The 576,716-nt window shown below is 37.8% G+C and overlaps 13 protein-coding genes across 31 annotated transcripts; 8 read left to right on the top strand and 5 right to left on the bottom strand.

The window, feature by feature from the left end:
- The first annotated feature begins 69,405 nt into the window (after positions 1-69,405).
- Positions 69,406-131,768, top strand: LOC137233899 (nuclear transcription factor Y subunit gamma). The gene is given in 4 exon segments (XM_067757422.1): positions 69,406-69,498; positions 75,304-75,626; positions 124,627-124,749; positions 128,589-131,768. Coding segments are annotated over 3 exon segments (1,323 nt in total). The 5' UTR covers positions 69,406-69,498; positions 75,304-75,389; the 3' UTR covers positions 129,552-131,768.
- Positions 131,769-140,241: 8,473 nt separating this feature from the next.
- LOC137233898 (collagenase-like) lies at positions 140,242-142,167 on the top strand. The gene is made up of 2 exons (XM_067757421.1): positions 140,242-140,544; positions 140,668-142,167. Exons 1-2 carry the CDS (start codon positions 140,276-140,278, stop codon positions 141,254-141,256), a joined length of 858 nt encoding a protein of 285 aa, XP_067613522.1. The 5' UTR covers positions 140,242-140,275; the 3' UTR covers positions 141,257-142,167.
- Positions 142,168-177,582: 35,415 nt separating this feature from the next.
- On the top strand, positions 177,583-257,073 carry LOC137252975 (uncharacterized). Of its 9 annotated transcripts, none has more exons than XM_067789160.1 (11): positions 177,583-177,682; positions 184,555-184,825; positions 215,638-215,689; positions 218,095-218,222; positions 225,373-225,470; positions 227,500-227,614; positions 238,767-238,900; positions 238,960-239,244; positions 239,308-241,087; positions 241,398-241,512; positions 253,197-257,071. In XM_067789160.1, the coding sequence occupies exons 3-10, from the start codon at positions 215,653-215,655 to the stop codon at positions 241,470-241,472; spliced, it is 2,652 nt and encodes an 883-aa protein (XP_067645261.1). In that variant the 5' UTR covers positions 177,583-177,682; positions 184,555-184,825; positions 215,638-215,652; the 3' UTR covers positions 241,473-241,512; positions 253,197-257,071. The 9 variants fall into 9 exon arrangements, with proteins under 9 accessions (XP_067645261.1, XP_067645262.1, XP_067645256.1 ...); XM_067789161.1 differs by having other exon boundaries at positions 239,308-240,598; positions 253,197-257,070; XM_067789156.1 differs by adding an exon at positions 178,107-178,301 and having other exon boundaries at positions 177,624-177,682; positions 239,308-241,512; positions 253,197-257,073.
- On the bottom strand, positions 255,066-289,584 carry mus301 (mutagen-sensitive 301). The gene is made up of 9 exons (XM_067789152.1): positions 288,448-289,584; positions 286,858-287,036; positions 279,802-280,075; positions 279,533-279,738; positions 279,331-279,476; positions 278,815-279,268; positions 268,278-269,168; positions 268,083-268,217; positions 255,066-255,710 (listed from the first exon to the last, which is right to left on the bottom strand). Exons 1-9 carry the CDS (start codon positions 289,487-289,489, stop codon positions 255,642-255,644), a joined length of 3,396 nt encoding a protein of 1,131 aa, XP_067645253.1. The 5' UTR covers positions 289,490-289,584; the 3' UTR covers positions 255,066-255,641.
- Positions 289,585-322,169: 32,585 nt separating this feature from the next.
- On the bottom strand, positions 322,170-376,191 carry LOC137252967 (LMBR1 domain-containing protein 2 homolog). 4 transcript variants are annotated; one of them, XM_067789143.1, is made up of 5 exons: positions 357,018-361,072; positions 356,764-356,948; positions 324,064-324,487; positions 323,076-323,977; positions 322,170-323,015 (listed from the first exon to the last, which is right to left on the bottom strand). In XM_067789143.1, exons 3-5 carry the CDS (start codon positions 324,413-324,415, stop codon positions 322,407-322,409), a joined length of 1,863 nt encoding a protein of 620 aa, XP_067645244.1. In that variant the 5' UTR covers positions 324,416-324,487; positions 356,764-356,948; positions 357,018-361,072; the 3' UTR covers positions 322,170-322,406. The 4 variants fall into 4 exon arrangements, with proteins under 4 accessions (XP_067645244.1, XP_067645245.1, XP_067645241.1 ...); XM_067789144.1 differs by lacking the exons at positions 356,764-356,948; positions 357,018-361,072 and adding an exon at positions 375,959-376,191; XM_067789140.1 differs by lacking the exons at positions 356,764-356,948; positions 357,018-361,072 and adding an exon at positions 371,542-371,712.
- Positions 351,932-507,168, top strand: LOC137252966 (putative uncharacterized protein DDB_G0286901). Of its 6 annotated transcripts, none has more exons than XM_067789135.1 (13): positions 373,093-373,142; positions 401,076-401,197; positions 401,269-401,382; positions 401,461-401,678; positions 401,756-401,966; positions 421,404-421,520; positions 421,579-421,709; positions 425,239-425,642; positions 425,710-426,136; positions 464,579-465,029; positions 467,714-468,773; positions 482,568-482,817; positions 482,880-483,145. In XM_067789135.1, exons 2-13 carry the CDS (start codon positions 401,096-401,098, stop codon positions 483,076-483,078), a joined length of 3,684 nt encoding a protein of 1,227 aa, XP_067645236.1. In that variant the 5' UTR covers positions 373,093-373,142; positions 401,076-401,095; the 3' UTR covers positions 483,079-483,145. The 6 variants fall into 6 exon arrangements, with proteins under 6 accessions (XP_067645240.1, XP_067645236.1, XP_067645237.1 ...); XM_067789136.1 differs by lacking the exon at positions 373,093-373,142 and adding an exon at positions 399,077-399,181; XM_067789134.1 differs by lacking the exon at positions 373,093-373,142 and adding an exon at positions 400,920-400,982.
- Positions 371,770-373,775, bottom strand: BBIP1 (BBSome interacting protein 1). 2 transcript variants are annotated; one of them, XM_067789146.1, is made up of 2 exons: positions 373,614-373,775; positions 371,770-372,050 (listed from the first exon to the last, which is right to left on the bottom strand). In XM_067789146.1, the coding sequence occupies exons 1-2, from the start codon at positions 373,648-373,650 to the stop codon at positions 371,770-371,772; spliced, it is 318 nt and encodes a 105-aa protein (XP_067645247.1). In that variant the 5' UTR covers positions 373,651-373,775. The 2 variants fall into 2 exon arrangements, with proteins under 2 accessions (XP_067645247.1, XP_067645248.1); XM_067789147.1 differs by lacking the exon at positions 373,614-373,775 and adding an exon at positions 372,134-372,403.
- LOC137233895 (probable serine hydrolase) lies at positions 384,415-385,892 on the top strand. The gene is made up of 2 exons (XM_067757419.1): positions 384,415-384,722; positions 384,780-385,892. Exons 1-2 carry the CDS (start codon positions 384,561-384,563, stop codon positions 385,665-385,667), a joined length of 1,050 nt encoding a protein of 349 aa, XP_067613520.1. The 5' UTR covers positions 384,415-384,560; the 3' UTR covers positions 385,668-385,892.
- On the top strand, positions 474,175-475,662 carry LOC137233894 (bleomycin hydrolase-like). The gene has a single exon (XM_067757417.1). It carries the CDS (start codon positions 474,297-474,299, stop codon positions 475,566-475,568), a length of 1,272 nt encoding a protein of 423 aa, XP_067613518.1. The 5' UTR covers positions 474,175-474,296; the 3' UTR covers positions 475,569-475,662.
- mRpS35 (mitochondrial ribosomal protein S35) lies at positions 489,107-490,350 on the bottom strand. Its single transcript, XM_067757416.1, has 2 exons — positions 490,080-490,350; positions 489,107-490,021 (listed from the first exon to the last, which is right to left on the bottom strand). Exons 1-2 carry the CDS (start codon positions 490,198-490,200, stop codon positions 489,144-489,146), a joined length of 999 nt encoding a protein of 332 aa, XP_067613517.1. The 5' UTR covers positions 490,201-490,350; the 3' UTR covers positions 489,107-489,143.
- On the top strand, positions 494,370-505,902 carry Pdxk (pyridoxal kinase). The gene is made up of 5 exons (XM_067789145.1): positions 494,370-494,867; positions 494,940-495,039; positions 498,010-498,156; positions 504,242-504,565; positions 505,499-505,902. Exons 1-5 carry the CDS (start codon positions 494,772-494,774, stop codon positions 505,747-505,749), a joined length of 918 nt encoding a protein of 305 aa, XP_067645246.1. The 5' UTR covers positions 494,370-494,771; the 3' UTR covers positions 505,750-505,902.
- Positions 507,169-510,119: 2,951 nt separating the features above from the next.
- Klp67A (Kinesin-like protein at 67A) lies at positions 510,120-572,816 on the bottom strand. 2 transcript variants are annotated; one of them, XM_067789124.1, is made up of 6 exons: positions 572,309-572,816; positions 570,856-571,564; positions 570,439-570,795; positions 519,502-520,321; positions 519,314-519,442; positions 510,120-510,928 (listed from the first exon to the last, which is right to left on the bottom strand). In XM_067789124.1, the coding sequence occupies exons 1-6, from the start codon at positions 572,608-572,610 to the stop codon at positions 510,813-510,815; spliced, it is 2,433 nt and encodes an 810-aa protein (XP_067645225.1). In that variant the 5' UTR covers positions 572,611-572,816; the 3' UTR covers positions 510,120-510,812. The 2 variants fall into 2 exon arrangements, with proteins under 2 accessions (XP_067645225.1, XP_067645226.1); XM_067789125.1 differs by having other exon boundaries at positions 510,125-510,928; positions 519,505-520,321; positions 572,309-572,812.
- mRRF1 (mitochondrial ribosome recycling factor 1) lies at positions 567,297-568,689 on the top strand. The gene has a single exon (XM_067789126.1). The coding sequence runs from the start codon at positions 567,364-567,366 to the stop codon at positions 568,150-568,152; it is 789 nt and encodes a 262-aa protein (XP_067645227.1). The 5' UTR covers positions 567,297-567,363; the 3' UTR covers positions 568,153-568,689.
- Positions 572,817-576,716: the final 3,900 nt, after the last annotated feature.

Genomic DNA, 576,716 nt, shown 5'->3' with positions numbered 1-576,716 from the left:
CACAACCACGGTTGCCAGAGTATGTTTTTTTTTGGACCAAAACTCAAAAAAAGGACCAAATTTATTTTTTCTTATTTATTGATACACAAACAATGTAATTAATAAATTAATATAACAATAACAAAAAAGTGCTTAAATTCACTTTCCTGGTTAAACAAATTTGAAATACATTTCATCACATATAGGTGAATTTTTCGGTCTTATACACATATTTATATTAAAATATTTAGGAGTTCAAAGCTTTCTATACAAAATACTAATTTTGGTAGGTATCTGCCACAATACTTCGATGTGGTATAATAAAAATGACAATTCGTCTATTAAATGATATGATTATAAAATCACAAACCGCCATCTTTACGAAAAAACTTCCGAACGAAATCACTGTCGGAGTACAAGGTGAGATCAGGTTCTCGATAACGCCTCTCTTTCTTGCGATAGAACTCCGCTACAGCTGGCCTTGGATCATATAAAGCTGTACCTACTCCATTCAGTGCCACAAACATTCTCGAGTTCATGGTCTCTTCTGAAGTTGACGGTCGGTGGTTTGATTTAATTTGATTATAATGAGAAATCACTTTCTCAACAATCATGGAGTGAGGTGAAGTGACCAGTAAAGAGCACAACAGTTTCTGCAAAATCTCACATGTCACTGGTATCAGTCGAAGCAACTTATGCTACATTTTTGCTCCTTTGTTTGAAGTATCGAGATCTCTGATTTCTTGGATTGCTGGCCAACAATCGCAAACATTTGATGAAAAGTCGGAAACTTTTTCTCCGCCAAAAATGGTTTCGACCAAGAATCGACCCTCTTGAATAATTTCTTCTGTGGTTTTCGCCATAAGAAATGTAGAAAATCTTTTGATCAGCTCTCTTTCTTCAATGTTGAGCCGGAAGTCAAGAAAATTGATGAACGCTGATATTATTTCGACTCGGAGTGCCGTCCATGATCGGGTGCCTGTTGTGACGAGAAAATGCGATACTTTGTGTCTTTTCCTGTCGTTTTCTTCATTGTGAGTGTTGTCTTGTAAATTTTTTTGGTGTAAAGGAAACTTCTCTTCCTGTCCACCTGGATATGGACCCTGGAGTATGAGTTTCAACTTTCTGAGAGCGTTTTGTTTCAAAGTTAAAACTTCGGGCAGAATAAAATGCCCTTTCTGGAGATTTTTTTGCAAATCTTTCATGATCAATAAAACATCTGCCATTAAGCATGTTTGAAAAAGTTGTTGAAATTCCGATTTGCATGTTCGGCAAACCTTACTTCGAAGTAACCTGGGAATGAACGATATTCTGGGCAAAATGTTTGCATTTCCTTCAGTTTCGAAGGTGATGTACGCAAATATTTGGCCACAGCTGTGGTATTGCTCAGCCAAAGTTTCATTTCAGGAACCGTTGCAAGCGCTGATTCCATCGCAAAGTCAGATCTATGACAGAAACACCAAACTGTCATCAGTTTGTGTCCCAAGTGATCTTCGAGAAGTTTCCACAGGCCCGCTCCAGATCCTGTATTAGCAGCTTCACCATCAGTCGTAACTCCCACTAATGCACCAGTTGGAACGTTAGTTGCCTCACACGACGTTACTATAGCTTCAAGTAATCCTTCAGCACCTGTATTTTCTGGTTGCCTCGCTCCGATGAAGAGATTTTCGACGACTGTTGGATTTTCCTTGTTTACGTACATTGCGACGATATATTTCATGTCTTTGTTCTGACGATCAACACTCCCATCAATTTGTAAAGACACGCAAATAGCAGATTTGAGAGTTTCTCCAATTTTTCTCATCTCCAACTCTCCCACGATGTGAAGCATTTCAGCATAAACCTCTGGATCTCTATAATGAAGACTTGATGTGGTAGGTTGAAAATCGTCAAGTTGAATATCCCAGTCATTTGCATCGTTTAGTTGTGTTTGTATTGATTTTGCGCGTATTGTTACGGGTGCCACGATCGAGCTGTGGGTGTTTCCAACAAAGAATCATTGTAGATATCCAGGCATAATTAAATTGGATCATTTACTACTCCCGCACGATGTTTTTTCAGAGTATTTACCCATGGATGTTTTTCGGACTGTTGCTTCCATAATTCAGTCGACTTTTGAGCTTCTGCTACAATGGAGTGGACACTGGACTCAATGTGATCGACAATTCTCTTCAATTTTTGTTCCCCGTCAACTCGAATTCCTTCAGGAATAGGGACTGTTCCTTTTTTAGATACTTTGGCGGCTTCAGTTTTGAATTCTCTGCAGATTGAACAGCAAATAAATGGTCGATTTCTTTTTCCATCAAGTTGGATTGTTTTTTGAAGAAATCAATAGTTTTGCAACATCCATGACAGGTCTAATTTGTAGTCTTTATACCACGTGCCGGATGTCGTTTTTGATGTCCCTGGTGCTTCATCATCAACATCAACTGAAAAAAATATATAATAAACCTAAAGTAATTTTCCCATTCCACTATTCTCCCGCCAACATTAACATAAATACAGAATACAAAATTTTGAAGTCAAAAAACTTTTGAAATCAAATAGTCGTCAGTGTCTAGCTTAGCTGCTCCAGTCCGAACTTAGTTCAAAAAATTCAGAGAAAATACAGAAAAAGGTTTTTTAAAAAAGGGAGAACGTACAGATGTAGCGCATGACGTGAGTTTTATTTTTTTGTGGCAGAAAAATTCTCCTTCTCTCTTGCAGCTTGCAGTTTCACAACAATAATCTACCATGTTAAATAAAAAGAATACATCAACAGACCCTAGCGCAGTAATAACGATTTGTCTCATGTGTTTGCCACCTACAGTCGCAGCTAGAGATCGGCAATATAAGGGAAAATAATCAGATATTTACTGGAAATGTGATACAATAATATTTATTCAATATTTTTTTATTTTGATTTATTTGATTTAAAAATTTCAAGACGATGACTTTTCTTTTCATACTGTGATTTTCCATGTACATACAGGGTGTCCCACAGTCAACAATCAATATTTTAGGAGTTTGTAGTTTTCAAAATTCTAAGACAATTTACCCTTTGCCATTTTTCAAATTACTAAAAATTAAAAAAGTTATTCAAGCTAAAAGTTTAAACAAATGCGCTGTCTTTACAAGTGGGGGTCGAATTCACAGACCAAACTTTTCCCAAATTTTCTCCATATTATTCTGAGTCGAACAGTCCTTTGCTACTTTTCGCTATGAACTGCTTAAGGACGTTTTTCGGGTTTACTCTATTCTTCAAACACGCTTTTTCTATTTTTTTCGAATTTTTGAGACCTATTTTGGTTTTGGATTAGGGCATTAAACTAGACAATTACAATTTTTTGTGATACATATTTAACATATCTACAACGTAAAGAGCAAAACTCACATTTATTAACCGTTAACAATATTTTTGAATTAGTCCAAACGCAAAACCTTCAATATCTCGATACGTGAAAAATTTGACTTGGAGCTCCTGGAGAAAGAGTGTCGACAGAATACTAAAGGCATATGAATCTTTGAAAAACACACCTAAATATTTCGCCATACTACACACAATCAGACACAAAATTGTTGGCGATGCCGACACGGCTCTTGAATCCTATAGTAATCCACTAGATTGGACGCATATTAGAAAGTGCCTCATGATGCACTATTCCGACAAGGGAGATATTGGTACTTTAGAATACCACATGACCACATTGGCCCAACGCTACAATGATATTTCTACCTTCTATCAGAAGGTCTATCAACATCATTCGCTAATCCTTGACAAAATTTCCTGTCTCGACTTGGGCCAAGAGTCCATCAGAGCCATGACAAACTCCTAAAGAGAGAAAGTTCTGGATACGTTTATCCGCGGGCTTGACGAAGACCTACCCCGTCTCCTCAGTATCCGTGAACCAACCACCCTGCCACAGGCACTGCACCTGTGTCAAAAACTTGATAACATGTCCTTCTGAATGAACCACGCGAACACTGTGAATGGATCAATTAACAACGCACCGCCACGACTAGCACGAAAGACCACAAATTATAACAATAACAGACCCTTCTATCCCGAGCTGACTTATTCCTAAGCACCAAAACATAGTTTTGCACCGAGGTCGCAACAGTTTAATCGACAACCAAATAGGTACCCAAACAATCCATTCATTCCACAGACAAATCGTCCTGGCAACTACAATTACCCCGGATATGACCAAGGATTCCGCACGGGATACAACGGCCAAACCAATTATCCCCAGTATAACCCAAATTTCCGTTCGAACCCAATAGGATACAACAATCAAAATAACTACTCCAATAATAACATAAACAATCTACCACCAAAACCACCAGTACCCGTGGATGTAGACCAGTCCATACATTCCAGGCAGGTCAATAACCAAAACAATTTCGCGCAGAAGCGTGCCCTTTCTACAGAACATCCTCACACACCAAATAAAATGCAAAGAACTTTTTACGCCGATACGGGCTACACTAAACCGGATGAATACTATGATCAAGCAGATCCTCACAAATCTACGAGGATAATCCCGTCCTAAATAATTATGGAAACGAAAATCAACTAGACCATGTACCAAATCACAAACAACAATCACGCGTTGAACGAGCAGGATTGCACCCAACTAGATACTATTCATTTTTTAGACTAACTCCATCTTCACTTCCCTATTACGAGTTCATTGCTAGGAGCGGAGATGGACTAGACTTTCTAATAGATACGGGCTCGAATAAAAATTACATAAAATCGTCTAGGATAAGAAATCTAATTCCTAATGATCATACTTTTAAAGTTAACTCTGTCGCAGGAGACATAGAGATCACTCACCACACGTACGTGGATATTTTTGGACACGGCGTAGGCAAAATTAAGTTTTTCATTTTACCAACATTAAACTCTCTTCATGGAATAATAGGTAACCACACGCTCAAACAACTGCAAGCAACAATCCACACTGATAAAAATAAGATGACAATTTTCGAAAATATAGTTATCCCTCTAAAACAAAGGGTGTCACAAGAAGTGAATAATGTAGGAATAAAAATACCACATTTTTCTGCCGAAATTCAGTAAAAAATGAATAGCATAATTGGGAAATGTCCCAATCTGTTCTCGGATCCCGATGAAAAACTAACATATACTACCTTAGTGAAGGGCGAAATCCGCACTACCAGCGACACACCCGTATATTCCAAGCCATATCCTTATCCAATGGCGCTTAAAGAAGAAATAGAAAGGCAAATAGGAGATCAAAATCCTCCTATAACTCACCAGTCTGAATAGTCGACAAAAAGTTGGACGCCTCTGGCAAAAAGAAATACCGGATGGTGATCGGCTATCGAAAGCTCAATTCATTTACAAATCTCGATAAGTACCCCATACCAGAAATAAATGGGGTTCTTGCAAACCTCGGAAATAATTCACTATTTACCGTTGTTCATCTTAAAAGCGGATTTCACCAGATACCACTCCGTGAGTCCGATATCGAGAAAACGGCATTTTCCGTGAACAACGGAAAGTACGAATTTTTCCGATTGCCATTTGGGGTTAAGAATGCCCCTTCCACATTTCAACGAGCACTGGATGATATCCTCCGGCAACATATCGGTGTAAGATGTTACGTCGACACCGACGATGTAACAATATTTGGGAAAATCGAAGAAGAGCACTTAAAAAATATTGAATTAGTGTTCAAAAACCTAGAGAGAGCAAACATGAAAATACAGCTAGACAAGTGTGAGTTTACTAAACAGGAAATAGAATTCCTGGGGCCATAGTTAATATGCCTCCTCCTAAAAATCTTAAGGAACTTCGTTCGTTCCTTGGCATGGCAGGCTATTATAGAAGATTTATTCAAGACTTTGCCAAGATCGCTAACGGCCATTTTGCGCGGCGAATTTGGAAAGCTTTCCAAAAACGCATCAAGGAAGCAATCCATTACCCTAGATCAGGAAGCATTAAATACATTCGAAAAAATAAAAAACACCCTTACTTCACCGGACATCGTTCTGTCCCATCTGAATTTTGAAAAGGACTTCGAACTGACCACGGACGCATCCGACTTCGCAATAGGCGCCGTACTATCACAAAATAAAAAAACCCATAACATGCATATCTAAGACCCTCAACAAAACCGAAGAATCTTATGCAACCAATGAGAAGGAGATGCTGGCCATTATATGGTCCTTAAGCTCCTTAAGGAACTACTTGTACGGGTCAAGAAAAATAAATATATTTACCGACCACCAACCGCTTACATATGCTTTAAGTACACGGAATACGAATAGCAAAATGAAACGATGGAAAGCGATCCTGGAGGAATATAATTACGAACTGAAGTATAAACCAGGGTACTCCAACGTGGCCGCAGACGCCTTATCAAGGATACCTCCCCAAATAAATTCCTTCACTCCCACAATCCACAGTGATGAGAGCTCAAGCCATAACCTTATACCGTGAACAGAGGACCCAGTAAACGTTTTTAAAAATCAAATATTTTTCAAGCAGGACGACACGTCTTCATATCAATTTAAAATAATATTTCCAACAATACATCGTCACATAATTACAGAACCCCAAAATGACGATCAAATTCTCACTACGCACCTAAAACGATACCTTAACCCCTCCGTCATCAACGGAATCAACACAGATGAAAGGATAATGGGCATGATCCAAAACATATATCCACTACATTTTAGTAACTATAAGATACGCCATACCCAAAAATTAGTTGACGACATCACCAACGAACAGGACCAGGAAAACACCATTTTAGACATCCATAAACGCGCACACAGAAATGCAGTTGAAAACAAAGTACAGATTCTGGAAAAAAGCTATTTCCCAGGAATGCTCAGCAAAATAAAAATAATTGTAACTAATTGCACTACTTGCAAAGAAAACAAATACGAACGCCATCCCAACCAACCCAAAATTGGCGAGACGCCATTACCCACATATCCCTGACACACGGTCCACATAGACATTTTTTTAACAGAAAGTAAAGTAATTATGATTGCCCTGGACAAATTTACGAAATACGCACAAACAAGGAAGCTTTCAAGCAGGGCAATAGTAGACGTTAGAGGTCATTTAAGAGACTTGCTTTTCTATTTCGGAGTGCCAAAACTGATTGTAATCGACAAGGAACCTTCATTGAATTCTAGTTCAATTAAATTTATGATGACGGACGAATTGGGAATAGAAGTTTTTACAACACCACCGTACAAAACCCAGGCAAACGGGCAAGTAGAAAGATTCCATTCTACTCTGGTGGAAATAATGCGTTGCCTCAAGGAGAATGGAGGGCACAGGAACTTTGAAGAGCTCCTAGAAAGAGCTGTATCGGAATACAATCATACTATCCATTCTGTGACTAAAAAGAGGCCAGTAGATTTATTTTTCGGTAGAAACGTTACGTTTACTCCAGAAGATATAGAAAGAAGTAGGCAGAGTAACTTAGAGAAACTGGCACTTAAACAAAGAAGGGACATAGAATACCACAACAGAAAGAAACATAACGTAAAATCATATTTACCAGGTCAAGTCATTTATGTTAAGAAAAACAGGAGGTTGGGGACTAAATTAAGTAAGCCATATACTAAGGAAATAGTTAAGGAGGACCGAAATAGTACAGTAATTACCGAAAGAGGACAAATAGTACACAAATGTAGGATACGTAACTAATTAAACTATGTGTACAACTTCTTCTTTGCAGATTTTTCATACCGCTCTGCCTAGCAGAGGTACAGATCCTCGACTACTCTAACTCCCAACTTGTAACAATAGAAAGAGGAACTGCCAAACTACAGACCGGAACATTTAGAATGATACACGAAATCAACATTGACAAATATAACGAAATCCTGGAGCATATAGAACTGAAAACACAAGCAGAAGAACTCTATAAAAGTTCGAATTATCCCTTCTTACCCCTTCTCATATCACAAATTAAGGCTCATCTAAATAATCTAAAAATAGAAGGAAGATCGAAAATATCACTAAATTCCATAGATAGTGCGTGGAAATGGATCGCAGGAAATCCAGACCATGAAGATCATGAAACAGTTTTGAATAAATTAAATAACGTCCTTGAAAATAATAACAATCAGGTTATTATTAACAAACTAACAATAGAGAAGATAAATGAGATTACAAATATTACAAACAATATTACTAAGGAATTGCAGAATGACAAAAGCAGAGAAATAGAAGCATTTTTGAAAGTGAAATACAAATTAGAAATTTTGAAGGAAGAAATTATAAACATTGCATACGCAATTCATTGGGCTAAAGCCAGTATATTAAATTTATATATTATGTCAAGTGAAGAAGTAGATATTGCCTAGCAAATTTTCGAAAAAGATAACATTCCATTTATAAATTTAGAAGAAGCTTTAGAGTTTTCACAAACTAAAATAGCTACAAATGGCAAAATAATCATTTATATCATAAGTCTACCCACGGTATAAGAGCAAACTTGTAAAACAGTAGACATTAGAGCAATAAAGAAAAACAATAAAATTAATAAAGTAAATTTCGAATCAATACTTACCTGTGAACTCAATTCAAATATGTTCAAAAAATAATTTGTTAGATTTAAGTAAGGACTACTGTATAAGTAATCTCCTAAACAGCCGCTTGCCGAACTGCACAGTGACCAACAGTCAACACATACCGGAATGCGAAGCGCTTTCATCAAACATCCTATTTTTAGACGACTTTAAAGGAGAAATTTTAATAAACAAAGAAACTACATCCCTTAACGGCACATTTATAATACACTACAAAAACGCTACAATTATAATCAACGGCAAAAAATTTTCCAATACGGAAAAATGCACAAGCAAGCCCCTACCCGCTATACTCCAGCCATTTTCAGAATCAAATAGAACCGAAGAAATATTATCCCTACAAATGCTAAAGGAGATAAACATAAATAATACGAAACTAATAGAATACACAAAATCTGCAAATCATTTCAACAATGCTACTAATATCAGTATCGCACTGGTAGCTATAATCATTATTATATCCATTACAAGGTCAAGATTATCCCTCAAAAAGGTCAACCAGCAGCAGCCCATCGAACTGACAGAATCTGCAATAGAGGGGCTAAATCAAAAATTTCAAAAACTCAGCACCTCAAACGCGGACGTTTGAACTTCAGGGGGGAGATGTTAGCACGACACACGCCAAATAGTAAAGCAAGAAGACACCCGTTGCACAAGCTGGTAAACAAAATTCCATAACGAAACATAACACCACGAACATAAGTAGGAATGCAGCAAGCGGTGGGAAATGCATCGTCAGCAAATTCAACCAAGTCATAACATCACGAAAATAAGTAGGAATGCAGCAAGCGATGGGAAACGCATCGTCAGCGAGTTGACAGAGCGGCAACAGCAGCGCAGTCGGTGGAGCGGCGACCAAATAAGTTAGTTGTAAGAAAATAATATTTGTAAAAGTTAGTCCTAATTTTGACATCGAGTAATAAAAGAGCCAAAGCTCCCAATAAAACATTTTTTTTTCAACTAAATATATTTTAGTAATTTAACTTATATACACAGATGGTTCCAAAGTAGTGGAAGAAGTAGGTTGTGCGGTATACTGCCAGATCAGTGAAGCGTTTTCCAAGCGGATGTATTAGCTGTACCAAATCTTGACAAATACTAGAAGCTTTCTAGGTCACTTGCTGCGTCTAGATTTGATGGCTGTAACACTCCTAATTGTTGCTGTGTTAGCCTGGCAAACGCAGGGCACGGGAACAAAACGTGCTCGATAGTTTCCTCCCCAAATCGCTCTTCATACATCATACATCAGTCTCTATATAGTTTGACCGAATAAAAATAAGTGTTAGAGGCGTGGGTTCGACATTAAATTGTAAAGATGATTGCTGTCGTGTGGGGACAAGTTACGACTAGGACTTCTGATAGTTTCGTGCATTTTTCGCTGAGAACGCGGCAGAATGCCTGGTTTCTTCATAGAGCTGCTAAAGTTCCTGGGAGACTGGGACTTTTCAATCTTATGTCTGTTGGAATGCCGAAGTAGCCCCATTTAACCTCAGTTTACTAGATACACATATGCCCTTTGTACACTTCCGATATTTCTTCCAATTCTGATATAGCAAAATTGTTTGGATACATAAATGTGCCTTTGCAATATGCTTCAAAGTTGTAATTGGTTAATATATTCACAGTTGTCCAGCAGATAGATCAATTGGACAGCTCTGTTAATTCACTTCCGCTACTTCCCCAATACACGCCTACATATTATGGGTAGGTGACAATTATATTGTCACGCACGCAACGTACACATCTATCTGCTTTATGGCGATGACGGCGGCTGGTATGAAGATTGTACTAAAAAATCTAAGCTGATTTTAATGATCGCTAATCGTTGAAATCGTATTACCTGAGCTTAAGTTTACACTAAAAAAAAAAACAAAGAACACAATAGTAGAAAAATATAAACATTCACATAAATCTTCTTGTTTATGAACCACTTAACTAGTTTTAAATACGTTACAAATTATTGTAAATAGGGCCGCCGCACAGTGGCATTTTTGCATGATTTAGACGCGAAAAATTAATAACTCGCTGAAAAATGAATATGATTCATTCAAACCAAGTGTATATGTTTGTATGCCTTACCCCCCTTCAGTGAGTATAGGCGAAGGGGGTGGGGGAATTTTGGGGGGTTGGACCCTCCCTCCAAAAATCTTGAATTTACCCCAAACAAAAACTTTCTTATAGCTTTATCTTGTTCTTCTGTTCACAATTGAACATACCTATATTTAAATTTCTTACCTTCTTCAAACCATGAAGCAAACTTTCTAAGAAAATTAACTTTGGTGTAATTCACTTGAATCCGTCTCATACAAATTTTGATAAAATAATTCGAACTTTACTGCACCATCATACAATCCCTCGTCTCTATTTGCTCCTATCCTAAAACAGTGCACACGTGTTCTAAAATGGCTTTATCCTTTTGCTTTTGGCCACGTTCTGCAAGCCACGCCTCATACAACTCCCTCTTTGTGATCGTCATTATATCAAAATGGGGACCTACAGGGATGAAGAATCATTTGAGTTACATGCAATAATATTGAATTATAGTAGAAATTCAAAAATTATTGCGGTACAGCTAGGTTCAAACTTTCGCAGGCTTTCCTTTTCACGGTTTTATATATTTTTAGCACAAAAATAATGCACATTAAAAACTCATAATTTCGTAAAAACGCTCAACCAAAAAACTTTTGAACACTTGCAAAATAATATAATTACGTGCAGATTGTAAATAACCAAAAAATATTTTAGCTTTTATGATTTAATAATCGGGGATTGCCCGTATTGGTTTTTTATTTTTTATTTTTTTTTTTTTTATTTTTTTTTTTAATGTATGAAAACATTTATTTGAAGCAATTTTTTAATTTTATAATTTATTTAATAATTTGGGAAAAATTTAAACAACGTGACATCAGGACGGACAAGGCGACAGCTGTTTCGATTATACCTTGTAAATCTCTTCAAAGCCTTTTCTCCCGGGAGTGGGAGTCGAACCCGCACTCCTACGATAGTTGAGATGGCTATAAACGCACTCAGCTACGGCATGCCTTAGTTGTTGTAAAGTTTTTCCCAATTGCCTTCTTTTTGCATATTTTAATCTTTTACACATTGCATATTTCGTATGCAATTATGTGTTAAAGCTATGCTTGGTACGGCGGTTTTCAAAGAAACTATGGTTTCGTTGCTGTTTTTTTTCTATTTATAGAACTACAACGAATTAACCAATTTTGTCTGTTTGTATGATTTAATAATCGGGGATTGCCCGTATTGCTTTTTGTGTGCGGGTTCGACTTCCACTCCCGGGAGAAAAGGCTTTGAAGAGATTTACAAGGTTACAAGGTTACACCACAAAGTTTTATTTAATTTTAAACCACGCGTTATTTCACTTCTGTCAATTGTACTATTTGGCGCGTCATCAACAACTCACAGTTTGACATCAGATTATTCAATGAAGAACAATAATTAGAAGAAATGATAATTACCTTTATATACTGTGGACATTTTAAAAACAAACTGCATCAAATTTCAAAAAAATAAAAATTGACTTAAAAATTGTTACTTTTTCGCATCTAAAGCAAGCAAAAATGCCACTATGCGCCGTGGTGTGGTGGTAGCGTGCTCCGCCAGCCACAGCGAAAATCATGGATTCGATTCCCGTGCAAAGAAACATCAAAAATTTAGAAACAAGTTTTTTAATTAGAAAAAAGTTTTTCTAGGAGGGGCGCTACTCGGTAGTGATTCGGCAAGCACTCCGAGTTTATTTCTGCTTCTCAGTGAAATCTCATCTACCTTCAGAGTCGTCGTTAAACATGTAGACCCCGTCCCGCAAACTTGTAGGAAAAACAAGTAAATGTGCCTAAGTTCGGATGTAACCGGACATTATATACTCAGCGTGAGCTTCAATTGCACATTTCATTTCAGATAATTACTTTTCTACATAACACGTGGCACCGCCCGTTAAAAAAATGTCTCCCCATTCCCTCTTACAATAAAACTTGATAAGTGATATATCATTGATTCAAACTATTTTTTGCTAAGTTATAGCTTAGTATTCTAGTCTACGACCCTTTAAAAAATGTTTTATATTAAAGTGGGTGTGGTCTTTAACCGATTCCGTCCATTTTTACTAGAAATATTTCCTGCTATAGGGAAAATCTGTGTACCCAATATCATTACGATATCTTAATTTTTCTTCGAGTTATAGCTCCCGAAACATAGAAAATTGCTTAGTCATAAAAGGGGCGGTGCCGCGCCCATTTTTTTTAAATTTGAAGTTTTTCCTATTTCTTGTTATAAATCCACTTTGGAAATGAAATACCATTGATATTAAGCTCTTTTTTTTGCAAAGATATAGCTTATTTTATTCGTCCACGACCCTTTTAAAAATCTTTAATATAAAAGTGGGCGTGGTCCTTAACCGATTTCGTTAATTTTTCTTCAAAGCATTCCTTATAGTAAAGGCAACCTCTCTGCCGAATTTTGTTACGATAGGTTTAACGATTTTTGATTTATGATTGATAATATTTGTAAAATTGATTTTATCACAAGTGGGCGGTGCCACGCCCGTTTTAACATTTTTTTCAAATTTTTATCAAAAGTCTCAATATCAGTCCGCACGTAAAATTTCAGCATTCTAGGTGTATTATTTACTAAATAATCAGGTTTTTTGTGTTTTCCAAAATGTTATATATATGAAAAGTGGGCGTGGTTATCATCCGATCTCGCTCATTTTCAATACCAATCTATTCTGGGTCCAGATAAGCTCGTGTGCATAATTTAGCGCAGATATCTCAATATTTACTCAAGTTATCGTGTTAACGGACAGACGGACGGGCATGGCTCAATCAAATTTTTTGTCGATGCTGATGATTTTGATATATGGAAGTCTATCTCTATCTCGATTCCTTTATACCTGTACAACCAACTGTTATCCAATCAAAGTTGATATACTCTGTGTGCAAAGCAAGCTGAGTATAAAAAAAAGTCTAGAAGCCACATGACCTCAAATGTTCTTAAAAAACGTGTGTTTTGCGCTTTGGTCTTTAATATCTCAAAAACTTGAAAGCCCGGGATTAAGGTTGATCAGGTCGAAACGTTCGAGAGTTATAGCAGAAAAAGGTGCTTTTCTCAATTATAGCCACGAATATCTCGAAAAAATTAACCAATTTGGAAAATCTGACCGTAGATTTAGGTTCCCTTCAAAAAAATCTTTAGGCACCATTAGCAAAAGTATTTCCACAGACTTTTTTTTATTTTATTTTTTTCATTTCACAGTGTTATGCTTGTTTTGTTCTTAAACAATGCCGACATATTCGGGACTTAAAAAGGGCCGTGATCACGATCATCCCTAGTATATACCCATTCATATGAAAACTTGTGTGTATTGTAGCATTCACTCATTAAGTTATTCATTCATTTGTACAAACATATATATCAACCCGTTTTGGAATGTCTTAAAATATATTGACTCTTACATACATATTCATACAATTGTACATACGTATATTTTGCCTCGCTTTGGTACGGCATGAGATTCTATTGACACATTCATTCATTTGTAAAAACATATATTTTGTACACCGTGCATCACATGGTAACCTGATCCTTGGTATGACACTGTTTAGAGCTTGCTCGCGACAAGCCTTTACCTGTGGACAAATTATTAACATTATTCATTTATGCTTGCGTTGCACATTCCACGGCCAGTTTTAATTATGCTTCTTAGAATGCAGTTCCCAGGGAACTGAATTTAATGTATATGTGTGTTATACTTAGTTTTTAAGTATTAGTGTAAATAAGTATTTTAGCTCATAGAAATTTGGTATAAAAGAAAACAACTTTTGAATAAAGAGGAGAATTCAACCTGCTGCCGTTTCAATTGGCAGTAAATTCTATCTGGTGCCGGTAACTGGGAACTGCAACCTAGATTTCGATTTTCTCTTATCCGCAAACATTACATGGCAATCCTACCATTTCCTTATTATCCTTTAGAACTGCTGAATTAAATAGGCAGCTTCCCTCGTCTTCTGCTTGAAATATAGGCAGACTTCCTCTAAAAAATCCTTAGATTTTTTTTGGAAAAAGAAAAGGATCCTGCAAAATTTGAAACAGGACAAAGTATCAAAATTACGGCGATATAACAAAAAAAAAAAAAAATTACCGACAAACAGACACACATCAAGAAGAATCAGCTTATTATGAACACATGGAATTGAAGCGTAAGCGTAGAGAAGTGGAATAGACCTTGGGATGCTGACACACATCAAGAAGACATGGAATAGACCTTAGGCTGCAGACACACATCAAGAAGACAAACGGAGATAGAAGATTATGAATGTAATTATTTAGATAGTTTATTTTAAAAGCATTTCGCAACCTAACGGCTGCCAGTTTACGGGCAAAAAGTAGATTTTTGCTAATAAAATTAAGAATTTTTTTCTTCTCACACTAACTTTTTCAATGAACGAAATCAATAATCAAAAAGAATTTGACACATTATTCATGCATTGTTGTAAATAAATTGAAGAAGAAGTAAATAAATTAGAAAAAGAAGCAGAAATAATTAAACAAGGCCCTAAGGCAATTAGCATAGAATAATATAGGCGTAGAATAAAACAACAAAAAATTGAGGAACCAAAGATTCCGAAATCCACTAAAAATAAAAGAAAAAGAGGAGGAAAAAGATTTAACATAAGAAAGGCTGTAGCCATATTGTATAAAGAAATTAATTTGACAACAAACACAGAGGAAAGGATACGTCTAAAAAATAAAATTAGGAAATTAAAAGAAGTATAAAAGAATTTTTTTTAAAGGAAAATTTTTGTAAATTATAATGCCGAACAAAAACTCAATCACTACGCTTGAGAATAAAATAGAAAAAAAAAGATTTAGTCCTACTACTAGAATCGAGGAAACCAGACCCATGCTGATAATGTATAACCTTACAGAATATAAAGAAATAAATATAAAAAAAAATTTTTTTTTAACAATTATTATTTCAAAAGGGCAGCAAAGAATCCAAAGTAGAATAACCCAATGCAAACGTAATTAATTCCATTCACGTAATTGACCATAGTGAGGCATTAGACTTTATCAAAATCTTGTTGATAATTTTGACGGTCTGCACTTGCGTCAACTTATTTCTAAAATTATACTCAACTCATAATAAATTTTTAAAGAAAAAATACATGAGCTGAGCAGATGGTCTAGACAAAGTCTAAGCCCAAAAAAAAATATATTTTTTACCTCGATGGGCAAATGGGAAACTATTCTCAACACACTAGTGGAAGAAAAAATTTTAGCAGAAAAAGCTTATAAGTGTATTAATAAAAATATAAGCATACAAAGAATAACCATTTTAAAACACCTCACCACAATATTACAGTCATTGAATAATATAAGCAAAGCTATACAAGAAGTACATAGCAAATTAACTGCCAGCCATCAACTAGAAGCACAACACATTTTTTCCGGTGTTGGAGATAAATTAGTATCCTCATTAGGTAGACATAACATTGAGGCATTAGTCCCAACGTCATTTGAAGGGGAGATAGAAATTGATTTTGCTAGCTTATTACCTGAAACCCAACCAAATCTAGGGGAAACCTTAAAAATTTTAATTTTTAATAAAACCTCACAAACTGAAAGCAACAAAATGTCACAAACAATAGTCGAATTTTTAAAGACTGCTTCATCAGTTTTGCTAGAATTCGATGGTAAAGCTGAAAACTTGAATAGCGTTTTGGATGCTTTGGATATCTTAGAACAAATTAAGGATACCCATGAAGCTGTAGCGGTTTCCATGATAAAAACCAAGCTGAAAGGAACAGCCAGAAACCTAATAAGCACTTAAAGCTCAATTGAGGCAATAAAACAAAAATTAAAAACAGCAATTAAGGGTGAATCAGTTGAAGTTTTGGCAGCAAAACTCCTGAATATCCAACAGCGCGGTAGAACTGCAAACTAATACACTGCTGAAATTGAAAAGCTCACAAAATCGTTGGAAGGAGCATACATATCTGACGGACTAACACCAGAGTTAGCAACCAAGTATGCTACACAATCAGCTGTGAAAGCTATGTGTAAAAACTGCTCCAGCGATAAAGTAAAAACAATTATGCAAGCTGGAACGTTCACAACAAGGAACGAAGCTATATCAAAATTTGCTAACAGTTGCACAGAAGTAACTAGAAATACAAATTCAATTTTACATATTCGCCAACAAAATTCCTATTTCCGAGGTAACTTCCGCAGGAGTTACCAAAACAATAATTATAGAGGAAATTATAGACGTTCTTTCAATAATAACAATAATAATAATAACAGACAAAATAACCAAAGATCTGGTCGAAATTTCGGATCGCGAGGAAATACCCGAAATAAGCCCAGAAATGTTCGAAATGTTACACAACAGGTAAACCAACAAACTCCACCTCAATAAATAAAAAATTATATATTTTCAATTTACACCTTAATAGCTACATATCTTCCAGAACAACTCTGAATGATTCCATATCAACCCTCCTAATCGATACGGGAGCGGATATTTCAATAATAAAAAAGGGTCAAATTGACAGTAATGTCACGATAAATAAAGAGTGAAACAAGTAAACAAATTAGTTAAAGATGACATAATAGAACCTTCAATTTCAGAATTCAATAGTCCAATTTTATTAGTACCGAAAAAATCACTACCGAATAACCAAGAAAGAAGATGGAGCATGGTTGTAGATTACAGACAAGTAAATAAAAAATTAACCGCAGATAAATTCCCTTTACCAAGAATTGATGACATACTAGATCAGTTATGAAGGGCTAAATATTTTTCATGCTTAGATTTAATGTCTGGATTTCAGCAGATTAAACTCAGAGAAGAGTCAAGAGATATCACATACTTTACAGCAGATAATGGTACTTATCGTTTTAAAATACTACCATATGGCCTTAAAGTAGCACCGAACTCATTCCAAAGAATGATGACATTAGCATTTGCAGGCTTAAAACCTTCACAAGCATTCCTATACATGGGCGATTTAGTCGTATTAGGATACTCCGAAAATCATATGATTAAAAATTTACGAGATGTTTTCGCAACTTGTAGAAAATATAATTTAAAATTACATCCTGATAAATGTTTATTTTTCAACCAAGAAGTAACTTACCTTGGTCATAAAAGCACCAGAAAAGGAATTTTGCCAGATCCCAGTAAATTCGAAACAGTTAAAAATTACCCAACACCTAAAAACACGGATGAGGCGCATTTTGCAATTATTACAGAAGATTTATTCCAAATTTTGCAGAATATTCTAGAATAATAACAAGACTTTGCAAGAAAAATGTAGTTATCGACTGGACAGAGGATTGTAAAAAATCTTTTGACTATTTGAAAGCTGCGTTAATGAGCCCTAATATCCTACAATATCCCGATTTCAATAAACAATTTTGTATAAAAACTGACGCAAGTGGATACGCTTGCGGATGAAGGATAACAATTGCCAATTGCCTATGCATCAAGATCATTTACTAAAGGAGAAATTAATAAAGCAACAAGCATAACATGTTTTAGACCATACGTTTACGGTAGAAAATGTTTGGTCAAAACAGATCACAGACCCTTAACATTCCTATTTTCGATGAAAAATTCGTCATCAAAGTTAACTCGAATCAGATTAGATCTGGAAGAATATGATTTGGAGGTGGAGTATATCGCAGGTAAAGAAAACTATGTAGCCGACGCATTATCACGCATAGATATTAAAGAACTAAAACAAATATCGGTAGAAGCGTGTAAAATACTAAACTTTACGACTAGGTTGGAAACTAACAAAAATCATAACAATAATCATTCCAATAGTAAAAATGTAGAAATAAAAAGTCACATGAAGAACCCAATAATATTTGAAGCGCTAAATAAATGTGAAGAGACTAATCCAGCTCGTTTTCGATCCTCGAAATTACGTTTCAAAAAAGGAAAGAAAATTAGTAGCGAAATTAATATAAAACATCTAATTGTTGAAGCGAAGATTGACTAGGTCAATTCTTTGCCAGGCTTATGAAAGAAGCCGGCAATTTAGGAATTAGAAAAATACAGTTGTCCTTAGGAGACAAATTGTTTAAAGATAATTATACCTGGGTAGACACATTTAAAGAAATTGGTACCAAAGTTCCCAAAAATCTAATTATAGCATTAACTACAGAAGTTATGCATGTGACAAATAATGAAAAACTTAAAGAAATTCTTCACAAATTTCATGACGATCCTGTTTTTGGCGGCCACCCAGGATTAAATCGCATGACAAATAAAATAAAACAAAAATACTATTGGAAAGGAATGAAAAATGATATCAGAAAATATATCAAAAAATGCGCTCATTGTAATAAAAATAAAATAATTAAAAATTTGAAAGAGCCTATGATTATAACCGAAACGACCACAAAAGCGTTCGACACAGTAGAAATAGATACGATAGGCCCTCTTCCCATAACGGAAAATGGAAATGAATATGCAGTTACTATAGTATGTGACTTGACTAAGTATTTGGTTGCAATACCAATACCCACCAAACACACAAAAACAATAGCCAAAGCGATATTCGAAAATTGTATCCTAGTTTATGGTTGCATGAATACAATTATAACGGATATGGGAAGCGAATTTAAAAATAGCTTATTTGAAGAATTATGCAAGGTTCTAAAAATAAACCATAAAACGTCAACACCTTACCACCATCAAACTTTAGGCACGGTTGAACGTAGTCATAGAATATTCAATGAATACGTACGTTCCTTCATATCCATTGACAAAAATGATTGGGATGAATATCTTAAATATTTTGCGTATTGTTACAATACTACCCCATCTACAGTTCATAATTATTGTCCATACGAATTAGCATTTGCCAAAAAACCCCAGAATTTCGAATTTTTAAGAGAGAACACAGTAAGCCCATTATACAATTATGAGGCTTACGACAAAGAAATTAAGTATATGTTACAAATAGCGCAAGATAGAGCATAAAAATTAGTAAAACAGGCTAAGGAAAAACAAAAAATGAGTTATGCTAGGAAAACACAATATAAATAAATAAATTTAGGATATTTAGTGCTAGTAAAAAATGAATCAGGGCATAAGTTAGATAGTAGGTATAAAGGGTCCTTTAGAGTAGTAAATATCGATGAAAACAATAATTTACATTAATTCCCTATAGGGTAGAAAAGATCGATAAAAACAATGTAGAAAATAAAAACAAAGAAAACATAAATCAAACTATTAAAAATAAGAAAACGTAATACAAAAAAATAGACTTAAACTCATAGAATAAGAGCACTTTAACTTTATAAATACAAAGAAAATTTCTATTGAATGCATAAGAAAAATATGTACAATAATAAAACAAAACAAAAGAGAAAAAAACAAATATAAACTATTCCTTGGAAATCAAGCTAAATGTCACACAAAAGACAAAAAAAAAAAAATCCAACAAGCAAAGTAAGCACAAACGGATTCAAAACCATTAACCTAACTTGAGTGGCCATAGATAATTCGTGCACAAAATTATATATGTCTACTCTTTCAAAGGCGGATGGTGTAGCATTCACTCATTAAGTTATTCATTCATTTGTAAAAACATATATTTCAACCCATTTTTTAATGTCTTAAAATATATTGACTCTTACATACATATTCATACAATTGTACATACGTATATTTTGCCTCGCTTTGGTACGGCATGAGATTCTATTGACACATTCATTCATTCGTACAAACATATATTTTGTACACCGTGCATCATATGGTAATCTGAGCCTTGGTATGACACTGTTTAGAGTTTGCTCGCGACAAGCCTTTACCAATTATTAACATGATTCATTTATGCTTGCGTTGCACATTCCACAGTCAGTTTTAATTATGCTTAGAATGCAGTTCCCAGGGAACTGAATTGAATGTATATGTGTGTTATACTTAGTTTGTAAGTATTAGTGTAAGTAAGTATTTTAGCTCATAGAAATTTTGTATAAAAGAAAACAACTTTTGAATAAAGAAGAGAATTCACCTGTTGCCGTTTCAATTGGCAGTAAATTCTATCTGGTGCCGCTAACTGGGCACTGCAACCTAGATTTCGATTTTCTCTTATCCGCAAACATTACAGTATAAGCGTAGTTTTGACAGTTTTTCAACAAAAATTCATTAAACGATCATCTTTATGACAAGACGCCGTGAACACGTCTGACAAAAGCTAAAAAAAATGAATAGAATTGACTTATTGCTCTGACATTATTTTTGTAAGAATAAATCAAAAAATTATGTTGACTTAAGGTCGAGGCAGCGCAGCTAATGAAAATTAGCAGCAAAAGTGTTTCGATTGCACCTTGTTTAAGGTTGGAATTGCATTGAGATTGGTATAGCTGGTGACCACACTGAAATCAGAGTCCAATACTTAAATTTTAGCTAAAAATACAGCAATATATTAATTAATAAATTATATTTGCAACTACACTGCAGCGACTTTGGAAGGCACTCACCTCCGAACTGGTGCCAATCGCAAGGAGAGCGGGACAGTTGGCAGCCACACTTATAATATTAGCACTTATGTATGTAGGTTTTAGCTTTATAAATGTGTTTAAATGTATCTGTCAAAAGTTTTACTATCTCAGAACCACTTACAACTGAACCAGTTAAGCACGCGTTTAGCGCGCCGAGATATGACAACTAAATTAGTGTACTTTAGTTAAGTCATTGGGTAGTCGCTAGCTAAATACATACATACATTGTAAACATATAGAGATATGAATGCATGCGTGCTTGTACTTAAGAAAGAAACAAGTAAGGAAAGCTAAGTTCGGGTATAACCGAACATTACATACTCAGCTGCCAAATTACAGCTTGCAAAACTTTTAAATTACTTTCTTTTAAAAGTGGGCGGTGCCACGCCCATTGTCCAAAATTTTACTAATTTTCTGTTCTGCGTCTTAAGGTCAACCAACCTACCAAGCTTCATCGCTTTACCCGTCTTTGGTAATGAATTATCGCACTTTTTCGGTTTTTCGAAATTTTCGATATCGAAAAAGTGGGCGTGGCGACGGTCCGATTTCGATCATTTTAAATAGCGATCTGAGATGAGTATGCAGAAATCTACATATCAAATTTCACTAAGATACCTCAAAATTTACTTAAGTTATCGTGTTCACGGACAGACGGACGGACATGGCTAAATGAATTTCTTTTTTCGCCCAGATCATTTAGATATATAGAAGTCTATATCTATCGCGATTAGTTTATGTCGTTATGGGGTACCATTATGCGAACAAAATTAATATACTCTCTGGGCTCTTCTCAGCTGAGTATAAAAATAAATAAATATGTTAATTTATGCAAACGTTTCGGATGATTTTGCCTAAATGGGAAATTCATAGCATTGGTTTCTTTGAGTTCACTATTTGCGTAAGTTTGAATACCAAATTCCGTGTTTTATTTTTTTGCTTTAATTTTTATTTTTTAATGAAGATTAGTGTACAAAATGGTTATTGAATTTACGAAAGAGCATTTTATTATAACTACAACACAAATATGGTCGAATCGAAAACTTTTTTTTAAACTTTGTGCACGTCTTTGGTTGACAAATTACTTAATTAGGCACCTACTTATTTCAATATTAATTTTAGAACCCATATGTATCTGCAACAAAAAGTTATGCTTCCGTGCCTGAGCTTCGAAAGAGATCTTGGGGCCATAATTAAGTCGAATAGAAAAGGCAGAACAAACTATACATGTGTATACGGATGGTTCCAAATTAATGGAAGGTTTCGGGTCTGCTGTTTACTGTGTCGATTTCAATAACTGTTCTGGAATGCAAAGAAGCATAGGAAAACTTCTTTACTGGGTTCCCGGTCTTAACGGGATGGAAGGTAACGAAAAGGCCGATGAGTTGGCAGCGGAGGGTGCAACACTCGCTCAATCGACCATAGACGTCCCAATCCGTTTGGGAGAAATCAAAAGGAGACAGGAGTTGCATATAATCTAATCAAGCAGGAAAGGCGCACAAAATGGCTCATATCTCTGAAGAGAAAAGACTTAAGGCTTACGATGGGCATACTAACTGTTCAATGTCTTCTGGCGTCACATGTTTACAAATTAGGGATCGTCAGTAAAATGAGGTGTATGTAATGCGAGCTGCAGGAGGAAATGGTTGAGCAAGTTTTAGTATGGCGCTATTAGGGGCGGCAGAGTTGCCAGATCTCGAGGTAGCAACTAAGCTAGGTCCTAGAAAACTTCAAGTATTTGAAAAGAGAACGAAGTTAACCTATAAGAGTAGTCCTGGCACGTGGGTTCTTCCTTTTGGTCACACAAATGTTTGTAGCACTATGGACACATTCAGTGTATTTATAGTCCTTATTGACCGCCCAGTTCAACCTCACCTAACTTAATCTGCGTTAAAAAGATAACTTGCAGTTCTGCAAGTGGGCCTAAGCAGATGAGGGACAACCATGAATACCCCAAATGATAAAGAAATGCCGTATTTCGCTGCTTTTACAGGGTCCCGAAAGGTAAAAGGTTAAACCCCGAGGCCATATTTTCAACTGTTTTCACTTCATACATCGTGGTAGGCTTTAATGTACACCCATATTCCGGTAATTGAAAATTACACAGAAATCGCACATTTTGTTGAACCAAATGAAAGACTTAAGCCACGAACTTGTTTCAAACTATGCCCTCAAAGGGTTTGCAAGCGATAACAACAAATGTACTAAGGACGGAAAATTACATAACTTCGCTGACATATACAAAATCAATCATACCGCAATTTTTGTCAAATTCTTATTGCTCTGACATTATTTTTGTAAGAATAAATCAAAAAATTATGTTGACTTAAGGTCGAGGCAGCGCAGCTAATGAAAATCAGCAGCAAAAGTGTTTCGATTGCACCTTGTTTAAGGTTGGAATTGCATTGAGATTGGTATAGCTGGTGACCACACTGAAATCAGAGTCCAATACTTAAATTTTAGCTAAAAATACAGCAATGTATTAATTAATAAATTATATTTGCAACTACACTGCAGCGACTTTGGAAGGCACTCACGCAAACGCACACACCTCCGAACTGGTGCCAATCGCATGGAGAGCGGGACAGTTGGCAGCCACACTTATAATATTAGCACTTATGTATGTAGGTTTTAGCTTTATAAATGTGTTTAAATGTATCTGTCAAAAGTTTTACTATCTCAGAACCACTTACAACTGAAGCAGTTAAGCACGCGTTTAGCGCGCCTTTTCGTAGGACTTTAAAGTGGTCTGTTGAAAGCACTGCGAGGCGACATAATTAGAACTAGTACAGTCCCTTGATGCGATAATTCTGCGCCAGTTCGGAACAAGTGCGATTCGCTACAGGGTTCTAACAGAGAATTAGATAAAGCCAGAAGGAGTCTGGGTTGAACTTTAAATAGGGAAGCTAAATCGATCCAGTAGCAGTTGAAATTTCTTTGAAAAATTGTTGTCACCTTTAAAGAATCTTATCTGAAGTAAGCCTCTTAGTTTGTATATTTGTTATACGTATTAGACATGAGCTAAAAAATAAATTCTTTTATATTTACAGAAGCAATTTGGCAATGAAGTGCTAAACGATATCTACATACATACACACGTATAGTTCATACATAAAGCCATGTGCAGAGTTTCAAAGTAAATTTGTTTTGTCAGTCACGCTAAGACAAATTTGTGTCTATTTGCCTTTTGCCAATAACACATCATCTTTTTGAATTCAAACTAAGTACCTAGACCAGTTATGCGAATCACATCAATATTCAATTTGTACGGGATGTACTTAGTAGATACATAACACTTGTACAAATTGTTTTTTTTTTTTGGAACGGGCAAACGTACATATGTACATGTTTAAAAAAAAAATAAAAAATTTACAGAATCTATCTAAGAGGATAATACCACCTTTTAGCTTTTCTATACTATGGAGTTCTTGTTTGGTGGAAAGCCACACAAAGAAACAATCTACCTCAAAAAATTAGAGAGGGTATGCAGACTACCAATGCTTAGCATTACGGGAGCCCTGAAAACAACCTCGACGGCTGCACTGTATGCCAGGTGGGACATTCGACCTGTAGATCTGGTAGCAAAGAATACAGCGTTAACAACTGCAACCAGGATCGGTGCTAGATGGGATTGAAAAAAAGATGAACTAGCTAAAAAGGACGCATCGCTTGAAGCTTGCTCCGTAGACGTCCCGATTAGACTGGGCAGGATTAAAAGAAGGCGAGGGTTGCACACGATCGACCAAGCGGGAAAGGCGTTGGTTCAAGCGCGGGGCTGTAAAGTGTCGAAGATTATGTGTAGGTCTTACAACCTTAGACTGACAAAATTGATTCTATCATTAAAAAGAGAGGACTGCTTACTTATGACGGGTATTCTAACTGGACACGGCCTTCTGGCGTCACATGCCTTTAAATTAGGCTTGGTGAGTGATAGCAGATGTCGGAAGTGCGGGTTGGAGGAGGAAACGATCGAGAACTTTCTGTGCTTGTGCCCTGCGCTTGCCAGGCTAACACTCCAGCTATTAGCAGTGATACAGCTGTCAGATCTAGAAGCAGCAAGTGGCTTAAATTCTAGAAAGCTTCTAGTATTTGCCAAGAGGACGGAGCTATTTTATAACATAGGTCCTGGTTTTAGATAGGGTTTTTCAGTTTGGTCGTTAAAACAAACTTCTGGACTCATACATTCTATGTGAGGTCCTCATGGACAGGCCAGTTCAACCTAACCTAACCACCTTTTAGCACCATCACTGTTCAGCATGCTAGAACAAGTACCTGCTGCTGCTCGCGTTTAACGGTGTCTACAGCTAACACGCCGCTGGCCGCATCTCCGTAGCATAGACATACGCAATGTCGAGCACCAGCACCTGCCTCCGGCAACATCACACGAGTAGGCGGGGGAAACATACCTAGTCTCTATCATCCTGTGCACGGTTTGCCAGTACAGAATATATACATACGTTATCGACATCTGCTTAATGCAGTTTCAGTCTTGGTATATGCTCTGAGCTCAACAACTGTAATCCATCGAGGCGTGCTTTTGTGGCAACGTGGTGCCAAGGCGCACACCCAAAAATACCGGGCACTATGTCACTATCCCTGGTACATCCTTTCCCAGTGCTAACGCAGCACATGCGACCTGGCCTTATACCACCAAGGTACACTCACCCATATCTTACCCCCAAACTAACGACATCTCTCTCCATGCACTCCGAAATAATGTAGTTAAAATGTAACGGGTTAACTGGAAAGCACACGGAGAAACCCGACTTCATGAAGCTGCTTAACATTCGCATAGCTGCGATCAAAGAGGCTTTCCCCGTTGCAAAATGTGATTTGCAGACTTGCTCTGACTACAACGTCTATAGAAAAGATCGTGTGCAAGAAGAAATGGAAACGAACTCGCATTTATCACTCACCACTCTGTGCGTTATTATGTATATAATGGATCCCGACATCGGTCGCAGGGACAGTGTCCTGCACCCGAATTCCAACATTTGCTAATATGATACTAAATGTTGCATACCTTTCTGCGCACTTGATACGGTTTTGGATATTTTTGGCGATGGAGTTTTGGCGTTAGCGATGGTTGAAACTTGCGGCAGCACAGCGAAAAGTGTGCAACATTTTGTACCATGTGGTCATAAGGATTGGTGTAGCAACCGAATTCCAACATCTAACGCTAAAACTGCATCGCTTAAAATATTTAAAACAATTACAAGTGCGCAGAAAAGTATGCACCACTTGGAAGTATATGAATATAAAGAATAACTGCTTAGCCCTAATACTCTTAAATGGGACCTAAGTGGATATTCCTAAAGACAACATGGTAAAAAGTGTTGCATCCTTTTTGGCGCACATACTGTTTTAGATATTTTTGACAGTGGAGTTTTAGCGTTAACGAAGGTGGGAATATGGGGCTGAGCGCCAAGGCGATGCGAATTTGTATAAAAACTAGAGCTTATGATTTCTCGAAAATGTTCGAGAAGAGATTTCTGGCGAGTCTCGCCTTCTCGCGAGATCCTCGAATCTCGAATTACTCGTAAGGCTCGCGAGATTCTCGAATCTCGAATTTCTCGTAAGCCTCGTGACATTCTCGAATATCGAATTAATCGTATTGCTCGCGAGCTTCTCGACATTCAACTTAATCGATTCATTGCCGTTTTATATAGAGCCTACGATTTCTTCTGGAGCACAAGGCAAAATGTCCGCAAAACCACAAGTAAAAAACCCCGAAATGTACAGAATATTGCCAATGCAGCGACTGAATTTAAAGTCGTGAAAATCCCGAGTATTACAAGTAATTTGAGATTCGAGAATCTCGCGAGCCTTACGAGAAATTCGAGACTCGAGAATCTCGCGAGTCTTACGAGAAATTCGAGATTCGAGAATCTCGCGAGTTTTACGAGTAATTCGAGATTGGAGAGTCTCGCGAGAAGCCGTGTTCGTTGAAAAATAAAATATTGCGAACAAAATTATATGTATAATAAATATGTTTTGAGTTAAATGTCACTGAAGCAATATAATCAACAAAAAAGTCACAAGTAAAAAAAAAAACATGTGTATAAATACTGTCCATACAGCGATTAAGTAAGAATGTCGAGAAGCTCTTGAGATTTACGAGGACTTCCAGACACGAAAATCTCGCGAGAAGTCGAATTCTCGATTTCTCAGGTCTCGAAAATCTCGCTTGTGTCCGAGAAGAAATCGTAAGCTCTAATAAAAACTTTAAATGTGTTCAACCGAACTTACGTTGTTACTGTTTTAACACACTGTCTTGCGACTCACCTCTTCAATGATGCATTCACCACACACCCACAATTATCGCATACGACGGCACATAGCGGGAGGTAGGCTGAGTAGCTTTAGGGGCAGATGTCGCCGTATAAAGCAGTAATTTTCAATTTCACAGATAGTTGCTTATAAACAACAGTTTAGAAACAAAAAAGTCATTCTGCAACAGTGCGTATGAGTTTTTAATGTCAGAATAGTGTACACTGGCTGCCAAGAAAACTCACGAATTTTTTATCAGTGAGTTTTTTGTTCACAGTTTTGCTTTACAGAATCAGAATTTCAAAGTTTACAAAATTTCTTGTGTACACTTTAAAACTCACAGTTAGCGAATAGGGCCCCAGGAAATAACGCGAATATATTTTTGCATGCAGTAGAAAATGCGCAACAGCGTTAGTGAGTGTTTACAGTCCCTCAGTGAAAAATACTAATTTTGAACAAGTAAGGAAGGTTAAGTTCGGGTGTAACCGAACATTACATACTCAGTTGAGAGCTATGGTGACAACATAAGGGAAAATAACCTTGTAGGAAAATGAACCGAGGGAAACCCTGGAATGTGTTTGTATGACATGTGTAACAAATGAAAGTCATTAAAGAGTATTTTATGAGGGAGTGGGCCATAGTTCTATGGGTGGACGCCATTTAGGGATATAGCCATAAAGGTAGGATCAGGGTTGACTCTAGAATGCGTTTGTACGATATGGGTATCAAATGAAAAGTGTAAATGAGTATTTTAAAAGCGAGTAATCCTTAGTTCCATAGGTGGACGCCGTTTCGAGACATCGCCTTAAAGGTGGACCAGGGGTGACCCTAGAATTTGTTTGTACAATATGGGCATCAAATGAAAGGTGTTAATGAGTATTTTAAAAGGGCGTGGGGCTTAGTTCTATAGGTGGACGCCTTTTCGAGATATCGCCATAAAGGTGGACAAGGGGTGACTCTAGAATGTGTTTGTACGATATGGGTATCAAATTAAAGGTACTAATGAAAGTTTTAAATGGGAGTGGTGGTAGTTGTATATGTGAAGGCGTTTTCCAGATATCGACCAAAATGTGGACCAGGGTGACCCAGAACATCATCTGTTGGATACCGCCAATTTATTTATATATGTAATACCTGTCAAGATTTTAAGGGTTTTATATTTCGCCCTGCAGAACTTTTTCATTTTCTTCTACTTAATATGGTAGGTATCACAACCATTTTATAAAGTTTTTTCTAAAGTTATATTTCGCGTCAATAAACCAATCCAATTACCTTACCATGTTTCATCCCTTTTTTCGTATTTGGTATAGAATTATGGCATTTTTTTCATTTTTCGAAGTTTTCGATATAGAAAAAGTGGGCGTGGTCAATGCCGGATTTCGGCCATTTTTTACACCAAAACAAAGTGAGTTCAGATAAGTACGTGAACTGAGTTTAGTAAAGATATATCGATTTTTGCTCAAGTTATCGTGTTAACGGCCGAGCGAAAGAACAGACGAACGACTGTGTATAAAAACTGGGCGTGGCATCAACCGATTTCGCCCGTTTTCACAGAAAGCAGTTGACATCATAAAATCTATGCCCCTACCAAATTTCAAAAGGATTGGTTAATTTTTGTTCGACTTATGGCATTAAAAGTATCCTAGACAAATTAAATGAAAAAGGGCGGAGCCACGCCCATTTTGAAATTTTCTTTTATTTTTGTATTTTGTTGCACCATATCATTACTGGAGTTGAATGTTGACCTAATTTACTTATATACTGTAAAGATATTAAATTTTTTGTTAAAATTTTACTTTAAAAAACATTTTTTTTTTTAAAGTTGGCGTGGTCCTTCTCCGATTTTGCTAATTTTTATTGGGCGTACATATAGTAATAGGAGTAACGTCCCTGCCAAATTTCATCATGATATCTTCAACGACTGACAAATTATAGCTTGCAAAATTTTAAATTACCTTCTTTTAAAAGTGGGCGGTGCCACGCCCATTGTCCAAAATTTTACCAATTTTCTATTCTGCGTCATAAATTCAACTCATTTACCAGGCCTTGTCGCTTTATCTGTATTTGGTAATGAATTATCGCACTTTTTCGGTTTTTCGAAATTTTCGATATCGAAAAAGTGGGCGTGGTTATAGTCCTATATCGTTCATTTTAAATAGCGATCTGAGATGAGTGCTCAGGACCCTACATACCAAATTTCATCAAGATACCTCAAAATTTACTCAAGTTATCGTGTTAACGGACGGACGGACGGACGGACATAGCTCAATCACATTTTTTTTCGATCCTGATTATTTTGATATATGGAAGTTTATATCTATCTCGATTCCTTTATATATGTACAACTAACCGTTATCCAATCAAACTTAATATACTCTGTGAGCTCTGCTCAACTGAGTATAAAAATGCAAAATTATAACATACCATTTAAAAAGCGAGTTAAAATTTATATGATAAAATTTATCAAATACATTTTTTTTATTAAAAAATTATAGAGAAATAAATGAGTTTTCAAATGTGTAAAATTATAGTTAAGTATAGTTTATTGGTTTAAACATGATTCTAAATTAAATATTGTAACGAATTTACTGCAAATCCTCTTATTTGCAATCTTCTGCTAAGTTCGAATCACTAAACTGTTGAATAAATAACTCCAATATTTAATAATGCAAAATAGCCTTCTAGAGCCCTCATCAATGTTTCGTAGTTGTTCCGCTCTTCCTCGGGAATAGTCTGTAGGATTTCAGCAGCAGATCCTTTCAATGCCACGAATAGTGCAGCAACTTTATATTCAGCACTCCAGTTGTTCACTGCTGCGGTCTTCTCAAACTGAATCTTAAACACCTGGAAAGAAACAGAACCGTCAAAAGATGGTGCTTTTACCTTTGGATTACTCCCTGAAACAGCTGGGCGATTTAGTTGTAACTGCTCCATACGACCCTTCAAATCATCGACTTCTGCCTGAGCGATTTTTGCATCCTGCTCTTCCAGTTTGGATGATACCCTTGCTTCTTGTTCTGACAATTGCGACGATATGCGAGTTTCTTGTGCTTTCAACTGCTCAGCCATATATGTCTTCTGTTCTTCTGTGTTTCCATCTTAGATGTAATCTGTGTCGCTTGGGATTCCATCTTGGATGTTATACGGTCCTCCTGGGATTCTAGTTGAGATGCTATATATGTTTTCTGTTCTGCCAGTTGAGATGACGCTGTCGATGTTTGAGCAGTTATTGCAGCCAATATCATGTTCAAGTCTGTGCTCGTAACTGTCTGCGATGTTTCGTTTTTCTCTTCAATTTTTGTTGTTGTCTCGTCGACATCAAGATGAAAGACATACTCTTCCACGTTAATTCCTTCTGCTTCCATTGCCTCTCGTAGTCGTGCCTGAAGTTCGAGTTTAACGCCGGTTGTATTCAATCTACGGCTCTACAACTCCTTCTTCAGTTGCTGGATCCTCAATTCACTGAACTTTGCCATGCCCTTGTTGTCCTCTGGATTTTATTCAACAGTTCCTCTTCTGACACCAATTGTAACGAATTTACTGCAAATACTCTTATTTGCAACCTTCTGCTAAGTTCGAATCACTAAACTGTTGAATAAATAACTCCAATATTTAATAATGCAAAATGGCCTTTATTAAAGTACTTCACAATAAATAACTCTACTATTGCCCGACAGATTACGTGCTTAATCAAAACTGCTTATTGCGCCTCTACTGATGTCGCCTTTTATACTCTCTGATTTCCTCGTTCACATCTTCTAGGCGCTTCCATTTCCAGAATCTACTAGTTGGCCATCAGCTATAAAATTTCTCAGCTGTAACTACAGATGCACGATTTTATAGCTTCTCTCATTGCATACTTTCGCGAGTATCTCAGATATATGCATGTGGTTGTGCGTTGCTTCTCAGCTGCGTATACGTACATATGTGTAGACATAATGATTGATTTGTTTTTGTAGATACAAGTGACTGTCTGCTTTATTGTTGTTGTGACTTCATTTACTTAGCATCTAGGCAGACTAGGGATGTGAGTATCACTTAGTGTCACTCATACTCGTCACAATATCATTTTAAGTCTGTTATAGTCCACTTAAACACTATTTTATCTCTAGAAAGTATTTTAAATTTAAAATGACATGAGCCCGATTTTAATTTTTTAAAATAGGTTTTAAGTTGGTGGTCTGATGTCAAAAGTTGCTGAAATCAAACAATTTGCTATTTAAACGCGATGAACCTAAATGGAAGTGAAAAAATGCTTCCCCGACAAGCAAATATAAGTCAGGAGCTAATTTATTATACCTAGAATGCGTATTAATATTGTTACGAATATTAGCAAAACTAAGGAGTGCTGCCGTCTCTAAGCCGATGCTAAGAAGTGACGTGAATGCACATCAATAATTCAATCATTATGTATCTACATAAACGAAACAATAACTGCGTCTACATATATGTACCATGTACGTATACGAGCAGCGGAGAGTCAATGCACTAACACATGCATATATCTGAGATACTCCTATAAGTATGCAATGAGAAAAACTATAAAATTGTGCAATTTTAGTTATAGCTGAGAAGTTTGAGAGGTCATGGAAAATGCTAGTAGATTCTAGAAAATGCGAACGAGGAAACCAAAGAGTATAAAAGGCGACAGATGTAGAGGCGCTGTAATTCAGTTTGATTTGAGTTGTCAAGCAGTTTCGATTAAGACGATATCTAGCGAGCAATAGCAGTATTATTTTGAATAGTAGAGTTTCATTGAGCTATCAATCAGTGTGGTTATTAAGCAAGCTATTCGTTGCACAGTTTGAGTGTTATTGAGAAGTACTTTAATAAAGGCCATTTTGCATTATTACAAATTGGAGTTATTTATTCAACAGTTTAGTGATTTGAACTTAGCAGAGGATTGCAAATAAGAGGATTTGCAAGTAAATTCGTTACAATTGGTGTCAGAAGAGGAATTGTTGAATAAATTCCAGAGGACAACAAGGACATGGCAAAGTTCAGTGAATTGAAGATCCAGCAACTAAAGAAGGAGTTGGAGAGCCGTGGATTGAATACAAGCGGCGTTAAACTCGAACTTCAGGCACGGCTACGAGAGGCAATGGAAGCAGAAGGAATTGATGTGGAAGAGTATGTCTTTCATCTTGATGGCGAGGAGACAACAAAAATTGAAGAGAAAAAGGAAACATAGGAGACGGTTAGCAGCACAGACTTGAACATGATATTGGCTGCAATATCTGCACAAACATCGACAGTAGCATCAATGTCGTCGCAATTGGCATCCCAACTGGAATCGCAAAAGACAGAAATAACATCTCAACTGGCATCTCAATTGGAATCTCAAGAGACACGTATAACATAAAAGATTGAAGCACAAGAAACGCGTATTTCAGAAATGTCGACACAGATTACATCGAAGATGGAAGCACAAGAAACGCGTATATCCGAAATGTCGTCGCAAATGTCATCTCAGCTGGAATCGCAGTAGAACCGTATAACAGCGAAGATTGAAGCACAAGAGGCACGGATATCCGAAATGTCGGCTCAAATTTTAGCACAGATATCATCGCAGATCTCTGCTCAAATGGAAGAGCAAGAAGGACGTATTTCCTCGAAGTTGGAGGCGCAATATTCAAAAACTTTACAGTTTGAAGAAAAAATCTAGGCCGAGGTGGATGCTTTGAGAGGACGTATAGAGCAGTTGCAACTAAATGGCCCAGCAGTTTCAACTAATAATCCAAAGGTAAAAACACCATCCTTTGACTGTTCTGTTCCTTTCCAGGTCTTTAAGCTACAATTTGAGAAGACCGCAACAGTGAACAACTGGAATGCTGAAGATAAAGTTGCTGCATTGTTCGTAGCTTTAAAAGGACTAGCTGCAGAAATCTTACAGACCATCCCAGAGTACGAGCGGAACAACTACGAAACATTGATGAGCGCTTTAGAGAGACGTTACTGAAGCGAGCATAGGAAACAGATATTCAAAATTGAGTTGCAAAACCGCTACCAAAAAGCAAATGAGATATTGCAGGAGTTTGCTTCAGATATTGAAAGATTGGCTCATCTTGCAAATGCGGACGCACCCGTGGAATACACTGAAAGGGTAAAAATCCAGAGCTTCATAAATGGCATACGAGATGTGGAAACGAAGCGGGCTACATATGCGAATCCAAAACTAACATTTGCTGAAACAGTATCGCATGCTCTGATTCAGGAAACAGCGTCGCTTCTGTGTAAGCCAGTTTTCAAAGCACGCCGTGTGGAAGTAGAAAGGCCAGAGTGCGTAGACACAATTTTGGAAGCACTGAAGGGATCTCAACAGAAGAATGCCGGAGTTATTAAATGTTTCAAGTGCGGCAACCCAGGTCACATTGCACGTCATTGCGATCTTGGACCTAATAGTTCCAACAACGTGGGTGGCCGTAAACGCAAAGCTGGCGGAAATGAGCAAGAGCGTGTCGGATGTAAAGAACGAAAACTTGCCCCGGCTATTGAATGTCCTGTGATATATGTGTCGCAGATTGGAAGGAAATCAAGCAGTCTTACCATCAGAGGGAATGTGGATGGTAAAGAGCGTGTACTGACTGTAGATACGGGGGCACCTTATTCCTGATTTGGTCTACAGGAGAGTAAAGTCATTACCTGGAGCAAGGTTGCGTACGGTCACAGGCGAGTATAATCAAGTCCAAGGCGAAGTGATATGTGAGGTATTAATTGGAAAAGTCATGGTTCTACACAAATTCGTTGTGGCGGAGATCGTCGATGAAGTCATATTGGGAGTGGACTTCTTGGTTGACCATGACATCAGGATCGATATGCGGAGAAAAATTATGCGCTATAAGAACCAGGACATACCACTTAACTTTAGTTTGGAAAAAGGGTTCAGCAGTAATCGGGTACTGGTGGAAAAGACTCGGCAAAGACCACGAAAGTCAAAGGCAAAGGTTGATAGATCGAATGGGCCAAATAAATCAAAATCAAAAGTACCTGTGAGAGAAACACTGGCATTGACAAAACCTAAAAGACGCAGGAAAACGAAGCAACGAATTTCCGAGAAAGAATACGAGGGTAGTTTCAAGCCAGAGCGCACTACTGTGGGGAAACGTGGGAACGATACTAATTATGCAAAGCGAATCCGTCCAGCGCAAGCTCTACGAAGTAGTTCATCGGCCAAACAACAGAGTGTGAAGGAACAAACCAGGGTATTGAGTAGTACGATGAAACACAGGTACTATGAGAACAATAATTCGAAAGGTTTATTGGCGGGAGATTTGGTACGGTTATACAACACTCACCGGCGGAAAGGTGTTCCATCCAAATTTCGGTGCAGTTGGGAAGGCCCGTGCAAGGTTGTGAAGAAGATCAGTGATACCATTTACCGCACACAAAGCATTGAGAAACCACGGAGTAGAAGAGTGGTACATTTGGCGATGCTAGCAGCGTTTAGATCGAGAGATTTGTCTGATCGGGACGATCAGACTTAGGTGGAGGGCAGTGTTACGAATATTAACAAAACTAAGGAGTGCTGCCGTCTCTAAGCCGATGCTAAACAGTGACGTGAATGCACATCAATAATTCAATCATTATGTATCTACATAAACGAAACAATAACTGCGTCTACATATATGTACCATGTACGTATACGAGCAGCGGAGAGTCAATGTACTAACACATGCATATATCTGAGATACTCGTATAAGTATGCAATGAGAAAACTATAAAATTGTGCAATTTTAGTTATAGCTGAGAAGTTTGAGAGCTCATGGACAATGCTAGTAGATTCTAGAAAATGCGAACAAGGAAACCAAAGAGTATAAAAGGCGACAGATGTAGAGGCGCTGTAATTCAGTTTTATTTGAGTTGTCAAGCAGTTTCGATTAAGACGATATCTAGCGAGCAATAGCAGTATTATTTTGAATAGTAGAGTTTCATTAAGCTATCAATCAGTGTGGTTATTAAGCAAGCTATTCATTGCACAGTTTGAGTGTTATTGAGAAGTACTTTAATAAAGGCCATTTTGCATTATTACAAATTGGAGTTATTTATTCAACAGTTTAGTGATTGGAACTTAGCAGAGGATTGCAAATAAGAGGATTTGCAAGTAAATTCGTTACAATATGTAGTGACGAAAATTACACAATCTTAAAAGGTGCGATGGTTACTTGGCTCCACATATGCGAAATCTTTAATTAAATTCCGCATTGATAGATATTTGTGAGTTTTGATATTTTAGTATCTTTTGAGGAAAAAGTAGCATCCTATACTGATTTTGGCATTAAATTTAGAAATAAATATCTAATGGAAGGAATTATTTACGACAGGCGTCGATTTTTAAGACATGTCAAAAAATTTCCGGAGGGGTGTCAAATGACGCGTTTTAATTTCGGAAGCAATAATCCGAAGGCGGCAAAGTAATACCTGTACTCTGTCAAGATACTTTTGCAAAAAAAAAAGTTTAAGACTTTTATGTGGTTGATGTAATTTTGGTGATATTGTTGTACACAGAAAATAATTAACTAAAAAGGTGTTTTGCGCTGATAGAATTTTCACCAGTTTCGCAGCCGTTTGAGGGTAATTATTCGGTTTTTCGTGAATATCTATTAATAAAAGAACAACCTTTAATTATTGAATTACATTACAGAATTCTTGAATTCAATTCTGCTGGCATTTCCTTTTGCGTCTTCTATTCCCCTTTACATTTGCCGATTCCTCTTAAAAGAACGCGTGAAATAAAACACGGAATGCAAAAAGAATGAGCAACAAAATTTTTAAGAACTGCTTGGTACGCGCGCTGCTGAACTACTTACCCCCTTTATCACCCTCTTAGTCTATGTCATGATCGACTTGAGTTCAATGATTTTCTAATGTAAAAGGGACTTACACTTTGCAGGTCCATGTACAATGGCTCAACATTCTAGGTCACTTCTTTCCTACGGAAAACTATACTAAACTCCCTTTATTTATGTTGACTTTGCGAAGACAAACCTAAATTTGTTTTAATCTGATTATCATTGAATGTCCTGCATACTTATTAGTATCGAGGGTAGAGATATCCCTATTCGGTTTCGGGTCTAAGAAATTAAACGGCTTTAACGGTTAGGGTCACCTAACATTTAAGGTTTGCGTCATTTTGGCCGTTACATCTGTCTTAATGCAAACAACTTTTCTTTACAACATTCTTAGAAACTATATAAACTATTCGACATGAATACGAGTGTATGGGTGGATAGCCTTGTTGCTTCCTTTGCTTTAAGGAGCCCAAATCCGCTTTAACTACTTATCCGTTTTTATTGCGAGATTTAAATAATTTTTTAAGAACGAAATTAATTAAATTTTGTTTGAATAAGTATGTTCATGTTTAATTAAAATATTGTGCACTCAATTTTAAATTGACGGCTGATAAAAAATAGCGAATTTTTATAAAACGTTTGCTAATAACGTTTAAATAGAATTGAATGATAATTATCCGCCACAGGATTATAATCAAAACGCGTTCTCAGGTACCCCTTTGACAATTTTTGTGGTATTGTAAGAGTTTTTGTTAAGTAAAAAATTACCATTTTTTATACGTGGAGTCAAGTAACCACGGTCGTAAGGAACAGGATGAACTTTTAAAATTTCTAAAAAATTTCTTCATAGCGCCAATCAATACCTTTTTTTCATGCGGATACCCTCTCCATGCTTATTTTAGTTGAAAACTGTGTTTAATATGTCTATGACAGACCAAAATTTTATATCCCATTTTTAATTTAGGCAAGATTTTATCTAAAGAGTATTTTAGTCAGCGACTATGATTACGGGCCATTGAAAATTAGTTAGTAGTAAAAATGAGCAAATGCTAGTGTCCTTAATATAGGACATTAGGAAGATAGGTGTCTACAAGAACTATTTTTTTGCAGGGGTCTCTCGCTTCATGAGGTTCTTCTTATTTTGTTGGAAGATGTTGAAGAAAACACTGGCTACATCGACGAAGTGGTTTTGTTTCCTCCAGTTAATGCAAACGATGAAGATTCTGGTCCTGAGGAAGCTTTTGGCGTAAATAATTTTCCATCTGCCCAACTGCAAGCGCCAGCAGAAATAAAATTTAGTGCAACCGGGCCTGAAAGCTCATCCGATGAGTTGGAAGATAATATACCGTTATATATGTAGAACAACCGTATTTGATTTACATGTATAACTCTAAGATGGGAGGAGTGGACCGTTCTGACCGAAATATAAGCTTGTATAGGACTTCAATCAGGGGCAAAAAATGGTACCTGCCTTTGCTAGTCCACTGCATTGATATGGATCGAAAACGTTTGTATCATACATCGCGAACGGGGTAGATGTTTTGACCAACTGAGCTTTAGTCGTGCAGTGGCTACCATGCTGCTGACTACACATCGAAAGCAATCAACCTACCAAAAAGGCCATGCAAGTTGCTTCGAAGAAGCCGAGATTCGCTATGACCGTATGGATCATCTTGTATAGCCACAGGAAAAACAAACACGAAGTGGATATTGCCATCAAAAAAACACTACAAGATGTGTAAAATATAATATTGGAGTAAATACCAAGTGTTTTGTAAACTTCCATTCCAATAAATAAAAGTATGTTTTTATCCCTTATATTCCTAAAGTCCAATATATAGAAAAATCTCTAAAATAATAAAGAAAAAAAAAAAGTATCAGGGTCTTTTTCTATAGCGGTTTTAAATAGATATTTCAATAAAAAAATCAAAAGTTTTAGCCTGAGTAACTTTTAGGGTTATCTGGGTTAAATCTCGGTTCGATTACTTAAATCATTCGCTCAATAGTATTTTTCGAACATTTTTGCTAACGACTGGTATACTGCATTATTTATATAATTTAAAATGTTTGCTTGGTTCTCTATTAACTAGATTTTGTAGATAAATAATAAAATGTTGTTTGATCCTCTATAGACACATTTAAAAGAAAAGTTGGTTTGGAACACAAATGGGCAGCTCATGGCGATTTAATTTGTTTACCCCGAGTGAAAAACAAACTTTTCATCCATTCTTTGGCCGTTCGTAACAGCCATTCTCGCTGTTAACCATATTTGATAGGTAGGTACGGTAATGGAGAAATAAAAAGATTCTTCCTTGTAGGAATTCACATATGTATATGATATGATATATGTACTTGCTGCCCTCTATATGTATATGTGTGGCTAGAGGAGGATCCATTTTTTCATATTTTTGGGTACACATTTTTCTCCTGAAATTTGAAATATGTTATTTCCAGTGAGTGTTTTGAAATCAAAACCCAAAATTCCTACATTGAAAACTAGCAGGGACTTACTTTTGATATTTACCTAAATGTTTTAATTTTAGCCCAATGAAACCGGTACGTTCCGGTAACAAGCACGGTACTAGCTCGACCATCTCGGGAACGATTTAGCATGATCAAATGAAACTTTCTAGACCATACCGCCCTCCCACCCCTAGATCCATGAGGAACTTGGGGTCGCCAGAGCCTCGGCTGTTAAAGAAACAGGATTCGCCGCGAGTAGGTGAGGTTGACAGTTGGGTTGGAGAAGCTATAAATTACACTGGCAAACCCCTGAAGGGGTTGCGGTTAATAACCCCTCTAATCAATTTGGTATTTTAGTCGCCTCTTAAGACAGGCTTGCCTGCCGCAGGTATATTCCAAGCCCTCTATCCTGCTGGGATATGTTAGTACCCCGTTCTGGTGGTAAAGGGGCTTTGATATGTATAAATTAAACAGAATCGGGGATATGACAGCGCGCTGCGCTGCACCCTGTATTTCTCCTAGGTTTCGTTCTTAAATTGAAGCGATACTAGTTAACCACTTAGATAATTTGCAATCGATTTTTTCAGACAAGGCTAAGTGGTGAACTTTCTTTATCTCTGAGTAGTGTGTGGTGGTTGATTGTGTCAAAAGCTTTCGACAGGTCAAGTGTCACGATCAATGTCCTATGATTGCGGTTTGGGTAGTTCATTTCGTATATTTATATGGGTGTTAATGGTGTTAGGCGCGGTGATATGAATTTTACGGAAGCCATGCTGATGGCTGGCTAACCGAATATTTGAGTTTCAATGATGAACGGTTTCCAGGGGTTCCTTATTGGCTAAAATAATGATGTGGGTAGATGCGACTCACCATCGTTAGCTGCTTTCCAGGTTTTGTTAGTGGGATTATCCTTGTCATTCTTCATTATTCTGGAATGACAAAGGTTAAAACGTCATGTAGAAAATATACGTTAGGTGGATTGAAGCCCTTATGCCCAAGATTTTTTAGTATCGGCAAAGCTCTCCGTCGGGGGCCTATTGTCTTTGGACGGTTATGGCCCAACTCAAATATCGTAACGGTGAGGTGTTATGTACTTGTGTTTGTGTTCATGTGCCCGTTGATTTGTACGATGTATCTAGCCTTGTAAACTGAATTATGTATTGCAAATTGCCGGCAGAAAGTAGTAGCTCATTTCATCGAGTTCGACCGACAAAATTCTTGTCAATGAACTATTGAAAAACTGACTAGTATGACAAGCCCACAAAATTCTAGTCAATGAACTACAATGTTTGCTGACTACTTTGGGTTTTGACTATAGGGTTGTAGATCACGCTATCATGTCAAAGTCTGTGTCTCTATGCAATTATCTCTGTTTTGAAAATTTTATTTAATAAAGCATTACTTTCCTTTGTGAATTTATTGTCCGTCCAAAAAAGATACTCTAAGAGAAATCAAAAAACTAGAACCCTGCTATTGGAATGGCTGTTCATTGAACGACTCGCGTAGTTGACACTAAGCTCAAGCAAAGAGAGTAGATTAAAGAGTCTTTAGCTCAAGTAAATCTGTGAATACCAAGAGACGTGCCAACAGTTTTTTCAAGTGGTCAGCGATAGAATAAGTACCAAATACTTCAAGCATTACAACCAATTGACAGCACATTGTTGTTGTAGTCTGTTGGTGCAACTATGCATGCGATGCGTCGTGCGTCGTATAGACTGCTCAACGGTAGTGAGTGGCATGTGCGCCAACATGTAACTCAATTGCATCGAATTGTCAAGTGCAACACAAACAAAAAAGCCGTTAAAAGCTACAACTTTGAACTATAAAACCAACAACAATAAACACTATAGACAATATAAATTTAATAACATGCTCTGATTTTAAAGTCAGTTGCTTACATCAGAGATGTGCATACATTCATATTAGGGTGTTTTAATATTCGATTCGATTTTTGGCGGCCACCGTGGTGTGACGGTAGCGTGCTCCACCTACCTCACCATATGCCCTGGGTTCACACCCCGGGCAAAGCAACATCAAATTTTTAGAAATAAGGTTTTTCAATTAGAAGAAATGTTTTCTAAGCGGGGTTGCCCCTCGGCAGTGTTTGGCAAGCTCTCCGGGTGTATTTCTGCCATGAAAAGCTGTCAGTGAAAACTCATCTGCCTTGCAGATGCCGTTCGGAGTCGGCATAAAACATGTAGGTCCCGTCCGGCCAATTTGTAGGGAAAATCAAGAGGAGCACGACACAAATTGGAAGAGAAGCTCGGCCTTAGATTTCTTCGGAGGTTATAGCGCCTTACATTTATTTATTTTTAATATTCGATTTATTTTCCAGCCCCCCAAAGTCCAACCTTCGCTAACGCTTAACCTCTATCGCCAAAAATATCTAAAACAATATCAAGTGCGCAAAAAAGTATTCAACATATAGTACCATATGGTCACAAGCAACAACCGCCTAAGTCCTATGTAAAAGTATTGGAGTTTGGCTGTTTTGTAATCATATATTACTAAATGTTGCATACTTTTCAGCTCACTTGTTACTAATAAAGGTATTTTTTGCGATGGAGCTTTAATGTTAGCCATTGTTGGAATTCGGGTGCTGAAACCATATAAGGGAGTTCTGGAAAAAGTAATCTACTCAAATTCCTCGAGTGTTCAAGAGGATTTGAGGATGTCTTACGTTCACAATTTGGTCCGTTTTCTTTATAATATTTGCGGAAAGTAAATCAGGGGCTTATCTACTTAAAAAAATGTATGATGCGATTTGCTGTGCCTACATGTCTGGCTTATTATTTGAGACACTTTTCTTTTCGGAAAGTGGACCAGTGAGCAAACTTACTCCAAAATCCAATCCACTCCAAATCTTATTATGTTGCGATTTTCTTGAATTTCGGTACAGGGGTATATTTTTAACCAAATTAATATTTGAAAACCTTTACGTTCCGGGAAAACGACCAGGGCCCGACTATTCCAAAAAGTCTAACTTATGGCGCGATTTGCTTGAAATTTTAGTACAGGGGTTCCTTTTCAACAAGCTTAATATGCTGTTTACTGGGAGAGCAGATACATTGCAGAGAGGAATATTCTCTAGCGATGAAAAGTTTTACAGTCACACTTGGAAGTGAACGTTCTACTCTTAAATATATGATGTATTACTAATTTTACCAAGTTATTATTCACCAAAATAAGTCAGGGCACCATACCAGCGGCATTCGGCCTAGAACCAGATAATGCTGATCCGAAACGAGCCGGATTCATATATTCTAAATTACAATCCTTAAGTGTAAAATTGCTCTCATCTTAGTGGTACTAAAAGTGGCATATTTTACTCCTGAAAAATGCAAAAAGCAACACTTGGTGAACGTTTTTCAGATAGCCGAATGACAGAGCAAAGAAGAATTTAGAGCAAGACAATTGACGGCTTACTTTACCTTGCTCTTCCATTATGGTATCTGAGTAGGTACATGATAAAACGAAAATAACAAAAAAATGTGACTTTAAGATTTTTAAATTTCTGATAAGAAGTTTTAAGACCTTCCAGAGAACAGCACATATGTACACTGAAAGAAAAAGACTGGTAAAATCAACCGAATGGATAAAAATTGTCAGAATATGGGTCAATTCAAACGAAATTTCTGTCAATTTTTATCCATTCGGTTGATTTTACCAGTCCTCTTCTTTCAGTGTACATTTTTAATTAGTTTTCCTCGCAAATTCCATTAAAACAGGCATAACAAACTTAAAGAATTAAGCAATAATAACAAAATGACAAAATGAGAGGGGTAAAGGAATATAATATTGATTATTAGTATTGTGACGAATATTAGCATCACTAAGCGATACCATTATCCCTAATCCGATACTAAGCAGCCATTCGTATGTACGTAAACAAATCAATCATCATTTACACACATACATACATGCCAACGGAGAGATAGTCACAAACGCATGTTATCATCAGCCGACGTAGTACTCACATATACACACGCATATAGCTACTAACTACAAATATACATCTAACCAAGCATGAAGTTCACGAAATTACTAGACCTTAGGAGAAATGGGTGAACTAGGAAACCGAGAGTATTAAAGCAGCGCAAGCTGAGGCATGACGAATCATTTTGATTTAAACACACAATTAGTTGTGAAGTAAGAGTTATTGTGAAGTACACTCAAAGTAGTCTAACAAAAGACCATTTTGCATTATTGAATATTGCAGTTATTTATTCAACAATTTAGCGATTCGAACGTTAGCGAAGGTCTCAAATAAAGGGAATTTCCCTAAATTCGTTACAGTATATTGGCTTTAGATCAAAATAAAAGTTTTTCACGCATACAGTTTTTTCCCCGGTACGATCTAATGTACAAAGCAAAAAAAAGTTATCGTAACTACTTTTCATACGTATGAGTAAATCCAAGAGCTGCAAAATGCTATTGCATATTAAAATATGGTGCCAATTAGTTGCTCCAAATTTATAATACAAATTTATTTGTTTTATGTAAAATTATGTTGGTCATAGGTAAATTAAAATTAATGAAATGCACACATTTTCTAAATGAGATCATGGCGCATTTGAGCCCATTAAACAAGAACAAAGATGTGCAAGATTGGTATATATATTTGCATACGTATTTGGGACTCGTGTTTTTTTGGAATTTTAAATGCATTACCATAGATACTATATATCAGTGAGCTGCAATTATTCATCTTTTAAGGTTATTAGTGGACTAACCAAAAAATTAGTATTAGTGCGTATACAAACAAATAATATCAAGCACTTATATCCACTAAACCCCATTTACATAGTCATGCTTCGTAAAATGAATAACCGCTCATAAGCCACAAAGCAGTTCAGTACTCAATTGTCTTATTGATCAAGAAAGTCAACTGTCACATATGTATAGGAAAAATTGGAATCAGTAAGACTAATAGTGCAATAAGATGAATATAGTCATATCAGTCTTCTGACGCTAGCAAAGACAACAATGTACACGAAACTAAACTGAATACAGCGCTAAAGAAAAACCGATAATAAACAAAGTATACAAAACCAACATACTACTGAGTTAAAGTGACTATGATTTCAGTTTATACTCAACAATGTCATATATGTATAGGAAATATGTGTTGCGGGGCACTCGTATGTATTTTCTATTTTATGTGCTAGTCACTCATAGTATTTTTCTGTACTTTTCTAAGTAAACATTTAGACACAATTTTTTGGCTCATTTTTATTAGTGCTCAAAGCAGATCTCTGCTACATAACTACTTTGTACTCGTAGGTATAGAAATATTGTGTAAATTTTACGAATTTCAATACCAAATTGTGGATGCATAATTTTAGTGAATATTTAATGATTATTTTTTTGCAAATGAAATAAATAAATAAATGCAAGGTGCGGCAGCCTCCGACGAGATTTTAGGCCGAGCTTCCCTTATGATTTGCGTCGCGCTCCTGTTAATTTCACCTACAAATTGGCGGGGCGGGACCTAGATATTTATACCGACTCCGACCGGCAGATGAGAAGCTGTTCATGGCAGAAATACACTCGGGGTGTTTTCCAAATCACTTCTGAGGGCCGACCCCGGCTTGAAAATAGTTTTTTCTAACACCATGGCGGACACCCAAAAAAGAATACACAAATGGCATAAAAAGTAGATTTGATTTGCGTTAATTGCTTAGGTATGCCCATCAACTCCGGCTCATCGACCACATTCAGGAGACCAGGCTGCGAAGAAACAATACCAGGTACCACGATGGCGTCAGCGAGCATCTTTGGAGCCATACAAGGGTGAAAAGTTCTTGAAGACTTTACTGGCAGTGATCACCAATACATCTCTTTCCTAGTAAGGCCACGCCTAGAACGGACACAATAAGAAGCACCTGCACTGAAGCCCCAATTTTTGCCATCGACATATATCCAGTAAACGATCTAATCAAGTACTGAAGAGCGTGTTAAAGCTAACAAGCAGGCATGCAACATAGCTATGCCAACGCTACCATATAAACAGCTTAAGTAATCCGTTTAATGGTCGACAGAAGAAGTATAGAAGAGATAAGGCGAAACTGCTTGCGCTTATGGCGAGTATATACAAGGGAAAGAGAAAAAGCCCCTAAATCAGAAATGGCAGGTTAGGTTGAACTGGCCGGTCCGTGATGACCTCATATAGTGTGAATGAATCCATAGTATTACCAGAAGTTTGTTTAATGACCAAACTGAAGCCACAGGCTTTGTTATATAATAGCTCCGTGCTCTTGGCAAATACTAGAAGCTTGCTAGGACCTATGCTATTTGCTGTTTGTAGATCTGATAGCTGTACCACTCCTAGTAGCAAGAATCTCTAGCCTGGAAAACGCAGAACACAATCACAAAATGAGCTTGATCTTTTCATTCTCCAACCCGCACTTCTGACATCTGATTTCACGGAATAATCCTAATTTAAAAGCGTGAGTCTACAGTCCTCTCTTTTTAATGATAGAAGTAGCTTTGTTAGTCTGGTTGTAAGACTTACACATGATCTTCGATACTTCACAGCGGACCGCGCTTGGGTTCGCGCCTTTCCCGCTGGGTCGATCGTGTGCAACTCTCACCTTTCCTTAATCTCACCCAATCTAATTGGGACGTCTACGGAGCAAGCTTTGAAGGATTTGCCCTTTTTAGCTAGTTCATCCGCTTTTTCATCAGCATCTATTCCCATACTCCCTGGGACCCAATATAGATGTACACTTCTCCATATCCCGATTTATAACAAGATTTGATTGCACACTTAAACACTTTTAGATGCTGTGTTATGTGATATATTGCCTGAATTGCTGCATGGCTGGCAATATAAAAGCTGACATGGTTGCAGTTTAACCTATTTTCTTCCAGTATTTCTACTGCTTTGGTTATGGCTTATAATATATATATATAATAAAAATATATATATATAATAAAAATCTTAAACAGTTCCAACAACAATTGTTTACTCTTCATGCAACAAACACATACATAAAATTAGTAAACGATTTTTCATTATCATCAGAATATAGTGGTACAGATATCCGCCTTGTTGCTGGCATCATTCGAGCAAGTATATTTATGGGGCGTTGGGCTTGCGCCGCCGACTAATGAAAATTTGACAATACAAATGTTCATAATATCCATACATTTACACATGTAATTATATATATTCATGCGCATATCCGCCACTTGTCGCCAACGCCGACAGCATGGCCATCGCCATGAACAACGCGCCATCACCATCACCGGAATCGTCACTTTGCGCAGTCGCAATGCAATTACTATGCGGCTTTGTTTGGAAGGTGGCGCATCCGTTTTTTGCATCGATGGTCACACTAAGGGAATACCTTATACATACAAATATACATATTTACATATAACCACACAATTATACAGGTAAGTACTTGTGTTGATTGTTAGGAAATTAGAATCTAGTTGAAAATGGGCTAGCAGTAAACAACTGGAAATGCACAAATGTTATGCCATAGCAAAGTTACGTCCAAATAGAATTACAACTTCGCCGACGAGAAGTCGTCTTCGTAGGTTAACAAAATTTGCCTTTACAGCGTACCGTTTTTTTTCACCTTCAAATTTTGATGTTATTTTAAGTAATTCTACACTCAATGGCTTTTGCACAAATGTTGATGAATTGTTAATATGAGATGCACAAGCAACTATTATAAATGATGTATGTATGTATTGATTGTATTTATGTATGTAGGTATGCCTATGTTACGATGACCTATTTAGCAAAAGAAGTGCAACTTTTAATTAAGAAGTGATACATCATAAATCATTGCTTACTTAGTCTTGATGTCAATCTTAATATAATGCGCTGATGTACCCTATAGGGCTTAACATAGAGTGCATTAACATTGTTAGCCTAATGGTTGACTGTAATAACATACACGAATCGAAATGGTGTTTTGATGAAGGAAGGAATCGATCAAGCCATGAATAGGGGACAATGTCTATTAACATTCAAAACTCCAAGGCCAGGAATTGAAGTTAAGCCACAACAGCGGAAACTTTACCAGAAGAAAATAATATCAGACTATTTGAAAAGAGTTCCTTCGGCTTTTTGCCTGAAACAACCGATACTGACATGTTAATTAGCCTGATTATATTGAAAACGGCGGCTACATACTATACTGACAATAAAGCAAAGTTTGACGACAACCTTAGTTACTTGACCAAATTGAACGCGGCAGCCACATAAAAAACAAGTAAGAACGGGACTTCATACCTTTCATGAATGGGGCTGAACAATAATCTTATCCCGTTCGTAATCTACGAATAATCGGATGTATAAGATAAGAAATATATAGTGAACAGATCTACATACCTTAACGATTTTTAAGATAAATATAAAATAAAAAACAGGTAGGTACTTTGTGTGAGGATGCAAAGTTTCAGGTTTTTTGTGGTCTGCGTGAAAAAAATATGACTACGAATCACGTATTTCAACAATATATGACGTAAACGTAACTATTTGATGAAATTTGATGAATTTTGAAGCTTCTAGCCGTAAAAAAGGGGTCAAAATGACAGTTTATATGAAGTATATAATATATATACCACCCATCTCTATGATTTTTTCAGACAACAATATATGCTATATACGTAAGCATTTTGTGAAATTTGAAGCTTCTAGCTGTTAAAATGGGACCGAAATCGTAAAAAAATATATATATACTATATATATATACTATATATACCATCATATATATTATATATATCACCGATCTCTATGATTTTATGACACAACAATACATACTATATACGTAAGCAATCGGTGAAATTTGAAGCTTATAACTGTTAAAATGGGGTAGAAATTGCGAAAAGTTTCTTATCTGAACAATCGGTTGTATGAGATATATACTATATATACAACCGATCTCTATGATTTTTTAGACAATAATATATGCTATATACGTAAGCAATCGGTGAAATTTGAAGCTTATAACTGTTAAAATGGGGTAGAAATTGCGAAAAGTTTCTTATCTGAACAATCGGTTTTATGAGATATATACTATATATACAACCGATCTCTATGATTTTTCAGACAACAATATATGCTATATACGTAAGCAATCGGTGAAATTTGAAGCTTATAGCTGTTAAAATGGGGTAGAAATTGCGAAAAGTTTCTTATCTGAACAATCGGTTGTATGAGATATATACTATATATACAACCGATCTCTATGATTTTTTCAGACAACAATATATGCTATATACGTAAATATTCGGTGAAATTTGAAGCTTCTAGCTGTTAAAATGGGGCTAAAATTTGCGAAAATATATATATATATATACTATATATATACACTATATATACCACCATATATATACCACCGATCTTTATGATTTTTTCAGACAACAATACATGCTATATACGTAAGCATTCGTTGAAATTTGAAGCCTCTAGCTCTTAAAATAGGGCAGTAATTACGAAAAGTTCCTTATCTGAACAATCGGTTGTGGGGGATATATACTATATATACGACCGATCTCATAAATTTTTTTAGGCAACAATATGTGCAATATACGAAAGTATATGGTGAAGGTTGAAGCTTCAGTCTGTTAAATTGGGTAAGATATTACAAAAATCCTCTTTTTCTGAAAAATCGGTTGTATGGAGGATATATGCTATAGTGGTCCGATCCGGTCGGTTCCGACAATTGTCTAATCGGACACCCAAATACACCCGCTCACCAAATTTTATCAAGATATCTCAAAAATTGAGGGACTAGTTTGCATACAAACAGACAGACGGACAGACGGACAGACGGACATGGCTAAATCAACTCAGCTCTTCAACCTGATTATTTCGGTATACTTAATGGTGGGTCTATCTATTTTCCTTTAAGGACTTACTATTTTCGGTTTCGTGACGTAATTAATATACCATTTCATTTTCATGAAAGGTATAATAAAGCAAACTGCAGAGAAAAAATTGGGAAAAAAAGGCTCGATGTGTAAGGTGTAGATGTACGTCTAGAAAACGAATGTTTTTAATTAAACTAGAGCTCGCTCAGGGAGGCAAATTTACCAGAAATAAAAAGAAATTTTTGAGAAGAGCTTCTTCGGATCCTTATCGGAAATAACTGACACCGTGAAGTTTTCGTTTTATTATCGGCTTATTATCGATAACGAATTATTATCGTCAAGTTGTCGGTTTACTATCGCCTTCTTATCGTCGAGTCATTGACTTCTTACTGTTTTTTATCGGCTTGTTATCGACGGGTTACAACTGTATCATCGATTTTACATATATTGATGTTTTATGTGTATTTTTTTCATAACAAATCGATAGTGGCAACAAGTTAGTAGTACTACGATAGAAAATAAATAACTTTTCGATATCAAATCGATAAAAATCGAGAAATTTTCTACAAATAGTCGATAAAACATTGATGTTATTTCGATAATACAATAATTTTTGATAACAAATCGATAAGCAATCGTTAATTTTTAGAAAACATTTCGATAACAAACATATAACTCGTCGATACAAAATCGGTTACTTAGTGATAACCTATTGTGTCGATGGCAAATTGATAACACTTTGAGAACAAATCCATAACTGGTATAGACCTTGTTAATAACACACCTATCCCAAATCGATAACTCGTCCATAAGAGACGGATAGCACGCCCATTTCCTGATGACAACCAACCGATGGCTCATCGATTTCCTTTCGTTTCCTTTCCTTTCTTTTCTTTTCTTTTCTTTTCTTTTCTTTTCTTTTCTTTCCCTTCCTTTGCTTTCCTTTCCTTTTCTTTTCTTTTCTTTTCTTTTCATTTTATTTTCTTTTCTTTTCGTTTCTTTTCTTTTCCTTACTTTTCTTTTCTTTTCTTTTCTTTTCTTTTCTTTTCTTTTCTTTTCTTTCCTTTCCTTTCCTTTTTTCTTTCCTTTTATTTCCTTTCCTTCCCTTTGCTTTCCTTTCCTTTCATTTCTAGCGATTTAAGCCATATAAGGTTCTATCTAGCGTATTACGATAGAGGTTGGAGCCCAAAGTCAATAAACTGGTAAGACCTTCTGAGTGAGGCTTCAAAATTGGAGAATTTCCTATCTACTAGATCTTAACCATAAGCCAGATCCTGGAGACGACCAACGGTAAAATAATTGACCCGCATCATCGACTTCAAGGTAGTGTTTGACTAGCTTCAAAGCTAAAAAGTCTTTGTCTTCGCAGATTGAGAAACTTCACAAAATGGAAAGAATTTGTCTATTTTGGAACCAGCATTAACAGCGAAAAGAGCCTAAACCACCAGTCTAGTAGGCAATAAATAGAGAAGTCCCTTCATAACATACAAAGATCACTGTGTATAGGTCTCTCATAATACCCGTCCTGTTTAACGGGTCGGAATTATGGAGGGCGTCGTAAGAGAATGGAATAGAACTATAAGTCTTAGAGAAAAAAATTCTCTGGAAGATTTATGGCCCTTTCTGTGAAAACAACGTCCCTATGAGCTTTACACAGATATGAAGGAAATTATAATAATTTGCCAGGGCGAACACACTCTGGGAAATTAAAGCTGAGGTTCTCTTTAAAGTTATATTATGCTACTTTTTAATTCTTGCTACAAATCGGCGGGCCCACATGTTTTATATCAATTCTGGACGGTAGAGGTTTTCTTTTGGTTAAGAAGATTTGTGAAGCCAATACCGAGATATCACTTTGTTGAAAACTCTTTTCAAGTACTTTGATGTTAGGTGTGCCGTCAATTGAGCGGGGAGTTTTAGACCAGGCCGTCCTGCGAAGTATTTTCCCCCACACCGGTGTTTGGCAAAAGAGGAAGGGATGACTGGTGTTTTATTTCGTATAAAAAGAAATGGATTTTATTTTCGGTAAACACTCGCGTGAATACTTATCTAACATACTTATTTGGCCATAAAAAGCATATTGGGTACAAGAAGATTAATTAAAGTTTTTCTTAAATGTCACTCATCAACTCACTTAATTGTCCAATAGAATGTGACCTTCGCACGCACAAAATGATGTAACTCAAACAGATTCTAGCAAATGATAATAAACAAAGGTCAAACCGAAAATCGTACTTGATAAAACGACACTAATTTTAATTTATAATATTCGTCGAAATATTGTTGGTAATTAGTGAGATTCTCACGGTATCATCTTGCTGTCAAATAAAAATAAAAATTAGTTATGCGCGTGTGATTCAGCTGTTGAGTAAGGGCGTAAACGTGCACTTCAATAATAACTGAATAAGTGACCAACTATTTGATTGATGTATATTTTATAAAAATTTATGTGAACTTCACGCTTTTTACTTGTTTAACTACAACATCATAAACATGACAACAACAATGCCTTTTGAGAGAATCTAAAAGAAATACGGATGGTAATTTTTAGTTTTGGTGAGAATTTAACTCCAGCTACTTGTGTAACCTCGAAATGTATATGTAGTGTATTTATGAATGGTAGCCGACAACAATCAAAATCCGGAGGGATATTTTAATAATCTTCGCCATTCTTAAGGATAAGACACACACATCGCAAAGGGGTATATGGGAGGCAAAAAAATCTGTAAACAGAGGAATGCCACAGGGTGGGGTTTTATTACCAATGCTGTGGACGCTGGCGTATGCAAATGACGTTTCAGTCATCACAAGCGGCAGATGCCGTACCACAATCAACTCTCGGATGGATCATGCACTTCGGGATATACATGTTTGGGAATACGGAGACAGGTTAGCCGCCAACGCGGGAAAAACGGATCTAGTATTATTTACTAGGAAATATAAGATCCTTGATTGGACTAAGCCAAAACTGAGAGGGGTAGGTTAGGTTGCACTGGCCGGTCCATGAGGACCTCACATAGACTGATTGAGCCCGTAGTGTTACCAGAAGTTTGAAAAACCCTATCAAAAACCAGGACCTATATTATTAAATAACTCCGTCCTCTTGGCAAATACTAGAAGCTTTCTAGGACTTAAGCCACTTACTGCTTCTAGATCTGACAGCTGTATCACTCCTAATAGCTAGAGTCTTAGCATGGCAAGTGCAGGGCACGAGCACAGAACGTGCTCGATCGTTTCCTCCTCCTACTTCCTACATCTGCTATCACTGACCAAGCCTAATTTAAAGGCATATGCCGCCAGAAGGCAGTGTCCAGTCAGAATACCCGTCATGAGTCTAGAGTCCTCTCTTTTTTAATGATAGAAGCAACTTTGTTAGTCTAAGGTTGTAAGACCTACACATAATCTTCGACACTTTACAGCCCCGCGCTTGAAGCCACGCCTTTCCCGCTTGGTCGATCATGTGCACCTCTCGCCTTCGCTTAATCTCGCCCAGTCTCATTGGGACGTCTACGGAGCAAGCTTCAAGGGGTGCGCCCTTTTTAGCTAGTTCGTACGCCTTTTCATTCCGATCTATTCCCATATGCCTGTGGAATCAATATAGATGTATGTTTCTCTCTGTCCCAATCCTCTCCAGAGACTGCTTACACTCTAACATGCATTTAGATGCTGTACTATGCGAGATTATTGTCTTAATTGCTGCCAGACTGGCAATATAAAAGTTAACACGATTGCAGCTTAAGCTATTCTCTTCCAGGGTTTCTACTGCTTTGGTTACGGCTAATATTTCCGCTTGCAAAACGTTACAGTAATCCGGCAGCCTGCGGGATCTGCTTATTTCCGGATCAGCACAGTATACCGTAGACCCTACTCCTTCCACTACTTTGGAACCATCTGTGTACACATGTATCGCCTCGTCCGCCATTTGCTCTCGGGTCTGCTGTTTACTGTGTCGATCCAGAAATAAGTATATCATACAGGATGCCAGATGACTGCAGTGCCTTTAAAGCAGAAATTGCAGCTAACGAGAAAGCAGCAAAAGTTCTTTGGGGAGCGTGTTTAGGCTGCAGTCGCGCAATTTGACAACAGCTGGACACCGCTTTCTGGTGCCAGATGCTTATAAGTTAGGCCTCGTCAGTCACATCACATGTAGGAAGTGCGAACTGCAGGAAGAAATGGCTGTGTTGATGTCTTGCGCTCACGAGGCCAAGGTTCCAGCTGCTAGGGCGGGAGAGTTGCCAGACCTCGAGACAGCAATCAAGATCGGTCCTAGAAAACTTCTATTATTTGTCCAGAGGTCGGAGTTATTCCATCACATACATAAGTCCAGGTTCCTAATTGGGGATTTTCCGGTTGGTCGTAAAAAAATTTTGATAACACTATGGACACATTGAGATATGTGAATCTTTATTAGTCGGGCAGTTCAACCTAACCTAACCCAAGAGGTTCCGGTAATTTCGTCTTACTAACGCTAATGGATACTTTGTGTTTCGTTATAACTTCGAGACTATTATTTATTTTAATTTAAAGAAGATATCCAATACTTTTGTGAACCTGCTACTTTGGACTACGAAGGCAATTGAAAAGTAAAGTCCCCTCTCGACGAACAAAAATCACACTCTACAAGGCGCTCGTCATACCTGGCTCGGAATGATGGACGGTGTCGAGAGAAGAAAAAGTCGCTCGCATACTCTAAAGTTAATTAAAAGACGATCCCAAACAAATAACCTGCATGCTACACTGAGAGAAGAAACTGGTAAAAAAAAACGAAATTACGGGTCAATTGAATGTGAATTGTGAATTGTGAGTTAACAAAAAAAAAAAACATTCATCAAATGTAAGCCACAGCCCTTCGTACAAAAAAACAAAAAAAAAAAACAAAACAAATACAATTAGAAAACTTGTTTGTAAAGATTTTGATGGTGCTTTTTCCAGACCTTGCTCTTAGGATTTTCGGTGTGGTAGGCGTCGCACTGCACCACAGTGACCGCCAAGCAGCCCTGCAGTGTTAACTAACAACTATTAATAGGCGCTTTCAGCAGACACAACTGTTGATAATTATCTGAACGCATCGACGCATTCGCTCAACATGTTTATTCGGCTGTCTGACATTTCTTTCACATTTTAAGGTATTGCTTATGAATAAAATTTATTTTCTTAATATATATAATATTAGTAGACCCGTCAGATGTTGTTCTGCCCTAAATTTGGTCTGTCTACATATATTTTAATAAGCTTTTTTCGTCTAACTCTGTCCTCCCCCTCTTCACTTTTTCTTAATCCTTTTATTCACTCCTCCCTCCGTCTTTTTCGCTTCATCTATCTCTATCTTCGTCTCACTCTATCTCTTTCTTAGTCTGCTTCTCCTTCCCTCTTTTCTCTTCTCTCAAGTTCATCTAATTCTCCTTCATCCCTTATTGCCAGTCTCAGAGGGTGGTATGTACTTTGTTCCAGTCTCACTCCAAATCTCAGTCCCAGTCCTAGTCTTAATCCCAGTCCCAGTCCGTCTCTGGTCTACTTCCCGGAAAAAAGGATCGTAAATACTAATATATGGAAATTTATATACCAAATTTCAGGCAAATCGAATAGGACGTATGTAAATAGGTATGTGGGTATTATTAATTCATATCTTTATTCCGGCTTCGCATGTATATTTATCAGTTTTTCCAGGTTGATGCGACTAAATCGAAAATCACAAGGAAAATTACTTTAAATTTCTCAGCAACAGCTTTCATTTGATACCCATATTACACACACATTCTAGGGGTATCCGGGTCCAAGTTATGGCCTATATCTCGCGACCCTAGTCACCCAGCGGTAATAAAAACTACTCTGTACTAACGCACACATCAACAGCTTCAATTTGATACCCATAATGTAAAAACACATCCTAGTGTTACCCTGGTCCACGTGTTGGCCTACATCTCGAGACCCTAGCCACCAGTAGGTATGAAAACTACCCTTTACTAAAGCACTCATCAACAGCTTTCATTTGTTATCCATATTGTATAAACACATTCTAGGGGTACCCGGGTCCACGTTTTCGTCCATATCTCAAAACCCTAGTCACCCAGGGGTACGAAAAATTCCCCGTATCAAAGTAATCATAAACAGCTCCCATATGGTACCCATATTGTGCAAACAGATCCCAGGATTACCCAAGTCCACGTTTTGATTTCAAGACCCTAGCCAGCACGGGATAAAAAGTATCCTATGTCCATCTCCTGGTTCTAAGCTACCTCTCCGCCAATTTCAGCCAAATCAGTTCATGCGTTCTTGAGTTATATCGTAGGGTTCAGCCTACGTTTGCAATGTTAGCCGAAAAATGTAAGTATTTACGACATCGCATTACAAGCTTCAAAAATAACAGTATTTCTCCACTATTTAATGGATGCTATTATACATATAAACCTTCTTCTTCAATTACTCTATCTATTAAAAAAACCGCATCAAAATCCGCTCCGTAGCTTTAAAGGTTTAAGCATTCAAAGGGACAGAAAAAGCGACTTTGTTTTATACTATGTAGTGAAGTGATTATTTTTCACGCAATTTAAAGAATTCATTTGTTTAAAATTTAAGGATAATTATTTAATTTGATTGGCTTAGCTCGCTGTTCGTTGAGGAAAGTTTTTTCACTATGTTTGCAACGTATCAACAAAAATGACGGAGATTTCTACAGCACGATAGTCATAAGAACAAAATTGTGAGCGTCGTGATCGTTATGCTTGTTTTTAAACGGTTTTATTTAGGTTGACTTGACTATTGTTGGATGGTTGGCACGAATTTTGTAATTGAAATTTAAGTAACTTCCCGATAAGCTACAAGCTTGAAACTTGCAATATAGTTCAGAACCCGATGACAATGCAATAATAAGAAAAAAATTGCCGCTAGGTGGCGCAAGGATAGAGATATTCAAAAAATCGTATTTGTGGTCCGATTTTGCTCATATTTGGAACAAATATTACATACAGTCCGGTAGAAATGACATCAAAATATCTTGGAGTTGGAGGAGGGAAAAGCATACGTGGCGCAGAGTCGAGTAAAGTCTTTGGAAGGATTATGTATTGAGGAATTAGATTGAAAAAAATTGTCGGGAAAGTCCTTGCAGTAATGGGTCACTAAATGAACTAAATATATTGAGAAATAATAGGCAATTAAATAAAGACTAAAAACTTGAAAATAAAATAATTAAAAAAAAAAATATTTAAGTTAAACGGTTTTATTGAAAACAATACTTACCTGAAGTAATAATTTATTGTTAAGAATTCATGAGCTTAACACCGGCTTATAATAATTGTATATTCAATTATTATGTTTTTCTAAGAGAAACTGAACGGAAAGAAAGAAAGAAACATTTACTGGCATATTGCGATAGTACTATTTCGAAAACCGCCACGAATTCATCGTCAGGCAATTTCCTAAAGTTATGAAAGGTTTCACCGAGATTCGAACTGCGAACCACACGATGAAACTGCAGTTGCCTTAACCACTGATTTGATAACTTTACGAAATTGCCTGACGATGAATTCGTGGTGGTTTTCGAAATAGTACTATCGCAATATGCCAGTAAATGTTTCTTTCATTCTTTTCAGTTTCTCTTAGAAGAACATAATAATTGAATATTCAATTATTATAAGCCGGTGTTAAGCTCATGAATTCTTAATCTATAAATCTTATAAAATAAAGTCGCTAAATGCCATGTATGCACGTAACTTCAAACAGAAAGCTCCGATTTTTAAACGGTTTTTTGCATTTGAAAGCTTAGGTACGTGAGATGGTACACTTAATATAATTTGAAGATATATATTTTAGGGGCGTGGCAAATTACCAAAATGTAGTACAAAATCATAAAATTTTTGTTTACACAGCTATAACTCATAAACGGATGGATGGATTTAAAAAATTCTACTTTTCAGTAAAACTTTGAAATATTTACCTTCGATCTGCGTCAAAACAAATAGTTGATTCCATTCTTATATCAGCCAAATTGTTTAAACAAAAGTAACATTTTTACCAAAAATGCGTGTGTGTGATTGTTCGGTGTCAATTGTGCGCGCTAATTGCTTTTGAGTGAGACATGATGCGACACACATACGTACATATTTACATAGCATTCGCTGCGTTATTTAACTTCGGGTGTAGGTTTATAGGCATGTATGAATGTACATATGTATGTATTTTTATATCATACCAGCTTGACATAGGTATGTACATACATATTTATGTAACATAAATGGTTAAGAATGCATGCATCTATTGAAAAATAATCTTTCGTTAAAAATATTAAACATTTCTTTAAAATTCTTCAAAAAAGTGTTATTTTTTGGTATTTTTGCATTTTGCACTATCACTCATTTTACAAAACAGTCGCTTTTTCTGTCCCATGTCCATTTGAATGCTTAAACCTTTAAAACTACGCAACGGATTTTCATGCGCTTTTGTTTTAATAGATAGAGTGATTGAAGTTTGTAGATTGTATAATAACATCCATTAAATAGTGGAGAAATACTGTTATTTTTGAAGTTTCTAATGTGATGTATATATGTGCATATACATATAAGAGAAATTGGTGTTAGTTACACTATTTATAACTCATGAACGGATGAACGGATTTGGCTGAAAATTGGTGGAGGGGTAGCTTTGAACCAGGAGACAGACATAGGATACTTTTTGTCCCGTTCTGGATAGGGTCTTGAGATCACAACGTGGACCTGGGTAATCCCGGGATATGTTTATACAATTTGGGCATCAAATGGAAGCTGTTTATGAGTACTTTGATACGGGGTATTTTTCGTACCCGCTGGTGGCTAGGGTCTCGAGATATAGGCCAAAATGTGGACCCGGGTACTCTAGAATGTGTTTATAGAATATGGATAACAAATGAAAGCTGTTGATGAGTGCTTTAGTACAGGGTAGTATTCATACCTATTGATGACTAGACTCTTGAGGTTGAGGCCAAAACGTGGACCCGCATACCCCTAGAAAGTGTTTATACAAGAAGGATAACAAATGAAAGCTGTTGATGAGTGCTTTAGTACAGGGTAATTTTCATATCTGTTTGTGACTAGGGTCTTGAGATATGGGCCAAAACGTGGATCAGGGTAACACTAGGATGTGTTTTTACATTATGGGTATAAATTGAAGCTGTTGATGAGTGCTTTAGTGCAGGGTAGTTTTCATACCTACAGTTGACTAGGGTCTTGAGATATAGGCCAAAACGTGGATCAGGGTAACACTGGGATGTGTTTTTACATTATGGGTATCAAATTGAAGCTGTTGATGTGTGCTTTAGTACAGAGTAATTTATACCGCTGGGTAACTAGGGTCTCGAGATATAGGCCAAAACGTGGACCCGGATACCCCTAGAATGTGTGTGTAATATGGATATCAAATGGAAGTTGCTACTCAGAGCTTTAAAGTAATTTTCATTGTGATATTCGATGTAGTCGCATCAACCTGGCAAACCTGATAAATATGCATACGAAGCCGAAATAAATACATGAATTAATAATACCCACATACCTATTTAGATACGTCCTATTCGATTTGCCTGAAATTTGGTATATAAATTTGCCTATATTAGTATTTACAATCCTTTTTTCGGGGAAGTAGACCAGAGATGAGCTGGGAATGAGAGTAGGACTAGGGTTGGGACTGAGACTCGGAGTGGAACTGGAGCTCGGAGTGGGACTGGAACTCGGAATGGGACCGGAACAAAATACATACCACCCTATGGAACTGGAAATAAGGGATGAAGAAGAATGGGAAAAACTTGAGAGAAGAGAAAAGAGGGAAGGATAAGGAGACTGAGAAATAGATATAGTGAGACGAAAATAGAGATAGATGAGGCGAAAAAGACGAAGGGAGGAGTGAATAAAATGATTAAGAAGAAGTGAAGAGGGGAGGGCAGAGTTAGAGAGAAAAAGCTTTTTTAAAATGTATGCAGATAGACCATATTTATGGCAGAACAACGTCTGACGGGTCTGCTAGTAATAAGTATAAGTTGAACACACCATTAAAACTAACAAACATATATATGAAGTAATAATAATACTAAAAGCTAAAAAATAATTAGGTAGGTCCTAGGTACTAGTCATCACACTCCTCATCAATCTAGGGCGTTGATCAGACAATTAAATAAAAGCGTAGGACGCGTAAATTTCTATTGATAGTCATATATAAGACCAACTGAACCCTAATGACATTTTTAGAAATTTCACGCGCCCAGCGCGTCACGCGTCATGTAAGTATTGTTTTCAATAAAACCGTTTAACTTAAAATTTTTTTTTTAATTTATTTTATTCCTTAGGTCAAATGAAATCTTAATATCAAATTTGCCTTACCGTTGGGTAATAGTCGTTTTCAGTTATTGGTCAATTTAATTGTCCTTTGCAGTCAAAACGGACGGCAAACGCATTTGACGTTGTATGACAAGTCGTTTTCATGATATGGACACGGCTGTTATCAAATTTGATCTATTGAAAGCCAAGCATAAGTTTCTCCTTGGAATTAGCTAATGCTAGCCGATGAAGAGGTAACCATAGTCGTTTGGAAATTTTTTAATTATACTCAACGTGCTTTGCACACAGAGTATATTAACTTTGATTGGATAACGGTTGGTTGTACAGGTATAAAGGAAACGAGATAGATATCGACTTTTATATAAGTAACAAAATCACCAGTGTCGAAAAAAAATTTGATTGAGCCATTTCCGTCCGTCCGTCCATCCGTCTGTCCGTTAACGCGATATGTTTGGGCGAGTGGCCTAATTAATATCCTATCGGGTAGCCACCCTCGACTTAACTATTTTTACGTTTGTCAGCAAGCAACGGCTAACCTCCAATCGTCCTCTTGATCCAGCGTTTTCTTTCGTTAAGAGAGAAAATTCGGGGTTCGGTGGCGATTTAGTTTGCCTGCCAACGAATCACCATCTGATCCAGCGTTCGATTTGTGGAGTTTTTCATTCAAATAAAACGTAAGTTCCTATAATCCTTTTATTGTGATATTAAATTTATATATATAGACGAAAGAAAGGCTGATTTTAATTACTATACATATTTCTATGTATAAATACTAACTATCTATCGTTTTTTTATTTCTTTTCCCCAAACACACACTTGGTTTCATTCCCGCCAATAGTGTTCACGATAACTTGAGTAAATATTAGATATCTTCACCAACTTTGGCACACGAGCTTATCTGGACCCAGAATAGATTGGTATTGAAAATGAGCGAAATCGGATGATAACCACGCCCACTTTTTATATATACAAACACAAAAAACCTGATTATTTAATAAATATTACACCTAGAATGTTGAAATTTGACGTGTGGACTGACATTGAGACTCTTGATAAAAATTTGAAAAATGTTTTTAAAATGGGCGTGGCACCGCCCACTTGCTATAAAATCAATTTTACAAATATTATTAATCATAAATCAAAATTCGTAACAATATTCGGCAGAGAGGTTGCCTTTACTAGATTATCAATGGTATTTCATTTCCCAAAAGGATTTATAACAATAAATAGGAAAAACTTCAAATTTAAAAAATGGGCGTAGCACCGCCCCTTATATGACTAAGTAATTTTCGATGTTTCGGGAGTCATAACTCGAAGAAAAATTAATGGATCGTAATAAAATTGGGTACACAAATTTTCCCTATAGTAGAAAATATTTCTAATAAAAACGGACGGGATCGGTTAAAGACCACGGGAACTTAGATATAAAACAAGTTTAAAAGTGTCGTAAACTAGAATAATAAGCTATAACCTATCATATTATATTATATTTCACTTATCAAGTTTTATTGTAAGAGGAAATGGGGAGACATTTTTTTTTAAACGGGCGGTGCCACGTGTTATGTAGAAAAGTAATTTATCTGAAATGAAATGTACAATTGAAGCTCACGGTGAGTATATAATGTTCGGTTACACCCGAACTTAGACACCTTTACTTGTTTCTCTCTAATATTAATAATAAAAGCTCTTGTATAATAACGATAGTTAAAATGACCAATGAAATTAATTCTTTTAAAAATTCTGTTGAGAATCTGTAATTTTTGACAATCTGTAATTTTTACAGAATATTGTTATTATGAGGCCAACAGTTTTTCTTCTGTAGAAACAACTAAACAAATTTTCTTTCTTGACAAAAACTCGGTTGAATGCGATTATCTTTTCTGAATAACTGTTAATTCAATAACAGCAAACCTGATTTGTTGATTTTACCAGCTTCATTTCTTTCGGTTTACCTCGAACGCTTGCGTAATACTTAATTTAAAGAATAGAAATTTGTCACAACCTATACGAGTATGCCTGTCAGAAACCCGCTTTTTAATCAAAGACATCGTGTTCCTGTTGAGCTTATTAATAGATATTTCAAAAGCGTTCAAACAGAACTGTATCTTTGCTGCAGTCTCTTTTAATAGCTCGAATCCAGAGCCATTCACAGTTTTTTTTTTCATTCCGGATTTTTGGTAAATTATAATTGTAAAATCATCAAATAGCTGCGTTGTAGAGAGCGTTACTGTTATGAGTTTTATTTTAAAACTAAAAGTGTTTCTTTTTAGGGTACAGGGTTGAATTGTCCTTCTATTAGCCTGGGCCAGCTCTATTTTTTACTAAGTATCAATATTTAGGAGTTCTCATACGAGGTTTATTGAAATTTTTCGTTGGAAACAGGATTTGGATTTTGGTAGCCTTTTACGACAGGCATACCTACCGGGGGTACATTCTAAGCTATCATAACCTGCAGGGGTCGATTTTAAAGCAGCCTTTAACAGCGGGAAAAGAAGTCACTTGTAGGCAGCTTTGTCTGAATTTAAATTCACTATTAAGTTAATAAGGCTCTGCCAAATGACGTTTAGCAGCACCACTAGCTCCGGAGGGATTGCGAACGATCTCTTCTACCCATGTGAAACTAAACGAGGTTTCGTGTAATTTATTCAACATAATGCTGAAGAATATAATTCTTGCAGCGGAACTAAACCGTGATGGTAAAATCTATTTTAAGATCATACAATTACTGACGTATGCTGATGATATTTTTATTATTGGCCTGAACAAACGCGTTGTGAGGTTTGCCTTCTCGGGATTAGATAAAGAAGCAAAAAGAGTGGATAAGAAATAATCTGTGATTTCGCAGCTCAGCAGCTACGTCACTATTGACAGATATAAATTCGAAACTGTGAAGTATTTTGTCTATTTGAGAACCAGCATAAACAAAAAAACAATGTGAACCTAGAAATTAAACGGAGAATAACTCTTGCCAGCACTTGTTCGACTTTGGACTGAGTAGGCAATTGAAAAGTGAAGTCCTTTTTCGACGAAAAACAATCATGTTCTGTCCTAATGTATGGCTTGGAATCCGGGACGGTGTCTAGAGAAGGCGAGATGGCTCTTGCAGCGTTCAAGAGAAAAGTTCTTCGGAAGCTTTATTGTACTGTTCGCAATGTCAGCGGCGATTATCGAAGGAGGTATGAGGATGAGCTGTATGAGCATAAAATCAAAAGGCTTCGATGATTAGGTAATGTAAAACACCGCAGTTTAAAAGAAAGCAGAAGAAAGGAGTTGCGAGAGGCAGGTGGAGGACGACTTGGGCTTCCTTAGTGCTCCCAATTGGCGTCAGTTATCATGAAACAGGGCTAGCTGGCGTGACTTGTTACAGAATGGCCAAAATCGCTTAGGCAGTTTTAACGCCTATTAATTATGATGATGATCACTAATTACAGTCCCCTGACATATTCACATTTTCATAGCAAACAAAAATATATGTCGACTTAAAATAGCCACCAACTAATACAACTGCGTTCATTAAATTTGATGTGCTTAATGCTTTTAAAGTTGGTTGTGAATCTTGCAATTCTAATTTTTATTTGCTGCTGTGTTTTTGCTTTTATTTTGATACAACTTTTTATAACTCCTTGTTATTTTGTTTTTGGATTTGCTTACGCGTGTTTTCAAGTTGTAAACAAAACCAACCAAGTCTGAGTCGAGCAACTTCACTTTTATGTACGCGAGTGCACGCTTTACCGTCAAAATTGCATTCAGTCTTGCACTAAGACAACATTCGTGTGGAAATTAATTCGATTTTTGTGCAAACTTCTAATTTAGGGATTTTCTCACAGCAACTATGCAGCCAGCAAACTCGAGCAATATTGCGATGATTCTCAGCATCTAAGCAGACGAATGGAAAAATGCAGCGAAGGTGAACCAGAAATGAGTACGATTGCGTTATTTGATGCAACAATACATCGTTGCTGCTGAGTGTTGTGCTTGGTGGATGTGTTGCAATGGTTGGTTGGTTGGTTGTGATACAAAAATAGGTACCTATGTTTTAATTCCGGGTGCTTGCGTTTCTAAATTGTGTTGCTTTTTACATATATACAAGTACAAGGTAACAGCACAGATTTTGAGAATAACTGGGACTTTCAAACGAAACTCTTCAGGTCTTCAGGTTATTCTTGACATCCTTCCATTAGATCTAGCTGGTTATCGCGCGGCGACAACTTCAGCCCTGCGCCTAAGGGAGTTGTCGTGTTGGAACAGCAAGACCACAGGACACGCCAGAATAATAAACAAATACAATTTTCTCCCTCTTAGCACGGATCGCTGTGCGACCACAAAAGTTGCGGAAGCCAACTTTAAGATAAACATTTCCAGTAGGGATGACTGGACAGAGTCGGATAAGTGCTTTGCTATTGACAGCAGCATTTCCATATACGCATATTGCTCCAAGCTAAACGGTAGAGTTGGAGGAGGAGTATACTCAAGGGACCTTGACCTCCAGCTCTCCTTCAGACTACCCGACCACTGCAGTGTATTGCAAGCAGAAGTTTCAGTCATGATGGAAGCCGCAGCTAGGATAGGGACATACAATGTCGGCAAAGAAATCTTTATTTTCAGCGACAGCCATGCTGCCATAAAATCTATTGGCTCCTACTCATTCAATTCTGAACTAGCACTAAACTGTCGCCGATTTCTTCAAGAGATGGCCCTAAAAAACCGTGTACACCTCACATGGCTCCCTGGACATAGGGACATCGAGGGAAACTGCATTGCAGTTGAACTCGCTAGGCTGGGTAGAACCAGACATATTCTTCCTGATCAAGATCGCTTAGGTATACCCCTGGAAAAAGATCACATCCACCGCCAAGGCGACGAAAGATGGCTACAAACACCGGGGTGTCGAATATCGAAGGAAACCTAGCCAAAATGGGATCCTAAAAGATCACGTGTACAACCTAAGTAGGGGATACGATATCCAAACTTGTGGGGGTATTCACTGGTCATTGCCTAATAGGTAAGCATGCAGAAAGGTTAGGAGCGCCTTATCGTCGATGCTGCAGGAGTTGTAAGGAGGATGAGGAGACGGTGATTTACCTCATCTGCAACTGACCGGCACTAAGCGGAGCACGGCAGCGCTTTCTGGGTGCTCCATTTCTAGATAATCTGAGTCAGGTTGTATAGTATGACGTCAAGGACCGGGTAGCTTTTATCAGGTCCCCAAAATGGTTCGAAGAGGAAAGGTAATGGTGTTTGTTCATGGTATCACAACGGGCCTAATATCACTGGCCTAAGTGTGCCCTCGGGCAGCCACCTCAACCTAACCTACCCTTCAAACTTGTTCTCCGCTATTTGTAGAGGCAATGGTATTTTGGAGCAAAAGGCAACGGCTTCCTTCAACTATATGATCTGTGCTTCATACGAGTGGTAACCAAGAACTGTCTTGCCCAACTGCTATAAGTGAATAGCTGTCTTCCCCATATAAGGAATCACCTGGAGCCAATGTTCCCTATTAGAGAGGAGGCAGCCAACGATCTCTGGTTTTTTCATATCAGGGAGTAGAGCACGGGTGTGCGAAAGGAAGGAAGTGGTAGACTGATAACAAAATCCAAATGCTAGTAGCGAATTGAATATACACATAATGAACAGGTGCAAGTCTTGTGATAAGTTCACTATGTCGGGGCCGTATCTCCAGTACCAACTTCTTCCTTCCGCTGTGGAGCGGAAACTGTTATTGGCGCGAGAGACACTTTCCCTTAGACCCACAGAAAAGGTAATTTCGAAGTTAAACACAGAAAGCAATATCAGGTCTCAGATGAGAGGCATCGCTACCAATGATAAACAATAACCACTGCTCACCAACGACGATGCAATAAACTCACATTCGCTCTCAGTAATACTTAGCGAACATGCCCAATTGTTGATATAAGCGGAGGACATACAAAGGAACAATCGATAGTGAATTATAACGTAAATATCTGTCTTTGTAGACTTAACTCCACGGTGTCAAACACGGATCTACTGCATGATCAATGGCCTAACTATCAGCTCCATGGTGTCTTCTCTCAACACTTCAGTGCACGAATCGTTTGGTACCAATTTGCTTGTGATCGGGCGATTCAATTACAAGTCCATACCTTGGTAAGGTAGGAGTGTATCAAGCTCCAGCCATTTTATGGTTAATGACATCCGGTTGTTAGGCAACTCCACCCCGGATCATAGTACGTTCTTCTCTGTTCACAAGTAATTCGCCTGCAACATGTTCTGTGTGTAAAGATCAGCTACATGCTACAGTCCCACAATTTAAATACATGTATTAGGGGCATTGTGAGCAACCCTTTCTGAGCCCCAGGAATTTGGAACACAATTTAGGGATGTGATACAACCTTTATATGGCATATGATCCAAAACGCACGTTCACTGTGAACTAACTACAACGACGTCATCAATAAGATCTAAAATTACTTTTCCCCATGAAAAACTACTTAGGCGTAATCTATAAAGCGAAATGTCCGTTCGTTGTGAGTATATCTGGCTGAAATGTCTTGTGCCACCAGACAGTCATACTCACAAATACTTAACACACCCACTCTCAAGATACACCATTTTCATTAATCATGGTGACTAGGCCATTTAAACTTAGGATACATCTCATTAGCCACAGTTACTGATGCGATTGCTCAGCATACGTCAGTTCTACTTGAATAACTGCCGATGCTATCTATAAGCCAGAATGTCCTTTCCCAATGAATGAAACATAGGTACTTACAAACTACACTGAAGACGCATCTCATTAATCACAATTACTACGAGCGTATGCCTGATCATATGCTTAGGTCCAACGAAATTTCCAAAAATTTCAAAAATAAGCGTGGGAAATACTCACCCTTTCAATTATCCATCATTTTCCACGACGAGGAACCCTGTTGCAACTGAACTACCAGCCTGAAGCAGTTCAGTTATATGCAACGTTCGACATTATTTGCTACATTTATACAACTCTAATAAAGTCGCCATTGTATATCATCAAAATATTCACCATATTTTTCTTCCTGTTATGCATCCTTTTTTAATCTTCCTGTTATACATCCTTTTCAAACAACGTGCACAATTTACGGATGTAACCAACCTTGTCTTTGACGTTCCGCAGAAGCGTCTTTGAATTACTTATGCGCAGATTAGCACGTACTCGAGCAGATTACTCCATGTGAGAAGTACATGAGTAAACTTTCTTGCCCACCTCCCACCAAAAAAGACAGTATTACTTTATTGTCTGATTCGGCGACTGGAGCGACCGCATTACTCCGAAGAGAACACTGTCAACTCCAAAGAAGAAGCGAACTTCCACGGAGGCGATCCTACGCATTCTGGGTTACCCTGCCAGAATTACGATATGAAACCACAGCCACCGCGATGCTCCCACAAGGAGGCCATCCCAGGACAGGAAGGTGAGACCTGAAGAATTCAGATCACTCCGCTTTTATTCCTGCTCCCGCGGTAAACAGGGAGAAAAAACCTCCAAGAAGCTGAAAAACTCTTCATACTTTCCTTAAAAATGCAGAAGAAGGATTCTGTTATTCTCACCGCGACAGACAAGGAGCTCGAAAGGAAGTATGGGACTATTGTGACAAGATTCAGAGCAATCAATGTAGCAAAAGATGAATAGCAAAGGAAGGCTAAGTACTGAATCCACGTCTAGATGTGGAGAGCATAAGGCCGTTAGCAAATTATATTCGACGAGGTGTACGAGAAAAAAGCCAAAAAAATCAAAACAACAGGCAACTTTCGAATCATTCGGACTTGCAAGTAGCCTTAATCGACAAAATTACGGTTACTGATAAGGGCAAAGCTGTTGTAGCTGATGCTCAAAGCCGACTGCGCAGAAGTATCCTTCGGCATTGGTAGTTGGCAAAAATACATCAAATTTGTGGGCTGCAGTAACAAAAACGCGATTCTCAGTCTCGGGGCTCTACGGTCAGGAGCTCATTTAGTGATGACTCCTCGCTTCGGTTCGAAGTGGTCTAGTTGTCTAAAATACTCCCGAATATATCCCGAAAACAATCTTAAATTGATTCCGAAATCATTCCGAAGTGATCTCGCAATAATCCCGAAAATTTGGAAATTATTTCCAAAAGAACCCTGCAAAAGACCGGCTGAATTGATGACAAAATTACCTTAAAATTATCACGCGTGCAATCGCCAAATAGTCAAGAAACAGTATTGAATTGATCACAAAGTATTTTCGATAACAGTCTCGAAATCGCGCTAAAAAGATCCAAAAATAAAAAATAAAAATACTTGGAGCGATTTATTACCAAGGAGATTTATACCGATCTTCTGTTCTAATTTGCATCGTGTTCCTTTCGGGATTTTTCCTCAACATGTTTTATGCCGACTCCAAAAGGCACCTGCAAAGCAGATGAATTTTCACTGAGAACATGGTTATGGCAGAAATACACTCGGAGTGTTTTTCAAATCACTACTGCCGAGGGGCGACCTCGCTTAGAAAAATTTGTTTCTAAATGAAACAACTTTTCCTACATTTTTCTAAATTCAGTGTGTTAGGCGGAGCACGCTATCATCACATCAGGGTGCTGCTATGTACCCGAAACAGTTCCAAAAAGAATTCCGAAATGGTCTTGATGTGACCCCGAAAAAGTTCATGGCATGGTCAAGAATTAGTCTCGAAATTATCTTGAAATAGTCCTGAATCGATTCCGAAATGGCGTGAAGTGATCCTGAAAGTATGATGAAAACAATATCGAAATCTTCCGGAAATGATCGTGAAATTGTCCAGAATCGATTCAGACAATCAATACCGAAAAGGCTCCGAAATAGTACGGAAATCAAATGGAAAAGCTTTAAAACAACACCTAATGTGATAAAACCATCTAGAAGTGATGCCTAAATAGTCCTCAAATTATCTCGAAATAGTCCCGAGATCAACCGAAAACATGGAACCATTTCCACAAAAAGTTCTGAAGCTATTCGAGATAGTTCCGACATTTTTCTGAACTATTCTTGAAATAACCACGAAAATACTAAGATCAGTAAAATTCGGTACATGGTAAATACAGATCGAGGTCTAAGCAATTCTGGAAAAGTCAGCTCATCACTGCATGTCCCCCTGTGAACGTTTTTTTTTGTTTTTCATTATAACACTGAATCTATATAATCTAGACCAAAAACATTTGGTATCTAAATCATATAAAAATATCAAATCAATAAGTACAACTGTGAAAATTGTCTCGTATCCCTCTTTATTAAGCTTATGTACGTAAAAAAGCTCAGCTGCAAATACTCAACTTTATAATTTCTAAATTATTTCCCTGCAAATGTCCGGAAATGAGTCCCAAAGGAGTATGCGACTAATGCCAGTTTTCATGAAGAGACTAATCGTACCCATTCATACCCAAACGGGAACGATAGGACCAATACCCTTTTGTATACATATGGGAACGCATAAAACCTAACCTCTTTTCTCATCAAAAAGTGTTAGTTTTCATATGGTACGAGGTTATGACATTTTAAACACAATATTAAAGCTTGCAAACAATTTTTGGATACATATACATATGTAAAAAATTATTAAGTCGCCAACTCATACCAAGAGCTATGGGTTGACGATCATGGAACATATGGTTCAAGTCATTTAGGTTCGGTGTAGGGCTCGTTGCAGCTTTTTTTATGGTTCTTAAAATAGGCTACATAGATTTCAACGTAACTAATCTCAACTGTACCCAAAAGGGACTAGAGGGAGTCAATTATGCCTCAAAGTAGACAAAAGAGATCAATCGCTCTCTTTAGTCACATTATTTTTTGCAGGGTTGCCACAGATGCGTATATGAGTGTATGTATGTGTGTATCTGCATCTGCATAATTCTATATGTAACTCACAGTGATATGGTTAAATATAACTAAGAACGAGTTCGTTGCTTAAGTCTTTCTCTTTAGTCAAGTCATCCAATTGCTTAAACGTAAAATATGCATTTCATTAAAAATTATGATCAAATTTATTGCTTTTGCATAAAAAAAATCTTAAAATTGCATTAGATAGTAGTTCAGTTTAAATTGCTCATAAATGCCAACATACATACATACATACATCACATGAAATATGGCCACATGAGGTACTTAAGCTCATTTATTACGTATAAATGCGTTTACTTAGTACCGCTGCTGGAAATCCACATTGAGAGTGGAAAGACTATTGCTAGATTCTAAGCCAATTGAAAATGTGCTATGTAACACTTGTTGTTGTTGTTTTTAGTTGGTTTTTGTTATTTGACTTTGCGACTGTTGATAGCATTTCGTTGTTAAGCTACTGTTGTTGTTTACATCAAATCACTAGAGCAGAGCCAACGGTTGACTTTTCAAGCTTGTTTGTATGTTTTTGAATTGTTTTGCATTGAATGTATTTTGTTTTGATTTTGGATTTTGACTTTGATTTGGCCTTTTCTGCTTTTTTGGACATTCTTGTTACTAACAATTCAGCTACTACTTTTGATTTTGTGGATGTCGGCGATGATGGTGATGATGATGCTTTTTTAGATTTTGCGCATTCATCGCTCAAAGCGCATCGCTTGGTGTTGTACATTTGGCGGCTGTTTTGAACACATTAGAGGTATAAAACAAAATTGTTTGCACGTTTTTTTTAACTTTCGCATTTTGACTAGCGGCTGAGTCGCACGTGTAAGCGGTTACTCGTTTGTTTTCATTCATTTTTAATATAGAAAATCGCGTGGATTAAAAGTGCAGGCGTATATAAGAAACGGAAAGTGCGTAAGAAAAGAAAATACATTTTTTTTGTGGTACATATAAATTTTATGAAAAGTACTTCTTGATGAATATTAAGTGGACAGAACCCCGATTATTTGAAAACAAATCCAACAATATTTCAAAATATCTTTTAAAGTGAAAACTGAACGAATATATTGAGCAACAGTGAGAACCAAAATTAAAAACTATATATATTTGGATTCAATGAAGCAAATTAACAAAAACATTGCAAATTAATAAAATGAACAAACAAAGCATTATAAGTGAATGAAGATATTTTAGAATAATCAAAAGTGGGTACAGCAGACTCACGGAATTCGACAGGATAATATATTAAAATGATTATTGGTCGTGTTTTTTTTTTTTTTTTTGTTTTTTCAAGAAAAGCGGGTTAAGCCACCGAAACGACCAGAATTCTTATATATTCTTCACTCCTAAGAATTTTTTAGAGAGTTTTCGATATTACAGCAGCGAGTACCTAAATAGCAGTGGACATTTTTTCATAATACATTTCTATAAATTTTGCTATTGAAATTGTGCAAACCAATATCAAAAACGTTTCGAAAAGTTCGAGAAAATTTTACAAAGATTACGAACTTAACAAATTTTTAAAATTTTTTGAGCATGCAGTTTTGTGGCCCAATTTATTTGAGTCTTATTAAGTGTAAGGTCTCTAAGTTTTCATCATGATGAAGGAAAACATGGCAATTCCACTTTGACCTATTTGATGTAAACTGTGTTAGTTGTCAGAGATGCAAATTATCAGATGCTTAGAGTTGGGATTCTACCGGGTATTTACCATTTTTATGGGTAAATACCAGGAAAATATCCGGAATATTCGTTTTTTGTATCTTTTTTTGGGTATTAAAAAATCATTTGAATCGAGGCTGCTTGGAATTACAATTAAGCAATTAAATTTATACGCCATTTGAAATTAAAACAATTTCGTTTTGATTTTAAAGAAACAACCCAGCAAACACTCGGAATCAACAATTAGTCTGAAAGGAGTCCAAACTTTGGTTCGTTTGCACTCGTTATGAACTCATTTAGGAGCCTGAAGCGAATGCTATATCCTCATATTTTGCCTCTAACATAAGTCTTATACAGACCTCCTGCGGATATCACATATGAACCTTATCGACCTCATATACTGCTAATTTTGAATTTTCTAATGACACTACTTTAGGGCTTTTAGGAAGAATTTTTGACACATATCCAAAGCGGAAAACATAGGGGAGAAAATTGTTGTGATAAAACTCCCATGAGGATAAGACATAAATGAAATAAGTATTAATTGAATTAATTATTTATTTAGAATAAATTGTCGCAGAAAAATTTCTTAGTTTCTATTCCGGAGCTGCCTAGTTTACTGATTTTAGTATTTGTCGTTTGTTCATAATTTCATCAAATTTGAGTCATAAAAGGCTCTAAGGTGACAGCATTTTTGAAGCTGATATTTTCGGACCCATATTGAACTCCAATTCTGTAAGAGAATGTTTATAGGATACACATATATACGCAAACAAAGCTACCCCTCAAACATGCCCACGGCGCTCATAATTTTGGAATCCGAAGCGAGTCCAAAATAAGTGGGCAATGTAGGAATCAGAAAAGCGTCGAAACGCGTAGGAGGGTAAAAGAAAATTGAATTTTTGCCTTTTATTTAACGGCCTAAAAGCTCTTAACCTAGCATGCAAAAATTATCATTTACCAACTATTTATGTATGTTCGTCAAAGCGAGTTTGGAACAAATTTTGAAACTTTGTTACGACAATTTTTCATTTTAATATAAAATGAGTTACATTTGTACACTTGCTATTCTTTTTTTGTATAAGCATCGATGTTTTTCCACTCTTGGACGCTTCTCGACATTTTTAATATAACCGCAAAGCTGCCACGCTCTGTCCAGGGGCGCCGAACTATACATGACCCCAATAAGCGCTGACGATGCCTAATAAATAGGCCATATAGGTGTCAGATAATCAGAGTATATTAGAGTTAAAAATGAGAGAGAATGAGAGTATAATATGAGTTATTTAAACGACTTTTAAGACTTATGTCGAACTCTTATTTAGGCTCATATGATATACGTTAATAGACTCATATAGCACGACCATTGCAAGAAGAAAACACATTGGTTTCGGCCTCTCAAATGAGCACATACCGACTGTAAACTCTCCAATTTTGATTTTTTCCGACTTTTTTTTGACTTAAAATATTTACTGAGTAAACTTAAGTTTTTGCAACGGCATGCATTAGTGGCTAAATATTTTTGAAAAACGCTGGATTACAGATTAAAACTAATCCAACCGATAGCGTAATGTATAACTACCCACTATTTTAGGACAAATTGGCTACATTTTGAATTGCATTTGTGTGTATGTTTCCCATATTTTCCAAAAGATTATTTTTACACTTCTTTTGGGTAAATATTTGGTATTTACCCATTTTTACCATATATCACCAATTTACCGGGTATTTACCATTTGGGTATTTACAGCTTTCCCATCTCTACAGATGCTGAAAAAGCATTGCCACGTCAACAAAAATATGCCTTTAATATTTTTAATTTTTTTATGGGGTATTTTTATTCAACTTTCCATTTTTAAAGGGTAAATATTTACAGAGCTTTTAAAAAGTGTCAAATTATTTATAATCTGTATACTTCTTTAATGGAAGTAGTGCCGAACAGTTTCTTTGTTCTCTCCCCCTAACTTTTCGGGAATTGTGACTATGTCTTCTTTAGCTCTAGGTACATATAATCAGACTATTAGCTTATTATTGGATGGATATATGGGGGCACATTTAATTATCGTTTCCTTATATTAGAGTTTTGATTATGCAACAAGTTCGGTGCATCCTCAGACTTCACAATACATGGGATTTATACTCTGCCTTTGGAAATTTGGAAAACTATCTTTAGCTACTTCAAAGTGTTAATCATGTTAAGCCTAGTTAACTTAACTCCATTGTATTTAACGAATCAAGTAGTGGTAGACATTTACTTGCTTCGTCGCGTATTACTCTGATCATGGCATTAACTACCTTTTTCTTCAAATCTCTAAGTTTCGACACACATTTGCCCATATGAACTTCTTCAGTCTGGTATCGTCAGTATTAGGAATGCTTTGTCGTACGTTCCATTTCCTGCCATATGGCCACGGTTACTTCGTAAGGTTGCCCGGTGAGGGGAAGGATCTCACCAATAGTGGACAAGAAATAATGTCTGCTTGCGGTGGTATCAACTCCGAGATGCAGTAGATGCTTGTTCTTGGGCCGGCCAAAAAATATACCCAAAAATTTACTCGTGTTGAGAGACCCCAGGTTTTACGTAGCAACTTCTCCTGTGCTTCACACAATCAATATAATATATATTATATTTCCGTTTCGTATCGATATAAGAAAAAGGTAAGTAAAATTACAAAAAAAAATATAATTTTGGGACATTTTTACTTTTTGATGATATGGTAGAGCTGATACAAAAGAAAATGTCAAAACACAGTTTGTGTCAAGCGGCGGCCAGTAAGAGCCAAAATACCTCTTTATATTTGTATCATTGTTCTGATTGACTTTTGATAATTTTATCCCCGAACGGTGTTTCAGATTTTCTTCCATATAAAAATAAATGTATGGGCACTTCGTTAGAAAGAGAATATAAAAACCATTTCGTAAAAAATTGTCAAAAGCCAATACGATTTTTAAGAGACCTATAACTTGGGCCCATACCGTGTTATACGATCCGTGATCGAAATAAATTTGCATAATTTTTAAATCACATCTACTCTGAAATGGTAAACCTTTTGAATGACATATGTTTACTAGTGACCATATGCACTCATTAGATCCATGTTATATAACAATTTCTATAAATAGTTTGACAGATTCATAAATATAATTTAAGTGAATTTGGTTTTTCATCCGTGATCGTATAACAGTATTGGTTGGACTACAAAATTCAGAGTAAAATTTTTGAAACTTCCTTAAAATTTTCTCAAAATTTCGAAAAGGTTTTTTCAATTTTGTTTGTATAGTTTCAGCTACCAAATTTATGGAAGCTTTTTCTCATATATGTAAGTGAAAATAAAAAAATAAAAAACGGAATTGAAGTGATGAAATTTGATAAAACTGTACAATAACTACAATCGATAGTTTTGAAATCGAGTATATGAACCCAGTCTAGGAAAGACTTAGAAAATATCAAAACTAAGATGAATATGACAATATTTATAACACCTTAGCCTATATTTTAAACATCTCATTGGTTTAGGCAATTTCTTAAACTCGGAAACATTTCAATTTAGCACTGCGGGTTTTTATTATTATTCGGTTTAAAATATTAAGTTAACTGGCCATTAAGTCAAAATTGTTTTAAAATAAAACCGAAATAGTTTAAAAGTCTAAAAATAAACACTTGTAGACAATTCTAATTTTTGGAATAAAACCGAAGAGATTCAAACACTTTCGCGATCGGCAACAGCCCGTATCAATAACCGGCGGAGAGCTGCGACTGGTACAACATTTACCCAAAAACATAGGTTAGTTAAAGGAGTTTCAGCAATTGGAAAACTAAGGCAGTGCTACCGTTTTACTACCAAATTCGTCAGAGCACCATACCAGATGCTTGTGTTTAGGCGACCTAGAAAACCCCTAGGATACTAATACCTTGGTAGTCACCTTGATGTGGAGGCAGTATGCTCACCTATCACACCGAAGGCCCTATTTTCGACTACTGGGAAGAGTACCACAAAAATCGTTTGGAAAAAAGAATTGCTAAACGGGGTCGCCCCAAAGGCAATGGTTTGGGCAGCAATACTTGCGTTTTTCAGCCGTGAAAAGTTCCTTATTAAAACTTCGTCTGCCTAGAAGTTGCCGTAAAATATGTATATTATCACTTAACTATGACGCCTGAACAGTTTGGTATACAGTACTTCAGAGTCGCTGTCAGCAGCATATTTAGTATTCGATTTAGCCATGTTTGAATTTAATGGGCCCTGATACCATTAACAGACGAAAATTTAAAACAAGACCCCTTTGGTATAAGAGGATAAGTTCTTTAAGAAATTAAACGTTTTTTTAATCCAAAATTAAATTATGTATTTTACTCAATGGACGGAGGAAGAATAATATTCAAGGATCCCAGAGTAATTTTTTTTAAATGAAACCTCAGCGCAGCTCCTTACTAAATACATCAACCTTTTTGTTGATTTCCCAAGGTCAAACTTTGTATTTTCTGAATTTGGCGTTTCTGTATTTACTAAAAACAAGTAGATACAATTGCCAATGTTTCTTTAAAGGTCCTCGAAAAAATTGGTCAGTCACCATAGTATTAAAATTAGTTGATTTGGGCTTTCATTCCATACTTTGTCTTAAGTCTACCGTTATTTTGATATCGGTTACACATCCATGGCACTGGTGCTATCCTGCCGCCTATAAATTTGCGATCAATTTCGATTCGTGCTCTTCGATCAAGAGACAGCTAAATAGTTGATATATCTTTGTATGTCGGCACTTGGTACTGCAGTTTTTCACATTTCGAGCCGCGACAGATGTTTTACTGTGTTAAAGTAATGATTTTGAAATCATGGTGGGAGTAATCATCGTATGTCTTTTTGTAGCTTCTCATATAAAGGAATCCTTATCCGCGTCGAATGCATCATGCAATGATGCATGGGCACAAATAAATATTATTCTGAGATGCTATCGTTCTTTAATTAATATTACAGATTTCGTCAATTCTGTATGAAATCTTTAATTTTTGGGTATTTTTTTCTTCTTCTTTAATTTCCATGTTCTGGTCGTTGTAGATACTTAAGTGAATCTCATTCAAAATAAATTACGTATACGCTTCACGCTACCATTTCCGTAGTCGCAATACTCATAGATACATAATATGGCCGTTATGTCTAGAAAAACAACATCAACAACAACAACAACTTCAACAGAAACAACAAAGATGACTCAGAAACAACAATATAGTCAACAAAACGAAAAGCAAAAAGCTACAACAAATTATTCACAACGGCAGCATCTTCATTTAGAGTTGGCGCTGCTGCAGCCGCAAACTGTGGCAATTTCAATTGTTGTTATTATTTTTGGATTACTTTATGTTGCAATTTGTGTCAGTGGGGTAAGTGCATTTTAAAGTATGTCTAGCATAAAAATGAATATGTGCAAATGTATACAATACAATCACAAACATACACCCACACACTTACACATGCACTTAAATATTGATTGTTATATTCTATTACCCTCGTCATCCTTCACTTTTGGTGCTTTTGTTAATTTTCGAATTAGTTTGGTTTTATTCGTGTGAAAGTGAGTGCGCGGCGCATCCATCGCAATGCCAGTTCAACAGATCACAGCACATCGTAATCACCGCTCACAAACATTTATTGTAATCATTTGTTGAGCGCCTATCTATCCCTTTGGTGATGATACCTCTATTTCATATACATACATACAAAGGTACATATGGGGTATTCCATCCCATTTCGACCAATTTTGAACCCGACCCCTTTAGAATTGGCTGAAAGTTTTTCTTCTTTTTCTAGCTTACGAAAGACGTTTTTCAGAAGTTTTTCAAATTTTTTCATCCAACTCAAAAAAAGTTATGAATTTAAAAAAAAAACGCGGTTTTTGTTTTCAAAATGCTATAACTTTTTCAAAAATTGACCGTTTGGGATCTTTTTTTTAAATTTGTTTTTAAATGTACTTTTCGGAAAAATTCAAAACAATTTTTTAATTTTTTTGTTTTGTAATTTTTCAGTTTTTCGAGATTTTTCGAATTTCGCCCTTTTAGTTTTTCTTTTCTCATAAAAAACGTCAATCAATTCTGCAATCATCCCCACTAATCCCGGAGTGGGCCGAGAATTTTTTAGTTAATTGAAAAAAAAACTTTAAAATTTTTTGTATTTTTTCCGAAAAGTATATTTAAACACATATTTAAAAAAAAAAATTATCCAAAACGGTCAATTTTTGAAAAAGTTATAGCATTTTGAAAAAACACCGTTTTTTTCAAAATATTTAAAACTTATTTTGAGTTGGAACACCGTGTTCTTTTCAAAATGCTATAACTTTTTCAAAAACTGACCGTTTGGTATCATTTTTTTTTTTTAATTTGTTTTAAATGTACTTTTCAGCAAAAATACAAAAAAAAAAATTTAAGTTTTTTTTTCAATTAAAAAAAAAAAACAAAAATTCTCGGCCCACTTCGGGATTAGTGGGGATGATTGCACAATTGATTGACGTTTTTTATGAGAAAAAAAGGGCCAAATTCAAAAAATCTCGAAAAACTGAAAAATTACAAAAAAAAACTTTAAACAATTTTTTGAATTTTTTCCGAAAGTAAATTTAAAAACAAATTTAAAAAAAAAAGATCCCAAACGGTCAATTTTTGAAAAAGTAATAGCATTTTGAAAACAAAAACGGTGTTTTTTTAAAAATTCATAACTTTTTTTGAGTTGGATGAAAAAATTTGAAAAACTTCTGAAAAACGTCTTTCGTAAGCTAGAAAAAGAAGAAAAACTTTCAGCCAATTCTAAAGGGGTCGGGTTCAAAATTGGTCGAAATGGGATGGAATACCCCATATGCAGGTCTACTAATGTCGCTAGCAAATTATTATACTCAGCTGAGCAAAGCTCCAGAGTACATATATTAATTTTGTTCGCATAACGGTACCCTGTAACGGCATAAACTAATCGAGATAGATGTAGACTTCTATATATCAAAATGATCTGGGCGAAAAAAGAAATTCATTTAGTAATGTCTGTCCGTCCGTCCGTCCGTAAACACGATAACTTGAGTAAATTTTGAGGTATCTTGATGAAATTTGGTATGTAAATTCCTGGGCACTCATCTCAGATGGCTATTTAAAATGAACGAAATCGGACTATAACCACGCCCACTTGTTCGATATCGAAAATTTCGAAAAACCGAAAAATTGCGATAATTCATCACCAAAGGCGGTGAACCTTGGTAGGTGGGTTGAACTTATGACGCAGAATAGAAAATTAGCAAAATATTGGACAATGGGCGTGGAAACGCCCACTTTTAAAAGAAGGTAATTTAAAAGTTTTGCATGCTGTAATTTGGCAGTCGTTACTCTTATTACTATATGTGTTCTGAATAAGAATTAGCAAAATCGGATGACGAAACCGCCCACTCTTTAAAAAAAATTTTTTTAAAGTCAAATTTTAACAAAAATTTAATATCTTTACGGTATAGAAGTAAATTATGTCAACATTCAACGCCAGTAATGATATAGTGCAACAAAATACAAAAATAAAAGAAAATTCAAAATGGGCGTGGCTCCGCCCTTTTTCATTTAATTTGTCTAGAATACTTTTAATGCCATAAGTCGAACAAAAATTTACCAATCCTTCTGAAATTTGGTAAGGGCATAGCTTCTATGACGATAACTGTTTTCTGTGAAAATGGGCGAAATCGGTTGAAGCCACGCCCAGTTTTTATACACAGTCGACCGTCTGTCCTTCCGCTCGGCCTTTCGCACGATAACTTGAGCAAAAATCGATATATCTTTACTATACTAAGTTCACGTACTTATCTGAACTCACTTTATTTTGGTATTTAAAAGGCGCGAGATCCGACTATGACCACGCCCACTTTTTCGATATCGAAAATTTCTAAAAATGAAAAAAATGCCATAATTCTATACCAAATAAGAAAAAAGGATGAAACATGGTGATTGGATTGGTTTTTTGACGCAAAATATAACTGTAGAGGAAACTTTGTAAAATGGGTGTAACACCTACCATATTAAGTATAAGAAAATGAAAAAGTTCTGCAGGGCGAAATCAAAAGCCCTTGGAATCATGGCAGGAATACTGTTCGTGGTATTACATATATAAATAAATTAGCGATACCCGACAGATGATGTTCTGCGTCACCCTTGTCCACATTTTGGTGGATATCTCGAAAACGCCTTCACATATACAACTGAGGGTCATCCCTTTTAAAACCCTCATTAATACCTTTAATTTGATACCCATATCGTACACATTATAGAGTCACCCCTGGTCCACCTTTATGACGATATCTCGAAAAGGGGTCCACCTACAGAGCTAAGGCCCACTCCCTTTTAAAATACTCATTAACACCTTCCAATTGATATCCGTGCCATACAAACACATTTCAGGGTTACCCTATGTTAGTTTTCCTACATGGTGATTTTCCCTTATTTTGTCTCCAAAGCTCTCAGCGGAGTATAAAATGTTCGGTTACACCCGAACTTAGCCTTCCTTACTTGTTGTATATTGTGTTATGCGTTTATTTTTACAATATTTGCCAATCACTTCTCAAAGTTGATGCCAAATATTCGCCTTTTTTTTCCTTTAGTTCCTCCGTGCGGCTCCAATTTAGCGCAATTGATACAATGAGCGAACAACATTCACGTTTTCAATTTAATTTCATTGTATTCCAAGCGTGGTACGAATATAAACATATATACATACACACAAAACTAAAACGATGCGCACTTGTACAATGGTTTGAAATTTTCGCAGATGGATTGGATTGTTATAGTTGCGGTTTGGTGAAGGCCATTTAATAAATTACTTTGTAATTTGATTGATCCTTAATATCGAATCATATATGTATGTATGCAGGTATTTACATTAGAGTGGATCGGTCCTCATACGAAATAAAAAAGTGAAGCAAGTCCAGCCCCTAATTGGGCGAGACTAAAAGAAAGCGAGAGCTGCAAATGATGGACTAAGTAGGAAAGGCGTGGAACAAGCGCGGAGCTGCAAAGTGTCGAAAATCATGTTAAGGTCTTAAAACCTAAGACTTACAAAGCTACTCTTATCATTGAGGAGATGGGACTGTAGGCTCATGATTGGTATTCTGACTGGACACTGCTTTCTGGCGTCACACGCTTTTAAGTCAGTCTTTGTCAGTGATAGCAGATGTAGGAAGTTCGTGTTGGAGGAGGAAAGGTTTGAGCACGTTTTATGCTCATGCCTTGCGCTCGCAAGGCTTAAACTCCAGTTATTAAGAGTGGCACAACTATCAGATCTAGAAGCAACAAGTAGTATAACTGCAGGAAGCTAATAACTGCCAAGAGAACGAAGTTATTTTTTAACATATGTCCTGGTTTCTGATATGAATTTCCAGTTTGGTCGTTGAGCAAAATTCTGGTAACTTTATGGACTCATGCAGTCTATGTGAGGTCCTCACGGACCAGGCAGTCTTAATGGGAAATGATCTTGCACAAAAATTGTTAATCCAGTCTGAACTGTGTTTTTAATTGAAACTTAGTTATTGGACATCAGATATTTAGAATAGATATGACAATTAGGCTACAATTGGTATAGGATTAAAAGACTCCAGACCTCAAAAGAGCAGGGTATTACTTATAGAGCTTTTAAAAATGCAATCTGTAATATTTTTATCACAATAAAAACAATAAAAATTCGGCAGTTTTTGCAGGGTAATCATTTTTCCTAGACATTTTAAGCAACCTTGGCTATGAGGAATTTAAATACATGGCGGTTACCTTCAACCACTTTTGTCATCCCTGAAACATGGAAAATGGCTAGGTTGGTACCGCTAAGCACCTGGAAAAGCTGCTAACGTAGTAGACATATCCTCCGATATCCCTCCTATAGCTAGTAGCCATGATACTTGCAGTCCTCGTGCTCCCTTATTTCATCGCAATTTTGTGATTTGCCAATCATCAACATAGCACCACCACCGGGCTAAATGATATCAACACAAAAATTAATAGCGGACTGAACCAAGAACCCCACAATAGATTAGAACTCGCAGCACTAGACCTACCAGAGGCTTTTGACACAGTAAATCAAAGCACGTTACTGCAAGACTTGGATAGCAAATTATGTGTGTGGTCGGCAGGCATGGGTTCAGCTCAGGAACGCACTATCAACAACTAGAAGGATTAAACAAGAGGTGCCGCAGGGTCGTGTCTTATTCCCACTTTTGCTTAATTTTTACTTATCAAATGTCCCTTCCACACCAAAAGGAGTTGCCATTGCGTGCTACGCCGATGATTGCATTATAAAGACAAGAGGTTCTGACTTTTCAATTGTTGAGCTTTGACGTAAAGTTAAAAACTATCTCCCTAGTATTTCCAGTTTTATCACCTTGCAAAATTTTGTACTGCAACCGCCAAAATTGTTGGCGACCTTATTTAGAACGTGAACGTAGCAAATGTTGACAATATTGCACATCCACTTTGGCGTTACGCTACCGACTGTCCAACACCCAAAAAATGCCAGATGTGACGTTCGATTAGGGCCTACATTTTGGCGAGCAGCTAATTCAAGAGGTCCCGCCTCCCAAGGGCTAAAGAAGTCATCTCCGCAAACTTTATGAAGAAATCTGTTGTTAAAATTTCATAAAAATGTGCAATCCGCAAACAAATTCCACTTTAATCAAATGCCATATTAATCTTTTTTGTTGAAATTTCCTAAATATTAAATTATGTTTCACTTAATTAGCCCAAATGCATACATACATAATTAAACATGTGTATGTCGGTATGTATGTGTGCATTTCAGCTTTTTGCATGAGAAAATCAGCGAGCGCCCTAGAATTACGCCAAAACTGTCAACTTTGACAACTTAATGCCGAAACAAAGGCAAATATCCGCAGAAGTTATGCTGTTCACAGATATTTGAGACGTGTGAGATTTCTGCAGGTAATACATATGTACAAATTTATATAAACTTTGATGAATGAATGTAGGCATTAATAAAACAACTTATAAGAAACTGAAAGCTGACTTGCTTCACCGTCAGTTATCCATATATAATGATAAATAGTCCAGCAATTCGACGAATGGTGTTCTGAACGACCTAAAATTGTTTTTAAAAGGGATATACGAAATCAATTAATTAAATATTTGCATGAGTTTGACCTCATGCTTTTAATTAATAACGTCAATGCCAATTCAGGTATACCGAGGGAATCATGACCGAGTATTTTTTTTCAATCTACTTTGATATACTTTCTCCTTTTTACTAAAAATTAGCGGGCCTGCACGCTTATGGCGACTGGATCAGCTAGGTCAGGTAAGGTTCAACTGGCCGCCAATAATGATCTCACATAGACTGAATGTGTCCATAGTGTTACCAGAATTTGTTTGATCACCATACAAAGAAACCACAATCAGGCACCAAGACTTATATGTGTCCAGTCTTGCCTCTCTAGAGATGCGAGCAACTTTGTGTGTCTAACGTCATAAGATCTGCACATGTCTTGGAATATTTGCAGCCCCACACTTCTGGTCACGCCGTTTCTGCTTGATGGATCGTAAGCAACTTCTGTCCTCTTTTGATTTCTTCCAAACTTACTGGAACATCTACCATCAATTCATCGAGAGTTGCACTCTCCTTTGCCAACTCATCGGCCTTTTTACCTTTTACCCTTTTATGACTGGGAAACCAGCATAGATGTTTGGTCCGGCCTGGGCGAAGTTTCTCCAATGCTTGTTAGCATTCCAGGACACTTGTTGATGAAGTATAACGCCCGCTTCTGCTGCTTCCTTTGTAGGGTTACCGTTCCAAGTAAAAGCTTAGTCCAAATAGGGACCTTATATTTCCTAGCAAAGAGTAGATCATTTATTCTCACTCCAGATACCCAGGCATCTGCATCCCGAAGTGCATGATCCATCAGAGAGCGGATTGTTGGTAGACATCTGCCGCTTATATGAGTTTGCCGGGGATTGCCCGTATCGCTTTAAATGTATGAAAACATTTATTTCAAGCAATTTTTAATTTTATAATTTTTTATTTAATAATTTGGGAAAAATTTAAACAACGTGACATCAGGCGGACAAGGCGACAGCTGTTTCGATTATACCTTGTAAATCTCTTCAAAGCCTTTTCTCCCGGGAGTGCGAGTCGAACCGCTTATGATGACTGAAACGGATCAGCAAACGCAGATGAATTTCCTTTGCAAAGAAGCTTTTTAGTTTGAAATACACTCGAGGGGTTTGCTAAACCACTGCCGAAGAGCTGTACTATTTTCAAAAAGATTTTCGAAATTGTTTTAATGTTCGTTGTCGTACAACTGTACAATAAGATTTTGCAGCAGCGACTTAGACCTTTCAGAATTGAAGGCACTTTTGCATGGTAGCTTTATACAATATTGATTTACCAGATAGAGGCACAAAATATGAAATGAAGTAAACGGAGGTGTGACATTAGATTAACCGCCATAACGTCAGTTGACTTTATGACCTCTTCAAATGGCAACACAGTCAATTTAAATTGTGACTATATGAAATGGACCGTGTATTAAAATGTTAGCAACTGTTCACTCGAATGATAAGAAAATATTTTCTATTCCAAATTTCCGGGGAGACGCTCCTTTTTCTATATATTTTTGGTGCATTGTAGTGGAAAATCGGAAAAAAACTGGCAATGACTTCATTGTCCTCTGCGATAAGAAGAATTTTCCAACTAAAAGTTTAAAAGACATTTGGAATAAAAAATAGCGAAACTTCCTTAATGCCCATAAATTCAAGTTAAGAAAAGGCATACAGTTATTTAACCTTATAACCATTTGAAGCGGTCATAAGTCAATTGATCCATTGGCCATTTGAAGTGGTTAAAACGTTAAGTGACCTTTTGGCCGTTGACCTAAAGTCACCTCACCCTTGGAAGCTAGTTTTATTATATGAGTAATTTCTGAGTCATATCACTTTCATCAGGTAGCATAATATAATCTAGTTAGGCGGATTTCGACCATCGAATAATTGGCGCGATTAATTCTTAATCAGAACTGAAGGCAGTTGAAAACATCAACGGTGGGAATATCACCGCACACCAGCATTTTCGCGCTCCCGATTCTGCTGGTGCTAAAGTTGGATATTCATAGGAATAGCTCCTAGGCCAGACCATTTTATTCCATATAAATGAATTCGGAGTCGAGGCCGGAAACAGTGTAATAATCCGTGGAAAATACCGCCCCCTCGGTCAGTTTAACAGCACTTAAAAATTGTATTTATTTTCCGCAAGTCTGAGGTCTACGAGCGTCCTAAACCTTGTCAGAGTGGTTTAAACTTGTTGAAATAGTTAAGGATGACCCGGTATCCTGCTACATGGCTCATACTGCGGAGGCACCACCGGTTCATCAGAGTTGGAATTGTACCGGGAATTTACCATTTTTATGGGTAAATACCAGGAAAATACCTGGAATATTCCTTTTTTGTATCTTATTTGGGTATTTAAAAATCATTTGAATCGAGGCTGCTTGGAATTACAATTCAGCAATTAAATTTATACGTCATTTGAAATTTAAAAATTTTGGTTTTGATTTTAAACAAACAACCCAGCAAACACTAGCGGCCAACAATTAATCTGAAAGGAGTCTAAACTTTGGATCGCTTGCACTCGTTATGAACTCATTTAGGAGCCTGAAGCGAGCCTATATGCTCATATTTTGCCTCTAACAATAGCTAACACAACAGAACTAATAGAGAGACTTGAGACCGTAGAGCTAACAAAGAACAGCAAATTGGTATCTTTTGACATAAAAGATTTATGCCCATCAATACCATTATCGGAGATTTTGGATATAGTTAGCTCATCAAATGTTCATAATACAAAAAACAAAGTGAAAAGTATGCAAATCACAAATACGCTAAAATCCACTTTACGTCAAAACTATTTTCATTTCAACAATAAAATATATAGACAAACAAACGGTCTTGGAATGGGAAGCCCCACATCAGCAATTCTTATGGAAGTGTTCATGCAAAATCTGGAAGAAAAGTACATATAGGAGCTGAAGTCCAAATTAGGCGTGTCATTTTATGCTAGATACGTGGATGACATAATATGCGTTTTAGCTACTAATAACGAAGAGCTTGTACTGGAGTACCTGAACAAGCAGCACGGAAATATAAAATTTACAATGGAAACCGAAAAAGACGGAGGAATCAACTATCTAGACCTCACGATAAATATTGATAAAGAAGCCAAAAGATTTAACTATGACATATATAGAAAGCCAACGGCCACTAATACATAATATTTCAAATCACCCCCAACAGCATAAAAATGCAGCATTAAGGCACTTGGTACATAGACTTGAAAGGACACCTCTTACACAAGAGGCATATAAGAGAGAACTTGAGGTCATATATAATATCGCTGCAAACAACGGATATAAAAAAGCACTAGTAGATAAGCTCAGAAGGACAAATGGAGAACCAAAAAGAAATAAACAAAACGAAAATAATAGCTGGACGACTATGACATATACTGGAAAAGCCAGCATATAAATTGGCAAACTTCTTTAAAAAATACAACATTAACACAGCATTCAAAACATCAAACAATCTAGGGCGAAAACTAAGAACTAACACTAACCACTAACTCAGAGGATCCGTTTAGCAGCCACGTCGTATACAAGCTTACCTGCGGATGGCAGCATAGTTACATAGGACAAACAGTTCGGCAAATAAGAACAAGGTTCAGAGAACATATTAGAGATTACAACAAAAAAATATGGAATCCAAACATTATACCCGAGTCTAACTTAGCGAATCACATGGTCGAGAATGAATGTTCCCCAGCAAACATCAATAAAAGAGTTAGGGTTCTTCACATACAAGCAAAAGGCCGACGTCTCGACGTACTCGAAAACATGGAAATCTACAGAAAATATTCTATGTAAGAATAATAAACGAACAGATAAACACAATTTCTGACACAATCTTCGAGCCTTTAAAACTTGTTTACAAGAAACAAAGTAATCACACAGGTACAACGGACAAACACACAACAACAAATAAACACAAAACAATTAACACACCAAAACAACAAACCCACAAAGAAGGCCAAACGATTAGAATTACGGATTTTTACTTACCCCAGTCAGCCACACAAATAGATTAGTAAACCACCCTCGGTTCTGAATGAACACACAGCACATACACATAACTAAATACACACAAGCATCAATTTTGACAATACCTGCTCATGTACCTACGTACTATAAATACAGGACAAACGACAACAACGGATCAGATCGAAAATCGACACTGATGATGGGACAACGCCGAAACCGGTTTGTTTCAAAACCAAATTTGACAAGGGATGACGGAAAATCGTTCCAATATACATCATCTAACATAAGTCTTATACAGGCCTCCTTCCGATATCACACCTTATCGGCCTCATATACTACTAATTTTAAGTTCTTTAATGACACTACTTCTGGTCCTTTAAGAAGAAATTTTGACACATATCCGAGCGGAAAACATAGAGCATACAATTGTTGTGATAAAACTCCCATGAAGATAAGAAAGAAATGAAATAAGTATTAGTTGAATTAATTATTTATTTAGAATAAATTGTCGCAGAAAAATGTCTGAGTTTTTATTCCGGAGCTGCCTAGTTTACTGATTTTAATATTTTTCGTTTCTTCATGATTTTATCAAATTGGAGTCATAAAAGACTCTTAGGTGATAGCATTTTTGAGGCTGACACTTTTCACGTATTTCGGATCCATATTGAACGCCAGAACTGTAAGCGCTTCGAGAATGTTTATAGGGTACACATAAACGGTTAAGGCCGTCCAAGTAGGCGCGCCAGTCGCTCCTTTTCTCTGCCAACTGGCGCCAATTGGTCACACCAAGGGAGTTTAAATCGTGTTCCACCTGGTCTTTCCAGCGGAGTGGGGGCCGCCCTCTACCTCTGCTTCCATAGGCGGGTTCCGACAGAAACACTTTCTTCGCCGGAGCGTTATCTTTCATTCGCATAACATGGCCTAGCCAGCGCAGCCGCTGCGTTTTAATTCGCTGGACTATGTTGATGTCTGCATATAGCTCGTACAGCGCATCGTTAAATCTGCTTTGGTACTCGCCATCGCCAACGCGTAGAGGTCCATAAATCTTTCGAAGAACTTTTCTCTCGAGCACTCCCAAAGCCGCTTCATCTGCTGTTGTCATAATCCATGCTTCTGCACCATATAGCAGGGCGGGTACGGTAAGTGATTTGTAGAGTATTATTTTCGTTTGCCGAGAGAAATGCTGTGGTTGTTTGTTTTGTGTGCTTAATAGTGTTACAAGGCTGCGCATTAATACATATACATAAGGTTCTATTCTGAATTAATTTTTCTTCGAGTTATGGCTCCCGAAACATAGAAAATTGCTTAGTCATAAAAGGGGCAATGCCACGCCTTTTTTTAATTTGAAGTTTTTCCTATTTATTGTTAAAGATCCACTTGGGAAATGAAATACCATTGATATAAAGCTCTTTTTTGCAAAGATATAGCTTATTTTATTCGTCCACCACCCTTTTTAAAATCTTTTATATAAAAGTGGGCGTTGTCCTTACCCGATTTTGTTAATTTTCTTCAAATCATTTCTTATAGTAAAGGCAACCTCTCTGCCGAAGTTTGTTACGATAGGTTTAACGATTTTTGATTTATAATTAATAATATTTGTAAAACAACAAAAACAAAAATTGTATCACAAGTGGGTGGTGCTACGCCCATTTTAAACAATTTTTTTTAATTTTTATCAAGAGTCTCAATATCAGTCCACACGTAAATTTCAACATTTACTAAATAATCAGAATTTTTGTGTTTTCCAAAATATTATATTTATATATAAAAAGTAGGCGTGGTTACCTTACTATTTCGCTCATTTTCAATACCAATCTAAACTCGTGTACCAAATTTGGTGGAGATATCTCAATATTTACTCAAGTTATCGTATTAACGGGCAGGCGGACGGAGGGACGGACATGGCTCAATCAAATTTTCTTTCGATACTGATGATTTTGATATATGATACGAGTACCTCGAATCCTTTACACCTATACAACCAACCGTTATCCAATCAAACTTATAATATCCTGTGTACAAGTACAGCTTGGTATAAAAATGACGCCAGAGAGTTCCAGTAGAGTATAGTATGAGCTGTTTAAAAGCCTTTTAGGACTCATGTCCGACTCTTATTTAGGCTTAAATGATATACGTTAATAGGCTCATATAGCACGACCATTGCAAGAAGGGAAATACATTGGTTTCGGCCTTCCGAATGAGCTCATACCGACGATAAACGCTCCAATTTAGATATTTCTTCCGACTCTTTTTGGACTTATAATATTTACTGGGTAAACTTTAGTTTTTGCAACGGCATGCATTATTGGCTAAATATTTTTGAAAAACGCTGGATTACAGATTAAAACTAATTCAACAGATAGCGTAATGGATTGGTGGGGGCAATATAGGACAAATTGGGTACATTTTGGATTGAATTTATGTGTTTGTTTCCCATATTTTCCAAAAGATTATTTTTACCCAATTAACGGGTATTTACAATTTGGGTATTTACCCCTTTCCCATCTCTACGGATGATGCCTCTTGTTTTTTGTATCATGATTAAAACAAATTTCTGTTAAATTATTTTGCTTATTTCCTCCATGCGGATAGAGCCGAGTATAAAAGCGAAGGCATTAAAACATTTACAAAAGTATTCGGTTCTTACTATGTATGCATGTATGTAAGCCCTATTTGCATATTTCAATCCAATAGGTATTTAAAAACTTTTTCTACTTATTCAGAATTCGCTAAGTCCAAAGGAAATTTGGACGTGTTATGTCCAATAAATTCGACCAAAGAATGTAAAACGATTTTGATGCGTTATTAAATGGGTCTGCCTCTTTCATCCTGAGTTGGAACTATAGCGCCCCCCAATAGCGTTATTGCATAGTGTTATTATGTGTGTGTAGCATTCTTAAAGCTTCAGACAGAAGATAGTCTACAACAAATTTTCAAACATTAACATATGGGGTATTCCATCGTCACGGGTGGGACACTTGTACGCATAATTGCATGGTTGTTAAAGGATTTTAAAAAATTTTACAAGTTATTCCTAGTTTAAATATAGATTTTGGAAAATATCGTCAATTGTTAATGCACCAATTAAAAAAATAACCGTAAGATTACAACGAATTTGGAAAAAATTTAATTTTAAAAATTGTCACGGGTGGGACAGAAAAAGAAGCTATTCTCTAGTCACATAAAGTATTAGTTCAACTCTGCGAATTTATAAAAGTAATTAGTTTTATTTAAATATCTCCATTTGCACTGACATATGTGGAATATAATATCATAAAAATATCATACTTTCAGTTTCTACTTTTATAATAATAATTCAAAATTGTAGTGTCACAGGTGGGACAGCCTTGGTCATGGGTGGGACACGTTCGAAATAAAGTACTTTGAAAGCTTATTTACCATAATTTATAGATGCCAAAGGTTTAGAATCGGACTCGTTCGATGATTTACCATAAATTAAAGATGCCAAAGGTTCAGAGTCGGACTCGTTCCATGAACTTTCATCATCAATCGGAATCAAGTTTAAATACTTTAAGACTAGTAAGTTTTGACTTGAATGTAAGTCCCATAGAATGGTCCTCTTGACTACATCTCTTTAAGAAATGGTTTGATTGAACCTTGTTAATAGCGAGTACATCGTTCCATCTTCGGTCAAGCATGATTCTGTTAGCTTCAATCTCTTCTTCAGATAAATGCATAGTCTCAATATTCTTTATAACCTTTCTAGCAGTTAACATGAAATCTACAGCATTATTGATATCAGCCTTAAGTTGCCGTACTTGACTCCATACCGACCTCTTCACAATGGCGCCTGCACCATCCACTGCTCCTTTTCCATGGGAAGTGGCGAAAAAATACCACTATACCTGTACACTAAAATCTGTAGGCATATAACAAAGGTCCGATATGGCATACTTGTTTTTAAATTGTGATGCTGCACCATCAAGGAACACTTTAATTGTTTTTAGTCCGGAAATTTCATTTTTTAGTGACACGATAATCTTTTTTAGGCATGCATACACAGTATACTTGTCGTTGCATAAAACGTCACTAACAATGGCGTACGAACATCTTTTGCCTTTAGCCAGCCATACACACACAGTAAATACTGTTAACTGTACATGGCCGCAATGAGCAGACTGAATCTCATCTTGCATTATTACGCTATAATTTTCAGCAAAATCTGTCCCACCCATATCTGTCACGGTTGCGACGTATTTCCCTACTGCATATCTCTTAAATAACTTTGTAGAAAGGAAATTCCAATTGCGGTATTCATTCGCTATATACATAATTCTAGTTTTAGGCAATAAACACGAAAAAAAGCGGTCATAACTAATTAAGGAAAAAGGGAAATTTTGTTTTTTTTTTTATTGTACAAAAAATATTAATAACTTACCCAATGTGAGATAAAACTAACTATTATTAAATAAAGACGAGCTCCTGTATTTATTGCAATTACCATACACTTGAATTGAGAACCACAAACAATTTTACAGCTATTTCAAAACTACCTTATTCATCCTTACAAAAAATGCGGGCCATATACTTTACTTTAAAAAGTGAAAAAAGTCATTAAAAGTGTATTTAATGTTAAAATTTGTTATATTTCGGATGCCTTAATATATTTAACAGCGTTTTTCGCAAGGGTTTGTTAGTTTTAATAAAAAACAAATTTTTGGTCTGAAGTTCTCTCTCCCATGGAAGCTCCCATATGCATACTTGTCTGTAACAAAATAATATAATTACTATGCACTTGTAATGCGGTTACACGTGTGTACATACGTCTTACAGATTGCACAAATTTGTCTCATGTTTGAGTGATAATAATCGCCAGCTACACTCCCACGCAAAGTTGCGACCATCACACACAAATAAAACGTTGCAACAAAAAGCAAACACAACAACCACAGTGAACAATGAAATTGAAAAAAAGAAGATAAGAATTCACTTAAAAAATAACCACAAAATCACGAAGATACTGAGTACATCCATTTTGAACAACAACAAAAGACGCTTGAGCCTAAGCCGTCAAGAAACTTACAAAAGCCAAATCAACAATTACGAAAGGAAATAAGGTGCAAGCGGTGCAACCCAAAAGAAAATGCATTGTGATTTTGAAATATTACAAGCTAACTATTTGCTAATGTATGTATGTAATTGTGAGTCGTAACTTCTTACACATCTTCTTCTTTTCTTTTCTTAGTCTGTGTGTGTGTTTCTCTGTTCGCTTGACCGTTAAAATTTATTTAGTGAGAATTTGGGGAGTGACCAAAATGGATGAGTATTTATTATTGATTGAATTGGGCAATGGTAACGTGACACCATTATATACAAACATATATACAAATTTTTTATAAATAATTTGAACAGACTTGATGTAATCGCATTATACACAGCAGATGAGTCAGAGATGCCATGTAATGAAAGTCACACTCAATAAAGAAATTACTTACATACATCGATATTTACGATTGCTGTGAAATACAAATAAATAATAACAAGTAAAGGTGTCTAAGTTCGGGTGTAACCGAACATTATATACTCAGCGTGAGCTTCAATTGCACATTTCATTTCAGATAAATTACTTTCCTACATAACACGCGGCACCGCCCGTTTAAAAAAATGTCTCCCCATTTCCTCTTACAGTAAAACTTAATAAGTGAAATATCATTGATTCACATTTTTTGCTAAGTTATAGCTTATTATTCTAGTCTCCGACCCTTTTAAACTTGTTTTATATCTAAGTTACCGTGGTATTTAACCGATCCCGTCCATTTTTCTAGAAATATTTTCTGCTATAAGGAAAATATGTGTACACAATTTCATTACGATATGTTAATTGTTCTTCGAGTTATGGCTCCCAAAACATAGAAAATTGCTTAGTCATATGCCACACCCATTTAAAATTTCTTTTTACCAATTTAATGTTATAAATCCACTTGGGAAATGAAATGCCATTGATATAAAGCTCTTTTTTGCAAAGATATAGCTTATTTTATCCGTCCACGACCTTTTAAAAACACTTAAATATAAAAGTGGGCGTCGTCCTTAACCCATTTCATTAATTTTTCTTCAAAACATTCCTTATGGTAAAGGCAACCTCTCTGCCGAATTTTGTTACGATAGGTTTAACGATTTTTGATTTATGATTAATAATATTTGTTAAATTGAATTAATCAGAAGTGGGCGGTGCCACGCCCATTTTAAAAAATGTTTTCAAATTTTTATCAAGAGTCTCAATATCAGTCCACACGTCAAATTTCAACATTCTAGGTGTACTATTTACTAAATAATCAAGTTTTTTGTGTTTTCCAAAATGTTATATATATAAAAAGTAGGCGTGGTTACCTTCCGATTTCGCTCATTTGCAATACCAATCTATTCTAGGCCCAGATAAGCTCGTGTACGAAATTTGGTGAAGATATCTCAATATTTACTCAAGTTATCGTGTTAACGGACAGGCGGACGGAGGGACATGGCTCAATAAAAATTTTTTTCGATACTGATGATTTTCAAATCCACAGAAACCGCGCTACAAGACGTAGTTCGAACGGTGGAATAGTCCCTTCATCACAAGCAGTTCACTCTGACAGCGTTTGTTAATGTGGAAGGCGCGTTTAACAATGTAAGAGCTGAAGCGATTGAGGCTGCCCTCGGTAGGGCAGGGGTTGAAGAACCACTACGGATTTGGATTTCAACCCTGCTTCGCAACCGCGAAATAACAGCAGAGCTAGGCGGAGATAATGTTGGCAAGCAGGTATGCAGAAGCACACCACAGGGTGGAGTGCTTTCACCTCTGCTTTGGTTGATCACCATAAATGAAATCCTAGGAAAATTTAACGCAGGGGGGATTAAGATCGTGGCGTATGCCGACGACGTGGCGATCTTGGTCTCTGATCCTTTCCCCTCCATAATGAGCGAAATCATGGAAAGGGCCTTGGCTAAACTCAGCAGGCGGGTACAGGGATGTGGCCTTAGGTTAAATCCCGACAAGACGGACCTGCTTCTCTTCACGAGGAAGTACAAGCCACCTGCCTTCAGACTACCATTCTTAAACGGCCAGCAACTAACCCTGTCATCGAGTACCAAGTATCTGGGCCTAAAAATTGACTGCAAGTTGAATTGGAAAGTATGCATCGAAGAGCGGGTACGGAAGGCCTGCATCGCCTTCTATGCCGGCAAATCAATGTTTGGTAAGAAATGGGACCTCAAGCCAAGCATGGTACTTTGGATGTACGAGGCTGTGGTGTGACCGGTGCTTTCCTATGGTTCCATAGTCCGGTGGGAAGCTCTAACTAAGAGCTACAATCTCACCAGCCTGCAAAAAGTCCAGCGCACCACGTGTGTTGGTGCCATAGGGGCCGGACGCACTTGCCCCACAGCTGCTTTAGACCCCATTTTGCACCTGATCGACTTGCATATACTTTGTACATCGTCACAAACCGCACTGAGACTCAGGGAATCTGGTGTTGGAAAGATACTCAGCAAGGGCATAGTAGTATCCTAAATAAACTTCCGGATGGTACATGTAGTACCGCGACAGATTACTACCTTCGCAAACTGAAGTTTGAGTACGGTTGTAATACCGCCATTCCAAGCAGGAACGAGTGGAAGAGAAACCCGGGCATAAGGGTCGACGACATCCAAATCTACACTGATGGCTCCAAGATTGAATCGGTAGTGGGACCGGAGTATACTCTGAGTCCCTATATTTATCTGCATCATTCAAACTCCCATCGCACTGCAGCGTGTTTCAAGCAGAAATCCTCGGGATTTGGCAAGCCTGCAAATCACTGGAGGGCTTGAATGTAGCTGGTAAAGTTTGCATCCTGTCGAATAGCCAAGCAGCGATAAAAGCGCATTCCTCGCCACACATTAACTCGATATTAGTGTGGGCTTGTAAGCGACTCATATCCCAGTTATCCACCAATCTAGAATTATGCATTATTTGGGTCCCGGGTCATAGGGGGATAGAAGATAACAAGAAGGGCGACGAGCTGGCACGCAGGGGTTGATCGGAGATGAGCGAGGAAATAACCAGTGTCGAAGTAGGCATACCCTTAGCAGTAGCCAAGGGGAATATCCAAAGCTTCTACTTGAAGAAAGCACAAACAAAGTGGAAGACCATCACCACCTGTGCAATATCAAAATCCATTTGGCCAAAATATGATCGAAAGAGGACGAGAAGTCTTCTGAACAAATCCAGGGCCAACTCACGCAAACTGATAGCAGTCTACACCGGTCATTGGGCAGTAGGTACGCATGCGGAAAAGATGGGCATTCCGTATAACGACTACTGAAGCTTCAAAGATCAGGGAGACAGTAGAACACTTTATGTGTAAATGTCCGGCTCTAGCTAGAGCCCGACTAAGGTTCCTTGGAACCCCGTTTCTAGAAGACCCCAGAGGTCTATCTATGATAGCAAACCCGAATATTCTTTATTTTATCAACAACTTTGGCTGGTTGTAATACACTGACCGTAACATTCCGTAGGTTTTTGACGAGTTATATGGCATCAAAACGGATTTAAATAGCTACTTGGGCGACTAGGGTCGCAGCAATTTCACCTACCTACCTACCATGATTTTCATATATGGAAGTCTATACCTATCTCGATTCCTTTATACCTGTACAGCCAACCGTTATCCAATCAAAGTTAATATACTCTGTGTGCAAAGCAGAGGCAGAAAGGCGTGAGTGCAAGGAGTTTGAGCTGCTAATCACCAGGAATACCTTCGCAAATTTTTCCAAAAAATTTGGTGGCAGCTGGAAGGTTTTAGGTCCGGGGCAAACTCATATAAGAACGAAAACGACGACCTTGTAACCGATGTCCTAAATGAAGGAAATTGGGACAGCGAATTTACCCTCCCAGGAATGATGAAGCCGATCCCGCAATCGGCGATGAGGAAATGCGTCCCCACTCGATTATGACCATATTAAAATTAACAAGGCCGCGGGCGCTGATGTGTTGCCTACGGAGCTTAGAAGGACGTAAAAAAAAAAAGAAATAATGAAAAGGAAAATAATAACACCTGGGCGACTATGACATATACTGGAAAAGCAACATATAAATTGGCCAACTTCTTTAAAAAATACAACATTAACTAAGCGTTCAAAACATCGAACAGTCTAGGGCGGAAACTAAGAACTAACACTAACTCAGATTCAGGATCCGTTTACCAGAAACGGAGTATACAAGCTTACCTGCGGATGCCAACATAGTTACATAGGACAAACAGGACGGCAAATAAGAACGAGGTTCAGAGAGCATATTAGAGATTACAACAAAAAAACACGGAATCCAAACATTATACCAGAGTCTAACTTCGCGAATCACATGGTTGAAAATGAATGTTCCCCAGCAAACATCAATAAAACAGTTAGGGTTCTTCACATACAAGCAAACGGCCGACGTCTCAACGTACTCGAAAACATGGAAATCTACAAACAGAAAACAATCGACGGCAGCATAATACATGAACAGATAAACACAATTTCTGACACAATATTCGAGCTTTTAAAACTTGTTTACAAGAAACAAAGTAATCACACAGGTACAACAGACAAACACACAACAACAAATAAACACAAAACAATTAACGCACCAAAACAACAAAAGCAACAAAAAAGTTCAAACGACTAAAATTACGGATTTTTTTCTACCTCAGTCAGCCACACAAATCGATCAGTAAAAACCACCCTCGGTTCTGTATGAGCACACATCACATACACATAACTAAATATACACAAGTATCAATTTTGACAATACCTGCTCATGTACCTACGAATGCAGGAGAAACGACAACAACAGAGCAGAACGAAAATCCACACTCGTTCCAATATACATACATCGGATATACTTTCCATAACAAATAGTTATTTTTTCGATAACAAGTCGATAACTACTCGATATAAGCATACCGGCCATGCATGCTCGATATAGGCGGCGGGCAACTTTTTAAAAGACACCTTAACCCGTACATAGCAGCCGCCATAAAACAAGCGGGGGACTTTCACCCAGGCAGCACGATTTCAGACCAGGAAAGGAAAGAACATTAGGCATTGAGAAAGAGGTATTTGGATGCTAGCAGTTCCAAAGGTATATCAACTTCTAAAAATGAATAGGTGCACCATATTCCCGTCTCATATTGATTTCCAACCACATTCCTCCATTAAAGGAATATGAGTGGTGAACTTAGCGGAAACCGACGCACAATAGTCTGTCTTGATATGGATGAGTTCAAAGGCAGTCAGTATGCTGGAGTGCCTCTCACAAGTTTATAATTAGCGTTTGCAGGCCCATTGCTGTGCCGGGCTGCTGTAATTTTTCTCACGAGTCACCCGGGTGCTGATACAGAATTAAGTTTAGTGCCAGTGTCGGCGTTGCCCTTTATACCACGCTTATTCCAACAAGCGTCAATCGTTCCACCGCTTCAATCCTCACGACCCTGAAAGAAATGCTGATCAACAGACCAGAACTCCTTTAACTTGACCACCATATAATACAGCCAATGTTAAGTGTCCCCTAAGCTTGCCAATTCTCTCGACGGCAGTGCAAATCACCATAAGCCTTTCTAGCCTTGTCCTGTCTACACTAAAATTGAATGATAGACTTCTGCCAAGAATAATTTTTATTATCCTCTCTAGTATGGCTTTTCCGTTGATCTCTAGGTGACAGCTCCTTCGATAGCGACCATCACAAATTCATTGCTCTCAAGTGACGCGTCTTTTTTTTTGCCTAACGTACTAGGAGCCGTTTATGTAGATCTTGCAATAAAATAGGCATGGACGAAAAATTCTCTACACCCTACGTAAGGAACGATGAGGCGTTTCATTGTTTTGTAAAAGTAAGAAGGACAGGATGATCTAATATATATCTAATATCTAAGATCTAATATATATTATAAATGGCAAAGTTTGGATGTGAAGATGTTTGGATGTTTGGATGTTTGGATGTTTGGATGTTTGTCCAGACGTTTGTCTTTGTGACTCAATCACGCAAGAACGACTGGACGGATTTGTATGAAATTTGGCATGCATATAGCCAATAGTCTAGAAGGATCTACTAGCTATATATTTTTCAAAAGGGGCGTGGTCTCCGCCCCCTAGGAACAGTTATAATTTAATTATTATATTTTTTGTCTTTGCGACTGAATCACGCCAGAACGGCTTCACGGATTTTGATGAAATTTGGGACAGAGATAATAGGCTACTGGCGAAATTTTTTTCGAACATGGAAAGGGGGAAGGGGGTCCCACGACCCCTTCGAATAATTACTTTTTAACAATTTTTACACATTATAACTTTACGTATACTGACCTTCACCAATAGTACAAACTCAATGGGTGAAATAAGTCGAGGGCTTACAAAGTGAGCAGTGAAACACCCCCCCCCCCCCCCCCCCTTTCCACTCTCGTGCAAAATCTATAAATTGTTATAACTCAATGTAAATTTTGTCCTAAAATCAATAATTTTTGGTATCTGGCTCATACAGATCGAGATCTAAACAATTTTGGAAAAACGATCAGTGGTACTCTCCTCCTCCCGCCATCCACCCTCCATCAATTGCTTTTATTAGCACGCTTTTATTAGCTTTATCTGTATGTTTCTTTGTAACTCTTCATTCGCTCCAACGCGCCTGTTGCCTTATTAACATGGTTTTATAATTATCTTCACCCTATTTGTAATCCCGTTTGGGTCATCTCGAGACCCTTCAGGGATCATTTCTTGATGGTTTTCGGGATCCGTCCGCGATCCCGCCGGGGTCATTTCTGGACTTTTTCGGGACTATTCCGGGATTATATTGGGACCCTTCCGTGATCATTTGTGTATAGTTTTCGGGATCCGTCCGGGATTCCGTCGGGATTATTTTGGGACATTTTCGGGACTATTCCGGGATCATTTCGGGACTATTTCGCGATCATTTGGGGACCCTTCCGGCATCATTTCTGGACGGTTTTCGGGATCCGTCCGGGATCCCGTCGGGGTCATTTCGGAACTTTTTCTCGACTAAGACGGGATCATTTGGGGAGCCTTTCGGCATCATTTCTGGATGGTTTTCGGGATCCGTCCGGGTCCCGTCGGGGTCATTTCTGGACTTTTTCTCGACTGATACGGGATCATTTGAGGACCCTTTCGGCATAATTTCTGGATGGTTTTCGGGTTCCGTCCGGATCCCGGCAGGGTCATTTCGGGGCCCTTTATCGACTAATACGGGATCATTTGGGGACCCTTTCGGCATCATTTCTAAATGGTTTTCGGGATCCGTCTGGGATCCCGTCGGGGTCATTTCGGGACTTTTTCTCGACTAATACGGGATCATTTGGGGACCTTTTCGGCATCATTTCTGTGTGGTTTTCGGGATCCGTTCGGGATCCCTTCAGGGTCATTTTGGACTTTTTCTCGACTAATACGGGTTCCTTTGAGGTACCTTGCGGCATCATTTCTAGATGGTGTTCGGGATCCATCAGGGATCCCGTCGGGGACATTTCTGGACTTTTTCTCGACTAATACGGGATCATTTGGGGTAGCTTCCGGCATCATTGCTAGATGGTTTTAGGGATCCGTCCGGGATCCCGTCTTGGTCATTTCGGGACTTTTTCTCGACTTATACGGGATCATTTGGGGACCCTTTCGGCATCATTTCTCGATGGTTTTCGGGATCCGTCCGGAACCCGTCGGGGTCATTTCGGGACTTTTTCTCGACTAATACGGGATCATTTGGGGACGTTTTCGGCATCATTTCTGGATGGTTTTCGGGATCCGTCCGGGATCCCGTCAGGTTCATTACGGAACTATTTCGGGATCCTTTGGGGTACCTTCCGGCATCATTTCTATATGGTTTTGAGGATCCGTCCGGAACCCGTCGGGGTCATTTCGGGACTTTTTCTCGACTAATACGGGATCATTTGGGGACGCTTTCGGCATCATTTCTGGATGGTTTTCGGGATCCGTCCGGGATCCCGTCTTGGTCATTTCGGGACTTTTTCTCGACTTATACGGGATCATTTGGGGACCTTTTCGGCATCATTTCTGTATGGTTTTCGGGATCCGTTCGGGATCCCTTCAGGGTAATTTTGGGACTTTTTTTCGACTAATACGGGTTCATTTGAGGTACCTTCCGGCATCATTGCTAGATGGTTTTCGGGATCCGTCCAGGATCCAATCAGGGTCATTTCGGGTCTATTTTGGGATCATTTGGGTTACCTTCCGGCACCATTTCTATATGATTTTGAGGATCCGTCCGGGATCCCGTCGGGGTTATTTCGGGACTTTTTCTCGACTAATACGGGATCATTTGGCGACCCTTTCGGCATCATATCTGGATGCTTTTCGGGATCCGTCCGGGAACCCGTTGGGGTCATTTCGGGACTTTTTCTCGACTAATACGGGATCATTTGGGGACGCTTTCGGCATCATTTCTGGATGGTTTTCGGGATCCGTCCGGGATCCCGTCTTGGTCATTTTGGGACTTTTTCTCGACTTATACGGGATCATTTGGGGACTCTTTCGGCATCATATCTGGATGCTTTTCGGGATCCGTCCGGGAACCAGTCGGGTTCATTTCGGGACTTTTTCTCGACTTATACGGGATCATTTGGGGACGCTTTCGGCATCATTTCTGTATGGTTTTCGGGATCCGTCCGGGATCCCGTCGGGGTAATTTCGGGACTATTTCGGGACTATTTCGGGATCATTTGGGGTACCTTCCGGCATCATTTCTAGATGGTTTTCGGGATCCGTTCGGGATCCCGTCAGGTTCATTACGGAACTATTTCGGGATCCTTTGGGGTACCTTCCGGCATCATTTCTATATGGTTTTGAGGATCCGTCCGGGATTCCGTCGGGGTCATTTCGGGAATTTTTCTCGACGAATACGGGATCATTTGGGACGCTTTCGGCATCATTTCTGGATGATTTTCGGGATCTGTCCGGTATCCCGTCGGGGTCATTTCGGGACTATTTCGGGATCATTTGGGGTACCTTCCGGCATCATTTCTAGATGGTTTTCGGGATCCGTCCGGGATCCCGTCGGGGTCATTTCGGTACTATTTCGGGATCATTTGAGGTACCTTCCGGCACCATTTCTAGATGGTTTTAGGGATCCGTCCGGGATCCCGTCAGGGTCATTTCGGGACTATTTCGGGATACCTTCCGGCATCATTTCTGGATAGTTTTCGGGATCCATCCGGGATCCCGACGGGGTCAATTCAGGACTTTTTCTTGACTAATACGGGATGATTTAGGGACCTTTTCGGCATTATTTCTGGATGCTTTTCGGGATCCGTCAGGAATCCCGTCGGGGTCATTTCGGCACTTTTTCGGGACTAATACGGGATAATTAGGGGAGCCTTTCGGCATCATTTCTGGATGGTTTTCGGGATCCGTACGGGATCCTGCCAGGGTCATTTCGGGACTATTTCGGGATCATTTGTGGTACCTTCCGGCATAATTTCTATATGATTTTGAGGATCCGTCCGGCATCCCGTCGGGGTTATTTCGGGACTTTTTATCGACTGGTATCGGATCATTAGGGGACCCTTTCGGCATAATTTCTGGATGGTTTTCGGGATCCGTCCGGGATCACTTCCGGGTCATTTCGGAACTTTTTTGGGACTATTTGGGGATCATTTGGGGTATTTTCCGGCATCATTTCTGTATGGTATTCAGGATCATTTGGGGTCCCTTCCGGCATAATTTCTGGATGGTTTTCGGTCATTTCGGGACTATTAGGGGACCTTTTGAGGACATTCCGGCATCATTTCTGGATAGTTTTTGGAATCCGTGAGGGATCCCGTCGGGGTAATTTCTGGACTTTTCAGATATTGTTTCGGGATTATTTTGGGTTTCCAAGATCATTTCTGGATGGATTTCGAGATCTGTCCGGGATCCCGTCAGGGTCATTTAGGAGTCCGTTCGAGATCCCGTCAGGGTCATTTCGGGACTATTAGGGGATCATTTGAGGACCTTTCCGGCATCATTTCTGAATAGTTTTCGGAATCCGTCTGGGATCCCGTTGGGGTCATTTCAGGACTTTTTCGGGACTAATACGGGATCATTTTGGGACCATTCCGGAATCATTTCTGTATGGTTTTCGCCATCCGTCGTGGATCCCCTAAGGACCCTTCCTGGATATTTCCTGGATGGTTTTTGAGAACCGTCCGGGAGCCCGTCAGGGTCATTTCGGAACTTTTTCGGGACTATTTCGGGATCATTTTGGTACCCTTCAGGCATCATTTCTTTGTGGTTCTCTGGATAAGTCTAGAATCGTGTCGTTGTCATTTCGGGTTTTTTGGGACTATTCCGGGAACTTTTGGAGACCCTTCCGTGGCATTTCTAAATGGTTTTCGGGATCTGTCCGCGATAGCGTCGGGGTCATTTCGTGGATTTTTCTGGATAATTTCGGGATCATTTGGGGATCCTGTCAGGTTATCAGCTCATTTAGTTCTTTTTTTACTCAATTACAAAAATAAAATGTATTGGACAGAAACATCTTTTTAAACAGATAACTTGATAAGCAGGCTAATGTGAATATCCCATATATTTAATTTTCTCCTTGCGGACGGCGCCGCGGGTAAAGGCTAGTCTAATATATATTATAAATGGGAAAGTTTGGATGTGAAGATGTTTGGATGTTTGGATGTTTGGATGTTTGGATGTTTGTCCAGACGTTTGTCTTTGTGACTCAATCACGCAAGAACGGCTGGACCGATTTGGATGAAATTTTGCACACATATAGCCAATAATCTAGAAGGATCTACTAGCTATATATTTTTGAAAAGGGGCGTGGTCCCCGCCCCCTAGGAACAGTTATAATTTAATTATTATATTTTTTCGTCTTTGCGACTGAATCACTCCAGAATGGCTACACGGATTTTGATGAAATATGGGACACAGACAGTAATCTACTAGCGAAATTTTTTTCGCACATGGAAAGAGGGGTGGGGGTCCCACGACCTCTTCGAGCAATTACTTTTTAATAATTTTTACACATTATAACTTTACGTATACTGGCATTCACCAATATCACAGACTCAAGGGGTCAAATAAGTCGAGGGCTTACAAAGTAAGCAGTGACACCGTCCGCCCCCTTCCCCCCTTTATCTCCCACTCTGGTGTAAAATCTATAAATTGTTATAACTCAATATAAATTTTCTCCTAAATCAATAGTTTTTGGTATCTGGCACATACAGATCGAGATCTAGACAATTTTGGAGGAACGATCAGTGGTCCTCTCCTTTACCCCCGCCATCCGCCCTCCTTCAGTTGTTTTTATTAGCACGCTTTTATTAACTTTACCTGTACGTTTCTATGTAATTTTCGCTCGCTCCTGCGCCTGCTGCCTTATTAACATGTTTTATAATTAGCTTCACCTCATATGGAGACCCTTCCGGGATCATTTCTGGATGGTTTTCGGGATCGGTCCGGGATCCCGCCGGGGTAATTTCGGGACTTTTTCGGGACTATTTCGGGATAATTTTGGGACCCTTCCGGGATCATTTCTGTATAGTTTTCGGGATCCGTCCGGGATCCCGTCGGGGTTATTTTGGGACATTTTCAGGACTATTCCGTAATCATTTCGGGATTATTTCGCGATCATTTGGGGACCCTTCCGGCATTATTTCTGGATGGTTTTCGGGATCCGTCCGGGATCCCGTCGGGGTACTTTCGGGATCATTTGCGTACCTTCGAGAGATAAATTCTTGATGGTTGCCGGGATCATTACTGGACTTTTTCGGGGTTATTTTAGGTCCGTTTAGGCATCATTTCTGGATGGTCTTCGGGATTCGTCCGGCATCCCGTCGGGGTCATTTCGGGACTTTTTCACGACTAATACGAGATCATTTGGGGACCCTTTCGGCATCATTTCTGGATGGTTTTTGGGATCCATCCGGGATCTCGTCGGGGTAATTTGGGGAGTTTTTCGGGATCATTTAGAGGCTCTTCCGGCATCATTTCTGGATGGTTTTCGGGATCCCGTCGGGGTCATTTCGGGACTTTTTGGCGACTAATACGGGATCATTTGGGAACCCTTTCGGCATCATTTCTGGATGGTTTTCGGGATCCGTCTCGGATCTCGTCGGGGTCATTTGGGGGCTCTTCGGCATCATTTCTGTATGGTTTTCGGGATCTGTCCGGGATCTCGTCGGGGTCATTTGGGGACTTTTCGGGATCATTTGGGGGCTCTTTCGGCATAATTTCTGGATGGTTTTCGGGATCCTTCCGGGATCCCGTCGGGGTCATGTCGCGACTAATACCGGATCATTTGGGAACCCTTTCGGCATCATTTCTGGATGGTTTTCGGGATCCGTCCGGGATCCCATCGGGGTCATTTCGGCACTTTTTCGCGACTAATACGGGATCATTTGGGAACCCTTTCGGCATGGTTTTCGGTATCCGTCCGGGATCCCAACAGGGTAATATCGGGACTATTAGGGGATCATTTGGGGACCTTTCCGGCATCATTTCTGGATAATTTTCAGGATCCGTCCGGGATGGCAACGAGGTCATTTCGGGACTATTTCGGGATCATTTGGGATACCTACCGGCATCATTTCTGGATGGTTTTTGGGATTCATCCGGCATCCCGTCGGGGTCATTTCGGGACTTTTTCTCGACTAATACGGGATCATTTGCGGGCCCTTTCGGCATCATTTCTAGATAGTTGTCGTGATCCGTTCGGGATCCCGTCAGTGTCTTTTCGGAACTATTAGGAGATCATTTGAGGACCTTTCCGACATCATTTCCGGATAGTTTTCGAGATCCTTTCGGGGTCCCGTCAGAGTCATTTCGGGACTTTTTCGGTATCATTTAAGGATGGCTTTCAGGACTCATCCGGGAAGCCGTCAGGGTAATTTCTGGACTTTTCTGAGACTATTTCGGGATCATTTTGGGACCTTCCCAAGATCATTTCTGGATGTATTTCGGGATCAGTCCGGGATGCCGTCAGGGTCATTTTGGGACTATTAGGTGATCATTTGAGGACCTTTCCGGCATCACTTCTGGATGGTTTTCGGTATCGGTTCAGGATCCCGTCGGAATAATTGCGGGACTTTTGCGGGATCATTTGGGGTCCCTTCCGGCATCATTTCTGGATGGTTTTTGGGATTCATCCGGCATCCCGTCGGGGTCATTTCGGGACTTTTTCTCGACTAATAGGGGATCATTTGCGGGCCCTTTCGGCATCATTTCTGGATAGTTGTCGGGATCCGTTCGGGATCCCGTCAGGGTCTTTTCGGAACTATTAGGAGATCATTTGAGGACTTTTCCGGCATCATTTCTGGATAGTTTTCGGGATCCTTTCGGGGTCCCATCAGGGTCATTTCGGGAATTTTTCGGCATCATTTACGATTGGTTTTCAGGATTCGTCCGGTATCCCGTCAGGGTAATTTCTGGACTTTTCCGAGACTATTTCGGGATCATTTTGGGACCCTCCCAAGATCATTTCTGGATGGATTTCGGGATCTGTCCGGGATGCCGTCAGGGTCATTTTGGGACTATTAGGTGATCATTTGAGGACCTTTCCGTCATCACTTCTGGATGGTTTTCCTTGCGGGACTTTTTTGGGATCATTTGGGGTCCCTCCCAAGATCATTTCTGGATGAATTTCGGGATCTGTCCGGGATCCCGTCAGGGTCATTTCGGGACTTCTTCGGGACTATATCGGGATCGTTTCTGGATGGTTTACGGGATCCGTCCAGGGCCCCTTAAGGGTAATTTCGGGCCTATTAGGTGATCATTTGAGGACCTTTCCGGCATCACTTCTGGATGATTTTCGGTATCCGTTCGGGATCCCGTCGGAATCAATGCGGGACTTTGTCGGAATCATTTGGGATCCCTTCCGGCATTATTTCTGGATGGTTTTCGGGATTTGTCCGGGATCCCGTCGGGGTTATTTCGGGGCTAATATGGGATCATTTGGGATCCTCTAGGGGTCGTTTCGTGACTTTTTATGTATTATTTCGGGATCATTTGGGGACCCTTCCGGCATAATTTCTTGATGGTTTGCCGGGTCCATCAGGGTGATTTCGGGACCATTTTGGGATCATTTGGGGACCCTTCCGAGATCATTCTGGATCCGTCCGGGATGCCGTAGGAGCCATTTCGGAATTTTTTGTTACTTTTCCGGGATAGTTTTTGGACCCTTCCGGGATCATTTCTGGATCTGTGCGTGATCCCATTTGGGTCATTTCCGGACTATTTCGGGATCATTTTGGGACCCTTCCTTCCGGGTTCATTTCTGTATGGTTTTCGCGATCCGTCGTGGATCCCCTCGGAGCCATTTCGGAACTTTTTCTGGAGTATGTCGGGATAATTTAGGGACCCTTCTTGGATATTTTCTGCATGGCTTTTGCGATCCGCCCGGGAGCCAGTCATGGTCATTTCGGAACCTTTTCGGGATCATTTTGGAACACCTTCAGGGATCATTTCTGTGTGGTTCTCTGGATACGTCTAGAATCGTGTCGTTGTGATTTCTGGTTTTTTTGGGACTAATCCCGGAACTTTTGGAGACCCTTTCGGGCCATTTCTGGATGGTTTTCGGGATCCGTCCGCGATAACGTGGGGGTCATTTCGTAGGTTTTTCTGGATAATTTCGGGATCATTTGGGATCCTATCAGGTTATCAGCTCATTTAGTTCTTTTTTTTACTCAATTACAAAAATAAAATGCATTAGACAGAAAACAAAATTTTAAACAGATAACTTGATAAGCAGGCTAACGCGAATAGCCCATATATTTAAATTTCTCCTTGCGGACGGGGCCGCGGGTAAAGGCTAGTATATTATAAATGGCAAAGTTTGGATGTGAAGATGTTTGGATGTTTGGATGTTTGTCTTTGTGACTCAATCACGCAAGAACGGCTGGACCGATTTGGATGAAATTTTGCACACATATAGCCAATAGTCTGGAAGGATCTACTAGCTATATATTTTTCAAAAGGGGCGTGGTCTCCGCCCCCTAGGAACAGTTATAATTTAATTATTATATTTTTTGTCTTTGCGACTGAATCACGCCAGAACGGCTTCACGGATTTTGATGAAATTTGGGACAGAGATAATAGGCTACTGGCGAAATTTTTTTCGAACATGGAAAGGGGGAAGGGGGTCCCACGACCCCTTCGAATAATTACTTTTTAACAATTTTTACACATTATAACTTTACGTATACTGACCTTCACCAATAGTACAAACTCAATGGGTGAAATAAGTCGAGGGCTTACAAAGTGAGCAGTGATACACCCCCCCCCCCCCTTTCCCCTCTCGTGCAAAATCTATAAATTGTTATAACTCAATGTAAATTTTGTCCTAAAATCAATAATTTTTGGTATCTGGCTCATACAGATCGAGATCTAAACAATTTTGGAAAAACGATCAGTGGTACTCTCCTCCTCCCGCCATCCACCCTCCATCAATTGCTTTTATTAGCACGCTTTTATTAGCTTTACCTGTATGTTTTTTTGTAACTCTTCATTCGCTCCAACGCGCCTGTTGCCTTATTAACATGGTTTTATAATTATCTTCACCCTATTTGTAATCCCGTTTGGGTCATCTCGAGACCCTTCAGGGATCATTTCTTGATGGTTTTCGGGATCCGTCCGCGATCCCGCCGGGGTCATTCCTGGACTTTTTCGGGACTATTCCGGGATTATTTTGGGACCCTTCCGTGATCATTTGTGTATAGTTTTCGGGATCCGTCCGGGATTCCGTCGGGATTATTTTGGGACATTTTCGGGACTATTCCGGGATCATTTCGGGACTATTTCGCGATCATTTGGGGACCCTTCCGGCATCATTTCTGGACGGTTTTCGGGATCCGTCCGGGATCCCGTCGGGGTCATTTCGGAACTTTTTCTCGACTAAGACGGGATCATTTGGGGAGCCTTTCGGCATCATTTCTGGATGGTTTTCGGGATCCGTCCGGGTCCCGTCGGGGTCATTTCTGGACTTTTTCTCGACTGATACGGGATCATTTGAGGACCCTTTCGGCATCATTTCTGGATGGTTTTCGGGTTCCGTCCGGATCCCGGCAGGGTCATTTCGGGGCCCTTTATCGACTAATACGGGATTATTTGGGGACCCTTTCGGCATCATTTCTAAATGGTTTTCGGGATCCGTCTGGGATCCCGTCGGGGTCATTTCGGGACTTTTTCTCGACTAATACGGGATCATTTGGGGACCTTTTCGGCATCATTTCTGTGTGGTTTTCGGGATCCGTTCGGGATCTCGTCGGGGTCATTTGGGGACTTTTTCGGGATCATTTGGGGGCTCTTCCGGCATCATTTCTGGATGGTTTTCGGGATCCGTCCGGGATCTCGTCGGGGTCATTTGGGAACTTTTTCGGGATCATTTGGGGGCTCTTCAGGCATCATTTCTGGATGGTTTTCGGGATCCGTCCGGGATCTCGTCGGGGTCATTTGGGGACTTTTTCGGGATCATTTGGGGGCTCTTCCGGCATCATTTCTGGACGGTTTTCGGGATCCGTCCGGGATCCCGTCGGGGTCATTTCGGAACTTTTTCTCGACTAAGACGGGCTCATTTGGGGAGCCTTTCGGCATCATTTCTGGATGGTTTTCGGGATCCGTCCGGGTCCCGTCGGGGTCATTTCTGGACTTTTTCTCGACTGATACGGGATCATTTGAGGACCCTTTCGGCATCATTTCTGGATGGTTTTCGGGTTCCGTCCGGATCCCGGCAGGGTCATTTCGGGGCCCTTTATCGACTAATACGGGATCATTTGGGGACCCTTTCGGCATCATTTCTAAATGGTTTTCGGGATCCGTCTGGGATCCCGTCGGGGTCATTTCGGGACTTTTTCTCGACTAATACGGGATCATTTGGGGACCTTTTCGGCATCATTTCTGTGTGGTTTTCGGGATCCGTCCGGGATCTCGTCGGGGTCATTTGGGGACTTTTTCGGGATCATTTGGGGGCTCTTCCGGCATCATTTCTGGATGGTTTTCGGGATCCGTCCGGGATCTCGTCGGGGTCATTTGGGGACTTTTTCGGGATCATTTGGGGGCTCTTCCGGCATCATTTCTGGATGGTTTTCGGGATCCGTCCGGGATCTCGTCGGGGTCATTTGGGGACTTTTTCGGGATCATTTGGGGGCTCTTCCGGCATCATTTCTGGATGGTTTTCGGGATCCGTCCGGGATCTCGTCGGGGTCATTTGGGGACTTTTTCGGGATCATTTGGGGGCTCTTCCGGCATCATTTCTGGATGGTTTTCGGGATCCGTCCGGGATCTCGTCGGGGTCATTTGGGAACTTTTTCGGGATCATTTGGGGGCTCTTCAGGCATCATTTCTGGATGGTTTTCGGGATCCGTCCGGGATCTCGTCGGGGTCATTTGGGGACTTTTTCGGGATCATTTTGGGGCTCTTCCGGCATCATTTCTGGATGGTTTTCGGTATCCGTCCGGGATCCCGTCGGGGTAATTTCGGGACTTTTTCGCGACTAATACGGGATCATTTGGGAACCCTTTCGGCATCATTTCTGGATGGTTTTCGGGATCCGTCCGGGATCCCGTCGGGGTCAATTCCGAACTTATTCGCGACTAATACGGGATTATTTGGGAACCCTTTCGGCATAATTTCTGGATGGTTTTCGGATACGTCCGGGATCCCATCAGGGTAATTTCGGAACTATTAGGGGATCATTTGGGAACCTTTCCGGCATCATTTCTGGATAATTTTCGGGATCCGTCCGGGATGCCGACGAGGTCATTTCGGGACTATTTCGGGATCATTTGGTATACCTACCGGCATCATTTCTGGATGGTTTTTGGGATTCGTCCGGGATCCCGTCGTGGTCATTTCGGGACTTTTTCTCGCCTAATACGGGATAATTTGCGGACCCTTTCGGCATCATTTCTGGATAGTTGTCGGGATCCCGTCACGTTCATTTCGGGACTACTAGGGGATTATTTGAGGACCTTTCCGGCATCATTTCTGGATTATTTTCGGAATCCTTTCGGGATCCCGTCAGGGTCATTTTGGGACTTTTTCGGGGCTAATACGGGATCATTTGTGGATCCTCTAGGGGTCGTTTCGTGACTTTTTCTGTTTTATTTCGGGATCATTTGGGGACCCTTCCGGCATAATTTCTTGATGGTTTGCCGGATCCATCAGGGTCATTTCGGGACCATTTTGGGATCATTTGGGGACCCTTCCGAGATCATTTCTGGATCCGTCCGGGATGCCGTAGGAGCCATTTCGGGATTTTTTATTACTTTTCCGGGATAGTTTTTGGACCCTTCCGGGATCATTTCTGGATCTGTGCGGGATCCCATCTGGGTCATTTCCGGACTATTTCGGGATCATTTTGGGATCCTTCCGGAATCATTTCTATATGGTTTTCGCGATCCGTCGTTGATTCCCTCGGAGCCATTTCGGAACTTTTTCTGGAGTATGTCGGGGTCATTTGGGGACTTTTTCGGGATCATTTGGGGGCTCTTCCGGCATCATTTCTGTATGGTTTTCGGGATCCGTCCGGGATCCCGTCGGGGTCATTTCGGAACTTTTTCTCGACTAATACAGGATCATTTGTGGACCCTTTCGACATCATTTCTGGATAGTTTTCGGGATCCGTCCGTGATCCGGACGGGGTCATTTCGGACTATTTCGGGATCATTTGGGGTACCTACCGGCATCATTTCTGGATGGTTTTCGGGATCCGTCCGGGATGCCGTCGGGGTCATTTCGGGACTTTTTCGCGACTAATACGGGATCATTTGGGAACCCTTTCGGCATCATTTCTGGATGGTTTTCGGGATCCGTCCGGGATCCCATAAGGGTAATTTCGGAACTATTAGGATATCATATGTGGACCTTTCCTTCATCATTTCTGGATAATTTTCTGTATCCGTCCGGCATGCCGACGAGGTCATTTCGGGATTATTTCGGGATCATTTGGGATACCTACTGGCATCATTTCTGGATGGTTTTTGGGATTCGTCCGGGATCCCGTCGGGGTTATTTCGGGACTTTTTCTCGACTAATACGGGATCATTTGCGGACCCTTTCGGCATCATTTCTGGATAGTTGTCGGGATCCGTTCGGGATCCCGTCACGGTCATTTCGGGACTATTAGGGGATCATTTGAGGACCTTTCCGGCATCATTTCTGGATAGTTTTCGGAATTCTTTCGGGATCCCGTCAGGGTCATTTCGGGGCTTTTACGGGATCATTTAAGGATGGCTTTCAAGATTCGTCCGGGAACCCGTCAGGGTAATTTCTGGACTTTTCCGAGACTATTTCGGGATCATTTTGGGAGCTTCCCAAGATCATTTCTGGATGGATTTCGGGATTTGTCCGGGATGCCGTCAGGGTCATTTTGGGACTATTAGGTGAGCATTTGAGGACCTTTCCGGCATCACTTCTGGATGGTTTTCGGTATCCGTTCAGGATCCCGTTGGAATAATTGCGGGACTTTTTCGGGATCATTGGGGTCCCTTCCGACATCATTTCTGGATGGTTTTGGGACATCCCGTCGGGGTAATTTCGGGACTTTTTCTCGACTAATACGGGATCATTTGCGGGCCCTTTCGGTATCATTTCTGGATAGTTGTCGGGATCCGTTCGGGATCCCATCAGGGTCTTTTCGGAACTATTGGGAGGTCATTTGAGGACCTTTCCGGCATCATTTCTGGTTAGTTTTCGAGATCCTTTCCGGGTCCCATCAGGGTCATTTCGGGACTTTTTCGGCATCATTTAAGATTGGTTTTCAGGATTCGTCCGGGATCCCTTCAGGGTAATTTCCGGACTTTTCCGACACTATTTCGGGATAATTTTGGGACCCTCCCAAGATCATTTCTGAATGGATTTCGGGATCTGTCCGGGATGCCGTCAGGGTCATTTTGGGCCTATTAGGTGATCATTTGAGGACCTTTCCGGCATCACTTCTGGATGATTTTCGGTATCCATTCGGGATCCCGTCGGAATCATTGCGGGACTCTTTCGGAATCATTTGGGATCTCTTCCGGCATCATTTCTGGATGGTTTTCGGGATTTGTCCGGGATCCCGTCGGGATTATTTCGGGGTTATTTCGGGACCTTTTCGGGGCTAATACGAGATCATTTGGGGATCCTCTAGGGGTCGTTTCGTGACTTTTTCTGTATTATTTCGGGATAATTTGGGGACCCTTCCGGCATAATTTCTTGACCAATTTCGGGACCATTTTGGGATCATTTGGGGACCCTTCCGAGATCATTTCTGAATCCGTCCGGGATGCCGTAGGAGCCATTTCGGGGTATTTTGTTACTTTTCCGGGATAGTTTTTGGACCCTTCCGGGATCATTACTGGATCTGTGCGGGATCCCATCTGGGTCATTTCCGGACTATTTCGGGATCATTTTGGGATCCGGGTTTTTTTGGGACTGTCCCGGGAACTTTTGGAGACTCTTCCGGGGCATTTCTGGATGGTTTTCGGGATCCTTCCGCGATAGCGTGGGGGTCATTTCGTAGCATTTTCTGGATAATTTCAGGATCATTTGGGATCCTATCAGGTTATCAGCTCATTTAGTTCTTTTTTTACTCAATTACAAAAATAAAATGCATTAGACAGAAAACAAAATTTTAAACAGATAACTTGATAAGCAGGCTAACGCGAATAGCCCATATATTTAAATTTCTCCTTGCGGACGGGGCCGCGGGTAAAGGCTAGTTAGTAATAAATCTTTAAGATAGGCTTTTCCCCACCTTTGAGGGAGATCTTATATACAATTCAAGGCTTGGGGATGTAGCCCAACCTCATACATTTGACGAAAATGGAAGCCATACAGGTACATGAAAGCCCCGAAAATCTCTGAAGTTGTGTAGGGCTCATGATATCCGGTTGTTGTTGTAGCGATAAGGACACTCCCTGAAGCCTTGGGGAGTGTTATCGATGTTGATAATCCTTTGCCGGATGCAGTTCCGGTACATTTCGGTACCAAGCCCAACCATATCGGGAACGATTTGGCATGACCACATGCGACCTTCTAGGCCATACAGCCCTCCCACCCGTTGGATCCATAAGGAGTTCGGGGTCGCTAGAGCCTCAGCTGATAATGAAACAGGATTCGCCACGGATAGGTGAGACTGACAATTGGGTTGGAGAAGCTATATATTGCGCTGGCAACCCTTGAAAGGGTTTCTCTACACAACCCCTTGAATATATTTGGTATTTTAGTCGCCTCTTACGACAGGTATACCTACCGCGGGTATATTCTTACCTATTAACCCGCTGGGGCCATGACATCCGGTCATGGATATTAATAGGGCGGCTTAAAGCTAATAGCACTTGCAAGTTTGTTTTCCCATTTAAGTCGAATCCTGCGGATCTGGTACATCCGGAAACGAGTGTCTATTGGAAACATCGGCCAGGTATGTCGTTTGAACTGAATCGCTCGGTAGGATATTTTGGAGCCCCATTACACCCTCCCACGATTTCCTTAAGACTTACCTATCTTCAATTGAAAACACCGAATCCCACCTTGTGTTTAGAGCCCCAGTTGTATGTGCCTTTTTAACATTTTCACACATCCACTTATAAAATCCTACAACAATAGTAGCAACATTACGTAACTCTTTTTACCACTAACAATAAAAGAACTAACATCAATGAGATAACAACCTAATACCTCTCTAAATACCCCCAAAACTGAATTAGCGATATCGGCAAAGAACTCCCCGCATCTTCCAACACTTTAAGAGCTTTAGGTCTATTAAATACATTGTTGTTACATTTTTCATTGCTGTTGCAGCAAACAAAACAATATTCGTACATTAGACTGATCCACAATCCATCTATGAAAATAAGCCAATAATATCAATTTTAAATTGTTTTTCATATTAAGCTTACCTTTCCACTCCTTTTTCCATGGCTTTCCACTTTAAGGTACAAGTTTTGTAATTGCAATATAAACAGCGGTACCAAATTCTAGGGCTAAATGCATTTCTCAAGATAAGGATCAACATTATTTTTTAATCTCCTTAAGTATAGGCCAAACTTCAAATTATAACTTTAATTGGATAACGGTAGTACGTAAAGGTATAAAGGAATCAAGATATGTGTGGACTGCTTTATATCAAAACTATCAATCTGCCCAACCGTATGCGCGATAACTTGGGTAAAAATTGAGATATCTTCACTAAATTTGGTATACTTACTTACTAAGCTGGGTGATACGTGAGTTGACCCTTTGATTCAGAATAGACATTTTTTAAAATTTTGGAAAACTGACGTGCCAACGCCCACATTAAAAAGAAAGAAATTTGAAAGTTTTTCAAACCGCAAGTCAAAAGACGTTGAAGAAATTTGGCAGGTGGGCTGGTCGCGCTGTAAAAGAACGGTTGACGACCACGCCTACTTTAATAAAAACAAACATCAAAATTTCGAAAAATGGCTTTTTCAGTGTAAAATACGAAATGTTTTATTTCGTTAAGCACCTTAACGTGCATGCAACCGGGCCTACGGAAACACAAAATGAAACAAAAAAATAAATTAGTAGATCTGCATTTTCATATGTAACACATCTGTCCGCTTTGCACTTGTTTTTGTGCATTCAACCATGCATTTATTGCGCTCGTTATTGAGGTGCTCTGTGTATCATACGTAGGCATTTATTAGGGACGTCAATTTTTTTTACTTATGCCATCTCTGGATTTTTGGATTTTCGGTATCCCAAAATAGTAGTCACAGGGTTAGTCCTAGGTTGTTGTTGTTGTAGCAGTGCTTCGCCCCAACCTATAGGTGCGTTAACTCACAAGACTAGTCTGAGGTCCTTATCTATTCCTTATTTTTCAAGAAACTAACTTGCAATATTGGACATTTTTTTAATTCAAAACAAGAAATACACTTAAAATTTTGTTGTTTTTATACCTTTCATGAAAAAGAAATGGTATATTAAGTTTGTTACGAATCTCAAAATTGTATGCTCTGAAAGGAAAGATGATATACCCACCAATAAGTAAACCGAAGTGATCAGGATGAAGAGCTGAGTCATGCCCGTCTCTCTGTTTGTATGCAAACTAGTCTCCAATTTTTGAGATATCTTGATAAAATTTGGTGAGCGGGTATATTTAGGTGTCCGATTAGACATTTGTCGGAACCGGCTGGATGGGGCCACTATCGCATATATCCCCCATACAACCGATTTTTCAGAAAAGATGATTTTTGTCATATCTTCCTCAATTTATCAGATTGAAGCTTCAAACTTCGCCATATGCTTTCGTATATTGCACATAATGCTGTATGAAAAAATGGATGAGATCGGTCATATTTGCAGCATATATACCCCACAACCGATTATTTAGATAAAAGCTTATAGTAATTACTGCCCCATTTTAACAGCTAGAAGCTTCAAATTTCACCGGATGCTTACGTATAGGGCATTCATTGTTGTCTGAAAAAATTTTATAGGTCGGTGGTTTATATAGTATATATCCCATACAACCGATTGTTCAGATAAGAAACTGTTCGTAATTTCTGCCCTATTTTAACAGCTAGAACCTTAAAATTTCATCATATGGTTTCGTATATAGCAAATATTGTTGTCTGAAAAATTCGAAGAGATCGTTCGTATATATAGCATAGGTCCACCACAACCGATTGTTCAGATAAGTAGCTTCGCAATTTCTACACCATTTTAACAGATAGAAGCTTCAAATTTCACCAAATGCTTACGTTTACGTCCTATGTTGTGGAGATAAGTGATTCATGGTCATAGCTATTTCGTGCAGACCACAAAAAACGTGAAACTTTGCATCCTCACACTAAGTACCTACATATTTTTTACTTTTTATTTATCTTCATAATCGCTTAGGTATGTACTAGGGCTGCGATTATTCGCATATTCGAATATCCGGATACCCATACGGATATCCGTTGACACGGATAAAATCCGGACGGCATGGATATCCGGTTAATATTCGTTTGTGAAACTATCCGGATATCCGGATTTATGAAGATCCGGTTAATAACCGTATTTTTGGATATCGAGTAAAAGCAACATATTGCAACGAATGTACTGCAATTCCTCTTATTTGCAACCTTCTGCTAATGTTCGAATCACTTAACTGTTGAATAAATAACTCTACTACTCAATAATGCAAAATGGCCTTTATTAGACTACTTTCAAAATAACACTTCTATTGCTCGACAGGTGGGTTAAATCTAAACTGATTCACGTGCCTCTACTGTTGCTGCCTTTTATACTGTCTGGTGTCCTCGTTGCATATTTCTAGGCTTTTCGTATTGAGAAATATGTAATATGATGTTAAACTATTTTCTTCTTGTTCTGGTGTAAGATAACAAGTGCCGATATCATTTCCCGACTCAAACAATTTCGTGTGGGACTAACTACATTTGCACTGAACGTCATGCTGAACATATACCCAGTAGATATTGCGGGAAAGGCGGCCGCGGCAAGGTCGTTGGTCAAGCTTCGTGATATGGGATATGGAATTTCTGACCGCGGACACTCTAGCCTTCTTACCAGTTTCGACTTTATCCCGGACAGAACGGACTATTGTATGCCGATAACTGCTCCCTATACAACCTTCACCACAGTCATTCCATCTAGAGAGGAGTGGGGAAGAGGAATTATATGGGGCATGGGACCGGTTAACTTGTTCACGGATGGGTCGAAGCTGGAAGGAGAGGTAGGTGGGGGGTCTTTTGTCAAGAGCTAAATTTAAGCGGCAAGTTCAAGTTGGCTGATCACTGCAGTGTATTCCAAGCGGAAGTTGCTGCGATTAAGGATGCGGTGGATGGAATGCTATCCAGTGCTACTACGGTTAGGGAATTTAACATCTACTCTGATAGTAAAGCGGCTATCAAGGCCTTGAGCTCAACTACAGTGCGATCGAGGGTGGTCTGGGAGTGCCTGACCTCGCTTGCGATTGCATCGAATTATTTTACAATTAAGATTATCTGGGTCCCGGGCCATAGTGATATCCCGGGTAACTGTCAAGCGGATCTCTTAGCCCGCATCGGTACAACTGAACCGGATGAAGATGACTGTAGGGATTTCGGGATCCCGCTGGCCACCTGTGGATTGCTCCTCCATAGCTGGGCCTCGAGTCAGCTCAGCAAATCCACTGCCGTGGATTTATCCAAAGTTGAAATCGGTATCATTCGGAGCTTTATCGTTGATACCCAACGATTCTCTAAGTAGCTAGATCTAAGTCACCTTTATTTTTAGTGTATGTGGTATCACAACAGACCTTCGCGTTGTCCAAGTTAGCTATCCTTATAAGGGAAGCTACCACCTAACCTAACCTAACTACATTTCCAGCCGTTGAAAATACCCTTTCAGAAGCTGTTGAAGTGTCAGGTACCGTAAGATGTATTTTGGGTTATTTCTGACAGATTGGGATATATGTTTTGTCATGGTCTTGCCACCAATTGATGGTACTAATATTGTGGTTTATTTGTTCTTCGAATAAGTAGCGCTGAAACTCGTCTTCCTCCCTTGTGTCACTGTCATTATCATTTAGAAGTATATCCATGCCCGTGAGTTCACTGTTTTCTGGAGCTTCTTCCTGTGCATTCATATCAGCAGTACCCATTTTACTGCCATTTTTTCCACAGGATTTTTTATTTTGTTATGAAAAGCATCGGTCTCAACGTGCTTCAACTGTTTGAGCCTCGGATCAAGACAATTCGCCATATGTGCAATACTGATATTTTCCAGAGATGGATCTTCAATGTCTTCAAAAGAAAAACGTCTTCTCAAGTCTGCAGCTACTTTTTCTTTGAATGTTTTTTCCAACATCGTATCAGTGTTCTTATACTCAGCTGAGCAGAGCTCACTGAGTATATTGACTTTGTTCGCATAACGGTAATCCATAACGGCATAAACTAATCGAGATATATATAGACTTCTATATATCAAAATGATCTGGGCGAAAAAAGAAGTTCATTTAGCCATGTCCGTCAGTCCGTCCGTAAACAGGATAACTTGAGTCAATTTTGAGGTATCTTGATGAAATTTGGTATGTAGGTTCCTGGGCGCTCATCTCAGATCGCTATTTAAAATGAACGAAACGAGACTGCAACCACGCCCACTTTTTCGATATCGAAAATTTCGAAAAACCGAAAAAGTGCGATAATTCATTGCCAAAGACGGATAAAGCGATGAAACTTGGTAGGTGCGTTGACCTTATGACGCAAAATAGAAAATTGGAAGATTTTGGACAATGGGCGTGGCACCGCTCACTTTTAATAGAAGGTAATTTAAAAGTTTTGCAAGCTGTAATTTGGCAGTCGTTGAAGATATCGTGATGAAATTTGGCAGGAACGTTACTCCAATTACTATATGAGCGCTAAATAAAAACTAGCAAAATCGGATTACGAACACGCCCACTTTAAAAAAAAATTTTTTACGTCAAATTTTAACAAAAAATTTAATATCTTATCTTTACAGTATATAAGTAAATTATGTCCACATTAAACTCCAGTAATGATATGGTGCAACAAAATACAAAAATAAAAGAAAATTTCAAAATGGGCGTGGCTCCACCCTTTTTCATTTAATTCGTCTAGAATACATTTATTGCCATAAGTCGAACAAAAATTTACTGACTCTTGTGAAATTTAGTAGGGGCATAGATTCTATGACGATAACTGTTTTCTTTGAAAATGGGCGAAATCGGTTGAAACCACGCCCAGTTTTTATACACAGTCGACCGCCTGTCCTTCCGCTCGGCCGTTAACATAATAACTTGAGCAACAATCCATATATCTTTACTAAACTTAGTTGACGTACCTATCTGAACTCACTTTATCTTGGTATAAAAAATGGCCGAAATCCCACTATGACACGCCCATTTTTTCGATATCGAAAATTACGAAAAATGAAAAAAATGCCATAATTCTATACCAAATATGAAAAAAGAGATGAAACATGGTAATTGGATTGGTTTATTGACGCAAAATATAACTTTAGAAAACACTTGGTAAAATGGGTGTGAAACCTACCATATTAAGTAGAAGAAAATGAAAAAGTTCTGCAGGGAGAAATCAAAAGCCCTTGGAATCTTGGCAGGAATACTGTTCGTGGTATTACATATATAAATAAATTAGCGGTACCCTACAGATGATGTTCTGGGCCACCCTGGTCCAGATTTTGGCCGATATTTCGAAAACGCCTTCGCATATACAGCTAAGGGCTACTCCCTTTTAAAACCCTCATTAATACCTTTAATTTGATACACATATTGTACAAACACATTATTGTCACCCCTGGTCCACCTTATGGCGATATCTCGAAAAGGCGTCCACCTATAGAAATAAGGCATACCCCCTTTTAAAATACTCATTAACACCTTTAATTTGATACCCATATCGTACAAACACATTCTAGAGTCACCTCTAGTCCACCTTTATGTCGATATCTCGAAAAGGTGTCCACCTATAGAACTAAGGCCCACTCCCTTTTAAAATACTCATTAACACCTTTCATTTGATACCCATATCGTACAACATACATTCTAGAGTCACCCCTGGTACACCTTTATGGCGATATCCCGAAATGGCGTCCACCTATAGAACTATGGCCCACTCCCTTTTAAAATACTCTTTAATACCTTCCATTTGAAACCCATGTCATGCAAACATATTCCAGGGTTACTCTAGATTCATTATGCTAAATGGTGATTTTCCTTTATTTTGTCTCCAAAGCTCTCAGCTGAGTATGTAATGTTCGGATACACCCGATCTTAGCCTTCCTTACTTGTTAAATTTCAGATGTTTATTAATAATTTTATATGAATGATGGGCTTCACTTTAGAAATTGTAATCTCGCTGTCACTGCTAAGCACATTTGTCGCAATTTTGCAAGGGATGAGTAAATCTATTAGAATATCAACTGCATCCCAGTCACTGTCGGAAATTGCGATATTTTGAGCGGCCTTGTTGTTGAAAATTGAAATATCAGCAATTACTGCAACAATAGAAAATCTAAGCTCATTAACTCTTTCCAACATAAAAAGAACTGGATTCCATCTAGTTGGACAACTTTGGATTAGTTTTTTAACTGTCTTCTCAGTTTGTATTAAATGTTTCTCCAGAGCATATGCACGTTTACTCGAATGATTGAAACTCATCACCAGTTTTAAAACCTTTTGGATGGATCCACAACATTCGGGCAGTTTCATTCCTAAATCAACACTCAATTGAAGTGTATGTGCTCTGCATGGATGACTGTTATGTCAGGGCTCAAACCCCGAACAGCATTTGCGTCCATACCATTCTCTTGAAGTGGATAGTGGCTCCATAGACTTATATCGATCCTTTGTTTTGAAGCGTTTTTTTACAATAATGGCACAAATGGCATTGTTGTTGTTTTCACTTGTTTGTAAAATTGTAGTTTTTTAATTTTTGACGTTAATTTAATAATCTAAACACATATGTATTTTGTGAATAATTTTTCGATGTTTGCTTCGGTCAATTCTGATATGCAGATATTCAACTTTTATATTTCAGTACACACGGATATCCGGAGTTTCCGTCTATGAATCCGGATATCCGGATAGTCTGATTTTTTGGTTAGCTATGCCGTTATTCGAATATCCGGTTTATCCGGATAGTTAAAAAATCCGGATGCAGTTTACAGCGCTAGTATGTACATCTGTTCACTCTATATCTATCTTATACAGTCGATTATTTGGATATTATGGGATAAGATTATTGTTCAGCCCCATTCATGAAAAGTATAAAGTCTTCGGCACAGCCCGTCGTTACTTGTTTTAAAATATATTTTTGATTTTAAAATAGACTTGATTTTAAAATAGCCTTGCATATACATATAAGTCAATACTAAATTGTATTAATGTTAAAAAAATAACAGTAACATGATATTTTATCTTAAAAGCCTTTCATTGCACACTAATTATTAGCCGAATTTCTGCCGAGGGCACGGACCCAGCGTCGAAATGCTTTTCCTAAAGTATTCTCATGTTGCTTTTAACGGGACTTGAACCCAGGATCTTCGGTGCGGTAGGCGGCGACCGCACGAAAACATGAGTTTTAATTCAAAAATCCCAGGAATTTGGCGTAGAAAATCACGGAATTCCGTAATTTGCATACCCAGTATTCATGAAAACAAGTGTGTATGTACTTCTCTTTAACCTTCTATTCACACCACTAATGATGGCAACGATTATTATTTTGTTTTGTTTTTTGCGAGTACGCATACGCGTTGTTGTTCATAAATTTGTTGGTTTTTTGTTGTCATTTCTAAATGGTTGTTTGCTCTTCACGGTTTTGTACGCTTAAGATTGACAGTAAAGTTGCATAGTGCAAATTTATTTCGAAATACAACCCAAACACGGGTAAAAATGGACAGAGAAGTATATTCATCTAAAGGCAGAAGCGTTACTGTTTGAATGGTTAGAAAGCCAAGAATCCCATCTGTGACTTCACATATGTATATTCATCTGGAGGGCTAATTCGGTTGCTGAGTTCAAATTCAATCTACAAGTGGCTGGTTGAGCGATTGAATTGTTATAGAGAGTTTTATTACTTTCGCGTGAACTGATTACATGATTACACCAGGCAAACTTAATTCGGGTCTTGCTTTATAGTCAGTTAGAAAGCCATTGTTTCTAAACAATACCACTGTTTTCAAGAACCATACCACTCTTTTATGACAGATAGCACATATTTATGTTCTATGTTCTATCGGAACATCCCTCTATCCAAATACAATCCCTTTAATCATTCGCCTGCCGATCTGCCTTAATCAACAGCGTTCAATACACTCCACCACTCCACCAGTACTACTATCTTACCAAGTTACGCTATGGTGACATTCAGTCTATTAGAGGTTTTTCTAGCCTGAGGACGGGATTTTGTGACGTTTACTGCTCATCGTGGATGATTTAAAGTTCGAACAGATGGCTCTCTATATCTGCCCGCACTTTTTGACTGACATCTTTGGTTTTATATAAAGGTAGCAGAAAACAGTTCCATACAGTTCAGTGCAGTCCAGTCCATTCCAGCTGATGACAGCATATTTGGGAATAGGTTGCTCGATATGCCCTTTTGCTATTGTCTGCTTCTCTGAGCGAAAATTCAGGCATAAAATATGTATTGTTCAGCATCCTCCCATAAATTTTGTCTACAAGTTTCGCACAGTTCAGCTTCTACGGGATTAAATCGATTTAAATAAATAAATGTAAGGCGCGATAGCCTCCGAAGAGATTTAAGGCCGAGCTTCTCTTCCAATGGGTGGTCTACGATTGTTCTCTTTAGTCAATAGGAGAGTGTAGTTGATCTCCTCTAGTGCCTTTTGAGTAAAGTTGGGATAAGTCAGTCTGAAAGCTTCTGCGAAATGGGGAAAACAAAATAAAAATAGAATAGAATTGAAATGAGTTATTTAAAACAAAAAATGCGGAGCTCCACACCGAGCCTAAAATATCAGTACCATATGTGCATTATCGTAGAATATGTTGTTGTTTTATTTCTCTTCAATATCAAAACAAACAGAAATAATAAAAATATTGTATTAAGTAAAGTTAAAAAAAATCTATAAAATCGTTAAAAACTCCCCTACTCGAAAGAGCACTTGTGCTACGGTACCCGTAGGCTAACAATGAAAACCTGTCCGACATACAAGAGAAAAGGAATATTCCGGCACTACCAGTTGAGGCAAAGACAGGTATAATTGGTCTCTCCCTAGGACATGCCTGAACGAAAAGCATCACTACGACCCATACACAGAGCTCAAAACTGGCTATATTCGCATACTCGTATCCTATGGTGCATTATCCATTTTATGGATAATGGCATCCGGTTGCAAGGCTACTCCAACTTGACTTCCATTACCATTCTATTCTAAGCATAAATAACTCACTGCATCCTGTTCTGCCAGATACGTGATACTATTCCACAATTTCAATACAAGTATCAAGGGATGTGAACAACCATTTCTGAGCAAAAAGATAGCCTAATCAGATTTAAGGAATGTGATTACAACCCTATCATCATATCAGATAGTATGAAATGTCCGCTCGAGTCTACGACAAAAAGCCTCATCTACTAACCACTACTACTTAACACTATACCCTTACAATTTTCAAAAAATGTAGATGCCTATCTACCATATTACTCAAACATTTTACTCAACAGTTATACTCCGGGCTCACAATGTGATCAGCCTTTGCTTGGGGAAAAACTTTATTGCCAATTTTCCAAAGAAGAAAACCGAATTACACCGAAGAGAAGGTTTTATTGCCAACTTTCCAACGAAGAAGACCGCATTACTCCGAAGTGAACGTTTTATTGCCAACTTCACGAAGAAGAGACGGGATAGCTTCGTTAAGTATGCTTTATTGTCAACTTACCAAAAAAAAAAAATCCCTTCGTACTTTTACTACTGAGGCTTCATGCCTGATAATTCTACTATCAACTGGAATCGCCAAACCTCAGACAAGAGCAATACAAATAAAATCGCGGCTTAGGCTCATTTTTCCGATTTGGATTTTGAATTACTCCACGAGCTTCACATAGATATGGGGAATGACCTGTCTGAGCAGTTCGAGACAAAATGAGATTTCAAACAAGCCGACTAACTATCATGCGTTAATGTAATTTTGACTCTGGAATAGATTATTCGTACGGTAGAACCAGACTGCTCAAGATCTAAGTATTCTTCGAGGGTTGAGTTGTTGGAGTCGTCGAAAAATTTATGTTTTTTGGGCATTACAATAGCAGCGGAAACCGACATGGTCTAGCGCAGAAAAATGCAGCTCCTTTTAAGCCAGTTGTGCGACTGGTCTGGGTAGACAGATATATTTGGTGCTTCATATTAAACTCAACTTCAGAATATCAAAGGATTGGCGTTCTCGCCAAAGTTTTCTATGTACACTGAAAGAAAAGGACTGGTAAGGTCAACAGAAATACGGGTCAATTCAACTGAAATTTCTGTTAATTTTTATCCATCGTAACTAGATGTTGAATCAACAGCGCACAAATCGTTGATTCGTAATTGACCGTTTTAGTCGTCAAATAAACAAAAAAAAAGTTGTTTCATTATACTTTACCCATAGTTTTGTTAAACTAACAATTGTTACTATCGCTCTAGGAATACCAATGAAAACTGTTAATATGAATGGGATTTATGTTCTTTGAAATTACCAGTGCAAACTGTTAAATTAACAGAGTTTATTGTCGAAAAGACACTACCAGTGAAATCTATTGAAATAACTGATATGTCTATTTTTTCTAGATTAATAGCATACAATTTTACATCAACAGAGTTTTCTGTTCATATGACATTAAAACCTGTGGAAAAAATAAAAGCCGGATAAATATATATTTAAACTTACGTCGTTTTTTTTTTATTTGTATAAATTACACATAAGTACATTTCATTTGTTTCGAGGTACCATCGACAGCTTTTTACTAAAGTATGTTGCCATATATATACGTAAATATGTGAATACATAAGTATGCATGATTGCTACATACAAATATATTTGCTACATACATATTCACACACACGTTAGTACATGCTCTAGCGAACCACATTGGCGTCGGATTCAAGAACTTTATTTCTACTTTTTCTTCAATAATTTTCACCATATTGTTAAATTATAATTATAGTTATATTTGTGTACGAAGATTTGATATAAAATGTTTCCATTTTCTTTGAATTTAAAACAAAAATCGGACAAATAAGTACATATGTATGTAATTACTAAGGGAACTTCAATTGGGCGTACATCAAATATGCTGGCACACATTAAACATTATACACTTTCTTTAATAATTTGGGGAAAAATATAATTAATAAATTATAAATTAAAAGAATTGCTGCAAATAAATGTTTTCATACATTTAAAGCAATAAGGGTAATCCCCGTTTAAAAATTCATACAAATTATACACTTTCATTAAACGCACTTTCACCAAATTTTGTTTTTTATAATTTATTTAATTTATAGATTTGAACATCGCCGCATATCACAGAAATGAAAATAGTAGTCATGAAACTTATTCTCTATTCTTTCAGTTGGAGCTCATTCTCAATTTCTTCTCTCGCATGTAGAGTTGCCACACTTGATTGTTTCGAACAAAACTTGTAGTATAAATGTTTGACATAACATTTTAAATAGAGAACTTGTAGTTGTAGAAAAGTAAAGAATCAAATCGCGGGAAAGTAATTCACCACTGGAGTAACTTTACATGTAATTCGACAAGTTTAATTCTCGTTAGACTTTATTTTGAAACGATTCACATTAAAAAGGATGTTTTTGGAAAAATCCTGTTCGTTCAAACAAAACTTTTGCAACAAGAGGGCGCAATTTTGCATTTCGATATCGCATAATATTTTTTGTACTGTTATGCACAGTAAATTTAAAAAAGGGTTTTTTCGTTTTGTATTAATAACTGAAAAAATTGTTTTGTGTTGTTTTCTCAATTTGTGTGTGTTTTTTTTTGATTAGGTTTTTTTCTTATTTTGGAGTTTTTTTTTAACAAGTGGCACCATCGTCATAAGTACAAAGTAGAGAGCGCAGTGAGCGTAAACTTCTCTTTGAAATTTGCTCATGCATTGACTGTTGTTCGCTGTTGAAATGACCAGTGAGGTCAGTTGTCTTAACAGAAAAATCAGTTAGATTGATTAGGAGTCTGTCAATTTTACAGAATTTTGTTAACTTAAGAGCGAGCAGTTCTCGTCTGGTAAAATTACTAAACTAAAACTCGGTCGAATTTACCATAATTCGTTCAATTTCACCGAGTCTCCGTTGAGTCAAGAACAACAGAAGCGATTTGTTGATTTTCTAGCACCATTTCTTCCAGTGTAGCTCTAACTGAGCAGAAGAACATACAACGGGAAAAATCTTAAAATTTCGCGTTGACTAACGATGACATTGATGTATGAATATTTTATCGTTTTTGCTGAGCTGTCACATGTGCCATTGTTTTGACGTCTCACTTTTGTCATGTAAACTAAATTTACATTAAAATGGATTATGCAATCCATCAAGTTAGAAGGGTTCTGTGTTGGTTATGCCGTCAACACATGTAAATGAGTTCACTTGCCTATACATAAACCAGTAACTACCTACACATTCATACATTTCAGCTAAATTAAAAAAAAAAAAAAAACGCGAAGGTTCTTAGCCATATGTTGTGCAATTTCATGTTATTTTGTTATTCATACAAATTCGTTAAAACATTAATACACACAAACGTAGATGGAAACATTGCACAAATCAAAATTTGTATTTTAAATTATATTTTCATTTGAAGAGCGTGTGACTACTGTTCAGAACCCCTCCATGTTCTTTATTTACAGCAAGTTGATGGTTATATTGCGGGTATTGATTATCCTGCCTACGAATCGGTGCCAAAAGGACTCTCATTCAATTGTCGAAATCGTCTTCCTGGTTACTACGCTGATACGGAAACACGTTGCCAGGTAAACTATTACAAATTATATGTATTACCGAAATTTATAAGGTTTCGGGAAAAAATACGCACGTGTGTACATTAGAGTGGCCCTTATTAATCAAATAACAGATTTTTTCCGGTCTCACCCCTAAGAATGCTACGAAGAAGGTCAAAAATATAACAAATAATTTTTGGTGTCACATAGGGGTCAATATTTAGTTAATATTTCTCTATGGAGACTCATAAAATTTAAATATAATTTTTGCCTTTGGAATGGCGATATCACATATAAAGTTTGGTCTGCACAATAAATAAAGGTGTTGTTGCTGTTGTAGCGATAAAGACACTCCCCGAAGGTTTTGCGGAGCATTATTGACGTTGATGGTCTTTTGCCGGATTTAGATTCGGTACATTCCGGTAGAAAGCACCATGAAGGTACTAGCCTGAGCATCTAGCGAACAAATTAATACGACCACATTGAATCTTATAGGCCTTCCCGCCTGCACCGCAGTATTCTATGATGAACTTGGGATTGTCAGAGCCTCGCATGCCTAACATGTGTATAATACATTCATATTTGTAAGAGGATTTCCCTCGCGTATGTTAGGTTGCCTATTGGGTTGCGGAAGCTTTGTATTGCACTTATCAACCACGAATAGTGAATTGGCCGAATACCGAATATTCGGCAACGCTGTCGGCCGAAGCGCCGAATATTAGGCCGCAGAATATTCGGCACGAAATACATGCTTGTTGGGGCGAGTTAGTTATAATGAATCTTAGTTGTGATGAATCTAATAGTACCGATGACGATTCTTCTCCATTTCATAAGAAAAGAAACTTGAATGAAATACACGACAGTTTCTGGAACTGCTTTGAGGAAGTCGCTACAGATAATATGCGAAATGCTAATGATGAGGAGGACGTGGAGAAGAATGCTGTCGCAAACGAGTTGGATTTTTATTTGAAAACAGTTCGCGTAGAGCGGAAGGTGGTTAGTAAACGAAAAACAATACCCAAACCTTTCGAAATTTGCTAAAGTTTATCTTTCTTCTCCTGGAAATAGCGTGTATAGTGAGAGGTTATTTTCTGAGGTTGGTAACATCTACGATGAAAAGCGTAATCGTTTGCTACCCAAAAGAGCTGAAAAGTTTGTTTTTATCCGTCATAACTTACAACTGATGAATTTTAAATACTAAAGTGTTGTAATTGGGAAATAAATACATAATTTTGAGTGATATAACGTGTCTTTTTTACATGATTTGGTATTCGGTATTCGGCCGAATAGTTCGTATTATTCAGCCGAATACCGAATAGCAAAAAAAGTGGCCGAATAGGCCGAATACCGAATAGTTGCCGAATATTCGTGACAAATCTACTTGAAACCCTCGGTTGAGGCGAGTTGCACAGGGATTCACGATTAGATTACCATATAAAGACTTAATATATTAAAATATGAACTTTAACCACTGCGCTACATCCCTTAACCGGTTTCAATCAGAGCCAAAATTTATATATGATATTATAATAGGGTTTTGATATTAGACAACAAATCCATTCCATCATGGCGGAACCATACAAGATGGGAATAGTGCGCCATACATACAAACAAACTCACATTTCATGTATTTTGGTTTTGTAATTCGTAGGCCGGATGTCAAAATCGTACTGCGTACAAAGGCTTTCCTGAACCTGAATGGTTCCGCTCTGGTCTCCATAGGGAAATCTAAACTTTGACCCCTGTACGACATGCCTTTGTCGACTTCAATGGGAACCAACATTTTTTCGTCATCTTTTTTCTTTTGGTATCACCGTTTGTTAGAGTGTAAGCAGTCTCTGGAAATAATCGGGACAGGGAGACCCATATACCTCTATTGGGTCCCACGGCATATGGGAAAAAGATGGGAATGAAAAAGCAGATGAGCTAGCTAAAAAGTGCGCATCTCCGGAAGCTTGCTCCGTCGACGTCCCAATCCAAATGGGCGAGATTAAGAGAAGGCGGGAGGTAGACATGATCGACCAAGCGGGAAAGGCATGGGTTTAAAAGCGGGTTGAAGATTATGTGTAGGTCTTACAACCTTAGACTAAAAAAGTTGCTTATACTCATCATGGATATTCTGGCTGGACACTTATGTAGAAAGTTCGGGTTGGAGAAGGAAACGATGGAGCACGTTTTGTGCTCATGCCCTGCGCTTGCCACGCTAAGACTCCAGCTATTAGGAGTGATACAGCTGCCAGATCTAGAACCTGCAAGTGGCTTAAGTCCGAGATATGAAAGTATGTTTGCCAATATATTTTTTTCTGACTATTGAAAATGTGGCTGCTTAAATTAAAAAATTCTCTCAACTCAATGACCAAAGCTTAATATTAAGTGGGAAACAATCTTTTTATTAAAAAAATTTACACTCTTGTTACTATATTAGTAGACCTAGCTGAACATTTCTAAGACATAATTCGCAATATTTACGAAAAATGAGTTGATTCATGTGCATTGCGTCTGCTTTGAAATATTGGGTGTGACAATTTTTTTGGGTGTAGCTAATAATTCTCTCATTTTCTAACACACTCGTAAAATGTATAGTATGTGTTTGCACATCCTTGTTTTACACACATCGTTACGTCGAAGATTGCTCTCAGTGAGCTGGTGTAAGAGCCGAATGAATTAATCATTTGCATGCCTATTTCGTGAGTAGCATTTCGTCAGTAGCATTTTCGCGCACACAGTGGGCGCTTCCTTTGCTTTTCTTTCTTTATACGAAAGCAATACTGTGGCCATATCTTGCACTTCCATCCCTTTGATTACTGTGGTGGCGTTGCAAAGTCCAATTGTTCCCTGGGCTTGCGCAATCCAATTTTCAGTGTTGTCAGCCCTTCATGGCAGAAATATACTCAAAGAACTTAGCTAGGCGTGGCCCCATTTAAAAACTCTTTGCACGATATTTCCTGAGAGTTGAACCTAGGACCTTCGGTGTGGTAGGCGAAGTGCTCTGGACAAGAGTCGCGCGCTTTGCCTACTGAGCTATCAGATCTGTATAACAAAATATGGATATATAAACTAAAAGTTATTGGTTCTGTTTTAAAACTAGAACGGTCTGCAAGTTTCTATTTTAAGATTTATTAAACTTTTTTCTTGATGTCAACCCCTCAAAAAATTGGAATAGCTCCAAAATTTTAGGCAAACAAGGCAGATTTGGAGATTACGTAAGGAGCTTTAAATCCTAAAAACGTCGGATATTTACATTTCTTTGGTCCTACCTAATTTATTTTTTGTGGGCGAAATTCCCACTCACTTGTTATTTATAACGTCTACGGATTTGGCATTCAAACATCTCTAAAATTACTTAAATTGGTTAACCGTTTAATATAAAAGTTTAGACATTTTTCGAGTAACTACGCAGGTTTGATCTGATTTGCAAGTATCAGAACCCTGCTAATTTTGAGAATTTTTTTTTGTTACGAGTTTTGGTAATTTTCTTCTATACAATGAAGTAAGAAAATCTGCTTTTTAATTATTATATTTTGGTCTATAGCTCTGTTATTGATGAACCGATTTCTATGTTTGTAGTCATATAAAAAAGGAAGGAAGCAAAGATAAAGAACTGCTTGGAAGAGGAGTAAACGTTTCTAGGGTTGAAGAATATAGATACATGAAATGGTTAAAATTTGTCCATTTTCATGACTTCACCTTCTTTCCCAGACTCTAAATATTTTCAGATCGGCATGATATTTTGTATGTACTCGCTTTAGCGCCATTCCCATATTTCTGGGGGGTGAGATCAAAATCCAAAACTTCATACAACTAAGGGCCACCCTAATGTACATGCATACATCTATACATACATATTTCTAAAAATGTTACTTTTTTCTTAGGTCTGGCATTGGTGTTTGCACTCCGGCCATCAGTATTCATTTATATGTCCGAATGGAACTGTTTTCAATCAAGCAGTACGTGTCTGCGATTGGTGGACAAATGTCAACTGTCCAGTTTCTGAACAATTATACAACAACAATGATGAACTCTACCGACCAAACGTACCAAATCCGGACCAGAATCTCTGATATAAGGCCAATCTCATAAATCAATCCAGTTTATTGAGCTCGCAAAAACAAAATTATCAAATGCAACAGCAACAAAAGCATAGACAAGATCAACAGCTGCAACATGTACAACGATATCAACAACAACAAAAGCATCAGCAACAACAACAACAACAGAGACAAAGAAGACCAAAAGAATTTCAAAAAGGAGATATCTATTATGATGCGCGCGAAATTAATGGCTTAAGTGAACCAACAACCATATCACCATATCCACAAAGGGGGCTCAATAAACAAACGCAGCGACAACAACAACAACAACAGCAAAAATCAGTGCTGACCACTCATAATTTACCAAAAAGTAGTTTTAGAGGCAACATTAAATACTCACAAAATAATGAAACTAGTAAAAATAACAACAATAGCAATAATTATAGAAGCAATAGTAGCAGTAATAACAACAACAATAACAACAACTATCAGTATAAGAACAATAGTAGTAATAAGAATAAGAACACAACAAACACAATTGGCTATAGTTTAACACACCAAAGTGGTGGATCAAATGATCGTAACATGAATAGTCGAAATAATAGTAATCAAAATAATAGCAATAACAACAACAACAACAATTTACAAAATAAACAAAATAGAAATAAAAGCACATCAACCAACGTCAATAATTTGGCAAACGATAAACTCAAAGACTATAAGAGTAAAATCAAAAACAAGTACAACATCGACTATGACCATTCGCTGGATGAGGAATATGAAATAATCGAGGCCATCGAATAAATTTGTACTGCGACTGAAAAACTTTTGTTTTTAAGTTCCAGTAGATAAACGATGATCTTGATGATCTTATTGGGGATGCCGTGTTGGTGCTAGCGATGATGATACGCGATCGGTATGAGTTAAGAGCGCATTTATGTGTCACTAATGTTCTCAGCCCTTGCTCCGATGGCCTCCAATCAGCTTGGTACGTATGGATATTGATCTTAAACTACGAAGCTGATAAGTTATTTATTTGGCTTTGCTGACATCAAAAATACTGAATTAGTTTTAACATTTCTTTGCTGTAAATTACGAAAGAAAAAAAACAAAACGATTTGTTAGTTAGTAAGAGTAATTAAAATATTGTAACGATTTTAGTGCAATTCCTCTTATTTGCAACCTTCTACTAACGTTCGAATCACTAAACTGTTGAATAAATAACTCCAATATTCGATAATGCAAAATGGCCTTTATTAGACTACTTTCAAAATAACACTTCTATTGTTCGACAGATAGCGTACTTAAATCAAACTGATTGTCGTGCCTCTACTGTTGCTGCTTTTTATACTCTTCGATTTCCTCGTTCTATACTTCTAGGCGTTTCCAGAATTTACTTAGTTACTTACTTACTTACTTAATTGGCGCTTAACCGTCTAAACGGGTATGGCCGTCCAACAAGGCGTGCCAGTCGCTCCGCCAACCGGCGCCAATTGGTCCTTCCAACGGAGTGGCGGCCGCCCTCTACCTCTGCTTCCATAGGCGGGTTCCGATAGAAACACTTTCTTGGCCGGAGCATCATCATTCATTCGTATAACATGGCCTAGCCAGCGCAGCCGCTGCTTTTTAATTCGCTGGACTATGTGGATGTCTGCGCATAGCTCGTACAGCAAATCTTTCGGAGAACTTCCCTCTCGTACACTCCCAAAGCCGCTTCATCTGCTGTTGTCATGGTCCATGCTTCTGCACCATATAGCAGGACGGGTACGATAAGTGACTTGGAGAGTATGATTTTCGTTCGCCGAGAGAGGACTTTATTTTCAACTGCCTACCTAGTCCAAAGTAGCATTTATTGGCAAGATTGATTCTTCGCTGTATTTCAGTGCTGATGTTATTGCTAGTGTTGATGCTGGTTCCCAAATAAACGAAGTCTTTTACTATTTCGAAATTATGGCTGCCAACAGTAGGGTGGTTGCCAAGGCGCGTATGCGCTGACTCTTTGCTCGATGACAGCAGGCACTTCGTTTACTTAGTTACTGCTATAAAATTATAACTACAGATGCACGTGTATAGTAGACTGGGTTGGTCCCCATACAAAAAGAAAGTTGCTAATGTCCGCCCCTAAATTTAAAGATTATGTTGAGAGGGTTTCGGAAAATTTTTTTTTATTTTTTTTTTTTTTGATCCTTCGAAATACAGCCGAAAAGGTTTTTTTGTTGTAACTTGGTTATTTGACGTCCGATTTTTAAAATTGGTATGTCATTATTTTGGCCTTGAGAATCTTCACATTTCCGTTTAATGTCCTTTTAAGCTATGAAGTCGTTTTCACATGATTAGGTCAGCTAACAAAATTTTAACACCCCCCCAATTTATGTTTTTTCCTTACCAAACGAAAGTATTTAAAAATTCAAGAAAATGTTGCTTTGAAACCATATTACTAAAATAATAAACAAAGAAGTTATAGCACTTTCAATATTTATTGCAAATGTTATTTTACCTGATTCTTATTGTACTTAGACCTGAAACTCATGATATTTTTGGAGGAAAAATTGCAGGGTTTGCATTGAAAAGTTAATAAAGATATGCCAAATATCATGAATAGGGGAAGTCAAAGTAAATAAGTGAGTCAAACCTGTTTTTTCGTATTTATAATAATAACGCTATGCGACAAAATCAACTTTTTTCCTGGGTATTGGACAAAACCCACTTTTTTATAGAGATTGAGGCTTAAGTAAACAAACTACTATCTCCGTTTTTCGAACTAAGCCTCCAAAAAAAGGTATCGGCTTACGAAGTTCGAAATTCTACATTTCGAAATTTTATTTTTTTGTTAACGCGTTCAGCAAATTGAAAAATGCCCTTTTGGGAGCATCGCAGATAAGATATATGCATGCGTTTGTGCGTCTCTTCTCCGCTGTGTGTACGTAGATATGTGTAGACATAATGATTGATTCGTTTATATAGATACAAGTGACTGTCTGCTTTATTGTTGTTGTGGCTTCATTTACTTAGCATCAGACTAGTGATGTGAGTATCACTTAGTGTCACTGATATTCGTCACAATATTTTAATAATTTTCATAGATTTAATAAATTTGATTAATTAATGCTAAATTTACATTTGTGTGATGGATAGAAGAATAAATAATTTCATTTTGAGTTACTTCTCTGTATATTCATACGTACATACATATTTTTTATTTATTTATTCGATCGAACTCGGGGCAGCTTGAGTGCAGACGGTATGGCCACAGCAGTATAGGACAATTAAATAGAGGGCGAACTGACTGATTGGTCAGTGCTTGAGCTTCGAAAGTGTTCTTGGGGCCACAATAGAGCCGGAGTATTCACGCAAGTGTACGGAAATGGGAAAACATATTATACACGTATATACCAATGGTCTGCTATTTACAGTGTCGATCCAGAAACAAGTACATCTTAGAGGCTGCCATATCCCTGCAGTGGCATTCAGACGGAAATTGTAGTCATGAAGAAAGCAGCGGAAATTCTTGACAAAGCGTATTTTAGCTGCAGTCACGTCAATATATATATTGATATATAGGCGATCATCAAGGCCATAATCTCACACAGTACTTTATCAAGCAGTGTCTTGGAATGTAAATAAGCATTGAAGAGACTTCGCTCAGGCCTAAACATACGTCTATACAGGGTTCCTAGTCATAAAGCGGTAAAAAGTACGGAAATATCGATGAATTGGCAAAAGATGGTGCAGCACTCGATGAATCAACTGTAAACATCCCAATCCGTTTGAGAGAAATCAAAAGGAGAGACGACCTGCATATAATCCTTCAATCAAAAAACGCGTGAATAATAGCGCTGGACTGCACAACCTCTAGATTGTACTGGGCGATCCGTGAGGGGTGACATAGACTGAATGAGTGCATGGTGCTCAATCATATGCAAATCCTAAAACGTTAGACTCACAAAGTACATATCTCTAAAGATACAAGACGCGTCACATGCTTAAAAGTCACTTCTCGCCAGTTGAGCCGAATATGACGGTTGAGCACGTTATGTGTTCGTGGCCTGCACTCGCTGTAGGGGCGGCAGAGTTGCCAGATCTCGAGGCAGAATTGAGCTTGGTCTTAGAAAACTTTAGTATTTGCCAAGAGGACGAAAATATTCTATAACATAAGTCCTGGCACCTAATTGGAGTGGTCGTCACACAAATTCTGGGGTGGCTTTCCGTAATTCGATAGTCGACACTCGTTGATTCGATACTTCAAGTCGATATCGAACGCTCGATGATGCCATTTTAGTTCCCGTATCTTGGTATGATCTCTTTCGTTTGCAGATTTCAAAGGGTGTTTAGAAAGCTTTTTGGAGCTACCAAAATATTTTATTTTATAAATAGCGTTTGTTTCTTAATTTCTGAAGAAAAAATCATTCCCTAAATAATAATCACCAAAGCATAAAATTATAACTTTCAAAAAGGCAATTCGACACCTAATTTGGTATCGAACAGTTTGTATCGAACGTTCGATACGACGCGTCGACAATTTGTGTTACGGAAAGCGAAAACGGTTATTTTATACTCGTTCTTGATAGATATCGAATTACGGAAAGCCACCCCTGGTAACACTATTATGGACACATTCAGTCTATGTGAGGTGTTCATTGACCGGCCAGTTCAACCTAACATAACACCATGATACAAATATGGAGAAGTAGTTGCACTCCTTTTCTTCTACCTTTACCCCCTTTGACATAAACTGCCGTTTTGGTCTTCCCTACTGAAACAGGGTTACCACATCCTTAAAAAATAAACGTCCCAAATCGATGTTTTTGTATGCAACTCTACCTGCTCCTTTCTTATATTAATACAAAGCGGAAAACATGTGTTGATTATTTGAAGTATTGGAAAAATTACTACCTAAAGAGATACAAGAGCTGCATCTATAGGAAAATGTGTATCTAGATCATTCGTATTCGGTACAACATAACGATTGCTTCGAACTTGATTCTTGGGATCTTAAGTTGTTTCCAGGGCATGCAGCTTATCACTGGTGTGATGGCTAAGACAAACTCCTCTGCGCCCTTTTATGAAGCTAATCGGCATAATAAGGGAAAATCACCATTTAGGAAAATGAACCTAGGGTAACCCTGGAATGTGTTTGTATGACATAGGTAACAAATGGAAGGTATTAAAGAGTATTTTAAAAGGGAGTTGGCCATAGTTTTATAAGTGGACGCCTTTTCGAGAAATCGCCATAAAGGTGAACAAGGGCTGACTCTAGAATGTGTTTGTACGATATGGATATCAAATGAAGGTGTTAATGAGTATTTTAAAGGGGAGTGGCCCTCAGTTGTGTATGTGAAGCGTTTTCGAGATATCGACCAAAATGTAGACCAGGGTGACCCAGAACATCATCTGTCGGGTACCGCTAATTTATTTATATACTAGCCTTTACCCGCGGCCCCGTCCGCAAGGAGAAATTTAAATATATGGGCTATTCGCGTTAGCCTGCTTATTATCTGTTTAAAATTTTGTTTTCTGTCTAATGCATTTTATTTTTGTAATTGAGTAAAAAAAAGAACTAAATGAGCTGGTAACCTGATAGGATCCCAAATGATCCCGAAATTATCCAGAAAAAGCAAACGACATGATCCCCACGCTATCGCGGACGGATCCCGAAAACCATCCAGAAATGCCCCGAAAGGGTCTCCAAAAGTTCCCCGAATAGTCCCAAAAAAACTCGATATGACAGCGACACGATTCTAGACGTATACAGAGAACCACACAGAAATGATCCCTGGTGTTCCAAAATGATCCCGAAAAAGTCCCGAAATGACCCTGACTGGACCCCGAAAGGATCCCGAAAACTATCCAGAAATGATGCCGGAAAGGTCCTCAAACGATCTCCTAACAGTTCCGAAAAGACCCTGACGGGATCCCGAACGGATCCCGACAACTATCTAGAAATGATGCCGAAAGAGCCCGCAAATTATCCCGTATTAGTCGAGAAAAAGTCCCGAAATGACCCCGATGGGATGCCGGACGAATCCCAAAAACCATACAGAAATGATGCCGGAAGGGGACACCAAATGATCCCGAAAAAGTCCCGCAATTATTCCGACGGGATCCTGAACGGTACCGAAAACCATCCAGAAATGATGCCGGAAAGGTCCTCAAATGATCTCCTAATAGTTCCGAAAAGACCCTGACGGGATCCCGAACGGATCCCGACAACTATCTAGAAATGATGCCGAAAGAGCCCGCAAATTATCCCGTATTAGTCGAGAAAAAGTCCCGAAATGACCCCGATGGGATGCCGGACGAATCCCAAAAACCATACAGAAATGATGCCGGAAGAGCCCCCAAATGATCCCGAAAAAGTCCCCAAATGACCCCGACATACTCCAGAAAAAGTTCCGAAATGGCTCCGAGGGAATCAACGACGGATCGCGAAAACCATACAGAAATGATTCCGGAAGGATTCAAAAACTATCCCGGAAAAGTAACAAAAAATCCCGAAATGGCTCCTACGGCATCCCGGACGGATCCAGAAATGATCTCGGAAGGGTCCCCAAATGATATCAAAATGGTCCCGAAATGACCCTGATGGATCCGGCAAACCATCAAGAAATTATGCCGGAAGGGTCCCCAAATGATCCCGAAATAAAACAGAAAAAGTCACGAAACGACCCTTAGAGGATCCTCAAATGATTCCGTATTAGCCCCGAAAAACTCCCAAAACGACCCTGACGGGATCTCGAAAGGATTCCGAAAACTATCCAGAAATGATGCCGGAAAGGTCCGCAAATGATCCCCTAATAGTCCCGAAATGACCGTGACGGAATCCCGACAACTATCCGGAAATGATGCCGAAAGGGTCCGCAAATGATCCCGTATTAGTCGAGAAAAAGTCCCGAAATGACCACGACGGGATCCCGGACGAATCCCAAAAACCATCCAGAAATGATGCCGGTAGGTATCCCAAATGATCCAGAAATAGTCCCGAAATGACCTCGTCGGCATCCCGGACGGAACCCGAAAATTATCCAGAAATGATGCCGGAAAGGTTCCCAAATGATCCCCTAATAGTCCCGAAATTATCCTGATGGGATCCCGGACGGATCCCGAAAATCATTCAGAAATGATGCCGAAAGGGTTCCCAAATGATCCCGTATTAGTCGCGAAAAAGTCCCGAAATGACCCCGACGGGATCCCGGACGTATCCCGAAAACCATCCAGAAATTATGCCGAAAGGGTTCCCAAATGATCCCGTATTAGTCGCGAAAAAGTCCCGAAATGACCCCGACGGGATGCCGGACGAATCCCGAGGACCATCCAGAAATGATGCCTAAAGGGACCTAAAATAAACCCGAAAAAGTCCCGTAATGATCCCGGAAACCATCAAGAATTTATCTCTCGAAGTTACGCAAATGATCCCGAAAGTACCCCAACGGGATCCCGGACGGATCCCGAAAACCATCCAGAAATGATGCCGGAAGGGTCCCCAAATGATCGCGAAATAGTCCCAAAATGATTCCGGAATAGTCCCGAAATGATTCCGGAATAGTCCCGAAAATGTTCCAAAATAACCCCGACGGGATCCCGGACGGATCCCGTAAACTATACAGAAATGATCCCGGAAGGGTCCCAAAATTATCCCGAAATAGTCCCGAAAAAGTCCCGAAAATACTCCGGCGTAATCCCGGACCGATTCCGAAAACCATACAGAAATCATCCGGGAAGGGTCTCGATATGACCCTTACGGGATTACAAATAAGGTGAAGCTAATTATAAAACCATGTTAATAAGGCAGCAGGCGCATTGGAGCGAATAAAAAGTTAGATAGAAACATACAGGTAAAGCTAATAAAAGCGTGCTAATAAAAACAATTGATGGAGGGCGGATGGCGGGAGTAGAGGAGAGGACCACTGATCGTTCCTCCAAAATTGTCTAGATCTCGTTCTGTATGTACCAGATACCAAAAACTATTGATTTAGGAGAAAATTTAGATTGAGTTATAACAATTTATGGATTTTATACCAGAGAGGGGAGATAAAGGGGGGCGGGCGGAGGGTGTCACTGCTTACTTTGTAAGCCCTCGACTTATTTGACCCCTTGAGTCTGTGATATTGGTGAAGGCCAGTATACGTAAAGTTATAATGTGTAAAAATTATGAAAAATAATTTCTCGAAGTGGTCGTGGGACCCCCACCCCTCTTTCCATGTTCGAAAAAAATTTCGCTAGTAGACTACTGTCTGTGTCCCAAATTTCATCAAAATCCGTGTAGCCATTCTGGCGTGATTCAGTCGCAAAGACGAAAAAATATAATAATTAAATTATAACTGTTCCTAGGGGTCGGGGACCACGCCCCTTTTGAAAAATATATAGCTAGTAGATCCTTCTAGACTATTGGCTATATGTGTGCAAAATTTCATCCAAATCGGTCCAGCCGTTCTTGCGTTATTGAGTCACAAAGACAAACGTCTGGACAAACATCCAAACATACAAACATCCAAACATCCAAACATCCAAACATGCAAACATCCAAACATCCAAACATCCAAACATCTTAACATCCAAACTTTCCCATTTATAATATATATTAGATTAGATGTAATACCACGAACAGTATTCCTGCCGTGATTCCAAGGGCTTTTGATTTCGCCCTGCAGATTTTTTTCATTTTCTTTTTTTTTCATTTTCTTCTACTTAACATATTACAAAGTTTTTTCTAAAGTTATATTTTGCGTCAATAAACCAATCCAATTACCATGTTTCATCTCTTTTTTCATATTTGGTACAGAATTATGGCATTTTTTAAATTTTTCGTAATTTTCGATATCGGAAAAGTGTGTGTGGTCATAGTCGGATTTCGACCGTATTTCATACCAAGATATAGTGACTTCAGATAAGTACGTGAACTAAGTTTAGTTAAGATATATCGTTTTTTGCGCAAATTAGCGTGTTAACGGTCGAGCGACTTATGGCATTAAAAGAATTATTGACAAATTAAATGAAAAAGGGCGGATCCACGCCCATTTTGAAATTTTCTTTTATTTTTGTATTTTGTTGCACCATATCATTACTGGCGTTGAATGCTGACATTTCCCCTGAATAAATACAGTGTTAATAAACATTTTATGTGGTTTTGTTTATAAAAATAATTTTAAATGGGTACTTGTGGTTTATTTTAGAAAACTCACCGTTTAAATGTTGTTTAATATATGCTTTTAATGCTTATGAATGTCGACAGTTACGAATCTAAGAAAAATAACAGGAGGCAATTGAAATTTGAAAATTTCAATTTGAAATTTGTTTGTTCTAAAGATGAACAATTTTCGATATAAATTAGGCTTTGTGTCAATCCATAATAGTACGTTTACAAATAAATCACACAAGAAGATTACGCATTGTGCATGTAAACATTAGATCAGCTGTTTGTATGTGCAATTCATACGTCATTTTTCTTTAGCTCTTGTTGTACTCAGAGTGCTTTGCACACAGAGTATATTAACTTTAATTGGGTAGCAGTTGGTTGTACAGGTATAAAGGAATCGAGATAGATATAGACCTCCATATATCAAAATCAGCAGTATCGTATATTGATTGAGCCATGTCCGTCCATCCGTCTGGCCGTTAACACGATAACTTGAGTAAATATTGAGATATCTTCACCAAATTTCGTACACGGGCTTATCTGGACTCAAAATAGATTGGTATTGAAAACGAGCGAAATCGGATTATAACCACGCCCACTTTTTATATCTAAAACATTTTGGAAAACACAAAAAACCTGATATTTTAGTAAATAATATATCTAGAATTTTGAAATTTGACGTGTGGACTGATACTGAGACTCTTGATAAAAATTTGAAAAAAAATTTTTAAATGGGCGTGGCACGGCCCACTTGTGATAAAATCAATTTTGCAAATATTATCAATCATAAATCAAAAATCGTTAAACCTATCGTAACAAAATTCGGCAGAGAGGTTACCTTTCTATAAGGAATGCTTTGAAGAAAAATTAACAAAATCGGTTAAGGACCACGCCCATTTTGATATAAAAGATTTTTAAAAGGGTCGTGGATGAAAAAAATAACCTATATCTTTGCAAAAACGAGCTTTATATCAATGGTATTTCATTTCCCAAGTGTATCTATAACAGTAAATAGGAAAAACTTCAAATTTAAAAAAAAGCGTGGCACTGCCCCTTTTATGACTAAGCAATTTTCTATGTTTCGGGAGCCATAACTCGAGGAAAATTATCAAGTTTTATTGTAAGAGGAAATAGAGAGAAATTTTTTTTAAACGGGCGGTGCCACGTGTTATGTAGAAAAGTAAGTTATCTGAAATGAAATGTACAATTGAAGCTCACGCTGAGTATATAATGTTCGGTTACAGCCGAACTTAGACACCTTTACTAGTTTTTTTTTCCTCTCTTTCTTTCATTCGCTCAAGCAGTCAACTGTGACGTAAATGCGCAGAACGAAGCAATTTTGAACTCTGAACTCTGAATGCGCAATCTGGGTAGGTGATTTGTGGAGCGTATGTACATTTCAACCGATCACCGAATTGTTGTCGGCCGTTGGCGTTTTTCACTGCTGATAAATTCGCGCGTGTTCAATTTTATCGTCCGATAAATTGTGTGCATTTACTGTAATCGATTGCAATTTTAACACCAGCCCGGCCGATTTCATCAGCTGATTGCAATTTTTCGATTTATCGGTGGCTGTGTAAGCGTACCCTAAGGCGCTCTGGGGACGTGGCATGGGCCACATGCGTTGGAAATACTTCAATACGAAATATCAGCCTAGAAAATAAATTATTTAATACGTTTTTCGAGCTTCCGACGAAGAAATATGGATCTAAGTATGCAAAGCAAGGGAATACAACCTTCCCAAGTGCCCGTCCATTTGCTCAGAACATTTTAACAAAACATACACGTTTGTCAATTACTTGCCCAAAGGAGGTCTTTATAAACCGGCACCACAATTTCTAAAGAGTTTAGCATACTTAAACGCAATTTTTATGAAGTTGAATGGTGATAAATTTGCTACAAGTCTACATTCTTTTTTTATTTCTTGTATAACTAGCATAACGTCCGTTGCTTCGCTACGCTTAAGTCTAATATACAAATTAGTCCGAAGTATAGTATAGTTATACTTCCCTGTATACTTCTATATTTTCCCCAATCTGTCCTGATTTTTTTGTGAAGCTCAATTCTTCTTTCTTGAACTTTGCTCAATCTGCTCTTCCCTTTCTTTGTAACTTAACTCTTGCTTTTACTCTTACTGTTCTGTTCTTTCTCGACCGATTGAAACTTTGGAGTTAAGGTGAAAGGTTAAAATATATCCGAAGTATTTTGTAATCCATATAAAATAAAAATCTCGCTTGTTGCGTAGCCAAATACCCGTATACTGTGAATTGCCAAAATATATGCATTAATGACAAAATATTGCAAACTCTCTCGTAGTACGCCATTGAACTATACTAAAAATAAACCAAAATAGCCTATGCTTTAGTCAGTCTAAATTTGCTTGAACAGCAGCAACATGAAATCGTTGATAGCTTTGTCGCTACTACTATGCATCGCCTCAGCGTTTGAAATTCGGGGACCTGGAAATACGCAACGTGAACGCTTGGGGTCTATGGTGCAAAAGGTAGTTGTAAGTTCACGTATAACAAATGGTCAAACGGCTGCTGCTAATAGCTTTCCTTATCAAGCTGGTTTGAAGTTTTATAATGGTGTAAAATTTAACTTTTGTGGTGGATCTCTAATAAGCAAAAAATGGGTGCTGACGGCTGCTCATTGTACTTTGAAGTAAGTTTTGAATTATATGTACTGTATGTTTTAGGGTGTGAGAAAAAAAAAAATTAATAAGTTAATCACACAATAATGTACTGTTGATACGCAATCAAATCTTTTCAATCCTTTCAATTTCAGTGCTATAAGTGTGACCGTATATTTAGGCAGCATCAATATAGCAGATCCCATTGTACACCTGGAGGTGGACCAATGTGACATTAAAGCTCATCCCGAATTCCATAATGAACTTAATCAAAATGATATAGCTTTGATCAAAATTCCAGCTGTCACATATTCAGCTACCATTAAACCGGTGTCACTACCAAAATGTGCTTCAAGCTACCCCAATTACGTTGATGAAACTGTAGTGGCTTCTGGATGGGGTAAAACCTCTGATGCATCAAAATCGTGTTCACCTGTTTTACAGTTCGCCAATTTGAAAGTGATCTCGAACGAAGTATGTGTTAGAACATATGGTACAGCTAAGATACAGGCCGGAAAAATGTGTACTGCCACTATCAATCGTATTGGATCTTGTGATGGTGATTCTGGTGGCCCATTGGTATTGGCATCTTCAAATCTTCAAATTGGTATTATGAGTTTTTGTCATCACAGTGGATGTGAAGCTGATAAACCAGCTGGACATACTCGTGTAACTTCCTACTTGCAGTGGATTCAACAAAATACGGGGATTAGGCTTGAAAACAATAATTGCTTGTTTTTATAATTATAAGTATAAATTATAAAAAATAATTAATCTGACAGGGTTGAGTCATCACGGCACCCTTGCATATATTTCTGGCTTCTCGGCATAACCGAAAAAGTCACGTTTTTCTCGAAATTTAAGTACTTAGTGGCCTCAACATAATACGGACGTCGATTAGAGCATTTTATATTTTAACTAGCCTTTACCCGCGGCCCCGTCCGCAAGAAGAAAATAAAATATATGTGCTATTCACGTTAGCCTGCTTATCAAGTTATCTGCGTAAACATTATTTTTGTCAATGTATTTTATTTTTGTAATAGAGTAAAAAAAAAAAAAAAAACTAAATGAGCTGATAACCTGAAAGGCACGCTTCCGTGAATTGTACAATACAATTTCTTGGAATTAAAAAATACATTTTGTTTTTAAGTTAAATTAATTCATATGACAGGGGTGAAGGAATTAATATTCATAGACCAAAGGAGTGAAACTACAATTAGCTAAAACCAAAGAGAATTTTGTAGATTTAATGATCCTGGAAGGGTCCCAAAATGATACCAAAATAGTCCCGAAATGCCGTTTAATGTTTTCTTAACTTTTTTATGTTTTCCAGATAATGAAAAACTATAGTATTGTCCCCCAAATCCAAGGGCAACTTATAGTTCAACTCTTAAGAAATATTTATAATTGGACTGCTAGTCAGATCTGACGGTATCTAACGATTCTACGCAGTAAAAAATTTCCATTTTCAGTTCTGACGGCATTTAGTGAATGTAGACTGCAAACAACTCTTATTTTTAACTAATTAAGCTATTGTTATAAAGCCATGAGTCAGTTTGTAAACAATTTCTTCATTAACAAACAAACAAATTCATAACAGTAAACAAAATATGTTTCCTATTGACTTTGTTGTTATTCTAAAGTGTTAATTAAAATTCGCTAAGTTTTATTTGATTAGTCAAAAGCCCTTAATTAGTCAAAAACACTTGAAGCGACATAAGTCATAAATACGATTATAGCCGCGGGTTCGAATCGAGCTCAAGGCCTAACAATAATTTTTTATCATTATTATTGTTATGATAAATTTTTTCTTAATTGAAAACATTTTTAAATTAGAATAGAAGAAAGAAACAATTTAGACAACTGCCAAAGCTCGTTGTATAGACCCATTTCGGGAACTGCTAAATTCCTTCATCGGCAACGTTTTAGGCGCCGCTGCTATAACCATTCAGCCATCACAGTGGTTTTTTGTTTGTCTTCATTAATCCTACTTCTATTCTGGTTCGTGCCAATTGATATTCGCAACACAATTTATAACAATAGCTTAATTAGTTAAAAATAAGAGTTGTTTGCAGTGTACCCGCGATCTTACAAATCAGTAGGCCGATATAACAGCAAAAAATGATTATAGCCTTTACCCGCGGCCCGTCCGCAAGGAGAAAATAAAATATATGGGCTATTCACGTTAGCCTGCGTATCAAGTTATCTGTTTAAAAATTATTTTTGTCTAATGTATTTTATTTTTGTAATAGAGTAAAAAAAAGACCTAATTGAGCTGACAACCTAAAAGGCGCGCATACGTAAATAGTATACAGTTTTTTCGAATTAAAAAATACATTTTTTTTTTGGTTTTTATTTATATAATGTAAAGATATTAAATTTTTGTTAAAATTTGACTTAAAAAATTTTTTTTTTAAAGAGTGGGTGTGTTCGTCATCCTATTTTGCTAATTCTTGTTCAGAACACATATAGTAATTGGAGTAACGTTCCTGCCAAATTTCATCATGATATCTTCAACGACTGCCAAATTACAGCTTACAAAACTTTTAAATTACCTTCTTTCAAAAGTGGGCGTTGTCACGCCCATTGTCGAAAATTTTGCTAATTTTCTATCCTGCGTCAAAAGGTCAACCCACCTAATTTCATCTTTTTATCCGTCTTTGGTAATGAATTATCGTACTGTTTCAGTTTTTCTAAATTTTCGATATCGAAAAAGTGGGCGTGGTTATAGTCCGATTTCGTTCATTTTAAATAGCGATCTGAGATGAGCGCCCAGAAACTTACATACCAAATTTCATCAAGATACCTCAAAATTTACTCGAGTTATCGTGTTTACAGGCGGACGGACGGACATGGCTAAATGAATTTCTTTTTTCGCCCAGATAATTTTGATATATAGAAGTCTATATCTGTCTCGATTAGTTTATGCGTTACGCTATGCGAACAAAATTAACATACTCTGTGAGCTCTGCTCAGCTGAGTATAAAAAAGGTTCATGATTCGACATGATATTGCTATAGGGATACCTGGGAACTCAAACATTTTCACCTAGGGCAATTTTATCGACTCCGAAAAAAAAATTATTATTGTCCGTCCCTGGGACAGATATCGCTGCGGGGCGAATTAAATAAACCGCTACCTTTTATCGATTCAACAGATACAATGGAGTTAAGTTGATAAGGTTAGACAATATTAGCATCTTGAAATAGTAAAAGGAAGTTTTTTCAAGTTCTAAGGGCAAGGCATGGAACTCCAGGTGTAATGAAGTCGAATGAGGCACCAAAAATGTTGCAGCATCAGAGCAGTGGTATACCGAAAGGAATTTCGCATATATCCGTCCTTCAAATAAACAAGGGTATGCATTGTACACAGATCAAAAAGAAGACATATTCACAATGGCAGATATGTTGGAGAACCTAGCTCAAACTGGCGAGAGCTGGACACAGGCCCAGGTTTGTCTTCAAACCAAATTTGATAAGGGTGACAGAAAATCATATCAATAAACATCATTTATCTACTCTGTCGGAAAATAAACAGAACGAAATGAAGATTTGAACTCCGCTGGCACTCCCGGTAAAGCTCGCTTCACTTCTTCCCTCTTTATCTCATTCTCTTCAACTTTATCATCAATTTTTCTTCTTGTTCTAGTCCGTGCGTTAATCCATTTATCTCTCCCCACACCAACACCCATTCCCAATCCTACTCGATTCGATACGGATTAATACGTTAAGTACATGTTCTAAAATATCAACTGTTTAAGCCAAACGGACTTGGATTTTGGACAAGATAGCATTTATATTGGTCGGCCCGCCCTCTTTTCCAAATTTTTGTTTCTAAACCATCCTTAAACCATAATAAAACGAAAGCACACCCGGGAGACTTTGTCCAGCCTCAAAATGGTTTTGCCTACTTTTAAAAAGTGAACCTCTATCTCATTCTCTTCTACTGTATCTCTTATTCTTGTCCATCATTTATTCTATTTATCTCCATTCCCATTCCCTCTCCAACTCACTTCCCAATTCCATATCCCATTCCTATTTCCATTCCCAAAACCGCTTCCACTCCCACTCCCATTCCCACCTCAACACCTTTCCCACCACAATGTCCTCATATATGGAATCTCTATTCCAAATACTGAATACCTGCTTCAAATAATTGTGGAGATGAAGCGAATTTAAGTTTTCCTCAATAAGAGCGTGGTACCGCTCAATTTAAAAAAAATTATCTCCTAAACCATCCGTGAATCATAACGAACAAGAAAAAACCTATCGGAATCGGTCAAGCCGTTTTTGAGATTTAGCGAGATTAGCGCACACCAATTCATTTATATAAAAATGTTACGTATACGCACCGGTACTCGTCTTTTTCGGTGGTCCAAATATGTTTGCGTATAATTTGTTGGTTTTTAATAAAACAACGAGCTTATTACACAGATTTTTGTTTTCCAAAAATTCCCACCCTTTGTTCTGTTCAAAAAAATTTTACCTGCGATAACCTTCGAAGAGATTTTAGGCCGAACTTTTCTTCTAATTCGTGTCATGCTCCTTTTTTAGTTTTTCCTACAAGTTGGCGGGACGGGACCTACATCTTTTATGCCGACTCCGAACGGCATCTGCAAGCAGATTAGTTTTTACTGAGAGCTTTTCATGGCAGAAATACACCCGGAGCGCTTGCCAAAAACTGTCAAGGAGCAAGCCCGCTTAGAAAAAATGTCTTCTAATTGAAAGAACTTATTTCTAAAATTGTCATGTTGCTTTGTTCGGGGCATGAACCCAGGATCTTCGGTGTAGTAGGCGGAGCATGCTACCACAACAACACGGTGGCCGCTTGCGGACCTCCCTTTCATTCTTTTATTTAGTTTTTTGTTAAAAAATCACACGAATGGGGGGAAATCCCAAATTTTGGCATTACTGTCGCAGTCTACTGATTTCGTGGTCTCACATAGACCCCATAATGTCAATTGATGTTAATACCATTGCATTATTCTACGTCATTACACAGTATTTTACAATTGTTTATGCCATTTTTTGCTGGCCATTAAAAATCCATCATCACTGTGTAATTAATAAATGTAATTTCAAATATGTAAATGCCATTAAGGCCCGATGTTTCGGTAAAGCTAAGCTTAAACTAAGTTTGCTTAAACTCTAGTCAAATTTAAACTCCAGTTAAACTACCGAGTAGTTTTTCAGTGCCAGTTTAAGGCCGCCTTTGGAGTTGGCTGTTTCGGTCTGCAACCTTGGTTTTTTTATTATCTAGATAATTTGTAGATACGGCAACAGCTGGATTTTGTTTACCCAACAAACAATATGTCTCCAGCGAAATATATACATATCTAGTTCCGGAGGAGATATCCAAAATCATTATTTAATTATTTTTAAACCAGATACATAGTTCTCGAGCTGATATCCAACTTCATTCTTCAATCACTACCAGCCTTTGAGACATTTTGTAATATTAAGAGTTTTCGATTTGATTTCCAACGTCATTATTATTTTCCAATTATTATCCGACCTTCGAGAGATTTTAAGAAATGTACAGTTCTCAAATGAATAATCAACACATTTATCGAGTTGATATCCTACACTGGATATCGAGTTGAGGTAGAGTTGAAAAAAAAATCTCCAAGGTGGTACTACCAAAACCAACAGCTGTTCATTGTGAGAAATAAACACCTGGTTGATAGCAGTAATGAAGCGTAATTAATCAAAAATAAAGTATATATATTTTACTTTTATTTTCGCGAAAATACTGTAGTATGAAATTTTACATTTGAGTCCAATTAGAGAACCACAAGTTGTTAATTAAATTTTTTCAACTTAAGTAATAGCATTTTTTGCTTTATAAGAAATGCCCTCTTTTGCTGAGTTCGCTATGATTCCCGAGTTGAGCCACTATTTCGAAACAACTCTTGAGATTTTAGAAGTATGCCTAGTTATCAACATGAACTATAATGGTACTCAAGCCCAAATGCTTGTTGGGTATATTCGACGCCATTTCGAACGAACGCAAACAAATAATATGTTAACTATAGTTTAACCCTGCCAGATTGGCCGCTTAAGGTCAGCTTAAACTTCAGTTAAAGTAGACTGAAAAACTGAAGAATAAGTTTAAGCGTAGTTTACCTGACGAACTGAGTTGAACTTGTACTGGAAAACCGGGCCTAAAATGAATATAATTATACAGAACAAATAAATTGCATAGTTTTAGGCTCAAAGCCATAGAAAAAGCTTTGTCGATCTCTTTGTATGTGTTTATGAAATGCCGATCGTGTACATTTAAAACTGAGCGACTTTTGTGTTTTTCTCTTCTGCTTTTTATTTTTTTACGAAATTAATCTCATATGCGCTCTTTGCATTCAGCAACAAGTTTAAGTTGGTAGGTACTCAGTTTGCTGACGTTTGTTGAACATTTTCCAGTTGTCAAATATTGTGAAGTTCAAAACCAGCTGATGGGGCATGGATAAATCAAGAATTAAAGATAAAATAATATCTACAATCGTGGTTTATTTAAATTAAATACAAATAATTTAAAATATACTTAAATATAAAATCCGAAAAAGTTTCAATTCTTATAGCTGATTCTTTACCACTGGCGACAGCATTTTTTCGTTCCGGTAATGTGTCATACTCAATTGTTTATAAATAATATAAACTTTGCATGATTGTATGAAAGTAAGTGCATATGTATGTAATGTTTTTAAGGTATGTACCAATATAATTCCTGGATAAATTATTGTCATGTGTATTGGACAATGAAGCTAAATTATTTAATTTTATTATTTAGTAAACTTGTTAATAGACAAAAAGCTGTAGGGTTTGATGGACTACAATTTGGCGAAAGGCAAATAACACCCCCAAGCGATGTTTCAAGGGAGACCCCAAACTTCAGTTAAAAGTTTGCGATATCGGTTAAGGACCACACCCACTCTTATATGAAAGGGCGGCGATAAAAAGTGTATTTATATTATGAGTGAATAAAAGCGAAACTTTTAAAAATATCCGCAAAATAACGGTAAAAAAACGGCAGTTAAAGTTGGATTTACAATTTTTTCCATCAAAACATGGACTTATGGTTTTTTTCACAAGAAGCAGACATACCAGATCAATCAATTCGGAACAATTTTTTGACCACTTTGGGACTATTTTAGGTATAATTGCGCGAAAACTTCAAACCATTTCGAGACTGTTTTTCGGGGCAATTGAAGCATCCTTTCGAGTACCTCTCCGGTTTTTTTTCGAAACTATTTCGGGACAGTCACAGGCTCACTTCAGAATCGTTTCGAGAACAATTGTGAACCATTTCAAGATAGTTTTGGGATTATTTTATGATCCTGTAACTGTCCTGAAATGTCTCTGAATTGGTTTAAAGATGATTCCATTGCTTGATGCTTCAACTGCCACAAAACAGTCTCGAAATGGTTTTGAAGTTTATCCGAAATGTTATAAAATAATCCCGAAGTGGTCCTGAAATTAATCCGAATTGAATGGTCCGGTAAGTCTGCTTCTTATGGAAAAAGCAATAAGACCATATTTTAAGGAAAACAATTATAAATCCAGCTTTAACTGTCGTTTTATTTTTTTACCGCAGTTTTACGGTTATTTTATAAGTTTTGCGTTTATTCACTCATAACATAAATACACTTTTTATCGTTGCCCTTTCATATAAAAATTTTTTTTAGGAATTTACAGCAATGATTCTCAACTCTTAAAATGTTATGATAAGATAAAATTGGGAGCCATAACTCGTAAAGGTATTGTAAAAAATCGGTAAATTTATTTTCTTTATAACGAGAAATATTTCTAGAAAATGGGGATTCAGTCAAGGCAAATCAAATAAAATAGGAGTGACAAATTAAATATTTTGTTGTTGTAGGAATTCTTACTGTTGCAAACAAGCGCTTTAACCCTTTGTGGGCTGACTAAAAATTAAATATTGGGTCGTACAAAAATCGTTTGTTAAAGCCGAAAAAGGTATTAATATTCAGGACCACTTCTGTGTGGAGTTTTCAGAGCACACCGCGATCTGAAAGTATAGTTTTACAATATCCTGTCACGGTTTAACGGATAGGAAGATAACTTGATGATCTCCAGCATGCTGGTCGTTCGTTAGAAGCGATTAAAACCCGAAGACTCAAAAATTCCTGGGGCCAGAATGTTCAAGTGCCAGAGCACACCAGACTCACTAACATCGAATACTGGTCATATCCGTAATATTATCGGTCACAAGAACTCGTAGCAGTTCGCGCTGACTATTGTTCCTACCACCAGGAAAATGTACAACATCAAAACATCAGCACACTTGTCAGGGAGCAAAAGTAACAGAAATAATATGCAAACAATAGCACTAGAGCCCTAAAAGGTTAAGATCTGCCGACTTGACGAAGCTACCGACAACTGCCGTTGTAATTTGATGAGCTCGAAGCAGGCGGCAATTCATTCTACGCTCCTAGATTGACTTGTTTTATTTCAATCAGCGTCACTTCCCTGTAAGACACGAATTTCATATTCAGCAATGCATTAGAAGAAAATTTGCACTCAATTTAAAGAGAATACACTAAATAAGAGAAAAGGAACACTTGTGACAAGATAGAATTGCAAATTCCATTCAAAAAACTCATAAATACAGTGACTGTTGTGTTATCAAAAAGTCATTGTTTTTATCAAAAAGTTATGGATTTGTTATCGAGAAGCTATCGATTTGTTATTAGAAAGTTATAAATTTGTTATTAAAAAGTTATCGATTTGTTACAGAAAATTATCAATTTGTTGTCGCAAATTTATCGATTAGTTACCAAAAAGTAATCGATTTATTATCGACATCTTGTCAAAAAGTTATCGTTTTGCTATCGCACTGTTATCGAAGGTTATCGATTTGTTATCCAAAAGTAATCAGTTTATGATTTTCACTCGCTATCAGCGTGCTATCGATTTTTATCGAAATTTTATTGGTTTGTTTTCGAGAAAAATATAGATTTTTTATCGACATGTTGTCAAAAATTATCGTTTTTCTATCGAATATTTATAGATTTCTTATCGGCGTGCTAGCGATTTGTTAGCGACGACAGATAGATAGATAGATGTTGTGAGGTTAAGCACTGCGACCCATTGGTCTATTGTGCCCTCATTCTCTTTACAACGCCTCATCCAAGCCGAGTTCTCTGAGAAAATCGAGTATGGTTCTCGGCTTCAGAGAGTGTACGTGACTACTTTCTAATTTCGATGATCCTAAAATCCTAAGTCTTCATCTCGCGACTGCATCGCATTCCATCAGGATGTGTTCTGCAGTCTCATCTTCGCGATCACAGAGTCGACAGAGGCTATTAGACGAAGTATGCATATGGATCTTTAGCCTGCAGTGACCTGTGAGTTCGCCTGTTAAAATTCTAAAGCTACTTTTTGGGAGGTTAGTCATAGCTTTATATCGCTTTGAGTTGTACCCTCCTATTATTGCCTTTGCCTGCCGAAGTCGTGGACTTTCGCGCCAGTGTTGTTCTCTGAGGCGACTTCTTTTTGTCTAAACTCTTCCCTTATTGTATGTGGCCCTATAGGCACGATGGGCTCGGGTCCTATTGGTAGGGACAATACATCGGTTTGTTGTGAAACAAACACCAATAGAACTTTAATATTAAATCGAAGAAACATCTGGTACCTGTTGATAACAAGCCGATAAGAAACAAATAAGTTGAAGCCGATATCAATAACAAATAAATAAATACTTGGCGCGATTTACCTCCGAAAAGAAGTTATGCTGAGCTTCTCTTATAATTTGGGTCGTGCTTCTTTTTAATTTTTCCTACAATTTAGAGGACGACACCTACATGTTTTAAGCCGACTCCGAACGGCATCTGCATGGCAGATTAGTTTCCACTGAGAAGCTTTTCATGGCAAAAATACACTTGGAGTGTTTGCTAAATCACTGCCGAGGGGCGACCCCGCTTAGAAAAAACTTTTTCCTTATCAATAATAAGTCGATAATTGAACAATAACTTATCGGTATGGTTAAAAAAAGCTCGACATTTTTTGTTCTTTTTTGTATTTCGACTTTAGCCCCTGCGCGAGCTTTAGTGAATTTAGAAAACATTAGTTTTTTAGACTTAAACTATTATATTTGCACATCGAATTTCACGAGTACTTGGTAGTCGCACTTTTTTTTTTTAAAGAAAGAGGCAAGTTGCAAAGAAAATACTTTTATTATTTAATGAAGCAAGTTTCGCAATGAACTCGCGGCATTAGCTGATTATTTTGAACACCCTAATATACATGTAATGGCCCTTTTGTGCGGGTGGTAGCTTACAGTTTATGTTTACCTATTTGCTTCAGAAAATGCGCTAATTTGTCAAAGCTTGAACTTGCTAAGTCTGAAGTATCATTTCGTAGCGAAAATTATTTCTCTTACACATGTACCTACTCATATTAATGCATATAATGCCGGTTCAATGATTGCTACATAAACCTCCTCCAGTTAACTAAAAATTGACATACATTTTAAAAGACGTGATTGGTGTCTTTTGGGACACCAAAATTTCGTTTATCAAACCGGTAGTGAATGCGATTACGTTAACTGCACAACTGCGCATGTGTAACATACTAATTCCAGTAAACAGCTGTTGTGTGTCAAACAAATACGTTAACTCAGTATTGAGAGGTGATAATGGAGGAGCTTTTATTGGTTTAGCGAGGGCGGAGGTAGAGCCAAAACACCAAATATTACTCACACACGAAATAATATGTGTGCACTATCGTATGTATATATTGATGGAGTAGTTCATGGTTCACCCACATTTATTTTTGGGTTAACCACATCTCATATATATACCATCGCCTGTGGGCTACGGCGGTGATGATGGTAAAGGCAAACAGTTGAAGAGTTAAGTCAATTGAGAAAACTAAGTTAACTACACATGCATGTACATAAGTATGTATGTATGTAGATATTTCTATAAATATGTTCACATGCGAAGTCAAAGACCGAGAGTAGCAAAATATTGCTTCAGATATTATGCAATCGTATATTATGCCCTGCGGGAAATTACAACACAGCCAATTTCAAAGATAATACAATTAATTTGGCGCAATGTACATACATAAGTATTTTCGAGGAGATAGGGATTGAACGTAGCTTCTAATTTGTGGGGTGCTACCATTTAATTTTTCTTACAAATGGGCGGGTCTATATGTTTCGAGCTTACTCTGAAAGGCATCGAGTAAGGCAAATGAATTATTACTGAGAAGCTTTTCATGGCAAAAATATCCCCGCAAGGTTTACCCAATAACTATCGGTGGGCCAACAAAGTCAAGTAATATAAGACCGGTATCGGCTTATACCAGTGTTGTTGTTGTTCTATCATAAGTTCGTAGTTCCTAATCCACACAATAATTCCTGGATTGTCATCTCGATCTAAGTAAGAGTTTAACCTATTAAAATATCCAGAAATTGAAACACAGTTACTGCAGCCTCCCTAGTGGCGTTTTACCTTATTTTTGTGATATCGCTAATGACTCCGGTATGAAATTATTGTGCTAAATATTGCCCAATAATATCACAAAGCATACTAGGACTAGGCGGCCACCGTGGTGTGATGGGTAGCGTGCTCCGCCTATCACACCGTATGCCCTGGGTTAAACTCCCGGGCAAAGCAACATCAAAATTTTAGAAATAAGATTTTTCAATTAGAAGAAAATTTTTCTAAGCGGGGTCGCCCCTCGGCAGTGTTTGGCAAGCACTCCGGGTGTATTTCTGCCATGAAAAGCTCTCAGTGAAAACTCATCTGCTTTGCAGATGCCGTTCGGAGTCGGCATAAAACATGTAGGTCCCGTCCGGCCAAGTTGTAGGGAAAATCAAGAGGAGCACGACACAAATTGGAAGAGAAGCTCGGCCTTAGATCTCTTCGGAGGTTATCGCGCCTTACATTTATTTATTTATACTAGGACTGAGCTCACGTCAACGGGATCACTACTGGTCAACTAAGAGCTGCAGTAGGAAAGGGCTTAGTTAAAAGCAACTCATGCTCGTGCAGGTACGACCGAGACCGCTAAGGTCCTGATAACGATATAGCGAAAACACGATTATGAACAGACTTCTGTAGGTTTGGTGAAAGTAGTATTCTATCAGCTTAGGAAGAAGAGTGAAACATTGACGTAATTGCTGGTAGAATAATGCCACAAACGTCTTTGTCCAGTAAAACACTGACAGATCTTTTGGAGCGGGGACCCAACAGAAAAACTAGTCAACACCGAAAATAAAACTAAGAAGAACAAGATGAAAAATAAATTGGGGTATCTATACGATCACAAGTCATACTGACAGCGAAAATAACGGCATCAGCAGGCAGCCGCTCATGCAGCTATAACCCCAAATAAAAAAATACTTGGCGCTATTTACCTGTGAGGAGATTAATGCCAAGTTTCTCTTTCAGTTCTCCCTTTTAATTTCACGAAATGCTGGGGTATGACCTACATGTTTGATGTTTATTTGACCGGGACTTGGACCAAGGGCCTTCGGTGTGGTAAACGGAGCATTCTGCCACCACACCAAAGCGGCCGTGGTAACCCCAAAAGTTTCAGAAACCCCCACAAACGCAAACAAGGAAAAGGAATAGGCAGCTTCGAGGAAATGCAAAAGTTTTATAAAAAGAGATGAACCATGAATTAACTACCAAAGGAATATCCTCTTAAATATTTAAAACTGGACCCTGAGAGGCGGACGAAACGAAAATGTGTTCGATAACTATCGTCGCAACTGCATTAGAGTAGAGCTCCAAATCGAAATATTCACCGAACTAGGGAGATGCCCGGCAATAAGAACAGCGGAAGAAGTACATACAGTGACTATTGTAGCTGTTGTAGTCGCAAAATACCATCCGGAAGTTTAGGAGAGGGTTTCGAATGTGGGCAGTTTGCCGGCTATAAATCCGGTACGTGCGGTTATTAGTAACTTCTGGTACTAGCGCGACTACCGCGGGAACTATTTTTTTACCATTCGAGCCTTCGGATCTTTCAACTTAAGAGTCCTCTGACGACAGGCATGCCTACCACGGGAATATTGTAAGTCCTTAACCCGCTGAGGCGTAGCTTTTCAAATATGTAGCGCCAATATCGTAAGTGGCCAAAACAAGTCGCTAAGAGAATACTAATTCAGAGAACCATCGAAGCAACCTCAAAGCCCTTTCCACATAGAGGAAAACGATTGTTAAAAAAGCCTTCTAACTTCAAAAAGTTTTAAAACAGCTACGCCGAAGTTCTGGAGAGCCTCCAGTGATGATAAAAATAAAAGCGGTGCAAAAAAACAAGAGGCTGAGTAAAACTGGTCGACCTAGTGAGAGGAGAACATATCGACGGCTGAGTAAAATATAACACTGTCTCGACTGCCGTTTCGAGAACGGAATTTATCTGACGGTTAAGCAAATTTATTCACATAGATGTTGTTTCCTTTCATTGATTCCTCTCATGTTCTGATCCAAAATTTCTGCATGGCTTTCAAAAGAATAAACCTAAGGCATATTGCTTGATACAACGAGGGTTAATTGCCCGAGCTTCTCCGAGTTTGGTATGAAATTACGACATTAAGCTACGTTCATTGTTTGGGAAGTAGCAGTAAAGAAGTTTTATATAAGTTGAATAGGTTGCGGAAACTTGAAAGAACTAGATGTACTCGCTTGACTGAGGTAAGCTTTGTTCCAAGGATTTTCGTTGCCCATAGGATTGTATAAGTGCGGAAAGTGACTTTTAGGCAAAAGTTTGCAAAATCTCGTAAGGGCAAGTACGTTTCTATGATCTCTCTAAAGGGCCTTTCGAAATTTTACTGCTGTCGAAAGCTCATTAATCTTTTTACAAAATTGTTTGAGGTATATGTGTAGGAAGGGAGTTAGGATTAGTCATATTAAAGTATGGTTGCCAACCCATAGAATGAAAAAATGAACGAAGCGTCGTTATAGACAAAAAAAGAAATATTTTCTTTTCTAATTGAAAAAACATTTTTCTAAATTTCTGATGTTACTTTGCCCGGGAGATGTGTCCAGAACTCTCAGAACTCTCAGTGTAGTAGGCGGAGCACGCTAGCCTCATACCACGGCGGCCACCTCAAGAACTGTCTGTAAACACTCGTATTCACCTAAAAGGCGACAAAACCACTGTTTAAAGTTGCAACAACAATAGAGTTCAGCACGTTTCACTACTTTTACTTCTAAGAAAGGGACTGTCATGGTTCGGTTGGCATTTGATTTCCCATTTCATGCTTCCCATTAGTTTAATCATATGGATGTTGACGTTGGATCTCTGTTTGTGTATATGTCCTTCTTACTCTAGAAAAACAAGTATCAATGTCATACACCCACACATATTTTTTTTCGTATGGAATGATCAATTTAGTTCTTATTTACATATTTATGTGGCACTAAATAACTCAAAATATGGTGGTAAAACAACTTAAATGAATATAATTTAAAATTTTTATATTTTAGATTGTACAATTTTTATTAAGCGAGACTTTTCAAAGAAGTTGATGCAAAAAATAAGTAAGGAAGTCTAAGTTCGTGTGAAACCGAACATTATATACCCAGCGTGTGCTTCAGTGTATATATTAACTGTTTGGATCTATTTTGTAGAACGATAAATTTCCTATAAGAATATGTGAACATGTACGTATAGCGAAAGTGAAATTTTTACGGGCTATCTTTTTAGATGTCCTAAACAAAAAAAGGGTTTGGCCAGAATACATGCGAACTGGGAAGCTAAGGGCGAGAGATTATTTCACATACACACGCATAAATTAGAAGACAAAAGTAAATACCACATACGTACATAAATAAGAAATAAATAAGCAGCTTTTCGAGATGGTTGCTGGTGAAAAATCTAGACCCTTGGAGAAATATGCAAAAGAGGCAACAAAGAGTATAGAAGCAGCGCAAGCTGAGGAATCAGTTTGGTTTAAACACGCTTTTAGTGAAGTACGCGAGTATTGTAATTGTGAAATACTATCTACTAAAGTAGAGTTGTAAATAAAGGATATATTGCTATACTGATTATCTGAGTTTTTTATTCGACAGTTCAGAGATTCGAACTATAACAAGAGGCACTGGAGTTCGATATCGAAAAAGTAGGCTTGGTTATTATCGGATTTGGACTTTTTTCAATAGAGATATATTTTGAGTTCAGATAAGCCTGTGTATAATATTTGGCGAAGATATATAACGAATTTCGCTCAAGTTATATGTGTTGACGGACATACGGATATAAAAAGGAGCTGGGCTGGGTATAAAAAGCAGCCGTGGTTTCCAACCGATTTCGCCCATTTTAACAAAAAACTGTTTTTATCATAAAAACAATTCCGGTAGGATACTTCGATTTTCGTTCGATTTATGGCATTGTAAAGGAGCGGGGCCATGCCCATTTTTAAAAATTTTAAACTTTCGTACTGTGCTACGCCATACCAATCCTGAGGTGACATATCAATATATTTTTTGTTACCATTAGACTTTGAATTTATTTTCTAAAGGGGGCGTAGTCGCCAACCGATTGAGGCTTGAAAAACTTTTAAATTTTATAATTTACCAAAATATTTCTATTTTGAGTCGTAAGGTCAACCCACCATTAAGTTTCACCACATTATTGGTCTTTGGCAGCGAATTATAGCCTTTGTTCCCCTTTTCAAAAGATTCGATATCGGAAAATGGGCTTAATTGCTGTTCGATATCGCCAATTTTCAATACCAATATATTCTGGGTCCACGTACCAAACTTTGTTAAGATGTCTGAATTTTTCCTCAAGTAATCCTGATTATTTCGATATAAGAAAGTATATATCTATCTCGAATACTTTACCCCATTACATAATACCGTTATCCAATTAAGGTTATAATACCCTTTTGTAAAAATATCCGCTGGGTATAAAAATAAACAAAGCATAAAAAACAGTTACCAACGATGTCTCAGTACATTGGACTCTGTCGTTGCAAATCTGAAGGCAATCGACTTGCGAGGTTTGTGAACTGCAGGTATTTCTGGTCATTTCCGACCGGTTTTTCGAACTTTACGTTAATTTTACCTTTTATATATTTTTTTCTTGTACATTTGCTTCTTTCGCAACAGTCAATTCCTCAACAATTTGTTAAAAAAAAACCTATTAAAATGTTGCTTGTTTTTCTTAAGTACTTAAGTCGGCACTTAAGGATAAGTAAACACATCTAGATATTTAACGTATCGATAAATTTACATTGTTAGTGCAAAGGGTTGTGGCAGATAACTAGATTCGAGTTATAGTCCAAGAGCTGCCGTGGAAAAATTTAAAGAAATGCTAATGATACGCCGGAAAAGTACACTGTTTCAGATAGGCTAAGCTGAATCAAAAGGTGGGCATTGGCATAGGTCGAAGAAATGTAATACTAAGCGAGTGTTTCACGGCCAGACTGGAATGCAACATAATGTGAAAAAAGACAAACTATGAAGAGGTGCTGACCGCGAATTAAAGGGACTCAGAAGTCTGACAATAAAAATTCATATTTTATATTATATTTCCACGTCCTGTGTCATTAGTTCCACATTGCATGTGGAAAAATTTTACATGCAGGACATACATTACGTACGTTGGAATTACTTCTGGATAAGTAAGAGTTTAACCTCTTACAATGTCCAGAACATATATAGTTGTGCCAGAGTGTCGTGCGAGTTATGTGGAATGCCCCCCATACCGAAGAAAAGGGGAAAACAAGTATATTTTAAAATATACTTGTTCACCCAAACTAAGAACTTAGTTGTCTTAAGCAATGCTTGCTCAGCATTTCACATCAGGCCACCCACACAATAAATAAAGCAAATAAGATACTTTGTTGCAACCAGCTAAACTGGGCTTTGTGTATGACTCCACTTTGGAAGCATACAAATGTACAAACATACATACATTAATAGAAACCAATTCAGTTGATGCCTCTGCTTCTGTTGTTCTACAGAGGCATACAGATATACAAACTGACATACTTATTGGTGTCAACATTCGGGAATGCAAAACATTCCTGAATGAAATGAGATACCCCAATAAGCATAATAAATAATAATACATACATATGTGGGAATATGTGAATTGTTGAGTGGGCTTAGTAAATAGGTAATTATGTATATGTATCGAAAAGATGCCTTATGTATTTAGGTTAAGCGACTTATTGAAAAATATTGAAGAGGCAGTTGTTGCCCGGAAATCAAAACGGCCTGTCGGTCGATCTCGATTGTGAAGTATTGTAATAGCAAGGATCGATAAATCCTGAATTAACCCGACAGCAAACCGTAGTTCGTTAAAACTATTGAATAAAGAATTATAAAATTATAACACCACAACTTAATGTCTCTTTTCTTGAGTGCGGTTTTTCTAACGTAAGTACCCTGCCCAGCGTCGAACCTAAAGACGTAACTTGCGCATTCCTGGAAAGTATACTTTCTGCTTATGCTCATCTGGTCCAATCGGATGAATTATTGGGTGATGGATCTTTTCGTAGTGCTTAGGGAGATGCCTCCGTGTATCGACGAAAGGCGGAGCCTCAGCAATCAGTTTTCTGTTAGGATGTCCAGGTTTCTCTTTTTTTTCAAAAAATCGTATTTAGGGTTCGCGAGTAAGGGGACAAAGCTACTCTCTCACGTATAAATCTTTCACTCAATTTGAGTGTGTGAGGGGCTCCGTTTATCTTATTCTTGCAAATAAGCGCTACATTGTATTGAAAAGGCAATAGATAAGTAAGGACCGATGTCTTATTATTTTTTTCGCATTGGCAGTGAACCCAACTCCAGATGCCCAGGCATGTACATACATTCCGAAGTGCCTGATCCATCCGAGAGCTCATTGTGGTAAGGCATAAACGTCATCTGCATATGCTGTAAATTTGACTGGCCCTCCTCGATCCGCCTAAGCAACTGGTTTATAACCAGCGTCCACAGCATTGGTGATACAACCGCACCCTGTGGCGTTCCTCTGTTTACAGATTTTGTTGCCTCGCATGGACCCCATTGCGATGTGAACATTCTGCAGCTTTACATAGAGCCGATCCAGTTTGTTAAAGCTGTATGAACTTCAATCGAGTTGAGACTACTTGATTGCTTTTTTCGAGACATTATTGAAAGCTCCGGCTATGTCCAGAAAACACCTAAGGTATATACCTGGTAATCCAGGGCTTTTTCTATATTTATGACCACCCTATGCAATGCAGTATCGACTGACTTGCCTGAAGAGAAGAATTCCTCGTTCAAATTTATTTTACATACGCCTCTATTAATCTCTCTAGAGTTTTGAGCAGAAGAGATGTCAGGCTATTAGGCCTATAGTTTTTCGGTGCAGATGACGGGCTTTTCTCGCTTTCGGTATGAAGACTACTCGAGCCGTTCTCCAAGATTGCGGCACGTGGTTCAGTTTTATGCAACCCTCAAAGATAATTCTTAGCCATTCTATAATCGTTCCACCGGCCATTTGCAGCATAGCAGGGAATATTCCATCTAGACCCACCGATTTGAACTCGGCAAAAGCTAAAAAGTGCGTTAGTTTCATACAGTTCATAGCGGATTAGTTCAAACAAAGATATTGAAATCGATGGGTCCGGTGAAGCAGGTACTCGATATTTGGTAGAGAGACTCCTTATATGAGGAAATTGAGATGAGAGAGAGAGAAGGAGTTGTAGTGGGATTGGGACTATGACTTGAAGTGGGAATGGGAAATTTAGTCGTAGTAAGGGTGGGTGTGGAAGAGGGATTAAGAGTAGCAGTGGGATTGGGAATGCGAGTGAGACAAATGAAATAAGGGATGGACAAGAATAACAAGAAAAATTGAGAACAGAGTAGAAGAGAATGGAACCGATAATGAAAAGGGGAAGCGACGCTCAATTTTTATATATAGGCAAACCAATTTTGGGCAAAATAAAGCCCTGGTACTTCTACAAATATAATTGTATAAAATTTCTAAGGAAATGTTAAGTTACGCCGAGGTGAGCACAGCGTGACTGTGCTCCGAGTAAAATTATATTAAAAGTTAGATTTGTTTATTTCTTAAAATAATTACTTTTTTAATTTTCTTGAATAGACAAACGTATTTTTTCATATGTTAGTATGTTACGCCAACACATTGCGGGCCTAAATTCGATTTAATTGAATTAATTAATGTATTTTATTTTATTTTATTTTATTTTATTTTATTTTATTTTTTATTTTTATCTTTTTTTTCAGATTAGCATTCTAATTCGCTTCGAAATGGAAAGAAGTCTAATATCGCCTTAAGAATACTCGCGTCTGCAAACAATAAATAAGAGAAACACAACCAAATATTTTTTGTATGCCTATTTTAACCAGAACTCTGTCTAAAACGTGGCTGCAATAATTTAAACAAATTAAAAACAAAACCACTGACATTACTCGATTTTAAAACATAAGGAAGCTTAAGATGCAAAATAAAATATTTGTATAAATGAATGTGGAAATAAAAAGTGGAGCATTGTCAAACGCTATAACAAGCATATTAAATCAGTTGGACAATAAATAAATTAAACAATTGTCACATACATATTAAAACACTTAAATTGATGTAAATAGCAAAAGAGCAGTGCATAATCAACTCGTATTTATACAAAATTGAACAACAAAAAAACAAAATTTATCACTTCTTCACTTCTTTGCATATTTAAAAATAATAAATATAAATAAGTACAAACATACAACTTGAATTGAAATACAATTTATGATTTTAAGGCGCTCAACTGCTGCAATTGCGCACATACGCATGCGCAGACGCAAAATTTTGCAACACCGATAAAATCCAACCACATAAAATATTAAGTAAATTCGAGCGAAACTTCAAAGAGCGTAAAGTCGACAATTATTTCACGTTTTGCACAGTTTGAGCTGCAACAAATTGACACTTAACAATTCCAAGTACATAATGGTATTGTTGGTGGTTGGCCGTGTTTTTGATTGCGTCATGGAAGGTTTGCGAATTCTGTTTTGCAATTTATTTGACATTTTCAAGTTATACCTCAAGTTCGGTGTTATCACATTAGTTTTTTATTTCATAGCTGAATGGTATATACTGCACTATACTGATTTCGATGCATTGATGGAGGAATCGTCCGTTGCTAAACCAACTAATAATAGTGCGGCCAGCAAAATGTTTAGACTCGTTTTGGACTTTTTCACAAAGTAGTTGCAGTGTTCCATGGTAGTAGTAATTTATAAAACTTATATTTAAACATTGTATTTTATATTTAAAAAGTGATAGTCGTAGGGTATAACCTAATGATACTATTTATATGTTAAAGTTAGTAATTCTAAATAAACGGACTTGATATAACTTGAATGTATATTCAGCTTAAGAACTGGTAATCTTCTGTATTTAAATTGATACAGCTCACAGAGGTGGAGGGCCATAAGGTGATTGCATATGCGGACGATATCTCTGTTGCCATGCAACAATCTCATTAATAAAGTACCGAATCTTAACCAATAGCTTAGGGACAAAGCTAAGATATTTAGCATTCATTCTTCTAGCTGTAAGTTTTAATTGATTGATAGAAGAGCTAATTTCTGTTGATATTTGATAAGAGAATTTTATATTGGTTGCGCAAGGTGCGTACGGGTCCGGCTCGTATTCTATAAAAGCGTGCAATTACTGGCATATGCTGATAACATTGATATCATCGGCCTAAATACCCGCGCCGTTAGTTCTGCTTACTCCAAACTGGAAAAAGAAGTGGTAAAGATGGGTTTCATGGTGAATGAGGACAAAACGAAGTACCTGCTGTCATCGAGCAAAGAGTTAGCGCATATGCGCCTTGGCAACCACGCTGCTGTTGGGAGCCATAATTTCTAAATAGTAAAAGACTTCGTTTATTTGGGAACCAGTATCAACACTAGCAACAACATCAGCACTGAAATTCAGCGAAGAATCACTCCTGGTAATAAATGCTACTTCGGAATAGGTAGGCAATTGAAAAGTAAAGTCCTCTCTCGGCAAGCGAAAATCATACTCTACAAGTCACTTATCGTTCCCGTCCTGCTATATGGTGCCGAAGCATGGACCATGACAACGTCATAACTCTGCAAGTGTTCGAGAGAAAAGTTCTTCGAAAGATTTATGGACTTCTACGCATTGGCGGTGGCGAGTACTGAAGAAGATTTAACGATGAGCTGTACGAGCTATACGCAGACATTAATATAGTCCAGCGAATTAAAACGCAGCGGCTGCGCTGGCTAGGCCATGTTATGCGAATGAAAGATGACGCTCCGGCCAAGAAAGTGGTTCTATCGGAACCCGCCTATGGAAGCAGAGGTAGATGGCGGCCCCCACTCTGTTGGAAGGACCAGGTGGAAAACGATTTAAACTCCGTTGGTGTGACCAATTAGCGCCGGTTGGCAGAGAGAAAGAGAGACTGGCGCGCCTTGTTGGACGGCCACAACCGATTAAACGGTTAAGTGCCAATTAAGTAAGTAAGTAAGTAAGTTCTGAAGTTATAACTGAAGTTCATAATTTTCAATTTAAGTTCAGAAATTAAAATTGAAGCGTAGGAAATTCTAATTATAGTACGCCTGCTTGTAGGAAAATACTACGAGAAATCAAAAAAAATGTTGATGCTCAGTCTTCTTAGAGGACAGGTAGAAGAAATATGTGCCAATTTGAAAAACAACCTATTTCGGGTTAGGATAATGGCTATACATAGACTTATATCTGAAAGCTAGTCGCAATTCACCATTGAAACTTCCCATATTTTGTATGAGCCATTTGGCGGTAGGGCTATGAGTAATTAGCGCAGGGAGATCTGTAACGGATTTCTGTTATGAAGCCAGAATATCACTTTTATCTTAACTCGAAAACGGTTGCTTTTTCAAATTGCCACAGAAATGTTTAAGCTGACAAAGGTCGCGGAAAGCGAAGCGTGCAGTGACGAATATAGAGATCTGTTGCGGAACTACAATTGTGAAATTCACAAGGCGAAGAGAGCTCCATGGAAAAATATCTCTGAGAACATCGCTTAGCCAGCGAAACAATGCGGTGAGTTTAAATCGCTGCGCCCAGGTGGTATATTCCCTGCCATGCTACAAGTATAGAGTAGAGCGACCGTAGAATGGCTTAAAATAATATTCGACAGGTGCATAAGACTGAATCAAGTATCCAACTCTTGGAGAACTGCTTGCGTCGATAGCTTGCACTCTTATACACTTTAAGGTGTTGTGCCATGCGAGATTATTGACTTAACTGCCTTAAAGGAGCCACACAAACAATTGTATGTTTGCTTTATGCATTTACCACTTCGTCTAGGACCCAGTTAAGGGAACCTGAGGCAGTATGTTGTAGCAATATTTCCATCATTGTTATTAATTAAACTTTTCAAAATAGCACAATACTTCAAAAGGTCATATAATCATGAATCTGTGTCAAGATTACTGCAAAAACACACACAGATGTATGTATGTACATTAGAGCGGGTCAAAGTTTTTTCCATCAGGAGTATAGCAAAAACGTAATCTACAAATGATTCTAAGAAAAATTGTTGAAGACACCATAGCTGTGAGTTCGATTTTTAGTCCCCGACTTTTGCAAAATACAAATGAAAAATGATAATATAGTAGTTAAAAGTTCATTTTCGGCCAATTTCTCATAATTTAAGCCTGATATCTTTACAAAAATTCAGAAATACTATAGATATTAAACAGATTCTGAAATGTACGTAAAATACCTTTAAAGTAAGCCCAATATGATATTTATACTCAGTTGAGCAGAGCTCACAGAGTATATTAACTTTGATTGCATAACGGTTGGTTGTACAGGTATAAAGGAATCGAGATAGATATAGACTTCCATATATCAAAATCATCAGTATCGAAAAAAAATTCGATTGAGCCATGTCCGTCCGTCCGTCCGTCTGTCCGTTAACACGATAACTTGAGTAAATTTTGAGGTATCTTGATGAAATTTGGTATGTAGGTTCCTGGGCACTCATCTCAGATCGCTATTTAAAATGAACGATATCGGAAAATAACCACACCCACTTTTTCGATATCGAAAATTTCGAAAAATCGAAAAGGTGCGATAATTCATTACCAAATACGCATTAAGCGATGAAACTTGGTAGGTGAGTTGAGCTTATGACGCAGAATAGAAAACTAGTAAAATTTTGGACAATGGGCGTGGCACCGCCCACTTTTAAATGAAGGTAATTTAGAAGTTTTGCAAGCTGTAATTAGGCAGTCGTTGAAGATATCATGATGAAGTTTGGCAGGAACGTTACTCTTATTACTTTATGTCTGCTTAATAAAAATTAGCAAAATCGGAGAACGATCACGCCCACTTTTTAAAAAAAAATTTTTTTTAATTCAAATTTTAAAAGAAAAGTTAATATCTTTACAGCATATAAGTAAATTATGCCAAAATTCAACTCCAGTAATGATATGGTGCAACAAAATACAAAAATAAAAGAAAATTTCGAAATGGGCGTGGCTCCGCCCTTTTTCATTTAATTTGTCTAGGATGCTTTTAATGCCATAAGTCGAACAAAAATTAACCAATCATTGTGAAATTTGGTAGAAATTTAGCACCTAGGACGATAACTGTTTTCTGCGAAAAAGGGCAAAATCGGTTGAAGCCACGCACAGTTTTTATACACAGTCGACCGTCTGTCCTTCCGCTCGGCCTTTAACACGATAACTTGAGCAAAAATCGATATATCTTTACTAAACTCAGTTCACGTACTTATCTGAACTCACTTTTTATTGGTGTAAAAATGGCCGAAATCCGACTATGACCACGCCCACTTTTTCGATATCGAAAATTACGAAAAATGAAAAAAAGCCATAATTATATACCAAGTACGAAAAAAGGAACGAAACATGGTAATTGTATTGGTCTATTGACGCAAAATATAACTTTAGAAAAAACTTGGTAAAATGGGTGTGACACCTACCATATTAAGTAGAATAAAATGAAAAAGTTTTCCAGGGCGAAATCAAAAGCCCTTGGAATCTTGGAAGGAATACTGTACGTGGTATTACATATATAAATAAATTAGCGGTACCCGACATATGATGTTCTGGATCACACTGGTCCACATTTTGGTAGATATCTCGAAAACGCCTTCACATATAGAACTAAGGCCCACTCCTTTTTAAAATACTCATTAACACCTTTCATTTGATACCCATATTGTACAAACGCATTCTATAGTCACCCCTGGTCCACTTTTATAACGATATTCCGAAAATGCGTCCACCTATAGAACTAAGGCCCACTCCCTTTTAAAAAACTTATTAACACCTTTCGTTTGATACCCATATCGTACAAACAAATTCTAGAGTCACCCCTGGTCCATCTTTATGGCGATATCTCGAAACGGCGTCCATCTATAGAACTAAGGCCCATTCCTTTTTAAAATAGTCATTACCACCTTTCATTTGATACCCATATCGTACAAAATAAATTCTAGAGTCACCCTTGGTCCACCTTTATGGCGATATCTCGAAAAGGCGTCCACCTATAGAACTTAGGCCCACTCCCTTTTAAAATTATCATTAACACATTTCATTTGATACCCATATCGTACAAACAAATTCTAGAGTCAGGCCTGGTCCACCTTTATGGCGATATCCCTAAATGGCGTCCATCTATAGAACTATGGCCCACTTCCTCTTAAAATACTCTTTAATACCTTCCATTTGATACATATGTCATACAAACACATTCCAGGGTTACCCTAGGTTCTTTTTACAACATGGTGATTTTCCCTTACTTTGTCTCCACAGCTCTCAACTGAGTATGTAATGTTCGGTTACACCCGAACTTAGCCTTCCTTACTTGTTTTCCCATAAATCTATCGGAAGCTATGAGGATGTTTTGGCCAAACCCTACATTCATATGGCAAAATATCTATTTTACAAAAGTCGGGGACTCGAAATCGGACTTACCGCTATGGTGTCTTCAACAATTTTTCCTAGAATCATCTGTAGATTAAGGTTTTGCTATACTCCTGATAAAAAAAATCCATCCATACAATTTGACCCGCTCTAATGAACATGCATACATACATACGTTTATGTATATTATGTGTTTATAAGATATAAATTAAATTTCGGATGTGTAACGACATCTAATAAGATTATTTATACTTTTTGATTGGATTACATAATAGGTTAGACACATAGAGTTGAACATTTGCCAAGGTCTTTAGTGATTGTGGTTATAATAAGTCGTAGCAAATACATCTATGAACTATAACAAAAGCATTAATTTAATAAACATACAAAGAAAAATCAAATTATGAAAAGCGAAACTGATTTACAATTCAACAAACAAACCGGCAAGTCAACACAAATGTTTCTACATACAAACTCATTAAAAAATACCAAAGAGCTTAAGAAGTCGGGCCACGAACGAGTAAAAAGAATAGTCGAATAATTAAAAAAAATAAAAAATAAACTAATACAAAATTATTATCAAATAGGTACAACAACACATTAGCGTATGTTAAACAGCATTTATGTCAGTAATTGTGAATAAAGACAACTGAAACAAGTTTGACGAGATTTTTAAGTGACAAACCGCGAAATTGGTTCTCGACTTTAAATTAGAATGTAGCATGTTCTTACATACATTAGACTGAACCTTATTTTATAATATAACACCTGTTTCTAATCACCGCACAAAGTAAACTATTTTACATTAACATCATTTGATCTATACATAATTTTAGTTAGTTAATTTAAGGCACCTTACTCCATTGGCCATCATGTATGTATTAACCCTTTGGTGGCTTACATATAAGAGGAAAATAATTTTCTTTAAATTGAGGAAAATTTCATTGTAATGAGTAAGAATTTCTTATTTTTGTATAAAACTTCTAATTAATATTATATTTCAAAGCAAAGGTCGCATAAATATTAAAATTGGGAAAAATATTTCTTCATTTTCACTTCTACAACCGAATTGTCAACCTCACCTACCCGTGGCGAATCATGTTTCATTAACATAATGAGGCTCTGGCGACCGCGAATTCCTCATGGAACCAGGGGATGGGGAGAGCGGGATGGCCTAGAAGGTTCAGTGTGGTCATATAAATCGTTCCCGAGATGATCGGGCTAATACCTTAATGGTGATTTGTTACCGGAACGTACTGGATCTATATCCGCCAAAGAACCAACAACATCTATAACACTCCGTAAAGCCTTCGGACAACAATAACAACAACGCATATAGCTCGTTTTGAACGCTGCGATCGCTAACTCGTCTCCACATTTTGACATCAGAGACGAAATTATAATCTTCATAAAAGATGTAGAGTTCTCTGTATTTCCTTTCATCGAATTCTCGCGTGAGAAATAACTGTCCAAAGCTTTGGAAAATTGATTTGTGCTCTCTGCAGCGGCTTTAGAGATAACAAATTTAAGAGCCGAGCAGTGGCACATGAAATGTAATTCTGTAGTAATCCTAAATTCCATGGGGTCCAATATTGGAGCAGTTTTTTTTTTACGACTGCATAAACGCAGTTTTTTGATTTCAATGTCGTACTTGGAAAACGTTTCAACAACCTTTTCAATGATTGAATGAAAGGAGTCAACGTTTTACCGCTTTTTCTTGAATTCATTCAAAGCATCATCTGCCAATTTTATAAAAATTGAGCGAGTCTAATGTACCTACAAACAAACATGCCAATATGACGACAAAACCACTTGCGATTTAATCTCTACCCAACAAACATTTTTGTCAATTCTCAGTTTCAGATAAATTTGAGAATCAGTCCATTTCTCACATTTCAAACCTTAGTTTTCAAATGCATTTCAAATAACCGTTGATAGAATTCTCAAGCTAAAAGGCACATTTTTAATATGGAATTTTTCTTTATTTTCAAATTGAGAATTTTTGTATTCTCAACTTTTTCTCAAACGAGAATAAAGCGGAACGAAATGAAATCCACTGTTGTGCCACTTTCGGTAAGCAAATTTATTATTTGCCTCACGTCACTTTTAACTGGAGCTTACGATTTTTGGAACATGTTCGAGAAGAGATTTCTCGGGAGTCTCGCCCTCTCGCGAGATTCTGGCATCTCGAATTACTCGTAAGGCTCGCGAGCTTCTCGACATTCAACTTAATCGATTCATTGGCTGTTTTATATAGAGCTTACGATTTCTTCTGTAGCACAAGCCAAAATGTTCGCAAAACCACAAGTAAAAACCCCGAAATGTATAGAATATTGCCAAATGCAGTGACTGGTTTGAAAGTTGAGAAGATCGCGAGTATTACGAGTAATTCGAGATTCGAGAATCTCGCGAGCCTTACGAGAAATTCGAGATTCGAGAATCTCGTGAGTCTTACGAGTAACTCGAGATTCGAGGATCACGCGAGAAGCCGTGTTCTTGATGTCTCGTTGAAAAATAAAATATTGCGAACAAAATCATATGTATAATAAATATGTTTTGAGTTAAATGTCACTGAAGCAATATAATCAACAAAAAAGTCACAAGTAAAAAAAACTAAGTGTATAAATACTGTCCATAAAGCGATTAAGTAAGAATGTCGAGAAGCTCGCGAGATTTATGAGTACTTCGAGACACGAGGATTTTCGGGTCGCGAAAATCTCGCTTGTGTTCGAGAAGAAATCGTAAGATCTACTTTTAATTCGTTTAGATTTATGCATAATGTAAAAGAATATCACTTACAATTATTAAAATGTATAAATACTTCCTTATTTTTTCAATTTATGTCCAACTTCACTCAATAAAATCGCTTGTTTACATTTCCAGCTAAAGTATGCAAATTAGATATCGACGAATTATCACGGCACTATCGACGACACTATCGATAGCATTGATGTAAAATAAGCATATTGTACTATGTTTTATTTTATTTTTGGGTTTCATGAATATTTATTATATACTTTAAAATTTAGACACTTTAGCGCAAAAAGTATTAACAGTATTATTAACGAAAATATTCCATGATATCGATGGTTTTCAACCAGAATGGAGCGAAATGCAGGTATATCTCAAACCATTCTCAAGCTGAAGAACAACGTTTGAGAAAAAGTTGAGAGAATATTTAGTTTGAAATGATTAATAAAGCTGAATATCAAACTGAGAATTAATGTTTTCTCAAACATTTGAGAGAAAACAATTTTCAAGTATGTCTCAAATTATTCTCAAGTTGAAAATCGACGTTTGAGAAAAAGTCGAGAAAATACTTTGTTTCAAGTGATAAATAATGTTGAATATCAAACTGAGAATCATTTGAGATTTTTGTTTTCAGTGTTTGTTGGGTAACGTCAACTACACCTACAACAAAAATGTTAGTATTTTATATATATGTATGTGCATAGGTAATATTTAAGCCGCTGGGAGATTTTTGCCAATCTAACAAAAACCAAATAAAAGTGAGCCAGGCACGGTCACCACGGAAGAAGGCGTATACATTTTAAAATAGCAGTATCGAATTATGTTTTAAATATACAAAAAAAAAATTATACACGATATTGATCGAATATATGTATGTAAGTAGATAAGTTACCTATATGAATGCATAACAAAATATGTAAAAGCATTTTTACGCTCTGTACAGTACCTGTTCTGCTGTTTCTGTTAGTATTGTTGTTGTTACCGTTGCTCTATATACGAAAATAGCGCAAAAACTACCTTCACCATTTGGAAACCGGTACAGTAAGTTAAAATCGCTCGTGTGCTCAGTACAATCGTATTCAACGGATTTACTTATTAACCGTGCATGCCAGACATTTGTTCAGTCATAACAGTTATAAATTTTGTGGTTGCAAAAGCATTTCGATACTTATGTAAACATATTCATGATACACTACGAACCTATAGATATTTAAAATTACCCCCGCAGGGAAATTTGCAAAATCTTAAGCGTTTTGCCGAGAATCCCTATGATGTCCTCCTCCTTATTGTAAAGACAAAGTCTAAACCCAACGGGTTATAGATGATCCTTTGAGGAACTCGAGGCCGCTATAGGCTCGCCTGATAATATATGTCTGCATGCTACATTCATATTTTCGATGACAACCTGTTAAGAAGCAGGGAGCAGGTTTTCTGCGTAGTCTAAAAGTCTTCCGGGTGAGGAGATCAGCCCGACAGTTATCGGGGATATCCCTTTATCTCAGATAATTCCCAGCATCCCATCTACCGCATAAAGGATGCGGCGGTGATCGGTCAACCTAAATTACCTGGTAGTACTGAAGTCATGACAGATTACTCCACAAAGAACTCTCCCGTCCAGCCTGGATCGATCCATTAATTCTCCACTCCATTCTTTCCGGCTGGTAGATTGTTCCGCGTACCACATCGAAGACCCTGGGTTCACGCCCCGGGCAAAGCAACATCAAAATTTAAAAAACAAATTTTTTCAATTAGAAGAAAGTTTTTCTAAGCGGGGTCGCCCCTCACCAGTGATTTGGCAAGCACTCCCAGTGTATACCTGCCATGAAAAGGTTCTCAGTGAAAACTCATAAAATATGTAGGTCCAGTCGCGCAAATTTGTACGTTAGGTTAGATTGTAAGAGAAGCTCGGCCTAAAATCTCTTCGGAGGTTATCGCGCCTTACATTTATTTATTTATTTAATCCTTCCTTGAGGGAATATTGGCAACTGGAGTAGAAGCTGCCGCCTAGTAGAATGCCGTATTGCCACTCGGGCTGCTCCCATTCTGCTCGCGGCTACAGGAAAGGAACGGAAAAGAAAGGAAAGGAAAGGATCGAAAGAGAAGTAAAAGAAAGGAACTGAAGGGAAAGGAAACGAACGGAAAGGAAAGGAGAGGAAAGGAAAGAAAAGGAAAGGAACGGAAAGGAAAGTAAAGGAAAGAAAATGAAGGGAAAGGAAAGGAAAGAAAAGGAAAGGAAAGGAAAGGAAAGGAAAGGAAAGGAAAGGAAAGAAAGGAAACGAAACAAAAAAAAAGGAAAGGAAAGGAAAGCAAAGGAAGGGAAAAGAAAGGAAAGCAAAAGAAAGGAAAGGAAATGAAAGCAAAGGAAAGGAAAGGAATGGAAAAATTGAGTCGAAGTAAAATAAATGTTCCCTTTCAGGTTCCCAAACTAACCTCGAAATAATACCTAAAAACTCCAGAAGTCATCTCAAAATAGTTCCGGAATGCTCCCAACATTGCTACAAAAAAGTTTCGAAATGATTCCAGTTTTATGCATATGTTAATTCTAACAAAAATCTTTTACAGTCGCAAAATAACAGTTAAAAAAATTTTAGGTAGTAAATCACACTACCCGATCTCAGTGATAGTGGAACATTTGAAAATAAAAATTAGTCACTCAGAAAAACCGAAAAAATGAAAAAAGCCCTTTTTGTTCTTGCATATCGCTTGTTATCCGTGATAAACCGAGTTCCTTTTCCTGGCTAACCGTTAAATACAATCTATGCTTTTTACTGTCGCCAAATGTTAAGAGAAGTAAACTTTTAATGAGTGATTTACTTAATAGGCAATGAGTGGTGCTGAGAATTAGAAGAAAAAATTTTTAAAAAATGCACACAAACACTAAACGAACTTGTTATTATGTATTTTAAAACTCGACCAAAAAACGCCTTTTTGTGCAATACGAATAAGTAGTAGTATTACCTTCACCGCTAATTATTGAAAAGATGTAATTAAGTATTTACAATGAGTATGCATTTGGCCCTAACGCCTCAAAGAGGGACAAAAAACAAAACAGGAAAATAAAGGTTATGAATCGCTACTGAAATTTGTTAAGCCTGTGCTTTGTCAATGCATTGGGTAGGGCTGAGAAATGGTATAAATTTTGCTGCGTTATTATTACCATGCAAAGCAGCAATATCGATATCAGTGCTTTTCTCAACTTTGGGGCACTCCAACTAGCGCGAAATCGCCTCTCATATTCCACATATCCTAAGCAGCTCAAAGACACGGAAGGAATTTGTTTGCATTTATCAATATAAATTCATTTACTTCATACCTTTCAACTTGCTTCCTAAGTTTCGAAATATCCAATGCAAAATACTCGTAAATATTAGGGGTATTCACGTAAGCATGGTTATTAAGATATTTGGTTAAAGATTTTTCCAGTCGTGTACTTTGTTTCCATCAAAATATCCGTAAACATGTAAACGTGTGCACATAGCCACTAACTCACATACTCGTATGTATGTCTTTTACCCGATTATAGAAAAATTTGGCGAATAAGTGTTGTATGCATCATCAGCGCCGCTCTCAGAATTAGCGAAATGGCGTAGCGCCACACCGCATTACACAGCTCCAAGCAATATTAGGAGCGTTCCATTGAGTTGTCGACCTCTGGCTCACGATCAAATCTCATTGGAAAGATCTGGATCAACTTTATGAGAGCTGTCAGCACTAATATAAAACATCTGGGTTGTTGAAAATAAGAAGAAGAAACGTACACAAAAATTTAAGATACTGATAAAATTATTAACATTAAAATAGTTTCGCACGTAAAGAAATTATTTTCCCTACATTTTCTTCAAGTTGTTTACTCCTTCCGTGTTTTTGCTTTTAAATATGGCGAAATCTTTTATGTATAAACATATGTACTAGAGATATACGCCGCCGATTTTGGTCGTTTTTCGCACGCCGCCGCCGAATGTCAAAAATATCGGCGCGGAGGCGTCCGGCGCGTTACTATATTTTCTACTCGTTTAAGACTGCTTAGGCCATTTATTGTTCATGTCGAAAATTGGTCGGATATGGTCGAAAGTGGTATCAACGGATGCGAATCACTGCGAGTTATAAGAAATTAATTGCGAAATTTAACTCTTTCGAACTGTTCAAAAGTTATTTAAAAAAAACGGACACTTTCTATGTCAGCTTAACACGGATTTCACATCACCCAATTCACCAAGTTATTATAACAAAACACTAAGAGAAAAGTTATATAATAAATTTAAATGCTCACTTTGCATAATTTAAAAAAAAATAAAACCATTAATTCAAATAAAATTACCCAAGGCGAACATGTTTTCAAATTGTCCTCAAGTTGTTAAAAAAGAAAATTACCCAAAAAAGGTGCCGATTTTTTAAAAAACTTTATATTGCGATTGGCTAAAAGAATAACCGAAATCAGTGATGTAAAATCCTTTATTAGGTTATAGGGGCATAACCAATCCTTTGAAATTTTTCTTACCTCATACTAAGTTGAATATATATGTACGTATTAGAAGGGTTTGAAAACTCACTTGGGCTTACATTAAAAACATCTGTTGTTTATTTTTTTTTTTTTATACAATAGCGTCTGAAATGTAAATTCTGATTTTCACACTTCTTCTTTCAACACCCAAGTCTCCCGGTTTGACATTTCCTATCCAAACTAGTCCCTTGGAGTGAATCACATTGTTTATAGCCTACCAACCAAGTTTAAATATCACCTACACGTTACGGCTCCTTTTACAAATGTGAATACGTAGGCAGATATATTTACCAGGTGAGGCTTTGTCCTTCGCAAGAACACTCAAAGTGGTGAAGCAAAAGCTTTCCCAAGACAGTCGAACTAATTACCGTGTGTGCTACTACCCTAACTTAGTGGACAGTCGAACCTGTCTGAAAACTGAAGCTACGCGGTCATCCATAATGAGCTCTTATATCATAAGGCCGGAAAACAGTAGTTAACATCTTTCAACTTAAAATCGGTCGACTTTCATTCTAAAATATCGTTTTGATTTAACGAAGACTATTGAAATCAATGTTGTGATCACAAACGTCTGCAATCTTTGGTCTATATTTTAAAAATTTTATCCAGGGTCCTTGTAAACATTTAATTATGTAGATGCGCCGAGAATTATAAGATTTTCACTGCTTATGATTTCGATGGTGGCATCCTTGGCCGACTATTCAGCCTAACATTTCAAGGTGTTTATCTGGTGTAGCTCGGCAGCATAGCACGACAAAAGCATCCGTTGGAAAGTCTTCGGAGCTAGACCTGGAGCTTCTAGGAAAGTGACGTCGACGAAGGTATGAGTTCGAAGTCGCAGTCCTATAGCTTCTGTTCTGGCATATGGTGTGAGGGGCAGGAGGCGTGGTAGCGACGGGTGGTCGGGATTGCTACTGTTCGCACATCGGGAATTGTAGCTCTTAAAATCAGCATCAAAATCTCGCAGGAGGCACCCTGTGCCACGAGAGCCATGAGTATTAATAGACCATTAATAGCAACCGTAAGTCGCCTTTGTGCGTGACCATCAAGGAGCCACACATGATTTAAAGTAATTCTGTTCGCGACGATTAATACGAGTTAACCCCAGGTGAAACTACACTTTCCTCGAGATATACAGACAAAAGTGTGACCATTTTATGTATCTCTATTTCTTTTCAGCAAACGCAGCAGTACCAATTCCAAAAACCGAGGTTAGGTTAGAAGCCTCTCCGCAAGGAGCTACTCCTGAAAATAGTTGACCGATCTCCGAGATTTTGAGGCTAAAACCCCTGATCTTTCCGAAATGACCAAAACGTTGATTTCCTTAAATACATACAAACAAAACCTTTCCTAAACATTATTTTTTTAAATAGATCAAGAATCAAGATTTTTAATGTAAATATACCGGCGTACGCCGCCGCCGCCGCCGATAGAGTGATCGGCGTAAACCTCTAATATGTACACATATTTATTGCAGTGCTACCAACTCAAAAGAGGTTAGCTGTCAAAAAATCTACTACAGAAAACAAAACAAACAGAACTGCTATACGGATCAGAAATTGAACCAGATAAATATCAGGATCACAACGTTGTTATTGCATTTGCATTTTAAATTTCTATCCGTATATGGTTCATGCGTCATTGGAACGTTACTGTTGGCTACTTAATCATTACAATCCAAGGCGAATTCAGTAGAGGTGGTGTTATCCCATCAGCTGATTGCTTCTTCTTGATAATTTTCCATACAAAGCCTTGTACAACAATATGTCAGTTAATCGAAATCAATGAACATTTTCTTTTGACTTGAATATCTTCTGCACGGCAAATTGGTTGAATCCGCTTTGCCACCACCTGGTATGGATTCGCCTTGATTACAATCAGTCATTTGTCAATTAAGAATTGACAATATTTCATAATGAATATTAGTATTTTGCACACAGCTGAAATCAAAGTTTAAACAATCTGCATGCTCGCTTATTAAGTCGCTAGGCGTCGCATATAATTTTAGGTAATGCCATTGGTGTTTTAGTGGACAGATAAGCTTGACTTTGTAAAATCTGCATTGAATACTTAACAATCGAAAGTGAAATGCACATTCGCCCAATTATTAAACCCCGTTAGGCTAATATGTTATTTCTTTATGATTTTTATGTTTCGTTAAGTACGTGAGGATACCCTTAATCCGGGATCTGATATTAACAATAATAACTTGGCGCGATACACATACCTCCGAGGATATTAAAGTTCAACTTCTCTTCAAATTTGTGGTGCGCTGATTTTTAATTTTTTAATTTTATGTCGGCACCGAAACGCATAAGCTAAGGCAGATAATGATAATGAAATGCTGAATATACAGTTTGTCCTACGTTCCCAGAAATCTGAGCAGGCAAACTGACAATTGATGGAAACGGCCTCGCATTCAAATGAGGGAACATTACCGTAGACACAATGAAGGACTTCGGCATACAAGACACACAGCCGTTTGACCTAGAGGACCATGAGGAGGTCTTCAACCACAAACGGACTGTAAATTCTAATGCATGGTTATGCCCCTTCTCATAGTTCATTAACCAACTGATGCAGTAGATAAAAGTTGACTTCCGAGGGTGACGCACGACACGCTGGTTCAACAGTATTCCGGATACTGTAATAAGTTAGTATCTTCCTTATACAGAACCAACCCACCCCACGGTACATATGCTTTGCACGTATTTAGTTTTCACATTACAACAACCATATTTTCAGTTGTAATGCAGAACCAACATCTACAATGTCTCTATGATCCAGCCCTAGTTAAAGTGCCACTTTTCTAGGAATTCCGTTAAAGACTATCAATGGCAATTCGTGACTAATGGCACCTATTAAATATCGCGCAACATTGGAAGAAGAAGGCAGTTATTAGAGCCCGCGGTGCAGATGGGAATAAGCAAATGAGAATCGGGTTTAACTGTTGTGTCCAGAGTTCTTCCTAAGTATCACAAAAATGTCCCAGTTCCCCGCTGTCCAGATTCGACCTCATTTAGAAAACCATTTTATAAGATATTTTGACGGCATAAGCGTGGTATTGTGGCGGAGGCCATTTCTTGGATAACGGCAATACCTAATGGCATAAAGGAGTCAATATAGTAGTAGATATAGACTTCCACGTATCAAAATTATCAGAATCGAAAGAAATGTTGATTTAGCCATGTCCATTCGTCCATTAACACGATAACTTGAGTAAAAGTTGACATATCTTAACGAAATTTGGTATACTGGAATAGATTCCTATTTAAAATTGGCAAAATGGCGCGATATTCATACCCACTTTTTGATTTTTGTCCATTTATATAAAGGAAGTGCTTAAAATGTTTTCATTTTATTTTTATTTTCTCCTTTTCTTAAATTTTCTCGTTGTCTTATCCTATCTGTGAAGTTTTAAAGTTGTAGCTCAATGAGAACTTACATAAAAATCAATCCCAAATTTCCCTCCGTTCCGTTTGATTTTTCTAAATATCTCAGTCCGTGCGCCCCTATCGAATCTTTTTGTATCGTGTCATCGGCTGGCATCGACCTCTGAATTAAGTTTGAAATTTCAAGTCTCTAGCTCATCGAGAAGTTAACTTAAAAGCTGGTTTGAAAATTTTCAAATTCTTATATAAGTATTTCGATCCGTGCGCCTTTTGTTTTTCCTTTTGTTGCATTGTCATGGGGTTCTAACCTATGTGTAAAGTTTCACCTTTGTAGATCAATGAGAAGTTACTTAAAAATCGATTGCAAGATTTGTATGAAAAGCGGACAAACATTCAACCGACCTAATATGAAGGAAGTCAAAAGTTTCATTTGATTTCAAAAAAATTTATTTTACTCAAAAAAAGTTTTCTTTGATTTGAAAAAAGTTTCAATTGACTTGAAAAAAGTTTAATTCAATTTGATTTGAAAAAAAATTTTCTTTGATTTGAAAAAAATTTCATTTGATTTCAAAAAAATTTTTATTTTATTTAAAAAAAGTTTTCTTTGATTTGAAAAAAGTTTCAATTGACTTGAAAGAAGTTTAATTCAATTTTATTTGAAAAAAAATTTTCTTTGATTTGAAAAAAATTTCAATTGACTTGAAAAAAGTTTAATTTAATTTGAAAAAAGTTTTCTTTGATTTGAAAAAAGTTTCAATTGACTTGGAAAAAGTTTAATTCAATTTGATTTGAAAAAAAATTTTCTTTGATTTGAAGAAAATTTCAATTGACTTGTTGAAAGTTTAATTTAATTTGAAAAAAGTTTTCTTTGCTTTGAAAAAAGTTTTCTTTGCTTTGAAAAAAGTTTCAATTGACTTGAAAACAGTTTAATTCGATTTGAAAAAAATTTCATTTGACCTGAAAATGCTATAATATAATATCACTCAGTAATAGCAAAAAATTCTCACGTAATCTACATGTGTTGTCATATTCATCTCTTCAGTTCTAACAAGGTTTTTTCCATTTACTTGGGCTAGTAATTATGATTCTTGTTATCTAATTTTTATTACACGCATTATTCTCAAAATTTGCAAAGACATAGAAAGAGAAAAACTAAAAATAAATATCAAAAAAAAAAACATTGTATTGCGCATGCGCAAAATCGACTGCATAACTGGTTGAGAGAGAAATAAAGTACAACACAAAATGCTGGAGCTAAAAGCTAAAACAAAAAGCCAAGTATTGCTGAAAAGTTATAAAGAAAAATATTCGTTTTCCATTCACGATATTTGTATGCAGTTTGCGCATTCAGCTATTGCGCATGCGCTACTACGCTCATCATACTGGCTTGCAGTGGCATACAATTCCAGTCACTTTTTTTTAATTTGCATGTGAGCAAGTTTCTTATTTATGCTCAATTATTATTTGATGTCAGCAAACTTCCAATGGCAGTGATGATAGCAACATGTACAAATATTTTTTCAACCCAAATGGCAGTTGGCCAATCATTGGCCAATTTAGTCTGCGTTTAAGCAGCACTGCGAACGGTACGCATACTTAGAAAGTTTCGAATTTTCGATTTTAGCAATGGATTGAAAAAGAAGTGAAGTAAATAAGTGAATGTATGTTAACACATTTATAGTTATTTTTTCATAACTTTTTTTTAAAATAATATAAAAATCTTGCAAAATAATGAGTTTATTCAACTACACCGTTATACAGTTTTGAAAACGGCATAAAGCAATAACAATTTCGTAATAAATATTGTGTACTTTTTGTGAATTGATTTTTGGCGTTTTGCAATCACTTTTTTTCATATTGAATTGTGCTTTATCTGTGCTCAAGTGCTTAGTGATTTTTAAAATTTATGCTCCGCTACGAATATATTTTCGTTAAAAGGAGCTAATTAAACTAAAATATCGAAAAATAGCATGTTAACAAATAACAAAAAAAAAAAAAAATACAACAGCTTATGCACTTGCAAAATTTATGTGTGTGCGTGTCCATTTTTTTTATTTTTTCTTGTCTTTTATTTTACTGCTAAAGATAGTGCAACATGCAACAAGCGAAGTGTCTAGTTTCAACAAATACACTCAAATCAAATACAACAATACGAACAAAATTTAGCATACAGACATAAAAGTCCGCATATAAATGTGCATTAGAGCAGCCAGACTTCTAAAAGGAGAAATTTTTTCGATGCCGCGCATTTCCAGACAGCTTCAACATAGAATACCTCTGGTGGGTAATGTCCAAAGTAGAGCTGGATTCGATTCGATTTTTTCCATTCGATTCTCAAAATAAAATCGATTTAATCAATTAAATCGAGCTGAAAATAGTTGATTGCTGCTCAATTGTTCACCAAGGTTGTACCGCTAAAAATGCTCGGCAGTTTCTTCATCGTTTCGTTGAATGAGGCTCTTTGGCAACATCAGGAAGTACCACAGGGTTATTTACTGGTTCCTCCCATCGAAATGAGATTGATAGTGTATTCGATACCTAAATATCATGCTTTCTGTGCTTTTTCCAGATATTCCAATTTTGTGCTTCAGTTAGTTCTGCCTTCTCTGAAATGTTAGCTTAGAAATCACAAGGAAAACAAACTTTTGGCTATAACCCCCTATTAATCTCTCATCATAGCTGCGGTATCGAGAGTCGATGACATGACCCTTTTCAAGAGAAAAGTCGTGCCGATGAATTATGGCCATCTCCGTCGAATCAGCCGATAGGTCTTGTTATGAGAATTCATGAAACCTTTCGGAACAGAAAGTGTTCCTATCGTCATCCATATTGGGAAAATACGCAGTGGAAGACCTCCGCCAAGAAGACTTGATCTCCCTTGGTGCTCGCAATTTGTGTCAGTTATGTTAAAGCCGGGATAGCTAGGCTGACTTGCGCATATGCGATGCCAAAATCTCCTAGGCGGCAAGGCGCCAATTGTTGGTGATGATAAAATTTTTTCATATTTCTTCTTTTACTCAGAGCCACCATCATAATGGCGTATAGTCACAGTTCATGGTTTTTAAAAAAGTCGAGCTTTTCGTAAATTTAAACACTATTTTATTTGGTCTGTGAATACGCGCCAATAAAACTAAATTTATAAAAAATTACAACAAATATATTTTCTGAACGTTTTTATCAATAAATATGAAATAGGTACCGTTGCTGAAAGATGATCAAAACTTCGAAGGCTAAAAAATCGAACAATTCTAAAAAGAAAATCGATTCTTTGTTTCTTAAAAAAGATCGATTTAATCAATTAAAAATTAAAAACTCATTCCTTGAGCGACAAGCGTGGGAAAAAGGGCCAGTTTTTCGGCGCCCTCGTTAATGAGAGCAAGCATTTCGTATAATCCTCGCTTATTGGCAAACAATTTTGGAATGACTTTTAAGGGCGATGATATCGTCAGAATAAGAATGCAGTATCAGGTTAACGACTTCACACGATAGATTGTCGTCCGTATTACGCCCGGACTACTGGAAGAGATGCTGCCCCTAATCTGCAGAAGAGTTAGGCGTTGCTCAATTTTATTTCGCACTGCTGCATGAGGTTTAAGATTGATGTGACATAATTTTTATCAAGCTTCCATATTTGGAAGGGTCGTCGTTCCCAATAGCTTTATTATTTCACTTCGTCAAAGTTGAGTGGGGCAAAGTAGGTTCGATCGGCAGATATTGGAAAGTCGTATTACCTACATCTTGAAGTGATAAAGATACTCCCTGTAGGTTTAGAGAGTATTATTGATTAGGAATGATGGCCATTTGCGGGATATTGATTTGCTACGTTCCGAAAAAATAAAACAATTAAGTTACTATCTCGTCCATATCTGGAATCACTTAATATAAGCATTTCTCATCTACTAGGTTTGTGAAATGTAATCGTTATTTACGACTGGTATTCTAAGCCCCTTAACCTGTTGGGGTTTAGATTGGGAATTCGTGTGTATTACTACACTATTTAGCAACGAAGAGAACTGTTCCCTCCTCAACTCAAGTATACCATCTCCGCGCCCTCATTCACCCGAGCACAACGTGACCCTTGCGATTAACGATATTTCCATTAGGCAGTGCGGTTGCTCTATGGCCTTTGAAATTTAACATTTAATATTTTGCCTTTAACATTACATTTTTCATAAATCCCGATGAATTTCGTCACCAAAAAAGGTGTATCCCAACGAGCTGAAGTACTTGGAAGGTACTTTTGACTCCAAGCCATGATGGAAATATATACTGACAACCAACTTATCATAGACCATAAAGGCAATAAATAGTTGTATGCAGACGCATTGCAGAAAAGTCTTGGAATGTAGCTCCAAGACCCTAAAATTGATGCACATCATGAAAGTAAGAGCTATCATGGTATATGGAGCAGTTGCATGGGCGTCTAAAGCTAATCTGGTGACTGTCCAAAGTTGGTTAGCAAACTCTATGGATTGGTATGTAAAGCGCTGCTTGGGTTAACACCGAAGCGCTGCACCAGTTTGGCTCCAGAACAAACACGTTCACACTACAGGACAAACTCTCGAGCATTTTCTAGGCTGATGCTTTTTCCATAAGCCTGTGTTTCGAGTTCCGTCGATATAAAGGAATTCCAAAGCAATATAAAGCTATGATTAACCTCTCAAAAGGCGTTCTGAAAATATTAAAAGGCATACTCACTTGTCACAAAAACGACACAACCACAAAATCAAAATTCCTTCTAATATCTTATATTAGTTCCGGATAGCGAGGACAATACTGCATATCAAAGGTGCTGCAAATATAATGACTGCAAAAGAGATCTGTAGGTTGGGCAATACTGTGATCGATTACGAGGGTATAATTAAATATTTCGGGAATATCCTATTGATCCAAGCCAGAATCCCGCTTTTAGGTGATGCTCTTGATATGCGCTGCTAAACAGGTTATGCCTTTGAATGCAATATGCCGGAGTGGTCTAATTGAAATCCCCTTTATTTCCGTTGCCGCTCAGGGTACCACATGGAGTATCTAGCAACTAGGCGGCTCAAGTTGGCTAGAGTACCGACAAGAGTATGAAAGAGTCGAGTTTGATTTTTCCGAGAGAGCTGTTCTATTTTTAGCATCTCACTTATTTTGACGTTTCTTCTAGGGTGATCTAACGTACAGTGAAATGTTAAACATATAACAACAACATAGAAGGGACGCCTTCACTCCCTTGTCTGAAAAGATAGATATATATGAAAGCTCCCTTCCCCAGCAGAAGAAGTTCCTTTTATTTTCTATGTCGACGACTGCACACTAATGGCAATAGCCAGAAATAATTCATTCCCCAGTCTTTCTGTTTCCTTTTCCGCTTGCACAATCTGACATTGTCCCCGACTATGTTCACGTCCACTCTGTTCACGACGTGGAAGAAAAGATTGAACATTCATGTCGATAGACTTACACAACCGATTGTCTGTAACCCAAAGATATTAGGTGTAAGATACGGCGGACGTCTTACCTTCAAGGCTCGCATACCGTGACAATCCAGCAAATAAATGCTTGATCCAGAAAAGCACAAGAAGGTCTTAAGCCTAATCTACGTTGAGTTGATAAATACCTTTGACGGGTCGCGTCCGTTAAGACCCGTTGTCAGTATATGCTATACAAATCTCGCAAAAGGGAAATGCAGACTACCCAGAGAGACATGAGTCACTCTGGCCAACTTCGTTCTAGATGCTGTAACTCGTTAGCGTCTTACTTATCCAGAAACACCCCCGACACAAACATGACACCAACCATCTTTTCAATTGGAATGTGGAACGAACGTCTCTAACAACAGCATCCTAATGGTTCAAGTTTTTGAAACTGCAAGTTTCCTCGTGCTTCCCTCTGAGAAAAGCAAAATGCAAACAAATGTTTAAAATTCTTAATTAAAAGTTGGAAGTAAAGAAGTTTATAACAAGTGAAAATAGGTTTAAAGTTTAATAAATTTTTTTGAGTTTCAAACTTTTTATTTCGGCCATAGATTGAAGTCTACTTTGAACAGAAGTTATTAAAACCAAACTAAAAAAAAATTTTTTTTTTTTTTTAATTTGTTTTTAAATGTACTTTTCGGAAAAAATTCAAAAAAATTTTTAAAGTTTTTTTTTTTGTAATTTTTCAGTTTTCGAGATTTTTCGAATTTCGCCCTTTTTTTCTCATAAAAAACTTCAATCAATTCTGCAATCATCCCCACTAATCCCGGAGTGGGCCGAGCATTTTTTTTTTTTATTTAATTGAAAAAAAAAACTTTAAAAATTTTTTTGAATATTTTCCGGAAAGTACATTTAAAAACAAATTTAAAAAAAAAAAGATCCCAAACGGTCAATTTTTGAAAAAGTTATAGAATTTTGAAAACAAAAACGGTGTTTTTTTAAAAATTCATAACTTTTTTTGAGTTGGATGAAAAAATTTGAAAAACTTCTGAAAAACGTCTTTCGTAAGCTAGAAAAAGAAGAAAAACTTTCAGCCAATTCTAAAGGGGTCGGGTTCAAAATTGGTCGAAATGGGATGGAATACCCCATATACATTAGGGTGGTACACAAAAAAATGAAGTTTGTTTCTCTTGAATGAATTACAGAAGCAATGCTTCCATATTCACTCAATTATGAAGTTATATAATTAACAGTAATATCACACAGAAGCTTTATGAAATCGTTAATTTTTTTACTAAAATAACAATTTTATCATTTTCACACACAAAAATCCCTTTGCCTTTAAGCCAGGAAAATCAACGGAGACGGCTATTCATAGCCTAACGGAACAAACTTAAAAGGTTTCGGAGTGTAAAAGGTCAAGCACAATAGATACAAATAAAATTAGCAGTGCAGCGAGCCCAATAATAAGAACATATGATGCCAAAACAAAAAAATTTCGTGGCATTTGGCAAAGTTAAAAAGATTTTTCTCTCGATTAGGCATTCAATTTTTCACCAATTAAAAATTTCAAGTTTCTTACTTTGTATTGGAGGCTAGGTTAGGTTGAAGTGGCCGGTCCATGAGTCCGTGGTGGTACCAGAAGTTTATTTAAGATGAAAAACAAGGACCTCAGTTATAAAATAACTCCATCCTCTTTGTAATACTAGAAGCTTTCTAGGAATTATGCATTTGCTGCTTCTATGTCTTACAGCTATATCACTTATAATAGCTGGAGTCTTAACCTGGCAAGCCCAGGGCACGAGCACAAAACGTGCCCGATCGTTTCCTCCTCCACCCCGCACTTCCTACACCTGCTATCACTGACCAAGCCCAATTTAAAGGCATGTGACGCCAGATGGCAGTGCCCAGTCAGAATACCCGTCATGAGTCTACAGTCTTCTATTTTCAATGATAGAAGCAACTTTGTTAGTATAAGGTTGCAAGACCTACACATAATTTTCGACACTTTACAGCCCCGCGCTTGAACCCACGCCTTTCCCGCTTGGTCGATCATGTGCAACTCTCGCCTTCTCTTAATCTCGTCCAATCTAATTGGAGCGTCTACGGAGTAAGCTTCAAGGGATGCGCCCGTTTTAGCTAGTTCATCCGCTTTCTCATTCCCATCCATTTCCATATGCCCTGGGATCCAATATAGATGAATGCTTTTCCCTATCCCAATTCATTCCAGGGATTGCTTACACTCTAACACACTTTTAGATGCTATGCTATGCGAGATTATTGCCTTAATTGCTGCTTGGCTATCAATATAAAAGTTGACGTGGCTGCAGTTTAAGCTTCAGTTTAATAATTCCGCTTGGAAAACGCTACGGTGATCTGAGAGCTTGTAGGACCTGTTTATTTCCGTATCAGCACAGTATGCCGCAGACCATACTCCTTCCACTACTTTGGAATCATCTGTGTACACATGTATCACCTCGTCCGCCATTTGAAGACCCTTGCGCATCCACCTCTATTGTGGCTTTAAGAGCTCCTCGAATCACATACTTTGTATGGCAGGTTGACGTTATTAGTTAAAATGGAAAGTTATCATGAGCATAGACTTTCCATTAATGTCAAAAGACTACGTATATTAGGTGGGAATATTCTAGAGGTGCCTACCAATAGCTGCTCTGCGATTCATTCAATAAAGAGAAACTTCAATTCTTGTCTTGCCACCCTAATGTATATGCATTATGTCTATGAAACAAAGGCGTGCACCAAAGTAAAAAATTTTGTTTTCTTATTCAATTTCAACTGCTTGCATACAAAGCTTTAACCGTTCATGCGCATATATCTCTGCATTTGTATGGATGTTTAAACGCATTTTGTGCGGGCTTATTAATTTTAAATTTTTTTTTTACTTTTTTAACTCTTCATATTTTTTTTTGCTTTTCCATTTCATTTAACGCTCACTTCATGCACAAGTTTCTTTAAGTATATTGTTGTCTCATAGTTGCACTAATACATAGATATATGTATGTGTGTGTACATAACCAACTATTCATATCCTAACATATATATGTATAAAATAGATACAAATATTTAAATATAGTGTTCTCATTTTTTCATATATTGCAAAACAAATTGTGTAGAATTAGCAATATCGTATTATTATCGTAAAATATATACATAACTGTGTTCATAGCACCTAAAAGTGTTAAAAATTTAAAAGCTCACAAACAAAGACATCAAAAAAATTACAAACAAAGTAATAGCAATTCAAGTGAAACGACGCGCCGTTGAAAGCGCAAAACAACAGGAAGCAATTCACAAGAAAGGCAATACAACAACGAAAGACTGCAGCAACGAACTTGGTATTGAAAATACTCTTCACTTGTTACTGCCATTTTGGTAAAAAATCAAGTAAGTTATAAAATGCATAATTAAAAAAATTTTTAAGAAAGGAAGACATAAAGTGCTAAACTATGAATTCATATAAAGTATATGTTACCTTAGATATTCGTATGCTGGCTATGAATTGTATTTAACATCTTGCAGGAAGGGCTAACAACTTTGCATCTTTGCATACGACTCGATTGAATACTTTGTATGTATTTTATGTGAATGACAGCAATCGACCCTTTACATGTATGTATGTGTATGTATTTATACATATCTTTTCTAGCCCGTATAAGCACTAAACATACTCTTGGCTTGTGCGACTGCCATAAAATATGGTAATATTGCGAAAAAATCCCAAATGGCACAATAGACTCAATTATTTTCCTTTCGCCCGCACTCTTGCATGACAAATAGGCCTTCAGTTTGTTTAGCAAATGTAAATTATTTGCTAGATAGGCATACATATAGGTACGCTAAGGTGGTATAAAATAATTAGAAATTGCCCATTTTATTCAGGAAAGTTTGTATTTGCAATGTAACCATGGGAACATAATAATTTTCTGTGGGCATATACAGTCTATGTGAGGTTTACTTTTAACAAATATGAGGAAATATATACATATGTATGTACATATGTATGTACCTTCAATGTTCCTATATCGACCCGCACCACCATTTTATGACACCTATGATATGCATATGAGTCTGTATGACGAAAAAAGCATTTAAAAAGACGCGCATCACTCAAATATATGATAAATAACCCACTCAGCTCTGGCATCTACCTTTTAAAAGCCGTGGGAGCTTATCACTATTTATTTCTGTATATTTTACTACTCGGTTACTATTTAAGCAAAGTCAAGATGGAGGTATTGCGGTTTATCGGCCGTGCCATTCAAACCTGCAGATGAATAGTTGATTAAAAAAAGATTTAGCTTCAGGCAAAATATTGTTGGACGAGTACAACCTTAAGAAGAGCTCTCCGGCAAACAGACCTAATTACCACGATATCAGTTTTACTAAAACAGCATATAAAATATATATATCTAGCGACTTATGTGAAATGCAGATTCCTATGATATTTCTATCGATACTAGAGCTTTCAAGCAAGAGAGGAGGTGGAGGAAGTCTTAAAATCATTTCTGTGAAAATTTGAAAAAACAACCTAATTCGAGTTAGGATAATGGCGAACAATAGACCTATATCTGAAAAGCTAGCCGCAATTCACCATTGTAACTTTTGTAGCAGCCATTTGGCGCTAGGGCTATGAGAAAGTAACACAGGGAGATCTGTAACGGATATCTGTTATGAAGACAGGATATCACTTTTATCCTAACTCGAATTAGGTTGTTTATTCAAATAGCCACAGATTTGGTGACTCCAACTAAGTCTGTTATGGCTGATAAAGGACGCATTACCGGATAAAGCAATGCCGGAAGCGATTTGTTTCCAAACAAGGGATGATGGAAAATCGTTCAATATACAAATTACATATTTGCGATTTAGCTGAATCAAATTTTATGCGTTTCCATTATGTATCGACTCTCATGATCTTTTTATCGATTTCAAATTAACCTTCGGAAAAAAATTGCTTATGCTGCTATGTCTGAATTTAAGTTCCTTGCAAACTAAAAAAGGCTATGCCAAATGACCTTGAGCAACACCACCAGCGCGTAAGAATTGGGAAGGACCTCTCCGAGCCATTCGAAACCAAACGAGGCTTCAGACAAGGTGACTCCCTGTTGTGCAATTTCTTAAACCCAATGCTGGAGAAGATATATCTTGCATAAAAACCAAACTGTTATGGCACAATCTTTTATAAGAGCGTACAACTTCTAGCGTATTCTGATAAATTTGAATATATTGACCTTAAAAAACCCACCATAAATTCTGCCTTCTTGGAATTATATAAAGAAGCAAAAAGCGGGTCTTGTGGTAAACGATAAAAGACGAAGCACTCGCTGGCATCTAAGAAAAAATCGGCGAATTTGCGCCTTGGCAACCACGTCACTGCTGACGGTTATAAATTCGAGACTGACATTAATAGCGAAAGCAATATCGCCTTAGAAATCCAACGGAGAATAACTCTTGCCAACAAGTGCTATTTTGGACTGAGTAGGCAATTGAAAAGTAACGTCTTCTCTCGACGAACAAATATCACCCTCTACAAGTCGCTCATCATACCATTAAGATACAAAAAAAATATAAAGCGCGATATACCTTCGAAGAGATTTAAGCCGTGAAAAACTTTTTGCCAATTGAAAAAACTTGTTTCTAAATTTTTGAAGACGCTTTGTCGGTGTACTAGACGGAGCACGCTACTACCACACCACGGCGTCGGCCTAACATAAAGATAGTGCAGCGAATAAGAGCCCAAAGGCTTCGCTGGGTACGTCATGTTGTGCGAATAGACGAAGACGTTTCGGCCAAGAAAGTATTTCAGTGGAAACCGCAGTGGAGGCAGAGGAAGGGAGAGAGCTCCACTAAGTTAGGAGTGGCAGGTGGAGGAAGACTTGACATCCCTTGGTGCTCTGAATTGGCGTCAGTTAACGCAAAATAGAAAAAGCTTTCATGAAAATTAAATGGTATATTTAGTTTGGTCCGAATCTAGCAAACTGTAAGTCCTGAAAAGAAAAGGGATCTACCCACCAATAAGTATTCCAAAATGATCAGTACGACGAGCTGAGCTGATTTTTCCATGTCCGCCTGCCTATCTGTCCGCTCTCTGTTTATCTGTCCTTCTATTTGAATGAAATTTTTGAGTTATCTTGATGCAATTCGTTGAATATGTATATTTGGCACTGACTAAAAAATTTACAAACAAAACTTTAGTAACTTATAATATAAGATGTTACTAGTAGACTTACCCTTTAGCTGGCATCATCAAGCCTTAATGGGATTGGTGTGTTATCACTATTTCCCTCTCTTCTTAAATGCTTTGCTGTTCTCGATGAACTGGCTTCATTTTATTGCGATTTTCTCACTGCCTGTTCGCTGCGCTCATGAATTTCCTGGATCGTGACTTTTTATCCAGGTCTTCTCGCCATCTCTGTTCCTTCTTTTACACTGAAGCCTGTCATCCATCGCTGAACGCTGTCTCTTTTTCTCGCCTGTGGCTTCTTCCTCCTCAAATTAGTAGTGAGGACTCCTCGCTGCAAAATTTCTGTTGTGGAATTGTCTGCGACCAGCTTCAAATACATTATGAAAGCATGTCATGCACTGGCTTTCCCGGTCTGCACGGTACTGTGATATGGCTCTCTTACTTTCACTATTGGAATCTATCGGAGATATAACAAATATTTTTTAAAATTTCATCCCAATGGGAGAAGACTATGTCACCCATCAACACCGATAGGAGTGGAGAAAGACGACCCCTGCTGAGTACCTCTTCTCACTCTTTTCAGAACAATTGCACTCCCACCCTTCTTCGTGGCATTCCTGTCGTTCAGCAGACTATTGAAAATAGGAGATTCGACTACCAATCCTTTTAAAGTTTTCCCAATAGCTGTCATCGCTATATTATTGAAAGCGCTTCGATGTCAAAGAGTGGCACCCATCACAACCTTTTTGTTCTCCAGTGACCAATTTTACAACGTAATATACAGCTCTTTCAGTAGCCCTACTTTTAAACCATATTACAATACCAATAGGAATCCTACTGTGTGTGATCGTTTATAACAGAAACGAAGATCTACTTATCTGTCGAAACTCCTTTTGGAAGACATGGAATCTCTACGCAGCCTTTTAAAATAAACGTAACTTTGGAAATATTTGAAGACTTAAGAACATTGGCAAACCTCAAGCAGTTCGCATAGCTGTACAAGAATGATGCTATCAATCCTCGGAGACTTGAAAGGCTAAAAGAAGTTAGCACATGCAAGCTCATTTGCTCCCAGGGATATGACTATCACACTCTTTGGACAGTAAATGCTGGGGGTATGTGGAAGAGTTCCTGTGGAGCGATGATCTTCCTCCACCAAGTATTTCAACGGAGCAGCATTAATCGAGAAAGCTTTTCTGAACAAAGCAAAAGAATTTTAATTTTTATAAAAGATATTTTTATAAAATAAAATCAGCTTTATAGTCAAAGGTGCACATATTTTCAGGGGTTTGCACGACTTGTTCCAGTGAAGGGGTGAGCTTCAAACGGAAACAAGGAGTCAAAATTAATATTTTTCTCTTTTGGGCTAAGGAAATTAAAATCATTTTTTTTTTTTTTTGTATACCCAAAAACGATAATCACATATAAATTTTCTTACCGATTAGAAATGGTTAAGCCGTGTTATATTGTGGTTCAAAATTGCCATACAAAGGCTCAATGTATTAAATCCAGGACATTACAAGTTCCTCGACACCTATTAACCGTCTCCAATCAGTGCCAACATTTGTACGAGATCTTTTGGACCTTGGTATTATTGTTTGAAGGGGTGAGACTGAAAAATTCGTTAGTTGATTTATAAGAACCACCCTAATATACATACATACAAATGTACATATACACACACACCGGTACAGTTGAACACCTCAAAGGTTACGAAACTTTTCAGACATTACGAGTGCTAATTATGCCTTATTGTGTTGCAAGCTTTTTGCAATTCAGGGCTGTAACAGCGTTCAAATAGTTGGCATAGCAAGGGATCGGAAATAACAGTTAACAGATGAAAATAGCATGTCATGGAACATAAGAAATATTTATCACTTAGGTAAGGTTGACTGACCGGTCCGTGAGGACCTCACATAGACTGAAGAGTTTAGGTTGTGTTACAAGAAGTTTGCTTAACGACCAAAGTAGAAAACCCTATCAGAAACCAAGACCTATGTTATAAAATAACTTCGTCCTCTTTGCAAATACTAGACGCTTTCCAGGACGTATGCTACTTGCTGCTTCTACATCTTATAGCTGTGCCATTCCTTATAACTGGAGTCTTAGCCTGCCAAGCGCAGGGCATGAGCACAAAACGTGCTCGCTCGTTTCCTCCTCAAACCTGCACTTACTACTTCTGCTATCACTTACAAGGCCTAATTTAAAAGCATGTGACGCCGGAAGGCATTGTCTCGGTCAAGTGCAGCTAATATCTTCTTTTAATATCGCCCAATTTTATTGAGACATCTATGTTACAAGCTTCGAGGGATGTGCCCTGTTTTGTTAGGTCATGCGCTTTTTAATTTCCATCTATTCTAATATGCCCAGAGACCCAATATAGATGTACACATCTCCTTTTTCCGTTTTTTTTCCGGGGATTGCTTAAAGCTTTTATTTATTTTTTTGCTTTTTTTAATTGTTGTGTTTTAGGAGGGAATAGATATTTTCCTCCAGTGTTTCTACTGCTTTAGTCACGGCTACTACTTCCGCCTGAAAATACTACAGTGATCTAGCAGCTTGTGTGATTTGATTATTTCCGGATCAGCGTAGTATGCCGCAGACCACACTCCGTCCATTAGTGTGGAAGCAACCTTGTACACCTGTATAACCGCGTCCATCAAAACCCAGTTAGGAAACTGGGTAGTCAGTTTTTTCAATATTTAATGGCAGTATAATACTATGCCCTGCTCTCAAGCTGCCGCGAAGCAAGATGGAATTTCCCAAATACAGTACAGCTGTCGGGCTTGTTTTCGTTACGTTACGTTCTTATTTACGGGACCGTCTACTAAATAAGGGCTCAATACTATAGGATACCACATATATCCCACCATTCTCATACATGCCTAAAGTTCTTGATGCCTTTTTTACTCTCTCCTCCATGTAAGGCTTCCACGACGACTTACTGCCTGGAATTATTCCTATCTTGGGCCGAGTTCTATTCAGGAGCTTATAACTCCTGGTAAACAATATTATATCCATCTTCTCCGCTCACGCTAAACCCAACATTAGATGCCTAGAAATTCATAACCCCAAGCTACATCAAAGCGCTAGTTGTTGGAAGGCACTTTTCACTTCTGACAACTCATCTGCGTACGCCATAAGTTTGGTGGGTCCCTCATCGAACGGCCTGAGTGGTACGTTGATGACCAGCGTCCCGCCCTGCTTTTAAATTGGGCTTTATTGATCATTTTCGTAATATTTTTTTTTATTGCAAAAAATTTTGAAATTTTTAAAAAAAATTTTAAAATTTTGTTATTAATAGATTTTCATTATACTAAGATAGATACTTTGGTATCTAATTCTTTGTGATAGCAGATGTAGGAACTGCGGTTTGGAAGAGGAAATGATCGAGGACCTTTTTTGCTCAAGCCCTGCGCTCGCCAGGCTAAGACCACAGGTATTAAGAGTAGCACAGATATAAGTTCTAGAAGCAGCAGGTAAAATACGTCCTAGAAAGCTTCTAGTATTTGGCCAGAGGGCATAGCTATTTTATAATATAGGTAGTGGCTGCTTATTGTGTTTTTCAGTTTATTTGTTGAGAAATCTTGTGGTAACACGGCGTGCTCCATTCCACCAGTTTTGTGGCTTCATACAGCCTCCTCTGTGAAGTAATCTGTCTGCAATTAAGCATTCAAGCGATTCATCTGGTTAGGGCTGGATGTACTTAAGACACTTAATGATCGCCTGCTTAGAGACATTGCTTGTAAGGTAAAAGTGAAATTTTAACTTAAACAAGTAAGGAAGTCCAAGTTCGGGTGAACCCGAATATTACATACCCAGCTGTACACTTTAAATGCTTTTGTTGTTTGCTTTGTGTGCTTAATAGTGTTAATTTTTCTTCGAGTTATGGCTCCCGAAACACAGAAAATTTCTTAGCCATAATGGGCACCGCCCATTTTATTTAATTTGAAATTTTTCCTATTTATTATTATAAATCCACTTGGGAAATGAAATACCATTGATATAAAACTCTTTTTGCAAAGATATAGCTTATTATATTCGTCCACGACCCTTTTAAAAATCTTTTGTATAAAAGTGGGCGTGGTCCTTAACCGATTTCATTAATTTTTCTTCAAAGCATTCCTTATAGTAAAGGCAACCAACCTCTCTGCCAAACTTTTTACGATGGGTTTAACGATTTTTGGTTTATGATTAATAATATTTGTGAAATTGATTTTATCACAAGTGGGCGGTGCCACGCCCTTTTAAAATTTTTTTTTTTATTATTTACTAAATAATAAGGTTTTTGTGTTTTCCAAAATGTTATATATATAAAAAGTGGGCGTGGTTATCATCCGATATCACTCATTTTCGTTACCAATCTATTCTGGGTCCAGATAAGCTCGTGTACCAAATTTGGTGAAGATATCTCAATATTTACTGAAGTTGGCGTGTTAACGGACAGACGTAGGGACGGACATGGTTCAAGAACATTTTTTTTCGATACTGATGATTTTGATATATGGAAGTCTATATCTATCTCTATTCCTTTATACCTGTACAACTAACCGTTATCCAATCAAAGTTATATTACCCTGTGTATAAGTACAGCTGGGTATAAAAAGGTGATTCTGACAATTAAATAAACAGAGCTCTAAATGGTCTAACTCAACTGCACATTAAATTAGTAAAAGAAAAATATAAAAGCAAACTAAATGTTTAAAAAATAGGTACCTGATTTTGCAGGAAAACATAAATTAACTATGTTGTATATGTATGTATAAGTATTCACATACATATCTAGGCTCTGTTGGTGACTTTCAGTCTACTCACCGGCACGTTTAACGAGTAGAGCCCCATTATAATTTTACTTATTTATATTTAGTTTATGAAAACTGCAAATGCTTGTAGCACTCGAAGAAAATGCGGCAATAACAAACGTATTGACAACAACAAAAAACAACGTAAACCACTTTCGGCTTCTTCGAGTTTGATGCGCAACAAGAAATTGTAACAAATTTTCGCCAATTTTACTTTCAGTTGAATCTCGCTTTTTCTTCTCACTTTCATTTGGGTGTTTATTATCTTTTTCTTGTTTGCCTGAATAGATGTTGTTTGTATGTAACAGACACATGATTAATTTATGTCCACATGTATGTATATAAATATGCATATATTTATATCTTTTGTCATTTGTGTCAAAAAGTAGTTTTTCTTTTCTCTTTTCCGCACACCTTTCATGAAGCGTTTGTATTGTTGCTTTTTTTCAGATTACCTTATTTACCTTACTTAATTTGAATTGTTTAATCTTTAATTTCTAACGCTTCGTATGATTGATGCATGATTAAACAAAACAATATTAACCTTTGTCTTTATTTATATTTGTAAGTGCAAATGTTAGTATGATGGGTTTAATTTTTACGGGTGCACCTCATAATCCCGACTTTCAAAATCCCGACAACAAATTTACTAAAACTTCGTTATTAAACAAATTTTAGTTAAAATTGTTAGAAGAATAATAGAAAATTATAAAATTATTATTATTTTCTTAAAGTGCGGCCGAAGGCCGCCTACGCAGAAGGGTGTACTACGCAGAAGGACATCACCGTGGCGGTAGCCACGGTTATACAACACACCCGGACTTGGCATAGCGTAGCCCAGGGTTATTTTTTATAAGCGCGGCCGAAGGCCGCCTGTGCTGAAAGGTATTCTACGCAGAATTACTGTGCATGGCGCAGCCGGATTGGATCGGCTAATGCTTATTCTTATGAGTTGCGGCCGAAGGTAGCCTACGCAAAAGGTGTGCCTAAAATAATAGAATAATACCGAAGATGTGTATTTTTATGGCATCGTTTTATCACTGAGTGAAAACTGAATCCAGCTTATTCAAAAATACTGAAAAAATATATAAAAAATGTTAAAGTCCCCAATTGACATGTTGTCGGGATTTTTGTCGGGATTTTTTTGCCGGGATTTGGTCGTGTAGGGATTATATGTTTCGGGATTTAGTGTTTCGGGATTTTGTAAGTCGGGATTAAGTTATACACCCAATTTTTATTTGTGCTTTTCATTTTATTTTTGGTTTTATTTTCCTACACATTTTATTCTTTATACACCGAAAAAATTTCCTAAAAACGACGAACAAAGTTATTAAAATATAAATAAAGAAGGCTAATTTCGGGTGTAACCGAACATTAATACTCAGCTGAGAGCTTTGGAGACAAAATAAAGGAAAATCACCATGTAGGAAAATGAACCTAGGGTAACCCTGGAATGTGTTTGTATGACATGGGTAACAAATGAAAGGCGTTAATGAGTATTTTAAAAGGCAGTAGCCCTAAGTTGTATATGTGAAAGTGTTTTCCAGGTATCGACCAAAATGTGGGCCAGGGTGACCCAGAACATCATCTGTCGGGTACCGCTAATTTATTTATATATGTAATACGACGAATAGTATTCCTGCCATGATTTCAAGGGCTTTTGATTTCGCCCTGCAGAACGTTTTCATTTTATTCTACTTAATATGGGAGGTGTCACACCCATTTTACAAAGTTTTAAAGTTATATTTTCCATCAAAAAACCAATCCAATCACCATTTTTCATCCCTTTTTTCGTATTTGGTATAGATTTATGGTCGTGGTCATAGTCGGATTTCGCCCACTTTTATTACCAAGATAAAATGGTTTCAGATAAGTACGTGAACTAAGTTTAGTAACGATATATCGGTGCTTGCTCAAGTTATCGTTTTAACGGCCAAGCGGAAGAACAGACGGTCGACGGTGTATAAAAACTGGGCGTGGCTTCGCCCATTTTCACAGAATACAGTTATCGTCATAGAAGCTATGCCCTTACCAAATTTTACAAGGATTGGTAAATCTTTGTTCGACTTAGGCATTAAAAGTATTCTAGACCAATTAAATGAAAATGGGCTTAGCCACGCCCACTTTGAAATTTTCTTTTATTTTTTTTATTTTGTTGTGTCAATACTGGGGATGAATGTTGATATAATTCACTTATATACTGTAAAGATATTAAATTTTTTGTTAAAATTTGACTTTTAAAATGATTTTTTTAGAAAGTGGGCGGGTTCATCATCTGATTTCGCTAATTTTTATTTAGCGTACATATAGTAATAGGAGTAACGTTTCTGCCAAATTTCATCATGACATCTTCAACGACTGCCAAATTACAGCTTGCAATTACCTTATTTTTAAAGTGGGCGGTGCCACGCCCATTGTCCAATATTTTACTAATTTTCTATTCTGCGTCATAAGTTCAACCCACCTACCAAGTTTCACCGCTTTATCCGTCCTTGGTAATGAATTATCGCACTTTTTCAATTTTTCGAAATTTTCGATATCGAAAAAGTGGGCGTGGTTATAGTTCGAGCGGGGATAAATGAAGCCGGAATTCCTCGTGAATTCCGGAAACGGGGAATCTATGGGGAGCCGGTTCTTGAAACTCGCGATAATGAAAATGAAAACTTACCAGCTGTGCCTAGCTGTCCAACAACAAACAGATAAATTAAATATCCAAAGATGTAAAGTATATATATATATATGATAGCCTGTCGCACAGGCCTTTATTAAAAATATAAAAGGGTGAAATAAAAATGTATTGGCAAACACTCACCTGGAGGATCGCTGATAGAAGAATAAGGGCGAGTCTATAGATGTTCGTCCCTTTTATAGGCTCTAAGGAACTGATGCCATTTAACGGATCTGTATGATGGAACAAAGTCCAAGAAAGGAAAAAAAACGCAACGAGTACTTGCAGCGAGTCTTCTACCAGCGACCCCTCCAGGTGCGGTTTGTAGTTGATAATGCAGACTTTAACACATTCATTTTAAATAGCGATCTGAGATGAGTGCCAAGGCGCTATAACCTCCGAAGATATTTTAGGCCGAGCTTCTCTATAATTATTAAAATAAGGAAAAATGGCATAAGATATTTCGCCATAGAAATCCTATCCTAATCTGGGGATGTCATTTACCTAAAAATTTAAACTATTTTCCTTCATTATTGAAAAATTGCCCCAGCGGATTAGGGGGCTTAAAATATACCCGCGTTGGGTATGCCTGTCCTAAGAGGCGACTAATATACCAAAATAATACAAGGGTGCCAGCGCAATGTATAGCTTCTCCAACCCAATTTTCAACCCCGTCTACCAGTGGCAAATCCTGTTTCATTAACAGCCGAGGCTCTGGTGACCCCGAAATCCTGATGGATCTAGGGGGTGGGAGGGCGGTATGGCTTAGAAAGTTGCATGTGGTCGTACCAAATTGTTCCCTAGATGGTCGGGCTAGTACCTTAATGGTGCTTGTTACCGGAACGTACTGTATCTGCATCCGGGAAATGACCATCAACATCAATAACACTCCCAAGGCCTTTGGGGAGTGTCCTTACCAACAACAACATTATTGGAACATTTTCTGTGATGTGGTGTGAATTGACGGATGATGCTTGATTACTTTGATTGAGTATGTCGGTTGACAGAAGTGCACGAACTGCTTTTGCAAAGATAATTTCGAAGCAAAAACATTTTGCTAAACAGGTGTAAGACACGAAGAGGTTGACAACAGCCCTTGATTTTGGTTTGAAGGTAAAACCTGGGGTGAAAAAGCAGCAGAATGAAGATGTGTCTTGTATATCTTATCGCTTTGTCAAGAGGCCGATGCACACTGGTCGGTCTTATATGGAGTTGGTGGCCAAAAATACTTCCAGTAGAGATATCAACGTGAAACTTTGGTCACTGCTTTACAAATATGTGAGAATTAGTTTTTCATAAAATTGGTGCGGGTGATACCTTCATATCGACCCACAACCACCCACTTTCACCGCATGCATACACAAAACAGAAAGAAATCGTTTGGTCTTTTTAAATTTTAGAAAAATTGTATATCGCAAATACAATGTTTAATAGGATTAAATAAAGAAATTAAAGTTATTAAAAGATCTTCAATACATAACAATAACAAAACAACAAACACACACAAAAATTTACATTTGCATATCGATGGATAAAATAATGTCGTATGTTACATGTGAGCACATATAGCATACGATAATAATTTATCAGGGTGACGCTATCAAATAGCTGTCGCAAAAATTAGTGAGTGGCGGAAAGTGGCAGCTGATATTAACACTTTAGAATCTCAAAACTTTGGCTAATAATAGGACATAAGTCCCAACGAGAGTATCAGTAAGGAACCCAACTAAAACTTTGAAATATTTGTGCAAATAAACACTAATAAAGGCACTGGTGAAAATTTAAATAACAAAAAGAGACACAACAAGCTAAAGACACTAGATTTATGTCAAAATGAAGTAAATACCTTTGACTTCAATATTCTTTGTTACATATTTCAATGCAATGATATTTTATGTATTTTTAAATAGCTTAAACTTGCACTTTATTTTTAACTTGCTCACACTGCAAAAACTAACTAATACCATAACCGCAATTTTGAAGCTATTCTTAACCTTCAAGAAGTCGCGCGTAGTCTTTTCGACCGACCATGGCGAATAAAGTATTATAATTTTGTTGTATATAATCCCAGATATTTGGCAGCCCTAGTAGCTTGAGGTTTGTTCATTTCCAATCGAATGCACTATTTCCCTCTCTTTTTTACGCTTGTCGACTGTTTATAGCAAGCATTTACTTCAGTTGCCTCTCGTCGTCGAAAAGACTACGCCTTTTAGTTTACGCGCTACTCTCTGTGCACATTTCCTGATATAATAAAGTGTTGCAATTATTGGTAAAAATGGCTAAAACAAGAATAAGTGAAAGTGAAATAATGAAAATTCTGTTAGAGGAAGATGATGAAAGTGATGAAACCTTAAGTTATGAAGGATCAGAAGTCTCTGACCACTCATCTGATGTGGAATGTAATCAGGAATCAGAAATATCTGAATGCAGTCCAGATGTGGAATCTGATGAAGAAATGGAACATACAAACGAAGAAAGTAACTCGGAAGAGGAAAACATTCCTTTGGCTGATAGAGCTGCATACTTCACCGCACGTGATAATGTTACAAAACGGAAAAAATCAAATAGTTATAGAGTCATAATATTATGACTCAAGGGGGTGGTGTTCTTGGAAAAGGCTTTGGCGTAACAACATCTATAAAAGCATGGGATTTGTTCATATGCGATAAAATTATAACGACAGTAGTAAAATATACTAACGAATTTATACAGAAAAAAGAAAGCGCATACTCCAGAGCTCGAGATTGCGAAACTACCGATTCTGTTGAGATTCGGGCACTGTTCGGATTATTGTATATTGCTGGAACCTTACGAATGTCTCATGGAAACTTGGAAGATATGTATGCTGATGCTACTGGTATTGCCATATTTCTAAATACTAGGCCTCTGAAAAGGATGAAATTTCTTCTAAACTCTCTCCGGTTTGATGATGCATCCACAAGAAGTTTTCGCCGAGCCCAAGACAAAGCTGCGCCCATACGAGAAGAGCTAATATTTTCACAGAAAACTGCCTTTCTCCTAATTCTGTTAGTGAGAATGTTGTAATAGATGAAATGATGTGCGGATTCCGCGGAAAATGTCCTTTTAGACAACACAACAAATCAAAACCTGACAAACTGACAGAAGGACTGTTTCAAATCAGTAATTCAGGAAGTGATGTTGTAAAAAGTTAGTTTCACCAATTTCTGGAACCAGACGAAATTTGACCATTGATAACTGGTTCACGAGCATTCCTTTGGTAAAAGATTTAGCCACAAATGATAAAATGTCTGTTGTTGGCACTTTGCGTAAAAATAAAAAAGAAATTCCCCCGTGTTTCATTGCGAAGGGAAAGCCAGAGTTTTCTAGTCAATTTGGGTTTTCAAATATCTCTACCCTGGTATCGTATGTACCTAAAAAGAACCGATCTGTTGTTCTGATTTCATCACTTCATCGTACAGCTGAAATTGACACCAACTCTAACGAGAAGCTAAAACCAGCTATTATAACTTTTTACAACAAAACAAAAGGTGAAGTTGATGAAGTAGATAAAAGGTAAAATTGTATTCCGTATCAAGGAAGTGCAATAGGTTGCCATTGACACTCTTTTTCGCTTGCTAGATATTGCTGGAGTAAACTCAATGGTAATTTTGAGAGAAAATGGTGTAGTTATCGAAAAAAGACGTACGCGAATTGGGAATAGAAATGACGAAAGAACACATGAAAAGAAGAGCTGATAAAAACCAAGGAATTTGAAAAGAAATATAAGAGGTTTTTTGAAATTAGATGATGAGCCCAATAGTGAGGCAAGTACATCCGAAGCCAGTAGAGGAAGCTGCAAAATATGTCCAGCAAAAAAAAGAAGGCAGATCTGCAAAATCTGCTAAAGAAATATTTGTCGAGACCATACGGTATTTATTTGCAAAGGGTGTTTTGTGACCGATGAATCTGATGAATCTGACTATTGAACTATTATAACTTTCTATAAGATATTAATGTATTTACATTCTATTCAATGTATTATATGAATTTTTATGTTTTCCCCAAATTTTGAAAAAAAATAGGTTTGGTTTTTTGTTAAGGTTAATGAATTTACTTTGCATTGAAGGAATTATATTACTTTTTATGGTTTTCCCTCATTTAAAATTACAAAACAAAAAAATAATTTTCCTGTAAAATATTATTTTATGATTACATAATGCCTAAAACTAAGAAAAAATTTAATTCCACAACTTAAACCACTTTAAATCTCGCATTTTAATTGAGGCGTCGAAAAGACTACGCGCGACCGCTTTTGTTACAAAAGATGGCGCGCCCGCTTGAAGGTTAAAGAGTACAGTTCGAATACAACTAAAACAAATATACATTTCAAAATACTGTTATAATAAGAGATACTAACAACACATTTGGTGACAAACTTTTCCCTTTTATTTTTTTAATTTTGGCTTATGGTACCGACCATTGTGCGATGGTTCGAACGAGATGCATCGAGGTATTGAGCAACGTTGTTTGGTTGAAACAAAATCGAGCAGCACCGGCTAGACAGAAAAGGTTGGCCATATTCCCAAATTGTGATAAACACACAGATACCTCATACTCATGGCGGTCGCCAGCTTGCACCACCTACCACAGCGAAAGTCCTGGGGTCAAATTTCGGACAAAGCAACATCAAAAATTTTTAAAAAAAGTTCTTTGATTAAATAAAAAAGTGTTTCTAAGCGGGACGCCCTCGGTAGTGGTTAAGCAAACACTCGGGGTATATTTCTGCTATTAAAAGCTTCTCAGCGCAAATTTATCTCCCTTTCAGCTGCCGATCGGAGTAGGCATAAAACATGTAGGTCCCATCCAGCCAATTCAAAGGAAAACTTAAAAAGGGGCAGGGTGTAAATTGGAAAATATTCTGCACTATCTCACTGAGAAGTTAACATGAGGGTGCTCCCACGACGAAAACTCAAATTTCAACTTCCTCTTCTCACAACTGGTGCTTTTACGGTTTCAGATGTTTCATGTTTAACATGTCTCATTTAATTAGCATCTCAAAATATATTTACTACCACATTAGATGGGCCAAATCGTGATATGAGTTTCGCTTATGTAAATGTATCTTCTATCCTTCGATCGATATTCATTATTATATCTACCATATCTTTTCCATGCATGCATAATTATAAGCATCCATATGGCTTTATATCATCTTTCAAGGCCAGCACCATCATCAGTTCATTTTATAAGCTTGATTCATTTCTTTTTTTACTTCCTTTATATTAGGTCGGTTGAATGTTTGTCCGCTTTTCATACAAATTTTGCATTCGATTTTTAAGTAACTTCTCATAGAGCTACAAACGTGAAGCATTACACAGAGGGTTAGAACACCGTAACAATGCAACAAAAGGAAAAAAATCCGTTAAGTGGCGCACGGATCGAAATAATTAGCTAAAGCATATATGACACTACTTTATTTTTGCTTGGATTCCAAGCTAGAAAAACTGACGAAACTTTATCGGAACTTCAAAACACAAAAACTATTTCTATCATGAAAAAGCGAGACCACTATTCCCCCAAAATTAGTGAGTTTGACATGTTTTTGTTAATGTTTTACATTTTATTTTTACATTAATACTTTTAACAATAAAAACAATGCAAATAACACGCGAAAATTGTTTCGGTCTCTAGTGGTTCACTTTTTTCACAAGAAAGATGATTTTAGTTGTGTTTTTATGCACCAAATTTTCAAACTAAAAACAAAATTTTCATGTGTCAGAAAAAAATAAAGAAAAAACTGCCGAATGTCAAAAAAACTATCGAAATACAAACTGGCTCTTTTGTTTTTAATGAACTAGGTTGTATTTTCCTTGTATTTCGTTAGTTTTTTGAAATATAGTTTACACACTGACACCAGTACTGAAACCGTATTAGGAGGGAGTGCGACAAAAAATTGAAGATAAAATACAAGAAAAAATACACGAAAATAAAGTAGTGTCATATAGGTATAAGAATTTGAAAATTTTCAAACCAACTTTTAAGTAACTTTTCGATGAGCTAAAGACTTGAAATTTCAAACTTAATTCAGAGGTCGATGACAGCCGATGACACTATACAAAAAGATTCGCTAGGGGCGCACGGGATGAGATATTTAGAAAAATCAAACGGAACGGAGGCAAATTTGGGATTGATTTTTATGTAAGTTCTCATTGAGCTACAACTGTAAAACTTCACAGATAGGATAAAACGCCGAGAAAAGTTAAGAAAATGAGAAAAAATTCCATTAGGTGGCGCACGGATCGAACTATTTAGAAAAGAATTTGGAAATTCGGTGTTTTTAGATTGATTTTACAGTAACTTCTCATTGAGCTACAAACATGAAACGTCAGAGCCAGGTTAAGACACCGTGGCAAAGGTACAAAAGAAGAAAAAAATTCCGTTGGGTGGCGCACGGATCAAAAAAATTAGATAAAAATTTGGAAATTTGAAACCGGGTTTTAAGTAACTTCTCGATGAGCTAGAGGCTAAAAATTTAGAGCTTAATTGAGAGGTCGATGACAGCCGATGACACAATAAAAAGTTTCGCTAGGGAGCGCACGGTATTTAGAAAAATCAAACGGAACGGAGGGTATGTTGGGATTGATTTTTATGTAAGTTCTCATTGAGCTACAAGCGTAAAACTTTAACTGTTAAGACACCGAGAAAATGTAAGAAAGGAGAAAATAAAAATAAAATAAAACAATTTTAAGCACTTCCTTTATATAAATGGGCAAAAATCAGCGAAAAATTACTCCTTATATAAAGACATATTCTTGCTAAACTTTGATTTTTAAAATTTGACATTGGCTCATTCCATTTCAAGACACCCGGTTCGCGCAGAACATGATTTTTGTTTTTGATGAAATTTTAATATGTTGTTCTTTGGTCAAAATAATGAAACACGTGTTTTTTTTTTTTTGCCTCATAAAAATTTTTTTTCCGATTTATCGGCAATTTATTTCCATAAAAGGTAATCGATATTTTATTCACCTATTTTTTCAACTGCAATAACTTTGTCGAAAATTAACCGATTCTCATGATTTTTTCCTTGAAATGTCCGCTATTACTTTTAATTTTATTTAAAGTTATAAACAACAGCATATAGTTTAAAAGAAACAAATTTTTTTAGTATATATTAAACATTTATGACTTTTTTCAAAAATTAATATTTCAAAAACAAGCTTATTTTTTTTTTTGAATAATTTTCTTCCGATCAGTATGACATATGTGGAGATTAAGTTTCCTTTAAGCTATTCTGATCTATTTCGTTGTAGTGCGAATAAAAACAAGGTTTATTCCACCTTACGGCCCAACGTTTCGCCAAATTTCCTTGGCATCATCAGGGGCGTAATATTCTATTTATTATTGTATAAAATAAAAACAACAAGAAATGCAAAAGGTTACAATACTAAAATGTTTAAATGCTTATGAATATACATATATCCACAGACAAAACTTATTTTTTTTTTTTTTGCCTAATCTTTTTCCGTACTGAGTAAACAGCATATGTTTCAACTTGGCTAAATGCCCATTAGCCAAAATTCGTTGTTTCCGAAATATGGTTTTTTGAATGTTAAACTTTTTTCGCCATATATTGATGCGGCTTTCATTTGGCGGCCCTACCACGCAGTTCATATCAACCGCCTGGTGCGGGTTCAAAAAATCTTTATGCACTTCGCGCTTATTTCATTACGTTTCTCTGAACCGATCCCGTCTTATGAGTCTCGATGCCAACTAATATCCTTACTACCCCTAAACAATCGCAGAATTCTTTTGGCCTCGTTGTTCATTTTCGATCTTTTCACGGGCAAAATTGACTGTGCGCTGCCTCTTGAAAGACTATGCTTAAATACTCCCTGTATACACCTCCGCCACTTTGAAATCTTTTTCATAGGGCTGAGTAGAACTGTTTATAACTCAAAAGCGCCTATTAACAGAGCCCTATCAGAAATTAATTGCTTCTCAAGTGTTTTGGATATTGATTTCTCCGACTCAAAATACGCTTTTCAACTTAAACTAAAAAATTACTTAATCTGTAATAATATAAATTCTTTTTGCTAGTGTTCTCCATAGCTTAATATAAGCTGGTCTCTGTAATTTAGTCATAAGTGTCTGTACTAAACATTTGTTACTAGACTAAAATAAATAAATAGATAATGTTCTCTAATACATATCAGGATATAACGAGATCAATGCCAAATGCTTAAAATTAATAAAAATATCACATTTATTTTTGAAAACATTCATTTGTTGTTATTTTTCAGAATTACAATGATTTTGTAGTAAATCGGCGGCAAGTGATGTGCAAATGTCGTTGTATCCTGATATGTATTGCATCAATATATGGCGAAAAAAAGTTTAACATTCAAAAATTCATATCTCGAAAACAACGAAGTTTGGCTAATAGGCATTTAGCCAAGTTGAAATATGAACTGTTCGCTCAATACAGAAAAAGTTTAAACATAAAAAAGATAACCGTTTTTGAGATACTAATTTTTGAAAAAAGTTATAAATTTTTACTAAATACTAAAAAAAAATTTTTTAAAACTATATGCTATTGTTTATAAAGTTATATAAAAGTAAATATAATAAAGAATATTCCAAAGAAAAAATTATGAGCATCGCTTAATTTTTGACAAACTTGTTGACAGTTGAAAAAATAGGTGAATAAAATATCGATTGCATTTTATGGAATTCAATTGCCGATAACACGTGTTTCATTATTTTGACCAAAGAACAACATACTAAAATTTCATCAAAATCAAAAATCATGTCCTGCGCGGACCGGGTGTCTTGAAATGGAATGAGCCCATAGAAATTGCAAAAATATTTATGATAAGTAAAAATATAAAGGTGTAACACAATTGATTGACTAATAATATCTCCTTTCCTACCAACTTTCCAATCCGATGTGTGCTCCGCTTTTATATTTTTACTTCCCATAAATATTTTCGTAATTTCTTTGTCAAAATTTAAAAATCAAAGTTTAGCGAGAATATGTCTTTATATAAGGAGACATTTTTCCCTGATTTTTGTCCATTTATATAAAGGAAGTGCTTAAAATTATTTTATTTTATTATTTTATCATTTGCATAGTATAAAAGTTATATACATACATTGGCCGTTCTCGTTGATAATGCGTGATGCAATTGTCTGCATGTCATAGATCGCGTAGATCAGATGTTTCTTATCTTTGTCACGTAAACGCCATATTAATAACATAACAAAGGAGTGAGTGTCAACTACTCGTGAAGTTTTATGTGTAAACAAACAGCTGTACGCCTGGAAACTGATTTATTTAAGTTCACTAGAGCTCACACAGGGGTTTAAGTTAACCCACAACGCAGATAACTTTACCAAAAATGAAAAATTCCAGGATATTTGAGAATGGCTTCGTAGCCTTCTTGTGGGAAAGTAAGGTTAGATTGATCTGACCGGTCCGTGAAGACCTTACATAGACTGAATGGGATCATAGTGTTGCCAGAAGTTTGTTTTACGACCTAACTGACAAACCATGTTAAAAGTCAGCACCTATGTTATAAAAGAGCACCGTCCTCTTGGCAAATACTAGAAGCTTTTTAAGACCTATGCAACTTGTTTCTTCTGGATCTGACAGCTATATCACTCCTATTGGTGAAGCGCAGGGGACGAGCACAAATCATTTCGATCATTTCTTCCTCCAAACCGCACTTCCTACACTGGCCAAACCTTATTTAAAAGCATGTGATGCCAGAAGCCAGTGTCCAGTTATAATACCCGTCATGAGTCTACAGTCCGCTCGTTCTAATGATGGGAGTAACTTTGTCAGTCTAAGGTATTATGACATTCGACACTTTGGCCCACGACTTTCCCGCTTGGTCGATCATTTGCAACTGTCGCCTTCTATTGATCTCTCCCAATCTAATTGGGAAGTCTATAGAGGAAGCTTCGAGATGTGCGCCCTTTTTAGCTAGCTCATCCGCGTTTTAATTCCAATCTATTCCTATATGCCCTGAGACCCAATGCTTCTTCCTGTCCCAATTCTTTCCAGGGATTGATTACACTCTAACACACTTTTAAATGCTGTGTTATGCGAGATTATTGCCTTAATTGCTTCTTGGTTGTCAATATAAAAGCTGATGCGCCTGCAATGCTACTATCTCTATCTCACCACAGTATATCGAAGACCCTACTCTGTTCCCAACTTTGGAACCATCAGTTTACCCGAGTATCGCCTCGTCCGCCATTTGGGCACTCTTGCGCCAACCATCCACCTCCATTGTGGCTCTAAGGGCCCTTTCGAAGTGCAGATGCGGAATCAAGTGGTCTGTTTGTCCTGTAATTGATGATGCTATACTACTATGGCCGTATGGTTTGTATTTAAGCTGCCAGGTGGCATTGTTAATGCTACGTTAATGTGCAGAATGGCGTACAGTGCAGCTGCCATGGTTGTTTGCAGGGCTCCGGTAATGTTAAGCACTGAGTTAGGCTTTTTTTGTGTGGCTGTCCAACGAACAAGGACTCCATAGTATAGGATGGGCTTTACAATCGCTATGAATACCCAATAAGAGATAAATAGGGCGATACGCCCCTCGTACACTCCGGCATCTTTTACATGTATACAATTCTGTTGAGGCCTTCTTAACTCTATCCTTCACGTTGAGCTTCCACAACAACTTACTGTCTAAAATGATTCCTATATATTTGGTGAAAGGTTTCTCCTGGAAGGTCACCCCTCCTAGCTTAGGTCTGAACCAAATTGGGACCTTGTAGCACTTTGTAAATAAGACTATATCCGTCTTATCAACTTTGGCGGTCAGCCCGACATAAGATGCGCAGGTATATCCCGAAGGGCCCGATCCATCGAAGAGCTAATTGTTGGAAGAAACTTGACTAATGCACTGTAATCTGCTTAAGCCGTAAATTTGACGGGTTTATCTTACAGCCATCCGAGCAGTGATGATAACACCCCGCTTGAAGCAGCTTTCTATAAAAATTCCACATAAGTGGAAGTGAGGGAGTGAGATAGAGGAAATGGGAGAAGGGCAGGAAAAGGAGGAAAACATCACAGATAGAGAAGAGGAGGACGAGGAGAGGAGCGATAAAGAGACGAGGACGGGTCATTTCAGACATAGGAGAGCGAATTTTCGTTCAAAAGACCGTATGCCGGGTATGCTAGTTTCCAAAAACATACCAAGAACCTTCAGAAAAACAATCAACGAAACTTTGAAACTAAAATTGAAAAAACTGCATGCTCAAAAATTGTATAAGAAAATACGGAATTTCTCATAATTTCTGTGCTGAAGAAAATTGCATTAATTTATTTGGTTTACCTTTCCTTTTTGCCAAAGCTCAAAATCCAAGTTCATTTTCCTCCACCCTATTGGCATCAGTTTTCTGAGAATTGCCTTTTGTAACCGTTTTTCAAAGCCTTTCATTTATCGCATCTTGCTACTGTTCCTTTAAGGCAGAAACTCAATATGTATATGATTTTTTACAGAAAAATATTTTGATTATGAATAATTTTAATGTTATTTGCAACAAAATGTAAGCTAAAAGGTTAATGACTCAATACAATTTTAAAATAAAAAAACACATACGGTTGTGTAAATGGTTAACAAACCCTCGCTTCGATTTTCGCAATTCTCCTACCAAAAAGCTTCTTTCTTCAAGTAAATTTGTTTATACAAGCCATCAATTCATTCTTTTGTTGCGCTTACATTTTCCACATTCTTTTATTTGATTCATTAATATTCAATGTGCATCTTCTGTCATAAAGCAAGCAAGTTTTTGAAGTGGGGTTTAAGTTTTGATGGCTGTCGCTGAGACTTAAAGGGTGTTCCAATGTGCTATCCACCTCTGGACCACGATCAAATCTCACTGAAAAGATAAGAATCAGTCTCTCATAGGCAGCATTGAACTCATGTGAACACATAATAGGATGCCTGCTATTTAAGAATTTTTTCCTGAATCGCCCCTAGAGTTTTATTTTAAAACAATTAAAGAAGGCTAAGTTCGGGTATAACCGAACATTACATACTCAGTTGAGAGCTATGGAGACAAAATAAGGAAAAATCACCATGTAGGAAAACGAACCTAGGGTAACCCTGGAATGTGTTGTTTGTACGATATGGGTATCAAATGAAAGGTGTTAATGAATATTTTAAAAGGGCGTTGGCCTCAGTTCTATAGGTGGACGCCTTTTCGAGATATCGCCATAAAAGTGGACCAGGGGTGACTCTAGAATTTGTTTGTACGATATGGGTATCAAATGAAAGGTGTTAATGAGTATTTTAAAAGGGAGTGGGCCTTAGTTCTATAGGTGGACGCATTTTCGAGATATCGCCATAAAGGTGGACCAGAGGTGACTCTAGAATTTGCTTGTACGATATGGGTATCAAATGAAAGGTGTTAATGAGTATTTTAAAAGGGAGTGGGCCTTAGTTTTATAGGTGGACGTCTTTTCGAGATATCGCCATAAAGGTGGACCAGGGATGACTCTAGAATACGTTTGTACAATATGGGTGTCAAACGAAAGGTGTTAATGAGTGTTTTAAAAGGGAGTGGGCCTTAGTTCTATGGGTGGACGCCTTTTCGAGATATAGCCATAAAGGTGGACCAGAGGTGACTCTAGAATTTGCTTGTATGACATGGGTATCAAATGAAAGGTGCTAATGAGTATTTTAAAAGGGAGTGGGCCTTAGTTCTATAGGAGGACGCCTTTTCGAGATATCGCCATAAAAGTGGACCAGGGATGACTCTAGAATGCGTTTATACAATATGGGTATCAAACGAAAGGTGTTAATGAGTATTTTAAAAGGGAGTGGGCCTTAGTTCTATGGGCGGACGCCTTTTCGAAATATCGATATAAAGGTGGACCAGGGGTGACTCTAGAATTTGTTTGTACGATATGGGTATCAAATGAAAGGTGTTAATGAGTATTTTAAAAGGGAGTGGGCCTTAGTTTTATTGGTGGACGCCTTTTCGAGATATCGCCATAAAGGTGGACCAGGGATGACTCTAGAATGCGTTTATACAATATGGGTATCAAACGAAAGGTGTTAATGAGTATTTTAAAAGGGAGTGGGCCTTAGTTCTATGGGTGGACGCCTTTTTGAAATATCGATATAAAGGTAGACCAGGGGTGACTCTAGAGTTTGTTTGTACGATATGGGTATCAAATGAAAGGTGTTAAGGAGTATTTTAAAAGGGAGTGGGCCTTAGTTCTATAGGTGGACGCATTTTCGAGATATCGCCATAAAGGTGGACCAGAGGTGACTCTAGAATTTGCTTGTACGATATGGGTATCAAATGAAAGGTGTTAATGAGTATTTTAAAAGGGAGTGGGCCTTAGTTCTATAGGTGGACGCCTTTTCGGGACATCGTTATAAAGGTGGACCAGGGTTGACTCTAGAATGCGTTTGTACATTATGAGTATCAAACGAAAGGTTATAATTAGTATTTTAAAAGAGAGGGGGGGGGGGGGGCCTTAGTTCTATAGGTGGACGCCTTTTCGATATATCGCCACAAAGGTGGACCAGGAGTGACTCTATAATGTGTTTGTACAATATGGGTGTCAAATTAAAGGTACTAATAACAATTTTAAAAGGGAGTGGTGGTAGTTGTATATGTGAAAGGGTTTTCGAGATTTCGACCAAAATGTGGACCAGGGTGATCCAGAACATAATCTGTTGGGTACCGCTAATTTATTTATATATGTAATACCACGAGCAGTATTCCTGCCATGATTCCAAGGGCTTTCGATTTCGCCCTGCAAAACTTTTTCATTTTCTTCTACTTAATAATGGTAGGTGTCACACCCATTTTGCAAAGTTTTTTTCTAAAGTTATATTTTGCGTCAATAAACCTATGAAATTACCATGTTTCATCCCTTTTTTCGTATTTGGTATAGAATTATGGCATTTTTTTCATTTTTCGTAATTTTCGAAATCAAAAATGTTGGCGTTGTCATAGTCGGATTTCGGCCATATTTTATACCAATACAAAGTGTGTTCAGATAATTATGTGAACTGAGTTTAGTAAAGATATATCGATTTTTGCTCAAGTTATCGTGTTAACGGCCGAGCGGAAGGACAGACGATCTACTGTGTATAAAAACTGGGCGCGGCTTCAACCGATTTCGCCCTTTTCACAGAAAACAGTTATCGTCCTAGAATCTAAGCGCCTACCAAATTTCACAAGGATTGGTAAATATTTGTTCGACTTATGGCATTAAATGTATCCTAGACAAATCAAATGAAAAAGGGCGGAGCCACGCCCATTTTGAAATTTTCTTTTGTTTTTGTATTTTGTTGCACCATATCATTACTGGAGTTGAATGTTGATATAATATACTTATATACTGTAAAGATATTAAATTTTTTGGAAAATTTTCACTTTAAAAAAAATTTGTTTTTTAAAGTGGGCGTGGTCGTTCTCCGATTTTGCTAATTTTCATAAAGCATACATATAGTAATACAAGTAACGTTCCTGCCAAATTTCATCATCATATCTTCAACGACTGCCAAATTACATCTTGCAAAACTTCCAAATTACCTTCTTTTAAAAGTGGGCGGTGCCACGCCCATTGTCCAAAATTTTACTTATTTTCTATTCTGCGTCATAAGTTCAACCCACCTATCCGTCTTTTGTAATGAATTATCGCACTTTTTCGATTTTTCGAAATTTTCGATATCGAAAAAGTGGGCGTAGTTATAGTCCGATATCTTCATTTTAAATAGCGATCTGAGATGTGTGCCCGGGAACCTACATACCAAATTTCGTCAAGATACCTCAAAATTTACTCAAGTTATCGTGTTAATCAAGTTATCGTTAATAGTCAATCAAATTTTTTTTCGATACTGATGATTGTGATATATGGAAGTCTATATCTATCTCGATTTCTTTATACCTGTACAACCAACCGTTATCCAATCAAAGTTAATATACTCTGTGAGCTCTGCTCAACTGAGTATAATCAACTTAGTAATTTGTATTATTAATTCTTTGGAATATGCCACAAACACGATATTGTGACGAATATTAATATCACTAAGCGATACTACCATCACTAAGCCGATACTAAGCAGTATGTACGTAAACAAATAAATCATCATCTACACACATACACACGGTTGCCACATCCTGTTTTCATTTGGACCAAAAATCGTCGAAAAAAGGACCAAATTTCAAAAAAAAGGACCAATATTTGTTTTAATTTATTGGTAAATGTAACAATGTAATAAACTACTTAAAAAGTACAAAACAACACTACGTAACAAACAAACAAAAAGTGCTTATTGATTAAATTAATTAAAATTGATGATAATTATTGATGATGATAATTAAATACATTTTATGATATATGGGCATATTTTTCAGTCTTATACACATATGTATGTGTATATATTTAAAAACTTAAAGCATATATGTTTATAATATATTCTGGGTTACATCGAAAAAACGTATGGTAAAAACAGTTTAAATCGTTCATAGTATAACTTTTCTAGGACCAGCCTATGTCTTTCACCGACCAAACGTAATGAGGACCTGGGTTTTGGGTAAAAATTTCTTTGGCTAACATTATGTGGTTGATTGAAATAAACTCCAATTTATTGCGTAATTTGGTTTTAACAAGAGACAATTCAAAAAATGTTCGCTCTGCGGCCGCCGAACTATGTGACAGACTCACTAAATCATATACAAAACCAAGCAATTCTTCAAAACACTTTTCGTTCATACCATTGCTATAAAAGTTTACTTTTCCCCAAAAAGCTAAAACGTCTATATCAAGCTTAAAATCACAACTTAATACCTTGTCGGGAGTAATTGTACATAAAACTTGTATATCACATCTAGAAAAATCAAAGTTCAATATAAGTATTTTAAATATTTTTTTTTAACGCAAGTCGTTTGCATCTGTAAAGTTATCGCTTTCACGAAATACATACTTCTAATTGTATTGCACTAACGCCACTTACTTCGAGACACGCACAATGTTACACGACAAAGCATTCTATGTAAAACCGGCCAATAGCTATCGACTCTGCTGGTGAGAGTTACTGAAAGTCGATTGCCATTCACAGGGTGTTCAAACAAGCAAATTTTTTATCAGTGTCGTATTGTTATGAAATTAAAAAAATTCAAAAATTCAAATCAAAGTACCAAAATCGTGACGGCTCGCCCGAAACGGACCAAAATTGAAAAAAAGTACCAGCGGACCAAACGGGGTTGGAGCGGACCAAATTTGGTCCAATTGGACCCAAAGTGGCAACCGTGCACATATATACAAGGCAACAAAGAGATACTCACAAACGCATGTCATCATCAGCCGCAGCAGTGCTCACATATACACACGCATATGGATACAAATTACAAATATACGTGTATATAGCTGGTAAACAAGCATCAAATTCACGAAATTACTAGACCTTAGGAGAAATGGGTGAACGAGTAAACCGAAGAATATAAAATCAGCACAAACTGAGGCATGACTAATCAGTTTGATTTAAGCACGCAATTAGTTGTGAAGTTATGTGTTATTGTGAAGTACTTTCAAAGTAGTCCAATAAAGACCATTTTTGGGTATTGGAGTTATTTATTCAACAGTTTAGCGATTCGAACGTTAGCAGAATGTTGTGGAATAAGCGGAATTTCCCCAAAAATTCGTTACAATATCTTTTCCATAGAAAATTATATGAGAGTTTCACTATAAAAAAGCTAGAATAAGTACTAATACTTCACAACCAGGCTTCGCTATAAAATGCCGTACAAAAATGTCGGGAAATATTTCAAAAGGCGCGTTTTAAATCCACTGAGAGTCTTTCAAAGGCTGGTATTACAAATTTTACATCTGTCAGGAGCTACATATCAATGAACTGCAAAAATCGAACACAACAACGTTCGATTACATTCGGCAACATGATCGTGCTCAATGATCCAACTTGCTTAAACGAACATAATCCACATTGATTTAAAATCAACCAACTTATTGCATGCGTGAATATAATCAATTCAGGCGTTTGCTCGTTTGCCTCAACGGCGATTATATTCATCGGAATGAAAAGGCAAATATGAAAACTCCATGCGTCTGAATATTTGCATGATTCTTCTGCCCTTACGTCGCGGCGACAAGCTACATATAAATATACATATAAACATTGCTTACGATTCTGTTTGTTTGCCGAACTAAAATATACTAATTCTCGTGCTTTGATTTTATTCTCCGCTTGTCTTCGTTTGATCAATACAATCGTACGCAAGACCTGTTCGGTCATTCGATCGCAATCATGCTAACAGAGTATTGTAAAGACATATGCTGAGTTTATTCAATTACGAGTTTATTCAATTATGAGTTTAATCAATATGAGTTTATTCGCATGATTGAATGTGATTGCAAGCTTTATTGTTTGATTAAATCAAGAAAATTGTGATTTTTGCAGTTCTCTGCTACATATGTATGCATAAAGCACAATAGCACCTTTTGTTGTAGTTCTTATATTTTTCATATTTTGTTGTAGATATGCAAATGAAAAATATATCGTTATTCTGTAATTGTTTTGAAATGAATATAATGCAATTATTTTACGGCATTAATAATTTGTTTTTTAGACTTAAAGTAAACATTTTTATTTTTTTTTATTTAAGCCCCACTGCGAGATTCTCCGAGTGTAGGATTCCCTTCTTCCATAAAGGGCTGCCCACTAAAACCTAACCTCCCACGGCCAGCACAAATCCCCGTACCTGAGACCGCGTTTAGCATCACTCTTCGGGTGCGGGTGCGCGCTACGTGAGCTCCATGGCTACTCTCACGCCAATGGACTGAGCATCCGTGTTCTCGTTTACTATTAAATATATGCCTCACATATGTGCTGACCGTATCCAATATGTTTCTTCTGCGGGTCATGTTATTGATGACACTGCCCGGGGATAAAGTAAACATTTATGTGTGGTCGAGTGGAAAAAGTTGGTAAATATCGGACACCCTAGTGCATATGTCTAAGTGCCAACATGTAAAAAGGGTTAGATATATATCAGGATCAAAATGTTTTTTTGCATTTCCATGTTCAATTTTTAACTTGATCTTGATCGGAGCCCATTGGAACACAGCTATAGTGAGTAATGTGTTTGCCTACAATACCAAGGAGCCCAGATTAGAAGATAAAAAAACTTGAAAAACCCTGATTTCAAAACGGAGACACAGCAGTGGTCCAAACCCTTTCCGAATGCAATGAAAAGCTTCTTGGCATAAAATCATCTGCCTCAGTTAATGCCAGTGAACCACAAATTGGACGGATCTTGATCTACAAACTTCACGACTCATATTATCCCCAATATTATTATAATTTGTAAGACCCTACAAGTCAATAAATATATTTAACTATAGACACATGTCTAAAAGCTTAAATTCACAATGACGTGCAGTTCAGCAGGAAACGCGGGAGCAAAGCGCTGCTGTCCTCTTTAATACTGGTTTCCTTAAGTTTGTACTCAAATTTGTATGTGCTTAATATATAAGTACATTATTATTATTATAAGGTATCGATGCACTGCCACCATTTTTTAGATCTATAGTGCTTTACCTTTCTGCCTATTACTGTATGTGGAGACTTTTAATGTATCAAAGTACCTGTTGCTGTTGTTGTAGCGATTGGGAAATGCTAAAAATATAGATCGGGTACGTTCCAGTAACAAGCACCATTAAGGTACAGGCCCGATCATTTCGGAAGCGATTTGATATGACCACATTGAAACCTCTAGGCCATCCCGCCCCACCACCTAGTGCTATGAGGAACTTGCTAGCATCATAGCCTAGGCTTCTAAAGAAGGAGGATTCGCTACGGGTAGGAAAGGTTGACAATTGGGTTGGAGAAGTTATACGTTTACGCTGGCAACCCCTTTAAAAGGTTGCGCTACACAACGCCTTGACTCATTTGGGTATTTAGATCGCCTCTTACGACAGGCATAACTGCTGCGAGTATGTTCCAATCCCGCTAACCCGCTTTGGGTTATAAAAGTACATCTTCAGGCTTTTTACTCCATATAACGAAAATATTAAGAGCTAGCTATCTAGATGGAGAGGCTCTGCCATGCTAGAGAAACGCATTCACAGATAAAATGAGCCAGCGTTTCATGTGTATCGGATAGATTTGACTCGTAGACTGCAGTGTCCTGTTATAAGAGGTCGTAAGTCCTCTCTGCATAAATTAATGAGTTTGGCTGTTACTCTCTTTACTAGGAGTATAAACAATTTAGCCCACATTTTCCCTGGGCATTCAAGCCAACGTTGTCTGAACTGCATTTTTTCCACAGTTACTTGGGCTTGAAGACCATTAGAGCCCATGTTGATAAGTAGCATACCACCGAAGCATTTTTTCTAAACTGTAGCGCAACTAAAAGGACTTTTTTCAAAGCAAAAAATGCTGTTGCTCAAGTTGAGAAAAATATAGTACGCAGCTTGTACTCAAGCTTGATTCTATAATTGGGCCCAGATGTTAGATTCCAATACTGCAGCATTTTCATGATATTATAAAAACATGTATAAATTGTTTTTAATTCACAACACTTCATTAATGATACCAACCACTTGTTGATTTCTCCCAGTAATCAGCTGTTGGCTTTGATGGTTCCCATTTAGAGAAGAGTTTTTCAACTCCGTAGGATATCAACTTGGGAAAATTGCTGGAAATTCATTTGAAAACTATAAATATCTCAAAATCTCTACATGGTTTGAGAATAATGGTGTAGATCCACTCGCGAGCAATAATTTTTATAAAATTTCTCATAGGTTGGATAGTGATTGAAGAATTATAAATAGATATCAACTTGAAAACTATCAGGTTTGAGAATAATATTGGATATAAACTTCAAGACTACATCCTATATATTTCTCGAAGGCTGGAGACATATTTTTCCATGTTTGTTGGGTGAACAAAATCCAGCTGTTGCGTTTTTATAAATTATTGAATGATGAAAGACAAATAAAGGTAATTTTTTACTTTAGCTCACAACTACTAAAACTCGTACAAAAACATCGGGAGCAGTGTCAAAAGACGCGGTTTTGAACCCAGGACCATGAATCCGAAAGCGGAAATTTAAAATTTTATTTCTGTCAAAAGATATTTCTAAAAAACCCCGAAGCACTCCTAAACCGGCGGTGGGATCCATAGTATTTTTGCGTAGAACACTTTCTGCTTTGGCGGCCTTCGGCCGCGCTTATAAAAATTACCCTGAGTGGGTCCAACACCGATTTGGAGACCAAAACTATATCCGCGCAAAACACTTTTACCCACAGTGTTTCTTGTGGGTACAACAAAATCATCAAAATTACAACAACTACATGAAAATTTAAAATTTTGTTTGCAATTATCTCCGAAAAGAAAATTTCCAATTTCCGCTTTCGGATTCGTGTTCCTGGGTCCAAAGCGCGTCTTTTGATACCTCTCCCCATATTTCTGGACGAGTTTTAGCTGTTGTGAGCTAAAGTAAAAATTACCCAAGTAACATTTATTTTCATGTTTTTCGAGAAATAATTTTATGAAAAATTTAAATTTTTTCTTTTCAGATATAACCCACAGATATGAAAAAATTTAGAAGATGGCAGCTTATAACGGCATGTAAGTATTATCTATTTGTAAAGTTTTTTTTGCGCAAAGATTTTAACCTACTTTTTGCGCCTTTCGGCGGAGAATTGAGAAAGCCAAGTTAAATTTTCCTTTCCCTCCTACACGTTTTGACGCTTTCACGCCTTCATCAGGGAGTCTGATATTCTTTTCAGTATAGAATAATGAATGGAACAGAATTATAAAAGAAGAGAGATAAAACATAAATATGTAGGTGTGTAATTGAGAAATTTGAAAGTTAGTTGCGGGCATGATGAAATTAATATTATGGTGTTTTCATCCCGTTGACGTTTTCCCTTATTCTGACAAGTTCGGCATGCATAATTTAGAGGGTTGTCTATCATACATAACTGCTTTTGAATTCTACTACAATCGGAGCAGATTTTACTATACGATTAAAAATATAATAACTATGTAAGCCGCTACCAGAATTTTTTATACATAAACATAACTTTATATTCCACAAAAGATTATAAACAAAATTTTGCAGAAAACTTGATTTTTTTAGGAAATTTTTAGGGAAAATTTGGCACTAAAAATTTAGTACTTTTGTAGTACAAGTAAATACTGGCAAATAGAGCTCCCGAAAAAGTGTTGACATCACCTTTATTACTTCATCATGGTTGCGGGAAAATGTAATTATACCAGAAACAATTAACTTAAGGGCCGTTTTTTCGACTGCCTGTCAAAACATTTCTCTAATTTATACACAGTTTTATTTTCTGCAATTCCCGTTATATTTATCCTGTCGACGAATTTTAACAGTCCAATTCATTCGTTATAATTTGGCGCTCCGTTTTATGTCACTGCATCCGGCCTTATATTAAGTTTTTAAATAACTAACTTTTCAAGAACCATTTCATTCTCTGTTCTTAGCTTTTTACTTCCATTTTGAACAAAATTCACACAGTTTTTAAACAAAATATTTTTTCCCACCCAGCATTTTTTGAAATTATTAATCATATTAGAGTATTTTTGGAGTCTCCGGCATGATCAAAAAAAGCATATATGCGCTCATTTTCTGATCAGAAAAGACTCCCTCGACGCGTCGGGATAAAATGGTATCCCTACGCGCGACTACACTTGGTGAGCCTCTTTTAACTTATATTTCTAATCAGTATTTAGTCCTTTTCGAGTCATATTTACCATCATTTATGAGTCTTGTGGGAATAATTTTTAAGTGTGTTTTAAAGCTTTTGCAATTCTTTCTCGAGATATTTAAGAGTCTATTTGGAATCTTATTTTAATCATTTTTTGTGATCGCTTTACATTTTGTTGTTGCTTTTTCAATAAATCATATTCCACTCATAAGAGGGAGTCGATTTCGAGTGGGGTAACAGTACGTAATCATTTCGGCAGACCTCCTTCCATCCACTTCCGGCCAGAACGATCGTGCTACCCTGCAAGAGGTGATATCCATCAAACGCTTGCTGGGCTGACTCGAGACCCATTTATGCAGAAGCAGAACACAAGTAAACAGCGGAATCTCGAAATCCCTACAGCCATCTTTATCCTGTACAGTTGTACGGATGCAGGCTTAGAGATCCGCTGGACAGTTGGCTGGGATATCACTATGGCCCAGGATCCAGATAATCTTTATCATAAAATAGTTCGATCGCACTATTGCTGAACTGATGGTCTTGATAGCCGCTTGTCTATCAGAGCAGATGTTAAATTCCCTTACCGCAGTAGCACTGAATAGCATTTCATCCACCGCATCCTTTATCGCAGCAACTTCCGCTTAGAAGACGCTGCAGTGGTCAACCAGTTTATACATGTGGCTTTGATTTAGCGTTTGACAAAAGACCCACCACACACAGCAATCTTTCCGTCCAGCTGCGGACACATCATGAGGAGATAAAATTGTCGCAAGGTTGTCCAAAAATTGTGAAAATCAAAAAATTGTCCGATCTTTGAAAATTTTCATGTGAGCTTTTAGGAACTTCCTGATAACCCTGAGACCTGCCTGAGTTTTCTAGATGGGACAGGGCTCGAGATGTTTAGAGGTAAGTCCATTTAGAATTGTGGAATCTTCCGATCTATTTTTAAGTAACTACTCATTGAGCTAGAAACACGTACTCCAGGTCACCTTGGCAGTACAACAAAAGGAGAAAATAACAAATTTTTAAGTACTTCATTTATATAAATGGACCACAATGTCTATTGAAACAATTAAATTTTCTTATTGAACTTTGATATTCAAATTTTAACAAAACCACTGCAAACATTTTTATGAGGAACAAAAATATGAAGGTGGATCGCAGATTTCCGGACTCAGGTGAAGACTATATCGAAAGCCTATTTATTGCACTCGACCTTTATATTTTTGTTAATCATAAAAATTCTTTTTTTATATAAAATTGTATTTATTTATCACTAATTTACTAATGCTTTTGCAGCTCTGTTCATGCTGATAACTGGAACAACCGCAGCGGCGCCGTTCAAAAAAGTTTCGATTTCCACAACATCTGCGACGACAACAACAACCACTTCTACAACAACGGAAGCACCGAGTACAGAAGCGAATGTAAGTAATTTCGCTGTATGCATATTTGGGGGGAAATGTTAGGCGCATATTTTTATCTTTAATTCCCCCAGTATCGTAATATATCGCCAGAGCTTTCTATCTTTTTACCTCAAGGTTCCTTTTTCACCGGAGGAGTGCCTCTGGTAGCTATTTAGTTTGCAAAAGCTTCTAAAGTTGGGATGTCAACACTACTTCTGATAATAGAATCGATCCATGCAGCTATACAGTCTTGGTTTCCATCTTGTATAAGTGGCCTGCAGATGTCCTCCGCTTGAACGCTGTTGAAGGCAGTCTCGATGTCGAGGAAGACTGCCAAGGTGTATTCTTTGGAGTTCAGTGATTTCCAAAACGTCTAATAAGCAGTTTAAATTCAGCTGAGAATACGTACATATGTCGTTGTTACTAAAACAATTAGCATGTGCCTCTAACTTACATAGCTTTCTTACATACATACAGAAATTTTAAGTGCATACTTTGTTCCGATTTCTTTATTCTCCATTTAAGTCAATTCATAAATATGGATATAGCTCCATGCTTTGGACGAGTGAAAGTTTCATTTATTTGTATTTCGCAGTTATTTCCGTTGAATGCAATTTGTAAAACTCATAACAGAAGTTCTTCTTGCTCTTCTTGTTCTAATAATACAAAAATAATCTCTGGGGCATAGTCATAGTCACTGAAATTGGTTTTAGAGATATTATAGGATTTTCAACATAACTCGTATGATGAAGAATGGAGCGTTGCAACAGAAAGAAAAGACGGTGCCTACACGGCTACGTTAAAAGCGAGTGCAACAAGCGATATGCCTTTATAGGAAGAAAAAAGTAGAGGCAGGAGGGCGCGAGTGCGAGGAGCTTGAGCTGCTAGCCGCCAGGAATAATGCCTGCAAATGCTACCAAGAAATTCGACAACAGAAAGCCTTTAAGACCGGGCAAACTGCTGTAAGGACTCAAACGGCGAATTGCTTAGGGTATGGAGATAGCACTTCTTTGTACTCCTAAATAGAGAGAGTGCCGAAACGCGCAGGGAAGATGATGAGCCCGAGTTCGCCTTCGATGATGATGAAATAAATGTTCCCCCACCCGACTATGGCGAAGTGAAAATAGCAATAACTGGATCAAAATGGATTGGCCGTGAAGCTATTCAAATACGGCCGCGAGGAGTTGGTATCCATTAACAAAATATGGTCGGACAAGTGCAAGCTCGATGATTGGAATCTAAGTGTTCTCTGCCTAGTCCACAAGAATATAGATCCTGCAAACTGCGGTAACTATCGCGGAATCAGTCGACATAGAATCGCATATAAGGTCCTCTCAAGCGTATTGTGCTAAAGATTGAAGCACGCCGTGAATCAGCTGATTGGATCTTATCAGCACGGCTTCAGCCCCGGTAAATCTATCATCGACCAGATTTTCATTATGATCCTAGTCTTGGAAGAAACCTGCGAAAAAAGAGTTTACACACATCACCGCTCCGTCGATTTGAAAGTCGCCTTCAAAGTGCAAAACGCCTCTTACACCCGTATCTTTATTTTTTTGACGGTGAATGAAGACAAAGCAAAGTTCCTGCTGTCATCAAGCAAAGAGTCAGCCCGTTATCATCTTGGAAACTACGGCACTGTTTGCAGCAATAATTTCGAAGAAGTAAAGGGCTTCGTTTATTCGTCAACACAAAGAACAACGTTGTCCTAGAAATCCAGCGAAGCATCACTCTTGCCAATAAATGGTACATTGGACTGAGTAGGCTATTAAAAAGTAAAGTCTTATCTCGCAAACGAATACCATGCAAGTCACTTGTCATTCCCGTCCTGCTATATGATAAAGAAGCACGAACCATGACAACATCAGATGGGGCGGCTCTGGAAACGCACGAGAGAAAAGTTCTTCTAATGATTTATGGGCCTCTACGCATCGGCGACGGTAGGTACCGAAAAACAGCAGATGAAGTGGCTCTGGAAGTTTTCGAGAGAAAAGTTCTTCGAAAGATGCATGGGCCTCTAAGCGTCGGTACCAAGAAGATATATGGATGAGCTGTACGAGCTCTATGCAGACACCAAGCTGGAAACAGAGGAAAAGGGCGGTCCCTGCTCCGCTGGAAGGACCAGGTGGAAACGATTTAACTTCGCTTGGTGTGCCAATTGCCGCGGATTAGCAGAACAAAAAAGATACTAACGCGCCTTGTTGGATGACCAGCGCCAGTTAAGTTAACATTCGCCAAAAAGAAGCTATTTTATTTTGACTATGACTGTCGCCGTTGTCTTTAATTTCAAGATTGTGTGTTTAGTCTTTCTCTCTGTGTACTGCCAGATTTATTCGCATTAATATTTTCAAAGTCGGATAAAACCTCTAAATATAGCTAGCGCAGTATTTGGGCTTTTATTTCCTACACATACAGCTCATCATTATACATTTTTTGGATCATAAATCTTCCTAAGCCTTTGTCTCTCGCATACTTCAAGAGCCATGAACAACGTCACTATTCCGAATCATACATCATGATGATTATGATGAGATACCTATATACCGTGAAATTTGTTAATCCTGAGAGGATTTTGACACACAAACAAAGGAGAAGAACTTCTTGGCTGGAGTAATTCTCCTTTGGATTTGAAATATTGGAATTTTTTCGTTGTTAATGCTGGTTCCCACATTGAAGAAATTCTTCACAGTTTCGAATTCTCGGGGGTGACATAATAGCAACGACCATAACGTCTATTGGGCTTCTGACCACTTCGAATGGCTAAAAGATCAGTAGTAATTATGAATATATGAAAAGGTCACAACGTCGAGTTTCTAATGGTTTTAATGTCAATGATATTGACATTATGACCATTCTGCTTCTCTGAAACGGTAATAAAGTCAGAACATATTCAACTAAACTTCTAATCCGCGCTGCAGAGCTTTCTTGTTCTTGCATTACATATTTCTCATAGGATCAAACATAATTTTGCGAAATGGCCACAAAATCAAATTAATAAATGCTATAAACTAAATAGACCAAACAGCCTTTTGAGGTGGAAACAAGGCCAATTAACCATTGACTATTTGAATTGACCTCGCCTTCATGACGGACTTCGAAATTTATATCTGTCTGCACATTATAGAATATTTTTGGCAGTGACGTAGCTCCCAAGGCACCTTTACGTTGATTGATTCTTTTATAACAGCAATAACTATTTTTTCCTTGAATTATCACCAGGTTAAAGAAATTCCACTATAGGTCTCCTTATCGTTGGTTAAAGCGTCTTCGAATGCATCGAAGAGGTTGTTTGCAAACATGACTCACCTGCTGTTGTTTTCAATGCCCTTTCAGGCCTCACAGGGAACTTAAATTCAGGCAACGTAATACAGAAATAACTTCTTTCCGCGTTTTAAACGCTGTTTTAAAGTCGACGAAAATACGTGCGTGTCGAGTCTTTTATCGGCGCACTTCGCCATAATTTCACTTTTCATGAAAATCTAGATACTTTAGATAATACTGTGACGAATATTAGTGACACTAAGTGATACTCACATCACTAATCTGATACTAAGTAAATAAAGCCACAACAACAATAAAGCAAACAGTCACTTGTATCTACATAAACGAACCAATCATTATGTCTACACATATGTACGTACACGCAGCGGAGAGAAACGCACAAACACATGCATATATCTTATCTGAGATGCTCACAAAAGTAGGCAATAATAATACATATGCAGTAATCAGTTTTTTTTAGCACGCTATCTGTTGAGTATTAGAAGTGTTACTGTGAAAGTAGTGTAATAAAGACCATTTTGCATTATTGCATATTTGAGTTATTTATTCAACAGTTTAGTGATTCGAACGTTAGCAGAATGTTGCAAGTAAGCAGAATTACACTAAATTCGTTACAATACTTTAGATAAAACATTATAGGAAATTGATTGTGTATTACCTCCGTGGGTCAAGGGACTTAGAACGTTACCGATATAGGCATGCTTGTCATAATAGACCACTGAAATCCACAGATCCGAAGATTTGCGGGATCAAAAAAATTCGTTCCCGAGCCAGTCTGGCAACTGCCAGAAGTACCGGTCTCTAACCGGCAAAGGACTGTTCACATCTGCCTAAACCGGTTTACGTGTACAACAACAACTTTCATAGGCAATTGATATATCGCATTACTCTTTCTGCTGTATTTGACACCGGTCTTGAAACTTTTCATCAACAGAAAGATTTTCTTCTTATTCGTTTCAAAAGCATCACAATATTGCTTATCGTACAAAGTGTATTCTTAGACTCGCTAGAATTATTCCCGCTGTGGTAGCGTGAATTAAGTAGCACAATTGACAAAATTCTACTTCGTGATCTTTAACAGCTTTCATTGATCCACTGAGCGTTCTATCTTCACTTCACAGAGTTATGTGCGAATCTTAGAGTCCATAAAGTAATAATACGGTTCAATACCTGGATCTTGTCAATTTCACTGTATCTAAACATGCATACAAGGCGTGATCAATTTTGCGTCGGTGAAAATCAGATTTCTTGCTGCAATTTGCTTCGGTGTAATTCAGATTTCTTGTTGCGTAATTTTTTCTGGAACATTATAATATTGTAATGAATTTTGGGGAATCCCGCTTATTTGAAACCTTTTGCTAACGTTCGAATCGCTAAACTGTTGAATAAATCACTCCAATATTCAGTATTGCAACCGGTCTTTATTTACTTAACTTTGGGAGTAGTACTTCACAATTATACTTCACAACCAATAGCGTATTTAAGTCAAAACTGGTTAGTTTTTACGCAGCTTGCGCTGCTTTTATACTCTCTGTTGCTTCGTCCGCATATTTCTCCAAAGCTCTAGACGTTTCAGCTTCCAGAACCCTTGTATCTCCTGCTTGGTAATTTGTTATATGCGTGTGTATTTGTGAGTAAGAACTTCGACTGGTGATTACATCTGTGTGTGTGAGATAGCTCTTCGTCGCCATCTACATAAGTGTTGCTAGCTTTAATGTGTACATGTACATAAGAGTGGCTGCTTCATGTTTTTGTTTTTGTACATTTATTTAGTAGCAGCTTAGTGATGCTAATATTCGTCACAATATTTCAAGCTGCCGCAAAGTCGAACAACAATAACCTTTCGAGAAATATTACATCACAGATACTGAATTTTCTAAATATAGTGCCAAAAACAACCTCTACATTTTTCACTGTGCTTTCCTTACCACTGCAGTAGATCTACCATTTTCTCTAGCCTGGTAAGAATATTTTTATACTCAGCTGAGCAGAGCTCACAGAGTATATTAACTTTGTTCGCATAACGGTAATCCGTAACGGCATAAACTAATCGAGATAGATATAGACTTCTATATATCAAAATGATCTCGGTGAAAAAAGAAATTCATTTAGCCATGTCCGTCCGTCTGTCCGTCCGTCTGTAAACACGATAACTTGAGTAAATTTTGAGGTATCTTGATGAAATTTGGTATGTAGGTTCCTGGGCGCTCATCTCAGATATTTAAAATGAACGAAATCGGACTACAATTACACCCACTTTTTCGATATCGATAATATCGAAAAACCGAAAAACTGCGATAATTCATTACCAAAAACGGATAAAGCGATGAAACTTGGTAGGTGCGTTGACCTTATGACGCAAAACAGAAAATTAGAAAAATTTTGGACATAGGGCGTGGCACCGCCCACTTTTAAAAGAAGGTAATTTAAAAGTTTTGCAAGCTGTAATTTGGCAGTCGTTGAAGATATCTTGATGAAATTTGGTAGGCACGTTACTCCTATTGCTATATATGCGCTAAATAAAAATTAGCAAAATCGGATGACGAGCACGCCCACTTTAAAAAAAATTTTTTTTTCAAGTCAAATTTTAACAAAAAATTTAATAAGCATCTTTACAGTATAAAAGTAAATTATGTAAAAATAAAAGAAAATTTCAAAATGGGCGTAACTCCGCCCTTTTTCATTTAATTCGTCTAGAATCCTTTTAATGCCATAAGTCGAACAAAAATTTACCAATCCTTGTGAAATTTGGCAGGGACATAGATTCTATGACGATAACTGTTTTCTGCGAAAATGGGCGAAATCGATTGAAGTCAAGCACAGTTTTTATACACAGTCGACCGACTGTCCTTCTGCTCGGCCGTTAACACGATAACTTGCGCAAAAAACGATATATCTTAACTAAACTTAGTTCACGCATTTATCTGAAGTCGCTTTATCTTGGTATAAAATTTGGCCGAAATCCGACTATGACCCCGCCCACTTTTCCGATATCGAAAATTACGAAAAATGAAAAAAATGCCATAATTCTGTACCAAATATGAAAAAAGAGATGAAACATGGTAATTGGATTGGTTTATTAACGCAAAATATCACTTTAGAAAAAACTTTGTAAAATGGGTTTGACACCTACCATATTAAGTAGAAGAAAATAAAAAAGTTCTGCAGGGCGAAATCAAAAGCCTTTGGAATCTTGGCAGGAATACTGTTCGTGGTATGGCATATATAAATAAATTACCGGTACCCGACAGAAGATGTTCTGGGTCACCCTGGTCCACATTTTGGTCGAAATCTCGAAAACGCTTTCACATATACAACTACCACCACTCCCTTTTAAAATTGTTATTAATACCTTTAATTTGACACACATATTGTACAAACACATTATAGAGTCACCCCTGGTCCACCTTTGTGGCGATATATCGAAAAGGCGTCCACCTATAGAACTAAGGCCCACTCCCTTTTAAAATACTAATTATCACCTTTCGTTTGATACTCATAATGTACAAACGCATTCTAGAGTCAACCCTGGTCCACCCATATAAAGGCGTCCACCTATATAACTAAGGCCCACTACGTTTTAAACAATCGTTAACACCTTTCATTTGATACACATTTTTAATACAAACACATTCCAGGGCTACCCTATGCTCATTTTGCTAAATGGTGATTTTCCCTTATTTTGCCCCCCAAAGCTCTCAGATGAGTATGTAATGTTCGGTTACACCCGAACTTAGCCTTCCTTACTTGTTATACTTTAGAAACCCTCTTTGACCCAGCAGTAAGACAATTCACTTAAATCGAATATTAATCTCACATCAAATTGTTGTTTTTCACTACACGTATCTAGGATTGGTACTTATATATCGTAACGCATCTCTAATTACAGTCTGATAGCTCATCGGGTACGACGAAGAATTCCAAATTGACAGGCATTCCACAGATTGATTATATTTGGGATCCAAATCTGCCACGTGAGCTGAGAGGGTAAGTAGAAAGTTCATAGCGATAAGTTGCTTATAATATATTCTAAATCATATTATAATTAAGTCCGCACTTTTATTTTTTCATCGCTAAAGTATTTGTTAAATTCAGTTTTATTTTACTAAAATTTTTTTATTATCGTTATTAGTTAAGTACTTTAATGGCGGGTGGAAAAAAATAAAAGTCCGGATATGATGTAATATTTGGACCTTTTTCCAGAGATCGCATTTAACGGTTAGCCAGAAAAAGCGATTAGGTTTATCACGGATAGCAACCGATATCCAAGACAAAAAAGGGTTTCTCAGTGATGTACATATGTCTGTTTATATTTAAATATGTTTCGCTCCTTTTCAGTGATTAATTTTTATTTTCAATGTTTTCTTACTTTTATTGTGCTTTATTTCCTAATGTTTTATTTCCTAATACTTATTTAAAACTGTCATTTTGCGACCGAAATATGTTTCGGGAATGGTATATCTCTCTTCTGCTTCGTTAGAATTAGCATAATGTGAACTTTAAATGTACATTAGACTTGATCGATTTATTAACCGATATCGCGAGATGCGGATCTTTTAACCTGCATCCGTACAACTGAACCGGATGAAGATGGCTGTAGGGATTTCGGGATTCCGCTGGCCACCTGTGGATTGCTCCTCCATAGCTGGGCCTCAAGTCAGCTCAGCAAACGTTGGGCGGACACCACGTCTTGCAGGGTAGCAAGATCTTTCTAGCCGAAAGTGGATGGCAGGAGGTCTGCTGAAATAATTGGGTTCACTAAGGCTCGCCTATCAACGGTCATTGGGGTTTTGGCAGGGCACTGTCCCATGGCCCTACGTCTCAATATACTGGAAACTCCATCCTGCTGCAGCTGTATGGAGGATGATGAGGTGGATTCACCAAATCACTTTACGCTTGATTGCCCAGCTTTTGCCAGAACTAGGTGAAAATACTTCGGTCGCGACTCACTTGGATCTCCCGAGGATTTACCCAAAGTTGAGATCGGTATCATTCGGAGCTTTATCGTAGCTACCCAACGATTCTCTAAGTAGCTAGATTTAAGTCACCGTTATTTTTGTTGTATGTGGTATCACAACGGACCTTCGTGTTGTCCTAGTGAGCTTTCCTTATCAGGGCAGCTACCACCTACCCTAACCTAACACCGAGAGTCCTCGAATCAACTCTTGGGCAAAATAGCATCAAAACGTTTTGCGATTAGAAACAAATTTGTCTAATCGGGGTCGTCCCTCGGAAGTGATTTGGCGAACACTCCTGTGTGTGTGTGTGTGTGTGTGGCGAACACACTGTGTTTCTGCAATAAAAAGCTTCTCAGTGAAAATTCAACTGCCGCTCGGTGTCAGCATAAAACATGTAAGTCCCGAACCGCTAATTTGTAGGAAACTTAAAACGGAGCACGACGCAAATTGCATGAGAAGCACGGCTTCAATCTCATCGAGGGTAAATTGTGCCAAGTTTTTATTCTTTTATCGATTATGTATGGAAGTACTCATTTGGAAGTACGCATTTCAGGCCTGTATAAATGTAATAAGTTTCTCTTTGAAATTAGCTCATCCATTTGCATAATATTTACAGTCGTCGCTGTTGAAATGACGAATGAAATCAGTTCTTAACAGAAAAATCAGTTAGTTTAAATTGGGAATCTGTCATTTTTACAGAATATTATTAACTAAACCAACGTTTTTTTCTTCTACTGAGATAACTAAACAAAGAAAACAAAAGCACAATTCTTGACAAAAAAATTCAGTTGAGTTAACCGTGACGCGATCGATTTTACTAAGTATCTGTTAATTCAAGAACAGCAAACCTGATTTGTGGATTTAACTAGCTTCATATCCTTCGGTGTACTATTTTTTTAGTATATGCAACAATGCAAAAAACATTGAAAGAAAGATTTTGAACGCTCCCATAGGGTAACTTTTCAAACCGTAGTGGCACATTTTTTGTTTCCCATACAAAGTCTTATGCTTTAAGGGACGTCCTAATTGTATTTTGCCATTTTAATATCTATTTACAGTTACAATCTTTCGAGCTATCCATTCTTCTCAACCGTGCCTCCCGAAGAGGATATTCATTTTAAATGCGATGGTTTGCATGATGGCTTCTACGCTTCAATTGAGCATAAATGTCAGGTAATAACATTTTTATTGTATATGATGGTAGGGCCATTGACTTTATAACCACCTAAAATCGACACAAGGTCAATTGAAGTTATAATTTTATGAAATGTTCACAGATTTAGGAATATTTGATTTTAGGTAGAGTCTGCGACCAATTGGCTTCGGTTTCCAATTAATCACCAATATTTTCATAATCGGCTTCATAAGCGGCCTCTGCAAAAAGCGGCCGAAGTTTAGACCGAAGCCCAACGGTTTCCCAATTTTCAAACTCAGCGTGCTTTGCACACAGAGCATATTAACTTTGAGTGGATAACGATTGGTTGTACAGGTATAAAGGAATCGAGATAGATATAGACCTCCATATATCAAAATCAGCAGTATCGAAAAAAAATTGATATCTTCACCAAATTTGGTACACGAGCTTATCTGGACCCAGAATAGATTGGTATTGAAAATGAGCGAAATCGGATGATAACCACGCCCGTTTTTTATATATATAAAATTTTGGAAAACACAAAAAACCTGATTATTTTGTAAGTAATACACCTAGAATGTTGAAATTTGACGTGTGCAATGATATTGAGACTCTGCATAAAAATTTGAAAAAAAATTTTAAAATGGGCGTGATAAAATCAATTTTACAAATATTATTAATCATAAATCAAAAATTGTTAAACCTATCGTAACAAAATTCGGCAAAGAGGTTTCCTTTACTATAGGGAATGCTTTGAAGAAAAATTAACGAAATCGGTTAAGGACCACGCCTACTTTTATATAAAAGATTTTTAAAAGGGTCGTGGATGAATAAAATAAGCTATATCTTTGCAAAAAAGAGCTTTGTATCAATGGAATTTTACTTTCTAAATTGAATTATAACATTAAATTGGAAAACGCTAAAATTTTTTAAAAATGGGTGTGGCACCGTCCCTTTTTTGTCTAAGCAATTTTCAATGTTTCAGGGGCCATAGCTCAAACAAACTTGGGTATACATACTTTCCTTATAGCAGGAAATATTTCTAGTAAAAATGGATAAGATTGGTTAAGGACCTCTCCCACTTTTATATAAATGACTTTAAAAAGGGTCGTAGGCAAAAATTATAAGTTAAATCTTAGCGAAAAATAGTTTTGTACCAATCGTATTTTGTGCCATTATAACAAGGAATGGCAAAAAATTCAAATCTTGAAAAATAGGCCCTTTCTTATTACAATGCATTTTCCAACGTTTCTGGAGCCATTACTCGACGAAAAATTTGGTGCACATTAGGCCGGGTCGATTTGTGGGGAGGCAAAAAATCGCCCATTGCTCTGTGAAAATCATATTCTAGGGATCAAAATAAGAAACTTTGCCGAAGGAACCATACCTCTAAAACGAATTCTGGTGTCCCCCAATTTGGGTCGAACTTTTGGGTAGGGGCAAATTTTGAAAAATCCCACTTTGACCCATTTAGAGTGCTCCAATCGAGTCCAAATGTATGACCGACCCCCACTAACTTTGGTGGCCCGACCCACCGATGCCAGTGGCACACCCCCTGGAACCCCCCTAGGGGTTCACCATACAAACATTTCAAAAAATCGCCGGTTTTGCACTTTACATGAAAAAATCAGCACAAACATATCCATACCAACTGAAAAGAGGTGCACCACTACGTATACGTAACATTTTATTATTACGTATAAACAAATAAAAAAATTTGCTACAAAATAATTTGAAATGTTTGTATGGTGAACCCCCAGGGGGGTTCCAGGGGGTGTGCCACTGGCATCGGTCGGTCGGGCCTCCAAAGTTAGTGGGGTCGGTCATACATTTGGACTCGACTGGAGCACTCTAAATGGGTCAAAGTGGGATTTTTCAAAATTTGCCCCTACCCAAAAGTTCGACCCGAATTGGGGGACACCAGAATTCGTTTTAGAGGTATGGTTCCTTCGGCAAAGTTTCTTATTTTGATCGCTAGAATACGATGTTTACAGAGCAATGAGCGATTTTTAAATCGATCCGCCCTAGTGCACATGCTCGCCTTTCAACAGGAAATATTTTCAGTAAAAATGGACTAAATCAGTTAAATCGCCTTCTTTTATATAAAAGATTTTGTAAAAGTGCGTAGAAGCTGGCAATAAGCTATTTCTAGTAAAAGTTGCCCTTTTTTTGTAATAACGCTTTTTGGTACAATGGCACTTGTGTGTTTATGTTTATTGTTCTGTTATATCTTTATTTTAAAATAAACAGTAGGGAAATCCCCATATCTTAAGGAAAACTGCATTATTACCCGTTCAAGGTCATTGGTGTTAGCGTCTGTATCCTTTTTGGTTCTTTTAAAGGAAAATTAGTTCAAAATAGAACCACATGTAAATGTATATTGCGCAGCCTTGTACCACTATTAAGCACACAAAACAAACAACAACAGCATTTCAAGTCTACAGCTGGGTATGTAATGTTCGATTTCACCCGAACTTAAACTTCCTTACTTGCTTTAATTATAATTTGAAGGCTTTATTTCAAAAGATGCTGAGAGGGTTTCAATATTCAAATGAACTGAAAAATTATAATTTTGTAAGAGGGAAATTTTTTTCGGGGATAAAAAATGGATATAGTGAATATAGGGCAGCAATTACTCGAAGTCAGCTGACTTCAGTGGGCCTAAAAAAGTTAAAGTATGCTGCATAGAGGGGGGAAATCAGTTTTAAAGCGTTTTTTTTTTTATTCTATTCTATTCATTTTTTTATAAATAACAAGTTTTCATAAATAACACTTCATTTTTTCAAATTGCCGCTCAAAGGAAAACTTCAATTCTGACCTTACTGCTATTTGAAGTGGCCATAAGGCCAATTGACGTTGTGGCAGTTGATATTATGTCATCCCACTGTAATGTACTAAGTATTAAATATTAAATCTTCAAAAAGATAGCTAATCGTTGCAATAATATTTCGACAGCTGTGGAGAATTCCATCCCATCACTTGTGCCAGTAACATCCAATCTCAAAAATGGTTTACGTGACTCCCATCTTAACTTTTGTAGTTTATTTTAAACGCTACATCCCAGAACAAGCATTAAGAATGCCCTATCTAAGCATTTTTTAAACATTCGTTCTGATCTTGAAATGTACATACGTGAATTTAAAACCCATTTGCATTGATTGATTTTTCAATCAATTTCTGAAAACTGAATGGTGTAAACGGGAGTGCGATAATTGCATGCAACAAAGTTTATAAGCAGTCAACTTTTGAGTCAACTAAAATGGTTTAAATCATTCATATTTGCTCACTTATATAAAAAAAAAAAAAACAATTTATTTAATTCCAGCGGCTTTTGGAAACAAATTCAATATATCGCTTTTCTGATTGCCATAATACAATTATTTTCATAAATTTTTGTACATGGAAATGTATGGTTTTTCCTTTTTTTCAAAATTCATTTAAAACTTTTATTTTTTCTTACCCTCCACTCGCAGAACGGCAAGTTAACTTTTTTACTCAGTCATGGTTCAACTATATCGTTGGCTCATCTCTACAGCAACAACATACCTTTGTTCAGATTGTCAAAATCGGCGTGTTGGTATTAGGCGAATGGAATGGAAAGAAAACATAAAACTTTGCAATTCTTGTGTGTTGTGGAAAAGAGTGCGCTAAATTGGATGCATTTACTGAAAAAGTAACTGAAATTAATGTGAAACTATTTCTTTTTTACAAAAAATTTACCACCACGGCAGCAAATTGTTGACAATGTGTTGGTTACACTTTACGTTTGCCATCTCCTTTTGACAATCCCTATACCAGTGAAATGAAAAAAATAAAATCATCTGATGAAATCAGCCAACCATAGAATTGAGCCATGCTCAGAGTCAACCTGACATGAGGGGTCAAAGTCATATATTTTTGACAAATTTTTTCAAATTAACTCTGAGCTAAAAAAAATAACTTGCCGTTCAGCAAGTGGGCTTTACTGACTTTCATTCTTTCATTCAAACATCGGCCAATGGAATTGATTATAAAATTATAACATTTAACAATGTCAACAGTCCATCATATTATTGGGATAGAGTATTTTGGAAACAAAATTTTCAGCCGAATTCTAGGGTAGAGCGCTCTTTTTGGTTCTCTTCTCTACGGGGAGTATTCTCGCCTCACTGTAGATGATGTTCCGGAGACATAAAAAGACCTTCCGTTGCAGTGTTTAGCAAAACATTGCGCAGTTTCTTCCAGTGTGTCTCTTCCAGTGTGTCTTCTTCCCCAAGTGCTGCCGAAAAGAGACTCGAGAACTTTGTTACGGACTTTAGGTACAATTACGGCTGCATGAGAGTGAGACAGTCGGTAGCGTGATTTGTGTACGTTTATATGTGTATGTTGTAAATAAGGCCGCCGAGGATTTGGTCGGAGACAGAGTCGGAATTCGCAAGGTGAAAAAACTGGAAAGACTAGGAAGATAATCGTTGATTTTATTGCATAGCTCATCGATGGATGGGCCTCCCATGCTAACTGGTTTCCAAGGCTTTAGTAGCGGTTCTACCCTGTTTTCCATTTTTCAGGGATGAAGAAAGTGGACGGAGACAGGTTGAATATGAGCGCCAGATATTTTAATCCGTCATGGCCTAGGTTTTCAAGCATTTTCATGGCAATCCCGGCCCAACAGATATTTGATTGAAGAGGTCCCCAACTCCCAGGAACTTAAGAAGTCATCTCCGTAAGCACTATGAAAAAATGCGGCGCTTAAAAGTTCAGTCTTATGAAGAAAGAGAGCATAAAAAGACCCACAGGGACATCCACAAAAATCTGTCGAACTGCTATGCCAGGAATTACCTAGTGAACCCCGTTAGTTTAGGTTCAACTTGCCGGTCCATGAGGACCTCACATAGACTGAATAAGTCCGTAGTGTTACCAAAAGTTTGTTTTAACAACCAAACTGAAAAACCCTATCAAAAACCAAGACCTATGCTATACAATAACTCCGTCCTCTCGGCAAATACTAGAAGCTTCATAGGACTTAAGACACTTGCTGCTTCTAGATCTAACAGCTGTATCACTCCTAATAGCTGGAGTATTAACCTGGCAAGCGCAGGGCACGAGCACAGAATGTGCTCGATCGTTTCCTCCTCCAACCCGCACTTCCTACATCTGCTATCACTGACCAAGCCTAATTTAAAGGCATGTGACGCCAGAAGGCAGTATCCAATCAGAATACCCGTCATCAGTCTATAGTCCTTTCTTTTTAATGATAGAAGCAACTTTGTTAGTCCAAGGTTGTAAGACCTACATATAATCTTCGACACTTTACAGCCCCGCGCTTGAACACACGCCTTTCCTGCTTGGTCGATCGTGTGCATCTCTCGCCTTCGCTTAATCTCGCCCAGTCTAATTGGGACGTCTACGGAGCAAGTTTCAAGGGATGCGCCCTTTTTAGCTAGTTCATCCGCTTTTTCATTCCCATCTATTCCCATATGCCCTGCGACCCAATATAGATGTATGCTTCTCCCTGTCCCGATTCTCTCCTGGGACTGCTTACACTCTAACACGCATTTAGATGCTCTGCTATGCGAGATTATTGCCTTAATTGCTACTTCACTGTCAATATAAAAGTTAACACGATTGCAGCTTAGGCTATTCTCTTCCAGGGTTTCTACTGCTTTGGTTACGGCTACTATTTTCGCTTGAAAAACGCTACAGTAATCCGGCAGCCTGTAGGATCTGTTTATTTCCGGATCAGCACAGTATACCGCAGACCCTACTCCTTCCACTACTTTGGAACCATCTGTGTGCACATGTATCGCCTCGTCCGCCATTTGAGCACCCTTGTGCCAACCGTCCACCTCTATTCTGGCCTTAATATCGCCCTCGAAGCGCAGATAAATATTCTAAACTTACAGTATAGGAAACCAGGAAGATACGCGTCTAGCTCAATTTCCCATGACACCAACCATCTTTTCAATTGCATTCTGAAATCAGCGTCTCTAACGCGCTTATCTGTCTGGTCTAACCCTGCTGAAACTGCAAATTTCCTTGGACTCCCGTTAGAGGTTATTGATGACAATTTGTGAGTGGTCGCACCTATTGAATGGGGCGAAGCACTCCTACAAGAACAACGACATAGCACGTTCTTTAACTTCGTATCCTAATTCTGAAATACGGTTTTTTCAGCCTGATCCGATCAGTTTTTGTACTTTCAAGCATGAGCTTACACCTCATAAAGAGCTGTGTACACAGTAGCAACACTCAAGATAACTAAACAATGGATGTAATTAATCGCATAGGACTGGTTATATGTTTGAATTTTCACCTCATTACAAAAACAAAATACACTAGGAACCAAGTTGAATGAATATTTAAAATAAATGTATACGCCTGCATGTTTGCCTTTGGGTACCTACATACAGTGCGTGTAGCGCACGTTACTGGATTTTTTTTTTTTTCCTTTCTTGATTTGGAAGTTGCCAACCGACTATTGACTGTGTCAAAAAACTTATGTATTACTACCAAGTTGATCTTGACCTCAAAACTTGTGTAGCTGCTCATTTTTGCTTTTCGTTTGCGTTTCGTTAATGTTTTAGTATTGTTGCTTTGGACTAGGTTTATTTAATTAAACAATTTAGAAAATATTTCAACAATGGTGACAGACCAGTGCACGAACTTTACCACTTTATTGGTAGATCTACCAAATGTTTAGCCCATTTACATTTTCTACCACTTCTACCACCAAAGCCCAAAAATCTACCAACATTTGCCTTTGTAAGGAAATTAAGATACGATTCAATTTCGAAGACGAAAAATTACACCTTTGGGAATATTTTGATGAAAAAAATATTCAATCTAGTCAAATGACAACGATTGTTCCCTTACTTAACGCTTTTCCATTTCACAAGAGTTCCATGGAAATTCTTAACAACGAATGGCAATCATTAATGTTATATGATAAGGAGAAAATAGAAAAGATATTTTCCGACGATTTTCTTAAAGGATACATAAAATTGGGAACTGGAAAGAGTCTTCTAGAAGAAAATTTGTTTGAAAATTTTACTAAATAAATGTGCTCCTTAGCAATATTACCTCACAGTAGTGCATCCACAGAAAGGTCGTTCTCTATAATGAACGACGTAAAAACCGCCAAGCGTAATGGATTAAAGACATCAAGCATTTCCAATCAAATATTAATAAAAGAGTATTGTATAGGACGATAAAGTCCGTCCTTCAGTCTCCAATTTTATTAATAAGATTTTATAAAAAATTTTAATTTGTAGAAAGTGATTTTGTTCCTTGTATTTAATAACACGCATATGGCGCCAGATTTTTCTTTTGTTTTTTTCTGACAATTTTTTTATTTTTTTTTTTTTTTGTTGAAAATTTGGTTTTTATTATGAAAAAGTGCACAAATTCAATACATGAAATAAATTTGTTTATGGAAGAAATGTAGTAGTCATCTACTCGCAAATATTTTCCTGCGCTATTTTAATCAGTTTTTTATGAATAATTATGAATGAAAATAAAAAAGTTTTAAGTAAACGATAACACGAGGGACGCATCCGCATGACGCACGGATTTTGTTTTTGCCGAGTTGTTGATAGGCGGAGGTTTGTTAAGCGTTGAGATCTAAAACTGCTAAGCTACAGAATAAAACTCATCAGCTGAGTATTATACATGTAAATGATAATAATGTAAGTCATGCCTGAGTAGAGGCTGATCAACCAAAGTTAACATATGAATCACCTTGTAACGATGGGAGAACAGGCACGTGAATCACCCTGTATGATGAAATTACAAAAAGGCACGAAGCAGTTGTTGCTGAGTCGTCATCGTGTTAACGTTTTAACGAAATGTAATTGAAATTATCAATCTAATTAAATATCTTTAAATATCCTTTATTACTTTTTAAAAACAACTATTCAATACAACAATTAAAGAAAATGAATTAATGTCCATTTAAACTCTAACTAAACGTGTTTGATTTAAACTCGACCATCCGACCACGCCTAATCGTAAGTAATGGACACATTAATCCCTCTTTCATACATAACAGTTGAAAATTACACATATAGTAAATTGTTTAATAAGTTAACGCTTTTAGCATATAAAGATTTTTTTTTTATTTTTTTTTTTAGTTTGTTACGAGTTAAGATAGGATCGGACAGTTTTCCTTATAGTAAAAAGTGAATCCGTTATATCAAATGAATTCGAATGAGAGTTAAAATCATGACACAAACAACGAAAGGTTCATTTAATTCGAAATTAGTTCTGCACTGCCTCAAAAGAAGAGGTTTGTAATGTCTTAACGCTCGTGATGGGACATTGAAGTTTACGTCGTTAAAAAGTAAGGGGCAGGAAATTGGTCCATTCAGTAGTTTAGCCATAAAAAATACGCCTAGTATTTCTCTACGACTAGCGAGAGTTGGAAGATTGATAAGTTTTAGCCGACTAGTATAAGGTGGAAGATTATACGCAGAGTCCCAATAAAAATTCCTTAAAGCAATAAGTAAAAATTGCTTCTATATTGACTCAAGCCTATCTGCATGAACTTGATATCGCGGATTCCAGACCATAGATCCGTATTCTAGTATCGGTCTAACTAATGTGGCAAAAAGAGATTTGGTTAAGGTCATTAAATTCTTTAAACCATCTCTTCACGAATGATAGAACACCTCTAGCCTTATTGGCAGTAGTCATAATATGAAGGTTGAAACTAAGTTTAGCATCCATGGTGACTCCCAAGTCAACAAAAGAATTTACTAATACAAGACAAAAATTATCAATTACGTAAGAGGCTGCTGGCAAAGATCTCCGAAAGACGCACATGAATTTACATTTATTGATGTTCAGCGGCATTGAATTCGCGTTGCACCAAGGAACTAAGCAGTTTAAATCCCCTTGAAGCAAGGGACGTTCTTCAATAGACGCATAGCACCTAAAAAGTTTTACATCATCAGCATACATTAAAATTTTGGAATATTTTATTGTGGTACAGATATCATTAATAAATAAAAAGAACAGAATTGGACCGAGATGACTGCCCTGTGGGACTCCAGAGGAAACATTAATGACATCTGAAAGAGTATTTTTAAAAATTACTTGTTGCGTTCTACCCCCAGCGGGTTAGAGGGTCAGAATATACCCGCGGTAGGTATGCCTGTTTTTTTTTTTTTATTTAGGTATGCCTGTCGCAAGAGGCTACTAAAATACCAGGTTCAAGGGGCTGTGTAGCGCAACCCTTCAGGTTGCCAGCGCAATATATAACTTCTCCAAACCCAATTGTCAACCTCACCTATCCGTGGCGAATCCTGTTTCAGTAACAGACGAGGCTCTGGCGACCCCAAGCTCCTCATGGGAGAGAGAGATGGCCTGAAGGTTTAATGTGGCCAAATAAATCGTTGCCGAGATGGTCGGGCTAGCACCTTAATGGCGCTGTGTTACCGGAGCGTACCGGATCTGTATCTGGCAAAAGACCATCACATCGATAACACTCCCCAAAGCCTTCGGGGAGCAACCTTATCGCTACAACAACAACAACAACCCCAGAGATACGAAGATATCCACTGGGTGAGACCAGGTTGGAAGCCAAGTCAATCCAGCTTGTGGATAAGCAAGGAGTGGGAAACTTTGTCAAATGCTTTACTGAAATCAGTGTAAACAACACCGGTGTGGAGATGTTCTCTAAATCCATTAGAAACATGAGTTGTGAATTCAAGTAGGTTGGGTCGTAGTTTTTATTTAAAATAATCTTATTTCAGGGTGCCAGTTTCACACAGCCGCACCTTTTCTATCGGTTAAAAACACTTATCGCGATATACCTCCAAAGAGATTCTCTTTCGTCGTGCTACTTTTTAATTTTTCCCACAAACTGGCTGAAGGGACCTACCTGTTTTATGTCGACCCCGAACAGCATCGCAAAGCAAATGAATTTTCGCTGAGAAGTACACTCGGGGTTTTTGACAAATCACTGCCAAGGGTTGAGCTTGGAAAACGTTTTTCTGATTAAAAATACTATTTTCTGCACTATTTTGATCTGCTTTCCCCGGGACTTGAAGCAAGGGCCTTCGGTATGGTAACCGAGTACGGTTCCACCACGCCACGGTGATCTAAATCTCCTCGAAGGTGTGGATATATAATACCGCTTGCAGCCGCGTCTCTGCGTAAGCAGCGCTGCAAACCCCAATGTGGATTTAAGCCGGGTATGCCGGCAACATTTGACGAAGAAATTATAAAACTGTTTGCCGCTTATGTACACAAAAAAATGGATGCGCGCTCATAAAATATTTTTCTTAGATTTGAAGAGAAAAAGAGGAAGTATGATGGAAGGCGAAGATAAATTGCATTGTGGCAGGGAAAGAAAAGATAGAAAGACGGAGTAAGAAGAATAGGAAGAAGGATATTAAAAAGGAAAAGGATACAGGAGTGGAAGAGAAATCTTAGTGGCAGAAGTTTAGTTAAACGAAAAGGGAGGGGAAGTAGAAGATGAACAAGAGAAAAGGAGGAGGTAGAGGGGAAGTTTAAGAGAAAACAAGCGGAGTAAAGGTATTGAAGTAACAAAAGTGAAACCTAATAAAAAGGAGAAAGGTTAAAGAGGAAGAAAAGACCGGAAAAGATCGGCGAGAACGAGCTCGGGAAAGAGAGACGAAGATGAAAAAGAAGGAAGAGATTGAGGGTTAATAAGAGGAAGAAGAAAGCAACATAGAAAATGAAGAGGCAGACGGAGAAAAAATCGGCATAGTGACCGTAGCGAGGCGAGAGAGGATTTGCTAGGATGAATGTGTATATATGTATGTAGTAGGATTAACTGCGTTGGCCTAAAAGTATCTCAGTATTAAAGCCTTCGTTTCGCAAGCTTTAGCCACTTGCAAGAAGTTTTCACACATTCACACTTTAAACTTAGTGTTGCTGGAGTACTCGGTCTGTTGGATCTTAAGGTCTTTAGCTATAAGTTCTAAAGTCGGACCGTCTAATAAGTCCAACTCCGGACTATTTTATCGTCTGATATAGTAGCTGTCTTTGAATAGTATTGAGGGTTGCCAAACTTTCATCCTGCGGAGTCCATTATCCAGTAGTTTATGAGAAACATTCTGCTCAAGCTTTTCGATCACCTCAGACTCTTCTAACTTATTCACTTAAGACGAATAACCATTTAAAGGAAAGACCATTTGTAGATGTACGCAGGAAAATCGTATTGCTTCACCTTTCGTTTTATTACAGGTCTATCATCATTGCGTGTATGGCATCCGACACGATTTCCTTTGCGCCAATTTTACTGCATTTGATCAACGAACTTTCATATGCCACTTTGTGTCCGATGTCGATTGTGAGGGTTCGAAAAACTATTGGAACAGGTGATTTCCCATTTATAAGAGCGTTTGGTATAGATTGATTTTCATAATGGGTTTTTTAGAAATGATGATCTTTATATGGCCACAACAACGTCAACTACGACAACAACTACAACAGAGCCACCACCAACTCAACGAAGGCGTATTATAAGACCACTACGACCATTACGCCGTCCAATTAATCGTCGGCCAATAGACGATTACTATTATGAAGAAGAAGAGGAGCCGGCAGCAGTTTACGAAGATGATTACTATGAAGATCATTTGAATCGGAGACGTAAACCAAAACCCCGCCAACGCAAGCCCATTGCTGAATATGATGAAGACTACACCGAAGATAAGCCAAGGTACATACATATAGAATAAGATTAAAAACTTAATATGTGTTTATAATGATTGTTTTATTGTAGGCGTCATAACCTTAGAGATCGTTTTCGCGATGAAGAAGAATTAGAAGAAGACTATGATACTGATCGACGTACATATGATCGACCTAATGTACGTAACAAACCGGCTGAACGACGAAAGAGTGGAGCTCGAAAAACTACACCAGCTGCAGCTCGTTTGAATGGTGAGGAGCGTCGTCGTTTTACCGAAGATCGTGCAACACAAGGTCGTAAGGACAAGTCGCGCATAACACCTTCCACAGATACAATTGATCTACCGCCACGCCGTTTGACTGGGAGACGCCGCATTAATGAGAAACGTACATCTCCGTCCGGCATTGATGACTTAGACGATTATGAGAATCCACAAAGTAATGTACCAGATCAGGAAGAGGCTGCAGAAGAAGAAGCGCCACCTAAAGTAAAAACAACACCAAAGCCATTAGATGCACTCATTACACCAAAAGCAGGTAGTGGTTCGGTTTTCGCGCGACCACGCGCACCTCCACGAATTGCACCTCCAGTTCCTCTAAATGAAAAGAAAAAGTTCAGTTACCCAATACAAAAAACTGGTACCACGCCAAGTCCTGACATCACACACCTAAGCGAAGAGGAGTACTATGAAGATGAAGCGTACGATGATATGAGACCACAACGTATCCCCACACGTAGACGTATTGTTGATAGTAAACTGAATGGCGAAGAAGAAGGGCTAAGTTCGCGACGTCGCAATCAAAATGATACACCGTTAGTTAAAAAACCTTCGCGTACAACAATTCGCCGTCCAACTACAACTAAAAAGCATGCAGTCGTTAGCCATGAAGACGAGTATGATAGTGTCGACGGTGGCGGATCCCTTGATCCCTTTGACAGTCATAGTGGCAGTCGGAAGCGTCTTTTTTCCACACGTAATCGAAGCTCTTTTGGTCCACCAGTTGGTCGTGGCGCTGATGATGTGGACTTTGTGGATGACGACTATGAAGAACAACCGCTGCGACCAGTTCACCGGCTAAGACCTAAAGCAGCTGCACGTAAAGGTACCAAGAAACCGAGACGACCAATAGAAGAAGACGAAGAATTTTACGAACAAGAGCCTGAACCGCTACATCGGAATCGCGCCATAACAAAACGGCCTAAGACAAATGCCAATGCGCGGTTGCGTCATTCTACAGCAACAACAACAACACCAGCGCCTATAGAAGATCCAGCAGCGTATGTAGAATTAGAGGAGGTAGAGGTGGAGGAGGAAGTGCCATCAGCGCCAGCTGCAGTGAGCAAAGGATCTGCGCAAACACCTTCTGGCCGCACAGCAACGGTACGTGTTGTTAAGCGTCCATTCTTGCCATCACGCGGTGGCAGTCCCTATCTACCACGTGGTCTACAACCAGTTGGTGTGGCTTTAAAGCCACTCAGCACTCATACAACCGATAGCACGCCTATCGATATGGGATCCACAATATCGTGTGTGCGCTTACTTGAACATGGTGCCCCGATATTGCGAGATTCCGGTAGCGTTTCAGCGGCCAAGCCAGCTCTTTCTCATCTACATGACTTAAACAATCACGAACGTGAAACCTCACAGGACCATCGTACAACATTGCCACCGCGAAGCGCATTGCCCGTATCTCAGGCGCGTGAGCCAGAGCCTCAGCCGAAAATAACATTGGACGAGCTCTATGAAAACGACTATGACGTCACATTGAATGACGCATTGAATCCGACGCTTAAACCGCTTTCGCCGCATCATAGCATCCGTTCAAATCACAATAATGCATTCGAGAATGCATATGCTTCGGAGCCGGGTGTCAGTAATGCATTTGTCAATAACAATAAATCCCCACAAACACTTTATCATAATAACAATAATAATAATAATCAATATCAACAACAACAACCACATAACCATCAACAAAATTCTTATCAAACTAAATCACAAACCTCGCATGGTCAATCACAAACTCATTTTGACTCCCATCAAATTTCGAAAACATTACAATCCCAAAATCATCAATCCGAACATTTGCTTGCACAACAACAATCAAGACAAGAACAAATACAACAACATAATACTAATAATGATTACAATAGTGATGATTCATATTTTTCACCAACAGATATCCGAAGGCGCGCGATCGTTGCAGCGCCACAAGCATATTCCAGTCAAACGGATTACAGAGGTGTCGGCATGAGATTAGCCCAACATTTTTATGATGATTCGGAATATTAAAGGTTAGAATTTAGGGTAATCAACCTACATGACAATAAGGTCTCATGTCGTAATTACCTTTAATTCATACTTAACTACTTCATAGCCCTAAAAAAAATTCGCAATTACATTTTCTTTTCTTTTCATTTCTTCATTTCCTAATTAAGAGATAGATCATGATTCAATTACTAGAGGTTTATTCTCCAATGATGACAGAGCGTTGAGACTCCCAAGTTTAAAAATCTGGACGGGTTGCTTTTACGTAGTAAGGAAAACGGGCAATAATTCAATCCCCTTCAGCGAAAATTGTAGTAGAAAAGTAGCTTTAGTAGTATACGAGTATTAGTAGTGATAATTAATAAAAAGCAGTCTGAGATAAGGCTTTCGTGATACTCTACTCTGCAGGCGCAATGAGCTGACAAAAAAAGAAAATGGCTTATTGTCTTAGAACTTTATATTCCGCTCTTGACTTTGACAGAAGAGGTAAACTTTTGTGCTTTTGAAAGCTCGTTTCTGTTTAAGTATTCATAGAAGTGTTCCGGATAAACTATTAATTTAGAATATTCGGAACACGTTCGTTTCATACTACCTCACGAGGTCCAAATATTCCAAATAAATATATACATAATATTCCAAATATAAACCGAGTCCACAAATTCTTAAATGGAGACGAATGTTCCGAACGTACGGAATGAATAAGTTAACATGCTGAATAAGTACATTTCGTTATGGCATCTCCATTATTTACCTATACGCCAATTACACGGCTCAAGTATCCTTGTGCCAATTACCAATTTGCACAAGGATTTGCCCCGTGTGTGCACTGGTTGCGCTATTTGCGCAGAGAACTGCGCTAAAATCAAAACGATTTTGATATTTACGCATGTCTGCAAATATTGCACATGCTTTTTTCTTCGTGTGTGGTGAATCTTACACAGTTTACCTGTGGTTTCTGATAATATAACATCAGTAATTATTGCTTAAAAATGTTAATATCGAAGGCGTAAGGACCATCTCTAGCTTGTAACAGGAATTCACACAAATTCAATATTACATAATAATTTTTTATACAATTAGAACACATGTTTCATTTGTTGCGCTAGTTGAAAAATGAATATTGCGCAGTGCTGCAATGAGTTGAGCTGGTCTTGCAACTAAAATATAAAAATTATAAATACAATGGAAAATAAACGCTTCTGGTGCGAGTTTTTCGACTTATACTGTGAATTACCAGAACTGTGGAAAATAAATAGTGTTTTTTTTTTATACAATTAGTGCCTTTTTATACAATTAAAACACATGTTTCATTTGTTGCGCTACATTAAAAATGAATATTGCGCAGTGTTTTTGAGCCGTGTATGTCAAAATTTTTATTTGCACAAATTCCGTCGTTTTATATTTGCGCATGGCTTTTGTGTCATGTATGGGCCGTTCTACTAATGACATTTTTACGTCAATCGATTTAAGGGCCAATTAATGGTGACTTATAACCATAAAACCCTAACCAGATAAAACAGCTGATTGAACCTACCTTATGGAAATCAATGTAATCGATTAATGGTGCCATACCATAATGCTTAAGCCATAACCATACCATAGCCAACCAATTGGTTTTTGGTTTCTCGCCATATCCATAACCTAAAAATGTTTGAATTGGTGAATTTAATAACTTTTTGTAGATTTTATTCATTGTTTTGATACGTTATGACTAATGCCCCTAATACCGTTTACAACTCAACTCTGGTTGGGTTGAAATTTCGCAATTTGGTATTACAGATTACAACTCAACCTGTCAAAAAAAATTTCGGTTGAGTTGTCAAGTCTAACAAATTTGTGTGGCATTACCGTTTACAACCTTGTGTTGGTGTAGTTGTCGAAGACGTCAAAATATTACAACTGATTTCTAGCAGTTGTCTCATACAATTTTGCAGTTGTTTTGCAAAAATATAACGTTTTAAAAGACGGTTCACCACCTAATTTTTAACAAAATTTTTAAAGTTGGTATCAAAAGAGACGTTTCGACCTCCGATTTAAGAATCTGAAAACAAAAATTAAAAATTTAAAATCTGTCATATCATTAGGGTTCAAATTTTCATGTGGTTGTATTTTGCCAGATTTTTTGTACCCACTTATGCAGAAAGGCGTTGGACCACCCAGGGTTATTTTTACAAATCGCGGCCAAAGGCCGCCAACGCAGAAAAATGTTCTGTGCAAAAAAAACTCTGGATCGGCCTCATATTTCGGACCCTCTTTGGCCAATTTGTGGGCTTTTGTAAATATTTTTCGACATAAATTTTTAATTTCCGCTTTCGAATCCCAAAAACGGAGATCAAAACGCGTCTTTTGATACCACCTTTGATAAGAGTTAGATGGTACACGGGCTCATAAAACGTTATCAAAAAAAAAAATTTAAGCCAGTAGTTAAACCTTTTTTAGTCAAACAATATTCAACGATTTTGTACACATTTATAGAAAAAATAACGTTTAAACGAAGGATTACATTTAATAACTTTTTGACTTTATGGAGCGACATTCCAGTTAGACGAGGCTGGCCGTTCGGATGCAGCAAAAAAGGTGAAATTATGCGAACGTCAGTCCCATTGATACTAATCACTACTGGGAATCCTGTTTTAGAGTAAAATACAATTTTTGCTGTTTGGGTTTTAATCCACTTCGCACAAATATGCTCCTCAATAATATCTAAAACCAGTCCAACACCAAAATCATTTCGACAGCATTTTTGATAGCTGCCAGCAAGGAATCTAAGTGTGGCGCATAATTTTAAAATAGGGATACAGCCTTCCCTCGAAAGCGTTTGCGAAAATAGTCCTTAATTGTGTTTAGTAATGACCAAAATACTTCCTTTCAAATCTGCAAAATAACTTCATTTGAAGCTCATCATTTGTCACTTAAACATTTACTTGGTGCTAGGTAGTTCCAAGGGATTGGAATGATAACGCGAATGTTTTCCGTATTCGCGACATGTCAATCACCAACATTTTCGCCATTATAAAATGGATTTCATATCACATAATATCTTGTAATAACAAAATCATTTTTGCAAATGCTTAAAGTTCCGCCACAAATTGATCAGCTGTTCATTTATCTGTCAAATCATCACTTTCTGAGGTTGGCAACACCAATTCAACTTAATAAGTTGTAATTCGTAATACCAAACAGGAGTTGAGTTGTCTGAAAGTTGAGTTGTTTTAATTACAACCCAACTAAGTTGAGTTGTATACCGTAACAGGGCATAAGAGACTTATTTTTTGCGGAATATGTTTGTAATTTTTTGCGTTTTCTTCATTTTTATGAAATTTTCACGATTTTTAGGTTAAGACACCATTAATCGATCACATTGGAGATGGATATGGATATGGGTATGGTTACGACTATGGCGTTAGGGTAAAGCTGGAGTCATTGGTGCCGTATGTCGTATCGCTGTATCCGTATCCCTAACGTAATCAGCTGTTTATCGTTACGACGGTAACCAAAACCCAATTGGTTGGCTGCGATACGGTTACGACCTTAGCGGCACCAATAATCGATTGCATTGATTCTCATAAGGTTGGTCGAATCAGCTGTTAAAAGGTTACCGATACGGTTACCGATAAAGCACCAATGTCTCCAGCTTTAAGGAAGTTTAAGTAGCCCTTTACTACTTGAATTTTCGACGTTGAACAATGAATTTTAAATTGATTTAGGTTTCGTGTGTTCATAGGTTTACGAAAGTGCACGAGTCCTTGGTGCCCGTACTTTAAACAAAATAACCTATATTCAGCCACACTAATAGATCATAACATAGTTAATAAATTCATCATAAAATTAAAATAATTGTTCTAAAGAATTATGCAGTTCAGGGCCTGTATTCAGGAAGTGTAAGTTTTTAAACGTACATTTTTCTTTAATATACATAAATTAAAGGAAGAAAAAGTGTATATTTTGAATCTCATACCATTTTCACACAGAAACTTAATCGAATCACAATTCTATTTAATGAAATAATTAAGTTTCCCTTTTCATACAGGGCCTTTTGCTACATTAAGCGAAAATCTGTTAGCAGCCCCAAAAAAATATTTCGTTTTTACAAAAAATAGTTAAAATGGAAAGCAGCTGTTTCCTTGTTAACTATAAATACAATCAAAATAAAATCACGCGCAACTATCCATAGATGTTGCACCTAACCAAATATGTGCCTATTTTCGAAAAAGCCATATTATTTTTTGTAGGAAAGGCGGCGAAAATTAAATTTTGAATTTTTTCGTTTTTTCTAATTTTCGTAAATTATTAAAAATAATTTATTTTTGATTGCCATTTCTGACAATGACAATAAAATTCAAAGCACCAAGCAAAGCCGCCTGAATTTTTCACTCGATTAGGCAATAATGAGATAATTAAGAATTTGTATTTTGTATGGAAGATTGAGTTCAATTAGGGCTTTAATGTAGAAAACTTGACTAATTATTTCATTAAGCCTCTGTGTGAAATTGGCATCACAGTTACTGAATCTACCCCCAGTACTTATCGTGTATTTGTAAACTGATTGCTTCCTATTTCTACTACTAATATTTTTCGAAAAATCGCAAATAAACAACACAGTTAGTGGATGTAAATTCGACCTGGGAGCAAAATGGCTGCAATTGTCAAAGAATTCGTCAGCCGAGCAAACCTCTTGTGATTGAATCATGGGGATAGATTATGCATGGTATATCAATACTTCCGTTAATGTATATTAAACCGTGTCGTAAAAAATACTAGTTTGCCGTATGCCACCAATATGATGTATTTTTGTAAAAAAGTTTCCATAAAATTCTCAAAGTTGCCTTTTAAAATATTGTATCATGCGCCCGTGCGTGCGTTAGGGTAGTCAGCGATACCTCATTCCAACTGGAAAACCCAAGTGGGGACAAGTCTTATTCCATTTTTTCAGTCCTTAATTATGTTAAATAAACCACATTCCGTTTTTCATTTTAGTTAGCAGCTAGTCGCCGACGATTTGTTTGAAAACTCTCTACTTCAGAATTTTATGCAAAAATACCCTATCTCAAAATTTGTTTCAAAAACGCCCCCTTTGAACAAAAGTCCGATACATTTCGTCGCTATATAGGGGGTTTATAAAAAAAATTCTGAAATAGATCACTCTTCGGCAGTTTTGAACAAATACTGAGCTAGGCTGTTTTTGCGTAAGAATGTAAGATAAAGTGTCTTTGAACTGGCGCCAGGATAGGTTATTTTCAGTGATCTACCCAGACATCTCCAGGGCTGGTAAACTGTGTCAACTGGTAGACGATGCTAACATTTCCACCCGACCAGCTACCCATACTCCTCACGCTTCAATGATCAGCCGAATTCATCTAATTCTAGAAAAAGGAAAGTGGGACGAATATAAAGCATACACAAATAGTATTTTCGCTGCCCTCCTAATCGCGTCTCCTAGTCCCGACTGATGTCCGTCAAGGGGAACGTGCTTTCCGCAATGCCATTGAATTCTCGTCGGCTCGTTTTATTTCTGCCGCAAGAATTCCGGAAATGCAGTTAAACATTCTAACGGAGGCCGCAACTTTAACGAGAGAGTGTGACCTTGTAAGACAACAAGACCCTGAAGACCACCAAATCAGGAACATAAACCTTAGCATCATACAGCTTGTGAACAGACACAATGGGAGGAACATCTAAAGAAGTGTTACCTCTCTGCCGGTGTAGGTAAAGTCCCTCTCAAACCAGTTTAGGCACAATAACAAAATATCCATCGCCTTGGGCGATAAAAAGCTATCACATGTGAAAAAATGAGCGAACGCTTTATGCCGGCAATACGTAATGCATTTCTCGGTCGAAAAATCCAGATGGCAAGTTAACAGACGCACACATAAGCATAAACACAACGCGTCTCTAATCCCATCATCGCCACAGACTTGCTAAACCATTTAAGGCCATCGGACTTGCTAAACCATCTAAAGGAGAAGGACCGGACTTTCCTGCTTAAATACCTGTCCCTGTTCACTTTCTTCATCCCTGAAAAATGGTAAACTGCGAGGGTGGTACCGCTACTAAAGCCTGGGAAATCAGCTAACGTCCGATATCTCTCCTATCGACAGTTTGAAGAAACTTGAAGCCGTCCGGCTCCTTTATTTCAGCGCAAACCTGCGACTTGCCAATCATCAGCATGGCTTTCGAAAATTGCATAGCACACCACCGCCCTAAACGCCATCAACACACAAATTAATAGCGGACTGCATGAAGAGCTCCACTATAGAATAGTAATTATCAAAAGCATTTGACACAGTCGATCACAGCACATTACTGCGAGATTTAGAAGCGCTTATCCTTCCTCCCAATATCAAAAGGTGGACTGCAAATTATCTGTGTGATCAGCAAGCATCGGTGTAGTTTAGGAACTTAACATCAAAACCCAGAAGAATTAAACAAAAGGTGCCCCAGGTCGGTGTCTTATTCACAATTTTGTTTAACTTTTACATATTGAAGCTAAATTCCCACCAGAAGGAGTTACCACTACGTCCTACGCAGATTACTGCACGAGAACGGGAACCGGTGCTGACCCCTTCATTTACGAGCTATGCTATAAAATTAACGACTATGCCTCTGGCCTTTCCAGATTTTTCTCCTCGCAAAATTTGGCACTGTCACCGAACAAATCCTCGGCGATCTTATTTACAACGTGGACGCGACAGATGTCGGCAATATTGGACATCCAAGTCGATGGCATTTGGTGGGTGGTAGCGTGTTCCGCCTACCACACCGAAGATCCGGCAAGGCAACATCAAAAATTTGAAAACAAATTTTTTCAATTAGAGAAAAGTTTTCCTATGCGGGGTCGTTCGGTATCACCGTAAACATGTACATAGGTCCCCGTCCCGAAAATTAGTAGAAAAAATTAAAAAAAATGAGCACGACGCAAATGGAGATGATTTCGCCTTGCATTTATTTATTTTTAGATCGATGGCATTACGCTACCGCCTGTCCTACGCCCAAATATACTTTCGATCATTACGTACATTTTCGCAGGCATACAGCCGCAATTGTACCTAAATTCAGGGCTGTAACAATATCCGCAAGTCCCTTGTCGCCAGCACTTGGAGTAAAGACAAAAAAAAGGCTCTTAGCGCCTTATAAAGAAATTTTTGGCAGCTTGTATGCTACGCTTCTCCAATATGGTCGATGAGACTTAACATCGAGCTCAGAACATAATCTACACAGTGAGGCGATAATACTCCCCATAAAGGAGAGAATTAAAATGTTAAAAAAGCAGTTGCTGTTGAATATCCAGAAACCTGGGCATCCCATCAGACATCTGATTGAAGAAGTCCCGCGACCCACGAACATAAGAAGTCATCTCAGTACGCACTATGAAGAAAGTCGGCACTCAAGAAGTTAGCCGTAAGAAGAAAAGAAGCACAAAGAGGCCCTTAGTGACATCCACGAAAAGCCGTCGTATTACTATGCCATATGATGCAATCATTTTGTCCCGAGTCTCTGAAATAATGGTACCAAACCCTCTGTTCTATAAATATCAAATACTGATCACACCAAAATACGCAAAATCCAATAACTTCTAACCCAAAATACCATAGTTCCAAAATATTTCGAATCAAAACGCAACCTGGTAAAGGCGTTTACCGATTATGTGTGGATTTTGCCTAGGGCATCCTTATGCTTGTATGGATCAAATGGCTGTGTTGGCAGGTGCCGTTTCTCATCATAGAGTTTATGGAGATGTTCCCTTAACCCTCTTAGAGTATAGATCAAGCAGGTGTTTGCTAGGATGACAATTTTGTAAAAACTGTATGTTCAGCATTTCGCTATATTCTTTAATGTTGTATTTGGCCTCGCTATGTAGGCGATGTTCAGGAGTATAACGAGACTACCCGTGTCAAGTTTGAGGGCAGCATTTCGGCAGGCCTGCAGCCTTTTCCATTACTGGAACTTCCAGCATACTGGAACTCATTATATGTAGTTATAAGAATTGGAAGTAATCGTGCTTTTTCTAAGTTTTATAGGGTGTGCCCTCATCTTTGTAGTTTTGCCCTTACTCGAGTCGATTCCCCGTCTGCAAAAGTTAACGGATAATACTATGCCCGTCGAAATAGAAGAAAAAAACCTCAAATTGGCGGTTGTACTACAACCAAAAGAAGTGGACGTACTGATCTCAGTGTACATAAATATATACAAGGTGTGTCAATTAGTTACGGGAACTAGTTACAATTTAAAAACTGACAACACTTCTTTATTCGGCATCATCTGTTTAAGAGGAGGCACCTTTCATTTAGTTAGAGTTCAAAGTTGACGTAGATATCACGTTTGATTTTTGTTTAATGAGGATTTTGTGGATGGAAATAAACCAAAACGACGAAGGTGAGACTTGGGTATTTGAGTATGACTCTGAGACGCGTAAACAAAGTCAACCAAAGCGGGGATATCAAAGTCACGTTACTGCAATACCTGGAAGAGTCACCCCCTCCCACAAGTCTCAAAAGGTGGACCGAAAATTATCTGTCTGGTCGGCAAGCATCGGTGCAATTCAGGAACGTAACATCCAAACCAAGAGGAGGTGCCGCAGGGTGGTGTTCCATCCCCACTTCTGTTTAACTTCTAAATATCAAAGCTACCTTCACCACCAGATGGAGTCACTATCGTTTCCTACTCCGATTACTGCACAATAATGGCCACAGGCCCAGGCCCACAGATCGATGAACTTTGTAACAAAATAAACAGCTATCTCCCTGATCTCTCCAGTTTCTTCGCCACGCAAAACCTGACATTGTCACCGACCAAATCATCGGCGACCTTATTTACAAATGTCGACCATATTGAGCATCACGCTACTGACTGTCTTCCGCCCTAAAATCTTGTGTGTGACGTTCGATCAGGATCTACATTTTTGAGAGCATGCAACCGCAATCGTACCGAAAATCCAGAGCCGTAATAAAATCCTAAAATCTCTTGCCGGCAGCAGTTGGGGTAAAACACAATTGGCCGGCCGATTGCATGCTACGCGTCCCCGATATTCTCGCCAAGCCTAAAGGTTACTCACTGGAAGAAAACACAGGCCTGCCAAAATACTGCCCTCAGAATCGCTACGGCCTGTCTTATGTCCCCAGAACACCACCTACACATTGAGGCGAGAGTACTTCCCATTAGGGAGAGACATGAAATGCTAAACAGTTTCTGTTGAATACCCAGAAACCTGGGCATCCCAACAGACATCTGATTGATGAGACTACACCGCCCAGGGGCTTAAGGGGTCATCTACGTAAGCATTATGAGGAAATGCAGCACCTGCGAACACAGTCGTATGAAGCAAAAAAGCACAAGCATGTGATATCCACAAACAGGCGTCGTACCTCCATGTCGGGAATTGCCCGGCGAATCCAATACTTATAGAAAAATGCCCAGAACTAGCAGAGGAGGAACGCACTCTCCCTAGGGAAACGCGCCTCACTCTAGCACAACTTCGATCTGGATACCGAACAGGTTAAACTATTACCTATCTAGAATCAACCCCGACATACAAAATGTATGTCCTGCTTGCAATGTGTCCCCACATGACACCAACCATCTCTTCAATTGTAATGTGGAATCAACGCCTCCAAAACCCCTCTCATTATGGTCCACCCCTGTTGAAACAGCAAGTTTCCTTGGACTCCCGTTAGAGGCCAATGATGGCAATTTGTGATTGGTCGCACCTATTGAATGGGACGAAGCAGTGCTACAACAACAACTACATGTCAAAGTCATATCTGAAGGTAATATTGACTGTTTTTTATTTCCACGACATCATGCATTGTAAATACGTTCTCGCTGGCCAGACAGTGTCTCGAACTTTATGCTGGCGTTTTGGGGAGGCTGCGGGCACGTGTTTTTCGTGTACGACCCGAACTTCCAAGGATGGCTGGATCTTGCATCTCGACAATGCATCGGCCCATTCCTTGTGCGTTGTGACTTGGCAAGAACAAAAGGCATTCCAACGTTGCTCCTTACAATTTTTTTTTTCCATTCCCCAAGCTGAATTCGCACCTCAAGGGGACTCATCATAGCGGCGTACAGGAGGTCCAAGAAGCTGTAACTGTGATGCTAAACGAGCTTACTTCGGAGGACTAACGAGGGTGTTTTCAATCATGGAAGAAACTTTAGAACCGTACTGTAGAGTTAAAGAGCGACCATTATGAAGGTCGAACCTAATTGCCACTATTCGTTCGTATATTTTTGTATTTTAAATTTTAACAAATAAAGGTGTCTAAGTTCGGGTGTAACCGAACATTATATACTCAGCGTAAGCTTCAATTGCACATTTCAGATAAATTACTTTTCTACAAAACACATGGCACCGGCCGTTTAAAAAAAAAATTCTCCCCATTTCCTCTTATAATAAAACTTGATAAGTGAAATATCATTGATTCAAACCTATTTTTTGCTAAGCTATAGCTTATTATTCTAGTCTACAACCCTTTTAAACTTCTTTTATATCTAAGTTGCCGTGGTCTTTAACCGATCCCATTTATTTTTTTCTAGAAATATATTCTACTATAGGGAAAATTTGTGTACCCAATTTTATTACGATCCGTTAATTTTTCTTGGAGTTATGGCTCCCGAAACATAGAAAATTTCTTAGTCATAAAAGAGGCGGTGCCATGCCCATTTTCAAAAATGTTTGTGTTTTCAAATTTAATGTTATAATTCAAGTTAAAAAGTAAAATTCTATTGAAGCCCTTTTTCGCTAAGATATAGCTTATTATTTTCGTCTACGACCCTTTTAAAAATATTTTATATAAAAGTGGGCGTGGTCTTTAAGCGATCTCGTCCATTTTTTCTAGAAATATTTCCTGCTATAGGGAAAATCTGTGTACCCAATTTTATTACGATCCATTAATTTTTCTTGGAGTTACGGCTCCCGAAACATACAAAATTGCTTAGTCATAAAAGAGGCGGTGCCACGCCCATTTTTTTAAATTTGAAGTTTTTCCTATTTATTGTTATAAATCCACTTGGGAAATGAAATATCATTGATATAAAGCTCTTTTTTGCAAAGATATAGCTTATTCTATTCGTCCACGACCCTTTTAAAAATCTTGTATATAAAAGTGGGCGTGGTCCTTAACCGATTTCGTTAAAGCATTTCTTATAGTAAGGGCAACGTCTCTGCCGAATTTTATTACGATAGGTTTAACGATTTCTGATTTATGATTAGTAATATTTGCCCATTTAAACACTTTTTTCAAATTTTATCAAGTCTCAATATCAGTCCACACGTCAAATTTCAACATTCTAGGAGTATTATTTACTAAATAATCAGGTTTTTTGTGTTTTCCAAAATGTTATATATGTATATAAAAAGTGGGCGTGGTTGTCATTCGATTTCCCTCATTTTCCATACCAAATTTGGTGAAGATATCTCAATATTTACTCAAGTTAACGTGTTAACGGACAGACGGACGGACGGACGGACAGACATGGCTCAATCAAAATTTTTTTCGACACTGATGATTTTGATATATGGAAGTCTATATCTATCTCGATTACTTTATACCTGTACAACCAACCGTTATCCAATCAAAGTTAATATACTCTGTGTGCAAAGCACGCTGAGTATAATCCTCATTGTTTCCCCCATTCGCCTAGTAATATTTTGTTTTAATCAATTTGAACATGAACGAGTATGTAATTCAATATTTTGCATTTCAATCCTTTTAAGGTCTCTTTCTGAAAATGTATACACAAAGTGTATTTAAAGACAGTCACACTTCCTAGCAATACGCACACAAGCACACAGCACGTACACATCAAACTGAGAATAAACATCCTAAATATGTTAATTTTAATATTGATTACACCGCTGGATGCTCGCATACAAACTCCTGCTAAAACGAATCAACAAGAATTGGAAAGGATATTTAAAGTAAAAAGTATACAGTATTTGTATGTTGGAAAATGAACAAAATGCGGTTGATGAGTATGCGCATTACTAAGTTTAAGTTTAAAATATATATTAAAACAAATTACTTAAGCTTAACATATTTTTACTATAATTGAATACTCAATTTTTCGTGATAGCAAAAGATATACAAAGTTCCGTGATAAAAACACTTACAACGGTCGGGTTTTTTGAAGTTTTTGCGAAATTTAATATTTAAAATTATATCTCCAAAGAAAGGGAAATTGTGAAAAAACGTTAATTGTGTCAGAAACAGTTATACCTTTAAGGTGTTTTTATCGTGCATAGTTCTATAAATTTTGTCATACTAACCATGGTCGAATAACCAACCAGGGGAAGTTAGCCGTCAATTGTCTCGCTCTAAATTCTTCTATGTTCTGTCTATTGCTACTGCTATTTGAAAATTTCTCACCAATTTTGTCCCCGAAAAAGTGTTGCTTTTTTCATTGTTCAGGAGTAAAATATGCCACTTTTAGTACTTTTTCACATAAACTATTAGGTGAATATCGATGGACCTTTACTGGATTTAATTACAGAAATTCAGTTAGGGTATCTTTAGTGTTCTCTTCCATAAGTAAGGCCGTGCTAAACTAATACTTCCATATATTTGATATTATCATTATATGTGACCCGGTCTATGAAAAGGTGGCTTATGACTAAAAAAAAAAACAGCTGTTTACCAAGGATTTTTCCTCTGTACAGTACTAGTGAAGGCTTTCGAAGAATGTTTTTCTCATTCCTACAAGAACCCCAAAATTGTCGTATTATAACTTATTTAGAAAAAACTTCGGCTAAACAGTGGTATTCTAAATATATAAAAAATTTTTACTCACTGTTGCTGTTTGGCCCTAAAAATCAGAACACTAAGATGAGAAGAAGCACTGCAACAACAAAAAACAGGAATGCTACACTTAAGGATTGTAATTTAGAATATATGAATCCGGCTGGCTTCGGATTAGCATATTCTGGTTCTAGGCCGAATGCCACTGGGCTAGTCTATCCCCTGTTATATTTTGATAAATAATAACTTGGTAGCATTAGTAATACATCATGAATTCAATTGTCAAGCATGCTTGGGGGATCTTCTGATTAAGTTTGTTGTTATATATTAGAAGAGCATATTTTTTAATCCCGACTTTCAACGAGAAATCAATAAAGCAGATGAACATGTCAATGAATGTCCCAATTTAAGGGACGGAAACACATTTAAGACTATCACGGTCACTTCCAAGTCTGACTTTTCATCGCACCCGAAACCCATTTCAGTTCCGCCAAAGGCAGAAAAGTACAACTCAATAACTGACGTACATATGTACGTACTTTATATGAATAACACATGTTTCTTTTATGTCCGGGTTTTCAATGAAAGTTTCAACTGCAGTTGAAATTGGGATCAGTTAAAGTGGCCAAATTGCATTTTTTTATTTTCATTCGATCCTAAAAGTAATGTTAACTCGCACTGGTCCTTTGGATGCAAGTTTGCACTGATATGCTGAAAACAGCAATTTCTGTAATGGCTTTCGTAGCAAGGTATTTATTTTTCTACTCCTATTTCTTCAAAGCGGTTAAAAATTTTACCCTCTTCTGACCGTCGAAAATACATCACTACCGTTTCAGATAGCGTACATCTTCTGTCTTTTTTTTATTTACTTCACCTGGTGATTCCACCATGATACATAATTATGTTTATGTTTTTTTTTATCTTTTTTGTTCATATTATTGTTTGTTTAATTATGTAATTTCTTTGATTACGTTTTCTGCTCTTTGTAATTCACATTGAACTTTGTATTGGATTCTTTTAAGTTTTTGGAAGAATTATATTTTCCCAATATATGTACTTGAATACATACTTCATACATTATTTTGCACTGAGTTTAAATGTTAATGAGTTTAAAAGTAGTTTGGAAAAGAAAATCAATATTAGTATGCTAAATCATATTGTGAAGATTGTAACAAAACTAGTTCTTAAATCATATATATTTATATACAAAATTTATGTATGTATGTGCTTCCATCGTAACGAAGACTAATTGCGATGATTAAAGAAATTGAAAAAGTGAAATAAAAACAAAATGAAAAAAAATTATCTACTTATAAGAATAGAAACTTAATAATAATGACTTATATACATATAACGGATTACACTTATGTAAGTAATTATGAATTAATTTTTGCTGCACAATTATTCAATTAGCTATTTCCATTTTATTTAAGGCACAATTTCAATGCCTCAGCTTCCTCCTCCAAAAAGTCCAATTTCTTCATGAGTATAATCTGCAAAAAAAAATAAGAGTTATTGTGTTGTGTTAATAGTTAGGTTAGGGTGAACTGGCCGCTCAATATAGCAAATAAATAGAACAATTTCGTCCTCTTGGCATATACTAGAAGTTTTCTGGGACCTCGGTTAAATGCTCTGCCGCTGTAGAGTTATCTACTTGTAACAAATATACTGGTTATATTTTAAATTTATTATTATTAGATTTTTTATTTTTAGTTATAAAAAAATGAAAATATTTTTAGTTCAACAAAAATATCTTTTTGAAATGAAGTTTTAATTATTTTTTTAAATATTAAATAGAAATATTTTTATTTCTATATTGGCGATCCTACCAACGGACCTAAAGTTTTCTAAGTCTACATTTAATACAATTGCTGAATGTGGCGCTTACGTATCGCACAGCTACTGACCAATACAATACCGCAAATAGAAGTGCAACTAAGTGACGTGCTACCAAAGAAAATTTGTTTTAGTTGCCTGAACCAATTGCAGACTATCTACCGGTTTCAGCAAATGTACACAGGATCCAATACAATAATACGTGAACTCATTTCTCGAGGAAATGTTGAATCAAAAATATCTATATACACTTTATTTTTGAACTAACATCAAATCTAACGAAACAAGAGAATTAGTGAAGATTGAATAGTGAATTCTAAAACGAAATTCATCTAAAATAACTTTCTAAAATTGTGCACAAATATCATCAAATTTTTATATGAAGTGAACTAAAGAAATTATTATACTATAATAAACATCCAAATTTCAAAATTTATTATGCAAAGATATAAACTATCAACTACATATATATCTGTGGCAATTTGAAAAAACAGCCTAATTCGAGTTACGATAATGGCGATACATAGACCTTTATCTGAAAAGCTAGCCCCAATTCACCATTGTAACTTCTTATATTTTGTAGCAGCCATTTGGCGCTAGGGCTATGAGTAAATAACACAGGGAGATCTGTAACGGATTTCTGTTATGAAGCCAGAATATCACTTTTATCCTAACTCGAATTAAGTTGTTTATTCTAATTGCTATAAATAAAAAACCTACGTAACTACAAATATTCAAAAACTTTATTATCGATATTTAAGACGTAAAACTAAACTAATTACTTTAAAATTAGAAAGTATTTACAATAAAATATCTACAACAAATAAATTTAAATAATCAAAATGAAAATTTTTGATATAATAAATTTTTTACTTTTAACCTCAAACAAATAATTTTCAAAATATCAATTTGAGTATAGAAATAAAAATATTTCTATTTAATATTTTAAAAAATAATTAAAACTTTATATTAAAAAATATTTTTGTTGAACTAAAAATATTTTCAAGATCGCCAGTTTGTATCGAGCTCAAGGCCTAACAATAATTATTTTTTAATTATTATTGTTAGATAAATTTTTTCTTAATTGAAAAAATTTTAAATTAGAATAGAAGAAAGAAAAAAATTAGACAACTGACATTTTTTCTTTTTTTTTTCTATCTTCTATTCTAATTAAAAATTTTTTCAATTAAGAAAAAATGTATCATAACAGTAATAATGATAAAATAATTATTGTTAGGCCTTGAGCTCGATTCAAACTCGCGATCTTACAAATCATTAGGCCGATATAACAACAAAAATTGTAAAAATATTTTTATTTTTTGATAATTAAAAATAAAAAATCTAATAATAAATTTAAAATATCTATATCTTTTTCTATAAATCTTATAAAATGAAGTCGCTAAATGCCATGTACGCACATAACTTCACACAGATTGCTCCGATTTTAAAACGGTTTTTTGCATTTGAAAGCTTAGCTACGTGAGATGGTACAGTTAATATAATTTGAAGGTATATATTATAGGGGCGTGGCAAATTGCCAAAATGTAGTAAAAAATCATAAAATTTTTGTTTACACAGCTATAACTCATAAAAGGATGGATGGATTTAAAAAATTCTGCTTTTCAGTAAAACTTTGAAATATTTACCTTCGTTCTGCATCAAAAAAATACTTGATTCCTTTCTTATATCAGCCAAACTATTTAAATAAAATAACATTTTTACCAAAAAATCCGTGTGTGTGATTGTTCGGTGTCAACTGTGTGCGCAAATTGCTTTTGAGTGAGGCGACACATAGCACTCGCTGCGTTATTTAACTTCAGGAGTACATTTATATGTATGGATGTATGTATGTATTTTGATATCATATCAGCTTGACATATGGATGTACATACATATTTATGCGTAGTTACCAAGTTAATGCAACATGAATGGTTAAGAATGCAAACATCTCTTGAAAAATACGCTTTCGTTAAAAATATTGAACATTTCCTTAAAATTCTTAAACAAAAGTTTTATTTTTTGGTATTTTTGCATGTATAAGCTAATATTTGTGCACTAAGGAAATTTAATTCTTCAATATATTTTTTATGCTAAGGTAATCCTGGGATGTGTTTGTACAATATGGCTATCAAATGGAAGCTGTTATGAGTACTTTGATACGGGGAATTTTTCGTACCCCTGGGTGACTAGGGTCTCGATATATAGGCCAAAAAGTGGACCCGGCTACCCCTAGACAGTGTTTACACAGTATGGATATCAAATGAAAGCTGTTGATGAGTGCTTTAGTAAAAGGTAGTTTTCATACCTATTGGTGACTAGGGTCTCGATATATAGGCCAAAACGTGAACCTGGCTACCCCTAGAATGTGTTTATACAATATGGATAACAAATGAAAGCTGTTGATGAGTGCTTTAATAGAGGGTAATTTGCATACCCCTGGGTGACTAGGGTCTCGAGATATAGGCCAAAACGTGGGCCCGTGTACCCCTAGACAGAGTTCATACAATATGGATATCAAATGAAAGCTGTTGATGACTGCCTTATTAAAGGGTAGTTTTCATACCTATTGGTGACTATGGTCTCGAGATATAGGCCAAAACATGGACCCGGATACCCCTAGAATGTGTGAAATAAAGACATGAATTAATAATACCCACATACCAATTTTCATACGTACTATTCGATTTGCCTGAAATTTGGTATATACATTTTCCTATATTATTATTTACGACCCTTTTTTCCGGGAAGTAGACCAGAGACGGACTGGGACTGGAACAAAATAGATACCACCCTCTGGGACTGGGAATAAGGGATGAAGAAGAATGGAAGAACTTGAGAGAAGAGAAAAGAGGGAAGGAGGAGACTGAGAAAGAGATAGAGTGGGAAGAAGATAGAGATAGATGAAGCGAAAAAGACAGAGGGAGGAGTGAATAAAAGGATTAAGAAAAAGTGAAGAGGGGGGAGGGCAGAGTTTGATGGAAAAAGCTTATTAAAATGTAAGCAGATATACCAAATTTAGGGCAGAACAATGTCTGCCTGGTCTGCTGGTAATAATATAAAATTGGAATGGGTCCAAAAGCAATTTTTGCTTTTTGCTTTAAATCATTTGCCCTGGGATCCATCAAGGAATCTACTGCCCTACTGCAGCCGGTTAAAACTTTTACAGCTGCCTTCACTACAGAGCCGTAGGGAGATGCTTGGCGTTTTATTCATGGTAAAACTATTAAGAGGGATGATAAACAGTCCATTTCTGCTTGGCGAGATGACGCTTAATGTCTCGTTTAGGCCCTCTCGGTATTTCCAACCGCTATATTTAATTACATGTAGATCGAATTTTCAAATGCATGAACCTCTTCGTTGTCTGTGTCAATATTTCAATAATCACTGCAATACAAAAATATATACTCACTGCCTTGAACTCATAACTACTTCAAAATTAACATGTTAAACTAAATCTGTTACCAGCTGCAGTTACTTTGGGCGGGTGGCTTGGAATCACGTCCTTTCCAACCTCCCACACATCGCAGCCCTACTCATTGTGTGTTAAATATACATCAGCTGCTCGAAATCCGTGTAATTTATTCTATAATCCGTAATTATATTTAGTCTGATTAATTGTAAAATTTGTAGACTAATAAAATAAAAAATATAAAAAATAATAATAAATAACAAGTATATTTGTTACAAGTAGATAACTCTACAGCCGCCCTAGTAGAAGGAACCTTGACTTCATCAGCGCAGGGCACGAACACAAAACGTGCTAAACCTGCAGCTCGCACTTCCTTCATCATATGTTACTGACGAGACCAAATTTATAAGCATGTGGCGACAGAAGGCAGTGTCCAGTTATTATGCCTATCGTGAGCCTTAAGTCTTCCCCCTTTAGTTGGTCATACTCCGTAGGTCTAATGTCGTAAGATTTGCACTTTCAACGCTTTTTCTTCGTGATGGGTCATATGTAACTCCTGGCTCCTTATAACTTCTCCTAAATAGACTGGGACGTCTAGCGTTGTTATTGTTGTTGTTGTTGTTGTAGCGACACTCTCCGGAGTTTTTGGGGAGTGTTATCGATTTGATGGTCCTTTATGGATATAGATCCGGTACGTCCCGGTAACAAGCACCATTGAGGTACTAGCCTGACCATCTCGGGAACGATTTAATATGATCACATTTAACCTTCTAAAAAACGCTTCAACTACGCAATATTATCATGGCGGAACCATACTGGTGGTCGAAGGAAATCATCTATTTGGTACTTTTTTGAGCTGCTTTGCCACTACAACTTCTGCCGTAGTACGTTCTTGTTGCTTAATTGCCGCGTCACAACGAACGTTTTATACAAATGCGTTCAAACGCAATCTTATGCATGATGAGTAGATTGCACGTATTTTTATGGAGAACGTCAGATAGCGCCATCTGAGCTACAAAAGTTGACAATCGTCAACTTTTGCTACGTGTAAAACATAAGAAGAAGAATCCGACATTTACTTTGGCTATGAGTGCTTTCACACTTTACAAGTGAAATTATTCTTCCCAGTCTTTGGTACTTTTTTAACTTTTTTCACAATAAAAAACCTGCATATTAACAAAAGAATAGCAAAATATGTTAGCAAAGATTTTTCTTGAACAGTGGGAATATTTATAACAGTGCTTCGAGCATATTGTATCTGAATGGACAAGTCGGAATATGTTTCATCTGATAAGCCTGAAGTACTGCTTATTTTTACGAATGCAACATGTTGCGTGATTGTGGCCATACTATGGCCATAAAGCAGATTGCGTTGAATGCGCCTATATGAAAAAGTTCATAGTGACGCCGCCATAAGCGATTTCATCTCAAACCGCTTAGCCATCTCAACTATATTACCTTGTGTCGTTGCTTCCTATCATCATCATCTTTAAGTAGCACTTAACCGCCTAAGCGATTTTGGCCGTTTGTCCCCTCTCGTCAGCTTTCAAACTGCGGTGTCGACTGAAATACTTTCTTGGCTGGAGCGTCTTCGTCCTTTCGCATAACATGACCTAGCCAGCGAAGCCTTTGAAAGTTTATTCGCTGCACTCTCACCATATCTGCGTAAAGCCATACAGCTCATCATTATCGATAGTCGCCGTCGGCATCACGGACAGGACTATAAATATTCCGGAGGACTTTTTTCTCGAACACTCCAAGAGAAATGTCATTTTCTCTCGACACCGTCCATGATTCTAAGCCATACATCAGGCGAGGTATGATGAGCGACTTGTAATGCGTGATTTTTATTCGTCGAGAGAGGACTTAACTTTTCGAACTCAGTTCAAAGTAGCACTTGTTGGACAGAGTTTATCTCCATTAAGTTCTAAATTTAAATTGTTGTTGCGGTTGATGCTGTTTCCCTAATAGACGAAATCCTTCAAAATCTCGAATTTATATCCGTCAACAGTGGCCAATAATATCAATATCATCAGAATACACCAATAATTGTAAGCTCTTATAATAGATTATACAATCGCAGTTTAGTTCTGCTGCTAGAATTATCTTCTCCATCATTATGTTAAAGAAAACGCACGAAGGGAGTATTCTTGTCTGAACCCTCGTTTGGTTTCGAACAGCTCGGAGAAGTCCCTCCCAATCCTTATGGAGCTCAATATCATTTGGAATAGCTTTATTAACTTCGCAGGGAATTGAAACTCAGACATAGCAGCATACAAGCAGCTTATTTCGCACTGTGAAATGCTGCTTTAAAGTCGACGAAAAGATGGTGAGTGTTGATTTTTTTATCGGGAGTCTTCGCCGGGATCTGGAGCATCGTAAAGATCTGGCCGATAGTGGATTTACCAGGTCTGAATCCGCAATGATAAGGTCCAATCAATTTGTTGACCATGGGCTTCCGTCTTTCGCACAATTTAAGCAAGCTGGTTCCGCGTTAATTGGCGCGGTTTGCGGGATTGCTGCAGTTCCAATCTGAATGCATGATTATCCGACCATATTTTGCTCTTTACCAACTCTTCGCCTCCGTATTTGCACAGCTCGGCGGGTATTCCGTCATTACATGGGATATTGCCGTTTTCACTTCGTCATAGTCGGGTGCAGGTACGTGTTTACCATCATCGGCCATTGGAGTATCGGGTTCGTCTTCTCCTTCGCTAGCTAGCAGTGAGGAGAAGTCTTCCTTCCACAACTTAAGCACACTCTGTACGTCAGTTATCAGGTTGTTGTTGTTGTTGTTGTAGAAGTGCTTCGCCCCACCTAACAGCTGCGACCGATCACAAATTGTCATCAATGTCCTCTAACGGGAGTCCAAGAAAATTTGCTGTTTCAACAGGGGTGGACCATAATGAAAGGGGTGTTAGAGGCGTTGGTTCCACATTACAATTAAAGAGATGGTTGGTGTCATGTGGGGACACATTGCAAGCGGGGCATACATTTGGTATGTCGGGGTTGATTGTGGATAGGTAAGAGTTTAACATGTTACAGTATCCAGAGCGAAGTTGAGCTAGAGTGACTCGCGTTTTCCTGATGAGTATGCGTTCCTCTTCCGCAAATTTTGGGTACTGTTCTTTGAGTACTGGATTCACCGGGCAATTCCTGGCATAAACGTCCGACGCCTGTTTGTTGAGTTCACCAAGGACCTGCTTGTGTTTTTTTGCTTCATACGGCTAAGTTCTCAGGTGCCGTCTTTCCTCAAAATGCTTACGGAGATGACTCCTTAAGCCCCTAGGCGGTGTTGGCTCATCAATCAGATGTCTGTTGGGATGCCCAGATTTCTGGGTATTCAACAGGAACTATTTGGTTAGCATCTCATTTCTCTCCCTGATGGGGACTATTCTCGCCTCATTATGTAGATGGTGTTCTGGGGATTCTGAGAGCAGTATTTAGGCAGGCCTGTAGCTTCTTCCAGTGGGTAATTTTTAGGCTTGGCGACCATATAGGGGACGCGTAGCACGCAATCGGCTGGCCATTTGCTTTGTATGTGGTAATGAGCGTTTCTTTGTCTTTTCCCCAAGTACTGCCAGCAAGGGATTTGAGGATTTTATTACGGCTTTGGATTTTCGGAACAATTGCGGCTGCGTGCTCACCAAAATGTAGTTCCAGATCAAACGTCACACCCAAGATTTTGGGGTGTATGACAGTCGGTAGCGTAGTGCCATCGACGTGGATGTTCAAAATGGCCGACATTTGGGACGTCCATGTTGTAAATAAGGTCGCGGAGGATTTAGTCGGTGATAATGCCAGGTTTCGCGAGGCGAAAAAACTGGAAAGATCAGGGAGGTAGCCGTTTATTCTGTTGCAAAGTTCATCGATCTGTGGGCCCGGGCCTGTCCATTATTGTGCAGTCATCGGCTTAGGAAACGATAGTAACTCCTTCTGGTGGCGAAGGTAGCTTAGATATGTAGAAATTAAACAAAAGTGGTGATAGGACATCACCCTGTGGCACCCCTTGTATAATTCTTCTTGGTTTTGATGTTTCATTTCTAAATTGCACCGATGCCTGCCGACCACCCAGATAATTTGCGGTCTACCTTTTAAGACATGGGGGAAGGGTAGACCCTTCCAGATCTTGTAGTAACGTGCCATGGTTGACCGTATCAAAAGCTTTTGATAAGTCTAGCGCAACGAGTACTGTTCTATGGTGGGTGTTTTGATTTAAACCGCAATTTATCTGTGTGCTAATGGCATTTAGCGCGGTGGTGGTGCTATGGAGTTTTCTAAAGCCATGTTGATGACAGGCTAGTTGTAAATTTGCTTTGAAATAGGGGAGCAAAATGGCTTCAAGCGCCTTGGCTACTGGCGATTGGAGAGATATCGGGCGATATTACTCTCCTATGTTAACTGGTTTCCCAGGCTTTAGTAGCGGGACCACCTTGGTCATTTTCCATTTTTCGGGAATGACAAAGGTGGAAAGGGACAGGTTGAAGACAAGTGCTAAATATTTGAAACCCTCTTTTCCTAGGCTTTTAAGCATCGGCATAGCTATGCCATCTGCGCCCACTACTTTAGATGGTTTAGCTTGACCGATGGCATCCTCAACTTTTTTGGCGGTGATGGTAATTGGGGACGCGCTAAATTTATGTTTATGTGCGTATCTGTTGGCCCTCCGTCTAACTTTGTCAACCGTAGAATGTATTATATATTGTCGGCAAAAAGCTCTCGCGCAGTTTTTCGCATACGACAGCAGTTTATCGCCAAAGGCGATAGGGACTTTACGGTGGACTAAAGCTTACCCAAACCGGCAGAGAGGGTACAACTACTTAGATGATCCTCCCATTTCGCCCGCTTGTGTTCATCCACAAGCAATCTGATGCGTTGGTTTATATCCCTTATTTGGGGGTCGCCGGGATCGAGCTGTCTTATAAGGTCACGTTCTCTCGGTAAATTTGTGGCCTCCTTCAGAAAATGAGGCCGAATTTCCGTAATTCTTCCGGCGAGAATAAAGCGAGCCGAGGCGGATTCAATGACCTTGCGGAAAGCACACTCCCCTTGGTGAGCATCAGTCGGGATAGGGAGGGCAGCAAAGCGGCTGTCTGTAGAGGATTTGTATCCATCCCACTTTCCTTTTGTAAAGTTTATGAAAGTGCGTTTTTCGGTGACGATGAAAGTGCTTTTTTCTGTGACTGCCAGTTGACGCAGTTTACGAGTCCTGCGCTCACGATTGATATATCTGGGGAACCGTGACAGCTTCCTACCATACGAGTGGGGGCGTCTCCGTTTATTGTGCAGAACGTCGCGTCTTCTATTTGATCCGCCAACATCTCACCCCTGCTGTCCGCCTGTAAATTTGAATGCCATAGGTCGTGATGGGCATTGAAATCGCCTAAGATAATACGATTATCGCCAATGAGTAAGGCGCTAATATTAGGGCGGTATCCACTGGGGCAGCAGGTGGCAGAAGGGATGTAGATGTTGATGATTTCTAGGTTTGCATCGCCTCACCGGACATATAAGCCGTGACGTTCTAGGACACTGTCTCTGTCAGGACCGAGGTCAGGAGACGGACCCGAATTGGGTTCGATACCTTCCCGGAGCAGGAGTATGGCGCAGTCCCACTGCTATGGTCTGATGTATCATGCTCAGAGCCCAATATTATATCAATATATATATATAGACCGCTACCTTCGTTAGCCACCTTCAGACTACTCTATTGTAAACAAAAAATGGACTCGCCTCTATCGTTAGCATCTTCCTCTTCCAAATCGCACCTATGATCCAACAGTCTCTTGAACTCTTCTGGTGGGCCATGTAGCAGGATGCTAGGATAAAGGACGGTTCTTTTCTATTTTCCCCTCTAACGGGAGTCCAAGTAAACTAACATATTTATTAGGTTTGGACCATAGGGATGCTGCTGTTTGAAGCGTAGGTTCCACATTACAATGGAAAATATGGCTGGTTTCACATCGCATGGTGACACATCGCATGTAGGGCATTCCATACATCTGAGTAGATTCTGAACAAGTAAGAGTATAACCTATTATTACAGTATCTAGAACGAAGTTAAGCCTGAGTGACTCGTGTCTCCCTTGGTTATCTGCTTCCTTCTTCTTTTGCAATTGGATCAAAAGCCTGCGCAGGCAAGTGCCGAATCTAAGTGCAACAATCCTAAAATAGGGCCGAAATTATAGCGAAATAGCCTCGAAATGATAACAAAATTGTGCTGAAATGGTCCTTGGTTAGTATCGGTATCCAAATAGACCCAAGGGGTTGTGTAGCGCAACCCTCTCAATGAGTTGCCAGCGCAATATATAACTTCTCCAACCCAATTGTCAACCTCACCTACCACCGGCGAATCCTGTTTCATTAACAGACGAGGCTCTGGCGACCCCAAGCTCCTCATGGAACTAGGGGGTGGGGAGGGAGAGATGGCCTGAAGGTTTAATGTGCCTAATTGAACCCGATATGCACCCGAAACGATAATAAGATTGCGCCAGAATGGTCCCGAAATGTTTAGAAGAAAAAAGACGGAAAATCCGGAGATCGTTCCAAATAATATCGAAAAGATACCGCTAATATCCCGAAAAAAATTGGAAAAAGATTGCGAGCACAATCACGCTACCTTCTTCAATTAATCGCGAAATAAGTACGAAAATTGGGAAATTTTTTTGAAATGATTCGAAGGTAGTCCCGACTAATCGTTAAACAATTCTGAAACTATACCGGAATACTCACTTAATCATCCTAAAACGTGAAATAAAATATTCGTTTTCTATTTGCTAATCATAGGAATTCAAAGTTAGCCATGACTTCAATGAAATGTTTATGTAATCCGCATTTTTACGCCTTCGAATATAAGTTGGGTTTTTACAGCCAGCCTTTCAAATCTAATAGTCATGCACAACCCGCTTTTATGTAAGTAGCTCATGTGAAAATTCTTCCAAGGAATCGATTGTAGAAACGAGATTATCGTAATAGAATAGATGGTATATATATAAATAGAATACCATACTATTCTGCCGATAGCTCGAAGACGCCAGAGGGGATTGGATCTGGAGTCGTTGGACCCAGAGCCAAGATATCAACACCCCTGGGAGCATACCCGAGCATATTTCAAGCAGAGGTTTTCGCCATAGCCAGTGCGCTAACCTGAATTTCAGCGCGAATACTCCAATGAAACAATTGCCATACTCAGTGACAGTCAGGCCGCCCTCAAGGCGATCTCGGCGTCTGAAATAAAATCAGCACTGGTCCTTGAGTGCGATGAAAAGCTAAATCAACTAGGAGCACACAACGAACTACTGTTGGCCTGGGTTCCTGGCCACAGGGAAGTTGAGGGTAATGAGCAGGTGGACAGCCTGGCCAGAGAGGCAGCAACGACACGACACCCCTGCGGGTTAGGGGGTCAGAATATACCCGCGGTAGGTATGCCTGTCGTAAGAGGTGACTAAAATACCCGATTCAAGGGGCTGTGTAGCGCAACACTTCAGGTTGCCAGCGCAATATATAGCTTCCCCAAACACAATTGTCAACCTCACTTATCCGAGGCGAATCCTGTATCACTAACAGACGAGGCTCTGGTGACCCCAAGCACCTCATGGAACTTGGGGGTGGGGATGGAGGGATGGCCTGAAGGTTTAATGTGGCCATATAAATCGTTCACGAGATGGTCGGGCTAGCACCTTAATGGTGCTCTGTTACCGGAGCGTACCGGATCTCTATCCGGCAAAGGACCATCACATCGATAACACAAAGCCTTCGGGGAGAAACCTTATCGCTGCAACAACATTGGTCCTGAGCAGTTCCTGCCAGTAGGCCCGCAGGAAATAAGAGGGCACCTAATAGAGGAAGAAAGGGAAAAGAGGGAAGAACACTGGCGCCAGGCCTGAGACAATCTAAATTACTGTTAGGGGGTTACAACACAACTCGATATAGGGCATTAATAGGCCTCTCGAAAGATAACCTAATCCTAACAGCTATTCGTACAGGACACTGTAGACCGAACAGTCACATGTTGTTGTTGTTGTTGTTGTTGTTGCGATTAGTTACTCCCCGAAGGCTTTGGGGGAGTGTTATCGATGTGATGGTCCTTTGTCGGATACAGATCCAATACGCTCCGGTAACACAGCACCATTAAGGTGCTGGCCCGACCATCTCGGGAACGATTTATATGGCCACATTAAACCTTCAGGCCATCCCTCCCTCCCCACCCCCAAGTTCCATGAGGAGCTTGGGGTCGCCAGAGCCTCGTCTGTTAGTGAAACGGGATTCGCCGCTCGAAGGTGAGGTTGACAATTGGGTTGGAGAAGCTATATATTGCGCTACACAACCCCTTGAATCCCCCGAACAGTCACATGTAAAAGGTGGGTATAATATCGAGCAACACATGCCGATTTTGTGATCGATCAGCAGAGACGGCGGACCATGTACTCCTGGAGTGTGACGCAATCTCAAGACGTAGGACTAAGTTTATGGGCTCACCATGATCAGAGCATTCTCACATCAAATCCCTCAAGCCAGGTGAACTGCTAGGGTTCATCAAAGATGAGGGCACAATGGACCAATGGTCGCAGTGCGATCCTCAATTATTATCTATCTATCGCAATAGATCAACAGTGTTTACCTTGGCAGCAGAAATTATTTCTTTTGCTATTTTCATTGGCATATGTTCCACTGATCTGACCAAGTGAATGGGTTGGCATTTTGCTATGTCTTCGATTGTCTTAAAGCCCGCACTATAAAGCTGCTTAGCCCGATTCTGAAAGGGACAAGTTTTATTCCGGATTTATAATACAGTTAAATAAGATGTTTTACATACTATTTTAACGGCTGGCAAATCAAGCAATGCTTCCAATTCCATCGTGCCACAGCGATCTAATTTTGAACCAATACGCTCAAAAAGTGATTTGTAACACCAAAATTCTTCCAGCTGCTCGCAAAGGCGAACTATTGCACTAGCAGCTACAATGGATTGATTAATAAGTGTCTGCAGCGTGCCTCGTTCCACCTTATATTGTACTGCTAACGAAGGCACAGGTTTCACATTTAAAATATCAAGTAAAATTAATGCCTTATAAAGGCGATTCAATTTCAATTCGAGTGGTCCTTGTACAGATAACGTTTTTGCCATTTTCACAGCACTTGCCTCTGTGAAACCGAGTAATTTGAATAGATCTTGCGTTGTAGCATCGAGTGACATATATGTTCGGTAGAGAATAGAAGCGTCGGCTGAAAATAGCTCATCACCTTTTACGTTCGAGTTGAAGCTAACTACAAGATACAGCAGATGAGCGTAGTTTGTTAATATCAAATGCTTTTGCGAAAATTTCAGTTCGTTGTAAATGGCATAGGTTCTATTATAATCGATGCCTGCTTTAAAGGCAGCTCGTCCTATATTTGTGAGTTGGAAACGGGTTGATTTGCTAATGAAGAGTCGACGCCGTTCTTGTGACGACGAAGCGGATGTAGTTTTATTCCTAACATCCTGCGTTGTTAGTATGCTTGAAATATTTGGCGTTACAGCTGCGGGCAATGAGCACAATTCAAGAACTTTATGTTTGAACATTTCTCGTATAAGTTTAAGGACCATTTCTTCTGTTGAAAGTTGTAGTTCCGTCGCTTGTACAGCAAGTAGGGTACTAGCGACTAGACGATACAAATCTGAGCGACAAGTGGCAATTTCTAAACCGATCGCACTTAGAATTAGACTCTGAAAATAAAGGTGTTTACGGATTTTTAAAAGTTAAATTCACATAAATAAATAATAAAGAAGTAAATAAAATATTGCGAAGTTTTAATATTTATTAACAAGAGCTTAGACGTCTTGAAATAGCTCTGAAAAATTGCCACAGCTGATAGGTGCAGGTGCATAAGAAATATGGAAACAAGACAGACGCTTTTCACCTACTTGGGAGAGGTTTTAAGATATCAGTGAGTTAACTTTCCACAAAAGCGCAATGGCGGTAAATGCGGGTCAGTGAGAAAAAGGCCGAGGAAATAATGCCCGCGGGCGCTATTTCCTTTTTTTTGAAAATGATATAATTGACAATAAAAACAAAACAAAATAAAATCAATAGTAATAAAACCCATTTTATCATTCTGTTTTGTTCATACCGTTATTTGGTTTTACATATCATTGGGTTTTCTTAAATTTAATTTAGTTTTGTTTATTTTATTTATTTATATTTATTAGGGTGGGTCAAATTTATTGTTACAAATGCAGTTTATGAATCTATGTGTTGCCCATGGGACCATGGGACCATAGGTCTGAAATGAATTTCGAGCCTCTCTAATTTTGTTGAAAATATTTTTTTTTTTTTTAATTTTTATTATTATTTTTGTTAGAAAATATTTTGGGCTATTTAAAAATTGAATTTGCAATATGGAAAAGTAAAATATTCGTCGCTATAGGGCGCTTTCCTACTATTTTTCGCATTTTATCGCTTCTTTTTTGGGAAAATCAACGAATTTGTTACAAAAATCGACGAATATTTTACTTTTCCATATTGCAAATTCAATTTTTAAATAACCCAAAATATTCTCTAAAAAAATAATAAAAATTTCTAAAAAAAATATTTTCTAATAAAATTAGGGAGGCTCAATTCATTTCAGGAAACTGGATGTCACCTGAAGTTCCCCCCCCCCATTACAATTTGACCCGCCCTAATATTTATATTTCATTTTAGTTTTTGTTATATCTTTCGCAGTTCCCGAAATGATCTATACAACCAGCTTTGGCAGTTGTCTAAATGTTTCCTTTCTTCTATTCTAATCATGGTTCAATTATATGGTTGGCTCATCTTATCAGCTGATTTTATTTATTTCATTGCGTGGTCGACGGGATTGTCAAAAGGAGATGGCACATACAAAAACTCCCAAGTTTTATGTTTCCATTCCATACCATACGCACCAACACAAATACACAGATTTTGACAATTTGAACAGACATATTTTGTTATTGTACAGATGAGCCAACCATATAGTTGAACCATGATTCTAATTTAAAAATTTTTTCAAGTATATTTCTAAGTAATGGTAATTACTGTGAGGAGTTTCGGAAGCACTTTAGTGAGAGCAAAAATCGCCTCCGTATATGGGCGTGGTCAGAATTTCATGTCCACCTGAGTGGACATTGGTAGACAAGGTGGTCAATTTAAAAGGCACTAAGGTCTAAAAAATGTCGAGAAGAGATAAACAATTGTAAGATCATAAATGCAACCATGTCAACTAATGTAACAGAATAAGCAAAAAATACAACCATGGGAATTAATTAATAGAATAAGCAAAAATACATCACTGTAGAGGAAGAAAAGAGAAGTTGGTGGACTTCCGGTTCATTATTGGATTGACGACTGAAGAATAAAGAATTAAGATAATTAATCCGGACATTTCTGCTGTTTTATTAACCATCGAAGCTAGAAGTTACATCTCAGGTGCGGGGTCGAACCTCGCGCACAATTATAAACAACTATTTTGTGAAATGGATGCTCGAGAGAACATTGTCAAGTTTTAACTGAAAATAGTGTGGATTTCCCTCCTACTGCCAATATTATACAATTACGCAGATTACTGCAAAATATAGTTGGCGTGGGAGATAATAGCTCCGCAAATACGATGAATACCACTCCGAACACGAATATATTGGAGAACATTCCGGAACATTCCGTTTCTCTTGATGCCTCTGCCGCCACTGCCGTTACAGCCGTTCATACTGCCGACACTGCCATTCCAACCGCCTCTACTACCGATGTTTTGGTTGAATTCAATTCAACACCTGCCGTTCACGATGTTTTTGCTGCCGCCACTGCCGCCGCTACTGTCTGCTCTGCCGCCACTGCCGTTCCAACTGCCTCTACTACCCATGTTCTGGTTGAATTCAATTCAACACCTGCCGTTCACGATGTTTTTGCTGCCGCCGCTACCGTCTGCTCTGCCGCCACTGCCGTTCCAACTGCCTCTACTACCCACGTTATGGTTGAATTCAATTCAACACCTGCTGTTCACGATGTTTTTGCTGCGCCCCATCAAACTCTGCCCCAATTGACGTAAGAGCCACGACCAAAAGTGTGAATGACGAACTGGTGGCGCTACGAAAACGTATGGAAATGTTAAAATTAATGATGGAAATCGACGAGTTAAGAGCTAGTACTGGGGTACAACAGCAACGTAGACTGGATTTTGCCGATATAGAGCATGCTATTCCCAAGTTCAGTGGTGATGATATATCAGTGACGGTGGAACATTTTCTTCAAGACTTCGAAGAAGTAATGGAGTCGTCAAGAGTAGACGAACGATTTAAATTGCTGGCTTTTCGTCACTGCCTGGTGGGAACAGCCAAAGTTTCCCTTACCACCACCAAAGCGTTAAGCTATGCCGAGTTAAAAAAGGCCCTTACGACGGAATTTGACATGCTGATACAGAGGAACGAAGTTTATAAGATGTTGGCAAGGCGCAAGTGGGACAAAAAGAGCGAGTCATTACATTCCTACGTTCCATTGATGCAGGCAATAGGAAAACGGGCAAACATATGCGAAACAGAAATCATCGATTTCATAATAGACGGCATAATACAGGCCAAAACTCTTGATGAGTTGAAGGTATTAGTGTGCCATTTTCAAAGAAGATATTTCATAGTAGAACCAGACTAATATTTGTTAGGAATTAAGTTATACTGTATCGGGGTCGATTACAGTGTCAGGTTGGCCGAGCTGTGGCTCTGAGCACAAATAGCGAATTGTATTAGATTAGGTATTAGATTTAGATTAGGTATTAGATGAAGAAATGTACGATAGTGCAGATAGAAATTAAGTTATAATGTATCAAGGTCAATACAGTGCGAGCTGTAACTCTGAACAAAAATAGCGAATTGTATCAGATTAAGAAATGTATGACAGTAAAAATAGAAATTAAGATAATGTATCGAGGTCGATGCAGTTTCAGGCTGGCCGAGTTGTAAGATCATAAATGCAACCATGTCCACTAATGTAACAGAATAAGCAAAAAATACAACCATGGGAACTATTTAATAGAATAAGCAAAAATACATCACTGTAGAGGAAGAAAAGAGAAGATGGTGGACTTCCGGTTCATTATTGGATTGACGACTGAAGAATAAAGAATTAAGATAATTACGTTTCTGCTGTTTTATTAACCATCGAAGCTAGAAGTTACACAATTGAAATAATTTTACAACCAAATTCATTTTTATTAGAGAAAAATAAAAATTTTAATAGTATTCATCAGGGTTGGGCCTGTAAACTGTTTACATTGTTTACAGCAATTGTTTACATGTAAACAATGTAATTGTTTACAAGCTAATTGTTTACGTAAACAATTAATTTTTGTAAACAATTCATTTTTTTGCTTTTTTATGAGTCAAAAACAATCTACTACTAATTAAGCATTTTCACTATTTTGCAAACAGTTTTCCAAGCTTGTAAAAAAATAATTTAAAAAAATACTCTTTAATATTTAGTATTTTAATATTTTTTATTCATTTCACTGTCCGATTCTTCATTGTTTTGGTCAATTTTCATTTTATAATAAATAAAAAGTAACTTTTTGGACCTTTCAAATCGATGTTTGACTTGACAGTTTACAATATAAGTTGAAATGACATTTGCTGGTAAATGTTTACAATTGTTTACATTATTTACAATAGTTTACAATGAAAGTGTAAACAATCCAAAAAAAGGTTGTAAACGCCCAACCCTGGTATTCATCAAAACAGTAGGAATTTCGACGAATGCAGAGGTGGGCATTTCGTGTAACAAAAGTATGTTTTTTGTTTGCATCCTTTCATTATACAACGAACTGCATTAATCCGTGAAAAATCGAACTTTGGTAAATGACCGCTTTGATCATAACGCGTATCAATCGGTGGTTGGTAGAAATACTTCAATCTCTTCGACGTCGTTTACTTGCATTTTGAGAACATTGAGGGTATGTGCATGATATTTTGAAAAGAGTATAGCCAATCTTTTTCTGAAAGCAAATAAATCCACTTGATTGAAGCACCAAAACCAAGCTTGTTTAATTTACAATTAAAATTTCAGTGGAGGACCCCTGCTACTCAACAAAATCATAGGCATTCCACTTTTTCCAGCAAGGCTCACCACGTATATACTGCATTATTCCCAGGCGCTCTTTAAATTGTATAATCTGTTCATCAACACAAAGGATTTCCTCCAGCTCTTGCTCCAATAACCGTTTCCGAATAAATGCAAGTGTGTTCACATCCCATAAGAACGATTGCATGTCATGTTGTTAGCAAATAATGGTAGTGCTGAACTTCCGAATTTTCCCTGGGCTAGTTGGTCGAAAGTTTGATTATTTCTAGTGAAGTTGGATGCACTTCAAAAAATTGAGTCGGCAACGTCGGATACTCCTATAGGCATCTGAACAGGTGAGTAAAATTAAAATCAGCAATTCGATCACTACTGCGGGAGTGTCTCAATTGAATGTCACATTAATTTGCCGCTTCCGCTTCTGGGGAAAAATACTAATAATACTAATACTAATACTCTCACGGAAAAATACTAATTTTGTGGAACATTCTCTCCGCTCCTTATTGAGGATAGTGTTGAAAAAGATGATTTTCAAATGCTGGACTCAGCTCTCGTTCCATTTCACTTTCCTCACAACTCATATAGTCACATCCCACCTCTTCATCTCCTTCATAACGTTTCCTAGTTAGCGCTGTGAAAACAATTTCATCATTATCCTACTCATCGTCGAAATCAGAGAAATAATTTAGAACGTCAAACATCTCGTTTTCTGTCAACACTTTGTGCCTACCCATCATAACTTTTGCCTACAAAGTAATATTATCTTCCCTTAAATCACAAGTGTCCATTATAAAGGACATAAGGTTGTAAATCTCTAGAAAAAAAAAAATTAAGGCACGATAATCTCCGAAGAGATTTTAGGCCGAGCTTCTTTTCCAATTTGCGTCGTGCTCCTTTTTAATTTTTCCTACAAATTGGCAGGGCGGGACCTACTTGTTTTATGCCGACTCCGAACGGCATCTGCGAAGCAGATGAGTTTTCACTGAGAGCTTTTCATGGCAGAAATACATTCGAAGTGCTTGCCAAACACTGCCGAGGGGCGACCCCACTTAGAAAAATTGTCTTCTAATTGAAAAACCTTATTTTTAAATTTGGTTGTTGCTTTGCCCGGGGTGTGAACCCATGGCATTCGGTGTGGTAGGGGGAGCACGCTACCATCACACCACGGTGGCCTCTCTAGAAAACTCACCTGAATTCCAATCATCTCCCACTTACAACCGTTGAAAGAGAAAATTTCGAGCTAAAAATATTGCTGACACAAGTAAATATAAAAACTTTGTATGATGAAGAATTAAAGAACAACATATCAAATATAATATTTCAACCTTCGTTCACAAAAGCCTGCACAATACCGACAAAATTTTAAAGCAATTAGCGGGAATATTATTTTTATACTCGCAATAAATCGCTAGGACCATTTTCACTGAAAATAATGCCTAAACGTTTTAAATTCAAAATAACTGTCACTTCACAGTCATGTCCACTGCAGTGGACATCAATAGCGAAAGGGTTAAGAAAAAATTTATCATAACAATAATAACGATAAAAATAATTATTGTTAGGCCTTGTGCTCAATCTTGCATGTCAGTAGGCCGATATAACAACAAAAAATTATTTTATTTAATTTTAATTTGTTTTACTTTATTTGTTTTATTTTATTTGTGTTATATATTACTAGCAGACCCGGCATTGTTCTGCCCTAAATTTGATCTATCTGCATACATTTTAATAAGCTTTTTCCGTCTAACTCTGCCCTCCCCCCTCTTCACTTTTTCTAAATCCTTTTATTCACTCCTCTCTGAGTTTTTTCGTTTCATCTATCTCTATCTTCGTCTCACTCTATCTCTTTCTCAGTCTCCTTCTCCTTCCCTCTTTTCTGTTATCTCAAGTTCTTCTCATTCTTAGTCATCCCTTATTGCCAGTACAAGAGGGCGGTATCTATTTTGTTCCAGCCCCATTCCGATTCCCACTCCGAGTCTCAGTCCCAGTCCGTCTCTGGTCTAGTTCCCAGAAAAAAGGATCGTAAATACTAATATAGGCAAATTTATATACCAAATTTCAGGCAAATCGAATAGTACGTATGTATGTGGGTATTTTCAATTCATGTCTTTATTTCGGCTTCGCGAGAATATTTATCAGTATTGCCACGTTGATGCGACTAAATCGAATATCGCAATGAAAATTACTTTAAAGCTCTCAGCAACAGCTTTCATTTGATATCCATATTACACACACATTCTAGGGGTATGCAGGTCCACGTTTTGGCCTATATCTCGAGACCATAGTCACTAATAGGTATGAAAACTACCCTGTACTAAAGCACATATCAAAAGCTTCAATTTGATACGCATAATGTAAAAACACATCCTAGTGTTACCCTGATCCACGTTATGGCCTATATTTTGAGACCCTAGTCACCAATAGGTATGAAAACTACCCTGTACTAAAGCACTCATGTTACTAATAGGTATGAAAACTACCCTGTACTAAAGCACATATCAAAAGCTTCAATTTGATACGCATAATGTAAAAACACATCCTAGTGTTACCCTGATCCACGTTATGGCCTATATTTTGAGACCCTAGTCACCAATAGGTATGAAACTTACCCTGTACTAAAGCACTCATCAACAGCTTTCATTTGTTATCCATATTGTAAAACACATTCCAGGGGTACCCGGGTCCACGTTTTGGCCTATATCTCGAGACACTAGTCACCCAGGGGTACGAAAAATTTCCCTTATCAAAGTACTCATAAACAGCTTCCATTTGATAGTCATATTGTACAAACAAATCCCAGGATTACCTTAGCATAAAAAATATATTAAAGAATTAAATTTCCTTAGTGCACAAATATTAGCATATACATGCAAAAATACCAAAAAATAAAACGTTTGTTTAAGAATTTTAAGGAAATGTTCAATATTTTTAACGAAAGCGTATTTTTCAAGAGATGTTTGCATTCTTAACCATTTATGTTGCATTAACTTGGCAACAACGTATAAATATGTATGTACATCAATAGGGCCGTTCCATTGGTTTATGGAGCTCTGGCTCTGGCTCAAATCTCATTGGAGCGATCTGGATCAACTTTATGAGAACTGGCAGCACTAATATAAAACATCTGTTTTGTTGAAAATAAGAGGAAACGTACACAAAATTTTAAGATACTGATAGAATTATTAACATTTAAATAGTTCCGCACGTAAGCAAACTATTTATTTTCCTTACATCATCTTCAAGTTGTTTACTCTTTCAGTGTTTTTGCTTTTAAATATGGCGAATTCTTTTATGTATACACAAATGTACACATATTTAGTTCAGTGCTACAATGGCTCAACTATATGGTTGGCTCATCTCACCAGCTGATTTTATTTTTTTCATTTCACTGTAGTAGGGATTGTCAGAAGGAGATGGCAAACTTAAAATGAAACCAACGAATTTACAACATTTTCTTACTACATACAAATGCTGCTAAGTTTTATGTTTTCATTCCATTCCATTCGTCTAACAGCAACACTCTGATTTTGATAATGTGAACAAATGTATGTTGTTGCTGTAGAGATGAACCAACCACATAGTTCAGCCATGAGTGCTACCAACTCAAAAGTGGTTAGCTGTCAAAAAATCTACTACAGAAAACCAAACGAACAGAACTGCTATACGGATCAGAAATTGAACCAGATAAATAGCAGGATCACAACGTTGTTGTTGCATTTGCATGTTAAATTTCTATCCGTATCTCGCTCAAGTCTCAATGGAACGTAACTAATATGTCAAGCTGATATGATATGAAAATACATACATTCATCCATACATATAAATATACTCCCGAAGTTAAATAACGCAGCGAATGCTATGTGTCGCCTCACTCAAAAGCAATTTGCGCGCACAGTTGACACCGAACAACCACACACACGGATTTTTTGGTAAAAATGTTACTTTTGTTTAAACAATTTGACTGATATAAGAAAGGAATCAAGTATTTTTTTTTTATGCAGAGCGAAGGTAAATATTTCAAGGTTTTTCTGAAAAGCAGACTTTTTTAAATCCATCCATCCTTTTATGAGTTATAGCTGTGTAAACAAAAATTTTATGATTTTTTACTACATTTTGGCAATTTGCCACGCCGCTATAATATATACCTTCAAATTATATTAACTGTACCATCTCACGTAGCTAAGCTTTCAAATGCAAAAACCCGTTATAAAATCGGAGCATTCTGTGTGAACTTATGTGCGTACATGGCATTTAGCGACTTTACTTTATAAGATTTATAGATTATTAAGCCTGAATCCAGTTTCGGTTTTTACTATTATTATTATTATATCTTAATTATGTGACTGGTTCGGTTCCGCTTCCGTTTTCTGTTCCCGTTCTGTTTCTGGTTTCGGCTCCGCTTTTTCAGATTCAATTTCGTTCCAGGTCTTGCTTACAGTTTTGGTTTCGGTTCAGTTTTGGTTTTTGTTGCAGTTTCATTTCCCGTTGTTTTTACGTTTTCGTTTCTTGTTTTGGTTACGGTTTCAGTTCCGGGGTTTCTCCTTTCCTTCCTTTGCTGACATTTTTTTCCTCTCTTCTTCCTTTTATCCTTTCTTTTTCTTTCTAATATATTCATCATAATGATCCACCCTATCCCTCTCCTCTCTATTCTGTTTAGGATTTACTTCCCATTTTTCTACCCCTTTCCCTTTCTAATTTATTTATTCTTCGGTTTGTTTTCTGATTTCATTCACTTCCACTTACTTATTTAGTTCTTATTGCTATCCTATCAATTCAACCTTGTACACAAGTTGTTTTTGTTGTTGAAATGACGATAAGGACACTCCCCGAAGTTTTTGGGGAGTGTTTTCAATGTTGATTGGCGGATATAGATCTGGTACGTTTCAGTAACAAAGCACCATTAGGGTACTACTAGCCAGAGCATCTCAGGAACGAGTAATATGACCACATTAAACCTTCTAGGCATATATTTGCTTGAATGAATGTTAAAATAACATATTTTTTGCTTCTCCTGTAAAATTTTAAATTTGTTGGTTAGGGTCTATGTGAATTAAGCTAGCGATTGACATCTACACTTCCATTCTGGATTCCGCCATACCGTGGACAAAGATGTTTACTCATCAAAAAATGTCCCTATGACTTTAATTAAGTTTTCCTACAATTTAAACGACTTCTACTTGCATCCGGTTTCCTATTTCAAAATGCAATTTGAGCTTTCTTAAATTTAACAGACTATACAAAAATCAAATTTTTTTCGAGAAACATTAAAACAAAGCTACCTGTATATACCTGTAATCCAATAGCGTCTTCATAATGCAATGAAGATATAGCTTTGTCCATCGGCGAGGAGAGCATATCACCAACACGTACGTTATCACGGCTAGTTGTAATTAGAAAGCTTTCACCCGCCTCACCCATACCAGCACGACCAGCACGCCCTACCATTTGTTTATAGCGACATAGCGTAATGAACTCTGAGCCTACATACGGGGCACGTATAATAACACGCTTTGCGGGTAAATTAACTCCAGCAGCTAAAGTAGATGTACAGCAGATCACGCTTAAAACACCAAAACGATATGCAGTCTCAATAAATTTGCGCTCATCAATGGTAAGTCCGGAATGATGGTAAGCGATGCCGTAAGGTATAGTCTTCGCTAGAACGTCCCCAAGAACGCCACATACCTTATCTAATGCGTCCATTAAATCGTCCTTTTCGCGCTTTCTATGTTCCCTAAATTTACTGTAAGGTTAGGTAAGTTATGTAATATTTCAATTTTAAATAGAAGTATGTATAGTACATACTTGGGTAATATACGGCTCAAAAGCAAGGCAACATTTTCGCAATTCTTCCTTGACGGACAGAATATAAGTACACAATTTTCGGGAGCGCATTCTGCTACCAATCCAGCTAAGTGATCCGGATCACAACGTGCAATGACGTCATTGTACTGAAATTTATAAACAGAAATAAGCGTATGTTTGCATTTGAATGAATAAATCTTACATTATAATCTACATTACGATTATAAACAAACACTTCTTCTAGAGTTTTTCCAGCGGTCTTGATCTCCAATATATCATTGCCACATTTTATATACTCTCTTAACTCAACAGGTCGAAAGCTACGTGTATATACGTCTGCTTTCAAAAAATTGGAGACTTCTTGTAGATTCCCTATAGTTGCACTCATACCCACAATTTGAATATTTGCTGAAAATAAATAAATCAGCTCAGTTTTAAATAAACCTTACAAAATCTATGGAAGAGCCTTACCATCAATAAACATAATCTTGGTGAGCAATACTTCCAAAGTGGCACCACGACCTTTTTCACCTATCAGGTGCAGTTCGTCGACGACAACCAAACCAATTTCATCCGCTCGTTGTGTTTCGATTAAACTATCTATTAAAACTGCTCCTTTCTCAATCGATGCAATGAATATACTTTTACGTTTTCTTCTTTTCACAGGTGGGCACTTTCCCTTCCCGGCAGTGTATTCATCTACGATGAAATCCATGGCTATTGCAAATGGAGACATAGCGCACACCTAAAATGAAGTAATTAATTGCATCGTACGAATTTGATTAATATACATCTCTACATCGGAATGCGCAGGAGGAAATAGAGCCCGGGGGCTCTATTTCCTATTGGGAATTAAAACTTTGTATGTAGATTTTGCACATAACGTCCCAGCCAGCATTTTTTGAAAATCTTGATCAAAAAATATTCAAATATCATACCGCAAGATGATTAAAAACGTTCAAATTTAAAAGTATTTTCTATGCGAAAATTAATGTATTGTCGCACGGTGGGGTATTTGATCAATCTAGCTGGCCAATATTAAAACAGCAGTTATTTCTGTTCGAAAAGAGGTTGTCTCACTTCATTGTTATGAAAGGAAATATTTGACAGTAAATTCGCGGTATTCCGCGCGGAATTACTATGGATCGGGCCCCCAGTTTCGGATGGACCCGGGTCATTTTTTGGCATTACATGAGATATTTCAATATGGGTATCAAACCAAAATTATTTTACTCCGCATTTCCATTGACATTTTTAAGAAGGGTTGCCACTTAGGGTTGCCAACTCACCTTTTTTATATTTCTTTGTATATGCACTACCATCTCGAAAACGGCTTAACTGATTTGAATACAATTTTGTACATCGATATAAGCTGTATTTCTTTGCTAACTATTACAATTAAAACACTAGCTAGCTTACCGAATTGCATGGAAAGCAACAATAAAAAGTAATCGAGTTGAGTTGGCTAAGCGCTTTCAGTTGAAACCGCTTAGGTAATTGTCGACCTGATTGATAGTGTTGTATAGTGTTGCATATTCAAAAATAGGGTACTATTGTGAACGAGCGAATGAAATGAACATACGAATGTGCAGATAAACAAAAATAACAAAATAACAGCGTGGCGGCAGGGTGACATACATACAAACAAACACACGCATTTCATGTATTTTGTTTTTGTAATTCTCTGGTTGAGTGTCAAAAACATACTGCGCTAGAAGTAGAAATGTCATAGCAGCGAAAAAAAGTAACAATTAGATGATAAACCTCCACCATCTGTATGGCTTTGGCATAATGAAACTGTTTAGCTAGTTGAAGCGTTTTTTCCAAGCTCGCTTAAAAAAAACACCTATTTTAAGACTTTTCACCTAGATGTTGCCAATTTGGATGTTTTCACAAGGTTGCCACCTTTTGTCAATAAGGGTACCAGTCTCTTACAAAATTGTTCTCCACTCAAAAAATCGCGGGTATGCGCAGCCATTTTTGTTACTAAACTTTGAAACAAACACAAGCTTATGTATTGCCAAAAAAATTACTGACATGACATGCCATGAAAAAATATATATATTTTTGTTTGCAAGGCTTTTAAAAAAATTTAATATTGAAAAGTAGTAGTATTACACGTAGAATAGCTCAGTTAAAACATGCGGTATAAAGAATCCAACATATGAATTAAAAATACATTTACCTGTCCTAAAAGAAAATGTAATTAGATTTGATTAAGGCTAAACAAGTGAAGAAGTATTTAGGTTAGAAGGGTATATTGCCTTTTAATCCAAAAATACATTGAGCTGCACACAATTTTTATACAACTTTAGATGTGCGCGGCCAGCTCCGTTGACGTTGCAGACGGCTTTTGGGGCATGTATACTATACAGTGGACATCTAGAAACTCCAGGGAGTATATTTAAACAAATTTGGAATATTTTGAAAAATCGTCTTTTGGCCAGCTAAACTGATTAAATATCTTGATGAAATTTGGTATGTAGGTTCCTGAGCACTCATCTCAGATCGCTATTTAAAAGGAACAATATCGGACTATAACCACGCCCACTTTTTTGATATCGAAAATTTCGAAAAACCGAAAAAGTGCGATAATTAATTACTAAAGATGGATAAAGCGATGAAACTTGGTAGGCGAGTTGAAGTTATGACGCAGAATAGAAAAAAGGTAGAGGTAATTTAAAATTTTTGCAAGCTGTAATTTGGCAGTCGTTGAAGATATCATGATGAAATTTGGCATGAACGTTACTCCTATTACTATATGTATGCTTAATAAAAATTAGCAAAATCGGAGAACGACCACGCCCACTTTAAAAAAAAAAATTTTTTTAAGTCAAATTTTAACAAAAAAATTTAATATCTTTACAGTATATAAGTAAATTATGTCAATATTCAACTCCAGTAATGATATGGTGCAACAAAATGCAAAAATAAAAGAAAATTTCAAAATGGGCGTGGCTCCGCCCTTTTTCATTTAATTTGTCTAGGATACTTTTAATGTCATAAGTCGAACAAAAATTTGCCAATCCTTGTGAAATTTGGTAGGGCTTAGATTCTGGGACGATAACGGTTTTCTGTGAAAAAGGGCGAAATCGGTTGAAGCCACGCCCAGTTTTTATACACAGTCAACCGTCTGTCCTTCCGCTCGGCCGTTAACACGATAACTTGAGCAAAAATCGATATATCTTTACTAAACTCAGTTCACGTATGTACTTATCTGAACTCACTTTGTATTGGTATAAAAAATGGCTGAAATCCGACTATGACCATGCCTACTTTTTCGATATCGAATAATACCAAAAACGAAAAAAATGCCATAATTCTATACCAAATACAAAAAAAGGCATGAAACATGGTATTTGGATTGGTTTATTGACGCAAAATATAACTTTAGAAAAAACTTTGTAAAATGGGTGTGACACCTACCATATTAAGTAGAAGAAAATGACAAAAGTTCTGCAGGGCGAAATGAAACGCCTTTGGAATCTTGGCAGGAATACTGTTCCTGGTATTACATATATAAACCCGACAGATGATGTTCTGGGTCACTCTGGTCCACATTTTGGTCGATATCTCGAAAACGCCTTCACATATACAACTAAGGGCCACTACCTTTTAAAACCCTCATTAATGCCTTTATTTTGATACCCATAACGTACAAACACATTCTAGAATCACCCCTGGTCCACCCTTATGGCGATGTCTCAAAAAGGCGTCCACCTATAGAAGTAAGGCCCACTACGTTTTAAATAATCATTAACACCTTTCACTTGATACCCATATCGTACAAACAAATTCTAGAGTCACCCCTGGTCCACTTTTATGCCGATATCTCGAAAAGGCGACCACCTATAGAACTAAGGCCCACTCCCTTTTAAAAAGACTCAACACCTTTCATTTGATACCCATATCGTACAAACAAAGTCTAGAGTCACCCCTGGTCCACCTTTATGGCGATATCTCGAAAAGGTGACCACCTATACAACTACCACAACTCCCTTTTAAAACCCTCCTTAATACCTTTAATTTGATACCGATATCGTACAAACATATTCTAGTCACCCCTGGTCCACCTTTATGGCGATATCTCGAAAAGGCGACCACCTATACAACAGAGCTGTAAAAGTGTGCAATCATTCTTCATTCTTTCATTCCTTGTTAAGGAATGTGGCTTAAAAGTCAACCCATTCTTCATTCAGTAGTGGGAAAAAAGAATGCACTCTTGAACTCTTCGAAGAAAGAATGAAGTAATTGAATGAACCACAAAAAATTTTCAACACAGAACAAGCATTCAAATGAATGCAGCCTTTGCTGAGTGTGCACACACTTTTCTAGTACCAATCAATTATAAAAAATGTGGTACAAGCACAAAACCCGCTCAAATATCACATGGTGGTTTTTAATTAAAGCCACTTCAAAATATACCACAAAAATTTAGTTATGGACAGTGATGACCAGTTTTTCGTTATTTAAATGGTAATAAAGCACAAAGAAGTTAATTGAAAAAGCATTTTTATTAAATTATTCTAAAAATTTAATAATAAAAAAAGTAAATGACAAATATTTCAACATCCACGTTCCGAAAATTGTCATCGTTCTAAATAAGTGTTGCCAATGTGCCATATAAAAGGTACTTGCATGTAAAAGTACTAACCTACATTTGAACGTCCTCAATTGATGTTTAAACAATTCAAGAAAAAGCAATTCATTAAAAAAAGTCTTAGTACAAGTTCCTTCATGTATTCTTCTTAGCGGTATATGGTCAAATACTGTATCTCTATACTGGTCTGTGGGTTTGTAAAATGCAATAGTAATATCCGATTTTTCTCTATGTATTTAAAACTTGTAAAATATAAAATCGGCTCCAAAGTGCCACTGGTTTTTGGGACAGAATGATACCAACTTCAGATGAAAGATTCAGGTTAACCCCTTTTCTGGTCAACGCGTGCCTTACATGTGGATCACCACAAAAATTATCTTTTTAAAAGCTAAACAGAAACATCTATTGGCACAGAAATTTCCTTGGATTTGCGTTGATAATTCCCTCAGTGGACGTGTCAACTGTGCATGACAAAGTACTGGTAACGTAAATAGAGAAACCAAGAACCTATTTCAAAGTTTTCAAGTTTGAAAACTGGAAAAAAATTTTAATGGAAAATTGTTCATTTATTACATTTCTTGTGTTTCTTAGCGGGTCGGATTAAAACGATTACATCGGTATGGGAAATTACGACAGCGAATCAGCGGAAGTTAATTTTGAAGAGTTCTTCGAAATTGTCGGGGATTCTGTGTTTGAACAGAGCCGTGATATGGTACATGAAGTAATTTTTTGTCTACTGTCAGTACAGGAACCATCGTCTCGCCACAATGGCACAACGTACATGAACTGTCAAAAATACACGCATGTTCATGGAAACGAACATGATGGGACGCTAGACGGAACATACGCCGTTTCGATAAAAAAAATTACATATTTCATCACATAGATTTATACAAAGTCTAGAGTCACCCCTGGTCCACCTTTATGGCGATATCTCGAAAAGGCGACCACCTATACAACTACCACCACTCCCTTTTAAAACCCTCATTAATACCTTTAATTTGATACCCATATCGTACAAACACATTCTAGAGTCCCCCTGCTCCACCTTTGTGGCGATATCTCGAAAAGGCGTCCACCTATAGGACTAAACCCCACGCCCTTTTGAAATACTCATTAACACCTTTCGTTTGATACCCATATTGTACAAACGCATTCTAGAGTCGCCCCTGGTCCACCTTTATGGCGATATCTTGAAAAGGCGTCCACCTATAGAACTAAGGCCCACTCCCTTTTAAAATGTTCATTAACCCCTTTCATTTGATACCCATATCGTACAAATTCTAGGGTCACCCCTGGTCCACCTTTATCGCGATATCTCGAAACGGCGTCCACCTATGGAACTAAGGATCACTCTCTTTTAAAATACTCATTACCACCTTTCATTTGATACCCATATCGTAGAAACAAATTCTAGAGTCAACCCTGATCCACCTTTATGGCGATATCCCTAAATGGCGTCCACCTATCGAACTTAGACCCACGCCCTTTTAAAATACTCATTAACACCTTTCATTTGATACCCATATCGTACGTTATGGCGATATCTCGAAAAGGCGTCCACCTATAGAACTTAGGCCCACTCCCTTTTAAAATTATCATTAACACATTTCATTTGATACCCACATCGTACAAACAAATTCTAGAGTCAGGCCTGGTCCACCTTTATGGCGATATCCCTAAATGGCGTCCATCTATAGAACTATGGTCCACTTCCTCTTAAAATACTCTTTAATACCTTTCATTTGTTACACGTCATATACATTCCAGGGTTACCCTCGGTTCACTTTCATACATGGTTATTTTCCCTTATGTTGTCACCATAGCTCTCAACTGAGAATGTAATGTTCGGTTACACCCGAACTTAACCTTCCTTACTTCTTTTAGGGTAGTATTTGACTGCCTTTCACAGCCATTTTCTGATCATATTCGTGAACATATTTCAATTGTTTTTGTTGAGATTTTTGAATGATTTTCGAATACGATTATCATGCATTTATTCTTCATACCTCATACAAAATAAGATACTACATCAGGGGAAGGCGAGCGGAAGTGAGCTATTTGAACCAAAGGTAATTCGCAAACAAACTAGACCGATATACACCCGCGACTACAACATCGAACATCAGCTATGGTCGTCAACATCTTCAAATAAGATATGGTACGAGATGTTGAAGCCATATCCAAGTACATATGTAAAGAGAGTTTCACTTACCTGGGGTTCAAATAGTTCACAACCTTTGTATTGTCTAATGGTTGGATTTGTATTTTCTGGGAAGCCGAAGGTGGAGAAATGGTTGGGGACATCTTCGGTTACGAGCAGTATTTACATCATTTTTTGTCATGAAGTATGTATATCTTTTGTATAAATAATAATATTAATATATTTAATTAATATATTTTTTCTGCACTTCATGATTAAAAAAATGTGTGTATATGAAAAAAATTAGATCTTCAATGACATGTAAAATTTTAGCAAGTATAAAATTCATTATTCAGTCAACAAAGATAGTCAGAAAAGATTCAGAAAGCTGAATGAAAAATTATTAAAAATTTTTGATCACCTAAAGTAAACACATTTTTGATCATACAAAGTATTCATATTTGATTATGTCTTTTGTTCAATTGTATGATAGCTCATTATTTAGTCAGAAAGAGTAATCAAATTGTATTGATATGTAGGGAAATTAAAAATTGAATCACCTAAATGCTGAGTGGGATTAATTTTATATATTATTTTGTCTACAAACTTGTGTTTGTATTTTTATTCTAAAACCGAAACCGAAATAAATTTTTAAGATCGAAACCAGAAGCGGAACCTTACCAGACCCTTTAGACAGAGACTTTCCTCCTGGATTGGTATCATGTTGCCCAGACAGTAAAATTGTTGTGGCATATATCGGCATTAGCTATATGAATTTACTTACCTTTTCTTGTACTATTGAGACGTATGGTAGTATGAAAAGTACATCCTTTTCGCGACACAGCACTTCTCTTAGCATTAATATTTCCGCAACAAGCGTTTTCCCACCACTTGTTGGCAGTGCATAAATTAGGTTTTTACGCAAACGAATAGCCGGTAAGTTCAAGCATTCTTCCTGCCATTCTGTTAAAAAATATGTATTAATTGCATATCTGGACAGGAAAAAAAAGGTGTATAATTTCTAAACCTAGACTTGGCTTTGGTTCCCGAGTAGAAATACCCTTAGTTAATTCTTATTTTTTAAACTGATATACCAATGGATCTCTAGTCTCCAGCCTAAAACTGGCTCCAAGCAATTAGTTTTTTTGTAATACGCATCATCAATACTGATTCCAAGAATAAAGGAATCTCGGGGCGATGTTGCAGATCTATCAGGAGAGCATTTCTAGAACTGCGCTGTGATATATGCAGCCTAATCTCCCTTTTTACAGTTAAGGACCACAGAAATATGCATAAAAAACAGTTTGGAACAATACAACGGACGCAGAAGCAGAGCAACTCCGAAGTGACTAACGGGGCATAGTTGTGATGCGAACGATGAGATCTAACATTAAATAATGCAGCTGTTCGATAATTTATACCGAAATTTCCCGAGAGTCAGTTATTCATCACCCTACATATGACAAAGAAAGAACGCAATCAACTCTGCCAGAGTTTTACACTCTGGTGAATTATTGCATAATCCAGGGGTCAGTATGTTAATAAAAGGGCAAATTTGTTCCCGAATACATCGTTCTTTCACGTGAGGTGACAGTGTTAGTTTCAAACAACTTTAGAAGAACTGATAAGCAATGTTTTTCGGCCCGGGGTTCGATGGGTCAAAGAAATCGTTCTATCGGCAGCCCTTCTAGGTATTATGACTGGAGCGTACTGGATTTATATCCGGAAAAGGTGTGCCCAAATCCGTAAGACACTCTCCTATGGCCTTGAAGGTTTAATGTGGTTATATAAATAAATAATGTAATCCGAGAAGGTCGGATAGTACCTATCCCTACCTTGCAAAAATCGTTGGATCATGTGGTCCACTGGAGTACTTACCATTATACTCCACTGTAATGCAACAATGGACCACCTCATTTTTCTACACGGACATATTGTAAGCCGATTATTGCTCGTTTTTAACGATTATAATCACTACACGATGTTTATTGGACTGTGGGTACTCCATGGATTACTCTGATGTAATGCGGAGCTGGGGTATATGGTCCAGTCCTAGGACATCGCAATGTTAATTGGACCATATTTTTTGTATGAATTGTGGTTAATTTTGGAGCACTCAGTTGGTCCATAGCGAGTACTCCATACATGCATGCGATTTTTGCAGGGTATTCCCCAATCTAAGCCCTCTAACCCACTGGGGGAAGTATAACTCCGTAGTTATTGGTTCTAACGATTTCGAACTTTTACTGGGGATGTATTTTAATATACCATACCAAAATCTGTGGAAAACTTAGTTTAGAAAAATCTGTTGGTTAGGGCCTTTGTGAATTAAACTAACGATATGTACATGTCCATAAATTCGTTATACAGTTACCATATAATTTTTCGATTCCTTTATGCTCAAAAATCATTTTCTTCACTTTATCTGGTAGTCCGAAGAAATCACCTTTACTTGGGAAGTCACTTTGCAACTTGTCTGCGAATATTTGGGAGTCCCAATCTAACCGCGAGAGATTTGAAAGCGTCTTTGAGTATTCTAAATTACTATGAACTGCATATTGAGTACCACCAACATAATTGTACGCTTGTTTCGATTTATAACTATTATTTTGTGGCTTTGGTACTGGTGGTGCTTGTGGCACTTTAAATATTGCAATGTCATCTAAGAACCTTTGCGAGTTTTGAAGTTCGACATCATGCGAGACCACATCGGTTAAAGCAACGTTTTTATCATCTTTCTGGAAGTATTCGATATTTATGTTTGCAAAGGTGTCGTCAATTTTTAGTTGCTTTTGACTTTCATCGTTTTGCTCACTATGCAAATTAATTGTATTAAATATGCTATCGTCGGCATTATTTTGTTGAAAACTATTGGCGGCATTTTCAGTTTTTAATAGCGGCTCTTTTAATTCAATTTTATCTAAATTGCACGTCCCATTTGGGCTTGAAAACAGTTCTAAAGGCGTATCGTTGAGTAAGGTTTCAAGTGCTGTTTCAGTTAAGCAACTTTTATCTTGTTCCGAATCTGCAGAAGTTTCTTTTTTAATACTGTTTACTTGTGATGTCTCTCTACATTCTACCATTACATTATCTAATAAAGATTTTGTTAAAAATGTATTCTCGTCGAAACTATTAAACTGTGTATTCGTTGTTTGTTGATTTATTTCCTTATTCTCATCCAAATCTATCTGAGAGCGAAATAAAGTGTTATCACTTTCCAGATTACCGAAATCTACGATGATTCTATCATTTTGAATTGTGTTCAATTTAGAAACTGTGAAGAAGCTGACTTCATCCTCTTCCGAATCAAACAGATTTTCTGTTTGAAGAACTGAAATTCGTTTTCTGTCGACACATTTTCGTTTTGCTGTTAGCTTCTGGGGACTCCATTGGATTTTTCGAACTTTCTTAGACATATTTTGCCAATATATGTAATTTTAATTCATCTATATATTGTGCCCAATAATTTTTCAATTTCGCGGGATCAAATATATAAAAAAAAAAACAGCTGTTTTTGACATTTGCTATTATATGATGTCCACACAGAATATCATTAGTAGCTGAATTCAGTAAGCCGTCTCTAGTCACTATTAGAGACTATTTGGGGTGAAAATCACTTTTGAGACAATTTGCCATTCTGTAAGCTGTCTCGCGTCTCCAGCCTCACAAAAGCAATCACTAATTTGTGAGCTGGGCCGGGGTAGATCACAAACGTGAAAATTTCAGAAAAATTATGAAAATTATTTGCGAAAAACGCTTTAAATATATTCTTTTTATTCTTCAAATTAAAATAAGCATAGAAAAAAATAAAAAACAGAAAATACTTAAAAAAAACATCGAACCCTAGTGGCGCCGCTGAGATTCGAACCTACACACTTTCGGATTTTCTATAAAAGTTGTGAACGGTGTCTTAGCGAGCTCAGCCACAACACTTTCGTTTACTGAATACCGAAATCATCTCAAGTCACAAAAATTGTCTCTAAAGGAAAATCTCAAATTTAGAGACTTGAGATGAGACTGAATTACAGAATTCAGCCGTGGGTATTATGAATCAAAAAACTTCGATTGAAGCGGAGCGTAGAACGGGAACGTAATCGAAATGCAGAATAGGGGTGAATATTGTAGTTGTTGGAGATTTCAATAGTGACCTGCTTCGTGAAAACAAATTTTCTTTAGCTATGCAAACCCTTGCACTTTTCCCAGTAAATACCATAACGCCAACACATTTCACTCAAACTAGCTGTACTCTTTTAGATATATTTTTTGTTAATGAACTATCGAATATTCAACTCTACGACCAGCTTTCAGTCCCAAACTTCTCCAATCATGACCTAATTTTTATATCATTTGACTTCGACCGCACATGTGAAGCAGTTGCCTTTTCATACCCGGATTTCATACATATTCATCATGTGCAACTCGAAGAAGCTGTTGATAGTATTCCTTGGGAAACTTTATATTTTAAATACTACCCACGAGCAGATCCGTTTTCTTCAAAATAATATCGCTTCACTTTTTGACCAACATGTGCCTATTGTAGTGAAACACTCAAAAAATCGTAAACGGCCTTGGTTCAGAACTACATAAAGAGGCTTATCCAAAAGCGCAACATAGCTTATCGAAAATGGAAACGATTTAAATGTACTGTAACATACAATGTTTTCAAGGGTCGCAGAAAAGAAGTTACCAAGGCTATAAAGCTGCAAAAGCTGAAATACTATGAGTATCAGTTTAGTACAGCAATAGGGTCGAAGAAGACTTGGAAATCCATTCGGGATATTGGCATCGGTAGCAAATGTAACGATATCTTTGAAAATGTAGACATAAATAAATTAAATGAGCAATTTGTTCAATCATCTAGCTGTGACAGTAACTTATGCCATGAAAGGTATGGCGATTATTTGTGTGGTGCGATACCCGAATTCTCTTTTTCGAACTGTCTAAGCTTTGGGCAATTGAGGGCGAGCAGTTTAATAAGAGTTATAAATGAGTAATTTTATGTGCTTGTAAGCGTATGAGTCGTGGCACAGTGGCTGACGTACCCGACCAAACGCCCGGGGTTGCGGGTTCAACTCCCACCAAGCATTCCTTTTTTTTAAATTTATAAATTATTATTATTAATGGACTGTATTGAGTTTATGGGGTTTTGATTTAATGTATTCCATTTATTGAGTTGGGTAGTTTTAGTGTTATTGGTGTGTTTAAGTAATGGGAGGATGCATAGCATCAGTACACCTTTTATTTATTTAATGTGGGGGCGAGCACTTTAAAATGTGATATGGAGGCGAGCACGGGACGGCTCTGAGGTATTGGCACCCCATTTTCTACAAGAAAAACCTCTATTTATTTAATTTGGGGCGAGAGTTGGGCACTCTGAGGTTTCGCTCTAATGAGCCACCTCATCTTCTATTTGAAGAACCCCTTCAAAGTGTGATATGGAGGCGAGCACTGGGCTCTGATGTATTAGCACACCATCCGAAGAACCTCGATTTTAATTAAAAAACTCAAACTATGTCTTTAGAATATTTCACTAACCAGTTGAGAATTACAAGCACACTCAATGGCTACTGAAACAAACGAACGAAAAATGTTCATAGTTTAAGTCGCTTAAACACGAACGTTGATGACTGTGCAATCGTTGAGTCTGTCCTTGGTGTAAAGTCCAATGCTGGTCTAGACGGAATTCATCCAAAATTCTTTAAATGTCTACTCCCTAAAATTTTACCGTTTGTTACCTATGTTTTTAATACTATATTGACCACATCCGTGTTCCCTGATTGTTGGAAAGTTGCGAAGATCATTCCGATGAAGAAACCCAACGGAGAGTACAGACCCATCGCTATATTGTCATTCCTCTCCAAAGTCCTTGAACGTATAATGCATAACCAGATAAACTCATTTCTGACCCGAAACTCACTTTTAAATCGTAACCAGTCTGGCTTTAGAAGCCGTAGAGGCTGTACCACTGCTTTAATTAAAGTCTCTGATGACATCAGACTAAACATTAACAACAACGTTGTTACTTTTCTAACGCTCCTGGACCACTCCAAAGCATTCGACACTGTAAACCACAATCTTCTTACTCTAAAGTTAAAAAAATTGTTCAATTTTTCACCTCCTACTTTACATTTACTAAACTCCTACCTCAGTGAGCGATCGCAAGCTATGTGCAATGGGAGCTACATATCAAATTATCTACCGCTCTCCAAGGGTGTTCCTCAAGGCTCGATTCTTGGCCCGTTATTGTTTGTGTTGTATGTGAATGACTTTCAAAGTGTGTTGAGGTATTGTGATATTCATGTTTACGCAGACAATGTGCAATTATATATCAGTTGTCCTCTTTTATCTGGTAATAGTTGTATTAGTTATCTTAACATTGACTTAGAACATGTAAACAAGTGGGCAAGTGATAATGGCCTACTTTTAAACCCAAATAAATCACAGTGCATAGTAATCATAAGAAAATCATATCGCTTGGTAGTTTCAATAAAGTAAAATTAAATAACTCAGTCGTAGGCTATGTAAACACCGCAAAAAATCTTGGAATGATTTTTAATAGGAATTTGACATGGAATAACCACATTTATAGAGCAATAGGCAAGGTTTATGGCATGCTTCGCTCACTTTGGACTACCCAACACTTTACCCCAGTGAAAATTCGACTGCTGTTAGCTAAAACATATCTGTTACCCACCTTATTGTATGGATGTGAACTTTATGCCAATTGCGATAGCTTGTGTCGTAGTAAACTAAATATCCTCTATAATAATATAGCCAGATATGTGTATAGTGTTGGTCGTTACGAGCACATCTCCTTTTTCGCCAAGCGGATTTTTTCTATTAAATTCGATAACCTGTTACAATTAAAGTGCCTAACACTGCTTCATAAGATCAACGCATCTCGAGAACCTGAATATCTCATGGACCGCCTTAAATTTAACAGATCACCTCGATCGTTCAACTTAACTACTATGAAGTACAACTGCCTAGTTACTGAACGTCAATTCTTTGTCTACGCTGTTCGCCTTTGGAACGCTCTGCCCCAAAAACTCAAAGCCATACAAAATGCGCTGCGCTTCAAGAATGAGCTCATAAACTATTTTCGTCAATAAAAAGGCAATGTGCACTTCTCTTACATTATTCTTATTTGCATTTTATTACATCCTCAGACCTGTTATTCTCTGTTAAACAAACCTGTTAAGCATATTCACTCGTCAAGTTTATTTTTTAATGTTATTTTTAAGTTAGTTTTAAGCTCAAACACTGTAAATTAACCTAAGGTTGTGTGTTTGATTAATGATAAACAAATAAATAAATAAAGAGGAACGCCGCAGAGTGGGGTTCTATCACCAATGCTGTGGACGCTGGTTATAAACCAATCGCTTAGGCGGTTCGACGGAGGACCTGTTAAATTTATGGCATATGCAGATGACGTTTCAGTCATCATAAGCGGCAGATGCCTAACAACAATCATCTCTCTTATTGATCAGACACTTCGTGATGTACATACCTGGGCATCTGGAGTCGGGTTAGCCGCCAACGCGGAAAAACCGATCTAGTATTATTTACTAGGAAATATAATATAGGAGGGGTAACCCTACAAGAAAAATATAGCACAAAGTATTTACAAGTAATACTCGATATTTGGGGCTACGATTGAGCTGGAGGGTTCGTGCCAGGGTGCAGAAATGGCAGAAAATACTTTACATATGTAAATGTATAACATAGCGTAACAATAGTACGACCCCTCTGTAACCATTTTTCGCCTACGCCTGAGACCCCCCTGAAATCCTTTTTCGCCTACGCCCCAGAGTATACATACACAGTACAAAACAGGTAGCCAATAGCAGCAGTTACATACCCATGCATTCGAATGGCCGTTGGCGACAACAATATATTGTAACGAATGTTAGCAGCACTGAGCGATGCTATCGTCTCTAAGCCGATGCTAAGCAGTGACGTGAATTCACATCCATAGATCAATCATTATGTATCTACATAAACGAAACAATAATTGCGTCTACACATATGTACCATGTACGTATACGAGCAGCGGAGAGTCAATGCACAAACACATGCATATATCTGAGATACTCCTATAAGTATGCAATGAGAAAAACTATAAAATTGTGCAATTGTAGTTACAGCTGAGAAGTTTGAGAGCTGCTGGACTAGTAGATTCTGGACGCGCCTAGAATATGCGAAGGTTGAAATCAAAGAGTATAAAAGGCGACAATTGTAGAGGCGCTGGAATTCAGTTTGATTTGAGTTGTCAAGCAGTTTCGATTAAGACGATATCTAGCGAGCAATAGCAGTATTATTTTGAAAGTCAGTTTCATTTAAGCTATCAGTTTGGTTATTAAGCCAGCTAGTTGCAAAGTATAAGTGTTATTGTGAAGTACTTTAATAAAGTCCATTTTTCCATTATTCAATATTGGAGTTATTTATTCAACAGTTTAGCGATACGAACTTAGCAAAAGGGCAAATAAGAGGATTTGCAAGCAAATTCGTTACAGTTGGTGTCAGAAGAGGAATTGTTGAATAAATTCCAGAGGACAACAAGGACATCCAAGATCCAGCAACTAAAGAAGGAGTTGGAGAGCCGTGGATTGAATACAAGCGGCGTTAAACTCGAATTTCAGGCACGGCTACGAGAGGCAATCGAAGCAGAAGGAATTGATGTGGACGAGTATGTCTTTTATCCTGATGGGGACGAGACAACAACAAAAATTGAAGAGAAAAACGAAACATCGCAGACAGTTACGAGCACAAACTTGAACATGATTTTGGCTGCAATATCTGCTCAAACATCGACAATGTCATCACAGATGGAATCCCAAGAGACACGAATAATATCGAAGATTGAAGCACAGGAAACGCGTATGTCAGAAATGTCGACACAGATAACATCCAAGATGGAAACACAGCTCGACATATATGGCATCCCAACTGGAAGAGCAGAAGACATATATGGCATCCCAACTGGAATCACAGGAGGCACGTATTTCAGAAATGACGTCGCAATTGTCATCTCAACTGGAAGACCAAAAGACATATATGGCATCTCAATTTGAAGCGCAAGAGGCACGTATATCTGAAATGTCGGCAGAAATTTTGGAACAGGTATCATCAAAACTGGAAGCGCAGGATACAAAAATGGCTCAAATACAGGCAGAAGTAGATGATTTAAAAGGTCGTATGGAGCAGTTACAACTAAATCGCCCAGCTGTTTCAGCAAGCAATCCAAAGGTAAAAACACCATCCTTTGACGGTTCTGTTGTTGTTGTTGTTGTTGTTGTAGCAATGCTCGCCCCACCTAGTAGCCGCGACCGATCACAAATTGTCATCAATATCCTCTAACGGGAGTCCAAGGAAACTTGTCGTTTCAACAGGGGTGGACCATAAGGAAAGGGGTGTTAGAGGCGTTGGTTCCACATTACAGTTAAGGAGATGGTTGGTGTCATGTGGGGACACATTGCAAGCAGGGCATACATTTTGTATGTCGGGGTTGATTCTGGATAGGTAAGAGTTTAACCTGTTACAGTATCCAGAACGAAGTTGAGCAAGAGTGCCACGCGTTTCCCTGGGGAGTATGCGTTCTTCTTCTGCGAGTTCTGGATATTTTTCTTCAAGTACTGGATTCACCGGGCAATTCCCGACATAAAGGTCCGACGCCTGTCTATGGAGTTCACCAAGGACCTGCTTGTGTTTTTCCGCTTCATACTGCTGGGTTCTCAGGTGCCGTATTTCCTCAAAATGCTTACGGAGATGACTCCTTAGGCCCCTAGGCGGTGCTGGTTCGTCAATCAGATGTCTGTTGGGATGCCCAGGTTTCTGGGTATTCAACAGAAACTGTTTGGTCAGCATCTCATTTCTCTCCCTGATGGGGAGTATTCTCGCCTCATTATGCAGATGGTGTTCTGGGGACATAAGAAGACAGCCCGTGGCGATTCTGAGAGCAGTATTTTGGCAGGCCTGTAGTTTCTTCCAGTGGGTAGTTTTTAGGCTTGGCGACCATATGGGTGACGCGTAGCACGTAATCGGCTGGCTAATTGCTTTGTATGTGGTCAAGAGCGTTTCTTTATCTTTTCCCCAGGTACTGCCAGCAAGGGATTTGAGGATTTTATTACGGCTCTGAATTCTTGGAACAATTGCGGTTGCGTGCGCACCAAAATGTAAATCCTGATCAAACGTCACACCCAAGATTTTGGGGTGTAGGACAGTCGGTAGCGTAGTGCCATCGACGTGGATGTTCAATATGGTCGACATTTGGGGCGTCCATGTTGTAAATAAGGTCGCGGAAGATTTAGTCGGTGACAAAGCTAGGTTTCGCGAGGCGAAAAAACTGGAGAGATCAGGGAGATAGCCGTTTATTTTATTGCATAGCTCATCGATCTTTGGGCCTGGGCCTGTGGCCATTATTGTGCAGTCATCGGCGTAGGAAACGATTGTGACTCCATCCGGTGGTGAAGGTAGCTTAGATATGTAGAAATTAAACAAAAGCGGGGATAGGACACCACCCTGTGGCACTCCTTGTTTAATTCTCCTTTGTTTTGATGTTTCGTTTCTGAATTGCACCGATGCCTGCCGACCACCCAGATAATTTGCGGTCCACCTTTTAAGACATGGGGGAAGGGTGGACCCTTCCAGGTCTTGCAGTAACGAGCCATGGTTGACCGTATCAAAAGCTTTTGATAGGTCTAACGCTACGAGTACTGTTCTATGGTGGGGATATTGATTCAAACCGCAATTTATCTGGGTGCTAATGACATTTAGCGCGGAGGTAGTGCTATGGAGTTTTCTGAAGCCATGCTGATGAGGGGCTAGCTGCAAATGTGCTTGGAAATAAGGGAGCAAAATGGCTTCAAGCGTCTTTGCCACTGGCGATAGGAGAGATATCGGACGATATGACTCACCTACGTTAGCTGGTTTCCCAGGCTTTAGTAGCGGGACCACCTTGGCCATTTTCCATTTCTCGGGTATGACAAAGGTGGAAAGAGACAGGTTGAAGACATGCGCTAAATATTTGAAACCCTCTTTCCCTAGGTTTTTAAGCATCGGCATGGCTATGCCGTCTGGGCCCACTGCTTTGGATGGTTTAGCGCGACCAATGGCGTCCTCAACCTCTCTAGCGGTGATGGTAATTGGTGACGCGCTGAGTTTGTGTTTATGTGCGTGTCTATTGGCTCTCCGTCTATCTTTGTCGACCGTAGGATGCATTATATATTGTCGGCAGAAAGCGCTCGCGCATTTTTTCGCATCCGACAGCACCTTATCGCCAAAGGCGATGGAAACTTTGTCTTTGTGCTTAGTCGGATTCGATAGGGACTTTACGGTGGACCAAAGTTTACCTACACCGGTAGAGAGGTTACAACCTCTTAGGTGCTCTTCCCATTTCGCCCGCTTGTGTTCGTCCACAAGCAATCTGATGCGTTGGTTTATATCCCTTATTTGGGGGTCGCCTGGATCAAGCTGTCTTATAATGTCGCGTTCTCTCGCTAAGCTCGCGGCCTCCGCCGGGAAGTGGGGCCGGATTTCGGGAATTCTCCCGGCGGGAATGAAATGTGCCGAGGCGGATTCAATGACCTTACGGAAGGCACGCTCCCCTTGGCGGGCATCAGTCGGGATAGGGAGGGCAGCAAAGCTGCTGTCTGTTGCAGATTTATATTCTTCCCACTTTCCTTTTTTGAAGTTTATGAAAGTGCGTTTTTCGGTGACGATGAAGTCGGCGGTACGCTCGAACGAAATAAGTATGGGCAGGTGGTCGGATGCCAATGTTACCATCGGCTGCCAGTTGACGCAGTTTACGAGTTCTGCGCTCACGATTGAGATACCTGGCGAGCTATGACAGCTTCCTACGATACGTGTGGGGGCGTCTCCGTTTATTGTGCAGAACGTCGTTTCGTCTATTTGATCCGCCAACATCTCACCCCTACTGTCCGCCCGCAAGTTTGAATGCCATAGGTCGTGATGGGCATTAAAATCGCCTAAGATAATGCGATTGTTGCCAGTGAGTAAGGCCTCGATATTAGGGCGGTATCCACTGGGGCAACAGGTGACAGGAGGGATGTAGATGTTGATGATTTCTAGATTTGCATCGCCTGACCGGACAGATAGGCCTTGACGTTCTAAGACATTGTCACTGCGGTCGATGCCAGGATCAAATATATGATATTGCACAGAGTGGTGTATAATAAACGCGAGGCCGCCTCCATTTCCGCTCTCGCGGTCTTTCCTGTGGACATTATAACCAGAGCAGGTCTGCAATGCAGATCTTGCTGTGAGTTTAGTCTCTTGAATCGCAGCAATGCGGATGTTGTGCCGCTTCATGAAATCGACTATCTCCGTAATCTTCCCAGTTAGTCCATTACAGTTGAACTGCAGAATTCTGAAGTGCATGAGGGGTGACGCCGCCACTCTAGGGGTAAGTGAGGGGTGACTACGCCTAGGTTGTGGAAGGCCAGGACGCAATTGCTGTTGTGGCCTTGGGACTGGGCGCCCTTGGGCAAGCATTGGGGTACCCGGATGATTTGGGTTTGCGACCTGGCAACATGGCGCGATGAAACCCGTCGAGGGGTTGCCGTCGCGGAGACCAGAACATCTAGGAAAGTGGCACCACCCAAGGCAGGAGCTGCATTGAGCGGATGTCGCAAACCTATATATTCTGTGCTGGCAGACGGTGCAAACGGAGGCAGGGACTAAGAGTCTGTTTCCCTGACCTGCACGATTGCTGCCAGAAAAGAGGGGGGGGGGGGGGGGGAGAAGAAGACGGGGGCAGGGGCTGATGCTCAGCATTGCTACCAGCTCTACTACGAAGGTAGTAGTTATGAGTGGTATCAGCTGTTTGAGTTGTTGGCGCCGTGGGGCGCGAGCAGCAGCGGGTACTTGTTGTGGCTTGCTGAGCAGCGAAGCTGCTGGAAGGTAGTGGGGATACGCTTAGGCGTAGACTACGGGACGCCCTTTGGCGTGAGCAGCAAGGAGCCACAAAAGATTTATAAAAGTTACGTGGACGTCGGGTTTTGGGATCAAGCCCAGAACAACCTGTCCGATGCAACCATCCCTGGCACGAGACACACTGAACAGAGTATGACCGTCCTAAAAAGATTCTTTTCTGGCAAATGCAGCAAAACCATTTCTCAGGACCGGGGTCAGGAGACGGACCCGGATTGGGTTCGATACCTTCCCGGAGTAAGAGAATATGTAGCAGTCCTGCTGCAAGGAGCTGCTGGGAGGATGACAATTTGTGGGAGGGACGAAACAAATTAAATGGGGTCACACTGAAATGACAGTCCTTCGTCTGGAAAAATCCCGAGTCGCTCCGGTACATAGAACCGACTGCCTTGGGAAGCGACGGTTCTGTTCCTTTCCAGGTGTTTAAGATTCAGTTTGAGAAGACCGCAGCAGTGAACAACAGGAGTGCTGAAGATAAAGTTGCTGCACTATTCGTGGCATTGAAAGGATCTGCTGCTGAAATCCTACAGACTATTCCCGAGGGAGAGCGGAACAACTACGAAACATTGATGAGCGCTCTAGAGAGGCGATACGGAAGCGAACACAGGAAGCAGATACACCAAATAGAGTTGCAAAACCGCTACCAAAAGGCTAATGAGACTTTGCAGGAGTTTGCGTCAGATGTCGAAAGGCTTGCACATTTGGCGAATGCCGACGCACCCGTGGAATACACCGAAAGGGTAAAAATTCAGAGCTTTATAAATGGCATACGGGACGTCGAAACGAAGCGAGCCACATACGCAAACTCAAAGCCAACATTTGCAGAAACGGTATCACATGCATTGACTCAAGAAACTGCCTCACTATTGAGTAAACCAGCATACAAAGTGGAAGTGGAAAGACCAGATTGGGTAGACACAATTTTGGAAACACTGAAGGAATCACAACAGAAGAATGCCGGAGTTATTAAATGCTTCAAATGCGGGAAGTCCGGTCACATTGCACGTCATTGCGATCTTGGTCCTAATAGTTCCAACAATGGGGGTGGCCGTAAACGCAAAGCTGGAGGAAATGAGCAAGAGCGTGTCGGATGTAAAGGACGAAAACTTGTCCCGGCTATTGAATGTCCTGTGATATCTGTGTCGCAAATTGGAAGGAAATCAATCAGTCTTACCGTCAGAGGGAAAGTGGATGGCAAGGAGCGTGTACTGACTGTAGATACGGGCGCATCTCATTCCTTGATCCGATCTGACTTGGTCAACAGGAGGGTAAAACTGTTACCTGGAGCAAGGTTGCGTACGGTCACTGGCGAGTATAACCAAGTTCAGGGCGAAGTGATATGTGAAGTCTTGATTGGAAAGGTCACGGTTCTACACAAATTCGTTGTGGCGAAGATCTTTGAAGAAGTCATATTGGGAGTGGACATCAAGATCGATATGCAGAGAAGGGCGATGCGTTATGAGAACTAGGATATACCACTTAACTTCAAGTTGGAGAAAGGGTTCAGTAGTAATCGAGTAATGGTGGAGAAGACTCGACAAAGGCCACGAAAGTCAAAAGAAGAGGTTGATGGATCGAATGTGCCAAATAAACCGAAATTAAAAGTACCTGCGGGAAAAAGACCGGCATCGACAAAACCTAATGGACGCACTAAAATGACTGAAAGAATTTTTCAGATGGAATGCAAGGGTGGTTTCAAGCCAGCGCGCACTACTGTTGTGAAACGTCCAGACGATAATGATGATGCAAAGCCAATCCGTCAAGTGCAAGCTCTGCGAAGAAGTTCATTGGCCAAACAACAGAGTGCGAGGGAACGATCAAGACTAATGAGTAGTAAGATGAAACGCAGGTACAATGAGAACAAAAATTCGGAACGTTTCTTGGAGGGAGATTTGGTACTGTTATACAACCCCCACCGGCGGAAAGGTGTTCCCTCCAAGATTCGGTGCAGTTGGGAAGGCCCGTACAAAGTTGTGAAGGAGATCAGTGATACCATCTATCGCATACAAACCACTGGGAAACCACGGATTAGAAGAGTGGTTCATTTGGAAAGGCTGACAGCGTATAGATCGAGAGATTTGTCTGATCGGGACGATCAGACTTAGGTGGAGGGCAGTGTAACGAATATTATCAGCAGCACTGAGCGATGCTATCGTCTCTAAGCCGATGCTAAGCAGTGACGTGAATTCACATCCATAGATCAATCATTATGTATCTACATAAACGAAACAATAATTGCGTCTACACATATGTACCATGTACGTATACGAGCAGCGGGGAGTCAATGCACAAACACATGCATAATCTGAGATACTCCTATAAGTATGCAATGAGAAAAACTATAAAATTGTGCAATTGTAGTTACAGCTGAGAAGTTTGAGAGCTGCTGTACTAGTAGATTCTGGAAGCGCCTAGAAGATGTATAAAATTGTGCAATTGTAGTTACAGCTGAGAAGTTTGAGAGCTGCTGGACTAGTAGATTCTGGGAGCGCCTAGAAGATGCGAAGGTTGAAATCAAAGAGTATAAAAGGCGACAATTGTAGAGGCGCTGGAATTCAGATTGATTTGAGTTGTCAAGCAGTTTCGATTAAGACGATATCTAGCGAGCAATATTATTTTGAAAGTCAGTTTCATTTAAGCTATCAGTTTGGTTATTAAGCCAGCTAGTTGCAAAGTATAAGTGTTATTGTGAAGTACTTTAATAAAGGCCATTTTTCCATTATTCAATATTGGAGTTATTTATTCAACAGTTTTGCGATACGAACTTAGCAAAAAGGCAAATAAGAGGATTTGCAAGCAAATTCGTTACAATATATATGCAATATATGCCCAATTAGCGGTTCATTTCTCACTCGCATCATAACAGAAGCAGTATAAAAAGAAGGAATTTGCTGTTGGCACTTCATTCCTCGCAGGTTAGTCAGAGGAAGTGGTTGCTTTATTAAGCAGCCTAGGACAGAGCTGGTGTACCGCTCCCCGACACCTTATTTTAGTGTGCGAACACGGGATAGGCGATGTCCAGCAAACGAGCCAAATACACTCCCACAGAGAAAGAGAAGTGCCGCCACGGCACTGGTCACCCTTTGCTTGCGGGGACAACGGGTCGTCCCATTTATGGTTTTCTCGCCCGTGTCGAAGCTAAGTAAGGGGGGGGGGGGGGGGGGGGGAGCTCGCCACCGTTCGGCCAACATACCCCTTCCCCTCAGTCCTGGCTCCGACAGTAGAGCGATTCGTCGGCTAAAGGGGCTACCGCTGTGCCGCTAAGGCGCACTCCCCCTCAGCCCACGGATCGACCTACAAGGTTCCTGCTGGCACAACTCCGCGTCCAGCCCTGCCATCGTGCAGGCATGGAGGCGGTGGTGTCCAGCTAGCGAGTCAGCACTGAACAGCGAGTGAGCCAACCATACCACCGGAGTGGAAAGGGGCGCCGTCAGGAACGGGTCACCCTTTGCTTGCGGGGACAACGGGTCGCCGCCTTTAGGGTTTTCTCGCCCGGGTCCCAGCTAAGTAGAGGGGGTTCGCCGCCTTATGACCATCCGGCACTTTTTCCCTCCGCCCCGGCTCCGGCCGTAGACCGGTCCAGCAGCTAAAGGAGCTACTGCCGTGCCGCAAGGTGCACTTTCCCTCAGCCCACGGATCGGCCTACGGAGTTCCGGCTGGTACAACTCCGCGTCCAGCCCTGCCGTCGTGCGGGCATGGAGGCGGTGATGTCCAGCTAGCAGAACGGCACTAACCCTAATTCTAATTCATTCCTCGCAGGTCCCCCCGCCGCCGCCACTGAGACAGCGTCATCACAGGAAGCCGCCACCCGCAACCGCCGCTACTGGTAACCCCCCCTAAAAGGTAATCAGGTAGAACGTTTGTACGACACCCCGCCTCGGCACCCCACTGGTACGCGCTCCGTCGCCCTGTTGTTGCCGTAACTATCCTGGCGCTGCAAGGAACGCGGACACCGCCGGTCCCAATGCAGGGGCCGCTGGAGAACGTTCTGCTCCTGGTGTGGACAAGACAACATCCTCTCCAGGGACTGCCCATGCCCCCCGAGCAACCAATGCACCGACAACAACACATCCAGGATGCCGCCAAACTATGTGAGAGGAAGCCGGCAAGCGTTATTTGCTCAGCCACAGAAGCCAATGGAACCACCAGCCTGCGAGCCCGCTGCCGAAATGCAAGATGACCGTTTCTACATTCCGATAACCGTCGAGGGCATGAGCGTGCGCGCTAGTGGACACTGGCGCCACCCTTTCATACGTCGAAATAATACGAATACAAAATCACCTGGAGAGAAGCAACATCAACCACGTCTTAACAGGCGGAGCGTCCAATTGGCAGACCAAACGTGTGTCTACAGTGCGAATTCCTACCCAGCAACGATTACGTACCTAGGACGAACGACTAACACAATGATGTCCGTCATACCGAACCTGGCAGAACGGATAATCTTAGGAATGGAATTTCTACGGGAAAGGGGAATCACCCTCACACTAGATGGCCAGCCGTTAGAAGTCACCTTGACCAGGAGATCAGCCGAGCTAGACACACTATGTGCAATGACCAGCCGGGAACACGTGGGCAATGGCCGAAATTCGGAGCAGGAAACTTTTTCAGCGCACCACCACAAGCGATTGAGCAAAACCGTCAGCCCAATTACTGCAGCCGAACATTCGACCATCCGTAAGCATAACCGACCGCTGAAGCAACGCTTCTACCCCCGTTACCCGGCTATACAAAAATGCAACTTCGAAGATTACCGAAAAGGAGCGCCGAACGCGATATGCAATTCGATCTCCCGCCGCCCGTTACAAAACACCGAGCCAGACATATTTTACACAATAAAAAGCGGCAAAAAAGAGCCCGGTGTGATTATTGGCAACCATGCACCACGCCGCCGCCACTGAGACAGCGTCATCACAGGAAGCCGCCACCCGCAACCGCCGCTACTGGTAACCCCCCCTAAAAGGTAATCAGGTAGAACGTTTGTAACGACACCCCGCCACGGCCACGCCACTGGTACGCGCTCCGTCGCCCTGTTGTTGCCGTCGCAATCCTACCGCCTGTACGCCGCTGCTACGACGACCGTTGGCCGCCCGCTACCCTACCGCCGTTGCGCCGCTGCTACGACAACCGTTAGCCGCCGCTACCTTACCACCGTCCAGCCAGCTCGCTGGTGCCGTCACTGCGTCCATACCGCCACGTCCATCTGTCCGCTAATACTGCCCGACGTCCAGCCGACGTGCTAATCCCACCACTGCGTACATACCGCTGTACCAATCCGTCCGCTAATACTGTCCGCCGTCCAGCCGCCGTGCTACTCCCACCATTGCACCAATACCACTGCACCAAACCGTCCGCTAATACTGTCGCCGTCCGGCCGCCGTGTTGATCCCGCCGCTGCCTCTGGACCACCGTACCAACCCGCCCGCTACTGCACCGCCGTACCGACCTCTCCGCTATTACAACGTCCGTTAGCCGCCGCTCGCCTCCCTCCCCTGCCATCTTTGTACGGAAAGCTGCTGCCCTCACTACCCTTCAAGCCGTGTGTTTGTGTGTGTATTCGTCATTAACACATAACTAACTGGGACCTCTACTTGACCCTGAATTGACTGAGTGCTACCTCAGCCTTCGACAAAACCCACCTCATAAACGGATGGTTCCAAATGAATGTAAGGGGTCGGGTCTGCTATCTACTGCGTCGATCCAGAAATAAGTAGATCCTACAGATTACCAGATTACTGCAGCGTCTTTCAGGCGGAAATTTCGCTACAATCACGCAAGATGTTGCGTTTGTAAATATGAAGGAAGATTAGACTAAACAATTGAAATTGATTTCACCTTGCCCATTAACATACAAAATTTCGCGAAGCAGTTATAAACATTCTGACTAAACAAGAAATATACATACGACATATTGTAACGAGGTTTGGGAAATTCCTATTATTTTGCAGCTTTTGTTATAGTTCGAATCGCTGAACTGTCGAATAAATAACTCAAATATTCAGTATAGTTAGATGGTCTTTATTCACAATTAAATAACTCGCGTACTTTACTTATAGCGTGTTAAAATCAAACTAATTGATTATTCCTCAGCTAGCGCTGCTTTTAACACTCTTTGTTGCCTCGTATCATATAGATGCGTTCAACGTAATCTCATGCATTCCAGTAACATCACCACAATTACGCAAGATGTTGCGTTTGTAAATATGAAGGAACTTTAGACTTGGAAATTAAAGTTTATATCGCCTTGCCCATTCACATACAAAATTCCGCACTGTTAAAAACGTTCTCACTATACAAGAAAAATACTTGCTCACATATTTTGTGTACCATTCGTTTGTTAAATTGCAGTTTTAAGCTGTGAAAAATGTTAGAAAAGTTACCAACGAGTGGGAAAAATAATTTCACTTGCAAAGTGTGAAAGCACCCTTAGCGAAAGCAAATGTCAAATTCTTCTTCTTATTTTTTTCTTGCAAAAAAAGTTGCGAGCTGGCTACTTTTTCATATCAGATGGCGTCAGTGTCGCTCAATCTGCTGTTCTCCTTAAATTTACGTGCAATCTACTCATAATGCATAAGATTGTGTTACGCATCTACATATATGGAGAACAGTAGAATTAGCGACACTGGCGCCATCTGATATTGAAAAGTAGCCATCTCCCAAATTTTGTTCCAAGCAAATCATAAGAAGAAGAATTTGACATTTGCTTTGGCTAAGGGTGTTGGCACACTTTGCAAGTGAAATTATTTTTCCCACTGGTTGGTAAATTTTCTACCATTTTTCGCAATTAAAAACTGCAATATAACAATCGATTACGACACAAAATATGTTAGCAGTGCTTCACGAAATTTTGTATGTGAATGGGCAAGGAGTAATAAACTTCAATTGCCAAGTCTGAAGTTCCTTCATATTTACAAACGCAACATCTTGGTTGATTGTGGCGATGTTATTGGAATGCAAAAGCTTGTGTTAAACTTATCTATATGAAAAATGTCATTGTACCGCGGCCTTAACATCGCCATAATCGACCAAGATGTTGCGTTTGTAAATATGAAGTAACTTCAGACTTGGCAATTGAAGTTTATTTCGCCTTGCCCATTCACATACAAAATTTCGCGAGGCACTGTTATAAACATTCTCACTATACAAGAAAAATTTCTTAAATTGAAGTTTTTAACTGTGAAACATTTTAGAAAAGTTCCAAGTGGAAAAAATAATTTCACTGGCAAAGTATAAAAGCACACTTAGCCAAATCAAATGTGAAATTCTTCTTATGCCTTGCTTGTAACAAAAGTTTGAAGATGGTTACTTTTTCATGTCAGATGGCGCTAGTATCGCTCGATCTGCCCGTTCTTCATAAAAATACGTGCAATCGACTCATAATTCATGATTGCGTTAAACGCAACTATAAGAAAACCCGCTTACGGAAGACTATCAGAGAAAGAACTTTACTTTTCCATTGCCTACTCAATCCAAAGTAGCATTTATTTGCGAGAGTGACTATTCGCTGAATTTCAAAGCTGATGTTGCTTGTGTTAATGTTGATTCCTAAATAAACGAAATCTTTTACTATTTCGAAATTATGGCTGCCAACAACGGCGTGGTTGCCAAGGCGCAAATGCGCTGATTTTTTGCTTGATGACAGCAGGTACCTGTTTTGTCCTCATTCACCATCAAACTCATCTTTTTTCCAGTTTGGAATCAGCAGAGCTTACGTCGCGCGTGTTCAGGCCAATGCTTACATGCTGTTGTCAGCATACGCCAGCATCACATTAAAGAAACAGCTCGTTAGGGGGTTACACTATCTGAAACCTTGTTTAGGTTCGAACGGCTCCTCCCAATTCCGACTGAGCTGATGGTGTTGCTCAACATCATTTCGCACAGCCGTATACCTTTTTCGAGGAAACCAACTTCAGATATACCGGCAAAGAGGCAGGTCGTTTTAGTGCTGCAAAAGAGCCTTAAAAATCGACGAAGAGGTGATGTGTTTACATTTTTTCGCGGGGTTTTCCAAAGATTTGGCGCATAGTGAAAATCTGATCGATGCTAGATTTACCAGGTCTGAAACTGCACTGATAAGATTCAATCAGCCTATTCACGGTGGACTCCAATATTTTGCATCATACACTTGACAAAACCTTAGAGTCCGCGGCCTAATTGTTTTTTAATATGTCTGTTGCTACTCTTACTTCATCATAATCGGATGGAGGACGCTAATTCCATAAGCGATACATTGCTATCTCCAGTAAGAGTTCAGCGAAGTGTTTCCTCCATGATCTAACTAATCTCTGGACATCGATTGCAAGATCGCCGTTTTCCTCCTTACAGGCGGTTGCGTTATTCCTGGTGGCTAGCAGCTCAAGCTCCTCGCACTCACGCCTTTAAGCCTCTGCTTTTTTCTTCCTGAAAAGACGTATCGCTTCCCTTTTCAACTTTGTGCTGCTGTTCGCTTTTAACGTAGCCCTGTAGGCAGCGTCTTTGGTTTTTGTAGCAACGCGGCGTTCTGCATTGTACGAGTTGTTTTTCTTTGGTCGCCGATAAGCAATTTTATCCACGGCGGCGGTAAGAAATGCTTTAGAGATATGCTCCCACTACTCCCGCATTTCGGGGCGTTGACGTCTGCTCTCAGAGAACAGGTGTGAGAGTCGAGTTGCGAAATCATTGGCAGTCTGTTGCTTTTGTCTAGCTTTCTTTGTGTGTGTTTGATTCTTGTTTTTAGCTGCGTAGAGGCGGGAACGTATTTTGGCTGCGACGAGATAATGATCCGATTCGATGTAAGGTCCTCGAATTGTGCACGCATCTAAAACACTGGAGGCGTGCCGTCCGTCTGTCACAGCCTTGTTGTTGTTGTTGTTGTTGTAGCAGTGCTTCGCCCTATCCAATAGGTGCGACCGATTTCAAATTGTCATCAATATCCTCTAACGGGTGTCCAAGGAAACTTGCTGTTTCAATAGGGGTGGGCCATAATGAGAGGGGTGTTAGAGGCGTTGTTTCCACAATACAGTTGAAGAGATGGTTGGTGTCATGTGGGGACAAGTTACAAGTAGGACAAATATTTTGTAAGTCGGGGTAGATTCTTGATAAGTAAGAGTTTAACCTGTTACAATATCCAGATCGAAGTTGAGCTAGAGTTACTCGCGTTTCCCTAGGGAGTATGCGTTCCTCTTCTGAAAGTGTAGAGTATTGTTCTTTGAGTACAGGATTCACCGGGCAAATCCTGGCGTAGAGGTCCGACGCCTGTTTGAGGAGTTCACTGAGGACCTGCTTGTGTTTTTGGCTTCATACGGCTGTGTTCTCAGGTGCCGTATTTCCTCATAATGCTTACGAAGATGACTCCTTAAGCCCCTGGACGTTGGCTCATCAATCAGATGTCTGTTGGGATGCCCAGGTTTCTGGGTATTCAACAGGAACTCTTTGGTTATCATTTCATTTCTCTCCCTGATGGGGAGTATTCTCGCCTCATTATGTGGATGGTGTTCTGGGGGCATAAGAAGACAACCCGTGGCGCTTCTGAGGGCAGTATTTTGGCAGGCTTGTAGCTTCTTCCAGTGAGTAGCCTTTAGGCTTGGCAACCATATCGGGGACGCGTAGCATGCAATCGGCTGGCTAATTGCTTTGTAAGTGGTAATGAGCCTTTCTTTATCTTTTCCCCAAGTACTGCCAGAAAGAGATTGGAGGATTTTATTACGGCTCTGGATTTTCGGTACAATTGCGGCTGCATGCTCACCAAAATGTAGATCCTGATCAAACGGCACGTCCAAGATTTTGGGGCGTAAGACAGTCGGTAGCATAGTGCCATTGACGTGGATGTTCAAAATGGTCGACATTTGGGACGTCCATGTTGTAAATAAGGTCGCCGATGATTTAGTCGGTGATAATGTCAGTTTTCGCAAGGTGGAAAAAATGGAGAGATCAGGGAGGTAGCCGTGTTTATTTTGTTGCAAAGCTCATCGATCTGTGGGCCTGGGCCTGTGACCATTATTGTGCAGTCATCAGAGTAGGAAACGATAGTAACTCTTTCTGGTGGCGAAGGTAGCTTTGATATGTAGAAGTTAAACAAAAGTGGGGATAGGACACCACCCTGTGGCAGGGGCGGATTAAAGATTTACGAGGCCCGGGACTAAAATGAATATGGGGCCCACTTAAGGGGAGCAAAATATGATCTTTTTTTTTAAATAAATAAAAACTGTTATAATTATTTTTATAATTTATTCTCGCAAATATTTTTTCTTTGGTACTTATATATTAAAAACTATAAATTATAATAGAATAAAAAATATTTTTTTCTTGATTTTGCTCTGGCAAAGTCACTTATCAAATCATCAAAATCAGTCGATCGAAGTAAATCAACTTCAATGCTTAATCTCATGCGGACAACCGTTCATCTAACATAGTTGATCAATACATATTTTTTATTCTTTCTAAAACCGAGAATGACCTTTCAGATTCGCAGTTTACTGTTGGAATCGTAACCAAAATCCTGTAAGCGATGTAGATATTCGGGAATACTTCGATCATGTTCACTTTTACAATCCAATTAAGAAAGGCAGAGGGCACAGAATTTGTTCTGTTCCGTTATATAAATTTTCTGTTCTATTATACGCCAATTACACGGCTCAATTATCCTTGTGCCAATTACCAATTTGCACAAGGATTTGCACCGTGTGTGCACTGGTTGCGCTATTTGCGCAGAGAACTGCGCTAAAATCAAAACGATTTTGATATTTACGCATGTCTGCAAATATTGCACATGCTTTTTTCTTCGTGTGTGGTGAATGTTACACAGTTTACCCGTTGTTTCTGATAATATAACATCAGTAATTGTTGCTTAAAAATGTTAATATCGAAGGCATAAGGACCATCTTAGCTTGCAACAGGAATTCACACAAATTCAATAATACATAATAATTTTTTATACAATTAGAAAACGTTTCATTTGTTGCGCTAGTTGAAAAATGAATATTGCGCAGTGCTGCAATGAGTTGAGCTGGTCTTGCAACTAAAATAGGGGGACTCATGATAGCATATAAACTTATAAGGTGTAAAATTATATCCATTTACACACGCGGTTATATGAACGCACCTAGTAATACTCTTGATAAACTTGATTGTTTTTCAGCTGTATTATTGCCAAAAAAAATTTTTTGATTGTTATACAAATTAAAAAATACCAAGATTAAGTGAAAAATCAAAACTAAAACGCCTTTACTTGCTGATGTTGGAGATTTCTGATGAAAATGCCGGCTGTAATGTCTGCAAGGTTGCATTCCTTTGAGTTTACCGCGTTTACACAATGAAATGTGCGCGTAAATTTATACAAATTGTGTAAATGATTTTTCATACAAAATTTGACAGCTCGTGCGTAAACTAGATAAATTTATACGTTTACACACTTTATAAGGCATTTATACGGTTACATGAGTCCCCCTAATATAAAAATTATAAATACTATGGAAAATAAACGCTTCTGGTGCGAGTTTTTCCACTTATACTGTGAATTACCGGCACTGTGGAAAATAAATAGTGTTTTTTTATACAATTAGTGCCTTTTTTATACAATTAAGACACATGTTTCATTTGTTGCGCTACATTAAAAATGAATATTGCGCAGTGTTTTTGAGCTGTGTATGTCAAAATTTTCATTTGCACAAATTCCGTCGTTTTATATTTGCGCATGGCTTTTGTGTCATGTATGGGCCGTCTTATGTATGTAACTCCAATATAAGTTTTGTTTGTGTTTGCATCTGTTTGTCCATTTGATGAATTAGGGTAGTCCATTTTTGGTGTCGTATTAATTATAAGCTTTTCTATTAGTGTATTCGGGTAGCTATTTTTGAAGAGAATATTTTTTATTTTCTTCTTGTTTTCTTCTATGAAATCGCTGTCACTTAGAAGGTGTATTTTCCTTATGAGACTTGTTGCTGTGTTAATTTTTTGCTTCCATGGATGATTGGAGTGATAATTGATAATTCTTCCTGATGCCATCGGCTTTGCATACCAGTTGAACGTAAAGTTTTGGTTTTTTCGGTGTATTTCTAAGTCTAGGAAGGCAATTTTGTTGTTCTGTTCTAATTCTTTAGTAAATTGTATCTTGGTATGCTGTGCGTTAAATATTGTTAGTATGTCTTCCACGTCTTTAGCTTCAACAATTGCGAATATGTCATTTACATATTTGGTTATGTATTTGACGTATATGTCTTTGCTTTTTAATTCAGCGAGGCTGTCGTCCAATATTTTGTCCAGAACGATATCTGCAATGGTTGGAGATAGCGCGTGGCCCATTGGCATTCCGTAGATTTGTTGGTATAGGGTGTTGTTGTATGAAAAGTAATTGTTGTCACGTAAGCAGAAATCGAGTATCATCTGGAACTGTTTTTTGTCTATTTGTGTATGTGTCTCCAATTTTTCTAATTTTTGCATAATAATGGGTATTGCTAGATGTATGGGTATATTCGTAAAAAGAGATACGACGTCGAATGAAATGAGAATTTCGTCGTCTTGAATTTTGAAATTATTGATTTTTTCTTTAAATTGAAGTGAACTTTTTATATTAAGATCTTCGGATATAATATCTTTTAAAATGCCTCCCACAAATTTTGATAATTTGTAAGAAGGTACATTAATAGATGAGCAAATCGGTCTAAGTGGTGCGTGTGGTTTGTGAATTTTCGGAAGTCCGTATAGTCTTGGAGCATTAGCAGCCGCGGATGTCAGCTGAAATTTTTGGTTTGCGTCGAGTCTCCTTTGTTTGTAAAGATTATTTATAATTGTGTTATTCTTCCTCATCAGTTTTTGTGTATGATCATTCCTAATTGTTTTGTATGTGTTTTTGTCGTTTAGCAGCTCTTTCATTTTTAGTTCGTATTCGTCCTTGTACATCATACCTGTGTTGTTGCCTTTGTCTGCAATTGTTATTGTGATCTCGTTTCTGTGTTGGTTAAGGAAACTTTTGGTGTCTGCCGATGTTTTCAGTATAAACTTGTCCTTAGTGCAGTTTCTAATTTTTTGCTGAAAAGTATTGATTTTTGCTGCAATGTCACTCACAGTATCTTTTTCCCTCTCGTCCTCAAAACTTTGTACGCATTGTTCCAAATCGGCTATTATTTCAATGGGTGAAAATGTTTTCCTTGAGACTGGTAAAGCGAATTTGTTGCCAAGTGACAATAACCAACGCGACTCCTGCGGTACTTCGATGTTCGTATTGTTCAAAAACCAATCTCCATTTAATCTCATGCCAATTTTTATAGTATTTTTCGATATTTTCTTCTGGAGTTTGTCGTTGTTACATTTTGTGTGTTTGTGGCGATTTGTGTCGAAAAATGTTTGTGGTTCTCTATCAGACCAATTCTAAATATTCTCGCGGAATTTTGTTCTCGCGGATTATTTTATTCCCGCGGAAAAATTCCTCCAATTCTTTTCTCCTAGGGAGGAGAATAATTGGGGAATAGGAATTTCAAATTTTCGAAGTCAGCTGTTTTGTCAATTGAAATTTTGATGTGCATTTCTTATTTTGTTTAAAAAATTTAACAGTTTAATTATTGTTGCGAATTTGTTTGAAATTAAGAAATAAAATATAAACAATGCACAGTATTGCATTTCATGTTGTATTCACTGAAATGAGTAATGAATTGGTGTCATAGCAACATCAACAGGGGAGCATAAGAAGAAGACGGCGGCATAACACAAATCCGCCGGAGTTGCCTGCTTCCATTCAGCAAAGCAATTTTCTGGCGGCCAAGTCGAGTTGAATTCGTCTTCCGTTATATGCTAAAATCTATTTAAGCGTTCCTAAAAAAATCTCACCCAATTTCTGAATGGCTTCTTCAAATATACCAAGAGCTCTTCCGTTGCTTATGATATACTTTTCGACTTAAAATAAAGAATATTGTGGTAGAATGTACATATTTTAGCACAAATTTGTACAAATAAATGTTCTTTCTTAAAAGAACTAATTTCCTTTAACTATTTTGATGCATTCCCTTTAATTTAACAAGTGAAAAAACTCCTATAAAGTGGCAGAGAAATCTCCCTCTCCCTCACATTCATAATACCTACTTTTCTCCCTTAACCGGTTTCCGCTTTTTCGAACATTGTTCAGAATAGGAGGAAAGGGAGAAGTGAAAAAACTCACAAGGAATTTTTATTTAGAATACGAGGAATGGGAGAAGGGAAAAAACTAGCACGGAATTTTTGTTTAGAATTGGGCTGTATAATTTTTTCGTAATCCGCTGAAGTCTGCTTTGTAACGTTTCCTGTATGTGCTTAACGGTCGTTGTGATAATTTTAATATTAATGTTTGATTCTTTTATTTCTGAGTTAACGACTTTCAAAAGAATGTATTGTTCCAATTTAATAAAGTATCGTTTTTGTCTTACCCTTTAAATGTGGTGGAATGCCATAATCTTTGCACCGCAGTAAAAAATTTAGGCGCTCCTTTTGTTTAGCCAGTTTTTTAATGTTTTTGTTGTGTTGCTTGATTATGTAACAAATCTCTTCGTCGTATTTGTATTTGATGTGTTGGTAGAACTGCTTCATGTTGTTGTTTGTAATATTCCGCGTTCTTTCGGTTTTGCTCACCGTAAATATTTATGATATGTTGATTGGACCAAATTCTTTATGAAATTGTTTGCTGGGTTGGAGCTGTTTCGGTCGATATGTACAAAGAAAAAACCAAGAGTTTTTACTTTTCTCTTCTATGCATTTCGACGCATCCGCGTCATCATCAGGAAGTCTATTTTATTTTCAAACAAACAACATGAATGTGATTTAAAGAGATATCCCGCCATTTTTTAAGAATTTTTTCACTTCAGTTAAATTAAAGGGAACGCATCAAAATAGTTGTTTCTTTTATGAAAATACACTTATTTGTACCAATTTTTGCTAAAATATATTCATATTCTACCATAATGCCCTTTATTTTTTTTATATTAAAAGTATATATGTAAATAAGAAACGGAAGAGCTCTTAGTAAATTTGATGCAGCCAACCAGAAATCGGGCAAGAATTTTTTAAGAAGGTTTAAGGAGATTTGGCGTACGGCGAAAGAGCAGTTCGACTCTACATGGCCGCCAGAGAATGGCTTTGCTGAAAGGAAGAAGGCAACTCCATGAGATTATCGCGCAGTCTTCTTACGCTCCTCTGTTAATGTTGCTGTGTCACTGTAGGGTTATATTTATATTCAACTTTAAATGTACCTACTTTAAATAAATTGAATTTTTGGTTCTTGTTAATTTTTTATATTTCAATTTTGAAATGATTGTTTGAAAAATTTTCATTCTGATATAAAATTTTAAAACGAATTGTTAGCATACATTTAGGAGTCATTATAATAAAGATATTTTATAAAAATAAAATAGTGCGTGTACAATAAATAGTGGTATAATTAACAACTACCACATTGGCGATCAGCCAGCCTTTTTTAAAAGCGAGCAAAACAACCCCAAATATAACTACAACAAAATTAGCAGAAAATTTACAAATGCTCTGTGCCATTACTTGGTCATCTTGTTGAGATCCTGAACGCTGAATGTATAAAAGCTAGAAAGCAACAACATCAAGAAGAAAAAACGCTCCTCGTTGATGTAAATTGCTGGGCAACAATTAAAAGCAGAAAAAACATCTCAGCTAAAGCTATAAATTGGAGCCGAACAATACACATTGAGCTGAAAGCGTAATCCTTGTGCATTTAAGCCAAAATTTTATTCAAAGCCAAGTCACAGTAATGCAGAATTTCAATCTACAATCCAATTCCAAACAACAATCTAAATTTAACTAAAGAATTCATTTGAAATAAAGAACAGTGAACTACAACAACTACAATAGAAAGCACGAACAAACAACAACAAGTTTAATAGAAACAACAGCTCGCCCGTGTGAGAACGTGTGGAGAAGGAACTTGGGAAAATTTGTTACGAAGTTTTGGGTCTTCTGGACAAACACCTTATTTCAAAATCTGTAAAAAATATACAATTGCGACAACTATCAACAACAAATAAAGGAATTTGGTGAGCTGTATCTAACATTTAGTTTATGTAAATTTAAATTATTTATATGTATATGTATATGTATCAAAATAGATTAAACATTTTTGTTTTGTAAACGCTCCTTTCCGGACATTTTTTATTTCTTCCTATAATATAATTTTTGTAATTATTTTTATTAACAATGTTTCATTCACCATCTACACGTACATCTACACCACGAAATCAAGTAAACAATTCGCTTATTGATTTGGATAATGAAAATTATCAAAATGATTTACCAAATCCATATGCGAATCAAAATAACGAAATTTTTGCTACATCGGTAAAACTTCCCCAATTTTGGACTAATTGCCCTGAAGCATGGTTCATCCATGCTGAAATGCAATTTAGTCGAAAGAACATTACTCAGGAAGGGACAAAATATGAATATGTCATAACTGCACTTCCGCAGGAGGTAATTATGACAATTCTTGATTTTATTCAAAATCCTCCTGAAGATGACAAATTTTCTGCATTAAAGAAAATTTTAATTGAACGGCATTCATTAAGTGAGAATGCCAAGTTAGATCGAGTGTTATCCGATTCAGAAATGGGAGATCGTAAACCTTCTGAATTTTATCGGTCTCTAGTGCTACTCTCTGGAAACAATTTTAGCAAGGAAATTCTTAAAAAGCTTTGGATAAGGAAGTTGCCAAAAAATTTAAGTATTATCCTTGCTAGTTCGAATTCGACTGAAATAAGTGAATTAGTTAAATTAGCCGATAATATTTGGGAAGCTTATAATAAAAATGAAATAGCTTCAGTTAGTAATTTTCCAAATTCTAAAAGCGAAAATACAATTACTTCAAATTTAGTTCAAACAACTAACATTATTTGCAAAAATTTTGAAAAATTATCATTAGAGATCAGTGAAATTAAAAATCAGATGAGTCAAAATTATTCAAGGTCCCGATCTTTTAGTAGTAATCGCTTTAGAAGTCCCTCTAGATATAGATCAAAGTCTCGTGACAACCCAAATTGGATCTGTAGGTATCATTATAAGTTTGGTAATCAGGCTTTGAAGTGCGAACAACCATGCGCTTTTAAAACTAACAATAGTTCGTCAAACTAAAGTCATCCGTTGTTGCGGCGACAAACAACGGAGATTTAGACACCTTTACACGTCGCTTATTTATTTTTGATAAAACAAACAAATTGAATTTTTTAATAGATAGTGGAGGAGAAATTTCAGTGCTTCCGGTTTCAAAATCTTCATGTTCGAAAAAGTCATCAGATATTATTTTAACGGCAGCTAACGGTTCAACGATTTCGACATACGGTAAAAAACTTTTAACTATAAATTTGGGACTGCGTCGCGAAGTACTGTTCACGTTTTTAATAGCAGATATAGCTAAACCAATTATCGGTGCTGATTTTCTGTGTACATATGGTCTCTTAATTGATGTTAAACGCAAATGCTTAGTACATCCGGTAACAAGTCTTTCAGTTAACACAATTTCATGTGTTTGTAATGTTTCGCTACCAAAAGTTTTCGCGGTTGATAACAAATTTACAAAGTTATTGAAAGAATTTCCTTCTTTATTTTCTGAACCAGATTATTCACAACCAGTTAGACATACAACAGTTCACAGACTAGTCACTGAAGGAAATTTACCATTTTCTAAACCAAGGCGTTTAGACCCTATTATATTCAAAGTAGCTAAAACTGAATTCGATTTTTTAGTAAAGACAGGGATATGTAGGCCTTCTAATTCAGCGGTAGCATCTCCTTTGCATCTTGTACACAAGAATGAGTTAAATGACTGGCGTCCTTGTGGAGATTTTAGAAGATTAAACGTTGTAACAGTCCCTGATCGTTATCCTTTGCCCCATGTTCATGACTTCAACATGAATCTCAGAAATAAGAAAGTATTTTCGAAGTTAGATTTGGTAAGAGCTTACCACCAAATTCCAATGGCAGAAAAGGATATCTATAAAACTGCAATTACTACGCCTTTTGGCATGTTTGAATTTGTACGAATGCCTTTCGGGCTTAGAAACTCCGCACAAACTTTTCAACGGTTTATTAATGAAGTAGTTAATGATTTAGACTTTGTTTTTACATATATTGATGATCTCTTAGCGGCAAGCGAAAATGAGGAACAACATTTCAAAGATCTTCGCGTACTATTTCAGCGCCTCACGGCGTACGGTTTAAATATAAAACCAAGTAAATGTACTTTTGGCGTAACAAATATTGACTTTTTAGGACATAATATTTCTGAAACGGGAATTAGGCCCTCGGAAGAAAAAGTTTTAGCCATTCGAAATTTTGATCGTCCAAAATCTATTAAGCAGGCACAAAAATTTATTGGTATGGTTAATTATTACCATCGATATATACCAAAATTAGCAGAGTTTACGACAGTTATCTATGATTTAATTAATAGAACAAATAAGAAACGAGACAAGATTTTAATTTGGGACGATACATCTAATAAAGCTTTCGAATGCATTAAAAAAAAGTTTGCATCTGCGATATTGTTAAATCATTTTAACAAAGATGCAAAACTTTCTTTAAATGTAGATGCATCCAATACGGCAATAGGTGGTGTCATACATCAAACGTTTAATAATAAATCAGAACCACTTGCATTCTTTTCAAAGAAATTGTCTCCATCCGAAATTAAATATAGTGCATTTGATAGGGAACTGTTAGCTATTTATTTGAACATTAAACAGTTTCGTTACCTTCTAGAAGGATGTCAATTTACAGTTTTCACAGATTACAAGCCTCTAGTATTTGCTTTAAATTCAAAAACAGAACGCAGTCCAAGACAAACTTGACATATGGAATTCATTGCACAGTTTACGAATGACATTAGGTATATTAAAGGACAGGAAAATGTTGTAGCTGGTACATTATCTCGTGCGTTTGAAGTAGAAGCGATTAATAATTCGGACATTAATTTAAAAATTTTACAAAGTGAACAACAACAAGATAGTGAATTAGGCAAACTTACCTCAGGGCAAACATTTTTAAATTTGAAACTAATAAAAATTCCTGTTCTTAACTTTAATATATCGTGCGAAGACCATTCATTCCAAACAATTTAAGAAAAATAATATTTGATTTGTTACATGGGATTTCACATCCTGGTAGTAGAGCTACACGTCGTTTGATAGTTAAGAAATATTTTTGGCCAAAAATGAATAAAGACATCAATACTTGGTCCAAAGAATTTATAAGTTGTCAAAAATCGAAAGTACATCGTCATACAAAATTTCCAGTTGTGAAAATTCCAATTCCAAAAGCTAGATTTGAACACATTCACTTAGATATTGTCGGACCCTTGCCTGTTTCAAAGGGATATCGTTACATATTAACTATAATTGATAGATTTACACGTTGGCCAGAGGCATTCGCGCTAAGAGATATTTCTGCAGTTACGGTTGTAAATAAATTTTTTAAGGAATATATTTCACGTTTTGGGGTTCCATTGGAAATAACAACGGATTAGGGATCTCAGTTTACTTCAAACTTGTTTTCAGAATTAACGAAACTTCTTGGAAGTCATCAAATAACGACTTCTTCCTATCATCCCCAAGCTAATGGAATGATAGAACGTTTCCATAGACAGCTTAAATCTTCAATAATGGCTAGGAATGGGTCCAGGGATTGGTATGAAGAGTTACCAATAGTGCTTATGGGTTTGCGATCGATTTTTAAGGAAGATATTTCGGAAATGGTTTATGGCCAAAATTTAAGATTACCTGGTGAATTATTTGCTTCAACTACAGAGAATGTAACTTCAGCGGATGTTTTAAGTAGTTTGCGTGAACATTTTAAAAATTTTAAATCAAATTTGGAATATCATAAAAATTCTAGCGGTATTTTTGTTCCAAAAGATTTAAAAGATTGTCATTTTGTTTTTGTACGTGTAATAAACAAACATTCCTTGCAGCATTCGTATGAGGGTCCTTATAGAGTTATTGAAAAAGATATTAAAAACTTTAAAATTGAGATAAATAATGAAATTAAATCTATTCCTATTGATCGTTTAAAACCAGCAATGATTGATAAAATACAGATACCTAACACAAAAACAAAAAAGAAAGTTACTTTTAATTTATTTAACGTTAAATCTCCGGAAGGGGGAGTATTGTAGGGTTATATTTATATTCAACTTTAAATGTACCTACTATAAAATTTTAAAACGAATTGTTAGCATACATTTAGGAGTCATTATAATAAAGATATTTTATAAAAATAAAATAGTGCGTGTACAATAAATAGTGGTATAATTAACAACTACCACAGTCACCAATTCATTACTCCTTTCGTCCAATACCACATAAAATGCAATAATCTACTGTAAGATGGTAACTCTGAACAATTGGTATTAGATTAAGGTCCGGTTTTTCAGTACAAGTGCAACTCAGTTTGTCAGTTAAACTACGCTTAAACTTATTCTGCAGTTTTTCAGTCTACTTTAACTGAAGTTTAAGCTAAGCTTAGGCGGCCGATCTGCCAGGTTTAAACTCTAGTTAACCTATCAGTTATTTGCGTTCGTACGAAATGGCTTCGAATATACCCAACAAGCATTTCGGCTTGAGTACCATTAGAGCTCATGTTGATAACTAGGCATACTTCTAAAATCTCAAGAGTTGTTTCGAAACGGTGGCTCAACTCGAGAATCATAGCGTACTCAGCAAAAGAGGGAACTTTTAATAAAGCAAAATATGCTATTACTTAAGTTGAAAAAATGTAATTAACAACTTGCGGTTCTCTAACTGGACTCAAATGTATCATTCAATGACGTGATGTAGGATCTTCGGTGTGGCAGGCCAAGCACGCTACCATCACACTACGGCGGCCGCCTATATAATTTATTCTTGATTAATTACGCTTATTTCTCACAATAAACAGCTGTTGGTTTTGGTGGTACCACCTTGGAGATTTTTTTCAACTCCACCTCAACTCGATATATAATATAAGATATCAACTGGAAAAATGGGTTGAATATTCATTTGAGAACTGTACATTTCTCAAAATCTCTCGAAATTAGGATAATAAAAATAAAAATAAATGTAAGGCGCGATAACCTCCGAAGAGATCTAAGGCCGAGCTTCTTTTACAATTTGTGTCGTGCTCCTCTTGATTTTTCACTACAAATTGGCCGGACGGGACCTACATGTTTTATGCCAACTCCGAACGGCATCTGCAAGGCAGATGAGTTTTCACTAAGAGCTTTTCATGGCAGAAATACACCCGCGCTTGCCAAACACTGCCGAGGGGCCACCCCGCTTAGAAAAATTTTCTTCCAATTGAAAAACCTTATTTCTAAAATTTTGATGTTGCCAAACACTGCCGAGGGGCGACCCCGCTTAGAAAAATTTTCTTCTAATTGAAAAACCTTATTTCTAAAATTTTGATGTTGCTTTGCCCGGGGTGTGAACCCAGGGCATACGGTGTGATAGGCGGAGCACGCTACCATCACACCACGGTGGCCGCAATTAGGATAATAATTAGAAAATATTAATGACGTTGGAGATCAACTGGAAAACTTTTAATCTTACAAAATTTCTCAAAGATTGGATAGTGACTGGAGAATGAAGTTGGATATCAACTCGAGAACTATCTGATTTAAGAATAATTAAATAATGATGTTGGATATCAACGCGCAATAGCTCCGATTTCTCCGATCCGTACACTCTTAAGTCTCTTTATACGGCCTTTGTCAGGTCCCGTCTTGAATATGATGCGATAATTTGGCGACCTTTTCATAGTACCCACATAAATAGAATTGAGCGTCTGCAAACGAAATTTATTAAGCCTGCACTAAGATTTCTCAAATTCAGCGAACCTATGCCATTCTATAAGTCACGTTGTTTGCTTTAAAACTTAGATCTACTAGTGGATAGGAGATTACTTTTATCTTCCTCTTCAATTCTGAACGTCCTTACCAGCGTGGTAGATGGTCCTGATATTCTTCGTAAAATACCGTTCAATATTCCTTTTTGAAATCTGAGGCGTTCTGATTTATTTTACTTGACCGCTGCTAGATCGAATTATGCTAGGAATGCACCAATTGGGCAAGCTCTTAGGGAAATTAATCATATTAACCAAATAATAGATTTGGATATTTCACTTCCGGGTACAGTGTTAAGAAATGTTGTCTTAAACTACATTAAACAATTTTCTGCCTTTTAATTGTATAAGTATTTTATTGTTACTAGTAATGCGTAGTCAGTAAGAAACTTTTGTTCATTGACGAAATTAAATAAATAAATAAATATTATTTCCAGAACTATATATATTTCGCCGCAGAATTTTTTTCCATGCTTGTTTGGTAAACAAAATCCAGCTGGATAAACCGGGCTTAAGAAATGTATGATATTGAAGATTAAGGCAACTCTGTAAAAGGAGAATACTAAAGAAGAAGAAGAAGAATAAGATGGTCGACTTCCGATTGTGAAATATAGATTGATTGTGGACGACTAAAAGTGTGTTTTATTAACTCAATTGCATCTCCGCTAAAATAAGTAAATATATTGGTCAAGTTTTACACTACATTGTTTATATTTTATCTCTCAATTTAAAACAATTTCGCCACAATAATTAAATTTTCTCAAACCAAAATAAAAATGTCATTTGGCAAAACAAATGACTTCGAAAATTCGAAATTTTCCGCGGGAATAAAAAAATTTCGCGAGATCGAAATTCCCAAGGAATATTTAGAATAAAAATAAAAATCCAAGCAGTGTGGTCGCTCATAGATATATATGGGGGTGTTCAAAATTCTGGATTCCAGTTTTTAACATTAGAATCACTTTATCTACATCAAAGCTGTTAATTTGAAGCCTCTTAAACGGCCGTAGATTAACCTCTAGCGGCCCATTTTTTTCCTCAAATTAAATTGCTTAAAGCAGAATCGTTAAACCTCTGCTAGGGTAGTCAATTTGTAGCACCTCAACCCTTTAACCACCATCCAACAGTTTCTCAACACATTAAGGCCTTAGTGACCTTTTTTTGGGAAGTGCAGAATTTTATAGGGAACATAACAGTGTTTTCATTTTTTGAAAAACTTAATTTTTTAAATTCATAAAAGTAAATGGCTTTTTAAAAACTTGTTTGGAAATAAATTTTTCTCATGCAACTGAAATGGTTTATAAAACAGCAATATTTAGTTATTAAATGTTTTCAAATTAAGAGTGATCAAAGATGTTTATTAGGTGCTGGCATATGTTTAAGTATTACATATATTACATACCACTTCTTCGTTTGTGTATTTGTAATTTTTTATTTTTTTTGTACGTGGAGGTTATTTCTTACGTTTTTCATCTCTTGAAAGATTCAATCGAACTCCGATTCTAAACATTTACAACATATACAAATCGATATTTCCCAGTGCGGCTGTAATCATACATCATCAAAAAGACCACGTGGTGGTGATCCTACACGACGGTCAATGTTTTCTTCAAGTTTTTCGATGCTATCGCTGGTGCCTTTAAATCCAATTTCAAGATGTGTACTTACTCCAAAACGATCATTAATCTCTTCTGATAGAGTTCGTGGCACACCCAAAGGTGGCGCCCGCGTATTTGACGACGATGAAACAGTCGCATAGCTGAAGCTTTCACTATCCCTCAACAATCCATCCGTAGGGGTGCGTAAAGAGCCAACGTCACCGGCATGGGCATTTATTCCCCCAGCGTTACGATATTTCGCGAAATATTCATTTGTCGTTGATGTTAGACGACGAGACATAGCTTCTTCAGCTCGTTGCCGACGCCGTTTCTCTCGTGCTATCAAATCTTTACCTTCTTGTACGAGTTCAGTGGCAATAGTTTCATTTTGAAGAAATTGTTGAAAACCCATGGCGCTTAAAGCTCGGCTTCCCAAACTAAACCATGTAGCTAAACAAAAAGCTAACATACACATTGGAAAGTAAATATTGAAACCATCCGAGATAATACCCAAAACATCCATATGACCCATTATTTGTGTATAATATGTTTCGAGAATCCGCTTAAAATAAAAATTAAGTATGTCAATACTTACTTGAAAGGCATTATGAATATCATTTACCTCCTTGATTATATGCGAATCCATATGTATCAGTCCAAGAAAGTTTAGACACATTGGCGGTGTTAATCGGCATAGCAACATACCGCTAAAAATTAAACTGTGCTCATTAGTTTGATGATGAGGAGCGAGATAATATAGATTAAGGAAGCGTATACGCAAAATTGTAGAATATGTGCAGTAAAAGAGATAGCAAAGCACAATCATTGAAAATAGTTCAATAGTAAAAAAATCGTAACTGTATTTAGCGATATTAATAACATTTGCAAATATTGAGAGTACTGGCCTTCGATTGAAAAATGTTAATTCACTCCATACAACCATGAAAGACATAACTGCCGTAAATAAAGAAACTGCTTTCAAAAACGGTGCTTTACATAAACATTCCCAATACCAGTGAATTGTTGGGCTATATAAAACATTGCCCAATTTAGTTCGCTTTGGAGGAAACTCGGTTTTAAATCGCTTATCTACTGAGTGCATATTCCGTGCAATATCTTCCAAATATAAAACAGTATCTACTTGGACGTTCCACAAACATTCATTTCGTTGCAATGTTTGTAATGATTTTATTACTTGCTTGTGGATGCGCACTAAAGCCTTTTCTGACGGTACAATAGTCGATGTGCCACCGTTGCCACCACTTCGCGTAAAGTTGCGTATTGAACGGTCAAGCAGCTCTGTTGGAACTTTTCGCAAAATAGTTTCGACACAGGGACGTAATTCATGATTGTTGGGGACTGCGCGACATATTTCCTGTAGAGATTCCAGCACATCGTCGACATTCTCCTCAGCCTCTGCTTTGTCAGAACTTAGTTTAGCGACTTTAAAATACGAGTACTGCAAGGTGAATCCCGGTTTTGCATTATTCCATAGAGAGCGGGGTACTTCAACTAGGGCATATCCTTAGCAAATAAAAAATATGTTTGTGTATATACTATAGATTTCAGATGTAATTAAATTAAATACTATTGAGTAAAAGCAAACATACCCAATAACAAAATCAACAGGAACAAGCCCCAAGTATTAGATGCGGAAGATGCAATAGCTTTAAGTTTTTGCCAATCTAATGAGACTCCTTTTGCAGCAATATATATTAGTAAAATACCACAAATGAATAGATATGAGCTATAATAGATAGCATTCTCGACCAGAGCAGATTTAAGTTTGCCTTTAATTGAGAAATCTCCCGCCTTTAGATAAGATTGCATAAGTGGCATAATTAGCCAAGTAAGAAACTGCGATGTCCAATAGATTATTCGCCATAAATTTGGAAACATAGCATCGGGTATCATACCCCACGGTGCCTGGCATTTAGTACCAACCATTCCAACATGTGACATATTTATATTTGGAGTTCGAATAGGTACACCAATATGACTACTATGTTCTTGTAAGCATTGCCGATATAAAGTCTTAAAATTAAAAAAAAAAGTTAGGTACATTTTACAAAATCTGTCAAACAACAATAATTCCTATACGCATGTGCATTATATTACATTAACACTGAGCTATAAACTAGAGCTTTGGAGTTTAACAGTAGCATGATTCAATTACTAGAGGTTTGTTCTCTTTTAATAACAAAGCTTTGAGACTCCCGCATTCAAAAATCAGGTTGGGTTGCTTTTACGAAGCACTGAAAAAAGCGAATAATGAAAGAATCTTTTTAGGACGGTCACACTCTTGTCAGTGTGTCACGTGCAAGGAATGGTTGCATCGGACAAGTTGTTCTGGGCTAGACCCCAAAACCCGACGTCGTCGTAACTTTTATAAATCTTTTGTGGCTCCTTGCTGTTCACGTCCAAGGGCGTCTCGTAGTCTGCTCCTTAGCGCCCCCACTACCTTACAACAGCCCTGCTGCTCAGCAAGCCACAGCTCATTCCGCCGCTCCTACTCATAACTACAATCTCCGTAGTGGAGTCGGTAGCAACGCCCCCTCTTTCCGGCACTAGCAATCGACTAGGTCAGGGAAACAGACTCTTAGTCCCTACCACCTTTTGCACTGATTGCCAGCACAGAATATCATCTGCCTAATGCAGCTCCTGTTTTGGACGGTGCCACTTTCCTAGATGTTCTGATCTCGGGGACGTCGAGTCCCAGGGCCACAACAGCAATTGCGTCCACGCCTCCCACAACTCAGGCGTAGTCACCCGTCACCTACCCCTAGAGTGACGACGACTCCCCCGTTGTACTTCAGAATTCTGTAGCTAAACTGTAATGGATTAACTGGGAAGATCACGGAGATAGTTGATTTTATGAAGCGGCATAACATCCGCATTGCTGCGATTCAAGAGACCAAAATCACAGCAAGATCGGCTCTGTAGACGTGCTCTGGGTACAACGTCCACAGAAAAGATCGCAAGAGCGGAAATGGAAATGGAGCCGCAGGGACAGTGTCCTAGAATGTCATGGAATATCTGTCCGGTCAGGCGATGTAAACTTAGAAATCATCAGCATCTACATCCCTTCTGTCATCTGTTGCCCCAGTGGATACCGCCCTGATATCAGCGCACTACTCACAGGCGATAGTCGCATTATCAATGCCCATTGTATCATTATGCATGGTGCCATCTTATGTCAATACGTTTGTAGCATTATGCATCATGCTCTCCTACGCCAATGCACTTTTTATGCAGACCACACACAGTCATATTGCATTCATATTACAATATCGACCTAAATACATTACGGTTACCCGAACACAGCGGGAGTTCAACATCACATACTAATGCCAACAGCAAGACCTATATCCGGTTACATTTAACTGGCGCATTGACCAATTCGTTAATAGCGTGACCGAGCGTCAATGACAATTTGTCAATGTGCCTGGCAAAATATTTCTACAGTTACAAATGTCTAAAATTAGGTCGAACTAATATGCTGACTCAGAATATAAATGTTAAGAATGTAGATACCTTTAGTGTATTAGTGTTAGTGTAATTACGTATGTGTAAAATAGATAATTTTGTATAGAAAGAAAGACATTTCTCTAATAAAGAAAATGACTATTTTGCGCTACACTTAAGCGGACTTGTTTTCATTTTCTTAAACATTACATGGCGATCCTGCCAGTTCGATCATTAAAAGTTGCTGATCAAGCAACGCTAAGAAGATCTTACTGGAAGAGATCCTACCAAGTCTAAAGTAAAGTAAAATTTAATAGTCCTGCTAGTAACGCAAAAGTAACAATTCCATCGGTCTACACGCTCAAAATTAAGCGAATATTTATACCTGCGGGCAGAGCCAGCCTTCGGAGCAAAGAGCAGGACATTTGGACAACAAAAAATGGTACTAAGTTATTAAGCAGCCCTGGCACATAGAGAACAATCGAGCTAATGAATGAAGTTCCAGCTGCATAATAGAGTGAAATATTAAAATACGCATACTGGACGAGTAGCAAAAGAGAGAAAAATAAAACAGGATCTCAACAACAAACGTGAATGGCAAATAAACGAAGTGGAATCTAACATAGCCATACTAGCAAACAAAAAATATTTAGCAGCACGGCGGATAACAATTGACTGGAAACAATGACAATGGCTGGCAGCAAGCGGGAACAATTATTTCTTATAAGTATATTTAGAATCAATTGAGCGGCCTTATGGACGCTTCACCATGAGCAAAAACTTTTGTTTTTGCTTAGGATTTTTTTTTCATTAAATTAGAATCAACATTTTACATTTTTACAGTAGGACTAGCTTAATTGAAAAATTTTGTCTTGAAAAATAAAGGATTTAATTAAATATTAAAAATCTATTAAAAAATTAAACTAGTAAAATTGAAATGCTTAGTGAGAAGAATAAAATTATCAAATAATTTATCAAAAAAAATTTTTTTTGCAATGCTTAGTCCTCATACAACTCGTTAAATTGCCAGAATGTTAAAAAAAAAAAAAAACAAAACAGATTTAATTAAATTTTTACTATTGAAATTTAAAAAAAAATTAGTACATACTAATAAAATTAGTGCACTTAGTCGTGAGTCAAAAAATTGTGTCTAAATGTGTACTTAGTCAAGTACAGACAAATAGTCGATTGAGTCAATTGAGTACTGAACTGCTTCGTGGCTTATGAGCGGTTATTCATTTTACGAAGCATAACTATGTAAATGTGTGTTAGTGGATATAAGTGCTTGATATTCTTTGTTTGCATACAAACTAATACTTATTTTTTGGTTAGTCCACTAATAACCTTAAAAGATGAATAATTGCAGCTCACTGTTCCCTATTTAAGCTAATAATAATAGAGTAAATTAAAATGCAAAGGTTCTTCTCGAAATTCCCCCTCCAATGGTGGGACGAAAATACCCAAAAAACTAGGGACCTACAGAAAGAACTAGAGGCATTAAGGAAGATCTGGATGATTATAGGAATGACTAGGGAACCAGCCCTAGAAGATATAGTAAACCCTACGACCAAGGTAGGTAGGTTGAACTGGCCGGTCCATGAGGACCTCACATAGACTGATTGAGTCCGTAGTGTTACCAGAAGTTTGTTTTAACGACCAAACTGAAAAACCCTATCAAAAACCAGGACCTATGTTATAAAATAACTCCGTCCTCTTGGCAAATACTAGAAGCTTCCTAGGACTTAAGCCACTTGCTGCTTCTAGATCTGACAGCTGTATCACTCCTAATAGCTGGAGTCTTAGCCTGGCAAGTGCAGGGCACGAGCACAGAACGTGCTCGATCGTTTCCTCCTCCAACCCGCACTTCCTAAATCTGCTATCACTGACCAAGCCTAGTTTAAAGGCATGTGACGCCAGAAGGCAGTGTCCAGTCAGAATATCCGTCATGAGTCTACAGTCCTCTCTTTTTAATGATAGAAGCAACTGTGTTAGTCTAAGGTTGTAAGACCTACACATAATCTTCGACACTTTACAGCCCCGCGCTTGAACCCACGCCTTTTCTGCTTGGTCGATCATGTGCACCTCTCGCCTTCGCTTAATCTCGCCCAATCTAATTGGGACGTCTACGGAGCAAGCTTCAAGGGATGCGCCCTTTTTAGCTAATTCGTCCGCTTTTTCATTCCCATCTATTCCCATATGCCCTGGGACCCAATATAGATGTATGCTTCTCCCTGTCCCGATTCTCTCCAGAGACTGCTTACACTCTAACACGCATTTAGATGCTGTGCTATGCGAGATTATTGCCTTAATTGCTGCTTGACTGTCAATATAAAAGTTAACACGGTTGCAGCTTAAGCTATTCTCTTCCAGGGTTTCTACTGCTTTGGTTACGGCTAATATTTCCGCTTGGAAAACGCTACAGTAATCCGGCAGCCTGTAGGATCTGCTTAATTCCGGATCAGCGCAGTATACCGCAGACCCTACTCCTTCCACTATTTTGGAACCATCGGTGTACACATGTATCGCCTCGTCCGCCATTTGCGCACCCTTGCGCCAACCGTCCACCTCTATTGTGGCCTTAAGATCTCCCTCAAAGTGCAGGTAGGGAATCATGTAGTCTGTTCGTCTTGTGACTGAGGACGCTATACTACTATGGCCATATGGTCGGCGCTCAAGCTGCCCCGAAGCATCGAGCCTGGTTGCGGTCGTTAACGCTTTGTTCTTTGCTACCAGGTCTACAGGTGGAATGTGCAGAATGGCATACAGTGCAGCCGTCGGGGTTGTTTTCAGGGCTCCCGTAATGCAAAGCATCGATAGTCTGCATACCCCCTCTAATTTTTTGAGGTATGTTGTTTTTTGTGTGACTTTCCACCAAACAAGAACTCCATAGTATAGAATAGGGCTTACAATCGCTGTAAAAACCCAATGAGAAAGAGAGGGCGATAGGCCCCACGTACACCCCAGCATTCTTTTACATGCATAGAGTGCCGTTGAGGCCTTCTTGACCCTCTCCTCCACGTTGAGCTTCCATGACAGCTTACTGTCTAGGATGATTCCTAGATATTTTGTGCAAGGTTTCTCCTGTAAGGTCACCGCTCCTAACTTAGGCCTGGTCCAATTTGGGACCTTGTACCTCTTTGTAAACAAGACCATATCCGTCTTCTCCGCATTGACTTTCAGCCCGACATTAGATGCCCAGGTATGAATATCCCGAAGCGCCCGATCCATCAAAGAACTAATCGTTGGAAGGCATTTTCCACTTATGACAATTGCAACGTCATCTGCGTAAGCCGTAAGTTTTACGGGTCCCTCATCGAATTGCCTGAGCAGTTGGTTGATGACCAGTGTCCACAGCAGAGGTGATAGCACCCCTCCCTGCGGCGTGCCCCTGTCCACTGATTTCGTGGCCTCGTACAATCCCCATTGTGATGTAATCCTTCTGCAATTTAACATGCAGCCGATCCATCTGATTAAGGTAGGATGTACTGTAATGTAATTAAGACCATCCATAATCGCCCATTTTGCAACATTATTGAAAGCCCCGGCAATGTCCAAGAAGACTCCTAGAGCATACTCCTTATATTCCAGGGATTTCTCTATGCTTATTGCCACCCTATGCAATGCGGTGTCTACCGACTTGCCTTTGGTGTACGCATGCTGTGTTGTGGAGAGCAGCTTTTCATCCACGTTGGACTTTATGTACACATCTATCAGCCTCTCAAAGGTTTTGAGCAGAAATGATGTTAAGCTAATGGGTCTATAGTCTTTGGGATACACGTGACCGATCTTCCCCGCCTTTGGTAGAAAAGCTACACGAGCAGTTCTCCAAGAGTGCGGTACATGATTCAGTCTTATGCACCCATCGAATATTATTTTAAGCCATTCCACGACCGCCCTACTTGAGACTTGTAGCATGGCCGGGAATATACCATCTGGGCCCGGCGATTTAAACTTAGAAAACGTCTTCACTGCCCACTCGATCTTGGTATCGGTCACCAAGCCCGGCACCACTAGCTCCGTGATCGAAGTGTGAGTGATGTCTGCTGGTTCTTCTAAACCGTCTCCCGATGGGAAATGTGTATCGAGAAGCACCTCAAGGGATTCCTCACTATCACGTGACCATTCCCCGTTCTCTTTCTTTATTAGTCCCTGGACTATGTTTCCCTTTGCTAGGACTTTTTTCAACCGTGCTGTTTCACTGGAGCACTCTATGTCCGTACAGAAACTTTTCTCGAAGAGTTTCTCTTCGCCCTGGTAATTTCACGCTTGTAGATCTTCAGTAGATCCCTGTACTCGTCCCGACACGCTTCGCTTTCCGCGGTCTTTGCGAGTTTAAACATTTCTTTTACCTGTCTTCTTAGAAGACTCAGCTCATTGCTCCACCATGGCGGCTTTGCTTTTCCTCTGAATCTTCTTAGAGGGCAAGCTTTGTTATACGCAGTCATAAGCGTCCTTGTTAGGAATTCATTCGACTCCTCCAGTTCCTCTACATTAGCACCCTCTTTGGGTTGTCCCAGTTTCGTTTCTACATGTTTCTGGAATTTAGTCCAATTCGTTGCCCTAGGGTTTCTAAAGGTTCCTCCCTTCTCTACCCTCTTTAGTGGGATGCTGAAGCTTATATACGCATGGTCGGAGAAGGATGGTCTATCGAGAACCATCCAATCATACCTTGATATATCACGCTCGGAGCTCAATGTAATATCCAGAACATTGCTGGATGTTGGACCAATGTATGTAGGAACATTTCCCCTGTTGGCTATCTGCAAATTGGTTTGCAGGATGTAACAAAATAGAGATTCGCCTCTCTCGTTCGTATCTGCTCCTCCCCACGCATTGTGGTGCGCATTTGCATCTGCGCCTATGACCAACCGCCCTTTGCGCCCTTCCTCCTGTACAAGCCTTTTGCACTCCATCGGTGGAACATCCGCAGCATGGGCCATGTAGCAGGACGCCAGGATAAATGCCTGCTTATTCTTTTGCTCAACGGCCACCGCTACGTGATCCTCGGTGGTGTAATTAGGCAGCATATATGAATGCAGCTGTTTCCTTACCATTACTATAGCTCGCACCCGTCCTTCCGTTTGTGCGTAGTAAACGCCAAACCCGCGCGTGCTAAGTCCAGAAACCTTTCCTCCCGATGAGAGCCACGGCTCCTGGATCAGCGCCACGTCAAACGAAACCTCCTCAAGGGTTAGTAGGAGTTCGCTCGACGCCACTTTACTGTGGTGGAGGTTTATCTGTAGGACTCGCAGCACCATTGGGCTGTTTGTCCCCCTCCAGCACCTTCGTCTTGACGTCGTCGTCCTCCTCTTGCCCTTTTGGTTTAGAGGTTTCGAGGCCCCCTTCAGCCCCTCGTGAATGTTGTGCCGTGTGTTCCTCTGTGCGAGTCACAGCACCATTTAGCGGTTGGTCCTCTTCTAGCACGTTCGTGGTGACGTCGGGGACCTCCACCTGTCTTTTTTCCCTTAGGCTTCTGAGGTCCTTTTCGACTTCGCCCACTTCCAGCGTGTTAGGATTTTTATCCTCGGGCCTTCTTTTCCTGAGTCGCACGTAAATTTTGCCAGTGCCAAAGGACATTTTGCCAAGCTGCGTGTACAAAATATCCTCCGCCTGCTTGTTTATTTGGAAGATGTAGAACTGACCATCCTCGGTAGGCCGAGATACAGTAAGTACCTTCCAATCCTGTGTCGGTATGTTCGGATTCTGATTCTGCAGAAGTCGCAGTGTATCCTCCGACTTCATCACGCATGGTATCCATACCTTAACTTTTGGTACCGTGGGGATTTGCGCTTTATCCACCACCTCAAACCGCGCGTTCGTGCCTTGCCTTTGGAGGTTTGGAACGACTTCCTCCAGCCACCGCAAGCTCGCGATGTTGTCGCACGCTATCATCTTCACACCATTATACCATCCCCCCGAATCAAAGGTTGGAAGGGGCTTACTTGGTTGTTCCCGCATCATCTTATGCATTAAGCTAATAAGCTCCCTTTCCACAGATCTCCACCTTTCAGTAGTCATTTGTCCGAACGGACTGCTACGATCAACCAGCGCCACAGTCAGTGACTGCTTTGCCACATCACTCATCTTCTCGTGAAAAGCAGGAGTCTTAGTGTTATCTCCCTTTGGAACCTCCGAGAACACCGGAGTCTTCGCGTTAACTCCCTTTAGCGCCTCCGAGAAAGCCGGAGTCTTAGCGTTATCTCCCTTTGGCTTATCTCCTACTTCCGTAGTTGGAACTTCCCTCTGACTGGCAGCTTTCGAGGTAGTTGCTACCTCGCTATTGGAACCCATCTGCCTTACAGCTTTGGGCCTACTTGTCTTGTCTATGCGACTGCCCTGCCTCGCAGCTCTAGGACTGGGTCCTTTCTGCCTCTTGAAAGCAGGCTTGTCGCCTTCTGCCGAACGTTGCCTCTTCATTCTGCCATTCGACGCTTCTTCCTCCTCGTACCGGTTGCAGAACCGAGGGTTTCTCGCAGCAAACCTTTTGAACTGCCTTCGACCTACTTCTACCGCTTCATGGGCCCATTCCAAGCGCTCGATCTCCACTTCTGTTGGGTCGACCACTGCTCCCAAGCGTTGTACAATTCTTAGTGCTGCACGGTACTGCGAGAGAGCTCTTTTACTTCCTCTGCTCCGTACCCTTCTCCACTCTTCTACTCCGTTTTCATTTGTGTGCTTCTCCAACACGGAGTTCATTGAATCAGCACTACTCTCGCTCCCCGAGTCCGACGCATCGCTTAATTCGTATTTGTCGTCCCTGGATTGCGACTCAGTCCTCCTCTTAACATCCTCCTTATTACGTTCAGGTAATGAGTTGTTCATCTTGGTCGTACGACCACCTGCCCGACAAGGCGGGCTCAGCTGTCCAGTATTATATACGGGGAAAAAACCGTCCGCCACAGCAGCGCCCCTTACTGCGGTAAGGCCATAAATACTTCCCGAGATGGCCCGGTATCGGGAAGGCTCCGTTCGAATACAGCCGAATTTATCCCCTGGCTGCAAATCGTCCAATAGGCACGGTCCGCATAACACCCTGGATTAGGGGGTTGGCAGTTCTTGGTCACCGACATCCCGCCGCCCTCCTATGAGGCGAAACGGCGTAGATGTCAGTCCTAAACAGCTCCGCCTCATAGTCGGGCACTATGGAGTTCGGCTAAGCCCTCACACCAACGACAAGGTGCCTACCCTAGTGAGGGACCCTACGACCAAAGTAAAAGAAATTATGAGGATGATTAGAATGAGCTTAAAATGAAATTATAATAGCGTTTGAAATTTTTTTACTATGAATAATTAAAAATATTTTAAAATATTTTCTAAAAGAAAATAAGCTATACTAAGCTAGTAAATTATAAAATTTTGGAAATGTTAAAAATTTTTTTAACTTAAAAAAATATTTTTAAGAAAATAAAATTTTTTTTTTTAGATTTACAATTTTTATAATACAAAAGCTATAAATAAAATGAAGTATTTAAGATAAAGAATATAATCAAAGACATTTTATTAAAATTGGAATTTACCCCTTATTCCACTGAAACAGGAAAGTAAACGCAGAAGGTTCAAAATGTCTTGGTGGACAAAAATAGCCCAAGGCATTATGATAGCCATAGCTGGCTACGAAGTAGGTAAAGGAAACTCTGAAACATCAGAGATAAAAAAAATAAATAAATGTAAGGCGCGATAACCTCCGAAGGGATCTAAGGTCGAGCTTCTCTTCCAATTTGCGTCGTACTCCTATTGATTTTCCCAACAAATCGGCCGGACGGGACCTATATGTTTTATGCCGACTCCGAACGGCATCTGCAAGGCAGATAAGTTTTCACTGAGAGCTTTTCATGGCATAAATACACCCGGAGCGCTTGCCAAACACTGCCGAGGGGCGACCCCGCTTAGAAAAATGTTCTTCTAATTGAAAAACCTTATTTCTAAACTTTTGATGTTGCTTCGCCCGGGGTGTGAACCCAGGGCATACGGTGTGGTAGGCGGAGCACGCTACCATCACACCACGGTGGCCGCCATCAGAGAATAGATTAGTAAAATATGAGCCACCAGACTAAGTGGACACAAAAACCAATCAAAACATCACAGACATTTGGCTAGGTGCTCTAATATGCACAATAGGGCTATTAATTAACTATATGAAATTCAAATATAGGCAACTGAATAATGTGAAACAGCGCGTCTAAAATTTTTTTCTCCTCTCTGCCCAAATTTCCAAACTCAAAGGTGGGGAAGAGCAATAAATAATTCAAATAAATCCAAAATAGTAAATTTCAAAATGTCGCAATCGACAGTAAAGGGAGCCCTGCCTAAAGTGAACAGCAAATCAAAATTTGCATAATTTCTTTGAATGCTCCTGATATCTTTAAAGACAAGGTTAATCAGGAAGCAACAGCAAAAATTCACAGTAGTTCAGATGGAAATACCATCGAATTTATATTTGAATAAAAAATAAAAAAACTCCGTATCGGTGGAAGTATGCAAAATTCAAAAATAAAATAATAACATTACCAACAACAGAAAAAATGAAGAAAAAGTCACAAAGAGAACCTATAAAAGTATATGGAAAGCGCTATACAAATTTGTAACAAAAAGACATGTCGCGCTCGTTTTCATCTTAGGATAGAAAAATGTTAGCGTAGAAAAATTTCAAGCAACCAGATTGTTGAGGAAGTTATTGACTTAGGACAATATTCGACCAGGCATACAAGAAATGCCGGCAATCCAGAACTTGAAATTTATAAAGAAAAACACAGTTGTCCAATTGGTGAAAAATTATAAAATAGTACTCGAGTAGGCAAATTTAAATTAATAAAAGTAGGTACCCAAGTTCTCTAAGATCAAATAATTGCATAAACCTAAGAGGTTGTGCACGTGACAAATCCCGGTTAAAAATTAAATAATTCTTCATTAGTATCATGACGATTCTGTCTTGGTGGCCGCAGAAGAAATCGCATGACATATAAGGTCAAAGATATTGCTGGAAAATAGGAAAAATAAAAAAAAAATTAAAGATAGAAGAATTTCTGAATCCACTGTACCTTCCTTCCGCTCCCTCAGCTGAACTACTACTACTAATATAAACTGCCTTGCTCTTCCGTCAATCACAGCTCCTAAATTTCTGCATAATTAGTTACATATTTCATATTATAAATTTCCGCATAATTAGCTACAGATTTTTTTGCACTAGATTAATATAACCCTAATGAAATGAAATAACAATGAAAAGCTGTTATTTAATAGAAATAATTAAAGTTATAAATATCATAATAGAGAAATAGATATAAGTATGGCCTGTTTCAGTTAGGATACCTCGTTTTTAGATAGGTCATAATCTTAGGAAAAATATTTGTACTTCAACCCCCATTAGAATAGAAAGTATTAATAGGAAAGATAATTTTTATTATAACTTAGCTAAACATTAAAGAAATAATTATAAATTTATTAGCCCTGGTCAATTTAAGGAAAACCTCGCTTTTTAGAGAGGTCATAATTTTAGGAAAATTATTTTTACCTTAACCCTCGGTAGAATAGGAAACACCAATAAAAAAAAAAATTGTTTACATCAACCCCCAGTAAATTAGAAAATAATAATAGGAAATATTTTTACCTTAACCTATCTGTAAAATAAAGAATTAATAGTCCATAAGCATAGGCTTAAACCAACACACTACAAAATGCACACACTAGAAAATGTAAACAAATTAATACAAGAAAAAAACCCTACATAAACATACAAATTTATTTTGGCATCAAGTTACCGTTACCTCATAAATGTTAAAGAATAATTTGTAAACATAAACGGAAACATTACTTATAATTATAAATATACAAACATACAAAATAGCATATGAAAAAAATTTAAATAACAAAAGTCAGCATATTAAAAACAAATGTAAACTAACGTAAACAAACAAATACATAAATAAACTTACCCCTGTCGATATCAAATTACCGCTATTCATAAATTATAATAGAATTCAAAAGCAATTAAAATCTTTTTTCTAACTCAAGCAAAACTCAAGTGGGTCATTAAGTCTCTGAAAAAGTCATATACAATTGTCTCCAGTTATATGTGTCTTTTTTTTAGGTGGATGGTGTAGCATTATGCATGGTGTCATCTTATGTTAATACGTTTGTAGCATTATGCATAATGCTCTCCTACGCCAATGCACTTTTTATGCAGACCACACACAGTCATATTCATAGGTGGGCACCACTACATATACACGATTACCAAATTGAGAATGTGTTATTATACACGAACGCGTGGCTAGCACGAATGCAAAATCAAATATTTATTTAGTTTGATTCCAGCGCTGTACTGTAAGCACGTATCACACGCAGTCTTGGTACAGTGTTTGGTCGTACAATACGAAAGTATTGTACGTACTTATGAATGCAAAATGTTTCAGATTGAATGGGAAGTAGAGTTTTTTTTTTTTTTTTTTTTTAAATAGCGCCAATAAGCCACAATGCTTAGTTTGCGGGAAAATTATAAACTTCATTTGCAAGCAAAGCTTAAGTCGACATTTCGTTTTACTCCACAGGAGCGTAAATACTCTTACCCCTGAGGAAAAAATGATAAAGTTCTTCGAATGTAAGCTTGCTTTTTTGGAACGTTCAAAAATAAATGAAATGGAAGAAAATTTGTCTCAAGCAAAATTGAAAGCTTCTTTTGTGGTTAGTTTTGCTTTAGCAAAAAAAGGTAAGCCATTAGAAGATGGTACTTTTTTTAAAGATTTGGCTGTAGCCGTCCTGGAGTGCTTTGGAGAAAAAGGGCTGGAGTTAGCCAAACATGTTGGTGATATTCCCTTATCACGACGTACAATCACGTGACGGATAACTGATATTTCAAGATTTTTATATTTACAATTGAAACAAAATATATTAACCGCCAGGTCTTATTCCATTGCATTTGATGAAAGTACCGACATTAGTAACACCTGTCAACTTTTGGTATGTGTGAGGACTGTTGACGGTAACTTTAACATGAATATGTTTTGTTTGCGAGGACTCGAATTGAATGTGACGGGAAGCACAATTTATGCGTGTATTGAACGCGAATTGTTTGGATTTGCAGATAAAAGCAAACTATCGTCAGTTTGCACTGATGGTGCTCCCGTAATGATTGGTGCAAAAAACGGACTAGTAGGTCAGTTCATTCGCAATGGCCTAAACGTGCCCACATTTCATTGCATTTTGCATCAACAGCAATTAATTGCTAAAAGTTTCAAGGTGGGACAGGCTATAGAAATCACCGTCAAAATTATAAAAAAAATACGTGGTGGACATAATGCACTTATGCACCGAAAATTCCGCGCATTTCTGGAAGAAATTGAGGCAGAATACGGTGATGTCTTACTTCACACTGAAGTAAGATGGCTAGCCGAGCTAAATGTTTAGAGCGCCTTTTAAATTTGAGGGAAGTAGTTATATGTTTCTTCGCTGAGGATCCGTCTACTGAAACTCAAAAATTGATAGGCAAATTAAAAGATCCAAATTTTTTGCTAAGCCTTGCCATTTTGTGTGATGTGTCAATTTTATTTTCGCAATTAAATATAAGTACTCAAGGAAATAACAAATTTATTTTTGACTATATTGCAGCTCTAGAAATATTCGAAAAGCGACTTGATATTCGTATCAAAAAAAATTTTTTTTGCAATGCTTAGTCCTCATACAACTCGTTAAATTGCCAGAATGTTAAAAAAAAAAAAAAAAAAAAAAACAGATTTAATTAAATTTTTACTATTGAAATTTAAAAAAAAATTAGTACATACTAATAAAATTAGTGCACTTAGTCGTGAGTCAAAAAATTGTGTCTAAATGTGTACTTAGTCAAGTACAGACAAATAGTCGATTGAGTCAATTGAGTACTGAACTGCTTCGTGGCTTATGAGCGGTTATTCATTTTACGAAGCATAACTATGTAAATGTGTGTTAGTGGATATAAGTGCTTGATATTCTTTGTTTGCATACAAACTAATACTTATTTTTTGGTTAGTCCACTAATAACCTTAAAAGATGAATAATTGCAGCTCACTGTTCCCTATTTAAGCTAATAATAATAGAGTAAATTAAAATGCAAAGGTTCTTCTCGAAATTCCCCCTCCAATGGTGGGACGAAAATACCCAAAAAACTAGGGACCTACAGAAAGAACTAGAGGCATTAAGGAAGATCTGGACGATTATAGGAATGACTAGGGAACCAGCCCTAGAAGATATAGTAAACCCTACGACCAAGGTAGGTAGGTTGAACTGGCCGGTCCATGAGGACCTCACATAGACTGATTGAGTCCGTAGTGTTACCAGAAGTTTGTTTTAACGACCAAACTGAAAAACCCTATCAAAAACCAGGACCTATGTTATAAAATAACTCCGTCCTCTTGGCAAATACTAGAAGCTTCCTAGGACTTAAGCCCCTTGCTGCTTCTAGATCTGACAGCTGTATCACTCCTAATAGCTGGAGTCTTAGCCTGGCAAGTGCAGGGCACGAGCACAGAACGTGCTCGATCGTTTCCTCCTCCAACCCGCACTTCCTAAATCTGCTATCACTGACCAAGCCTAGTTTAAAGGCATGTGACGCCAGAAGGCAGTGTCCAGTCAGAATACCCGTCATGAGTCTACAGTCCTCTCTTTTTAATGATAGAAGCAACTGTGTTAGTCTAAGGTTGTAAGACCTACACATAATCTTCGACACTTTACAGCCCCGCGCTTGAACCCACGCCTTTTCTGCTTGGTCGATCATGTGCACCTCTCGCCTTCGCTTAATCTCGCCCAATCTAATTGGGACGTCTACGGAGCAAGCTTCAAGGGATGCGCCCTTTTTAGCTAATTCGTCCGCTTTTTCATTCCCATCTATTCCCATATGCCCTGGGACCCAATATAGATGTATGCTTCTCCCTGTCCCGATTCTCTCCAGAGACTGCTTACATTCTAACACGCATTTAGATGCTGTGCTATGCGAGATTATTGCCTTAATTGCTGCTTGACTGTCAATATAAAAGTTAACACGGTTGCAGCTTAAGCTATTCTCTTCCAGGGTTTCTACTGCTTTGGTTACGGCTAATATTTCCGCTTGGAAAACGCTACAGTAATCCGGCAGCCTGTAGGATCTGCTTAATTCGGGATCAGCGCAGTATACCGCAGACCCTACTCCTTCCACTATTTTGGAACCATCGGTGTACACATGTATCGCCTCGTCCGCCATTTGCGCACCCTTGCGCCAACCGTCCACCTCTATTGTGGCCTTAAGATCTCCCTCAAAGTGCAGGTAGGGAATCATGTAGTCTGTTCGTCTTGTGACTGAGGACGCTATACTACTATGGCCATATGGTCGGCGCTCAAGCTGCCCCGAAGCATCGAGCCTGGTTGCGGTCGTTAACGCTTTGTTCTTTGCTACCAGGTCTACAGGTGGAATGTGCAGAATGGCATACAGTGCAGCCGTCGGGGTTGTTTTCAGGGCTCCCGTAATGCAAAGCATCGATAGTCTGCATACCCCCTCTAATTTTTTGAGGTATGTTGTTTTTTGTGTGGCTTTCCACCAAACAAGAACTCCATAGTATAGAATAGGGCTTACAATCGCTGTAAAAACCCAATGAGAAAGAGAGGGCGATAGGCCCCACGTACACCCCAGCATTCTTTTACATGCATAGAGTGCCGTTGAGGCCTTCTTGACCCTCTCCTCCACGTTGAGCTTCCATGACAGCTTACTGTCTAGGATGATTCCTAGATATTTTGTGCAAGGTTTCTCCTGTAAGGTCACCGCTCCTAACTTAGGCCTGGTCCAATTTGGGACCTTGTACCTCTTTGTAAACAAGACCATATCCGTCTTCTCCGCATTGACTTTCAGCCCGACATTAGATGCCCAGGTATGAATATCCCGAAGCGCCCGATCCATCAAAGAACTAATCGTTGGAAGGCATTTTCCACTTATGACAATTGCAACGTCATCTGCGTAAGCCGTAAGTTTTACGGGTCCCTCATCGAATTGCCTGAGCAGTTGGTTGATGACCAGTGTCCACAGCAGAGGTGATAGCACCCCTCCCTGCGGCGTGCCCCTGTCCACTGATTTCGTGGCCTCGTACAATCCCCATTGTGATGTAATCTTTCTGCAATTTAACATGCAGCCGATCCATCTGATTAAGGCAGGATGTACTTTAATGTAATTAAGACCATCCATAATCGCCCATTTTGCAACATTATTGAAAGCCCCGGCAATGTCCAAGAAGACTCCTAGAGCATACTCCTTATATTCCAGGGATTTCTCTATGCTTATTGCCACCCTATGCAATGCGGTGTCTACCGACTTGCCTTTGGTGTACGCATGCTGTGTTGTGGAGAGCAGCTTTTCATCCACGTTGGACTTTATGTACACATCTATCAGCCTCTCAAAGGTTTTGAGCAGAAATGATGTTAAGCTAATGGGTCTATAGTCTTTGGGATACACGTGACCGATCTTCCCCGCCTTTGGTAGAAAAGCTACACGAGCAGTTCTCGAAGAGTGCGGTACATGATTCAGTCTTATGCACCCATCGAATATTATTTTAAGCCATTCCACGACCGCCCTACTTGAGACTTGTAGCATGGCCGGGAATATACCATCTGGGCCCGGCGATTTAAACTTAGAAAACGTCTTCACTGCCCACTCGATCTTGGTATCGGTCACCAAGCCCGGCACCACTAGCTCCGTGATCGAAGTGTGAGTGATGTCTGCTGGTTCTTCTAAACCGTCTCCCGATGGGAAATGTGTATCGAGAAGCACCTCAAGGGATTCCTCACTATCACGTGACCATTCCCCGTTCTCTTTCTTTATTAGTCCCTGGACTATGTTTCCTTTTGCTAGGACTTTTTTCAACCGTGCTGTTTCACTGGAGCACTCTATGTCCGTACAGAAACTTTTCCATGAGTTTCTCTTCGCCCTGGTAATTTCACGCTTGTAGATCCTCAGTAGATCCCTGTACTCGTCCCGACACGCTTCGCTTTCCGCGGTCTTTGCGAGTTTAAACATTTCTTTTACCTGTCTTCTTAGAAGACTCAGCTCATTGCTCCACCATGGCGGCTTTGCTTTTCCTCTGAATCTTCTTAGAGGGCAAGCTTTGTTATACGCAGTCATAAGCGTCCTTGTTAGGAATTCATTCGACTCCTCCAGTTCCTCTACATTAGCAACCTCTTTGGGTTGTCCCAGTTTCGTTTCTACATGTTTCTGGAATTTAGTCCAATTCGTTGCCCTAGGGTTTCTAAAGGTTCCTCCCTTCTCTACCCTCTTTAGTGGGATGCTGAAGCTTATATACGCATGGTCGGAGAAGGATGGTCTATCGAGAACCATCCAATCATACCTTGATATATCACGCTCGGAGCTCAATGTAATATCCAGAACATTGCTGGATGTTGGACCAATGTATGTAGGAACATTTCCCCTGTTGGGTATCTGCAAATTGGTTTGCAGGATGTAACAAAATAGAGATTCGCCTCTCTCGTTCGTATCTGCTCCTCCCCACGCATTGTGGTGCGCATTTGCATCTGCGCCTATGACCAACCGCCCTTTGCGCCCTTCCTCCTGTACTAGCCTATTGCACTCCATCGGTGGAACCTCCGCAGCATGGGCCATGTAGCAGGACGCCAGGATAAATGCCTGCTTATTCTTTTGCTCAACGGCCACCGCTACGAGATCCTCGGTGGTGTAATTAGGCAGCATATATGAATGCAGCTGTTTCCTTACCATTACTACAGCTCGCACCCGTCCTTCCGTTTGTGCGTAGTAAACGCCAAACCCGCGCGTGCTAAGTCCAGAAACCTTTCCTCCCGATGAGAGCCACGGCTCCTGGATCAGCGCCACGTCAAACGAACCCTCCTCAAGGGTTAGGAGGAGTTCGCTCGACGCCACTTTACTGTGTTGGAGGTTTATCTGTAGGACTCGCAGCACCATTGGGCTGTTTGTCCCCCTCCAGCACCTTCGTCTTGACGTCGTCGTCCTCCTCTTGCCCTTTTGGTTTAGAGTTTTCGAGGCCCCCTTCAGCCCCTCGTTAATGTTGTGCCGTGTGTTCCTCTGTGCGAGTCACAGCACCATTTAGCGGTTGGTCCTCTTCTAGCACGTTCGTGGTGACGTCGGGGACCTCCACCTGTCTTTTTTCCCTTAGGCTTCTGAGGTCCTTTTCGACTTCGCCCACTTCCAGCGTGTTAGGATTTTTATTCTCGGGACTTCTTTTCCTGAGTCGCATGTGAATTTTGCCAGTGCCAAAGGACATTTTGCCAAGCTGCGTGTACAAAATATCCTCCGCCTGCTTGTTTATTTGGAAGATGTAGAACTGACCATCCTCGGTAGGCCGAGATACAGTAAGTACCTTCCAATCCTGTGTCGGTATGTTCGGATTCTGATTCTGCAGAAGTCCCAGTGTATCCTCCGACTTCATCACGCATGGTATCCATACCTTAACTTTTGGTACCGTGGGGATTTGCGCTTTATCCACCACCTCAAACCGCGCGTTCGTGCCTTGCCTTTGGAGGTTTGGAACGACTTCCTCCAGCCACCGCAAGCTCGCGATGTTGTCGCACGCTATCATCTTCACACCATTATACCATCCCCCCGAATCAAAGGTTGGAAGGGGCTTACTTGGTTGCTCCCGCATCATCTTAAGCATTAAGCTAATAAGCTCCCTTTCCACAGATCGCCACCTTTCAGTAGTCATTTGTCCGAACGGACTGCTACGATCAACCAGCGCCACAGTCAGTGACTGCTTTGCCACATCAATCATCTTCTCGTGAAAAGCAGGAGTCTTAGTGTTATCTCCCTTTGGAACCTCCGAGAAGACCGGAGTCTTCGCGTTAACTCCCTTTAGCGCCTCCGAGAAAGCCAGAGTCTTAGCGTTATCTCCCTTTGGCTTATCTCCTACTTCCGTAGTTGGAACTTCCCTCTTGACTGGCAGCTTTCGAGGTAGTTGCTACCTCGCTATTGGAACCCATCTGTCTTACAGCTTTGGGCCTACTTGTCTTGTCTATGCGACTGCCCTGCCTCGCGGCTCTAGGACTGGGTCCTTTCTGCCTCTTGAAAGCAGGCTTGTCGCCTTCTGCCGAACGTTGCCTCTTCATTCTGCCATTCGACGCTTCTTCCTCCTCGTACCGGTTGCAGAACCGAGGGTTTCTCGCAGCAAACCTTTTGAACTGCCTTCGACCTACTTCTACCGCTTCATGGGCCCATTCCAAGCGCTCGATCTCCACTTCTGTTGGGTCGACCACTGCTCCCAAGCGTTGTACAATTCTTAGTGCTGCACGGTACTGCGAGAGAGCTCTTTTACTTCCTCTGCTCCGTACCCTTCTCCACTCTTCTACTCCGTTTTCATTTGTGTGCTTCTCCAACACGGAGTTCATTGAATCAGCACTACTCTCGCTCCCCGAATTTGTCGTCCCTGGATTGCGACTCAGTCCTCCTCTTAACATCCTCCTTATTACGTTCAGGTAATGAGTTGATCATCTTGGTCGTACGACCACCTGCCCGACAAGGCGGGCTCAGCGGTCCAGTATTATATACGGGGAAAGAACCGTCCGCCACAGCAGCGCCCCTTACTGCGGTAAGGCCATAAATACTTCCCGAGATGGCCCGGTATCGGGAAGGCTCCGTTCGAATACAGCCGAATTTATCCCCTGGCTGCAAATCGTCCAATAGGCACGGTCCGCATAACACCCTGGATTAGGGGGTTGGCAGTTCTTGGTCACCGACATCCCGCCGCCCTCCTATGAGGCGAAACGGCGTAGATGTCAGTCCTAAACAGCTCCGCCTCATAGTCGGGCGCTATGGAGTTCGGCTAAGCCCTCACACCAACGACAAGGTGCCTACCCTAGTGAGGGACCCTACGACCAAAGTCAAAGAAATTATGAGGATGATTAGAATGAGCTTAAAATGAAATTATAATAGCGTTTGAAACTTTTTTACTATGAATAATTAAAAATATTTTTAAATATTTTCTAAAAGAAAATAAGCTATACTAAGCTAGTAAATTATAAAATTTTGGAAATGTTAAAATTTTTTTTAACTTAAAAAAATATTTTTAAGAAAATAAAATTTTTTTTTAGATTTACAATTTTTATATTACAAAAGCTATAAATAAAATGAAGTATTTAAGATAAAGAATATAATCAAAGACATTTTATTAAAATTGGAATTTACCCCTTATTTCACTGAAACAGGAAAGTAAACGCAGAAGGTTCAAAATGTCTTGGTGGACAAAAATAGCCCAAGGCATTATGATAGCCATAGCTGGCTACGAAGTAGGTAAAGGAAACTCTGAAACATCAGAGATAAAAAAAAATAAATAAATGTAAGGCGCGATAACCTCCGAAGGGATCTAAGGTCGAGCTTCTCTTCCAATTTGCGTCGTACTCCTATTGATTTTCCCAACAAATCGGCCGGACGGGACCTATATGTTTTATGCCGACTCCGAACGGCATCTGCAAGGCAGATAAGTTTTCACTGAGAGCTTTTCATGGCATAAATACACCCGGAGCGCTTGCCAAACACTGCCGAGGAGCGAGCCCGCTTAGAAAAATGTTCTTCTAATTGAAAAACCTTATTTCTAAAATTTTGATGTTGCTTCGCCCGGGGTGTGAACCCAGGGCATACGGTGTGGTAGGCGGAGCACGCTACCATCACACCACGGTGGCCGCCATCAGAGAATAGATTAGTAAAATATGAGCCACCAGACTAAGTGGACACAAAAACCAATCAAAACATCACAGACATTTGGCTAGGTGCTCTAATATGCACAATAGGGCTATTAATCGTCGCAATAGCCGTTATACTCAAAAACTATATGAAATTCAAATATAGACAACTGAATAATGTGAAACAGCGCGTCTAAAATTTTTTTCTCCTCTCTGCCCAAATTTCCAAACTCAAAGCTGGGGAAGAGCAATAAATAATTCAAATAAATCCCAAATAGTAAATTTCAAAATGTCGCAATCGACAGTAAAGAGAGCCCTGCCTAAAGTGAACAGCAAATCAAAATTTGCATAATTTCTTTGAATGCTCCTGATATCTTTAAAGACAAGGTTAATCAGGAAGCAACAGCAAAAATTCACAGTAGTTCAGATGGAAATACCATCGAATTTATATTTGAATAAAAAATAAAAAAACTCCGTATCGGTGGAAGTATGCAAAATTCAAAAATAAAATAATAACATTACCAACAACAGAAAAAATGAAGAAAAAGTCACAAAGAGAACCTATAAAAGTATATGGAAAGCGCTATACAAATTTGTAACAAAAAGACATGTCGCGCTCGTTTTCATCTTAGGATAGAAAAATGTTAGCGTAGAAAAATTTCAAGCAACCAGATTGTTGAGGAAGTTATTGACTTAGGACAATATTCGACCAGGCATACAAGAAATGCCGGCAATCCAGAACTTGAAATTTATAAAGAAAAACACAGTTGTCCAATTGGTGAAAAATTATAAAATAGTACTCGAGTAGGCAAATTTAAATTAATAAAAGTAGGTACCCAAGTTCTCTAAGATCAAATAATTGCATAAACCTAAGAGGTTGTGCACGTGACAAATCCCGGTTAAAAATTAAATAATTCTTCATTAGTATCATGACGATTCTGTCTTGGTGGCCGCAGAAGAAATCGCAGGACATATAAGGTCAAAGATATTGCTGGAAAATAGGAAAAATAAAAAAAAAAAATTAAAGATAGAAGAATTTCTGAATCCACTGTACCTTCCTTCCGCTCCCTCAGCTGAACTACTACTACTAATATAAACTGCCTTGCTCTTCCGTCAATCACAGCTCCTAAATTTCTGCATAATTAGTTACATATTTCATATTATAAATTTCCGCATAATTAGCTACATATTTTTTTGCACTAGATTAATATAACCCTAATGAAATGAAATAACAATGAAAAGCTGTTATTTAATAGAAATAATTAAAGTTATAAATATCATAATAGAGAAATAGATATAAGTATGGCCTGTTTCAGTTAGGATACCTCGTTTTTAGATAGGTCATAATCTTAGGAAAAATATTTGTACTTCAACCCCCATTAGAATAGAAAGTATTAATAGGAAAGATAATTTTTATTATAACTTAGCTAAACATTAAAGAAATAATTATAAATTTATTAGCCCTGGTCAATTTAAGGAAAACCTCGCTTTTTAGAGAGGTCATAATTTTAGGAAAATTATTTTTACCTTAACCCTCGGTAGAATAGGAAACACCAATAAAAAAAAATTGTTTACATCAACCCCCAGTAAATTAGAAAATAATAATAGGAAAATATTTTTACCTTAACCTATCTGTAAAATAAAGAATTAATAGTCCATAAGCATAGGCTTAAACCAACACACTACAAAATGCACACACTACAAAATGTAAACAAATTAATACAAGAAAAAAAACCCTACATAAACATACAAATTTATTTTGGCATCAAGTTACCGTTACCTCATAAATGTTAAAGAATAATTTGTAAACATAAACGGAAACATTACTCATAATTATAAATATACAAACATACAAAATAGCATATGAAAAAAATTTAAATAACAAAAGTCAGCATATTAAAAACAAATGTAAACTAACGTAAACAAACAAAAACATAAATAAACTTACCCCTGTCGATATCAAATTACCGCTATTCATAAATTATAATAGAATTCAAAAGCAATTAAAATCTTTTTTCTAACTCAAGCAAAACTCAAGTGGGTCATTAAGTCTCTGAAAAAGTCATATACAATTGTCTCCAGTTATATGTGTCTTTTTTTTATGTGGATGGTGTAGCATTATGCATGGTGTCATCTTATGTTAATACGTTTGTAGCATTATGCATAATGCTCTCCTACGCCAATGCACTTTCTATGCAGACCACACACAGTCATATTCATAGGTGGGCACCACTACATATACACGATTACCAAATTGAGAATGTGTTATTATACACGAACGCGTGGCTAGCACGAATGCAAAATCAAATATTTATTTAGTTTGATTCCAGCGCTTGTACTGTAAGCACGTATCACACGCAGTCTTGGTACAGTGTTTGGTCGTACAATACGAAAGTATTGTACGTACTTATGAATGCAAAATGTTTCAGATTGAATGGGAAGTAGAGTTTTTTTTTTTTGTTTTAAATAGCGCCAATAAGCCACAATGCTTAGTTTGCGGGAAAATTATAAACTTCATTTGCAAGCAAAGCTTAAGTCGACATTTCGTTTTACTCCACAGGAGCGTAAATACTCTTACCCCTGAGGAAAAAATGATAAAGTTCTTCGAATGTAAGCTTGCTTTTTTGGAACGTTCAAAAATAAATGAAATGGAAGAAAATTTGTCTCAAGCAAAATTGAAAGCTTCTTTTGTGGTTAGTTTTGCTTTAGCAAAAAAAGGTAAGCCATTAGAAGATGGTACTTTTTTTAAAGATTTGGCTGTAGCCGTCCTGGAGTGCTTTGGAGAAAAAGGGCTGGAGTTAGCCAAACATGTTGGTGATATTCCCTTATCACGACGTACAATCACGTGACGGATAACTGATATTTCAAGATTTTTATATTTACAATTGAAACAAAATATATTAACCGCCAGGTCTTATTCCATTGCATTTGATGAAAGTACCGACATTAGTAACACCTGTCAACTTTTGGTATGTGTGAGGACTGTTGACGGTAACTTTAACATGAATATGTTTTGTTTGCGAGGACTCGAATTGAATGTGACGGGAAGCACAGTTTATGCGTGTATTGAACGCGAATTGTTTGGATTTGCAGATAAAAGCAAACTATCGTCAGTTTGCACTGATGGTGCTCCCGTAATGATTGGTGCAAAAAACGGACTAGTAGGTCAGTTCATTCGCAATGGCCTAAACGTGCCCACATTTCATTGCATTTTGCATCAACAGCAATTAATTGCTAAAAGTTTCAAGGTGGGACAGGCTATAGAAATCACCGTCAAAATTATAAAAAAAATACGTGGTGGACATAATGCACTTATGCACCGAAAATTCCGCGCATTTCTGGAAGAAATTGAGGCAGAATACGGTGATGTCTTACTTCACACTGAAGTAAGATGGCTAGCCGAGCTAAATGTTTAGAGCGCCTTTTAAATTTGAGGGAAGTAGTTATATGTTTCTTCGCTGAGGATCCGTCTACTGAAACTCAAAAATTGATAGGCAAATTAAAAGATCCAAATTTTTTGCTAAGCCTTGCCATTTTGTGTGATGTGTCAATTTTATTATCGCAATTAAATATAAGTACTCAAGGAAATAACAAATTTATTTTTGACTATATTGCAGCTCTAGAAATATTCGAAAAGCGACTTGATATTCTAGTATCCCAGCTTCGTGAAGGCATTTTAGATAATTTTAAAAATCCTAGGGATGTATGTGACCGATTTCAAATGCAAGACAAGATCTCTCAATATTTACCGTCATTTGAAGATCTCAAAAATTGTTACCAACAAATATTTCATGATTTTAATAAAATTAAACTTTTGATACATTTATCCGAAAACCCTCTGCTGTGTGCAGTAGAAGATATGGAACTGCGGCTGCAAGAAGAGATAAAATTACTTCACAATGATTTCGCCTTGCCTTTAGGAAGGGGAATTCAATTTTGGAAGGTCATAGATGAGCAGAAATACCCTTTATTGAAAGCTGAAATTTTTAAGTTGTGCTCGATGTTTGGAACAACTTATATGTGCGAATCAATGTTTTCATCTATGGCTTTTATTAAAAACTCGTACAGAAGCAAGCTCACTGATGAACACTTGGAAGATCTGCTAAGAGTTAAAGTTTCAAATTTCGTTTTAAATTACGATGATTTAATTAAATATATTTCTTCGTAGTTTTTCTATTTTATGAATTAATGGAGTTGAGCTTTAATTTACTTTCTTATGTTTTTGTTATTCATTATTTTTTATAAAGCATTGTCTCCCTATGTTTGCTATTTTTAACAAAAACAACTTACATGGTGGAATCACCATATGAATAACAAACTTAAACTGTTATGAGCAGTAAGATTCCATCGATATTCACCTACTGGTTAATGTGAAGATGAAATAATATTTCGATCCTGAATGAAATATGAGCCTAATCGGACCACAAATACGATTTTTTGAAATATATTATATTCCAAGTTTCAAGCTTGTACCTTATCGGAAAGTTACTTAAATTTTAATGACAAAATTCGTTCACAATGGCCTGTCAAGTCAAGCTAAATAAAACAGTTTAAAAATACTAAAACTACCACATTTTACTTCTGAAAAATGCAAAAAAATTACAAACACTTTTTCGGGGACAACATTGAAAATTTCTCATTCATATGTACGTATTTTTCGACCGTTCGCTGTGGTAATATCGCGTGCGACACCTCCTTATTGTACGGACGTCGAAAGCAAACTAAATGTGTTTGGTGTTTGTTTTGATTTTGACGAAGTAGTCATTTTTCGTTCGCTCGTTGTATACGTATATGGCCGCTTAGCAGGTGCTAAGCTCATGCCCACCCTTGGTCATATTGCATTCATATTACAATATCGACCTAAATACATTACGGTTACCCAACACAGCGGGAGTTCAACATCACATACTAATGCCGACAGCAAGACCTATATCCGGTTACATGTAACTGGCGTATTGATCAATTCGTTAATAGCGTGACCGAGCGTCAATGACAATTTGTCAATGTACCTGCCAAAATATTTCTACAGTTACAAATGTCTAAAATTAGGTCGAACTAATATGCTGACTCAGAATGTAAATGCTAAGAATGTAGATACCTTTAGTGTATTAGTGTTAGTGTAATTACGTATGTGTAAAATATATAATTTTGTATAAAAAGAAAGACATTTCTCTAATATAGAAAATGACCATTTTGCGCAACACTTAAGCGGACTTGTTTTCATTTTCTTAAACATTACACCATCACGATCTATGGCATTCTACAGGCGGACAGCAGGGATGAGATGTTGGCGGACCAAATATAGGAAACGACGTTCTGCTCAATAAACGGAGACGCCCCCACTCGCTGTCACAGTTCGCTAGATCTATCCATCGTGAGCGCAGGACTAGTAAACTGCGTCAACTGGCAGCCGATGGTAACATTGGCGTCTGACCACCAGCCTATACTCCTTTCGCTCGAGCGATCTGCCGACTTCATCATTACTGAGAACCGCACTTTCATCAACTTTAAGAAAGGAAAGTGGGATGACTACAAATCCTTTATAGACAATCGCTTTGCTGCCCTCCCTGTCCCGACTGATACCCGCCAAAGGGGAACGTGCTTTCTGCAAGGTCATTGAATCCGCCTCGGCTCGTTTTATTCCCGCCGGAATAATTCCCGAAAGACGGCCTTATTTTCCGGCGGAGGCCGCAAATTTAGCAAGAACGTGACCTTAAAAGACAGCACGACCCCGGCGACCCCCAAGTAAGGGATATAAACCAACGCATCAGATTGCTAGTGGATGAACACAAGCGGGCGAAATGGGAGGAGCATTTAAGGGATTGTAACCTCTCTGCCGGTGTGGGTAAGCTTTGGTCCACCGGAAAGTCCCTATCGAATCCGTCTAAGCACAATGACAAAATTTCTATCGCCTTTGGCGATAAAGTGCTGTTGGATGCGAAAAAATCTGCGCGCGCTTTTTGCCGACAATATATGTATATAATGCATTCTACGATTGACAAAGTTAGACGTCCCCAATTACCAAAAAGCAGCCCGGTGCAAGCGATAATCAATCAGTTTGATTTTAACTACTAGTGAGGTACGCGAGTATCGTAATTGTGAAGTACTACTAAAGTAAAATTGTAAATAAAGCAGATATTGCTGTTCTTAATATTTGAGTTATTTATTCGACAGTTCAGCGATTCGAACGATAGAAGAAGGTGCAAAACAATCAGAATTTCCCAAAATTCGTTACAGTATTTAAATTTTAAAATAGGCGAATCCATACAAGGTGATGGCAAAGCGAATTCAACCAAATTCGCCGTGCAGAAGAATGCCAAATCAAAAGAAAACTAGCATTGATTTCGATTTACTGACATTTTGTTGTATCGTGGCGTTGTATGAAAAATATCTAGAAGTAGCAATCCGCTGATGGGATACCAGCACCTTGCACTGAATTTGCCTTGGAACGAAAGCTGCTTTGTTGGCTTGGAAATTTAAAATATTCGAAATATAAAACAAACTTTAAATCTTGAATTTTTCAATTGAGCTACCAATGTGAAATGGTTGAACAGCTGCTGTTTCCGTACCTCACAACACTAGACTTTCTTAAGTGCTTTTTGTAGAGAGCCCTCACTTGACGAAAGTATTACGAACTTCGGTTGAGTAGTGCAATTACTTCAAGAGGCCGCCAGCGCAAATTGTATCTTCTCGACCCCAGTTGTCAACCCCACCTATGCGAGGCAAATCTTGTTACAAATATGAATGCATCATGTACATTTTTAGCAGGTGAGTTTCTAGCTACCTCAAGTTCCCCACGAAAGAAGGGGTGAGATTACCACAAAGTTCAGTGTGGTTATACCAAATCGTTCCTGAGATGGTCGTGCTAGTGCCTTAATGGTGTTATTTACGGACCGTACTGTTTCAGCATTCGGCAATATTACACTGAAATGACATCCCTTGGTCGGGAAAAGTCCCGAGCTAAGAGCAGAAGTTGTTACTCACACATACACACACATATATCTAAAAAAAAACATTAACTACAGATATACATGTATGTATATAGCTAAATAAACAAGTATGTGATACAACTGTTCCAGAAGGCATGTTCATTAAAAGTCTACACCTTAGGAGAAATAGGTGAGCGAGGCTAACTGAGAGTATAAAAGCAGTGCGGTGCAAGCGATAATCAATCAGTTTGATTTTAACACGCTATTAGTGAGGTACGCGAGTATCGTAATTGTGAGGTATCACTACAGTAAAGTTATAAATGAACCAGATATTGCTATACTGAATATTTCAGTTATTTATTCGACAGTTCAGCTATTCGAACAATAGCAGAAGGTGCAAAACAATCAGAGTTTCCTCGGATTATTACTTCCGTAATTAAAACGAATCATCTGACACCTCTAACGAAATATTTGGACATGTATTAAAAAACGACGCCTGTGGTAATTAATTCCTTCCATTGAATACTTATTTCTATATTTAATGCCAACATCAATAATATAGGATGCTACTTTTTCCTCAAAAGTTACTAAAATATCAAAACTCACAAATAGCTATGAATGCAGAATAATCTTAATTAAAAATTTCGCATATGTGGAGCCAAGTAACCATCGCACATTTCAAAATTGTGTAATTTTCGTCACAAACAATTAATACGCATTCTAGCGATAATAAATTAGTTCCTGACGTATATTTGCATGTCGGGGAAGCCTTTTTTTACTTCCATTCAAGGTCATAGCGTTTAAACAGCAATTTGTTCAATTTCTCGCAACTTTTGACAGCAGACCGCCAATTTAAATCCTATTTTAAACAAGGTGTCTAAGTTCGGGTGTAACCGAACATTATAGCTCAGCGTGAACTTTAATTTTACATTTCGTTTCAGATAAATTACTTTTCTACATAACACGTTGCACCGCCCGTTTAAAAAAAAAAAAAATCTCCCCATTTCCTCTTCAAATAAAACTTGATAAGTGAAATATCATTAATTCAAACTATTTTTTGCTAAGTTATAGCTTATTATTCTAGTCTACGACCCTTTTAAACTTGTTTTATATCTAAGTTGTCGTGGTCTTTAACCGATCCCGTCCATTTTTACTAAAAATATTTTCTGCTATAAGGAAAATGTGTGTAAACAATTTCATTACGATCCGTTAACTTTTCTTCGAGTTATGGCTCCCGAAACATAGAAAATTACTTAGTCATAAAAGAGGCGGTGCCACACTCATTTTCAAAAATTTTAGTGCTTTCTAATTTAATGTTATAATTCAATTTAGAAAGAAAAATTCTATTGATACAAAGCTCTTTTTCGCTAAGATATAGCTTATTATTTTCGTCTACGACCCTTTTAAAAATCTTTTATATAAAAGTGGGCGTGGTCTTTAACAGATCTCGTCCATTTTTTCTAGAAATATTTCCTGCTATAGGGAAAACTTGTGTACCCAATTTTATTACGATCCGTTAACTTTTCTTCGAGTTATGGCTTAGTCATAAAATGGGCGGTGCCACGCCTATTTTTTAAAATTTGAAGTTTTTCCTATTTATTGTTATAAATCCCCTTGGGAAATGAAATACCACTGATATGAAGCTTTTGTTTGAAAAGATATAGCTTATTTTATTCGTCCACGGCCCCTTTTAAAAATCTTGTATATAAAAGTGGGTGTGGTCCTTAACTGATTTCGTTAATTTTTCTTCAAAGTATTCCTTATAGAAAAGGCAACCTCTCTGCCAAATTTTGTTACGATAGGTTTAACCATTTTTGATTTATGATTAATAATATTTGTAAAACTGATTTTATCACAAGTGGGCGGTGCCACGCCCATTTAAAAAAATGTTTTAAAATTTTTATCAAGAGTCTCAATATGAGTCCACACGTCAAATTACAACATTCTATAATCAGGTTTTTTGTATTTTCCAAAATGTTATATATATAAAAAATGGGCGTGGTTATCATCCGATTTCTGGGTACAGATAAGCTCATGTACCAAATTTGGTGAAGATATCTCAATATTTACTCAAGTTATCGTGTTAACGGACAGACGGACGAACATGGCTCAATCAAATTTTTTTTTTTCGATACTGATGATTTTGATATATGGAAGTCTATATCTATCTCGATTCCTTTATACCTGTTCAACCAACCGTTATTCAATAAAAGTTAATATACTCTGTGTGCAAAGCACGCTGAGTATAAAAATTAAATTCGCGCTCATATCACTTTAAATTTAAAATACTTTTTTAGAGATAAAATAGTGTTTAAGTGGATTATAACAGACTTGAAATGATGCATAATTTAGAACCATGTTTAAACCAATAAAACTCTTTCGACTATGACTACGGGCCCATGTGTATAATGGAAATGAACGTCTATACTGGCATGAATACATACATAACTCCAATTCTTGCCTATTTAAAATACCGAAACTTGAAAAACCGAAATATTGGTGTCGCACGTATATTGTGGCGAATGTTGACATCACTAGGCTAGTTAATCACGCAACAACAAAAACATGAAGCAGCCACTCTTTTAACTTAATAAAAAGTGCTATAAAGCTTACGTATGTAAAATTAAGAAGAAATCTATTATCAACCCGCGGTAGTTTTATGGTTTCGTAAATTCTAAAGGTGGGGTAAAGGGTTTTCCTTCCGCTATGAAGTTTAATGGTAACGTTAGAAGACAATCAAGAGATTGCGAATTTCTTCGCTCTATTTTTCAAATCTAATTATTCCGGCGAGATTGCTTTGCCACCTGGGAAATATCCCTATGAACTGCATTCAAATAATTCAATCCCTGCTCCACACTTATTACCTGAAGATGTTTTATTGTACCTAAAGACCCTAAAATAATCTTTTACATACGGCCCTGACTTGATTCCCACATGCTTTCTTAAAAAATGTGCAGAATTCATCTACAAACCTCTTACTGATCTGTTTAACCTATCTTTGAAGTATGGAAGTTTCCCGACGGCATGGAAGGAATCCTTTCTCAATTGCTCTTCATAAAAGTGGCATTAAGTCGTCTATTGAAAACTATCGTGGCATAGCTAGACTGTCCGCTATTCCAAAGTTGTTCGAAGCAACCGTTACAAATCACTTAACATTTTCGATCTCAACATTAATTGCAAGTTCTCAGCATGGGTTTTGTAAAGGCAAATCAACCATAACTAATTTACTTTTCACAACTCACATTTCGAACGGGTTCAGAGAAAATCTTCACACCGACGTTATATACGCCGATTTTAGTAAAGCATTCGATAAAGGATGCCACTCTTTACTTGTATATAAACTCGACATGCTTGGGTTTCAACCTAGTCTCACTCGTTGGATTTCCTCTTATCTCTGTGGCAGAACACAAAGATTAATCTTTAAAAATATGTTTTCGAGTATCATTAGTGTCACCTCTGGTGTTTTTGTTTTATAAATGCTATTTATAAATGATATCTCTACAACTATAAAATATTCTAAAATCTTGATGTATGCTGATGATGTAAAACTTTTTAAGACTCGATTGAGGAACGTTCTTTACTTCAGACGAATTTAAATTGCTTAGCTGCTTGGTGTAATGTGAACCACTTGCCGCTTAATCTTCAGAAATGTAAATTTATGTGTTTTTCGCGTAGGAGTTTACAACCAGCTTCTTACACAATTAACTAGCAAAACCTTGAAAGTGTTAATGGTTTTGTAAACTTGGGAGTTGCAATGAACTGCAAGCTTAGCTTCAACACTCATATAAGTGTCACTGTCAATAGAGCTAAAGGTGTCTTAGCATTTGTGAAAAGGTGGTCGAAAGAGTTTAGTGACCGCTACGTTACGAAAACCATCTTCACAACATTGGTTAGACCGTTATTAGAGTATGGCTCAATAGTCTGGAATCCGCGTTTTCAAGTCCATACTGACAGGGTCGAATCAATACAAAAACAATTTTTACTATTTGCCTTAAGGAATTTTCAATGGGGCTCTCCATTTAACCTTCCACCTTATACTAATCGATTAAAACTTATCAATCTTCCAACTCTTGCTAGTCGTAGAGAAATGCTTGGCGTAATATTTATGACAAAACTACTGAATGGATCGATTACAAGCCAATTTCTTCTGAACGAAGTGAACTTTAGTGTTCCCTGTTGCACTACGAGACACTACAAACCTCTTCTTTTAAAACAATACAGAACGAATTTCGAACTTAACGAACCTTTCCGGTGTTTGTGCCAAGATTATAACTCTCACTCAAACACATTTGATATGTCGGACTCCATTTTTTCTATAAAAAGACTGTCCTTATCTCTCTTAATCTTTAATGCTGTATATTTTTGTTTCTATATTCTATTAATTTAGGCTTTACCCTCAGCTGATGATATTTCTTCTGTCTGGGCAGTTTTAGATCTCGACGCTTGACAAACCACTGCCCATCAATGACTCGACCAAAAAAAAAAATTATAAATATGTAATAAAATTAAGAAATAAAAAAATAATGAACAGGATTAGCCTGGTGTCATTGGGCCACTTGAGGGCAGTACGCTGCCACAACGTCCAATTATTATTATTATTATGTACATGTACATATTAAAGCTAGCCACACTTTCATATTGTAACGAATTTAGGGAAACTCCGCTTATTTTACACCTTCCACTAACGTTCGTATCGCTAAATTGTTGAATAAATAACTCCGATATTCAATAGTGCAAAATGGTCTTTATTAGACTACTTTGAAAATTACTTCACAACAACACATACATCGCAACCAATAGCGTGCTTAAATCAAAACTGAATTGCTCATGCCTCAGCTTATGCTGCTTTTATAATCTTCGGTTTCCTCGTTCGCATACCTCTAGGCGTTTCTTCTTCTAGACTTTACTACTTAGTTACCAGCTATAAACTACAGATGCACGTTTATAGCTTCTCGCATAGCAATATGCGCGTTTATGTGAGTAATATTTTCCCAAATGATTGCATACTTTTTTGAGTATCTCAGATATATGCATGTGTTTGTGCATATCTCTCCGCTGCTTCTCCGCTGCTTGTATATGTATATGTGTCGACACAGTGGCGGATTTACGGGGGGATTTTCGAATTCAAAATGAAAATTGGTTCGTGGCCAAAATCGGTTAGTAAAATATGGCTGTATATTCATAAAGAAACTAATTTTTCCAATAACTATTTCCCAACAATCGCCTAGGTTTTTTGAAAAGCTCTTCTAGTACTTCGTTTACCGAAAGTGGTGTATCAATATGGATATTCAACGAAGCGAGTCCATTCAAACGTTCTTGACTGATTGTACTCCGCAAGTATGATTTTAACCTTTTAATGTGCGTTCTGGTGTTGCTGTCGAAACTGGTATAACGGCTAATATGCGCAATATCTTATTTACATGTTCGAAAGCATTTGGATTCACCATCTGAAAAAATAAGATAAATAAGAAATATAGCATACAAATTTTGTAGGTAATCATCAAAATTGTACCCACCTCAAGTGCATCAAACACGTTTTTAAAATTCTGACCATCGACTCGCCTTCTCCACATTTTGACTTCCATTGCAAACTCAGTTTTGGAACAATTCACAACACTTTCATAAAATTCATGCAGTTTATTGCATTTTTAGGCGTTCATTTTTGGGGAACAAAACACCGAAATTTTCGAAAATTAGCTGGTGTTTCATGTAACGGCTCTTGATATGAGTTATGAATGCATCAAGGAATGGAATATAGAATGCGATTCTATAATAATCTTCGACGCTCTCAGTATCAACGTTGCATCTATTTAATTGATGTTTACTGATGCGTGGTTTCTTGTGTAGCGCATTATGTAACTTATCCAACCCAATTGTCAACCTCACCTACCCGTGGCGAATCCTGTTTCATTAACAGCCGAGGGTCTGGCGACCCCGAACTCCTGATGGATCAAGAGGGTGGGAGGGCGGTATGGCCTAAAAGGTTTCATGTGGCCATAACAAATCGTTTCCCGAGATGGTCGGGCTGGTACCTTTAATGTGCTTGTTACCGGAACGTAACGGATCTGCATCCGGCAAAGGACCATCAACATCGATAACACTCCCCACGGCCTTCGGGTAGTGTCCTTATCGCTACAACAACAACAGCAACGTTTGGAATTGCACGCTAGAAATAGCAGCTTGAAACTGAGAAGCTTGTGCTGAAGTTTTGTCGTTTTTCCCTTCTGCTATCTCTTCAAAGGCTTCGAATATTGCTGGCTGAAGTTCAATGTAAGTGGATACCGCTTCATGACATATATCAAAATCATCAGTATCGTGGGCGTGGCACCGCCCACTTGTGATACAATCAATTTTACAAATATTATTAACCACAAATCAAAAATCGTTAAACCTATAGTAGTTCGGCAGAGAGGTTGGCTTTACTATAAGGAATGATTTGATGAAAAATTTACGAAATCGGTTAAGGACCACGCCTACTTTTATATAAAAGATTTTTAAAAGGGTCGTGGACGAATAAAATAAGCTATATCTTTGCAAAAAAGGGCTTTATATCAATGGTATTTCATTTTCCAAGTGGATTTATAGCAATAAATAGGAAAAACTTCAAATTTTAAAAAATGGGCCTGGCACCGCCTCATTTATGACTAAGCAATTTTCTATGTTTCGGGGCGATAACTCGAAGAAAAATTAGTTCAGAATATGTACATGTATTATTGCGCAGCCTTTTAACATATTAAGCACACAAAACAAACAACAACAGCATTTCAAGTGTACAGCTGGGTATGTAATGTTCGGTTTCACCCGAACTTAGACTTGTTGCATAATCGAAATTTTTTTCTGGCGAACGTTTTGCTTTTTTGGCCATCGGTAAAAATCAAAATAAATGCACCCTGCCCACATCATGTTACAATCAAATATACGACATAAAATAATGAAGTAAGTGTATCCCACTCTTTGTGGTACTTGTCGACTACTTTCCGTAAGTGTTCCTCTAAGGTTCTATTGAAACGTTTCACCATACCGTCGGACTGAGGATGCAATGCAGTTGTCCGTGTTTTTCGAATGCCCAATGTTTTACACATTTCTTGGAACACAGCTGATTCAAAATGTCTCCCTTGGTCAGAATGTAACTCCATTGATACACCATACCTTGCAACTCAATTATTTATGAACACTTCTGCTACTGTTTCCGCTTCTTGATTTGGGATTGGGTATACCTCTGGCCATTTGCTGAAATAATCCATAACCACCAGTACATATTTGTTTCCGAAGTTGCTAGTAGTAAATGGACCTGCGACATCCATAGCGATCCTTTCAAATGGCGCACCTGAGTTATATTGCTTCATCTGGCCATGATTCGGATTTTGGGCCTTTTCGCTCTGCTGCAAACCTCGCAGTTCGCAATCCACCCAGTGACCGACTGACGGCAACCAATCCAATAGAATATCTGCTTAATCTTCTCGAGCGTCTTCATGATTCCCAGATGACCTCCACTTGGACCATTAGGTAGCTCGTTTAGAACGCCAGGAATCCTTTTCCTGGAAACAACTATCAGGTTCCTCTTACATTGACCATCTTCACTTTCCCATACTCGATGCAAGCAACCGCATATCAACTCTAAACTGTTCCACTGTGCGCAATATGACTTCGCAATGGGACTCTCTGCTGACATCTCTCTATTTGGTCTTAAGTTTCGTTCGAGCCCTTACATAACATGTGACAGATCTGTATCTTCTAGCTGACACTTCCTTAGTTGTTCCTCGTCCCATTCATCTGTACATGTTATAGTCATTAGCCGGACATCTATAATGTCTTCTTTAGCCTCGGCCTTTGAACAGTGCTTGCATTCCAAACTACATGGTCTTCGTGACATTGCATCAGCATTTCCATGGGTACTACCTTTCCGATGCTCAATGGAAAAGTCATAGCTTTGTAGCCGCTCGACCCACCGTGCCAATTGTCCTTCCGGATTGCGGAACTACAGAAGCCATTTCAACGCTGCGTGATCTGTCCTGACGCGGAATCGCTGGCCGTAGAGGTATTTGTGAAAATGTTTAATGCACTTTACTAATGCCAACAGCTCTCTCCGTGTAACGCAGTAGTTCCTATCTGGTTTTCCAATTGAACGGCTGTAATATGCAACTACCTTCTCCTGTCCATCAACCAGTTGTGATAAAACGCCTTCTATAGCATATCCACTCGCATCGGTATCTAGAATAAATGGTGCTCCTGGCATCGGATATGCCAACATTGGATCAGTGCACAAACGCTCCTTCAATGTTTGGAAAGCCACTTCTTGCTCCTTCTTCCATTCAAATGCTTTACTTTTTCTTGTAAGCTCGTGGAGGCTATGTGCTACGCTGGCAAAGTTTGGTACAAACCGGCGGTAATATGTGCACAGCCCAAGGAAACTTATCAATTAATGCAGGTTCTGTGGTCTTGGCCAATCTTTTACAGCTTCTATCATTTCATTCGCAATGCAGATGCCCTCTGTCGTTACTTTGTGACCCAAATAATTTACTTCCTTTTTAAACAGCGAACACTTTTTGGGATTTAGTTTCAGACCAGCGCCAGCTACTCTCTGGAAAACTTCCTCCAAGTTCTTAAGATGTTCATCAAAGTTCTTGCCCAAAACGATGATGTCGTCTAGGTACACTAAGCATGTTTTCCAAGGTAGTCCTTTCATTACCTGATCCATGAGTCTCTCAAAAGTAGCTGGTGCATTACATAGTCCAAAGGGCATTACTGTAAACTGGCAAAGACCATCCCCAACACTGAAGGCTGTTTTCTCCTTGTCTTCCTCCTTCACTTCCACTTGCCAGTAGCCACTTTTTAAGTCCAGTGTGGAAAACCATTTTGTACCAGATAGCGAGTCCAGCGTGTTGTTGGCAATGGGTAGCAATCCTTTTTCGTGACGTCATTCAAGCGGTAGTCCATGCAAAACCTCATTTTTCCATCCTTCTTCTTCACAAGTACCAAAGGTGAGCTGCATGGAAGCTGATGGTTCGATGACGCCGCTGTCGCTCATTTCTTCTACGATTTGACTCACAACTTCCCGCTTCGCCAGTGGAACACTACGAGGAGCTTGACGGATCGGCCTCGCATCTCCAGTGTCAATTTGATGTTTCACAACGTTGGTGCGGCCTGGTTTGGAGCCATCTTGGTCAAATATGTTGGCGTACTTAAAGAGAAGTTGTTTTGCCTTACTCTGATAGTCTTCCTCTAGCCCCTCCGTCCATACCGTGATGTCATTTGAAAGATCAGTGTTACTGGTTGAAACGTGTTCCTGGAGCTGCTCACAGTTAATAACTACATCAGCCTCTTGGGATCTTCCCAATATAGCTCCTTTGGTCAGTTTGATTGGTGACTTGAACTCATTGAGTACTCTTACCGGAATACGTCCATCTTGTTTTGTCATAGACAGAGTTTTTCCTACAAGTATGTTCGGTGTTGATTTGTTTGCTGCCTCGACAACCCACAATTTGTGAATACAACTTGGACACGGCAAAGTTAAATTAATTAAAGATCCAGCAACTGAAAAAGGAGTTGGAGCACTGTGGATTGAATACAACCGGCAATAAGATCGAACTTCAAGCACGGCTACGAGAGGTTATGGAGTCGGAAGGAATTAATATATGGCATCTCAACCGGAAGCGCAAGAGGCACGTATATCTGAAATGTCGGCACAAATTTCGGAACAGGTATCATCGCAGCTCTTTGCGGAACTGGAAGAGCAGGATGCAAAAATTTTACAACTCGAGGACAAAATTGATGCCGAGATAGAAGCGTTAAAAAGTCGTATGGAGCAGTTACAAATAAATCGTCCAGCTGTTCCAGCGAGCGTTCTGAAGGTAAAAACTCCATCTTTTGACGGCTCTGTTCCTTTCCAGGTATTCAAGCTTCAATTTGAAAAGGAGGGAGCAGTGAACAACTGGAATGCTGAAGATAAAGTTGCTGCACTGTTCGTGGCATTGAAAGGGCCTGCAGCTGAAACCTTACAGACTATTCCAGAGTACGAACGGAACAGTTATGAAGCATTGGTGGCAGCTGTCGAGAGACGTTACGGAAGCGAGAATAGGAAACAGATATGTATACCAAATTGAGTTGCAAAACCGCTATCAAAAAGCGAACGAGACTTTGCAGAAGTTTTCGTCAGATATCGAAAGGCTGGCCCATCTAGCAAATGCGGACGCACCCGTGGAATACACCGAGAGGGTAAAAATTCAGAACTTTATAAATGGAATACGGGATGTCGAAACGAAACGAGCTACATATGCGAATCCAAAACCAACATTTGTTGAAACGGTATCACATGCACTAACTCAGGATACAGCGTCACTTTTGTGTAAGTCAGCTTTCAAAGCACCCTGTTTACGTAGAAAGGCCAGACTGGGTGAACACAATATTGGAGACGCTGGAAGGATCGCAAAAGCGGAGTGACAGAGTAATCAAATGCGGGAAGCCAGGTCACATTGCATGTCATTGCGATGTTGATTCTAGTGGTTCCAGCAGCATGAGTGGTATTAAGTACAAAGCTAGAGGAGATGAGCAAGAGCGAGCCAGATGTGATCATGTAGAACCTGCTCCAGCTATTGAATGTCCTGTGATATCTGTATCACAAATCGGAAGGAAATCTAGCAGTCTTACCGTCAGAGGAAATGTGGATGGCAAGGAGCGTGTACTGACTGTAGATACGAGCGCATCTCATTCCTTAATCCGATCTGATTTGGTCAACAGGAGAATAAAGTCATTACCTGCAGCAAGGTTGTGTACGGTCACTGGCGAGTATAACCGAGTCCAGGGAGAAGTGATATGTGAAGTCTTAATTGTAAAGGTCACGGTTCTACACAAATTCGTTGTGGCAGAGATTTTTGATGAATTCATACTGGGAGTGACCTTCTTAGTTGACCATAGCATCAGGATCGATATGCAGAGAAGGATTATGCGATATAAGAACAAGGATGTACCACTTAACTTCAGTGGGATTCAAGGGGTTGTGTAGCGCAATATATAGCTTCTCCAACCCAATTGTCAACCTCACCTTGAAGCGGCGAATCCCGTTTCACTAACAGACGAGGCTCTGGCGACCCCAAGCTCCTCATGGAACTTGGGGGTGGGGAGGGAGGGATGGCCTGAAGGTTTAATGTGGCCATATAAATCGTTCCCGAGATGGTCGGGACAGCACCTTAATGGTGCTGTGTTACCGGAGCGTATCGGATCTGTATCCGACAAAGGACCATCACATCGATAACACTCCCCAAAGCCTTCGGGGAGTAACCTAATCGCTACAACAACAACAACAACAACAACAACTTAACTTCAGTTTGGAGAAAGGGTTCTACAGTAAGCGAGTGCTGGTGGAGGAGATTCGACAAAGACCACAAAAGTCAAAGGCAGTAGATCGGGCAAGGGTTGATGGAACGAATGGGCCAAGCAAATCAAAATCAAAGGTGCCTGCGAGAAAAACAGTGGCATTGAAAAACTCTAATGAACGCACTTAAATGAACGAAATAATTTCCCAGAAAGGTGCCAGGGCGCACGAGTGTTTTGAAACGTCAGAACGATACTGATTATGCAAAACCAATCCGTCAAACTCAACCTCTTCAAAGTAGTCCAGCGGCCAAGCAACAGAGTGCGAGGCAACGAACCAGGTTAATGAGTAGTAAGATGAAACATAGGTACGACAAGAGAAACAATTCGGAAAGTTTCTTAGAGGGAGATTTGGTACTGTTATACAACCCTCACCGGCGGAAAGGTGTTCCATTCAAATTTTGGTGCAGTTGGCGATCGCCCCTCCCCAGACTAGATTTTTTTCCAAAATTTATGCGGAACAAAATTTTTTTCACGAAGTCCCAGAAACCCACTATTTATATGCAGTATTTGTATAAATATAATGATGGATATTTGATCGTTACTTTTCATAATGCTGTTTTTGTATGCATGCTTTGAGTATCAATTTTCAAATAATATTAGCGCTCAACAGTAAGAATGCTCATGCAAATCAGTCCAATGCTCAGAAATATTTGCGCTGTTGATAACATACTGAATCAAACCTTACTTTATTGAATAGAGTTTATTCAGAATCTTCACTCTCACTCTACACATTTTCACCACTTTCTACTGGGCATTTGTCATCTCTGTAGAAACTGCAGTGCACATATTCAATTACAGTAGAATCGCGAGAAAGTTAATCGCCAGTGTTCGGACTTTACCACTAAAGTGGTACATCTACTATTATTTTTCTTTTATTTCAAGTTCTACCACTTCTACCACGCAAGCTCGAAAAAGGGTGATAGTTTTTTTATAGAAGTTTTTTGAAGAAACCTTTGCTTTTCCACAATTTTTTGAAAAGAGAAACAATATTATTTGTAGGAGAATAGTTTTATAAAACTCAAAATAACACCTATCGATGCTTTGATCACCATTTAATCTCTTTTCCTTTAGGTTTTTAGTACATAACTTCCACCTACCTATGTATATATAGGAAAAGAAGTGAGTAATATTCACTACTTAAAAATATTTCAAATATAAACCAATGCTACCACTATTTTCTGAAAAATCTACCACTAAACAAAAATTTTAAGTCCGCACACTGTTAATCGCTCGGCTAAGTTGACCGGACATGAGCGTCCACGTCCCGCTCTAAAAAGTTAACTATGTATTGGTTAACTTTTCTGAGCTCATCAATTTTTTCAAATTTTTTTGTTAAGCAATTTAGGCAATTTAATTATTAGTACATTAAGATAATGAAATCTTTTATAGTACAACGAACAGATGTCATAACCATTGTGGTTTATATAATACTAACTAACTTACATATATATAGTTCTATATCTTAAGCTGTGTTTCAAAATATAGAAAATAGATGAGAGTGAAGTAGAAACGGAAAGGTTAAGGAGTATAGAGAAATATGTAGATATCAAAAATGCCAATAGATAAAAACCTCAAGTGCTATCACTAGAGAAAAAACTATAAAGAATCTGTTTATAGTTGTTTTGGTTCAGAGAGTTTCTTACAGCAGTAGGAATAGAATTCCAGAGACGTATGGTGTTGACGAAAAACAACCTAGTAGACTCTACGTAGTTAAAAATAGGGACAGCTAAGGTGCATGATGTCGATTTATTAAAGACTATTTTATCGTATAAGTACAGCGGCGTCTTTGTTGAAATAAGACGGAAAAGAAAAATGCAGCTCCTAGCCTTATGGTAATCGAATATGTTGCATCCTAAAATTCGATTTCTCCATGCTGATATATGGTCGAAATCTAACCGTTTGTTTGGCAAGTGCGGGTATTCCCCGAATTCCTGTGTGAAAAATTATTGTCGGTGTCGCGTGGCGCAAATGTAGTTAGTCATGGACATTTAAACGTGTCAGTTGTGTACTTGTGTTAACTTGTGTTAAAGCTTGTGTTTTGGTTAACTTTTTCGCGATTTTACTGTATAACCTTAGAATATTAAAAAAATTTAACCTAATTCATTCGATTTACCGACTCATTTGGCATCATGAACTATTAAATATGTTTAACCAATCGACAATTGGAAGTTCGAGTGACAGATAACCAGCAAACTAAAAGGCCGAGGGCGGAGGAACTCGAAAATGGTAAGTACGAATTTTCCATTAAATTGTGGTTCGGGTTTCTCCATCGAGCATACATTGCTATTTTCATGTAATCGTCAAACATTTAATAAAATTTCATGAAACAAACTGCTTTTTAACAAAAAAAAAATTTGCAGAAGATAAAAATGATGTCAAAAAATTGGTTATTTGAATAACTAAATGAAACCAAATATGTGTATGAAATTATTAAATAATGTAAAAAAATACTAATCAATTTACCCGTAAAAATAACGGTCTGCTATACGTTTCCCTTGTTGTTATATCTTGCATTTTCACGTATAAAATATCTTGATGTGAACTTTGTTCAAAACACATCAACTATTGGGAGAAACAATTACTGACTGAAATCGCCCCCCCCCCCCCCCTCCTCCCCCTCAAAAAGCAGCCTGTATCCGCCACTGGTTGGGAAGACCCGTACAAAGTTGTGAAGCGGATCAGCGATGTCATCTACCGTATACAAACAATTTGGAAACCACGAAATAGAAGGGTGGTTTATTTGGAGAGGCTAGCAGGTTGGATCGAGAGATATGTCTGATCGGGACGATCAGACTTAGGTGGAGGGCAGTGTGGCGAATGATGACATCACTAGGCTACTTAATAATCACGCAACAACAAAAATATGAAGCCGCCACTCTTATGTACATGTACACATTATAGCTAGCCACACTTATGTACAAGGCAACGAAGAGATACCTCACACACACAGATGTAGTCATCAGCCGAAGTTGTTACTCACACATACACACGCAAATATGTAGCTCAATTACCTAGCAGGAGATACAGCAGTTCTAGAAGGCGAAACGTCTAGACCTTATAGAAATATGCGGACGAGGTAACAGAGAGTATAAAAGCAGCGCAAGCTAAGGAATGATTAATCAGTTTTGACTTAAACACATTGGTTGTGAAGTACAATTGTGAAGTACTACTCCCAAAATAATCTAAATAAATACCAGTTGCAATACTGAATATTGGAGTGATTTATTCAACAGTTTAGCGATTCGAGCATTAGCAGCCGGTTCAAATAAGCGGAATTTCCCTAAACTCGTTACAATATGTACATTTCTAACTGGGAAGCTTACTTAAAATGTGTATGAGTAAGGAGGTAAGCACATCAAATCCATCAATGTGGCAATTGGTTGTCTCTATTTGTCCCAAATTTTCATTGATTTTGTTATTCTTCCATTAGCATAACGCAATGCAGGCGAAGTGAATAGTACAACAAGGCCCCGCTCCGGTCCCAATTTGTTCATGATTTTTAAAGTAGTAGGGAGGGAAAATGTTTGGTACTATTTTACCGGTTTGTCTCGAAACCATATTTGACAAGGGATGACTGAAAATCGTTCTAATATACATCAATAAGGTGTAGAATTAAATTGTTTGCAGAATATCTGAACCTGATGATATTCGGCTGCCTAGATCGTTTGGATTAAAATCAAACAGTGTATGGTGATTCTGTGAAATTACACTTTATGAGAATATATTTATCACGTGTTTAATTGATGAAAGAATTTAGAAGAGTATACAGGAAATGAAAAAATATGAAAAGCAAACTTCAATGACATTTCTATACAAAAGCAAAATATATATATATATGTATATATATACTAGCAGACCCAGCAGACGTTGTTCTGCCCTATATTTTGCCTATCTGCATACATTTTAATAAGCTTTTTCCGACTAACTCTGCCCTACCCCTCTACACTTTTTCCTAATCTTTTTATTCACTCCTCCCTTCGTTTTTTTCGCTTCATCTCCATCTTCGTCTCATTCTATCTCTTTCTCAGTCTCTTTCTCTCTTCTCTCGAGTTTTTCTCCTTCTTCTTCATCTCTTATAGCCAGTCCCAGAGGGTGGTATGTATTTTGTTCCAGTCCCATTCCGAGTCTCAGTCCCAGTCCCACTCCGAGTCTCAGTCCCAGTCCTAGTCCTAATCCCAGTCCCAGTCCGTCTCTGGTATACTTCGCGGAAAAAAGCATCGTAAATACTAATATGGAAAAATTTGTATACGAAATTTCAGGCAAATCGAATAGGACGTATGTAAATAGGTATGTGGGTATTATTAATTCTTGTCTTTATTTCGGCTTCGCATGCATATTTATCAGTTTTTCCAGGTTGATGCGACTAAATCGAATATCACAATGAACTTTAGAGCCCTCAGCAACAGCTTTCATTTGATATCCATAATACACACACATTCTAGGGATATCCGGGTCCATGTTTTGGCCAATATATAGAGACCCTAGTCACTCAGCGATGTAAAACTTACTCTGTATTATAGCACACATCAACAGCTTCAATTTGATACCCATAATGTAAAAACGCATTCTAGGTGTCCACGTTTTGAGCTATATCTCGAGACCCTGGCCTCCCAGTTGTATGAAAATTATCCTGTACTATAGCACTCATCAACAGCTTTCATTTGAATCCATATTGTATAAACACATTCTAGGGGTACCCGGGTCCACGTTTTGGGCTATATCTCGAGACCCTAGCCTCCCAGTGGTATGAAAATTATCCTGTACTATAGCACTCATCAGCAGCTTTCATTTGATATCCATATTGTATAAACACATTCTAGGGGTACCCGGATCCACGTTTTGATCTCAAGACCCTAGGCACGTAGCGAAAAAAAGGTAGACGTTGGCCGATTCTCAGACCTACCCAATATGATCACAAAATTTCATGAGAATCGGTTCAGCCGTTTCGGAGGAGTTAAGCCTCTAAAACCGTGACAGAAGAATTTTATATATTAGAGATATATATATGTGTGTGAGTGCAGTAATGCATTCTTGTTGAATACAATAAGACGTAATGTGTTTGAACGCTACAGATGACAAAGTACTTCTCACACTCCTCCTTGTTCAAACTAAATTACATTTCTCTCTACAATAACCATGTTTAAATGCAGGTAGTGGTTTTGTCAACAAATCAGCTATCATTTCACTGGTGGGACAGTATTTGCATTCGATGATTCGCGAATCATTTTGTATTTCGTATCACAATGCTTTGTTTTATACGAATATTTCTAATACTTAACAACACATTTGAGTTGATTGCAATCATCCTTTGCTGGCTGGGATACCTTTTGTGCTAAAATATTAACGCTGGCCGAAATGTCGGGCCTTGTGTGAACTGATAAATATAACAGTCTACCAATTAGCGACCGATATTTCTTGTTGTTTTCCAATGGATCTGTAGAATCTGTCTTTCCGTAATTAACTTCCATTGGAGTTCTTACCGGTTTCGCATTCGTCAATCCGAAATCCGCCGCAATTTTGGTGATATACGCCGATTGATTCAATTCGAAATTACATAATCGTCTTTGGAAACCTCTATTCCCAAGAAGTAGTTAATCGGTCCCAAATCATGCATCACAAAGTGTCGTTTAAACAGGGAGTATGCGTTCCTCTTCCACAAGTTTTGGGTAATTTTCTTTGAGTACTGGATTCACCGGGTAATTCCCGGCATAAAGGTCCGACGCCTGTTTGTGGAGTTCACCAAGGACCTGCTTGTGTTTTTTTGCTTCATACGGCTGGGTTCTCAGGTGCCGTATTTACTCAAAATGCTTACGGAGATTACTCTTTAGGCCCCTAGGCGGTGTTGGCTCATCAATCAGATGTCTGTTTGGATGCCCAGGTTTCGGGGTATTCAACAGGAACTGTTTGGTTAGCATCTCATTTCTCTCCCTGATGGGGAGTATTCTCGCCTCATTATGTAGATGGTGTCCTATGGACATAAGAAGACAGCCCGTGGCGATTCTGAGAGCAGTATTTTGGCAGGCCTGTAGCTTTTTCCAGTGGGTAATTTTTAGGCTTGGCGACCATATGGGTGACGCGTAGCACGTAAACGGCTGGCCAATTGCTTTGTATGTAGTAATGAGCGTTTCTTTATCTTTTCCCCAGGTACTGCCAGCAAGGGATTTGAGGATTTTATTACGGCTCTGGATTTTCGGAACAATTGCGGCTGCGTGCTCACCAAAATGTAGATCCTGATCAAACGCCACACCCAAGATTTTGGGGCGTAGGACAGTCGGTAGCGTAGTGCCATCGACGTGGATGTTCAAAATGGTCGACATTTGGGACGTCCATGTTGTAAATAAGGTCGCGGAAGATTTGATCGGTGATAATGCCAGGTTTCGCGAGGCGAAAAAACTGGAGAGATCAGGGAGGTAGCCGTTTATTCTGTTGCAGAGCTCATCCATCTGTGGGCCTGGTCAGTGGCCATTATTGTGCAGTCATCGGCGTAGGAAACGATAGTGACTCCTTCTGGTGGTGAAGGTAGCTCAGATATGTAGAAATTAAACAAAAGAGGGGATAGGACACCACCCTGTGGCACCCCTTGTTTAATTCTTCTTGGTTTTGATATTTCGTTTCTAAATTGCACCGATGCCTGCCGACCACCCAGATAATTCGCGGTCCACCTTTTAAGACATGGGGGAAGGGTAGACCCTTCCAGGTCTTGCAGTAACGAGCCATGGTTGACCGTATCAAAAGGTCTAGGTCATAGGTCTAGCGATACGAATACTGTTCTATGGTGGGGGTTTTGATTTAAACCGCAATTTATCTGGGTGCTGATGGCATTTAGCGCGGTAATGGTGCTATGGAGTTTTCTGAAGCCATGCTAATGACAGGCAAGCTGCAAATTGGCTTGGAAGTAGGGGAGCAAAATGGCTTCAAGCGTCTTTGCTACTGGCGATAGGAGAGATATCGGACGATACGACTCTCCTATGTTAGCTGGTTTCCCAGGCTTTAGTAGCGGGACCACCTTGGCCATTTTCCATTTTTCGGGTATGACAAAGGTGGAAAGAGACAGGTTGAAGACATGTGCTAAGTATTTGAAACCCTCTTTCCCTAGGCCTTTAAGCATCGGCATGGCTATGCCGTCAGGGCCCACTGCTTTGGATGGTTTAGTGTGACCGATGGCATCTATAACCCCTCTGGCGTGATGGTAATTGGTGACGCGCTGAATTTATGTTTATGTGCGTGTCTGGTAGCCCTCCGTCTATCTTTGTCGACCGTATAATGCATTACATATTGACGGCAGAAAGCGCTCGCATTTTTTCGAATCCGACAGCACTTTATCGCCAAAGGCGATGGAAACTTTGTAATTGTGCTTAGACGGATTCGATAGGGACTTTACGGTGGACCAAAGTTTACCCACACCGGCAGAGAGGTTACAACCTCTTGGGTGCTCCTCTTCATCCACAAGCAATCTGATGCTTTGTTTTATATCCCTTATTTGGGGATCGCCTGGATCGAGCTGTCTTATAAGGTCACGTTCTCTCGCAAAATTTGAGGCCTCCGCCGGGAAGTGGGGCCGAATTTCGGAAATTCTCCCGGCGGGAATGAAACGTGCCGAGGCGGATTCAATGACCTTGCGGAAAGCACGCTCCCCTTGACGGGCATCAGTCGGGATAGGGAGGACAGCAAAAAGGTTGTCTGTATAAGATTCGTATTCGTCCCACTTTCCTTTTTTAAAGTTTATGAAAGTGCGTTTTTCTGTGACGATGAAGTCGGCGGTACGCTCGAACGAAATAAGTATAGGCAGGTGGTCGGATGCCAATGTTAACATCGGCCGCCAGTTGACGCAGTTTACAAGTTCTGCGCTCACGATTGAGATATCCGGCGAACTGTGACAGCTTCCTACCATACGTGTGGGGGCGTGTCCGTTTATTGTGCAGAACGTCGTTTCTTCTATTTGATCCGCCAACATCTCGCCCCTCCTGTCCGCCCGCAAGTTTGAATGCCATAGATCGTGATGGGCATTGAAGTCGCCTAAGATAATGCGATTGTTGCCGGTGAGTAAGGAGCTAATATTAGGGCGGTATCCACTGGGGCAACAGGTGGCAGGAGGGATGTAGATGTTGATGATTTCTAGGTTTGCATCGCCTGACCGGACAGATAGGCCTTGACGTTCTAAGACATTGTCCCTGCGGTCGATGTCAGAATCAAATATATGATATTGGACAGAGTAGTATATGATAAACGCGAGGCCGCCTCCATTTCCGCTTATGCGATCTTTTCGCGCACTAACAAATTGTAACCATAAAAACTAAAATTTTATAGGTTTTAAATGTGCCGCCACCCTATGTTTTCAAGGGGCAAAATGCCAAGAAAGAGTTGCGATAATCTCATCTTATATAATAACATAATATTCCTTCCTTGGAATTTCGCCAACTAAAATTATGTTGTGGCCCTTCAAATACATTCTCCTGTAAAATGTTCTCTAGTTACTTACACTAAAATTGCTGTTGTTGTTGTTGTAGCAGTGCTTCACCCATCCAATAGGTGCGTCCTATCACAAATTGTCATCAATATCCTTTAAAATTGCTGTTAAGTACTGATTTAATCAATACTGTATACTATATACGTATGTAGGTCTTTAGAAATTAAAAATAGAAAACATAAACGTTTTCTTAAGCTTACATTTGTGACATCAAGTGGTATCGTGAAGACAATAAGAAAGGAAAAGCACCATGCAGTCAGCACAGACAACGTCACGATAATATGTTGTCGTAGTATGTTGCCATAACGAAAAAGCGATATTGCGGCTAGTAGTAAAGCAGTCAGAATAGCAAATGTAAATAAATTAACCATTTTGAAAAGGAGGTAAGATTTTGTGCACGATGAACAAATGTTGGTTATTAGAATTATTTACACTGCCTTTGGTAAGCCTTTTGATTCTATGGTGCTTTTAACTCGTTTCGTTTGTAACTGCTTAGCTGATTGTCGCTGCATTTCTTCCAGACGTGTCAAAGATTGCGATTTTAATGATATCAAATGTGGCTTGCAGAAAATTAATTCAGTTTTATGTTCGAAAAATAGTTTTCCGGTTGTTGGTTCAATCAGTTCGATTTTCCCTACAGCTATTTCTTCAGGTAGCATAGTAAGTTGAAGGCGATACTCCCTACATCCACTGTGATGGTTATTTTTCCCTAAACAAATGAAAGATTGTCTAATTAAAATTTCTTTAGCCTAAATATGATAGTTACGTACATACTTCATCTATGGTACATACATTTAGATATGTTCATACATACTATGTGGTCGATAGTCAATGTAGCGTTAGTATAAGATTGTTTTCTTCATGTGTGCAATGCTTATCGGGTTTAAAATTCAATTTAAAGTACGCTTAGCCCTTAATTATTATTAATTTGTCATAATTTATTTAATAAAATACGTTAGAAAATTTAAGAGAACAAATCACCACAGTTAACTAAATCAGCTAAATTTTTCTTTTTTAGCATAGATTAGTGATGGAACGATATTTCGCTATTGGCGATTGCATCGCCGCTATTGACAAATCGCTAATAGCTATAGCTATTGCAATCCAAATATATCAGTGATTGGCGATTTTCCTTCATTCGATTCTTTTGAATGACAATAGGGGGAGTCATGTAACCGTATAAATGCCTTATAAAGTGTGTAAACGTATAAATTTATCTAGTTTACGCACGAGCTGTCAAATTTTGTATGAAAAATCATTTACACAATTTGTATAAATTTACGCGCACATTTCATTGTGTAAACGCGGTAAACTCAAAGGAATGCAACCTTGCAGACATTACAGACGGCATTTTCATCAAAAATCTCCAACATCAGCAAGTAAAGGCGTTTTAGTTTTGATTTTTCACTTAATCTTGGTATTTTTTAATTTGTATAACAATCAAAAACATTTTTTTGGAAATAATACAGCTGAAAAACAATCAATTTTATCAAGAGTATTACTAGGTGCGTTCATATAACCGCGTGTGTAAATGGATATAATTTTACACCTTATAAGTTTATATGCTATCATGAGTCCCCCTAATCACCTCTGGCAGAATATCGCCAATAGCGATTATAGCGAATGGCGATTTTCCTTCAGCGTGAAATTCTAATACTAATAGTGATAGCGGCGATGCAATCATCGATAGTGAAATATCGTTCATTACTACTCATCTGTGTGCTTTACTTTACGACTGAGTAAAAAAGTTTATTGGATACAAAAAGGAACAATTTTCTCGACAATTGGAAAAAAAATATAGGTAACGTTTTACAAGACGGTGCACCACCAAATTTTTATCGAAAATTATCAAAGGTGGTATCAAAAGACGCGTCTCGACCTCCGTTTTAAGAATCGGAAATCAAAAATTTTATTTCTGTCGAAAGTTATTTACAAAAAACCGTAAAATGACCCCTAGAGGTTCCGAAATATAGAACACCTTTCTGCGTTGGCGGCCTGCGGCTGCGCTTATAAAAAATTACCCTGGGTGGATCCGACACCAGTTTCGAGATCAAAAAGTGCGAACGTCAAGCTGTGAAGTTGTGTTTTGATTTCTACTGTGCCTTATTTTGTCTTAAATAAATAAATTTGTTTGTTTAAATAATTATTGTGCTAAAAATAAGTGTAAACACGTTGTGTACTGCATCGGCAATTTAAAGTTCTGCTTTTCTTTACTAAAATAAATTGTATCTTAAAAATAATTGATAAAGTGTGTATATCCATACATACATACATATTTGCCGAGTCACTTTGCATATTTGTTGTTGCATTTGATTGGCATTTATATATTTTCAGTTTTCAATTGTTATTTGCTCGTGCACATTTACTTCATTTTCTTTTCACTGCCACAGCTGTTTGCATTGTGTGTTGTTAAGCGTCAGTTAATAGCGATCTTAAACTGCTCATACAGTGATCTCCAAACTGCTCAAACAGTGATTTTCTTACTGTGATCTCCAAACTATTTTCACTGCCTCCGTCTGTTTAATCAATTTTACTTTAACTTATAATGTCTTGCAATTTTGTTAACTGCCAATTGAAAGGTGATACCGAGCGTTTCGTGTCGTGCTGGCTTTGTGATGAGCTTGCTCATATGAAGTGCGCTAGTTTGACAGCAAGGGTGTGTGATGCGATCAACGATAACAAGGGTGTGCGTTGGTCGTGCTTGAAATGCAGATCCACCGAAGTGGATCTTTTTAAGCTTTTCAAACATACCCGAAACGCATTCTCCGAAATCGGTAAGGAACTTTCTACATTAGGGGATAAATTCAAGTATTATGTAAACTTGTTTAAAACTTTCAAATGTATTACCGATTCAGCTGCTAATGCTAACAGCGACAGTCGTGACAGCAAACGAAAACGAACTGATGTCTCGGCTGGCGTATTGACCCTAGACCCCGTTCAAAACATCCAGAACCCAATCGTTCCTACACCTAGCACGATAGAATTAATAAACTTAGCATCTCCAAGTCCTCTTACAGTAGAGCCTTCAACATCAAAGGCACCTCCAACAAAACTAGCAGCTAGAAAAAATATTGAACCTGCAAACCCTTCTCAGGCGACTGAGCCTGGAACTAGGAAGTTGGTTGTAGTCCCTCCTAAAAAATCGATATTCGTGTCAAGATTCGAGAGGGATACTACTGAGGAGGATCTGAAATCGTATATCTTCTCAAAAAGGAAAACCCATGACGTAACAATTCGGAAATTTAATTTTAGTTATGAAAGAAACGTATCTTCCTTTAGATTAGATGTACCTATTGACCATTTTGACACTATCTTGAGTAACGATTTTTGGCCCTCTGGGGCACTTGTGCGGGAATTTGAATATAGGCGGAATAAGAGTGTTCCAAACTTGGCAAAGATCCCTGTTAATAACACTGAGTCAAAAAACTGAACGAAAAATCTGCTTTAGATATTCTTTACCAAAATGTTAGAGGCTTAAACACCAAGTTAACAGAACTGTTTTTAAAATCATTTAACTCAAGCTACGATATAATTGCTTTAACCGAAACCTGGCTGAAACCTCATGTTTTTAACTCAGATATCCTCTGTAATGACTACCAGATATATCGAAATGACCGCCTGAACAGGGTTGGAGGTGGGGTTCTGCTTGCTGTACACTCTTCAATACCATCTGAAGAGATTTGCGTAACCGCCACCGATACAACTGAGTTCTTGTGCATACGCACACAACTAGCAAATATCCACATTTATTTGGCCATCTGTTATATCCCGCCATCTTCTGAACTGTCCGTTTATATGAATCACATTTCCTTGCTAAGAACTGTTAATTCGATGCTAAAGCCTTCCGATTCCATTATTGTCTTGGGTGACTTCAATATGCCACACATATCATGGTGCATCTCTGACTTAAATATCGTACCAGTTTCGTCAAAGTCTTCCAACAATGAATTTCTAGACGGAATGTCTGAGCTGTGCCTTCAACAAATCAACATCCAATCGAATAAATTCGGAAGAGTGTTGGATTTAGCCTTTGTGGATGATGAATCTAAATATTCCATTAGTCGATGCGAACCCATTATTGAACCTGAAGATGCTTACCACCCTTCCCTCAAAATAGTTTACGAAGTTGTAAATTATGCTTGTAACAGCGGAAATAAACGATACGACTCCAGTTATCGCTTCGACTTTGCGAAGGCCAATTTTAAAAAATTAAATCGTGATCTATCTCGAATAGTGTGGCCAACATTTAATGCTGATGTGGAGCAAAGCGTTTCTCACTTTTACAATACCATTTACTGTCTTTTTGAAAAATACGTACCTAAGCGGATTTGTGTACATTCCGATACAAGCCAAGTATGGTTCACTAAAGAGCTGAAAATTTTAAAGAATAAAAAGTCTCGATCTTTCAAGTTGTTCAAAAAGACGGGTTTACATAACCATTACTTACAGTACTCGATTCTACGCTGCAAGTATTTTCAATTGAACAAAAAGTGTTACAAGGCTTATCTTTGTAAAATGAAAAGAAATATAACTGGGTGGGTCCAACACTGTTTTGGATACCAAAACTATATCCGCGCAAAACACTTACGTTCACAATTTCTTGTCGTATAAAATTACCTTTTAGTTAATTTAGGAAAGTTACGTACATACTTCATCTATGGTACATACATTTAGATATGTTCATACATACTATGTGGTCGATAGTCAATGTAGCGTTAGTATAAGATTGTTTTCTTCATGTGTGCAATGCTTATCGGGTTTAAAATTCAATTTAAAGTACGCTTAGCCATTAATTATTATTTATTTGTCATAATTTATTTAATAAAATACGTTAGAAAATTTAAGAGAACAAATCACCACAGTTAACCATTGTTTACTATATAGTTTGGCAGCTTAAGTAGAGGTTATGTTGCGAATAGAGTGGAAGGCAGTGGACTAGGCAGTCGAATGTCATATAATGAAGAAATGGTGTTGGGAGTTTTTTCAAAGTTAAAAAAAAAATTATAAAAGCTTTAATAATAAATAAAACTGTTGATTCAATAACAACAAAAACGCCATATATATTCTGTATACATAAATTTGTAAGGATTATCTCACTTTAAAATTTGAATTAAATAATCTAAATTTTCTTTTGAAACTGAGTCGATAACTGTGCGTGTGAATGTGCGAATTTTCACCGATCAGCTGTTAGTTGCGCTACTTGGTAAAATTTACAATGGTTAACTAAATCAGCTAAATTTTTCTTTTTTAGCATAGATTAGTGATGGAACGATATTTCGCTATTGGCGATTGCATCGCCGTTATTGACAAATCGCTAATAGCTATAGCTAGTCCAATCCAAATATATCAGTGATTGGCGATTTTCCTTCATTCGATTCTTTTGAATGACAATCACCTCTGGCAGAATATCGCCAATAGCGATTATAGCGAATGGCGATTTTCCTTCACCGTGAAATTCTAATACTAATAGTGATAGCGGCGATGCAATCATCGATAGTGAAATATCGTTCATTACTACTCATCTGTGTGATTTACTTTACGACTGAGTAAAAAAGTTTATTGGATACAAAAAGGAACAATTTTCTCGAAAATTGGAAAAAAAATATAGGTAACGTTTTACAAGACGGTGCACCACCAAATTTTTATCGAAAATTATCAAAGGTGGTATCAAAAGACGCGTCTCGACCTCCGTTTTAAGAATCGGAAATCAAAAATTTTATTTCTGTCGAAAGTTATTTACAAAAAACCGTAAAATTACCCCTAGAGGTTCCGAAATATAGAACACCTTTCTGCGTTGGCGGCCTGCGGCCGCGCTTATAAAAAATTACCCTGGGTGGATCCGACACCAGTTTCGGGGTCAAAACTAAATGCGCGCAGAACACCTTTCTGCATTAGTGTGTGTGTGTGTGTACATCAAATGTGGCAAAAAACTACAACCACATGGAAATTTGAACCGATTTTTGCATATATCTTTTGACAGAAATAAAAATTGAATTTTCGCTTTCGGATTCTTAAAACGGAGGTCGATACGCGTCTTTTGATACGACCTTTGTTAAATTTCGATAAAAATTAGGTGGTGCACCGTCTTGTAAAACGTTACCGAAACTAATGCATGTGTTACTCATAAGTTAATACTTCTAGGCTGTAGCCGTTAACAGTTTTATAAAATTTGTGTTTTTGATGGAAAAATAAAAGAATTATAGAAACATATATCACTCGTCTTATTGTAAACAGAATAACTCAAAATTTAAGTTTTTTGGGAGAATGCAATTCAAGAGTGTTAAATGGTTTGTATATGGTTGAATTCTCCGGTTAATTTCTAGGGCACTGAAGTTGGTGGCTAATTTTCTGCTAAAGAATATTTTTATAATAGTTTGAAGAATTTGCTATATTTTTTCTCTGTATTTTTCATTAAAACTTTATTCACTTTACTATTCAAATATTATGCAGCCAAATACAACTTTCAGAATAAATTCATACGGAGTATTCCTGAATACATCGGTGTAGTATAATATAGTAAATAAATCATATTTATTTCGGGTTGATTCATCTTAAAAATTAAACCATTTGAATTAGCAAAATTTATAAAACAAAGATGCATAGACAACTATTTCAGCTAGTTTCATCTCATTGAGTGTAATACGAGTCTGAACATATTGTCGTCAGCCAGTTAATAATATATATCATAACATCTCAGAAAATTAGAATTTCACATTACATCAGTTTACAATTAAAGTACATATTTTTTTCTTTTTATTCCAATTTTGGTTCATATATTCTGTATACTAAATTAAATGAATGTATAACATTCAATCTACTCCGGTAAACAAACTTAAAATTCATTTTTTTTTTATCCAAGTATAAAAATAATTTCAGATTCGTTTATTAAAGATAAGTTAAAGCGATCGCCATAGCTATAAAAAATAGCCATATCTATATTCACTGATAGCTCAAGATCGCTATATCGCCCATCATATCTTCTGTATAGAATCGCTTGTTAAAATAAAGCGATCGCTATAGCTATAAAAAAGAGCCGCGATTCAAAAATAGCCAAATCTATTTTCACTGATAGCTCAAAATCGCCATATCGTCCATCACTAGCATAGATGAATGGATTTGCAACTTTGTTTCGAGAGAGCGCTGTCAAAATGCACATTTTTTATAACATTTGTCAATGATGCCACACCAAACAAAACTTAATAGATCTGATGGGGGATATGAAGATTTTCGACATACATTTCGGCTATTATAGTTCCAATCCATGGCTCAATTATATGGTTGGCTCATTTCATCAGCTGATTTTATTTATTTCATTGCATGGTCGATGGGATTGTCAAAAGCACAAAATGAAACCAACACATTGGCAACATTTTCTTACACATACAAAAACTGTTAAGTTTTATGTTTCCATTCCATACCATTCGCACCAACACCAATACACAGATTTTGACAATTTGAATAGACATATTTTGCCTTTTTTCAGACATATTTTGTTATTGTACAAATTAGCCAACCATATGGTTGAACCATGGTTCCAATAATAATATAGTTTACAATAACACTATTAACAAAAATATTTGGTGTATAATAATAAAAATCAAAAACATCTATCCCCAGTATAAAATAGGATTGATTTATCATTCGCCTAGTGCGAGTGATGCTGACTTTATTTCATATCTAAGCGAAATTCTAAACAACTCCATTATGAATGATAACAAAGTGTGATATCTTCTGCATAGACGTCAAAATTCCAAAGTGATTGGATCACCTGATTTGTAATTGACTATCGCTGTCTCATTCTGTATCTCTTTCTATCATCCGCTGAAGATAGGCGCCGCCATATTGAACACCCTGTCAAAACGCTAAAAAGTAGCCATATTGAACATCCTGTCAGGCAGTTGAAAGATAAGATAACACATGATACAAAAAATGGAGATAGTTCCATTTAGTGTGACGTTAGCCCCTTGACTTTTGCGGGGACAATGACAATTTCACCAAACACAAGCTACCAGATTGAAAAATGTTACGAATTTTTCTAATTTTGATGAATTTCATATTAACGGATACGACTAAATTACTTTCACAGTTATTTTATATAAAAAAGAAAAAGAAATGTGCAACATGCGTTGAAATATTTAATACGAAATATCAGCCTAGAAAAGAAGGTTTTTAATAAACTTTTCGAGCTCCCAAAAATTGTTTTGGTGGAAGAAATATGGATCGCAGTATGCAAAGCAAGGGAAGTGTCCGCACGTTTGCACAGAATATTTTGACAAAACATACACGTTTGTCAATTGCTTGCTCAAAGGAGGTCCTTATAAACCGACACCGCAATTTCTTGATAAATTGGCTACAAATCCACATTTTTTTTTGTTGTTTTTATTGTATAATTCTAGCGTTGCTCTTTAGGAGGGGATTGTTACAACTATTTTTTTTGGAGAACATTACCCTGTAGCTCTGCAGGTTAGCCACTAGTAATGAGAGTATTTCTGCCCGTTGTACCAGGGATCACCTTTGGGGCAGCCTATACATATTCTGTGCCCTTTTAGCATTGACATAGATGTGCAGACTTTGGAAGTACACTTTTTCTCAACATGCCTTGAGAAATATCCACTGTAGGGGCATGATAATAGCGCCATGTTAGAACAACAGGATTTTTCGTGTATTTTTTTCTGTCTAGGGGTCAAGCTACCATAAAGATATGAGTCATTATCCACTATTTTTCAATAAAATTGCATGTTTTACTGTATTCTCAATCGATATATATGCACATAAATCGTGCTAAAGCATATTATTATTGTCTCAGATGACCATTGCGTTTTCATCCCAAAGGAAATTTCCATTTCGAAAAACCACAATTTCGCCTTAAACAGTAACGGTATGGCAACGCTTCTGCCAAAACAGCAAACATTATGAAACTTCAAAAATCCCCAAATACGTCAAAAAATGTTGAGTGGAACTACCTTTTTTATACTCAGTTGAGCAGAGCTCACAGAGTATATTAAGTTTGATTGGATAACGGTTGGTTGTACATATATAAAGGAATCGAGATAGATATAGACTTCCATATATCAAAATAATCAGGATCGAAAAAAAATTTGATTGAGCCATGTCCGTCCGTCCGTCCGTTAACACGATAACTTGAGTAAATTTTGAGTTATCTTGATGAAATTTGGTATGTAGGTTCCTGAGCACTCATCTCAGATCGCTATTTAAAATGAACGATATCGAACTATAACCACGCCCACTTTTCGATATCGAAAATTTCGAAAAACCGAAAAAGTGCGATAACTCATTACAAAAGACAGATAAAGCGACGAAACTTGGTAGATAGGTTGACGTTATGACGCAGAATAGAAAACTAGTAAGATTTTGGACAATGGGCGTGGCCCCGCCCACTTTTACAAGAAGGTAATTTAAAAGTTTTGCAAGCTGTAATTTGGCAGTCGTTGAAGATATCATGATGAAATTTGGCAGGAACGTTATTACTATTACTATATATGTGCTAAATAAAAATTAGCAAAATTGGATTAAGAACACGCCCACTTTTTAAAAAAAAAATTTTTTAAATTCAAATTTTAACAAAAAATGTAATATCTTTACTGTATATAAGTAAATTAAGTCAAAATTCAACTCCAGTAATGATATGATGCAACAAAATACAAAAATAAAAGAAAATTTCAAAATGGGCGTGGCTCCGCCCATTTTCATTTAGTTTGTCTAGAATACTTTTATAGCCCTAAGTCGAACAAAAATTTACCAATCCTTCTCAAATATGGTAGGAGCATAGATTCTATGACGGTAACTGTTCTCTGTGAAAATGGGCGAAATCGATGGAAGCCACGCCCAGTTTTTATACACAGTCCACCGTCTGTCCTTCCGCTCGGCCATTAACACAATAACTTGAGCAAAATCCGATATATCTTTACTAAACTTAGCCCACGTACTTACCTGAGCTCACTTTTTCTTGGTATAAAAAATGGGCGAAATCTGACCATAACCACGCCCACTTTATCGATATCGAAAATTACGAAAAATGAAAAAAATGCCATAATTCTATACCAAATACGAAAAAAGGGATGAAACATGGTAACTGGATTGGTTTGTTGACGCAAAATATAACTTTGGAAAAATCTTTGTAAAATGGGTGTGACACCTACCATATTAAGTAGAAGAAAATGAAAAAGTTCTACAAGGCGAAATCAACAGCCCTTGGAATCTTGGCAGGAATACTGTTAGTGGTATTGCATATATAAATAAATTAGCAGTACCCGACAGATGATTTTCTGGATCACCTGGTCCACATTTTGGTGGATATCACGAGAACGCCTTCACATATACATCTAAGGGCCACTCGCTTTTAAAACCCTCATTAATACCTTTAATTTGATATCCATATCGTACAAAAACATACCAGTCACCCCTGTCCCACCCTAATGGCGATATCTCGAAAAGGCGTCCACCTATAGAACTAATGCCCCCTCTCTCTTAAAATGCTCAGTAACACCTTTCGTTTGATACCCATATCGTACAAACATTCTAGAGTAACCCCTGGCCCACCCTAATGGCGATATCTCGAAAAGGCGTCCACCTATAGACCTAGTGTCCACTCCCTCTTAAAATGCTCAGTAACACCTTTCGTTTGATACCCATATCGTACAAACATTCTAGAGTCACCCCTGGCCCAACCTAATGGCAATATCTCGAAAAGGCGTCCACCTGTAGACCTAATGCCCACTCCCTCTTAAAATGCTCAGTAACAGCTTTCGTTTGATACCCATATCGTACAAACATTCTAGAGTCACACCTGGCCCACCCTAATGGCGATATTTCGAAAAGGCGTCCACCTATAGAACTAAGGATTACTCCCTTTTAAAATACTCATTACCACCTTTCATTTGATACCCATATCGTACAAACACATTCTAGAGTCACCCTGGCCCACCCTAATGGCGATATCTCGAAAAGGCGTCCACCTATAGACCTAATGTCCACTCCCTCTTAAAATGCTCAGTAACACCTTTCGTTTGATACCCATATCGTACAAACATTCTAGAGTCACCCCTGGCCCACCCTAATGGCGATATCTCGAAAAGGCGTCCACCTATAGACCTAATGTACACTCCCTCTTAAAATGCTCAGTAACACCTTTCGTTTGATACCCATATCATACAAACATTCTAGAGTCACCCCTGTCCCACCCTAATGGCGATATCTCGAAAAGGCGTCCACCTATAGACCTAATGCCCACTCCCTCTTAAAATGCTCAGTAACACCTTTCGTTTGATACCCATATCGTACAAACATTCTAGAGTCACACCTGGCCCACCCTAATGGCGATATCTCGAAAAGGCGTCCACCTATAGAACTAAGGATTACTCCCTTTTAAAATACTCATTACCACCTTTCATTTGATACCCATATCGTACAAACACATTCTAGAGTCACCCTGGCCCACCCTAATGGCGATATCTCGAAAAGGCGTCCACCTATAGACCTAATGCCCACTCCCTCTTAAAATGCTCAGTAACACCTTTCGTTTGATACCCATACCGTACAAACATTCTAGAGTCACCCTTGGTCCAGCTTTATGGCGATATCTCGAAAAGGCGTCCACCTATAGAACTAAGGATTACTCCCTTTTAAAATACTCATTACCACCTTTCATTTGATACCCATATCGTACAAACACATTCTAGAGTCACCCTGGCCCACCCTAATGGCGATATCTCGAAAAGGCATCCACCTATAGACCTAATGCCCACTCCCTCTTAAAATGCTCAGTAACACCTTTCGTTTGATACCCATATCGTACAAACATTCTAGAGTCACCCTTGGTCCACCTTTATGGCGATATCTCGAAAAGGCGTCCACCTATAGAACTAAGGATTACTCCCTTTTAAAATACTCCTTACCACCTTTCATTTGATACCCATATCGTACAAACACATTCTAGAGTCACCCCTGGCCCACCCTAATGGCGATATCTCGAAAAGGCGTCCACCTATAGACCTAATGCCCACTCCCTCTTAAAATGCTCAGTAACACCTTTCGTTTGATACCCATATCGTACAAACATTCTAGAGTCACCTCTGGCCCACCCTAATGGCGATATCTCGAAAGGGCGTCCACCTATAGACCTAATGCCCACTCCCTCTTAAAATGCTCAGTAACACCTTTCGTTTGATGCACATATCGTACAAACACATTCTAGAGTCACCCCTGGCCCACCCTAATGACGATATCTCGAAAAGGCGTCCACCTATAGACCTCATGCCCACTCCCTCTTAAAATGCTCAGTAACACCTTTCGTTTGATACCCATACCGTACAAACATTCTAGAGTCACCCCTGGCCCACCCTAATGGCGATATCTCGAAAAGGCGTCCACCTATAGACCTAATGCCCACTCCCTCTTAAAATGCTCAGTAACACCTTTCATTTGATTCCCATATCGTACAAACACATTCTAGAGACACCCCTGGTCCACCTTTATGGCGATATCTCGAAACGGCGTCCACCTATGGAACTAAGGATCACTCCTTTTCAAAATACTCATTAACAGCTTTCATTTGATACCCATATCGTACAAACACATTATAGAATCACCCCTGGTCCACCTTAATGGGGACATCTCGAAAAGGCGTCCACCGATAGACCTAAGGCCCACTCCCTCTTAAAATGCTCAGTAACACCTTTCATTTGATACCCATATCGTACAAACAAATTCTAGAGTCAGCCCTGGTCTACCTTTATGGCGATATCCCTAAATGGCGTTCATCCATAGAACTATGGCCTATTCTCTCTTAAAATACTCTTTAATACCTTTCATTTGATACACATGTTATACAACCACATGCCAGGGTTACCCCAGATTGATTTTCCTTATTTTGTCTCCATAGCTCTCAACTGAGTATGTTATGTTCGGTTACACCCGAACTTTGCCTTCCTTACTTGTTGTATTATGACATAACCATGGTTCAATTATGCACCAACACCAATACACAGATTTTGACAATTTGAACAGACATATTTTGTTGCTTTACAGATGAGCAAACCTGTATATAGTTGAACCATGGAGATAACACACTTAGTTATCATTCACAATGACAGAAAGCACAAATAGAAACGTAAACAGAATTAAATTCGAGGATTGTATAATGTAGAAGCGGACAAATTGTAATTTTTTTTATCTATATCATATATGCAAATCACACCAAATGTTCCATTCGATAAAACTGTCCAAAGGTCACTTTTCAAATGAAGCGATGATAAAAATGCTCCGTTGCATGTGTAGAAATGGAAAATATATATCAGGTTCCTTCACCAGACAATTTTCAGTCAAATCTTGCAGCCAAAATACTTCTTGCGCCACAAGACCCGTAAGTTGTTATTTCCTGTATTTGAGTAGATGACAGTAATAATTCACATTTTTTAAGTTTGAAGAAATTTCAATTTCAGTACCGTGGGGTCATATTGCTGGCAAATGGTATGGACCAACGAATATGCGTCCCATAGTTGGTTTGCACGGTTGGCAAGATAACGCAGGTACGTTTGATAGATTAGCCCCGCTTCTAGATACAAATGTTGGCTTTCTTTCATTGGACTTACCCGGTCATGGTCATTCCTCTTGGTTTCCTCCTGGCATGTCCTACCATACGATGGATAACATTTCCATCCTCTTGAGGGTAATGGATACTTTCAAATGGGATAAGATATCACTGCTATGTCATTCTATGAGTTCTATCAATGGCTTTATGTTTAGCGCTTTTTTTCCTGATAGAGTTGATATGATGGTTGGTTTGGACAATCTTAAGCCTGGAGTGTATAGCAGTAAAAATGTTGTAGATTTTTACAAAAAATGTTTAAAAAAAGCGATGCTTCGCGAACAACAAATGAATTCTGAACCACCTTGCTATGAATGGCATCAACTTGTGGAACGTTTACACAATGGTACTAAACAGTCAGTAAATAAAGAAACTTGTGAATTCCTATTAAAACGTGGAGTACAGCCTTCGCAGCATCAACCACACAAGTATTATTTTTCACGAGATAGTCGACTCAAACATCTATTTTTTCATATATTTTCTGAAGAAGTACCATTAGAAATGGCTCAGCGTATAACTTCTCCATACTTGTTTATCAAAGCATTGCAATCTAGTCATAATGAATCGAATGCAGCCTTGGACCAAACATTGGAGATTTTACGTAGAAACAATAACTTTGAGTACCACGAGGTAGAGGGTTCCCACCACTTTCATTTAAATGAACCAGAAAGAGTGGCCCCAATTATAAATTCTTTTATCAGTAAATGGCGGTTTTCTTAAGTGTCGTAAATATAGAAAATAAATGGGATGTAGATAAATAACCAACAATTTTTTTTAATGTCACTAGTCCACCGATGTGTGATGGTAGCGTGCTTCGACAGATGAGTTCAATATGTAAAAAGTTCGGTGCATGGTCGTACCAATATCATGTTTCACGAAGTCTATGGAATGGAAAAAATTTAATTTGTAAAATAAAGGAGAGGCGGTAAAATAAGATTTAAAAAATCAGAATCTTTGCAGAACGGCAAGTTATTTTTTTTAGCTCAGAGATAATTTAAAAAATTTGTCAAAAATGTATGGGTTTAATCATGGATGCCATTTTAACTCTGAGTAAAAGAGATAACTTGCAGTTTTGCGAGGGAGCATAAGAATTTTAAAAAATTTTAAATCGGTAAGTATCCTTTGTGTATGGTAAATTAGGCGTGTCAGATAGCACAAAATGGACCGATAGTACAGTAGGTCCTCTTTGTATACCTACCACTTCGCAGGTTCTCTTCACTTTGTCTCTCCATAGGACATGCAGAACGAGATTATGAAGGCAGCAAGGCAGAAATATATACAAATTCCAAAAAAACAAGAAAAAGGATTTTTTTTTAATAAATGCTATAATCCATAGTGTACCTATGCTATAATCTACAAAAAATCCTAAACAGATAATATACGCGTTTTCGTATGCATAATTCCTAGGAAATAAGATTATTTGTCAAATTTCATGTTTCTCTTTTATTTTCGCTTCCAATTAGATATTACACTCTAGAGATGGTATTTTTTCTATGGAAACAGAAAACGGCATCTCTTAGTTTTTTTCATAATTTCCGATTATCAAAGGGAAAAATTCATATGGGAAATCTAGTTATTAAATTAAGATCTAGCTTAAATATACGTAGATTATCGTCATTTTCGTACTTAACTCCTAATCAATAATTATATAACTGGATTTCCCATATACTTTTTTCCGTTTGATAATTGGTAATTATAAAAAAAATTAGAGATGCGGATTTTTTCCTAGAAAAAGTTCCACCTCTAGAGAGTAATTTCTAATTGGAATCACAAAATAAAAGAGAAACGTGAAAGCAAGGCGAATTCAGTACCGTTCAGTGATGTTATCCAAAAAGCTGATTGCTTCTTCTTGATTATTTTCCGTACAACCAGGGCGAATCTATACTAGGTGGTGGCAAAGCGAATTCAATCAATTGGCTTGCGGAAGAATGTCAAGTCAAAAGAAAATTTTCATTGGTTTCGATTAACTGACATGCACTAGTACAAGGCGCTGTATGAAAAATTATCACCTGTAATGAATTCGCCTTGTGCTACAACATGTCAGTTAATTGGAATCAATGAACATTTTCTTTTGTTTTGACATTTTTCTGCACGGCGAATTGATTGAATTCGCTTTGCCACCACCTGGTATAGATTCTCCTTGCGTGAAAGTGTGTTTCATGGTTAGTTCATGTCTACAGCAACAACATACCTTTGTTCAGGTAGTAAAAATCTACGTGTTGGCAATTCGAATCCATACCAGGTGATGGCAAACTGAATTTAACCAATTCGCTATGCAGAAGAATGTCAAGTCAAAAGAAAATTTTAATTGATTTCGACTAATTGACATATTAAAGTACAAGGCGATGTATGGAAAATAATTAAGAAGAAGCAATCAGCTGTTGGGATAACAACAGCTCGTACTGAATTCGCCTTGCGTCTTGGAGGTAGGGCGAATGGAATGGAAGGAAAACATGAAACTGAGCAGTTTTTGTGATTTGTAAGAAAATGTTGTCAACGTGTTGGTTTAATTTTGAGTTTGCCATCTCTTTTTGACAATCCGTGCTACAGTTAAATGAAAAAAAAATATCAGCTAATGAGATGAGCCAACTATATAGTTCAGCCATGATTCAAACCAAGCGCCATACGAAAAAATCGAATATATTGTAACGAATGTTAGCAGCACTGAGCGATGCTATCGTCTCTAAGCCGATGTTAGGCAGTGACGTGAATTCACATCCATAGATCAATCATTATGTATCTACATAAACGAAACAATAATTGCGTCTACACATATGTACCATGTACGTATACGAGCAACGGAGAGTCAATGCACAAACACATGCATATATCTGAGATACTCCTGAAAGTATGCAATGAGAAAAACTATAAAATTGTGCAATTGTAGTTACAGCTGAGAGGTTTGAGAGCTGCTGGACTGGTATATTCTGGAAGCGCCTAGAAGATGCGAACGTTGAAATCCAAGAGTATAAAAGGCGGCAATTATAGAGGCGCTGGAATTCAGTTTGATTTGAGTTGTCAAGCAGTTTCGACTAAGACGCTATCTCGAGAGCAAGAGCAGTATTATTTTGAATAGTAGAGTTTCATTTGAGCTATCAATCAGTTTGGTTATTAAGCAAGCTATTCGTTGCACAGTTTGAGCGTTATTATGAAGTACTTTAATAAAGGCCATTTTGGATTATTACATATTGGAGTTATTTATTCAACAGTTTAGTGATTCGAACTTAGCAGAAGGGCAAATAAGAGGATTTGCAAGTAAAATCGTTACAATTGGTGTCAGAAGAGGAATTGTTGAATAAATTCCGGAGGACAACAAGGACATGGCAAAGTTCAGTGAATTGAAGATCCAGCAACTGAAGAAGGAGTTGGAGAGCCGTGGATTGAATACAACCGGCATTAAACTCGAACTTCAGGCACGAGTACGAGAGGCTATGGAAGCAGAAGGAATTAACGTGGAAGAGTATGTCTTTCATATTGATGTCGACGAGACAGCAAAAATTGAAGAGAAAAATGAAACTTCGCAGACAGTTACGAGCACAGATTTTAACATGATTTTAGCTGCAATATCTGCTCAAACATCGACAGTGGCATCTCAACTAGAATCCCAGGAGAACCGTATAACATCCAAGATGGAAGAACAGAAGACACGTATTGCAGAAATGTCGTCAGAAGTAACATCGAATATTGAAGCATAAGAAACGCGTATTTCAGAAATGTCGTCACAAATGTCATCTCAACTGGCAGAACAGAAGACAAGTATAGCATCCCAACTGGGATCGTAAGAGACACGTATAACATCCAAGATAGAAGAACAAGAGGAGCGCTTATCATTGCAGGTGGCACAAATGTCTTCGCAGTTAGAAGCACAGGAAGCAAGGGTAACATCAAAGCGGGAAGCGCAGGATGCAAAAATCGCTCAATTTCAGGCAGAAGTCGATGATTTGAAGGGTCGTATGGAGCAGTTACAACTAAATCGCCCAGCTGTTTCAGCGAGTAATCCAAAGGTAAAAACACCATCCTTTGACGGTTCTGTTCCTTTCCAGGTCTTTAAGCTGCAGTTTGAGAAGACCGCGGCAGTGAACAACTGGAATGCGGAAGATAAAGTTGCTGTACTCTTCGTAGCATTGAAAGGACCAGCTGCCGAAATCTTACAGACTATTCCAGAGTACGAACGGAACAGTTATGACACATTGATGGCTGCTGTAGAACGACGTTACGGAAGCGAGCATAGGAAACAGATATTCCAAATTGAGTTGCAAAACCGCTACCAAAAAGCAAATGAGACATTGCAGAAGTTTGCTTCAGATATTGAAAGATTGGCTCATCTTGCAAATGCGGACGCACCCGTGGAATACACTGAAAGGGTAAAAATCCAGAGCTTCATAAATGGCATACGAGATGTGGAAACGAAGCGGGCTACACATGCGAATCCAAAACTAACATTTGCTGAAACGGTACCGCATGCACTGACTCAGGAAAGAGCCTCACTTTTGAGTAAGCCAGCGTACAAAGCCCATCGCGTGGAAGTGGAAAAGCCAGACTGGGTAGACGCAATTTTGGAAGCATTGAACGGTACGCAGCAGAAGAATAATGATGCAGTCAAATGCTTTAAGTGTGGAAAGCCAGGGCATATTGCGCGTTATTGCAACACCAACCCTAACAGTTCCAACAATGTGGGTGGCCGTAAGCGCAAAGCTGGCGGAAATGAGCAAGAGCGTGTCGGATGTAAAGAACGAAAACTTGCACCGGCTATTGAATGTCCTGTGATATCTGTGTTGCAAATTGGTAGAAAATCGAGCAGTCTTACCGTCTGAGGGAATGTGGATGGTAAAGAACGTATACTGACTGTAGATAGGGGCGCATCTCATTTCTTGATGCGATCTGACTTGGTCAACAGGAGAATAAAAACGTTACCTGAAGCAAGGTTGCGTACGGTCACTGGCGAGTATAACCAAGTCCAAGGAGAAATGGTATGTGAGGTATTAATTGGAAAGGCCATGGTTCTACACAAATTCATTGTGGCGGAGGTTGTTGATGAAGTCATATTGGGAGTGGACTTCTTAGCTGACCATGACATCAGGATCGATATGCGGAGAAAGATTATGCGCTATAAGAACCAGGATATACCACTTAACTTCAGTTTGCGGAAAGGATTCAGTAGTAATCGAGTACTGGTGGAGAAGACTCAACAAAAACCACGGAAGTCAAAGGCAAAGGTTAATAGGTCGAATGAGCCAAATAAAGCAAAACCAAAAGTACCTGCGAGAGAAACACTGGCATTGACAAAACCTAAAAGACGCAGGAAAACGAAGCAACGAATTTCCGAGAAAGAATGGGAGGGTAGTTTTAAGCCGGAGCGCACTACTGTTGTGAAATGTGGGAACGATACTGATTATGCGAAGCCAATCCGTCAAGCGCAAGCTCTACGAAGTAATTCATTGGCCAAGCAACAGAGGGCGAGGGAACGATCCAGGATAATGAGTAGTAAGATGAAACACAGGTACGACAAGGAAAATAATTTGGAAGGTTTCCGGGAGGGAGATTTGGTACTGCTATACAATCCTCACCGGCGGAAAGGTGTTCCATCCAAATATCGGTGCAGTTGGGAAGGCCCGTACAGAGTTGTGAAGACGATCAGTGATGTCGTCTACCGCATACAAGCAATTGGGAAATCACGAAATAGAAGAGTGGTACATTTGGCGAGGCTGGCAGCGTATAGATCGAGAGATTTGTCTGATCGGGACGATCACACACACAATTCACATCCATAGATCAATCAATATGTATCTACATAAACGAAACAATAATTGCGTCTACACATATGTACCATGTACGTATACGAGCAGCGGAGAGTCAATGCACAAACACATGCATATATCTGAGATACTCCTGAAAGTATGCAATAAGAAAAACCATAATTCAATTACAAGAGGTTCCGGATGTAGCTTTTTTTTAAATGTGACACTCCGCACTTATGGTTGTTTTTGAGAAGGAGAGGAAAAAGGGGAAGAATTTAATCCCGTTTTCAAAAAGGTAATAAAATTGTAGAAAAATGTATGTTTAGAAGTTACTAATATTCTTTTAACAATTGTTTTTGTTTTTATCGGCCTATTGATAAATGATTCAAGGTTCGATTCGAGCTATCTGCCCAGCTATGGCAGGTTGTCTGAAAAATTTTCTACTTACTATTCCAAAAACAAAATACAATTTTTCAATTTAGAAAAATTAAAAAATAACAATAATTATCATTAGAAAAAAATTTTTGTTCTGGCCTTGAGCTCGAATCGAACCTTGAATCAATATTCTTTTAAAATAGCATATAATATCTGACGAAGGTAATTAATTTAATGCCCGGTTTTTAAGTGCGAGCTTAAACTCCAGTTAAAGTTGACTAGGGTTTAAACCTGCCACTTCGGCCGCTTAAGCAGAGATGAGACTCAAAATTTGATGTTATTGAACAAAGTGGCAAGGTTAAACTCTAGTCAACTTTAACTGGAGTTTACAGTCGCACTGAAAAACCTGGCATAGGCATGTTATTTGCAAAACTAGCCCGGAGGTACAGTGTTGAATTTCCTAAAAGCGGTTTGCTACGTTCCACTCGCCTTTGTCGTTGCGTCTTCTCTATGCGCTTAATATTAGCAATAAAAAAAAAAATAAATGTAAGGCGCGATAACCTCCGAAGAGATCTAAGGCCGAGCTTCTCTTCCAATTTGCGTCGTGCTCCTCTTGATTTTTCCCTACAAATTGGCCGGACGGGACCTACATGTTTTATGCCGACTCCGAACGGCATCTGCAAGGCAGATGAGTTTTCACTGAGAGCTTTTCATGGCAGAAATACAATCGGAGCGCTTGCCAGACACTGCCGAGGGGCGACCCCGCTTAGAAAAATTTTCTTCTAATTGAAAAATCTTATTTCTAAAATTTTGATGTTGCTTTGCCCGGGAGTTGAACCCAGGGCATACGGTGTGATAGGCGGAGCACGCTACCATCACACCACGGTGGCCGCCATATATAATATTAGCAATACCAAGTAAAATAAAACTCAGAGTTTAAGTTAATGTTTCGAGAGAAAAACCACCTTTAATACCTTCTCTTAGTTTTTTGGACATTTAATAACAATTGTTTAAATTTCTAATCCGAAAATACATTCGACATTTGAAAAAAAGCTTTTTGACATCTAAATTTATGTTCAGATATTCGGCGCATGATAATAACTTTTGCATATAAGATGACGCACCCGAAATACCGTCGCCGTTAAATTTAATAAACACCGATTCCAGCAGCTTTATTTGTTTTAAAAAACAGTCGTTTGGCTTAAGAAGCCTACCTTTGGACAAGCAATCAACATAACTATTCGAGGACTCATTTTCAACGTACTCCGTAAGGCCTAGTTTTCGAATTATATATCCGGCGACATATTCCAATGCATCTTCTTTCAAAATATCGATATTACATTCCTGATTTTACGGTGGGAAGAATGTGGACTCTTGGAAAGCAATCTCCTCTCCAGGAAGGAGAGTGGTTATATCTTCAACCGACAATTCATCCATTGAGATCCACTCGGTTTCATCAAGTTCCACGTTTCCGCGAGCTGCGAGAATTTCCGTGTTACGAGCTAAGGAAAGAAATTATAATTAGTTATATAGATATTATGTGTTTGTGTGCCTATCAACATTCAATTTACCCAATAAATATTTTCGCAGTCTATACTTGAACTGCATTGGGCTTGGTTTTTCATGAAGACCACCTTTGGCATGCATCGCGCCGAAAAAATTTTCAATGATGACCTGATTAAGTCGGTAAGTTAGAATATATTCAAGGCCGTATTCATCCTGAACAAACTGATACAACTGTCTGAGGTAATTGTTGTTTATAAGTATGGTGTTCTGAAAAGGCAATAATGCTTTATGTCTGTAGGCTAGAGTTTGCTGCATGCACACATCCATTCGCTCTAATGTTTGCAATTGCTCATTTAACGCCATTCCGAAAGGCTTTTTATTTGCAATTAATTGAAAGGTGGAGAATTTCGTGTTGAAGAGATCATACCAGTCATTGACGATCTCGATGAATTCCGCTGTTTCCAAAGCATAATATATCTCCAAACCTAATGAATGACATCTTCGGATGACACTAGCTACGCTATGCGAAAAGAGTTGTGCAGCGAATTAAACCTTTTGCCTGCCTGCATGATGTACCGTTAAATGTTTTTCTTTTAATTTGTGCACGATTGACAAATCTGATGCGCTTGTATACGTCATGAGCTGCGCAATTGCTTTAGGCGCCATTGTTGCACCTTTGTATTTATACGTGTCATCTAAGAAGTGATTTCGCACCAATTTTAACAAATGTGGAGCATCTGCGAACACATAAATTTTGCCACCCATCGCAGGGTTTTGAAACCAACAACGTTCTTTAAATAAGAAATATTACATTAAATAACAAAATGTAAATTCATTTGACTAGCATACCGTGTGATATACCTAACTCCTTCCTTATTTGGTTACTGGGACCCAAGTCTGACACCTTTGCTACAACAGGGTATCCTACTTCTTGCAATTTTATAATGATAAAGTCTAGAATTTCTTTAGTCATCGGACAATCGTATGCAAGTCTGCGAGGTTGTCATACTCGTATACCGATTCTACTTTCATTTCGTCAAAGCTAAGCACACATAGCCTATCCGAAATTGGAACATCGCTTGCACTTTTTAACATGATTAATGAATATTTAATTATACCATCCTCAAACTTAAGCTTTTGTAGCCATCTGCTTATTGTCGAATCGCATGGAAGAGGGAATCCCATTTTATACAAATGCGTGTAGGCTCTGGGTCCCGCAGCATGCAATGCTATTGCGGGCGATATATCTTGCCATGTCCAATGTACATTTTTTGATGGATTCTCAATTTTACGGATTTGATTATTGGTAAAAATTGACGCAAATTTTCTTGTAGAATTTCTAGCTTTGCGAGCCTCTTATTACAATCCAGTAGTTCCTCTTCCAAGTTTGAGACCCGACTGTCAAGATACGACCTAACCCCCAAAAATAAGAGCAATAAGAAAAACTTTGTACAATTAATAATTAAAGTACTCTGTTTGTGCTGAGGCATCGATGAAATCTTTCTCGGAATTATCCCAAGATTCAAGGACTTCTATTGCCACTGGAAGGGCTGCATCTGATAATTTCGCCTCGCTCAAATTAACAAAATTTCTAAAGTCATCGGCTGAAAAATGTACTATACACAATTTCGAACCAGCTCTTAAATTAAAACCCCAAGATTCGCTCCAGATTTTTCTCTTCATTTCATTTCTTGGGACATGGAATAGCTTGAAGCCTTCATTTGCCCATGTTTTGTGGCATTTTAACTCCCTAAAACAAGTCATATCCATAAGTTATTGCATGTAAATTTATGTTTTGTGCAAAAGTTAGGCTCTAGGAAAAAAAGTCGTGAATACCAAGTACTGAAGTTTGGTGTGTTAGTATGTGTACAACTAGAAAAATAATTGGTCCATTGGCTAATTCAGGCTTGTGTATATTGTGTTTGTAGTAGCAGATAACCTGATAAGCACGTGAATGTCCCAAATATTTTTAAGGCGGTGTCGAAATCGACTTCCAATTCCGCCCGCAATCCGAAGAGAAGCCTTATGAAACAATAGAATTGCTAGAAGGGTCAACTACATCACCTTTGGGGTCCTCATATTCTAGAGTCCTAGCCTTATGCGGAGTATACCGGAAATTCGCATAATTTAGGCACCCAATTATCTCGGCGGCCACCGTGGTGTGATGGTAGCGTGCTCCGCCTATCACGCCGTATGCCCTGGGTTCAACTCCCGGGCAAAGCAACATCAAAATTTTAGAAATAAGATTTTTCAATTAGAAGAAAATTTTTCTAAGCGGGGTCGCCCCTCGGCAGTGTCTGGCAAGCACTCCGATTGTATTTCTGCCATGAAAAGCTCTCAGTGAAAACTCATCTGCCTTGCAGATGCCGTTCGGAGTCGGCATAAAACATGTAGGTCCCGTCCGGCCAATTTGTAGGGAAAAATCAAGAGGAGCACGACGCAAATTGGAAGAGAAGCTCGGCCTTAGATCTCTTCGGAGGTTATCGCGCCTTACATTTTTTTTTTTTTTTTTTATTTTTAATTATCTCGGGAAGGATATTGTATGACTACGTCATATGTCGAACCTTCCACGTCTCTGGATTTTAGTGGCATCTTACAACAGGCGTGTATACCGCGAGAGTAACCTAAGCCCCTTTACCTTACCCTTTTGCTTCACCCGTGGTTTACGTGACTGCCGCTATGGATTGGATTCACGGTTTCGGGAAAGAATGCCCTTACGAGCGATCAGCAAACTATTTCATGAGGTTCGTTTCTCTAGTAGAGAAATCAGGGTAGGGACTATTATTGAGTCTTTGTATGGTGGAAATCTCCCTCTCCGCCTAAGGGCTTGCTTGCTGAACAAGCGCGACTTGTCAACACCTTAGAGATGATGCAGTACTGCAAACTGAACCTTCCAGTCGCCTTATCCGGAAGTATAACGTTGCAATGTAGTATTCACTTAACGATCAGAAAACAGTGGCACCGTTATTTTATGTGTTTAAGTGAGCTGCTTCCATCTAGTCTGAGCAGCGGCTGAAAGGATCTTCTTTGAAATTTTACAATACCGCATTAAATGATCCACCATTTTTTTACTGAACTCTGTAATTCCTCAAAACTCACCAAGAGGAGCTGCCAACAGGGACTATCTATCGCTCATCCTTAAAGCACTTTCTTTTGAAACGTATGAAAAGTGAAGTGTTAGGTTGGCTTGGTCACTAATGCAAATATGTTTATTGGTATTGTATAAAATCTTACTTTTACAAAAAACGCCTGGTATATGAAAAGCAACTAGTTGATACAAAGTCCTGAAAATAAGAATAGCAATACAGAAGGCATATTTACTTTATTTTTACATCACTTTCGATTCTACTTACTTTTTCTGATTAATTTCTTACAGGAAAGGCCAATAGTTCCTACAAAGTCCTGTAATACCTTAATATGGATATGCTCGTGTATTGTAAATACCACCTGCAAAAGAAATTCACAGTTAAACAAATTAAAACTATTAAAAAATTTAATTTTAGTTTGTAAATTACCTCAGATTTGCAGAAAAATATTTTATTTTTTAACGGATGAGAACAAAATAAACTATCAAAAGTATATAAGTGTACCCAACTTGTACATTTTTTTTTAAGTTAAACTTTAAATACGTTTTTAAAATTTTTTTCAATGTTCTGAAAGGAGTTTAAAAAGAAGTAACACCTTAAGTTTTAGGAGCAATGTGGGAGTTTGGAAGGTGAAAAGTACAGGGTGACATTGTGCTACATGGGTAACCTTGTATAATTAAACCATGAGCAATTGTAGTTACAGCTGAGAGGTTTGAGAGCTGCTGGACTGGTAGATTCTGGAAGCGCCTAGAAGATGCGAACGTTGAAATCCAAGAGTATAAAAGGCGGCAATTGTAGAGGCGCTGGAATTCAGTTTGATTTGAGTTGTCAACAGTTTCGACTAAGATGCTATCTAGCGAGCAAGAGCAGTATTATTTTGAATAGTAGAGTTTCATTTGAGCTATCAACCAGTTTGGTTATTATGCAAGCTATTCGTTGCACAGTTTGAGTGTTATTGTGAAGTACTTTAATAAATTTAAATTTCTTTTATGAGTTGTAAGGCAAGGTGCAGAAGAGGCTACGCGTCATAGACTCTGCTGGCGAAATTTGTACGCTTTGATGCCGAACACACGTATTTGAATGGAGAGCTGCGTACGAGGCGTCAGCTACATGAAAGCGACAAAGCATGAAATTTTCGTGTAGCTAAGCGTACAGCAATGTTGGTCGCTGAGCGTACGTACGCGTGAAAAAAAGGAAGAACAAGATGTTTCTTTAAATTTTTTTGCATGCAAATTTGTGTAATTAGTTAAAAAATGTTACTTTAGTTAATAAAAGTGCGTAAAAGGTATATTAAAAATAAATGTAAAGCGCGATAACCTCCGAAGAGATCTAAGGCCGAGCTTCTCTTCCAATTTGCGTCGTGCTCCTCTTCATTTTCCCTACAAATTGGCCGGACGGGACCTACATGTTTTATGCCGACTCCGAACGGCATCTGCAAGGCAGATGAGTTTTCACTGAGAGCTTTTCATGGTAGAAATACACCCGGAGCGCTTGCTGTTTGTTTGCTTTTTGTAGCAACGCTCGAAAGAAGCTTCGTGTGCAGATCTTGAGGCGTAGAGAAATTGTAGCTATATGAAATATCTTGTACGCGTCTATGACGCGTAGCCTCGTGTGCACATTGCCTAAGAGTATTATTTATGTAATAAATTTACGTTTGATCAATAAAAGTATAATTTAACGTGACTACAGTAGTATCAATACAATCAAGTACACTACATAATAACCTATTTGAAATGCAGCATCGTATGGTGCAGATGATTTGACTGCTTGTGTTTGTATGGGGATCGTCAAATAAACCTATTCTTATGTATTCGGACCTTAAAAGCTGGCAACAAATACATGTCACACACAAATCAGCTACCCAGATTGCGCATTCACGAGTTCAAAATAGCTTCGTTCTGCGCGTCTACGTCACACTTGACTGCTTGAGCGAATGAAAGAGAGAAAAAAACAAGAGCTAAAGGAAAAAAAAACGTAAAAATTGCCCATAAAAAACAGCTGATCTTTTGTGTACATGCGCAGTGTTTTTTTTTTTTTTACGAGGAGGAAGCATCGAAAGCCTCATAGTCAGTGTGGGACTTTAACCGCACTAAACCTCCTACCGTCTGAGTACCATTTACCCCCCGGTACTACCGTCAAGTATTCCGTCGGGAGGTAGGTTGATCACTAAGCTCTACGTCTGTCGGGGTCACGTTGCTGTACTTAGATAGTGCCGCGGAATGGTTAACGCTGGGACTGACACGCCCTGCTTACTACCTGAATTTGCTTGACGTATACCTCTTCTACGAATATTAGCAAGCCTACCTTAAACACTGTGCATATAGTGCTTGTGCGTTCGACTACTTGTATTGTAGGGTTTTGTTTTTTATATATGTATATATGTGTAAATAAATTATAAAATTTGTTTTTTTTTTTTTTTTTTTTTTTTTGCATATGCGCAGTGTGCAATCTTGTGTGTGTGATTTGTGAGTACAAGTGACACGACGCAGGTACGTCTGGCGTTACCATGGTATAAAAAAGAAGGTAGTTCAGCTTAAAATTTTTGAAGTATTTGGGAGTTTTTGAAGTTTCATAATGTTTGGTGTTTTGCTACAAGCATTGCCAGACCGTTACTGTTTAAGACGAAATTGTGGTTTTTCGGGATGAAAACGCAATGTTCATCTTAGACAATAATAATATGCTTAAGCACAATTTATGTGCATACATATCGATTAAGAATACAGTAAAACATGCATTTTTATTGAATAATAGCGGATAATGACTCATACGTTGGATAATGACTCGTATCTTTACGGCAGCTTGACCCCAAGACAGAAAAATACCCTGTTGCTCTAGCATTGCCTATTACCATACCTCTTCAGTGGATATTTCTAAAGGCATGTTGGTAAAAAGTGAACCTCCAAAGCCTGCAGTGTGTGGTAGGTATTTAGTTTGTTACGTGGGAAGCCAAATCCATGTCAATGCTAAAAGGGCACAGAATGTGTATAGGCAGGGCTTGTCCCCAAAGTGACCCCTGCTACAACGGGCATAAGGACTCTCACAACTAGTGTCTAACCTGCTGAACAACAGGGTAATGATCTCCCTAAAAATGGTTCAACAGCTCCTTCCTTCTTCTTATACAATAAATAAAAAAAGAATGTAGACTTGTAGCAAATTTATCACCATTCAATTTCATAAAAATTGCGTTTAAGTATGCTAAACTCTTTGAAAATTGCGGTGTCGGTTTATAAAGACCTCCTTTGAGCAAGCAATTGACAAAAGGACGGACACTTGGGAAGGCTGTATTCCCTTGCTTTGCATACTTAGATCCATATTTCTTCGTCGGAAGCTCGAAAAACGTATTAAATACCTTCTTTTCTTTTCAGCTACCATTACCAGCTTGTCAATGGGGGGTGTTTTTCAGTAGTAACTTTTTTGTTTGCTGAAATATATACGATTGTTTTTTAAAAATACGTCTAAGAGACGTATCGTTATCTTTTACGTGACTACGTGACATGAATAATTTTATATGTAATTTTTGCCGAAAAAGGTAATTTTAGCTAATATTTTTTAAGTATAGTTTAAAACAGTTAACTCATTCAATTGAAGTACAAGAATATGTATTTAATTTAAATTTTTTTGCTATAAACTGAGGTCCTTCGAAAAAAACTGATTTTTGTAAGGACAAGTACCAAGACAAGTCAAACTTAATTTTTGATATATTAAAAAAAACAATATTTTTTTTCTAAAAAACATTTAAACCAAGTGAATTAATATCAAATAAATGATTAAAAAAAAACAAAAAAAAAATTTAATTTTTTTTTTATATCTTTAGGGTTCTAAAACTTGAACACGTCTCTCACACGTACGTTATCTTTCTAGGGTAAAAAAGTAACGTTATCTTTCTAGGGCTAAAGGGCGCCACAATTACATTTTTCATATAGATGCGTTTAACACAAGCTTATGCATTCCAATAAGATCGCCACAATCAACCAAGATGTTGCGTTTGTAAATATGAAGGATTTACAGACTTGGCAATTCAAGTTTATTACGCCTTGCCATTCACATACAACATTTCGCGAAGCACTGTTATAAACATTCTCTATATACAACAAAAATACTTCCTAATATATTTTGTGTCGTATTCGATTGCTATATTGCAGTTTTTAATTGCGAAGTTTTAGAAAATATACCAACCATTGGGAAAAATAATTTCACTTGCAACCTGTGCCAACACCCTTAGCCAAAGCAAATGTCAAATTCTACTTCTTATGATTTGCTTTCAACAAAATTTGGGAGTTGGCTACTTTTCAATATCAGATGGCGCCAGTGCCGCCCAATCTACCGTTCTCCGTAAAAATACGTGCAATCTACTCATAATGCATAAGCTTTTGTTAAACTCATCATATATATTATGTCTATGTACAGGTCCCTTTTTCGCCCCTATTTGGAATCCAAATCTATAAATAAAGTTTTGGTTGTAAGGATGGAGATTCGGGCTATTAGCGAGCTTTGGGCAATTTTGGTCGTAGAGCTTTTGTTTAGCTCTATTTTATTAAAATAATTTGCTAAAAATAAACGATTGTGTGCACACAAAGAAATCTATTTGTACTATGGCACTATTGTGAATATTTGCACTGCATTACCGCCAGTTGCTCTTATACGTCAGATGGCAGCGCAAGTTGTAAGTTTTAAATGATTGATAGAACAGCTGATTTCTGTTGATATTTGATAAGAGACTTTTAGATTGGTTGCGCAAGATGTGCACGGGTACGGCTCGTCTATATTAAAAACTGGTAATTTGTCGGGGCTTTCACGCTACGTACATGATGCATAGACGTCCCCAGAGCGCCTTATGGATTGATACAATGTGACCATATGGATCACATTGTTGTTTCATTTGCATGTTAAAGCTGGAGTCATTGGTGCCGTATGTCGTATCGCTGTAGTCGTATCCCTAACGTAATCAGCTGTTTATCGTTAGACGGTAAACCAAAAACCAATTGGTTGGCTACGATACGGTTACGACCTTAGCGGCACCAATAATCGATTGCATTGATTCTCATTAGGTTGATCGACTCAGCTGTTAAAAGTTACCGATACGGTTACCGATAAAGCACCAATGTCTCCAGCTTAAATCTCTATCCGTATCTGGTTCATGTACCATTGGAACACGAGGAATGCCTAATTTATATCGAAAATTGTTCATCTTTAGAACAAACAATACTTCAAATTGAAATTTTCAAATTTCAATTGCTTCCTGTTATTTTTCTTAGATTCGACAGTTACGAATCCATAAGCATTATATCAAATCTCAAAAAAAAAAGCATATATTAATCAAATTTAAAACGGTGAGTTTTCTAAAATAAACCACAAATACTAATATAAAATTATTTTTATAAACAAAACCACATAAAATGTTTATTAACGCTGTATTTATTCAGGGGAAATAGCATTTAAACAAATGGCGCCTAGTGGCAGTGTTTTTACCGGTTCATCGCTTTCTCTGGTGGATGTAACGAACGCAATTGGAAAAATAGAAACACTAATAGTAGCAAAAAAGTTGGTATGTTTTAATTGGATACCGTATGAATACTGCAGAACAATGGTTCATATTTATTTTATTACGATTTAAAGAAAAAGAAATTATTTTATGATATGCTGCTGGGATTTCGTGTACTGGAAGAGGGATTGCAGCAAAGGCAACTCGAAGCATATGGGCTGGTCATAAAATGGTTCAGTTTGTTCTTGGTAAGAAACAAAAATCCGAATTGCTTCCATTTTAAAAAACCAATCTTCGTTATTATATTGACTTATTTTAATTTTCAGAAAATTCAGTCTTGTATAAGTATACAAAATGAAACCGTTCGCGGACACTTTGAAAAAGTACTGCCGGCCTCTGTAACATATATTATTGGTTGCTTACAATATCAGCCAAAAGGAATAATCTCTTATCATTTCCAAATATTAGAAATGATGCATGAGCTTTTAAGTAATGTACGACCGGAAGTACTAGAGAAATTGGCTAGTTTCGAAACGGGCATCATGTAGGCATATGTATAAATGTATTCTTGTTTCAGCCATTTCTGTACCACCATATGTTGTTTTGACTTTGTAATTATAGAGCTTGTGTTTGGCTTCCTATTGACTTTGTTGGTGATTTTAATACCCAAATGATGGCGCTGCGTTTATTAGTTATGCTGCTAAAATGTGTAGATGCAACACGCCTGGAAAACGAGCTTGATAATATTCGCTGCGGTAACAGATCTGTTTTGAAGGAAAAGCTGACTGCTGCGATTACCGTTGCTAATTTTCATGCTGCAAAATTTGAAAACGTAAGATAATTTTTAATATTATGCGAACGCCCGGCAATAAAAAATGGATTTATTTAAAAAGTGAATCAAGGAAAAACTTGTAGCATATCCGTAAAATAGGTGTACAAAAAAAGATCAGACAATTGATACAATTCATTGAAACCTTATATAAAAGTTAAAATAAACAAGTAAAGGTGTCTAAGTTCGGTTGTAACCGAACATTATATACTCAGCGTGAGCTTCAATTCCACATTTTATATCAGATAAATTACTTTTCTACATAACACGTGGCACCGCCCGTTTAAAAGAGATGTCTCCCCATTTCCTCTTACAATAAAACTTGATAAGTGAAATATCATTGATTCAAAACTATTTTTTGCTAAGTTATAGGTTATTATTCTAGTCTACGACCCTTGTAAACCTTTTAAACTTGTTTTATATCTAAGTTGACGATCCCGTCCATTTTTACTAGAAATATTCTGCTATAAGGAAAATATATGTACCCAATTTTATTACGATATGTAAATTTTTCTTCGAGTTATGGCTCCGGAAGCATTGAAAATTGCTTGGACAAAAACGGGGCGGTGCCACACCCATTTTTTCAAATTTATGCGTTTTACAATTTAATGTTATAATTCAATTTAGAAAGTAAAATTCTATTGATACAAAGCTCTTTTTCGCTAAGATATAGCTTATTATTTTCGTCTACGACCCTTTTAAAAATCTTTTATATAAAAGTGGGCGTGGTCTTTAACCGATCTCGTCCATTTTTTCTAGAAATATTTCTTGCTATAGGGAAAATTTGTATACCTAAAATTATTAAGATCCGTTAATTTTTCTTCGAGTTATGGCTCCCGAAACATAGAAAATTGCTTAGTCATAAAAGGGGCGGTGCTACACCCATTTTTTTAAATTTGAAGTTTTTCCTATTTATTGTTATAAATCCACTTCGAAAATGAAATACCATTGATACAAAGCTCTTTTTTTGCAAAGATATAGCTTATTTTATTCGTCCACGACCCTTTTAAAAATCTTTTATATAAAAGTGTGCGTGGTTCGTAACCGATTTCGTTAATTTTTCTTCGAAGCATTCCTTATGGTAAAGGCAACCTCTCTGCCGAATTTTGTTACGATAGGTTTAACGATTTTTGATTTATTATTAATAATATTTGTAAAATTGAATTTATCACAAGTGGGCGGTGCCACGCTCATTTAAAAATTTGTTTTTCAAATTTTTATCAAGAGTCTCAATATCAGTCCACATGTCCAATTTCAGCATTTTATGTGTATTATTTACTAAATAATCAGGTTTTTCTGTTTTCCAAAATGTTATATATATAAAAAGTGGGCGTGGTTATCATCCGATTTCGCTCATTTTCAATACCAATCTATTCTGGGTCCAGATAAGCTCGTGTACCAAATTTGGTGGATATCTCAATATTTACTCAAGTTATCGTGTTACCGGACAGACGGACGGACATGGCTCAATCAAATTTTGTTTCGATACTGATGATTTTGATATATGGAAATATATATCTATCTCGATTCCTTTATACCTGTACAACCAACCGTTATCCAATCAAAGTTAATATACTCTGTGTGCAAAGCACGCTGAGTATAAACATTTTTTGTTGCCGGGCTTTCATGTCAATGTAAGGGCCTGGTAAAGTTGACATAGTCATAACGCCATAGTCATGACCATAGTTTTGCTTATCCACATCAATTGGCATCAGTTATTGGCGCCCGAAACTAAAAATCTTGAAAACATATTCCACAAATAATAAGTCGCTTAGTCAAAACGTGTCCAAAACCATAAATAAAATATACAAAAAGTTTATAAATTTACCAACACAAATATTTTTAGGTTATGTATATGGCGAAAAACCCAAAACCAATTGGTTGGCTAGGGTATGGTTATTGCTTGGGCGCTATGGTATGGTACCATTGACCAATTACATTGATTTCCATAAGGTTGGTTGGATCAGCTATTTTATATGAATATGGGTACGTCAACTTTGCCAGCCCCTGTAGGTCTGTAGATTTGCCACTGGGCATGCAATTTCTTATACCCGTTGTAGCAGGGGCAACCCATGCTATACACATAGGACTCATTGTAAATCTTAGTAAATGGTGACCAATGATAGGGCTCTTTCAGCGAACACTCCTTGTGCTCGTCTGGATGACACTGCTGTGTTGGCAGGTGCCGGATCTCATCAAAGTGCTTCTGGAGATGGTCCCTGTAGGTTATAAATAAAATAAATTTATGTTTTATTTTGATCTTTTTAACTTTTTGTTTTACAAATTTCTTTTCATGATGAAAATTTTTGATAATTCAAAAATCAACATTGAAACTTAAAATATTGATAATACATTTAAAAAATTACAAAGTTCAAAGTAACTAAAATACAAAGTTAAATAAAAATAATAAGAACCCTACATTACTCCCCCTTCAAGAAAATTTATCATTAAACAAATTGAATGTAACTCTCTTTTTATGTAAATTCTTGGTGTTGTTTGTGTCTGTTGTTTCAATTATTGCAGGCTTTAATCTGTCAATGGGAATAGTTTTAATATTATTATCTATTTCAAGTTTAAAACATTTTTGATCTTTTTCCACAATTTTGTAAGGTCCTTCATATGGTTGTTGTAATGAATGTTTATTAATGACTCGAACAAATGCAAATTTACAATTTTGAAGATCTTTTGGAACGTAAATTCCAGTATCAGAATCTTTATGATGACTTAAATTTGATCTAAATTTTTAGCTGATGGCAAAACAAGTTCCCCTGGCAAACGTAAATTCTGACCGAAAACCATTTCCGCTGGTGTGGCCGAAATATCCTCTTTGTAAATAGATCGCAAACCAAGTAATATAACCGGAAACTCGTCATACCAATTATTTGTGTCTTCTCTTGCTATTATAGCAGTCTTTAGTTGTCTATGAAACCTTTCAACCATACCATTTCCTTGAGGGTGATATGCGGATGTTGTAATTTGGTGACTACCAAGTAATTTAGTTAACTCTGAAAACAATTTCGATGTAAATTGGCTACCTTGATCAATTGTTATCTTTAACGGAACTCCAAACCGAGAAATATATTCTCTAAAAAACTTATTTGCAATTGTAGTTGCTGAAATATCTTTTAATGCATATGCCTCAGGCCAACGGGTAAATCTTTCAATAATCGTTAAAATATAGCGATGTCCTTTTGAAATAGGTAATGGGCCAACTATATCTAAATGGATGTGTTCAAATCTATTCTTGGGAATTTGAATTTTGACAACAGGGGATTTTGTATGACGATAAACTTTAGACTTTTGACAATTAAGACACTCTTTTGACCAAATATTAATACCTTATTCATATTAGGCCAATAATATTTTTTAACTATGAGCCGTCGTGTAGCTCTTGTACCCGGATGTGCTATTCCATGTAAAATATCAAATACTGTCTTTCGCAAATTACTCGGTACAAATGGCCTAGGAGTTTCTCCTGAAATTTCACACCAAATATTAAAATTTAAAATGGGAATATTAATTAACTTTAAATTTAGATATTTTGAATCAGATACAAGTTGATTTAAGTCATCATCTTTTTGTTGTTCAGTTTGTAAAATTTTAAAATTCAGTTCTGTATTATATATTGCATTAACCTCAAAAGCTCTAGATAGCGTATCTGCTACAACATTGGATTCTCCTTTAATGTATTGTATGTCATCAGTAAATTGTGCTATAAATTCCAAGTGTCTCGTTTGTCTAGGACTTCGTTCTGTTTTTGAATTTAAAGCAGTAGTCAAAGGTTTATGGTCCGTATAAACTGTAAATTGTCGTCCTTCCAAAAGATATCTAAAATGTTTTATATTTAAGTAAATCGCCAATAACTCCCTATCAAAAGCACTATATTTAATTTCAGCTGGAGAAAGTTTTTTAGAAAAGAATGCAATGGGTATAATTTTACTATTGTAATTTTGTTGTATAACGCCCCCAATCGCTGTGTTAGATGCATCTACTGTTAAAAATAATTTAGCATCTTTGTTAAAATGATTTAACAATATCGTAGATGCAAATTTATCTTTAATGCATTCAAACGCTTCATTCGAATTCTCGTCCCATACCAAAGTTTTGTCACGTTTCTTATTTACTTTCTTAATTAGATCATAAATTTTGTTTGTTGTTGTTGTTGTTGTTGTAGCAATGCTAGCCCCACCTAATAGCCGCGACCGATCACAAATTGTCATCAATATCCTCTAACGGGAGTCCAAGGAAACTTGCCGTTTCAACAGGGGTGGACCATAAGGAAAGGGGTGTTAGAGGCGTTGGTTCCACATTACAGTTAAGGAGATGGTTGGTGTCATGTGGGGACACATTGCAAGCAGGGCATACATTTTGTATGTCGGGGTTGATTCTGGATAGGTAAGAGTTTAACCTGTTACAGTATCCAGAACGAAGTTGAGCAAGAGTGCCACTCGTTTCCCTGGGGAGTATGCGTTCTTCTTCTGCGAGTTCTGGATATTTTTCTTCAAGTACTGGATTCACCGGGCAATTCCCGACATAAAGGTCCGACGCCTGTCTATGGAGTTCACCAAGGACCTGCTTGTGTTTTTCCGCTTCATACGGCTGGGTTCTCATGTGCCGTATTTCCTCAAAATGCTTACGGAGATGACTCCTTAGGCCCCTAGGCGGTGCTGGTTCGTCAATCAGATGTCTGTTGGGATGCCCAGGTTTCTGGGTATTCAACAGAAACTGTTTGGTCAGCATCTCATTTCTCTCCCTGATGGGGAGTATTCTCGCCTCATTATGCAGATGGTGTTCTGGGGACATGAGAAGACAGCCCGTGGCGATTCTGAGAGCAGTATTTTGGCAGGCCTGTAGTTTCTTCCAGTGGGTGGTTTTTAGGCCTGGCCACCATATGGGTGACGCGTAGCACGTAATCGGCTGGCTAATTGCTTTGTATGTGGTCAAGAGCGTTTCTTTATCTTTTCCCCAGGTACTGCCAGCAAGGGATTTGAGGATTTTATTACGGCTCTGAATTCTTGGAACAATTGCGGTTGCGTGCGCACCAAAATGTAGATCCTGATCAAACGTCACACCCAAGATTTTGGGGTGTAGGACAGTCGGTAGCATAGTGCCATCGACGTGGATGTTCAATATGGTCGACATTTGGGGCGTCCATGTTGTAAATAAGGTCGCGGAAGATTTAGTCGGTGACAATGCCAGGTTTCGCGAGGCGAAAAAACTGGAGAGATCAGGGAGATAGCCGTTTATTTTATTGCATAGCTCATCGATCTTTGGGCCTGGGCCTGTGGCCATTATTGTGCAGTCATCGGCGTAGGAAACGATTGTGACTCCTTCCGGTGGTGAAGGTAGCTTAGATATGTAGAAATTAAACAAAAGCGGGGATAGGACACCACCCTGTGGCACCCCTTGTTTAATTCTCCTTTGTTTTGATGTTTCGTTTCTGAATTGCACCGATGCCTGCCAACCACCCAGATAATTTGCGGTCCACCTTTTAAGACATGGGGGAAGGGTAGACCCTTCCAGGTCTTGCAGTAACGAGCCATGGTTGACCGTATCAAAAGCTTTTGATAGGTCTAACGCTACGAGTACTGTTCTATGGTGGGGATATTGATTCAAACCGCAATTTATCTGGGTGCTAATGACATTTAGCGCGGAGGTAGTGCTATGGAGTTTTCTGAAGCCATGCTGGTGAGGGGCTAGCTGCAAATGTGCTTGGAAATAAGGGAGCAAAATGGCTTCAAGCGTCTTTGCCACTGGCGATAGGAGAGATATCGGACGATATGACTCACCTACGTTAGCTGGTTTCCCAGGCTTTAGTAGCGGGACCACCTTGGCCATTTTCCATTTCTCGGGTATGACAAAGGTGGAAAGAGACAGGTTGAAGACATGCGCTAAATATTTGAAACCCTCTTTCCCTAGGTTTTTAAGCACCGGCATGGCTATGCCGTCTGGGCCCACTGCTTTGGATGGTTTAGCGCGACCAATGGCGTCCTCAACCTCTCTAGCGGTGATGGTAATTGGTGACGCGCTGAGTTTGTGTTTATGTGCGTGTCAATGACCTTACGGGAGGCACGCTGCCCTTGGCGGGCATCAGTCGGGATAGGGAGGGCAGCAAAGCTGCTGTCTGTTGCAGATTTATATTCTTCCCACTTTCCTTTTTTGAAGTTTATGAAAGTGCGTTTTTCGGTGACGATGAAGTCGGCGGTACGCTCGAACGAAATAAGTATGGGCAGGTGGTCGGATGCCAATGTTACCATCGGCTGCCAGTTGACGCAGTTTACGAGTTCTGCGCTCACGATTGAGATATCTGGCGAGCTATGACAGCTTCCTACCATACGTGTGGGGGCGTCTCCGTTTATTGTGCAGAACGTCGTTTCGTCTATTTGATCCGCCAACATCTCACCCCTACTGTCCGCCCGCAAGTTTGAATGCCATGGGTCGTGATGGGCATTGAAATCGCCTAAGATAATGCGATTGTTGCCAGTGAGTAAGGCCTCGATATTAGGGCGGTATCCACTGGGGCAACAGGTGACAGGAGGGATGTAGATGTTGATGATTTCTAGATTTGCATCGCCTGACCGGACAGATAGGCCTTGACGTTCTAAGACATTGTCACTGCGGTCGATGCCAGGATCAAATATATGATATTGCACAGAGTGGTGTATAATAAACGCGAGGCCGCCTCCATTTCCGCTCTCGCGGTCTTTCCTGTGGACATTATAACCAGAGCAGGTCTGCAATGCAGATCTTGCTGTGAGTTTAGTCTCTTGAATCGCAGCAATGCGGATGTTGTGCCGCTTCATGAAATCGACTATCTCCGTAATCTTCCCAGTTATTCCATTACAGTTGAACTGCAGAATTCTGAAGTGCATGAGGGGTGACGCCGCCACTCTAGGGGTAAGTGAGGGGTGACTACGCCTAGGTTGTGGAAGGCCAGGACGCAATTGCTGTTGTGGCCTTGGGACTGGGCGCCCTTGGGCAAGCATTGGGGTACCCGGATGATTTGGGTTTGCGACCTGGCAACATGGCGCGATGAAACCCGTCGAGGGGTTGCCGTCGCGGAGACCAGAACATCTAGGAAAGTGGCACCACCCAAGGCAGGAGCTGCATTGAGCGGATGTCGCAAACCTATATATTCTGTGCTGGCAGACGGTGCAAACGGAGGCAGGGACTAAGAGTCTGTTTCCCTGACCTGCACGATTGCTGCCAGAAAAGAGGGGGGGAGAAGAAGACGGGGGCAGGGGCTGATGCTCAGCATTGCTACCAGCTCTACTACGAAGGTAATAGTTATGAGTGGTATCAGCTGTTTGAGTTGTTGGCGCCGTGGGGCGCGAGCAGCAGCGGGTACTTGTTGTGGCTTGCTGAGCAGCGAAGCTGCTGGAAGGTAGTGGGGATACGCTTAGGCGTAGACTACGGGACGCCCTTTGGCGTGAGCAGCAAGGAGCCACAAAAGATTTATAAAAGTTACGTGGACGTCGGGTTTTGGGATCAAGCCCAGAACAACCTGTCCGATGCAACCATCCCTTGCACGAGACACACTGAACAGAGTATGACCGTCCTAAAAAGATTCTTTTCTGGCAAATGCAGCAAAACCATTTCTCAGGACCGGGGTCAGGAGACGGACCCGGATTGGGTTCGATACCTTCCCGGAGTAAGAGAATATGTAGCAGTCCTGCTGCAAGGAGCTGCTGGGAGGATGACAATTTGTGGGAGGGACGAAACAAATTAAATGGGGTCACACTGAAATGACAGTCCTTGGTCGGGAAAAATCCCGAGTCGCTCCGGTACATAGAACCGACTGCCTTGTTTGTAAATTCTGCTAGTTTTGGAATGTATCTATGATAATAATTTACCATACCAATAAATTTCTGTGCCTGCTTAACTGATTTTGGACGTTCGAAATTGCGAATAGCTGATATCTTTTCATCGGAAGGTCGAATACCTGTTCCAGAAATGTTATGTCCTAAAAAATCTATATTTGTTACACCAAAAGTACATTTACTTGGTTTAATGTTTAAACCGTACTCTGTAAGGCGTTGAAAAAGGATACGTAAATCTTTTAACTGTTGTTCTTCGTCTTTACTTGCTATAAGTAAGTCGTCGATGTAAGCATATACAAAATCTAAGTCACCTGCTACCTCATTAATGAATCTTTGAAAGGTTTGTGCAGAATTTCTAAGTCCGAAAGGCATTCTCATGAATTCAAACATACCAAAAGGAGTTGTAATAGCAGTTTTATAAATATCTTCTTCAGCCATAGGAATTTGGGTATATGCTCTAACTAAATCTAATTTTGAAAATATATTTTTATTACGAAGATTCATATTAAAATCTTGAATGTGAGTTAAGGGAAAACGATCGGGAACAGTTACAATATTCAATCTTCTAAAATCACCACATGGACGCCAATCATTCAACTCTTTTTTAGGTACAAGGTGAAGTGGTGATGCTACTGAAGAATTTGAAGGCCGACAAATGCCTGTTTTAACTAAGAAATCAAACTCCGTTTTCGCGACTTTGTATTTTACCGGATCTAAGCGCCTGGGCTTAGAAAATGGAAGACTACCTTCTGTTACAAGTCGATGTATTGTTGTATGTTTAACAGGTTTAGTATAATCTGGTTCTGAAATAAGTGACGGAAACTCTTTTAATAATTTTGTAAATTTATTGTTAACCACAAATAATTTCGGTAATAGAATATCACAAAAGTAGGATACTGTATTAACTGAGAGATTGGTTAATGGATCTACCAAACGTTTATGTTTAATGTCTATAAGAAGACCATTTTTACGAAGAAAATCAGCGCCAATTATTGGCTTGGCTATATCTGCAATCAAAAATGTAAAGGGGAATTCACGTCTTAAACCCAAATTTACGTTTAAAAGCCTTTTCCCGTAAGTGGCAATTTTTGAGCCATTAGCTGCAGTGAGAATTATGTCTGAACGGTTCGTATGAGGAAATTTAGACGCGGGTAATACCGAAATTTCTGGTCCACTATCAATTAAAAAAATTTTGTTTGTTTTCTCTATCAAAAATAAATAAGCGACGCGTCGAAAATTCTAAATTTCCGTTGTTCGTCGCTGCAACAACGGAAGAATTTAGTTTGTTGAGTCTTTGTTTTTTGTTATAAGAACAAGGATGTTCACAACTTCTAGTATTATTTCCAAATTTGTAGTGAAATCTACACAACCAATTTGGATTATTACGCGAGTTAGATCGACGCCTAAAAGAATTTCTAAAATTGTTCCTAGAATTAGAACGCGACCTAGATTGATTCCAACACATTTCTGTTTTAATTTCAGCTAACTCCAAAGAAAGTTTCTGAAAATTTTCACACATCAAAGAGGTGGTTTTAACTAGATTTTCAACAACAGAATTTTGAACTTTTGTATCTGGATTTGTATTTACTGAGAAAACTTCGTTTTTATTCATAACTTCGAAAATGTTATCTGCTAATTTTGTTAACTCATTAATATTATCACAACTTGAGCTAGCCAAAATGACATTTAAATTTTTGGGAAGTTTTCTCAACCAAATTCTCTTTAAAATATTTTCACTAAAACTTGAACCCGCTAACAAAATTAATGACCGATAAAACTCAGAGGGCTTTCGATCACCCATTTCTGAATCACTTAAAATTTTGTCTAGTTTTGAATTTTCACTAAGTGAATGTCTTTCTATCAAAACTTTTTTAAGTTCACTAAACTTGTTAGTGAGGGGTGGATTTTGGATAAAATCTAAAATTGTTACTATTACTTCTTGTGGAAGTGCTGTTATAATGTGTTCGTATTTGGTATTCTCTTGGGTTACATTTTTTGTACTAAATTGTGTTTCAGCATGTATAAACCACGCTTCTGGACAACTAGTCCAAAATTGTGGAAGTTTGACTGATGTTGCTGAAATTTCGTTTTGATTGTAATTATCATACTGATTTGTAATATATTGTTGTAAAGTGTCATTTGGTGTATTTATAAATGAATCATTTAGATTATTAGAAAGTGTAGGTTTGTGTATTATGTTGTGGTGAACGAAACATTATTGAATTAAATGAAAAGATAGTTCACTACCAAAACAGTAAAATTAACTAGTAATTCTATGAAAAGAGAGTTTACAATAATAATAATAATAATATATCTATATTTTAGTATACATACATAAAAATGATATTTTTATTCAAATACTTGCTTATATTTAGTTTGTTGCCGTAACTGATACTTATGCAATGGCTTTTGATGGTGTTGTGTTTGTAGTTGTTCCTGTTGCTACTGCTTCTCCTTTAAGTTATTAATATTATAACATTTTTCAGTCCTGATGATGATTTCAAATTGAAATCGAAATATCGACCTAAATATAACGCTAAATATATACAACAAGTGTGTGTATTTCATTTAATGTGTGGCCTAGAGCTCGTTTAAGATCATTAAAATTATTTCAATTCAAAGGCCGAAAAAGCAACAAAAATAATATCAGTTATTCGAGGATAATAATTGCTTTGGTTGTTTTTTAAACGTTTGAAGGTTCTGCCTATGAACGATGATGATGTACGGTAGCAATTGTTTGAAATTGGTTTGATGATGTTTTGACGCCACTTGAGTACTTTTAAATTGTGTTGGCTGTTGATAATTTCACAGTGGAACTTGTTGATTTTACGTTTAGCTTATTGGATCGAAGTAACTGTCAAATAAATCTTCCAACTCCTTATCTTCTGGCTTTAATTCCTCAATATCTTAACACTTCAGCTAAACAATCTCTTTATTTACTTCATATAGTATTCAAGATTTATAAATCATATTTTTGTTCTATATACTTTCAATTTAACTTCTTCTTCCCTTAAAGCTGCCATATTTTGCTCACGCGTATCTGGATCTTCATCTTTATGTGTAGTTGAGTGTAACCGTAGCTGTATATTATCATCCAGATGTAGACGTAAATGCGGATTCAGTGCACTTTTTTGTAATATTTGCATTTATATTGTTTTTCACCGGTATGAGTACGCATATGCTGGTTTAAGTACGCAGCATATATACATAAATCGCTTATCACAAAGATCACATTTATTGATTGCCCTTTTCGCCGCTATTATATAGTTTATGTCTATTTAAAACCGACTTTGTTTTAAATTTTTTTTACAAATATCGCACTGGTATTGGTATTGTTCGTTCTTTTCACGTATTTTTTTGTATCTTGTTGTGATTTGTTAAAATGCAAAAGTTTAACTGCACTACAATGGCCCCAAGGTTGGATCTTTGGGTGCTGCCACAACGACTTTAAAAGTATGATTTGTTAGTTTATCGCACACACATCAAAAATGTTTATTTTTTATTTAATTATTAGCTCCTGGCAGGTTCGCCAATTGTAGGTTATAAATAAAATAAATTTATGTTTTATTTTGATCTTTTTAACTTTTTGTTTTACAAATTTCTTTTCATAATGAAAATTTTTGATAATTCAAAAATCAACATTGAAACTTAAAATATTGATAATACATTTAAAAAATTACAAAGTTCAAAGTAACTAAAATACAAAGTTAAATAAAAATAATAAGAACCCTACAGTCCCTTAACCCTCTTAGAGGTGGGGCTAGCTCAAGCAGTTGTTTCCTAGTGTGACCCAGTTTCTGACAATTTAGCAAAAACTGCCTGTTCAGCATTTCGTTATGCTTTTTAATGTTGAGCTCTTTGGTCTCGCTACGTAGGTGATGTTCAGGGGTCATTAGGATGTGTTTTTAAGACCAGGCGACCAAACTGGTGACGCGTAGCACATGAGCGGCGGACAATTGCTTTGTACGTGGTTAGCAACGATTCTTTATCTTTTCCCCAAGTGCTCCCAAGAAGCGACTTGAGGACTTTGTTGCAGCTTTGTACTTTATATACAATTTCGGTGGCATGCGCCTTGAAGATGAGAGTATTATCCAACGGTACGCCTTAGATCTTTGGGTGACTGACAGTTTTGTCGACGTGAACGTCCAATATTTGCGCCATATATTCCTTCCACGTCGTAAACAGAGCGGCCGTGAATTTTGTTGGTGATAATGCCAGGTTGTGCGAGGTTAAGAAACTAGAAAGACCGGGGAAACTTAGAAACTAATTCATCTATTGGAGGGCCATGTCCGGTTGCCATTATCGTTCAGTCGTTGTTATAGGAAATGATTGCTACTCCTTCTACTGGAGAAGGGAGATTTGATATGTATTAAACAGAATAGGGGATAGGTGACTGCCCTGTGGTATCCCCTGTTTAATTTTGTTAAGCTTTGGGGTTTCGTTCCCAAATTGAACCTACGCTTGCCAACCATTCAAATAATTTGCAGTCCATCTTTTTTTGACAAAAGGGAAGAGTCGAGCCTTCTTTTTCTTGGAGTAGCGTGCCGTAAATGACTGTGTCAAAACTGTTTGACAAGTCGAGTGCCACGAGCGCCGTCCTGTATTAGAGTTTTTCCTGATTTAGTCCGTAATTTATCTGAGCGCGTATGGCTTTTAGCGCTGTGGTAGCGTCACCATTTAATTTTCAACCCAATTTGTGATAAGAGCAGGAGAAAGAGTTTTTTAGGATCAAAAGGATGAATTTTCTACGCCGGATTTCTTCATATTTCTTACGAAAATGACTCCATAAGTCCCAAGGAGGCCGGACCTCTTCAATCAGATTTATTTTGGGAAGCTCAGGTTTCTGGGTATTAAACAGAAACTGTTTGTTCAGCATTTCGTTTCTCTCTTTAATGGAGATTTCCTCGCCTCGCATCGCTGAAAGGGTTCTCAGATAGTCAAGGCTAACAAGGTTGCGGTCTCCTTTGTGAAATTTTGTTGCAATTCCGGAACTCTTTCAGTGGAAATAAAGCGCGGCCGACATCTATTCGAGGCGTTGTAATTGCAATTTAAAGCTGTATAGCTTCATAGCTTGTCAACCCTTTTGCCGGCCGGCGCTTTTTCCTTTTTGAAAAGGAAACAACGGGTGCAGGGCAATAACGCCAACGGGCGTTTTTTTTTCCGTTTTGAAAGTGAAATAACGTCCGCGGACTCTATTTCTCAATCTCGGCGGGCGTCATTTCCTTTTAATGGAAAATTACACCCGCAGAGTAGTTACCCACTCAAAAATGAAATAAAATGTTTTAATATAAAAACAATAAAATGTAAGAATAACTTATAAACACATACTTACTTTATTTCTGTAAGGGAACGATTTGATATGACCAGATTGAAGTTTCTAGGGAATCCCGCCCCCACCTTCACGGTCCATGGAACTTGGGGTCGCAAGAGCCGGCTAAAGAAAAAGGATTCGCCACGGGTAGATGAGGTTGACAATTGGGTTGGAGAAGCTACAAATTGCGCTGGCAATCGAAAGGGTTCCGCTACACAACCTCTTGAATCATTTAGGTATTTTCGCCACCTCTTATGAAAGCTATACTTGCAACGGGGATATTCTATGTCCCCTAATTCATTGGGGTTTTATCCATGACTTATCGGTTGTTATGAAACAGATACTAGTAAAATTTCAATATTAAATCGAGAACATTTGTAGCCTGTCGATTGACTCGACTGCAGTAATTTGCTATGGATAATAAACCGACAGCAAAATAATAATATATCGGTATAGATTCCGGTCTCCGTATTAACTAAAGAGTGCATCGTAAACGATTCGATTACTTAGGATCTGCATTTTGCACGTACCATTTACTTCCGCACCAAACGCACTGAGACTCGGGGAATCTGGGTGATGGAAAGAAACTCAACCAAGGCGTAGCAGTATACTTAACCTAGTTCCAGAACGCACAACTAGTTCCCAAATATATTGTTATCCTCGCTCACGAAGGTTCTAGTAAAGCAACGTAAATACAATCCTTCTATGTAGCATAGCGGAATGATACAAGGTGGCAGCATGGTGACATACCTACAAACATAAATAAAAATTCCATGTAGGTACTTTGTTTTTGTAAATTCGATGGACAAATGTCAAAATCGTACGGTACCGGAAGTTGATGTATCAAATCAAATAAAAAAAGGGTATAATCAGCTGTTCCATGCTGCCACCTTGTATCGTTGCGCCATGCTATGTAGGAGTGTTTGGAAGAGAGGCACGATTGGAATGCGTGCAAATCCACATTGACTTCTTCTAAACGGGCCCAGGTTTGGGGGATGGAATATACTGGGTGTCTTAAAATATCTACGCAAGTTATTTGAGGAAAAGAACAAAAACTGCATTACCTGTAGCCTGAAAACTTTGCACTTGTTGTATTTTTTATAACTGCATATAGTCTTCGTTCAAGGTTCAGTTTTTATAATACTGTTTTTTTTTTATTTAATATAGTTTTATTTATTTTTGCTCTCTTATTTTATTTTATTTTATTTAAAATTATTTGGTTTCATTCTACTTAAATATATTTTATTATATTTTGTTTTACATTATTTTCTATTACTGTTACTTTTTTTTTATTTTAACTTATATCTTATTTTAAATTTAGTAGTGATTTATTTCAATTTATTTTGTTTTATATTTTATTTCATTCCGCTTTAATTTATTTTATTGTATATTATATTTTGTCGTGTCCCTTTCCTACAAATTGTTCGGACGGGACCAATATGTTTTACGCCTTCTCCGAACGGCATCGGCAATTCATTAGTTTGCACTGAAAAGCTTTTCATGACACAAATACATTCAAGAGTATGAAATCAGTGCCGAGGGGCGACCCCGCCTAGAAAAACCTATTTCTAATTGAAAAAACTGCTTTCTAAATTTTTGATGATGCTTTGCCAGGAACTTCCACCCAAGATCTTCGGTGGGGTAGGCACGGCGTCCGCGACCGCATGCGTGTCAAACAAAATCTAAATATTACAATACCAAAGGTTGGTCAGTTTAGTTTATTTCTAACTTTTTATAAGTGTCACGATTGTGATTTCGTCGCCTTCACTCTTCAAAAAGTTGTATTCTGTTGTAAAGTCAGCGTAGCTTCAATAGAGGGCATCATTATCTTTTTCAACAACCTACCCCTAAAAATTGCCAAAAATGCAACATTGCTTGCCCTCGCTGCCATTGACGGTGCAGAGAACAGCCCTATAAATCAGCTGATGAATCACATTGACAAATAAACACAGTATACTAAAATGAAATTTATTTGAATAAATTATAATTTACGAAAGTTTTTGTTTATTTGGCGTGAAGAAACAGCTGATTACATGACAGGGTAACAATTTTTGTTCTTTTCAAGTAATGCAGGGTGGCACTAAAAATTTTAAGTGGCTACAATTTCACAGGGCGAAGTAAAGGGCCCATTACCCATACTTAGCATAGACTTGACTTGACTTGAGAACTGTCACTTACAGTTCTGTTAAATGAACATTGCATGTTACTGATTACTCAAAACTTGACAACACTTGACTTACAAGTCTGTTGAATTTTGACTTTCTATGTAAGTTCTAAGTGACGTTTACATTTTGAGATGCAATTTGTTTGTTTCCATTTCATTTTGACATTTTGTTATACAAATTGACATTTATTTAAAAATAAATTTAAATCCTGATTATGATGCCAGATTGTATGCGCTAAGCGGAGTATAATCGTGGCTAAGTTGCCAAGTCAAGTCAAGTCTATGCTAAGTATCAGTAATGGGCCCTTAAGAATCTTAAAAATCTTGCAATCGATTTTTGAGTAACTTCCCGGTGAGGTGGGGATATGATACTTGAGCCGTAAGTCAGAACCCGGTGACAATGCAATATTTTATCAAAAAATTTCCGCTAGGTGGCGGATGGATCGAGATATTAGGAAAATTAATTTTAATTTGGGAATATTACAATTCATTTTTAACAAACTTCCCAGTTACCTAGAGACTTGTAACTTAGCACATAGTACGAGACCCGGTGACAATACAATTTATAGAAAACAAAGTTCCGCTAGGTGGCGTGCTAATTGAGATAACTACAAATCCCTGAAAAACGAGGGGAATCTTGCGATCGATTTTTGAGTAACTTGCCGGTGAGCTGGAGACTTGAAACTTGGGCGGTGGGTCAGAACCCGGTGACAATGCAACATTTGATCAACAAAAATTCGCTAGGTGGCACGCGGATCGAGATAGTAAGAGAACAAATTTTAATTTGGGAATTTTTCAATCCATTTTTAACTAACTTCCCGATTACCTAGAGACTTGAAACTTGCCACTTATTTAGAGACAGGCCTGGTGACAATACAACTTATAGAAAACAAAGTTCCGCTAGGTGGCGCGCTAGTCAAGATAACTGGAAATCCTTAAAAAACGGGGAGAAACTTGCGATCGATTTTCGAGTAACTTCCCGATGAGCTAGAGACATGAAACTTGGGACGTAAGTCAGAACCCGGTGACAATGCAATATTTTATCAAAAAAATTCCGCTAGGTGGCGCATGGTTCGAGATATTGAGAAAATTAGTTTTAAATTTGGCATCTTGCCCAATGGATATCTAGAGACTTGAAACCTGAAATATAGTTTAAAACTCGGTGACAGTGCAATGTTTGATCAAAAAATTTGAGCTACGTAACGCACAAATCGAACCATTTAGAAGATTAGGCCATACCTTCATGGCTAGCCTCCTGAGTGTTGCAGGCGTTGTAAAATTCCACCTCGTTGAAGACCCAACTCAATGCACGTCCTTGCATACTTTTAGGCGTACGCGACTTTCACCACGATTCTTTTAGACTTTCGATTTTCAGCTGTGCAAATTAAGTAGCTGACAAACGAGGTGGAATTCTGTTGTTTTCGCCAGTGTTGTCAGCGAAAATTCCACTAATTCTCTTAAATCTTGCTATTTTGAACAAATTAAAGATAGGAATTTTCACTTAGGAATTACTTAAATTACTAATCAAAGTTGCAATTGCATTTTTGTAGGCAGTACTAAAAAATAAAGAATAAAAAGATGATAAAAAAATTTACGGACTACCTTTATATAAATGGACCAAAAAATAGAAGGCAATTTTTCTTTTAATAAAGACATAGTCTTGTTGAATTTTGACTAAAAAGCTTTAACAATAGCTCTTGTGAAAGAATTTTGGGATTTAAAATTATAAAGGTAGAGCGCATGTTTAAATTTTAAATAATCAATTAGTGAATCACAAGTACATGGTTTGCCTTAAATTGAAAGATTGCGCTCCGCCGTTATAGTCTTAAATCCCAAGATTCTTTTACAAGAGCTATTGTTAAAGTTTTTTAGTCAAAATTCAACAAGACTATGTCTTTATTAAAGGAAAAATTGCCTTCTATTTTTGGTCCATTTATATAAAGGTGGACCTTAAATTTTTTTATCATCTTTTTAATTTGTATTAAAAAAATAAATATTAAATTTTTAAATGTACAAAAAGTTCAAAAGTTTTAATAGTATATCGATTCCTTTAAATATTTCATCACAATACTCAAGAGCAATTAAACTTAATTCTTAAAATCCAGCACAAAAACTTCACTTAGCACCGCTTGACATAAATTTCAATTGCTTTGTGATTAATATAGCATTCAGACAATCTCCACAAAATTTTTTACGATACATGAATTATTACCGGAATAACAGCTTCGGAATTATGATGGAAAACTGAGTCCAAAAAGGACGGAGCCTTTTTTTTAATGAATCGATGTTGCTGGCGTCCCAAATGTTAGTCCAAATACAACATTTGAACGAGTTCGCTTCATTAATATACATATAATATAGGTCGATGCTAAGTTTCAGCAACTGTTCGAGCCTTATCTCAGAAAGGGTTTAGACCACGACAGAGGACTTCAGGCTGGGCCTATGGAGAATTTCATGATGTTTAACTTTGAACTGAGCGCGAAACTCAAGCAAGAAACAGAAAGCAATATGCCTCAACTCAAGAACATTGAATAATTTTTAAAATTTTTAATTTATATTTTATAATTTAATTTACTTCTTGGGCGGCCACCGTGGTGTGATGGTAGCGTGCTCCGCCTATCACACCGTATGCCCTGGGTTCAACTCCCGGGCAAAGCAACATCAAAATTTTAGAAATAAGATTTTTCAATTAGAAGAAAATTTTTCTAAGCGGGGTCGCCCCTCGGCAGTGTCTGGCAAGCGCTCCGATTGTATTTCTGCCATGAAAAGCTCTCAGTGAAAACTCATCTGCCTTGCAGATGCCGTTCGGAGTCGGCATAAAACATGTAGGTCCCGTCCGGCCAATTTGTAGGGAAAAATCAAGAGGAGCACGACGCAAATTGGAAGAGAAGCTCGGCCTTAGATCTCTTCGGAGGTTATCGCGCCTTACATTTATTTTTATTTTATTTTTTAATTTACTTCTTGAGGTCCTTTTTGCATATCATAATTTAATCATCACTTTGACAGTTTTATTTATTATTATTATTTACTAACAAATTGACGTGTTAACATTAAAGGATGACAGCTAATACTGAGCTATCAGCTAAGTACAGTTTTATTTAAAGTTATGAAAGTTTTACACAAAAGTGTTGCGACCATAACAATGGAAACCCCCCTATATAACGTAGATAGTAGCGATGGGGGCGGCCGTTTGGTGCAAACGACAGGGGGTACTTACTCTGGCTTGCTGGGCAGCATTGCTGCTCGGAGTTAGTGGAGGTGAGCTGAGGCGTGTACTACAGGGCGCAGTGTCATAAGAGTGACCGCCTTAAATATTTTATTTTTCGGCAAACGTAGCAAAACCATTTTTCCGCACTGTGGTTAGGGTCAACACCTTCCCGGAGCAAGACAGTATGCAGCAGTCTGGCTGCTAGGATCTCCTCCGAGGATGCCAATTTGTGGGGGGCAGAGCAAATAAAATGGGGTTGAACGGAAATAACAGCCCTTGGTCTAGAAAATCCCGAGTCGCTCCGTTACACAGAACTGGCTGCAGTGATAAGCGTTGGCTTCAAAACAGCTGGTAGAATAATAGACATCTGACCGAATTTCACAGCCTAAGCTAAATCCTTAGTGGGAGACATCGTGATATGAAGGTCAGACTGCTTGTTAAACAGAATAAACGGCCCACGAATGCCGGAATATACATATCTTAGGTAGGTAGGTTGAACTGGCCGGTCCGTGAGGACCTCACATAGACTGATTGAGTCCGTAGTGTTACCAGAAGTTTGTTTTAACGACCAAACTGAAAAACCCTATCAAAAACCAGCTTAAGTCCGAGCAGTTCTTTCAACTCGAATTATTTTGCATTGTTACTAACCACATCTATGACTACCTACATAGGTAGCAACGTGGACTAAGCAGATGATTCACCAATTGGACATGCATGTTGATTTCATTTCGCTACCGCCAGATACCCCAACATCCCGCATATGCATTTGTATCTGCAAATTAATAAGCCGCACCTTCGCGCATTTTTTTTGAGCGAAGACATCGCTGGGTGTAATTATGATTTGGAGCGATTTTAACTGTAATGACTTTTGTTCCCAGTTTCTCCTCCAATTTTTTAGTACTAATAGTTTTTCCCAAAATTTTCAACATTCTTGTAGACCGCTCGTGATTTATTGAATACTTATAACATGCACTTGGCACGGAATCTTCTGGTTTACTCATTTCGCTGCAAAACTTTTAAGTTCGGAGACAGTATTGAATTTTACAAGCCGATGGTAAAGTATTTTGGTGAAGTAATGTCAGTTTCTTTTAATAACAGCTTGTTACTTTCAGAATGCTGATAGTTTTTGGATCGACTTTAACTGCTCTCCTCGTTCGCTTTCATTCAATGGTCGATGCCTGGCATATAATCAAGCAATATATACAAACTGCTCTGTTAGCCTTAGAATCGAGAAATTGACACTGTAAGTTTTTCATAGTTTATGATTTTATTGTACATGTGTATGCACTAAAGTCCGACTGAATACCAATTTTCGACCGAAAACGAACCCGAACCGCACTTGTGATCTGCGCTAACACTATACTTTTCTTGCTGGAATGATCAGCCGACGTTGGATCATGAGCTCGACTGGTCACGACTTGTGTGCTACGGGTCTCTGACCTGGTCCTCGAGCTTAAAAGAAAAATACTGGGGGAAGCTGCAGGCCTGGCAAAACACCGTGCTCAGGACTGCCACGAGATGTCTCCCTACAACATTATTCACTCAATGAGGCGGGAATACAGAACTGTTATTATATTTACACAGCTTTCTATTCAAATCTTCGTCGTGCTCCGTTTAATTTTACTTACAAATTGGCGGTACGGGACCTAAGTGTTTTTATGCCTACTCCGTACGACAGCTGCAAGGCAGATGCGTTTGCACTGCTAAGCTTTTGGTGGCAGAAATACACTCCAAGTGTTTGCCAAACCACTCTTGCGGGGGGGGGGGGGGGGGGGGGGGGGCATCCACTTTTTTTGTAACTGAAAAAACTTTTTTCAAAATTTTTCATGTTGCTTCACCCGTGACTTGAACCCAGCACCTAAGGTGTGGTAGCGCGTCACCACTACACCACAGTGACCGCGGTGTGTGTCGAATTTCCATATAAAAATGTGTTGTTGTGTTAGCAGTGCTTTCAATAGCTGCGACCACTTACATATTGTTATCAAATTCCTCTAATGGGGGTTGAAGAAAACTTGCAGTTTCAACAGGATTGGACCATGGGGATGCTGCTGTTAGAGGCGCTGGTAAAGTGGATTACAGCTGCAAAGATGGTTACTATCATATGGGGACGCATCGCATGCAGGACATACGTTTTTCGGGTTAGATTCTGGATAAGTAAAAGTTTAACTTGTTACAGTATTCAGAGTGAAGTTGGGTCAAAGTGACTTGTGTATCCGTCGTGTCTGCTCTTCTGCAGAAGTGGCTTAATGTATATTGATGACGGGGTTCACCGGGTGCGACCCGTGACTTTTTTACATTTATCGAAATTTTTTTTGTCGAAAAAGTACGCGTGGTATCGTTCGAATTTCCCCATTTACAAGGAGACGATTTCTACACATAGTGGTCAAAGATATGTGTTTGTTTATTGTTCAAAAGCTCTGAAAATTACAAAAAATTAAAGTTACTAGCTCCAAGAAAATTATAGGCTTTCAATACAATTTGAAATTCAAAATGTTGACTGATGCTTTTACTCAGGGCCGGATTAACCCTCAACGGGGCCCTAGGCAACCAACAATTTGGGGGCCCTTTTTCCACGTCTGCTCCCTTCTTTTTTCGATTAAAAAAATACAAACATATCTTTCATAAAAATTTTATTGTCACAATGTAATAATATCAATAAAATTACTATCTACATTATAAACATGTCGTTTTCTACATTCGTTTTCGCCAAATTCAGCAATTATATCATCAATATCGATTTTGTTCAATAAATATGACTCAATGCAAAGTATACCTAATATCTCGCGTCGCTCTTGTCGCGTTGTAGCTCTTTCAGCAACTTTGATTATTTTTTAATTGCGAGAAGGAACGTTCGGTAGAACAATATGTGATCATTAATGTTAAAAAAAACCCGAAGAGCTATTTCTGTGCTAGGAAATACATCGGCTAATTGATCTTCCATTAGAATCTTATACAAATGACTATGAGTTTTAGAAAAGTTGATGAGAAATGCAAATCTCTCTGAAACTTCCATATACACTTTCGCACGTCGTTTGTCGATGATTTCGAGGAAACCTTTTGTCCTAAAATCATCGAGGCGAAAATTCTATCTGGACTTCTGGAGCATTTCCGTCATTAGGTTCGTTTTTTCTACGACGAGTACGTTTTATGATTTATGTATAACCTACACCAGGTAATAATTGTTTTCTTTTTTCCTCGAAATCATTGAACTTTTCAGGGAATGAAACTAAACTCTCTTCTAGCAATCCGTACAAAAAACCACACGTTTGCAAATCTGCTTTTTCATTTTGCAATGACTTACTCACTGAACGCATAGCAGTCAAAATAGAGTTCCATAAAATCAACATGAAACCAAATTCGAATTTTTGCATTTTATTCGCGATACACGTCGCCTCATAACGAGTATCAGTATTTTGTGTTTCATCATCAGCAATGATTTCTAGAGCCTCTAATATGATATCAAATGAATCGTAAACTGCATTCGTCGCATTCGAATGTGCTTCCCAGCGTGTAGTTGACAATGTATTCAAAGTTTTCTCATTGTTTATTTTATTTTTTAATACGCCCCAAGATAGGTGGAAGCGGAAAAAAATTATATAATGTCTGCATAATGGCGAAAAAATCTAATGCATAAAAACAGCACTTCACAGCATACGCTCCAACCAAATTAAGGAAATGCGCGGAATATGGAACATAGATCGCATTCTCATTCAAACTCAATATTCTTGCTTGCACACCTTTATAATTCCCGCACATGTTTGAATATCTAAACCACAGTCTTCAGTAAGAAACTAAAGTTTGATTCGCTAGACTTTCACCAGTATGACCTTCCAACTGAAGAAAAGTTATAAACCTTTTTTTATTATTCAATAAACTCTCCTTTCACTTCGATACACTTCTTTGCATGCTCATACAATTTGTCAAATGAGTCGGAAATGTCCTTTTTAGGAACCTTGTCTAGTTTGTCGGTCGTCGAGTTTTATTTATTTGAGCATAATTTATTTTCAGTTCTGATTGTAAGAAAATTCTAGAAGTCTTTCATTTTTGGGGGCCCCCTAAAATCGGGGCCCCAAGCAACTGCCTATTCTGCCTACCTGTTAATCCGGCCCTGCTTTTACTCAATATTGAGTTTATCGCTCTGATGTAAAGTTTTGTTGGCTGTATTTAGCAGGGTCGGCCCGTATCGTGTTATACGATCACGTATCGAAAACTAATTGCACTCAAAAGATAAATATGAATCTGTAAATGTTTTCCTAAAAATGATAATATATTATGAATCTAATACGTACTTGTGGCCACTATTTCACGTAAATATTACCTCAATCCCAATCACCATTTCAGTGCTATAGCGATTTTAAAAATTGAACTCTATCACGGATCGTATAACACGATACGAACCAAGCTTTTACGGCGGCGTTGATGATTAAAAAAAATTCGGATGCTCGGCCAAACCGAACCAAATATTCAGTCAAACTTTGGTATGCTCTACACTGAACCAAAAAAGTGCATGTGTCCAAGAAAAAGTGCGTATATTTTAAGAAAACCTCTTCAAACACCGTATTCATAGAATGTAAGAATATAAATAATATGGTTTCTTATATTATAAGAACGAAGTTTTGTCATAAATATAATTTTACGAATTTTTTCTTAGATCATACGCAAATTTTCTTAAATTATATGCAATTTTTCCTAAATTTTAAGAAAAAATTGCAGTGAATTCATTAATCCCTTTTTTTGAAACAATACTTTTTAATATACAATACTCCAATAAGGAATCAAGTGAATCTATCTGTAAAATTCCAAGCACCTGCTAAACTCGTTAAGGACACAAATGATTTTCCAGACATAAGTAGTATCGAAACAGCAGAAATTATTTTGCCAAAAGATGAGGCTAAGCGATTGATTGCAAACAAATTTGTTTTAAAATATTATAATAAAAATCACGATTCAGTAGAATCCAGCTTAAATACATCAGTTGTACAATTACACGGCACTTCTCTAATAAATAACCCTGAAAATATTGAAGATAATGGGGTGATAACTATGACATCTAACACTAAAGCCATTGCGAGCTCAAGACCAAGCAAATGTAATACTTCAAGAAACATTATAAAAAATGTGGAAAATAAAGAGATTGTACCACCAAACAAAAAAGATAACAGAGGAGCGACCCAAAGTAAAATTCGTATTAATATCACCTAAATATTTTGCTTATTTTTATATATATATTTTTTTTTTGTTAGAATATAACATTGAACAGCCAAGTAGTTCTAAGCAATTTCAAAGAAGCTATGATATTTTGATAGATGATTCTAAGGAGTCCCATCCCCAAGTAATTCAAGTAACAAACATACACAAAAATGTTGGCAACAATAAGTCTATAAATGTCGAGAAAGAAATATTCAACTATAAACTGCCCCATTTGCCAAATTTGTATGAACAACTTACTTCAAATAAATTGATTACTCCCCAAAGACAAAGCAGAACGAAAATAGTTAACTACTCTACCTCAACATCGCAATCGGATCCGGCTCTTGAAACGAGCAAAGTAGCATCTTCAAGTGTAATTAATCTACGCAAACGATTTTTTAAAACTCGGAACTCAACTTCTGATGGTGAATATAACACAACAAATAGAAAGAAGCAAGCACCACGGAAGCGAAGTACTCGGTTTGTATTGCTCATACACACAAACTATTGATCTAGGAAGATTTCATTATTTTTATACCCAGCTGTACTTGTACACAGGGTTTTATAACTTTGATTGGATAACAGTTGGTTGTACACGTATAAAGGAATCGAGATAGATATAGACTTGCATATATCAAAATCATCAATATCGAAAAAAAAATTGGATTGAGCCATGTCCGTCCGTCCGTCCGTCTGTCCGTTAACACGATAACTTGAGTAAATATTGAGATATCTTCACCAAATTTGGTACACGAGCTTATCTGAACCCAGAATAGGCTGGATTGAAAATGAGCGAAATCGGATGATAACCACGCCCACTTTGTATATATATAACATTTTGGAAAACACAAAAAACCTGATTAGGTTAGGTTGGACTGGCCCTGCGGCGTTCCCCTGTCCACTGATTTCGTGGCCTCGTACAATCCCCATTGTGATGTAATCTTCCTGCAATTTAACATGCAGCCGATCCATCTGGTAAAGGCTGGATGTACTTTAATGTAATTAAGACCATCCATAATCGCCCATTTAGAGACATTATTGAAAGCCCCGGCAATGTCTAAGAAGACTCCTAGAGCATATTCCTTATATTCCAGGGCTTTCTCTACGCTTATTACCACCCTATGCAATGCGGTGTCTACCGACTTGCCTTTGGTGTGCGCATGTTGTGTTGTGGAGAGCAGCTTTTCATCCACGTTGGACTTTATGTACACATCTATCAGCCTCTCAAAGGTTTTGAGCAGAAATGATGTTAAGCTAATGGGTCTATAATCTTTGGGATACACGTAACCGATTTTTACCGCCTTTGGTAGGAAAGCTACACGAGCAGTTCTCCAAGAGTGCGGTACATGATTCAGTCTTATGCACCCATCGAATATTATTTTAAGCCATTCCACGACCGCCCTACTTGAAACTTGTAGCATGGCCGGGAATATACCATCTGGGCCCGGCGATTTAAACTTAGAAAACGTCTTCACTGTCCACTCGATCTTGGTATCGGTCACCAAGCCCGGCACAACCCGCTCCGTGATCGAAATGTGAGTGCTGTCTGCTGGCTCTCCTAAACCATCTCCCGATGGGAAATTTGTATCGAGAAGCACCTCAAGGGATTCCTCACTATTACGTGACCATTCCCCGTTCTCTTTCATTATTAGTCCCTGGACTATATTTCCCCTTGCTAGGACTTCTCAACCGTGCTGTTTCGCTGGAGCACTCTATGTCCGTACAGAAACTTTTCCATGAGATTCTCTTCGCCCTGGAAATTTCACGCTTTTAGATCCTCAGTAGATCCCTATACTCGTCCCGACACGCTCCGCTTTCCGCGGTCTTTGCGAGCTTAAACATTTCTTTTACCTGTCTTCTTAGAAGACTCAGCTCATTGCTCCACCATGGCGGCTTTGCTTTTCCTCTGAATCTTCTTATAGGGCAAGCTTTGTTATACGCAATCATAAGCGTCCTTGTTAGGAATTCATTAGACTCCTCAAGTTCTTCCATATTGGCAACCTCTTTGGGTTGTCCCAGTTTCGTTTCTACCTGTTTCTGGAATTTAGTCCAGTTTGTTGACCTAGGGTTTCTAAAGGTTCCTCCCTTCTCTGCCCTCTTTAGGGGGATGCTGAAGCTGATATACGCATGGTCGGAGAAGGATGGTCTATCAAGAACCATGCAATCATATCTTCATATATCACGTTCGGAGCTCAGTGTAATATCCAAAACATTGCTGGATGTTGGACCAATGTATGTAGGGACATTTCCCCTGTTGGCTATCTACAAATTGGTTTGCAGGATGTAACAAAATAGAGATTCGCCTCTCTCGTTCGTATCTGCTCCTCCCCACGCATTGTGGTGCGCATTTGCATCCGCGCCTATGACCAAACGCCCTTTGCGCCCTGTACTAGCCTCTTGCACTCCATCGGTGGAACCTCCGCCATGAAGCAGGATGCCAGGATAAGTGCCTGCTTATTCCTTTGCTCAACGGCCACCACTACGAGGTCCTCAGTAGTGTAATTAGGCAGCATAAATGAATGCAGCTGTTTCCTTACCATTACTACAGCTCGCACCCGTCCTTCCGTTTGCGCATAGTAAACGCCAAATCCGCGCGCGCTAAGTCCCGATGAGAGCCACGGCTCCTGGATCAGCGCCACGTCAAACGAACCCTCGGAGATGTTCGCTCGACGCCGCTTTACTGTGTTGGAGGTTTATCTCCCCCTCCAGCACCTTCATCGTGACGTCGTCGTCCTCCCCTTGCCCTTTTAGTTTAGAATGTTCGAAGTCCCCTTCAGCCTCTTTTAACTGTTGTGCCGGGTGTTCCTCTGTGCGACTCACAGCACCATCTGGCTGTTGGTCCTCTTCTAACACCTTTGTGGTGACGTCGGCTACCTCCACCTGACTTTTTCCCCTTAGGCTTTTGAGGTCCTTTTCGACTTCGCCCACTTCCAGCGTGTTAGGATTTTTATCGTCGGGACTTCTTTTCCTGAGTCGCATATAAATTTTGCCTGTACCAAAGGATATTTTTCCAAGCTGTGTGTACCATATATCCTCCGTCTGCTTGTTTATTTGGAAGATATAGAACTGACCTTCCTCGGTAGGCCGAGATACAGTAAGTACCTTCCAATCCTGTGTCGGTATGTTCGGATTCTGATTCTGCAGAAGTCGCAGTGTATCCTCCGACTTCATCACGCATGGTATCCATACCTTAACTTTTGGTACCGTGGGGATTTGCGCTTTATCCAACACCTCAAACCGCGCGTTCGTGCCTTGCCTTTGGAGGTTTGGAACTACTTCCTCCAGCCACTGCAAGCTCGATATGTTGTCGCACGCTATCATCTTCACACCATTATACCATCCCCCCGAATCAAAGGTTGGAAGGGGCTTACTTGGTTGTTCCCGCATCATCTTAAGCATTAAGCTAATAAGTTCCCTTTCTACAGATCTCCACCTTTCAGTAGCCATCTGTCCGAAAGGACTGCTACCATCAACCAGCGCCACAGTCAGTGACTGCTTTGCCACATCACTCATCTTCTCGGGAAAAGCCGGAGTCTTAGTGTTAACTCCCTTTGGCACCTCAGAGAAAGCCGGAGTGTTAGCTTTAACTCCCATTAGCACCTCCGAGAAAGCCGGATTCTTAGCGTTATCTCCCTTTGGCTTATCTCCTACTTCTGTAGTTGGAACTTCCCTCTGACTCGCAGCTTTCGAGATAGTTGCTACCTCGCTATTGGGGCCCATCTGTCTTACAGGTTTGAGCCTACTCGTTTTGTCTATGCGACTGCCCTGCCTCGCGGCTCTGGGACTGGGTCCTGCCTCTTGAAAGCAGGCTTGTCGCCTTCCGCCGAACGTTGCCTCTTCATTCTGCCATTCGACGCTTCTTCCTCCTCGTACCGGTTGCAGAACCGAGGGTTTCTAGCAGCAAACCTTTTGAACTGCCTTCGACCTACTTCTACCGCCTCATGGGCCCATCCAACCGCTCGATCTCCACTTATGTTGGGTCGACCACTGCTCCCAGGCGTTGGACAATTGTCAGTGCTGCACGGTACTGCGAGAAAGCTCTTTTACTTCCTCTGCTTCGTACCCTTCTCCACTCTTCTACTCCGTTTTCATTTGTGTGCTTTTCCAACACGGAGTTCATTGAATCAGCACTGCTCTCGCTCCCCGAGTCCTATGCATCGCTTAATGCGTATTTGTCATCCTTGGCTTGCGACTCAGTCCTCTTATCATCCTCCTTATTAGAATTTGGTAATGGGTCGTTCATCTTGGTCGTACGACCACCTACCCGACAAGGCGGGCTCAGCGGTCCAGTATTATATACGGGGAAAGAACCGTAAGCCACAGCAGCGCCCCTTACTGTGGTAAGGCCATCAATACTTCCCGAGGTGGCCCGGTATCGGGAAGGCTCCGTTCGAATACAGCCGAATTTATCCCCTGGCTGCAAATCGTCCAATAGGCACAGTCCGCATAACACCCTGGATTAGGGGTTGGCAGTTCTTGGTCACCAACATCCCGCCGCCCTCCTGTGAGGCGAAACGGCGTAGATGCCAGTCCTAAACAACTCCGCCTCATAGTCGGGCACTATGGAGATCGGCTAAGCCCTCACACCAACGGCAAGTTGCCTACCCTAGTGAAGGGAAAAAACAACCTGATTATTTAGTAAATAATACACCTAGAATGTTGAAATTTGACGAGTTGACTGATATTGAGGCTCTATGATGATGAGACTATTGATAAAAATTAAAAAAAAAATTGTTTAAATGGACGTGGCACCGCCTACTTGTAATAAAATCACTTTTACAAATGTTATTAATCATAAATCAAAAATCGTTAAACCTATCGTAACAAAATTCGGCTGGGAGGTTGCCTTTACTATATGGAATGCTTTGAAGAAAAATTAACGAAATCGGTTAGTGACCACGCCCACTTTTATATAAAAGATTTTTAAAAGGGTCGTGGACGAATAAAAGAATCTATATCTTTGCAAAAAGGAGCTTTATATCAATGGTATTTCATTTCCCAAGTGGTTTTATAACAATAAATAGCACCGCCCATTTTATGACTAAGCAATTTTCTATGTTTCGGGAGCCATAACTCGAATAAAAAATTACATATCATAACAAAATTGGGTACACATATTTTCCTTATAGCAGGAAATATTTCTAGTAAAAATGGATAAGATTGGTTTAAGGACCACGCCCACTTTTATATAAATGACTGTATAATAAGTTAAATCTTAGCGAAAAATAGTTTTGTACCAATCGTATTTTGTGCCATTATAACAAGAAATGGGAAAAAATTCAAATCTTGAAAAATAGGCATGGCACTGCCCCTTTCTTACAATGAATTTCCCAACGTTTCTGGAGCCATAACTCGACGAAAAATTTGGTGCACATGTATGCCTTTTAACAGGAAATATTTTCAGTAAGAATGGACTAAACCGGTTAAATCGCCTTCTTTTATATAAAAGATTTTGTAAAAGTGCGTAGATGCCGGTAATAAGCTATTTCTAGTAAAAGTTGCCCTTTTTTTGTAATAACGCTTTTTGGTACAATGGCACTTGTGTGTTTATGTTTATTGTTCTATTATATTTTTATTTTAAAATGAACAGTAGGGAAATCCCCATATCTGAAGAAAAACTGCATTATTACCCGCTCAAGGTCATTTGTGTTAGCCTCTGTATCCTTTTTGCTTCTTTTAAACGAAAATTAGTTCAGAATAGAACCATATGTATATATATTATTGCGCAGCCTTGTAAAACTATTAAGCACACAAAACAAACAACAACAGCATTTCAAGTGTACAGCTGGGTATGTAATGTTCGGTTTCACCCGAACTTGGACTTCCTTACTTGTTTTTATTTGCAAATAGTAATGTAACCCATAAAAATTGTTTGCTGTGTAAACATCATTGCTGACGGTATGTTTAATGTAACCGTAAGAAATAAGCGTAAGCATAGTATTTGTAAGTGGTATGCTATATGGGCGATACATATAGAATATAACTGCAGGTATAACGCGTAGTATTGGTATATATACATACATACATATGTACTGTATGGAGTACTAGAGAATGTGTAGGCGTTGGCGCAGCGTATGATATTAGTATTCTGTATAAAGCGTAAATGAGTCACTACGCCGTAGCGTGATGTGGGTACAAGGTACGTGGTAGATCTGATATGAGCGAAATCTTACAGCAGCTCAAGGAAAATACATATAAATTGAAGTCTCTAAGCATATACACAAATGCTGTACATACAAGTGCTCGAAGAGATGTACACACTCCTGTTTTGTTGGAAATACAGAATCAGCGATATAATGGCAAAGTACCTGGGCGACCGAGCTTTGCTCGGCAATCTTCGAGTATGCCGCATAACTTACTTTGTTCTAGATGTCATCATTAATCAAACTCTACTTGTTTATATGCACATATATATATATATAAAAAGAAGTGTAAATTTTGATTGTCACTCCATAACTCGAGAACGGATAGAAAGATTGCCATGAAATTTTTAGGAAAGATACAGGAAGGAGAGATGATGGTTAGTTGATTTGGAAATCCCAAATCGGTTTAGCCATTCTTGAGTTATGATTTTTTTTTAGAAAAATACTATATAAAAGAAAGTCGTGTTAGTTACACTACGCATAACTCAAGAACGGATGAACCAATTTGGCTGAAAATTGGTGGAGAGGTAGCTTATAACCAGGGAACGGACATACGATACTTTTTATACTGTTCTGGCTAGGGTCTTGAGATCAAAACGTGGACCTGGGTAATCCTGGGATGTGTTTGTACAATATGGGTATCAAAGGGAATCTGTTTATGAGTACTTTGATACTGAGTATTTTTCGTACCCCTAGGTGACTCGGGTTACGAGATATAGGCCAAAACGTGGACCCGGCCACCCCTAGAATGTGTTTATACAATATGGATATCAAATGAAAGCTGTTGCTGAGTGCTTTACTACAGGGTAGTTTTCACACCTATTGGCGACTAGGGTCTCGAGATATAGGCCAAAACATTGACCAGGGCACCCCTAGAATGTTTTTATACAATTGGATATCAAATGAAAGCTGTTGATGAGTGCTTTAGTACAGGGTAGTTTTCATACCTATTGGTGACTAAGGTATCGAGATATAAGGCCAAAACGTGGACCCGGGCACCCCTAGAATGTGTTTATATAATATGGATATCAAATGAAAGCTGTTGATGAGTGCTTTAGTACAGTGTAGTTTTCATACCTATTGGTGACTAGGGTCTCGAGATATAGGCCAAAACGTGGACCCGGGCACCCCTAAAATGTGTTTATACAAAATGGATATCAAATGAAAGCTGTTGATGAGTGCTTTAGTACAGGGTAATTTTCATATCCCTGGGTGACTAGGGTCTCGAGATAAAGGCCAAAATGTGGATCAGGGTAATACTAAGATGTGTTTTTACATTATGGGTATCAAATTGAAGCTGTTGATGTGTGCTTTAGTGCAGAGTAATTTTTATATCGCTGTGTTACTAGGGTCTCGAGATATAAGCCAAAACGTGGACCCGGATACCCCTAGAAGGTGTGTGTAATATGGATAGCAAATGAACTCTGTTGATGTGTGCTTTAGTACAGAGTAATTTTTATATCGCTGACCCACTCAGCATTTAGATGATTCAATTTTGAATTTCCCTACATATAAATACAATTTGATTACTCTTTATGACTAAATAATGAGTTATCATACAAATGAACAAAAGAAATAATCAAATATGAATACTTTTGATGATAAAAAACTGAAAAGCATTTTTTGATCACTTTTTGGAATCATGTTTGAAGTAATTTGATGATTAAATTTTAATATTTCATAAAAACCAACAAAAAGAATATTTAAATATGCTTACCTTTGATGATCAATCACATTTGGGAATCATATTTGAATCAAATGTGTTTATTTTAAGTGATCAAAAATTTATAATCATTTTTATTTTAGCCTTCTCAATCTTTTCCAACTATCTTTGCTGATTGAACAAGAAGTTGTATACTTGTTAAAATTTTACTTTTCATTGAAAACCTTATTTTTTCACATACACACATTTTTTCAATCATGAAGTTCAGAAAAAATATGTACATATATAAAAATCGTATTATTAAGATATTCTTCAAGGCAATATAATGCTAATGCTGCTCGACCGAAGATTTCCCCAACTATTTCTCCACCGTCGGCTTCCCGGAAAGGTTGTGAGCTATTTTAGCCCCAGGTAAGTGAAACTCTTGACATATGTACCTGGATATGTCTTCAACATCCCGTACCGTATCGTTTTTTAAGATATTGACGATCATAACTGATGTTGGATGTTGTAGTCAGTCGCAGGTGTATATCGGTCAAGTTTGTTTGCGAGTGACCTGTGGTTCAAATAGCTCACTTCCGCATGCTTTCTTCCCCTGATGAAATAAGATTAATATGTATTATCTTATTTTGAATGAGATATGAAGAATAAATGCATCATAATCGCATTCAAAAATGATTCAAAAATCTCAACCAAAACTATTGAAATATGATCAAGAATATGATCAGAATATGACTGTGAAAAACAGGCAAATATTCCTCTAAAACAATTAAAGCTCAATTTTACAATGATATCAAATATGAATAAAAAGCTTTTCGAAATAGGAATCATAAATGAATATTCAAAAATAATCACATTTAAGGTACATTTTTCTCCCGACGATACATTAATTTTCGAACAGAAAATGCTTTTAAATTTGAACGTTTCTAATCATCTTGGGGTATGATATTTACATATTTTTTGATCAAAAGTTTCAAAAAATGGTGGCTGGGGAGTGACAAGGGTCTTGAGATATAGGCCAAAACGTCGACCCGGATACCTGTACAATGTGTGTGTATTTTGGATATCAAATGAAAGCTATTGCTGAGAGCTTTAAAGTAATTTCCATTGTAATATTCGATTTAGTAGCATCAACCTGGCAAAACTGATAAATAAGCATGCGAAGCCGAAATAAAGACATGAATTAATAATACCCACATACCTATATATGTACCTATGTACGCCCTATTCGATTTGCCTGAAATTTGGTGTATTAATTTGCCTGTATTAGTATTTACGATCCTTTTTTCCGGGAACTAGACCATAGACGGACTGGGACTGGGATTAGGACCACCCTCTGGGACTGGCAATAAGAGATGAAGGAGAATGAGAAGAACTTGAGAGAGAAGAGAGGGTAGGAGAAGGAGACTGAGAAAGAGATAGAGTGGGGAGGCAGAGTTAGACGGAAAGAGCTTATTAAGATGTATGCAGCTAGACCAAATTTAGGGCAGAACAACGTCTGCCTGGTCTGCTAGTAATATTATATATTTTACTTATCAATATTTGATTTCCTTAAAAATAGATTTTAAAAACCTATCGAACACTAACCGCAAAATGAACTGGAATGAAAAATTTGAAATGGGTAATTCCAGCCTATAGTATAAGGGATTGTTATGACAATTAGTGAAATCGATAACTAAGTTATTTAGGTCGCTTATCTTCATGCGCCGAAATATTAATTTCAAACATTTTTTAGTTATACACTATGAAAGTCTCACAATTTTATTACATTCCAAAAACTTGTAAATTCCACGAATGACAACTATCAGTTATGACAACTCTCAGTTAGTTTAATTAAATGTCAACTTACTTCCCTAAGCGCCATCTGTAATGGTTAGATGTCGTTTTCAAATTGAACATATGCCTCTAGTGTGCAACGGTAGAAAATTACCTTGGTGATATATCTTTTGGCCAAGGTGAGAAATCTTTCTAATAGTAATCTGTGAGAAATTGGAATTATTCATTTCATATTTGCCAAAAATATGCATTTAAATATATTTTGCTAGAATTTGCCACGGTGTCTTGATATTGCATTTCAATTTTATTAGCGTGTATGAAATTTAGAAAATTAAGTCGAATCATGTGTAAGATTTTTTTACGAAGATTTTTAACTTTAATGTTCTCTTTAAAGCTTTAATAGAATATGAGTAAGTAGAGTACTATTTCGTCTAACTACCCCAACCCTAATTGGTAAACCTACTCAAAAATGTCCCTATTGTAATGCGGAGTGAAATACTTTTCGTTTGATACCCATATCGGCATATCTAATGCATTTTTTTTTAATTTCGAATAGGTGACAACCCTACTCAAAAATGGCCCTATTGTAATGCGGAGTGAAATACCTTTCCTTTGATACCCATATCGGCATATCTCATGCATTTTTTTTTAATTTCGAATAGGTGACAACCCTAAATGGCAACCCCACTCAAAAATGTCCCTATTGTAATGCGGAGTGAAATACCTTTCGTTTGATACCCATATCGGCATATCTTATGAAATTTTTTTTTAATTTCCAGTAGGTGGTAACCCTAAATGACAACCCTACTCAAAAATGTCCTACTGTAATGCGAAGTGAAATACCTTTCGTTTGATACCCATATCGGCATGTCTCAAGCAATTTTTTTTAAATTTCGAATAGGTGGCAACCTTGTGAAACATTCTGAGTAGCAACACCTAGGTAGAAAGTCTTAGAAGGTGATACATTATCTCTGTGCCAAATTTCATTTAAATCGGTTGAGCCGTTCCCCGAGATCGGCTATACAAACAAACAAGAATTGCTCGTTTAAAGTTATAAGATAAACGCAAATGTGTGATTTGTATTACTGATACAAAAAGTGTTTACAAAAACAAAGCACGTTTTTACGTATTCCGGTTTAGTTTGTCTTTTTAGGTTGGTTGTAGCATCATTGTATCACTGAAAGAAAAAGACTGGTAAAATCAACCGGGTCAATTCAACCGAAATTTCTGTCAATTTTTATCCATCGAACAAGATGTTGAATTAACTGCGCACAAATCGTTGATTCGTAATTGACCGTTTTGGTAGTCAAATAAACAAAAAAAAAGTTGTTCATTATACTTTACCCATAGTTTTGTTAAATTAACAATTATTACTGTCGCTCTAAGAATACCAATCAAAACTTTTAATATGAAAGGAATTTCTGTATTTTGAAATTACCAGTGCAAACTGTTAAATTAACAGAGTTTATTGTCGAAATGACACTACCAGTGAAATCTATTGAAATAACAGATATTTCTATTTTGTCTAGATTAACAGCGTAAACTTTTACATCAACAGAGTTTTCTGTTCATGTGACATAAATACCTGTGGAAAAAATAAAAGCCGGATAAATATATATTTAAACTTACGTAGTTTTTTTTTTTGTATAAATTACACATAAGTACATTTAATGTCTAATGATTTTGTTGCTATATTTAGTAATATTAATTAAAATAATAATAACTTAAATCTGAATTCAAATAAACAAAACTTGTTCCGGATTACCATCGACAGCTTTGTACAAAAGTATGTCGCCATATATGTATATACGTATATATGTGAATACATAAATACGCATGATTATGATTGCTACATATATATATGTATATATGCTACATACATATTCACAGACGCGTTAGTATATGCTCTAGCGAAAATGAGAGCATGTACCGTTTGTTAAACCACATTGGCGTCGGTTTCAAGAACTTTATTTCAACTTTCTCTTCAAAACTTTCACCATATTTTTATATTATAATTATAGTTATATTTGTGTACGCACACTTCATATAAAATGTTTCCATTTTCTTTGAATTTAAAACAAAAATCGGACAAATAAGTACATATATATGTACTTACTAACCGAACTTCAATTGGGCGTACATCAAATATGCTGGTACACATTAAACATTATACACTTTTATTAAACGCACTTTTACCAAATTTTATTTTTTATAATTTATTTAATTTATAGTTGTGAACATCACCGCGCGTCACTTCACTTTTCAAATAGAAATGAAAATAATATTCACGAAACTGATTCTAAATTCTTTCAGTTGCAGCTCATTCTCAATTTCTTCTCTCGCATGTAGAGTTGCCACACTCGATTGTTTCGGACAAAACTTGTAGTATAAATGTTTGACATAACATTTTAAATAGAGAACTTGTAAGTTATCGAAAAGTAAAGAAACAAATCGCGGGAAGGTAATTCACCACTTGAGTAACTTTACATGTAATTCGGCAAGTTTAATTCTCGTAACACGTTATTTTGAAACGATTCCAAAACAACTCAAAATGTTATGCTGCCGGAAACATCAACATTAAAAAATGATTGCTTAATTCGTTGCAGTCGTTGTAGTTCTATAAATAGAACAAAAGCAACAACACCAAGTTTCTTTGAAACCGCCTTACCAACGCATAACTTTACCACATACGAAGTATGGACTGTGAATAAAGAAAAATATGCAAAGAAGGCAATTGGGATAAGGTTTGCAACAACTAAGGCATGACGTGGCTGAATGCGTTTGCAACACTTCAACCATCGTTGGAGTACGGGTTCAAATCCCACTCCCAGGAGAAAAGGCTTTGAAGAGATTTACAAGGTATAATCGAAACAGCTGTCGCCTTGTCTGTCCTGACGTCACGTTGTTTAAATTTTTCCCAAATTATTAAATAAATTATAAAAATTAAAAATTGCTTCAAATAAATGTTTTCATACATTTAAAGCAATAAGGGTAATCCCCGCTTAAAACTCATTAAAAAATTAAGTTTATTACTATCTTATTAGATTCGTTCGCCTGAGTGAAAATTAGTAAAAACTTAAAATGTTACTAACTTTGGAAAAATCCTGTTCGTTCAAACAAAACTTTTGCAACAAGAGGGCGCAATTTTGCATTTCGCTTGGAGGAGAAATTGCAAAATTGTACCCGATAAATAGGTGTCCCGGTATCGCATAATTTTTTGCAGTTTTATGCACAGCAAATTCAAAAAAGGGTTTTTTCGTTTTGTATTGATAACTGAAAAACTAGTTTTTTGTTGTTTTCCCAATTTGTGTGTTTTTTTTTTGATTTGGTGGTTTTCTTATTTTGGTGTTTTTTTTTAACAAGTGGCACCATCGTCATAAGTACAAAGTAGAGAGCGCAGTGAGCGTAAAATTCTCTTTGAAATTTGCTCATGCATTGACTGTTGTTCGCTGTTGAAATGACCAGTAGGATCAGTTGTGTTAACAGAAAAATCAGTTAGATTGATTAGGAATCTATCAATTCTACAGAATTTTGTTAACTTAAGAGGGACAATTTCTCTTCTGTTTAAACGACTAAACTAATTTGTTCGCTTGACAAAGAACTCGGTCGAATTAACCATAATTCGATCAATTTCACCGAATCTCCGTTAATTCAAGAACAACAGAACAGATTTGTTGATTTTACTAGCACCATTTCTTTCAGTGTGCATTTTATTAAATATTTTGAAAAAAAAAAAAAACATTAAAACAACCACATCAGGACCACGATACAAAAAAGAAGGTAGTTCCTCTCAAATTTTTTTGACGTATTTGGGGATTTTTGAAGTTTCATAATGTTTGTTGTTTTGCCAGAAGCGTTGCCATACCGTTACTGTTTAAGGCGAAATTGTGGTTTTTCGAGATGGAAATTTCCTTTGGGATGAAAACGCAATGGTCATCTGAGACAATAACAATATGCTTTAACACGATTTATGTGCATATATATCGATTGAGAATATAGTAAACATGCAATTTTATTGAAAAATAGTGGATAATGACTCACACATTGGTTAATGACTCATATCTTTATGGCAGCTTGACCCCTAGACAGAAAAAAATACACGAAAAATCCTGTTGTTCTAGCATGGCCCTATTATCATGCCCCTACAGTGATTATTTCTCAAGGCATGTTGAGAAAAAGTGTACCTCCAAAGTCTACACATCTATGTCAATGCTAAAAGGGCACAGAATGTGTATAGGCGGGGCTGCCCCAAGGTGACCCCTGGTACAACGGGCAAAACAACTCTCATAGCTAGTGGCTAACCTGCAGAGCTACAGGGTATGTTCTCCCTAAAAAATGGTTTAACAATTCCCTCCTAAAGCGCAACGCTTGAGTTATACAATAAATAGAAAAATAAAAAATGTGGACCTGTAGCCAATTTATCAAGAAATTGCGGTGTAGGTTTATAAGGACCTCCTTTGAGCAAGCAATTGACAAACATGTATGTTTTGTCAAAATGTTCAGAGCAAACGTACGGGCTATATTCCCCTGCTTTGCATACTCCATGTTTCTTCCACCAAAAAAATTTTCGGAAGATCGAAAAACTTATTAAAAACCTTCTTTTCTAGCTTGATATTTCGTATTAAAATATTTCCTAGGCATAGTGCTCATTATTGTTTTCTTTTTTATTTAAAATAATTATAAAAGTAATTTAGTCGTATTCGTTAATATGAAATCCACCAAAATTAGAAAAATTCGTAACATTTTTCAATCTGGTAGCCTGTTTTTGGTGAAATTGTCATTGTCCCCGCCAAAGTCAAGTGGCTAACGTCACACTAAATGGAACTACCTCCATTTTTTGTATCATGATCAGGACGACCAAGAGCTGTTTCGATTATACCGTGTAAGTCTCTTCAAAGCCTTTTCTCCTGGGAGTTTGATTTGAACCCGCACTCTTGCGATCATCGCATCTGTTTACAAACGCATCCGACCGTCTTGCCGTAGTACAACCTTTTTCCAATTCTTCATTCACATATACTTTCATATAGAACATAATTTTTCCATTTTTGCTTATATGAAAGAAATGACATTAATAATTAAATTTCATTTAGTTAAGTCAATTTTTGATCCACGAGTTATCCGTTTGTTATTGATTTATTATTGACCTCTAACTCCGAATTTCACACTAAAACCTATTGTTAGAGCTTGGAGACGGCGCGGAAGAGGACTACTAAATTAACAGACTCCAAACATAAAGCTTTTAGGGTGCTACACATTTTGCATCGTGTTCCTAATCGCTGGAGGAGCCTCCATAAGGCAAAGAAGATGATGCTCAAATTGAAATTAAATAAAAAACAAATCAAATTTATAAAACTTATTAGGGGGACTCATGTAACCTTATAAATGCCTTATAAAGTGTGTAAACGTATAAATTTATCTAGTACGTAAACGAGCTGTCAAATTTTGTATGAACAATCATTTACACAATTTGTATAAATTTACGCGCACATTTCATTGTGTAAACGCGGTAAATTCAAAGGAATGCAACCTTGCAGACATTACAGCAGGCATTTTCATCAGAAATCTCCAACATCAGCAAGTAAAGACGTTTTAGTTTTGATTTTTCACTTAATCTTGGCATTTTTTAATTTGTATAACAATCAAAAAAATTTTGTTTGGCAATAATACAGCTGATAAACAATCAAGTTTATCAAGAATATTACTAGGTGCGTTCATATAACAGTGTGTGTAAATGGATATAATTTTACACGTTATAAGTTTATCAGCCCAATTCCAAACAAAAATTCCGTGCGAGTTTTTTCCCTTCTCCCATTCCTCGTATTCTAAATAAAAATTCCTTGTGAGTTTTTTCACTTCTCCCTTTCCTCCTATTCTGAACAATGTTCGAAAAAGCGGAAACCGGTTAAGGGAGAAAAGTAGGTATTATGAATGTGAGGGAGAGGGAGATTTCTCTGCCATTTCATAGGAGTTTTTTCACTTGTTAAATTAAAGGAAATGCATCAACATTGTTAAAGGAAATTAGTTCTTTTAAGAAAGAACACTTATTTGTACAAATTTATGCTAAAATATGTATTTACATTCTACCACAATATTCTCACTGTTAATACAACAACAACAACAACCACAATATTCTTTATTTTAAGTCTAAAAGTATATCATAAGCAACGGAAGAGCTCTTCGTATATTTGATGCAGCCATCCAAAAATTGCGCAAGGATTTTTTAAGAAGGCTTAAATAGATTTTGGCATATGAATTTGCTTTGCAGAATGAATGCAGGCAACTCCGGCGGATTTGTGTTATCCCGCCGGTCTTCTTCTTATGCTCCTCTGTTGATGTTGCTGTGGCACCAATTCATTACTCACTTCAGTGAATATCACATGAAATGCAATAATGTGCATTATTTATACCTTATTTCTTAATTTCAAACAAATTCGCAACAATAATTAAACTTTTCAATTTTTTAAACAAAATAAGAAATGCGCAACGAAATTGACAAAACAGCTGACTTCGAAAATTCGAAATTCCTATTCCCCAATTATTGTTCTCCCTAGGAGAAAAGAATTGGAGGAATTTTTCCGCGGGAATAAAAAAATCCGCGAGAATATTAGAATTGGTCTGTATATGCTTTCATGAGTCCCCCTATTGGAAAAACTTCGAAGCCAGCTGTCTAAAAGCATTTTCACTTATTATTATTTATTGGCAAGAGTGACTTCGCTAGATTTCAAAGCTGAGGTTGTTGCTAGTGTAAATGCTGGTTCCTATGAAACGAAGTATTTTTCTATTTCGAAATTATGGCTGCCAACAGTCGCATGGTTGCCAAGGCTCATAAGCGCTGACTCTTTGATTGATGATGATCGGTTTTTTGTCCTCCTTCACAAGCAACCCCATCTTTTTCGCTTCTTTTCCCAGTTAGGAGTAAGCTGAACTTACGGCGCGGGTATTCAGGCCAGTGATATCAATGTCGTCAGCTTACGCCAGTAATTGCACGCTTTTATAGAATATTGTTCCAGAGGCGCTCAGCTCTGCAGCTAATACAGTTTTCTACAGCATGAAATTAAAAAAATCGCACGATAGGCGGTCAGCCTGTCTAAAACATCGTTTGAATTCGAACGGCTCGGAGAGGTCTTCACAAAATTTTGACTGAGCTGATGGTGTTCCATCATCGTCGACTGCGGGATTGGGCTCATCATCTTTGGGCGGCACATCACTGCACTCCATTTTCCCCATTAAGGAGAGCAGAGAAGTTAACCATCCATAATCTAAACACACTTTGGACGTCGGTTGCAAGATCCCCGTTTCCGTTGTAACGGAGTTCGGCCCAAATTTAAAACCTCCGGTCTCTGGCCGAATTTTTAGTAAAAATTGCTAGCGCTATTCCTGGTGGCTAGCAGCTCAAGCTCTTAGCACTCACGCCTTTCTGCCTCTGCTTTTTTCCTCCTGTAAAAGCGTCTCGCTTCCCTTTTCAACTCGCGGCAGCGTTCACACACTCCTCTTGGTGCGCTCATTTTTAACGTAGCCCTTTAAGTAGCGTATTTTCTTTCGATTGCTACGCGGAACTCTTCATCGTACTAGTTGTTTTCTCGTGGTCGCCGGTAACCAATTTTTTCCTCGCCGGCAGTACAAAGTGCTTTGGAGATATGTTCCCACTGCTCCTGCATTCCGTCGGGTTGACTTGTGCTCTTGGAGAGGTAGGTGTGAGTTGAGCTACGAAGAAGTCTGTTGCGATTGCAGCATTTCGACGCCTGGTTTGAGGTGGGCGCGTATTTTAAACACTGAAGGCATGCCGTTTGTCTATCACAGTGTGGTCGAACTGATTGCAGGTATTTCGATCGGGGACAGCCATGTAGCTTGATGTATATTTTTATGCATGTACCTCGTGCTAGATATTACCTTGTTTCGAGCACCAGCGAAGTCGATCAGCCTCGGTCCATGAGCAGAGGTTTCATTGTGTAGGCTGAACTTTCCGACAGTGGCCCCAAAAAACCTTCTTTGCACACCCTGGCCTGAAAGTCGCCAAGCATGTTATTAATATCAAGCCGGGCGCAGCGCTTATATGCGCGTTCATAGAAAGCGGCTTTCAGCGCATCACCTTTCTCCTCTGTCCGTGCATAGGCGTAGGTCAATGATATATTAAACAGTTTTGCTTTTAATTGAATAGCTGCGAGACGTTCGTCCACAGGCGTGAACGTCAGTACTTGACGACAAAATCGACTTTGTCGGACGACGAAACTGCGTTTATTTGCATGGCTGCTTCAGTAAATTTTACAATTTTTTATTTTCTTCCTTCCATGCTTCGTCCAGCTTCTAAAGAGATCTTGGGGCCACAATATAACCGGAGGGCTGGCGCAAGTTTGCGGAAATGGCAGAACGTTCTATATACTCGTATATACCCGCCGTTCCAAAATAACGGAAATGGTCGCGTCTGCTGTTTGCAGGCTGTTAGATCACTGCAGTGTTTTTCAGGTGAGAATTGTAGCCATGAAAAAATCAGTAGCAATTCGGAAGGAAGCGTGCTCAAGCTGCAGTCGCCTCAAAATATGTATGTACATGTATATATTGATAGTCAGGCTGGGATTAAGGCAATAATATAGTTCGTAGTATTTCATCAAGAATGTCCTGGAGTGCAAAGAAGCATTGGGGAGATTTCGCACAGGCCGAACCATCCATCTATACTGGGTTCCCGGATAGAAGATAACGAAAAGGCCGCTGAATTGGCAAAGCACTCAATGAATCGACGGTATACGTCCCAATCCGTTTGAGGGAAATCAAAAGGAGACAAGAGTTGCATATGATCCATCAAGTAGGAAAGGCGTGAACAGAAGCACGGGGCTCCAAAATTTCTATGATCATGATATGAGACTCACTGAGTGAGTGCTGCCGGAAAAATGTTGAGCACGTTTTGTGTTCGTTTCCCGCGCGCGATGTGAAGGCTCTAGCTACCAGGGGCAGCAGAGTTACCATATCTCAAGACAGCAATTAAACTAGGTCCTTGAAAAGGGAGGTGGCATGCAGCATGGTGGCAATCCCCGCTAGCTCGTCCAGAGTTTTTTCCGCAGGTGGAAAGTCAGGTTATGGACCTCACCGTAGAAGTCGTCGAACCCTTATTGTGGCTGCTGTATGTTATTATTTCGAAATCTGCAGTCTTGAAGTGGCTAGCAGTTCGGCTTTAAGCTCAAAAGACGCCTACTCGGGTTCTTCCGCGTGATCTTCTATAACTTCCCATGCTTGTCCCATCAAACTTCACATGCCACTTGTCCAGATCCAACTTCTTCCATCTCGGCGGGTCCTGAGTGCCCCCCCCCCCCTCTTGCACTTGGATTGGCACGCTGGTTGGCTGTTGCATTCCTCACGTGTCGATGCGCGCTCAGACAGGTGAGCTAAAGCATTTGTCGCGAATATGAAGGACTTCTTCCATATATTGCGCCATCACCTGGTTTTGTTATGCAATCATCGCCATCATATCGCTCAGCTGCTCGATGCTGGCTGCTGTGGAACTAGGTCCGGTTTTCCTGGGTTCCGATGCCGCAACACCCGCATTCGCTGGTGGCTCAATCCTAGGGACAGCACCTGACTCCCCTGCATCGGTCATTTCAAAAAGTCGGTCGATTCGCCGCGAAAAGCTCAAGTTGTTGTCTTTCTCGCTAAAATAAAAGCTATCCGATAACCTGATAGTAACCGGACGAAGAACTTCTTCCCTACTAGCTGACCTGACAACTCGCGAAGTACACTTGTTGAAAAGGTTCGTTGGTATAAAATCTTCAAGATGCGATAAGGCCGTGTTGATCTGGTTGAAGATAGATACGGCCACCTGGTTTTGCAGTGCCCCGTTCACGCTGCGCGTTATCCTCTTGTCCGTGTTGAACTACCCCAAACCACCAGCAACTCGTTCCTTGCACGACAATACTCGCTCAGGAAAGGAAAACTTTCTTGACCTATAGGGATTTGGTCGCCAAATAGATCTACCCCAGCTTTGTGCAGTCTCGCGTGAGTCGTAAAAAAGTCCCAAATAAAGACTTTGTAGAGACTCAAAACTAGAAAAAGACTCCGACAGTCACCAGTACTGTGCAGTTATACCACTCTGAGATATAAGGTTGGAAAAAAATTATATAAATAAAAAGTGATAACAGGATAAACAAGTAAGGAAGGCTAAGTTCGGGTGTAACCGAACATTACATACTCAGTTGAGAGCTATGGAGACAAAATAAGGAAAATCTCCATGTAGGAAAATGAACCTAGAGTAACCCTGGAATGTGGTTGTATGACATGTGTATCAAATGGAAGGTATTAAAGAGTATTTTAAGAGAGAGTAGGCCATAGTTCTATGGATGGACGCCATTTAGGGATATCGCCATAAAGGTGGACCAGGGCTGACTCTAGAATTTGTTTGTACGATATGGGTATCAAATGAAAGGTGTTACTGAGCATTTTAAGAGGGAGTGGGCCTTAGGTCTATCGGTGGACGCCTTTTCGAGATATCGCCATTAAGGTGGACCAGGGGTGACTCTAGAATGTGTTTGTACGATATGGGTATCAAATGAAAGCTGTTAATGAGTATTTTGATAAGGAGTGATCCTTAGTTCTATAGGTGGACGCCTTTTCGAGATATCGCCATAAAGGTGGACCAAGGGTGAGTCTAGAATGTTTGTACGATATGGGTATCAAACGAAAGGTGTTACTGAGCATTTTAAGAGGTCTATAGGTGGACGCCTTTTCGAGATATCGTCATTAGGGTGGGCCAGGGGTGACTCTGGAATGTGTTTGTACGATATGGGTATCAAACGAAAGGTGTTACTGAGCATTTTAAGAGGGAGTAGGCATTAGGTCTATAGGTGGACGCCTTTTCGAGATATCGCCATTAGGGTGGGCCAGGGGTGACTCTGGAATGTTTGTACGATATGGGTATCAAATTAAAGGTGGTAATGAGTATTTTAAAAGGGAGTAATCCTTAGTTCTATAGGTGGACGCCTTTTCGAGATATCGCCATAAAGGTGGACCAAGGGTGACTCTAGAATGTTTGTACGACATGGGTATCAAACGAAAGGTGTTACTGAGCATTTTAAGAGGGAATGGGCATTAGGTCTATAGGTGGACGCCTTTTCGAGATATCGCCATTAGGGTGGGCCAGGGTGACTCTAGAATGTGGTTGTACGATATGGGTATCAAATGAAAGGTGGTAATGAGTATTTTAAAAGGGAGTAATCCTTAGTTCTATAGGTGGACGCATTTTCGAGATATCGCCATAAAGGTGGACCAAGGGTGACTCTAGAATGTTTGTACGATATTGGTATCAAACGAAAGGTGTTACTGAGCATTTTAAGAGGGAGTGGGCATTAGGTCTATAGGTGGACGCCTTTTCGAGATATCGCCATTAGGGTGGGCCAGGGGTGAATCTAGAATGTTTGTACGATATGGGTATCAAACGAAAGGTGTTACTGAGCATTTTAAGAGGGAGTGGGTATTAGGTCTATAGGTGGACGCCTTTTCGAGATATCGCCATTAGGGTGGGCCAGAGGTGACTCTAGAATGTTTGAACGATATGGGTATCAAACGAAAGGTGTTACTGAGCATTTTAAGAGGGAGTGGGCATTAGTTCTATAGGTGGACGCCTTTTCGAGATATCGCCATTAGGGTGGGCCAGGGGTGAATCTAGAATGTTTGTACGATATTGGTATCAAACGAAAGGTGTTACTGAGCATTTTAAGAGGGAGTGGGCATTAGGTCTATAGGTGGACGCCTTTTCGAGATATCGCCATTAGGGTGGGCCAGGGGTGAATCTAGAATGTTTGTACGATATGGGTATCAAACGAAAGGTGTTACTGAGCATTTTAAGAGGGAGTGAGCATTAGGTCTATCGGTGGACGCCTTTTCGAGATATCGCCATTAGGGTGGGCCAGGGTGACTCTAGAATGTGGTTGTACGATATGGGTATCAAATGAAAGGTGGTAATGAGTATTTTAAAAGGGAGTAATCCTTAGTTCTATAGGTGGACGCATTTTCGAGATATCGCCATAAAGGTGGACCAAGGGTGACTCTAGAATGTTTGTACGATATTGGTATCAAACGAAAGGTGTTACTGAGCATTTTAAGAGGGAGTGGGCATTAGGTCTATAGGTGGACGCCTTTTCGAGATATCGCCATTAGGGTGGGCCAGGGGTGAATCTAGAATGTTTGTACGATATGGGTATCAAACGAAAGGTGTTACTGAGCATTTTAAGAGGGAGTGAGCATTAGGTCTATCGGTGGACGCCTTTTCGAGATATCGCCATTAGGGTGGGCCAGGGTGACTCTAGAATGTGGTTGTACGATATGGGTATCAAATGAAAGGTGGTAATGAGTATTTTAAAAGGGAGTAATCCTTAGTTCTATAGGTGGACGCATTTTCGAGATATCGCCATAAAGGTGGACCAAGGGTGACTCTAGAATGTTTGTACGATATGGGTATCAAACGAAAGGTGTTACTGAGCATTTTAAGAGGGAGTGGGCATTAGGTCTATAGGTGGACGCCTTTTCGAGATATCGCCATTAGGGTGGGCCAGGGGTGACTCTAGAATGTTTGTACGATATGGGTATCAAACGAAAGGTGTTACTGAGCATTTTAAGAGGGAGTGGGCATTAGGTCTATAGGTGGACGCCTTTTCGAGATATCGCCATTAGGGTGGGCCAGGGGTGACTCTAGAATGTTTGTACGATATGGGTATCAAACGAAAGGTGTTACTGAACATTTTAAGAGGGAGTGGGCATTAGGTCTATAGGTGGACACCTTTTCGAGATATCGCCATTAGGGTGGGCCAGGGGTGACTCTAGAATGTGTTTGTACGATATGGATATCAAATTAAAGGTATTAATGAGGGTTTTAAAAGCGAGTGGCCCTTAGATGTATATGTGAAGGTGTTCTCGCGATATCGACCAAAATGTGGACCAGGTGATCCAGAAAATCATCTGTCGGGTACTGCTAATTTATTTATATATGCAATATCACTAACAGTATTCCTGCCAAGATTCCAAGGGCTGTTGATTTCGCCTTGTAGAACTTTTTCATTTTCTTCTACTTAATATGGTAGGTGTCACACCCATTTTACAAAGTTTTTTCCAAAGTTATATTTTGCGTCAACAAACCAATCCAGTTACCATGTTTCATCCCTTTTTTCGTATTTGGTATAGAATTATGGCATTTTTTTCATTTTTCGTAATTTTCGATATCGATAAAGTGGGCGTGGTTATGGTCGGTAAGTACGTGGGCTAAGTTTAGTAAAGATATATCGGTTTTTGCTCAAGTTATTGTGTTAACGGCCGAGCGGAAGGACAGACGGTGGACTGTGTATAAAAACTAGGCGTGGCTTCCACCGACTTCGCCCATTTTCACAGAGAACAGTTACCGTCATAGAATCTATGCTCCTACCAAATTTGAGAAGGATTGGTAAATTTATGTTCGACTTATGGCATTAAAAGTATTCTAGACAAACTAAATGACAATGGGCGGAGCCACGCCCATTTTGAAATTTTCTTTTATTTTTGTATTTTGTTGCATCATATCATTACTGGAGTTGAATTTTGACTTAATTTACTTATATACAGTAAAGATATTAAATTTTTTGTTAAAATTTGAATTAAAAAAATTTTTTTTTTAAAAGTGGGCGTGTTCTTCATCCAATTTTGCTAATTTTTATTTAGCACGTATATAGTAATAGTAGTAACGTTCCTGCCAAATTTCATCATGATATCTTCAACGACTGTCAAATTGCAGCTTGCAAAACTTTTAAATTACCTTCTTGTAAAAGTGGGCGGTGCCACGCCCATTGTCCAAAATCTTACTAATTTTCTATTCTGCGTCATAACGTCAACCCATCTACCAAGTTTCATCACTTTAACCGCCTTTGGCAATGAATTATCACATTTTTTCGTTTTTTCGAAATTTTCGATATCGAAAAAGTGGGCGTGGTTATAGTCCGATATTGTTCATTTTAAATAGCGATCTGAAATGAGTGCCCAGGAATCTACATACCAAATTTCATCAAGATACCTCAAAATTTACTCAAGTTATCGTGTTAACGGACAGACGGACGGACGGACATGGCTAAATCAAATTTTTTTTCGATACTGATGATTTTGATATATGGAAGTCTATATCTATCTCGATTCCTTTATACCTGTACAACCAACCGTTATCCAATCAAAGTTAATATACTCTGTGAGCTCTGCTCAACTGAGTATAAAAAAGGGAATAAAAACTGGAGGGTTACAACAGAAAAAGAGGGATTCTAAACATAAAATTCAAATAATGATAAAAAAAGAAAAATTTAATTTATACACTAAAGGGTTAATCTAAAAATTCCCCAACCGAGTTATTTCCAATAACTAAGGCAATCTGCAGAGAACTAACTAATAGTAATAATGAAATGCAAAAAATTAAAAAAAAAACAAGTAAGGAAGGTTAAGTTCGGGTGTAACCGAACATTACATACTCAGTTGAGAGCTATGGTGACAACATAAGGGAAAATAACCATGTAGGAAAATGAACCGAGGGAAACCCTGGAATGTGTTTGCATGACATGCGTATCAAATGAAAGGCATGAAAGAGTATTTTATGAGGGAGTGGGCCATAGTTCTACAGGTGGACGCCATTTAGGGATATAGCCATAAAGGTGGATCAGGGTTGACTCTAGAATGCGTTTGTACGATATGGGTATCAAATGAAAGATGTTAATGAGTATTTTAAAAGGGAGTAATCCTTAGTTGACGCCGTTTCGAGATATCGCGATAAAGGTGGGCCAGGGGTGACCCTAGAATTTGTTTGTACAATATGGGCATCAAACGAATGGTGTTAATGAGTATCTTAAAAGGGAGTGGGCCTTAGTTCTATAGGTGGATGCCGTTTCGAAATATCGCCATAAAAGTGGACCAGGTGTGACTCTAGAATGTTTTTGTACGATATGGGTATCAAATTAATGGTATTAATGAGGGTTTTAAAAGGGAGCGGTGGTTGTTGTATAGGTGGTCGCCTTTTCGAAATATCGCCATAAAGGTGGACCAGGGGTGACTCTAGAATGCATTTGTACGATATGGGCATCAAATGAAAGGTGTTAATGAGTATTTTAAAAGGGAGTAATCCTTAGTTCCATAGGTGGACGCCGTTTCGAGATATCGCCATAAAGGTGGACCAGGGGTGACCCTAGAATTTGTTTGTACAATATGGGTATCAAAAGAAAGGTGTTAATGAGTATTTTAAAAGGGAGTAATCCTTAGTTCCATAGGTGGACGCCGTTTCGAGATATCGCCATAAAGGTGGACCAGGGGTGACCCTAGAATTTGTTTGTACAATATGGGCATCAAAGGAAAGGTGTTAATGAGTATTTTAAAAGTGAATGGGCCTTAGTTCTATAGGTGGACGCCGTTTCGAAATATCGCCACAAAGGTGGACCAGGGGTGACTCTAGAATGTGTTTGTACGATATGGGTATCAAATTAAAGGTATTAATGAGGGTTTTAAAAGGGAGTGGTGGTTGATGTATAGGTGGTCGCATTTTCGAGATATCGCCATAAAGGTGGACCAGGGGTGACCCTAGAATTGGTTTGTACAATATGGGTATCAAAAGAAAGGTGTTAATGAGTATTTTAAAAGGTAGTAATCCTTAGTTCCATAGGTGGACGCCGTTTCGAGATATCGCCATAAAGGTGGAGCAGGGGTGACCCTAGAATTTGTTTGTACAATATGGGCATCAAAAGAAAGGTGTTAATGAGTTTTTTAAAAGGGAGTAATCCTTAGTTCCATAGGTGGACGCCGTTTCGAGATATCGCCATAAAGGTGGGCCAGGGGTGACTCTAGAATTCGTTTGTGCAACATGGGTATCAAACGAAAGGAGTTACTGAGTATTTTAAAAGGGAGTGGGCCTTAGTTCCATAGGTGGACGCCTTTTCGAGATATCGCCATAAAGGTGGGCCAGGGGTGACTCTAGAATTCGTTTGTGCAACATGGGTATCAAACGAAAGGAGTTACTGAGTATTTTAAAAGGGAGTAATCCTTAGTTCCATAGGTGGACGCCTTTTCGAGGTATCGCAATAAAGGTGGACCAGGGGTGACTCTAGACTTTGTTTGTGCAATATGGGTATCAAATGAAAGGTGTTAATGAGTATTTTTAAAAGGGAGTGGGCCTTCGTTCTATAGGTGTTCGCCTTTTCGAGATATCGCCATAAAGGTGGACCAGGGGTGACTTTAGAATATGTTTGTACGATATGGGTATCAAATGAAAGGTGTTAATGAGTATTTTAAAAGGGTGTGGGGCTTAGTTCTATAGGTGGACGCCTTTTCGAGATATCGCCATAAAGGTGGACCAGGGGTGACTCTAGAATGAGTTTGTACGATATGGGTATCAAATTAAAGGTATTAATGAGGGTTTTAAAAGGGAGTGGTGGTTGATGTATAGGTGGTCGCATTTTCGAGATATCGCCATAAAGGTGGACCAGGGGTGACCCTAGAATTGGTTTGTACAATATGGGTATCAAAAGAAAGGTGTTAATGAGTATTTTAAAATAATCCTTAGTTCCATAGGTGGACGCCGTTTCGAGATATCGCCATAAAGGTGGAGCAGGGGTGACCCTAGAATTTGTTTGTACAATATGGGTATCAAATTAGGAGAGTTTTTAAAGGGAGTGGTGGTAGTTGTATATGTGAAGGCGTTTTCCAGATATCGACCAAAATGTGGACCAGGGTGACCCAGAACATTATCTGTTGGATACCGCTAATTTATTTATATATGTAATACCTGCCAAGATTTTAAGGGTTTTTTATTTCGCCCTGCAGAACTTTTTCATTTTCTTCTACTTAATATGGTAGGTGTCACAACCATTTTATAAAGTTTTTTCTAAAGTTATATTTCGCGTCAATAAAACAATCCAATTACCTTACCATGTTTCATCCCTTTTTTCGTATTTGGTATAGAATTATGGCATTTTTTTCATTTTTCGATATCGAAAAAGTGGGCGTGGTCATAGTCGGATTTCGTTCATTTTTCATACCAAGATAAAGTGAGTTCAAGTAAGCACGTGAACTAAGTTCATTAAAGATATGTCGATTTTTGCTGAAGTTATCGTGTTAACGGCCATGCGGAAGGACAGACGGACGACTGTGTATAAAAACTGGGCGTGGCATCAACCGATTCCGCCCATTTTCACAGAAAACAGTCAACGTCATAAAATCTATGCCCCTATTCAATTTCAAAAGGATTGGTTAATTTTTGTTCGACTTATAGCGTTAAAAGTATCCTAGACAAATTAAATGAAAAAGGGCGGAGCCACGCCCATTTTGAAATTTTCTTTTATTTTTGTATTTTGTTGCACCACATCATTACTGGAGTTGAATGTTGACATAATTTACTTATATACTGTAAAGATATTAAATTTTTTGTTAAAATTTTACTTAAAAAAAAATTTTTTTTTTTTAAAAGTGGGCATGGTCCTTCTCCGATTTTGCTAATTTTTATTAAGCGTACATATAGTAATAGGAGTAACGTTCCTACCAAATTTCATTATGATATCTTCAACGACTGCCAAATTACAGCTTGCAAAATTTTAAATTACCTTCTTTTAAAAGTTGGCGGTTTTTTCTATTTTGCGTCATAAGTTCAACTCATCTACCAAGTTTCGTCGCTTTATCTGTCTTTTGTAATGAATTATCGCACTTTTTCGGTTTTTCGAAATTTTCGATATCGAAAAAGTGGGCGTGGTTATAGTCCGATATCGTTCATTTTAAATAGCGATATGAGATGAGTGCCCAGGAATCTACATACCAAATTTCATCAAGATAACTCAAAATTTACTCAAGTTATCGTGTTAACGGACAGACGGACGGACGGACGGACATGGCTCAATCAAATTTTTTTTCGATACTGATGATTTTGATATATGGAAGTCTATATCTATCTCGATTCCTTTATACCTGTACAACCAACCGTTATCCAATCAAAGTTAATATACTCTGTGAGCTCTGCTCAACTGAGTATAATAATATAAAAAAGCTACTCAGCGTTGGGCCCCTTTGTTGCAAAACTGGAGGTTAGGGTAAGGCGGAGGGAGCCTGCGGCATGGTGGCAAGCTCCACTAGCTCGTCGGATGGAGTGAGTTTTTCCTCACCAGTCTTACCTACAGTCATATAAAACAAGTAAGGAAGGCTAAGTTCGGGTGTAACCGAACATTACATACTCAGTTGAGAGCTATGGAGACAAAATAAGGAAAATCGCCATGTAGGAAAATGAACCTAGGGTAACCCTGGAATGTGGTTGTATGACATGTGTACCAAATGAAAGGCACTAAAGAGTATTTTATGAGGGAGTGGGCCATAGTTATCGCCATAAAGGTGGATCAGGGTTGACTCTAGAATTTCTTTGCACGATATGGGCATCAAAAGAAAGGTGTTAATGAGTATTTTAAAAGGGAGTGGGCCTTAGTTCTATAGGTGAACGTCTTTTCGAGGTATCGCAACTTAGACTTTGTAAGATATGGGTATGAAATGAAAGGTGTTACTGAGCATTTTAAGAGGGAGTGGGCCTTAGGTCTATCGGTGGACGCCTTTTCGAGATATCGCCATTAAGGTGGGCCAGGGGTGACTCTAGAATGTGTTTGTACGATATGGGTATCAAATGAAAGGTGGTAATGAGTATTTTAAAAGGGAATGGGCTTTAGTTCTATAGGTGAACGTCTTTTCGAGAAATCGCCATAAAGGTGGACCAGGGGTGACTCTAGAATATGTTTGTACGATATGGGTATCAAATGAAAGGTGTTAATGAGTATTTTAAAAGGGAGTGATCCTTAGTTCCATAGGTGGACGCCGTTTCGAGATATCGCCATAAAGGTGGACCAGGGGTGACTCTAGAATGTGTTTGTACGATATCGGAATCAAATGAAAGGTGTTACTGAGCATTTTAAGAGGGAGTGGGCATTAGGCCTATAGGTGGACGCCTTTTCGAGATATCGCCATTAGGGTCGGCCAGGGGTGACTCTAGAATGTTTGTACGATATGGGTATCAAACGAAAGGTGTTACTGAGCATTTTAAGAGGGAGTGGGCATTAGGTCTATAGGTGGACGCCTTTTCGAGATATCGCCATTAGGGTGGGCCAGGGGTGACTCTAGAATGTGTTTGTACGATATGGGTATCAAATGAAAGGTGGTAATGAGTATTTTAAAAGGGAGTAATCCTTAGTTCTATAGGTGGACGCCTTTTCTAGATATCGCCATAAAGGTGGACCAAGGGTGACTCTAGAATGTTTGTACGATATGGGTATCAAACGAAAGGTGTTACTGAGCATTTTAAGAGGGAGTGGGCATTAGGTCTATAGGTGGACGCCTTTTCGAGATATCGCCATTAGGGTGGGCCAGGGGTGACTCTAGAATGTGTTTGTACGATATGGGTATCAAACGAAAGGTGTTACTGAGCATTTTAAGAGGGAGTGGGTATTAGGTCTATAGGTGGACGCCTTTTCGAGATATCGCCATAAAGGTTGACCAAGGGTGACTCTAGAATGTTTGTACGATATGGGTATCAAATGAAAGGCGTTACTGAGCATTTTAAGAGGGAGTGGGCATTAGGTCTATAGGTGGACGCCTTTTCGAGATATCGCAATTAGGGTGGGCCAGGGGTGACTCTAGAATGTGTTTGTACGATATGGATATCAAATGAAAGGTGGTAATGGGTATTTTAAAAGGGTGTAATCCTTAGTTCTATAGGTGGACGCCTTTTCGAGATATCGCCATAAAAGTGGACCAAGGGTGACTCTAGAATGTCTGTACGATATGGGTATCAAACGAAAGGTGTTACTGAGCATTTTAAGAGGGAGTGGGCATTAGGTCTATAGGTGGACACCTTTTCGAGATATTGCCATTAGGGTGGGCCAGGGGTGACTCTAGAATGTGTTTGTACGATATGGGTATCAAACGAAAGGTGTTACTGAGCATTTTAAGAGGGAATGGGCATTAGGTGTATAGGTGGACGCTTTTTCGAGATATCGCCATTAGGGTGGGCCAGGGGTGACTCTAGAATGTGTTTGTACGATATGGATATCAAATTAAAGGTATTAATGAGGGTTTTAAAAGCGAGTGGCCCTTAGATGTATATGTGAAGGGGTTTTCGCGATATCGACCAAAATGTGGACCAGGGTGATCCAGAAAATCATCTGTCGGGTACTGCTAATTTATTTATATATGCAATACCACGAACAGTATTCCTGCCAAGATTCCAAGGGCTGTTGATTTCGCCTTGTAGAACTTTTTCATTTTCTTCTACTTAATATGGTAGGTGTCACACCCATTTTACAAAGTTTTTTCCAAAGCTATGTTTTACGTCAATAAACCAAACCAATTACCATGTTTCATCCCTTTTTTCGTATTTGGTATAGAATTATGGCATTTTTTCATTTTTCGTAATTTTCGATATCGATAAAGTGGGCGTGGTTATAGTCGGACCATTTTTTACACCAAGATAAAGTGAGTTCAGATAAGTACGTGGACTAAGTTTAGTAAAGATATATATAGGTTTTTGCTCAAGTTATCGTGTTAACGGCCGAGCGGAAGGACAGACGGTGGACTGTGTATAAAAACTGGGCTTGCTTCCACGGATTTCGCCTTTCACAGAAAACAGTTACCGCCATAGACCCTATGCCCCTACCAAATTTAAGAAGGATTGATAAATTTTTGTTCGACTTATGGCATTAAAAGTATTCTAGACAAACTAAATGAAAATGGGCGGAGCCACGCCCATTTTGAAATTTTCTTTTATTTTTGTATTTTGTTGCGCCATATCATTACTGGAGTTGAATTTTGACTTAATTTACTTATATACAGTAAAGATATTAAATTTTTTGTTAAAATTTGACTTTAAAAAAAAATTTTTTAAAAAGATGAAGTGTTCTTCATCCGATTTTGCTAATTTTTATTTAGCACATATATAGTAACAATAGTAACGTTCCTGTCAAATTTCATCGTGATATCTTCAACGACTGCCAAATTACGGCTTGCAAAACTTTTAAAGTACCTTCTTGTAAAAGTGGGCGGTGCCACGCCCATTGTCCAAAATCTTACTAATTTTCTATTCTGCGTCATAACGTCAACCCATCTACCAAGTTTCATCGCTTTATCCGCCTTTGGCAATGAATTATCGCATTTTTTTCGGTTTTTCGAAATTTTCGATATCGAAAAAGTGGGCGTGGTTATAGTCCGATATCGTTCATTTTAAATAGCGATATGAGATGAGTGCCCAGGAATCTACATACCAAATTTCATCAAGATAACTCAAAATTTACTCAAGTTATCGTGTTAACGGACAGACGGACGGACGGACGGACATGGCTCAATCAAATTTTTTTTCGATACTGATGATTTTGATATATGGAAGTCTATATCTATCTCGATTCCTTTATACCTGTACAACCAACCGTTATCCAATCAAAGTTAATATACTCTGTGAGCTCTGCTCAACTGAGTATAAAAACAAGTAAGGAAGGCTAAGTTCGGGTGTAACCGAACATTACATACTCAGCTGAGATCTTTTGAGACAAAATAAGGGAAAATCACCATGTATGAAAATGGACCTAGGGTAACCTTGGAATGTGTTTGTACGATATGGGTATCAAATTGAAGGAGTTAATGAGTATTTTAAAAGGGAGTGGGCCTTACTTCTATAGGTGGACGCCTTTTCGAGATATCGCCATAAAGGTGGACTAGGGGTGACTCTATAATGTGTTTGTACAATACCCATCAAATTAAAGGTATTAATGAGGGTTTTAAAAGGGAGTGGCCCTTCTTTGTATGTGGGAAGGCGTTTTCGAGATATCGACCAAAATGTGGACCAGGGTGACCCAGAACATTATCTGTCGGTTACCGCTAATTTATTTATAAATGTAATACCACGAACAGTATTCCTGCCATGATCATTGTGGATAAGTACAAGTGTGTTGACTTCTTTCTGACAGGCACTCGCTTAAGCGGCAATTACTCACCGACGTGTGCCGTACGTACGGACGTTTGTCGTACGAAACACGTTTGACCGAACCCTCAAGCCCGTAGGAATCAATGTGTGCGTCTGTGTACATGTACATAACATATTTGTGTGTGTATTGTTTACAGATAAGCACTGTTGCCATTGACCATTTTGCATGCATGCTTATGGAAACATCAACTTTTTCCAATTTAATTTTTGATGTTGTAAAAGGCTGGAATTAATATTAAATAAATAATAGATAACATATTTATAACACTTTTACATAATTATTTCGAATTATTTTCACAATTTTTCGAACTTTAATTAGGTGTTTTTGCATAAAACTGCAATCGGTCAAAAATTAGCGCACAAAAGTTTACTAGGCAACTCTCTTTAGTGAGAGAGCGATCAGCTGACACGTTCTTACGGAAAAAATCAAAATTGTTTTGATTTCTACGTTCCAGGCTACGTATGTACGTACGGGCGTTGCACGTCGGTGAGTTTTCGTTTACATTGCACATTCATAAGATAGGTCGTGTCAGCTGACACGTTTTTTCTACGTACGTTCGTGAGTAACTGCCGCATTTAGTTAACATAACGGAAAAATCTGGGTTGCCATTGTTGTTTCGGTTGAAAACGGTCAAATAGGGTTCTGTACAGGGACGTAAAAGATTGAAACAGGGTTTATGTAGTCACAAAAGTGTTGCTCCTGTTACACAGAATTTTAATTTTTTTCATGGCGAAAATTGTTCAGTTCAGACTTATTGATTTTCATTGAAAATTTAATTTATTACATGAGGTTACTCCTCAAAGTGTAAAAAGCATAGAAAACGTAGAGTTTTTCAAATTATTGTGAAAAACTTTTTAAACACAACGACAAAGTATATCGGTAAAATATTTTCTATGATTTCTGAATTTCTGTACCCAAGTTCATTATATTTGTGTAATACAGTAATCTGGTAACAGCATTTTTAAATGAAAAAACAACAATGTTACACGTGTGGCGCTTTATATTTTGTTAAGTTTTTCTATACATTTTTGACTCTAATTTAAATAAATTTTGCTATGTCCGTATCTTTCCGCATTGTAGGAGGCTAAAAGTCTTCTATTATTTACATTTCCGTGGAAATATATGCAACTATTTCAACTGTAAATACTACAAAGTTTTATTAAAATATGAAATGCAACTCAGCTTAAAGTATTCGTACGTACCAAAAATGCAACTCTAGACCTGAGATTTGCATCAGGTGAGCGAGGCTGTTTGTAATTTTGACGTTTAACGCTGAGTTGACACACTTGGTATTGTACACTATGGCCATGATTCCCAGGGCTATTGATTTCGCCCTGCAGAACTTTTTCATTTTCTTCTACTTAATATGGTAGGTGTCACACCCATTTTACAAAATTTTAAAGTTATATTTTGCGTCAAAAACCCGATCCAATCACCATTTTTCATCCCTTTTTTTGTATTTGGTATAGAATTATGACATTTTTTTCATTTTTCGAAATTTTCGATATCGAAAAATTGGGCGTGGTCATAGTCGGATTTCGTCAATTTTTAATACCAAGATAAAGTGAGTTTAGATAAATACGTGAACTAAGTTTAGCAAAGATATAGCGATTTTTGCTCAAGTTATCATGTTAACGGCCAAGAGAAAGGACAGACGGTCGACTGCGTATAAAAACTGGGCGTGGCTTCAACCGATTTTGCCCATTTTCACAGAAAACAGTTACCGGCATAGAAGATATGCCCTTACCAAATTTCACAAGGATTGGTAAATTTTTGTTCGACTTATGGCATTAAAAGGATTCTAAAGAAATTAAATGCAAAAGGGCGGAACCACGCCCATTTTGAAATTTTATTTTTGTATTTTGTTGCACCATATCATTACTGGAGTTGAATGTTGACATAATTTACTTATATACTGTAAAGATATTCAATTTTTTGTTAAAGTTTTACTTATAATTTTTTTTTTTTAAGTGGGCATGTTCGTTATCCGATTTTGCTAATTTTTATTTAGCACACATATAGTATTAGGAGCAACGTTGCTGTCAAATTTCATCATGATATCTTCAACGACTGCCAAATTACAGCTTTCAAACCTTTTAAATTACCTTCTTTTAAAAGTGGGCGGTGCCACGCCCATTGTCCAAAATTTTACTTATTTTCTATTATGCGTCATAAGGTCAACCCACTTACCAAGTTTCATCGCTTTATCCGTCTTTGGTAATGAATTATCGCACTTTTTCGGTTTTTCGAAATTTTCGATGTCGAAACAGTGGGCGTGGTTATAGTCCGATTTCGTTCATTTTAAACAGCGATCTGAGATGAGTGCCCAGGAACGTACATACCAAATTTCATTAAGACACCTCAAAATTTACTCAAGTTATCGTGTTTACGGACGGACGGACGGACATGGCTGAATGGATTTCTTTCATGAAAATGAAATGGTATATTAATTTCGTCACGAAACCGAAAATTGTAAGTCCTTAAAGGAAAATAGATAGACCCACCATTAAGTATACCGAAATAATCAGGTTGAAGAGCTGAGTTGATTTAGCCATGTCCGTCTGTCCGTCTGTCTGTTTGTATGCAAACTAGTCCCTCAATTTTTGAGATATCTTGATAAAATTTGGTGAGCGGGTGTATTTGGGTGTCCGATTAGACATTTGTCGGAACCGACCGGATCGGACCACTATAGCATATATCCTCCATACAACCGATTTTTCAGAAAAAGAGGATTTTTGTAATATCTTACCCAATTTAACAGATTGAAGCTTCAAACTTCACCATATACTTTCGTATATTGCACGTATTGTTGCCTGAAAAAATTGATGAGATCGGTCGTATATATAGTATATATCCGATTGTTCAGATAAGGAACTTTTCGTAATTACTGCCCTATTTTAAGAGCTAAATGCTTCAAATTTCAACGAATGCTTACGTATATAGCATATATTGTTGTCTGAAAAAATCGTAAAGATCGGTGGTATATATAGTATATATATGGTGGTATACATATATAGTATATATATATAGTATATATATATATATATATATATATATATTCGCAAATTTTAGCCCCATTTTAACAGCTAGAAGCTTCAAATTTCACTGAATACTTCCGTATATAGCATATATTGTTGTCTGAAAAAATCATAGAGATCGGTTGTATATATAGTATATATCTCATACAACCGATTGTTCAGATAAGAAACTTTGCGCAATTTCTACCCCATTTTAATAGCTATAAGCTTCAAATTTCACCGATTGCTTACGTATATAGCATATATTGTCTGAAAAAATCATAGAGATCGGTTGTATATATAGTATATATCTCATACAACCGTTTGTTCAGATAAGAAACTTCGCAATTTCTACCCCATTTTAACAGCTATAAGCTTCAAATTTCACCGATTGCTTACGTATATAGCATATATTGCTGTCTGAAAAAATCATAGAGATCGGTTGTATATATAGTATATATCTCATACAACCGATTGTTCAGATAAGAAACTTTTCGCAATTTCTACCCCATTTTAACAGCTGTAAGCTTCAAATTTCACCGATTGCTTACGTATATAGCATATATTGTCTGAAAAAATCATAGAGATCGGTTGTATATATAGTATATATCTCATACAACCGATTGTTCAGATAAGAAACTTTGCGCAATTTCTACCCCATTTTAATAGCTATAAGCTTCAAATTTCACCGATTGCTTACGTATATAGTATGTATTGTTGTGTCGAAAAATCATAGAGATCGGTGATATATATAATATATATATGATGGTATATATAGTATATATATATTTTTTTTTTGCGATTTCGGCCTCATTTTAACAGCTATAAGCTTCAAATTTCACCAAATGCTTACGTGTATATCATATATTGATGTCTGAAAAAATCATTGAGATCGGTGGTATACATAGTATATATCTCATACAACCGATTGTTCAGATAAGAAACTTTGCGCAATTTCTGCCCCGTTTTAACAGCTAGAAGCTTCAAATTTCACAAAATGCTTACGTATATAGCATATATTGTTGTCTGAAAAAATCATAGAGATCGGTGGTATATATAGTATATATCTCATACAACCGATTGTTCAGATAAGAAACTTTTCGCAATTTCTACCCCATTTTAACAGCTGTAAGCTTCAAATTTCACCGATTGCTTACGTATATAGCATATATTGTCTGAAAAAATCATAGAGATCGGTTGTATATATAGTATATATCTCATACAACCGATTGTTCAGATAAGAAACTTTGCGCAATTTCTACCCCATTTTAACAGCTGTAAGCTTCAAATTTCACCGATTGCTTACGTATATAGCATATATTGTCTGAAAAAATCATAGAGATCGGTTGTATATATAGTATATATCTCATACAACCGATTGTTCAGATAAGAAACTTTGCGCAATTTCTACCCCATTTTAATAGCTATAAGCTTCAAATTTCACCGTTTGCTTACGTATATAGTATGTATTGTTGTGTCAAAAAATCATAGAGATCGGTGATATATATAATATATATATGATGGTATATATAGTATATATATATAGTATATATATATTTTTTTTTGCGATTTCGGCCTCATTTTAACAGCTATAAGCTTCAAATTTCACCAAATGCTTACGTGTATAGCATATATTGCTGTCTGAAAAAATCATAGAGATCGGTTGTATATATAGTATATATCTCATACAACCGATTGTTCAGATAAGAAACTTTTCGCAATTTCTACCCCATTTTAACAGCTGTAAGCTTCAAATTTCACCGATTGCTTACGTATATAGCATATATTGTCTGAAAAAATCATAGAGATCGGTTGTATATATAGTATATATCTCATACAACCGATTGTTCAGATAAGAAACTTTGCGCAATTTCTACCCCATTTTAATAGCTATAAGCTTCAAATTTCACCGATTGCTTACGTATATAGTATGTATTGTTGTGTCAAAAAATCATAGAGATCGGTGATATATATAATATATATATGATGGTATATATAGTATATATATATAGTATATATATATTTTTTTTTGCGATTTCGGCCTCATTTTAACAGCTATAAGCTTCAAATTTCACCAAATGCTTACGTGTATAGCATATATTGTTGTCTGAGAAAATCATAGATACCGGTGGTATATATAGTATATATCTCATACAACCGATTGTTCAGATAAGAAACTTTGCGCAATTTCTTCCCCATTTTAACAGCTAGAAGCTTCAAATTTCACCAAATGCTTACGTGTATAGCATATATTGTTGTCTGAAAAAATCATTGAGATCGGTGGTATATATAGTATATATCTCATACAACCGATTGTTCAGATAAGAAACTGTGCGCAATTTCTGCCCCTTTTTAACAGCTAGACGCTTCAAATTTCACCATATGCTTACGTATATAGCATATATTGTTGTCTGAAAAAATCATAGAGATCGGTGGTATATATATTATATACCCCATATAAACTCTAATTTTTGCCCCCTTTTTACGGCTAGAAGCTTCAAAATTCATCAAATTTCATCAAATAGTTACGTTTACGTCATATATTTTTGAAAGACGTGATTCGTATTCATAGTTTTTACATGCAGACCACAAAAAACGTGAAGCTTTGCATCCTCACACAGATTACCTACGTTCAAATTTCACAAAATGCTTACGTGTATAGCATATATTGTTGTTTGAGAAAATCATAGATACCGGTGGTATATATAGTATATATCTCATACAACCGATTGTTCAGATAAGAAACTTTGCGCAATTTCTTCCCCATTCTAACAGCTATAAGCTTCAAATTTCACCAAATGCTTACGTGTATAGCATATATTGATGTCTGAAAAAATCATTGAGATCGGTGGTATACATAGTATATATCTCATACAACCGATTGTTCAGATAACAAACTTTGCGCAATTTCTGCCCCATTTTAACAGCTAGAAGCTTCAAATTTCACAAAATGCTTACGTATATAGCATATATTGTTGTCTGAAAAAATCATAGAGATCGGTGGTATATATATTATATACTTCATATAAACTGTCATTTTTGCCCCTTTTTTACGCTAGAAGCTTCAAAATTCATCAAACAGTTACGTTTACGTCATATATTTTTGAAAGACGTGATTCGTAGTCATAGTTTTTACATGCAGACCACAAAAAACGTGAAGCTTTGCATCCTCACACAGATTACCTACCTATTTTTTATTTTATATTTATCTTAAAAATGGTTTAGATATGTTCAAATTTCACCAAATGCTTACGTGTATAGCATATATTGTTGTCTGAGAAAATCATAGATACCGGTGGTATATATAGTATATATCTCATACAACCGATTGTTCAGATAAGAAACTGTGCGCAATTTCTGCCCCTTTTTAACAGCTAGACGCTTCAAATTTCACCAAATGCTTACGTGTATAGCATATATTGTTGTCTGAAAAAATCATTGAGATCGGTGGTATATATAGTATATATCTCATACAACCGATTGTTCAGATAAGAAACTGTGCGCAATTTCTGCCCCTTTTTAACAGCTAGACGCTTCAAATTTCACCATATGCTTACGTATATAGCATATATTGTTGTCTGAAAAAATCATAGAGATCGGTGGTATATATATTATATACCCCATATAAACTCTAATTTTTGCCCCCTTTTTACGGCTAGAAGCTTCAAAATTCATCAAATTTCATCAAATAGTTACGTTTACGTCATATATTGTTGAAATACGTGATTCGTAGTCATAGTTTTTACACGCAGACCACAAAAAACCTGAAACTTTGCATCCTCACACAAAGTACCTACCTGTTTTTTATTTTATATTTATCTTAAAAATCGTTAAAGTATGTAGATCTGTTCACTATATATTTCTTATCTTTACATCCGATTATTCGGAGATTACGAGCGGGATAAGATTATTGTTCAGCCCCATTCATGAAAGGTATGAAGTCTTCGGCACAGCCGAAGACAGTCCCGTTTTTACTTGTTTTGATTTATAGAAGTCTATATCTATCTCGATTAGTTTATGCCGTTACGGATTACCGTTATGCGAACAAAATTAATATACTCTGTGAGCTCTGCTCAGCTGAGTATAAAGAAGGAGGGTTCATGCCTGAAATGTACATTAATAAAGGGAAAGGAAAGCTGAAAGAAAAGGTCTGTCCGTTTCAGGTGGAGTCATCCCTCCCCCTCTGCGTAAAATTTCTTAGTCAACCCTAGTCGTCCAAAGTAGTATTTTTAGCGTTTGCATCGATTTTGGACGGGATCGGGTTGTTAGAACAGAAGTATTTTTATTAATTAAATCATAAGTAATAAAAAATGCTGCGAATATTAATAGAACGTTTTTTAAATGCACAGAAATAACAAGCCAAAAGCAAGTAATAAAGCTTTGAAAAAACCTAGAAAAATTAATGAGGTCAAACCTATGGTACTATCGAATAAAGATGTGGATACATCGGGAAGAATCAGTAGCAATAAACAGCCTTTGCGAGATATCACTGCAAACGTGCAAAACACACAAAATATGATAACAATAGATATAACTGAATCTGGCAATTCTAATCTGGTAGCAGATATTTACGACAACCGTATCGTTAGCGATGCTGAACCCGGGCAATCATACCGCAATTACAAAACTCGACGCATTTCTATTGAACAGCAAGATAATGCTCCGGAAGTAAAACGTTCTCGAAAATCACTACCCCGTGCTGTTAAAAAAGATATGCCAAATAAAGGTCGATTGGAAAGTAGTACATTGGAATCACGCGTTATGAAGTCTGGAACGAAGCGAGCATCGCCTGAACTTATGGTAAGTAGGTAAGGTAAATTATAAACATCAGACCATATTAGTACATACGTCAATAAAACTAGCTTACTACTTAATGTGTCGAAACCTGAAAACTCCATATAGTTCACCCGTCCGTGGGTCTTGGTGGAAATATATCTGCCACCAGTTAGCATGAAAAGTTGGCAAAAATTTGTAAACCATACTTCGCTTGTTAGTTATAAGTTTAGTTTTTGGGTATTTAGGTTGTGAGGGTGAAGGTTGTATAGGGAGCGGTTATCGGCATACAATAGTCCGTGCTGTCCGGGATAAAGTCGAAACTGGTAAGAAGGCTAGAGTGTCCGAAGTCAGAAAGCCCATAGCCCATATAACGAAGCCTGACCAACGACCGGGCCGCGGCTGCCTTTTAAATTTAATAAATTATAATTTATAATAATAATTAGGCGGCGGCCGTGGTGTAGTGGTAGGGTGCTCCGCCTACCACACCGAAGATCCTGGGTTCACACCACGGGCAAAGTAACATCAAAAATTTAGAAACACAATTTTTCAATTTGAAGGAAGTTTTTCTAAACGGGGTCGCCCCTCGGTAGTGATTTGGTTAAAACTCCGAGCGAATTTCTGTCATGAAAAGATTCTCAGTGAAGTCAAAGTCATTTGCCTTGCAGATGCCGTTCGGAGTCGGAAAAATTAAAGGTGCGACGCAAATTGAAAAAAAGCTCCACGAAAAAAAATATCTTAGAAGGTTATCGCACCTTGCATTTATTTTTTTATTTTGATTTTATGAATTATTAAATACTGTTACCTTCAAAATAAAATAAAAATTATTAAAGTAAGACAAGTGGCAGCAAAAATATAGAATTTTGAACGTGGGCAAGTTTGCTTATCCATCCAATCTTAACAAATGTCGATCTTGAAAAAAAATTTTTTTTGGACAAAATCCTAATATACTTATGTAGGTATTTGCTTATTTCGCGCAAGCAAATTAAAAAAAGTTTGAGCCGAAATAAAAATTATGAAACCCCAAATGGTGTACGATTTGTAAAATAATGACCCCAAGACCCCTCTGGAATATCGATCAATTTCAATCAATCAAAAGTAAAATGTTTGTTTGTTTTAATGGTGTGTTCAATTTATACTTATTATTAAGAATTCATGAGCTTAACACCGGCTTATAATAATTGAATATTCAATTATAATAATTGAATATTCAATTATTATGTTTTTCTAAGAGAAACTGAAAAGAAAGGTAGAAACGATAATTGCGATGGTACCATTTCGAAAATCGCCACAAATTCATCGTCAGGCAAATTCGTAATGTTATCAAAGGTTTCACCGAGATTCGAACCGCGTGGTTAAGGCAACTGCAGTTTCACCGTGAGATTCGCGGTTCAAATCTCGGTGAAACCTTTGATAACATTACGAAATTGCCTGACGTTGAATTTGTGGCGATTTTCGAAATGGTACCATCGCAATATGCCAGTAAATGTTTCTAACTTCTTTCCAGTTTCTCTTAGAAAAACATAATAATTGAATATTAAATTATTATAAGCCGGTGTTAAGCTCATGAATTCTTAATAATAAGTGCAAAAGTAAAATGATTCGATTCTTTACTTAGTCTAGTGTTGTACAATAGCCTAGTTTTTTTAAACGGTTTTATTTAGGTTGACTTGACAGGCTGGCTGGTTGGCTGGTTGGATGGCTGGCACGAATTTTGTAATTGAAATTTAAGTAACTTCCCGCTAAGCTACAAGCTTGAAACTTGGAATATAGTTCAGAACCCGATGACAATGCAATAATAATAAAAAAAATCGTCGCTAGGTGGCGCAAGGATCAATATATTCACAAAAATCGTATTTGTGGTCCGATTTGGCTCATATTTGGAATACATAATAAATACAAGAATAGAAAGCGACCTATTATGTCCGATTTGGCTCATATTTGGAACAAATTTTACATACAGTCCGGTAGAAGTGACATTAAAATTGTATGGAGTTGGAGGAGGGACAAGCATACGTGGCGCCGAGACGAGTAAAGTCATTGGAAGGATTATGTATTGAGGACTTAAATTGAAACAAATTGTCAGGAAATTCCTTGTAATAATGAGTCACTAAATGAACTAAATATAATGAGAAATAATAGGCAGTTAAATAAAGACTAAAAACTTGAAAATAAAATAATAAACAAAACATTTTAAGTTAAACGGTTTTATTGAAAACAATACTTACATGAAGTAATAATAATACTAAAAGCTAGAAAATAATTAGGTAGGCCCTAGGTACTAGTCATCACACTCCTTTTAGTATTATTATTATTTCATGTAAGTATTGTTTTCAATAAACCCGTTTAAGTTAAACTTTTTTTTTAATTATTTTATTTTACATGTATATACATCTACATTTGCAACTAAAGAAATAACGCTCATGGAGAATTACACATAGTAGGGTATGGAGAGATAGTGGATACACAAACCTTTTAGGTCATAGTGTATTACGCATACCTAAATTTAAGGTGGAGAATAGTAGAGACACACAGCTTTTAGTGCTAGTTTCATGCGAAACAATTTCATAAGTGTAGATAAAGTTATGCACTTGTCAGTCCATATATACTTAAAGTGCAGTGTACATATGTATATACATGTAGAACACACTGCTAATGCTATGATGGATCGATAAATACTAAAATTTATGTACTTCAAATTTTTTTCTAAGGATCAATTTGATGAAGTAAGAGGAAACCCCATTCTACGATCAAAAATGAGAAAAATCGAAGCAACACCAAGTAATGACAGAAGTTTGACCTATTCTTTGCCGCCTATGAAAGTCCAAAGAAACGCAACGCAGGATAATATAGAAACGTCCATAGCTAAAGCAAACACTTCTAATACACCAACGAATGTGTCGAATATTAAGAACAACGCAACAAATAGAATAATAAATAAGTTTCAAAATTCGAATAAGCCAACCAAAAATCTTTCACGCCCACATAAAAACAACATAAATATTCAGAAAACAACAGTAAATAAAATTCATACGACTCCACCAATCTCAACCGCTAGCCCGAACGAAAATAAAACTCAATTGGATGATATAGAAGAATGTCGTCGGGATGTGGGCCAAAGTGAAATGTCTATTGGCAATAACAGTGATGAATTTAGCGATTTTCCGTCATTTCCCAACATAATGAATATTTCCGACATGGCGTCATCATCTGAATGTGAGTCAACTCAAAGTAGAATTAATCAAGCCCCAACAGTAAATCCGACTAACAAAGATTTTAATTCATCTACTAAAACAATTCCCAACTCTTATTCATCCGCAAAAAATTTAACAACAAATTTGTCGGAACCTCATAAAAATCTTATATATTATTCACGATCAGAAAGTGATAGTGACAATGAAGAATCAATAAATTTGCATAACACTCTTGAACAGCCTACTGCGAAATCGGCAGAACATGTATTTGTAACACCAAAAATGCCATTGGAAAGGTTCCGAAAGACAACCACAGCAAGTCTAACCAAATGTCATGTAACTACCACTGAAACATCAATAATTACTCAGGAAGATCGATTTGTACATCATCGACAATTTTTAGTAAATCACGCAGCTGTGTCGAATACACCGTTAAACCTTTCAAAAAGCTGCACACGTGCAACAACAACAACTACAACCAAAACGTTTGTGCAAGAAAATAACGAACTCAACCTCAATAGTTTTATGCGAAGATCCGCAAATATTCGGACGCCAACACCAAAAGCGCTACAACAAGGTAAGTGTAATGTTTAAAATTCATAAAGTTTTACTAATATGCAGTGCTGCTCAAAAGTTTTTATTTGGAAGTGCAAATCACAATACATGTACAAAATTGTAAGTGCACTGAATTTTTTTTGTATTTAAAAAATATATATTTAAAAAATTTTAATTTTTTGAGGTCGGAAAAAGTTGAATATTTGGTTTCAAGTTACAAAATATTTGCTTAAAATATTACGTTAATAGTTACCTATATGTATCGCCAACATACAAGAGCCAATAAATTTAATTCTAAAAGTAGCGAAAAATTACATTGACCTCTAGCTTCAAGTTTTGTGGGAACATATTGTAACGAATATTAGCAGCACTAAGCGATACTATCATCTCTAAGCCGATGCTAAGCATTGACTTGATGCACATTAATAATTCAATCATTATGTCTACATATATGTACGTACACGCAGCAGAGAAGCAACGCACAAACGCATGCATATATCTTATCTGAGTTGCTCACAAGAGAGGGCAATAATTTGTGCAAGTATTACTCACGCGCATATGAGAAGTTATAAACGTAGTTGTGGCTGGTGATTTGGTAGCTTATAACTAACTAGTAAGTTCTGGAATGGAAAAGCCTAGAAGTATGCAACGAGAAATCAAAAAGTATAAAAGGCACGACAGTAGAGGCGCAAAAATCAGTTTCGTTTAAGCTATCAATCAGTTTGAGTTAAGCAAGTTATCAGTAAGCGAAATATAAGTTTTATTGTGAAGTACTTTAATAAACTTATCTTGTTTGGTTGATTTTCCGACAGGGTTGTTTCCTGTAAACAAGTTTTAAAGGCTCGAATATTGTCAGAAATTGTGTTTATCTGTTTGTTTATTATTCTACCGTCGAATGTTTTTCTGTAGATTTCCATGTTTTCGAGACGTCGGCCCTTTTCTTGTATGTGAAGAACCCTAACTGTTTTATTGATGTTTGCTGGGGAACATTCATTCTCGACCATGTGATTCGCGAAGTTAGACTCGGGTATAATGTTTGTATTCCGTATTTTTTTGTTGTAATCTCTAATATGTTCTCTGAACCTCGTTCTTATTTGCCATCCTGTTTGTCCTATGTAACTATGCTGGCATCCGCAGGTAAGCTTGTATACGCCGTGGTTGCTAAACGGATCCTCTGAGTTAGTGTTAGTTCTTAGTTTTCGCCCTAGATTGTTCGATGTTTTGAATACTGTGTTAATGTTGTATTTTTTAAAGAAGTTTGCCAATTTATGTGTTGCTTTTCCAGTATATGTCATAGTCGTCCAGCTATTATTTTCCTTTTCATTATTTCTTTTTGGTTCTCCATTTGTCCCTCTGAGCTTATCTACTAGTGCTTTTTTATATCCGTTGTTTGCAGCGATTTTATATATGATCTCAAGTTCTCTCTTATATGCCTCTTGTGTAAGAGGTGTTCTTTCAAGTATATGTACCAAGTGCCTTAATGCTGCATTTTTATGCTGTTGGGGGTGATTTGAGGTATTGTGTATTATTGTGTCGGTGGCCGATGACTTTCTATATATGTCATAGTTAAATCTTTTGGCTTCTTTATCAATATTTATCGTGAGGTCTAGATAGTTGATTCCTCCGTCTTTTTCGGTTTCCATTGTAAATTTTATATTTCCAAATTTGACAAGGGATGACGGAAAATCGTTCCAATATACATCATACTTTAATAAAGGCCATTTTCCATTATTGCAGAGTGGAATTATTTATTCAACAGTTTAGCGATTCGAACTTAGCAGAAGGTTGCAAATAAGAGGATTTGCAGTAAATACGTTACAATTGGTGTCAGAAGAGGAATTGTTGAATAAATTCCAGAGGACAACAAGGACATGGCAAAGTTCAGTGAATTGAAGATCCAGCAACTGAAGAAGGAGTTGGAGAGCCGTGGATTGAATACAACCGGCATTAAACTCGAATTACAGGCACGACTACGAGAGGCAATGGAAGCAGAAGGAATTAACGTGGAAGAGTATGTCTTTCATCTTGATGTCGACGAGACAACAACAAAAATTGAAGAGAAAAAGGAAACATCGCAGACAGTTACGAGCACAGACTTGAAAACGATTTTGGCTGCAATATCTGCTCAGACATCGACAGTATCATCCCAACTGGAATCGCAAAAGATAGATATAACATCTCAACTGGAATCCCAGGAGAACCGTATAACATCCAATATGGAAACTCAACTGGAAGAACAGAAGACATATGGCATCCCAATGGAATCGCAGAAGACACGCATAACATCCAAGATGGAAGAACAAGAGGAGCGCTTATCATTGCAGGTGGCACAAATGTCTTCGCAGTTATAAGCACACGAAGCAAGGGTAACATCAAATCAGGAAGCGCATGATGCAAAAATCGCTCAATTTCAGGCAGAAGTATGATTTGAAGGGTAGTATGGATCAGTTACAACTAAATCGCCCAGCTGTTTCAGCGAGTATCCCAAAGGTAAAAACACCATCCTTTGACGGGTCTGTTCCTTTCCAGGTCTTTAAGCTACAGTTTGAGAAGACCGCAGCAATCAACAACTGGAATGCTGAAGATAAAGTTGCAGCTCTATTCGTAGCATTGAAGGGGTCAGCAGCAGAAATCCTACAGACGATTCCCGAAGGAGAGCGGAACAACTATGAAGCATTGATGGCCGCTGTCGAGAGACGTTATGGAAGCGAGCATAGAAAACATATATTCCAAATTGAGTTCCAAAACCGTCACCAAAGAGCGAATGAGACTTTGCAGGAGTTTGCCTCGGATGTTGAAAGATTGGCTCATCTCGCAAATCCGGACGCACCCGTGGAATACACCGAGAGGGTAAAAACCCCAGAGTTTTATAAATGGCATACGGGACGTGGAAACGAAGCGAGCTACATACGCAAACCCAAAGCTGACATTTGCTGAAACACTATCACATGCATTGACTCAGGAAACTGCCTCCCTATTGAGTAAACCAGCATATAAGGCTCATCGTGTGGAAGTAGAAATACCAGAGTGGGTAGACACAATTTTGGAAGCATTGAAGGGTACGCAGCAGAAGTATAACGATGCAGTCAAATGCTTTAAGTGTGGAAAGCCAGGGCACATTGCTGAATGCTGATGGAGATGATCAGATCTGCAAGACCAATCAATCGTTAAACTAAAGCGAGTCAGCAGTAAGGGACGACAGCTGGCTCCCTCAATTGAATGCCCCATAATCTCTATCTCACAAATTGGAAGAAGGTCAAACAATCTTACTGTCGGAGGACATGTTGATGGAAAGGAACGTTTACTGTCTGTAGATACGGGTGCATCTCATTCCATCATTCGAGCGGATTTAGTCAACAAGAAGATAAGACCATTGCTTGGAGCTAGATTACGTACACCCACGGGAGAGGACACCCAGGTAATTGGAGAAGTAGCATGTGAAGTAGCAATTGGGAACGTCACGGTATTACACAATTTTATAGTGGCAGATATTGTTGATGAAATCATAATTGGAGTGGACTTCTTAATCGACCAAGGCATCAAGATCGATATGCAAGACGATGCGATATAAGAACATGGATGTGCCACTTAATTTCGGCTACGAGAGAGGCTACAGCAGTAAACGAGTGCTGGTGGAAGAGTCGGCAAATACCACCAAAATCCGAAGCAGTAATCTGGGCAAAGTTTGATGGAGATTGTGGGACAAACAAATTGTGAGTTGTCGAAGCAGCAAACAAATCAGCACTGAACATACTTGTAGGAAAAATCCTGGCTATGACAAAACAAGATGGACGTATTCCGGTAAGAGTACTCAATGAGTTGAAATCACCACTCAAATTGACCAAAGGAGCTATTTTGGGAAGATGCCAAGAGGCTGAAGTAGTTATTAACTGTGAACAGCTCCAGGAACACATTTCATCTAGTAATACTGATCTTTCAAATGACATCACGGCATGGACGCAGGGGCTAGAGGAAGCCTATCAGAGTAAGGCAAAAGAACTGCTCCTAAAGTTCGCGAACATATTTGACCAGGATGGTTCCAAACCAGGCCGCACCAACGTTGTGAAACATCAAATTGACACTGGAGATGCGAGGCCGATCCGTCAAGCTCCACGTAGTGTTCCACTGGCGAAGCGGGAAGTTGTGAGTCAAATCATACAAGAAATGAGCGGCAGCGGCGTCATCGAACCATCAGCTAGTCCATGGAGCTCACCGGTAGTACTTGTAAAGAAGAAGGATGGAAAAATGAGGTTTTGCGTGGACTACCGGAAGTTGAATGACGTAACGAAAAAGGATAGCTACCCATTGCCAAGAATTGACGACACTCTGGACTCGCTATCTGGTACGAAATGGTTTTCCACGCTGGACTTGAAAAGCGGCTACTGGCAAGTTGAGATGAAGGAGGAAGATAAAGAGAAAACAGCCTTCAGTGTCGGTGATGGTTTTTGGCAATTTACAGTGATGCCTTTTGGACTTTGTAATGCACCAGCTACTTTTGAGAGACTCATGGACCGGGTACTGAAAGGACTACATTGGAAAACATGCTTGGTGTACCTGGACGACATCATCGTATTGGGCAAGAACTTTGATGAACATCTAAAGAACTTGGAGGAAGTTTTCCAGAGAATAGCTGGCGATGGTCTGAAACTAAATCCCAAAAAGTGTGCGCTGTTTAAAAAGGAAGTAAATTATTTGGATCACAAGGTAACGACAGAGGGCATCTGCACTGCGAACGAAAAGATAGAGGCTGTAAAGCATTGGCCAAGACCACAGAGCCTACATGAATTGAGAAGTTTCCTTGGGCTGTGTACATATTACCGCCGATTCGTACCAAATTTTTCCAGCGTAGCCCATAGCCTCCATGAGCTTACAAGAAAAAATAAAGCTTTTGAATGGAAGAAGGAGCAAGAAGTGGCTTTCCAAACATTGAAGGAGCGTTTGTGCACTGCCCCATTGTTAGCATATCCGATTCCAGGAGCAACATTTATTATAGATACAGATGCGAGTGGATATGCTATAGGAGGCGTTTTATCACAACTGGTCGATGGACAAAAGAAGGTAGTTGCATATTACAGCCGGTCGATTGGAAAACCAGAGAGGAACCACGTTTTAAACTTTATACTATATTTTTATTTTCAAAAACTAAAAAATAAATTGCGCATTGTTATGCATTTAAATGTATTTGCCATGCCAACACCATCAACTCTTAATTTGATCACTGATTATTGCCTGTGCAATGGGCAACGAGATTTATTTTTTTTGGTCATATACCAACATGCAAATAGTTGCGCTACGATTTACCTCCTCAATACGACGTCAACATTTGTCCAAGCGTTTACCAACCGTTTTTACATGCAAATACAAAACATTTGGACTTCGTAAAAATTACTCAACTACAACCGCAACTCTATTTCCAGCCACTACAACAACTACAACTACCACAACCAACAATCCATATGCTATAACGCCACAAAAATTAGAAAAATGGCGGAAGGATTTCTATAATGAGCCGAAAAATGTGTTTGCACAGAATGTTTGCTCGCGCATGGATCCCTTCGATGTTTGTTTGTCACGCAAATCACTCGAGAATACAAATCATGTATTTACTTATAAGGTGGAAAGTGAAGGCAAACCCATAACTAATCAAAAAAGTTCCGGCCGTTGTTGGCTTTTTGCTGCGCTCAATTGCATACGACTGCCATTCATGAAGCGTTTAAATATCGACGAGTTCGAATTTTCTCAGGGTTATCTATTCTATTGGGATAAGATTGAACGTTGCAATTATTTCCTTAATAATATTGTTAAGACCGCGAGACGTGGTGAGGTGGTGGATGGCCGTTTAGTTTCATTTTTATTGAATGATCCTACCTCCGACGGCGGCCAATGGGATATGCTAGTTAATTTAATAATCAAACATGGTTTAATGCCAAAAAAATGCTTTCCAGAGACTTATAGTTGTGAGGCGAGCATGCGCATGAATGCCATATTAAAAAGCAAGCTTCGTGAATACTCTAAAGTGTTACGAGATCTTTTAGAAAACTCGCCCACCGAAGATGAGGTTGCACATAAGATTGATGAAATGATGGGCAGTATTTATAAGATAGTTGGGATATGCTTGGGCATTCCATCTGAACGTTTCACCTGGGAGTATTATGATAAAACCAAAGCTTATCAATCTATAGGGCCAGTGACGCCATTAGAGTTTTACGAAAACGAAGTTAAACCAATATTCAATGTAGTAGATAAGGTTTGTTTAGTTAATGACCCACGTCCATCTAGTTATTATGATCAAACATATACAGTCGATTGTCTTGGCAATGTTGTGGGTGGCCGTCAAGTACTTTATAATAATCAACCTGTCGAGAAATTATTACAGCTTGTAGCAGCAAGTTTAAAAGCTGGCGAAGCTGTTTGGTTTGGTTGTGAAGTTAGTAAACGTTTTGCATCAAAGCAGGGCATTGAAGATTTGAATGTTCATGATTTCAAACTGGTATTCGATGTTGACATTCAAACACCTTTATCGAAAGCGGATCGACTTATATTTGGAGAATCAGCAATGACACACGCTATGTTATTCACTGCTGTATCGGTTGATGAAAATGGTGATGTGAAAAAACTGCGCGTAGAAAATTCATGGGGCGAAGATTGTGGTGAAAAAGGTTATTTGGTTATGACCGCTGAATGGTTTAAGGAATTCGGTTTCGAAGTTGTCATCGATAAATCATTTGTGCCGCCAGAAATTTTACGAGTCTTTGACATGGAACCAATTGTGCTTCCAGCTTGGGACCCGATGGGTACTTTAGCTAAATCTACATAAACCTGATATAAATATAAATGAATACGTAACACTCTTTTTACTTTTACATACATACATAAATACAAATATATGCGAACATAATACATAAATATATATTAAAAAAAAAAAAAAAAAAAAAAAAATTGAAAATCAATATTGAAATTTAAAATATTGATAATACATTTAAAAATTAAAAAGTTCAAAGTGACTAAAATACAAAGTTAAATAAAGATAATAAGAACCCTACACTATTGCGTTACACGGAGAGAGCTGTTGGCATTGGTAGAGTGCATTAAACATTTTTACAAATACCTCTACGGCCAGCGATTCCGCGTCAGGACAGATCACGCAGCGTTGAAATGGCTTCTGCAGTTCCTTAATCCGGAAGGACAATTGGCACGGTGGACCGAGCGACTACAAAGCTATGACTTTTCCATTGAGCATCGAAAAGGTAGTACCCATGGAAATGCGGATGCAATGTCACGAAGACCATGTAGTTTGGAATGCAAGCACTGTTCAAAGGCCGAGGCTAAAGAGGACATTATAGATGTCCGGCTAATGACTATAACGTGTGCGGATGAATGGGACAAGGAACAACTAAGGAAGTGTCAGCTAGAAGATACAGATCTGTCACATGTTATGCAAGGGCTCGAACGAAAGGAAAGACCAAAGAGAGAGGAGATGTCAGCAGAGAGTCCCATTGCGAAGTCATATTGGGCACAGTGGAACAGTTTAGAATTGATATCCGGTTGTTTGCATCGAGTATGGGAGAGTGAGGATGGTCAATGCAAGAAGAAACTGATAGTTGTTCCCAGAAAGAGGATTCCTGACGTGCTCAGCGAGCTGCATAATGGTCCAAGCGGAGGTCATCTTGGAATCACGAAGACGCTCGAGAAGATTAAACAGAGATTATATTGGGTTGGTTGCCGTCAGTCGGTCACTGAGTGGATTGCGAACTGCGAGGTTTGCAGCAGAGCGAAAGGGCCCAAAACCCGAAGTCATGGCCAGATGAAGCAATATAACTCAGGTGCGCCATTTGAAAGGATCGCTATGGATGTCGCAGGACCATTTCCTACTAGCAACTGCGGAAACAAATATGTACTGGTGGTTATGGATTATTTTAGCAAATGGCCAGAGGTATACCCAATCCCAAATCAAGAAGCGGAAACAATAGCAGAAGTGTTTATAAACAATTGGGTTGCAAGGTATGGTGCACCAATGGAGTTACATTCTGACCAAGGCAGGAATTTCGAATCTGCTGTGTTCCAGGAAATGTGTAAGTCATTGGGCATTCGAAAAACACGGACAACTGCATTGCATCCTCAGTCCGATGGTATGGTGGAACGTTTCAATAGAACATTGGAAGAGCATTTAAGGAAAGTAGTAGACAAGTACCATAAGGAGTGGGATACCCGCATACCATTATTCTTGATGGCTTACCGATCAGCAGTGCATGAAACAACGGGCCAAACCCCTGAAACAGAAATTTTTGGCAATGACCTTCGACTGCCAGCTGATTTGAGGTTTGGGATAGATGCCGATGCGGAGAGAAATGTCAAGGAAATGTCTTGGAAGAGCTGAGAGAGCTCAGAGCAACAGAGATTACTGAGGTGCTGAAATACCATTTGAATTTAATAAAATATTAAACAAGTAAATGATAGGCATGGTTACTTTACGGCTCCCCCCGCTTCCAGTCAAAAAAAGTCTCATACCCAAGAAACATAATATACCGAATTGAAATAAAAATTCACAGAAACTACCCCGTAAGGAGAATCTCGAGTTCAAAATAAGTGTATTTCTACTGCATTCTGAACCACTAATAGTTCGACATCTATCTCTTTTACAAATTTTCAACTGGCGAATTTAACATGGCGATGTCATAGCCGGTGAAAATTGTCCCAGCTGCTTTAATTTTTCACTAGTTCCTAACTATATACAAAATTGTTTTTGGTACTTTTTCGATAGTTACGTACTGGTGGAATAGTGTTGAGAAAGAGGCATACTTATATGTAGCCGCAGCTCCTTAAAGCTGGTAGCAGTCTTTTGTCGATTTTATAACTGAAAATCTAGCTATTAACGAACTAATACTTATTTGGCACTCTAGGTCTAATTCTGAACCAGAATTTTGTATCACTAGCTACTGACTTCCCTTGAGGGTAATTAACTAATATCATATGAAGTTAGAATAGGATCCTCTCTTTTGGTACAGTTTTGCTTATATTCTTTGGTCATATGTCCCATATATTTCAGCTCCGCGGTCAATTATCTATTTTAATTTTATTTATGAATCAATTCTAATTACAAATTTTTTTTTAGTGCTTTAATATTTTTGAATAATTTTTAGTTGTCAAATTGTTAGTGTACAATTTTTTATCATACACAAGTGCCTGAGCTTCACATAGGAGTGCTTTTTCTTGGAACTTTCATAAGAAATTTTATTATTTTGATGAGCCTTAGTAAAATAATGAGTGGACGATTATACGCAAAAATACGACAAGAAATAAGAAACATAGTCACACAAAATACTTCAAAAAAATGTATTATTAGTGCGCGGGAAAGATCAAAGAGTCTAACGGAAGACAAAGTTTTATTTCTTCATATAGCTTCATTACAAAAATGAAGTTCACAGACCACAATGCCGATGATTTTTGTCACAAAGAATATCCTATGCAGCCGTGGTGTGGCGATAGCGTGCTCCGCTTACCACACCGAAGATCCTGAGTTCAAGTCCCGGGCAAGGCAACATCAAAAATTAGAAAACAAGTTTTTCAATTAGAAAAAAATTTCTAAACGGGGTCTGCCATGAAAAGCTTCTCACTAAAAACTCACCTGTTGTTAGGAGTCGGCGTAAAATATGTAGGACTCGTCCGCCAATTTGTAGGAGAAATTAAAACGAGCATGCCGCATATTGGAAGAGAAGCTCGACTTAAAATCTCTACGGGGCTATCGCGCCTTGCACTTTATTTTTTAGTATTCTATGGCTCATTCCATTTCAAGACAACCGGTCCGCGCGGGACATGATTTTTGATTTCGATGAAACTTTAACATGTTGTTCTTTGGGCAAAATAATGAAACACGTGTTTTTTTTTGCCTCATGAAATTTTTTTTTTCGGATTTATCGGCAATTGAATTCGATAAAATGCAATCGATATTTTATTCACCTATTTTTATACTCAGCGTGCTTTGCACACAGAGTATATTAACTTTGATTGGATAACGGATGGTTGTACAGGTTATATATAATTTTGAAAAACACAAAAGACCTGATAATTTAGTAAATAATACACCTAGAATGTTTAAATTTGACATGTGGACTGATATTGAGACTCTTGATAAAAACGGCACAGCCCACTTGTGATAAAAACAATTTTACAAATATTATTAATCATAAATCAAGATCAAGATCTATTGCCTGCCGCCTATGCACCGGCAAAAGGTGTCGCACATGCTTCACATAGCAGTAATGTTTTAGTCAAAACGTCAAGTTACTAAATAATTTCAAAGATAAATGGGTGGCCGATTTAAATGGACATGTATCTGTGGAGCTGTGGTTGGTGGTTATTCGGAATTAGGTGAAACATACGTTTCACGTGCTACATATAAAGACAAAATTTTACTAGGCAAAGTATATCCTTCGCATAGAGTAATGTATATGCCAAACAATGCCACTGAGGTGAACAGATCTGAATATGAAGTACATATTGGTACCAGAAACTATCACAGCAGAAAGTAACGACGAAGCAAATGACGAAACTTAGTCGTACGTAAGTTGGGTAATTGTTTACCTTAGGGTACAACTGCTAAAACTCTTCCGAAAATATCGGGAAAGGTGTCAAAAGACGCGTCTTGATCCCAGGACCACGAATCCGAAAGCGGGAATTAAGAATTTTATTTCTGTGAAAATATATTTCTAAAAAACCGAAAAATGGCCCCGGAGCGCTCCGAAACGGGGAGTGGGATCCATAGTATTTTTGCGCAGAACACCTTTCTGCATTGGCGGCCTTCGGCCGCGCTTATAAAAAATTACCCTGTGTGGGTCCAACACCGGTTTGGAGACCAAAACTATATCCGCGCAAAACACTTTTACCCACAGTTTTTCTTGTGGGAACGACAAAATCATCAAAATTACAACAACCACATGAAAATTTTCGATTTTGTTTGCAAATATCTCCGAAGAAAAATAAAATTTCGCTTTCGGATTCGTGGTCCTGGGATCAAGTCGCGTCTTTTGACACCTCTCCCGATATTATCGGAAGAGTTTTAGCAGTAGTACCCTAAAGTAAACAATTACCGTAAATTGAATGCAAAATTATAGTGGTGAGAGGAAAGGAAAATAATCAATTTTAGTATATGACCAACTAATGACTTCGTATGGATCTTTTACTGTGTTTCACTTAATGTGTATTTGTGTATCTGTTTTTATTATTATTGTAAATATTATTTTAAAGGACAACTTAAATATATAAATCGAAAATTTTTAACTAAAATAGTTGAAAAATTAAAAGTCACTGAACTTCTTAGACTATTTTGTAGATAACACACAAACTCCTATTAAAACAGTCGATCTCACTTTAGATCAGGGCTGGGCAGCTTCGGCAGAGAACTACTTTCAATCTAACTTTACTGTTTTGGCCCTAGACATTAGAATTTTACTGTTCCTTTCAGTTAGAGGGCCAAAGTGACAATGCTAAACCCTATTTAACTCAAAGTCGCACTGAAAAACCGGGCGATAGAGTTTAAACTCTAATAACCAGGGGCGGAAACTGTTATTCCTTTTATAATATAATTCCTTGCAAAACTATTAATTTTGGCCTTTAATATATTTGGATAAAGATAAAAATTTTTTTTGGGAAATTTATTACCTGAGTCCGATAGAACTTGTTAAACTCGGACTTTTAAAAATAAAAGTCCGGAAATAAAAGTTAAATCCTGACTTTTATTTTTTAAGGCCAAAATAAAAGTCCGGCTTGATAACAAAGAAACGGCTTATCGGAATTAAATTTTTTTTTTATTTATTTATTTATTTAATAATAAAAGTACATGCTTTCTTGCAGACTAGTTAAAAATAGAAAACAATTCAAGCTTAAACTTATATAAGCTGTATTAAAAATTAATAACACTACTGAATCGATTTGCTAGATGTATAGTCCTAGTTACAGGTTCATTCATAGCATAACTCGTTTCAGAATTAGTTATTTCGATAAATAATCTATTATGCCGAAGATCACGCAGTGGAATATATGGAATGAACAAATTAGATAAATCGGAGCAATTTATGCTCAAGTTCATTACATTATAGGCAAGCATGAGTGAGATTCAAGTTGTTCTGTCGTGCAAAGCCTGAAGACCAAGCAATTTGCGCCTGCTGGTATACGATGGGAAGCCATCTGGCCAGTGAAGCTCCCGTAAAGCAATTTTCGTAAAAAATTTTTGAACACTCAATTTTGTAGGAGTTAGATTCATAGAAAGGATTCCATATTATTGAACAATATTCAAGGGGACTTCTGACCAAGGAGATAGAGTGCCTTCAACGTCATAGGGTCCTTAAAGTCACTGGTATTTCGTCTAATGAACCCAACCATTGCAAAGGACTTTGCAACAATGAAGTCAATATGACTGGAAAAAGAGAGTTTGAAGTCAAAACCGACACCCAAATCTTTAATCTCTTGACAGCGATTAAGAGATTTAGCATTTAGTTTGTAGTTAAAGTATGTCGCAGTTGTCTTTTTGGAATAAGTTAAAACGCAGCATTTGTTTGTATTTAAAAATAAATTATTGTCTGCGCACCAACCGGCAAAAGAGTCCAGATCAGATTGCAAGTTAGTGCAGTCAGAGCTTCTACAGATCGTTAGAAATAACTTGACATCGTCCGCAAACATCAAACATTTTGTGAATTTGAATTGCTGGGGCAAATCATTTATGAAAATTAAGAATAATAGAGGGCCACAATGGGTACCCTGTGCAATACCTGACCAGGCGTTAATATGTAGAGATGACTTGTCGTCTCCAGTTGCCACATAGAGCTTTCTGTTCGATAAAAAACTCGTGAAGAATTTCAACAAGTTTCCATTGATTCAATACTTGGCTAACTTGCGTACTAAAATAGTATGATCAACCTTGTCAAATGCTTTCGAGAATTCAGTGTATATGACGTCGAGTTGCTCAGAGTTCTCTAAAGCACCCACAATTTGATTAGTACCTAAAGCTAAATTTGCGGAGGTAGACCTACCTGGAAAAAATCCATGCTGACACTCCACTATAGCCTTGCCTACGTAAACAAACAATTTACGTTGAAGTACGTGGTCGAATATTTTTGCCACAGTACTCTGTTTAACAATCGGTCTGTAGTTGCAAATGTCATTACGGTTACCAGACTTAAATATGGGATTTATGGAGCACGAGTCCAAAAAAATTCCGCTGTTCAAGCAATTTTGAAATAGAAGAGCTAAGGGTTCCGCTATGGAGTTTGCGCACATTTTGAAAAATATCTGAGAAAACCCCTCAGTATCTGATTTTGCACTACATATCAATTTAGAGATTGATAGAAGAACGTCATCTGCGGTAACAACGAAATTAGAAATTTGGCATTGGTACCCAGAGTGAAATATAGGATTAGGTGAAGAGGTTAACTTTGAGTAAACTTTTTGGAAAGATTTCGCGAACAGGTTGCAGGCATCCTGTGGATTACTGGACACTTCGCCATCATACTCCATGGTCGTTGGAAAGCCATTGGTTTTTCTTTGTCAAAAATTAACCGATTTTCATTATTTTTTCTTTGAAATGTTCGTTATTTAGTGTTTAGTAAAAATTTATGACTTTTTTTCAGAAATGAATATTTCAAAAAACGGTTTTTTTTTCTAAACTTTTTCCATACTGAGTGAACAGCATATATTTCAACTTGGCTAAATGCATATTAGCCAAAATTCGTTGTTTTCGAAATATGAATTTTTGAATATTAAACTTTTTTTCGCTATATATATTTGACATCCCGCTTGCTATCTTAAAGTTTTATTATTGCAGAATCTTCAAATATGATTACAAATTACAAAAATAATTTGAATGTACAGTTCGACCATATTAATAGCGGTGTAAACAAAAATTCCGCTAATTCATATATTCAAAAAACCTGCGATATTGCCGAACGTATGATTAATGAGATTGAACGTGAGCGCGTCTCTTTATTGGAATTAGAGGCTAATGTTGAACGACTCTCGCGACAATTAGGTTGGCAATATGAAGCATATGAAAGAAAATCACAGCAATTCGAATGGTATTCAAGCGGATATTTATTTAAAACATAGATATATTTATTCATTATTTCATTATTTGCAGTTTCAAGAAAAATATTGAGACACTTTTCAACGCATTGAACAATATCAATCTATTGGAAGAGATAAAAACCGATACTCGCAATAAAATCCAACAACTTCAACAACAATCGGAATCGTTTGCTATGCAACAGTGGCGTGATTTTATAAATGAAAGCACTGAAAATTTAATGAGAGATATTTCTTCTTTATCAAATTTGTAGAATTTCGTTTGATTACGTTCCTTTTTTTGATTAATTTTTAATACATAAATGAATTATTTTATCTTAATTGGTTTCAAGATATTTTTTTATATAACTACTGTTACAAATGTTCGTTCTGAAAACTTCGTAAACGCCGTTAAAATGCCAATGAATTCAAAAATCAATGCATTTTCTCGGCTCTGGTAAACGGTACTTCCAACCAACATTTCAATCAGTGGCTCATTTTAAGCGACATTTTCTGCACAACCGAACTTCTTGTATTGCTCCCTTTTATTGCTTTTTTAAACGGTTTTATTTAGCTTGACTTGACAGGCCGCCGGCCGGCCAATGTGAACGAATTTTTAATTTAAAATTTAAGTAACTCTCCGATATGCTACAAGCTTGAAACTTGGAATATAGTTCAGAACCCGAAGACAATGCAATAATAAGAAAAAAAACTCCGATAGCTGGCGCATGGATCGAAACATCTCAAAAATTCGTATATGTGGTCCGATTTGGCTCATATTGGGAACACATAATACATACATGAATAGAAAGCGACCTATAAAAAAATCGCCGATAGGTGGCGCAGGTATCGAGATATTCAAAAAATTCGCATTTGTGTTCCGATTAGGTTCATGTTTGGAACACATGTTACATATATGAATATGAAAAAATCGCCTCCTGGTGGCGCATGGATCGAGATATTAAAAATACTTGTATTTATGGTCCAATTTGGCTCATAAATATTTGGAACAAATATTACATACAGTTCGGTGGAAGTGACATCAAAATACTTTGGAGTTCGAGGAGGCACAAGCATACGTAGCGCCGAGTCGAATAAAGTCTTTGGAAGGATTATGTATTGAGGACTTGGATAGTAACAAATTGTCAGGAAAGAGTCCTTGTAATAATGAGTCACTAAATTAACTAAATAGACTGAGAACTAATAAGCAATTAAATAAATACTAAAAACTTGAAAACCAAATAATTCAAAAAAAAAATTTTAGTTTAACGGTTTTATTGAAAACAATACTTACATTATGTAATCATAATACTAAAAGCTAGAAAATAATTAGGTAGGTCCTAGGTAGTAGTCATCATACTCCTCATCAATATAGGGCGTTGATCAGACAATTAAACAAAAGCGTTGGACGCGTCAAATTCCTATTGATAGTCATATATAATTACTAATTAGGGTTACATACAAAGAAGTGCAGTCAACATCTGAAGAACTGAAAAACAAATTGAGTTCCGCACAAGCCCTCGCAATAGGCGCATTTACCGCATAGTTGGTCCTTGCAAAACTAATTTTAAAGGTCTCAAATTGCCGCAAGTTTCTGCAGGGAACATTGAACTGAATTTTTCCTAGGAGCGATGGACAATCTACAGCTCCAGAAATTGAGCCAATGATAAACGAGCACGATAAGATGGTTCGTCTATTTTCAAGCGTACTTAGGTCAATTAAAAGACATCTCGACTCATATGACGGTAAAGGATCAGAAAAATTCAAAGAACGGAGGGCAAAACGTAAAAAAACTTTTTGAACTCTCTCGATACGATTAGAGGGACGAGTATGGTAGGGTCTCCAAATTATAGCAGCATAGTCCAGTCTCGATCTGACTAAAGAGCAATTAAGAGATTTGAGTGTGTGAGGGTTAGTGAAAGCAGAACAATTTCTACGAATGAACGCTAGCATGGCATAAGACCGAGTAATAACGTAGTTGACTTGGTTAGCGAAACCAAATTTAGAGTCAAAAAATACACCAAAGTCTTTAATTTCCTCTACGGATTCCAGGGCACAGCCCGCAATACTATGTGAAGTCCGTAGAACATTAGCCGATTTCGAAAAAGTTACATGGAAACACTTTTTGATGTTTAGGGTAAGACGATTTAAACAACACCAGTTTTCAACATTGAAGAGGTCTGATTGCAGCCGTTCAGAGTCACGAGAACTTTTTATGGTGGCGAATATTTTCAAAACGTCTGCATACAACAAGTATTCCGCAGAAGCGAAGCATGAGCCGATATCATTTATAAATATTCAAAAAAATCGTATTTGTGGTGCGATTGGGCTCATATTTGGAACAAATATTCCATACAGTCCGGTGGAAGTGACATCAAAATACTTTGGAGTTCGAGGAGGCACAAGCATACGTAGCGCCGAGTCGAATAAAGTCTTTGGAAGGATTATGTATTGAGGACTTGGATAGTAACAAATTGTCAGGAAAGAGTCCTTGTAATAATGAGTCACTAAATTAACTAAATAGACTGAGAACTAATAAGCAATTAAATGAAGACTAAAAACTTGAAAACCAAATAATTCAAAAAAAAAATTTAAGTTTAACGGTTTAATTGAAAACAATACTTATATAATGTAATAATAATACTAAAAGCTAGAAAATAATTAGGTAGGTCCTAGGTAGTAGTCATCATACTCCTCATCAATATAGGGCGTTGATCAGACAATTAAACAAAAGCGTTGGACGCGTCAAATTCCTATTGATAGTCATATATAATTACTAATTAGGGTTACATACAAAGAAGTGCAGTCAACATCTGAAGAACTGAAAAACAAATTGAGTTCCGCACAAGCCCTCGCAATAGGCGCATTTACCGCATAGTTGGTTCTTACAAAACGAATTTTAAAGGTCTCAAATTGCCGCAAATTTCTGCAGGGAACATAACTGAATTTTTCCTAGGAGCGATGGACAATCTACAGCTCCAGAAATTGAGCCAATGATAAACGAGCACGATAAGATGGTTCGTCTATTTTCAAGCGTACTTAGGTCAATTAAAAGACATCTCGACTCATATGACGGTAAAGGATCAGAAAAATTCAAAGAACGGAGGGCAAAACGTAAAAAAACTTTTTGAACTCTCTCGATACGATTAGAGGGACCAGTATGGTAGGGTCTCCAAATTATAGCAGCATAGTCCAGTCTCGATCTGACTAAAGAGCAATTAAGAGACTTGAGTGTGTGAGGGTTAGTGAAAGCAGAACAATTTCTACGAATGAACGCCAGCATGGCATAAGACCGAGTAATAACGTAGTTGACTTGGTTAGCGAAACCAAATTTTGAGTCAAAAAATGCACCAGTCTTTAATTTCCTCTACCGATTCCAGGGCACAGCCCGCAATACTATGTGGATTCCGTAGAACATTAGCCGATTTCGAAAAAGTTACATGGAAACACTTTTTGATGCTTAGGGTAAGACGATTTAAACACCACCAGTTTTCAACATTGAAGAGGTCTGATTGCAGCCGTTCAGAGTCACGAGAACTTTTTATGGTGGCGAATATTTTCAAAACGTCTGCATACAACAAGTATTCCGCAGAAGCGAAGCATGAGCCGATATCATTTATAAATAAAATAAAAAAATAGAGGCCCTAGGATACTTCCTTGCGGGACCCCAGAGGAAGCAATGAAGGACTGGGACGTGGCGTTGTGTATGTCAACAACGCAATATCTATTTGAAAGATACGACTCAATCCACATCAAAAATGTGGAATGAAAACCCAATGCCAGAAGCTTAGCCAAGAGTATCTGGTGCGAAACCTTGTCGAAAGCCTTTGAAAATGCAGTCTATATTGTATCAACTTGCAACCTATCACGAAAAGCGGAAATGCAGTATTCACAAAAAATAAATAAGTTACTAACAGTGGACCGTTTTGATACGAATCCGTGCTGATTGTTCGAAATTAGGTCCTTTACTGCAAAGTAAATTTTGTCATTTAATATAATCTCAAAAAGTTTGGATACAGATGAGAGCTTCGAAATAGGTCTATCGAACATCATTTTTGTTACCACTCTTGAATATCGGAGAAATTGAAGTTAGCTTCCAGTCATCCACAAATGTCCCAGTGTCCAGTGAGTTGTTGAAGATAATTGTGAGAGGCTCAGCCAAACACATATATAAGCACCTTGTGAAATTTCAAGCTTCTAGCTGTTAAAATGAAGAAATTACGTTTAACTTCTTATCTGATCAACCAGTTGTATAGGATATATATTATGTGACCGATCTTGAGAAATTTTTCAGATAACCATGTATGCCTTATGTTAACAGTGCTTCGCCCCATCCAATAGGCCGGCCCGATCACACATTGTCATCAATATCCTCTAAGGAGAGTCCAAGGAAACTTGCAGCTTCAACAGTGTGGACGAGAGTGAGAGGGGTGATAGAGGCGTTGGTTCCACATTGCAGTTAAAGGGATGGTTGGTGCCATGTGGTGACACATTGCAAGCAGGACATACATTGTGTATTTCGGGGTTGATTCTGGATAGGTAAGAGTTTAACCCATTACAGTATTTAGATCGAAGTTGAGCTAGAGTAACGCGCGTCTCTCCCTAGGGAGAGTGCGTTCCTCTCATGCTAGTTCAGAGAGGTTACAATTTTTTAAGTGCTCCTCCCATTGCGCCCGCTTGTGTTCATCCACAGGCAGTCTGCTGCGTTGGTTTATGCCCCATTAATTGGACGTCTCCTAGGTCGTGCTGTCTTATAAGGTCACCGTCTGTCGCTACGGTTTGGGCCTACGCTGGAAAATGTGGCCGGATTTCTGTGATTCTTCGGGCAGAAAAAAATCGAGCCCAATTTTACTCTTTTGAAGTTGATGTGTGTTTTTCAGAGCGGTATATTCGACCCGCGAATTTCGAATCGGGGGAAAGGAATATGCATAGATGGTCGGATGTCAATGTTACCATCGGCTGTCAGTTGACGCAGTTAAGAAGTCCTGCGCCCACGATGGAAATGTGTGGCGAACTATGACAGCTTCTTATCATACGTGTGAGGCGTCCCCGTTTATGTTGTTTTTCTTCCATTTGCAGCATCTCGCACCTGCTGTCCGCCTTTAGATCATAATGCCACAGATGGTAGTGGGCAATGAAATCGCCTAGAATAATGCGATTTTCTGGGGCAACAGGTGACATGTGCTTCTAAATTTGCATCGCCTGACCAGACAGATATGCCTTTACGTTCCAGGACACTATCCGATGTCGGGAGATATTTTGCACTGAGTGGTGGGTGATAAATGTGAGTCCGCCTCCATTTAAAGTCTATGCCTTATGTCTAAACATCCTGTGATATTTCAGTCTTCTAGCTGTTAAAATGAGGAATATATGACGAAAACCCTCGAAAAATAAGTTGTATGGTAGATACATATGTGCTGTAGTGGTTCAGTCGATTCAGACATACAATTAAACGGACACCCAACTATAACCGCTAAATGTCGTCAAGTTATTTCAAAATCTGAGGACTAGTTTACGTTGAAACAGACGGATAGACAAACAAACGGATATGGCTAAGTCAGCTCGGCTCGATATCCTGTTCCTTTCTGTATAATTATTGGTGGGTCACAGTTGCAAAGTCTATAAAAGAAATTAAATGATTAAAATGTAGCTTGTTCTTTAGGTACGAAATTTCATCCAAATCTGCGTTTGATATAGCACCGGATATTCAAGGGCATGAATAAACTAATGTTAGGTCATAATTTTATGTGGTCACCCCACTTATAAGTACCCTTTTTGGTTAAGATACGGAGCGATAGAAGTCATCTGGGCAAAATTCTAACATCTGTGACTGTATAACTCGTTAACTCTTTCGAACCTGAAAGCAACCAGCAGGATAATTCCTGGTTTATTGATTATTTTAGCTTTAGTATAGGCCTTAAAAGTAGAAAATTTTTGTTTTGAGCGGGACGTATAGGTCTTGTTGGGACAGGAACAGGTTTATAATACAGTTTTTTAATTACTACAAGTTAGAGAATGTCGGCAAACTCTAAACGGGGCATATTTATACCAACAAATAAACCCAATGGGACACAGAACCGTTTCCTGAACTTTAATATACCAGACGGGACAGTTTTTAATGAGTTTAAATGTAAAATTAAGATTTTAGTTATAAGAAAACTATTTCTAGGATGTATATGTCCGAACAGGTCCGAAAGGGTTAAATATGGTTTTGGAATTATAATCTATCTCTAGTAATACTTGTTTTGTATTCGGCGAGTTGATACATACGTGGACGAAGGTATTCATGCTGAGTACTCAATATTATTTTTTATTAAATCAAAACACACATATTCAATATTTATTTAGCACTTACTACATTTAACAGCTTTAATACCTCTTCTTTATACCTGTTTAAATTGTATTCATTTTCACCTTCATTTATTAGCTGTTCGACGCTTTGTGCAAAACTCATATGTGGCTGTAATTTTTGTGAATCATCCAGAGGTCTTCCCCAATTTAATATTGCTTCAACTGATTGTTTTGATTTATTTCGTTCAAACTTATAGTACTCCATGTCAGCTTCCGATTTGCTTGCCTCCCATGGCTCAGTAATGAAAGATTCATGATAACAAGCTGTTAGTAAATACATTGCATAGTCATAGTTTTGTTTTCTCAAAGGACACCGGTCTGCTACAATTGTTATAATTCCTGTATTTCCATTATAACGATCACCCAGTAAACGTAAAAATTTATCTTTGGCGTGCGCATCAAATTTTAAGTCAGATAACTTAATTTTCAAAGTTATTCGTCGTCCCTCGGGGTTACGTATAGTGGGTAGAGCATGACAGTAGTCAGTGCTCTTTATTTGAATAGGAAAATATTTGAAACACTTTTCTTCCGTATCCAAACTTTTAGGCCAAGGAGTACAAAACTGTTTCAAAGCTTCACACTGTTGTCGTATAGCTGGTGGTGTTAGGTGAAGAAAGTTCGGTATTTTCATAAGTTCTGCATTTGCGTATTTGGAAGGAGGGGCGGCTCCTTTCTCGGTATAACCCTGTCGTAGTGGCAAAGGCACAGATGATGGTTGAAACGATCGGGGGCCCGGCCATACCGCAGTCCAATCTTGATCAGTTGCCATTTTAAGGTGACGCGGTGGCATTACTGGATCTTTTTTAAACACACGACGCTTTTGTGGTGGCTTTTGACTTATGGAACGCAAGTTTAACACCCGAAACTCTTAAAAATAAATTGACTGATTGAAGTTGTCTAGTAATACATAATACAAGTTTCTAACCTTCATCGCCCATCTCATTTGTACTTGCCGATTCCTCAACAGTTTGTCTACCTATAAACCGCAGCCCTAAAGCATTGGAATTACGTAAATTTCGTTGCAGAAAAACAGTTAATGACGCCATTGTTTATAAAGTTGATCTGCTTATTAAAGAATGACTGAAATATTTCTTATTTTACTTATAATATAAGTACAATGTTTTTTAACAAATGAAAAGTAAAGAGGGTAGAATGAAGCTATGTAGTAAATGCAAGTACGTACTCGATACTTTTTGGCCGATGATGAGTCAATTTGATTTCTCGATACATTGTTCAGTTCGTATCATGGATTTGTCAAATCTGCAAACACACTGACCGGCAGCAGCGCCACACTTTGGTAATTCTTTACTTTAGCGGTAAAGCGGAAATCATTGGTGCAGTAAGTCGTATCGCTGTAGTCGTATCCCTAACGTAATCAGCTGTTTATCGTTAAGCTGGAGACATTGGTGCTTTATCGGTAACCGTATCGGTAACCTTATAACAGCTGATTCGACCAACCTTATGAGAATCAATGCAATCGATTATTGGTGCCACTAAGGTCGTAACCGTATCGTATACAACCAATTGGGTTTTGGTTTACCGTCGTAACGATAAACAGCTGATTACGTTAGGGATACGGATACAGCGATACGACATACGGCACCAGCTTTACGACGGTAAACCAAAAACCAGTTGGTTGGCTACGATATGGTTACGACCTTAGCGGCACCAATAATCGATTGCATTGATTCTCATAAGGTTGGTCGAATCAGCTGTTAAAAGGTTACCGATACGGTTACCGATAAAGCACCAATGTCTCCAGCTTAAAAGTCTAGTTGAGGGCATTGTGAATGAAACTAAGCATGGTAAATTTTACCAAGTAGCGCAACTAACAGCTGCTCGGTGAAATTCGCACATTCACACGCACAGTTCTCGACTCAGTTTCAAAAAAAAACTTTAGATTATTTAGCTTAAATTTTAAAGTGAGATAATCTTTACCAATTGATATATATATAGAATATATAAGGAGTTTTTGTTGTTAATTAAAGAATAATTTTATTTATATTTAAGTTTTTATCATTTATTTTTGAACTTTATTTTAACAATTTCATGCGTTTTTAAAGCATTTTCGTGCATATAAATACAACCATGTGCATATACGTTTTGACATTACATTTCATACACGTTCGTATTTACCATTCTCATTGCTTCTAGCATATAAATACAACCATGTGCATATACGTTTTGACATTACATTTCATACACGTTCGTATTTACCATTCTCATTGCTTCTAAATTCGTAAACAATGACTGCGGAAATTCTGTGTGATTTTTCGATAAAATGTATTATTTTTGTGAAATTTTATTATATTATCTGTGGTATTGTGTTGGTCAAAAAGCTTTTATGCAAAAATACTTAGCCTAACAACGCGACAATGTATTTCGTATAGTCGAAGTACTTATATGTATATGTATTTTTTAGCTATCATTCGGTGGCAAAATCCTGAGCCAGATAATTTTGCATGTAAATGCAACAACAACGATTTGAGCCGATAAATCCAGATAGAAGTCTGGTTCAATTTGTGAGCCAGATAATTTGTTAATTACTTCTTTTTAGGTTGGCAACGCGGCCTTTAATATACCTACTTTTTCAAAAATAGATGTCGCTGCTTAGCCTTTAGCCGTATGAGTTAAATGAAAAACAGCGGCGACATTTGCCTATAACATTTCACGTGTGCGAAAATTTCACGACATCTACTTCTCAAGTCTCTCAATGATCCAGAGCATTCCCGTGAGAATTGAGCGTGAGCCGGAGCTGTAAAACTCACTGAAAGACGGCATAAGTGTGATATCTTCTGCATAGACGCAAAATTCCAAAGTGATTGGATCACCTGATTTGACTTTACGACTACAGCGATACGACATACGGCACCAATAACTCCCGCTTAATGGAGCCATACCATAACGCTAACGCCATAACCATATCATAGCCAACCAATTGAGTTTTGGTTTCTCGCCATATCCATAACTTAAAAATATTACAGTTGGTGAATTTAATAACTTTTTGTAGATTTTATTCATTGTTTTGGATACGTTATGACTAAGAGTCTTATTTTTTGTGGAATATGTTTTTAATTTTTTGCGTTTTCTTCATTTTTATGAAAGTTTTACAATTTTTAGGTTGAGGCACCATTAATCGATCACATTGGAGATGGTTATGGATATGGGTATGGTTACGACCATGGCATTAAGGTTAAAGCCAAATTAAACTTCCTTAACCCTAACGCCATAGTCGTAACCATACCCATATCCATAACCATCTCAATGTGATCGATTAATGGTGCCTTAACCTAAAAATCGTGAAAATTTCATAAAAATGATGAAAACGCAAAAAATTACAAACATATTCCACAAAAAATAAGTATCTTAGTCATAACGTATCCAAACAATGAAGAAAATCTAAAAAAAGTTATTAAATTCACCAACTCAAATATTTTTAGGTTATGGATATGGCGAGAAACCAAAAACCAATTGATTGGCTATGGCGTTAGCGTTATGGTATGGCACCATTAATCGATTACATTCCTTTTCATAAGGTAGGTTCGATCAGCTGATTTATCTGGTTATGGCTTTATGGTTATAAGTCACCATTAATTCGCCCTTTATGAAAGTTTAATTTGCCCTTAAGGAAGTTTAATTTGCCCTTGTAATGTTGTGGAACCCTCAAAAAAAATTGTGGACATAAGTGTTTTGCGCGCATACAGTTTTGGTCTACAAACCGGTGTTGGACCCACCCAGGGTAATTTTATACAAGCGCGGCTGAAGGCCGCCAATGCAGAAAGGTGCTCGGTAATAGTCTAGTTGAGGGGTCGACTGCTAATACGCTATCAAAAATATCGAGAAAGGTGTCAAAAGACGCGTATTAATCTCGAGAACACTAATCCGATGGCGGAAAAGAAAAATTGTATCTCTGTCCGGAGATATTTGCAGTTGAAGTTGGCGATTTACATGTGGTTGTTGTGCTTGTACCCACAAAAAAAATTGTGCATCACCGTGGGTTATTTTTTATAAGCGCGGCCGTAGGTCGCCAACGCAGAAAGGTGTTCTACGGAAAAATAATATGGATGCCACCCCCGGTTTCGGAGGTACCCGCGGGTCTTTTTCCGGTTTTTCGTTAATATCTTTTGAACGAGTTAACATTTTTATTCTCCGCCCTCGGATTATTGTTCTCGATATTAACGAAAAACCGAAAAAAGACCCGCGGGTACTTCCGAAACCGGGGGTGGGATCCATAGTATTTTTGCGCAGAACACCTATCTGCGTTGGCGGCCTTCGGCCGCGCTTATAAAAAATAACCCTGGGCTACGCCATGCCAAGTCCGGGTGTGTGGTATAACCGTGGCTACCGCCACGGTGATGCACAATTTTTTTTGTGGGTACAACACAACAACAACCACATGAAAATCGTCAAATTCAACTGCAAATATCTCCGGACAGAGATACAATTTTTCTTTTCCGCCTTCGGATTATTCTTCTCGAGATTAATACGCGTCTTTTGATACCTCACTCGTAAATCTTGGTCCGACTTTAGGGTGGGGCCCCTAAACTGCACTACTACCAAAAATACTATCGATCCAACCCCCCGCTTCGGAGGAACCCGTGGGTCATTTCTCGGTTTTTCGTTTATATCTTTTGACCGAGTTAAAATTTATGGTAACGTTTTACAAGACGGTGCACCACTAAATTTTTATCAAAAATTATAAAAGGTGGTATCAACAGACGCGTCTCGACCTCCGTTTTTAGAATCCAAAAGCGAAAATTTTAATTTTTATCTCTGTCAAAAGATATAAACAAAAAATCGTTTCAAATTTTCATGTGGTAGTTGTTTTTTGCCAGATTTGTTGTACACACACACACTAAGGCGTTCTGTGCGCATTTAGTTTTGATCCCCAACCCGGCGTCGGACCCACCCAGGGTAATTTTTTATAAACGCGGGCGAAGGCCGCCAACGCAGAAAAGTGTTCTATGCAAAAAAAAAACTATGGATCGGGCCCCATATTTCGGACCCTCTCGGGGTCAATTTACGGTTTTTTGTAAATAACTTTCGACAGAAATAAAAATTTTGATTTCCGATTTCGGATTCTAAAAACGAAGGTCGAGACGCGTCTTTGATAAGTTTTGAAAAAAATTAGGTGCTGCACCGTCTTGTAAAACGTTACCAAAAATTGTACCACTCAGCTGTTTGTAACGTGTAAAAAAAAGTATATTCACTGAAAGCGCCCATAGTTTGCTGGCAACTTTATTTTCTTAAAAATTTTGCCAGTGACTGCTAGAATACCGAATGGGTGTGGTAATCGTAATTTTCATTACCGGTTTTAACATCGTTGCTACGAGACTAGAATAGAATTGCAAATTTGTAATTGATATGACATCCTTGGCTATGTGGAAATGCAACAAATAAAGATACCAGCTTTACAGTGTATCATATAGGCAAAATGAAATGATAAGAACAAAGCAATATCAGACTTCAATGACTGATAAGCCTGTTTAAGTGATAAGCTTTTGCCTTCGAACTAATAAGATTTCTGGCCACGTTGCAAATTGCGCAGTACTTCATCACTGCTGAAGCGATTACTTTCTCTGCAGGGCTTAAGCTAATAACATCAGCAAAAGGAAAAATGAGTGATAAATTCCTAAACCGTCGTGTTCTCTCTATACAAAGTCATGTGGTACATGGCTACGTAGGCAATAAGAGTGCAACATTTCCACTACAGGTAGATATAATTAATTGCATGTTATTGTTTATAATTACACGAAAGGTCACATCAACTTTTTATACTTTTTAGGTACTTGGTTTTGAGGTAGATGCAATTAATTCGGTGCAACTTTCCAATCACACTGGCTATGGAACTATTAAAGGTCAAGTGCTGACGGAAAAAGAACTTGGTATGTAAATGAAACTGTTTTTAAAGCTCATCAAACTTAGCGCTGTCCGCTAGTTGTATTTAAGGTAATTTACTAGATGCCGGTGCACTGCCTAATTGTAGTCAAAATTTCATAATAGGGGTATCAAAATACGTGTTTTAACCTCCGTATTAATAATCCGAAAGCGGAAATTAAGTTTTTTTTATTTCTTTCAAAAGATATAAGAAAAAAATCGGTTCAAATTTGCATGTGATTGTTGTTTTGGAACAAGTGCAGAATGGAAGCAGAAAAGTGTATGATGGAGTTTACATGCAGAAAACTGGAAGATAAATTTGAAGGCCTGAAGCAGGAGTTAAACGAGTTAAGTGGTAGAATTAATCGCATGGAGGGTATGTATGAGAGGATTGGGCACCTCGAAAATGAAATAGCCACACTAAAACAGAGAGTATGTAAGCAGGAAAACTTTATATCTAAGCAAGAACTCCAAATTGCTGCATGTGACGTCCGAGTTCATGGGATTCCCTTCGAGGAAGGGGAAAACTTACAAAAGATTTTCCACCACCTCTGCTTCACGCTAAACTTACAGCCACCCCCCCCCCCCCCCCTAAAAAGTGTTTTTCGGCCGAAACGTAAACCACCCCACGGTACGGTTGATCCGGCCGTTATCATTAAATTTTACACACCCGCGGACCGAAATACGCTGTTGAAAACGATTGCGAGCTTCAGGCGCCACAACAACACCAAAGGGCTGCGACTCGTGTATGTGGGAATAAATTCCAATGAGCCTATCTTTGTTAATGCATCGCTGACCAAAAACAACTATGAGATCTTCAAGGCTGCGATCCATCTAAAGAAGAGGAAAAAGGTTTCATCGGTGTTCACAATGCGGGGTATGGTGCATATAAAGCAAAAAATCAGCGACCGACCCGAAGCAGTCCCCAGCCTGAGTTTTCTCGAGAGTCTCGACCCGGAAAACAATACTTCCTTTCGTGAAGACGACACGCCGGTTGCGAACAACGCCCTGGAGGGCCACCAAAGGCTTAACTAACAGCCTCCTGCTAATAAATATTTCTCTTTGCTCTCTTCTAATCTATTCCTTCTCTGTCTTTTTCTCCACCTACAACATCACAAAATCATTAATTATGTTGTTAGCCAAATTCAGTGTAAATCATTCACTTAGTTATTTTTATAATGTTGGTCTCCGATAATGAGTCCCCGAGTTCCAAAGACTGTCTATCTACTTTGTTGCGCATAGTCAGCAAAAAAGCCAATGGGCTGAAAGTTATTCATATCAATGCGCAAAGGCTTTATAAAAAGCTTGACGAGTTGAGGTTTCTGTCAGAAGGCTCCGATATTGATGTCATATGTGTTTCAGAAACATGGTTTTCTTCGTTTCATAGAAATGATATGGTGAAGATAAATGGATACCAACTTTTCAGAGTTGATAGAAGTGGTCATGGTGGTGGTGTTGCGATATATGTAAAAAGTAGTATGTCCTGTAAATTGTGTTGTTGTTCTAGTCCAGGTGATCCTGTGGAATATGTGTTTGTTCATATGTTTTCTGATAATAATAGTAGGCTTCTTATCGGCTGTGCATACATACCGAATCGACTAGTAGATTTTTCCGCGTTTATTGAATTTCTTCAATCGTTACTATTAGACTATGACAATATTATCATCGCTGGAGATTTTAATAGTAACCTACTGGTGGATGCCACTTTAAAACAAAGCATGGAATCTCTGGGACTTTTTCCCACAAACTGTGCTATACCAACGCATTTCACAAATACTAACTTTTCTCTATTAGATTTATTTTTTGTCAATGATCTTCATAAAATGATTCACTACATACAACTATCCGCCTCCTGCTTCTCAAAACACGACCTGATATTCCTAAACTACAACTTCCAAATATCATGTAGGCCAAGTTCGTTCGCGTATCGCGATTACAGAAGTATAGATTATATATAGAAGTATTATTATTCTCTTGCTGAATCCGAAGCTTATTTTTCTGCAATCATCAAGATCTTAAGCACATCAGATACCGCTCGCTCACCTCTGAGCGCCAATTCTTTGTTACTGCAATACGTCTTTGGAACTCGCTACCTACAAGTATTCGACTCTTAAGTAATGCTCTGCACTTCAGAAAAGAGCTAACATAATTTTTTAACGACTCTTAAACTGGATCTCAAATTGTTGTTGTTAAAATGTTCATTTCTAAGTCCTTTTCCTTTCTCTGTGTCTTCTTTCTTTATTTGTTAAATACTATTCAATCTTTAACCAGCCAAAGGTTATCATCACTACTGCTGTCTTTTAATATTTATTTAGTTTTAAGATTTACATTTACATACATAAATATTTCACTATTGTCCGTTATATTTAATTTAATTTGATTAATCTAATTTATTATTATTATAAATGTTCAATTTTTATAGCTCATGCTATTCATGACTAACACTGTTAAATAATTTGTCAAAATTGTTGTGCTAGGAACAAATTTTCAAATAAATACATATATACATACAATACATACATACATGTGTCAAAAAATAAAAAATCGGACTTTATAGAGATTTTTATGCTGATTCCAACGGTATATTCACCCTTCTGCGCAGAAGGACATCACCGTGGCGGTAGCCCAGGGTTATTTTTTATAAGCGCGGCCGAAGGCCGCCAACTCAGAAAGGTGATCTGTACAAAAAAACTATGGATCGGGCCCCCTATTTCGGACCCTCTCGGGGCCATTTTACGGGTTTTTTGTAAATAACTTTCGACAGATATAAATTTTTTGATTTCCGCTTTCGGATTCTTAAAACGGGGGCCGAGACGCGTCTTTTGATACCACACTCGAAATTAGAGGGTGCACCGCCATCTAGTATGTTACCGTATTTAACAGAGGTTGTACGGTGAAATCATAAATAGTCTGCCGAACATCATTAACTAGATATGGCCCTAACTGCATAATACTGCACCTTAATATTTTCTTTTCAGCTGAACTATTTCTTGGACTAGAATCTAATAACCTACTTCAATGTTATACGCATTTACTTACTGGTTATACCGGAAATGCGTCCTTTTTGCACCGAATTGCTGCCATTGTAACCAAACTAAGGCAAATTAATCCACAGTTGATTTATGGTAATAAATTACTTATATGTACATATATGTATATTGGCATACTTGTAGACCAATATGTGTATTGTTAAATTATCAAAAGGGCGTAACTCTTATGTCCAATTCTAACCTGCCGTACTTAGCAAAAAGGAGTAATATGAACCTTTCGTTCTTTTACTGGCTAAGACTAGCTCGACTGTCACTATGAATGAACTGTGTGAAGTACAAAATTGCTTTTTACAGCTTTTACTTAAATTTTAATTTTCTTTTCATACAAATTAGTAAAATTTCAAGTTTGACATTAATTCAAAATTTAAGTTAAAACTATAAAGCAAACAAATTTTTTATTCGCCCACCTATTAAGGAAAAATCATGTGCTTATTTTTATACTCAGCGTGCTTTGCACACAGCGTATATTAACTTTGATTGGATAACGGTTGGTTGTACAGGTATAAAGGAATCGAGATAGATATAGACTTCCATATATCAAAATCATCAGTATCGAAAAAAAAATTTGATTGAGCCATGTCCGTCCATCCGTCTGTCCGTTAACACGATAACTTGAGTAAATATTGAGATATCTTCACCAAATTTGGTATTGAAAATGATCGAAATCTGATGATAACCATGCCCACTTTATATATACATATATAACATTTTGGAAAACACAAAAAACGTGGTTATTTAGTAAATAATACACCTAGAATGTTGAAATTTGACGTGTGTACTAATATTGAGACTCTTGATACAAATTTGAAAAAAAAATTTAAAATGGGCGTGGCACCGCCCACTTGTGATAAAATCAATTTTACAAATGTTAATCGTTAAAACCTATCGTAACAAAATTCGGCAGAGAGGTTGCGTTTACTATAAGGAATGCTTTGAAGAAAAATTTACGAAATCGGTTAAGGGCCACGCCTATTGTTATATACAAGATTTTTAAAAGGGTCGTGGACGAATAAAATAAGCTAGATATTTGCAAAAGAGAGCTTTATATCAATGGTATTTAATTTCCCAAGTAGATTTATAACAATAAATAGGAAAAACTTCAAATTTTAAAAAGTGGGCGTGGCACCGCCCTTTTATGACTAAGCAATTTTCAATGTTTCGGGAGCCATAGCTCGAAGAAAAATTAACGGATCGTAATAAAATTGACGAGATCGGTTAAAGACCACGCCCACTTTTATATAAAAGATTTTTTAAATGGTCGTAGACGAAAATAATAAGCAATATCTTAGCAAAAAAGAGCATTGTATCAATAGAAGTTTACCTTATGAATTGAATTAGAACATTAAATTGGAAAACATTAAAATTTTTGAAAATGGGTGTGGCACCGCTCCTTTTATGACTAAGCAATTTGACTCGAAGAAAAGTTTACATATCGTAATGAAATTGTGTACACATATTTTTCTTATAACAGAAAATATTTCTAGTAAACATGGACGGGATCGGTTTAAGACCACGGCAACTTAGATATAAAACAAGTTCAAAAGGGTCGTAGACTCCAATAATAACCTATAACTTAGCAAAAAATAGTTTTGAATCAATGATATTTCACTTATCAAGTTTTACTGTAAGAGGAAATGGGGAGAAACGGGCGGTGCTACATGTTATGTAGAAAAGTAATTTATTTGAAATGAAATGTACAATTACGGTTCACGCTGAGTATATAATGTTCGGTTACACCCGAACTTAGACACCTTTACTTGTTTATTTACACGGCCCTACGAGATACGCCCTTTCCGTACTATTCTACAGATACAGTAGTGTCCATAAAACACATTCAATTTTTAATTTTCATACAAAATTTTTCCATCCAATACCAAACTTTGAGCTAAGTACTTCAATTTTATACAAAAAATCACAGAAACCCCACAAAAATTATGAACTTTTTTCTTATTTTCTTTGTTGTATGCATTATTGTAGCCCATTAAATTCAGTCCAACTAAACAGCAGACTCCGTTTTGTGGACACATATTTCAAATTTTTTGTATTTCGATAAAATTTGTAATAAGTACTGAAATTGGAGGTTGATAATATTGGATAGAGTTTATTTAGTTATAAAAATAAATAAATGTAAGGCGCGATAACCTCCGAATAGATCTAAGGCCGAGCTTCTCTTCCAATTTGCGTCGTGCTCCTCTTGATTTTCCACAAATTGGCCGGACGGGACCTACATGTTTTATGCCGACTCCGAACTGCAAGGCAGATGAGTTTTCACTGAGAGCTTTTCATGGCAGAAATACACCCGGAGCGCTTGCCAAACACTGCCGAGGAAAAATTTCCTTCTAATTGAAAAACCTTATTTCTAAAATTTTGATGTTGCTTTAAACCAATTATGAATACTATAACAAATAATATTGTGCTATTTATGTGAGTATTACTGTATCTTTAGTAAATACATATATGTGACCTGGAATCATGAAACGACCCTATTGTGCGAAAATACCGTTCTTCACTTTTCGAGTGATTCTTATAGGAAATTTAACGCTCTTTTCGATGGTATAAACCGCAGTTTTCTATAGGGGGACTCATGATAGCATATAAACTTATAAGGTGTAAAATTATATCCATTTACACACGCGGTTATATGAACGCACCTAGTAATACTCTTGATAAACTTGATGGTTTTTCAGCTGTATTATTGCCAAGAAAAATTTTTTGATTGTTATACAAATTAAAAAATACCAAGATTAAGTGAAAAATCAAAACTAAAACGCCTTTACTTGCTGATGTTCGAGATTTCTGATGAAAATGCCGGCTGTAATGTCTGCAAGGTTGCATTCCTTTGAGTTTACCGCGTTTACACAATGAAATGTGCGCGTAAATTTATACAAATTGTGTAAATGATTTTTCATACAAAATTTGACAGCTCGTGCGTAAACTAGATAAATTTATACGTTTACACCAGGCATGCTTAACGAACGAAACGATATCATTTCGTTACGATAATCAACGCTAATAAACGAAACGAAGTCACTTCGTTTCGTTTATTAACGTTAAGAACGTCAAATTAACGTTAATTTGACGTTCTTAACGTTAATAAACGAAACGAAGTGACTTCGTTTCGTTTATTAGCGTTGATTATCGTAACGAAATGATATCGTTTCGTTCGTTAAGCATGCCTGGTTTACACACTTTATAAGGCATTTATACGGTTACATGAGTCCCCCTTATATATTTCTTAGTTTTTTCCCAAATCGCATTTAAAGCCAAATCGGACCACAAATACGATTTTTTGAGTTTTTTTCTTATTGCATTGTCATCGGGTTCTGAACTATATTCCAAGTTTCAAGCTTACTTACAGCTTATCTGGAAGTTACTAAAATTTTAATTACAAAATTCGTTCACAACTGCCGGCCGCTACACAGAGTTAAGCTAAACAAAAGCTTTAAACGCGTTTTTCTCGAAAACTTGTTTTCGCACAATATGTCGTTTCATGATTCCAGGTCACATATACCTATGTATATTTATCTTTTTAAATAAGGGCTGGTACAGAAGGTTCTGCAAATTATAACCTCCCTATAATCATAGTAAGCTTTAAATAAATTATTTAGAATTGGTGTTTCATAACATTTTAATAAATATGTAAGCCAAGTCAAGCCTTCAACAAAGAGAAACATGAACATTGCCCTGCTAGACAGAGCTGACGGAAACTCCAACACATTAACAGAAATGTTGACATCACTAATACACTCGCATAAATTTTTCCTTTTATTCGTATGGAAAACCATGGTATGTATGTGTATGCATACACGTATACAGAATGTTTACATCAGGTTTGTCATGTCGCTTCTAACAACCTGATAGAAACTTTGCTTTACGCTGAGATGTAAATTTCCATCAGCCATATGTGTCAATTGATGCCTCAAATGACTGATAGCTGTCTAGCAGGGTGTTTACTATGCGGTTTAGGTTAAGGTTTACAATGAACATGAATGCGAACGAAGCTCTACTTAAGAAAATGTTATTCCTTTGAAATAATCATTTCATTTCATTTCATTTCATTTATTAAAAGAAATATATATTAGTACAATAAGATCATGTATGATCTTTTATAGTACAACAGACATTAAATGACAGGATAATAATAAAACATTCAAGTTTTAAATTTAACACATTAACCTAACATATTTAAGATATATAAAATAATATATGATGGAAACCAAAACAGATTCCTAACAGAATATGCTCACTACAATTCATAAAGGAAAAAAAAAAAAAAGAAAAGTTTAACGTTAGCAAATATTCGCTCCCAACGATTACGAACGCTTACAAAAAACAATTAGGAAAATAAAAACGAACTTAGTATTAAAATCGGTTATATCTAAATATACAGTAAGCCATTTTCGGAAACAGAATTGCTAGTTGGGTACCAGAATACTTAAGATAATAATAATAATAATTGACTAGAAGATATGTAGGTAAACTCAGTTTCAAATCAAGACATTCATTGACGAAAGAACGAATATATAACATTCTTAAAGTTGCTTTTACTTAAGCTATTGCGAATTGAGTTCGGGATGGAGTTCCATATGCGGATAGCATTGACAAAGAATAGCCTTGCAGAGTTCAAATAGTTGTAGTTTGGTAAAATTATGTCACATATGCGAGCAGACTGCGAAAGAGTCAACTTGTTATATAAGTAACTGGGCACTTTATCTGCCATAATACGATAAAGGAAAATGTAGTTCCTCGCTCTAAGGTAATCAGAGACCTCACAACCCAACAAACGAGTCCTCCATTCAGATACATGGTCAAATCTTGCTAAGCCAAAAACATATCGCGTTACATGATTGAGGCTACATCAATTTTGTGTGCAGACTTGGAATCTAGTTTGCTGTATACACATTCCGCATAACAAATACTTGGCAATATTAATTGTATAGCCAGCTTTCTTCTTATTTCTAGCGGCGTAAAGGCCGCCGATACTCTTAAGTTTCGTAGGGTATAGTAAACTTTACTGATGACAGAATTAACGTAACACAGGACAGATTAGAATTTATGACGAAGCCCAGATTCGTCGCTTTAGAGACATATTTCAGACAGTTAACATTAATGTAAAGATTTGGTAGATCCTGAAAGTTAATATGCTTTTTTGAAATGGGAAGTACATACGATTTAGCACTGTTAAGAGCAAGGAGATTCGTAGATGCCCAATGGGATGAGGATGACAGGTCACTGTTAAACTTGGCACAAAGTTCAGAGGCTTGCCCCTGCATCGCTGACATAAAATAATAGCAGTCCCAATATAGAACCTTGGGGTACACCAGCGAGCAATGGCCTAATGTCAGATATTTCCGATCCAACCTTAACACACTGCGCTCTACCCCCCAAGTACTTACAAAAAGTTGGGGACATTCACAGAATCATCTTGACCCTGTCCGAAGATAGGGTTTGCGAATCAAGGAAGGTGGCTTAGTGAACGGCAAGCCAAAAATGGCCACCCAAAGGGATCAGCAGACGTCGAGTTGTAGATCAATGTTCTATTCCTAATTAGGAAAACCCGATCCATGGCATCAAGAGACGAACAAAAAGAAAAAAGTGCCAACACAAAGTAAAAAACAGACTTCAAAAATCATTTGCCCGAGCACTTCGCCAGATCCCCAGTTCTACTGCTTGTAGTCTGGATAGGAAATTCGTAATTCGGAAAAAACCATGCAGATAGAAAATTTCGGCATTCTGATTTGACATGCTATTTGTGAATGCGGGCAAAACTCCTTGCCGTTCTTTATATGGGAACCATCAACGCGAAAATTCAAGGGAAACAGTGTCTTTAAAAACGTCATAATGGCCTCTTAAGATGGATAAAACCGTTTTACAAAACTTGATGCTGGGTCTCTTCAGAAAAGTTCCGTCATAAGCACAGCAACAAATAATTTGATAAAATGTCTATGTATTTCAATACTAACAAACACAAAAGAACAACCAAAATAACTGGTAGTACTTTATGAGAATTTTTTTAATATATAGAATTGTGTACCAGAGCCCGATTCGTAAGAAATTTCTTTCAGATTTGAAAAAAAAAATATAACTTTTGAATCGCATTTTCATTTGAATCAAGTTACATAGTGATGCAATTTAATATTTTTATATAATGTGCGCACAGTTTGTGATCCTGTGATGGGAGATAATGGAGAAATGTATGTACCTGAAAATTTATTACCTATATATCGTGACGAAATTGTACCTCTCGCTGATATAATTACTCCAAACCAGTATGAGGTTGAATTGCTGACTGGGAAGAAAATTTCAGCAGAAAGCGATGTTTGGTCTGCAGTTAATTGGTTTCATGGACGTGGTGTTGATACAGTTGTACTTTCCAGTAGCGAATTAGGAAATGAAAACGAATTACGTGCATTTTTAAGTCAGAAATGTGGAAAACGATATACAATAAATATTCCCAGACAAGGAAAAGATGTATCATTTACAGGTACATTAATTGATCCTTAAGCCGGAGTCATTGGTGCCGTATGTCGTATCGCTGTATCCGTATCCCTAACGTAATCAGCTGTTTATCGTTACGAAGGTAAACCAAAACCCAATTGGTTGGCTACGATACGGTTACGACCTTAGCGGCACCAATAATCGATTGCATTGCTTCTCATAAAGTTGGTCGAATCAGCTGTTATAAGGTTACCGATACGGTTACCGATAAAGCACCAATGTCTCCAGCTTAAACCACATTTTTTTCACTGCCACTAAATTTTTAATTTTAATGTAAAAAAAATAAAAATAGTTGTACTATATGATTATTAGTTTTAAACAGCAACTCAAGTAACCATTAATAACGTCAAACTAAACTCCACATTTTAAATTAGGAATTTTTCAAATACGAGATAATTCATATTCCCAAACCCATGTCCGACATGAACAGCATGCAACCGGAATTGTACCTAAAATGCAGAGCCTTGAATCTCTTGCCGGCAGCACTTGGGTTAAAGACAAAGAAACGCTCATTACCACTTACAAGTTTCCCCCAGCGGGTTAGGGGGTCAGAATATACCCGCGGTAGGTATGCCTGTCGTAAGAGGCGACTAAAATACCAGATTCAGGGCTGTGTAGCCCAAACAGGTCCTCAGTGATATCCAAAAATGTTTTGATCATAACCAGCAAATCAAACTCAACATAAAAATGTTTACTGCAGCTCATTAGATTGAGTATCAGCAACATTCCATCTATTAAGTAGCATTTTAGCAAATATTGCTGTTGTTATTGGCGACCAATATTTTCCAAAAATGGGAACTAACGAAAATTCAAAACTAAAAATGTGCCTTTTGGTTTGAACGAGATTTCCACCGAATTTGTATTTGTGCTGGTTTTAGTTTATTTCAACAAGTTATATATTTTTATTTTCATATTCCAGGTACTGGTGATCTCTTCGCGTGCCTTTTCTTGGCACATAGTCACTCAACAAGCGATTTGGGTAGCGCATTCGAAAAAACCATTGCTTCGCTGCAAGCTGTCATAAAGCGTACAATTGAACTAATGCCAGAAGACTATCTGAGCGGTAAACGAAAAATCACTGCACAAGAGCGTGAACTCAAATTGATACAAAGCAAAAATGAAATTGAAAATCCAGTGGTAATACTTAAAGCGCAACAAATAGTAGATTGAACTACTATTGATTACGGTCTGTACCTGGCGTACCTGCGGATATTTACTTACACATACATAAATTTATAAAACACTTTTAAAGATTATGTAGGAATTTAAATTTTATACAAATAAATACTCTTTCCCTTTGGGGACAATAGTAATAACTTTAAACTACTACTTCTTTTCATGTTCATTGAACTTGAACGCTCACGCAAACAACCATTTAACATTGTCACTCAAAACGTGACACAAAGTGTTCATATCGGGTGAGCGGAAGCCAATATAAAAACTCATTTGCCTATGTACACAAACGACACTACAAATTTGAATTTAAAAGCATAAATCCCTACTACGTACACACTACATTGTAATGTTTAATTTATGTTTAATCGTTATACTCATATTTTGTGTTCTTCACCAGGCAGCATTTCAAAATTTAGAAAATGTTGAGAATGGTTCCCCCTCCGAACCAGCTGTCTTACCATATTCCTTAAAAGCTGTCGCAACCAAGCAAGATAACAATGTTGTTGGTGGTAGATATACTTTAATGGCGGCGGTTAAACCATCATCAAGTAGCAATCAACGAGACGAACAGCAAATTACGGATGAATCGAATGATATGGTTATTTTGCAGAATAGGCGCACTGAAGAGGATCCTTGGGAACGAATATCCGTACATTATAAAAATCAATTGGCTCAAACGAAATCGCCTTCTCACGAATTCGGATATTTTAATTTAAATGGTGTAGCTGCAGCGCATCACTTAAATGTTGGAAATCATTTTGGTATTGGTGCCATTACAGCGGCACTTCCGTTAGTTTTAATGTTAATCGTAAATATCGGTGTGTTAATATATTTAGTTTTTGGTACTATTGCGACATTATCGGCTGCTGCTGTGGGAGGTTTGAATATCAGCTTACCATCAGCACAAGTGTACTTCCGTGGAGAGAATCACGATCCGAAATACTTTAGGAAATAAAGCACTCTTGGTATTTTATGTCCTTTATTATTATTTTTCTTTTTTTCTAAGTCAAAAAACTAGTGGACAAGAAATAAAGGCATCCTTGGCATTATAAGAAAAACACTTAACATATTTATTTTTTTCTAAGTAAAATTTTTTTTTTTGATAGTACTATGCTTTTGGCTATTTTCACGGTTAGAAAGTAAATGAAATGAAAATAAAGCAAAGAAAAGGAAGGCAATGAAAAGTAAAATAAAGAGAGGAAAGGAAAAATAATGGAAAGTAACTGTAACCGGCCTCAAAGTATGACCGAAACTAGAACGAAAGGGCAGCCGAACTTGAAAACAAAGTCAAAATTCAAAACAGGCCGATTAACCAAAATATTGATCGAAACCAACATGGCAGCATGGGTTGAATTTAAATTGCAAATCAAAATTGAAGTTAAAGACTGGTTTAAAAGATTCCAAGGTTTCATTCGAGCGCAAGGCTAGAACAATAATTTTTTTTCTAATGATAATTATTGTTATTTTTTAATTTTTCTATAATTGTAAAGTTGTATTTTGTTTTTGGAATAGTCAGTAGACAATTTTTCAGACAACCTGCCATAGCTGCGCAGATAGATCCATTTCGACAGGTGCTAAGCCTTCATCATCAGTACGCTTTATGCACCCTTCGAAATGGACCTATCTGCGCAGCTATGGCAGGTTGTCTGAAAAATTTCGTACTTACTATTCCAAAAAAATTTTAAAAATAATAATAATTATCATTAGAAAAAAAAAAAACAAAATATTATTGTTCTGGCTTTGAGCTCGAATCGAACCTTGTATCATTTACAGGCCGATAAAAACAAAAACTATTCTGGTTTAAAATCTAAAAAAAGAATGAAACAAACTCTAGTCGAAATGTAGTATCGGGGTTTACTTTACTTTCGGTTTGTCCCCCCAGCGGGTTAGGGGGTCAGAATATACCCGCGGTAGGTATGCCTGTCGTAAGAGGCGACTAAAATACCAGATTCAAGGGGCTGTGTAGCGCAACCCTTCAGGTTGCCAGCACAATATATAGCATCTCCAACCGAATTGTCAACCTCACCTATCCGTGGCGAATCCTGTTTTACTAACAGACGAGGCTCTGGCGACCCCAAGCTCCTCATGGAACTTGGGGGTGGGGAGGGAGGGATGGCCTGAAGGTTTAATGTGGCCACTTAAATCGTTCCCGAGATGCTCGGGCTAGCACCTTAATGGTGCTGTGTTATCGGAGCGTACCGGATCTGTATCCGGCAAAGGACCATCACATCGATCCCCTTCGGGGAGCAACCTTATCGCTACAAACCAGGGATGCACCTTAACGTTAAGCTAATCGTTTATCAAAAAATTTCCACCGTTTCCGTTGAAACACTTCGAAATATTATCGATAAAGAAATTATCAAGATAAATTGTATCTCGTTTTTAACCGAAACGAAAAGCTTTCGTTAACGTTAAAAACGTTAACAAAAACGTGATACTTTATGTTTGAATTGTGCTGGCAATGCTATAGCCATGGTGAAGCCGTAAGGTGGTAACAACGAGCACACATACACACACAAACACTATTTAATTTGTTTGTGTAATTCGTTGGTGGTAATGTCAAAAATACTCTGAGAAATGTTCGTACTGTCAAAATTCATGAGAAAAGTTGCAATCAGCTTGGCTAATGCTTTCACCTTTAATGACTCCGCCATCAATCAGCTTTGCCAGCATAGTTTGAAATTAATAATCAACATAAACGATTTGATTTCGTTTTGATATGGCAGAAAACGAAACGAAATCATTTCGTTAATTTGACGATCTTAACGTTAATAAACGAAACGAAATGACTTCGTTCCGTTTATTAACGTTGATTATCGTAACGAAATGATATCGTTTCGTTGGTTAAGCATGCCTGCTACAAACACAACAACAACTTTAGGAATAGTCTAGTTGAGGGGTCGACTGCTAATACGCTACCAAAAATATCGAGAGAGGTGTCAAACGACGCGTCTTGATATCAGTATTAATAATCCGAAGGCGGAAAATAAAAATGTTAACGTGTTCGAAAGATATTAACGAAAAACCGAAAAAAGACCCGCGGGTACCTCCGAAACCGGGGGTCGGATCCATGGAATTTTTGCGCAGAACACCTTTCCGCGTTGGCGGCCTTCGGCCGCGCTTATAAAAAATAACCCTGGGCTACGCCATGCCATGTCCGGGTGTGTGGTATAACCGTGGCTACCGCCACGGTGATACACAAATTTTTTTGTGGGTACACAACAACAACCACATGGAAATCGTCAACTTCAACTGCAAATATCTCCGGACAGAGATAAAGTTTTTCTTTTCCGCCATCGGGTTATTGTTCTCGAGATTAATACGCGTCTTTTGACACTCGATATTTTTGGTAGCGTATTAGCAGTCGACCCCTCAACTAGACTATTACCCAACTTTACTTTGAGTTATTGAGGGTGTTCAGAATTTTGTGCACTTAATATTGATATAATAATATTTAATATAATAATAAATAAACTGTACGAATGGTGAGGTAAACAAAGTTTCCTGTTTTAAATTTTGCAAATTTTGGTGCTTTTCACAAAATCCTGTACGCCGCAATAATGGTTATGTTGACATGTGGTATAATGACTAAGGTTGCGGTTGGATTTCAAAGACTGAAAAAGCTCTTGTTTGTTTAAAAACATTAGTTTTCTACTACGACAAAACGCAAAACCGACTTGGATTCCATGACAGCCCTGACTATTTTTTACTACCTAAAATAAATAGCTTTTTTTAGCTTTTTTCATCTACCCCTTGGCCTATTTACAATTCAGGAGTTACACGCAAAAGAGGGTCAAGGGTTGTTGTTGTTGGTGTTGTAGCGATAAGGTTTCTCCCCGAAGGCTTTGGGGAGTGTTATCGATATGATAGTCCTTTGCCGGATACAGATCCGGTACGCTCCGGCAACACAGCACCATTAAGGTGCTAGCCCAACCATTTCGGGAACGATTTATGTGGCCACATTAAACCTTTCAGGGCATCCCTCCCTCCCCACCCCCAAGTTCCATGTGGAGCTTGGGGTCGCCAGAGCCTCGTCTGTTAGTGAAACAGGATTCGCCGCGGATAGGTGAGGTTGACAATTAGGTTTGGAGAAGCTATATATTGCGCTGGCAACCTGAAAGGGTTGCGCTACACAGTCCCTTGAATCCGGTATTTTTGTCGCCTCTTACGACAGGCATACCTACCGCGGGTATATTCTGACCCCGTAACCCGCTGGTGGCAGGGTCAAGGGTCGATGTTCCCTATTCGCATAAAACAGCTCAATAGGATAGCACCAATTTTATAGCCACGCCAAATATTTATTGAGACAATGTTTCAAATACTACAAAAATAAAATGCTATATATAGGCACTTTAACTGGAAAATCTCAAAACTAAATTTTCAAAGAAGGTCTCTTTTTGCACGCAACTGCTCAATCTTCTCCTTCGCAGCGGTAGGCATCAGTAGTACCTTAAATATTACGAGCGGTTGCACAACATAATTACAAAGTTAAAAGACAGATTTAGTCGTGACTTAGATATATGAAGAACATATAAAAAAATGTTTTTTTTTTACTTTTTAATTGTTTAAACCAATAACATTTGCATTGAAATTTAAAAAGAATCTTAATTTTAAATAATGTATATCTATATAAATACAAATGAATCTGAGTTGTATATTCAGGATTGTATGTATGTACGTGTATATTGTTATGTATTACCCAGCAAACATTTGGTGTCATAAGAGTCTGATTGTGTCTTACATCAATATGTATGAAAATGAAAAACTTTACCTTCTTGTGATGAAAGTCCGATATGATTTTAACTTCATATAAGATATCAACATGACACCTACTTGCCTCAACAAATGCACAATTTTTGCTATGTTAAATGTACGCGAATATTTTTCATTTTATCAGTTATATGTGACTGCTTATGACCACTTCCAGGACTCCTAAATTATGACTGCTGTGCGCATTGTTGCAACATGACTGCTGTAAGAATGTTTGATGGGTATACATACTTTAATGTATATGAAACTACATTTAAATTTGGAATTAAAAGTACTGGTTTTATGTCTTATTTTTTTACTCGAAACGAGACGGCCCGATTCATACGAACATTTGGATCATTGCCATTCGCATTAACCCGTTGTCCAACATGTCGTTTCACTATGTTCGCCGTTGTCGCGAGTGCTGAAAACAATAAAAAGATAAAGTTATATTACAGTTTTGTTAACAAATTACATACATATAGGTGAATTGTACTCTGTTTTTATAACCTCATAAAATCACTAGGTTAGACACTTTGTGGGATGTCTGACCACGGGATTTCGCCCTGATGATCCCTGAACATCACCTACATAGCGAAGCCAAGGAGCTCAACATTAAAGAGCACAACGAAATGCTGAACAGACAGTCTTTACTTAAGTTTTGATTGATGATAACTTAAATTTTGGCGAACAATTAAACTATGTATTTTGAAAGAAAAATTGCTGAAAATAGGATTCATGTACAGAACATTACTTATTTTACATTGAAGTTTATACACCATGCAAGATTGGGAATGTTTCAGAGCTACCTTAGTAATAAAATAAAATATAATCATGCGATCCATAACTATAGAACTAGGTACTGCAAAAATATAAGATTGCCTAGAGTAAGAACTGAGGTCGCAAAGAAGACCCTAGAATACATAGGGTACAAAATGTATAATGAATTAGCTACTGCGTTAAAAGACTGTGAAAATATTAAGAAGTTTAAAGAAAAATTATTTGTATATTGTAAAACACTTAACATTTAATGAAACAAATTTTAATTTATTCTAAAGTAGCAGACCCGGCAGACGTTGTTCTGCCCTAAATTTGGTCTATCTACATACATTTTAATAAGCCACCCCCCCAACCACTCATCACTTTTTCCTAATCCTTTTATTCACTCCACCCTCCGTCTTTTTGGCTTCATCTATCTCTATTTTCGTCTCATTCTATCTCTTTCTCAGTCTCAGTCTCCTTCTCTCTTTTCTCTTCTCTCAAGTACTTCTCATTCTTCTTCATCCCTTATTGCCAGTTGTTGTTGTTGTTGTAGCAATGCTCGCCCCACCTAACAGCCGCGACCGATCACAAATTGTCATCAATATCCTCTAACGGGAGTCCAAGGAAACTTGCCGTTTCAACAGGCATAGACCATAAGGAAAGGGGTGTTAGGGATTCAAGGGGTTGTGTAGCGCAATATATAGCTTCTCCAACCCAATTGTCAACCTCACCTTCGAGCGGCGAATCCCGTTTCACTAACAGACGAGGCTCTGGCGACCCCAAGCTCCTCATGGAACTTGGGGGTGGGGAGGGAGGGATGGCCTGAAGGTTTAATGTGGCCATATAAATCGGTCCCGAGATGGTCGGGCCAGCACCTTAATGGTGCTGTGTTACCGGAGCGTATCGGATCTGTATCCGACAAAGGACCATCACATCGATAACACTCCCCAATGCCTTCGGGGAGTAACTAATCGCTACAACAACAACAACAACAACAAAGGGGTGTTAGAGGCGTTGGTTCCACATTACAATTGAAGAGATGGTTGGTGTCATGTGGGGACACATTGCAAGCGGGGCATACATTTTGTATGTCGGGGTTGATTCCGGGTAGGTAAGAGTTTAACCTGTTACAATATCCAGAACGAAGTTGAGCAAGAGTGACACGCGTTTCCCTGGGGAGTATGCGTTCCTCTTCCGCGAGTTTTGGATAATTTTCGTTAAGTACTGGATTCACCGGGCAATTCCCGACATAAAGGTCCGACGCCTGTTTATGGAGTTCACCAAGGACCTGCTTGTGTCTTTTCACTTCATACGGCTGGGTTCTCAGGTGCCGTATTTCCTCAAAATGCTTACGGAGATGACTCCTTAAGCCCCTAGGCGGTGCTGGTTCATCAATCAGATGTCTGTTGTGATGCCCAGGTTTCTTGTATGTAGTCATGAGCGTTTCTTTATCTTTTCCCCAAGTACTGCCAGTCCCAGGGGGTGGTATGTATTTTGTTCCAGTCCCAGTCCCACTCCGAGTTTCAGTCCCAGTCCCACTCCGAGTTTCAGTCCCAGGCCTAGTCCTAATCCCAGTCCCAGTTCGTCTCTGGTCTACTTCCTGGAAAAAAGCATCGTAAATACTTACTTACTGACTTAATCGGCGCTTAACCGTCTAAACGGTTATGGCCGTCCAACAAGGCGCGCCAGTCGCTCCTTCGCTCCGCCAACCGGCGCCAATTGGTCACACCAAGGGAGTTTAAATCGTTTTCCACCTGGTCCTTCCAACGGAGTGGGGGCCGCCCTCTACCTCTGCTTCCATAGGCGGAGCATCATCATTCATTCGCATAACATGGCCTAGCCAGCGCAGACGCTGCGTTTTAATTCGCTGGACTATGTTGATGTCTGCGTATAGCTCGTACAGCTCATCATTAAATCTTCTTCGGTACTCGCCATCGCCAACGCGTAGAGGTCCATAAATCTTTCGAAGAACTTTTGTCTCGAACACTCCCAAAGCCGCTTCATCTGCTGTTGTCATGGTCCATGCTTCTGCCCCATATAGCAGGACGGGTACGATAAGTGACTTGTAGAGTATGATTTTCGTTTGCCGAGAGAGGACTTTACTTTCCAATTGCCTACCTAGTCCAAAGTAGCATTTATTGGCAAGATTGATTCTTCGCTGGATTTCAGTGCTGATGTTGTTGCTAGTGTTGATGCTGGTTCCCAAATAAACGAAGTCTTTTACTATTTGAAATTATGGCTGCCAACAGTAGCGTCGTTGCCAAGGCGCATATGCGCTGACTCTTTGCTCGATGACAGCAGGTACTTCGTTTTGTCCTCATTCACCATCAAACCCATCTTTACCCCTTCGTTTTCCAGTTTGGAGTAAGCAGAACTAACAGCGCGGGTGTTTAGGTCGATGGTATCAATGTCATCAGCATATGCCAGTAATTGCACGCTTTTATAGTTTATTGTTCAGGTGCGGTTAAGTTCTGCAGCTAGTATAATTTTCTCCAGCATCAAATTAAAGAAATCGCACGATAGGGGGTCACCCTGTCTGAAACCTCGTTTAGTTTCGAACGGCTCGGAGAGGTCCTTCCCAATTCTGACTAAGCTGATGGTGTTGCTCAACGTCGTTTTGCACAGCCGTATAAGTTTAGCGGGGAAACCAAATTCAGACATAGCGGCATATAGGCAGCTCCTATTCGTGCTGTCGAAGGCGGCTTTAAAGTCGACGAAGAGGTGATGTGTGTCGATTCTCTTTTCACGGGTTTTTTCCAAGATTTGGCGCATTGTGAAAATCTGGTCGATGGTAGATTTACCAGGTCTGAAGCCGCACTGATAAGGTCCAATCAGCCGGTTCACGGTGGGCTTCAATCTTTCGCACAATACACTTGAAAGGACCTTATATGCGATATTAAGAAAGCTGATTCCACGATAGTTGGTGCATTTTTCAGTATCCCCCTGGGCAAAGAACACTTAGATTCCAACCGTCGGGCATGCTTTCGTCCGCCCATATTTTGCTAAGAAGCTGCTGCATGCGCCTTACCAACTCCTCGCCGCCGAACTTGAATAACTCTGCAGGCAATCCATCAGCGCCCACGGCCTTGTTGTTTTTCAATCTGGTTATTGCTATTCTAACTTCGTCATAATAGGGCGGGGGGACATATATTCCATCATCATCGATTGTGGGATCAGGTTCTTCATCGCGGTGAATTGCTGCCTCCATTTAGGAGAGCAGAGAAGTATTCCCTCCATAATCTAAGCATTCTCTGGACATCAGTTACAAGGTCGCCGTTTTGATTCCTACAGGAATTTGCCCCGGTCTTAAAACCTTCCGTCTGTCGCCGTATTTTTTGGTAGAATTTTCGGGCGTTATTCCTGGTGGCTAGCAGCTCAAGCTCCTCGCACTCACGCCTTTCTGCTTCTGCTTTTTTCGTCCTGAAAAAGCGTCTCGCTTCCCTTTTCAACTCACGATAGCGTTCACACACTCCTCTTGTCGCGCTCGCTTTTAACGTAGCCCTGTAGGCAGCGTCTTTTCTTTCGGTTGCAACGCGGCATTCTTCATCGTACTAGTTGTTTTTTCGTGGCCGCCGGTAACCAATTTTTTCCTCGGCGGCAGTACGAAGTGCTTTGGAGATATGCTCCCACTGCTCCTGTATTCCTTCAGGATGAGTTGTGCTCTCAGAGAGCAGGTGTGAGAGTCGAGTTGCGAAATCATTGGCAGTCTGTTGTGATTGAAGCTTTTCGACGTCTAGCTTTCCTTGTGTTTTTTGTTCCCCGGTTTTAGCAGCGTTGAGGCGGGTGCGTATTTTGGCTGCAACGAGATAATGGTCCGAGTCGATGTTAGGTCCTCGGATCGTGCGCACATCTAAAGCACTGGAGGCATGCCGTCCGTCTATCACAACGTGATCGATCTGATTGCGAGTATTGCGATCAGTAGACAGCCATGTAGCTTCATGTATCTTTTTATGCATGAACCTCGTGCTGGATATGACCATGTTTCGAGCACCGGCAAAGTCAATCAGCCTCAGTCCGTTAGGAGAAGTTTCATTGTGTAGGCTGAACTTTCCGACTGTAGGGCCAAAAACACCTTTGCCCACCCTGGCGTTAAAGTCGCCAAGCACGACTTTTATATCATGACGGGGGCAGCGCTCGTATGTGCGTTCTAATTGTTCATAGAAAGTGTCTTTCACCTCATCGTCTTTCTCCTCTGTCGGCGCATGGGCGCAGATGAATGATATATTAAAAAATTTTGCTTTTATTCGGATAGCGGCGAGACGCTCGTCCACAGGCGTGAGCGCCAGCACTTGGCGACAAAGTATCTCTCCCACCACGAATCAGACGCCGAAACTGCGCTTATTCGTATGGCCACTCCAATATATGTCACAATTTTTGATCTTCTTTCTTCCTTGCTTCGTCCAACGCATTTTTTGGATGGCGGTGATGTCAGATTTTGCTTTGACGAGGACATCAACCAGCCGGGCATCTGCACCAATCCCATTCAGGGAGCGGACGTTCCAGGTGCATGCCCTCAATTCATTGTCCTTCAAACGTTTGCCATGGTCGTCATCAATAAAGAGTGTATTTATCCGAGGCTTGTTGTTATATTTCATTGGAGTATGGTTTTACGTGGCGGGTCCCAAGCCCAGCGCATCGTAAATACTAATATAGGCAAATTTGTATACCAAATTTCAGGAAATCGAATAGGACGTATGTAAATAGGTATGTGGGTATTATTAATTCATGTCTTAATTTCGGCTTCGCATGCATATTTATCAGTTTTGCTAGGTTGATGCGGCTAAATCGAATATCACAATGAAAATTACTTTGAAGCTCTCATCAACAGCTTTCATTTGATATCCATATTACACACACACTCTATGGGTATCCGGGTCCACGTTTGGCCTATATCTCGAGACCCTAGTAACCCAGCGGCATAAAACTGATTCTGTACTAAAGCACACCTCAATAGCTTCAATTTTATACCCATAATGTAAAAACACTGTCTAGGTGTTCACGGGCCCATGTTTTGGCCTATATCTCGAAACCCTAGTCACCCAGGGGTATGAAAATTACCCTCTACTAAAGCGCTCATCAACAGCTTTCATTTGATATCCACATTCTATAAACATATTTTAGGGGTACCCGGGTCCACGCTTTGGCCTATATCTCGAGACCCTGTGCGTCGATCGCAACCAAATCTATGTGAAAACCGCGTGAGGTATACGCAACTTATGTGAAAGTTTGAACAAAATCGACCAGCGCATCTCTTCAAACACTGGCTACAAACTAACACACATTTTAGGCTTTCTTTTTATATATAAGACTACGTCTTGAAAGACCGTAATAAACAAAGCAAAAAAAGAAAAAAATGTCACAAACTAGAACCCCATTGCAAACAACTGCTTCATCTAGCCCCGCCACCAAGAGGATTAAGGGAACATCTCCATAAGAGATATGATGAGATCCGGGACCTACCAACACAGCCGTTTGATCCAGACGAGCATTAGAAGGCATTAAGCCAAATCCATACAGATTCGGTAAACGCTTTGCCAGGACGCGCCCGATGAACCCCGTTATCAATATACACTATCCTACTCTTGCAGAAAAAAAAGCACCCGACCAAGGGAGTCACGTATCACCTGGCCCAACTTCGTTCTGGATACTGTAACAGGATAATTAGGGGCAGAGAGGGGGTAATGGCTGGTGCTCGGCATTGCTTCAATCCATGCTACGTAGATTGTAGTGGTGGGTTGGAGCGTCCGAATTAGATGGAGGCGCGCGAAGGCTTGTGTAGCGTAACCCTTTTAAGGGGTTGTCAGCTCAATTTACAGCTTCTCTGATTGGTAGGTTCGGTGAACCATGGCGAATCCTGTTTCTTTAGCAGACGAAGCTCCGGCCTTGAATTTTCAATGTTAAATCGTTCCCGAAATAGTAGGGTTTGTGCTTGTTATCGAAACGCTCCGGGTCTCTATCCGGCAAAGGACCATCAACGTAGATAGAAGTTACCCAAGTGCCTTTATCGCTACAATAACAACAGTCAACGAGCTCTATGCCGGAACGACAAGAGAATCGGATGAACCAGCTTGGAGCTGCAGAATAAAGAGACTTTGATCAGTTGAAGGGGACAAGTTTGCTTTCAAGAGGCAGAAAGTGGATCTAAAGCTTTACAGCAGATGGACCCTGATAGCAACGTAGGAACTACCCTGAAAGCTGCAAGTGTGTGGGAGGATGTGGTTAGTGCCGATTTGCCAATAACGGATGTGGAAGTAGGAGGAACGCTAAGACTCCGGCTTTCTCGGTGGGGAGCTTATTAGCTTAATGCTCAAGATGACGCAAGAAAAACTAAGTAAACCTCTTCCAGCTTTTGGCGGAGTGGTACAATGATGTAAAGATGATAACACGCTACAATATAGCGAGCTTGCTGTGGATAAAGGAAGTTGTACCAAACCTCCAAAAGTAGGCCCAAACGTGCGGACGGCGGTGATGGATAGAGCCGAAATGTTCACGATACCAAAAGTCAAAGTATTTATGCCATGCGAGATGAGAGTCGGAGAATACGATGCGAGTCAGTACCCGATATTACCAACACAGGATTAGAAAGTACTTAATGTATCTCGACCTACAGGTTAGCAGTATCATTCAAGCAGGTGAAGAATATGTTGTACACGCAGCCTGGGAAAATGTACTGGGGCAGAGGTAAAATGTATCTGCGTCTCAGGAAAAGTACCAAAGATACCAACTCTTAACACGCTAGAAGCAGGCAATGTTGAAAAGCCGATGAGCATATTAATCGGCATCGGTATCGGCAAACTCCCACGTCTTAGCCGATTAGTCGGCATCGGCCTCTGAAAAAAGTCGGAATCGGTCGGTATTTAAATTACACTAAAGCCTTTGTTGTAAACCATATCCATGTATTCCAATTTCAAATCGTAAAATTAATTCCGGTCTTGTCATCTCGTGTGAGCGGACGTGCGGTGTCATCCTCGGCTCAACGTCAATTTTCGGGCTTTTTTGCGTTGAGTGAAAAATTAAAATAGGCCTCAAGGTTGGCTTCGGTGCTCCCCTCGGGCGTTTTGGCGGAGTTAGGAGATGCGATACCGCCCTGACCGGAGTTAGGGTGGTATTCTTGTATTCCTAACAGGAATCAAAAATTTGTTGAAAAAACATGGCGTCCAGCCACATACATAAGGAGAACAATACAAATTTATATAGATGGAAATTCTCGAAGTTTCCTTAAACAAAGAGAATTGAAACTGCAATTATAAAAGTACATTAAAGAATTGGCGTTGGTGTTGGCGTTGTAGCTTTCGAGCTGGCCAATTATTTGGAATCTTATTCGACCTTCATCCGGTATTACTAGTATTATATACTAGGGCTGGGAAAATGCGCATATTCGAATATCCGGATATCCATACGGATATCCGTTCACACGGATAAAATCCGGACGGCATGGATATCCGGTTAATATTTGTTTGTGAAACTATCCGGATTTATGAAGATCCGGTTAATAGCCGTATTTTTGGATATCCAGTTCAAGCAACAAATTGATGTACCATATATGTTTATTTAACATTAATAACAATAAATTCGTGGGGAATTTAAATCAATTAACAGCGTTTTTTCACAATATAAACAAATGGCACTGTTGTTATTTTTACTTGTTTGTAAAATTGTAGCTTTTTAATTTTTGACGTTAATTTAATAATCTACAAACATATTTTGTGAATAATTTTTCCATGTTTGCTTCGTTCAATTCTGATATGCAGATATTCAACTTTTATATTCCAGTATCCGGACATACGGATATCCGGATTTTCCGTTTACGTATCCGGATAGCCGAACAGCGGATATCCGGATTTCCCATTTATGAATCCGGAGATCCGGGATAGCCCGATTTTTTGCTTAGCTATCCGGTTATTCGAATATCCGGTTTATCCAGATAGTTGAAAAATCCGGATGCAGTTCACAGCCTTATTATATACGCGCAATGAAGTAACTTAAATATAAAAAAAAAAGTCGTAAAATTTTCAATGTGCCTGGTAAATTAAAAGTTCATACTTACATTTAACCATAATGCTTCTTGGACTTTTACGTACGCGTCCGGGACTAAATCTTTTATTTTCCTTTTGCACGCCCCCAGCTACAGTTTTCAATAATCCGTGATGATCGAATGTTTTTGATTTTAACAAAACTGTAAAAAGGAATGTTAAGTAAGCAAAATAATGTTTATGAGATCAGAAATTTAATAACCACCATTCTTCATGCGATCCTTGTTTTTTGGCACCCTCGTTATTTGTTCCGATAATATATTACTTACTAAATTCTTTTTACGCAACAAACTACTCATTTCTTTACTTCCCTTTGTAGTTTTTGTAACACTAACATCTGTAGTCGTGCTATATTCATCATCTGTGGTGGCACAAGATAAGACATGCGTTTCATCAAAAGCGGGAAGTTTAAGTGTAGGCTTTTTGAAAACACGTATGCAATCATCAGAGTCGGTATCCTCCACCGTATCTAAACTTAGTGCAAACTCTGGTAATTTCTGACGTTGTCGTTTTGTTGTGCTCGTCGATGCAGGCAAATCGGCTACACTGATTTTATTTGGTCGTTTAGTGCCCATCGCTCCATTCTGTAATGTTGGCATTTCTAAATCTTCATCACTGTATTTTGCATAGTCGTCTTCGCCACCACTGTTATATATGTGACTTTTTATGTATAGTTGCAATTGTTCGTACTTATCTTGTGTTTCGGAATTCAGATCCGGATATATTTCATGTAGAAGTTCACAGGACATAACAAACGCTTTTCGTAATTTATCAGAATTCCGTAAGAACTCTGAGTTTATGCCAGAAAGATGATCATTATTTATTTCTTTTTTAGAACAAATGATTTCCAAATCTTTTCCTTTTTGATATATTTTTAAAATGTCTGCATATTTAGATTCTAAAATTTCTTTTTTTAACTTTTCCAAATCCTTATTTGCATCATGTAGCTTTCTGCGCCAGCGCATATATTCTTCCTCCAATTGCCCGATTTCTTTGTTGTGATTGGACGTGGAAGTGAAATGCTATAAATTAATGAAATAATTAATTTTTAATTTACATTTTATATAAACGCATAACCAAAATAAAGCAGCTCGACTATGGATGGAGGTGGACCTTTACATAAACATATGTACATAAGACATTGCACACTTCCCTCCAGTGGGTTAGGGGGATTAGAATATACCCGCGGTAGGTATTTATATATGTATTTATTTGAAAACTTGTTCCTAGCACAACAACTTTGACAAATTATTTAACAGTGCTAGTCATGAATAGCATGAGCTATAAAAATTGAACATTTATAATAATAATAAATTAGATTAATCAAATTAAATTAAATATAACGGATAATAGTGACATATTTATGTATGTAAATGTAAATCTTAAAACTAAAGCAAAGTAATTAATAAATATTAAAAGACAGCAGTAGTGATGATAACCTTTGGCTGGTTATAGATCGAATAGTATTTAACAAATAAAGAAAGAAGACACAGAGAAAAGAAAAGGACTTAGAAATTAACATTTTAACAACAACAATTTGAGATCCAGTTTAAGAGTCGTTAAAAAATGATGTTAGCTCTTTTTTGAAGTGCAGAGCATTACTTAAGAGTCGAAGACTTGTAGGTAGAGAGTTCCAAAGACGTATTGCAGTAACAAAGAATTGGCGCTCAGAGGTTAGCGTGCGGTATCTAATGCGCTTAAGAAGAAGCACCGGTCTTGATGATTGCAGAAAACTAAGCTTACGATATAGTCAGGTTCCTTCGTGTGTATCAATTTATGGAGGAAGGACAGTGTTTTGACTTTTAAAAGATTTTCGAAAGAAATGTTTAGCAACCTTTCAGCATGTTGTGATACGTGGTCAAGTCTTTTCAACCCATAAACATATCTAGCAATGTTGTTGTAGACAACATTTAGTTTGTTCTTGCACAGATAGTCACAGTTTGAGTAAATCACACAACCATGGAGTAGCGTAGGTATTAAGTACGCTTTAGCCAGAAGTAGTCTTATGTGCAAAGGCGTGAAATACTGTGTTAAGCATAGTGTACGAAGCATTCCATACACTTTCCCAACCGTTCTAAAAATATGGTCTTTCCATGTCAATATTTTGCTAAAAATTACACCCTAAGTTTTTCGCCGTATCTACGTATTCTACAACGGAATTGTCGAACACTACATTCTCTAAATCATAAGTGGGAAAAGACCTTCTATGAATAACAATACATTTTGACTTATTACGGTTTATACATAAGCTATTCATAGTAGCCCATGAAAATATTTGATTCAAATCGTGGTTTAAGTTACTTATGCACAAGCTAGTTTGATCACGAGGACAACACGTAAACAACTGCACATCATCAGCGTAGATATGAACATTACAATACTTAAGGACATCGGGTAAGTCATTGATATACAGAAGAAATAATATGAGGACCCAGGATAGAGCCTTGAGGGACGCCTCTTAAGACGTGTAGGAAGTCAGACTTTTCACCATCTATACATACTGATTGAGTCCTATCGCCAAGATATGATCTTATAAAGGCAACTGCATGACCAGAGAAGTTAAATAAGTTTTCCAGCTGCCTACAGGGCAGAGTGTGGTCTACAGAATCAAAAGCTTTAGAGTGGTCAAGAAGTGTTAAGAAGGCAATGTAGCTTTCATCCACTCGCTAACGAATTTCTTCTGTCACAGATAATAGTGCCGTTGTACAGCTCCGCTTTCACCTGAAACCGGACTGACTGTCTGACAGGAGCTTGTATTCATGTACATATGATACGATTTGCCCATGTAGAATACGTTCAACGACCTTAGAGAGGAAAGGGAGTATGGCTATTGGTCGATACTCATTATTTTGTTTACGGATTGGAATAACTTTTGCAGCTTTCCAGTATATTGGGAAGACACCGGTCGTCAAAATTGAGTTGACCAAGTAAGTAATGTGGGGAAGGATTTTGGGAAGAATGACTTTTAAAAACTTTGAACATATACCATCAAGCCCCATTGCGTTAGACTTCACAGAAAGTATGGCTTGGACAACATCACAATTATCGACACAAACAAACTCGAAAGGGCTAGTGTCAACATTAACACGCACGGAGTAGTTATCAACACACACATTGTCGGCTGAGTTTGGTAGTTTTACAAAAGTATTATTTATTTCGTTGATGTCGACATCAGGGGGATGAGACAGGTCACTTTTGGGCTTACCAATTCCTCTTTGTTTGATTTTGTTCCACTTTTATTTTGTATTCAAAGCAGAACTAAACTTATACTTAAAATAATTTGCCTTGGCCAGCCTTATGGCTTTGTTTGCAGTAAGCCGAGCTGTTTTAAAGCAGCTATGCGCTTCGACTGTTTTGTACCTTTTCCACCGTGAGTTGGCTTGGTTACGTAGCATTGAACAAAAGGCTATTCTTGTATTTAGGTGTTTTTATTTTTAGTGAAACGTGATCATCGAATAACTTATTTATGTTATCCTTCAGAAACTTTGTCTGGTCATCAACCGATGTTAACGTACGAATCAAGCTCCATTAAACCGACTCAACGGACTCAGCAAGAGAATAAGAATCTATACTTCTGTAATCGCGATACGCGAACGAACTTGGCCTACATGATGTTTTGAAGTTGTAGTTTAGGAATATCAGGTCGTGTTTTGAGAAGCAGGAGGCGGATAGTTGCGTGTAGTGAATCATTTTATGAAAATCATTGACAAAAAATAAATCTAATAGAGAAGAGTTAGTATTTGTGAAATGCGTTGGTATGCCTGTCGTAAGAGGCGACTAAAATACCAAATTGATTCAAGGGGTTGCCAGTGCAATATATATGTAGCTGCTCCAACCCAATTGTCAACCTCTGTGAATCCTGTTTCATTAACAGCTGAGGCTCTGGCGACCCCAAGTTCTTCTTGGAACTAGAGGGTAGGGAGGGCGGGATGGCCTAGAAAATTTAATATGGTCATATAAATTGTTCCCGAGTCGGGCTAGTACCCTAATGGTGCTTTGTTACCGGAACGTACCGGATCTATATCCGGCAAAAGACCATCAACATCGATAACAGAAAAACGTTCGGGGTGTGTCTTTATCGACAACAACATTGCACACTCGCGAAAAACTTATTTAATCCCCCATATGCATTAATTAAATTTTTATTTTATCCACAGCCTTTTCACGCTGATTGCTGGAGGTATAATAAATCCAGTATACTTCGGCAGGTACTGAATTGGGAAGCCCAGGCGTAATCATAAATGAAATGTAAAAGAAAATTTCCCTGAAATAGACACACTATTATTCGTGAAGAAAAATAAAAAGGGTTATACCAATTTCACACAGGGGTTAATGAAATAATTAGTAAAGTTTTCTACATTAAAGCCATCATTGAGATCAATCTTCCATACAAAACGCAAATTCCTAATTATCGCATTATTGCTTTATTGAATGAATGCCTAATTTAGTCAAATATCTAGTCGGTTTTACTTGGTGTTTCGGATTTTAATGCCAATGAACCAAAAAACGCATAGTGCAATTATAAATGTGAAGTCTTTCACATAACCTCACTTTTTCGGCAGCTTTATTCGCCAGTATTTCAGAGCTGTAAAAAGATTGAATCAATTGAGTGTACATTCTCTCAGTATTCTTGTAAAAATTGTGTTTTTTGGTTATATATTTTAAATCTACATTCCTGAATGGCTTAAAATACTTTCAACTCAAAGCCAAAGTGTGTGTGTTATTGAATAGTAAAATATAATTCAATATAGAGTGTGAATGTAGGAACCATTCCCAAATTTTATTGAATGTAAAGTTGAAATGAATGCACACTTTTTTCCATTCAGTACTAAATACTTTTTCCCCAAGGTTATTTTTTTGTATACTTTCATTGCCCTCAGATATGTTAAATCAATTTAGGAGTTGGGTGCAAAAAAGGCGCAAAATTGGTCAATAGAATAATATCACCTTCTAATTATTCAAGTAGTTTATTATAAAACTAGAAAGTCTTAAATCATCTTCATGGTATCCAAACATAAGACATATGTACAAGAAATTGTAATTCATAGCAGATTTTGTATACATCGTAATTGGATTGATTTTTCTTTCATTAATCGTGTAAGATCAAAAAATTTGAGGCTCTTTGGGTTGACTGGTTTTCTTTTTAGGTATATCTCGCGGATAACTTGCTTATATCTTGATTATGTAAAGTATTCCAAAAACATGAAGATATAGTCGAATTTTGCTGAAACTTCGTAAAAACAATATATTGCTTGCTTGCTATGTATCATAATGTTACTATATGTCCTACTTATTTTGCTATTCTTATAAAATGGATTTTGTAAATGAACACATTGTACATTGACCAAATCTAGTAAATTGTGGATATTTTTTGTCGATAATATAACAATAAAATAATTTAAAAAAATTTTTAAGTTAAACGGTTTTATTGAAAACAATACTTACATGAAATAATAATAATACGAAAAGCTAGAAAATAATTAGGTAGGTCCTAGGTACTAGTCATCACACTCCTTATCAATCTAGGGCGTTGATCAGACAATTAAATAAAAGCGTTGGGCGCGTGAAATTTCTAAAAATGTGAGGCGTAGCATAACCTGATTAAGGTTCAGTTGGTTTTACTTATGACTATCAATAGAAATATGACGCGTCCAACGCTTTTATTTAATTGTCTGATCAACGCCCTAGATTGATAAGGAGTGTGATAACTAGTACCTAGGACCTACCTAATTATTTTCTAGCTTTTCGTATTATTATTATTTCATGTAAGTATTGTTTTCAATAAAACCGTTTAACTTAAAAATTTTTTTTTATTATTATATTTTCAAGTTTTTAGTCTTTATTTAATTGCCTATTATTTCTCATTCTATTTAGTTCATTTAGTGACTCATTATTACAAGGACTCTTTCCTGACAATTTGTTACAACCTAAGTCCTCAATACATAATCCTTCCAAAGACTTTACTCGACTCTGCGCCACGTATGCTTGTCCCTCCTCCAACTCCAAAATATTTTGATGTCACTTCTACTGGACTGTATGCAATATTTGTTCCAAATATGAGCCAAATTGGGCATCATAGGTCGCTTTTTATTCATGTATGTATTATGTGTTCCAAATATGGACCAAATCAAATCGGACCACAAATACGATTTTTGTGAATATCTGGATCCTTGCGCCACCTAGCGGCGATTTTTTTTGATAGGTCGCTTTCTATTCTTGTATGTATTATGTGTTCCAAGCATGAGCCAAGTCGGACCACAAATACGATTTTTGTGAATATCTCGACCCTTGCGCTACCTAGCGGCAATTTTTTCATAAGTCGCTTTTTATTCTTGCATGTATTATGTGTTCCAAATATGAGCCAAATCGGACCACAAATACGATTTTTGTGAATATCTCGATCCATGCGCCACCTAGCGGCGATTTTTTTTCACAGGTCGATTTCTATTCTTGCATGTATTATGTGTTCCAAATATGAGCCAAATCGGACCACAAATGCGAATTTTGCGAATATCTCGAACCATGCGCTACCTAGCGGCGATTTTTTTCACAGGTCGATTTCTATTCTTGCATGTATTATGTGTTCCAAATATGAGCCAAATCGTCGGGAAGTTACTTAAATTTCAATTACAAGATTCGTTCACAACGGCCGTGCGGCCTGCCTGTCAACTCAAGCTAAATAAAACCGTTTAAAAACAGATACTTCAGTTTAAGTCATTTAAATTTAAATACATCGAAGTACATATGTAGGTCTATCGGCGATTTCGTTGGAACTTCCTAATTCCGAGAATTTCGATAAAATTATGTCTTTTTCTCTCCACCTCGGTCACCTTAACCGTTTTCTTTCCTCTGTGCCACACATAAAATCTTCCATTGGTAGAAACTCTTCAGAGGTTATTAATTTCCCTCCCCACAAAGAGATTGACTGGCTCCATCGAACTACAGTTTTTTTAAGGCTGATAATAATGATTGTCACGTACACGTACATTTGTGGATCCGCCCGTTTGCGCAATCAAGGTGGAATCGCCCCAGCTAGCTGAGTACATGGAGTCGCGGTTCTGACCCTTTTTCCACCTTGATGCAGGGCGGATGTCACAATCATTATGGCGGGATATAAATATAGGACCCGAGTGATTGAGAAGGACCGTTAGTCTATCTGCCTATTTGCACGGCATTGGTAAAATATTGAAGTTGCTGAATTCTATCTTACTTGAGTATACTTGTATTCAAAGTCCATTTTCTTTGCTATCAAAAAAGCTACAACTACCTATAAAGCCTAGGTTAATTGACTGTAATTACAAACTATTGTGTTTAGAAGAATATTTTTCTTAGGAAATAGAGAAAAATAGTAGGTATATTGCTATTACAATTTGCAAACACAAAAACCAGTATAGATACAGTATTTGACCATATACCGCTAAGAAGAATATATGAAGGAACTTAAGACCTTTTTCTTTCTTGAATTGCGTTTTCTTCAATTGTTTAATCACCAATTGAGGACGTTCAAATGTAGGTTAGTACTTTTTCATGCAAGTACCTTTTATATGGCACATTGGCAACACTTATTTGAAACAATGACAATTTTTAAAACAGGGTTGTTGAAATATTTGTAATTTGTTTGTTTTTTTTTTTTTTGTTATTGAATTTTTAGGAAAATTTCAAAAAAAATACATTTCCAGTTAACTTCTTTGTGCTTTATTACCATTACATTACCATTACTATGTACAAACGCACACCAAATTGGCAATTTATACCATTTGGGCAATTTATTACGCAATTTATTATATAAGAAATTGTAATAATAAATTGCCAATTTAAAAAAATTGTGTAATAAATTGTTTCAAACTCAAAATGCAACCTTGTAAAGTGTGTTTATTGAGTTGATTCAAATGTCAGTTACGCATGGCTCGACTATATGGTTGGCTCATCTCATCAGCTGATTTTATTTTTTCCATTTCACTGGAATAGAGATTGTCAAAAGAATATGACAAACTCAAAACGAAACCAAAATATTGAACACATTTTCTTACAACACACAAAAATTTCAATTCAATTCATTCCATTCCATTCGCTTAATACCAACACGCACTTTTGACAGTCTGAACAAAGGTATGTTGTTGCTGTAGAGATGAGCCAACCAGCTATCAAATTACTATTGTGTAAGCTAAATTGAATTGTATGAACACCACTCAATGTAAATCGAAATTGCTCAATTTATTTTTCTGTTTGAACATAGTATTATCACGGTCAATAATTAAATTTTTGTGTTGAAATGGCTTTTGAAGTGGCTTTAATTAAATGCAAACATGTGATATTTGAGCGGGTTTTGGGCATGTACGACATTTTTCATAATTGATTGGTACTAGAAAAGTGTGGGCACACTCAGCAAAGGCATTGAATGCTTATTCTGTGTTGAAAAATGTTTTTGTTTCATTCAATTACTTCATTATTTCTTCGAATGAGTTCAGGAGTGCAATCTTTTATTCCACTACTGAATGCAGAATGGGTTAACTTTTAAACCACATTCCTTAGCAAGGAATGAATGAATGAAGAGATCTTAAATCAATGATTTAAAATTTCAAATGATTGCACAGTTTTACAGCTCTGCAGTATTTACGTGTATTACAAACGTATTTAATTTTGATTGCTTCCTTTTTCGTAAAAATTTCCTCAAATAAATTAGTTTTCTGCAAAACTGTTTGATGTGTAGTGTAATTGCAGGCGTATTGTGAAACCGTTGAGACAAAGGAATCATTTTGTATGTTTGTTAACAAAAAAATCTCTCTCAGTTTGGTTGGATTGTGTTGTTGTTGTTGGTTCGTCCCATCCAATAGGTGCGACTATTTGTTATCAATTTCCACTTACGGAAGTTCGAGGAAACTTGCAGTTTTACAGGGTTGGACCAGAGAGATAGGGCGTTAGAGGCGTTGTGGATACACTTAGCCATTCGTTATATGTATCTACTTTTTTTTTGCAAAAATTAGGTTTGTCGTGCAGAATATCTATAATATAAAAATAAGTCGCTGAATTGTGAAATAAGCACTAATCTCCAGAACGGTTGGACCGATTTCGCTAATTCTTGTTTTTAGAATATTCCTTGAGGTACGAGGATTGTTCTTACGAAGAGAAAAATTCTAAAAATTGCCTAAAAAAGTATAAAGACTCCACTTTTGTAGTAAAAAATCATAAAATTTTTGTTTACACAGCTATAAATTCAAAACGCATGGGTCGATTGGAATATTTCTTCTTTCCATTAAAACTTTGAAATATTTACCTTCGTTCTGCATAAAAAAAATACTTGATTCTTTTCTTATATCAGTAAAATTGTTTAAACAAAAGTAACATTTTTACCAAAAAATGTAGTGCATGTGGTTGTTCAATGCAGGCATGCTTAACCAACGAAACGATATCATTTCGTTACGATAATCAACGTTAATAAACGAAACGAAGTCATTTCGTTTCGTTTATTAACGTTAAGATCGTCAAATTAACGAAATGATTTCGTTTCGTTTTCTGCCATATCAAAACGAAATCAAATCGTTTATGTTGATTATTAATTTCAAACTATGCTGGCAAAGCTGATTGATGGCGGAGTCATTAAAGGTGAAAGCATTATCCAAGCTGATTGCAACTTTTCTCATGAATTTTGACAGTACGAACATTTCTCAGAGTATTTTTGACATTACCACCAACGAATTACACAAACAAATTACATAGAGTTTGTGTGTGTATGTGCGCTCGTTGTTGCCACCTTACGGCTTCACCATGGCTATAGCATTGCCAGCACAATTCAAACATAAAGTATCACGTTTTCGTTAACGTTTTTAACGTTAACGAAAGCTTTTCGTTTCGGTTAAAAACGAGATACAATTTATCTTGATAATTTCTTTATCGATAATATTTCGAAGTGTTTCAACGGAAACGGTGGAAATTTTTTGATAAACGATTAGCTTAACGTTAAGGTGCATCCCTGGTTCAATGTCAAATATGCGCGCAAATTGCTATTGAGTGAGGCATGATGCGACACATATGTACATACATAGCATTCGCTGCGTTATTTAACTTCGGGCGTAGGTTTATAGGTATGTATGGATGTACGTATGTATTTTCATTTCATATCAGCTTGACATATGTATGTATGACTGGGTCGATTTATTAACCTATATCGCGTCATCGATTTTTCGATAGGATTTGGGCTCAGGAAAAAAAGTTCCACTACACATACCCAAAAAAATAATTTTTGAGCCTGCAAAATTTCAACGATCTTTGCATTTTTTTTCATTTTCAAGGCTCCAAATCATTTTTTATGTATTTTTTTCTTGTCAATTGACAAATGCAAAATTGGCAAATGCAGTTTTAAAAAAAAAATTATTTTATGGAGATTTAGAAGAATTTTGGTCTAAACATCGATTTTCTTTTGCAGGCTCGAAAATTATTTTTTTGGGTATGCGTAGTGGAACTTTTTTCCTGAGCCCAAATCCTATCGAAAAACCGATGGCGCGATATAGGTTAACTTTCGTCCATACAAATCGACCCAGGTTAATGTACATATTTATGCGTGTTGCCAGGTTAATGCAACATAAATGGTTAAGATGCTTACATCTATTGAAAAATACTCTTTCGTTACAAATTATATAGTGTGGTCTTTTCTGAAATAAATTGTTGCCTAAGTAAATGGTAAAGCCTTAATAGAGTTACTCCTACCACAGAAAATTTTCAACATTTATAGTGCATACAAAGAACATTTCAACTCACCATCTTCACTCATATTAACAGAGTATATGTGGAACTTAAGCGCGAATTGAGAGTTGCACTGCCACACCGCCATTTTATACAGGGTAAAAACCCCGTAAAGGCGTTGCCTGCTTTTTAGAATAAAATAACAACCCTTGCGCGGCGTACAAAAAGCGTAACACTTTAGCCAGAAAAGAAAACGCTAATAAACAACAGTTCTATTTTTTGGTATATTTGTATGTAAACGCTAATGTCTGTGCACTAAGAAGACTTAATTCTCCAATATAGTTTTTATGTTAATTTGTATGCTGATCGTAAAGACAAAACGACTGACTATTAAATTTTTTTATTTTTTCATGGCAGCCCTAAATGTGCTTTTTTCACGAATTTTCTTATTAAAATTTGTTCGTAATTTGTGTAAGCTGTGTTAGTAGCGAATTAATTTTATCATAACAAAAGTGTTATTTTTTAAACAAAAATAAATATGTATGTAGCCCGAACGAAATGATTACAAGTGATCAATATTTTTCATAGGTTAAGTTTAAATTATCGCGTACATTTATCAAAATAGTTGCAAAGGTGTTCAGTGAGCTTTTCTGCAAGGAAAGAAAATAAAGGGAAGCAAAGAAGAGGAAAGGTAAGAAAGAAAAAAAAACTGAGAAAGGGATATACAGATAGAGATAGATGGAGCGGAGGTGTAAGGACAGGGAGATAGAGAGAAAAGAAGAGTGGGAAAAGCGGAGGGGGAGAAAGTGGCCCAGAAAGAGAGAAAGGCAGAGAGAGGAGTGAATAAAATGATAGAGAAAATGTGGAGAAAGGGGGAAGGAGAGTAAGAATAAAAACTTCCTAAAAGTTATGCAGATACGAGTAGATCAAAGTTTGCCGGGTCTGTTAGTCCATAATATAAAAATTAACGGTTGGACCGAATTCGCTATTCCTTTTTTTTAGGATATTCCTTGAAGTACGAGGATGATTATTACGGAGAGAAAAATTCTTTCCAAGAAGTGGACCAGAGACTGATCCATTCGGATGACTTCTATTCACAGTTCGATTTACCTGAAATTTAGTATATAGTGTAACGAATTTACTGCAATTCCTCTTATTTGCAACCTTCTGCTAACGTTCGATTCACTACACTATTGAATAAATAACTCCACTATTCAATGATGCAAAATGGCCTTTATTAAAGTACTTCAGAATAACACTACTATTGCTCGCCAGATAGCGTCTTAAATTAAACTGATTGTCGTGCCTCTACTGTTGCTGCCTTTTATACTCTTCGATTTCCTCGTTCCACACTTCTAGGCGCTTCTATTTCCAGAACTTACTAGTTAGTTATCAGCTATAAATTTACTCAGCTGTAACTACAGATGCACGATTTTATAGCTTCTCTCATTGCATACTTTCGGTAGTATCTCAGATGTATGCATGTGGTTGTGCGTTACTTCTCCGCTGCGTTTACGTACATACGTGTAGACATAATGATTAATTCGTTTATGTAGATACAAGTGACTGTCTGATTTATTGTTGTTGTGACTTCATTTACTTAGCTTCAGACTAGTGATGTGAGTATCACTTAGTGTCACTAATATTCGTCACACTGCCCTCCACCTAAATCTCTCGATCTAAACGCCGCTAGCATCTCCAAATGTACCACGCTTCTATTTCGTGGTTTCCCAATGGTTTGTATGCGGTAGATCACTGATCTTCTTCACAACTTTGTACGGGCCTTCCCAAGTGCACAGAAATTTGGATGGAACACCTTTCCGCCGGTGAGGGTTGTATAACAGTACCAAATCTCCCGCCAAGAAACCTTCCGAATTATTGTTCTCATCGTACCTGCGTTTCATCTTACTACTCATTATCCTGGATCGTTCCCTCGCACTTAGTTGTTTGGCCAATGAACTACTTCGCACACCTTGCGCTTGACGGATTCGCTTCGCATAATCAGTATAGTTCCCACGTTTCACAACAGTGGTGCGCCCTGGCTTGAAACTACCCTCACATTCCTTCTGGAAAATTCTTTCCTTCGTTTTCGTGCGTCCCTTTGGTTTTGTCAATGCCAGTGTTTCTCTCGCAGGTACTTTTGATTTCGCCTTATTTGGCCCATTCGATCCATCAACCTTTACCGTTGACTTTCGTGGTCTTTGTCGAGTTTTCTCCACCAGTACTCGATTACTGCTGAACCCTTTCTCCAAACTAAAGTTTAGTGGTACATCCTGGTTCTCATAACGCATAACCCTTCTCTACATATCAACTAAGAAGTCCACTCCCAATATGACTTCATCAACAATCTCCACCACAATGAATTTGTGTAGAACCATGACCTTCCCAATTAAGACTTCACATATCACTTCTCCCTGGACTTGGTTATACTCGCCTGTAACCGTACGCAACCTTGCTCCAGGTAACGGTTTTACTTTCCTGTTGACCAAGTCAGATCGGATTAAGGAATAAGATGCGCCCGTATCTACAGTCAGTACACGCTCCTTGCCATTCACATTTCCTTTGACGGTAAGACTGCTCGATTTTCTACCAATTTGCGACACAGATATCACAGGACATTCAATAGCTGGAGCTAGCTCTACATCTCTACATCTTACTCGCTCTTTTTCATACCTTCCAGCTTTGTTAAGACCACCTATGCTGTTGAAACCACTAGGATCAAGATCGCAATGACGTGCAATGTGGCCGGGCTTCCCGCATTTGAAGCATTTGATAACTCTTTCACCCCGCTTTTGCGATCCTTTCAGCGCCTCCAATATTGTGTTCACCGAGTCTGGCCTTTCCACCTCCACACGGCGTGCTTTGAACGCTGGCTTCCACAGACGCGATGCTGTTTCCTGAATCAGAGCATGTGATACCGTTTCTGTGAATGTAGGTTTTGGGTTTGCCTATGTTGCTCGCTTCTTTCGATATCCCGTATTCCATTAATAAAGCTCTGGATTTTTACCCTTTCGGTATATTCCACGGGTGCGTCCGCATTCGCTAAATGTGCCAGCCTTTCAACATTCAACGCAAATTCTTGCAATGTTTCACCAGGCCTCTGGAAGCGGTTCAGTAACTCCATTTGGTATATCTGTCTCCTATGCTCGGTTCCGTATCATCTCTCGACAGCGGCCATTAATGATTCATAACTGTTCCGTTCGTACTCTGGAATCGTCTGTAAGATTTCCGCTGCAGGCCCTTTCAATGGCACGAACAGTGTACTAACTTTATCTTCCGCACTCCAGTTGTTCACTGCTGCGGTCTTCTCAAACTGTAGCTTAAAGACCTGAAAAGGAACAGAACCGTCAAAGGATGGTGTCTTTACCTTTGGATAACTCGCTGAAACTGTTGGGCGATTTATTTGCAACTCCTGTATACAACCTCTCAAAGCTTTTATATCGGCATCCATTTTGTCCTCGATCTGTACAATTTTTGTATTCTGTGCTTCTAACTGCGAAGACATTTGTGCCACCTGCAATGATAAGCGCTCCTCTTGTGCTTCCATCTTGGATGTAATCTGTGTCGACATTTCTGAAATACGCGTTTCTTCTGCTTTCAACTGCTCAGCCAACTGAGATGTCATATATGTCTTCTGTTCTTCAAGTTGAGTTTCCATTTTAGATGCTATACGGTTCTCCTGCGATTCCAGTTGCGATACCATATACGTCTTCTGTTCTTCCAGTTGTGATGCCATACATGTCTTCTGTTCTTCCAGTTGAGATGACATTTGCGACGACATTGATGCTACTGTCGATGTTTGTGCAGATATTGCAGCTAATATCATGTTCAAGTCTGTGCTGGTAACTGTCTGCGATGTTTCGTTTTTCTCTTCAATTTTTGTTGTTGTCTCCTCCTCATCAGGATGAAAGACATCATCGTCCACATTAATTCCTTCCGACTCCATAGCGCCTCGTAGACGTGCTTGGAGTTCGATCTTATTGCCGGTTGTATTCAATCCACGGCTCTCCAACTCCTTCTTCAGTTGCTGGATCCTCAATTCACTCAACTTTGCCATGTCCAAGTTGTATTCGCAATTTTCGGAATTTATTCAACAATTCCTCTTCTGACACCAATTGTAACGAATTTACTGCAATTCCTCTTATTTGCAGCCTTCTGCTAACGTTCGAATCACTAAACTGTTGAATAAATAAGTCCACTATTCAATAATGCAAAATGAGATTTATTAAAGTACTTCAGAATAACACTACTATTGCTCGCCAGATAGCGTCTTAAATCAAACTGCTTGTCGTGCCTCTACTGTTGCTGCTTTTTATACTCTTCGATTTCCTCGTTCCATACTTCTAGGCGCTTCTATTTCCAGAACTTACTAGTTAGTTATCAGCTATAAATTTACTCAGCTGTAACTACAGATGCACGATTTTATAGCTTCTCTCATTGCATACTTTCGGGAGTATCTCAGATATATGGGCAAATCCCAAAAACTTTTACTTTTTTGGATACTCAGGTTTTACACATGGGTAAAAAACTTAAGGCCAGAAAAAAGTACAAGGACATTAAGTTCGACTTTTTGACTATCCGATCTGATGATTTTAAAAATCAGGAAAGTTGATAGTAAGTTTTTGCAGAACTTCGAAACGTAAAAAACATCGATTTTTACACTTTTTCAAGGCGATACCCTTGATTTTTTTTTGAATTTTTTCGATAAAATTTTGAGGCATCGCTGAAACGCTATGGAATTTAAACTGAATGTTGTTTTTGAGACGGAGATTCTAAAAGTATGAGCAAAATTAATGTGCCCCTCCAATACTCAAAACTATCATCAATCAAAATAGCGATACTTATTTTTTGTCATTTTCAATATTGACAGTTTTTTGCTTATAGCTTTTTGAGGCAACTGAGTATTGAAATTTGGATTAGGCACGATAATAGGCTATCAGGGACTAAAAATACCTGGGGATGCAAATTCGATGTGCCCCTTTCAGTTTTGAAGGTAGAGGCAGAAAAGTGGAAGCACTTGGTTGCGTAAATTTTTTTCAGGAGCATGTTTTTTTGTGGGCACAGCTACAATTTTACTTGTATCACTCCATACCCGTTTGTTAATTTTTTCTCTACACCACAGTGGTATACCAACAATTGCCTCATCTTGGAATATTCACGCAAGGAAAGTTATTGATGTTTGTACATGGGGCAAATATACGGAATTTCCGACAAAAATTGGCAATCGTCAAAAAGTGTAGACAAATTTTTTTTTTTTCTTTTAAACCAGTTTTATTTAAAAGTAAATGAAAAGAAACACAAATTTGGTACAAAAATTAAAAAAAAAAAAAATTCTACACTTTTTGACGATTGCCAATTTTTGGTGAAAATTTCGTAAATTTGCCCCATGTACAAACATCAATAACTTTCCTTGCGTGAATATTCCAAGATGAGGCAATTGTTGGTATACCACTGTGGTGTAGAGAAAAAATTAACAAACGAGTATGAAATATTTGACGGTTACCCGGTTTCATATTTTTGCCGATATCTCTAAAACCGGGTTTCGGGTATCAACAAAATTTTACCTAAATATACCCCACATAGATATGTACATCCTGATAAAATTTCAACAGAATCGGTTAAGAAGTGCTTAAATAAGTAAAAAAAATTAAGGTTTTCCAGGTTTATATTTTTATCAATATCTCCAAAGCCGGATCTCGGGTATTAAAACTTTTTTACCTGAACATACTTCGTTCATATATCTATATGTTTTTAAAGTTTCAAAAGAATCGGTAGGAAGGTGTTAAAATAAATGTGTTGCAAACTTTGCAGTAAAAAATATTTGGCGGTTATTCGGTTTATATTTTTACCGATATCTACAAAACCGGGTCTCGTTTATCAAAAAAAATTTACATAGCTAACAGCTGCATATATCTCCACATTTTGTTAAAATTTCGATATAATCCGTACAGAAGTGTTGAAATAAATGTATATTTAACATTGCGACCTCAATTTCAACATTGCTACAACAACACCAACAACCTCAATTTATATATATTTTGCTCGATCTTTTGACTATATCTTTTTGAGGCATTATATAAGACGAGTAACGGTGATGCACTATAGCTCCAATTTACCCCTCAATGTTCCTAACAAAACGATATTTGCGTGATACCATGTTTCAAAAAAAAATTGTTTTCTCCAAAAAACCAAAGTTTGGCGGATTTCCCCATATCCATGTGGTTGTGCGTTGCTTCTCCGCTGCGTGTACGTACATATGTGTAGACATACAGACAAATTCTAAATATTCTCACGGAATTTTTTTCTCGCGGATTTTTTTATTCCCGCGCAAAAATTCCTCTAATTCTTTTCTCCTAGGGAGAAGAATAATTGGGGAATTTCGAATTTTCGAAGTCAGCTGTTTTGTCACTTGAAATTTCGTTGCGCATTTCTTATTTTGTTTAAAAAATTGAAGTTTAATTATTGTTGCCAATTTGTTTGAAATTAAGAAATAAGGTATAAACAATGCACATTATTGCATTTCATGTCGTATTCACTGGAATAAGTAATGAATTGGTACCACAGCAACATCAACAGAGGAGCATAAGAAGAAGAAGACGGCGGGATAAGACAAATCCGCCGGAGTTGCATGCATTCATTCTGCAAAGCAATTTTCTGGCGGCCAAGTCGAGTTGAGTTCGCCTTTCGCCATATGCCAAAATCTATTTAAGCCTTCTTAAAAAATCCTTGCGCAATTTCTGGATGGCTGCATCAAATATGCGAAGAGCTTTTCCGTTGCTTATAGATACTTTTCGACTTAAAATAAAGAATATTGTGGTTGTTGTTGTATTAATAGTGAGAAAATTGTGGTAGAATGTAAATGCATATTTTAGAGCAAATTTGTACAAATAAGTGTTATTTCTTAAAAGAACCAATTTCCTTTAACTATTTTGATGCATTCCCTTTAATTTAACTAGTGAAAAAACTCATGAAATGGCAAAGAAATCTCCCTCTCCCTTTCATAATACCTACTTATCTCCCATAACCGGTTTCCTCTTTTTCGAACATTGTTCAGAATAGGAGGAAAGGGAGAAGAGAAAAAACTCACAAGGAACTTTTATTTAGAATACGAGGAATGGAGAAGGGAAAAAACTCGCGCGGAATTTTCGTTTAGAATCGGGCTGATAATATTTGATTCGCTTATGTAGATACAAGTGACTGTCTGCTTTATTGTTGTTGTGACTTCATTTACTTAGCATCAGACTAGTGATGTGAGTATCACTTAGTGTCACTAATATTCGTCACAATAGGTAGACCTTTGCCTAGATTAGTATTTACGAAACCTTTTTCGGAAAGTGGAGCGGGGATTCGTTCGATTTGCCTGAAATTTCGTATATAGGTAGCCCTTTGCCTAGACTCGTATTCACGACACTTCGGGCCAGGGACCGATATATTCGAAGAAGTTCGGTTCATAGTTCGATTTGCTTGAAATTTGGTATATAGGTAGCCCTTTGCCTAGATTAGTAATTATGATTCTTTTTTTTCGGAAAGTGGACCAGGGACCGATCTATTCAAAGAAATTCTCTTAATCGTTTAATTTGCCTAAAATTTGGTATATTGGTAGACCTTTGTCTAGATTAGTATTTACGAAACTTTTTTCGAGGAAATGGGCCAGGGACCGACTGGGAGTGGGATTGGGATTGGAATTAGAACTGTAACTAGGACTGGAACTGGGATTGTGACTCGGACTGAACTGAAACTGGGATTGTGACTGGTATTAGAACTGGGTAGGGGTTAGGTAAGAGGTAAAAACTTCTTAAGAGATATGCAGATAGGCCAAGGTTAGGGAAGAACAACGTCTGCGGGGTCTGCTAGTACTAAATAAAAAAAACCGTGCAAAATTTCAGTCCAATTGGATAACTGTTAGCACTGCTACGTTGCATTTGAAAATTTTTAAAACCACATGCATTAAGGATGCAGCAGTTTATATTAAATCTTTATATATAACAAGTAAGGAAGGCTAAGTTCGGGTGTAACCGAACATTACATACTCAGTTGAGAGCTGTGGAGACAAAGTAAGGGAAAATCACCATGTTGTAAAAAGAACCTAGGGTAACCCTGGAATGTGTTTGTATGACATGTGTATCAAATGGAAGTGGGCCATAGTTCTATAGATGGACTCCATTTAGGGATATCGCCATAAAGGTGGACCAGGCCTACTCTAGAATTTGTTTGTACAATATGGGTATCAAATGAAATGTGTTAATGATAATTTTAAAAGGGAGTGGGCCTAAGTTCTATAGGTGGACGCCTTTTCGAGATATCGACATAAAGGTGGACCAGGGGTGACTCTAGAATTTATTTTGTACGATATGGGTATCAAATGAAAGGTATTAATGAGTATTTTAAAAGGGCGTGGGCCTAAGTTCTATAGATGGACGCCTTTTCGAGAAATCGCCATAAAGATGGGCCAGGGGTGACTCTAGAATTTGTTTGTACGATATGAGTATCAAATGAAAGGTGTTAATGAGTATTTTAAAATGGCGTGGGCCTTAGTTCTATATGTGAACGCCTTTTCGAGATATCGCCATAAAGGTGGACCAGGGGTGACTCTAGAATTTGTTTGTACTATATGGGTATCAAATGAAAGGTGTTAATGAGTATTTTAAAAGTGGGTGGGCCTTAGTTCTATGGGTGGACGCCTTTTCGAGATATCGCCATAAAGGTGGACCAGGGATGACTCTAGAATGCGTTTGTACAATATGGGTATCAAACGAAAGGTGTTAATGAGTATTTTAAAAGGGAGTGGGCCTTAGTTCTATATGTGGACGCCTTTTCGAGATATCGCCATAAAGGTGGACCAGGGGTGGCTCTAGAATTTGTTTGTACGATATGGGTATCAAATGAAAGGTGTTAATGAGTATTTTAAAATTGGGTGGGCCTTAGTTCTATGGGTGGACGCCTTTTCGAGATATCGCCATAAAGGTGGACCAGGGATGACTCTAGACTGCGTTTGTACAATATGGGTATCAAACGAAAGGTGTTAATGAGTATTTTAAAAGGGAGTGGGCCTTAGTTCTATATGTGGACGCCTTTTCGAGATATCGCCATAAAGGTGGACCAGGGGTGACTCTAGAATTTGTTTGTACTATATGGGTATCAAATGAAAGGTGTTAATGAGTATTTTAAAAGGGAGTGGGCCTTAGTTCTATAGGTGGACACCTTTTCGGAATATCGTTATAAAAGTGGACCAGGGTTGACTCTAGAATGCGTTTGTACAATATGGGTATCAAATGAATGGTGTTAATGAGTATTTTAAAAGAGCGTGGGCCTTAGTTCTATAGGTGGACGCCTTTTCGAGATATCGCCATAAAAGTGGACCTGGGGTGACTCTAGAATTTGTTTTTACGATATGGGTATCAAATGAAAGGTGTTAATGAGTATTTTAAAAGGGAGTGGGCCTTAGTTCTATGGGGATATCGCCATAAACGTGGACCAGGGGTGACTCTAGAATGCATTTGTACAATATGGGTATCAAATGAAAGGTGTTAATGAGTATTTTAAAAGAGCGTGGGCCTTAGTTCTATAGGTGGACGCCTTTTCGAGATATCGCCATAAAGGTGGACCAGGGGTGACTCTAGAATTTGTTTTTAAGATATGGGTATCAAATGAAAGGTGTTAATGAGTATTTTTAAAACGCGTGGGCCTTAGTTCTATAGGTGGACGCCTTTTCGAGATATCGCCATAAAGGTGGACCAGGGGTGACTCTAGAATTTGTTTTTACGATATGGGTATCAAATGAAAGGTGTTAATGAGTATTTTAAAAGGGCGTGGGCCTTAGTTCTATAGGTGGACGCCTTTTCAAGATATCGCCATAAAGGTGGACCAGGGGTGACTCTAGAATTTGTTTGTACGATATGGGTATAAAATGAAAGATGTTAATGAGTATTTTAAAAGGGAGAGGGCCTTAGTTCTATAGGTGTATGCCTTTTCGAGATATCGCCATAAAGGTGGGCCAGGGGTGACTCTAGAATTTTTTTGTACGATATGGGTATCAAATGAAAGGTGTTAATGAGTATTTTAAAAAGGAGTGGGCCTTAGTTCTATATGTGGACGCCTTTTCGAGATATCGCCATAAACGTGGACCAGGGGTGACTCTATAATGTGTTTGTACGATATGGGTATCAAATTAAAGGTATTAATGAGGGTTTTAAAAGGGAGTGGCCCTTAGTTGTATATGTGAAGGCGTTTTCGAGATATCGACCAAAATGTGGACCAGGGAGATCCAGAACACCATCTGTCGGGTACCGCTAATTTATTTATATATGTAATACCACGAACAGTATTCCTTCCAAGATTCCAAGGGCTTTTGATTTCGCCCTGCAAAACTTTTTCATTTTTTTCTACTTAATATGGTAGGTGTCACACCCATTTTACCAAGTTTTTTTCTAAAGTTATATTTTGCGTCAATAGACCAATACAATTACCATGTTTCATCCCTTTTTTCGTATTTGGTATATAATTATGGCATTTTTTTCATTTTTCGTAATTTTCGATATCGAAAAACTGGGCGTGGTCATAGTCGGATTTCGGCCATTTTTTACACCAATACAAAGTGAAATCAGATAAGTACGTGAACTGAGTTTAGTAAAGATATATCGATTTTTGCTTAAGTTATCGCGTTAACGGCCGAGCGGAAGGACAGACGGTCGACTGTGTATAAAAACTGGGCGTGGCTTCAACCGATTTCGTCCTTTTTCACAGAAAACAGTTATCGTCCTAGAATCTAAGCCTCTACCAAATTTCACAAGGATTGGTAAATTTTTGATCGACTTATGGCATTAAAAGTATCCTAGACAAATTAAATGAAAAAGGGCGGAGCTACGCCCATTTTAAAATTTTCTTTTATTGTTGTATTTTGTTACAACATATCATTACTGGGGTTGAATGTTGACATAATTTACTTATATACTGTAAAGATATTAACTTTTCTTTTAAAATTTGAATTTAAAAAAAATTTTTTTAAAAAAGTGGGTGTGGTCGTTCTTCGATTTTGCTAATTTTTATTAAGCAGGCATACAGTAATAAGGGTAACGTTCCTGCCAAATTCCATCATGATATCTTCAACGACTGCCAAATTACAGCTTGCAAAACTTCTAAATTACCTTCTTTTAAAAGTGGGCGGTGCCACGCCCATTGTCCAAAATTTTACTAGTTTTCTATTCTGCGTCATAAGTTCAACTCATGTACCAAGTTTCATCGCTTAATCCGTATTTGGTAATGAATTATCGCACTTTTTCGATTTTTCGAAATTTTCGATATCGAAAAAGTGGGCGTGGTTATTGTCCGATATCGTTCATTTTAAATAGCGATCTGAGATGAGTTCCCAGGAACATACATACCAAATCTCATCAAGATACCTCAAAATTTACTAAAGTTATCGTGTTAACGGACAGACAGACGGACGGACGGACGGACGGACATGGCTCAATCGAATTTTTTTTCGATACTGATGATTTTGATATATGGAAGTCTATATCTATCTCGATTCCTTTATACCTGTACAACCAACCGTTATCCAATCAAAGTTAATATACTCTGTGAGCTCTGCTCAACTGAGTATAAAATTAAAATTCTGTGTGTGTGTGTTCGCTATGGAAACGTATTTCCCACACTTCAATCATCACCAAATTTTGGCTGTAGGTTCCTCCGATAAACAGGAAGGTTTTAGGCTAAAAATAATTTCGATATATAAAAGGAGCGTTACACCTCCCGTACAAATGGAATTTTGGTACTGCATAACTCTGAAGGTATACATGCCAGAAAATTGAAATTCAGACAGGAGTTATATGAGGTCAATCCCTAACACCACCAAGAAAATGTGGAATTGGAAAAAAGAGGTCGTGGCACCTCCCATACAAATGGAATATATCATACTGCATATCTCTGGATGTAGTAATGATAGGATAATGAAATTTGGTAAGGAGCTATATGACGTTAAGTCCTAAGGATAATGAAATTTGGTAAGGAGCTATATGACGTTAAGTCCTAACACCTCCAGTAAAATGCGGAATTGGGAATAAAGGGGTGTGGCACATTCCCTACAAATGGGATTTTTCAGAACTATGGCTGCCGTTAGGTTATCAGCACCTGAAGTTTGACTGCATTGTTGAGTTTGGCTGTTATTCCTTTTGGACCTTTAGTAATCTGCCGCCGTTAAAAAAATGTGTTAGCTTCAGTCCATCTACATCTATATATATATAAAAATTAAATGATGTTCGTTCCTGTCCATGTTTTGCTGCCGATACGAGGCCAATTTTATTCGTTCTTTTTTCATATTATAGGGATCAAATAGGGGAAGGTTTTTAGCAAAACAAATTTTTTTTTAATTTCTAGGGTCTTGAGATATAGGTCAAAACGTGGACCCGGATAACCCTACGATGTATTTGTATAATATGGGTATCAAATGGAAGCTTCTGATGAGTACTTTAATATGGGGTACTTTTCGTACCCCTAGGTAACTAGGCTCTCGAGATATAGGCCAAAGTGTGGACCCGGGTACCCCAAGAATGTGTTTATACAATATGGATATCATGATAATTCTTCGTACCCCTGGGTGAGTAAGGTCTCGAGATATAGGCCAAAACGTGAACCCAGATACCCCAAGAATGTGTTTATAAAATATGGATATCAAATGAAATTTGTCGATGAGTTCTTTAGCAGAGGGTAATTTTCATACATCTGGGTGACTAGGGTCTCGAGATATTGCCCAAAAAGTGGATCAGAATAACCTTAGGATGTGTTTTTACATTATGGGTACTATATCAAATTCAACCAGTCTAAGTTGCGGTCCGAGGAATACATTCACTTACGGGATGCAGTGAATAACGATGGAAATGTGAATGACATCGGTAGAATGATCATATTACCAGCAACATATACGGATAGCCCGCGACACATGCATGAATATGCGCAGGATGCCATGGCGTATGTTCGCGCTTATGGACGGCCGGATCTGTTTATTACTTTTACATGCAATCCGCAATGGAGTGAAATCAAAGACCATTTGTTTCCTGGCCAATCCCCAATTGATCGACACGACATAACTGCACGTATTTTCAAACTAAAAATAAAATCACTTATGGACTTTATTGTCGAACATAGTGTTTGGAGAGGTGCGTTGTTATATGTATTCCGTTTAATGCCAAAGGCGGGGATTACCGCACGCACACATTTTGACTTGGTTGGTTGATAAAATTACACCGGATCAAATTGATAGTGTGACATCAGCTGAAATACCGGATAAAACGATTGATTCAGATTTGTTCGAAGTCGTCACAAAAAATATGATACACCTTGCGGTGCATTGAATGTGAACTCTCGGTGCATGATTGATGGAAAATGTTCGAAGCGACACCCACGAGCATTAATTTCGGATACGGTCACAGGTGACGATGGATATCCGGCATATCGTCGTCGATCTACTGATGACAATGGTAAATCAACGATATTTAAGATGGGAAATCAAAATGTTGAAGTTGACAATCGTTGGATTGTTCCATATTGATTGTCTATTGTTGTCCAAAACATTCGAAGCGCATATTAACGTGGAATACTGTAATTCCGTTAAATCAATTAAATACATTTGCAAACGTGTAAATAAAGGAAGCGATATGGCTGTATTCGGTGCAGTCCAAAATGACAACGACGAGTTTAAAAAATATCAAATGGGGCGTTATATAAACAGTAACGTAGCGATATGGCGAATGTTTCGTTCCCAACACACGAAAGACATCCAACAGTCGTTCATTTAGCGGTTCACCTTGAAAATGGCCAACGCATTTATTTTACTCCTGAAAATGCAGCGCTTAGAGCAACAAATGCACCGTCTACAACTTTGACTGCCTTTCTTCATTTATGTAAATCGGACGATTTTGCAAGAACATTGCTATATGCAGAAGTGCCACAATATTTAAATAAAATAAAATAAATGTAAGGCGTGATAACCTCCGAAGAGATCTAAGACTGAGCTTCTCTTCCAATTTGCGTCGTGCTCCTCTTGATTTTCCCTACAAATTGGCAGGACGGGACCCACATGTTTTATGCCGACTCCGAACGGCATTTGCAAGGCAGATGAGTTTTCACTGAGAGCTTTTCATGGAAGAAATACACTCTGAGCGCTTGCCAAACACTGCCGAGGGGCGACCCCGCTTAGAAAAATGTTCTTCTAATTGAAAAACCTTATTTCTAAAATTTTGATGTCGCTTTGCCCGGGGTGCGAACCCAGGGCATACGGTGTAGCAGGTGGAGCACGCTACCATCACACCACGGTGGCAGCCACAATATTTCACATGGGATAAATTCAGCAAAAACTTTGCAAAGGCGAAAACAAGGAAAATCAGTTCAAGGTCATCCTAATGTGTTGTCAAGAGATGCATTAGGATGCATTTATGCAGTTCATCCAAATAATGCTGATGCTGTCGATGTCAAACGAATGGTTAGTACATTTGTTCATGTAAGCAGCAAATCGTCCAATGCATGATATGTTCAATCGAGAACGGCAACGTGAATACTATTATGATTGTAATGAACTAAACACATTTGTAACATCAAATCTAACGAAATTGAATGACCAACAGCAACATGTTTATGATACAATCATGAATAATGTTAGCCATGGAACTGGTGCATTGTTTTTCTTGGATGCTCCTGGGGGAACAGGCAAGACCTTTTTGATTTCATTGATATTAGCAACAATTCGATCAGATAATAACGTTGCATTGGCACTCGCTTCTTCCGGAATTGCGGCTACATTACTGGAAGGCAGTCGCACAGCACATTCTGCATTAAAGTTGCCTTTGAATATGCAGGTAAATGAAACACCAACATGTAATATTTCGAAACACCTGGAATGGCAAAAGTTCTTAAAGTATGTAAGCTCATCGCATGGGACGAGTGTACTATGGCACACAAGAAATCTTTGGAAGCACTTGATAGAACTTTGAAAGATCTACGAGGAAGCCAAACAGTGATTTTATTGGCTGGAGATTTCAGGCAAACATTACCTGCGATCCCAAAATCCACGGCTGAGATGAAATCAATGCATGTTTAAAATCATCGTATTTGTGGAGACATGTAAACACGCTTACACTTACTACAAACGTACGTGTTCAACTACAAAACTATCCGTCAGCAGCTGAATTTTCGCAGCAATTACTGAAAATCGGAAATGGCCAAATGTCTGTCGATCCAACAGGAATGATTACATTGCCTAACAATTTCTGCACTTTTGCACAGTCTAAAGAGGCATTGATACAGAGTGTATTTCCAAGCATAGTTCAACATTACAAAAACTATGATTGGCTCAGCGAAAGGGCAATTTTAGCTGAGAAAAATAAGGACGTCAGTGATATAAATTCAGCTATTCTGGATCAAATACCTGGTGACATAATTGCATATAAGTCAATGGACACTATTACTGATCAAGATGATGTCGTAAATTATCCAGCTGAATTCTTAAACTCACTCGATTTGCCAGGCCTACCACCTCATAATTTACGATTAAAAATTGGAGCACAGATTATTATGCTGCGCAACATTAATGTGCCATGACTTTGCAACGGTACCAGACTCGCTGTGCAGAAGCTAATGGGTAACGTTATCGAAGCAACAATTTTGAAAGGGAAGTGCAAAGGAGAAGACGTTTTGATACCCAGAATTCCACTGATTCCGACGGATTTACCATTCGATTTCAAACGTTTGAAGTTCACTATTCGCTTTGCCTTCGCTATGACAATTAATAAGGCGCAAGGACAGTCTCTACAAATGTGCGGTATTAATTTAGAATACCCAATTTTTTCTCATGGAGAATTGTATGTAGCTTGCTCACGAGTAGGCAAACCATCGTCATTATTCATTTACGCGAAAGATGGAAAAACCAAAAACGTTGTCTACCAAAAAGTGTTACAATAAAGTTCGAATGAAATTGTATCAAAGGATTTGCTTTGTTTCGTATTAATTTTATTCTCTTTCAGCAAATCATTGAATTTATCGCCTAGAGAAGCGGGCGACGGTACGCTAGTCTTCCATAAAAATCAAATTCTGTGTGTGTGTTCACTGTAGACACGTATTTCCCACACTTCAATCATCACCAAATTTTGATTATAGGTTCATTCGATCAAGACGAAGGTTTTTCATATTTCAGAATTAAGAATTTTAAATTTACATTTTTTTTTGGCTGTGCGGGCGAGCAATCTTAGCTCCCAAAAATGATCATGTTAACAAAATCAATGATCGCATTCAAAACAAAATTCCTGGTGAAGTGACGAAATATAAATCGACCGACACAGTTACAGATGAATATAGAATTGTGAATTATCCAATTAAATTTCTAAACTCTTTAGAACCACCTGGAATGCCTGCGCATATATTAACTTTGAAAATTGTCTCACCAACAGAGCTGGGTAGGAATGATTACTTTAGGTAATCAATACCCGGCGATTACCCATTACATGTACTTGAGGAAAGTAATCAATTCCTTTCCTCGACATCAAAGGAATTGATTACATTTCAATTCCTAAAAAAAAATACCAAAACTAATTTCGTTTTTTGTATTTTTGTATTTTGTAATTGAAAAAAAAAAATGCTTTGCTCAAATGTAATTTCTGTCCCAGTACTTTCGAAAGGAATTTCAAATGTAATTGAAAATTTTCCAATTACATTACAGGGAATGGAAAAAGTACTTTCGAATTTCCCATTCCTCAAAGGAATTCCAAAGTAATTGAAAAATGTAAAGTGTAAAAAATATTTTTGCTATTCAAGCGGTGATTTTATGAGTCCATAGTAACTTTTAGGACAATAAGAAAATGTTTTTAAAACACAAGCACTGCCTTCAATGACTAGCAATTCATTTCTTTTCGGCCATATATGAGGAAGGTTATGGTAAGATTGTATCATCGTAGTTTAGATTTCCTGTTGAGTGGCCCGCCAATTGATTTGTACGCGGCTAGCAACGTTTCTTCATCTTTTCCCCAAGTGCTACTGGCAAGTGACTTGAGGATTTTGTTGCGGATTTGTACTTTAGATACAACTTCGATGGCATACGTCTTGAAGGTGAGAGTGTGATCGATGTTACTCCTAAGATATTTTAATGCCTGACAATCGGTAGCCCAACACCATCGACGGGAACGTCCAATATTCCACGTCACAAAAAAGAGACCGTGGATTTGGCCGGGTAGGTTCAGATAATTTCCAGTTTATCTTTTTATACATAGGGGAAAGGGTGAATCTTCTATTTCTTGGAGTATAGTACCGTGGTTGACTGTGTCAAAAGCTTTTGACAGTGCTGGTAGTGCTAAGTATTTTGCGGAAGCCATGCTGATGAGTGGCTAGGCACTAAACTGACGGAGCAGGAAGGTTTCCCATGTCTTCGCTACTCGCGAACGGAGTGATACCGGTCGTTATAACTCACCTTCGTTTGCCGGTTTCCCAGGCTTGAAAACGTGCGTCAGGTAGTTGTCTCCTTCCGCCCCAAGATGTTTTAGCATTGGCATGACTACTCCATTGGACCTATTGATTTAGAAGGTTTGGCTTTTTTCATGGCTTCTTCAACCTCTGTGAGGTGATGGTAACGCGTCTCACGTCGTGTTTGTGTATATGTTCCCCTCATCCGGGGAATTAAAAATTTCGGGCGATGGATAAATTACACAGGCCGACAAAATTTAACTAACATTCGGACCCAGATACCGGACTATATATTTTCGAAGGTTTATGATGCGCTGAATCCAAATCTGGCCTCATAGATGTTCTATCAGCTCTGGTTTTCGAGATATCCTAACCTAAAAGTGCAAAAAACACCGTTTTGGCCCATATTTGAGGTTATGTAGTCTTGCAAATGTTTTCTTTCACAAAAATTAAAGGATGACATCTTTAAATACAATTCTTCTTCTTTCAAATGGCGTTGAGTTTGCTCAAATTTTTTCGCTGAGATATCGCATTTTGAAATTGTGTGGTGTTATAGGGGTGGTTTCTAGAGGTTAGACACTTTTAGGTTAGGATATCTCGAAAACCAGAGCTGATAGAGAAATTGTGAGGCCAGATTTCGATTCATAGCATCAAAATCGTTCGAAAATATATAGTCCGGTTTCCGGGTCTGAGATACTGTCGGCCTGTGTTATCATTGTGTTTTTTTGGGTTATATAAGGACTTAACAGAATCCTTTAATTCATTTTTAAACATATATCAGGCCGGCTCGAATCATAGCGCTGAGCCTGGTGATATTGCAGCACAATGGAAGTAATGTATAGATCCCAATGTCCAATCCTGTGTCGGTATATTCGGATTATGTTTCTGCAGAAGTCGCAGTGTATCCTTCGACTTCATCACGCATGGTATACATACTTTAACTTTTGTACCGTGGGGATTTGCGCTTTATCCACCACCTCGAACTTCGCGGTCGTGCATTGGCTTTGGAGGTTTGGAACCACTTCCTCCAGCCACAGCAAGCTCGCGGGCGCTATCATCTTCACACCAGAGCCTTACGTGATTGCGCCAGTATCATTTTAAGCATTAAGTAAATAAGCTCCCTTTCTACAGATCTCCACATTTCAGTAGTCATCTGTCTGACAGGATTCCTACAATCAACCAGCGCCGAAGTCAGTGAATACCTTGCCACATCATTCATCTTCTCGGGAAAAGCCGGAGTCTTAGCTTTTTCTCCCTTTGGCTTATCTCCTACTTCCCTACTTGGCACTTCGCTACTTTTGATGTCCTTCTTCTGACTTGCAGCTTTCGAGGTAGTTGCTATCTCGCTACTGGGGCCACCTGTCCTACAGCTTTAGGCCTACTTATCTTGTCTATGCGGCTACCCTGCCTCGCGCCTCTGCGACTGGGTCCTTTCAGACTCTTGAAAGCAGACTTTTCGCCTTACGCCGAACGTTGCCTCTTCATTCTGCCATTCGACACTTCTTCCTACTCGTACCAGTTGCAGTGCCGAGAGTTTCTCGCAGTAAACCTTTTGAACTACCTTCGACCTACTTCTACCGCCTCATGAGCCCATTCCAAGCGCTCAATCTCCGCTTCTGTTGGGTCGACCGCTGCTCCCAGGCGTTGGACAATTCTTAGTGCTGATCGGTAATGCGACAGGGCTCTGTTACTTCCTCTGCCCAGTACCCTACTCGACTCTTCTACTCCGTTTTCAGTTGTATGCTTTTCCAACACGGAGTTCATTGAATCAGCACTACTCTCACTCCCCGAGTCCGACGCATCGCTTAATGCGTTTTTGTCATTTTTGGCTTGTGACTGAGTCCTCCCATTATCACCGTCCTTATTAGAATTAGATAATGAGTCGTTCATCTTTGTTGTATTACCACCTGCCCGACAGGGCGGCCTCAGCGGTTCAGTATTATTTACGAAAGAGCCGTCCTCCACAGCAGCACCCCTTACTGTGGTAATGCCATCAATACTTCCCGAGGGTCCGATATCGGGAAGGCTTTGTTAGAATTTATCCACTGGCTGCAAATCGTCCAATAGGCACGGTCCGAATAACGCCGTGAATTAGGGGGTTAGCAGTTCTTGGTCACCGACATGCCGCCGCCCCACAGTGTTTCGTGTAGAACAAGCTAGCTGGACAAAATTATTTTATCAGATTTTCCGTTTCATATGCAGTCATTTATTACAACTACGTCATTTTTTTTAGCCATATGTTCTTTTTTTTATTTTTTTCCAAAATTTTACTTCATATGCATACATTTGCTTATTTCATATACAGTAACTCATGTGAATCAGTGACATAGATCCAAAAAAATTTAAAGGACTTAAGAATATTACTTTATTGTACTTAAATTGAATGGAATACAAATCTCAATACTCTAAAAAATTCTAAAAATTCCGAAAAAAAAATTTAAATTTTTTATGAAAATTCGTCGAATTTTTTAAATATAATTTAGTTTTTGTTATAGATCGTGACAAATTTTCTTATGGGAAATTAGTTAAAATAAATTTGCGAAAGCGAAAATTGTAAGAATTATCCAAAAAGGGGTGTCTACTTATTTATGTGAGTGACTGTACATACATATTTTGTATTTATTTGAGTATTTATCCTGGCACTACAATTTTTACAGAATTATTTTATAGTACCAGTCAGGAATGTGAAAGTGAATTACAATAATAATAATAAAAATGTAGATAAAAAAAAAATAAAAAAAAAAAAAATGTAGATAATTAAATTAATTATGTGAAAATTACTTATTACAAGAACTGAAAAGTAAAGTATCATACAAAGTAGAAAAGACAATAGATTTAAATTGAATAAAACCTGATCCAACAAAAAGTTATAGGGTAGGTTATCTTTTATAATTATGTTATTATTCGCTATTATCACTTTCATTGGATGAGTCACTTGTGGAATAGTCATGAACATCAGCAACACTACTGTGAAAGCTTGAAACAAATGGGGTATTTATTGACTCTTAAACATTATCGGGGGACAGTAAATTTAAGACTTCTGAAGTCAGACTTTTAAATTTTTTTCTTAGGTATCTCCCTAAATCTGTTAACTAAAGTATCCGATGTTATAAGCAACATATTCATAAGATCTCTATTCGTGGCTTCACGCGTCTGCTTTTGTGTGTTATAATCCCTGAATCGTCTCAAATCTTTGTTACGGGCTTCCTGTGCTTCCTCGGAAAGTTGACCAATAGGTAAAATTGCTGATTTTATAATATCAGTACTATGCACTAAGAATTTATGAACTGTAACAGGCATATTAAACCATGGATAGAGATCTATGTATAGTTTTTTAGTCTCGACCGCAAATTTTACAAATCTTTGGATATTTATATTGTACCCAGATGCTAATACGGGAAGGAGAGTGTCGAATCTTTTCATGAGCGTTACATCCAATTCCGTAATCTCAGCACTAGCCTCAGAATTTTCGAAAAACCTACGAGCAGTATTGCCGTCATTGGTATTGCCGAAACCTGGTTTTGGTTTATCTTCATCAATCCATTGTATGTACCTGTTTTTATGCCTTGGTGACTGGTGCGGTAGGTTGTGGCAGGTTGAAGTCAATGATCTTCGCCTTTTTGCTTTTGGTATGCTCTTGTTGACCTTGCGCGTTTATTTTTGTATGTTTTATGGCTACGTGTTTGTTCCCTGTACCAGGGAATTGGTTTTGCCGTTTGTAGATCAGCTTTAAAGGTTCAAATATCTCGTCGGAGCTGGTACGTACATACATCCTATTTGATATGTAGAGATAACTAAATATACAAAAAAAAAATTAAATTAAAAATAGATGTGCAAAGAATTCGCAACGGTTTTTTCTTTCGACTATTAGAGAATACTTGCGACTATAACATATGTAAAATTAAGCCCGGATGTCCGCGAATGTATGTAACTTTTTTGTCCCTAAATTTAAAAATATAGGGAAAAAATACATTTTCTTCTTAATAACGGAATGTTAAATATATTGAAAATACTCTAATTGTGAAATAATTACTATTAAAAAATTTTACTTACCTTCGAGCTTAGAATCCATCAAAAAAATTATGTAAAAGTGTTCACTTAAAAGAAATATGAATCTTAATATTCAACAAGAATTTTGCAAATTAATCAATGCATTTTACGGCCACTCCTGCCTTCTTACTTCAATTACTCAATATATATGAGCAAAAATATCAAAAAAAACCAAAAATCCCGTTATTTTGTTTGTTTTCTTTCATTTCTCATTACACTTTTCTTGGAATAAGAACTTTGTGTTTGTCCAGCTAGCTTCTTCTACACGAAACACTGTGCGCCCTCCTATGAGGCGAAACGGCGTAAATGCCAGTCCTAAACCGCTGCGCCTCATAGTCGGGCGCTATGGTGTTCGGCTAAGCCCTCACCCAAACGACAAGGTGCCTACCTTAGTTAGGGATATTAGAATCATACTTCCAAACCCTTTTCCCATATAAAGCCAGTAATTCATGCGAAAAATTTACAATTTCATCAACACAAATTGTTTTTTATTGGAATACATTTTACATCTGTGTCGGAATCCTGTTTTCTATATTGCATTTGTGAAATATGTAACAACAAAAGAAAACGCATTTTGATAGCGGAGGAAAGAGGTGCCTTTACTTAGCTGTGAACTACATTAATATAATGATTTTATATTATTTGGTGTTTCCAAATGCTTTCAGTTACCACTCACAAGAAAAATCTGATGAAATAATGAAGTGTGGTCCGAAAATCAACCGGAGTAAGTTCCTATATACAAACTAACTTGTAGTTTTTCAATTACTTTCGAAATTTCTTTGAGGCAGAAATTACATTTGAGCAAAGTATTTTTTTTTTTTTCAATTACAAAGTACAATTTTTGTACTTGAGCCTCAAAAAACAAAATTACTTTTGGTATTTTTTTTTTTTTGAGGAATTGAAATGTAATCAATTCCTTTGCTTTGGAGGAAAGGAATTTATTACTTTTTCCAATTACTGAGGAATGTAATGGGTAATGTAATGGAATTGAATTTACCCAGCTCTGCTCACCAATCATGCTTCTTCGGAATTTAGACCCACCAAAATTGTGCAATGGATCCAGTCTTTGCGTTAAGAAATTAATGCCTAATGTAAAAGAAGCAACTCTTATAGTTTCCTGTACGCCTTGCTTTTTCAATTACAATCAACAAAGCACAAGGACAATCGCTTAATGTTGCAGGATTAAATTTAGAGAATCCGTGCTTTTCCCATGGCCAGCTATATGTTGCTTGCTCTAGAGTTGGAACGCCAAAAAATTTGTTTATCTTTGCACCGAACGAAAAAACCAAAAATATTGTGTACCCACATGCATTACAATAGGATACAATAATAAAATGTTTTACACGAGAATTTCACCAAATATGCGTACAAAATTGAATTCAATTTACAGAACAATAAACTAAACTATCAACAAACAAAACAGAAAAAATAACGCAACATTCATTCGATCTCGGGCGTTACAACGTACGCCGGGTAAGGCTAGTTATTCATAACCGTTAGTTTGTTGAATCATTTAATGAAAAAACTTACAGAATAAGATTATGAATGTAAAAATAAGTAAAACCTTATAGGGTCTGAGATTTCGCGAAGTTATCCACTTTAAAAAACTGTAAAACGCTATTTTCGTTCTGCTCAAAAAATCTTTAGTTTTTTATATGGAACTACATAAACGATTTTCCCCCATAAAATGTTTTTCAATCAGAGAATCAGAGCAACAGCTTATGAGCTATTTCTATGTAGACTTATGCGAGAAATAGATCACAATTCAGAATCGCAACGGTATATGCTTCAAAATACAACTGCTTGGTTTTGATTTTGGTGAGGTAGAAAACCATTTTCCATTCGGGTCAGAAATAACAGAGTTGTGGCAAATTTAGTAAAGTTATATCGTGGTATAAGAATTTTAAAGTAAATTCATTTGGAAATTTTTCACGGAAACAGAATGAGCTATCCTTATAGAAAGGTCGTAACTTAGGAGTTTTGCTAAAATGAACATATCTCAGATATTCTGTTAATAAGGTCGTATCTGGGCAAAGTCGTTAATAAAGTCACATGTCATGAAGCCGGTTAAAACGCCCCAGTAACCGAACTAGGAGGCGAACCTGCCTCAAAATCTCCAAAGCGGATTGAAGAGGGAAGTATAAGTACTGAAAAGCCATGTACCTCAAAAGCTGTCATACAGGGAGAGATAGGTAGTTATGGCTTGATAAATCAAGCCATACACGTTAATCAGCTAAAGGGAGGTAACGATCAAACTCCAGTTTACTTGATTATAATAAATGGAGCTAACGCTGAGGCTCCAGTTTTCACCGAGAACAAGATGAACGAAGTTGCGAAGCAGTCCCTGACTGTGGGAATACTACACCTTTTCCAGTTTAAGTTCAGAAATTTACAATTCATATTCAGAAAATTACAATTCAAGTTCAGAAATTTCCATTTCATATTCAGAATTACCAATTTAAATTCAGAAATTTACAATTCAAGTTCAGAATTTCCAATTCAAGTTCAGAAAATTACAATTCAAGTTCAGAAATTCCAATTCAAATTCAGAAAATTACAATTCAAATTCAGAATTTTCAATTTAATTTCAGAAAATTACAATTCAAGTTCAGAAAATTACAATTTAAGTTCAGAAAATTACAATTCAAGTTCAGACATTTCCAATTCATATTCAGAATTTCCAATTTAAATTCAGGTTCAGAAAATTACAACTCAAGTTCAGAAAATTACAATTCAAGTTCAGAAAATTACAATTCAAATTCAGAATTTTCAATTTTATTTCAGAAAATTGCAATTTAAGTTCAGAAAATTACAATTCAAGTTCAGAAATTTCCAATTCATATTCAGAATTTCCAATTTAAATTCAGAAAATTACAATTCAAGTTCAGCAATTTACAATTCATATTCAGAATTTCCAATTCAAGTTCAGAAAATTACAATTCAAGTTCAGAAATTTACAATTCAAGTTCATAAATTTCCAATTCATAATCAGAAAATTACAATTCAAGTTCAGAAAATTACAATTCAGCTTCACAAAACTTTACTTTGTGCTTTGAAAATTTTTTCACATATGTTCGTAAGAGCAATTGAGTCAAAATTCCTATGATTTTACTTCATTCTGTAAGTGTAAATACACGTGCGCGGCCAAGGTAAAAAAAATTTTGACATTCATACAAAGTATAATACATAAAAAGCGAAGCGTAATTAATTGAAAGAAAATTGTGCGATATACCTGACAACAATGGGCTATAAAAGAGTATGTCGAGCTCATAGTCCGATTTCGGCCATTTTTTATACCAAGATAAAGTGAGTTCAGATAAGTACGTGAACTAAGTTTAGTAAAGATATATCGATTTTTGCACAAGTTATCGTGTTAAGGGCCGAGCGGAAGGACAGACGTTCGACTGTGTATAAAAACTGGGCGTGGCTTCGACCGATTTTTTCCATGTTCACAGAAACCAGTTATCGTCATAGAATCTATGCCCCTACCAAATTTCACAAGGATTGGTTAATTTTTGTTCGACTTATGGCATTAAAAGTATTCTATGTAGTAGATAAATTAAATGAAAAAGGGGGGAGCCACGCCCATTTCGCAATTTCTTGTTATTTTTGTATTTCTTTGCACCATATCATTACTGGAGTTGAATGTTGACATAATTTACTTATATACTGTAAAGATATTAAATTTTTTGTTGTAATTTGACTTAAAAAAAAATTTTTTTTAAGTGGGCGTGTTCGTCATCCAATTTTGCTAATTTTTATTTAGCACACATATTGGAATAGGAGTAACGCACTTGCCATGATGATATCTTCATCGACTGCCAAATTATGGCTTGCAAAACTTTCAAATTATCTTCTTTCAAAAGTGGGCGGTGCCACGCCCATTGTCCAAAATTTTACTAATTTTATGTTCTACGTCATAAGATCAACCCACCTACCAAGTTGCATCGCTTTATCCGTATTTGGTAATGAACTATCGCACTTTTTGGGTTTTTCGAAATTTTCGATATCGAAAAAGTGGGCGTGGTTATAGTCCGATTTCGTTAATTTTTAATAGCGATCTGGGATGAGTGCGCAGGAACCTACGTACCAAATTTCATCAAAGCTACTTCAAAATTTACTCAAGTTTTCCTGCTTACGGACGGATATGGATAAATAAATTTCTTTTTTCGCCCAGATCATTTTGATATATAGAAGTCTATATCTATCTCGATTAATTTATGCCGTTACGGATTACCGTTATGCGAACAAAGTTAATATACTCTGTGAGCTCTGCTCAGCTGAGTATAAAAATTATTCGCTGAAAGTGAGACACTCTATGTAATATTCATACATACATAAATTGACATACAACGTGCATTTCTTTCACCTCTGTATAACGTAATTCACATACATATGCAATATAAAAGTACATAAGTCGCACAAGCACTCATTTTACAGATGTAAGAAGCGTTTTTGTAATTTTAAAGGACCATGCTAATGTACACATGCATGCGTAACAGCTCCGACACATAAGCAGTTTTTCATATAGATGAGTTTAACACATGCTTGTGTATTATGAGTAGATTGCATGTATTTTTATGGAGAATGGTAGAATGAGCGACACTAGCACCATCTGATATTGAAAAGTAGCCAACTCCCCAATTTTGTTCCAAGCAAATCATAAGAAGAAGATAAAAGATTTTTGTTACCGATCAGTTTGTTTGGCATGCAAATTTTTAATTTATATAAGCTTTTCTGATCTAATTGTTGATAGTGCGAATAAAAGAGACTTATTCCACCTTTTAACTCAACGTTTCGCCAAATTTCCTTGGCATCATCAGGAGTTAAGATATCTATATTTATTTAATATAAGAAAGCGAACATTACAATAAGTTTTGTGTATTTTTTTACATACATATATATAGAGATATGTAAGGAGACGGTGAACATGATTACACATAAAACAAAAATTACACTTGACAATAATGTTAATTTTGCACTTACTTTCATAAAAATGTGTTGCTTTAAATATTAAAATATGTTAAAACCATTAAACTATTAAAACTAAATCAAAAATCGATACCATCGTTTTTTATGGTAAACTTGTCACTATAAATGTTATAAACATAATAAATATGAAGCGGCAATATTGTCAGTGTCTTCTCTTCTGTTAATCGTATGTTCTCTTTTTTGAAGTATTCGAAGGCTCTCTATGGTGTATCTCGTTTTTTCTCTTTTCTCTTTGTCCAATATTCTTGTATTTGCAAAGTCAGCTGTGTGGTTGTTTGTTACCGCGTGTTGAGATAAAGTTGTGCTTTGTTTTTGTTTGCGTATGTCGGCTTCGTGTTCAGCTAATCGCGTACCTAGTGTTCTTTTTGTTGTGCCAATGTACACTTTGTTGCAGTTTTCGCTGTCGTTACCTTTGCACTGTATTTGATATACTACATTACTTTGTTGTTGGATATCTATAGGGCTTTTTGTTTTTGTGAAAAGCCGACTCTTTCGATTTTGTTTGAGTGGGTTTCATAGTATGGGCACCATATTAGAGAACAATACTCTAGTCTGCTTCGAACAAGAGATATGTAAAGAGCTTTTAAAGTGCAAGGATCTCTGAAATCCATTGAATTTCTTCTTATGAACCCTATCATAAAAAAAGCTTTTGATACTATTAAGTCAATGTGTTGAGAAAATGTTAGCTTTGAGTCGAAAATAACACCCAAATCTTTCATTTTGGTACTTCTAGCTAGAGCACAATTGTCTATATTGTAACTAAATATTATGTTGTTAGACTTCCTAGAGAAGGTGACAACACAGCATTTATTGATGTTCAGTTTGAGACAATTCAAAGTGCACCACTGATTCAGTGAATTGAGATCGACTTGTAACTTATGGCTATCACTTGCATCACGAACGGTACAAAAAAGTTTGACGTCATCCGCGAACATTAGGCACTTAGCGAATTTAAAGCAATTCGGTAGGTCGTTAATAAATAAAAGAAATAGCAGTGGTCCGCAGTGAGTACCCTGAGGTATACCTGACCACGCGTCGATAAATAGTCTTGAGGTTGTATTCCCTAACTTAATAAATAGTTTCCTGTTTGACAGAAAACTAGCGAAGAAATTAATGAGAATGCCACTAACTCCGTAACTTCGTAACTTCTGCAAAAGTATGGTATGACATACTTTATCGAAGGCTTTGGAGAAGTCTGTGTAAATCACATCAAGTTGTGCCTGCTTTCCGAACGCACCCACTATACTATTCGATAATAGGGTCAAGTTCGAACAGGTTGATCTTCCAGGAAAGAAGCCGTGTTGATCTTTAGAGATAAAATCCCGAACATGGTCAAATAACTTTGATTGGATTATGTAGTCGAACAATTTGGCCAGTGTCCCCTGTATAACGATAGGCCTATAATTACAAACATCATTACGATCACCAGACTTAAAGACCGGAACAATGTGACATAACTTCCACTGTTCGAGAAAAGTACCCTTATTGATGCAATGCTGGAAAAGCTGGGATATGGGATTAGCTAAAGTATAGCAGCAACGCTTGAAAAATACAGGCGCAAATCCCTCGGAGTCATGTTTGGAACTGGACTTTAGCGATGAAATAGCGGATAGTACATCCTCTTCGGCGATTGAAAAGGAGGTTATAGAAGGTAAAGGTATGGAATGAAATGTAGGCGATATAGGAATGCTATGATTCTCATAAACTTTCTGAAAAAACTTTGCAAACAAGTCGCAGGACTCGACAGTATTATCAGAGATAGCGCCATCATATTCCAAGTTCGTTGGGAATCCATTTGTTTTCCTCCTGGAATCTATGAATTTCCAAAATCCTCTCGGATTGGACTTTAAATTCGTTTCAACGGTATACATATAGTGCCTAAATAAGAAGTTATGAAGATGATCAAACTCCTTTCTTAAATGAATGAAGTTAAGACAATTGATTTCAGAACTATTATTCTTGAACTTCTTAAAAGCCTTATTCTTTTTATTTCTCAAGTTAGAGAGTCTTAGATTGAACCAAGGTGGCTTGTTTTTAGCTGCTCATCTTTTTAGGGGAACAAAATTAGAGATGGCTTCAGAAAAAATGGAACACAATATCTCGTAAGAAGTATTGGGACAGCCGGAATTTTTCAGAAACTCCCAATCGGAAGAGTGCAAAAAATTATTTATAGATTCATAATCGGCACTCATGTAATCACGCCGAGCTAGTGGTTCATCTTTTACGGTATCGAAACTATAAAACATAATACTAAGAAAAATAGCCTTATGATGAAAACTATTATTCAAAATTGGAGATAGACATTCATGGCATGATACTTTTAAATTATTAGTAACAAATATTATATCTAGGATTTTATTATTGTCATTCTGAACTCCGTTACGTTGCAGGAAACCATGAGAGAGCAAAGTGCTTACGACATAGATTTCGACGCTGGAGCTGAGATTATGCGGTATTAAAGTTTTATTATGATTTTCCCAAGAGATATTGGGTAGATTAAAGTCGCCTAAGAAAATAATTTCATCACCAGACTTTAGAGAATTTGAGATTGCAATCACATTTTCTAAATGTTTAACATACATTTCTATACCACTACCAGGAGGAACATAAGAAACTAAAAGTATTAATGATTTGTTGCTAGTAAATTTAACTCTAACACAGATTTGATCTAACAACCCATCGGATAAATCAAGACTGATTGCGTTACTGCACAAATGTGCTCTTACAGCCAGTAAAACACCACCACCCTTCTCGTGCCCAGTAGCTAGAACATCCCGATCGGTATACATTACACATTATAGTGATCATCGAAGTATTCGCTTGAATATATGGCACAGTTTAGCCAAGTTTCAGTAATAGCCACGAAGTCATATTCATGCAATGATGTATCGCGACGAGTTTGGCCCGCTTTGGTGCGCATGCCACCAACGTTCTGATAGTATAAATAATACTTCCGCTATTGGTGTTTCTGCCAATGATATTTCCGCTCCTGGCGTCTCTGTCAATAATATTTATTGTGTTAATGGTGTTATCCCTAAAGTATCTGTTTCGAGGCACGAATTAAGTTCTAGTCGTGTGTATGGCGGTAGTTCCGCGGGAAAATTTAATCATTGTTCTAATAATAACATGAAAGCAGGCAGTTCCATTAACATTATCGTTGATCCTGTTGATCAAGAATTATCTCATTTAAGAAAACAAATTGAAATAGTTACTTTAAAAAGACATTTACGTGAATTAGAACAAGCCGCAGGTGTGCCTGAAGTATATATTAATAATAAAAACATCGAACATGCCATTACAAAATTCAGTGGCGATGATATTACATATTCTGTTAGATTTTTTATAAACGATTTTGAAGAAATAATGAACACGGTAAATGCCGATGACCATTTACGGTTTTGGAGTTTACGTCGTTCTCTTCCTGACACATCAAGAGTATTCCTTTCTACAATATCTGCTGTAACATATAAACAGCTTTGTGAGCAACTTATTAATGAATTTGACAGAAGTGTCAGCCGACGAGATGTGTATAAAATGTTGCGTCAACGACGTTGGCAGAAGAAGAATGAATCTCTTCATTGCTATATTCTGTGCATGCAAACAATTGCAAGACGTTCTGATATCACTGAATCAGAAGAGATTGAATTTATTATTGATGGTTTGGAGAAGAATGTTTCCAATATAACCCTTCTTATAAGTGCTCGAACAAGCAATGAGTTAAAGATGTTGGTGTCACGGTATGAAAATAAATATTTGAGCCGTGAAAGCGAAGAAATCACTAAGCTACCGTTCAAGGAAAGCAAAGTTGAAAATAAAGTGCATACAAATATCTGTTTTAATTGCGCACAAACAGGACATATGTATAAAGCCTAACTGTCCATACTCTATGAGACCAAAAGGATCTTGTTTCCAATGCTGGGAAATGGGTCATGAGTATCGTTCATGTCCAAATCTCAAGAAAATTTTACACAAACTAGTTAAGCAACAAGTAGCTGCAATTAACGATTTCGAAGATGTAGACCGTTATGAAGTAGTAGACGCTTTTAATGAAGTATGTATTAAGTTCCATAATAATGAAAAAGCAGTTTTTAATAAGTATATTTCTCTCTTTGACACCGGTAGTCCGGTTAGTTTGATTCGTGAATCTGATGTTCTAGTTGAGCTAACAAGAGCAAGCAGACGTCCATTAAATTCAAATTTTATTGGTGTTGGAGGAAATAAATTATCAATTAAAAATGAGTTAGATTGTTTAGCAAATTTTAAAAATGAAATAAAAACAATTAAGTTTTTCATACTATCGGATGAATGTATGCTCATGCCAGCAATTTTGGGGCGAGATTTCCTGTCTAAATTTAATATTTGTTTAAAAAAACTTAAACTAAAATATTCCAAGGAAAAATTAATACAAATAAGGAAAATTTGTGGTATTGTAAATGAAAAAAATTTAACTCATAATGTCAGCAGATACGATCTTTTAAGATCAATCAATGATAGTCCGAAGCCTACTTTATCTCTAGTAAACGGATGTCATAATGAAAGTGCAGATACTAATGATATATTTTGCATTGATTTTTTTCCGATTTGCCAGAACCAGATATAAACCTTAAATTATATAAAACTAAGAAATGAATTTTGCATGATATAATAACAAAATCCCACCTTAAACCAAATGATATAACGGTTCGTCCACTCGATTATGAAATGAAAATTCATTTGACGACCGAAACCCCGTTTTATTGCACCCCGCGACGCTTATCTTATTTAAAAAAAACTGAGGTACAAACTACTATTGATGAGCTGATGAAGGAAGGGATCATTAGACCTAGTAACTCACCATATGCTTCTGCAATAGTTTTAGTTAAAAGAAAAGGTAAAATGCGAATGTGTATAGATTACAAAGGTTTAAATAAATTAACAGTGAGGGATAACTACCCGCTACCTTTAATAGATGACTGCATTGAATATTTAGAAGGGAAAAATATATTTACAGTATTAGACTTAAAAAGTGGATTTCATCAAGTCAAGATGTATCCAGAATCTGTTCAATATACTGCTTTTGTAACGCCGAATGGGCAATATGAGTATTTAAGAATGTCATTTGGATTAAAAAATGCACCTGCTGTATTCCAAAGATTTATAAATACGATTTTTAGAGACTTCATTGATTCAAAACAACTAATTATATATATGGATGATATAATAATAGCTTCGCGAAATTTTGAGCAACATAAAGAATTATTAGATATAGTTTTGAAACGTATTTCAGAAAAAGGCTTAAAGTTAAATCTTAACAAATGTAAATTTGGCTATCACGAAATTGAATATTTAGGATATTTAGTAACTTCTAAAGGCATTTCACTTACATACTCATTTGAAGGCAATAAAAAATTATCCTCTACCAAGAAACCAAAAAGAGTTACACTCTTGCATAGGACCTTTTTTCGACGCTTCGTACCATCATTTTCTCGGATTGTGAAACCATTACAACAACTGTTTAAACAAAATATAAGCTTTGATTTTAACGAACAGTATGTTAGTGCATTTCAGGAACTTAAAAAACTAAATTGACTGAATGTCCAGTGTTAGCTATTTATAATCCTTTAAAAGAAACGGAACTACATTGTGATGCAAGTTCATTGGGGTTCGGATCAGTTTTATTGCAGCGTCAAGATGATGGTAAATTTCATCCAGTTTCTTATTTTTCAAAAACTGCTACAAGTGCTGAAAGCAGATACCATAGTTTCGAACTTGAAACCCTAGCAATAATTTATGCGTTGAAAAGATTTAATGTATATCTTGAAGGTATTCCATTTAAAATTGTTACAGATTGCAATTTACTTGCATTTACTTTAGGAAAGAAACAGGTGAATGCTCGTATTGCAAGATGGGCATTAGAACTTGAAAGTTTTAATTATACTATTCAACATCGAATTGGTGCATCCATGGGACATGTTGATGCGTTAAGTCGATGTCAAGTTGCCAACATAGATATTAGTGAAGCTGAATTTCAAATACGGATAGCCGAAGAACGTGACAATGAAATACGAGCTTTAAAAGAACGCATGGAAAAAGAGGAAGTAATAGACTTTAAATTTTCAAATGGTTTAATTTATAGAGACAAAGGAGCAGAAAAAGTAGCACTTTATGTGCCAAAAGAAATGGAGGACAATATTATAAAACAGATACATGAAAAAATAGGGCATCAATCTGTTCAAAAAACCGTGATGACGTTATGTTTACATTATTGGTTTCCGAAAATGAAACAAAAAGTTGAAAAATTTATACAAAACTGTCTCAAATGTATTATTTATGCAGAGCCCGTTCGAATAAATGAACGAAATTTGTTTAATATACCTAAAAAACCTGAACCATTTGACACAATTCATATTGATCATTTTGGTCCTCTCCCTTCAATTCAATCTAAACGGAAACACTTGTTAGTCGTGATTGATGCTTTTACAAAATTCGTTGAACTTTATCCGACAAATTCAACAAGTAGTAAAGAAGTTACCGCTGCTTTAGATAAATATTTTAGTTATTATAGTCGTCCAAGGCGCATTGTAAGCGACAGAGGTACATGTTTTACGTCATTGGATTTTGAAAACTTTTTATTAAAGCGAAAAATATTACATACTAAAGTAGCTACCGCCTCTACACAAGCAAATGGGCAAGTGGAGCGAGTAAATAGAGTTTTGAAAACCATGTTAGGTAAGCTTAGTCATCCACTTAACCATGCAGATTGGTCCAACAAACTTCTCCAAGTGGAATATGCCATTAATAATTCTGTTCACAGTACTACGGGAAATTCTCCTAGTAAAGTTTTATTCGGCGTAGAACAGAGGGGTGAAATAGTGGATGAGTTTACAGAGTACTTAGATAATAGAATAAATGTTAATGAAGCGCGTGATCTGGATCAAATTAGATTAAATGCATCTGAAGCTATTAAGAAAAAGCAGGAATATAATTTAAACTATTTCTTCAAAAAAATTGTGATGGTAAAAGAATATGAAGTGGGAGATTTTGTAGTCATAATAAATGTAGATTCGGTTGTGGGAACAAACAAAAAACTCATACCGAGGTTTAAAGGCCCTTATGTAATACATAAGATTTTAGGAAATGATAGATATGTGGTGCGAGACGTAGAAAACTGTCAGTTGACTCAATTACCTTATGATGGCGTTGTTGAAGCTAATAAAATGAGATAGTGGCTTGGAAATAATAATAATGGTGTCGTTTCTGCTGAAGAATTAAATGAGTTATGAAATATTAGCTTTTATCGGATTGTTATCTCAATTATAATTAACTGTTTATATATAAAGAATTTTAATATATGTAAACAATTTTGAAATATTTTTTTTAAACTTAATTTAGTCTTTAAGATATATGACCGGGGACGGCCTTAGTCAGGTTGGCCGAGTTGTAAACCACAATATACATTTGAGCATTATCAACTTTTAAATAAGTATGTTTGTAATTTATGTGAAATATGTTTTTACACTTTTCTCTAATATTCATTTTTGATGTATAAAAAAATATTCATTGAAAATATTTTGTAATTAGTAAAACAACTTTTAAATATTAAAATAAAATATTAAATAAGCAAAGAAGAAAGCTTTTTAAATATAACAATCGAATACGACACAAAATATGTTAGCAAGTATTTTTGTTGTATAGGGAGAATGTTTACAACAGTGCTTCGCGAAATTTTGTATGTGAATCGGCAAGGCGTAATAAACTTCAATTGCCAAGTCTGAAGTTCCTTCATATTTACAAACGCAAAATCTTGGTTGTTGTGGCGATGTTATTGGAATGCATAAGCTTATGTTAAACGCATTTATATGAAAAATGTCATTGTGTCACTGCCTTAACTTATGTCCATTCTTTTTGTTATTATGTACTATGCAATCTTACAACGTTTCTATGTAATACAATTATTACTTATTATATCTATGAAATAAATAATTACAAAATAACAATTACAAACAAAAACTGAAGAAGTTTTGTAAGCGTGCTCGTTTTTTAAGTTATTGCATTTAAATTTTCCAACTTGCTTAGAATTGACCCCAATGATTATACTCGGTGTTGCAAAATATTCGGAGTTTGGGAATGTAGCGAGGTTTTTCTGATATACATATGGAAGGGTTTTTTGTTTACATATTTATTTTGGAAAAGCCACATGCTCTTTTGAAGACGAAGCTATGTATTTATGTACGAATTAATAAAATTAACATATACATATGTTTAAACAATTTTGCATGCACAGATTTCCATTGGATGAAATAAAAATACCTGAACAATTTTCTGTACTTAAATTGTAATTTTCTGAATATGAATTGGAAATTTCTGAACTTGAATTGTAAATTTATGAACTTGAGTTGCAATTTTCTGGACTTGAATTAGAAATTCTGAATATGAATTGTAAATTTCTGAACTTGAATTTTAATTTTCTGAACTTAAATTGGAAATTCTGAACTTGAATTGTAATTTTCTGAACATGAATTGTAATTTTCTGAACTTCAATTGTAATTTTCTGAACTTAAATTGGAAATTCTGAATTTGAATTGTAATTTTCTGAACTTAAATTGGAAATTCTGAACTTGAATTGTAATTTTCTGAATATGAATTGGAAATCTCTGAACTTGAATTGGAATTTCTGAACTTGAATTGTAATTTTCTGAACTTGAATTGGAAATTCTGAATATGAATTGTAAATTTCTGAACTTGAATTGCAAATTTTTGAATTTAAATTGGAAATTTGAACTTGAATTGTAATTTTCTGAATATGAATTGTAAATTGCTGAACTTAAACTGGAAAAGGTGTAGATTACAACAACCCCAATGGGCAGATATCAACCGAAAGGTGGACATCCATAGAAAGGGAACTGATAAGTGTCATGACCAAAATTATGTATTAAGAATCAAATAAAGCGCTACCAGCCTTAGAAACAGCTGGATGGAACAACAGGGTTAAACTGATGACCTGCACCAATAACGCGACTTTAGAATGGCTGCAGAGAGTTGCTCCAGACCTTGCAAAAACAAAAGGGCGCAAGGTTGAAGGTTGTGGAATCGTTAAATTTTCATAAAAATTAAGAAAACGCAAAAAATTACAAACATATTCCACAAACATTGTCTCTTAGTCAAAACGTATTCAAAAAAATAAATAAAATATACAAAAAGGTAATAAATACATCAACTCAAATATTTTTTGGTTACGGATATGGCGAAAAACCAATTGGTTGGCTATGTTATGGTTATGGCTACGGCGTTATGGTATGGCACCATTGGCCAATTACATTGATTTTCACAAGGTTGGTTGTGGGTCAGCTGTTTTATATAGATATGGATACGTCAACTTTTCCAGGGCCTTAAGGGCCTAGCAAAGTTGTCATAGTCATAACGCCAGTAATACCCATATTTTTACCTATCCATATCTACTGGCATCGGTTATTGGTGCCATAACCTAAAAATTTGACAATTTCATAAAAAAAATAAAATGCAAAAAGTGACTAACAAATTCCACGACTAATAAGTCACGTAGTCAAAACGGTAATTATTTACTTTAGGTCACAGCTGCTAAAACTCGACGCGTTTTGGACCCAGGACGACGAATGCGAGAAATCAAAAATATTATTTCTGTCAAACAATATTTCCAAAAAACCGAAAAATGGCATCGGAGCGCTCCGGAACCGGGAGTGGGATCCATAGTATTTTTTATGGGCTGGGCGTTATGGTACGGTAACATTGACTAATTCCATTGGACGCTTTCAGCAAATACCACTGTTGATCAGCCGTTGAGTATTTACTTTCTGAACACAACGTTGAGTACTTTATGTATGGGGATTCAAGGGGTTCATAAGCGTAATAAAAATCTTTATAAGTTCAAAGCTTCCGCAACCCAATTTTCAATCTCACCTACGCGAGGGGAATCCTGTTACAAATAAGAATGTATCATAAACCCAAAACCACAAATCACCTACCCAGATTGGCCATTCACGAGTTCAAAATTGCTTCGTTCTGCGCATCTACGTCATAGTTGACTCTTGAGCGAATAAAAAAAAAAAACCAGAAAAAAAGAGCTAAAGGAAAAGAGTCAATTCATACATCATAAAAACAACTGATCCAATGTTTAAATGCGCAAAGCGCAATCTTATTGTGATTTCGGACCCAAAATCTGCGGGGAGTGCTTTTTGTCGTTAATACAACAGCAGTACTTTATGTTACGTTCCAATGAAGCGTGATCCAGATACGGATAGAAATTTAACATGCAAAGGCAACAATGTGATCCATATGGATCAGTCCTTTGCATTTTAAAGTAATTGTTATAAATTGAGTTTTTCCTCTTAATATTAGAGTTTCCGAGTTCGGATTATGTTGTTGACGTCAATACGCGTCTCTTGACACCTCTCGATATTTTTGGAGTCGTTTTAGCACTGCCAAGCTGTCGTATAGAATTACCAAAGAGGATAAATATAATAAGAGACGTCACTCGTTACTTTGCGTAATGTTATTCGCTAGGTTACTCGCAGGATTTTTTTGCTAATTGAAAAACCTTATTTCTAAAATTTTGATGTTTTTTATATTTATCCTCTTTGGAATTACCAACTTTTCCATCTCCCTACTGTTGCCAGCGTATCAACAAAGATTGTGTTTGCTGAAAGCGCCCACGGCTATAATGTGAACGCAGAAATAATCTTGCGGTTATGAATCGTTCGACAAACACTACTTTTTCACTACGATTTCTTCTCAGTACTCGTTACAAAAGTATCGATTACAAATTTCTTGGTATCGGAAAAAAATTCTCGATACCTAGTTGTATTTGCTAGTATCGTTTCATCCCTAAATAAACTTATATTGCCGCTTTAAATTTGCAACTCAAAAGTTATTTCGATCAATAATAATGTATAAAAATACATATCCAATTATACGTGGTGTGTTACAACGGGAATTACGTTCCTTTACAACATTTCCAGGAATTAAACAAATGCCTCTGGTGGCTTGTCAATTACAGACACAGATACAAACCACTTGCATATGTTTCCCACAAGTACGATGTTATGCAAAAAGCAAAGATAAGAAAAAAGAAAAGGGTAAAAAATCGGGAGCAAAAGTCGAAATAAATGAAACTCAACTACGAGAAGTATTGGATTTGGATGCATTGAATGGTCAAATGCAAAAAGCAATACAACAAATGAAAGATGATTTTATAAAACAATTGTCGATCCGTTCTACTTCGGGTGCTGTAGAAAAGTTGCGAGTGCTTGTCGATGGTGCTGAACATGAATTACAAGAACTCGGACAAATTTCAAGGAAAAATCCCAAAACAATTGTAGTTAACATGATTGCATTTCCTCAAACTATACCTGATGTACTGAAAGCCTTAGAGAATAGTGGCATGAATCTTAATCCTCAACAAGATGGAACAACTTTATTTATTCCAATACCTAAGGTTACAAAAGAACATCGTGAGAGCCTCTCGAAAAATGCAAAAAGCCTATTCATCAAGTATCGAGATTCAATTAGAGATATTCAAAATATTGCCATAAAAAAAATTAAAAAACAATCGGATATATCCAAAGATGATAATTTTGCTATTCAAACACAAATTGCAGCCATAGCTGATAGGTATATAGCAGAAGCGGATAAACTATTGGCAACAAAGCAAAAGGAATTACTGGGCGATTCCTAAAAGATAACATACATGTGGCAATTCCTGCTCTCCGGCCGGTAAGGACATTGACCATCGTCATAAACCATTAAATCGTGATTAAATTTCATTTATTTTTCGCGTTCTAATGAAATGTTTCTTGAATACATAAATAAAGTGCCGGTTCGAACGTTCGCAAAATGGAGCTCATAAATGTTAGGCACCCTCTCACTTTGATCGTATAAAGTATAAGCTAAGATGAGCTGTCATACTTTTTATAACCGGGCAAACAATCGTCCGAGCAGTCTTCCTTTAATACCAAGGTTCTGCTAGTAATCGCTTTTAGTCAGACTTGGACCACTCTTCTGACTTGATTTCTGGCTTAAACACCCCGATATATGCGTCCAACGTCTGCCATCAAAAAAATTTTAACAAGCACTTTACTTTTTCTGTCCGGATTGACAGTCTGCAGGAAACGCCCGTACACTTTGAAACATACATACTATATGAAGCTCGATCGATGTGAAAGACTGAATCATTTAGAAATGTTAATAAAGTTTTGTCATTTATGTAAAATAATGGGTTTTTTTTTATTTTATTATTATTTTTTTTTGAACGGGACTTAGCAGAATAAATAGTACTCAAAAGTGATATTTCCGGATGATGCCTGATAAATTTAATTATTTATTCAGTCTTCGGGGTTTTCCGACCGGCATAACCAAAAAACTCACTTTTCTCAAAATTAAGTTAGCGCGCGTTACGATATCTTAAATGTTAATCTTTCCAGAAAATATCAATTTACACTGTAATATCCAACACTCAGTTCATACTATCGACATTTCTCAACCAAACAACTCAGCGTTTTCCCGGCTAAAAAAACAAACAATTTTAACCCATATGATCTCACCCTAAATTTTTTGTCGAGTATTTGATGGAAAATTACAGATTAGGGTCCCTGAATCCAAACATCGGGCACAAGTGGGGTTGGTTTTTTTTTTTTTTTACTTTTCTCAACAGTGTGCTGAGTAAAAACATAAATTATATGAAGATAATTACATAATACTCGCATGTATATAAAAAATCATAATAAATAAAAATATTGAGAGGGGTGTTAGAGGCGTTGGTTCTACAATAGAGCTGAAGCGATGGTTGGTGTCATGTGGGGACCCGTTACAAGCGGTTTTGTATGTCGGGGTGGATTCTGGATAGGTAAGAGTTTAACCTCTTGGGTACAGGATTCACCGGGTAATTCCTGGCATAGATGTCCGACGCCTGTTTGCGGAGTTCACTGAGGAGCTATTGTGTTTTTTGTCTTCATACGGCTGTGTTCTCAGGCACCGTATTTCCTCATAGTGCTTACGGAGATGACTCTTTAAGCCGCTGGGCGGTGTTGGCTTATCAATAAGATATTTGTTGGGATGCCTAGGTTTCTGGGTATTCAACAGGAACTATTTGCTTAGCATTTCATTTCTCTCCCTAATGGTGAGTATTCTCGCCTCATTATGTAGATGGTGTTCTGGGGACATAAGACAACCCGTGGCGGTTCTGAGGGCAGTATTTTCGCAGACCTGTAGCTTCTTCCAGTGAGTAGTCTTTAGACTTGGCGGCCATATCGGGGCGCGTAGCATACATCGGCTGGCCAATTGCTTTGTAAGTGGTAATAAGCGTTTATCTTTTCCCCAAATACTGCCAGCAAAAGATTTGAGGATTTTATTACAGCTCTGGATTTTCGGTAAAATTGCGGCTGCATGTCATAAGAGGCCATTTTAATACCAAATTGATTCAACCCTTTCAAGGGGTTGCGAGCTTATCCAAGCCAATTGCCAACCTCACCTACCCTGTGACGAATCCTGTTTCCTTAACAGCCGAGACTTTGGCGACCCCAAGTTCCTCATGGATGGTATGGCCTAGAAGGTTTCACGTGGTCAGACCAAAAGCCCGACTCTAAATTTTATCGTAGAACATTGTCTTTGCCAAAAAAAAAACTACAATTGTTTTCTCCTGAGGGGAACAATCATTTGGGAAATGAAATTTGGAAGTCAGATGTTTTGCCAAATGATATTCATTGAAAATAAATACAATGCATAGTAATGCGTTGATACCGTTGTGGACGAAAGTATAGATAAATTAGTTAACCAACAACTTCAATATCAGTTTAAGAGGGATGTATCATAGCACAAAATCTCTGCAGTTGCCTTTCATTCAGCAAGCATTTTACTGACGGCGTTGCTGAGTTCAGTACTTTTTCAGCTTTGCGCCAATATCTTTTTAAGGAATTTTTACCTTCTTAAAAAAATTATTTAATAAGAGTAATAAAAGCATACTTACCTCGCGTGATTTAGCTGAATTTCGTTCAAGTAGCTTGTTGTATGATATATTTTCTTTCCTTTGTTTCTCACGAAATTTAAGAGTTTTTATTTTACTCTGTGTACCAATTACATACTGTTGCGTCTTGATGACCGAAGCATATACTGAATCAATTTTTGTGTACCAAGCTTTTAACTCACTTTCGTTATACGAATGGCTTGTTTCTGAAGAATTTTCCAGTTGAATCATTTTAGCTTTGCAACGTTCATTTTCTTCCATAAGCTCGGTAACTTTTTTTATATAAAAATCTTTCGGCATATTTGACTTGAGCACATTCTGTTTAAGTGTTGTACGAATTTTCTTCGCTCGGCTGGCATACTAAATATATGGAGAAAATATTATATTTTGTTTTATGATATTAAATAAATACATTTATACCTTGAGAGTATTATATGTATCCTCATACGTCAAGGAACTCATCGAAACATTAGCTATCATTAAAGTTTGGCAATTTCCACCTAGTGAATCCTTTAATATGCGTGTCAAATTGGAATCACGATATGGAATATGCTTCATTCCATCTGCTAATTTGTTTATACAATTCCCAAGTGCTAGTAAACTCTTATTTATACTTGCACCTTCTTTAAAGCGCACGCCTATTCCTTTGGTACTAGCAGCACGTTCACTTCCTGCTAAATCAATCATCGATAATTTTACTGTACGTTTTGTACCTGTTTTCCGATCTGTCATGCGAATATGTACTTGAAAAATAGCATGAGAGCGTGAGCTCTCCGCATTGGCATCAGTTGGATGCTGTGTCCGATTGGAATTTCCCTGTGCCAACAGTTGCAAAAGTTCTTCAGCACTGTATATTGGTTTTAAATCGAGTCCTCTTACAGCTACCCCATTTGAATCTTCTCGAAGTTTTAATGGTCCAGTTTTTGTTAAAAGGTTCATAACTAATTCATTGTAAACTTCCAAATAGCTGACTCCAACATCGAATTTATGAGTAGTACTTTGAGATTGAATTTTTTCAAATAATTCACGCATGGTAAGAAACGTTATACCCGGAACTGAATCATTACCTAGCATCGTAAATGTTTTTCCTGCACCAGTTGCACCATAAACAAACACAGAGCAATTATACCTTCAATTGAATAACCGTATTATTAAAATGAGACTTTGATATGCGAAGGCAAAGCTTGAACAAGGGGCCGCATGATGTCCTACGATCCGTGATTGAATAAATTAGAATAGCTCCGAAATGGTGAATCGGATTAATGAAATACGTTAACTATGTACAAAGCGTACTTACTAAATCAACGATTTCTTATCATGTTATTAAATAGTTTGGTAATAGTCTAGTTGAGGGGTCGACTGCTAATACGCTACCATCAGTATTAATAATCCGAAAGCGGAAAATAAAAATTTTAACCCGTTCAAAAGATATTAACGAAAAACCGAAAAAAGACCCGCGGGTACCACCGAAACCGGGGGTCGGATCCATGGTATTTCTGCGGTGGCGGCCTTCGGCCGCGATTATAAAAAATAACCCTGGGCTACGCCATGCCAAGTCCGGATGTGTGGTATAACCGTGGCTACCGCCACGGTGATGCACAATTTTTTTTGGGGGTACAACACAACAACAACCACATGGAAATCGCCAACTTCAAATGCAAATATCTCCAGACAGAGATAAAAATTTTCTTTTCCCCCATCGGATTATTGTTCTCGAGATTAATACGCGTCGTTTGACACCTCTCTCCATATTTTTGGTAGCGTATTAGCAGTCGACCCCTCAACTAGACTATTACCAATAGTTTGATAGTCTTATTTTTATCACTTGATTGAAAATAGTTTTCGGTCCCACTACGGCCCCTAAGAAACTTACCCATTAAGAACTGAAGCCACTAAAGGTGATGTACATTCGTCGAAAATTTGTTGATTTGTTGCTTCTGGGTCATAAACGCGATCAAAATCCATACTTATTTTCTTATTCACTCGTTTCGTTATGTCGCGATAACTTTGCTTGGTTCCTTGAAAAAAGAATTCATCATCTTCTTCGTCAGGATCAAATAGTAGCGTGCTGTTGTCAAGTACTTTTACAATTTGCCGCTGATTTTGCTCCAGCTCTTTTCGGTTGTATGGCCGGACGCGTACAACCACTTTAATATTTGTATGCCCTGCCGACATTTGATACTTTTATATCACTTGAATTAATGTATTTTACAATAAAAACCACACAAAAATAAATATTTTCAACAGCGTCCTGTTTATGTGGGCAAAATAGCTGTTTTTGTTTTAAGTTTGAAAATTGACACTGATGTTGGCAGCATTGTAGTTTATTTGACAGCAACAGTACTGCCACATAATTGTATATAAAGGATTTTGGATGTGGTGAATGGTGTGATGGTTACGGTGAGTGGCGAGATGGACATGGTGAAAGCAGTGCACGGACTTTACCACTTTATTGGTAGAACTACCAACTTTTTAGCCCTTTTTCATTCTCTACCACTTCTACCACCAAAGCCCAAAACTCTACCAACATTTCAATAGCTGTATTTCGTTGCTAACTAGTACAATTAAAACACCAGCTAGCTTACCGAATTGCATGGAAAGCAACAATAAAAAGTAATCGAGTTGAGTTGGCTAAGCGCTTTCAGTTGAAACCGCTTAGGTAATTGTCGACCTGATTGATAGGGTTTGTTTAGTGTTGCATATTCAAAAATAAGGCACTATTGTGAACGAGCGAATGAAATGAACATACGAATATGCAGATAAACAAAAATAACAAAATAACAGCGTGGCGGCAGAGTGACATACATATAAACAATCACACGCATTTCATGTATTTTGTTTTTGCAATTCTCTGGTTGAGTGTCAAAAACATACTGCGCTAGAAGTAGAAATGTCATAGCAGCGAAAAAAAAAGTAACAATTAGCTGATAAACCTCCACCATCTGTGTGGTTTTAGCATAATGAAACTGTTTAGCTAGCTGAAGCGTTTTCTTCAAGCTCGCTTGAAAAAAAATACACCTAATATTTTCCCATTGAAACCAAATACTGCGATCATTGGGTAAAAGCATTTATATGTTGAGCACACCCTAATAAAGAGGTGACACTAACCAAACTAACCAGTTTAAAAAATTTGTCAGTATTTCAAGCTCGAAGACAGGAAAAAAGCAAGTATCATATAGGCATAAGCTATGTATATACAAATTTGCATGTACTTTCTTGTTTTGTTTACATGTTTTTATAAATTGTTATTTCCGTGAAATGTACTTTATTTGTTTTACAATAAATTGCGAATTGTCAACTTCTACCACTATTTTAGTTTTTCGTTTACCAACATTCTCTTTTTATAAGTCCGTGCACTGGCACAAATCACACTAGAAGATTGCGCATTCACGAGTTCAAAATTGCTTCGTTCTGCGCAACTACGGCACACTTGACTGCTTGGACGAATGAAAGAAAGAGAGAAAAAAACCAGAGCTAAAGGAAAATGACGTAAAAATTGCCCATAAAAAACAGCTGATCTTTTGTTTACATTCGCAATGCGCAATCTTGGGGGTTTGATTTGTGGTGCAGTGGGTGAAAGGTTTTGTTATGTATAAAATTTGCACCGCCATGGTGGAATCACCAGGAAGTAAACAAAAAAGACAGAAAGTGAACGCTATCTGAAAGAGTAGGGATGTATTCTCAACGATCAGAAAAGGGTAAATTTTTACCAGCTTTAAAAAAATTGGAGTAAAAAAATTAGGTAACGTTTTACAAAACGGTGCACCAAAGGTGATATCAAAAGACGCCTCTGTTTTTATAATCAAAAGATATAAGTAAAAAATCGGTTCAAATTTTCTTGTGGTGTTTGTATTTTGTTCTCCGCGCATTTAATTTTGATCCCCAACCCGTTGTTGGACCCAGCCAGGGATATTTATTTTATTTAAATCGCGGCCGAAGGCCTCCAACGCAGAAAGGTATTCTGTGCAAAAAAAAACTATTGATCCAGCCCCATATTTCGGACCCCCCTCGGATAATGTTATGGTTTTTTTTTTAATATCTTTCTACAGCATTACAGTCTTCGCTTTAAGATTCTCTAAACGGAGGTCAAAGCTCGTCTTTTTTGATAAAATTAGGTGGTGCACGGTCTTGTAAAACGTTATCAAAAATAAATAATAATAAATAAATTTGTTACGAAATCCATTACAGAAACTATTTTTTTTTTCAGCATATTAGTTCCACTTACCTGCAATGCAAAAGGGGATACACAGTACCAGTGCATTACATTACTTTTAGCATTGAATAAAAATAAAAAAATTTCATTTTGTGAACAATATTGGTCTCTCTTTCTCTTGTTGGAAATTGTTTTTGTAATTTGACTATCCGATAAAGTTTCATAAGTTTTTGAGCTTGGATTTCGAGAAAAAATAAAGTAGTGACATATGTGCTAAATTACAGTCCATAACTGTAGCATTCCTTATCTTAGTGGTCTGATTTTTAGGGCAAACAACAAGAGTGAGTTACAATTTTTTTGCAAGCAAAGCGTAAGAAAAAGAATTCGTTAAAAGTTAAAAACTGTAATTTAGCAAATGAATAGAATACAAAATATTGTCACGGATATTAGCATCACTAAGTTATCCCATCACTAAGGCGATGCTAAGGCCATGCCAAGCAGTATTCACATCAATAATTCAATCATTATGTATCTACATAAACGAATAAATAATTGCGTCTACACATATGTACATATACGAGCATCGGAGCGGCAATGCACAAACACATGCATATATCTTATCTGAGTTGTCACAAGAGAGAGCAATAATTTGTGCACGTAGTTGTGGCTGGCGATTTTGTAGCCGAACTAACTAGTAACTTCTAGAAATCGAAGAGCCTAGAAGTATGCAGCGTAAACTATAAAAGCGGGGCAGGCGAGTAAGAAGTAATTCAGTTTGAGTTGAGCTATCAATCAGTTTGATTAAGCACGCGATCTGGCGGCCAATAGTAGAGTTTCATTTGAGTTATCAATCAGTTTGGTTATTAAGCCAGGGAGTAGCAAAGTATAAGTGTTATTGTGAAGTACTTACTAAAGGCCATTTTTTTCCATCATTCAATATTGGAGTTATTTATTCAACAGTTTAGTGATTCGAACTTAGCAGAGGATTGCAAATAAGAGGATTTGCAGCAAATTCGTTACAATATGTTAGCAAGTATTTTTCTTGTATAGTGAGAATGTTTATAACAGTTATAACAGGTTGTATCAAAAAATGCGTTCGCATCTCCGTTTTTGAATCTGAAAGCAGAAATTAAAAATTTTGTTTCTGTCGAAAGATATTTACAAAAAACCAGAAAATAACCCCGAGAGGATCCGAAATATGGATCCCGATCCATATTTTTTTTTTTGCACGAAACACTTTTTTGCGTTATCGGCCTTCGGCCGCGATTTTAAAAAATAACCTTGGTGCGCGCAGAACAACTTTTTCATTAGTGTGTGTACAACAAATCTTGATAAATACACAACCACTTGAAAATTTGAATCGATTTTTTGCTTATATCTTTTGACAGATGTTGCAACACCACCTTACATTTAAAACAAGAAGTGTGGCAATACTAAAACAAGAATAAGAACCATTTTGTAATGAAGACGTATATCAACGCCAGAACTACTGAATAACACAAATATTTCTCTTTTTTTCTAATATTATTCATTTTAACGGAAAACTAAAGTAAGAAAATGTTGTATTATACTATGGAAATATTGTAACACATTTCTCTATTAAACAGTTTTTTAAAGCTTCTGTAAGCAGAAATTTGCGTCTTATTTCTGGTGTGACATTTGCTATTAAAAGTTGGTGGACCAACATTCTTTAAAAAATTTAAAACCTTGAAAAGCACCTTACAATGGCCGAAAATAACGAAGATAAGGTAAGCTGTGGACTATGCAATGAACCTGATGAAGGGAAAATGGTGCAATGTGATGACTGTGACAAGTGGTTTCACTTCCATTGTGCTGGAGTCTCAGACGAAATCGAAAAGGTCGACTGGATCTGCAACGATTGTAAAAAAAACCAAACCATCATTCATACGGTAACACAAGCAACAAATACTATTGCAAGTCAAGCACAGCTCAAAGACAACACGGAGCATAAGAGTACCGACCAGACAAATGTAAGTACCACAGTTGATGTGTGTTTGGAGATACAGCGTTTGCAGGAGGAAAGACAAGCAGAGCTAAGTTACGTAGCAAGAAAGTACGACATTCTTAAACAACAAATTATAGCATGCAAAGCCACAGAAATTTCTCG

This window comes from Eurosta solidaginis, chromosome 5 (genome assembly GCF_040869045.1).
Source record: "Eurosta solidaginis isolate ZX-2024a chromosome 5, ASM4086904v1, whole genome shotgun sequence".
Lineage (NCBI taxonomy): Eukaryota > Metazoa > Arthropoda > Insecta > Diptera > Tephritidae > Eurosta > Eurosta solidaginis.
Note: the sequence above shows the minus strand (reverse complement) of the source record. Positions and strands in the feature narration are given on the sequence as shown.

Coding starts and splice junctions, on each gene's coding strand:
- LOC137252975 (XM_067789155.1), top strand. CDS start 215,653: ATGAAAAAATTTAGAAGATGGCAGCTTATAACGGCAT. Junction 218,223..225,372: donor CACCGAGTACAGAAGCGAAT/GTAAGTAATTTC, acceptor CTCTAATTACAG/TCTGATAGCTCATCGGGTAC. Junction 227,615..238,766: donor CAATTGAGCATAAATGTCAG/GTAATAACATTT, acceptor GTTTTATTACAG/GTCTATCATCATTGCGTGTA.
- mRRF1 (XM_067789126.1), top strand. CDS start 567,364: ATGTATAAAAATACATATCCAATTATACGTGGTGTGTTACAACGGGAA.
- Pdxk (XM_067789145.1), top strand. CDS start 494,772: ATGAGTGATAAATTCCTAAACCGTCGTGTTCTCTCTATACAAAGTCAT. Junction 494,868..494,939: donor GTGCAACATTTCCACTACAG/GTAGATATAATT, acceptor TATACTTTTTAG/GTACTTGGTTTTGAGGTAGA. Junction 498,157..504,241: donor TAATCCACAGTTGATTTATG/GTAATAAATTAC, acceptor ATGTGCGCACAG/TTTGTGATCCTGTGATGGGA.
- mus301 (XM_067789152.1), bottom strand. CDS start 289,489: ATGTCTAAGAAAGTTCGAAAAATCCAATGGAGTCCCCAGAAGCTAACA. Junction 279,739..279,801: donor CAAGATTATGTTTATTGATG/GTAAGGCTCTTC, acceptor ATTTATTTTCAG/CAAATATTCAAATTGTGGGT. Junction 269,169..278,814: donor AAGACGCTATTGGATTACAG/GTATATACAGGT, acceptor CTTTATTTTCAG/AGTCTAATTCTAAGTGCGAT.
- LOC137252967 (XM_067789140.1), bottom strand. CDS start 371,712: ATGGTTAATTTATTTACATTTGCTATTCTGACTGCTTTACTACTAGCC. Junction 324,488..371,541: donor TACCACTTGATGTCACAAAT/GTAAGCTTAAGA, acceptor TTTAATTTTAAG/ACTTTATATCGGCAATGCTT. Junction 323,016..323,075: donor ATTCGCATATAATCAAGGAG/GTAAATGATATT, acceptor TTTTATTTTAAG/CGGATTCTCGAAACATATTA.
- LOC137233898 (XM_067757421.1), top strand. CDS start 140,276: ATGAAATCGTTGATAGCTTTGTCGCTACTACTATGCATCGCCTCAGCG. Junction 140,545..140,667: donor GCTGCTCATTGTACTTTGAA/GTAAGTTTTGAA, acceptor TTTCAATTTCAG/TGCTATAAGTGTGACCGTAT.
- BBIP1 (XM_067789146.1), bottom strand. CDS start 373,650: ATGCAACAACAAATATGCAAAGTGACTCGGCAAATAT. Junction 372,051..373,613: donor CAAAGTGACTCGGCAAATAT/GTATGTATGTAT, acceptor TCATTTGTTTAG/GGAAAAATAACCATCACAGT.
- Klp67A (XM_067789124.1), bottom strand. CDS start 572,610: ATGTCGGCAGGGCATACAAATATTAAAGTGGTTGTACGCGTCCGGCCA. Junction 570,796..570,855: donor ATACATATAATACTCTCAAG/GTATAAATGTAT, acceptor CCATATATTTAG/TATGCCAGCCGAGCGAAGAA. Junction 510,929..519,313: donor AAGAAGCATTATGGTTAAAT/GTAAGTATGAAC, acceptor TATTGTTTTCAG/CACTCGCGACAACGGCGAAC.
- LOC137233894 (XM_067757417.1), top strand. CDS start 474,297: ATGGATCCCTTCGATGTTTGTTTGTCACGCAAATCACTCGAGAATACA.
- mRpS35 (XM_067757416.1), bottom strand. CDS start 490,200: ATGGCGTCATTAACTGTTTTTCTGCAACGAAATTTACGTAATTCCAAT. Junction 490,022..490,079: donor AAATGAGATGGGCGATGAAG/GTTAGAAACTTG, acceptor TTTATTTTTAAG/AGTTTCGGGTGTTAAACTTG.
- LOC137233895 (XM_067757419.1), top strand. CDS start 384,561: ATGTTCCATTCGATAAAACTGTCCAAAGGTCACTTTTCAAATGAAGCG. Junction 384,723..384,779: donor CTTCTTGCGCCACAAGACCC/GTAAGTTGTTAT, acceptor ACATTTTTTAAG/TTTGAAGAAATTTCAATTTC.
- LOC137252966 (XM_067789135.1), top strand. CDS start 401,096: ATGGCGCCTAGTGGCAGTGTTTTTACCGGTTCATCGCTTTCTCTGGTG. Junction 401,967..421,403: donor ATGCTGCAAAATTTGAAAAC/GTAAGATAATTT, acceptor ACATTCTTGTAG/ACCGCTCGTGATTTATTGAA. Junction 426,137..464,578: donor CCACGGAAGCGAAGTACTCG/GTTTGTATTGCT, acceptor TTAAATGCACAG/AAATAACAAGCCAAAAGCAA.